General features: G+C 44.0%; 1 protein-coding gene, 1 non-coding gene and 1 pseudogene across 5 annotated transcripts; all 3 read right to left on the reverse strand.

Annotated features, from left to right (window-relative positions):
* Positions 1–1,723: 1,723 nt before the first annotated feature.
* Positions 1,724–418,033, reverse strand: CAMK1D (calcium/calmodulin dependent protein kinase ID). 4 transcript variants are annotated; one of them, XM_057543257.1, is made up of 12 exons: positions 335,761–335,822; positions 334,998–335,065; positions 253,229–253,360; positions 159,059–159,133; positions 61,277–61,415; positions 56,687–56,813; positions 36,738–36,813; positions 17,080–17,192; positions 15,476–15,554; positions 10,276–10,363; positions 9,215–9,332; positions 1,724–7,573 (listed from the first exon to the last, which is right to left on the reverse strand). In XM_057543257.1, exons 2-12 carry the CDS (start codon positions 335,003–335,005, stop codon positions 7,455–7,457), a joined length of 1,074 nt encoding a protein of 357 aa, XP_057399240.1. In that variant the 5' UTR covers positions 335,006–335,065; positions 335,761–335,822; the 3' UTR covers positions 1,724–7,454. The 4 variants fall into 4 exon arrangements, with proteins under 4 accessions (XP_057399240.1, XP_007167464.1, XP_007167466.1 ...); XM_007167402.2 differs by lacking the exons at positions 334,998–335,065; positions 335,761–335,822 and adding an exon at positions 417,411–418,033; XM_007167404.3 differs by lacking the exons at positions 334,998–335,065; positions 335,761–335,822 and adding an exon at positions 417,411–418,033 and having other exon boundaries at positions 9,211–9,332.
* LOC103012631 (adenosine 5'-monophosphoramidase HINT1-like) lies at positions 27,672–28,043 on the reverse strand (annotated as a pseudogene).
* LOC114236037 (U6atac minor spliceosomal RNA) lies at positions 336,631–336,760 on the reverse strand. The gene has a single exon (XR_003622079.1). It is a non-coding gene; the product is annotated as a U6atac minor spliceosomal RNA (small nuclear RNA).
* Positions 418,034–463,232: the final 45,199 nt, after the last annotated feature.

Consider the following 463,232-nt stretch of genomic DNA (forward strand, 5'->3'; position numbering starts at 1 on the left):
ATAGAGGTGCTGGCCTGGTCACTGTGACTGGAGCTCAGTCAAAAGTTTAAGTTTGACCTTAACATTTCAACTCTAAGGCCCTGATAAATCCCAGCTTTCGATTAGGAGCAGTTTTACACTTCTGTGCATTTGCTTTGGCTACATTTTCGGTCACAGTCGGGGAGACCTCTCTTTAATGAATCCTCACAAATAGATTTCAGAAGTGGTTAGCTTACTAAAGTTCTTTTGTTCCGTAAAGTCTGCATTAACAGTGTCTCCTATGCACCCACTGAATGATCCCTTTGTTATGATATACTTCCTAACTAGGGTCTGGGTTGAGAGAAGCCATGTCAGCTAAGAAAGGACTAGTCATCAGGTATCATGTATTTCTTTGGGCCTCACTTATTTCCACTAAGGCCCATGCTGTTTTCACTTGATATTGGCTGTGTGGGATAGCATTAATTCTACATTTCTACAACCCACGTCCAATTCATTTTTCCCCTCTACACAACAACTTACTATTTGGATTGGAGGAATTGTCTGGTGATCAGATCCAATCCCCACAATATATTTGATGAGCTATGAGCTGTAAGCACCCCCCAACCAAAAAAAAAAAAAAAAAAGACACTATTCACTCTTCTGATTGAAACGGACAGGACCCTATGGTCCTTGTCCCCCATGTCCTCTGCCTGCATTTTGTTTGTGGAAAAACTTTAGCCAAAAAATAAGTTTAATCACAAAAGTGAGAAAATGCAGAAACAAAGGAAAACAATCAAAGGAGACCAACTAATACTAGTTTAGTCATTAAGCAAAGTCAAGGACCTTTGGTTCCTCCTCAAGGGCTATATTCTGAGCCATATCCTGTGAGCTGTCTTGTAGATATTGAAAGCCCCACCAGGTGGAAGAAGTTAACTACATGATGAGCAGACTGTAGCCATGACGTAAGCTGCCACAGTTCTGAGAATTGGACGCAAGAAATGGGAACAAACTGACCTTGGAACTGAAGACTAACTGTACTTAAAACAATCAAGATGATGCTGGTCAGACCACCGATGACCAATTTCAAGATGACGGTCAGAGCTGACTGCGCTGTTTCTACACGTAGCCCCCTCCCTCTGCCTGTAAAAGCTCTTGCCCCCCCGACTGTCTGGGGCGGGGAGGTGGGGGAGTCGGCCTTTGGACAGGTGTCCCCTCCCCCCGCAACCCGGGTGCCAGCAACCAAAACCAAGCAAACTGTCCTTTGCACCAACCTTGCCTCTTTATCGGCTTTTCAGCGATGAGCAGCTGGACCCCACTTTTGGTAACGTGATCAGCAAAGAATCTTCCTTTGGACATTGAGAATTCCAAGGCGGTGCTGAGGATGGACGTGTGTGGGCGAGTGCTACTGAGAGACGTTTTCCTGGAAATCAGTGTTGGCTTTTCCTCCAAACAACTCAAGACTATCTAGTTAACATGATCTGGGTTTCTGGGCCTGCCTCTAGCCACCTTCTGCAGTGGCAAGGAAAAGGGGGGGAGCCTGAGCGCCCACCACAAACCTCACTGCCACGATGTGCACGCCCTGCCCCCAATCCCTGGCATCCCTGCCCATCGGGCTGGTGACAAAGTATTTAGGGGACTTTATGAGTTTCCAGGGGCTCAATTCAAACTCCTTCCTTCAAATCCAAACTTCAGAGAGAGGAGGAAAGAGAGAGCTGTTGAAACACCCCAGTCCTCCTTCTTATGGAGGAAACAAACCACGTACATCTGAAGGTGATTAATTCTTTATTGGAGGAAAACAAGAAGTCATCAATCTCGTTGTCATTATGATAGAAATCTTGATATGTGTACATGATTGTCAAGGCAGAGAATCATTTGCTACACAGGCCCGTTAACAATTTTGCAGTGCCGCAAACCTATGTGGGGTAAATTTCTTGCAGAGTTTATTACATGCATGGAATAAATGCACAGTTTCCCTTCTTTTGGACAAGCATGGTTTTATGGAAAAATCGAACCAATTGCAAGCCTGGTAGTAATAGACACAGGGACATTCCTGGGTTTGACGTCATAAGCTTCTGGTTTAAAACGTGCTCACTGTTGGGAGAGCTGCAAGAAGGACTATGACATTATGTGTGGCAACCAGAGCCAATTTAGAAATTGTTCCAAATTTTATGCTGGACAGAATGTACCTTTCATGTCTTCCAACCTGATCGTGGGGCTGAGAGAAATGTCCTCTGAAACATGCCGCCTGTCTTGCAAAACAAAGATGCTGCTGCAAGGTTGCAGCATTTTTGTCGCTGTCAAAATGGTTTTGTTTTTGTAAAATGTCCAAACTGCTGCCAGTCCTGCCCCAGCGCTCCTCCTCCCTCAAGTGCAAGGCTACCATGAGGGCCCAGGAACCTCAGTCTGTCCAGATTAAGGTTTTCCTTTGAGAAGTAATTTATCTAGTGTTTGGGGCTTTTGAGTCCCTGGTCATATCTTATCCCTATGACTGAAGCCTCAAACACTCCTTTCATTTTCTTTTTTCCTGTCGATAAGAAAATAAAATCACCTTGAAGTAAAATAAGTTGGTAAATCATCAGAAGACATAATCATCGTATGAGAAGTTTTCTGGAGACCAAAAGATTAAAAATGGATGTGGCGAATGCAGAAGCGGCATTGGTACAAAGGGGGAAATGCAATAGTTAGTCCCTTTGGTGTAGAGAGATTCAGACACCGAGAAGCCATTCCACACTTTGTCCACGAAACCAGACCTGGCAGCCACATGCTGTGGGGTTGGCTGCCAAATGCACAGCCTTTGGATTTGCAGAAGCAGAGGCCCCCAGAGCCACAAGCCCAGCTGCTCCTGCTGCAGGTGGCAGGGAAGGCGGGAAGGGCCGATGTTCCTTGCTGTCTGATTTGGCGCAGAGCAGGAGGCGGGCCAGGCCGTGGCCAGCATGCAGGGCCCACTTCACAGTGGGGCTGGGCTCCTGTGCCCACGCCCAGGCTGCAGATCACGATGCACTGGGACCACAACGGAGGCTGGGGCTGAAGGGGGCTTGGGCCTCTATCTTCCTCTTTCTCCTCCCTGCCTGCTGTCCAGTGTAGAGGTTTCCAAGCTATCTCATCTGCAGACTAGTTTTCTTGGCATCTCTGTGAATTAAGTCCCCCTTTTAGAAACCTGCCCAATTCACCTTTCCTATCGCAACATTTTCAGTTCTGAAAACCAAAGGATTGGAACACTCTTTGGCCAATGTCAGGTACACCTGAAGCCCCAACCTACGACCAGCCCCCTGCCCCCCGCAAAGAGTGGTGGGTTACATACAGGTATATACATTTTTCTTTAAACAAACTGAACAGTGTTTGGTCTGGAATGTGTTTAAGGAAAAAAAGGCCAACTCTGCAGAGTGTGAGTGGACAGAACGGGACGCAGTATTGTTTCAGAAGAACATGCAAAGGTTTCGTGCATCGGTTGAATCGGAGGACTTTCATTCCTTTTGCCAGAAGTGACTGTGCAACCCTGGGAAAGAGTACATCTTATTTCTGTTTATGGAAATGGGAGGAGCTGCCCTTTGCTGCACCCTGCTGTTCCTTCTCACATCCAGAGGAAACCCAGCAGTGAGCTTGTGGAAATCATATGAAGTCGAGAAGTCATGAGTGTTGCAGGCAAAGCACAGAGGCCATACCCTCCTTCTCCTGCCCTCAGCCCTGGAGCGATGGTTCCAGGGTGGCTTCCCCAGGGTGAAGAATCAACACCAGCCCAGGCTCTGGGTGGGCCAGGGGGCCACGGTGGCCAAAGCCTTAAAATACGGAGTTATCTCCACTGGGATACGGTCTTTTCTTTCTGTTTAAAATTGCTCACAAAATGTCAAACCCCAGGGCGTTCATCAGATTAAGCTGTCACTCCTCCAGAGAGAGGGTCAATCCCCCTTTTCAGGAGGGGTCCCTCCCTTGGGTTCCCTCCCTCTGTCCCTGGTGTTTTTGGCCTTCGTTCTAAAGGGGGGAGGTCCCCCTCTCCCAGTCACAATTCACCCAGGATCTGCTGGACACCAAGGGAGACAAATGAACAGGATGAGGTTAGTGATGGGCAGGTAAACTGAGTCTGGGGGTCAAATGCCAAATGCCTTTCTTCACCAGCTCATGCTCCCTAAGTGCCAGAGGCTTGCCTGGTTAACCCCAAGCCTGACTGCCCAGTTCCCTGGATGCTATGCTAAGAGCTGGCTGGAGAGCTGGGACCTTCTCAAAGGTCTGTTGGGGCCACATGCGGGTGCACGCTCTCTGTTTCAGACAAATGCTAGTCTCCCTGATGGCCTCACGGATGAGATGAAGATCAGGGAAGCGAAGGCGGACAGACAGGCAGCTGAGGGCAAGACCATTTGAGGACACTCTTTCAAATGACAAAAACAGTCCACTTGCTCTGAGGAGGTGAAGAGACCAAACTGGGCGGCGGGGTGGTTGGAAGGCAGACTGTGATGAGGTCCATGGTCCACCATTAGCCTCAGCTGCACACACTGGCCTCCAGGGGGTGTGTAAGCTAGGGGCCCGTATGAAATGCTCAGCTTCGTCGGTGGAATTTGACATCAGTGAGGGTCCTAGGACTTTGCCACTCCACTTGGCAGGCGTTACCAAAAGGCACATTCTGAGCTCTCTTCCCATGTTGTCATAAAGTGTAAATAATATTAAATACAGTTGAAAGAGAACCTCCATTCTTTTACCACTAAGGCTCTCGCAACAGAGCAGAAGTTCTACATGGGAGTTATCAGTATTTTCTCCTCCTCCTAAAACAATGGGAATACACACATCCAGACAGTAGAGACTCACTTGATGTCAAGTTCAACAGAGTCTACTTTTGGGCTGAAACAGTCACCATCTCCTGACGTGTTACAGGCCAACCATGGCCAAGAGCAGATCCCCAACTGCAAAGAGGGAGTCCGGCCCATCTCTCAGCTCTTCTGCACTTTCCAGGTAAGACATACTTTCAAACTAATTGCACAGAACATGCACCCCACACATCAGCTCCAGAAAATAATTTATCATCAATAAATTTGGCTTCAGATGTTGCTTTCCAAGTGCAAATGACTGCATATAGCACACAGTACAAGGAGCTGATAACTATTCAGGCACACGTTCTAAGTATCAAAGTCAGGCAAATTATCACCCCGCCCCCATAACATCTAGTTCCTTGTTTTCTTTTTGTTTTTCGTTTTTGTTTTTTTTGGCCACGCCACGAGGCACGTGGGATCTTAGTTCCCCGACCAGGGATCGAACCCATGCCCCCTGCACTGGAAGCACAGAGTCTTTACCACTGGACTGCCAGGGAATTCCCTAATTCCTTGTTTTCTTATACTGTCGAAACTTGAATCTTCCATTACACTTGTTGGTAAGCAACATTCAAATAAACCCCTGGGAGAGATGCCTCAGTTTTCTGCTATTGTTTATAATATTCTTGCTACTGTCCTCCAACTCACGCACCACTTGCTTCTTAACCGGGTCTACTGTCGTTTTATTTCCAGGCTTTTTACAAATTTTGAAGAGTAATAGCTTGATTTTCACTCTGGATGCTGATGTGGCAGACGCCAAGCGGGAATCCTGTCAAGGGGCCAAGTGCCTACGACACAGTGGACACGGGGTAGACCAGATGTCTGTCTTTCTGGCTGCTCTCCTGCTCACCTGCACTGCCCTCCTAAAGGAAGCAGAATGGAGTGCTGAGCCTCATAACACTGTGTGTGTGATGCAGGGCATCACTGAACATTCGGCCTGGACCTAGGCCAAGGTGCAGAAGTGACAAAGATGGCATGGCCTACAGGATCCACTGTGTCTGGTCAACTGTGGGAGAAGGGCATGAGGACAACAGCCGGGAAAGTCACTGGACCATCAGGCAGATGAACAGGGACCCACTGTGGGCTCGAGGCTGACTGTGCGATGCAGACTCAAGGTATCACATGGGCACAAGGGCCGAGGGGGGGCTTCTGCAAAGTGGGCATTTGGACCCACCTGCTCGCCTCTTCAAGACAGCATCCTTGACGCCTCCTGGAGAAGCGCTTTTCCCTGGGTTTCATGCTGTGCTCGCTCTATCCTGCACACCGATCCACCACATGGGTGAACAATGTGGCCCAGTGGTCCCCAGACGTTGCTGGTTTGAAAGTCCTACATCCCAGGAAATCCTTCAGTCCTGGGCAAACTGGGACCTTTGGTGACCCCACCATCACAGGTCTTTGGTTTGGGGATTCCCTTGGTCAGAAGGATGGCTTTCAGCGCTGGCTGGGCCTGGCCGGGGTGGTCTCTGGCCATCACTGCAGTGGCCACTGTCCTGCTTGCTGGGAAGGTCACCTCTCTTTAACCACCCCAGATAAATGGAGTCTTTTCCAAGGCCATTTCCCTCTCCTCCCTTCTGGACCAGCCTCTAAGAACAGCGTAAACATTTGCAGAAACAACTGGTGTAAGCTGGAGGCCATTTTCAGTTGTAAGATTAGAAATGCATTTTTAAAAAACAGAGAGATTAATTTTAAAACTGCATAGCTGAGAGCAGGGCTTCCATGCCGTCACTCCCCTCGTGAGAAACGAGAGCTGTGTGGGAAATTCACTCCAAACAAAATGGCATCGTGTTCCTTTGGACAGCGAGGCTCTTAAATCTTTGCTGGGGGAGCGGGGGTCATCTCCTTCACAGCAAGTCTAGCCTTTCGTCTTGGGAGAGCAGGCGTCTTCATTTCTGACCGCTGACGGCAAGAGGCCCCAGGGTCTCCAGCTGGAGAGGGCTTTGCTGGAGGAGCTGCCAGGCAAGGTTTTCTGCAGGTTCCCTCCCACGGTGCCCGCACCCCCGGGGAGAAGACAAGCTGCAGAAGGGCTGAGTTGTCTTCTCAGAAAACTGCCCCTCCGAGGAAGAAGGGGAGAGAAGGAGAAGGAACTGAAGTAAAGTGCACTCTTCACCTCGGAGACAGATTCTTGATCGATCCTCTTATTAGAATTTTAAAAAGTACTTTTAAATTCCCTTCGGAAGAAAAAAAAATCTCTTAAAGGTTAACATAAAATTCTACTACTGACAAGCAAAAGGTACAGGGCACGGAAGTAAGAAGTATAGCTCAAAAGGACATATTTCTTCAAAGGAAAAAAAAAAACCCTAATGCACAATATTTACCGATACTTAAATAATCCAGTTGAAACCTTTTTTTTGTTATGAATGAAAAAATACAACATAGACGGTTACCTCTACTGAGAAGATCGGAAACGACAGGGCTTAGGGAGAGGAACTAAGAAAGTCCGTTCTGTTAGAGCTTTGCGAGATTCGTATGTACAGCACCAGATCCTATTAAATCAGCTCCCTTGAGTCAGTACAGTTTGTGAGAAATGAACACTTCAGAATTGCAGTATAAAATATGGCCGTAAAAAACTTCTGTCTTCCAGTCCTGTGCAGGGAGGCGCACCGTGCAGGGTGGGATCGCTCTGGAGTGGCTGGTGGCGCTGGGGGCCCCTGGGGGCCCCCTTCCCTGGCCTCACCCCCTGGGCCCCACCTGTAGGGCCGGTCACTTGCTTCCAGAGTGCACTGTCGTCACAGTGGTGGGCCTCGGTCTCCGATCCGCTCCCACTCCTGAGACCCCTGATGAAGAGGACATGAAACTACAGAGCGTGGAGGGTGCCAGACCTGCAGGGGGACAGCGGACACAAGAAGTGCAAAGCGTCAGAAGGATCTACTCACTCCCTCTTCCCGCTGCAAGGGTTTGTGGCGGGGGACAAACTTTTATGCACTTGACTCCAAATTTTTCCCTACCCACAGGAAAACATTTGCAATGTATCCAAATTCTTCTTAGACCCAGGTCTTCCCTCCTTGTTTCATTATAATAATGACAACTGCTTTGTACTTGGATACAACATGGTTTAGCCACCATAGTATGATAGGTTCCATTTATTGAACACTTAACTACATACTAGGCATTGGGCTAGGTATTGAATATATACCGTCCTTATAAGAACTGTTTATTTCTTACAAGGGCACTGAGAAGCAGGGATTTTAAGAGTGAATAAAGAATGTGATACCCCCTTCTGACCCCAGCGTGGTGTGTGGTCTGGACTCTTGGCTAAAAAGCGTTTGTGACATAGGGCACATTGAAACGGGGCTGCTGATTGAGTCCTGTGTGAACCCGGCAGCCCCCTGGCCTAGAAAAATTCCTCACGGGCTGCACCTCCAATGCTCCCCAAGCAAATGTGTTGGCATCAGAATGCTCTCACATGGGGATGATCTTCCTAGCTGCCGCAGTACACCCCTCACCTCCGTCACTGTGAACTCTGTGGGCTCGAACATAGGGATAGCCATAAAGTAAAGCACTAAGACGGCTTTGCTGTCAGAGCCACTGTCTGAATCTTCAAGTAAACGATAGATTGTGGGGTTTCCTCTGACCAGAGGGTGGAAAGGATTTGCCCTGAGATGTAAATGTGGGTCTAAAGCAGCGTGCAGTTGTGTCAGGGGACGCTCATGGAGATTTCCCGGGAAAATTTAAGGGCTGGACATTCCGGAATGAGGTGGGAGGGCTATTTAAAGAGGAAGGGAACCTTTTTTGAGGCAAACAGGTAGGAGCGTGATGCTGAGAGTGAGACCAAACTGAAGGGTCTCAATGGTTACGGAAATGAAGGCCTACAGGGACGATCAAGGCAACTGCTCTGCAGTGCAGAGGAGCCCGTGGGAAGGCCTAGCATGAGATTAAGAGAAATATACAGAGCGGAGAGCGGGAGAGAAAAATAAGGAGGGTGTGAGTGTGTCCTCCGTGACGTACTATCCCATGCACAGATGAAGGACAACGAAACATTAGTACTATTACTTTGATCCCAAAGCCAACGCACTTCGTATAAATTAGCTCAAATGATTATCAGAAAAAAAAAAAAAGAAAATACATTTTAAAAGTCAATGAGATCAGACCGTCATATGAGTCTCTGCCATCCCTTCCTCAGTCCCTAAGGGTAAGGCCCAATGAGAAGCAAATCAGAACATAAGGAGATGGATCAGAAAGTGTCGGGCTTTTGTCCACACACACGTGGCTGTGTGGGACTTGAGCCTCAGATTTCTTATAAATGGAAACAACAGTAGCTACGGTTGTAGAAATATGAAATAACTAAATTTGAAAAAATATTTTAAAAATAGTGAATAGGATTGTTGGGAGTATTAAATAAGATCAAGTATTAACAGACACCGACAGACAGTAGCTACTCAGCAAACAAGAGTTCCCCCCCCCTCCCCACTAGATTTGTCTCAAACGCCAGTTGGAAAGTTCTGGTTTTGCTACATACGCACAATCTTTTTGGCTGGCCAGACTGAGGCTGCTCGAAACACTTGCATTTGAACTGTCCAGGCTGCTGCCAAGATGTAGTTTTCTCATATGTCTCACAACAGCTGTGGCATTAAACGCTTGCTGAAATTTAAGAAAGGGGAAAAGCAGACAAAATATTCCAGCTAATTAGAAAAGACCGAGACTATCTCCTATCATTTATCCTGTTACCCTAAGCAGTTCAAACTTCTGAAAACGGTCTCATGATCCACTAGAAAGGAAACTGATGTTGCCTCTTCTTCCAAAAGTACATTCATCATTTGACCCTCTCCCCCCCAAGAAAATATATTTTGGAGGTGAAAAGAGTATTTTTCTTCTGTCATTAATACCGTAGTATATAGAGTAAACGTAAGCCAATTCTCTCCATAATTTAAGAGAATGACTGCTAGAACAAAAGGTGTATTATAATAATAGAGTACCTTAAAATATATTTTAAGAGTTTTAATTGTCTGATTATTGGTGTTTTGTCCTAAATAATAGCATTTCCTGTGAAGAAAGTAGGCCAGTGGAACTACTGTCTGTGTAGTCTCTAGTTGTTGGCTCTCGTGCAAAAACAGCCAGCTCTTAATTACCCATGCTATGAGAACATAGGGTAATGGTTTAAATCCATCACATTTTTACCAGAATGTATTGATGAGTTCAACTGAGATTTCCTGGGGTTTTTTCCCCCCTTTTTATGTCACTTTAATAATAGTCAACCCTTCAAAGTTCCAGCAAAGTGAAGGAATACAACAGGGATTATGTTCTTAAGAAATAGCAAATGAAGAAAAGCTGGCAATATTGCTATTTTTGGATCACAGAGGGGAGATATTAATTAAATCATACACTTTATCCCTCTCACACCACGATGCTCTCGTCAAGTCTTAATCCTTATCGGTTAAAATTAGCACACATTTGGGTGAGGTTCTGGGGATTCTCATCAAACTTGGGGGACAGTAACACTTAGAAATAAAAAACGCTTGAACTGTAGGGCCAGTTTCGTTTGAGTGGTTAAGTTCAGTGGGAATGTAGGCAACACAGGACTTACTCTCCACTTGCTTTTGGCGAAGTTCTTCCGGATCTGGGCGCTGACCGACTCGTGGATGTTTTTGCTGAGGGCTGTGTCACCAGCGATCCTGAAACGGAGGCAACGACGCTTCTTCAAGAGGGTTTCTTGGTGGGGGTGGGGGGAGCATCTGACACTGGGTCCCAAGCTGCTTTCCTGGGGAAGCCATGTCCTGTCTCCTCCCACAGGTTTGCTGAGAGAATGGCGTCTCACTGCCCCTCCAGGCTGCTTATTTCACCCCACAGCTCTTGTCTGAATGTCCATGACCCACCACCACTGCACTCCAAGCCCGGTCCCACCTCCGTACCCTGCGCCCCCTCCAGGATGGGTCAGCACCTTCATGGTGGGCCACTCTGCCCGGCTCCCCCTTCTTCCCCTTTTCACCCCCATTCCTGCAACATCAGAGCCCACAAGGACAACACAACCTGAATTCAGCTCCCCTCCTTCTCCCCCTCCCCCAGCTTCCCACCTGCCGTGTCTCACCTCTGAGGTCTCAAGCGTGTCCCCCACCTGGTCTGAGCACCAGACCCCTACCCAGGGTCTCCCTCCCGGCTTCCTCCCCCCAGCCCCTCTCTGGCATCCCCAGGATCTCTGGTCCATGGACCTGCTCACACCCGGGGCCCACTGCTCCCTTCTGGCTCCATCCCGGCTGACCTAAGCTCTGCCACGTTCTACACCCCCTCCCTCCCCCCGGGGCCCCTCACCTTCTCTGTGCTCAGTGCCAGGGTTCCCAGCCTCAGCTCGGCCCTGCTTGGCACACCTACTCCTGCATTTCCTAGAAAAGTTCTCAGAACCGCAAGGACCATGTCGTCGCTACCTTCCACTGGGTCCTTTACAACACTGGGCAATCTTTTCTCTAGTTCTTGCTTGACCTTAGCCTTCTATTAGCAGGGAGGAAGAGAGGTTTAGTTTTGACCTCCTGTCCTCAGAGTCCCCCCTCATCCTATTTCTTCCTCCCTCTGCTTTATCACACCTCTTCTCTCTCCCCCCCCACCCCTCCCCCCATCCGTTCTTACACCTCCCTCTTCTCTCTGGGCTTACAGTCGCCAGTCTCATTGATGAGCTTGGGGTCCCTCCAGCCCATTCTTCTCCCTCACATCCCTTCTCAACCTCAACACCACCCTCGCTCTACATTTGACCGCTTGGCCTCCCCCAATCTCACAGGAAGTTGCATTTTGCTCAGTCTTTTCTGGGCTTGAATCCATCCATCTTCCCTTTCCTTTAGCACCAAACTATTCAATTCTGAGCTGATGCCTGACACCGCAGAAGTAATTTCTTGGATCTCGGAAATGTTAAGGGGCAGACAGATGCCGGGGACACTGACCATACTTTCTGGCTGGCAGGTGGCTGGCAGAGCCCGTCAGGTCCCAGACTCCGAGGGCCCTGGACACAGACCAGCCTGGGCACAGACTGCCGTTTTCAACCGATTTAGGACATGAGAGGAATAAGCTTACGGCTTATTCAGATAGGAAACCAGCCCTGGATAAAAAATATGTTCCCACCACCAGCCTTTCCTTTTAGGAACCAAAAACATGGCTGGTGGACTCTGGAAGGTAAGTCTGTGCCAGGCTGGGCCTAAGTTTAGAATACCGTACAGTCTGCTATTCCCAGCTCAGAGCAAGACCCCCCCTAAATAGACTCCTCTAGTTTTCCCAGCAGGGCTGAAAATACACAGCTCAGAGGATACTCAGAAACGAACCAAGGCCGGTCAGGTTTCCATTACCAACAACTGTCAATTGCCTGCTTTTCCCAGACGCACATCAGTGAAGAGAAATATGTGAATGAGCAGATCCACCCGAAACCCAAGGGACAAGGAGGCTGGGGAGGTGTCGTTATTAAGCCTCTTCTCCTGGAGGCCTCACGCGAGTGTTTCCTCCTGCTTGTAACAGCTGCATCCTCAGAAAAGAAGGCCAGTTCCACCTCGTGGTGGTCGGCTCCTTCTTGGAAACCAGGGGGCAGAAGTGGTAGGAAGGATGGAATTCTTGGGCTGAGCACCGACGAGGGGCAGAGCCCGCTCCAAACCAAACAGGCCGGGTGTCGGGGTGTCAGGGAGACTCCCTTCCCTGTGGGTGAGCAAGGCTGAGAGGGGAGGAAAACGCAAATTTTCAGTTATTCTAGGAATGTCCCGTGCTCACTTCCCACAGTGCCAGGGCGCGCTGCCGCTGGGTAAGAACCAAGCAGGGCAGACGGTGGCCCAAAGGCCCCTGTTAAACACTCTTCTTGGAGGTAAAGCCACCTCGGCTCATGACAGCTCACGACCTTCCTCAAACAGGCACTGCGTGGGGATATACGTATGCGTAGAGCTGATTCACTTTGTTCTACAGCGGCAACTAACACAACAATGTAAAGCAATTATACTCCAATAAAGATGTTAAGAAAAAAAGACAGAAAGAGAGAAAAAAACTTAAAAAAAAAAAAATAGGCACCGCCATCACGCTGCTGCTCGCGACAGCCAGGAAGTTCACAGGGACCACGTGGGACGCTCAGCACACCCAGCTTCAGCGTCACTCACCCGCAAAACCGGAGGCGTGGCATCTTAGCATTGGGAGGGACCTTGGATGTCACCTTGACTGTCCTAGGAACTGAACAACGCCCCTGAGACAGAAGACTTCCCTTATGAGTCCGCACACACACACGTAAAGCTACAGGCACCCCCATTTCATCTGGGTCTCCGACTCTCTCTCGCTTCCCAGTTTTTGCCTCTAAACTAACACAGGACATGGCGTTTATATCAATTACGCTCCATCAGGCCTGTCTGGCTCTTTTTCTCCACACGCAGATCATTAAACTCTTCTCCTCGCCTTTCGGTGTTTTTGTGTTTTGTACACGGTCTGTTCTACCTGCACGGCTCTGACTGTACGCTTTTCTAGTCACTTGCTTAAAACAGGCTTGGTGATGCCTGGAGTGCACCCCAAACCCCTGGGATCCATCCCAGTTCCTGTGGTCACCGCAGCTTGGCTGGCTGGAGTCCGGGGAGGGGAGGGGTCTCCATGAACGCTGAGGAGGGTGCACAGTTGAAGCCCCCCTGGCTGGCCCAGCCTGGGGTCCCCGCCCCACCCTGGACGGCCTGGGGACAGCCTTCTCACAGCGCGAGGCTGGCATCTCCGTGAAGTGCTGCTTGATTCTGAGCCCACCGTGCCCCTCTGCCGGGCCCCTCACAGTGAAACTGACCTTTCTCTTCTTTGTTTTTTTTCAAAAATGTCTGGTGAAGGAGAGCTGAGGTTGTAACTGGCCTTCCACAGAGTGAGGCTGGACCAGTGAACAAGTTCTAGGAAGCAAATCACTTCCCTTCTTTTCAGGTCATTTTCCTCCTCTCTAAGATAACCTCAAAAGCCTCCTACATGAAAGATAAATAAGTACTGGGGTTGTAATGTACAACCGGGTGACAACGGTTAACACTGCTTTATGGCATATTTGAAAGTTGCTGAGAGTAAATCCTGAAAGTTCTCACCACAAGGAAAAAAAATTTTTGTAACTAATATATTAGGCGATGGATATTAAGTAAACTTATTGTGGTAGTCATTTTGCAACATATATGGATGCCGAATTATTATGCTCTAACACCTTAAACTTATACAGTGCTGCATGCCAACTATCTCTCTGTAAAACTGGGGAAAAAGTCTCATACAGCTATAAAAGCCAACTGTTTATAAAATAAGAAAAACTTTCATATCTTCACTGTCACATACTTTGACCTATCATCCAAAGTGACTTATTAAAAAAATATCAGGCTGGGCTTCCCTGGTGGCACAGTGGTTGAGAATCTGCCTGCCAATGCAGGGGACATGGGTTCAAGCCCTGGTCTGGGAAGATCCCACATGCCGCGGAGCAACTAAGCCCATGAGCCACAACTACTGAGCCTGTGCGTCTGGAGCCTGTGCTCCGCAACAAGAGAGGACGCGACAGTGAGAGGTCCGCACACCACCACGAAGAGTGAACCCCGCTTGCCACAACAAGAGAAAGCCCTCGCACAGAAACGAAGACCCAACACAGCCAAAAATAAATAAATAAATAAATATATCAGGCTGACACACAATCAAAACTGCCTCCTTTTCAGAAAATTCCTTCCTTCCCCTTTCCTTCTCCTGTCAGTTTGGGGTAAAGAGCATCTTTTGGAATCTGACAGCTCTGCCTGGAAACATTTCTGGCTTTGCTGTTAGCTAGTTGTGTCCTGTTGGCTAAGTTTCTTTATCTTTCTACATATATTTCCTTACCTCAGAAATGGAGACAAAAATCTACCTTTCAGGATTATCATAAAGGAAAAAATGCGGTGATATTTTAATATGATTAGCACAGGGCCTGGGACATCATATATGATAAATGATGGCTGTTATTATACATTAAAATACTGTGAAACTCGTCAGGAAAGGACCTTGGGCAGGTCCCCTTTGGAAGGTTAATCAGCATATGAGCATCGGGAGAAAATGCTGCAGGAGACAATAGAATAAACAGGGAACAGTGTTCTAGACGACTGGTTGGGGGGGATTTCTCCTGAAGTCAAGGGTCTGCGCATTGTATCAGCTATTTTACTACTCCCCGCCTTTGTTTCAAAAAGGAGGCTCACGGTGCTTTAATAAGAAGAGCTTAATCACGCAATTGCTACGTGCCAGATGCACTAAACCCTTTCTGTGTGTCCACGATCTCAGTCACTGCTTACCTCAATACTGTAAACTAGGTATTGTTATTCTCACTTTAAAGATGAGAAAATTCAGGCTCAGAGAAGTATAAACCCAGAGTCACTGGGTTCAACCCTAGTAAGTGGCACAAAAACAAGGTGGCCTCAGGGCACCGCAGGAAATGTAGTCCACGATGTCGTAAACTATCAGTTCATCCCTCTGGAGGTGAAGAAACACTAACTTGAAAAGCATCTTAAAAGGAAAAGAACATGTGACCTCAATTCATTTACGGACTGAGTAATAAGTTCAAGGAATAAAACTCCACTCTTAATTCCTCCTTTGGGAATTACCTTCACTAAAAATGATCCTAAAATACTTCACATGAAGTGAAAAAGCTACAGCTATCTTTTGTGCATCTGTCATTAGTGCCTTCAGAAGACTGTGTCCTCGAGTGTTGGTTTGGGGAAAGGATGAAAGCCACTGGCCAGATGGGATGCAAGCTTCACCCGTGGCTTTCACAACGAAGCCCCAGCTGACCGGTCTCTCTAGTGGGTGATTCTTCTTACCACGGGTGCCGAGCTGCCTGCTCGCATGTGTATCTTTTATTTGGATCTTTCTCCATCAGGTTCCGAATGAAGTCTTTTGCTGTTCAAAAGGAAGGCACAAGAGGGGGAGTCAGTATGTGGCTTGAGATATGACAATATGATACCAGGGTGCCTCTGTGGGTATCAAGGGTACCATGGAAACAAGAGACCAGCCTTCCATGGACACTTGGGACCTGGGACATCAAGGCAGGTGGTACCAGCATCTGGGGAAAAGGGAAGCCAAGGTTTGGGTTTCTGAGCGGTGACCCAGTGAATGAGGAGGCAGCCCAGCCAGGCCTGGGACCCTGCCTTCCCAGCTCGAAGTCCCTTCCTGCCGGCAGCTAGTGGCGCCTCTGTTTCAGGGAAAAGGTGAAATATCTTTGCCGCCAGGTGCCTCTCACTCAGCTCACTGCTGCCTTAGGGAGCTGTTTTGTTGACGTCCTCACGTTAAGAGCTCACCGATTCAACAAAGTCGCCCGAGCACCCACTGTGGATGCACAGCCCTCCAGAAGCCCCCTCCGCAGCCCCCACGGATGATTACAAACAGCGAGCAGGAAATTACGGTGCAGGAGATGTGCCCTGGTGGGGAAGCAAAACCGCTTGGAGGCCCAGGACCAGGTATGACCCAGAGCAGGACACTGAGAACATGAGAGGTTGGGACCCAGAACCAGAAGATGACACGTGCCAGGTGGGAAATCTGTCACCTTGTGGCGTCTGGCAGCTCACTGCCCACAGGGCTGGACTTCTGGGGGACGGCTGGGGCCCTTCCTGACTCAGAAGTAAACTACTCCCCATGTGGCTCTTTCCTGCAAGCCTTGGAGAACTATAGTCCGGTCCCAGGTTTTGGAAGATTGAGGAAGAAAGCAGGGCATTTCCAGTTAGGAGGAAATAACACAAATAATAAAATGTGATATTTGAATAGCTCATTCATTATTTCATGTGATCCTTACACCACCCACCAGGGTGGGAGTGGTATTATTACCATCCTCATCTTGTCAGGGAGGAAACTGAGGCTGGAGACATTCCATCCGCTTACGTGGGCCTTGGGTTTGATTTTTATTCCTGAGGAGGAAATGGTGAACTTCCCTGGGAATGTACTGTGTGGCACAGTAGCTGAGACTCGGGCTCTGGAGTGAGGGCGTGGGTTCAAACCCCAGCTCTGCCACTTACTAGCTGTTATTTCACCTTCTGGGGCCTCAGTTTCCTCATCTGTCAAATGGGGCTAATAGTAATCCCCACCTGATAGGCTGTCCTGAGGACTGGGTGAACTAGCACATGTGCCGAGTTTAGAGTGCACAGCACACAGTAAGTAAGCTCAATAAACTCGAGCTAACACTGTCTCACTCCAGAGCACCCAGATCGGGTATGGCCAGGAGTGGTGGAGGAGTGAGTCCCCACCCCTCAGCCTGGCTCGGGGCGCATGTCCCACATGTGTCCCAAGCCTCTCCTCACTTCTCAAGTCAAGTCTAAGTGCCTAGCTTCCTCAGGAGCCTCAGGACCGTTCTGAGCCCCTGGGGACTGTTGGAGACTCAGGTGGGCTGGGTGTCAGGGTCCCAGGAGCCGCCCACAGGAGCCGAGAGACCTACCGGAGTCGGAGATATCGTCCCAGTAGGGGGAGTCGAACTCATATTCCGCCTTGAGAATCTGCTCAAAGAGCTTGGAGTCATTTTCGTCATAGAAAGGAGGGTAGCCGCAGAGCCTGGAAGACAAGAGGATCTCTTGTGAGGATCGGAACCGGCTGAGGACCCAACACCACGTGGTGGCTTGACATCCTGCCTGGGAGGAAGAGCTGTCTTCACTGGAGTGGAGGAAGCCTGCACCGTGTGCGCTGCAGACACAGTCTCAGCAAAGGACCCACACGGTCTCGGGGCACACGTGGCACAGAAGTAACATTGTGACTTCACAGGTAGCTGAAAGGGTTAACCCTGGTGGCGACTGAGGGCAAACACATCTTAACGCTTTGCTCGTTATTCACCAGAGTCCTGCACGCCCTGAGCACCTACCAGGCCGCCCTCTGTGTATAAACGTTATCGATCTTACTGCCTGGGATACGGTCCCTAATAGATGATAGGTTAGTGAAACAAACAACATATATGTTTGGTATACATTTCAAGACCTTTCCAGGTTCATTTGATTTAATAAATCATCAGAGGAAGAAAGGGAAATTTTATACACTTGAGTCACCAAATTGCCACAAGTGGCCCCAAACTGCAGTGTATCACCCTACCGTGCCCAGTTCAGGTATTTGGAAGGTTACAGTTTTGCCCATTAATATGCAATAAGCAGAAGTTGACATAAATTTTAATACCATGACCCTTTTTCCACTGAACTGTTTCAAAGTTGATTTTTATAGCTACTTTATTTATTTATTTATTATTTATTTTTGGCTGTGTTGGGTCCTCGGTTCGTGCGAGGGTTTTCTCCAGTTGCGGCAAGTGGGGACCGCTCTTCATCGCGGTGCGCGGGCCTTTCACTATCGCGGCCCCTCCCGTTGCGGGGCACAGGCTCCAGACGCGCAGGCTCAGCAGTTGTGGCTCACGGGCCCAGCCGCTCCGCGGCATGTGGGATCTTCCCAGACCAGGGCCCGAACCCGTGTCCCCTGCACTAGCAGGCAGACTCTCAACCACTGCGCCACCAGGGAAGCCCTCAAAGTTGATTTTTAAAAGATCATATGGGAATTCCCTGGTGGTCCAGAGGTTAGGATTTGGCGGTTTCATTGCCGAGGGTCTGGGTTTGATCCCTGGTTGGGGAACGAAGATCCTGCAAGCCACGTGGCACGGCCAAAAAACATTTAAGAAAGAAAAAAAGAGCGGATACTAGGATGTTGGTGCAAGAATCTTCTAGTTCTAGAGGTACTGACAGTCATAATAGAAGTAGGAATTTTTGTTAAATACCCCAAATACAATTCGTGCCATGAAACTGTGGGTTCTCACTCCCAGGTCTGCTACGGGCTCTGAGGTGACCTTTACCATTAAAGGCCAATGATGCATTTTCTGGACCAAAATGTCCTCATCTAAACACAAAGAGGCCAGACTAGAAAATTCCTAATATTCTTTCTGGCTTTAAGATGCTGTGGGTCTATGCTTCCTCCCCCCATTTGTTTGGCTGGTCCACGCTTGAGGCCCATGGCGGGCAGGCAGGGGCAGCCTCTGGTTGGGACTGGACATCGGGAAGGGGTGAGATTGAGGCTGCGGCCATAAGTGACGGACAGAGCAGAGGGCAAGGCTGGATTCTGGAAGGCCAAGCGCAAAGCTGGATGGCACAGAACTTGGTTCCGGGCCCGAGACAACCTACAGGGCGGCAGCAGCCACGGTGAGAAAGTCCCGCCCGCAGACGAGCCCTGAATCTTCCCACGCAGCCCAACTTTGTTCAAAGCACAGCTGCAGCCTAGAGACCAGTTTAATGAGAACAAATGAATGGGAATCAACAGACTCCAGGCCTTCGAGGGATTTAGGCTGCCAGCAAGTAAGAAATTTAATGAAGGTTCGAAACACAGCTTTTAGTACAAATTTTCAGCCGCTCCTGCCGCTCTACACAGCACCACTGGTCGTGCTGCACAGGGGAACAGCCGATGACACTTTTAAAGGCTGTGAGACATTCTGTGGGCTGATAAGATTCAGAATCATCTATCGTTACAAGGTTGATTTAGGGGCTAAGTGCCTGGAAAATTTCATTTTTAAAGATTTGCTGCCTTTGGCGAAGTAAGAGCCAGTGCTTCTGAAACCACGAAGCACATATTTCACTACCCAGGAAAGCCTGGAGCTGAGAGATGGATATGGAAATGTTTCCCATAATGAGGATTTGGGCTAAATGAAATGTGCATATTAGGAAAAGCAGACAGGGCGAAATGTTAGTTCATCTCGGAAAATAATGAAATTTTAGATATGTGAGGTTTTTGTTTATTAAAAACGGACTGTGTTTTACTTTACAGTTTGGCTTTCTTTTCAAGGAAAAAAAATCTTCAAGAAAATTCCAAGAAAGATTTAATCTTCTTGTGCCAATTTTCTTAAAGTAATCCTGATTTCTTCTGGTTTTAGCTCCTCTTTTTTTGGGGGAGGGGGAGTATAGAATACTGTGTTTATGTGTCTGTACTGAGGATGGAAGGAAAGGAAACGGATGGAGTTTGGGGACTAAGTTAAAATTAAGAAAGAAAAATTTTAAATAAGGGCTGAAACAGAACAGAAGGGCAAGGAGACGTTGTAAAATCTTCCTCAGATCTAGAAGATTCACAGAGTTCCCTGGTCAGGCTATTTCGTGAGCAGGTTTGTGTGGTGGGTTCAATTAGGAGAAATGACTTTGAGTTGTTTCTATCTCCATATACAGAATGCTGACTTCCGTGGTCCTGGATCCACCCATTTGCAGATTTCATCTCTGTGTTCATATTTTACATTATCAAACCATTTAAATAATCTACAGATGATCTCACTGTGGGTTCTCAAAGACGATAAAGCCACTCCCAATTGTTCTAGGCCTAAAAGCCCATGGTTCAGAATAACATCTAAACCTGACAACCCAACAACAGATGGTCACACCCAATATGGGCAACTCGCCTTCATGGGCTCATCCATCACGTCCATCCCAGTCTCAGGATGGCCATCTAGGGAGAATGCTCCCACCTCCCGTCTTCCCTTTGCTACTTAGTCTGCCATCTCATCTACCTTGGCACACTTACACAAACATACTACTAACTCTAGTGTAGCTTCGACTGAGCACTTATTTCGGGTCAAAAACTCCACCAAGGTGCTTTGCTGTATTATCTCACTTAAACCTCACTCTCCCAGGCACTTCCCTGGCGGTCCAGTGGTTGGGACTCTGCATTTCCATTGCAGGGGGCACGGGTTCAATCCCTGGTCGGGGAACTAGATCCCGCATGCCGCGTGGTGCGGCCAAAAAAAAGGATTAAAAAAAATAAAATTAAAAAAATATAAAAAAATACAAAAAAACAAAAACAAAAAACCCCTCACTCCCCCCGAAGGTGCGCTTCCCCAACACCTTCCCTGTGTCCTTCAGAGCCCCCCTCTGCTCTGCTCTGTCCCCGGGAGGCTGACCTGTACGGAGGGTTGACTGAGGGTTGAACTCTCTGGCATCTGGTAGGGGGTTGGCCAGTGGGGGCCCCAGGGGAGATGAGGAAGGAAGGAGGAAGTCAGGGCAGGGTGAGTGTTGCCCTGAGCCTTCCCATCCAGCGCTCAGGCTGGTTACATCCCTGGGCTGAGGGCCAGTGCTGCTCTCAAGGGAGGGGACTCTGCCAGGCTCCCTTGGGTGTGGTAACTGCTTTCTCCCTCCCCCAGTCACCGAGGGTCTAAGGGTGCTTACGGCTCAGCTGCTATAAATCTCAAGGTCCTGGTGCTATTCCTTGTGGTCCCCTCACACCAGAGCCGTGTATACAGTCCCTCATACAATTCTCATTTTAAAGGTAGAGAAACCGGGCTTCCCTGGTGGCACAGTGGTTAAGAATCCGCCTGCCAAGGCAGGGGACATGGGTTCGAGCCCTGGTGTGGGAAGATCCCACATGCCACGGACCAACTAAGCCCGTGCGCCACAACTACTGAGCCTGCGCTCTAGAGCCTGCAAGCCACAACTACTGAGCCTGAGTGCCACAACTACTGAAGCCCACACACCTAGAGCCCGTGCTCCACAACGAGAGAAGCCACCGCAATGAGAAGCCCGCGCACCGCAACTAAGAGCAGCCCATGCTCGTCGCAACTAGAGAAACCCTTGCGCAGCAACGAAGACCCAACGCAGCCAAAAATAAATAAATAAAATAAATAAATTTATATTAAAACAATAAAAAAATAAAGGCAGAGAAACAGGACGCCAGCCCTACCTGTCTGATTCCGGATCTGTGTTCTTAACTGTTTTGCTTGTTCACTAAAGGGAAGGAGGCTTGAGAACTGAATCTTATGTTTCAGTCTTGACTTTGAATTCTCTCTGCAGGCCATTTCATTTGCCCACCAGCCCCTTCATCTGCAAACAGAACCTGGTGACTAGACGCTACTTCCCCAACCTCATTTCCCACACTCTGGGTCTAGTAGCTAAGATGCTTGGGGTTGGTTCGCTGCCCACTGGGCACATTTTCTTTCTGGACCAAGGTAAAGGTATGCACTCTACCTGGGCTGCCCTCCCCTGGCCCCTTCCATCGACTCTGGCACACCCCTGGAGACCAGCTGCCGTGTTACTAGTAAGACCCAGTCCCCTGCTGCCAGGTGGGGTCGGTGCCCTGCTCTGTGTCCCCACGGCAGCGGACAGAGCTCCGTGGTGACACTTCCTACACTGCACGCTGCCCTGACCTGTCCACAAGCTCCTTAAGGCAGGACCATGTCTTATGTCCTACTTTTGTCTTTGGATTTTCAGTGCCCAGCCCAGGGTCTACCCATGGCAGATCCTGGGTAAATGTTTGGATGAACAAAGATGCTCTTGAAAAAGAGGTTTCATTGTTGGCTGTTGAGCCCCCTGGATGGGCTCTGAAACAGAGACAAGGATGACGGATGAAGGATAGCCCACCGCTGCCCAGCCCAGGTAGCTGTCGAAGTTCCCACCTACCCCGACTCCTCCCTCCTGTACCTCACTCCTCTCAGGAGGTGGTAAAAAAGCAATGCTCTGTGTCGCTGACAGACGTTCCAGAAGAACCCAGTGTGCAGGGCCAGGTGCTGGGGGCAACCCGGCCTGTGTTTGTAGAGAGAATGCAATGGGTTATCTAAAATGCCACTTTTGTCTTGCAGACAAGGTTCATAAAGGAGAAGGTTTTCCGTGAAGAGCACTTTTAACATAAATGAATGTGAAAATTGGCCATGGCCAACCATGGCTGATTCACCAGGGCACAGTTATTCTTGGAAAATGAAATGCTGTGATAGCATAAGAGCTCCTGCTGAGAGGTCCTGAGACTTGACTGTGGTAATTATGCTACATTAAGGGACGTTCTTCCTCCTCGTTTGCCCTCGGCCATGTATATGCGCCCCTACAAAAATGGACGCCTGCTGAAAAGATTTGCAAATAATGATCAGTTGTTACCTCTTTTCCCCTTTTATGTAACTTTATTGTCATAATTCACCTCAACCTTCTATGTTCTTGCATATTTCTTGGACCTTTGAATTACAGACTTAAGGTTCTGCCCTTCCTTACGGCTTTTGGTACCAGAGACAGACACAGAGAAGATGGGAAGGAGCTGGTATCAGAAGTGCTGGTAGGCAATGAGATGTCACCTGTTAGGACGGCTATTATCAGAAAAATAGAAGTTAACAAGTGTTGGGATGTGGAGAAAATGGAACTCTTGTGCACCGTTGGTGGGAATGCAAAATGGTGCAGCCAGTATGGAAAATGTCACGGAGGTTTCTCAAAAAATTAAAAATGGAACTACCATGTGATCCAGGAATCCCTCTTCTGGATATATTCCCAAAGGAAATGAAATCAGTGCCTTGAAGAGATAGGCATGCTCCCATGTTCACTGTAGCATTATTCACTATGGCCAAGACATGAAAACAATCTGTGTGTCCACTGATGGATAAATGGATAAAGGTGTAGACAGGGAAGCCATACAGGCAGGCGACTGGCTTTGCAGCTGTGAGGAAGGTGGCTTTGAGGCGGAAGACAAGTTAGCAGCTGTGCTCCAGCAAAGGAAGGATGGGACGGCGCAGGTGGTGGTAGTTGGATCGGGGGAACAGATTCCAAAAGAGTTCAGAGGGAAACCCGGGAAGATTAGGTGAGCAGCGATGTGGAGAGGGAAGGCCAGGATGCCTCCCAGGTCCCCAGCATGGACACGGGGGCTGCCGTCAACCGTGGTGGAGAACACAGAGGGAAGGGTGGGTCTGAGGGTGGCCCCGACACGTCACTGCGGCACCTGGCAATTAAAACTTCTCTTTTCAGTGGACATGGTCCCCCCTTGGGGAAGCAGCTCTGGGCAGTTGTGTCCTTACAGTTAGAAGATCAACACCTAATGTTCCACCCCAGCCTGCCTTCTGGAAAGACAGATGGCAGGAGCATGCCTGGGACCATTGTGGCCTGTCGGTGGGAAAGGAGGATGGAGAAAAGTGAACCTGGGTCTCTACTCAACCAAGTCCCACTATGGCCACATCCAGTAGCCTTTGTTCAGCCCTTTGCTGCACCACAGAGATGCAAGGGGATGCAGAGGATAGAAAATCTTCTGTCCAGACCCTGTGGAACTCGGCAGGGCTGGGCAGAAGTTCAGGCCTGCCTCACTGACCCAGAGTAACTGCAAAATCAAGTAACACGTATAAGCAAGTTTTCTGACCACCTAAAATATGCTTAAGTGCCCAAACATATTGCAAATATTTTACATAAAAAGCATCTGAGCGCAACAGTCCACACTGACGACTGAATCATCATCAGGAAACAGCAACCCAGATCTCGCCCCTTAGTCTAACTGGAAGACGGGCTCTGAAGGTGAAGAGAGAAGTGATTTTTCAAGGGAAGGTGTGTTGCTGTTCTCTGAGGACTGACTTTGCTTTCTGAGGAGTTTCATGATGTGGTTTCCTCAGCCTGGGATTTAGAGAAATAAAGACACAGATTCAAATCCTGGCTCCAACAAGTCCTGGTGGAGTGACTTTGGGGGAATTATATATTGTCTCCCGGTCTCAGGTTCCTTTGTGAAAGGAGGATAACGAGGCCCACCTTATAGAGGGATATTATAACACATATAACATACACTATATACTAATCTATATTGCATAGAACACACACACATGGATTGACGGATGGATACAGATAAAAGATACAACATTTGAAAGCGCCTGTCACACAACAATCACTAAATGCCAGCTGTCCACCCTTATCACCGCTTCTTCTCTTTTCCATCCCACCAACTCCATCTCACTCTTCAGGTTCCTTCAGCTGAAATACTGTGAACTGGGGCCCTGCTCACCATCAGGAAGACCAATGGGAGGGGGAGAGAACAGACGGGTCCTGAGGGACTCAGTGTACACACTAAATGTGAAAACAAAGCAACATATTTTAAAATTTTGTAACTAGTCTCAGAATCACCCACGAATGACTACATATCCCGACCTAAACTTCTAAACTGTTCTAGAAGGGAAGGAGAGAGATGCTCCCTCCGGTCATGATTCTGTGCCCTGCGTGATGGATATGAGGACAGGATGTCCTGGAGACCTGCTTTTCAACCTTAATCTTTGTGGGCCGGTATTTCCAAGCATTTTGCCAAGGAGCCCTCAATTCTAGGAATAGCTCAAGCTTCCCCGAGAACACTTACTCAAAGGTATATTTGTGAAGAAAGAATATTTTTATGCAATTGAGCAAAACAACAAACCTGCACGTATACTGCAAACCAGAGGAGCCACAGAGGGCCCACCCAGGCCCAATGGGTCTCTGAAAAACACTCACAAAATCAATCCAATCTGGGCGTCCCTCCTCTGGATGCTAGAGTCTGTTGGATAGGTAACAATCACTGGACAGACACCAGTTCACCCTTTGTCTTGGCTGTCAGCAGTTATTCAACAAGTGTTTATTGGATGAATGTCTGGGACCCCATACTAAGGAATCTGGGTTGTATTTGTCTTACTCTGGTTAATAGGACAGACTTTTAAAAATAATAAAATAAAGCAAAGCATTTTAAGCTGACAAATCTCTGGCAATTAGTTGCAAGGCTCACGTGGCAAAATAGATTTCAGCGTATTATTTGGATTTATAGACCAGAATGACCAATGAGACCTGAATGTTTACAAAAATGTAATGCAATTACTTCAGCAACTAGAGATCTGATTATGGCATGCCAGAGCTCTCTCCTTGCAAACTTGGACGAGACAAGGGAAGGTTCACGTATTAGAACCACATGCAGGCTGACTTCAGCAAGGCATGGTTGGTGAAATGCAATGGATAAATGTCCCACGTCACCCTTGCGATTTGGTTAATATGTTGAAAGCTGAGAAGGAGGAAGCAGATCAGGGAAAGACCTAGAGGAGGAAGGAAAGGGACATTGGAAGGTAGATGGGAAACACATCCCTTAGAGAGTTTATACACACTGGAGCTGAAGATTGGGAGCCAGGCAGGAGGGGAAGAAGAACAAACACTTCCCCAAGCGTGAGAAGTCAGCAGCGTACTCCACTTGGAGTAAAATAGTTTAAGAAAATTCTGTACACAGTAAAGGGTTAGGCTGGACAAGACAGCACCCAAAGCTGCTGTGTTGTGATCCAGGGTTCTACTTCCAAGTGTATAACTTTTTGATTCTTGCATCAGCCAAACGGACAGCACCTCCAGGAAGTCTGGGGGATGAGCACAGAGGTCCCACACCTCCTCCTGCAGGTGATGTACATCTGAAGGAGGTTTGGACAAACCCACTTCCAACTCAGCTCCCGCTGACAGTGGACTGGAGGGCTTGGTGGGGAGGAGAGGGTGAGTGAGGGGAGCATCCAACAGCCGGGATGTTGTGTTAGGAGAAACACAGAGGAACTTTCAGCAGCTACAATTAGTTCTCAAGAGTGATGGATCTGCACCAAGGGGTGCAGACATCCCGTCTGGAGGTGATTAACATGCGCACTAACTGATGGTTCTGAACCCCGGCGGATTTCCAGCTCGACTTTTGCATCTAGACTTTGCTTTTTTTGTTGTGGGGCTCTTGCTCCCTCCCTCCCTCCTCCATCCCCCCAGCTTCCTTCTCTCTCACGTTCTGCTTGGTAAGCAGTTATGAATCTTTCCAGACTAACAGCCGCACTTGGGAGATGCCTTGGTACCTCCATCCTGTTGGCCTTGGCTTTATTTAATTTTATTTTTTTTTGGTTATCTACCTGATTTATTAGCACTAGTTTGACGAAATCCATGGGAAAGTTAATATGCCTAAGGAAAGTAGACTCAACCCTCTTATATATAATACTAATGCTTCTCTCATTATTACATTTTTTACAGTGGCACAAATCCCTCCAAAACTCCTCCCCAGCCCCAGACCTTCCCTCATAAAAAAGTCATAAAAATACGTAAAGCCATAAAGTATTAGGGGAAAAATATTTTTTATAAATCCTCCTAGGGTGGGAAAGGCTCTTAAAAATATGAACTAAATTAAAAATTGATACATTAACTATATAAATATTTTAAACACCATAAAGTAAAAAAATGACAGTTGGAAAAAACTCACTTGTAAGACATATACAGCCAATTTCCCTAATCCACTCCCCCTAAATTTTTAAAATCACTAATAAAATTAAACATTTAGAAGAAAAACAATCTACAATAAAATGTGTCAAAATCTACTAAAATGGTCTTAGGGATTAAAAATGGAAGGAACCCATAAAGATAAAGAGAATGAGAGAAGAGACAAAGCAGGGAAGAAGCATTAAATAAATTTTAGAAGCTGGAAAGTGCCTACATGAAGGAAAGTGAAGAAGCAGAACTATTTGCCCTGCGCAACCTTAGAGGCTAGGGTGCATGGCAAGACCAAAAAAAAAAAGTTTTGTTGTCAGCCTACATAAGAACTCAAACCCTGAAATCTCCCCCCAACTCTACACAGCCAGAGTCATGCATAACTTAAAAATTGTTGCTACTGTGCACATACACATTCACAACAATGAGTTTTCAATTTGGAGAGTTAATTCTAAATAATATATTTTCAAGTCTTTATAATCAATAGCGTTAGGTAACAAGGAAACACCATTGTATGGCTTCACACGGTCATCAAAGATCCTGTGACAAATCTACTTTCATCCCTTCCACACTACCCTGGTAGTCCAGGGGAAACATGTGAGCTGGACAAAAAGCATTTCTGTTACACCTACAACTGTCACTTTCTGGATCAATCACATCACAAGCTCCTTTGTTCTTAGAAAATAAGAGAACTGGATTAGAAAATCTTCTCCTGGACTAATATTTTACCCTAAAAGGATATTTCAAAGCTAAAGCTAAATTTATGAAAATTTTAAATTTGTCTTCAAAGATCAGTCACAGCATCACTGCCATGGACATATGCTGAGTCCTCCTTGGGGAGAAAAAACAAAAACCTCCCAAATTATGAACTCCACCTTCAAACATTCCAACAAATATTTTTAAAAAATAAGTCAAATACAGAATTCAGACCATGCAACAATGTCTTTTATTATGTATGGGTTTTTAAAATTATTTCTGCAATCTCTCCCTACACAGGCAAAAAGAGTATTGTTTTGCATATTGGAACTTGCAGACCTGATCACTGCATAGAGAAGGGAAAATTATCCCTACAACACGCTTACCCAGGAGGCCAATTCATCTGCCGACCTCCAAGAACATGGAGATGAACATGAGAGACAGACTGTCCCCCATCTGAACCTTCATTCACCACCATTCGATAACGCTTCTTCAGGCCCAGATCAGCAGCACATTTCTTGCCAAAAATCGTTAAATGTCAAAGAAGACTTTCATCGCCATCTTCTGCTGCAGAAATCTGGGATATATGTTTCTTGGGTATCACCAGAAAATGTGTTGGTGCTTGAGGGGAAATGTCATGGAAAGCAAGACACTGGTCATCCTCATAAATGATTTTGGCTGGGATTTCCTTGCGAATGAAGATCGTGTTGCCACCAGGCTGGGCGGCCTAAGCCTTAGCGATCTCATCTGCCATCTCGGACTCCCTCCCGCGTGGCCGGCCGGGGAGAAGCTGGCCTTGGCTTTTGATTGAACTTTTCACTTGTCCCCTGGCCTCCGATGGCTCTCTCCCAAGGCACTTCTGAGAATGATTAGAAACTGTTTTCATTCTCAGAGGTGCATCCCTGGAAGTGCATTGTGAGAGCACAGCAAGGTGATTGGAAGCCGGAAAGCGGTCTTGTGTGTTGCCCGACTCCGGTGCACCTGTACTTGGCACTGAATCACGGGCTCCCGGTCCCTCCATCTGAACCTCCACGAGTGTTTCCAGACTTGCTGGTGTGAACTGGTACCTCTCCCTTTCCCACGTCCATCTCTTCTCCTCCTGGGCACAAACCCTGCTCAGACTAAGTGGTCTGAATTCATGGCTCTTGTTACTACAGCTCCTGGCAAGCTGGCCGTTTCCCTCTCTGTGCCCCTTTTGGATTTTTAACTATCTCTGTACTGCCTCCCTTCTGTCTCTGTGCTGCGGTGCTACATTCCAGACGGTAAATCTTTTAAAACATAATAAAAGCCTCTTTTGATTCTTTCATTTGCTCGGTGTGGTGTTAGACGAATTCAACATCCTGATATTCAGAGATTATATTTTTCCCATTACTAAGTGTTGGTGATATTTATTTATTTATTTATTTTTGGCTGCGTTGGATCTTCATTGCTGCGCGCAGGCTTTCTCAAGAAAAAAAGTGGGGGCTACTCTTCGGTGAGCGGGGGCTACTCTTCGTTGTGGTGCGCGGGCTTCTCATTGCGGTGGCTTCTCTTGGTGTGGAGCACGGGCTCTAGGCGCTCGGGCTTCAGTAGTTGTGGCACACGGGCTCAGTAGTTGTGGCTCGTGGGCTCTAGGGCACAGGCGCAGTAGCTGTGGCGCATGGGCTTAGTTGCTCTGCGGCATGTGGGATCTTCCCGGACAAGGGCTTGAACCCATGTCCCCTGCACTGGCAGGCAGATTCCTAACCACTGCGCCACCAGGGAAGCCCCAAGTGTTGGTAATATATAAGTTCAAAGCCGGATCAAACCTTCCAGGTTATATTTTAAAAATTATGTCTCAAATTGAACGGGACATCTTTTATCAAACACAGTAAGCACATCATCTCCTTAGATAATTGGGTCTTGGAGGATAAACCATCGACCTCCCCTGCCTGACGGCCTTGCCAATATTTGAAGACAGTCCTTCCAAGCCCAGAATCACTGTACACCGCTCTTTCGGAGCCTTCCTCAAGGCCCGGGCAGGGTTCACGTCTCTCCCCTGGGAACTCGCCCCGCTCTTGCCTCCCATCTCAGTGACAGCCAGCAAGACTGGATTGTAAGTTATCTGTTTACTGTGTGTCGCCACAGTCAGCGACTCCGTGGCCAGGCAGTAATGAGTCCATCTCGGCAGCCCTGTCAGATTGCCGGACACATATTAGGATCAATAAATGTTAGTTAAGTGAGTGAATGTCAATCCCCTGCCTTCCGTTCTCCAGGCTAAATATCCCGATGCATTTAGATGCTACTTAAATGGCAGTTTCCAGGAGATGATGCTGTACCTGAAATGTTTTCCATTCGGCCTGAGGCGGCACCATTCAGTGTGTATTGGGGGCCATTCCCTTCCTGCTTCCCCCGCTGGGTGCCCTCTCTACCAGGGCCTTCGCAAAGACAAAGGCATAGATGCGGGTGGATTCCACCCTCCCTGAGGTCACCGGCAGGAAGCTGCTCCCACCACCATGGAAGGTGCAGAACTTCTTCACCTCAGTGACGCTGCTTGTAAAATTTCCTCCATCACCCTGCGCCTATCCCTGCACTCACGTTTTGAAACCAGGGAGTATTTTATGTTTGGCTCTTCCCTAAGGGTTAGAGGTGAACCAACTGTCGACAGACAACCAACAGTCTTTCTTCCAAAGCAGCGAAGAGAGGGTCACAGGCCCATCAACAAAGCTGAAATATGGTCAAGCAGGACTTGTAAACAAAAGGCATTTAGGCGGTCACAGGGTCCACTCAGTGTAGACTACGGCGGGGGGCGGGGGGAGGAGTGGGTATCTCTCTGAAAACCCTCAGAAAGCAGCCACACTGAAATGCAGTTGGCGAAGTAAAATCCGTGAACCTGTGAATTATAACCAACCATCAATGCCTGCTGAAACAGAAACGGTGAGGCTGGAATGACAAAGGAAGGGCGCAGGGTAGTGGCTGGTCTTCAAGGCAGGAGGAAGGAGCCGCAGGTGTACGAACCGTCTGCAAGCACCACTCTGACCGGCCGACGCGCACACCTGTGCGCCTTGTCAGAAATCACCTTTGGGAGAGAAAGGTGACCTGGTGCCCATGATAGGCTTTATGAAAACACCCAAGGCCGTCCAACTCCATCCAACTCCACCCAACTCCACTGCTCTGATCCCTCATTCACTAAAGAAACTCCCCATTTGAATCTGCTTTCTCCTGGAGCTTTTCTCCTGGAACTTGCTAGTTTGATGACGTGCATATCCTATTAACTCACAGGGCATGCATCTCATTATGATTTAATAAATGGACACTCTAATTGTGTCTTTTTTTTTTTTTTTAATCTCTTTGGAGTCTGGCTAGTGTGAATCGGTTCACTGGGATCATCTGAGCAAGATGAAGCAACAGATCTGATTTCGTTTCTAAACGCCTAAAGCCAAAGTTCAGACCGTGAACCCATGGCGGCCTGAATGCATCTATGTGTCCCACTTTGCGTAGCATATGAATATAAGATGATCGCTGCCTGCTGACAATGCCAGTTCATTATTCCTGTTAGTGTTAACCATCCTCATACTGAGAGTACTAGTAACAACCATCACAGTACCCCAGGCTTGGATGTTCTCTGGGGCTCAGTAATTACACCGCATTCTCTCCTGCTGAAGCTTGGGTTCATGCCGCCTCCCTGGGACATATGTATCCATAAAGAGGCAGCTGTCAGTGGTTGAAAGAATGGTGACTACCTTGGTGAGGAGCATCCACTGTCTCAGAAAATGGACGTAGCATGCGGGTTAAGCATTCTTAGTTCCATTCTTACAAAGCTAATTATGCTGTGTACGTTGGCCAATTTATTTCTGTGACCTAGTTTAAAAAACTGAACCATGTAGGAGGCCAGTCAAGAAGTAAGGGTGTGACCAAAAGTATTTGCCTGGGATTTCCTCTAGGCAGAGAGGTCACAGGTCACAGCATGGGTAAGTACCCTCACCACCCACGGAAAGTCCACCCTAACCATCCAGCCTGCCCTAATGCCCCAATCTCCTTAAGATCTCAGTTTTTATACCAGCAAACATTCACCGTGTTTCTCCACAACATGTTGTATCCCTGGGCAGAATGTAGGCAAGTGATCATTCAACAATCTCCTTGAAGTTGTCAGTAGAAAGGCAGCCTACATGGGATCACAAGACCGAGTTTGGACAATGAGATGCTGATTCTCATCTTGAGTGGGGAACTTTATTTCCTTGGAACTTGGGCTATCTTGGCTGAGCCAACCTCATCAGCCTGGACACCAGCAGATTCATCACGGTGTCCAGCCCACTCCATCCTCAATCCTTTCCAGCAGCTTAGGCTACTCAGGCAAAGATGTGTTTTGCAGGTCCTGATCGCCAAAGGAAGATTCCTGGCAGGGTAAGGACCTATCAAAAGGGTTTTAAAAACATGAGTCTCCTTCTTAGGAAAAAACATCTCTCCTGCCAAACGATGGATAACAGAAATGAGTGTGGAGATCCAAAGAGAACCAATTCATCAAGGACCTGCACTGACAAAATGAAGAATGTTTGCATGGCACACGGAGAGGAGAAAAGGCGGTGTCTGTCACAGCCACCGTTGCTGCAATCTGATATCTCAGCGTGACAGGTTTATCAAAGGAAAATAATACTGCTGCACCCCCCAAATGGCAGAGACTAATCTCTTTCCCATTACAGGTGATGTGAAGAATGAGGGGCTCTGCACGGATCCCCAGGGGATAGCCGGCTTCCCCTGTGTGCTTCCTATTGGTCACGACCCACTCAGCAGCCTTCCTCACCAGTCTTCAGATCAAGGATGGAATGGGAAGACCAGGCACAGTGAATCCGTGGGAAGCAGCCAGAGTCTGAGGCTGAGGTCCACGAGTTCTAGCTTCTGACACTAGTTCAACCTGGAGCCAGCCTTGTGCTGGGAACACCAACCCGGCCAGAGCCTTTCACAGAATATTTTCGTCAGTCCTCAAACATGCCTCAGGCACCCCTGTTCCTGTGCCTGCATCCCTCCCCTGGTTGGGATGCTATCCTCTAGCTTCTCTGCTTATGTTAGACTTTTCCAACCTTCTAGACATCATTGGAATAGTGGTGCCCCCTTCCTGAATACCCCCATCCTCCTCAATGGTGGCTTCATCCTAGAAACTCCTAGAGCTGTACACAAGCCTTGCTGTCACTCAGTCTACTTAGGAAACTACTTGTCCTGCCATATACATTGTTAGTACTCTGATGAGAGGCATCATGTCTTTGTCATCTTGATTATCTTTAGCACCTACTGCAGTGCCTGCAATAGAGAATGTACTCAAGAAATGCCAGTTGTTGACACTGATAATGGATGATTTTTTTTTTCTTTTTGGTTGCACCGTGCAGCATGTCGAACTTCCTCAACCAGGGATCGAACCTGTGCCCCCTGCAGTGGAAGCGTGGAGTCTTAACCACTGGACCACCAAGGAAGTCCAATGATAACGATGAATTTGAGACCAGTGGTTCTCCAGGCATAGACCTATTATGTAGCAATTTATATCTAGGATTTGGCCTTTCACTCATAAGGATCTGAACATCTTGGAAGGTACAAATGAGATGTCCAAAGTCCATTCATTCTCTGCTTGAGACTCTCAGAGCTCTGGAAGGCACCAAGGAAGACAAAAACCCAGGCTGCCATTTTGAAGTCTGACACAATCATGAAATCAACCTGAGACTAATCCCTGGGGTAAAGCTACTGGTGACCAGGTAACCATCAAGTTTATGCTTATCAAGTTTGTACTTAAAATAGAAACAAAGAAATACAGTATTTCTTTGCTTGATGCTCTACATGACCCCAACCAAATATTGTATTGTATACTGCAATGATAAGGATTTGGATGTCCTACTTTTCAGATCATACCCAGATTTATATGCCAGACTCTCTACCCCAGATTTCTGAACTCCACACATGCTTACACTAGTCAGTGGGTATCTCAAAGGCGTCTCAAGTTCAACATGCCCAAAACGAAATTCTTGATCTCACCTACCCCCTAAACTTGTTCCTACACCACTCCCCTAGCCATCTGCCCCAAACTTGGGTTTATCCTTGAAACATCCCTCTCCTTCACTCTTCACATCCAAAGTGTATCTACCACTCCTCCTCCATCCCTGCCCCCCTGGTAGAAGCAACCATTACCACTCATCTGACCTAAGCCTCTGAACCAGTCTCCACACTCCACTTCTGCTCTGTCCAATCCCTTGTTCACAGAGTAGCCAGAATAACACTCGAGTGAAAATCAGATCATGTCACACCTCTGGTCAACCCTTCTTTGGCTTCCCACTACACTTGGGTTAAAACCTAAGCTTTCTTCCGGGTCTCTCCTTCCTCTGGCTCTTGCTGATATCCTCCTGTCTTGATACTCTAACCATGTTGGTCTTCTGATATTTTCCTACCTATGGGCCATGGCGGACATGGTTCGTTACCTACTGCAAATCCATTTCCTGCCTTCTTCCTCACTAGCAGAACTGTGATTTCACTCAAGGGTGCACTGCACTGTCATACAAACGTTTGATATCATTGTTATTATAAAGTGGGTGCCATGCCCAACCTGAAACATCCATGTTTTAAGGGGAATTTGCTGTAATACTTTCACTAAGCTTCGGTCAACCAAACCATCTACTATGGACTGACTTCTGTAATCCAAATTCATATGCTGAAACCCTACCCCCCAACATGATGGTGTTTGGAGATGCTCCTCTGAGAGGTAATTAGGTTTAGATGAGGTCATGGGGGTGGGGCCCTCATGATGGGATTAGTGCCCTTATAAGAAGAGATACCAGAGAGCTTTCTCTCTCTCTCTCTCTCTACCATGTGAGGACACAGCAAGAAGGTGGCCATCTGCAAGCCAGGAAGTGGGTTCTCACCAAGAACCAAACCAGCTGGCACCCTGACCTTGGACTTCTAGCCTCCAGAGCTGTGAGAAATAAATGTCAGTTGGTTAAACCACCCAGTCTGTGGTATTTTGTTAGAGCAGCAAGAGCTGACTAAGGCACCATTGCTTGGTTTTAAACTGCTTATCCCAATAATGCAGTACACACCTCCTCATAGGTGTACTGATATATCATACCCCGATGCCAAGACTTCAGGGAGATAATTATATACACAATTATAGAACACAAAGGGAATCTATAGACATCAGTGCAGATCAGAGCAGTGGTTCAAGATTCAGGACAGACGTAATGGAACAAATAAGCAGAAGGCCAGATGAGGGCTATTTTGTTTTGCTTAGCCCCATGGAAGATTTCTCTAGATAACACCCGCTTTGGTGCTTTGCTAGAAGGGGACTGGCTTATCATTCATTTCTCTAAGTCTTTCACAGTCAAGTTGAGTGAGGATAAGAATTTTAGTCGAGGGTTTAGGGAGCCAGGTAAATAACACAGGGCCCACGGCCAGTATCTGCTCACCCAGGACCCTCCAATACGGTATGCAAAATTGTGTGAGTGTGAATTTATTAGGGAAGAGGGTCTACAGCTTTCATTAGATTCTCAAAAGGGTCTGTAACCCACCTCCCCCACAAAAAGGATGAAACTACTGCAGAAGATGGCCAACGTGACTTGGAACTGAAGGCATTCTCTAGGTGCAGTGTGTTAGTTTTGCAGCTCAGATGAACCTGGCTTTTACCTAATTCCATAAGTGGGAGCCCTACAGGCCAAATATATTATAATGGATAAATTCTCCCGTGATAATGACAAGAATCTACAGGAGCTGTCAGCTAAATCCTCGCTCAACTGTAAATGCTGCCCAGTTGAATGTATGCTGTAGAAAGACCATTTGCCTCCCAAATAATGAGACAAAGCCAATACAGGGGGGACGTTTCCAGCATTCCCTGAGGATGCCACTGTCAGACCTTTCTCCCATCACAATCCCTCATAGCCTTTCGTTGTGTGCAGTGGGCTCTGTCGGCGAGAAAACATTCCCCTCCTTGGGGATGCTAACGAGGAGAAATTCATTTCCTATCAATTTCAGAAACTCATTGGCCTAAACCTATCCTGAAAGTATGTTCCATAGTAAGTGTTTGAAAACATCACTACAAAAAGAAACTGTAGCTTAAAAAGTAACTTTACAGTGGACTTAAGCAAATCAAAACATAAAAACCAAAATTGATCATCCTAAAATAACTGCAACAAGCCTATGACCATGGCATTTCCTGGGTCATGGAGATAAGGCACCTGAGAAGAAATGAGGAATTCAAAGGCTAAATTTTGGGTTTTTATCACATTTTTCTTATTGTGATTTCTGTTGGACATACCCTAATATTTTCATAGTGGTTTGTATCCCCAGCAAAGCCAAGGTGGCGCACGAAAAGATGCTCAACACATCACCAGCCGTAAGAGAAATGCAAATCGAACCCACAACAAGTTATCACTTCACACCTCTTAGGACGGCTATTACGAAAAAATGGAAAAAAAGTGTTCGCAAGGATGTAGAGAAACCAGACCCTTGTGCATCACTGTTGGAAATGTAAAATGGTGGTGTTGCTTTGGAAAACATTATGCCAGCTCCTCAAGTAGTTAAACATAGAATTACCATATGATCCAGCAATTCCACTTCTGAGTATACACCCCAAAGCATTGAAAGCAGGACTCGAACAGATATTTGCACACCTGTGCTCATAACAGCCTTATTCACAATAGCCAAAAGGTGGAAACAACCCAAGTGTCCATTGATGGATGAATGGATAAACAAAATGTAGTATATACACACAATGGAATATAATTCAGCCTCAAGAAAGAATGAAATTCTGACACATACTAACTACAACATAGATGAACCCTGAGGACATTATGCTAAGTGGAAAAAAAAACGGACAAAAAAGGACAAATATCTTATGATTCCACTTCCATGAGATACCTAGAGAAGGCAAATTCATAGAGATAGAAAGCAGAATGGTGGTTGCCAGGGGCTGGGGGGAAACGAATGGGAGTTAGTATTTAGTGGGTTTCAGTTTGGGAAGATGAAAAAGTTCTGGAGATGGATGGTGGTGATGCTTGTGCCATACTATGAATGTGTTCGATGCCACTGAATTGTACTCTTAAAAATGGTTAAGGAACTTCCCTGGTGGTGCAGTGGTTAAGAATCCGCCTGCCAATGCAGGGGACACGGGTTCGAGCCCTGGTCTGGGAAGATCCCACATGCCGCGGAGCAACTAAGCCCATGCACCACAACTACCGGGCCTGCGCTCTAGAGCCCGCGAGCCACAACTACTGAAGCCTACACGCCTAGAGCCCGTGCTCTGCAACAAGAGAAGCCACCGCAATGAGAAGCCCGCGCAGCGCAACGAAGAGTAGCCCCTGCTCGCTGCAACTAGAGAAAGCCTGCACGCAGCAATGAAGACCCAAAGCGGCCAAAAAAAAAAAAAAAGGTTAAAATGGTGTACAAAATTAAATGTATATTTTGTCACAATTTTTTTTTAAAAAAAAGGAAAAAAGAAGCCGAGGTGGCAAGCCATACTTACAAGATATAGGCAATCACCCCAATGGACCAGCAGTCGACAGCTTTGCTGTAGGGTTTCTGGGCGAGGACCTCGGGAGCTGTGAAACAACAAAGGAGAGACACAAGCCTGACAATTTAAATGACTAAGACATAAGGTGGGTTTTAGGTGTTTTTTGCTTTTTGCTCTTTTTGTCTGCTACTTGGGCTGAACTTTCCGTGATTCTAGAAACTGAGTAGGCAGACACAATCTGATATATTTGTTGGCTTTTGTAACTAGACAAAAGGGGAGCATTTGTGTGTGTGTACAACTGGAGGTTATCAATCAATCAACACATACTTGATAGGAGGTATTTTATGTCAGTGCTGGGCTAAGCACTACAGCTCAGACCAGACTGAGAGAGAGGAGAGAATACTCAGTCTGGGGCCTGGGGTGTGATTCACCTCAAATCAGTTCAAGGAAGCATTTCTGGCCCCTGTGTAGGGCCTTTCTAGGTGCTGTGGGGACAGGCAGGTGAAGCCCCTTCCCCCTGCCTTCATGGGGCTTACAGTCAAGATCAGACCTAAAACCTTGTCTCCCATGTCCTGTTTCAGGCCTGTTCCTAGTTCCTTCTCTAAGGTTTTGGGCGGGTTATCTGTGAAACAGGAAAAATGCTATTGAATCTCACTTCCTTGGTTCTACCCCACTCTTCATCAAGCATCACCGGTCCAGGGCCTTGGCTTATTCTGTACTATTCCCATACTTCCTGTTCCTGGCTGTGGTTACTGCCCAGTGTTGGATACCCACCCAGTGTCTGGCACTCAGCAGGGTCTGCCATACATATTTGTGCAAAGAGTAAACAAACACAGGAAAGGAAGTAAACCTTCTTCACAAGTAAAACCTCCTTTTTATGCAAGTACATCTGATTGAAGTATCTAGGATAAACTGTGCAGAAAGTTTAAGACGGTAGAGAAAGTAAAAATAGCTCTAGCTTACAAGGCACTTGTCAGGCTAAGCTGTGTGTTCTATGCGTTGGGGATGCATTAACTCACCACAACCTTTCTTGGTGGGGAAGAGCTTAGTTATTATTGTGCTTCTTCCCAAGTTACAGGTGAGGGTGCACGGGGACTCAGAGATCAAGCTACTTATCCACAGGATCCAGCTGCCAAGAGGCCTCTACACCAACTTAGTCTAACCCGAATTAAGTGCCTGTGTGATCTCGGTCTCGTCCTCGTCATTCATAAACATTCTCTACTGTAATCCTTTCAACAACTCTGACAATTAACCATTATCTGCACCTGATCCTATAGGAAAATGAGCCTCAGAGATGTTCCTTTTCTGACGCCACACAGGAGATATAGACCAGTTGGGATCTGAACACAATTCAATCTCACCCTTGTCCCAGCTCTTTCCACTGGAATCTACTGACTGAGTAGATTGGTGAAGAAAGGTGAGTCTTTCTTCAGTCTCTAAGCAAAGTCCTTTTGCAGAAAAATGAACAGGGAAACCCTCTCATCCTGTTGCAGATGAGCACCTTCCTGAGCAAGAAGAGGGAAGGACACAAACTCTTGCTGGATGTTTCTGGTTATGATGGTAAGAAATACAATCCACAGATAATCCCCAAATCTAATTTAAGGTTTCAGCCTCAATTCCTCCAAACTCCTGATTAGACTTTTTTTTAAATTTAATAAGAGCAAAATAAATACGTTTGTACAGCTTTGCTGTGTTTACCCTCAACGCAGTAGCAGAAGCAGAGAGTGCTACAAAGCTGGGGAACTCACAAACTGGAGAAGTGGCCCTTAGATAATCGGGAGCTGGCTGAATCCATCCTTCCTCTTCCCCAGAACTGCTAAGAGCTTCTTTCTCAGATGCTTCTATTATGGCAACTGACAAAAGGGAGCCATTTCCCACAGCCAGCGTCTTGCTGAGTTAGGAGGTAGGTGCTCTCAGAGCTGATGCTTTGGTCTGAGCGTCCACACGAGCACAGGTGGTGGGAGGGGACTGGTCTGCAAGGAGCATATTTCTGAGCCCCCAGGGCCATCCTCATAGCCTGATGGAAAGTTCAAGAGAGGCAGAAAAGGCTCACAGAGCTACATCTGACCCAGCCCCTCCTCCCGGCACAGCTGACAGCAGGTATCAGGAGCGCCGCATCAAGCAGGTGGACAGAGGCCCTGGCTTCCGTGTCACGGGGTCTGCAGGGCTCTTTAGGGAGCTGGCGAGACAGCCTGGCCCAAACGCTCCACGAAACCAGATGTCAACTGACGAGGGGATAAGACCCGGCCCCTAGAAAGCAGGGCTGACTCCTAGGAAGAGCTAACACTCCGTGTTCTCCCGACCACCTCTGTGGATGGGGCAGGAAGGATTCTTAAAAAACAAATCCTCCTCCTCGTCCTCATCTGTTAGAAAACAACAAGTACTGGCCACCATCCACTGTTCAGCAAACAAAGGAATGAAGAACACGGTTCCCCTCCTGAAATCCACACACCTGGCGGTACCTGCACATCAGGCTCTTTGCCTGCAGTCTGGCAAATGCACCAGTGTTCTGGAGAATCGGGCAGTGCACTGCAGAGACTTGAAAAGCAAGTGGCTGATTTTTATGCAAGTCGGAGCTTGGATGTTACTTGGGATGTTTAGATTCTTGAAACCACAGATGACACAAATTTTTTTAAATATGAGATTTTTGTTTAACTAGTAAACTTTATAACATCAAGTATATGCTTTTGTATAAAAAGACTTCTGATTTAGATCAACAGTATGGATGTTCGGGAAAAGTTCTAAATGATTAACAAATACCAGGGTATCTACATGGGTGGTGGAACTCTATGTACTTGTGCCAAACATGTCTTGTTCTCTTTGGTGTTGTGTCCTATCTGGGTCACAGAAACTGCAATGAAATATAAACATTTTTTAACCAATTGGCGGCAGGTGAACCATTTGTCCTCTGGTGAGGTCCTTAATTGCACTTGAACCCAATCCAGAGGGTGAAGCCAGAAGTGTAACGTCATGATAAAAAAGACAAAGCAAATTGATTTGGAAATAAAATTCTCACCAACTTAAAATATTTTAAAAATTGTCTGATGGCACACACGTGAATGGCTTAAATTCTATTTTCCTTTGTGATATGATTCCTGGAAACAAATGTTCTTTGGGACATTGTTTGAACAAGCCCACCTAGCTTTAAATAGCTAACTTGTCATCTCATAGTAATTCTTGAAAAAAATAAATTCTCCGACAATATTCAAAACACTCCTGACAATTTGATATGGTGAACAAACCATGAAGCCCTGAGGTCAGGTGGGATATCTTCTCTCCCACTGTCCGTCCGCGTCCTGCAGTTGGCGCTATCGTTTTGCCAACCTGTTGTACTTAATCTGGTTTTTGGTCCACCTTCCATTCCCTTGATCCCTTTCTGCTGGAGTGCTGGGAGAATCCCCTTCTCCCTGATCTTTTCAGAGACCCGTTTTCACTTTGAGAACCAGCCAAACTCCCTCGTGTTATCAATCTTATACCATCGGCAAGAATTCAGCTGTAATTCTAAAAAGTCACAGCATCCAACTTACAAACTCTGGGACAACAAATGAGCTCCCAGGCTGAGGAAGCCCAGAGCACGGTCCATCCAGAGCCTTGGAAAGTGATGAGGGTTCTCTGTGCCACCACCATCCCATCTCTCCCCCAGCACCGGCAGGAGATGCCGATTAAGAACTTCTTCACCACGGAGAAACAATTTTCTCTCCTAATTGTACCCAGCATAATTCATGTGTTGTGGGAGGTTGGCACTGACTCTGGCCAACCCCACACCTTCTAACAGAGGGAGGCTTTGAATTGAAGTAACTTAATTGGAGCTATTGACAGAGAAAGCAGTCATTAAGAGGCATCATGGCTTGTCGGTGATGCCATCAACCCCCAGGCAGAGCAGGAAAGGGCTCCGTTTCCTGGCACAGCCATAGCAGAAGGGAAAGACTCCAGTGGGGTGGGCATACACGTTCCTCCAGTGCATTTCAAGATCTGGGCCCTGGGGACTGTCAGTGGCTATCAGTGGCAGTAGAGAGACCCACCCACCCGGAAGTGCTGATGGGACAGATCCAAGATAGGTGGCTGGTCCAACCTCCCGACTGCCTCTTAGGCTTGGCTGAAGTCAGCCTTTTAGGCCAGAAGGGAGTGGCATGATATATTTAAAGTGATGAAAGGGAAAAACCAACAACCAAGAATACTCTCCCCAGCAAGGCTCTCGTTCAGTTTCGACAGAGAAATCAAAAGCTTTACAGACAAGCAAAGGCTAAGAGAATTCAGCACCACCAAACCAGCTTTACAACAAATGCTAAAGGAATTTCTCTAGGCGGGAAACACAAGAGGAGAAAAAGACCTACAAAAACAAACCAGAAACAATTAAGAAAATGGCAGTAGAAACATACATGTCAACAATTACCTTAAATATAAATGGATTAAATGCTCCAACTAAAAGACACAGATTGGCTGAATGGATACAAAAACAAGACCCATATATATGCTGTCTACAAGAGCCCCACTTCAAACCTAGGGACACATACAGATTGGAAGTGAGGGATGGAAAAAGATACTCCATGCAAATGGAAATCAAAAGAAAGCTGGGGTAGCAATACTCATATCAAACAAAATAGACTTTAAAATAAACACTGTTACAAGAGACAAGGAAGGACACTATATAATGATCAAGGGATCAATCCAAGAAGACATAACAATTGTAAATATGTATGCATTCAACATAGGAGCACCTCAAGGCAAATGCTAAGAGCCATAATAGAGGTGGAGAGAACAGAGGTGGGGTGGAGGCAGTTCCACCTGGGTGACATGTGTTGGGCCACGACAGTTGGGTTCCCAGGTCCATTCATCAAAAACCTGTAACACACTAGCCTCTGGTAGGCTCCTACCATACCTTATCCATCCCTTTAGTGCTGTGTGAATCACACTGTCAAGGTCCAGACTTCATGCTGCTGGAGAACATCTCTAGACTGTATTTTCAGGGCTTAGTACATTCTGGTTATTCACCAAATGGTGATGCAACTGAACCCAACCTACTCAACACACACGCCATTATTTCTGTAAGAAAATGTTTTCCAAACGCCAGACAACTGATTTACAAATAAACTTAGCTGCCTCAAATATTTTTGGTGAGTACCTACAGGAACAAAAAAATGAGAGGGTCACAAATAAATTTTGGATTGCAAGCAACTGTCATTTGGGAAGTCCCTGTATTAGGTACAAGTAAGATAAATTGCTGAATACATGCCCTATTTCTGACATGAATTTGGGGGATAAAAAACCAGAATTAGCCCTAATTCTCTGCATGTGGGTGTCTGTCATTCATGTTGCTCTCCGTTTAAAAGTTTTTCTCAAAGGGATTTCAGAATTATTAGTTCTAGGGCTAAATGGCAGAAAAGATAGTCTGTTAAATGATCTCTCAGCACCTCCTTCCTGGTAAGATCTTGGGGACTATCAATTCAGGTTTTTTGAGCTACTGCCGATAGAAACAGTATCCCATCAGCTTAATTTACACCAGTCAGTAGAAGTCATCTCCATATAAACCACACAGCCCCAGCAGAGCATCCCACGAGCTACTGGAGAGATCTGTGGACAGATGTTCCCTCCTCTGAGCCCCAGGCTTAACCCACGCTCTTTAGTGAAACAGTACGTTCAAAATTTAAAATAATTGAATTTACTGCTGTGAGACTCACTACCAACCCACTGTGGAAAATTCCACTTGGTGGGAAACGTCTTCTATAAACCGAGCTGTTTTATATTGATTCAGAGCAAGGTTTCCTGGTAAAGGGAAGGACTCCAGAGATTTCAGAAAGAAAAAAAACAGAAAGAATTTCAGAAACATTTCATGTTGTTGTTAAAACAACTAAGTTGCCCATTTTCCTTACTGCAAGAGAGAGAGGAAAAAAAGGCTTAACCAAGTGGAATTGGAAACGAGGACAGTAGCTTGTGGAGGTGGGGCCCGTAGTCACCAGTCCTCAGGCTCTCATAAAATAGAAAAGGAATTTTCCCATTTCCTGCGTCCAAGGATGTGCTGAGAACCGTCTCTGCAGAGAGCGGAGAGAATGAGATCTCATTGTGTTACCACGCTCATGTTCAAGGTGATCTGTTCCCCTCCACGGATGTTTGAGGACCACTCCTCTTCGTACTTCAAATATGACCCCTTCCAGTGGGAGAAGGGTGGGGACACAAGCAGGAGGGACAGCCCAGGGTGGCAGGAGCAGCCCTCGATGCTGGAAAAGGAGAGCTTGTGGTCCAGAACCATGGTGGTGGTGTTTTCTCCTTATTCAATCATTTAATGGGCTGCGTCCCATTTCAGGCACTGGCTTTATGGGTGACGAAAGCACACCTGGCCCCTGCCCTCATGGCACACCTGTTCTCCGGGGCGTTGAGGGTAGACACAAGCCACAGACGTAGTGCCAGCCTCAGCCGCCTTCCTAAGGATGGTTATCAGAGTCAGACAAGATCATGGCAAGATGGGAGAGGCGGTGGTGATTTTTAAGTTTAACTCAGTTGAAGTCCAACCCTGAAAATACTGAACTTACTCTAAATAAAACTCAAAAATATCCAAGGAAAGAAAATATTACCTCCAATAGTCAAATGATGGGGAAGGTGCAAACAGAATGAGAAAGATACAGCCGGGGAAAGCAATCGCTGTGGCTAGTGGTGCTGTTAATAAGTATATGCACGTTGTTCATGTTGTTTTCTAAGAATAAAGTAATAGGCGTAAAGACGAAAGAGTAGGAGAGGTCTGAAGGATGTGAAATGGTTGCCGGGATTTAGGTTCTTGTTACTTAACATGACTTTAGTTGTCTGGATTTAAGAAGTTTTAAATAGTCGGGCACATTGGCTTTTCAGTGAAAGAAACCTAGGCTCCACCACTTACTACATGTGTGGACTTGGGTAAGTCCCTTAATCTTTCTCGGCCTCCATTTTGTTCATCTGTAAGATGGAAACATTCATAGAGCCCAACTCTGAGGATTGTTATGAGGCTTAAAGGAAATAAGCAGCACATATGTATGGGTATAATTAGTAGTTGTTATGTAAGGAGGAAAAGTTGGAAAGATCACAGGAGCAAAAAGAATGTAGGTTTTATTACTTTCTAGAATTAAGGCTGAACGGATTCTTGATATCATTTGGTACTTTCCTTCGATTCTAATGTAATATAAAATGATTCATAAATGAATATTTCCACCCTTTTGATGAAAACCCTCAGAAGTCAGGACAGAGGTGGGCCCTCACGCGATGGAAGGGCAGGTCAGGAGAACTTGAATCTTAGAGTTGGAAGGAGCCACTTGGTCCCTTTGTTCCTCTAGTTCTTGATCCCTGTGGTCACTTCATCACCAACACATTTACAGCATCATCCCCCCTTGGTCCAGGCACCAGCCTAGACACGGCAACAGGAGCAGGCTGTTCATCATGGTTGACAGACAGCACTGTGGGCATCAGGACCATTTGTCCCGATATTAGAGGTCCATGTGCTGGCCAAGGACCTCTGGCTGTGCATGGCCCCTTCGTGGCTCTGCATTTATTGAGGGGAGAGAGAGGCTGTGCTCCTTCCACATTTCCTCTCCCTGCCCTGCCTCCCTCCTTCCCCCAGCCCCACCCTCTCCTACCTCCAGGCCAGGTGTCATCAAGATTCCCATCACCATTGTCCTGAGCTCTCCCCCATCCTTTAAGTAGCTACAAGGGTGCAATGCCCAGTTCTAACCAGTTGTTGTTTTCATTGGCCCCAATTATAATTCTTTTTTAAAGGGGGATTTAAAAATTATTCTGGAAGACTGGTTATAAAAACGGGTATATCCTAATTTTCTCCCTAATTCTTTTTCTTTTTAAATTAAGTATAGTTGATTTACAGTGTTGTGTTAGTTTCTGGTGTACAGCGAAATGATTCAGTAATATGAAAAAGAATATATATATATTCTTTTTCATATTCTTCTCCATTATGGTTTATTATAGGATATTGAATATAGTTTCCTGGGCTATACAGTAGGACCTTGTTGTATATCTATTTTATATATAATAGTTTGTATCTGCTAATCCCAAACTCCTAATTTATCCCTCCCCACCCTCCTTTCCCCTTTGGTAACCATAAGTTTGTTTTCTATGTCTGAGTCTGTTTCTGTTTTATAAATAAGTTCATTTGTGTCATGTTTTAGATTCCACATATAAGTGACATAATATGGTATTTATCTTTGTCTGGCTTACTTCACTTAGTATGATAATCTCTAGGTTCATCCATGTTGCTGCAAATGGCATTTTTTCATTCTTTTTCATGGCTGAGGAATATTCCATTGTGTGTGTGTGTGTCACATCTTCTTTATCCATTCATCTGTCGATGGACATTTAGGGTTGCTTCCATGTCTTGGCTACTGTAAATAGTGCAGCTATGAACACTGGGGTGCATTCCCTAATTCTCTGGAGTGTGTAAAACTGCTGCCATCTGTGCCACCTGCTGAAATAGAGCTGACAAGACACTCAGATCAGCAGCACCTCTACCTGTCTTTGAACGAGCTTCTGTCTTTGAAAATGAACTTGAAACTTCTAACCTACTATGTAGCCTGTGATGTCAGCAGACAGACACGCAGGCAGATGGGCAACCTGCCAGCCTACAGCTTAGTCTAAGGTTCATCTGTTGACCCTGCTGGCTGGCCTCGCCTCCCTGAGGAGGCCACAGAGAAAGGCATTTGACTTGAACTTGATGCATGCCATGGCGGGGAGGAAAAGGCTCTGAGACACGAAAGCCAGTCATGGTCAGAGGTAGTGGAGTCTTCTTTTAATATCATGGCTTTTCCCAAGTCATTCATGAAAGGAGGTCAGGAGGCCTAGGGGTCAGGGGGCCTGGATTCAAGTTCCACTCTGCTGGGCAGGCCGGCAATGTGATAGCATCTTTACAGGAAGGAGCCTAAGAGAGGAGTAGGTGGTCTAATGGGAGAGCACCGAACTTCCATGCGGGCTTTAAAATCAGACTGTGCACCTGTAGACTGGTGCTAGCATCTGTCACCTCTGACCCAGCACTGAATCACAGGACAGAATTAGAGGCTGGGCTCTGCACCAGTGTACCTCGAATTCATCATCTTTCTGTGCCTTAGTTTCCTGTCTTGAAGGGCACCTTCCAGTCTGTCCCAGTGTTAGGCCTTCATGGAAAAGAATCTGTGCTCACCTGTAGAGCTGCAGGTGTCCCCTCATTCTAAGGCATACAGTTGTCCCTCAGCATCTTGTGGGGATGGGGGTCCAGGACCCCCTGTGGACACCAAAATCGGTGGATGCTGGAGTCTCATACATAAAAAAATGGCATAGTATTTGCATATTACCTACGACATCCTCCTGCGCACTTTACCTCTAGATGACCCGTACCACCCAACACAATGTTAATGCTTGGTAAGTCGTTGCCGGTAAGCAGCAAATTCAAGTTTTGTTTCTTGGAGCTTTCTGGCAATTTTTCAAAAATATTTTTGAACTGCAGTTGGTTGAATCCGAGGATGTGGAACCCGTGGATCCAGACGGCCAACTGTACCGTTAGGGATTTGTGTCTAAGGACGCTTGATCCAAGTTTTCCTGTCCCTGAGGGATTTCCACAGGTAGTGAGACGGGACATATCTCCTCTGCTGGAGGATAAGTGGATAGTCTTAAACCAAACTGTAATATAGTTCCAAAGAGTTAGTGACACTGCGTGTCATCATGGTGGTGAAAAGGATGTCACTGAAACAGTGGGAGACGCACACTACTATGTACAATAGATAACCAACCAGGACCTACTGCATAGCACAGGGAACTCTACTCAATATCTTGTAATAATCTATAAGGGAACAGAGTCGGAAAAAGAATAGATATATACATATATGTCTATATAGATACAGATATGTATAACTGAGTCACTTTCTGTACGCCTGAAAGTAACACAACGTTGTAAAAAAAAAAAACAGTGGGAGAGAAAGAGGACCTTTCTACCCAGCAATGGACTGTTCAGAGACGGTAAATAAAATTCTAAAGATCAAGGAAAGTAAGATTCAGGCATACAGCTCAGAGGAGCATCCAGTCTCAGTAAGAGCTGCATTACAACGAGGAGGTGGTACTGAACGGGTTTACTCAGATCTGCTTCCTGCCAGCAGAATTTTCAGCAGGAGGGGTATTGGAAAAAAAAAATGCGATGAGGGGCTTCACTGTGAGCATCTTAATAAGCAGGTGTTGCTCCACCTAGGTTTAGAGGATTGCAATCTGGATTGTTGGCAAATAAAAACCACAGCTGAGATACAGAATCATTCCTCGCCGGTGGTTTGTCTTCAGCCCGAAGTTGTGGGAGAGGAGCAGAAGCTTCTTGCGACAGCTCTGTTCTCTTTCCGGGGGTTGTAGATTCCTCAGCTCTTTCTCACCCTCCCCTAGAGCTGTAATTTACTAAAAATGCATCGCAGATGAGCCGCTCACTTGGATTTTCCTAGTAGCTTCTTGAATTTTACCACAGGCATGAAGAGTCCCATTAAAGCACCATCCTGGTTTCTCATTACCAGTCTGATCGGGGCTGGGTTACTATTCAAATGCTGCCGAAGCCAAAATGTGGCTGATGGGTGGTGGGGAGAGACTAAGGAACGGGAAGGGAGTGGAAAACGGGAGGGCAGCTGGTATCTGGTGTTTTCAAATGTGGGAGAGACCTGGAACTCAGTGCTACAGAGGAAGAAAAATGTTCTGAGTAAGGCATTTTAGAGCAATGTGGCAACGGATAACCCCGTAATGTGTTCCTTGCAGGTTGTCCCAGGATTCCACCGCCGCCCTAATCGGTTTGTGAACCGCAACCGGATGGTTACTTTGCACTGGAGCCCTCCTCACTTCGGAAATCTGAAGAGCTACACTTCAACATGAAGAAGACTGTTACAGTCGTTCCAGTGTTTTGGTTTATAATCATTAAAAGAAAAAAAAAGAGTAAGTTACAAAACGCTGCAGTGCTTCTTTCCTCTCCACCACCACAAAATGGTTTAGAAACCATGAAACTCCATCCCAGGATTCAAGTACAAGAACTCCATCAGGAGTTCCAGAAGGATGGAGAGTGCTTTACAAATAGTTTTAAGAGGGATTTAGTGGGGTGGGGGCTTTTCCAGGGCAGGGCTGGGTTTACTTGGCACACGTTCTGATCATGAGCTTCTGCCCTCGCCCATATTCACTATGTCAAGGCTAATACCAGGCCCTACAAGTCTCCCCACGTGGGGAGGCCCTGTTCTCTCTGACAAATGGGGCCTGGCTGCAAGCGCCCAGTGTGATGAAACAGTCACTGCTGGTTGTCACTGAGTAGCTGCTCAGAGAGAAGGAACGAGAACGTTCTGATGTGGGTCCTCCGCCTACTCATCTGTGCCCTGTGTGACAATTTATCAGTTACATAAAATCCTGTTTCAACACTAACAGTCTGAGAGGGTGAGAACAATGATGTAATGCTCAGAGCCGTGTACTAAAATATGGGATTTAAGTGAACAACAAATAAAAACCGAGCTCTTTGGGAGAAAATGACCACACAGAAGAGTGAAGATTAAAGCAGCAGGAACAGAGGATCTAAGAGGAAAGATAAAAGGAACTGCGTGACTTAGCCTGCTCAGGAGGACAGAGATGGATGATGTCAACTTAATTGAATTTTTTCTTGTCTGTTCTGAGTGAAGATGGGAAAAAATGACAGTCAATATCCTTGACACACGAATATTTATACACCTAAAGGATACTAAGTCACACATCTGTAGAAATACAGAATAGCAGAACCAGAAAAAAATCATGGAGGTCAATGCGTAAGCAGCTTTGGGCAGGAAAAAATCTCTGTGGGAAAGAGTTCTTTGCAGAAGGCGGCCCTTTGTCTTGTCACTAACCTGAAACCAGGCGCCCCATGCTCTACTCATCTCCGGCCCGAGTACACCTTTCATAGCTTTTGATCACACAATACTTTGCCTCACTTATTGGTTCTTTCATAGACCAAAGAAGTAGGAATGAGAAGTAAGTAACTGACAGGTGACCAGATCTCTTCCCTAGCTCCCCTTCAGTAATCGTGCAAACTGTGTGAACAAGGTGGAGTCTAAAGAAGGATCACGAGGAGTCGACCAGCCTGCACCCTGCCTGCACACAGTGGGGAAGGCGACAACTCTGACCCCCTACCTCAAAGATTCACCGAGATTACTTCCCTGTTTCCCTTTAAAAGCTTTCATGGTGGAGCAGAATCTTGGGAGGTAGTTTTTGGGGGATGCTGAGTCTACCATCTCCCCAGATTGCCGGCATTCTGATTAAAGGCAACTTTCCTTTCTGTCAACGTTTGTGAGGATTGATTTTGTAAGTGGTAAGCAGCAGAACCCGACTTGAGGACTAATCAGTTCAGCACGCTTATTTTACATACGAGAAACTGAGAACCCAAGAGTTTAAGGGAAGGGCTCAGGCCTTCCATGCATCTAAGCAATGGCAGAGATAGAATCTCACAGTCAAGACCCACTGTTGTGACTGCCACCAACTACAGGCTGGGTGGCTCTGAGAACAGTCCCTCGTCCCAACACGGAAGCCTGGTTCCTGGAACCCCTGGTTTCCAAGGTCTCATCTAACCTCAAGCCCCTTATCAAGCTTTAAAAATGCAATGATCCCATGAATTAAAAGTGTTCCTTTAATGGTGAAAAAATATGCTGAGAATGTTGAACCAACTGTTCTCCATTTCCACTTAGAAGAGAACACAACGAAACTTGTTTAAACTATTTTAGACAAGTTAAGCCAGGGCTAGACCAAAGACTTTGGCAATGTCTATGCGGGCAACTAAGCTGCGAGAAGAAACTGGAATGACTCCTTCTTCACAGTTTAAGTAATGTAACAATGAGCCACCTTCTAAAGAACCAAGATGTAGCTCTGCTTATAAACACAATGATGGATCAGACAGAAATGCACCTTCCTATTTTTGAGGAACATCCAATAATGAAAGAGTGGTTTCCACTATGCACTCCAAATGGAATACTGCAAAGTGATGGACCATCACTCAAAAAGGCTCGATGAAAAAAGAAAGTCTCATGTAGCTCAAAGGCAAACATCACAAAGCAGTTAGGAGTCTTGCCACCCAGCACCACCCCAGCCTTCTTGCCCTTTTTAAAAGTGAAGTTTGCAATCCCTGAATAAGAAAGACTATTCTTTGGAAGAATAAGTAAGAGCACAGGCTTGCCCTCCTCTGGTGAGGCACTTCGTCACTTAATCTAGAGACACAGGTTCAAAGTTCTTTTAAAAGAGTTTAATTTTCCCATAGAATTTTTCCCATAGAATCTGAGAAATCACATCAGTGTGCAAATAGCAACATCAAGAAATAAAACAACAGGCTTTCTTCTACAGAATAGAAGTACATTTGTCATCTTGTAGTGTCTTATCAATTACATGACTGAAATGGGTGCTTTCTGTGACTTATTGTTCCTATTTAGTGATTCAAGAGAGCCCATTTGGATATTTTAATTAATGCAGTGGAGCAAGTTGCATAAATAATTTTACAAACTTTCTCAGCTCTGACTTTCATCTCTTATTGGTGATGCCAAGGGGAATGTTATATCTGACCCAATTAAATGGATTCTAAATCCAGGTCAATACCACATTAATGGTCACCATGTTACCCTGAGGAGCTGATTGCCACCAGACGGCCTTATCATTTCTCCTAAGTTCTCTCCAAGAACTTATTTATGCATGCCCTCCCTCCCCAAGTGAGTCTGCTCATTTCCCCCAGGCCCTACATACCAGAAGCCATTCATGATCTTGGACCTTTGTTCTCCTGCTTGCCTGCATCCGTAAGCCCTTCATCTTGGCCTGAGTTCCACCCTTCCTTCAAATCTTGTCTCCTCTGTGAGTTTTCCCTTGCTGGTTCTAGCCCTTACTGATCCATCTCTCGCCTGTATTTGTGAGGCTGCTTCTGAAATATGTCAGTTACTTCATACTGCAGACATGATACCTTATATGGATCCGTATCACCCACTGGCCATACTGTATTGGAGGAGCCCCAGGTGTTGACAGAGCCCTAGGCACCGCCTGCAATAGGAACGCAATACACCTGGATGGAGAGATGCCCTCCATCTCCGGTCATCAGTGACCTGACGCTCAGCATGGGCCCTGGTTCCTTATACGGGGTTCAGATTTCTTTGCTTTCTCCCAAGGTACCTTGTGCCTTGGGATACTTAGGATAAACAGCCCTTTTCCCATTATTTCTTCATTATTAGAGAACTCATTTAAATTGAAGTAGTAACTTGATGTTGGTGACACTAACTATTCAGCTGAAGAGTCATTTAGGTAATAACTGACACAACAACAAAACAACTGCACTCACCAATGGAAACCAACACTACCTAGAAGGAATCTGAACTAAAGCTGACAGCCGTCCTCTGCTCCCAGCTTGGGCTCTTGGGACCTGTGGCCCCCACGATGGGCAGCAGGAGAACAGTACTCCCTCCCTTCTCTCCCGCAGATGCCTAATGGCTCTGCCCTGTTCAAATGAAAAACTGCCCGGCAAAAAGGAGGCCGTGGCTTCTGTGTCCAAGGTCCCAAATAGTGTCCCCATCAGACTGCTGCGGGGGGGGAGGCAGGTGAACGGGGCTGTGTCCGGCCCCAGGCTCACAGCACACTGGGGTCCCCTGATGAAGAGCTGTTTCATCTTCTCTGCAGCATTACTCTGACTACCAGGCTCCCACAGAAATAATTAATTGTTCAATTAATCTATAATTTAAGGTCCCCCAAACCAGTGGTCCCCACTCAGTCTTTATCTTACCTGACTTAGTAGCCACAACTGACACAAGGCACTTCAGCCTCCTTGAAGTACTGTCCAGATGCCACTCCCCTGGTTCTCTTCCTACTTCACTCACTGCCCGTTCTCTGTCCCTCTGAGTCCCCGGGACTCAGCCCTGGGACCTTTCCTCTCCTCCATCTACACCCGCCCCCCACTTGATGATTCCATCCAGGTTCATGGCTTTACAATGCATCAGAGGGGACTTCCCTGGAGGTCCAGTGGTTAGGACTCTGCGCTTCCACTGCAGGGGGCGCGGGTCCGATATCCCTGGTCGGGGAACTAAGATCCCACATGCTGCGTGGTGAGGCCAAACAAAACAAAAACAAAAACAAACCCCCAAACAACAAAAAAACCAAATAAAATGCACCAGAGGCCATCAGTTCCCAAATACCGTCCATCCCCACTGCTCATGGATCCATATCTGCGATTTGCCTACTCGCTAAAATTCATTTGCAGCCCCCAAATCAATACTTGGGATGCTTTTGCGGTCATCTGTAGACCTGCCCAGAGCGGGCAGGGCGTCACCCGAGCGCTCGCGCCCAGCTGAGGGCGAACACCGCAACGCCCTGCCCTCTTGTTTTGTCTCTCACAGTGGCAAGACCTATAGTTTTCATGGTCCAGTCAGTGCCACGTTTTCCCACACTTTTGCGCATCCTGTTGATTTCACTATTAAAAACGGCCCCCAGGCGTCAGTGCCGAGGTGCTGTCCAGCGCTCCCAAGCACGCGACGGCTGCGCCTTACGGAGAGAACGCGTGTTCGATGAGCTTCATTTAGGCATGAGTTACAGTGTTGTCAGCCCGAGCTCAACGGTAATGAATCAGCAACAATATTAAATAAAGTGTCACTGGGCAGAGATACACATATAACAAGGTCAAGTATCGACCAGCTGGTGACAGTGCTGGGACTAGAGACCCGCAGGAAGCCAGCCCTGTATTTCCCCTGGGAGCGGGGCTCAGGGCCTGCCCGTTCAGTGCTCACGGTGACTTTATAGGACAGAACTTCTGTGCAAAACGAGAGCCTCCCCGCAAGGCCAGACTCCTATTCCAGCTGCCTTCCTGACCTCACAAACGTTATCAAATCCAAACCTGAACCCCTGGTGATATTTCTGCAACGTTCTCCCCCCACATCTTAATTAAAGGCAACTGCACCCTTCCAAGGACTCAGGCCAAAACCCTTGGAATTACCCTTGATGTCTCTCGCTTTCAAACCCTACTTCTGGGTTTTCAGAAAATCTCCTGTCCCCCACAGGGATCTTGGTGAAAGTTCGATCATGTCACCCGTTACCTCAGATCCCTCCAACGGCTTCCAGCCACCCGTGGTCGTGACAGTGACTTCTAAGTCCTGGTCTGCACATGCCCTGCCCACAACTTCTCTGACTTCCTCCTTTCTCACCCTGCTCCTGTCGCTCCTCCCACACTCCTGCCTCAGGGCCTTTGAACCATCCTTGGAATGCTCTTCCTCCCAGTAACGGCATGGCTGACTCCTTCACTGCAATCGTATCTTTACCCCACTGTCATCTTCTTAGTGAGGGCTGCCTTGATCAGTGTAGTTAAAATTACAACCCCCTACACACACATACACAGACACACACACACACTTCCTATTGTCTTTCCTGCTTTATTTTTCTGCATAGCACTCATGTCCATCTAAGATACTAATTAATATATTTAGCTGTTTGCTTATAGCCCGTTTCCCTCTCACTCAGATGTAAGTACCACGAGGTTGAGGATTTTTATCTGTTGTTTTTTCTTTCTACTGATGCATCCCCAGTGCCTAGCACAGAAGGTAGGCACTAAATAAATAATTCTTGAATGAGGCATAATGTAGCACTTACCATACACTATTCAATTTACCTGTTAGCCCTCTGTCTCTCACAAGCCTGTGAACATTTTGAGGTCAGAGACTCTATCTAATTCGTATTTGTATTCCTAACACCAAACTACTGTGCATGACACATAACAGGAATTCAATAAACACATGCTGAATGAAGAGAAGGGGAGCAGAGAAATAAAAAATTGCTCATGTTTATGAAGCTTAGGTTTTTATTGAATTCAACAAGCATCTGTGCAAAGATGAGCAAGCCAGAGCCCCTGCTCTAGTGGAGAGGGGGAGAGACACAGATAAATATGGAAGCTGATGCAATGTTGTAAGAGCCATGATGAGAAAAGGAAAAGAACCAGGATGACAAAGGAGAGGATGGATGTTGGGCAAGCAGTCAAAAGAGGGTCATGTAGGGCTTCCCTGGTGGTGCAGTGGTTAAGAATCTGCCTGCCGATGCAGGGGACATAGGTTCGAGCCCTGGTCCGGGAAGGTCCCACATGCCGCGGAGCAACTAAGCCCATGCGCCACAACTACCGAGCCTGCGCTCTAGAGCTCACGAGCCACAACTATTGAGCCTGCATGCCACAACTACTGGGCCCGTGTGCCACAACTACTGAAGCCCGCATGTCTAGAGCCCATGCTCTGTGACAAGAGAAGCCACGACAATGAGAAGCCTACGCCCCACAGTAAAGAGTAGCCCCTGCTCGCCGTAACTAGAGAAAGCCCGCGCACAGCAACAAAGACCCAACACAGCCAAAAATAAAAACAAATAAATAAATTTAAAACAAAAGAAAAAGAGGGTCATGTAAGCTGGGCTTTGATGGCCCAATAGGAGCTTGCCATGCAGACTGTTGGGAAGAAACAGCCTAAGCTCAGCTGCTCACTGCCCAAGGCATGTCTACACAGACACAAGCTCCCCAGTGTTGCCCCTTTCTTACTCTAAAAGGTCCCCCAAGAATCTTGGTGCTCAATAAATGTGAACAAACAGAATTGCTATATTCCCATAGTCCTCCTTTTCCCCCTCTTCACTCCAAGAAAACTCTGTATCTGACAACAGAATTACCCGATGGCTCCACTGCCACCATTTAGGGTAAAAGAGCAAAGGCTACATCCAAACATCAGTCCCGGTTCCCAGACTCAGCAGCGACTGACATCTAAACACAACCAGACCACTAGGATGGCAGCCACTTAGAAACCCAGAGAAACTGCCATTCCACAAGCTCTGTCAAAATGTAAAAAAGCGAAAATCAACTTAGAAAGTGCTAGAGCTTTCCAACATCAGAGCCAAATATGAGAACAGTATGATGCATATGTAAATATGCACATTCTTTGTCAGAGCCGACGTCCTGAAGCAGGAGCTGGGCGGCTACAGCATCCTCGGCTTCCTCGCCCGGCGTGGCCTGGGCAGCAGCCCCTGCGGAACAGAGCAAAGCCATTCCAGCCAGGAGACTGGACCCCATGACCACATAGGCCTGTCCATTTTCTGATGCCTATGACTCACCACGGTTGGAACCGGCTTTTTTCCTCCCTGTCTTTTAAGAGAAATGAGAATAAGCTTGTCTCATTCATTTTTATTTGCCGCTTGCCTGGTGGCTTGGACTGAACTGGAGGAATTCCACACACACACACCGCACACGCTCACATTTCCACCCACGGCCCCCACCTCAGGGCATACACATGCGTCTACACGTGCACCTCACACCACAGCTGTCGATCCAAGTCCTCCTGATGGAGTCCGGGCTCCTCCTGAAACCATGACTTTTCTATCCTAGAACGGGGACTGCTCACCCTGCCATGCAGCTCCATCAGATGTGCTGGCTTCGCAGACACGATCAGAAGCATCTCCCCTTCTGTATCTAGTGCATACACACAAGCCAGGGACAAACTTCCTGGGTACTGTGACAGTCAAGAGCTAATAGGTACTGACCACATCTTTTCCTCCCACACTTATACCATCCTGATCTCCTCCTAAATCTGGGGCTTCCTTCCCTTCCCCTCATTTTAGTCTCTATTCCCCTCAACTCTGTTCTTTTCTCCTGAGTTCCTTTAAAAGTGCAACAGCTGTGACATTAACAGTGATGACTTAACGCCCATTATCATGCAAGCACTTGAAGGGCCCTGAAGTGCCCCCGAGGTCTTTCGGAGTTTCCGACAATGCTCTGGGCCCCAGACCCGTTTAGCATGAAGCCTGCTTCCCTCAGCCTGCCTGGGAAGGTCACGCGGTTGTATCCCCAAACAAACAGGAATGACATTCGTCATATAACATCACCTCCTCTCCTTCAGGGCAGGCTCACTGTTCTCATTAAGAAAAGCCGTCATGGTTTGTATGATGAGAATTCAGCCTTGGTCTCCATTTTCTCAAAGTCTCTTCCAGTCTCAGTTCTTCCTGCTCTTAGAGCTTCCTAGCTGGCACTCACTCTCTCCCCAGCACAAGCTGATGCCTCTACCTGGAACTCTGTCCCCTGACTTTCCCATGGTCGGGGCTGCTTCTCCTCACGAAGGCTAACGCCTGAGTCTCCTCCTGTCCCCTTAACCGTCCCAACCCCTCTTCACACCTGTCATTCTATCACACACTCCCGTTTTGTCTTCTTCACAGCATGTAAGATCTGAAACGCCCCTGTTCACCTGTTTCTTTTCTGCCTGTCTCTCCCAACTAAGAGGTCAGCTCCACGAGGGCAGGTGTTCCGTCTCATTCACTGTCTTCACCCCAGTGCCTAGAACAGCATCTGGTACATAGCAGGCACTTGCTGGATGAATGAATACAGTCATGTAAATGGAAGCCTCAATAACTTCGTACACAGCTCTGATGGCCTTTCTCCGGGCCCCCAGAAGATGGAAGTTGAGTCTCAGTTATGTGTTCAGATCTGCCATAGCATTTTCTGCATTCTGAGTGTCAGGGACAAAGGATCTCTGGGGTTCTGATTTTAGAAAAAACTTTAATTTTTGGCTTCTCCAGGACAGATCAGGATTGGCTAATTAAAGGAGTGACTTGGTCAGGGTTTGAATCAGATTCCTCCTATCAATATTTTCTTTCTACGTGTTTCTATCTCAACATTTTGTTTTATGTGTGTTTGCACCTTATTGTCATCCCACATGTCACTGTAAATCATTTAAAAACATAGACACACATGACATATTTCTGGTCTTAGAACCTGGGAATTCACCCAAATCAATTCCTGGCCTCCACTCAGGCCCACACCCAAATCAAACGGGATTTCTACCCAACTATTAAAAGGTTTCAGGGGAAATCACTTCCCTTCAAACTCATTCCAGTGTCTCTCAATCTTTTTATTCCTCCCTCAAGGGAAACGAAGGCAGCTGTGATCACGTGCCAGGCTCAAATGCTTAAGACAAGCGATCAGGTTGACAAGCGGGAAAACACACACGCGCAGTCCTTACCGACATAGCCCGGGGTCCCGCAGGCTGTGGACATCACGTCTCCTTTGCCCTCCATCTTGGACAATCCGAAGTCACTGATCATGATTTTGGACTCCTCATCTTGACTGTAGTACAAGAGGTTCTCAGGCTAAAATGAAATGTAAAAAAAAATTACAACCTGTTTTAAAAGCTGGGTTAATTGTGCGAGCCTCACCAAACCACCAAAACTTAATGACAATGGAAGAACAGACTTGACCTTTAGACACAGTAAATGCCTTAAGAAAAGCAGTGTTTAAATCAATTTTCACTGCAAAGTAAAGGAGCTGCTACAGTGGAGGATTACTGGACTGAATGTCAATATTATGACATAGTATGAGTGTGTTTCATGTTTGGTAATTGCAATCATTGTTGCTTTTGTTGTGGTCATCCATGTACAATGCTTGATGTCAGTCTATTTATCTCTTGTAAAAATAAAATACAGTGTGTATGTGTGTGGGAAAAAAAATAAGAAAAGCAGTGTTTAGTGAAAACAATGCAGGGAGCCTTATATAGTATTGGGCAGTTACAGATTTTCAATAAATGTGAGTACCTTTCCCTTATTAGTATTTTCTCTACTTAAGAACAATGAACCATATATTGAGGCAACTAGAAAGCAGATGCCTCTCAGACTTGTCAATTCATTTCTTGGGTTAGGGGAACGGAGATTCCCAGAAAGAAAACTGCCTTTGCAGGTGCTATTCGGTTTCTTTTTTCTGACCCTTGTCAGCAACCTGTCTCCGACGTAAGGGTCTCTCTCCCCGCCCTAAGGGACGTCCCGTGTCCATAGCTCAGGCACATGCACTGCACTTCCCCTTTTCCTGGGCCAGCTGATACCCGAGCGCTCCGCTCCCTGGGAAACAGGGGGAGGTCATCACGGAATGAATCGGAGGTGGAAGACCTAGAGCTTTCTAGCCATGTGTCCTTAAAAGCTCTGTTTCTGTAGAAGATGGGTCAAGATGGTTCCTCGCTTGCTTCCCTGACTGTAAAATGTCAGAGCTCAGCCAGCAGTAACGCACGACATGCAGCAAAGGTCCGATTACAGCTCCCATTTCCACCCTAAGTCTGTACATCAGTGGCACCTCCGCGGCGTCTACATGGGAGGGGCTTAAGGATGGCAATCCTGGGGTAAACCAGGAGACAGCAAAGTTTCGTTTGTATGACATCTTGTGGAAAATTGGGGAATCTGGTTGTTTCTGGCAAAAAATGGGGGCGGGGCTTATGGAGACGGAGGGAGATGTTGAGCAAGCATCCCCCTACCCTTGCTGTCTCTCACAGTAATTTTCCATCCATGACCCCTCACTCTGCTCAACGGCTATACATCCCCATGTGTCCTTGCCACATGTGCAGTGGAGCCCAATTCTCTCCCCTAATGCAATGCCCCTCTTGCAGGAGTCTTGAATAAAGCCTTCCTTACCATTTTAACATGTGTCAGAACCATTTTTTTCTTTAACTGAACCCCAAGGAAAAAAATACTACCCCTCATTCAAAATAACATGATACATCATTCACAGTGACTTTAATCCTGTGGATGAAGCATAAAATTAGAAGAAAATCAAATGTATGCTTGAGGATGCTTTCAATTACTTTTAAACTAGAATAAAATGGGCCAATCAACAGTAGAAATAATAACACTTAGAAAGCAGAGGGAAATAATCTAACCAAACAGTGCACGTGGTTCATGGTTTCTCTGAAGATTTAGGGATTCGCCTTTGATGACCAGTAAGAATCCAATCATGCGTGCAGAGAGAATTTTTTTTTTAAAGTTTCTGATTTTATAACTTCCTGTCCCAGTACTTGTACAGCTGTAAAGTCAAGGATCTCATGCTCCTAGACAAGGCTGCATCCAGGCAGGAGATGCCCTAAGAGCCAAAAATCTCTCCTGATACCTTCCTCCTACAGGAGATGCATTTGGATCAATAAACTGCTCTTCTGAAGGGCAATCACCAAGGAGGGTTCAATGGACTGGTCGTTCTCAGCTTAGGTCAATACTTTTACTTACCTTAAGACTTAGTAAGCACAGCAGGGCTTTACTTGTGGGGAGGGGTGAACAGGGAAAAAGTGGGAGGGAAGATGGGCTCAGGGATGATGTGGGTGGAGACCCCCACTAGGCAGTAGGAGGGCTGTGAGGGGTGGAGGGAAAGGAGGAGGGAGGGGATCTTACAATGCTTCCTGGGATCCTATGAGGCCCAGGACTCACCCGAAAAATTATTTTTCTGTGTTTTACGGCATCTTTGCAAGACAATTCGTGGCCAATACCTGACTTGGGATGTCAATTCCAACCCTTGTTCACATAACAAGCTTTTAAAAGATCTGAATCAACACTTCCTGTGAAGTTCATGTTATACATAGCCATACTCCTGATCCAGTGATTCTCAACTGGGGACAATTTCACCCCCCAGGGGACATTTGGCAATGCCTAGAGACATTTTTTGGTGGTCAAAACTACAGGACTGGTACAGGCATCTAGTGGGTAGAGACCAGGGATGCTATTAAACATGCACAGGACAGCCTCGCACAGCAAAGAACGATCCAGCTCCAAAGGGCAACAGTGCCTAACAGGAGGGGGCAACAGCGGACATTTCGCTTGTTTTGAAAAAAAGACAACTGATCATCTTTAGCAGCTTCTGGGGCAAGAAGACACAAGAATACCTTTCTGAAGGGAGAAAGAGGTATAGCCACCTGTGGGGGTAGGATAGCATCTCAAATTGTGCTCTAATCTTAAATTAACCCAATCATGTTCTCTATTGCTCTGCCCTCTATCACAGAGTTTAATTTTCTTAGAGGTTTATGAAAATTTAATTCCTGAACCCCAACTTCCTCCACATAGATCAAACTTCTTTGTGCCTCTGAAAAGAGACCACAAAAAGGTCCTAAAATGGTAACATTCTATCCACAATTACAAGCCTGGTGATCTTAAAGTTCTACGGGCTGGGAGCTGCATGTACTTCTGCAAAAGCGTTACCTGCATGTAAAAAACATGAGCTCCCATAAAGCCAATCTGGCTTTCTAAGGGGGAAACAAACATTGCCCATCTAGGAAATGGCTTACCTGCTTAGAAATGATTTCTAGTAAGTACACCACATCACATCTCTACGGTCACTAAACTAACTTGTTCAGGAAGAGCTAGCTGCCTGCTGTGGCCTGGAAGCACAGAACCGGCATTTGGTGAGGGCACAAGAGAGCAGAGAAGGCACGGCTGCCTGGCACAGAGGTGTCAGGTCACCTTACCTAGCCCTTACCTGGCCCTCTGAAGGACCTGCAAGTCCTGAAGGTGAACTACTTGTGCTCACAGCCCATTTCACCCATCAGGAGGCCAGCAAAGGCTGTAAGAAGTCCATCAACGTCCTCAACTACCCTCGTCCAGCAGTTCTCCAAGTGTGGTTCCCAGACCAACATCAGCATCACCTGAAAACCCCTTAGAAATGCAAGTTCCCGGGCCCCGATGCAGACCTGCAGGATCAGAACCTCTGGGGTAGAGCCAGCAATCTGTGTTTTTACAAGCCATCCAGACAATTCTGATGGAGGCTAACATTTGGAAGCCACTACCCTAGTCAATGGAAAATGATTAACATGGAGAAAAGAAAAAACTTCAGTGAATTCCTATGAAAGGAAAAGCCACACCATTTTATACCTTGACAGCCAGTTACCAGATTAACGGGCAGATGTTAACATTCTGTTTTAACACATGTTTGCCATTTATTCCTGAAATTGATTTAGATTGCCCGTAGTTGTGTATAGCATGGCTTCAGTACAATATAATCCCTGTGTTTCTGACAGGAGTGGTGAGTATGTGTGCTGGGGTGAGACTTCTATCTCGACTGGTGCTGTGAGTTCTGGGGGCTGGACCTATACCTGCTGTAGAATGAAGCCACTTTATAGCCTCGGGTCAACAGCGCAGATTTTTTTCTGTTCCTCAAATTGATATGTTCGATACCTACCCTTGGTACTATGATACCTACCCTTCGGCATCCACAGAGACCCTTGGGCCAAGGTGACCAAGGCCCAGATCCTTCAATGCTATTGGTGAAGGGTGAGTATTTCAAAACCTCATAGGGAAAAGATAAGAATGGAACCAACAGGACATTGGGAAGGTTGTAATTGTATGTCATTTAACCCGTCTTTCTGGATAACCTTTCATTTCCTTTCTCCCTCACCTCACACCCTCTATCTACTGCTCCCTTTCTTTCATATGGTGGGTTGCACTGAAACAGGGCTGGGATTGGGCAAACAGTGGAGAACTGCACTGGGCAATCTTCATGGCCTCCATGGCTTGAACAAAATTACCCTTTAGATAAGCTTGAAGCAATGCACAACCTACCTCCGCATGGCCCTTTCGCTGTACAGTGGTTATTAAATGTCCCAAACAATGGCCAGCCCCATTGATCTTCATCATCTTTCAAGCTACTTCTGGGTCCCAAAGACCCTGACGACTAGCAGTACACAAAGCCCACCATTCATTCCACCCATATCTACATCAAGGCAACCTCAACCCTCCTCTGGAGCCAATCTGCTCCAACAGGTGCATTGTGGGTTGGAAAGCAACTGGAGGGTGTTGCTAAGCGACAGCCTCACCTTGAGGTCCCTGTGGACAATGCCCATTCTATGGAGATAGTAGACAGCATCCAAGACCTGGCGGATCAGAGTGCTGGCATCTTTCTCTGTGTAAAATCCCTTCTCCACTATCCGGTCAAACAGCTCTCCACCAGACACACTGTTAAAAAAAAAAAGAGAGAGAACAAATCAGTATAAGTTAAAAAACATGTGTTGAATTGTTCAGTGAAGACTACCAATAAGACCTTTCAATATGGTGAAAGACCCAGACTTTATTTCAAAAATGAATCTATTTTCAGATTTAAATGTTGCCCCCTTATTCCCCAGAAGCTATATCAGGGCAGTGTTTCTATGTCATGATGGTACAGATGGTCCAGGACGAAATAAAGTAAATAAAAATAAACCAGGATCCATAGACTAGCCAGGCCTGAGAAGTTTCTCTTGGCCTTTGCCTCCATCCTGCTGGGACAGCATTAACTCAGAATAACCTTCCAGAATATCAGCATCATCAGTTATAGGGCGATGACACTGGATAAGATGCCTCCTTTGCATGCGAGTATAGCCTTAAAGGTTTGGGCGGTGGGAGGGGTGCTGTGGGCAAAGCAGGAAGCAGCCAACAAGACGTCCGGGTTCTTGACCCAGTTCTGCTCCTAAGATGCTGAGAGGATGGGCACTCCTGGAATCTTTGCACCTCAGTCTTTTTATCTGTAGAAAGAGGTAGTTAATCTAGTCAACCACTCCCTGAGAGGCATCAGAGCCTCAAAGCCACTTGTGATTTACAAAAAGAGATAGAAGAACGACACTCCATTACATTGTTTTACTTTGGTTTTTGTTGAGAATATTTCATTTCAATTTCTTTGAATTTCAGATTGCATTACCATTTTTTTTGTATTTATCAAAAGGGGACCTAGGTCGCTAAAGGTTAAAAAGCCTTGGTGGACAGAGACCCTTTCAGCTCTGAGATTTGATGTTGCTCTGAGTTGAACAAAGTAACAGAACTGTAAAATCCTGAATAGAAACAACTCAACTGATACCTTTGCCTTCAAATTCTTGGAGTACAGACCTCTCTAAGAAAAACAGTGCTTTGTGCAAATAATTAAGGCACCCCTTGAAATTAGCTTCAAGGGATATATCAGCACTATTTTAATAAAAGAGAAAAAAATTTTCCAAAAACAAAATGAAAAAGGTGTATGTGAAACGTTAAGATCATAAAAGTTTCACAAACAACTTTTACATCTTTAAAAGACAGGCCCCAGCAGTAACACACATACATACACTAACACACAAAGCTATGATTCATTTTCTTCAAGTCAAGGCAATTAACGTTCAGTAACTGAGCCACTGAAATGTTCTTTTTAAAAAAAACTAATAAAACACAATTGCAGCTATAAAAGGCCTATGTATTAGAGTCTTTCCCATTACATATAATCATTCCAAGCCATATTGCGCTTGCATAATGTCTCATTTCCAAAGCAAACTGAGCAATCTAGATAAAAGAAGAAGGACGCTCAGGAGAAATAAAAAGCAATTCAAAGAGTGAAAAGAAATACAAACAGGGGAGCAACTACATTCTGACGACCATGTTGTCTACATTATCCGTCCTTAGGTAAGCCCAGATCCCAAGACATTCCCTCTCAGCAACTCACATCAAGTTCTTGCCACTCTTCATTTTTCTGGAACCTTCTTCCAATGATTTCAATGGAAGAACGTTGCAGAGCTTGAGGATGTATTACAGGAGATGCACAGTTGCCAGGGGTAGGGTGAACCTGTGTGCATTCACTTGGAGGCATTCACTTCACTGAGTCATTTATTCAATCATTCATTCCACGTGTACTGGGCGCCCATTAGGTGCCAGCCACCCTGTGCAGTTGGTGCCAATCAAGGCGGCATTAGCTGCGCCGGAGGAAAACCCTGTCTTGATTGTGACCCTCCTCATTCCCTACATCAGCCCACCTTCAATAAGGGCACCGCTTACTAGTGTTCCGGTGCTTTCTTACCACTGGGCTGCCTGCTACTCACACCCTCTGCAAGGTGCTGGAAGCCCTCGAGCAACCATGCTCACCCCTGGGACTTCCCTGGTGGTCTAGCAGTTACGACTCCGCACTCCCAATGCAGGAGCAATCCCTGGTACGATCCCTGGTCAGGGAACTAGATCCTGCATGCCGCAACTAAGACCCGGCACAGCCAAATAAATAAATAATAATAATAACAAAAAAAAGCTCACCCCTTCCTCCACCTCCCACCCTTAGCACTCTATGACCTGCACTTTGCCAGATCCCTTCCCTCCCTCAAAACTGATCTTTCCTGCTTCCCATTCTCTCAAAGTCCACCTCTCTGCAATGTGATATAAGGTATTAATAGCCATTGTATAATATTTTCACTGTGATAGGTCAGCAATGCAATAAGAATTGAAGCATTAGAGTTGACGTTTAAGATACTCCTGTCACATGTAGTGTCAGGGTCTCAATTTTCTGCACATTTAGTATTTCACTTCTTAAATTCCAAACTGCACCAGGGATTTATTTTTCTGAACATTGCTCAGAAAAAATGTGATTTCCTTAGAAACCAAGGAACAGGGGGACAATTTTAAAAACTTGCCGATAAAAAATGTAACAATACTGATAAAAATACCTTAAAGTTTGTAAATCACTTTATACTTTCCAGAAATCTCCTTAAGCACACATTTCAAAAGGTCATTCTTACAGACTGAACGTTTGTGCGCCCCCGTCCCCCAATTCATATGTTGAAGCTCTAACTGTCCCCCTCCCCCCAACTGTGTGATGGTATCTGGAGGTGGGAATTTGCGGAGGTAATTAGGTTTAGTTGAGGTCATGAGGGTGGGGCCCTGATGATGGAATTAGTGTCTCCATGAGAAGAATAAGGGACACCAGAGAGTTTTCTTTCTCTAAGCCATGTGAGGACCTAGTGAGAAGGCGGCCATCTGTAAGCCAGGAACAGAGGCCTAACAGGAACCAAATGTGCCAGCACCTTGATCTTAAGACATCCCAGACGCCAGAACTGTGAGAAATACATCTCTGCCCTTTAAGCTGCCCAGTCGCTGGTATTTTGTTATGACAGCCTGAGCTAAGACACCCAGTCATTTTCAAAATCACTTGTGAACAATCAGAATCCCAGAATCACTGATAAGGAAATAAATTTAGAATTGTGGTGACGGGCGTGTCTCATTTTCAGGCTGGCAGGACACGTGAAGGTTGGGGTGGTGGGCTGCTGAGCTGACAGGTTGTTTGCCTGGAGTCAATATCCTTCTACGGCAAGCTTCCAATGTGTGCGGTTTAAAGGTCCTCTTTAGAAATGGAGTTCCCCAATGAAAACACGCAAAGCATCAGAATGTAGTTGGAAGGATCAGGGGTCAGGTGATTGGAGAAAAGGAGTAGGACCATAATAACAGGTCAATACATAAAATTACTTAATGGCAGCTATGGGAGAGAGGTTCAGCTTTAGGGGGATGTAGCTATATAGAAGGAAACTGGCTACCAAAGACTAAGGGAGCAGAAGACAGGAATATGGTTTGAGAATTCTCTACTCCTGTCAATTTGAACTTGGACATTTATTTAGAATAACCTGCCTTTGCAGTGAACTTGGGTTTGCTCAGTCTCTGATCTTCCTTGACTATTACACGGCACTGCTATCACTGTACGTGAATCTTAACTAAGCAAAAACCAAATAGTTGGACGTAATGATCTCAATAAAATTTGTTTACTTGCAAAATTTTAAGTAATGCAAATCTCTTCAAATTAAAAAATAGTCAAGAAACAGAATTTCAAAGTTGCTGGATCAAGTAAACTAAGTTTTGATTCTATACTGTAATATATTCTGTAATATTCTGTAATGCACTATTATATACAACTTTGTCAGTATACCATGCATCCACTGTTAATACTGGGCAAACCATATTGTTTTTTACATGCACTTGAACTTCTCCATCTGATTTTGGTAGATATTTTCCTCTTATTTTAAGATTTACTCCTAATTATAGTCTAAAATGTTTTATATCTTACATCACCCACACGTTCATTCAAAAATGGTACTTGTGCTAATGCTGAAAAATGGGCTCCAAAGATCTATTACTCTAAAGATAGATTTAATAAAATATGAAAAAGGCCAATGGAAACCAGAATATGTCACCCCCAAATATGCCTCTTAGACATAAAATTATTTTGAACTGAAGGCAGTTAAGAAGCAAGTAAATGGGGCTTCCCTGGTGGCGCAGTGGTTGAGAATCTGCCTGCTAATGCAGGAGACATGGGTTCGAGCCCTGGTCTGGGAAGATCCCACATGCCACGGAGCAACTAAGCCCGTGAGCCACAGCTGCTGAGCCTGCGCGTCTGGAGCCTGTGCCCCGCAACGGGAGGGGCCGCGATAGTGAAAGGCCCGCGCACCGCGATGAAGAGCGGTCCCCGCACCGCGATGAAGAGTGGCCCCCACTTGCCGCAACTAGAGAAAGCCCTCGCACGAACCGAAGACCCAGCACAGCCAAAAATAAATAAATAAATAAATAAATAAATAAATAAATAAATAAAAATAAATTAAAAAAAAAAAAAAAAAAAAGAAGCAAGTAAATGTAAAAGAAGCTCCCACTTTTCTGTCTGAAGGCAGGAAATAAATTCTCCTTTCACTGGAGACAGACTCTTATCAGCCCAGAGTGAAACTGGCAAGCAAACCATGTTCAACTAACCCTTATCATCTTAGTTACACGTCTTCACCATTTACTACCCCTATTACAAACTCCTTTGTCTTGTCCATTCTTCACAAATTTATTGTTTGCCTAAAAGGTATAAAAGCTTCCTGCTCTGGTCACTTCTTGAGGTCTTCATTCCCTTGTGAAGCCTCCTGTGGATATGTAAAAATTCAATAAAATGTGCTTGCTTTTTTTCCTATTCATCTGTCTTTGCGAGTTTCGTCTTCAGATCCAGCCAGGGACCATCTGAGGGTTAAAGAAAAAAACATCTTCCTTCCCAAAAAGGTCAAATAGTATAGTGCTGTGCTATTAATATTAGAGACAGGAGTCTGAGAAGTATTAGTGCTGATACTGGAGATGATAAAGAGCAGTGTTACAGCAGATATGCCCTGAAATTCACAAGAATGTCAGATAACTAGGCAGCGCCGGTGTTAAAGACCCGGGTGACGGTGACGTGGCTACAAGAGCCACATGCCTTAATGTGCCCCAGAGCAAGGCTGGTTATAAATGCATGTTTTCTAAGAACAATTTCCCCTATTTAATCCTAAGGGGAAGGTAGTCCTGAAACATACAGGTTGTGATTGAGAGGCTGCAAACAAAGCATTTTTCAACTGTGAAACCCCAAGGCCCAGATGACAGAAATTTTTTTTCACCCAGCCTGGAGAAAGATAAAGACCATCAGTCTTTGCCTCAATCGAGTCCCAACTTGGCAGCCCCTGGAACTTCCTTCCTCCCATGCAGGGCACCTGCTGTCTCTCTGTCCCCTGATCCTCACGACTTCATGTGTCTTTGGTGCCCTCACTCTCTGCTCCTGGGGGGACTCTCTCACCCACTCTGGGACGATTAAGGGTTTATTTCATGAAAACTTTGTCCTCAATATTTCACTCCTTCAACAAATCCCACTTTAATAATCAAAATATCTTTATTCTCAGAATTCAGTTGCACAACATCTTCCCAGACTCAATCTGTTCAGAAATTTCCAAAACGCAAACACATGCCTCTCCATGGAATGGGGCAGAGAAATTTAACCCCTTGTGTGCCACTGCATTTTGATTCTGGCTCTTTCCCCTTCTCAGTGTCTGGGTGTTGTGGACTGAATTGTGTCCCCCAGCCCCCAACTTTTTTATGTTGAAATCCTAACAGCCGCCCACTGCCGCCCCCCGGCCAAAGTACAACTCAGAATGTGACTGTATTTGGAGACGGGGCCTTTAAAGAGGTAATTAAAGTTAAATGAGGTCATACAGGTCTAGTGAGAGGAGACACCAGGGATGAGCACAGAGGCTGGACCCTGTGAGGACACAGTGAGAAGGCAGCTGTCTGCACGCCAAGGAGAGAGGCTCCAGGAGAAGCCAAACCTGCTGACACTCTGATCTTGGACTTCCAGTCTCCGGAATGCTGAGGAAATAATTTCTGTTGTTTCAAGTCACCCAGTGCGTGGTATTTTGTGATGGCAGCCCAAGCAGACTAATACACTGGGCAATTAAAGGATAGTCCATATTTGTGTACTATATCTTTGAATGTATACTCTCTTTATATTTTTTTGAAGGTTTATTGGGGGAAAACATTTTTTCTACTTTACTTGCATTGCATGCTTTTTTATTCACCTAATCAAACAGTCTTGCATCAAGTGATAAAATATGCTGTCCCTGTTTCCAAGGGGTGCACAGTCCAGTGTGTATGGGGGGTGGGTGACCAAGATACACAGATAAGAAAGACACAGTACAGATGGTTCTGATGTTGAAGGGAGAGGGGGTGAAGGTGTTTTGGAAGAGCGCAGAAGGCCAGGGGACAGGGCAGGAAAAAGTGAATCGGAGCTGTCTTAAAGGAGGAGCAGTATTTAGTCAAGTGGAGGAAAGTCCAGTGGGCAGGCAGAGTCCAGTCATTTGACGGTCATGAAAGGAGATTTTGCTGAACTAATTTTCAGGGAAATAGAATCAATGAAAGAAGCACTAAGTGAGCACCTTCTATAAGCCCACCACGTGGCATGCAGTTAGTCTCTATTTGGGGTGCTACAAACTAAGTTCAAGTTGACCATCAAGACCACTAGCAACTAATGACTTGCCAGACTGTGATCCAGGCTGGTTGACCACAGGACGTCGTAGACGGGAGAAATCCGTGGTTAGAGAAGGTTCCTGAAGGAGGTATCTGAACTTCCTTTGTGTCCTCAGTCTAGCACAGCACTCACTGAATGGTAGAAAAGTGCTGGCTGATTCCTGAAGGAAGGCGTTAGGAGGAAGATCATGACAGGCAGGGAGAAGAGGGAGACGCAGGAAAGGACAAGATATGCAAAGAAGCCGGACTTATCTGGAAGATGTGACCTGTGAGGATGAGTCAAATCACAAAGGATTCTGGAAACCACGCAGCAGAGACTGGATGGGCTGCATTGGACTGCACTTAATTCTAAGCTGCTTGTGATCTAAGGCAACCCACTTCTGAGACAGATGCTACTGAGAGTGTGACCATCTGTGCATGTGGGCATGGAGGGGAGGGACATCTTGGAACCAAAGTCCTTTTGCAGGGTGTGTACCCTGTCCTCCAAAGCAGGTCTGTCCCTGCCATCCTGGAGGCCTACTGCTTTTACAGTCTCGGTCCTGCAGGCTTCCTACCACCTTTAGATGTGCTCACAAGAGCACATCTAAAATCCATTCCTCCGACTCCATGTCAGCCAGCTCTGTAGTGTGCACTGATTTTCCATCCATCCAGGCAACAACTTTCCCTGCCTTTGGTGGGGCCTCAGTGATTCCTAACAATCATCTCTCCCTGTTTTCCTGTTTTCCAACTATGCCCCTCCAGCTCCCATCCAGCTGGCCCTCAAGGCTGGCCAGGAAAAATGTGGTTACAGCCAAAACAATGGGTAAGAAAGAAGTGAAGGTGTTTTAATTTTGTATATGAAACGTGGTGGCTGACTCTGATAGAGAAATTCTACTTTTGCATTACTCATAAAAAAAGGACAAAAAGATTTGTTGAAAAAAATTATTAGCATGCTCAAGATTAAAACAGCTAATCTCTTCCATCACCTGTCCACATTCCAAAAAAAGATAATTACAAAACCATTTTTACGGGCCCAGCATGCTTCCACTGCACCGCCCTGCTACAAATCATTTTTAGATTTTTTTATTCTAAGAGGGCAAAGCGTGTCTTATCCATACTGAATCCCCAGGATTTATGACTTATATTCTAGTGAAGGAGGAAGAGAAAGGAAATAAATGAACAAATAGGTAAATGTGAAACATTCAGAGAGTTCAAAACGCTGTGGGGAGATAGAAACAAGCCTGAGATGAGTATGCGGTGGAGCCACTTTTATGTGGGCTCCGAGATGGCCCCACTGGATGACAGGGAAGAGCCAGCCCAGTGATGATCGGGGAGAGCTTCTGGGCAAAGGGGTGAGCCTGTCCTAAGACCCTTAGGACAGCACAGGTCTTTCTTAGGGTATTTGGGGACCAAAAGCAAAGTCATGGTGACTGGAATCTGGTGGGCAGAGTAGAGTGGTTGAGAAAGACGAAGGCTCAGGTCATACAGGGCCATGTGTTATGGGTTGAATGTTTATGTTTCCCACCCACCCCCACCAAATTCATATGTTGACCTAACCCACAAAGTGATGGTATTAGGAGGTGGAGCTTTTGGGAGGTAATCAGGCCATGAGGGTGGAGCCCTCATGAATGGGATTAGTGCCCTCATCAGAGACCCCAGAGAACTAGCTGGCCCTACTTCCACGTGAGGACACAAGAAGTTGGCAGAACCTGGAAGACGGCTCTTACCAGAATGCAACCATGCTGGCACTCTGATCTGGGACTTCCAGGCTCCAGAACTGTGAGAAACAAATTTCTGTTGTCTATAAGCCGCCTGATCTATGGTACTTTGTTATGGCAGCCCAAATGGAAAAAGAGGTCATGTAAACTAAGATTTAAACAGGGGGTTTATTCTACATCAGATGAGGTATCATTGGAGGGTTTTCAGCCAGGAGACAGGGGAACTGGTTTACAGTTTTCAAAAATCACTCTGGCTGCCTGCAGTGCGGACAATAGGTTATAGAGCAAGAGTGGAAGAAGGCAGATCATTGCGGAGCCACTGTAGTGATCCATGTGACAGAGGCTGGTGGCTCAGCTTGGGGAACACTGGAGTCTAAGAGAAGTATACAGACATGAGGTATGTTTTTGAGACACAGTAGACAAGACTAACTGATGAAGTTGATATAAGGCATGCTGGAAGGAGAGGAATCAAGAACGTCTCCTAGATTTTTGACTTGAGGAACAGCTAGATTATTTGAAAAGGGGGTCCCTGGTGAAAGAACAAATTTGGAGGGGTTAAAAACAACTAGGGCAGTACTGACCACCAGAACTTCCTGTGATGATGGAAATGCTTTTTATCTGCAATCTGATGTGGTGACCACTACTCAGAGAGCTATGGTGCATTTGAAATGTGGCTAGTACAACTGGAAAACTGACTTTTAAATCTTATTTAATTTTAATTAATGTATTAACTAATGTAAATAGCTCCATGGCACTACCATATTGGATTGCATAGATCTTGAGCCTCAGGTAGGATATGGAAGTCTGAGATGCCTGTTGGATGGAGATGTCAAGCAGGTAGCCATAGATACGAGCCTGAAGGTCACGGGGAGGATTGGGGCTAGAGTTCAAAACTAGCAAGTCATCAGCATGCAGATGGTCTTCAAAGCCAAGAGGGTAGACCTGATCCCGTGCGACAGTGTAGCTGGATAAGGGAAAGGCATCTGAGTGCTGGGGATGCCAACACTCAGATAAGGATGAGCCAGCAAAGGACCAGACAGCAGTAGGAAGCAAAGGAGGCGTGTGGGGCCATGGAAATCAAGGAGAAGGGTCTAGTCAACTCTGACAGATGCTGCTGAGAGATGAGGGCAGAGAAATGTCCATTGTATTTACGAAGATGAAGATCAGGGCTGGAGGCAAAGAGCTGGGAGTCATCGGCATATGAGATGGCTTCTAGACCTTGGGACTGGAGATGTCCGAGTACAGGATTGGCCTCTCTGAGCCTCATTTTCTCAACTATACAAGGGGGAATTATGCCTGATCTAAGAATTAAGTGAGGGGACTTCCCTGGTGGTCCAGTGGGTAAGACTCTACGCTCCCAATGCAGGGGGCCCAGTTTCGATCCCTGGTCCAGGAACTAGATCCCACATGCATGCTGCAACTAAGAAGTCCACATGCCGCAAGTAAACATGCCGCAGCAAAGATCCTGCATGCTGGTGCAGGCAAAATAAATAAATAAATAAATAAATTTTAAAAAAGAAAAAGAATTAAGTTAGACAATGAAGGGAAAATCCCTAGGCAGACTCCTGGTGTGCTGCAGTGTTTTGTAAATATCGGTGCCCTTCTCCCTTTTCTGCAAGGGATCGGGGGCAGGAGCCAACCACTGACTGACAAGGGATCAGTGTGAAGGGAGCTGCTAGAAACAGGGAGTTGCAATGTGAGGAGGGTGACACAGGGCTTCAGGCTGAACAGGCAGGAGAGTCCCCTGCTCTCTTCTCTGCTCCGTGCAGACAGGCTGGACTTTTTGAAGATATCCACGCGCTTGATTAGGATGGAAATTTGTGACAATGTCAGCCTTCTTACGTAACCTCACAACTTTGTGTTGTGACTTCTGTATTAATTACATGCATTTCTATAATGAGGACTTGCAACGTGAGGGTCAGAACGTTTTTGACCTCCGATGGCACATTTCCTGAGCTGTTCTAGGTTAATGAAATACTAATAGATGTGCCAGAGCCCCAGGCAGTGACCTCGTGGTAGAACGTACACAGTATGGGCTTTATATTAACAGACGTTCTTGAATATATCAAATATAATTTTTGGAAAAATTCTGTAATGAAATGTTTGCTACATACTGGCTTTCCCACCATTAGTTCCAATGAGGAAAATTTCACTCGGCAACAATTATTTTTTCTTTTGCAATTTTCTAGTATTAAAATAATTTTGCATTCCTTGAGTAGGTAACAACTGGAAGAGATTGGAGACGGCTCTGGAATAGGTCTGGAGTATGGCGTGGTTACAGGTAGTCCGTAAAATTGCTAACTCCCATATAGGGAATTGCCAGTTGGCTGTAAGCACAGCTTTGCCTATCTTGGGTGAGTTTGCTCAAAACTAAAGGAGAACAACTATGCAATTTTACATATGCTCAGAGATTCAGAACCTGAAGACAACTTGATGGGGTCTCAATTTTATGACAAGCCTAAAAAAAAATGCATTTAATTCCTTTGTCCAGCTTTAATTTATTATATGTATTTATATTCATTCTAGTGTTTCTCAGCCAATCTGTACTGAAAATCTTACAGCAGATACATGGGACAGCGCATGCATTCAGGTAATATGAGAAAGGTCTAACAGTGCCTTCAAAAAAACACAACCAAAATAAAAATGGTCTACCTATTGTTCAGACTTCATTAAGTCTGCGGAGTTCAAGTTCACTTTCTATCAATAGCATCGACAAATGTACAAGATCACAGCTGCCCACTGTAGGGCTCCCTGGCTCTGGGCCACCTTTGTACCTGTTGAATCCTCACATATTTTTATCTTTCTAATTCCCACTCATCATTTAGATCCTAGCTTGAATATCACTACTTCAGAAAAGCCTTACCTGACCCCCAGACCAGATTAGGTCCTCCCTTCCCCCTGCCCCATTACATTCTCTCTTAGCATCCGTATTTCTGCCCAGCACTCATCAGGTAGAATCGACTGTTGGCATATTTGTCTGTGTAATGCTTGTCCTCCTACTCTGCCCCTGCCTATTCTGGACTGTGACGTCCACGAAGGCAGAGGCAATGTCAACCTCTTCACTGACACTGTTTTACCCAGGACCTGGCCAGGTATACCTGGCACAGACAAAAAGCTAACCAAACAGATGTTGAATAAAGAAAGATTTTGCACACACATACACAAAAAACAAAACAGTGAGTGGGATCTGAGTGTAGCTGGGCATGGCATACACAAGCAGTCATGCAAATCCTCAAAGTACATGCCACGGAGGGCACAAGAGAAGTGTTCTGAAGCCTACCTCATCCATCAACCCACCCATCCATCCAGCCACAATTCTCCCAGGCACCTAAACTTGCTACTGGTTTGCATGCTCTACCTATGTCTCTCCAATCATATCTCCCCTTGACCTCTTCTGCTTTGCGTTTTGCTTTTTTGTCTGGAAGAGGCCCCCTCACTGAAGGATGTTCTAGGGCCCCCGATGCACCCAGTCAATGGTTCTCCCACCTGGCTAGTCCTGGCTTTGCCCAGGTACCCTGAGCAGATGAGACTTTGTAAATTCCCCTGAATAGAAGATTACCTAAAAGCATCTAAATAAGAGAACCCTTCAGAATATTTTTATAACCATCCGTTTAAAAATCATGTCAAAAATCTGTTTAGAATGATTTGCTAAAGGGTGAGTTATGAGTGATATAGAGCAGGGTGTGGGGACAGTGTGACCCCCAGGGTGTAAGTGCCTGTCTGGTACTGTCATGACCTAATCCGTGCCCCACGGACTGGATGGGGCAGATCAAAACAGACCAAAGCCGTTTGCAGAACGAAAGCAGTGAAGCCATCAAAGTTTGCTGTCGTTTGCGAATTTTGATTGATAACTGTTTTAAACATTCCCTTGTAATTGCGCAAATATACATTATAAACTGAAATGGCTTCTTCAGTTAATTTGCTCTTTTAGAATGAAGATAATGAAACAGACCAGGTTCCAGACATTTCACTTAAGTATCCACTATTGCTCTGTCTCACTCAGCTCAAATTCCTCCAAGTCTGAGAATATATAACAAAACCTCCACTCATAGACTCACATATTTCCCATGTGTTCTAGTCCTTTATTGGGCAAAAAGAATTCTTGCTGATGGACTTCCATTTTTTTCTAGCACCCATACATTTACCCTCCACATGTAGCAGAGTGGAATAAGATGCATCATGACATTGAATGTGATCACTGCAACATATCTGAAGATAACATATGACAACCTACAAAACCTCATCATGGTTGTATTAAGTATGAGTCTTAACATAAAAACAAAGAAAGGTCTTCTCCAAAGTTAATAGGTCTTCTAAAGATGCACACCACTAACCCCGAGGAATGAAGAGCAGCCTTGTGAAAACCATCTGAATTTGGGTGGTAATTTACTACCTCCGAGGCGCCAGGCCCGAAACGTAGGAGCTGCCTTTAAACAAAGATTGACAGTCAAAGTGTGGATAACTGGTAAGACCTAAAGTTCATGCTTTCACACCTGAAATTATCTCTTTATAAAAACAAATTGTTTGTTAAAATAAGAGTATGAAACTTTAGTTATCATCAAATTTAATAGAGAAACAGAAGTCATGGAAAGGATTCGGGCCTCTTCAGGCCACTCTTCGCTCATCATCCATCACCGCTAATGAACACTTGGGGCCTCTCCCTACTCCGTCTGCTGCCAGCAGGAGCTTTGAGACGTGGGCGCAGTAAAGAGCCCCTTCTGGTGGTCTGTGTATATATAGTCGCTGTCCTTGTCACCAGAAAATTCACTCTGGTCAGCCAATGACCCCAGATCAGAAGCTTGTAGCAACTGCCAGTGGTTTTTCAGGTTCCAAAGAGAAAGCTCCTTCCAGGAACTCTCTTCTTTCCCTCATCACGTTCTAAGCCTGTCCTCAGGGAGGACTCCGAGCCACACACCCTGCCTGCCCGTCCCTTTCCTGACCCTGAACCCGAGTCCCCGGGTTCACACGAGCCTCCTGCGTCTTCCCCCTCCTGCTCTCTCAGTGTCTGGGCATGGATGGCTCTTCACTGCTGCAGTTCCACAGCAGACCTCTGACAGAATTATTCCTTTCTCAGGATGATTCTGAAAGACACACCCAGCATGCTTGCTTTTGAACTGTTTAAAAAATATATTTAACAAATAAGAAAAGTTTAAATATCATGCATGAGCTGTGAGGAGTGAAGAGAGGAATTAAATTACATTGTCCTGGGCCAGACCAGAAGCCAGGATAATGTCTTAGCTTCCCTTTGCTGCATCTCTGACTGGGGTTTTGATGGCTGATTTTATTTGTCAGTTTGACTGGAACACAGGGTATCCAGGTATTTGGTCAAGTGTTATGCTGGGTGTGTCTGTGAGGGTGTTTGGGGATGAGATTAACATTTGAGTTGATGAACTGCGTAAAGGACATTGCCCTCCGCAATGCAGATGGGCCTCAACCAATCAGTTGAAGGCCTACATAGAACAAGAAGGTTGAGAAAGAGGAAACTCCTCCTGCCTGAATTCCTTCTAGTTGAGCATTGGTATCTTTCCTGCCTTTGGACTTGAACCAAAATGTCGGCTCTTCCCAGGTGTTGAGCCTTTGAACTACAACTACACCACTGGCCCTCCTGGACCTCCAGCCTGCTGACCCTCCCCTGCAGACCTTGGGACTTGTCAGCCTCTAACAAAGTGTGAGCCAGCTCCTTACAATAAATCTCATGTATGCGCACATCCTATTGGCTCTGTTTCTCTGTAGAACCCTGATGAATATATTAACACAAGGACTTTCAGCTTCCGGGTCTCGGAAGCTTCTGGGAGTTTATAGGACTCCTTGGCTTAACCCCAATGAATGGCATCACCTGCTGTATTCAGGAAGATGAATTCCTGGTCTCCAAATGTAGGGACCTTGGAGGCCAACAGGTCAACCCTCTCCTTTTACCAATGAGGGAAGTGATGTTCTGAGCTATGGCGTGACTCACCTGTGGTCACACGGTTCACAGATGGCACGGCCCCTTGGCACTGCCTCCTGGTGTCTCCTGTGAAAAGACCCCTTTCTCAGCAAGTCTAGTCACTAACCTATAAGAGAAACTGGAGAGCAGAAAAGACAGTGTGGGAAAGACTGGGAAATGAAGATCAGAATCACAGAGGTGGCCCGGATAGGAAAACAAGAAAGTGAAAGTGGTTTCAGGAGTTGTCCGTCTATTCAGAGATCCCCACGCAAACATTCTCCCGAGTTGGAATGGACAGCATGGAAAACTCACATTTCTAAGTGATTTACCCACTGTTCCAACTTCCCCCTCAATTTCCAGCAAGCTTTTCTAAGATATATGAGCCCCAAGTGGGCGGATCTGAGATACAGTATCTTATGTTTTTACTTTTACAGGTAACACAGGCGTCGAGCCAAATTCTAAGTGTATCTTTGATGACAAAAATGCTGCAAAGCCAATTAGAAGTCTAAAACGCTGTCCAAGTGCCAAGTGGGCCCTAGGACACACCTTCAACAAAGCTGTTGTTTTTGAATTGTGGTTTTCTTGAACAAAGTTCTTTCTCAGCCTACCCTTTCCTAAATTTGGCAAAACAAAAACACCAATGAAAATCCACATACAGCAACATTAAAACCCCACAACTGCATTAGGTAGAGACTCACTTTCTTATTCTCTTCAGTACATTCTGTTTCTAGTGTTTTCACCTGGTGTGCGTGTATGCATGTGCATGCCCGTGTATTCAGAAATGACTATGAGCTTTGGTCAATCCGGGTCTTACAAATCAGCAGGTCCTCATCAATGAGCGAGACCGGAATGGGCACCCTCTTGGTCCCTCAAGGGTCAAGGCCCTCAGCAGTGATGGCCCCCAAACCTACTCATGGAGCATATACAGTGAGGCTTTGCAGGCACAGAACTGAGAGTCTCAAGCATAGAACTCGACTTTTGTTTTTAATGTTCACATTTCTTTGCCGCCAGCATCTTTTAAAATGTGACCTTCTGTTTCATACACGCGAAGATGGCTACCATTTTAAAACAAACAAAACAAAAAAATGGAAAACAACAAGTGTTGGTGAGAATGTGAAGAAACTGGCATCCTCAGACATTGCTGGTGGGGATATAAAGTGGCGCAGCTGCTCTGGGGAAAATGTTTAATTTTTGAGGAGTTTGGTGACTCCTCAAAAATTAAACATAGAGTTACAATATGACCCAGCAATTTCATTCCTAGGTGAATGGCAAACATTTTTCATATTCTTTATGTTCATATAAAAACTTGCACATAAATGTTCAGAGCAAAATTATTCATGACAGCCAAATTTCCATCAACTGATGATTAGATGAACAATAGTGGTATATCCATATAATTCACACAAGGAAATATTATTCAGCCATTAAAAGGAATGCAGTACTGATACACAGTACAACACTGCAAACACAGTGAAGACATTACACTAAGGGAAAGAAACCGGACACAAAAGGCCACATATTGTATGATTTCATTTATACAAATTGTCTGGTATAGGCCATTCTACAGAGATGGAAAGTAGATGAGTGGTTGCAAAGGCTGAGGGGAAGATGAAATGGGACGTGACCACTAATGGGTACAGAGTTTATTATGTGATGAAAATGTTCTGGAATTACACAGTGGTGACAGTTGCACAATCTTGTGAGTATACTAAAACCCACTGAATTGTATTCCTTAAAAGGGTGAACTTACGGTATGTGAATTATATCTCATTAAAAAAAATGCCTTCTTTTCTTTTTCTAGCCCCATTATTGTATCAGTAGGATGACAAATGTGCACAAGACATTTATACCAACCCTAGAAATAGCCTAGATTTTTGCTGTGGCCATTTAACAAACAGAATTTTCCACTTTGTCTTCGTTTATCAGTTGTATCTTCTCCACATGTGGTCTTTCTCTCCTTTCTGATGACATACAAAGGTGGTCTCTCATTGGAGCTACCTACCTCTTTTAGGACAGCCCTCCTCGTTGACTGCCTGCTGCCTACACACACCTAACCCACTTAAACCAACCCTCTGTCTCGAATACAGGTTCTTCTCTTGAGGAATAAAGTAGAAGAACTATAAAGCACACACCTTTGTCAGATGTGTTATTCTTAGACAACCTTTGGGAATAAACCACATTCTCTGGAAACAGCCTTTAGTTAATTACATCTCCCAAGGTCTCCTATCACATGACCTCAAATAACTTTAATGGTACCTCACTCACTCAAAGGAATATGAATTTTTTTTTATTCCTATCAATAGATCCTTTCAGCTAAAAACTTAATTGCATTAAAACCTCACTAAAGTGATTTGCTTCAAAATATACCAGAAGTCATTTTTAAAAGGGAATATGCTAATTAGGGTAATAAAATGTTCTAAAAGTGGATTAGAGTGATGGTTGTGTAACTTGGGTAAACTTATTAAAAATCACTGATTTGTACACTTAAAGTGAGTGAATTTTATGGTATATAATTATACTTCACTAAAGTTGTCAAGAAACAAAAAAATAAATAAGGTAGTGGGGTAGAAGGCAGGGGGGTAGAAGGGGGGGAAGTGGGTAGAGGTAGACGGAAAGCAAGGTGGCCCTTAGGCTGACAATTAGAGGAGGCTGGGTGATGGGTAAATGCCGTGGATACTGCTGGTGTTGCCTAGTGCGCCCCTTTCAGGCCACCCTAGTCCACAGTTCTCAGAACTGGCTGTTGAAATTGCCTTGCAACTCCCCTCTTCCCTCTGCCCTGTCCTGCTTCCTTCACTCCTGGCAGATGCTGATCCCAACAGCTCTTCCCAGAAAATCACCTACACCAAGAGCTCTGCTTCAGAACCTGTTTCCAGGGGGCCAGACCTAAGACAGAGGCTTATTATACGTTCTCTCTACATTTTTAAGTGTTTAAAAATTTTCATAACAAGAAGTAAAGAACAAAACAAAAACCACACACCTAGAGGTTCCCCAAAGTGAAGTACTAAAAACTCTAGGAAAATTACACCTGATATTTCACAGATGCTGTAGCCAATACTAAATCTGTCGTTCGATGAACTCTGAGTCAGAAACCTGCTGCCCCATTATCAGTGTCTTCCTTGCTCTTTCATAAAGGACCGTGCGATGCATTCACCCATCTGTCCAGAAGGATGTGTTGAACTTGGAAGGTCTCTTCTTACCCTGTCTGCAATAGCTCCAAGAGTGTCTGTCCTCATCAAACATGAAGAAGGGAAAACGAGGAAATCTGAGAGTATGAGACCATCAGAAAGGCAAAGAGATACAGGAAGGTCTTGATTTTAGAGTCCAATTTTCCCCTGCATTTAATATAATTGCACTCTGCTAGAAAGCCTGCAGGCAAGAGGATAATAAGATTTCAGTGATTAAATTATTTAAAGTCTCTGATATTGTAGCATTTTGGAGAGCATTCCACATATTTTGTCTGTTATATCAAAAGGATGATCTGGAAAATCCCCTTTCCTTAGGGAATCCAGGAGCCACCAATTATCTGAAATTGCTTTGCTTAAAAAAAAATCCCAGGTATTAGAAAGTGTTTGTTGTCTTACCATTATTAAATCCCATTGGCCCATTACAAGAATGCTGGCACTATACTAAATGTCCTCAAACAAAGAGATGTAAATTACTGATTTTGTTATGTGTAGGAGGTCCAAATAATACCTAGCAACCTAGCACTATGGAGTGTGCTGTCTGATGCAAAAACAGATCTTTCCTAAGAAGGCAGTGCCTTCCAAATTCTTGCAATTTGCTCCAGAACTGCCTCAGTTTACCTATTTGTGCTTTGTCCAGTGTCTCATCTTCTCCAGTTGTAAGCTCACCTATCTTCATCAGCCCATCCTGTCTACCTCTGGTTCCAGTTTCTGCTTCCAATCTTGACATGGTACCTACATAGTGGTACCGACATCAATGGATCATTCACTTACAACACAGTCCTCTCCTACATGTGAATTCCCCCCACAGGCTGGCCCGTGTGCAAGCTGTCCCACAACCCCAAACCAGGAGTGGCAGGAAGTGCTGCCCAAATGGAGAAGAGTTTTTGGGCATGGGCACAGAAATGCATAGGGAGAAATCAGGAAAATTAAACCCCAAATTATGTGATGAAATAGCAAACCGCACTACTCTGCTACCATGCTATTATAAAATATTTTTACAAGTTAGGGAAAATATTTGGCATAAATAATACCATTTTTCAACTCTTAACCACTGTCAATCTTTATTTTTAAAAAATATTTGTGTAATCAAAATGGCAATATGAGTTTTCTACTGTCTTACCCCCAAAGAACCCCCAATCACCCATACTGAGAGTGCCTTTGTGGAAGTCCAGGGGTCCAGAGGAGATGTTCCAGCACATCACTGGAACAAAATAAGATCTGAGATTGTACCCAGTGAAAAGCCGAGAGGAATAGTTTCAATTTACCCATGTAAATCTCCCCATGTCAGCACAGCTTAGGACTAAGAGAACTTCTTAGCCTGTGATTTCTGCCAGGTGGTAAAGTGAGACCATGTGAATGAGTCCTTGGCTTCCCCAGCTGTGCAGGACACTGTCAGAGAGACCCACTTCTTTCTCACCCTATCCAGAAAACTGTGGTGTGCTGCATGACTGTAGGACAAGGAGAGGCTGCAGGGCTCTTGGAGGGCAAAAGGACATGGATTCTACCAATTGCTTTGCTGACTCTATCAGGAAACCCACCTATAAGCCACTGGGGATACCATGCCTGCAGATCCATCAATTCAACCATGAGTACTACCAGTGCTCCATGTACCTCACCCACACCCCCCTTACCCTGTGGCTGGCTCCAATGTGTGCACATCCCCAATGGTGGAGAGAGCAAGACTTCGCAGACGGCTGTGAGCATGCACAGAAAGCTGGCCCAACTCTGTGAGATTGGGAGAGAGAATACAAGCTTGAGGTGCAGCACCACCCTAGGGAAAGCAAGCTAACAGGAGGCCGTCAGCACCCAGCAGGACTTTGCAGGATCAAGAGAAGGCATACAAAGAGTTCTCCCGCAAGGGGAAACAAGAGGTGTGAGGCAGGAGTATCCACAGAAAAGGTGTGAGAAAGCCTCAGAATCCCTATCAGGGCTGATGGGAGGTATTTCTCTCCTGAAGCCAGTCAGTAAAGACTGGAAAAGATGACCAATTCTTCAAATGTGAACACAGCAATGCAAGGCTTCAAGGAATATTAAAAAATAAAGGAAACATGACACCACCAAAAAAATACAATAATTTTTCAATAATTGACCCCAAAGAAATGGAGAGCTGCAATTTCTCTGGTAAAGAATTCAAAATTGTTGTTTGAAGGGAGTTCAGTGAGCTACAAGAAAACAGACAATTCAACAAAATCAGGAAAACCATACATGAGCAAAATGAGAAGTTTAACAGAGAAATGGAAATTGAAAGAGCCAAATTCTGGAGCTGAATTTGAATGAATGAAATTTTTTAAATGTCATAGAGAGCATCAACAATAGACTGGATCAAGCAGAAGAAAGAATCTGTGAACCAGATCACGGGTCACTTGAAATGACCCAGTCAGAGGAGAACAAAGGAAAAAAAGAATGAAAAAGAGTGAATAAAGCCTACATGAACTATGGAATACCTTTAAGAGAAATAATTTTCACATTATTGGAATCCACAAGGAGGAGAAAGGGAGAAAGGGGTAGAAAGCTTATTCAAAGAAATAATGGTGAAGAACTTCCCAAACCTGGAGAGAAATCTGAACATCCAAATTCATTAAACTCGTAAGTTCTCCCAAAATTTCAACCCAAAATTATACTTTTGAAGACATGTTACAATAAAACTGTCTAAAATCATAGACAAAGAGAGAATTTTAAAAGCAAGAAGAGGGAACGGAAGAGATCATGGGGCAAGCGAAATGAACGGCCACCAACCACACCAAAGGCCCGTCTTCATCCAAAGAAGGTGATGTCGTGTATATGGTGGGATTGGAAGGGAGTCCTCTATTATGAGCTCCTTCCAGAAAACCAAATGATTCATTCCAACAAGTACTGCTCCCAATTCGACCAAATGAAAGCAGCACTCGACAAAATGTGTCCAGAATGAGTCAACAGAAAACACATAATCTTCCATCAGGATAACACAAGACCGCATGTTTCTTTGATGACCAGGCAAAAACTGTTAGAGCTTGGCTGGGAAGTTCTGATTCATCCACCGTATTCACCAGACATTGCACCTTCGGATTTCCATTTATTTAGGTCTTTACAAAGTTCTCTTAATGGAAAAAATTTCAATTCCCTAGAAGATTGTAAAAGGCACCTGGACCAGTGCTTCGCTCAAAAAGATAAAAAGTTTTGGGAAGATGGAATTATGAAGTTGCCTGAAAAAAATGGCAGAAGGTAGTGGAACAAAAGGGTGAATGTATTGTTCAATGAAGTTCTTGGTGAAAATGAAAAATGTGTCTTTTATTTTTACTTAAAAACCAAAGGGGGCTTCCCTGGTGGCGCAGTGGTTGAGAGTCTGCCTGCCAATGCAGGGGACACGGGTTCGAGCCCTGGTCTGGGAAGATCCCACATGCCGTGGAGCAACTAAGCCCGTGGGCCACAATTACTGAGCCTGCGTGTCTGGAGCCTGTGCTCCGCAACAAGAGAGGCCGCGACAGTGAGAGGCCCGCGCACCGCGATGAAGAGTGGCCCCCGCTTGCCGCAACTGGAGAAAGCCCTCGTACAGAAACGAAGACCCAACACAGCCATAAATAAATAAATAAATAAAATTAAAAAAAAAAAAAACCAAAGGAATATTTTGGCCCACAACACTACAAAGACCCAGTAGAGCGTTAAATTCTGAGCAGTCTACCACAGTAATATGGCCTATAACGGAGGATAAGAGAAGGGGAGGGGGAGGAGGAGAGGAGAAAAGGGAGAGCATGGCCCTCCTCATCGGGAAAGAAACTCGTGGGTTACTTGGAGCACTAGAGGCTCCACAGAAGCCCTGGCATTTGGCACCAAGATCAAACTCTCGGGATGAAAAGAGGGCACGTTTCAGGACTTGCTGCAGATCTGGCTGTCCTCCATAACAGCTCCCCCGGCAGCACAGCCTTCCAGCCAGTGCCAAATCTACACAAAGGGACCCACAGCGCGCCCTGGCTCAGCGCTTTAAAATTCCTCAGCGTGCCGACAGTGGAATTTCCATCAGAGGCACCTCGTCCTTCTTTCCTCTGCAACCTGAGCACGCTGCCAGCCATCCCTCAACCCTATAGCAGTGAAATATTGGGTGGGGAGGGTATGAGAAATGCAGGGTTTTTAAAAAGTAGACTTTCTTTTAGTTTTAGGTTCACAGCAAAACTGAGGGGAAGGGACAGAGATCTCCCATTTATCCCCACCCTCACACACGCATAGCCTCCCTCATTATCAACACATGCCACCGTTTATTACAACTGATGAACCTACACTGACACGTCATCTTCACCCGAAATCCACAGTTTACGTTAGGGTTGACTCATGGTGTTGTACGTTCTACGTGTTTGGACAAACGTATAATGACATGTATCTACCGTTATAGGGTCGTACAGAGTATTTTCACTGCCCAAAAAATCATCTGTGCTTTGCTTATTCATCCTTCCCTCCTCCTTAACCCCAGGCAAACACTGATCCTTTTCCATCTCCATATTTTCACCTTTTCCAGAATGTTACTGTAATCATAGGGTACGTAGCCTTTTCAGGCTGATTTCTTTACTTTCTTAATACGTATTTAAGTTTCCTCCATGTTTTTTCAGGGCAAGTACAGCCTTTCATTTCATTTCTTTTTTTTTAAAGAAAGACACTGACTGACTACGCCGCCCCACAACCTGTTGCTATTAGAACCGGCCAGGCTGCCAGCTGCTGCCTGCTCCAAGGTCAGAGCAGAGTATTCTACATGGGGTCTGGTGACCTGGACCAAACGGTGCAGAGAGAGGGCCACAGATGGATGAGACTGTCCAGCTCCTTCTACGCAGACACACTTCTGCCAGTGTTGTTGTGTGGATGGTACACTGCAGGACAGTGGTGAAGATTCCAGGCGCTGGAGGTTGAATCCTTATTCCTCAACTTCCAGCTCCCTGAATTTAGGTATCATATTTTACCCTCTAGATCTCATATCTGTAAAATGGGCGTGATAACTGTGTTATTGCACAAGATCATTAGGAGGATTAAATAAGATAATGTATGAAAGACGGACACAGAGCAAGCACTCTAGAACTACTAGCCATTATTATTATTATTGTTACTATTATTATCATCATTGTATTATTATTAGAAAGCACTTCTAAGCAAATGCTTGGGATCATATCTCCATGTCACAGATAGGACTGAGTAAAATTTAACTGCTTTCACAAATGTTTACTGAATGCCTATTTTGTAATAGGTACTCTGTGAGGTGTGGGGAGGCATGGGTCCAAAGGCCCAAATCCATCCTCCTATGGAACTACTTCTTATGCACAACCCATTCCAAACAGCAGGCTTCAAAGTCCTTTGAAAGGATGCAGGCAATACAGAAAGAGAAAGAATATTTAATATAAGAAAAATAAAGCCGAAGAAGAAAATAAAACAAAGATAAGGGAAGGGGAGAGGCAAGCACGGAAAGCCATGAAGTTCTCTGTCCCCAGTGAAAGCGGTCACAGATGTGGCTCTAAGATTTTTCTACAACCAAGTCCAAGAGGTTTGTGTCTAGAGTAACATGAACCAATTGCTCAAGGGAAGCACGAGACACGTTGGACCCGAATGGAGGCCACTGCCGGGGGCGTCCTCACAGAGAATCTTAAAGAGGCTTCAGATCTGATCTGCTCACCTTTGAACCTCTGGCCTTTCAAAAATTTTAATTTAGAAATTGAGCATACATACAACAAACGTATATATGGATATTTATGGTTTTGAAAGTCACAGTAAGATGAAGTTTTCAATTAGTTGGCTAAAAGCAAGTTCAATTCAGGAACCAAGAAAGCATTTGAGCCAAATGGCTCCAAGAAACAAAGGCGACTGAACCTTAATGTAGCAAACAGCTGCTGCTACCTAAGAAGAGAAAGATCAACAGCCACTATGCTCTCAAACGGAGGCACAGGGTCTTACATGAAGATTCGGGGCAAGGGAGTGACATTGTAATGATATTTTAAGTCATTACTACATGCCAGGCACTATGCTTAACATTTGATTATATATACATTATCTTATTTGACCTTCATGACTTCCCAATCTCTGGGGTATGTGCTATCATTGTCTCCCTGCAACAGGTGACGAAACTGAGAATGAGAGGAGTTAGTACTTGCTGGATAGTAAGTGGCAGAGATAAGATCTGAAGTGAGGTGCATTTTGGCTCCAATGCCAACGTCTTACATCCATCCTAAGACACAGATGATCTTGCCAGATGCTAGCACCATGGTCCCTCATTGTTGCTGTCAACTATCGGCTCCAGATCACTTCCCCCTTACTTTTCAATGATTTTATTAGCTCTTCGTTCACTGTCTTCTTCTCCAACACCATGAATGATTGGTCATTTCTCTATGCACAGATTATCCTGCCCGTGCCTGAGTCTCTCGGGTTCTTGAATGGAGGGCCTCTTGGATCCTTCAATGATTTAGTCCTGCACCTTACCTCATGTGCTTTCATGCTCCCGGTCATACCCTGGACCTTGTCATTACTAATAACTGCAACCCCTCCATAATCTTAACATCAGGCATCCTCCTCTTTGATCTCCACCCTCAATCTTCCCAACCTACTCCTTCTAGTACCCAGGACCCAGCAATCCTTCAACCCCACTGGATCTCCAATCCACCTTTTCTATCTGTCATCTTTTCACTGTCCCCAGTCACCTCCACGCTCTCCCTTTCTCCTTTAACCAGCGTCAATCACCCCCTTCCACACTCCCTTGATCCTCTCCTGTCTCAGTTACTTGGCAAAGCCATGATGACCCTGGTTGATCCAACTCTACCTACTCTGTGCCTGTACCCGTGCAGCTGCACATGGTGGTGGAAGACACACATGTGATGACTGGTCCCACTTTCAATTCCTGACCATGCTGACCCCCGACACTGCCTGGCAACTGTATTCTATTTCCCTACATTCCATTCCAACAGACAATCATTTCACGACTTCTTTCCTCCACTCTCTATTTTCCAAGACTTTTAGTAGATAGGATCTGGTTGGTTTCTTCCTTCCCTGACAAAACTGAAACAATCAGAAGAGAATTTCCAGGGACTTTCACCACCTAAAGCATCTGTACCAAGTTATTCTGCCCTTTCCTAGTCAACTATGTCTCATGCTTCTAAAGCCAGTCCTGCTGCCTGTGCACCAGATCTCATGCCCTGGTCCAAGGACCACATCTGAACAATTCTCCCTACTTCCCTCCATAGGATCAACTTGTCCTCTCTCTGCTGGATCATCCTCACTGGAACACAAGTATTCTCATTAAAACAAACAAAACTCTTACCTTGATGTTGCTTCCCCTGCCAGCTACTGCCCCATTTCTCTCGTCTCCTTGGTAGCAAAGCAAAATACACTCTCTGCACTTAAGTTTAAATCCTCTCCCCACAGTTCTCTCTGAACCCTTTACCTCCCATCGGGCTTTCGCCCTAGCACTTCACTGAGAATGCTTTCATCAAGATCACCAAGTGATTCTCCCCTGCTCAACGTAGCCATGAAGCCTCAGTCCTCAACCTACTGGACCCACCAGCAGCATTGGACACCAATGGCCATGGCTTCCTTCCTGAAACACTTTCTGGACTCACCTTCCAAGGTACTGCTCTGCCCAACTCAGTCACTTCTTCCCAGTCTCCTTCTCTGACTCTTCTTCTTGCAGCCCCTAAATGTTGGGGAGCCCCAGGCCTTGGTCTTCAGTCTCCTCTCTGTCCACCCTCACTACCTTGGTGATCTCACCCTGGGTCATGGACAAATTCAAATCAAAATGCCAATGACTCCCCAATGTCTGTCTACAGCCCAGACCTCTAGCTTAAACGTATTGACCTGCCTATTCCAACTCTCCACTTGGATACGTCTCAGACGTTTCAGACTCGGCACGTCCAGGAGTGAACTGACTTTCCCTCCCAATCGGCTCTAACCCCAGCCTTCCCCTTCTCGGCTGGTGGCAACTCCATCCTTCCAGCTACTAAGGGCAAAGATCCTGGCACCGCTCCTGACACCTCTTTTTCTCTTCCTGGTATACATCCAACCAGGGAGTATCACTGACCCTCCAAATATTTCCAGAATCCAACCACATCTCCCTGTCTCCCTTGCAGACCATCCTGGTCTGAAGCCCATCCTAACTGGGTCACTGCGGTAGCCTCTTAATGACCTCCCTGGCTCCACCACTGCCCTCTATGGTCTCTTCTCATCGTAGCCAAGCAGCCAGAGAATTCTTTTAAAATGAATTCGGATCACAATTCACCTCTGCTTAAAAATCTCCCAAAGGTCCCACATCCTCCTCGGAGTCAACCCAAAGTCTAGTCGTCCACATATAGTTACAGAGCCCTGTAGGACCTGGCCCCTAGTGCACCTAGACCCCATCTCCACCTCTGCTCCCCTGCCTCACACACACCAGCCACACTGGCTTCCTCGATGTTCTGTGGCCACACCAGGCACACGCCAGCCTCAGATCTGTCCACTAACTTTTCCCTCTGCCCCTAAGTATCCACTATGTTTACTCCCTTAACTCCTTTAAGTCTCTGCTCAGATGCCACCTGTGCAATGAGGTGTATACCTGACCACGCTTCTCCTCCTGGGCCCCTGAGTACCCTACACCACTTCATTTTTCTTGAGAATTCACCACCTTCTAACTTACTAAAGAATATACTTATTATATTTTTTGGTACTCTCTGTGTCCTCTGCTCTATAGAGACAGACTGTATTGTCTGTTGTAACCTATAACCATCCTTGGCACTCAGCACATACTTAACATACAAGATTTGTTGAATGAAAAACACACACACAGAAGAACAGCCCTGTCCCTTGTTCCAAAGCTCCATTATTCTGGGAATTCTATTACACCCAACTGCAACGACACGCAGACACAAAGGATGGCATCCGTCAGGATACTGATAACCTGAGTGAGGAAGGAAGGCCGATTTCAATTACTTTGAAGGTTTTCCATGTGTTGGATTACCTTTAAAATTTTCTTCTCCTTGTTTATAGAATCCGTAGTTGTTGTAATTGCTCATCATAAGCAGAGATACTGCAAATCATCATCTCCAGTACTGTCATATCTTCTAGGCTTTTTCTGTAGGTAAACAACTGACCAAAGAGCAAGTGAGGTCAGAAACACGCATGTACACACACACACACACACATCCATGCACGTGCATGTGAAAAGTCAAACCACAGTGGCAATTTCTACAGAGTCACTGACTTTGGCAGCCAAAGCACGCAGCTCTGCAGCATGAAAAAGCCAGGGGGTCCACGGGGAGGGTGAGTGAGTGGAGTTTTAAGGGCAGATAGGGAAACCAGCCTGCTTCATCTCACGCAGCTGTCAACGGCACAAAGATCGCATTTCTTTATAATGATTTTAGAAGCCAAGTCTCTGGCTCAGTCCTATTACCACACCGATAATGCAATACTGGAATGCTTCTTCCCAAAGACTAATTCATAGTCTCCAGTTCCTACATGCAGACCATGTCAGGCAACTTAACCCTGCTCTGATGCCAATTCCCATCACAGGCTGTCTCCACCCTGCAGTGGCTATTACCCTTGGACAAGGGCTCTCCTAATGGACTAAAATTATAACACAATCCCAATGTTTGTACAGGCATAACCAGTCCTGCCCAAGGATCTGTACAAGCGGCCAACTGGGATGACAAAGCAGATAGGGCTGTCCCTGCAAGATGTCAGCACAAGATGGATTGCTAGAAAAACATGCAGTATTTCCTTAGATCTTGAATTTCAGAAACTGCAAATCTACCGTATTTAGTAAGACAGGCAATATCATGACCGTATCAGCCCACTAACACTCCACTAACAGACTAACAAGTCTGGAATCGCAAGTCAGCGCTATGAAGGCAGCTCTCTGCTTTGCTCCCAGGGAGGCATTTAAGCACATCTTCCAGTTTAAAGGGCTCTGATTTACTTAGAAACATGCCACATTTAAAAAATTCTGTGGCTCTTAGATACATCGTATGATATACAGTGATACACCAGAATCTGACCTTGCACATAATCAAATAAAAAAATAGGCCTCATTGCCTTGATGTTGAGAGTTGTGTTTAAGGCTGGGATGTATTTCGGGGGCCCCCACATGGTATGGAAGAGTGCGACCTCAAAACACCCTCATCCCAGTGTGTGTAACTTCTGCCTCTGAATGTTTTATCAACCCAATGATTACGCTTGTTCTATAAAATACAATGGGCCAGCACACATCGTACACAGCCTCAGTACCAATCTCCAGACACAGATTGCTTAGACATTCACATGCTGTCAGTAAAAAAGCTACTTGAAGCAAGATTTTAAGAAATCTCGAATATCAGAACAGACTTGTGACAGCTTCTTTGTCCTCAATGATTACTTAACCTCAGACGACAAACAGACCCTGGCTTGATGTTTTGCAGTCTTTATCTTCCTAACGTTTCTGGGCTTGAAAGGGATTATTTTGAAAAGGCTGCAGAAGGCTTTAAGTTGTAGCCTATGGTAATCAGAACGAGCCTGATTTTTGCTTCCCTTCTTTGGGTTATAAGTTTTTACAAAACAGCAAAGCCCCAGATGCTGGCTTTTTGGGCCCTATGACCCACAGCCCTTCACATGCTACAGAGGCCCTGGGTAGAATGGCCAGAAGACGGCAGACAAGGAGGGTATGGATGTGATCATAGGCAGGGCTGTCAGGGGCATGGATTTAACACAACTGCCCTTCACCTTGGCCTTAGGTGGTCAGGAGTACAGCCCAGAGGAAACTTGGTTCCAGTGAACTTTCACCTGGATGCACAAACAAGCGCAAAAAAGTTTTTTTTTCCAGCTATTCTGGTGGAAACAAAAGTGGGAACTGGGAACTCAAAACCTTCCCCTTTGTTGAAAACCAGTCATCGTAGGTAAAGCTTGGGACCTGGGAGACTGAGAACAAATCCAAGCTGTATCACTCAGGCAAGTCACTTTTCTCTAAGTCTCAGCTTCCCCAGCCATCACAGAACAGGTGTGAGGATTTAGTGAATAATATAAAGTGTTTAGCGCAGATTTTCTCTGTAACAGGAGGGCTATAAATAATTAGTACTCATAATAACATGCTCTGATTGTGGCTTCTGTAGAATTGTTCTTCAGGACATGTCTCTCTGAATTCTGCTGAACTGGATCTAATTAATGTTGATTGTATGTAAGTCTGTTTTCTATTAGCCTTCAGTATTCCCTTTATGACATTAAATGTCATCAGTTCCATTTTATAAGCTAAGTAAAAATCCTGATGAACTATTTATTAGCTAGGAAAAGCATATGGCACGTGCATAGGGTTGAAATACTGAAGACTTCCACACCGAGAATTCCTTTCCAATGTGTTTGCAATGTGTGGGCAGAGTAGAAAAATTACTATTTATTTTTTCTTGAAGATTTTAAGCATTGCCTGTAAATATGTTATGTAAACAATGGGATTTAAAGAAAAACAAATGTTAAGATTTTTGTGGGGGGAAAATCAACTTTAAATATACACAACATTCAATTTCAAAATTTCATCCTGCTATGGTCATTGACTGCGGAACAAAATTTGGAAATCCTCCATAGCAAATGTTATTTTGAGCACGTGTCTCTGATACTAAAAGTACCCAGAAGTACATTAAAATGGTTTTGACCTTGAACATGGGTGAATCAGGAATATTCCCTCAAAAGAGAAATGGTCTATACAAACACCATACTCTTCGGCAGAATCTAATCTGCTAGGAAAGCATGACCCATTTTGAAATCCTTTCTATTCCTTCCCTCTCAGAACAGCTGTAGACATGTCTTATGATATTAATTTTACCTGCTAGACTCCAAGACGAGAGAAGACGAATATTGAGAAGACAAAGTATGAACTGACATTGGCAGCGGGCACTTACGATTTTTTAAGGGAATAGTTAAAAGTTGTCTGATTACAAACTACTCTGGATGAATATTCTTTGAAAAAAAGTTTTAAATCATGTTTGGGTTAATATACCTGAGTTGAGGTTACATTTTTACTCTTTTTTGCAGTTGTGCCTTTTTGTTATTGTATTTTATAAATGGAAATTTTTTCTAAATTCAAAAGATACTTCCATTGGAGCAAAAAATTACAGTATGAGTTATTATCCCTTTTTATTGAGAATAACAAAAAAATCCCATTTTTAAGGTAGTTGACTCCATCAACCAAGATACCTCCACAACAGTTGGCAATTTATCTGACACTTCAGTAAATTTATTATTGCCTCGTACATATTTTTACAAATTTTACACTTAAGTATAGGGTAATCGTGAAATTATTTGTTTACCTCTTGATAAGCAATCTGGAAAGACATCAGAACACAGGAAGCATGATTTGTTCACTATATATTCCACTTTTCCATACTTAAGAAATTTTTTAAACAAGGAAAATTGTACATAAATTTCACAGTGTAGCTTATAATTTCTTAAAAGGAAACAAAGTTGACAGAGAGGTCAAAATTAGCATTTGAATGTCAACACTGAATCACTATCAGTTGACTCTGACAAAGTTATTTAATGTCATATTCTATTTTTTAAAGATAAACCTATCAGATTTATACATTCTATTTAAAATTAATTTCCCCTCTACAACTGATAGCGTATTTTACAATTTTAAACCCTCTCTAGTTTCAAAAATGGTGAAATCAAGTTCCAAGTAAGTATTCTTTAAAGCTATGTGTTATTTAAGAAAATGCCTTGTATTCCAGTGTCAGTATATTTTCGTTTCTGCAGCATTGTTAAGTCTTTACACAACTGCTCAAAGCATTTATATGTTCATATATTTTTGGTAGACTGTTTTGAACAAAAAGACATAGCCAAAGCTAGGATACAGTGCAATACTCAATGTTGGTGTAGCATTACAATTTATGAGGTAATAATCAAATCATGAAATTTATCTACCCTGAACAAGACCCTCTGGGCTCAGGCATTTTAAGTACCTTTTTTTTTTTTTTACCAAACAATTTCTTTTTGTTTTTCGTTGCTCAGTAATGCACCATTATTTTTCTTCTCTTTACCTTTTGAATCCCTTCACCCATTTCTCCCACGCCTCATGCCCCCACCCCTGGCAACCACCAACCTATGAGCTAGATCCACATATATCTGGGTTGAGGTTACATTTATTCTCTTGTTAAAATGACTACTTCATGTCCTTCTGTTTAGGAAGAAAACACCCTATTTTTTAAAAATTTGCTTTAAGTATAGTTGATTTACAATGTGTTAATTTCTGCTGTACAGCTAAGTGGTTCAGTTATACATACATATACATTCTTTTTCATATTCTTTTCTATTATGGCTTATCACAGGATATTGAATATAGCTCCCTGTGCTATACAGTAGGACCTTGTTGTGAAAACACCCTATTTTTGAGCTGAGATGTACAGGAGCTTTGAGATCCCATCACACAGGAACATACTTAAGCCTTACATTGGTGAGGATTTCCACAGTCACGACCACAAGGTGCTCTCACATGCATTTCTTACTCAGCCCGCAGCAATCTGGTGAGGAGCCAGGACAGGCATCCGCAAGCTGATCTCACGGACAGAGGACTGTGGATACGAGGCGCTGCCCCCCCAAACCACATGGCTCCAAAGAAACACGGCAGGGACACTTTTCTACTGCAAACTGCTAGACAAGTGTGCTTACTTATTATTCAACAAATTTAAATCTTTAAGAAAGTTGTGATAGAGGGAAACATGCCTTTAATACTTCCACAATTACATCAAGCAACTCGGGTGGCAGAAGCTGGGACACAGGTGGAGCATATAAGTCACCTCTTAGACCCGAGGGAAGGTCCTGAGGAGTAAGACTGGGCAGGGCTTTATTCCTTTCAAGGCAGAAGGAACATCTCCTAAAAATCCCAGGTACCAAGCTCTTCAAAGTACTAACAGTTCCCCAAACAGCCTTTAAATGCAAGAACTTCTCAGCGTCTATGACCGTGTACTCAGCTGCCTTCTTTAAAGCGGATTGACAGGGGCTTCCCTGGTGGCGCAGTGATTGAGAGTCCGCCTGCCAATGCAGGGGACACGGGTTCGAGCCCTGGTCTGGGAAGATCCCACATGCCGCGGAGCGGCTAGGCCCGTGAGCCACAATTGCTGAGCCTGCGCGTCTGGAGCCTGTGCTCCGCAACAAGAGAGGCCGCGATAGTGAGAGGCCCGTGCACCGCGATGAAGAGTGGCCCCCGCTCTCCGCAACTGGAGAAAGCCCTCACACAGAAACGAAGACCCAACACAGCCATAAATAAATAAATAAATAAAATATTTAAAAAAAAAAAAAAAAAGCGGATTGACAAAGTTCTGTCTTTGTCCAGCAATCACACTCCATTCTTATACCCGAAGATGTGGAGGTATAGCTGTAATACAGCTCAAGCAGAGGAAAACCCTGAGGAAGCGATGTGACTACTACAGAACCCTCTCAGAGACTCGAAAAACCCCAGAACACAAACACCGAACCATAAGGTCGCTTCTCTATATATAAGGATGCCATTTTCCTTATACTTTTAAAGTAAAAGATGACCAAAGATAAAAAGATACAAATCCAGAAATCCATTTTAAAACCTTGGTTGTGTGCATTAAGACTACCTCAAGGACACAAACATGGTAATATATGGTGTATTTTAGTAGAAAAAATTACTTTCAGTTTATAGAGCAGCTGGGCTGCCCATAGAGCTCTTGCTTCCTCAAATATACAGGCTGATAAAGGATGAGCTTAAACTGCACCAAAAGATACAGGTCCCCTGTGCTATACAGTAAGTCCCCTACACTCGAACCTTCAAGTTGCAAACTTGCAAAGATGCGAACATGTTCGTATGTCCAATCATGTCAGTTGGTTCACGTGTCTGGCATACACTGTCATGTGTGTGCATCCTGTACAAGTGCTTGTGCTTTTGTGTACTTTACTGTACAGTACTGTATGGAGTACAGTAGTATAGTATCTTTATTTCAAGCCCAGGACATCTGGGAGCAAGCATAAAAGCAGCGGTGATGTAGCTGACTACTGTACTTTTCAAGGTACTGTAGGGTAAGATCAAAAATGTTTTATTTTTGGGGGCTTCCCTGGTGGCGCAGTGGTTGAGAATCTGCCTGCCAATGCAGGGGACACGGGTTCGAGCCCTGGTCTGGGAAGATCCCACATGCCGCGGAGCAACTAAGCCCGTGAGCCACAACTACTGAGCCTGCGCGTCTGGAGCCTGTGCTCCGCAACAAAAGAGGCTGCGATAGTGCGAGGCCCGCGCACCGCGATGAAGAGTGGCCCCCGCTCGCCGCAACTGGAGAAAGCCCTCGCACAGAAACGAAGACCCAACACAGCCAAAAATAAATAAATAAATTAATTTAAAAAAAAAATTCTATGAAAAAAAAAGTTTTATTTTTTGTGTTTGTTTATTCTTTATGTATTATTTGTATGAAAAGTATTATAGACCAATTACAGTACAGTACTATATAGCCAATTGTGTTAGTTGGGTACCTAGGCTAACTTTGTTGGACTTACGAACAAACTGGACTTACAAAGGTGCTCTTGGAACTTGTTTGTACGTAGGGGACTTACTGTACTGCAATCACAGCATGCTCTTATGTAACTGATACCTCTGTTGGTATTTTTAATCATTTGTTTCCTTATGTAGATAACCTTCCCCTTCTTTCTGAGATACCCCGAAACTGATGCCTTTAATTAGTTCTGGGTCTGTCATTGACCAGCTGTGTGAGGTCAGGGAAGCTACTTAACCTCTCTGAGCTAGAGGTGCCCCACCCTTTCCTTTTAGAGCTAAAATTCTACAATTGTCCTGCTTAGACTGTTCAAACACCTAATAATTCTCTTTTCTACCAAACTGTAGGCCATCTCTTTCCAAATAATCATAAACTCTAAATGAGTTAAGTGTGACTCAACGAGATGGCTTAATTAAGAAGATAAGAGGGCACGCACACGTGTAAACCCACAAGATGATGCCCTGGAAGCTTCAGCTTATTTTAAATACACATTTATTCTTGTCTCCATGCCTGTACTTAGGCTTTTTCTCCCACCATAGACTCTGCAACACTCTCCTTTATACCTTTCCCCCATCCACAGTCTATTCAAGTTCCAGCCCACCCAGTTTTTCACCTGTCTCAAGAGCCCCTATTATATGGCCATTAGAGAAATGCTATTAAACTTGCAATATTCTGTTACTATTTTTTTTAACATCTTTATTGGAGTATAATTGCTTTACAATGGTGTGTTAGTTTCTACTTTATAACAAAGTGAATCAGTTATACATATACATATGTTCCCACATCTCTTCCCTCTTGCATCTCCCTCCCTCCCACCCTCCCCATCCCACCCCTCCAGGTGGTCACAAAGCACCAAGCTGATCTCCCTATGCTATGCGGTTGCTTCCCACTAGCTATCTATTTTACGTTTGGTAGTGTATATATGTCCATGACTGTTACTATTAAATAATATTTATTGACTGTTTACTCTGTTTTCTAATTTTTCACTCTTGTATCAAGTGGTCCCTGATAGACTGCATTCATTCCCGTGATTACATTTCTTGTTTCTGCCATAATACTGGAAACTCAGTAAGGACAAGTATTTTTAACTTACAGCTTTGTCAATTTTAAATAAAACCCTTAGCGTGCACCTGGTCCAAATCCCTTGGTAGGCGGTGGGGGAGGAAACCACCATCTGTCAAATAGAATGCTTACTGTCTTAGTCCCCTAGCGCTGCAACAAGATACTGTAGCCCGGGTGCCTTAAACAACAAACATTTATCACAGTTTTGGAAGTCCAAGCTCATGGTGCTACCAGATCTGATGCCTGGTGAGAGGCTGTTTCTTGGTTTTCAGGAAGCAGTCTTCTCACTGTGTCTGCATAAGGTGGAGAACAGAAAGGAAGCAAGCTCTCACCTGTCTCTTCTTATAGATTAAGAAGCACCAATTCCCCCGTGGAGCTCCACCCTCATGACCTAATTACCTCCCCAAAGATCCTATGACCTAACACCATCACATTAGGAGTCAGGATTCCAACATGAGTCTGGGGGGACACAGACATTCGGCCCAAAACAACTAACACGTGCCAGGCACTTGGCTATTCCTCATAACACTTCTAGGAAGGGCCATTTTCTCCACCTCCAGATGAGGGTAATGAAGAACACATTTCTGTTACTTCCAGGAGGTGACTTTACAATCTGTGCTAATTTCAAACCTCTTTGGGATTATATTAAAATGCAACCCAGATGTCAGCGGCTCCTGCAACCTTCCATTTCCTGTGTCCCCTGATCAGACTCTGTCATAGCCCATTGCCAGCCTGGACACGGAACTCAGCCCATCTTTGAATTCACCCAAAAGAATCCAGCCACAGAAAAGCATCAGTGAGCAATGAGAACCACCTGAGGTTTCAAGGACCCACAGAGGAGGGAGTTCACCTCTCGACCTGCTCAGACAACAATAAGGAAGCAAGTCCTCACAAGACAGCTCTGTTCTCGCGCCAGAGTTCCCCCTCATCCCATCCGTCACCAGAGGTCTTAGTTTTTCACCAGCTCCTCCCGCTCACAGGCTTCCGGGCTCCAGGCTCCTCTCTCCTGGATTTCTCCCATTTCTTACTCCCTCTGTTGTACAGAGCAATTCACTCTGCTCTGCAACTGCTTCTCCCACCACTTCTTCTTAATGCGCCTCTGAGATCAGTAAAACTGGGGTCTCTCCAGGTACACAACCCGTTGCACTTAGAAACCAGCAACAGGTTTAATTAACTCCTATAAAAACTTCTGTTACAGAATGTTAAGTCTACACTGGTACTTCTGACGTGCAGAGTTGAGTACTGTAGCTATAACAAGTGCTTGTCTGCAGGAAGGAAGTCTTGGGTTCACCCAAACCTACCATCTCCCACCATCATTTCCGATCAGATCTTCACAACACTCATCACTATCTAGATGGACCTTGAACATTTATGTGTTGACTTGATTTCTGGGTTTCCCTCTACTAGATAAGAAGCTCTGTGAGTGCAGGGTCCTGTCTACTTTGTTCACTGCTGTATTCCTTATGCCTAGAAAGGGACTGTCACCTAGTAGATGCTCAGGAGATATTTTTGGATGAATGAATGAACAAATATATGAATGACTAGTGGCTAGAGAAGGCAACATTCAATTCTGAAGCTCTGAGCCGTCAACACCATGGATCCCAGATTTTGACCTGCGACCAACAGTGCAATATTGAGTGATAAATGATCTTCCCTAACGCTCTTCTTCTGATGAATTGCATTCTTCCCTGTATAGAGTTCTAGAAGGTATTTTCATAACCTGGATGTGGAGGGAGACAGAAGCAGAGAGACTGCTCACTCGCAGTGAGGATGAGAAAATGTACTGTCAGAAAATGTATTGTGATTGGTCTCAAATTACTTATTGAGCGACTGAAATGTGCCAGAAGCTGGGGTAGGCAGTGAGGCTACATGCGTTGCAACGTGGTCTCCGTCCCCTGTGCATATGTGCATGCTTCTCCAGACTTTTCCCGTAACTCTGAAGATCCCGGTGTGCCAGGCAAATTCACCCTCCTCCCAGGCTCTGCTCACCTGCACCTCCCCTGGCGACACCAGCTCCTCCATCATGGACGCTTCCCAAGCATACTGGGGATGGCCCAATGTCTGTTACTCACGTGATGTCACTTAACCAACCTGTAATTATTTGTGTACATACATCTATACCTCACCCAAACATAGTGAGCCCCATGAGTCAAGGCCTATGTTATATGATCTCACAGAGTCTTGCCAAAGATCTCTGTTGAATGAATTAATAAATTCCAAAAGATAGGTGTGCTGCTGTTGGCTTCAGAGAACTACTCACAAGCATGGTTCGAAGTACATCTTTGGGCTGCAATTGATTCTAAGCCTGAAAATACTGAAGGATGACTGCACACACAATAGACTCCTCAGCATAACCTGCCAAGAACCACCACCTTTCCACAGACTTGAAAAGTCTTAGATATAAACCCTTATTGATTCTTCAGGGCCACTCAAGAGGAAAAACATTTTTCTCCATTGCAGCATTTCATTCTCAAAAAAAGGCTTGAAACTCTCCCATTTCCATGTCAAATCCCTGTTAAGACAATCAGGGCTTTGTGCCAGCCAGTGGTTTGGGACAATGGATCTGTGTTTAGTTGAGATTAGAGAATTTGTCAGCAGTCACCTTATCTAAGGCATCACCTTTGGGTCTCATTGCCATTAAGTAACGGTTGCATTGAAAGATTAGTAAGAATGCCTTGAAATGACTGGTTAGAGGCGGCAGGTCACACACTTGCCATGTTTCTCACCACTCATCCCGTCTCTCCATGTTCAACAACAGGCACCCATTCTTCTGTGTTATTAATGGGACCATGTCTTGAGATTTGTCTCAATCATCTTCTTCTAGGCATAAGTGAAGACAAAACCAGTTGGGGCATTCTCTAGGTGATGGTCCAGTGCCCTTCCTCTTCTCTCATTGAAACCCCAAGAGCTACTTTTTGCTAGGAATTCTGGAGATGGACCAAGTTGGGTTTCTTACACCCTAACTGAAGTCATAAGTCTCAAGTCACATACAATCATGCATGGTTCAGATGGCAAATGGTTTGCTGTAGCATCGCTCTGTTGTTCACCTTCAAAAGCATTTCTCCTTAGAGGTGACAACAACTGAATATTAGAAGCATGTTCTGGAAGGTCTTGCTACTCAAAGAGGAACCGTTGGAAGAGCAGCATCAGCATCACCTGGGAGTTCAATGAAATGCAAATTCATTTCCCACCCAGGTTTACTGAATCAGAATCAGAATGAAGGTGGGGCGGAGGAATCTTTGTTTTAACAAAATCTCCAGGTGATTCTGATGTGCACTAAAATTTGAGATGTGCTTTAAAGCACTCCCATGTAGATTTCTCAGCCATACCTCCCAGAGGACTGGAATCAAAAGACTGGAACAGGCAATTATTTTCAGGTTCCTGTAAGTGCTAGCAGAGTGTTATACACAGGTTTTGCCCTAGGATAACTGCAAGAGAGACTTGCTAAGTAAAACCCGTTCACTGAAGGAGGAGGAGTAAGATTGACAGAGGAGGCAGAGGGTCAGTGCTAGTGGTTAGTTCTTTTTGAGTTCCTAGTGTTTTCTGGCGAGTGGTTTTGAGTAACGTCAATACAAAGTAGTTCTAACCCTAAAAAGAAAAGAGGATTATGGATGAGTCCTCTTGCTCAATTCAGCCTGCTTACTCCTCCCTGCCTCACACCAGGTGATCACAGAAACATCAGGTGAACTTCTCCTCACGGATTTCTTCATTACTATGATAATCCGCACTGTGAGACCTTGCATGGTGCATCTATGAAAACAGTGAAACTCTCAACAGTTCTCAGGGTGAATCTTCAATGAGAAACTCTGGAGGAGATATTACAACTGATGGAACTGATGCCACAGAAGTAAAAAGGACCATAAGAGACCACTATGAACAATTATACATCAACAAATTACAACAAACTAGTGAATAAAACAGAAAACAGCAGACTCACAGATACAGAGAACAAACTAGTGGTTACCAGTGGGGAGAGGGAAGGGGGCAGGGGCAATACAGGAGTAGGGGACAAAAAAAGGGTTATTATGGGATTATATGAAACCATGTGTCTAAAACTTTTGAAGATTGTAAAGCACTATAGAATTTTTAAAAATCTTTCATTCAATTAAAAAAAAGTTAAAAAAACACAACACCATCACAAGTAAAAAAGAAAACCCGTTGTGTTTCTATACACTAATAATGAACCATCCAAAAAGGAAATTAAGAAAACAGTCCCATTTACAATTGCATCAAAAAGAATAAAATACTTAGGAATAAACTTAACTAAGAAGGTGAAAGACTTGTATGCTAAAAACTACAAACTAGTGATGAAAGAAGTTAAAGAAAACACAATAGAAATACATCCTTCCAATCTTCATAGATTGGAAGACATAATATTGTTAAAATGTCCATACTGCCCAAAGTCATCTACAGATTCAATGCAATTGCCATCAAAATCTCAATGGCACTTTTTTATAGGAAGAGAGAAAGCGAGCCTAAAATTCATACAACCACAACAGACCCTAAATAGCAAAAGCAATCGTGAGAAAGAAGAACATAGCTAGAGGCATCACATTTCCTGATTTCAGAATATATTACAAAGCTACAGTAATTAAAACAGCATGGTACTGGCATAAAGCTAGACATATAGATCAGTGGAAAGAATCAAGAACTCAAAAATAAACCCACATATATATGGCAAGTGATCTTCCACAAGGGTGCCAAGAATACACAATGGGGAAAGGATAGTTTCTTTAACAAATGGAGTTTGGAAAATTAGATATCCACATGCAAAAGAACGAAACTAGACAACTTATTTTACATCTTACACAAAAATCAACTGAAAATGAATTAAAGACTTACACTTAAGAATTGAAACTGTAAAACTCCTAGAAGAAAACATAGGAGAAAACTCCTTGACAATGGTCTTGGCAATGATTTCCTGGATATAACACCAAAAGCACAGGCAACAAAAGCAAAAATAGGTAAGTGGGACTACATCAAACTCAAAAGCTTCTGCACAGCAAAGGAAACAAGCAACAGAATGAAAAGGCAACATACGGAATGGGAGAAAATATTTGCAAACCATTTACTGGATAAGGGGTTAATATCCAAAATATATAAGGAATCCCTACAACTCAACAGGAAAAACACCAAATAACCAGATTTTTAAAATGGGCCAACAACTGGAACAGACATTTCTTCAAAGAGGACATACAAATGGCCAACAGGTATATGAAAAGGTGCTCAACATCACTAATTCTCAGGGAAATGCAAATCAAAATCACAATAAGATATCACCTCATACCTGTTAGAATGGCTGTTATCAAAAAGCTAGAACTTATTCAGCTGAAGATCTGCTGTACGATGTTGTGCTTATAGTTAATGATACTCTACCATGCACTTAAAAATTTAAGAGAGTAAATTACATGTTAAGGGTTCTTACCACAATGAAAAAAAACAATCCCATTATCCCTTTCCCTTGTCTCATTTTGATTAAAGAATCTATCCCATTGGGTTTTGGAGTTCTTGGCAGATGTGAAAGTGCCCAATAGTGAGGATTCTGGGAAAGCAAGTAGGCAAGGTCAGCAGAGAATACTGATATCAGATGAGCAACACAACTTCCACATTCCACTTTGCGTGTGAACTCCCAACATCTCTGGAAGGCTTAGGGCCAGTTATGAGATCCTTAAGGCACCATACATTCAGAAGGGAAAAGGGAAAAGGGAGAAAAAGAAACAAGCTATGAGGCATTTCAACTTTGAATGAAAAAATAAAATCAAAAGGAAAAGTCAATGAAGAAGATAAGTCACGATGCATGTGGTAAAACCATCTTGAGGATCTTGTATAATCATCCCCTGACAGCTCTACACATAGCATTTCAGCTTGAAACTATGAACACCTGCTCATATTGTGACTTTGGGGCATTATTCAAAATTTACTTAGGGCATTATTCAAAATTTACTTAAGTCGTTTTTTCAGGGCAAGTCAATTTATTTATCCAAGTGGAGATTTAAAAACCTGAGGGAGCCATCTGGTGGCTCATGTGCCGACTAATTAAAATCCATCTCCTGGGCACAAGATTGCTGCCCTGTGGGTATTATCATTGGAGCAAATGGCACAAGACAAACAAGAGCTGACAAAAAGCATTCTTATGCTGTATAAAAGCCAAATAGTGTAATTTAGACACAAACGAACCAAAATTAAGGGTGGGTATGCTTAAGAGTAATTCTTATATTATTTTCTCTACCTGCTCTGAAAAAGAAACCAAATAATGGCTATGAATAATAAAAAGTTGTGTTTTGAACTCTATTTCAAGATTGTATTTTCACACAGAATAAGGAGACAATTAATTCAATAATTAAAAAACTAGAAATCAAGCCATAAAACAAACCAATGGCTTGCTGAAATGGTGCACAGGTTTAATTAGCTTTACAGCTTGTTCTGACTTTGTAAGAGAAGCAGTAGCGTAAGATGGGAAGATACAGGTCCTGCTCAGAAAAATTAAAAATTCAAGCCCTGAGCATTGTTAATAAAAATAATTTAGTATTTAATACACCCTTTCTTTCACATCTAGAATGTTACGGTTTCAGTGCAGTGTCTACCTCTTCAAATACTGGAAAATTCTTTCTCTGCAATACATTTTCTTTCATGTTGAAAAAAGCATACATCTCATTAGGAAGAGAAAAGATGACTTCCAAATTTCAGATAATTGCCTTGAGTAAGAGGTGGTTCTTCGATAACAACACACTTTATAAACTTTTCTTCTAAAGCTTCCATTACTTCAACTTGTCCAGCACCAAATAAGTTACTGGAAATGATTTTTTTTTTTTTTTGCATGAGGAAAACCCAGTTCCTTACACAGAAGACGATTACACTGATTTCACTGGCAACTGTGAAGAAGAAGCAGTTAAGAGTTTCTCATTATTGTTCATTGTTAAAGTATAAACTGTAGAAATGTACCAGAAAGTTGGCATAAATGTTGAAAATCAAAATGTAATTTTTCAAATTACTTATAAAACCAATACAAAGACTATTTAAAAATAGATGTCTCCTAACCTATAATTTAAACCAGATACATTAAAAGACTATGAAATATACATTGTCACTGGACTATTTCTAAATTAATAGCATTCTTTTTTTTCATTGCTTAACATCTTTGTTTATTATTGTGGTTGTCTTGGATAAATTGAACACTTTCTGAGGTTCATAACTAGATATGTAAATTATATGTTTGTTAATTTAAAATACTTTAATTACATTAAATGTATGTTCCACATTTTATTGAATTGTTTTCTTTGAATCAGTTTTAACTCCAATTGTTATTGCCGTATGTGTTTATTTTCTATGGATATTAAAGTGTATCCTGTTTTTATTTTTAATTCATATTCACCTTTGTGTTGTATTCAACATGAAACAGTTCAGTTTTTAAAACTCAAATGATTCCTTCACATTTAAATCAGAAATTCATTATTTTAAATGTAATGAAACACAGCCATTTTTGCTGTAACACTTGCTTTGAAAATATGAACTTGTTCCAACATGACTGATATATCACAAAATTTCCCATTTGCATATATGCGATTTTGCCTGTGAGAAACAGTCAGTTCTAAATCAGGGCAATTTTGCCCCCCAGAGGCCATATGGCAATGTCCAAAGACATTTCTGCCATGACTTGGGTGGGGGTTGCTACTGGCATCTAGCACGTAGAGGTTAAGTATGCTGATGATCATCCTACAACGAGCAAGACAGCTCTCCCACCACAACACAGAATTATCCAGTACCAGATGTCAGTAGTGAAAAGCGTGAGGAACACGGCACTCAGTGAACGAAGAACAGAGCTGGGTAGGGATATGCAAAATGCACACATGCACGCCCTTCAAGCATCCACCAGCTACCCTGGATTTCCCTGGGTGATGAGTCCTTCTCATCCATGTCACGGTGACAGCTTTCCATCTGATTACAGGTCATCCTTCTTCTACCACCTCTCAGTAACTCACAAGCTCCAACCCTTCTTACACCCACTTCCACAAGCACATTTCAGGTCGTTTTTAGGGTAACTATTCTTAACCATTTAACGTGCATAAAACTGTGCTGTCTCTATTAGGTTCCCACCTTTTCCGTATAACGTATCACTGATGAACTTCTGGAGTGCTGCGTGCATCACGCCACTTCTCCCATAAGCTCTGTGGTTTTTATTGTGTGATTTTTGCCTCGCAGGGGGAGTCTTAGAAATACATACGATAGCATTATAGCAGAATGGAATGCATGTTTTAATTTCTGTGTTAAATATACTTATTCTCCTCTCCTCTCTGATTAAATTCCTTAATTGTAAAATGTTTTCAAAACATGCTCTCCTGGTCTAAAGGGATTTTAAAATGACTTCAAAACGATGATTTGTAAGCATATGTAAGGGCGCGAGAGTGGGGTGTTCCCCTCATTCTACCACTACTTAGAACTTGAAAATAGATGCCTAGCACGTTGCCTGATACATAGCAGGCATTCACTATTTATTGAATTTACTAAAATAAGCAAAAATGCCTTCCGCTCTCCCTCCCCCACAAGATCCAAGTATAATCTGATAGAGGGTATAAACAACCCTAACATTCCTACATTTAACTTTTAAAAATACATTATACTCTCATATAACATACGGTGACATGGCCTTTTGCATGCGAAAGTTAGATGCTCACACAATTAATTTCAGCTTTGCGTTTCGGCCATGACTTCTAGCCAAAGTCAAGTTTGAGTTGAATCACTATGTTTGTCTACTATAGAATGGTGTTTCGTTGTTGGAATATCTTTGGCACTTTCCTATTATTATTCACGAAAATAGATGTTAAATGATAAAATGCAACTGAAGCAACTAGTGATAAAAATGAAGATCTCAAAATAGTGACGCAGGTGAGATGAGACGAAGATGGCACCCGTTAAATGGAGCCAAAGTGGCCAACTGGCTGCTTATTGAACTCTAGCTTGTCCACTGTTTGGGTTTAGTTACGAAAGGAAACAACAAAAGTCAAAGAACTATATGGAACGCTAGTAATATAGCATCAGAAACTGTGACTAAAAGATTAGGTGTAATGAGGGATTTTGTATAGTTTTATACACCTATTTATATAAATACTAATGTATTTTTAAATCTCCCTGGAATAGAAATATGTGCATGTATGGATCAAGTTTTGCAAATAAGTACCATGTTTTGGGGAATACAGTATGTAAGAAGATAGAGTTTTGGGGGCTTCCCTGGTGGTGCAGTGGTTGAGAGTCTGCCTGCCAATGCAGGGGACACGGGGTCGAGCCCTGGTCTGGGAAGATCCCACATGCCGCAGAGCAACTGGGCCCGTGAGCCACAATTACTGAGCCTGCGCGTCTGGAGCCTGTGCTCCACAACAAGAGAGGCCGCGATAGTGAGAGGCCTGCACACCGCGATGAAGAGTGGCCACCGCTTGCCGCAACTAGAGAAAGACCTCGCACAGAAACGAAGACCCAACACAGCCATAAAAAAGTAAATAAATAAAAGGCATGAAATTATAATTATCCCCAACAGTTAATTCAGTCCCAGATAATTAATTCTTAAAAAAAAAAAAAAAGAAGATAGAGTTATGTTTGTATTAATACTCTAAAGAAGAAACACACCTATGAGGGTGAGTGTGGAGTCAATCAGCACGGGAAATGTAAAGAAGAGCATCAGAGAGGCCAACCAGGACCAGAGCGAGCTGTGCCTCCCAGCACTGTCAGGGGGACACAGAGTCCTGGCCACTGACCATGACCATGGACTGAGGCAGGTATGTACCTGCAATGAGGGGAAGAGTTCAGTCTATCCATCACAGCTTGATGGTAGCAACCGTTAAAATAAACCCATTCCCGCCTCTTGCTCTGATTCCAAGCAATCTCCTGATTATAGTTTGCCTTTTCCAGTATTTCTGACTAAAGGGAAAGACTAGGATGCTTAGCAAACATGAGCTCACTGGATAATTACACATTTCATTATAAATTTATAAAATTGGCTTTCTCCCTGTTGATTAGTGGGATTATGTTCTGACCAAAAGACCTACTCTCGCTGTGTTGAGAAATCAGGGGAGGTCTAGGTGTTGGATTGCAAGGCACTGATTCATCCAGGTAGATGCCACTCCTTGAGGGTCACCTATGTGTGCGGCTGACCTTCCCCGGGTCTTCCTCAAGCCTAACGAGCATCTGCAGCGGCACGAAGGTCAAGCACGGGGGTGGTCCAACCAGCCTCTCTTCCATTCTCTCTACTCTGATTCCTACAAACGTTGATCAAAGTCTACATCCCCTCCCTGGTTGTTTTTTTTTTTAAACCAACAAGATGTGTGTGTATCCGCTGGGCCAACACAGAACATCCAGGCCTTAAAGGTCATTGCTGCGAAAAGCCAGTCAGCAATGAGCACCCCTGAAATTCCTGAGAACAAAGTTAACCTAATGCCACACTTCAACCAACCTCTGGGTAAAAGGCAATTAATTCATGGAAACCCCAAAGCCAAAACAAGACCCACAATAAACCTAAGGTGTCTTCCACAAGTCTCCTACCGTTTGATTTCTTAAAGGAGGCACCCACTCAACAGAAGCCCTAAGGAGATCTGAAATAGGTTCAGTGCCTCCAGGAGTTTCAAAAGGATCTTTTCCATTCAGAAATGTATTTTGTCATGTGATTATGCTTTGCTCTTTTCACAGAGAGCGATCTCTGAAGCTCTTCAAAATGTCAGCTTGACAATGTGGCCTGCTGCTGATAAGCTCCGTGCCCTTCCTCTCCCTGCTTTAGTTTTCTCATCAGTAAAGGGTGTGTGTGTGTGCTCGCATGCATGTGCATTGGATCTCTCGCTGTGGCACTTCTTGAGGCTGGCTATGAACGATATTTGTGTGCACGCCTACCCTGTCCCCTGTCTCCTGTCTTCCACTTAACTCTAAATACTCTAGAAACAAGGGCTGCATCTTAACGTCCCTGAATCTGTCACAATTACTGCTACACTGTGATGCTTCAACAAACGTCTGTTCCTATTGGCTCGGAGGATCCTCAGGTGAAGAAGAGAGGGATGTTCCTCAGGATGCAACTAAACTCTGGCTCTTGAACTTCTTGGTGACATTCTTAAAAGTATCTTCTTACATCTGCTGTGTCCCCTGTTCATGGCACAATAGCAGATGACCAAAAGATAGGTACTGACAAGATGCATAAATCAGTGAATAAACCCTACTTTGTCCCTAGAAGGTAAAAGTAAATGAAGCTAAAGGAACAGCAGCTGATGCGTGGCCGAGTATATGGGAAACATGACCAGATAGCATGGTACACAGAATATTTCAAATCAGGTCTGTCCAAGAAAGATGTGTCACCTTTAAGGGAAGTATACATTTCCCCCCAGTTTAATTGAGAAATAATTGGCATACATCACTGTGTAAGTTTAAGGCGTACAGCACGATGGTTTGACTTACAGATACTGTGAAATGATTACCACAATAGGTTTAGCTAACATCTATTTTCTCATAGAGATATAAAAAAATAGAAAATAAAGAAGAAATGGAAAAATTCTTGGAAACATACAGCTTATCAAGACTGAATCAGGAAGAAAATAGAGAATCTGAATAGACCAATTACTAGTGAGGAGATTGCATCAGTAATCAAAAATCTCCCAATGAAGAAAAACCCAGGACCAGATGGCTTCTCTGGTGAATTGTACCAAACATTTGAAGAAGAAGTAACACCAATTCTTCTCAAATTATTCCCAAAAATGAAAGAGGAGGGAATACTCCCAAGCTCATTTTACATGGCCAGCATTATCCTGATACCAAAACCAGATACTAGGAAAGAAAACTACAGGCCAATATCCCTGATAAATATAGATGCAAAAATTCTCAATAAAACACTAGCAAACCAAATTCAACAGCACATTAAAAGGATCATTCACCATGATCAAGAGGGATTTATCTCTGGGATGAAAGGATGGTTCAATATCTGCAAAGCAATCGAACTAGGAAAACTAATATTTTACAAGGAAGCCAAAAATATTCAATGGAGAAAAGGCAGTCTCTTCAATAAATGGTGCTGGGATTATTGGATATCCATATGTAAAAGAAAGAAACTGGATCCATATCTTATGCCACTCACAAAAATTAACTTCAAGTGGACTAAGGCCTGGTAGTGGCTTTGCTCTGGGAGCCATCAGTATGCCCGCCTACCTCTTAGCTTGAATGTCGCTGAGCCACACAGCTTCCGGAAGTTGTCACCAGCATGTTTTTTTAATCAGATGGGGCTGGAAGGCACCCTCCACAGCAGTGGGGCCGTGACTCCACACCTTGCCTGGACATGGGCAAACCGGGCTCCGGGGCCAGCAAAACTCCTCATTTGAGGATCCCAATGAGGCAGATCTTTACCATCCGATTTTCCTGGTCTGAGTGTGTCCCTGACTTGGTTCTGCAGGCGAACAAAGCTGCTGGTCAGGACTACTACTTGGGCTCTGCAGGTAGGAACTCCGTTTCCAAGATTCAAGTGCCCGGTGTTGCAAACCCCTCCCTGCTTCTCTGTCACGGTCAGATTCCCAGGGGTTGAGTCTCACAGATTCCCCTGTGATCCCCATTGTGTGAGATCAGAATAGGGGCTCCCATAAAGTGACCCACCATGCTGGGGGAGACTAGATGTCTCCCCGGGTTCTCTTTTCCTACTGGAGGAACCAGAGGCTCAGGTCAGACCTCTCTGGCATGGGGAGGGGCCGTGTGGTCAGCATGTAGCTGCTCCTCTTACCCTTCCAGCGCAGTCTGTCTTGGTCTCTGTGATGCAGGGGGTGCTTCAGCCTCACCCCTGTGTTCTACGATTCTCTCAGTAGTGTCCTGTTCTTGAATAGATGTTAATTGTTCTTGTGAAGGGAGTGAAACGACCTATGTGGCCATCTTGGTGACATCTTATTTATACCTCCCGAGATACTCTTGGGAAGTATAAACAGAAGAATCTGGCAGAACTTTATTCTGGACCAACTCACTTTTCATGGCATATGGAAAAACTAATGTTTGCTAATCTTCATTGCCAAAGTTCTCTTAATTCTAGACTAGCACTGTTGTTTCTGCAGGAACAGATGGGTGGGTGCAGGTGGGCCAGATATTTAGATCTGCTGGAGAGGACAGGCATCAAATGGTGTGACAACTGTGGGTCAAGGCCAGGATGTCTTTCTCTGCCTCCTACGGACAGAGTTTGCAGGGACATTCACTTTGTCTTATCAAGGCAAAGAATGTTTGTGCTGCATTGCTTTTTATTAGAAGATCAGTCAGCAGCAGCATTCAGCAGCAAGTGCTCTGGGGGACAATTTTAGGGTCTCCACACTCTAAAAATGAAAAAAATAAAGTAAATAAAAATATAAATTTTTGGAGTTTTGAGAACTCCCAAAGGTAGGAATGAAGGGAATTTGTCAGAACTCTTGCAAGGATGCATTCTCATGCATATTTATCCACAAGCGATCCTGCTGAGTTCTTTGCTATTTATCTTGTGGGACTACCTCCCTTTTACTTTCCCCGTCTTTCCTGCAAAGCAAGGTTTGGATGCTTCTCGCTGTGTGTGTTTCTCCCTCAGCCCTGCAGGTGGCGCTTCTGCTCCAGGGCGCTCCGGCTGCCCTGCTAGAAATAGATCCAGTTTCCTCAGAAGCAAGTATTCTCCACATCACCTTATGTAACTAAAACGGGTAGTTTTCTATTTTGCTTTTAGCCAGAAACCAACTGTTCCTGGAATCACAGGGCCATTAGATTTTATAAAACTGAAATGAATACAAAGAGGCAGAGAATAAAAAAGAGAACAGGCTTTCATGATCGGGAGTTCTAGCCAACAGGTTTATGTGGGAGGTGGATTTTGATTTCAGGATGAATCAGACAAGCAATACATACAAAAGCATGGTCTACCAAACACAAATCCGTCTACTGGTCTCAACAAATTGATGGAAATTCCAACTATGATGGATCAAACGTCAATCAAAGACAACAGGGATCCGTGTAACTTTTTGTGTGCCGGGTGTGCTGACGGCTGCCTTGGTGTATCCCTGGGGGGACACATCCCTGAGAGGGCTCTGTATTTCTCGGGTTTCTCTGTTGTACTAGGGGTGTGTTGTGTGACTGTCAGTGTTTGCTTCAGTGGAATTCAGCATCATTCTTCACAAAATCTCCCTCTCCCTGGGTCCTGACTCCCAAAGTATTGTGTTTTCACTGGCTGAGGTTGGACAGTGTTCCAGGCAGCCGTAGGTGGGTTAGTCTGAGCATGGTGGCCACACACGAGTCCAGCCTCCAGTCCACGACTTGCAGGACCTGAGTCCTAAAAAAAGCCTGTGTCCCTGGCCTTCCCAGTCATCATCCAGAATGCTAACAACTTTCATGTAAAAACCAAAAGCTGTCACACTGCATCAGAAGTACTGCTTTGTTGTCTGTCTCCACTAATCTGCAGGCTCTTTATTTTTCATCTGGTATCTTCCACAGCGAGTGTAGGTCCTAGTCCATAATAGGCGCTCAATAAACATGAATGATATATAGTGGAGAAAAGACAGCCTCTTCAATAAGTGCTGCTGGGAAAACTGGACAGCTACATGTAAAAGCAAGAAATTAGAACACTCCTTAACGCCATACACAAAAATAAACTCAAAATTGATTAAAGACCTAAATGTAAGGCCAGACACTATCAAACTCTTAGAGGAAAACATAGGCAGAACACTCTATGATGTAAATCACAGCAAGATCCTTTTTGACCCACCTCCTAGAGAAATGGAAATAAAAACAAAAATAAACAAATGGGACCTAATGAAACTTAAAAGCTTTTGCACAGCAAAGGAAACCATAAGCAAGACCAAAAGACAACCTTCAGAATGGGAGAAAATATTTGCAAATGAAGCAACTGACAAAGGATTAATCTCCAAAATTTACAAGCAGCTCATGCAGCTCAATATCAAAAAAACAAACAACCCAATCCAAAAAAGGGCAGAAGACCTAAATAGACATTTCTCCAAAGAAGATATACAGATTGTCAACAAAAACATGAAAGAATGCTCAACATCATTAATCATTAGAGAAATGCAAATCAAAACTACAATGAGATATCATCTCACACCAGTCAGAATGGCCATCATCAAAAAATCTAGAAACAATAAATGCTGGAGAGGGTGTGGAGAAAAGGCAACACTCTTGAACTGTTGGTGGGAATGTAAATTGATACAGCCACTATGGAGAACAGTATGGAGGTTCCTTAAAAAACTAAAGATAGAACTACCATACGACCCAGCAATCCCACTACTGGGCATATACCCTGAGAAAACCATAATTCAAAAAGAGTCATGTACCAAAATGTTCATTGCAGCTCTATTTACAATAGCCAGGACATGGAAGCAACCTAAGTGTCCATCAACAGATGAATGGATAAAGAAGATGTGTCACATATATACAATGGAATATTACTCAGCCATAAAAAGAAACGAAATTGAGTTATTTGTAGTGAGGTGGATGGACCTAGAGTCTGTCCTACAGAGTGAAGTAAGTCAGAAAGAAAAAAAGAAATACTGTATGCTAACACATATATATAGAATCTAAGAAAAAAAAAAAAAAAAAAAGGTCATGAAGGACCTAGGGGCAAGATGGGAATAAAGACACAGACCTACTAGAGAATGGACTTGAGGATATGGGGAGGCGGAAGGGTAAGCTGTGACAAAGTGAGAGAGTGGCATGGACATATATACACTACCAAACGTAAGACAGATAGCTGGTGGGAAGCAGCCGTATAGCACAGGGAGATCAGCTCGGTGCTTTGTGACCACCTAAGGGGTGGGATAGGGAGGGTGGGAGGGAGGGAGATGCAAGAGGGAAGAGATATGGGAACATATGTATACATATAACTGATTCACTTTGTTATAAAGCAGAAACTAACACACCATTGTAAAGCAATTATACTCCAATGAAGATGTTAAATAAATAAATAAATAAATAAATAAAATAAAGTACAGTCTTAAAAACAAAAACATGAATGAAGTGAATGGCGGGGTACAGCCCAACTACAGAAAACTGTCAATAGATTGTCCAAAATATTCTGGTGGAGGAGGCATAACACTGTTATTTATAAACCAACGTCATCCCATCTGCACCCACCTACTGTACCTGTTTGCAGAGATGTAACTTGGGTTCTAAGTGGGGAAACATGACAATAGATAATATATCTTTGAAAAATTATGTGACAGATACTGTGTTAAGCACTTATATAGTATCTCATTTAATGCTCACAACAATCTGTGAGATAAATATTCTTATTACATATTAAAGAGAAGAAACTGAGGCACAGAGAAGATAAGTGATTTGCTCAAGGTCACACAGTAAGCTGCAGAGTCAGGGTACAAACACATGCAGTCTGACTCAAGAGCTGGTTCTCTGAATCATCACACTGTCCCGCCTCCCTTTGCTTTGTGGTGTCTCCGATTCCCTTAATGGAAAGCCTAAAGCAGCACCCACACTAACATCAGTGACCTCTTGCTTGAAGGTGGGTGATGGGGGGAGGTAGGCCTTATTCAGCCTTCTCAGTAGTTGATCATCGTGTTGTTCCTACACATACATCATCACCCACAAAGGGGAGTTTCCAGCCCCTTAGTTCAGAATTTCTGTTGTTCTTGGAATTTTCAAGTGCTTCCTGCAGATCCCATTCTCTAATTCGGAGGAATGAAATTACCTAATGAAATTATGATGTCTAGCTCTACTGGGACAAACAAAGCCCTAAATTGTACAACGGCTCCAAGGCAGTAGACATGCATTTCCTGTGCACACAAGTTCACGATCACTGCTGTCCTCCTAGGAGTGACTCAAGGACCCCAGATCCTTCCTTCTGGTCGTTCCACCTTCTCCAAGAGGAAGGGTGTGCACCTCCTTCCATCTAGCGACAGGAGAAACAGCACAAAGAGTTTTGCATGGGAGGTTCTGATGGGCCAGGCCTGGAAGAGCACATATCACTTCTGCTTACATTCCATTGGGCAGAACATAGTCATGGGGCTGAATCCAACTGCAGGATGAACTAGGAATTCAATCGAGCCCTGCGCCCAGGAGGGAAAGGAAATGGGTTTGAGCAATAGCTAGGCAGCTTCTGCCACACAGGCTAATCTTAGAATTAACAGAAGATGAAAACAATAAAAGAATTTCAAACCCCTTCATTATTTCAGTATATCATGTATACTTTTCTTCTTTCTTTCTTTTAAAAGAGAGAACCATGACGTTGGAACTTTCAGTCTCTTCATGTTGTGTAAATAGATCACCATCCCTCTCCAAACGGGATACATGCAATCCATGAGGGGCTTATACAAAATAAAACAAAGCAAGAACTTGGACCTTCTCAATTTCTAAGGTGTTTTCATCCCCACAAGGAGATCACTGCTGATCTCCTTCCACTGCTTATAGGTTATGGCCGTGCTGGCAGGAGGCTGCTGCACCCAGCAATTACTGACTTCTGCTTCTGCATTATCATTATAAGGGGCATAACCAGTATTTCATACCATCCTCTGATGAGAACGTAACCACAAGTGACAGATGGCACAGAGGCAAAAGTGCTGGTGGTGGCAGAAATCACAAAAAGATGAACGTATTCTGTGGAAGCAGGGATGCAGGACTGGCGCCCACCCACTGGGCTCCTTGCTAGGCCCTCTCTCGACCCCAGGCTCCTGGCATATCTTAGGACTCTGGGGGACAAATTTGAAAACTACTGTTTAGAAAGCCACGTCAGCTGCTGTAAAGAGCTATGGAGAGACCGATAAAAAAAAATCTATGCTAGTAACCCAGGAGTCAGTATTTCCACATCTACCTCTACAGCTGTGTTTTTCCAGTTAATAGCAACTATGTGACATTGAGGAGCCCCCCCTTTTTTCTTTATAAATTTATTTATTTTTGGCTGCATTGGGTCTTGGTTGCTGCGTGCGGGCTTTCTCTAGTTGCGGTGAGCGGGGGCTACTCTTCGTTGTGGTGCGTGGGCTTCTCATTGCGGCGGCTTCTCTTGTTGTGGAGCATGGGCTCTAGGTGCATGGGCTCAGTAGTTGTGGCTCATGGGCTCAGTAGTTGTGGCTTGTAGGCTCAGTAGTTGTGGCTCACAGGCTCTAGAGCGCAGGCTCAGCAGTTGTGGCGCACAGGCTTAGTTGCTCCGCGGCATGTGGGATCCTCCCGGACCAGGGCTCGAACCCGTGTCCCCTGCATTGGCAGGCAGATTCTCAACCACTGCGCCACCAGGGAAGTCCAAGGAACCCCCTTTTTAAAAGATAAACACTAGTTGAATGAAAAATGATTGATGGCTCTGTCTGTTCCTGTAAGCAGATCACCTTTCTATGCAACACTGGAGTCTTCTCAGGGCTTAGGCTCAGAGAAGCTCACAAGCCTTTGGACCAACCACCAGACACCGACTCCTATGTCACTTTCCACTGCAAAAAATGGGTATCTTGCTGCCTCTGCCAGAAACCCTGAGATTAGGATTATACCTTTGCTCCTGCCCCCATCCCTTTCTAACTGACCAAATCAACTAATTAATTACGTAGGATCCCAATTGAGCCCATGTCTAAAATTGGATATACAGTGACTGGTAATACAAGGCAGCAAAGAAACTGGACTAAGGCATTTCAATTATTTGTAAGCCTTTGTGATGAGTTAGTACCTTAAGGGATTTATCTTTTAGAGGATGCACATATTCTAATTCCTGAAGACAGAATGTCATTGCACCAATCCATTTCTATTTTTCCCCCCTTTCAGATTATAAGGACAATGATGCAATCACGTTCTCGTTTTTTAATCCTCAGCACCTCTCATGGTGGTTGGCAGAGGTATTTAACAAACAGTTGGGGAAGCAAGACGAGAATAAGAAATGAATGAACCAAAGTAGGAAGGGGGGGAGGGGGAGAGAGAAGGCTGTTTTGTGATGCAATCTGAAATACTCTTTAAAGCCTTGTTGGATTTTCACAAGAAGATACAAAATCAGATGAGCAGATAGCCCTCTGCCCTTGACCCATGGAAAAAATGAAAGTGAACCCAAGCCCTACAGACAGTAGGTTCCCTAGGCCTGATTTAATGGCTTAAGTCCTCGATTAAGAACCAAGAGATGGGGATTGGAATTCGTCTTCTTTGGTAAATAGCTCAAAAGTTCTAGGCCCTGAATAGTGTACATCTCTTCTGGGCCTCATCTTCAACATTTTAAAATGAGAATGGTACTTCCTGGTCTTTCTCCTGGAGAGGAGGTGGAAAGTCAGGGCAGGGGCAGGCTGTCAACAGGCTACAGATTAAAAGAAGGGGAAACTAATTGGGAAAATGAAAGGACTCTACAAATGCAAAGTACTGCTGATGTAAATTCAAAATTTAAAAGACATTGCCTATGACATTTTCATTTGCAATTTTCAAAATGCATTACCTTGGGTGTTCCAAGTTTTACTAAACCAAATAATAATAGGTGTCTGCGTTTGCATTTGGAATGATACCTCAAAAAGACAACCAAAACCACTGATGTCCCTGAAATAGGGGCTGATAGTTTCACGGATGGGGAAGCAAAGGCAACAAGTTACTAAGACTGTTTGGCTAGCCTCACAAATGATCAAGTGAACAGAGCCAGAAAATAATGACAATCCCAGCCACTGTGGGAGCAGTACCCATCAGATAGCATTCTTTTTCCCACTGGGTAATGAGGAGAAATCATCTGCGAACCCAAAATGATTAATTAATGAGCAGACTCAGAGAAGACCACAGTGTCAGCCAGGTCTTATCTCATGCCTGAGTCAGTCAGAGGAGCTTCCCGTAATTCTTCTCGACAGACTCTCAGTGCTTTTGTTTTATTTTTTGGAGGTGCCCTGAGTGGTCTCTGTGTAAGTATGACAAGCTTAAAAACAAAAACAAATTCCAAAAAATGTAAATATGACACAACATTGTAAATCAACTAAATTTCAATTAAAAAAAAGTTTTTTTAATGTAAATATGGTCAACTGTTCTTATAACAAGAAATTCTGGGCATCTAGTTCACTTTCTTACATTCCTTTTCTACTGGCTTCCTATAAAAAATAACCTTTCCTTCAAAATGTCCCAACTGCTGGCTATGCCTAAAGCCTACCAGCTACTAAAAAATTAAAATTTAAATTCAACTAAACAAAGTGGCAAAACTCAACAGAAATATTTTCAAGCTGATTGAATCACAAATTCGTCTAATGTCCTCGCCCAAGGTATTGAGTAAATAGATATTTTCATGGACGCTGCTACGGGGAGGAAACGGGATCGCTCAATTCTACAGCCACTGAAGAAGACGCTTGCTGTTTCTGAGTTAGCAGACTCTGAGCTTTGGGCTCCAAGCCTCCGTTCTAGATATTTTTATCCCCGTAAGATTTAAGAATGCAGTCAATTCTTTCTATGCCTCATATTTTCACTTTCCCTCCACTGACTCTTAATTGCATTGCAAAGTCTTCGTTTTAGTTTGTCTGGTCGTTTCCACAATGGCCCAGGGGTGGGGAGAGCTGGTCCCTTCCGAGCCCACATCTCCCTTTACTAAGAAAAAACAAACCAGAAAAAAACCCTCCAACAATGGCCTTAGCACTCTCCCCACACTTTCTCAGCCAAGAATTTTCTCAGCCACAATGTAGTCCATCTTTACAAACCCTCCATGTCTTTTTTTACAAAAAACTTTCCATTTATATCACTGTGGAGGCTTTCCCTGGGCCTCGACCATCAGGTCCTCACCCGCCCCCAGACAGGGTGACTCACCCGGGAGAAAGGTCTGAGGTGGGAGGCGGGGCTGGGTGGCTACCGGTCCCAAAGAGCCCTCCCACCACTACAACTCAAGCCCCAGAGAGTCAGGGTCCCTCTCTTGGCCGTGCCGCCAACTGGGACGCTGCTAAGAGGTGGTACCTCCTCCTTACCTCCTCGCCCACAGGTTCACATCTAAGGTCAGGCACGCTTCCAGAAGCCATCTCAGCAGTGTCTCGTGAACCCTCTGGGCTTCAGGCCTCTCAGGCTCCTTCTGGTTTTCAAATCTCTTTTAAGGACATGCAGACCTGGATTTGGATCGCCGTTCAGTTCAAACCTGCGGGGTACCCGTGAGTTAAGCATCACCCCGCAGCACCCTCGAGTTGGACACCTCTGCCAGTGAATTACATCTCAGGCCCCAAAGCACCTGTCTCTGCCGCTTCCACTCCTACCTGACCTTACCTGTCGTTTTATTCTGCCTCGTACACAGGAGACCATCAGTATTTGCTCGCTTGAGGGCCCAGATGTTCGATGCTACACTGCGAGGCGCCTGCGCTTCTGTTATGTCTTTTCCTTCTCACAACAGTTGAGCAAGGCCGGGCAGGCGCTCACCAATTTTACAGAGTGGCAACCTCTGCCCAGAAGCCCTGTAACCTGCTCAAAGGGCCTCAGCTAGTAAAAAGTAGATTTTTTGGACTGTAATATTTTGAACTAATTTCAGGACACAAGCTGTCACTCACCATCTGCCTGTGGGTGTTCAATTTGCTTCACGACTTAAGGGGGGCTGCTGTGGTGAGGAATTCCATCTAAGAATTTCACAGAATCCGCGAGCCGTGAGCCAAGGACTTCTCCCCAGGGAGTTCACCAGCCTTCCCCACAATCAGCATCTCAACTGGACATCAAGACCCAACTCACTTCAATTTTACAACACAGGGTTTTTTGAAGGAATGTGCATCTGTGTGTAGTTGTATATAGAATGTAGTTGTCTCACATATGTCCAAAAAATCAAATATTTGTGTGTGGGGATTTAACACTGCATGAGAAACTCCCACAGGAATGGAGAGGGATGGGGGGAAATTAACTTTGGAGTATGGAGTGTGGATTCCAGCTCAGCTTCTTATTGGGTGACCTGAGGACCTCCGGACCCTAACATATAATCGGGGTCATTTAAAGTAAGCTCCAGTGCGTCATACAAGATGTCCATGTTCAATACCCAATAATATCCCAGATTAGTCAAATCAGAGGTAGACTCACAATATTACAAAAATAAGATGGAATGAACAGCCCATCTGCCTGCAAGTCTGTTTTGATTATACTGTCTTGGGAATTAATCGCTGTAAAATGATGGAGGAAATCGGCGCCATTGAAGAAAATAGAGACACGCATATTGTTTCAAATGAGAGGCAAAGGAAAAGATCACCGACTCTTTTGCTGAGGTGATCTAAAGACTTTAGCGAAACACGGAACAAAAGTGTATGACAGAGTTTAACACAAAACTGACTGCATTTATGCTACCTTGATCACAGTTTTATTATTCTAAGTTGACATCCAACAGGGATCAGGAATCAGGCAGAAGAGAAGGGAAGTAAACATAGAGAGTATCTCTCATCCTTCCTATGTTTTTCTGACGGCCAGATTGAGTTAAATTGCTTCGTCCTACGCCTCACTTCCCTACCACCAGCACCTCCCGAAGTCAGTATCAACAACAGCAACAGAGCGTGTAAACGCATCCACACGGCCCTGGGACTTGAAGAACCTCCAGGCTCACACTGGGGGAGCACTGCCAGCTTGCATCACCGGTGGCAGCATGCAGACTGCACAGATGTGGAACTTTGGGTGGGTTATTAAAACCACAGTTAAAGGGACTTCACTATTTGTGCTACACTGAAATTGCCTCTCTTGTACAGACCTAATCTGAATTTTAGAGAGAACAGGCTAAACTAACTACAATGTGTGCCCAACCATTGCAGTGACCATGTCACCTTGTAATTCCTAGTCAAAGACTAACATAGGATCATATATGGGGTGAGAGATGCGGGACGAGGAGAACGGTTTACAGCGCATCTCCTATGCCTCAGACTACCTGCTAAGCAGACATAAATCCTTAGGAACCCTGATAAGAAATGGCTTGAAGAGAGTCTTTTCGTGGCTGATTTTACAGCTAAGGAAGCAGGCCCAAAGAGGCTCCGGATCTGGACTTGGAAGGCAGGTCTGCAAGAACCCCTGTGCTTTCTGAAATGCCTTGCTTCCTTAGAACACTCACCTGTGCCCATCAGACTCGAAGAACAGGGAATCCATGAGAGGTTAGATGCAGGAAACCATAATTTTGAATAAATGGTATTGACCTTTGTCCTCTGTGTTCTGGAATTCCTGAATCTGGCCAAGGCACCTCTTCCCCATCCTGCATCTGCTGTGTAAGATGCCAGCAAACACTTCCTGTCTTCCTCTGAAGGCTTTGCCATTTTCTCTGCTACCCATGACCCATCTCTCGTCCCCTTTTTAATAAACACTTTATTTATTTTTTAGAAACTATTTTATTTATTTATTTAGCTATGCCGGGTCTTAGTTGCGGCACACGGGATCTTTGCTGCGGCATGCGGGATCTAGTTACCTGACAAGGGATCGAACCCGGGCTGCCTGCACTGGGAGTGCGGAATCTTAACCGCTGGACCACCAGGGAAGTCCCAATAAACACCTTAAATTCTTGTTGGGCAGAGGATACAAGATGCCTAATTGTGCAGAGCAAGGGGAAACATCCACAAAATAAAAAGACAACCTACGGAATGGGAGAAAATATTTGCAAATTATGCAACCGACAAGGGCTTAATTTCCAAAATATACAAACAGTTCATATAACTCAACACCAAAAAAACAAACAACCCAATCCAAAAAATGGGCAGAAGACCTAAATAGACATTTCTCCAAAGAAGACATACAGATGGCCAACAGGCACATGAAAAGACACTCAACATCACTAACTATTAGAGAAATGCAAATCAAAACCACAACGACGTATCACCTCACACCAGTCAGAATAGCCACCATCAAAAAGTCTACATATAATAAATGCTGGAGAGGGTGTGGGTAAAAGGGAACCCGCCTACACTGTTCGTAGGAATGTAAATTGGTACAGCCACTATGGAAAACAGTATGAAGGTTCCTTAAAAAACTAAAAGTAGAGTTACTATATGATCCTGCAATCCCACTCCTGGGCATATATTCCAAAAAGATGAAAACCCCAATTTGAAAAAATACATGCACTTCAATGTTCATAGCAGCACTATTTAGAATAGCCAAGACATGGAAACAACCCAAGTGCTCATCAACATATGATTGGTTTAAGAAGATGTGATATATATATCTTTTAAAATCAATCATATATATGTATACACACACACACACACACACACACACACACACACACACACAATTACTCAGCCATAAAAAAGAATAAAATAGTGCCATTTGGGCTTCCCTGGTGGTGCAGTGGTGGAGAATCTGCCTGCCAATGCAGGGGACACGGGTTCGAGTCCTGGTCTGGGAAGATCCCACATGCCCGAAGCAACTAGGCCCGTGAGCCACAACTACTGAGCCTGCGCGTCTGGAGCCTGTGCTCCGTAACAAGAGAGGCCACGATAGTGAGAGGCCTGCACACTGCGATGAAGAGTGGCCCCCGCTTGCCGCAACTAGAGAAAGCCCTCGCACAGAAACGAAGACCCAACACAGCCAAAAATAAATAAATTAATTAATTAATTAATTTAAAAAAAATAGTGCCATTTGCAGCAACATGGATGGGCCTAGAGAATAACATACTAAGTGAAGTAAGTCAGGCAGAGAAAGACAAATATTACATGATATCACTTACCTGTGGAATCTAAAAAATGATATGAATGAATCTATATACAAAACAGAAATAGACTCACAGGCATAGTAAACAAACTTATGGTTACCAAAGCAGGAAGGGGAGGGATAAATCAGGAGTATGGAATGAACAGATACGAACTACTATACGTAAAATAGATAAGCAACAAGGATTTACTGTATAGCACAGGGAACTATATTCAATATCTTGTAATAACCTATAATGTAAAATAATGTGAAAATAATATATATAAAAAACTGAATCACACCTGAAACTAACACAATATTGTAAATCAACTATATTTCAATTTTTAAAAAAAGATGCCAAATTGGATTTGTAAGGGAGAATTCATAATCAGAATCATACAGATCCAATTCTACCCTAACCAAAACAACCAAACTAACAAAACCACCCAAAAACCTCTCAATAGAATTAAAACAAAACACGTTATTATAATCCTGCTTTCTTATACACTAAAGCTACAGTGAAACCTTACTTAACCAGATCTCCCCTAACTGGTACTCTGAATAACTACAATTTTTTTTCTGAATTCAATTTTTAAGACAACGAAGCAATGGATACTCAAAACACATCAAGTGCTGACTAAAGAAAACAAATACCAGGCTGTGTTCTGGAGTCTGGCTGTCCGCAACCCAGCCCTCTAAAACTTCTATCTTTCTGCAGCTGGAAAAGTCTTATTTGCCTGTCAAATTTTAATTCCAAGATTTTGTGATGGGTAATGTCTTCCCAAACTACATGGTCAATCCTTCCTCTGTTAACATCCCAGAAAATTTTATACACACCTCTCTCTATTCTAGCACTTACCATCCTGAATGGCTGTTGTGTATCTACACATCTGTTTCTGCCTCTGGACCAAGGGGCAAGGCCATCATCTTCGGGTTCCCAAAACACAGTGCATAGTAGGTGCTCAAAAATTGCTTGCATTCAAAAATAAATAAGAAAATGCACGAAAAATAGCTCTTTCCCATCTTCTATATCCATATCTACATTGCTGCACTGTGGTTCTTTATTTCAGAACGACGATGCTGTAATTTCCTAAATCGATAAAGATGAAATGATTTTCGTACAACTTAGTGCTAAATAAGGATGCTGAAGTATTACAATGCATCTCATAAAGATGTTCGACTACTGATGAAATCAGCAGTTTCTAGTTAACACTACTTTTGGTTAATCTGACTGTTCAATTAATAAAAGCATTCTCGCCCTGGAGGCACTCCAACTAAGAGCGAAATTGCTATTCTTAGAGCAGCACAGACCATACACCATGTTTGGATGAGACTAAAAGAAAGTATGTCTCAACCCTTGGCAAGAGAAATGAACAACTGAATTCTGGCCTAAGTCCTTGTTACAACGAAGACCTTCGTTCCTGGTTTCATTTACCTTGAACAGAGGTAGTTGTCAAATGGAAATGGCCAGCCATAGTCACAGCCAAAGACCAGACTGGTCTTCCTAAACCAGCCTATGTTATAAACACACGCATGTTCACGTAAATGAAACAAAAGTTGCATAAAACAATACTTTCTTATTCTTACCTACATATGGTAACTACCATTTTCTATTCTGTTGTTTTCTTTTTGTAAAGCCAGTTACAATCTACCAAACTGAATTCAAGACCAGATGGTGGGTCAACACCTGAGTATGAAGAAATCTAATCTATAGTCAAAAACCACCAATTAAGCAGCACACAAGTCAGCAGCCCTAGTTTATCCCTGATCCCTACTGATCACAAATGATGGTATAGAGAAGACAGCATACTCAGTGCCTCTAAATTTTGATTGTGTCTAACGGTTTTCACCAAGTCTTATTTCACACTTCTAGAACCAATATTACTACCAACACCACCACTGCAAGGGAATAATTTACTAGAACTAGAAGAAAAATAAGTGATATTTAACTCATGTTATAAATATACACTAAAAGTAGACCTTCCACGGGAGATGTGTTAAAATGAATGCCATCAAATATTTAAAGGAATTATACAAACAATGTTTATCATCTGACAAACTTCACATCCTACCCCGCCCCCTACCCACAAAGTTTTACAGAATCCATTGTATTCCCAGCTGTCATTTTGTCAATCGTCAATCATCCAGAACATGTACTTCACTTGAGTTTCCACTCTTGATGACTCATTTCTGGGGAAATATCTCTTCTTTTTGAGTTATCACCTTAGGTAAAGAAGATAAGAGACTCTCGAAAATGTGACATCTTTTGGGAAGTCTGGCTATGTGGACAAAGGTCTCAACTCAAAACTCCAAGGGCAGGTTACAGGGTCTGAGGACCCACATTTTTCATTTGTCCCTAGCCATTTTCACTCAGTGTTTCATACAAAACTAAGATAATACTATAATTGGTATAATTAACTCATGTTTCTATTCCAGCAGCGGTGGGGGACTGCTAACTGTCATCAGCTACATTGATAGCATTTACTGATAACAGCAAGGGGCTTTATATAAATAATGCTCTATTTTTAAACCTTGCCCTAATGCAGCTGCTTCTTAAAATTATATTTAAAAGGTTAAAAAGGAGGATGAATATAGCACAGCTCTGGGCATACCTGGGCAGTAAGAGTTCCTTAATATCACTAATTGGAGGGGCAGTTGAATCCCTCATCCCACACACATCTACACACACACACACACTCTTCAAAACAGCCAGGAAGTAAGTCAGAGAACAATACTGGTCTATTTTTGGCTCACCAAGAAGAATGAATCAAGTATCAAACCTTGGATGATTCATCTATGGAATTTATACCTTTGAATAAATATGAGAGTTTACTTTTTGACAGCATTTCACTTTTTTTAAACATCTTTATTGGGGTATAATTGCTTTACAATGGTGTGTTAGTTTCTGCTGTATAACAAAGCGAATCAGCTACACATATACTATTGAACTCAGTTATCTTACAAAGCATCTGGGCAATGGAGGGGAGACAGCTGTTTGACAAAGCAGTTAAATACGTGTCATTTCCAGGTGGGTGCTCTGGAGGCACCTTTCCTCACAGTGACTCGAGTCACCAGGAGACAAGGGCACTGCAGGACTTGACTCCCACAGCCCGTGGGCCTGGTGGCCTCCACACAGTCTGTCCTGAGCCCTGCCAGTGGGACCCTCGGAGCTTTCCGCCACTTCTGCATATAAAACAGCAACTCCAGCAACGGCAGAATCTTTGCCTACTTGGGAGTCTGAGTGACAGCTGAAGGAGAAACCCTGGGCCCCAGCCAGGCTCCCAACTGGATATCACATGAATGAGAAAGAAGTTTCTATCGTAAGCCCTTAAGTCCTGGGATGTATCTGCTCCAGCAGGAAAGAACTCTAGATTTCCTTTCTAGGAGCAGGTGAGTATTACACCATGTGTTTGGAGAAAAAGAAAACAGCCTAAATTTATACCAGGCTCCTCCAGTGAATACTAGCAAATGACCTGGAGTTCATGGGAAGGTGGATATTTAAGAAACATTTCGAGACGTTTATCACAGAGATGTCACTTTAAGAAACCACATCACCTTGAACAGATTGACCTGGCACAGAAGAGGCAATCTAGCCCTCTGTTCTCCACCTCAGCCCCGGCCCAGCTGATTGGAAGAATTCTGAAGTCTGTTTAGGTGTGTACTTAAAACCACGGAAGTGATGACAATTAATTGCAATTAATTAACCAATTAAAATCTTTGTAATCTTTGCAGGTGTTTCGTTTTGTTCCGTTTTGTTTTTGCAGATCGCTTTAGATTATAATTCCAGGGAATAAGCCACTGGAAGTGAAGGTTCATTGGAAACTAAAGAATAAGCTATAGGCAATTTAAAAAAATGAAAATGTCACCTTTTAAACAACAGTATATTTCAACCATACCAAGGGTGGGGGGGCGGCAGGAATGATACTGAATTCAATATAATTTACAGTAAAAACAAAACAAAACAAAACAGCTACCTTAGGGGCAATGTAAAATACAGTCCAAAGCAGCTGTCGGAAAAATACGAGGATTCGCACAGAATTTAGAGGAAATGATGGAATCAGATTTGGGTTAAATAGTCCTAAAATCTCTCAAAAAGATTCTACCTTTTATATGTCCAAGAACAAGAAAATGATTCTCTTTTAACCTCCTGGCTCACTCCTTTGTTGCTAAATGTAAAGCAACAGAGATTAAGAAAAGGAATTTGGGTTCAAGTTCAGCAGTGTTCTAAATATTTTGAGAATGCAACGATGTTTCTTGAAATCAAGGACAAATGAAACACCCTTGACGCAGGTGCACGTCCTGCATCTCCACTGAGTTACTGAGCCTCTGGCTTTGGTCTGGATTTTGGCCACTATTTGGGGAAAAATACCTCATTTTTGTGCTTTACATATTTAGTAAAGAAAATTAAAATACAAGTACGGTCAGTCCTCCTCAGTTGTGGATTTCTTATTTGTGAATTCGCCTACTTGCTAAAATGGCTTTGGGACCCCAAAATCAATACTTGCGGCACTTCTGTGGCCATTTGAGGACATGAACAGAAGGGAGAAAATTTAAGTCCCAACTTGCACATTCCCAGCTAAGGTTGAACAGAGCAAAGCTCTGCCTTCTTGTTTCAGCTCTGACTGTAAACCAGTATCCTTTTGTTGCAGTCGCTTTACTGCCACGGTTTCCACATCTTTGTGCTTTTTGTTGCTGATTTTGCTGTGGAAAAAGGCCCCCAAGCACAGTGCTGAAATGCTGTCCAGTGCTTCTGAGCTCAGGAAGGCTGGGATGTGCCTTATGAAAGAAAGACCCGTGTTAGATAAGCTTGTCCAAGCATGAGTCGTAGGGCTGCTGGCTGTGAGCGCAATGATAATGAAGCAACACTACATACTAAATGAGGCCTCTTTAAACAGAAGCACACAGAAACCAAGGTTACGTATTGATGGGTTCATGAAAATGTGACCAGAGGCTCGCAGGCACCTAAGCCTCTTTTCCCCCAGGAGCAAGAGCTCAGGAATGACTAAATCAGTGTTCACAGTGACTTCATACGTCTAAGAATTCCAGCGGATAAATTTCAGGAGTATCTATTGTTTCTGCAATTGAGGCACACTTGAAAACTGTATCAAGTCTGACAATAGAGTATTATTTACAAAGTTACTACCATGAGAAAAGAGCAGCCATTCCAAGGCCATCCAAACTTTCCTATCAAACCAGCAACTCTTGCCAAATAGTCCAAATGGGTTTTGTGAGATTTAGTGGGTTTGGAAACGACCAGAGCCGTTTCCTGCAGATTGTCTGCAAAGCGACCCACCTTTCACACTACGTGGCTGCCTCACCCCAAACCCTGGCCAAAACCCAGACCAGAGCCAGAGGTTCAGTAACATCAGCGGAAATGCAGAAAGCGTGCCTGTGTGGAGGGTCTGGTCTTTCCCTTGTCCTTGATTTTTTTTTTTAATTAATTAATTTATTTATTTATCTATTTTTGGCTGTGTTGGGTCTCTGTTTCTGTGCGTGGGCCTCCTCCAGCTGCGGCGAGCGGGGGCCACTCCTCATCGCGGTGCGCGGGCCTCTCACTGTCGCGGCCTCTCCCGTTGCGGAGCACAGGCTCCAGACGCGCAGGCTCAGTAGTTGTGGCTCACGGGCCTAGTTGCTCCGCGGCATGTGGGATCCTCCCAGACCAGGGCTAGAACCCGTGTCCCCTGCATTGGCAGGCGGATTCTCAACCACTGTGCCACCAGGGAAGCCCCTGTCCTTGATTTTTAAAAGTATCATTGCATTCTCAAAAAATTTAGCAACACTGCTGAAATTGAGCCCAGATTCCTATTCTTAATCTTTGCTGCTTTTCCTGTAGCAAGAGATTAGCAAGCAGGAGGTTAAAAAGTAGAGAATCGTTTCCTGGTCCCTAGAGAATCCCAAATTCTAGTTCCAGTTCTAGGACATATGAAAGGTAAAAACATTTCGAGAGATTTTAGGACTATTTAACCCAAACCTGATTCCATAATTTCCTCTAAATTCTGTGTGAATAGGTGTATTATACTTACCCCTTACTTTGAGTTGTACTTTACATTTACCCTAGGGTAGCCTGTTTTTACTGCAAATTATGTTGAGTTCAGCATCATTTTTTTTCCTTTCTAAGTTCAGTGAAAAGTAATATTAGTGTGACCACAAACAAACTGCTTAGCTGGGAACTCTGATCCATTCTGAAAAAATCCAGGCAGATAAATATCCTAGAATATTAACTAACACTGCCAAGATGGAACCATTTCTAACCCCGAACTGTGTGTATTTATATAAAATTGACAGAGCTTCATGAGCTGCTTTCTTGGAAAGCCCCATTTTCCCATGAAAGCAAGAATGCGAAATTTATTACTAGATCTACTTGTTCTACTGAGTAGAAGATTCTTATGTTTCCAAATATAATGAAGAACATCAAGAATTACAAGTAGTATTGACTCAGAAAATGACAGCTTGTAGAGAATGACATTTTCATCTATTAAGACAATTACTGCTGAACATGAATATGAATATATAACTTAAGTAGATGGATATTTCTTCAGGCATTCAGACTCCTGAGATAATTTTAAAGCAGTGATTTTCAAGCTTTTCCACCCCCAGGACAATGATTGAAAAATATCTGGGAAATATTCAAGCTCCATGTCTCTTTTATAAGTCAAAAGTATGGCAGGATTTCCAAAGAGATGAAATATTCCTTTATTTTTTTTAATTGACTACATTGTTACACAGATTATATTGCACACCGTTAAATTTTAGAGCCAGGCAGGACTGCAGTACCTCAGTTGGGGGTAATCAAAACGTGGCCATAACTAGCAAGAAGGGCGTCCATCGAGTGGTCTGTAAGTCCTTCTGCGTGAACTACAAGGCATTCCATGGTAACTAAAGCATGGACTCTACTATCTGATGTGAAACATCACCTTTTACTTACAATAATTAACAATGCCACTGTCATTGTTGTAATGCCGTGGCCACAGGACCATGGAGGAGAGGGGAGGGAGCTGGGAATGGGCAGAGATGAAGCTAAAGGAAGGAAGGCCCTGAGGATGGACAGAGGTTGAGGTAGTCACAACAGTGGCTCTCCAAAGTTGTCCACATCCTCATCCCTGCAGCCCATGAGTCTGACCGGTTACGTGGCAAAAGGGACTTTGCAGATGTGGTTAAATGAAGGATTTGGAGATGGGAAGACGAGCCTGGAATATGCAGGTGGGCCCAGTGTAATCACAAGGGTCCTTAAAAGAGCCAGAGAGAATTCCCTGGTGGTCCAGTGGTTAGGACTCCATGCTTTCACTGCTGAGGGTCTGGGTTCAATCCCTAATCAGGAGATCCTACAAGCTATGTGGCATGGTAAAAAAAGAACACTTATTAAAAAAAATAATAATAAAATTTCTCTTTAAAAAAAAAAGAGCCAAGGAAGGAGCTATAAATGGTAGAGAGAGGAAGATGTTATACTGATGGCTTTGAAGGTGGAGGAAGAGGCTGGCAACCAAGGAGGGCAGGTGGCCCCTAGGAGCTGGAAAAGGCAGGGAAACAGATTCTCCCCTAGAGCCTCCAGGAAGAATGCAGCCCAGCTGATGCCTTGATTTTAGCCCGGTGACCCCCCATTTTGGACTTCTCGCCTCCAGAACTGTAAGATAATACATTTGTGTTGTTTTAAGCCACTTATGGTAATTTGTTACAGCAGCAACAAGAAACTAATACAGAAGCCAACATCTAAATGTCAGTGTCTAAGGGACTGAGATAGTGAGATGGGGCAGGATGCAGGCTGTTGTCAGTACTCAAGGGGTCCAGGCTGGGTAAGTCAGGGACCCCACCCAGTTGGAAATAGAATCTTAGTGACTGGGGAATGGTTTTGTCTGAGTCTCTGGGAACAGAGGTTTGGCAAAGGCTAGGCAAGTTCAGGCCAGGACCCTCGGACCAACAGGGATGCCACCATACTGATAGAAACCACAGCGGCTGCTCTGCCCCAGTGCCTGGGCATTCAAGAGGGCGACTGAAGTGAGTTCCTGCCCTGTCTTCTGCTGGAACTTTTGAGAAAAAAGGAGAGTTCCTTCCACAGGGTGAAGAGGTGAGTCTAGGGCTGTCAGCTGGAAAAACTGCCCCAAAAATAAAGAAGCCAAGAGGACACAGAACTAAACGATGGAAACAGATTTGGACTGAAATCCAGTTGTGTCAAGAAGCAAGTTTTACCCCCACTGACTTTTAGTGTTGAAGCAATACTTTGTGCTTAATCCACTGTGAATTGGGTTGTTAACTGAATGAGTCCTGAATAACACACAATCATTACAAAACTTCTCTCTTTTTCAAATAGAAGACATTAGCTCTCTGGCATTTTAATGAGGGCAAATAAATTTGGGGGGAAGGGGGGATGGAGAGAAGAATAAAGTCTGGAATATATGAGCCACGTCTTTAGTTCAGCCATCCCAATACTTAAAAAAACTCTCTGAAATATTTTTTAAAATTAAATAACACATGGGAATTGTATAACTATAGGCAAATATATAAAGATGAAAACACATCACCTATTATTATAGGAGTTTCAGAAGAGAATGGGCAAGGTAGGGCAAGCAGGTTTAGCATTGGCTAGTTTGAATAATTTCAGTGATAATTTTAGTTTGAACAACTTCTAGGGTGTAGGGGCCGTCTTAAATTGTCTAGCCCTGGGGGATGAGGGGTGAGAGGAGTATTGTTCCTGAGAGTAAGAGCCCCACAGAGGAGGTAGTGAGGGTGTGGGCTCTGGGTTGGCCGGTCTACATACAGAAGGTGTCATCACAGGGAAGTTGTGTACTATCTCCAGGAACTGGCTAATGCTGAGAAGGGCAGTCCCTTCAGGGTTAGCAAGGCCCCAAGATATCAAAACTTCAGAAACACATGGTTAATACACTGTCATATTACCCTATAATACTTTACCAGTGAGCTATTTTCTTGTTAATGTATTTATGTTCTGTTTATTTTCTGCTAGCCCCACTAGAATGTAAGCTCCTTAGGGCAGGATGATTATCTGCCAGGAGCACTGCTAATTCCCAGCACCTACACCAGCAGACGATGTTCAGTCCATATGTAACGAGAGAATGAATGAATTTCTCTTCCTGGAATTGCTATTTCTGTCCCTTGCCCATTTTCCTATTTAAATGGCTTGTACTTTTCCTGTTTCTTTGCACTCTAATGAATACAAAAATTAAAGCTTGGTCAGTTATGTGTTTTGCAAATATCTTTTCCTGTTTCTCTTTTTTAAAAAACTGTTTTTAGCCATAAAGAAGTTTTATTTTTATTTTCATGTAGTCTCAAAGTTATTAATATTATTCCTTATGGCTTCTGAGTTTTAGGTCAAGTGTAGAAAGACTGAAAAAGTAGTATGATATTAGTATTTTATTATTTCATTATTTATAATTATATCTTTGGGACCACTAGAATTGATTTTATATTTATGTAAAGAAATAAGGCAGAGATCTATTTTTTCCTAAATTACTAGCACTATTTATTAAATAATCTACCTTCCCCACTGGTCTGAAATATTGTCTTTAACATATACCAAACTGTGTGTGTGTGTGTGTCTCTGTGTGTGTGCGTGTGTGTGTGTCTGTGTGTGTGTGTGTGTGTATGTGTGTATGCTTATACACAGATATGTTTGTAACTGGGTGGGGGGAATGTCTATTTTCTGAACTCTCTCCTCTGAGCCTTACTAGTCTTGCATCAGTATCACGTATTACATAAATCACTATGTGCTAATAGCCTCTATTCTAACCAGCAAGAAACAGGCCACACTCTACTACCAGATCACTGAAGGGGCTGGTTTTGCAGCTGAAATGAACAGCTGTATCAAAATACAGAAATAGTTGTGAAGGGGAAATAAAATTACCAACACGTGAAATCAAACAGGTGCTTTGTTAATACGGCCCCTATGACGGAGGAAAAGAGTTCAACCATTTGGTTTAAATCACTTTACCTTTAAAAAAAAAAAAACAAGCAAAATAGGAGCTGCCAGGTCTGTCTCATCTCTCTCTGGAGTCAAAGGTGACACTACCAAACTGTGTCAGTCTAGGGGCCAAAGTGAGCTAGACAGGAAAGCCAGGGGTGGGGGGGGTCCCACAGCTACGGGGGAGTGGGCGTCACTTTACTTCAACGTTTCTGACAATCTAAAAATTGACACAGGATGTAAATGTTGGTTTGGTTATGGAAGGCTTCCCTCTCCTCCTCTTCAGTTTATTCACAGAAGTTAATATTGTAGATTTAAATATAAAGAAACTGAGCCCCATGCCAAATATTTAACCTCTCTGCCCAGAGTCTTTCCATCCCCATCCACAAATGCCCATTCACACTGTTGCTTGATCACCTTCCCACGTGTTCAACTTCTCTGCTTCTAACACCTAGTTCATGCATCAGCCCAATTTCTGGAAGGCCGTTACCCACCCTGGCCCTTAGTCAGTTTCAAGCATCACTGTGAAGACAGGTTTCAAGAATCTGGGGGCAAGGAAAAGGAAGTTTCCTGACACCCTCTGTGTTGTTTCAGGAATGAGGTCTTCAGCCATACACGTGGACCTCTTGTCGGTGGGAGCTGCGACTTGAGTGGCCTTCAGCAACCAGCACTGAAATATTAAAGGAGTCAGGGCACAAACAGAGTGGGGAACAGTGGCTGGCACGGTAAGCGCTCAGCACGTGGGAGCTCAGCAATATTTCTGCCAGTTCTCCGTGACTCTCGGCAAGTCTGTGGTCACGTGACATATGGTCATGGCAACGTCTGAGTGAAGCTGACAGGTCCAAATGGACATCAGAGAGAACCGACCAGTCCTCGGTGCATAGATTATGGGTCAGCGCTACTGTCAAGACCAAGTCATAAACCAATATAAATATCTCTCAGCATCCATGATCCCTGAACATTGGAGAGCTCTCTGCGTGCTAATGTCTTGTTTACTTTTAATCTTCCGATGAAATTGTGAACCCCGGAATCAGAATGAACCATAAAAATGACAAAATCTAGGGATTTCCCTAGTGGTCCAGTGGTTAAGACTCCATGCTCCCAATGCAGGGGGCCCGGGTTTGACCCCTGGTCAGGGAACTAGATCCCGTATGCCACAACTAAGAGCACGCATGCCACAACTAAAAGATCCTGCGTGCTGCAACTAAGACCCAGTGCAGCCAAATAAATAAATAAATACTTTAAAAATTAAAAAAAATAAACAAAGACAAGATCAAACTACATATTTATTGTAAAAAAAAAAAGACAAAATCTAAACCTCATTTTGTTTTTCATTTAATGAGAAACTGAATATAAAGGCTTTTATAAATAGTACGCTCAGCTCAAACCAATTCCTAATATCTACACTTTTGTGAGAAAACCAGTTTATCTATGCTTTTAACTGAGTTTCCTGTTCAACAGTACTTTAAATTTTAGATGAGGGGTGAGAAAGAAATGAAACCTCTTTATGAAGCAGGCTGTCAAACTGCCACGAGGAGAAATAGGTTGCTATTAAACAGTATACTTTGTTTAGTTAATGAGTCTATTTAACCAACTAATAGAGATTAAGCTCCATTTGAAAGGGGAGGGAGCGGGGTGGGGAAGAAAATTGAGTGAGTTATGAAAGCTGGTTGCTATGGAAACCTCCTCCATGAAAAAATATAGTCACCCCATAGGGTGGTCATAATCTCTCTTCTTTTCAGTTTAATCCAAGTCGTAGGAAGCAGGAAGGCAATGGTGGGACATTAATCTCCCTCTTCTAAAGGCTTATATAAGACGGCTGAGAAGGGAACTCAGTACTTCCTTTCTCAGGAGCATAAACAGCCTTCTAAAAAGTCTGAAAGAATATAACTCATTGCACAGACATATGAGGATAAGTTAAAGCTGTAAGCGGTTTGGAAATTAAAGGAATTCTAGGCCCTTGAAGGATCTACACCACCTCACTGACTTGCAGATCTCAGGGATTCTGGATGAGTTTTCTACCCAAACATGGCAGGGAAAAACTGCCAATATTGTAACTGTAATATTAGGGCATGGAATTCTACTGAGTTGTTTGTTAAGTCTTTAAATCTTTCTCTCCATGATCATCTTTGAGAAGCTAAACAGAGGTTAGTAATTAGCAATTGGTTTGCATTTTATTCTTGTTTCAATCAATTACTGCTTCTTTAAGGATGAAAGCAGACTTGTGTGGCCAGATGCCCTTACACTATGATTGAGTCATTCATACCAAATGGAGCTTTGCCAACTGAGCCACAGGCCACTCATCCACCTGGTGGCCAGGAGGGATGTCAGGCCTGGAAAGAACTAAACAGCCCCTGAAAGGCTACTCTGGAAAACAAGAGGACACATGTCACAACGGTATCATCTAAACTTACAAAACAAAATTAGCACGTGAACATACTTTCTGAGCAGAGCCCGGATTGAAATAATATTTCATTCATCTTAATCCCCGGCTGGTTTTCACCATGTCCATTTCTGGGGAGGAGAGATGATTTGTTTTCAACCAATCTGAACAGACCAGAGACCTGCATAGATATAGGTCATTAATCAAATGCATTTACAGCCATGCTCAAAGTCACAGAAGTCTCAAAATCACAAGAAGTGAAACACACCGTTCTTGGGCTTACAAGCTGAGATGCCCCTGAGGTGCTGTCAGGGAAGAACATGAGGGTGAGTGGCAGAGAAGCACAGCCTGTTACTGGCAGAGAAGCACAGCCTGTTACAGCCACACAGCTCTTCAGGCGGAAAGCCGCGCTTCCCAGCTGCTGCAGCCTGCAGCGCCTGTGAACTTCAGGGCTCCCCTCTTTTTTAGTTATCTCCAGAATTGAGAGAACTGGCCTTTATTTCAGTCAACTGCTCGCTCTCTTGCTTGCACAGTGGCAAATGTTGCCTCCTGTTCTAGCCTGATGCCTAAGCCCTTTGGTTTGGACACTCCTATGCTGTACACACACAGAGGCCTTCAGTTTAGTTTAGTGACGTGATCATGAGAAAATGTAATTCTGCTGGGATTGAGGCGCCAGTCCTGGTCATCCATCAACCATTTCACCTTACAACAAAATTAGAAGCTCATAAATTCACAAAGGTTCCATAATCATATATTAAAGTCACAATTAAACAGCATCTGTACTGCAAACGTTAAAACCCAGTAGGGAGAGAACAGATGTAAACATTTCTGGCATACAGTTCTGGGGGCACAAGACAGGCAGCATTGTGCTGAAAGGCTCTTTGGCAAAACAGACTGGGCGATATTTTTTTCCTGAGCGTAGACTCCAAAAAAATCAAAGGTTATGGGTGATCCTGAATCAACATGAATTGTTCAGTGAGATAATTAAAGACCCAAATCATTAAGGACTCGGGAGGAAGGACGATATTAAAAATGAACCTGTTCTGAAAATGCGTCACATCCGACCTTTTCTCATTTAGAGTCTGATATTACACATCAGTGTAACTACCTCTCTCTATCACATCTTCATGGAGGAAGATTTAATCTCTGATTATGCCAGCAAAATGGAATTCTGTGTCATATTGACAACTGACTCTCAATGCTTTGAAAATTATTGATGGAAGCAAAATAATTACTATTCAAGGTTGGCAGTGAAAGGTGCAGTCTGCTGAAGGACCCAAAGGCTCTTAAAGATCTGGTAAATGGATGATTTCCCTGGTGGCGCAGTGGTTAAGAATCTGTCGGCCAATGCAGGGGACACGGGTTCTATCCCTGGTCCGGGAGTATCCCACGTTCCATGGAGCAACTAAGCCCGTGTGCCACAACTACTGAGCCTGCACTCTAGAGCCCGTGCTCCGCAACAAGAGAAGCCACCGAAATGAGAGGCCAGTGCACTGCAATGAAGAGTAGCCCCCGCTCGCCGCAATTAGAGAAAGCCCACATGCAGCAACAAAGACCCAACGCAACCAAAAAAAAAAAAAAAAATCTGGTAAGCTATTTACAATGAAGGTTTAAAACCCTGGGTGTAACTACAAATGGGGCCCCTTAACTTTTTAAAAAATATGGTTTAAAAAAAGAAAATCAAATAGTATAAAAGGGTATATGTTAAAACATGCTTCCTTCCTATTCTAAATACCCATGCTTTCCTCCAAGAGTCAACTCCTAGCAGTTTTCTGAATATTCCTCCAGGCAGTTCCTGTACATATAAGCATATATGTGTCTGTAAACCTATACATCTTTGTTTAAAAACATAAATAAGACTACATGCTACATAATGTTATGCATGATGCTTATTCATTAACATCATATCTTCAAAACTCTTAAAGGAAAACATAGGAAAAACACTCTTTGACATAAACCACAGCAAGATCTTTTCTGACCCACCTCCTAGAGTAATGAAAATAAAAACAAAAATAAACAAATGGGACCTAGTTAAACTTAAAAGCTTTTGCACAGCAAAGAAAACCATAAACAAGAAGAAAAAACCCTTAGAATGGGAGAAAATATTTGCAAATGAAGCAACGGACAAAGGATTAATCTCCAAAATATATAAACAGCTCATGGAGCTCAGTATCAAAAAAACAAACAACCCAATCCAAAAATGGGCAGAAGACCTAAATAGACATTTCTACAAAGAAGACATACAGATGGCGAAGAGGAACATGAAAAGTTGCTCAGCATCTGTAATTATTAGAGAAATGCAAATCAAAACTACAATGAGGTATCACCTCACACGGGTCAGAATGACCATCATCAAAAAATCTACAAACAATAAATGCTGGAGAGGGTGTGGAGAAAAGGGAACCCTCTTGCACTGTTGGTGGGAATGTAAATTGATACAGCCACTATGGAGAACAGTATGGAGGTTCCTTAAAAAACTAAAAATAGAACTACCATACGACCCAGCAATCCCACTACTGGGCAGATACCCTGAGAAAACCATAATTCAAAAGGAGTCATGTACCACAATGTTCATTGCAGCTCTATTTACAATCACCAGGACATGGAAGCAACCTAAGTGTCCATCAACAGATGAATGGATAAAGAAGATGTGTCACATATATACAATGGAATATGACTCAACCATAAAAAGAAACGAAATTGAGTCATTTGTAGTGAGATGGACGGACCTAGAGTCTGTCATACAGAGTGAAGTAAGTCAGAAAGAGAAAAACAAATACCGTATGCTAACACATATATATGGAATCTAAAAAACAAAAAAAAAAATGGTCATGAAGAACCTAGAGGCAAGATGGGAATAAAGACACAGACCTACTAGAGAATGGACTTGAGGATACGGGGAGGGGGAAGGGTAAGTTGGGACAAAGTGAGAGAGTGGCATGGACATATATACACTACCAAATGTAAAACAGATAGCTAGTGGGAAGCAGCCACATAGCACAAGGAGATCAGCTCAGTGCTCTGTGACCACCTAGAGGGGTGGGATAGGGAGGGTGGGAGGGAGGGAGATGCAAGAGGGAAGAAATATGGGGACATACGTATATGTATAACTGATTCACTTTGTTATAAAGCAGAAACTAACATACCATTGTAAAGCAATTATACTCCAATAAAGATGTTAAAAAAAAAACAAACTTAAAATAGAACCACCATATGACCCAACAATCCCACTCCTGGGCATATACCCTGAGAAAACCATAATTCAAAATGACACATGTACCCCAATGTTCACTGCAGCACTATTTACAATAGCCAGGACATGGAAACAACCTAAATGTCCAATGACAGATGTATGGATAAAGATGATGTGGTACATATACACAATGGAATATTACTGAGCCATAAAAAGCAACACAATTGGATCATTTGTAGAGATGTGGATGGACCTAGAGTCTGTCATACAGAGTGAAGTAAGTCAGAAAGAAAAAAACAAATATCATATATTAATACATATGTGTGGAATCTAGAAAAAGGGTGCAGATGAACTTATTTCCAGGGCAGGAATAGAGATGCAGACGTAGAGAATGGACACGTAGACACGGTTGGCGTGGGGGGAAGGGGAGGGACGAATAGGGAGATTAGGATTGACATATATACATTACCATGTGTAAAATAGATAGTTTGGGAACATGCTATAAAGCACAGGAAACTCAGCTCAGTGCTCTGTGATGACCTAGATGTGTGGGATGGGGGTAGGTGGGAGGGAGGTCCAAGAGGGAGGGGATATATGTATACATATAGCTGATTCACTTCATTGTACAGCAGAAACTAACACAACATTGTAAAGCAATTATACTCCAATAAAAAAAATAAAAATAAATAAATTAAATAAATGAAAAAAAAACCATATCTTCAAAAGCACCCCATATCAGCACATAGAAGTAACCTCATCCAGGGCATAATATTTCCACATATATATGGCATACATGATGGAACTTTCAAAGTGTGAACACTGTTGATTTCTAGATGCTGACCTGAGCATCTAGAACTTTAGAAACAAGATACTCCTGTGCAACTACGTTGTTTTACTTGCAGATGCCACTGCAGGGGTCTGGCTGTTACTCACTGTTACTCATTGTTACTCTAATCCAGAAAACTGTTTCCTTCTCTGCACAGTAGATGCATCAGCTCTCTGGGTCATGTGCAGAGTGGGTGGGTAGCTGTAGCTGGGAGATGATGGAACAAAATAAGATACACTTGAAGGGCAGAAGCAGGCTAGCCTTCAAAATCTCCTGCAAAACTTCCCTAGAGTCCAAAATTCCCAGAACTGTCCACTCCGCTGTTCTCAAGACGCAAGTCCATCCACCTCCGGGCACTCGCCAGTCCTTAATCTTCCATGACTTTGTTTGCACAACCCAGAAATGCCATCTCCTCTCTCTCTCTATCAAGCCTGGGATGACTGAGAACAGGAGACAGTGAGTCACCACGGAGAGGCGCTGGGGATGACTTTTCTGAATATAAATATGCATAATTCAGTGGCTGGAGAACTATTCCTGGAAACAGATGATAAGCCACTCAGGCTCTTCATAAGGGGCCCAGGTCGACTTACTCAGTTAAGCAAACTGCGCTTCTTGGGAAGGTAGATATTTGAGCAAAGTTAATAGTGTAGTTATTATTGATTTATGGTGGTGCTTCCTAATATAAGGGGACAGTCCCTTAGCATTGAGTCCTTGTAAAAGATGCTAAAACTCAGGCTTGTCTGGTGTTTCTAAATAGTTCTAATACATATCTACACTAAAGGTCACAGTTCTGGTGTAGCGGAGTTAGCAATAACTATCGTTAGATATTGTTAGATAACGTTTGGAAGACAAGGCTTAACTCTTTAGGAGCCTTTGAAAAACACGATTCACTTGCAGTCCTTGTTGGAATCTCAGGAGGCAGCTTACTCCATCCCCACATCTATCTGGGATATTATATATTAACTACCCTAGATGAATGTTTATTTTACAAAGTAAAAGGTAACCTATTTCAGGTTGTCTATTTGTAGCCCAGCTACAAAATATGGTTTATGACATAAATCTCTATAAATCCTTTAGGACCTCTATCTATATTATAAATAAATACTCATGTAAAATTTGCCATTTTACAGTCTTAATTGAGTAGAATTCTTAACTGAATAGATTACATTGTTATAGAAATTATAAGATTATGAGGTTACATTTCTTCAATTATCCCTTATTTCCGTTAACTATTTTAAAGACTGTGGAAAACTCCATGGATATTGTCAAAATTTGGGTTTGGTTTTTGGTGTGTGTATTATAATAAATTTGTGGTATTACATGTGAAAACAAACAAACAATCCCTATTTCCAGGGTTCAGAGCTCTTAATGCCAGAACCAAAAAACCCAAATAAATGAAAAGGATCATGATTGAAAAAATTTTTGCCAAATTCCCAATATCTTCTGAATATATTCTCTTAGTTTTTTCTTTTCATTATAAGTATTATAAGTGAGAATGATTTTTAAAATAAGCAGTCATTTAAACATTATTTTAGAACAATCCAATTATTTGCATGCTTTTTAGTATTTAGATACATGAATTAATAATCTCCTACTATACTCAGGAATGGCTAAAAGATTTAGCTACCTCCTTCAAGGACCTTTACCAAGGGTTTATAACCTAAAATAGCTGGAGTCCTTTCTTTCAAATAACTTGGCATCCATTGGCAGGAAATGTTCTGGTTGGGACTTCCTCTGCACTGACCCCATGTCTGACCCAGCACAGTTTATTCCCCTGCCCCGCCCCCATCCCATCTGAGCCTACAAAGATGCAGTTCGGACAGATGTCACTGATCCATCGAAAGCCCCTGGCGACTCAAGGAACTCCACTCTTCCAGGGAGAATGATGGTTTCTTAAACCATCAAGATGTTAGAAAACACTTTCTGCTGCAGCCCGGTCCCTGCACGGGAGCCTCTCTGACTTCCCATAAGCCTTACAAACCGGCCTACGGGCTCTGTGGTTTGTGCCCCAGTGACATCTGTGTACACCACCATCTCGCAGACAAGAAATTCCCCTTCTTTAATGATGCATCTTCCTTATGCTTCATTGGTTTGTTTTAAAGGCACCAGATGTCAAATCTGTATGCAATGCAACCTCATCCCTTTTAGAGGGCACTCCTGCATCCATTATGAGTGAAAACACCATGTGTAGCTGCCCTGAAATGTTTTCAGTCTCATGTGCTTGTCACTAGGGGTCTGAATACATGGTTATTGGAGGGGAGATGAAAAGAAAGGTATGATGTTGAATGAAAATGCTTACGGACAGGTTACCTTATTAGAATGTTCTACAAAAAAAAAAAAAAAAATCCTAGATTCCTAAATTCATTTGCTTAATAATCATTATTACAGACCTATTAGGTTCCAGGCATTGGGATAAACCTTGAGGATGCACAAATAATAAGACAATGTTTTCAAGGCACTTCCAGGTAGAAGAGACAGATGTGTGGGCAAGTAAGAGCAGAAAGAGCACAGTGAAATCATGTGGAAAAAGACAGGAAGGACTGGTTTAATTCCCAGAGAGAAGCAGGCCAGAAAGAGTATCACAGCTAGAACTACTGTATAATTTAGTATCTAACCAGCCTATTTAGAGAATGAAAGAAGCTACCGAAGTTAATAAAACCATACAATGTCTGAAATTTTTATGTATGGACTGACAATTGGTTTATCACATTGGTAGGCCTATGAAAATAATTTTGGTTAATAACTATTTTCAAAAATAAACTCATTTCCAAAAAATTAGAATAACCTACATCCATGTACAGAAACATTTTTTTAAACTTTTTTGTTGATTGTCTGAATATCAGAAAATACTGTAAGCAGAATAATTACTCTTGGAACATAGTTACATACTTTAATCAATTGTTAATTCATATCCCTCTCCAAATCCATATCTGAAGAATTCATTTTCTCCAATGTGGATTTGTTATTTTTAATTTTTTCATAAAATCGCTTACAATCTTCTATACAGATTGCCAACAAACACATTAAAGGATGCTCAACATCACTAATCATTAGAGAAGAGCAAATCAGAACTACAATGAGGTATCACCTCACACGGGTCAGAATGGGCATCATCAAAAAATCTACAGACAAGAAATGCTGGAGAGGGTGTGGAGAAAAGGGAACCCTCTTGCACTGTTGGTGGGAATGTAAATTGATACAGCCACTATGGAGAACAGTATGGAGGTTCCTTAAAAAACTAAAAATAGAACTACCATATGACCCAGCAATCCCACTACTGGGCAGATACCCTGAGAAAACCATAATTCAAAAGGAGTCATGTACCACAATGTTCATTGCAGCTCTATTTACAATAGCCAGGACATGGAAGCAACCTAATTGTCCATCGACAGGTGAATGGATAAAGAAGATGTGGCACATATATACAATGGAATATTACTCATCCATAAAAAGAAACGAAATTGAGTTATTTGTAGTGAGGTGGATGGACCTAGAGACTGTCATACAGAGAGTGAAGTAAGTAAGACAGAGAAAAACAAATACCGTATGCTAACACATATATATGGAACCTAAAAAAAAAAAAAAGGTCACGAAGAACCTAGGGGCAGGACAGGAATAAAGACACAGACATAGAGAATGGACTTGAGGACATGGGTGGGGTAAGGGTAAGATGGGATGAAGTGAGAGAGTGGCACTGACATATATACACTACCAAATGTAAAACAGATAGCTAGTGGGAAGCAGCTGCATAGCACAGGGAGATCAGCTAGGTGCTTTGTGACCACCTAGACGGGTGGGATAGGGAGGGTGGGAGGGAGACGCAAATGGGAGGAGATATGGGGATATATGTACATATATAGCTGATTCACTTTGTTATACAGCAGAAACTAACACACCATTGTAAAGCAATTATACTCCAAAAAAAAAAAATATATTGCTTACAGTCTTCAAAGTTGCATTTACAACCACTAAGTTTGAAACTGTGAACACCTCCAAGTGGATCTTCTCTATCAACCATAATATTTTTAACTTGGAAACCACTCTATAAGTTGCTTTAATACCTAGTACATTCAGAGCAAATCCTACTAAACAAAAACATTCTAAACTGTAAATTTTAAATCAAATATATAAATACTCCAGCCCAAGTATTTTTTTATAGTTACTGTCATTTTGCTACCTTTCTTGGACAAATACTACCTTTCTTTGATAAATACTACCTTTCTTTTAACAGACAAACCCTATCAAGTAAACTGTCTCTATTGATGATTTTTACAATGTTTTTCTGCATGTGAATGCTGCAAAATAGTCAGCCTTCCCAATCTCAATCCACTGCAGTACAGATATAAAATTATCCTATTAAAAATAGTAGCTACACCAAGACACTGCCAACAGATTGAGTTATTCCAAAGAACAATCACAGAATTTCAAAACTCTTATACATTATTTGAGCTCTCATCATGAATTTGTTCAGTTTCTTTCTTTCATAGGGATGTGTTTCAAGTTTTGTTTTTAATAACTGCAATTTGCTAAAAACATCAAAAGCTGCTGTTGTTTTGCACTTAAATTGTTGAACACTTTGATGAAAGATTTCCAACTGTTTTTCAGCCAATACAGCCAAACTCTGGGGGATCTGTTTACAAAGAAGTTCGATACCATTTTAGTATCCTTATGTTGATTTACAAAGTATCATCCTTAAAGGCTCATACAGTTCTAATATCCAATCGTTGGAGCAGCTAGCTTAGAAGAACGATAAACGTATAGAGTTAAGGGGAAAACAAGAGAATGGAAGAAGAATCTTGCCAGAATCACATGAAAGGAGAGCTAAGCAGTGCTGGGACTGGGCTGAGATTGGAGACCATTTAATTTTCAGCAGCTCCAAGCCACTCACATGTGTCCTATCCCCCAGCAGTACCCAGCAGCCCTGACGTAGGGGCAGAGGATGCAGGCAGTTACAGTGATGTCGAGTTTTGCATCTGCAAGATGGATACAGCAGGCAAAGAAGGAAGGATGTTGGCAGGGGAGTGACCGCAGAGATACTGGAAGGGTTTAGACTGGAAAAGGAAGCCCAAGGAGGGAGGTGCTGGGGGGCTCTCAATAATGCCATGGAAGAGACAAGAAATAAAAAAAATTGAGTGATTATTGTCAGCAAGGCTGAAAACAGACATAGAGTGGTGAAGATTAAGATTACAGAGCTGAAGCAACTTCGGGGAACACCATTCTGGAAAGTGCCCATGGGGTTGTGTGATAGGAGAGGAGCTGGCTGAAAAACACTACAGGTTATCATGTGGGTTGTCCACAGGGACACTGAAGGTACCACATTGATCATCCTGAGCACAGACACTGGGGGAGGGGGTAGAAATCGAAGTATCAGACACCAAAGTCTTCAATGTATAAAAGAAGGTGGGGTCAAACGGTACAAAATTCCAGTTATAAGATAAATAAGTACTAGGGATGTAATGTACAACACGACAAATACAATTAATGCTGCTGTGTGTTATACATGAAAGCTGTTAGAGTAAATCCTAAGAGTTCTCATCACAAGAAAAAAATTTCTATTTTTTAAATTTTGCACCTATATGAAATGATGGATGTTTACTAACCGTATTGCGATATCACTTCATGATATACATGAATCAAATCATTGTACTGTACACCTTCAACTTACACAGCGCTGTATGTCAATTCTATCTCAATTAAACGAAGAAAAAAAGATGATGGGCAGCTGGCAGAAACAAGGAAGGCTGGAGGAGAACAGAGCTTCAGAGTCTGAGCCACAAAGGAGCAGGGATTTTTATTTCAAGATGTAAAGTTTTCTCTTTCTGACTTACTTCACTCTGTATGACAGTCTCTACATCATCCGCATCTCTACAAATGACCCAATTTTGTTCCTTTTTATGGCTGAGTAATATTCCACTGTATATATGTACCACATCTTCTTTACCCATTCCTTTGTTGATGGACATTTAGGTTGCTTCCACGTCCTGGCTATTGTAAGTAGTGCTGCAATGAACACTGGGGTGCATGTATCTTTTTGAAGTAAGTCAGAAAGAGAAAAACAAATATCACATATTAACTCATATATGTGGAATCTAGAAAAATGGTGCAGATGATCTTATTTGCAAAGCAGAAATAGAGACACAGATTAGAGAACAAATGTATGGATACCAAGGGGGAAAGAGGGTGGTGGGAGGAATTGGGAGACTGGGATTGACACATATACATTATTGATACTATGTATAAAATAGACAACTAATGAGAACATACTGTATAGCACAGGGAACTCTACTCAGTGCTCTGTGGTTACCCAAATGGGAAGGAAATCCAAAGAAGAGGGGATATATGTATATGTATAGCTGATTCATTTTGCTGTACAGTAGAAACTAACACAACATTGTAAAGCAACTATACTCCAATAAAAATTAATTTTAAAAAATTTAAAGTTAATCATCCAGATCTAGCAGAATTCTAAACGCCTGCTTCCAAATAGCAACCAGAGAACATCTCCATAATCCCAGACATTCCCATTCACCCTGCCCTGTAAAACATCAAATTTCCTACATTCATCAGGGCTGCCAAACCAGCTTCATCACCAACATGCCTTATTTATAAAGCCCCATGGATTCAAAGAGATAAAACACGGTTTTAAAAATATCTGGGAAATGGTGTGGCTGGGCTAGCAAACGCAGAAAACCCAACTACAGTACTGGATTTCTAACGTCTGCACTTGTTTCACGGAGTTTTACACCGAGAAAATGGGAACAGCAAATGAAATAGACTACAGAACGTTAGACCTGAGACCTTAGGCTTGTCTAAAACAAGTAAACAAACAACAACAATAAGAACCCTCCACTTTATAGACAGACCAGGGAGGGCAGGCGCTGGGGTGTCACAGAACTCGTCAGGGGCAGGAGGGAGCCTGGCACCCGTGCCTGCCAGCTCTGGTCCCGTGCTCTTTCCATTTACAGCATCCCTAAATGAATTCCTTAAATAAGTCCTGGGAGATCACCCCCAAATCTCCTACCAGATGCCTGACAAAATCTCCCAACGGGACCGTGAGGGAGTTTACACCGAATAGCCTTAACTTTCACCATGAAGTAATCTGAAAATCATTTGGATTTCCACAATTCCAAGGAAGGGGCAGTGATTCCCTCAAAAGGACAGAAGTTGGGGTTGGATTAGATTATTTCCAAGGTTAGTTTGGGCTACATCCCATGATTCAGTAGTCTCTGCCCTGCAGGAACTCAGATTTAAATTGGCAATTCAGGATATGATCACTGAAAAGTAAATACACCACAACATGAGTAAACTGTGGAGTGTTCTAGAACTCCCCCCTTAGACCCCTTCCCTGCTATCCCCTTCCTCCTCCTGATCCCAGGCCCCACTCAATGTGGCCTCCCACTCCTCTCAGGGCCCTTCTGTTGAGTCGCTCACCTGCCCACTGGCTCTCCTCCGGCCTCTCAGGCCCCCTGATCTTCCTCTACCACAGGGCGCAGCTGCTCACCCCCATCCTGCACCTGCTGTTGTGCTGCCAGGATGCTTTTTCTGACAGCTACACACAGGGCTGGCCACAGCATTTGCTGGGCCCGGTGCAAAATAAAACTGTACATTCCTTGTTCAAAAAACAGGAAAACTTTTTCTTCCCTTTCTTCTATTGTCTCGCACTCAACCTGTCATGGTGGTTTTTTTAATCTGTTATTTAATGTCACACTCTTTCGGTCACAGGGATACTCACCTGTGGGGTGAGTGCAGACCCTACAGCACCTGCGGTTCTGCCTACACTGGCGTGTGGGGTGCAAACATCTGACCAGACCACCCTCGCTTATGCCCAGACCCCCACTGGGTGGGAACAGGGGAGAAGGTGTCTGGTGGGAAGGTGACAGGAGCTGGAACTTGATGTGAGCCAATGCTCCAAGTCCCTGGGACTTCATTTACAAAACACAAATTCAGAGTCAATTATTAAGAATTTTAAGATGGCAAGTGCAAAGCACTGAACCCCAAGCATGGGACCCTCCTGGGCATGGGGCTCTGTGTGCCCGCACTGGGCACACACCCATGAAGTCAGGCCTAGCCACGTGGCTCATTACATCACTTTCTTCGGGTCTTTGCTCAAATGTCACCTTCTCAGAAAGGTCTCCCCTGACTGTATATAAAATAGGAAACCACTCACCCACCTTCCAGCATTCCACATCCCCCTGACTTTACTTTTCTCAATAAACTTTACCACTGTCTGGTATATACTAACTTGTTTATGAAGTGAATTGTTTACCTGTTGTCCCTCTCTTCTGCTGTAATGTAAGCTCTATAGGGGAAGGGAATTCATTGTATTCATTGCTGTATCCCCATGGGTTAATAAAGCCAGACACACGTCAGGGGCACCAGAAGTACTCGTTGAGTAAATGAATGAATGGTTATCATAATGCATAATGACCAGTATACATTTAAAATGTTACAGAATTTCAGGAAAGAGTGAATCTCTGTGGGCTGGTCCCCTGGGACCACAGAGGGTGCACATCTTACATTTTAAAGAGGAGCAGTTTTAGACAATGATTTCTTTCTGCAAGGTTTGTGCAGAATGCTCTGGGGTCACAGGTCACTTCTAGTGGAGGTGACATCCTTGGGCGGAGGGTGATTAGGACTTAGCCAGATGGATGTGCTGGGCATGGGGTGGGTTGGGAGGCTGTACTCCAAGCTGAAGGGCTGGTACAAAAAGAGGCATTAAGGAGCCTGGGCAGGATAATGAGGGGTTTAGTCTGATGGTCTAAAAGAAAAGAGAGGGTCTAGATGCCTGAAAAGAGGAGAAAGGGCATTTTAGAAACTGGGAAGACATGAGAGAAATCCTACGAAATTGGTTTGCTTGGAGTAGAGAGCCTATTTCTTTTAATAAGTCATCAGATAGAATTGTAATTCAGGGGCATTTTAAACCAGAATGTCTAATCTGATATATTCAGAAATTTATTACAGCATATGCACACTTTTTACAAGCTCCAAATGTTTATATACTAGGGAATTAGAAGCAATGAAGTTCACAGTGATATCTCTATTTTTTATTTTATAAGTTCCAACTGCTGACTCTACAGCATTACATGTATCCTTAAATCAAATAAATATGTGTATAACATGTAAGTTAATAAGTGGATAGTTTCTGAAATTGATGTTTTATATTCTACACATGCTCTACTCTTTATGTACTTTTATGGATTCTCAAATTTGAGTATTAGTGACCAGATGTTACCTACCAATATTTTTACACTTGTTCTACAATGTATGGGATTTTTAAATTGTGCATACTTTAAAGAACTCATTAGACTTCATGAAAGATGTTCAATTTCATTCAAATTGGATAAAATGGGTAAGATGTTGTTTAGAAAAGTATTATAAAAACCTTTACATCAAACGTGATTGCATTAAAAACATGGTTATAAAAAGTCAAAACTGTGGGAGGACCTTCAAGATGGCAGAGGAGTTAAGACGTGGAGATCACCTTCCTCCCCACAAATACATCAGAAATACATCTACATGTGGAACAACTCCTACAGAACACCTACTGAATGCTGGCAGAAGACCTCAGACTTCCCAAAAGGCAAGAAACTCCCACGTACCTGCGTAGGGCAAAAGAAAAAAGAAAAAACAGAGACAAAAGAATATGGATGGGACCTGCACCTCTGGGAGGGAGCTGTGAAGGAGGAAAGGTTTCCACACACTAGGAAGCCCCTTCACTGGTGGAGACAGGGGCTGGGCTGGGGCGGGAAGCTTCAGAGCCATGGAGAGAGCGCAACAACAGGGGTGCAGAGGGCAAAGCAGAGAGATTCCTGCACAGAGGATCGGTGCCAACCAGCACTCACTGCCTGAGAGGCGTGTCTGCTCAGCCGCTGGGGCGGGCGGGGGCTGGGAGCTGAGGCTCGGGCTTCGAAGGTCAGATCCCAAGGAGAGGACTGGGGTTGGCTGTGTGAACACAGCCTGAAGGGGGATAGTGTGCCACAGCTAGCCAGGAGGGAGTCCGGGAAAAAGTCTGGACCTGCCTAAGAGTCAAGAGACCATTGTTTCGGGGTGCTCAAGGAGAGAGGATTAAGAGCATCGCTTAAGTGAGCTCCAGAGATGGGCGCGAGCCGCAGTGCGGACCCCAGAGACGGGCATGAGACGCTAAGGCTGCTGCTGCCGCCACCAAGAAGCCTGTGTGCGAGCACAGGTCACTCTCCACACCTCCCCTCCCAGGAGCCTGTGCAGCCCGCCACTGCCAGGGTCCCATGATCCAGGGACAACTTCCCCGGGAGAACACACGGCGCGCCTCAGGCTGCTGCAACGTCACGCTAGTCTCTGCCGCCGCAGGCTCGCCCCGCATTCCGTACCCCTCCCTCCCCCCAGCCTGAGTGAGCCAGAGTCCCCTAATCAGCTGCTCCTTTAACCCCATCCTGTCTGAGCGGGAACAGACGCCCTCAGGCGACCTACACGCAGAGGCGGGGCCAGATCCAAAGCCAAACCCCAGGAGCCGTGTGAATAAAGAAGATAAAGGGAAATCTCCCCCAGCGGCCTCAGGAGCAGCGGATTAAATCTCCACAATCAACTTGATGTACCCTGCATCTGTGGAATACCTGAATAGACAACGGATCATCCCAAAATTGAGCTGGTGGATATTGGGAGCAACTGTACACTTGGGGTTTGCTGTATGCGACTGACTAGTTTCTGATTTTTATGTTTATCTTAGTACAGTTTTTAGCACTTGCTATCATTGGTGGATCTGTTTATTGGTTTGGTTGCTCTATTTTTTTTATTACTTCAAACATCTTTTTATTTCAATAATTAAAAAATTTTTTTTATTTTAATAACTTTATTTTATTTTATTTTTATTATTATTATTTTCTTTCTTTTTTTTCTCCCTTTTCTTCTGAGCCATGTGGCTTACAGGGTCTTGGTGCTCTGGTCGGGTGTCAGGCCTGAGCCTCTGAGGTGGGAGAGCCGAGTTCAGGACACTGGGCCACCAGAGACCTCCCGGCCCCACATAATATCAGTCGGTGAGAGATCTCCCAGAGGTCTCCGTCTCAAAGCCAAGACTCAGCTCCACTCAACGACCAGCAAGCTAAAGTGCTGAACAACTCATGCCAAACAACTAGCAAGACAGGAACACAACTCCACACATTAGCAGAGAGGCTGCCTAAAATCATAATACAGACACCCCAGAAAACACCGCCGGACGTGGTCCTGCCCACCAGAAAGACAAGATCCAGCCTCATCCACCAGAACACAGGCACAAGTCCCCTCCACCAGGAAGCCTACACAAGCCACTGAACCAACCTTACCCACTGGGGGCAGACACCAAAAACAACGGGAACTACGAACCTGCAGCCTGCGAAAGGGAGCCCTCAAACACAGTAAGTTAAGCAAAATGAGAAGACAGAGAAATACGCAGCAGATGAAGGAGTAAGGTAAAAACCCACCAGACCAAACAAATGAAGAGGAAATAGGCAGTCTACCTGAAAAAGAATTCAGGGTAATGATAGTAAAGATGATCCAATATCTTGGAAATAGAATGGAGAAAATACGAGAAACGTTTGACAAGGACCTAGAAAAACTAAAGAGCTAACAAACAATGATGAACAACACAATAAATGAAATTAAAAATTCTCTAGAAGGAATCAACAGCAGAATGACTGAGGCAGGAGACCGGATAAGTGACCTGGAAGATAAAATAGTGGAAATAACTACTGCAGAGCAGAATAAAGAAACAAGAATGAAAAGAACTGAGCACAGTCTCAGAGACCCCTGGGACAATATTAAACGCACCAACATTCGAATTATAGGGGTCCGAGAAGAAGAAAGGGCCTGAGAAAATATTTGAAGAGATTATAGTTGAAAACTTCCCTAATATGGGAAAGGAAATAGTCAATCAAGTTCAGGAAGCACAGAGAGTCCCATACAGGATAACTCCAAGGAGAAACATGCCAAGACACATATTAATCAAAATATCAAAACTTAAATACAAACAAAAAATATTAAAAGCAGCAAGGGAAAAGCAACAAATAACATACAAGAGAATCCCCATAAGGTTAACAGCTCATCTTTCAGCAGAAACTCTGCAAGCCAGAAGGGAGTGGCAGGACATATTTAAAGTGATGAAAGGGAAAAACCTACAACCAAGATTACTCTAGCAAGGATCCAGCAAGGATCTCATTCAGATTCGATGGAGAAATTAATACCTTTACAAACAAGCAAAAGTTAAGAGAATTCAGCACCACCAAACTAGCTTTACAACAAATGCTAAAGGAACTTCTCTAGGCGGGAAGCACAAGAGAAGGAAAAGACCTACAATAACAAACCCAAAACAATTAAGAAAATGGTAATAGGAACATACATATTGATAATTACCTTAAATGTAAATGGATTAAATACTCCAACCAAAAGACATAGACTGGCTGAATGGATACAAAAACAAGACCCATATATATGCTATCTACAAGAGACCCACTTCAGACCTAGGGACACATACAGACTGAAAGTGAGGGGATGGAAAAAGATATTTCATGCAAATGGAAATCAAAAGAAAACTGGAGTAGCAATTCTCATATCAGACAAAACAGACTTTAAAATAAAGATTATTACAAGAGACAAAGAAGGACACTACATGATGATCAAGGGATCAATTCAACAAGAAGATATAACAATTGTAAATATTTATGCACCCAATATAGGAGCAACTCAATACCTAAGGCAAATGCTAACAGCCATAAGAGGGAAAATCGACAGTAACACAATCATAGTAGGGGACTTTAACACCCCACTTTCACCAATGGAAAGAAATCTCAAATGAAAATAAATAAGGAAACACAAGCTTTGAATGACACATTAAACAAGACGGACTTAACTGATATTTATAGGACATTCCATCCAAAAACAACAGAATACACTTTCTTCTCAAGTGCTCGTGGAACATTATCCAGGATAGATCATGTCTTGGGTCACAAATGAAACCCTGGTAAATTTAAGAAAATTGAAAGCGTATCAAGTATCTTTTCCGACCACAACACTATGAGTCTAGATATCAATTATAGGAAAAAAATCTGTAAAAAATACAAACACATGGGGCTTCCCTGGTGGCGCAGTGGTTAAGAATCTGCCTGCCAATGCAGGGGACATGGGTTCGAGTCCTGGTCTGGGAAGATCCCACATGCCGCGGAGCAACTAAGCCTGTGAGCCACAACTACTGAGCCTGCACGTCTGGAGCCTGTGCTGCGCAACAAGAGAGGCCGCGACAGTGAAAGGCCTGCGCACTGCAACGAAGAGTGGCCCCCACTCACCGCAACTGGAGAAAGCCCTCGCACAGAAACGAAGACCCAACACAGTCAAAAATAAATTAAAAAAAAAAAAAAAAAAACGCCTTAAAAAGGTAAAAAAAAAAAGACTGAAAAAAAACAAACAAACACATGGAGGCTAAACAACACACTACTAAATAACCAAGAGACCACTGCAGAAATCAAAGAGGAAATCAAAAAATACCTAGAAACAAATGACAATGAAAACATGACGACCCAAAACCTATGGGATGCAACAAAAGCAGTTCTAAGAGGGAACTTTATAGCAATACAATCCTACCTCAAGAAACAAGAAAAATCTCAAATAAACAACCTAACCTTATACCTAAAGCAATTAGAGAAAGAAGAACAACAACAACCAAAAAAAACCCTCAAAGTTGTCAAAAGGAAAGAAGTCATAAAGATCAGATGATCAGAAATAAATGAAAAAGAAATGAAGGAAACAATAGCAAAGATCAATAAAACTAAAAGCTGGTTCTTTGAGAAGATAAACAAAATTGATAAACCATTAGCCAGACTCATCAAGAAAAAAACGGAGAAGACTGAAATCAACAGAATTAGAAATGAAAAAGGAGAAGTAACAACTGACACTGCAGAAATACAAAGGATCATGAGAGATTACTACAAGCAACTATATGCCAATAAAATGGACAACGTGGAAGAAATGGACAAATTCTTAGAAAAGCACAACCTTCCAAGACTGAACCAGGAAGAAACAGAAAATATAAACAGACCAATCACAGCACTGAAATTGAAACTGTAACTAAAAATCTTCCAACAAACAAAAGCCCAGGACCGGATGGATTCACAGACGAATTCTATCAAACATTTAGAGAAGACCTAACATCTATCCTTCTCAAACTCTTCCAAAACATAGCAGAGGGAGGAACACTCCCAAACTCATTCTACAAGGCCACCATCACTCTGATACCAAAACCAGACAAAGACGTCACAAAAAAAAGAAAACTACAGGCCAATATCACTGATGAACATAGATGCAAAAATCCTCAACAAAATACTAGCAAACAGAATCCAACAGCACATTAAAAGGATCATACACCATGATCAAGTGGGATTTATCCCAGGGATGCAAGGATTCTTCAATATACGCAAATCAATCAACGTGATACACCATATTAACAAATTGAAGGAGAAAAACCATATGATCATCTCAATAGATGCAGAAAAAGCTTTTGACAAAATTCAACACCCATTTATGATAAAAACCCTCCAGAAAGTAGGCATACAGGGAACTTACCTCAACCTAATAAGGGCCATATATGACAAACCCACAGCCAACATCATTCTCAATGGTGAAAAACTGAAAGCATTTCCACTAAGATCAGGAACAAGACAAGGTTGCCCACTTTCACCAGTATTATTCAACATAGTTTTGGAAGTTTTGGCCACAGCAATCAGAGAAGAAAAAGAAATAAAAGGAATCCAAATCAGAAAAGAAGAAGTAAAACTGTCACTGTTTGCAGATGACATGATACTATACATAGAGGATCCTAAAGATGCTACCAGAAAACTACTAGAGCTAATCAATGAATATGGTAAAGTAGCAGGATACAAAATTAATGCACAGAAATCTCTTGCATTCCTATACATTAATGATGAAAAATCTGAAAGAGAAATGAAGGAAACACTCCCATTTACCACTGTAACAAAAAGAATAAAATACCTAGGAATAAACTTACCTAAGGAGACAAAAGACCTGTATGCAGAAAACTATAAGACACTGATGAAAGAAATTAAAGATGATACCAACAGATGGAGAGATATACCATGCTCTTGGACTGGAAGAATCAACATTGTGAAGATGACTATACTACCCAAAGCAATCTACAAATTCAACGTAATCCCTATCAAACTACCAATGGCATTTTCCACAGAATTAGAACAAAAAATTTCACAATTTGTATGGAAACACAGAAGACCCCGAATAGCCAAAGCAATCTTGAGAAAGAAAAATGGAGCTGGAGGAATCAGGCTCCCAGACTTCAGACTATACTACAAAGCTACAGTAATCAAGACAGTATGGTACTGGCACAAAAACAGAAATATAGATCAATGGAACAGGATAGAAAGCCCAGAGGTAAACCCACACACATATGGTCACCTTATCTTTGATAAAGGAGGCAATAATATACAATGGAGAAAAGACAGCCTCTTCAATAAGTGATGCTGGGAAAACTGGACAGCTATATGTAAAAGAATGAAATTAGAACACTCCCTAACACCATACACAAAAATAAACTCAAAATGGATTAAAGACCTAAATGTAAGGCCAGACACTATAAAAGTCTCAGAGGAAAACATAGGCAGAACACTCTGTGACTTAAATCACAGCAAGATCCTTTTTGTCCCACCTCCTAGAGAAATGGAAATAATCACAAAAGTAAAGGAATGGGACCTAATGAAACTTAAAAGCTTTTGCACAGCAAAGGAAACCATAAACAGGACGAAAAGACAACCCTCAGAATGGGAGAAAATATTTGCAAACGAATCAATGGACAAATGATTAATCTCCAAAAATATACAAACAGCTCATGCAGCTCAATATTAAAAAAACAAACAACCCAATCCAAAAATGGGAAGAAGACCTAAATAGACGTTTCTCCAAAGAAGATATACAGATTGCCAACAAACACATGAAAGGATGCTTAACATCGCTAATCATTAGAGAAATGCAAATCAAAACTACAATGAGGTATCACCTCACACCAGTCAGAATGGCCATCATCAAAAAATCAACAAACAATAAATGCTGGAGAGGGTGTGGAGAAAAGGGAACCCTCTTGCACTGTTGGTGGGAATGTAAATTGATACAGCCACTATGGAGAACAGTATGGAGGTTCCTTAAAAAACTAAAAATAGAACTACCACACGACCCAGCAATCCCACTACTGGGCATATACCCTGAGAAAACCATAATTCAAAAAGAGTCATGTACCAAAATGTTCATTGCAGCTCTACTTACAATAGCCAGGACATGGAAGCAACCTAAGTGTCCACTGACAGATGAATGGATAAAGAAGATGTGGCACATATATACAATGGAGTATTACTCAGACATATAAAGAAACAAAACTGAGGTATTTGTAGTGAGGTGGATGGACCTAGAGTCTGTCATACAGAGTGAAGTAAGTCAGAAAGAGAAAAACAGATACCGTATGCTAACTATGAAATCTAAAAAAAAAAAAAAAAAGGTTCTCATGAACCTAGGGGCAGGACAGGTATAAAGATGCAGACGTAGAGAATGGACTTGAGGACATGGGTGGGAGAAGGGTCAGCTGGGACGAAGTAAGAGAGTGGCATGGACATATATACACTACGAAATGTAAAACAGATAGCTAGTGGGAAGCAGCCGCATAGCACAGGGAGATCAGCTCCGTACTTCGTGACCACCTACAGGGGTGGGATAGGGAGGGTGGGAAGGAGACGCAAGAGGGAGGGGATATGGGGGTATATGTATACGTTTAGCTGATTCACTTTGTTATACAGCAGAAACTAACACAACATTGTAAAGCAATTATACTCCAATTAAGATGTTAAAAAAAAAGTCAAAACTGTTATAAGAAGGACATTATACATTGATAAAAGGATCCATTCACCAAGAAGATACACACGTCAAACATGTATTACACATCAGAGCTCCAAAATATGTGAAGCAAACATTGAAAGGATTGAAGGAAGAAACCTCTCTGTAAAAATAGGAGGAGACTTCAATATGCTACTCTCCATAATAGATGGAACAGCCAAACAGAAAATCAATAAGGAAATAGAGGCCTTGAACATCACTACAAGCCCATCGGATCAACAGATATACACAGAACATAGCATCCAACAACAGCAGAATGCACATTTTTGTCAAGTTCATATGGAACATTCTCCAGGATATGTCAGGCCGCAAAACACAAAAACAATTAAATAAATTTTAAAAGATTGAAATCATACAAAGTATCTTTTCCTATCACAATGGAAGGAAAGTAGAAATCAACGGTGGAAGAAAAACTGGACAATTCACAAATATGTAGAAATTAAACAACACACTCAAACAGCCAATGGGTCAAAGAAGAAATCCAAGGGAAAGGAGGAAATATCTTTTGACAAATGAAAATAAAAACACAACATACTAAAACTTATGGGATTCAGGAAAAGCAGTGCTTAGAGGAAAATTTACAGTTTTAAGTGCTTACATTAAAAAAGGAAGATCTAAAAAATGTGATTGTATGTTGGCAATTTCAAACAGTTGAACCTAGTAAAATTGGTTCATGATTATCTTGGACCTTGGCTTTTCTCTTTTCTTTTCCTCCTTAACTCTCTAAACTCTTTAACTCTTAGTAGGTTTTCCAGTGGCAGCAAAAACAATAAAAGCATATTAAGTAATTAGCCTGGAGGATGACAAAGAAGCAGCAGCTGCAGTATTGGGTTTGCACCTGCCCAGGTCTCCAGCCATATCTCCCACCAAGATGTCACACAGTCCCCCATCCTAGCCAGACTGAAACCCCACAGGACAAAACCGCATGCAGGCTGAACCCCCAAAGACAGACCCCAATGGACTGAGCACCTTACGGACGGCACCCCTCAGAGACTGAACACTCCACAGACTGGACCTTCCACAGATTAAACTCCTCCCCGACTGGACCGCTCACAACAGACTGGATCCCCCATAAGCTGAAACCCTCGAAGAACAGATCCCCATAGACTGGACCCCCTACATTCTAAACCCCTCACAGATTGGACCCCTCGTAGACTGAACCCCTCACAGACTAAACCTCTCACAAACTGAAGATCCCACAGACTGAGCCCCTCACATCCCACCCGGGCTCCTTAAAGCCTCTCTGTGTGACAGCCCTTCAGCCTGGAGCATGGCTCCGCCCACCTACTCCACGCCCAGCACATCCATCTGGCTAAGTCCTAATCACCCTCCGCCTAAGGCCGTTTCCTCCACTGAGGACTTCCTGGTGATCCAGAGCTCCCTGCGCAAACCTTGAGAGCTGCAGTGCTGGTGGGTTATGATTGCTCCTCCACAAAGAGAGCCATGTAATCCCCCGACTGCACCTCATGTGTGTCCCCCAAGCCCCTGCCCACCCACCCAATACTGAACAGAAGCCACAGGCCCTCTGGGCTCTCAATTAGTGCCTGTTGTGAACAGAGAGAAGATTCTGGTAAATTACATGTAAATATATGAAGGTGTCATAGTCAGAAACACTTTTGTCTTCATTATTATGCTTGGCTACTTACAGAAGACTTTCTGTTGGGAGTCATAATTTGTGTTCTAATTAAAACTGTTTCTGGGAACACACAGTATGAATTATGAATACAATATCCACATGAAATAACACTGGCAACCCACAAATAGGGAACTGTTCAAACAGCTTCATGCACCAGCTAGTGGAGTAGATAAATCATATTTTCTCTTGGAAGCTGCATATATTTTTGTGTCTTGGACTGCTCAGGAATCAAATTAACATTCTTTAAAGAATGTGTGTTTAATCATTAGTTTTCAGGCTCAGCGGGCAACTAGTTGTACATATCTTAATGCTGTACTGGAATAAAAGGAATATCAGAAATATTAGAAATATCTGTATCTCGCATGGACCCCCAGGGGGTCTGGACACGGAAGACCCTGGAGACTGCTACAAGGACTTGGTCTTTGTACTTCCCTGGTGGTCCAGTGGTTAAGACTCCCCACTTCCACTGCTTGTGGCCTGGGTTCAATCCCTGGTTGGGGAACTAAGATCCTACATGCTACACGGTGCGGCCGAAAAGAAAAAAAAAAATGACTTGGTCTTGTACTCTGAGATGGGAAGCCAGTAGGAGTCTTCAACAGAGGCATGACAAGGTCTGGCTAACATGCTGAGAAAGAACAGTGCAGTGGGGAAAGGCTGGGGGAAGAAAGGTAAGTTTTATCCATGATGGTGGAGATGATGAGAAAGTGGCTGGATTCTCGAGATAGTCTCGAGTTGGTGACCACAGGGTTTGCCAATGGATGGGACTGTAGGGCCTAAGAGAAAAAAGGTGGTCAAGGAAGACTTTGGGTTTTGGCCTGAGCAACTGGAAGAAAGGAGTTTACCATTTGCTGGGATGAGACAGACAGCAGGAGAAAGCAGATTTTGTGAAACGTTCAGGAGTTTATTTCGGATCTGATGAATATGATACAATTCAATAAGAAATATAATCTCATTCTTGAAAAAGTAATTCTAATGTGCCCTTTGAAATGCATCAGCCTGAAGTGTATTTTACTTCCTAAGCTGTTATAGATGTAGAAGGGGAGGAGTTGAGGGCCTGTCCTTTATCATCTCCAGATATGTGGGCTAATACCCCACAAGCAAAGTCAGACCAGAAATACACTTTAAACAAACTGACTTTTCTTCTGTAATTTACCTCAATGTCATTTTGATCTCACACTATCTAAAGAAGAATGTTCCAAAAAGAACTATTCATTATGTTGTACACCTAAAATGAATATAATGTTATAAGTCAATTATCTCTCAATAATAATAAAAAAAAAACTAAAAAAAGAGAAGAATGTTCCAAAAAATAGCACTCTGGGAAAAAAAGATATTTGTCCCAAACCCCGAATAAAATTTAAATACAGACCTCTATAAGCAATCAAGTCTCCTTTGCTGCAGTAGCAAAGGAACAAACATGCTCAGTACTCAGAGTCGAAATAGCAATTAGCTAAGTAATAAAATTACTACTGAGCATCCCCTATTATATCTGAGCGTCAGCGCCCAAGATGATGTTTCTTAGGAAACCAGAAACCTCCCAGGCACAAATACTGTGAACTACAGTCCCTCTCAAATGCTGTGTTCTAGATCATCCGCAAGTATTTAGAAATCAAGGACTTTCTAAACTCTCAAAAAAAACAAACAAACCCACTTTCCACTGACCCAGGCACAAAAAATACAGGGGTCTCAGGAACAAAAACTATTGAGTCTTACTGACAAAAACTAAAACACAACAACAAAAGTAACAATAAAGCCCACAAAATCCTCAAACCAGACCAAAGATTTTCCCAGGATTATATTCTGATCCATTAAGGGTTTCCTTCCTTCCTTCCTTCCTTCCTTCCTTCCTCCCTCCCTCCTTTTCTTTCTTTTTTGCCATTGCTTTTTAAAAAATCTCACTGATTAAGATAACGAATGGAGGAGAGGAAGGAATAAGAGGGAGGTCAATTTGAATTTTCAAAACATCTGACATAAAACATTTTAAAGGAATATAATCACGACATTCAAATACACTTAATATTTAGGACTAAACTATCAGTGTTTTACCAAATAGAATTCCTTTGGGGACCAACCAGAATCAACGTAAATTGCAGATGACATGGTTGTTTAGATAGAAAATGCTAAGAAATCCACAAAACAACTACTACAAACAATAAGTGAATTTAGCAAGATTGTAAGTTAATGTACAAAAATCAACTGTATTTTTATAACAGAAGCAAGTCACTGGAAAAATGAAGTAAAAACCCATTTACAACAAGATCAAAAAAATATATTTCAGAATAAATTCAACAAAGATATGGAAGACTTACACACTGAAAACAATAAAATAGTAAGAGACATGTTCTAAAGTTCATCCCATTCTGGAAACTTTCATGCTCTCCTGCCAACCTATCTTTATATACACTACTGCTCATAAGTATACAATCAAGTTGATCAGAAAGGTAGAATTCAAATGTACTTGAACTTTATCTCATAAAATTAAAGACCATCTGCAGAGACAAACGGATAAAATAATTCCATAGAGAAAGTAGTCTGCATTGGGGACCTATTATTTATGACAGAATATCTCCCACACATTTTTTTCATTCAGTACTCACTATAGCCCTCTACGTAAATATTATTATTATTATGTAAAATTTTTTTCAGTAAGGAAACCGATAAGAAAGGCCCAGCTTCCAGTAAGAAAGGCCCAGTTATTTGCCAAAGTTCACCCAGCCAGTAAGAGGCAGAGCTGAGACATACATATTTGGGGTGCTTTCCTCTTATTTAGTGATGGTTTCATAAACAGAGAACTTAAAGCAAGTGAATACATATAGCTTTGGATTCAAGTATTAATATTTTGTTTTTTGCATCGCCAATAAAAAGCACACATTTAAATGTACTACAGACATTTTGTGGGGCTTTTTCTTGTCACCAAAATGTCCTGTTTTTCCTATTGGGCAATCAATATTTGGTGGGAAAGTGATTCACCTGCTTCTTTAAGAGTTGATTCTGTATAAAAGAAAGTCACATGAGTTTCTAGGAAGGATATCAGATCTGGGGGGAACTAGAAATGTGGTGAATAGTAAAACAAACAGAATAGCAAGGAACTAGGAAAGATCGCACTTAAGATACTGAAAATTAACATGGAGTCAGCAGTCACTGCCTGTCTAATGGCAGACGACAACACACAAACCTGTAAAACTGCTGGTCATCACCTAGGACTGTCATTTGTCAGAGAAAAATTGCCCACATGCTTCCAACTTGGACACTTTTATAAGTGTTTATACAAAAGTGTCATAATCTACTAAAAATACTTTAAAAATAATGAAAGATTAAATAAATGCATTGATGAAAACTTATTTGCATCCTAACATGATTCCAAGCTAATGTGTTGTTTAAACATTCATAAGAAAAAGGAAAATCGATGAAAAAGAAATTGTTAGCCTGACCCTCAAATCTTCTAAATACCTTTGGAAATTCAAAGTCTGAAAATCATTAATAAATAATGAAATTTAAGTATATATTCTGACCTTCAGCAAAAATCCTCTTTGGTCATTAAGCTCAATAACACAGTGTTCCAGAATTTACTCAAGTCGTGGTGAAAATGTAGCACTCTGATACAGTTTCCGTCACTTAATTATAACAAGTTTAGTCCTGGAATACTCCTACGAATTTCATCACTTAGAATAAAGCATTTGTATACGTGGGCAGGCTAATTTCACCTCACATTAGAAAAAAAACAAACAAAAAAACACCTGTTCAAGTATAGCCTCTACCTAGATATTCAGCTTTCTTATTTCTTCCACCTTCTGGCAAGCTCCAGAGTTACTGGAATGCAGAAAGATTCTAAAGGGGGACTATGATAATGGCATAGTCCGACTCCAATTATACGTCTCGTATGTTTGGCATGAATCACATGTGCATTTATCTGCCAGCAGAAGAGGAGAAGGGAAGGGACAGAACACACAGCTACCATCTGCTGCCATCCCCCAGCCTCCCTAGAAATGAAGACAAGGGTGGGAGTTTCTCCCGGAGACAGGAGCAGAGTGTACTTCACAGTGGGCCCACTGAAGTGCTTTCAGGAAGCAACATTTGGACCTCGCACATTAAAAAAGCAAAAGAGACATCCTAAATAGAGCGACCCTGCAATAGTAGCATTGGATTCCATTGTGAGGACTCCAGATTTTCGGTCTGATCCAGCAGCTGCAGATGAGACCAAGTGAGGTCTGAAGACCACTGTTCTCAGATGGACGCATTCTTGCCCACTGCCCTACAGTTCTCACCACTCCCTGCTGTCTTGCCCGGCCCACTCCATTAATTTATTTTACCACCTGGCCCTTTAGGCATTTGAGTTTGCAACCCCTGGTCTGCACTCATCAATTAAACCAGGTACTTACAGCTGCATGACCAAGTACAAGTGATTTGGGCTTTCATAGATGTCTTCCAGGGCCACAATGTTTTCATGCTTAATCCTGAAAGAAAAAAACACACACACACACACAGAATAGTAAGTACGAGACATGCAAACTTTTTTTTCAAAAAAACAGATGTCATTATAGCAAAAAGTTCTAAGACAGAATCTAAACTCCTTAACGTGACATTTTTAAGACACCTCTCCATCTTGTCCCCAAACTTTTTCCCAGACCCATCTCCCATGCTCTCTGCTCTTCTTCTTTCTGGAGGCTCTATATCTTACAATGTAGCAATACTGGATTAACTATCACTGCTTCATGTATATCCCACTCTCCTGGCATTTATTCATATGAATCCCAGGAATGGGCCAAAATCCTATTATCTTGCAGGGCCCCACTCAAATGGCTGAGCCCCCAAGGAGAATTTAATTGCTCCCTCTTCTGTAGTCTCACAATGGCCAGAACAGACTGGCCCGAAGAGTCCACTGTATGCAAATCCATCCCCACAACAGGCTAGATCTTCCAGGGAACAGGTCATCGTCATGTTCCTGACTCCAGTGTAAGCAATGGAAAACCAGACTGACCTCCTCATTGGGGTTCTAGTCACCATTGCCAGCAAAGGTCAGTTCAGTACCCCAAGCGAGCTAGACTGGTGCTACCCCAAGAGTGGTTCCCAAACAGGCAACACCAGCATCTCCTGGGAGATTGTGAGAAATGCAAATTCTCAGGCTGGGCCCCATCATACAGAATCAGAATCCCTGAGGCCGGGGCCCAGGAATCTGCCTTAACAAGATCCTCAGATGATCAGCCCGCACAAAGTGGAGCTGGAGAAATTCTGTATCAAACCAGGGCTTCTCAAACCTCAGGGCGCACGTGAATCACCTGGGGTTCTGGCTCCACTGCACACTCTGATTCAGTGGGTCCAGGACAGGGCCCGAGAGTCTGCATTGCTAACAAGCTCCCAGGAGATGCTAATGCTCCTGGTCTGCGGACCACGCTGGGAGCAGCAAAGTCCTAACGACAGAACAAAAGGAGAAGGAAACAGTCCAATTCTAGCGCCTCGAAATACCGATTAGGAACAGCCTCTGCTTGGAATGTAAGGTTTGGTATTTGTTTAAAGCATTTGAGAGAAGAATCATTTCATTATATGAGCTAATTAGCTCTTACTACAGCTTCTTCTCTGAAATGACTGCTGAGCCATTTAAAAGCAAGCATTGAACGGGCAGATTCCTGTGAACCCTTGAAAGCAGGGACTACATCTTACTCATTCTGCCCTTAGGACCTAGCATAGAGCTGCTTGATAAATGTTTGCTGAATGAATAAATGATATTTAAGGCTTTTGCTCCTAAATGGCAAGTCATTATTTATTTAGGGAAAATGGATGCAATTTTCCTAAGTGTGAGCTGTCTTCTCCTCAAAAGAAGTTTATAAGGAATATTATCTTCCCTTTGAGCAGATGAAAGAAGAGAACAAAAGAATTAACTAAGAGGTAATGTTTTGCTTTGATTGCTGTGGCTCTTGTTAGCCAATGCAGTTGATGTGTAGGAAGTGAGAAGACAGAGTATCCCAAATTCACATTTCACCCGCTTCTGACGTGGAGAACCTAATTATTTGTTAGCAATGGTTTCTGTGGTGCCTGAGCAAAATAACACCAGCAACATATCATGTGAACCGACTAAACTATTCCACCAAGGAAACCATGAGAGATTAATTTGGAACTGCTGAGACCCTAGGTGTCTGTGGAAGTATCATTATTGGACACACCTGAAAGAATATGACAAAAACAGTATACAGTGTATGGATTTTCCCTCTTTTCAATTTAAAAAAGTTGCCATTGGAATCAATCACATGGGCACGAATATTTCCTTTCAGTGAAGTTAGTTTAGGGGTTAATTAACAGCTTAGATTCATGGGAACACGAAAAGAATGGGGTTTATATACAGAGTTGCCAGACAAAATACAGGGCACCCAGTTACCGTTTGATTCTAGATAAACAGTGAACACTTTTTAAATGTAAGTGTGTCCCAAACATTGCATTGTTGTTTATCTGAAATTCAAATGTAATTGGGTGCTAGATCCGGCCACCCAAGTACATGAATCACAGTCAATGAGCCTCCAAACTGGGCTTAGGGGTTTGTACCTGGAGTCCCAGCTCCCCTCAGAGGTTCAGCCAAGAAGACAATTTGAGCCCTGGACTACAGCCATTAATATTCAACTATATACAAAGAATCAACTATGTACAAAGCACTTGCCCAGCCAAAGTAGGAGACTCTAATAAATTAAGAATATAAATCCCTTCTTTGGATGCAGGAGCTAGAGAAATTAGAGTCTATTTAACCATTATGTCTTACATAAGTTCTTACAGTGGCTGAAATGATACTGCTACTGACTCTCCTTCTTAGCGGATGAATCAATCAAGCAAGCAATCATTTCCTGACTTTCTGCTCTGTGTTGGATACAAGAAAAGTATAAAATAAGGTTTTTCCCTCCAAAATCTTATCACCTTGATGGGGAGACCCATGAAGCAATTAGGGAAGAATTAAATGCTATGCTCTGCAGAACTGTTAAATTCAGAGAAAGCAAGGCCCTGGGTCAGAATTATGGTGAAGGCCTCAAAAAATGATGGAGGTTGAGCTGGGTTGGGTAATGTGTGAATAAGCATATTAGAAATTTCAAAGACATCTTAAAATGGCCTCTTAAATGTCTCTTAAGAAAAGTGGTTTAATTCACTTGTAAATGTTAGAATGTGATCGAAGAAAACGTCCTGGTCCCCCAGAGCTGTTCTCAGATACTTTATTCCACCCTCAGATTCCTTAAGATATACAAAAACTGAACTTAAATTTTTTACATTATTTCAGTACCTAGGTTATCTTCACAAAATGCCGTGTGAACGTCCATCCACACATCTCTGGGCGCCCACCATGTACCAGGCACGTGACTAGGAATCACAGCAGCGACATCTCAGCCCTCACGGAGCTCAATCTTTCTTCTGTTTACCAGAAAGCATCCTCGCTGTAATTAGTATTGACTCCTGGGAGCCACACAGAACAAGCTTACATATCATATAAGCTCTTCTCATTTATCTTGCAAATATTTGAGGGATATAATTTCCCTACTTAGTTTACTCTTCCTATCATCGCCCAATTCCCCTTCAACATGGTTTATATTCTTACCATCATGTTATTGTCACTCTTGTTTGTCCAGACTAGAGCATTCAGAACTGAAAGTAATGATCCCAGTGTAAGATATAGTACCAAGAACAGCATATTAAATAATAGAGTAGAACTATTAACCATCATGAGCTGGATATTATACTTTTTGCAAATAAAGTCTAACATTAGGTTCACTTTTTTAGGCAGCTGCACAACTGTTGGCATATAAAGAAGATAAGCTCCATGGGGGTAGGGATTTTTGACTATTTTGATCACTATTGTCTCACCAATGCTAAGAAAAGGGCATGGCAGGTAGTACTTTCAATACATGTAGAGTGAATGAATGAATGGATGGATGGATGGAAGAATATAAAGTTTAGGGTCAATTAAATGACCAGATCATTTTTACCTGAACTTCTACCAAACAAGATCTCCTTTCTTACTCAGGCTTGACCTTTTGAGCTTAACGTCTTCGCCTTAGCTTCATTCAGCTCAGTCTTTTGGGTTCCATGCAATGCTTCAAGTGATCAGAAATATTCTGAATTTTGATTCTCTCTATTATAGTTACTACGCCTCTCCACTTTGGGCCATCTGCATATTTTGTTGGTACACATTCATACTCTATGTCTTATCCAAATTCCTAGTTAAAGTCTTAAGTGAGAGAGTTACATGCCAGAACTCCATGGTATTCCACCAGAGACCCCACCAAAAAAACCAAGACATTAATCAGCTGGCTTCAATGGCTGCTGAGTTACAAACCCAGCAGTTTTAGCCCATATTTTACTGTACTAACCATAAGTAGACAATTAGATTCTTGGCTGAAATGGTATTCCTCACTTTTACACAGCACATAATACTATTTGAAAGGGAAATGGAATGTTTGGGAAGTTTTGTTCTTAGTAAACCCATGGTGACTCCTAGCAACCATTACAGTCTTTACTAAATGATTATAAACCATATGCTTAATTTACTGTTCCAGAACTTTGCTGTGCATTGGAGTCAAACTTCCCTGTCTATACATCTCATAGTCTACCTTTTTCATATTTGGAAAATTTGCCGACATCTCTTATATTGTTTTCTCAAATATTTCAACTGTGACTTTTTTGCAATAAGTGCAATTTCCTTAGTCCCCTGGGATGTAACACATCTAAATCTGGTGAACTAATTTTATAACTTTCTTTAGGCCCCACTTACATAGCTGTTTTATACATACCATTTACTGTCAACTCTGTGTCAAAACTATACTAAGTATTTTTAAGGATTTCATTTAATACAGCAATGCTACAAAGTAGCTATCATTCTCCCTATTTTTAAAAGAGGAAAACTAAGATCCCCAAGAGGCTAAGAAAGTATTCCAAGGTCATACAACTAGTAACTGGAATTGCCAAGATTCTAACTCCCAAGACCCTGTTCAAGCACTTATGTTATAACTTCATATTAACTAAGTTACAATGAGAATATCAAACAGTTCACATAAATTCAGTTATTTGCATAGAATTACAACACCTAAAGTATTAAATTTCATAACTAACAATATAATATCCACTTCTGAGGGGAGTGGGGCAGAGATTTGTTCTACTATCCTGAAATCTACTGGAAGCTCTCAAGATACTTGGTTATAAACATCCTGACAGATGAAATCCCAGCGGGTCAAAGGGAACCAGAGGAAGAGATATTCAGAAGCAGAAGGAACAGTTAGGAGTCCAGAAATGATAATTAGGAAGAGCCTTGCATCAACCTACATCTGCTGGTATCATCAGAAGGGGGAAGAAAGTGGACAGAGAAAAGAGTTGGGGCATCTCAGCTACAAGCAAATGAAAACCAAGTTTCTGTTAACCTTGCATAGCTAAATACCTGTAGGTCAGCACTCGGTCTCTCCAAAACACGGCCAAGAGGACCTTCAAACATGAGGAATGTCCACCCCCAAACAGCAATCCTTTCTAAAATATGCATAATTCAAAAGAATAATGTCACTGAAAGCAACTCTGTGATGAAAAGAACCTCTCTTAATTTTAATCACTTATCTGCCAGGCCCAAAGTAAGCAATGTCTGGTATATCTATGTACAGAGGGTAAATGGTTTAGGTGGTAATCTTCTCTAAAGTCTCCATAATCTACAATAATGGACAGAAGAGGTGGATAGAGAGAAGTGGGCCCAGGCAGAGAGAGGGAGAGAAAAGCTGAATGGGAAAACAGCATATGGGCACTGAGGCAGACTTCTGCCTTCATGGTAACTGACAGCCAAGCAAGAAAACCCCAGAAAGAGCCAGGAAAACATTTTAAAGTTAATTCATGCAAAAAATCGTGCCAAATGCACAAGTAGGCCCCATTCCAAACCCCCAGGCTGGAGAGAACATCAGGACCCAAAGGACAGGCATCCTATTAACTACACATGCTCCTATGAAATGATAGTGACATCATTTCTCCCTCTGGTCTAATTCTCCATGGTCCAAGGAACCACACATTTTGAACTCCATATAAACTGAGGAAAGTTAGAAAAACACAAAAGAGAAGAGAAGAGAAAGGAAAATCCAACATTTTTTGCTTTTTTTCATCCTATCATGGTTCACTGATCTAGAGCGGGGGTAAAAAACCATGGCAGCAATTATGAGCACTAAGAGAATTATCAGAAGGAAAGGCAACAAAACACCTTTCCTCTGGGTGGTCCTTAGAAAAGGTCACTTACCTACTCAAGAGGCCACAAGAAGGTAAGAGATGGAAGGAAATATAATCAGAAGGGGCAGACAGGAGATACGGTGATTACTAGTGAAAGCGGAACAAAGATGGTGGAGGAACCGATCTCGGCGCAGGCGCACAAGGCGGGAGTTACGTCAATGAGCCGCGACCAGCTTCCTGTCCTCCTCCCACAAGCACTTCCGGGTTAACAGTCCAGTCCAAGAAAGTTCTCCCTCAGGGGAAAAGCAGGTCCCTCTCAGGCAAAGACCTAAAGCACCAGGTCTTTCACCACCCACCACTCTTATCTTTTTCTAAACAGCCCAGAAAGTTTAAATTTCATTCACAAAAAAGACGCTATGGTTCTCTGGCATGGCAAATGGCCTCAAAAATATTTGAAGAATATTCTGACGTCTTGGCAGTCTTGAATTTTCTAAGTACCTATGATTACCTTTTTTTTTTTTTTAATAAACAAAATCATTTCCTCCTTTCTTCGGTCAGATTTTTCTCTCCCTCTTGTTATAAGCAGTACAGGAAACAATGCTGAGAAAATCAGGATATTGTCAGTCACAAGGGAAAGTGATAAAGTTGAAATATTTGCCAGGTGGTATTAAAAAAATACCTTTCCTTTTTATAACTTAACAGGCGCATTCACAGACGTTATCGCATTTCATTTTCCCAACAACGCTATAAAGCAGGCATTATTATTCCTATTTTATAGATGATCACTCTTAGTTTATAACCACTTGATCATTCTCCTATCTTCCCTCCGGTCTGGCTCTCTTTCTAACCATTCTCCATGCTGTTTCCTGAGCCACCATTCCACAATATAGAATTGATCAAATGTCTTAGAATGAAATTCATCAATGGCTCTCCACAGTCCAGAATAAAGTCCAAACGACTTGACATGACCTACAAGGTCCCATATTGCTTGGTCCTCACCCGTCCATTCCATCTCATCCTCTACTGCTGCCCCGTACCAGAACTTTACTGGACCCAGGCAGTTCTCAAACACTAGTGCACACCTTCCTCTCTGGCCACATAGGTGTGCTCATTCCTCTCTTATCTTCTTATTAAACTACTCATCCTCCGAGACCCATCACTTTCACTGTGAACCCCTTGCTATCCCCTACCTCTTGCAGGCCTGATTCCCTCTCCTCTGGGCCACCCCAGTTCTTTCATCACCTTGTCTTTGTACATACTGCATTGTATCCATCTGTTTGTATGCATATGTGTGTACATAGTTAAATGGTTTTATTTGCAGAGAATAAAAGTCTAGAAGGATACATGTTAAACCGGTAAATGAGTACCTCAAAAAGTGTGCTATAGGATGGGAGGAAATTTTCACCTTCCAGTTTTTCTTAACTGAGGTTCTTCATCTGAACAGAACAGAGAAAAATGATATGAGTGACTATTTTCTCAATTCTCCCAAGGAGGGCACCATACTAGTTGCATAGGAGAGAAAGTGAATTCACTATACACAATAGACGCTTTAGGGAATTAGGGCCTGATTCTCTCACTGAACCCAAGTAGAGAAAGGTTGATGGACTGTTGTATTGCCAGACTTTTACAAAGAGGTAATTTTTTTAAAGGCTCTTGATCAAAATCATCAACACCTGATTCACCAAAATGTATCCATAATGCTGGACACAAAGAAACACATACTGATTAGTTTAAGCGCTCAAGCAATCAAGAGATAGGTTGGGTCTCAGCTCTGACACATCTAACTGCAAGATTTTGGACAAGACTTTAAATACTTTCTGACTTGATTTCCTCATTTGTTAACTGAACATTAAATTATGTGGTTTCATTATCTATCTATACACACACATATATATATATGTATAGAAGAAAAAATATTATATATATACACATACATGTATCATGTTACATATATATAGAGATCTTGTCTATTAAGAATATAGGGGGGGCTTCCCTGGTGGCGCAGTGGTTAAGAATCTGCCGGCCAATGCAGGGGACACAGGCTCGAGCCCTGGTCTGGGAAGATCCCACATGCCGCGGAGCAACTAAACCCGTGCGCCACAACTACTGAGCCTGTGCTCTAGAGCCCACGTGCCACAACTACTGAAGCCCACGCACCTAGAGCCCGTGCTCTGCAACAAGAGAAGCCACTTCAATGAGAAGCCCACGCACCACAATGAAGAGGAGCCCCCGCACACCGCAACTAGAGAAAGCCCGCACACAGCAACGAAGACCCAACACAGCCAAAAATAAATAAATTAAAAAAAAAAAAAAGAATATAGGGGACTTCCCTGGTGGCGCAGTGGTTGGGAGTCCACCTGCCAATGCAGGGGACACGGGTTCGAGCCCTGGTCCGGGAGGATCCCACATGCCGCACAGCAGCTAGGCCCATGCGCCACACTGCTGAGCCTGTGCTCTAGAGCCCTCGAGCCGCAACTGCTGGGCCCGCGTGCCGCTACTGCTGGGGCCTGCGCACCTGGAGCCTGTGCTCTGCAACGAGAGAGGCCACCGCCGTGAAAGGCCTGCGCACCCCAACAAGGAGCGGCCCCCGCTTGCCACAACTGGAGAAAGCCCATGTGCAGCAACGAAGACCCAACGCAGCCAATAAATAAATAAATTAATTAATTAATTAAAAAAAATTGAATATAGGCCACTGCAGGAAAGACAAGAATTCAAAATCCAAAGCTTCGAATCATTTCTTTTGATGCCAGCAGATGAGGCTGTAATCAACAGGACACTAAGGAGCAAAAGACTGGTATCTAAATCAACTACGTCTTAAGAATGCAAGCCAATTTGTTTTTTTAAGGATTAAGTACCACATGTGATATTTTCTCATTTTGAAATGAGTTTTGCTTTGAATCCTTCAAAACAAACAAACAACAATTAAAACCTTGTGCACTGCTGACCATATGTTCAAAAAAGCATCTCAGGCATCCTTAGTACAATTCAGGCTACACAGGGTGGAGGCCTGGCCAGCATTTGTATGTAAGGAGGCAGGTCTGGAGCCTGTAATGGTACCACGGGAGGGGCGCTAACTAGGCTGGCTCTGTCTCTAGGGGAAAATGATGGACGTTCTCTCGGTCACATCATTTTCCAGAGTCTTAGTTTCCTCATCTAGAAATTAACTAGGCAAACAGGATACTCCCTCAGGTCCTTTCCAACTCTAACAATCAACGAATTCAAAATTAAGGAGGCAAAGTATATTGAGGTATAAAGGATCCCACAATGCTTGATTCTAAGCCAATATTCAGTGTTCTCCAGGATACTGCTTGCTACACAGAAACCTGGATAATGAGTCATGCTTCAACAGGCTCTTTTGCGTGGGTAAGTTTGTCAGACATGGAATAGAATTTCTTGAGATAAGAATCCATTCACATGGAAAAGACCTTCTTTTCCCTCTCCCAAAGTCAGCTTCTACAAGGCCCTGAACCAACAGAGAAAGGACGAAGTGATTTGTTCATGTCTGGAATAACTCCAGAAGTTCCAACCAAGGGCTGGTTGCCTTTAGTCCAAAGGAGAAATAAGTTAGGTCCAAATCAGTGCGAAAAACCCAGTGCCTGGCACATACCAACACTCAGCGAGTATTGTAGAAGAATGGATAAATGAATGAACAATTAATTCCAGCCTTCCTAAAGTCTTACAGACCAAAGGCACTCAAAAGCTGGGCACCTGAATCAAAAAAGGTTAGAAGATTTGACTCTGTGTAATTCTTTCCTACTCCTATTACCACCCATGATAAATTATAGGTGGGTCTCAAAATAGGCTGTATGTTAGAATTACCTGAGGAGTTTTAAAATATATGACACCTGGATCTAGTCCCTGGACATTATGATTAAATTGGCTTGGGAAGTAGCCTAGGCTTCCGGATTTTTTTGGGGGGGGGAAATCCAAGTGATGCAAATGCAAAGTTAGAGAACCACTGGTAAGTTACTGAGTTAATGAAAACCTTAGATGGTGAGGAAGGATTTACCTTTAAATACTTGGCTGAATACATTTATTTCATAATTGATCTGATTTAAAGGTAAGATTCAGGGTGTCCTGAGGATAAAGGTTCAAGGCAACTTGGCCAACCTATTAGTCCTCTGGGAAAAAGAATATGAAAAATTAACAATTTTCAACTGGTTAACCATAACATTTCTAGCATTTCTTAGTAAGGCTTTGAAACACTAACACATTTAAGGGAATGTTGTGATTTCCTTCTCTGGATTTTTGGGTAACTTTCCAGTCAAAGGGTAATATACATTTCTCTGGATATTTTAACATGAAAATAGATGCCTTGGACTCCTGGAGAACATAAGGCACTCACCTGCCTGGAAACAGAGATAAAGTCTTGTCACTTTCATTTGCTAGCTCCACTGATATGAAAACACAGTCTCCAAAGGCACCTTAGAAGGAGAATCTCAGAAAGCTTGTTCCAGGTTCACTGCAGCTAATTCCAAGGCGACTTCAGAAGCCACGCCCATGTGAGATCTTGTGATAACCTATAACCAGGTGCCGATGGCCTGGGCTGCATCCTGCAGCTTCATCACAAACACCCTGTGCCCCAGACTGAAGACACTGGGCTTGCCTTCAAGAAGCATCTTAGAGGCTTCTAGCTCTGAACACTTGCATTCATGTGAGTATAAAGGAAAGGGGACCAAGACAATGCATTGGAATCTTGGGAAAAGGCATCATATCCTTTTTTTTTCCTACCGTGAGAGCCCTGTGTTTTCTCTGTGCTGATACCCGCAGCGAGGTCCTGCATTTCACAACTTGAATCCAGGACTCTGCGAAGTCCGCAGGTGCCCAGAATGGCTCAGGGGCCTGGCCCTGGCACAGCACAGCCTGCACGTGGACACAGAGCCCCGGGAGCACAGGTAAGAAACGAAGAGGCACAAGTCTGCTGCCTGTTCTCCTTGCAGATAATGAAGCATCAGGGCCAGGGGAGCACGATCCTGGGCAGCTCCCTAAATCTGCTGGAATATTGTGCTGTTTATTGATAAGGCGAGAAGCAAATTATAAAAGAAAAAGTTGGGATGAAAAAGAGTAAGAAGGAAAAAGAGAGATGGAGAGAAGTCTGCTCTGAACAACTGTCTCCCGTCAGCTCCATTTCAGACTTAGGAGGATGGAACGTGTGCTGTAAAACGCTCCTCACTGTTCCAGGAAAGTGCCCACGTTCAGAGACAACAAACACCAAATCGAGCGTTCTTTAGCTTTTGCACAGCAGTAATTAATGCCGTCACACAGCTCGCTCAGGTCAGCCCCAGGCTTCAGAAGATCAAGTGCATTCAATGGAAAAAAAACAGTGTTCAGGCACTTACGTGGTGGGAATTCATGAGGGTGTTTGTGGCTGGTTGTGTGCTTTATATATATATATATAATTTTTAAAAACACAGAGATAATCGCTATGAGTGTCTAATAACGGCAACTCTGTATTCTTCCTTGAGAAAGCAAGAGCAAGTTTCTTCATACCTGAGATTAGAGGCACGATTAGAAAGAACAGCATGTTGGACTTCCCTAGTGGTCCAGTGGTTAAGATTCTGCGCTTCCACTGCAGGGGGTGCGGGTTCCATCCCTGGCCAGGGAAGTTCCGCATGCCGTGCAGTGCGGCCAAAAAACAAAAACAAAAAAGAAAAAAGAAAGAACAGCATGTTTTGCTTTGTCGATGATTTGTTAAGAGGATGTGTCTGATATATGCATCGCCTCTCCAAATCGCAGTTTTATGGTAGATGGGTGTGAAATGCTGAGGCAGTTTGGAGTTTATAGTTTTATGATGTCCTGCTAACAAAAGATGACGATAACCCAGGGGATGAGCGCCAGGGCTGTGAGCAAATTCTCAGGAATGACACTATTCACAGATGGTCGCTCATAAACTAATTGCTATTCACCCAGCTTTCTCTTCAGAGTTTAAAGGAGAATCAGGAAAGCAATTGCGCTGTGAGGGAGAAGGAGATGGGAGAAGTCCAGCCACACGGATTGCCCCTGACAACTACACAAGAGTAGCCGGGGAGGGGAGGGTGGCCGTCCCTGGGCTCCTCGGCTCAAGCAGAGCGGCTGACGCGCTCAGGCGGTGGCCACGGTCAGCAAGCCAAAGAGGGGGGAGGGTGGGCCAGGCTGAGGTCATACACAGCCCGCCGGGTGCATTTTAGGTGACTGCCTTTTTCTGAGCAAAGCCATGGAGACTTTTTTCCTCCAAACATCCAAGCATCTTAGTCCAACGGCCAGACTTCCTTGAGGTCACTTTGGACCCATGCTTTCCAATCTGGTTTCTCCCAAATCCTCCAGGTTCTCAGTAAATATTTTAGAAACCATCATGAAATACAACTTTCACAGATCCAACTCTAATAGATACCAAATGTGAACACAGTGGAAACTACCATCATGTTCCCTTGTGTTCTCCTTGAGAGCCTTTGTAATAAATAAAAGTTATAAAACTGGACTTCTGTCACGCTGATGAAATACTATTATTTCTTACCTGTTTGTGTACTGGGGCTCTATATGTATAAGAATTTATTTTTTTATTTGTTTCTATATGTATAAGAATTTATTCTTTTTCAGTTTTTAAAAGAACTTATTTTTTTAAAAAAGAAGAAAGAAAAGAAAACAAAAAAGATAGGGAAAAAGGAAACCAGTGCATTAAATAATACAAAAGTGAATAAAAAAGTTTCTTCCCTACTCTACCTAGAGAAGACTAGTATTATGAATATATTTTCAGATACAAAGGGAAGACGTGTCCTCAGAAAGTCATTCCCCAAGATGCTAATGTTCTTCTTCCTGAATCGTTGGCCTCTTTAGAGTTATTTTTTTTAACTTACGTTAAAATCAGGAAGAAGCCAACCATGCAACAACAGAGACAGGAAGGGGGTGAGGAGCTACGTATACACATACGTATACATGTGCACACAGGCATCCACGCCCACACATGTGTATATACATACACACATACATACATTTTGGGGCCACTCTCCTTAAGCCCAGTCTGAAGTCACACAGTGCTGGATCTAACAGCACTGGAGTTGCTATTCCACCAGAGGCTGGGGGGCAGTCAGCACTGTGGAACACACTCTCGCAGGCACAGAGCCTGGCAGAATGATTTATCTCAGGGAAAGGATGCCAAGAACATTTGAGGGGTAAAGGAACAGAAAAAATAAGGGCCTGGGTGGAGGAAGGTGCAAAGTGTGGTGCCTCTTGAAAAGCACGCACAAAACTGAGTCAGGACGATTTCCCACCCTGTGATGCAGAACCAGAAGGCAGAGGAAGCCCCGGTGTGGACGTGAGCTGGTTAATTCAGGAGCCTTAGGGGGAAGCAAACTCCAGCGTGGGAATGCGGACCGTCAGTTCTGGGATCTTTGCAATAAGGCTGCGGAGTCAGATGAACCATCTGGTCGCGCTCCCTCTTTCATCTTTTTTTTTTCTTCCCTCTTTTTTCTTGCGGCGGGTGAGGGACAGGGCTGGTGGTACACGAAGCATCTGAAGCTCTAATGTGACTTGATGACAAATAAACACACAGAGGCCCGGCTTAACAAGACAGTCCATCAGCTGTCATGATGAACCCTGCACAAGAATGCCACCAACTGCACTGCAGGTGGGGCAGCAGGGGAAGGGAAGGGAAAAGCATGACCTCTTACTGTCACCGCCACTCTTCCTCAAAGTTCGCTGCATACAAGAGCCCTTGGAAGAGCATCAGGGCACATTATTTCCAGAAAGCTTGCATAAAACTCACAGACCTAGACTTCATCAAACATCCAGAGAGTACCTACGGGTGCCAGACCTGAGGCCAAGCAGTGGGGTTAGAAAGATAAATAAAACACAGTCCCTGAAACCCAGTGGCTCCCTGGCCAGCTCAGGAAGACAGGTGTGTATGTAAACATCAAGATACAGCACAGCCAACCTCCTGCCAGGGAGCCGGACGCGGATCACGGAAGCACAGCCTGCTCCCGTGTCTTATTCTGCCCGGGGAACTCAGCAGGGCTGCACCCAGGGAGCTGACATGCGCTCTGGGTTTTGGCAAGTTTGCCAGGCATAGAAAAACAAGGAAAAGAGCACTCCAGAGAGAGGGAACAGCATTTGCAAAGACACAGGAGAGTGATGTGGACATAAGGATACTCAGATGGATGGGGAAGAAATCGATGAGAGTAGATTGGGGAAAATTAGGAGAAGCTTGCTTGCCAGGTTCAACAGAGTGGGTTTTATGCCAAAGGAACTAGGAAGCGGGATACACGTGTCATTCTCCAGCTCTGAAAAAAGTACATGTTGTGTTTTGTTTGGCAGGGATATTTAAATATAGCCAATATTCCATAATAACTATAAATGGAGTATAACCCCCTAAAAATTATGAATCACTATGTTGTACACCTGAAACTTATAATATTGTAAATACCTCATTTTTAAAAAAGAGCAATACCAAAAATAAATACATTAATTGCTTAACTAAGCCATGTGACGTAGTTCCTTATAAACCATGCTTGAAATCCTAACCCTCTCTCTCTCCTACTGATGTTGTCACTTTAAACATGAAATTTCACTTTGTTCCACCTTTTTTTTTTAATTTTTTTTTTTTTTAATTTATTTACTTTTCGCTGTGTTGGGTCTTTGCTTCTGTGCAAGGGCTTTCTCTAGTTGTGGCAAGCGGGGGCCACTCTTCATCGCGGTGCGCGAGCCTCTCACTATCGCGGCCTCTCCTGTTGCGGAGCACAGGTTCCAGACGCGCAGGCTCAGTAGTTGTGGTTCACGGGCCTAGTTGCTCCGCGGCATGTGGGATCTTCCCAGACCGGGGCACGAACCCGTGTCCCCTGCATTGGCAGGCAGATTCTCAACCGCTGCGCCACCAGGGAAGCCCTGTTCCACTTTTAATCTTCCAAGTGGGAAGTTCATACGCACTTTTCTCTATCGTCATAAACAAGTAGAAAAGTCAACTTGACCACAGTGTAAATGTCTAGATTTCCTTGGGGACCGAGGCCAATGCAAGAGCTCTTAGTAAGTAGTGATGGAAAGGTTGGAATCCTGCAAAATGTCAAGTTCATGACTCTTTTTGCCAATAGTTTTTTTTTTTTTTCCTCTGAAAGAGAAGAGAATTGTGAAAAAGAAAACAATGTCTGTCATGATCTGGGGTTTTGTTCTTCAGAGTCTTCCTACATCTCTAGAATCGGGATACCACTGATGGAATATTTCTTATTATTTTCAAAAACCACACTGTAGATATTGGAAAGACCTTTCCCTCTTCATCAGCCACCAACACTTGCCAGCTACTTGATGGGATTTCTGGGCTCCATGAGCCCAGAACACAGTTTCCATGGGCTCCAACACACAGCCTCTGGTCATATGTCAGGCCAGCCTCTCTTTCCTTTTAGAGACATATCTATCTGCTCTTTTTTTCTTCTTAACTGTTGTTCAAACTTAGTACCTAATAATAACACAGAATGAAAGTCAAGGCAGCAGACCTCACAGCTGCCTCTCTGGATTAGTGTGAACTCAAACTTGGCAAAGCACAGACCTTAAGAGATACTGAATAGACACAGGGTCTCAAAGTGAACACTAGCCCCTCAACTCCAGATATACAGGACAAGACTCTGCTGTGAGATTAGATCAAATAAACAGACCAACACTGAAGACTGTCTCTGGGAGCAGTATGATCACCAAGACTCCCAGGTAATATAAGCACGCACATTTGCAGCTCTTACCAATTAGATCAAATAAACAGACCAACACTGAAGACTGTCTCTGGGAGCGGTATGATCACCAAGACTCCCAGGTAATATAAGCACGCACATTTGCAGCTCTTACCCAATTCCCCATTACTAGGCTCGTGGAACCTGGGAATGATGTATATATTTGAAAGTTTCTGGCAACTCTGATGATTAGCCAAATTTGGGAGCCAATGTCTCAGCCAGCCCTCCATTTACAGATGGGAAAATTAAGTGACTACTTCACAAATGGTCAGCCGGTTATGATGACAGTATGTCCCAGGGTATAATTGCTTTATATTCTATGGAGAAACAACTTTTGTATAAATGAAGTTACAAATCAAAACAACACACTCTGAAATAACACTTGTTCTACCTCCTTCCAGATTTGAATTTTGCATTCTGGGGCTCCTTTCATGGTGGTGGCTGGGGAGGATTCCTGGGGTCGAAGTCTAGGGCACACATCCTGGGCAGGACATCTCCTAGGTCATGTGTCCTTGACCCTACAGTCTCCCTCCCTCTCCATATATGTATATATTCATATACACAAATATGTCCATACATTTTCACAGAGATGAATTTTCTACTAAGCATCGCCAAACAACATTTTTAAGGAAACTGCTATATGTTTCTAAAGTAAAAGAAATCAGCATGACAAAGGATAAAGAATTGCTAAAGTTTTTTTTTTTTTTTTTTTTTTAAATTTTTTTATAGCTACTTGATTTATTTATTTATTTATTTTTGGCTGTGTTGGGTCTTCGGTTCGTGCGAGGGCTTTCTCTGGCTACGGCAAGTGGGGGCCACTCTTCATCGCGGTGCGGGGACCGCTCTTCATCGCGGTGCGCGGGCCTTTCACTATCGCGGCCCCTCCCGTTGCGGGGCACAGGCTCCAGACGCGCAGGCTCAGCAGTTGTGGCTCACGGGCCCAGCCGCTCCGCGGCATGTGGGATCCTCCCAGACCAGGGCTCGAACCCGTGTCCCCTGCATTAGCAGGCAGACTCTCAACCACTGCGCCACCAGGGAAGCCCTTGAATTGCTAAAGTTTTAAAGTAATAATTTCCTACAATTCAGTTGGACTTTGATTTTTTTTCCCTGTTCACTTCCATGTTTTTTGTAATAACTATCATTTACTTAGAGCTTTCTATGTGCAGGACCCTGGGCTGATCACATTTCATTTCAATAACTGAAAATGCTAGGGGAGGGACCTATTATCCTTATTTTACAAGAAAGGAAACTGAGATTTAAGGGGATTGGGCAATTGGCCCAAAATTAGTTAAGTGGAATGTCCTGAATTCAAACCCATGGCTGTCTTATTGCTAAGCTCACTACTTTGGGAAGGAAAGTCTGTGTGTAGTCCCCACATTTCTTTAAGATAAGTAAATTTTTCTAGAGAAAGAGAAGTCTTACTACTTCTGTAACATTATAACAATATTAGTTACATAACAAGATTTTTTTTTCAAATTTCTATTACCTGTAATGGTGGTCAGAGACAGTTCTTTAGAGCTCCACAAGTCAGGGAGAAACTTTGAATATTCAAATGAAACAATATTAAAATATTCTCACTGATATTGCAGGAAATTACTCTCCTAATATCCTTGAAAAAAATCTTTTAAAATCAATTACAAGAATGCTTTACACTTCAGAGATCATCTCCCATACTGAGACTTGAGTTTTTACCCAGCTTCTGGATAAAAATAATTAACGGAATAAACCAGAGAGTAAGTAATTCTTCTCACAGAAATTTATTTTCTGTTTCATGGAAGATACTACACAGAAGCTATTTACATGTTTCAATCACTTACTAAAAAGCTAGACATGTATAAAAAAATTACAGAAGTTCTCCAAAAAGTATGAAAATGATTTAAATAAAGTCAGAAAGCCTCATGATGCAGATGGACAAATAAACATTTCCTTAGGAACGTTTACAACATAGGCAGCATTTTTAGATAAACTGCTCGTAAGTTATTTTTTGGAAACTCCGATGGTGTGATGGGTACCAGGTTGCCTCCCCTTAGCCATGTAACCCTCTTCCTTCGTGAAGTTCTTGAGTTTTCACTTGGTCTACATCATTCCCACACAGCTTGTGCTTTGGGGAAAGTTAACTCTACCCCTGGCAGTAAGATTGGGGCATTTGGCTCAGGCCTTGAACAAGGAAGCAACTGATCTCGAAGTTGCCGGCAGCCATCATGGGACCACAAGAAGGAACTAACAATAGGATGACATTGTGGAGAACAGAGCAAAGAAACTGATAGAAACCAAGGTCTTGATCTCAGTATCGTTTCACTGAATGAAACCAAATGAAAGCCAGCCCTATCTGAATCAGACACATCAACCAATTTCCCCCCTTGACTGTTTAAGCCAATTTCTAATACAAGCTTTGTTTTCTGTTGCTTACGATCAAATGCATCCTAATGGATAGAGAGGGTCCAAAAAGTGAAGAAGTTCATATATTTCTAACTTATGCCATAAGTGTGAACAAAAATAGAAGTCTGTTTCATATCTAGGTTTAGCAATAAATTTGAAAATGATAGCGTCACCTTAATAACGAATATATCATTATTATTAGTCCTGACTAAAAATAGCAGGGGATAAATGGTTGCTCCTGTCAGAGTGTGGGAAAATGTTCACTGCTCTTCATATACTTCACAAAAATGTGCATCCACTTAAAAATGTGAAAAGAATAAGGAAGACAGAGAAGGATACAAACTTTGGAATGATTCTCAGAGATGTGAGACATATGGTAAAGGTCAGAGGCTAAGAAAATGAGAGTTTCACAAAAGAAAAGGAATGGATTTAAGCCATTTGTGAAGATTTTCTAACCTTCACACAATCCCACTTGGATTTCTGCGTATTTGAAATCCAATCCTAACATAGGAAATTTCTACAGGAGCCATTTGACACCCATTTCCACTTTCTTCAGAGATAAGGAAGAGATCCACTGAACGCAGCCTTAGAGGGCTATTAACATGAAATCAGTATTAACTTGTAATGGCTTATGGAAAAATAACGAGGAAAGTCATTTCTCTGTGGAGTTACACAAGATATGAATCAGAGCTTTCAGTGCCTGTAAGGAAAAATGTGTAATTTAGCACAAAAGGCCTGGAGCCCCTTCAGAATCAGAGGGAAGACTCCACAATGGGGGGGGTCACTAAAATTCCAGGGGAAGCGCCAAAGCTCAGATGGCTGAGAGCAGCCAGGAACCCCGAGGAAAAGGTGAGGGAAGCCGCACACTGAGGAAGAAACAACCGAGGGAGGAAACGAAGGCAACATGAGAAGAAGGTCATGGAGGTTTCCAGCGAAGGGGCCAATGCTGTGGGTAAGGAAATATTCAATCTGGTGGCCTATTAAGATGGTGAGTTATCTGATTTGTCACAAACATGGAAGGAATTGAGTTCGGGTGTCAAAGGTTTGGTCATTTGGCACAGTCCTCTGGTTTGAGTTGTGTTTATTTTTTGACTCACACTAATGGAGAAAAGAGACATTTATTGTTGTTGGGAAATTCAAAGAGGTAACTCTGCCCTGTTTTACTCAGGCAGCCCTAGTGGAAGAAGTAACAGAGTGAGAGGCTCTTGTGGGGGGGGGGTACTTTTACACCCCAAAGAAGGCTAGGTCACACAGACTGCATTAAATATAAATATATATATATAGTTTGGTGAGGAGAATAAACATGTTATGTCTAGTTTTTATAGTCATTTTGGGAAAAAGAAAAGAAAAAGAAGTTATGTAACTCAGTCTCTTCCAAGACTACTTTTGACTCTTTATTTTTATATTTTACCTCAAATATACTAGGAAAAACTGTTAAGTTTTCTTCACAGAATATTCCCCTACACTCACTGGAAATGACTACACAGTATTCTTCTACATTGTCAAGATCCAATCATAACTCGAAACCCTAAAATAAACTAAAGAGAGTGGGTGGTAAAATTAAATGAAAAGCATAAAAAACATGGGAAAAAAAACCAAAAAGAAACCAGTGTTAGGGTAAATTTAATTTATTGTGTTATTTATTATTGGCAGAATTATTTTTGAATCTAGCTTCTGGCCATGTGTAAATTTAATTAGTATGCCTTCCATGTCCTCTTCCAAGCTATTTATTTTTCCAGTATTGGAAAGAATATGTTCTGAGCCAGCCCTGGGGAAAATCCCCAGAAATTTCCTTTCAGGTCTATATTTTCAATTGCCTTTGGGTGTGCCTCCTGGACCAATCATCTGTCCATTTAACTGTGGTATGATTTAGTTCACACTTTCCCATCTCACCTACAAGGATATTCATTAATTTATTCCACAAACGTTTATTGAAGCCTTATTATGTGCCAGTCCCTACATGCACTGGACTGAATGACTCTTGGCTTCAAGGAAATCACAGTCTAGTCCATCGATGGGTCAGTGAATATTTACAACACACTCTGGATAACAGGTACAGCATCTCCAAGCACATGAGAGTTCATCTGTGTCAAAATTTTGCTGAAAATCCTATGCTGACTCAAAGTGATTCCTGCTTCCTTTTCTTATGGTGTTCAAAGCCCATCTCTTCCATGGTATGTTTTAGAGTCTGTCCAGGATCAACTTATTCCTCATAGTCTTAGATTTACATGTTTTGATGATTTAAATATTGACTTGTTTTTTTTAAAGTCAAAATAGTTTATCAAAATTGTATTTTAAGCCAAAGAATATCCATGATGATGGATAAATTATTCTTTAAAATCAGTTTGAAAGAATTTAGTTAGAATATGCAGTGTAGAGATTCCTGATCTTTTTCATGTCACCACAGGGTGAAAAAAAGATCATATTTGTAGAGCCCTGCAGTAAAGACAGATATAGGCCACGAATGTACTTTTTACCAATTACAGAGAGATGCAAATAACCTGATTCCATCTCATGAAAGAAAAAATTTTTATCTGTTTATATCTATTTCTCATACCCTCATGGTTTCCACAGAGAAAACAAAGTACTACTTGCTTTGTGAAATTTACTAGCTGATCTGTCCAACAGGCTTACAAATAAGATCCCCCAATGTGGCTCAGTGCCACCCATACAACCTACACTTACTGAGAATCTAATACGTGGAAAGCTCTGAAATAGCTTCTTGAGGTCCCACCTGTGAGACAGACAGAAGAACCCCTATTTCTACAGTGAAGGAACCTGGGAATGGAGAGACACCTTAACCTGCCAAATATCCTGGAGCTAGGTCTTCCTGATTCTAAAATCCTTTTCCTTTCCACCATCCCTACTGGCAAAACATGTAACTTTGGCAAAGCCTTGCTTAATTGCATGGGGTGAAGGCAAGCTGACAGCAAACAAAACCCCCAACTGGGAGAAATATTCTCATGTGCAGAATAAATGGAAAGAGTTTTCTAGGAGTAGAAATTGCTGGGTCTAGGAACACAGATTCCTCCCAGTGAGAGGAAGAAACCGTTCTGCAGAATAATAATAAGGACATCTGTCAGTTTCTATCATCCAAAAGGGGAGTTTCACAAAATGTTATAGGGTTTTTTCCCTCTTGTTAAAGTCTCAGAGTTTGAGGAACTAGCACTATAAAAAAATCATCGATTATTCTAGTAGATCTACCAAGAGAGTTTCCCTGTAAAATTTCAGTTGCATAGAAGTCTCCAACTGAACAGTGGGAACGTGGATAGACTCTCTAAATAAGGAATATATACCCTTAACAATTTAACAATCAGTGGATTGTTAAATAGTAATCCTTTTCCAGAGAGCACTGCAATGAAAAATGCCTAGGGGCTTAGATAATCTGGTAATGAATGCAAGAGCATGCAAATCAATGTAACTACACAAATAATAAACAGATGGACAGTGAAAAACAAAATGTTAATTATAAAGTAAATAAACATTAGATCTCCTTCAGAGCAAGTTTTCACATGAATGTGTCCTAGAGAAAATGGAGATGAAAATTCTCCTGAGGTTTCCCTTCAGTGGGCGATGAGCTAGATAGTTAACCCTTAGAGGGCTTTCTGGTTCTGATCACTCCTCTTGAAAAGGATTTTTTCCGTATTTGTAAGGCAAAAAAAGGGAGAGAGGATTTTCTGATGCTGAAAGTCCTGTATATGGCTGTCAACTGAATTAATTAATTCCTACAATTCAGCAGATAGCTACTGAACATTTTGTATGTCCCAGGAAGGAGCTACGTGGTAGAGCTAAAGAGGGAGCCAGAGGGATGAGGTCCTGGTGCTTGTGAAGAAAACGGTCCAGAGAGGGTGAAGAAGGACAGCAGACAAGTAAGATCGTTTATGACTGTAACGAACACTGGAAGGGAGGTGGTGGGACAAGAGGAACAGTGATGGAGATGACAGTGGCCAGAGAACGTGTCCCTGAGGATGTGTTTTCTACCACAGCAGAGGGAAGGTAGACAGCTCACCTTCCTCCATCCCACTATTCTTCCACATTTACAGACTTGATGGTACAAAAAGAGGGATGGGCAGGGATGGCTACACAGCCAGTGTGGGACGGAGTTCACCCCTTCCTTCATCAGACGTTTACTGAGCTCTGAGGATATTACCACATGTGAGCTCCTCGGGTTTTCCAAGGAGACTCCAGCAAGCAGGCTGTTCTGATGCTGCGTGTTATGTGTTAACGTGGGGGTTATGGGATCACGCAGGAGGGGAGCCTGGCCAGTTGTAGGGGCTCAGAGAAGACTTCCTGACGGAAATGAACGTGGCAGATGAAGGATGAGGAGAATTCATCCAGGAAAAGTGGTGTGTGGGTGGGGGATAAAGGGGACAGAGTCTTCCAGGTAGAGAGAAGGGCCTTTGCAAACGGCCCGAGGTGCCCGAGATCACAGTGCGTGGTGAGCAGCAAGGCTTTGCAATGGTCAGATTATAAAGGGCTGGGGGTGAGGATGGGGAAGGCTTGGTGGCCGCAGTGGGATAAAGCCAAGAACAAAGGTTGGATCTTGGAGAGCAACCAGGCTAGGAGTTGGGACTTTATCCAGATGGCAATGCAAAGCCATTCAAAGCAGATCTGAGGAAGGTCATGGATGAGAGCTTTGGATCTGGGAATGAGAAAAAGTGAAACATTAGCTAGGAGCCTAGTCTTCATCAATCCCCACCCCCACTTTGCAATGAACTTCCAGTCAATCAATGAGGGAGGTATGTGTGTGTGTTTGTGTAGAGGGGGAGGGGAAGGAGAGGGAAAAGATGAGATGTAGCGGGGGGAGGGGGGATGGAGAGAGAGAGAGAGAGAGATAGAAGAGGAAGAGAGATGGTTCCTGCAAACACAGCAGCACCCTCTTTCCCTGCCGTGAGGTCCTTCTCACCACGAGTATGTCTGGGACCCCACCTACTGCCCCCCACCATTCTGCTGCCTCTGGTCCCTGGAGGCACAGGCTGGGAGGAGCTGTGGGAGTGGGGAGGTGGGGAGGAGATATTATGAGGCTATGGGCTGGGGTGCTGGGTGGCCTTCCTCTACTCTCTAAGATTAGAAGCCAGCTTGTGCCTCTGTGATGTTTTCCCTCTTATTTGCATGTCAAACTAGAGAAGGAGCGCGTTTCTTTCCGTCTTGTGCCATATGGTTCGTGTTCCCATCTGAGTGATACGCCTGAATATAGCACCACAGCCTCACAAAGGGGAAAGGAGCCGAGCATGCTTTACCGCTACCAAGGATGCTTCACCGCTAGCTCCTAACCATGTTCTCCAACAGACTGCTTCTTCCAAGGATAAAAAAGATTGCCAATGCTTGCACGATTTTTGCAGCTGACATGGCTCCCCAACAACGAGGGCACCTGTATATCAGCAGGTCCAGTAGCACCAACATCGGGACCTTTCCTGGACCTTCTACAGTATTAACATTGCCTCTACCTCCCTCTACACCCAGGCCAGCCAGTGATGAGATTAAGAAGGAAACTTAAGTCATATGTCCATGTGTTTTCATAAAAGAAAGACACAAATGCCATCATCAATGGGCAGGAAGGTAATGTAACAATGAGATTCACTTCCTCCTATTAGAGTTAAAAAACAACGCTTGACTTTTTAGAGGGGAGAATATTCTAAACAGAGGTATATGCAGTCATCACGTTTTAGGGATCTAAGTTTCCAAATCCTCTTCAAAGAGAGTATGGTGTTGATTTCTAGCTGCTTTTGCACACGCCTATTGTGTTGGCGCTCACGTGTGCTGATTAGGAAGATTCGAGAACAAAGGAAGCATGCCCAGTATTCTGGGAAAATGTGACCAGCGCTCTGACCTGTGCTGAAACAGTGACTGATGGAGGGGCAAGATGCCAGAACCAAAATTTCATACTGAAAATCACTGTGAAATAGTAGGAAAAACCTTGGCTTTGGAGAAGGTTGGGTTCAAATTCCCACTCCAATATCTATTGACTGTATAACCTTAAACAAGGTACTTGACCTGTTTTCTTATCAGTAAAAACAGAGTACAGGCACACCTAGTTTAATTGCACCTCACTTTATTGAGTTTTGCTTTACTGCACTTCACAGGTACTGCGGGGGTTATTTTTGTGTTTTTGTTTTTTTTTTTTTTTTTTTTAACAAATTGAAGGTTTCTGGTAACTCTGAGTCAAGCAAATCTATCAGCGCCGTTTTTCCAACGGCATTTGCTCTCTTCACGTCTCTGTGTCACATTTTGGTAATTCTCACAATATTTCAAGCTTTTTTATTATTAGTATATTTGTGACGGTGATCTGTGATCAGTGATCTTTGATGTCACTACTGCCAAAAGATTATGGCTTGCTGAAGGCTAAGATGACGGTTAGCGCTTTTTAGCAATGAAGTATTTTAAAATTAAGGTATATACATTTCTTTTATACTTAATGCTACTGCACATTTAATAGTCTACAGTATAGTGTGGACATAACTTTTATGTGCACTGGGAAACCAAAAAATACGTGTGACTCGCTTTATTATGATATTCACTTTATTGCAGGGGTCTAGAACCAAACCTGCCATATCTCCAAGGTATGTCTGTATATACTACGCCCCTTATAGGATTATGGTGAGAATTAAATCAAATACAAAGGTGATTACATATCAAGTATATGTTATACATTTTACATATACAAAATACCTAGTAATAGTGCCTTGGCTAAATAAAATACACCTATCAGCAAGAGAAGCTGTAAAAACTGCAGTCTTTCTCAAAATGAAAAGAGGTCTGTAAGATGGATGGTGGTGCTGGCTGCACAGAAATGTGATGTACTTACTGCCACTGAATTATACACTTAAAATGGCGAAGAGGGTAAATTTCATGTGCATTTTACCACAACTTAAAAAAACTCCAAGGACAATTTGGAAAGTGTTTGAATGTCCAGATGGAGAAACTCACAGTGATCAAGAGGGAGATTTCTTCCACTTTAAATTGGTTGGTTTTCTTTCCAGCCCAGGGGATTTTTAAGTAGTGAATTGTTAGTAATAAAAATGTTCAGTGGGGCATCGTTTAAATATAAAATGAAACACTGGGTTTTATCAGGAGTCACATGTTTTAGAAAAGAAGAAAGAGAAAGAATTAACCCTTATAAGATAAAAGCCTTAGTTCTGCAGATCACTGCTCCCGATTTTAACTTAGGTTTAACATTTATAAATAAAATCAGTTTTGCTGCATTAAAATATGGAGGCCTCATTTCCAGTAACTATGGACATTTGCAGGACCATGAACCAATAGATCTGAAATGCAGAGGGGCCTCCTGCATCCCTGGGAAGGTCCCCTGGGTTCCTCCTCTCTATCAAGGGTGCATTTATCCCTTCACCCACCCCCACACTGGAGTTCCTTGAGGGCAGGACCTTGTCCTGTGCTCCTGCTTGATGCCATGGGCTCAGAGGGCACTCAGTAAACTTGTGAGTGAACACGACTTTATATTTCATCTGCTCAAAATGGTGAAGTCTGAACAGTTTTACACTAAATCAGATGTTTCACTGATTACAGGTCTTAAAGCAAACAAACAACTGAGAGAGGCCGTTGGGTTTCCTGAGAGAAGTGAAAAGCACACACTTGAGCTGGGCTGGAAGCCACAGGAGATGGTGGTTCTTGGTGTTCTGTCCAGCACAACCAGATGGACCAGGTCTGGACGGTCACGGAGCTGGGACAGCCTGGCGCTCGGTACGCAGCGCCCAAGCCGTCACCCTCTCATCGTCCTCTCCCATATCCTTCACGATGTGTATCAACTTCTGAAATTATCAGGTTCACTGTCTACGTCCCGTACCCTTCCCCCTCCAGTGTAAACTCCATCAGAATGGAGACTGCATCTGTCTTGGTTACTATTGTATCGTATCTCCTAGAACAGCATGTGACACATGCCGAATGAATGAATGAATGAATGAACGAACAGCTGCACAAAACAAATCCTAATCTCCTGCTTGTGCTGTCACCCAAGCCCTGCTGAACATGGCCAGAATCCTGGCCACCGTCATGACCATGTCATGTCATCACGAGGTCCCCAACCAGGGAACCTTGAGATGTTGCCTCTTGGTGGCAGGGAAGGTGACAGGGAATGAGCTGGTAGGAAGAACAACCAAACTAGACTCTAGCTGCAAGGACAGGAAACACCGGCAAAGAGTCAAGAATCACAGTGACGCTCAGGGGGGAAGCTGCAGCAAGTGGCTCTGCAGGTCTGGCCAGGGCGTCCCTGAACGGAATCCACAGAAGAAAAGGGAGGTGCAGTGCCAGCAGGACAGGGGACATGAGTTCCTGGTCGCCATGCCACTGAGCTAGAGGAGGAGGTGAGAAGTCTCCCACCCAGAGCTCTGTCCCTGTAGAACCAGTGCCTGAAGGACAACTGACAGGACAAGAAGAGGGTCACTGGGGGGCTGTCTTACAGCTGAAAACAGCTGCCGGAGGGGAACCTGGGGGCGTCTGTCTGTTTGGAGGTGTCTCCTGAAAAAGCAGATGGGTTTTTAGGTTACGTTTTATTTTTTCTCTCCCCAGTCAAGCAGTGCACATTCGACGCCGTGTGGCCAGAGAAGATGACAGTACAGTCGAGAAGGGGGATGCTGACATACAAGGACCCATCAAGGAATTACTTCAGCAACAGGGCAAACAACTGTTTCCAACCACGATGGGGTTGAAAATCATCCTTCAGGAAACAAAAAGCTCCTACTCGGACCCCAGGACAACCCAAGCCCCTCAGCAGCTGGCCTCAGGCTCTCCCAGTTCCCACAGGGCCACTGAGTGGCCCAGAAGGAATCCTCCATCCAAGGTCAGGGTGAGCCAAGCCTGAGAAATATTCTTTCTGTGCAGACTTCCAACTACCCAGATCAGGGCCTCAGAGAGTCAAGTGAATGTAAAAGGTCAGGGTGTCCAGGACAAAAGCCTGTGCCCAGCCTTTTCGGAAGAATAGCTTTGATTTTTCACACAGTCTTAGGGACCAAGTTTCTACAGTCACCCTAAGCGGTCTGCGTAGGTATCTAACAATGCTTCCTGTTAGCAAGCTCATGATGCCACAACACCCTCTGTCACTACACTTGAACTTGACCTTCTCCAGTTTAACCTTCTGCCGAGATGGAAGGAACTTGCCAGAAACCTCAGTTATATGAGCATTACTGTTGCCTCGCCTCTCACTGTTGCTTCTCAGGGGGGAAAAAGAAATGAAAACCTCTCAACTGCATTAACCTTCTCCCGTAAGATGACTAAGGCAGGCTTTGATCTATTTGCTTGTTCCTCTCAGGCATGGCTCCAATCTCCCCCGATTCTCCCGAAGTGTGGCGGCCAAGACAGAACACACCCCTGCAGGGATGGGACCCGTTACAGGAAAGGAGTGACTTCTTAGCTCACGCTCAGCTCCCAACACGCACGTTACTACCTTTTTATCTACCAGAGGAGGCAGGACTCACTCGCTGTGGGTCAGCCCCTTGGGGCCTCGCTAGAGGAGACCCACCAATTGGGAGACACCCCACCTTTTAGGCCAAGCATGAGACCACAGACAGAAAGAACTCCCAATGGGCCATCAGAAGGGCTGGGTTGGACTTCCCTGGTGGTGCAGTGGTTAAGAATCCACCTGCCAATGCAGGGGACACGGGTTCGAGCCCTGGTCTGGGAAGATCCCACATGCTGCAGAGCAACTAAGCCCATGCACCACAACTACTGAGCCTGCGCTCTGGAGCCCGCGAGCCACAACTACTGAAGCCCGTGCGCCTAGAGCCCGTGCTCCGCAACAAGAGAAGCCACCGCAATGAGAAGCCTGCACACCGCAACCAAGAGTAGCCCCCGCTGGCCACAACTAGAGAAAGCCCATGCGCAGCAACGAAGACCCAGTGCAGCCAAAAATAAATAAATTAATTAATAAAAAAGAAAAGACAGAAGGTCCAGAGGCAGAAATGAGCTTGCCAGTGAGAAGAGGATATTGGGGAGAAGAGGCAGTATTACAGTTATGTAAGAGATGACCAGGTGATAAACAGCGTCAAAGATCAGGGTGAGGAAATAAATAAATAAATAAATAAAGATCAAGGTGAGGAATTTGGGCTTAACTGTTAGAATCCTATACCCTTAGGGTTGGAAAGGGGTCATTAGTCCAAACTATACCCAAAAGCAAGATGAAAAGCCCATGTTGGAAGCATTAAAGCCCTTCTGGCCTGAGGTCCCTCTGAACTCACTAAAGATCAGGTGATCAGTACAGAGGGACACAGCCCCACCTCTATCCACCTTCATTCTATGACCATAATAACCCTGAACTCATAACCGTCTCAATAGACGGTCCCCTTCCTTCTGTACCTGGAGCCTCTTGCTTGAGAGGATGCTACCAGCAAATACTGGTTCAAGCCCAGAGAAATGGGGCATCCTAACAAAATCGAGAGCTCTAAAATTAAACAAACAAACAAACGAACAAAAAACGCCATTCGGCTCTTCTAAGAGTTACCATTTGGCACTCTTCTGCAAGATACTGTGGAGGTTGAAACAAAATCAGAGGTAGAGAATGTGTCCCATCTCTAATGACTATAATCAGATCTTCCCACACAAGGAGCTCCTCCCTTCCCAGCCACAAAGGCCTCTAACTTTGCTCCAAGTGATGTGCTGACAATCTCGACATGGGATGCACACAAGAGTTCTGGCAGGAACGACAAGTCTTTAGCTCTGTTTCTGTACTGCTTTTAATTTCTATTTATTTATTGTCATCTTGGGCTTTCAACACCTTGGAACAAGATGTTTCCACGGCAGCAGGTGGAGAGCAAAGTTGATTGCATAAAGTTGTAATTTTCAAGATCATGATAAAATAAATCCCCTGGCAAATTAAACAAAATGGTAATATTTGTCATATGCTTTTTTAAAACTAACAAGAACTCAGCATCTAATAAAAACATCCCCTTTCTTTTAAGTGCAGACCATTAATGCTCTGTTGTTTTATCTTTGCTCCGTAGCTTCATAACAGTTTTTAGAACAGACTAAATAATAAGGTGTTGAGACCAGGAGAGTTTGCTGCACCTCTGAGTATGATGCAAAGCCTTTTACTTTTTCCAAGGTTAACCACATTTCAGAGCAACGTCCCAACGCCAGTGGTGCTCAAATGAAGGAATGCATCGGAATCAAGGAGAGAGCGTCTACAAACACAAATCCCAGGACCCTGCCCCAGGCTTAATGAGTCAGAATCTCTGCAAGGGAATCACAGGTTTTCCTCGGTTACACCCACCATTAAGACAATGAAATTACTTTCTAACTGTGAATTTTCTCCTTTAATAAGCTCTGTGAAGAAAAATGCAAAGTATGAAAACATTCTAGTATTCCTAGCATAGGTTTTATATACGAAGCTCTCTTTTCAGAACAGAAAAGCTCCATCAATGCACTCCAAAGGGGAAGAAAGGGCCCATACTCTCAGAAAGAAGGTGGGAGACTGTTACCTTTCCACAAGCAACTAGATGAGTCCACACTAGCTAAACTGGGTTCATTTCATGTCTTCCAACAAAAGCTGCTCAGGACTTGTGCCTCAGTCTGGTTCTCTAACAACGAGTGGTGAGAACATTCCTCAGTATATCCCGAATAATCCATAGCACATGCCCTAAATCAAACATTATGTCTTGAATTAAACACGCAAGAGGAACAAACACTGAGCTGCCGGACCGCATACTCTGAATTGGTGTTAAAGGGATGGAAGAGCTAAAAGAGCAGCGATTAACGCTGACTTCATGGATATGAGTCAGAATAAAGTAAATTGGGGAGTGATTCTGAAGGGCTCTGAAGGTCAGCACAAAGGATCTGAACATCTCTTAATTAACAAGCATGTAGCTGCCAAAGACTTTTGATTGTACAGAGCTTGGATTCTGAATTTCGGAGCCAGATTTCCAAGATTTAAATCCCAGCTCTACCGATTCCAGCTGTGGGACCTCAAGCAAGTGGCTCACCCTCTCTGGGCCTGAGCTTTCTCACCTATAAAATGGGGATAAAAATAGTATCTCTCCCACTGGGTTGTTCTGAGGACCAAATGACTTTGTGTATAGTAAACAGTATGTGTTTGTTAAATTAAGTAGTTCTGGAAGATGCATTTAAAGGAGAAAAACTGGATGGAGAGAAAAACAGTGGGGAGGATACAGCAGAATCTGAGTCTATTGAACTGTATTTGGTTTTTAAAATGGCTTGAAGCATCAGCGGGCATAACCCTAATATACTATATTAAGGAGAAGCTTCAGAGGGACCATGATGATCTCTTGTGATGTGACACCGAGGGAAAGGCTGTGATGACACCATTGGTCAAGGGAACGAAGGAGGGAATTGGGGGTGAAGGAGAAGAGCTTGGGCTGTGGATCCAGAGGCTGGGTTTGAATCCCAGCTGAGAGTTGTCAGGCAAATGACTTAACCTCTCTGGGTCCTACTTTTCTCAACTGTAAACATGGGAGCACTTCCAGGATGCCTCATGGAGCTGCTGTGAGGATTAAATAAGCAAATATAAAGTTATGTGCTATAATAAGAATTGTATAATAATAATATAATAGATATTGTCCATATAGTAATCATGTCAAGCGCTTAGCAGGGATTCTGGCACAGAGTGAAAAGTCAGGAACACTGAGGTCATTGCTATGATGATGATGAAAGTTAAATGTCTCCCAGGGTTTTAAAAAAGTCACAAAGGGTGAGAGGAAGCCAGCAACGTGTTTTTTAAAATTTATCTTTCACTCTCTCACTAAGTACTGTGGCAGGTGCTGGCGAGCCAGTGGTAAGTAAGCAAAGGAGAGCCGATCTTTGCCTTCACAAGAGACAAGTGATGCTCCAGGCGTCACCTCCAGGAAAGGTAGGATTGAACCTGGAAGGTTCTGGAAGGAAAGTTGCAGGGAGAATGTGTGACCGGGCTTTGAGCTAGCACATGGGTTTAGTCTTACAGACATTATAGATGCAGACAAGATGTCATTATCACTGCTCTACAGGTGGCCCATCTGATGCTTGAGAAGCTGGGCTGCCCTTGGCCACAATGCTGGAAAGTTCCACATTGGACTCAGAACCTGAAACCAAGCAGAACCCTGCAGGGTTTTCCCAGGGACTGACGTTGCCCCCCCACCATCGCCCTCACCGTGTCATGTGCCCTGCCTCTTGCTTGTAGAAAAGCTTTAGCCTCCTAGGCCTTCCCAGAGTTCCAAAGAGCAAATTTAACCAGAGAAGTGAGAAAATACAGAAACAAAGGAAAATAGTCAAGCAAGACAAAATAATATTAGTTTAGCCATAAAACAAAGTCCAGGACCTTTAGCTCCTCCTCAAGGGCTACAGATAATATCCTGAGCCGTATCCTTGACTTGTTTTGCAGATACTGAAACCCTCACCAGGTGGAAGAAGTTAACTGTGTGCTGACCACCAACACATAGACCCCAGACTGGTTGGAGCCAGAAAGTTGATAACTGAGATTCCAGAAACATCACCCTATTACCTCACCATCGACCAATCAGAGACCTGTGCATGAGCTGATCAGTCACCCTGCAACCCACAGGGTTAAGGAACCTTTAACCTTCCCTTTAAAACCCCTTCCCTGAAAGCAATCAGACAGTTCAGGTCTTCTGAGCCTGAGCTGCCCTTTCTCCTTGCTTGGCCCCATGCTGGGCGCCTTGGCAATAAACACTGTACTCTCCTTCACCACAACCCAGTAGACTGGCTTTGCTTCCCATTGGGCCAGTGGATCCAAGTTTGGTTTGGTACAATCCCAGTCCCTCCACCCCAGCAGGCTGAGGCCACCTGCCCCACTCCAACTATCTCCTCATGCCTCCAACTCTGGGGCACCATATTCTCCCCAGGATCAGTCCCCGTGAACCCTCCATGCTGGAGGCCTGGAACCAGGCAGCAACCGCTGCTCACAAAGGCAGGCCTTCCACCATCCAGAGACGTGAATGTGTTAGAAGTAGCTAAGTTAAAATGAGAACAGTAAAAACCGGCAATCAGAGGGGTCACAATGCTTAATAAGACCAGTTTGGGTCCTGTTCACTATGGTCCAGAGAAGAAATGCACTGAGCCTCTAATGGCCTCAGGAACAGAACACTTTGTTCCTGAAAGAAAAATACATCTCAGATCAGTCAGGTAAACAACACCTTAAGTCCTCCTCTCCACAGGGAACGAGCAGTGTCCCTGTCGGAGCTCCCATGGGGCACCAGAGGTGTCCACAGCCCTTCACTGAGGACAGGATGACCTCTGCTTCATGAGGAGTTCAGGGATTGCGCACACAAGTTCCAGTCAAAGCTGTTGGTGTCGCATGGAAAATTAGGAAATGTTCCTATGCCGACCTGAGGACCTTTAGTCACAGTCCTATTCTCCCCTTACTTAAAAAAAAAAAAATCCAGCATTTTTTTTTAAATTAACCATTAACCATTTTATTTTATTTATTTATTTTTGGCCGTGGCACGTGGCTTGTGGGATCTCAGTTCCCCGACCATGGACTGAACCCAGGCCATGGCAGTGAAAGCCCGGAATCCTAACCATTAGGCCACCAGGGAACTCCCAAAATCCAGCATTATTATCAAAACTTACTACTGAAAAAATAAAGAATAATCATCTAGTTGCAAATACTCTGCTTAAAATAATGCTCAGACCTCCTGGGATCCTAATTTCCTCACTTGGAAAGTGAAAGGGACTCCAGAGCTTGTGGGAGTGCAAACTGCAACCAAGTTTTGGAAAATTAATCTGACAACGTCTATTAAAATGGAAAACATACGCACCTTTGATCCTGCAATCCCACTTGGGGGAATCTTTCTATCAAAATAAAAGAACCCCGTATGACAGGCTACATGGAGGAGGATGTTTATCCAGGTATTATGTGTGGAGGCAAAAGCAAAATACACAGAAACAACCCAAAAGTCCACCAACAGGGAAATGGTTCAGCAAGTCATGATAAAGAGGGCATCTGAGAGGGTGTGGTCAAAAAAAAAAGGACTGTCTCAATTTTTAATACAGCACCATCATATATTGTAAGTATTTACTGAATTAATATATGAGTGAATAAATGAATGAATGGGGAAAAAGTCATGATATATTCATATTATAGTATATGAGGCAGACACTATAAAAAAAGAATGAGTTTCATTAGGCACAACAGAAAGAAAAAGAGATTACGAGGAAAAATGACTTAGGACAGGTCAAACTGTAACTGGCCTGACAGATCAGAAGACCCAAAATGTAAGCCTGAGGGTGGGATGGGGGTGGGTGAGTGAAAAGCAAACAAAATCAGGGCTGGTTTGCATCTGAGCCCCAGAAGGCTCAGGAATTCAGGACGCCGGATACCGCAGGTTGGATGGATCAGACCCGAGATTCTCTCTCCTGCCCTTAGAGCAAACCCAGGGGGAAAGCCTGAGATTCGCTCTGCAGACAGACAGAATCAGGCAGCCTCAGACGTGGCTGAGGAGTCAAAGAAGCACTTCAGAGAAGACAGGTGACTGAACAAAGGCCCTGCCTAGCTCAGCTCCAGAACACTGACAGCCAAGCTCTATCCCCACCCAGCAAAAGACACAGAGAGGTTTACAGCAGCTTTTTTCATAATTGCCGAAACCAGGAGGCAACTAAGATGTCCCTCAATAGATACATGGATAAGCAAACTGTGGGACATCCAGGCAACGTAATGTTATTCAGCATGAACAGGAAATGAGCTATCGAGTCACAGAAAATCATGGGGAAACTCTAACTGCATATTGCTAAGTGGAAGAAGCCAATCTGGAAAGGCTTGATTTCCAAGCCTTCCAATCACAGACTGCGTGATTCCAGCTCTATGACATCCTGGGAAAGGCAAAACTAGGGAGACGGTGAAAAGATCAGTGGTTGCTGGGGTGTGGGTGGAGGGAGGAAGAGGGGAGGGAGAGCTGAATAGGTGGAGATCAGGGCATTTTTAAGGCGGTGAAACTATTGTATATGATACTGTAATGTTGGATACATGTCATTACACATTTGTTATCGATAAAATCCATAGAATGTACAACACAAAGAGTAAACCCAATATAAACTACGGACTTTAGCTAATAATAATGTGTCACTATTGGTTTATCAATTGTAACAAATGTATCACACTGAGGCAAGATGTTAATAATAGGGGAAACCGAGGGTGAGGGTATATAGGAATTCTCTGTGCCCTGCACTCAATTTTTCTGAAAACTTAAAACTGCTTAAATAAATAAACAGCTAAATAACTACATGAATAAAGTCGGTTAATTTTTTAAAAACCTGCAATGACTCATGCCTACACAAGCACTCAAATGGCTAAAATTTTAAAAATACTGACAGCACCACACATTGACAAGCAGCTAGAATTCTCTTACATAACTGGAGGTAATAAAAATGGTACAATCACTTTGGGAAACAGTTAAACACACTACCTATGAAATTATCCAGCAATGCCCCCCCTCAGTATTTACACAAGAGAAATGAAAACACACATCTACACAAAGACCTGAATACAAATGTTTATAACAGCTTTAACATAACAGCTGCAAACTGGAAAGAACTCAATTGTTCATCAATAGGTGAATGGATAAACACTTTGTATATGTTTATACAATGCAATACTTTGCAGGCGTGAAGAAGGACTAACATAGCAGCATAAATGGAGCTCAGTAACATCGTGCTGAGTGAAAGATAGCAAACAAAGATACCATACATATTGGATGATTTCATTATGTGAAGTTCTAGTACAGGCAAAAATAATTATAGTGAAAAAAAATCAGATCAGTGATTGCCTGGGACAGAGTGGAAGGGATTAACTGGGAAAGGACATTGGAAGTTTTTTGAGCTATGGAAACATTCTGCACCTTTATTGGGCTGGTGATTATCTGGATGTGTACACTACTCAAAAACTCATAGAACCATACATTTTAAATGGACGCATTTACTGTATATAAATTGAACTCCAATAAAGGACATTAAAATTTAAAAGAGAAACAAGGTACTTATTAAATCTAGGGAAAACCAAAAAGGTACAAGACAGAAAATGTAATCCTAATATACTTTATGATTGTGCTGTGAATGTTATTCACAGAGTAGCAATAAGCAATAATGTAAGCACTGATCTCTGATTTAATCATTTAAGATGTGTGTGTGTGTGTGTGTGTGTGTGAGAGAGAGAGAGAGAGAGAGAGAGAGAGAGAGAGAGAGAGAGAGTGCATATGTATGTTTGTGGGATTAGATGAAACAGCTGAATCCTCTAGTTAGTACAATGTCAATAAATGATGTTCTAAAACAAAATGAATCAAGAAATAGTAATAGAGATATTTTGTTTAGAAACTTGGAAGTAAATACCAGAAGAAACAGTTCAAGGAGTTTAAAATGTATCCTCTTCGGAAGAGAAAATCAGAGTAGTGGGGGAAAGGGACAAATGAAAACTATTATTCATTTTAAACCTAGTCTTACTATTTGATCTTTAAAACAACATATAAGTATCCTGCTTTGATAAAAGTAAAGTTAAATTTAAAAATAAAGGGCTTCCCTGGTGGTGCAGTGGTTAAGAATCTGCCTGCCAACGCAGGGGACATGGGTTTGAGCCCTTGCCTGGTAAGATCCCACATGCCACGGAGCAACTAAGCCCGTGCACCACAACCACTGGGTTTGCGCTCTAGAGCCCACGAGCCACAACTAGTGAGCCCATGTGCCACAACTACTGAAGCCCACACGCCTAGAGCCTGTGCTCCGCAACAAGAGAAGCCACCGCAATAAGAAGCCTGCACACCGCACCGAAGAGTAGCCCCCGCTCGCCGCAACTAGAGAAAGCCCGCACACAGCAACAAAGACCCAACGCAGCCAAAAATAAATAAATAAATTTATTTATAAATAAATAAATAAAAATAAAGACCCACAAAAATGTTCATGATGTACTACTAAGTACAGGAAGCTAGTTTCGGTGTAATGTGAATATGTTGTAGCTTTCATTTAAAACAACATAAAAACAAAAACTAAGCATATACGTATATGAATTTATGAGTGGAAAGAAAAGTGAAGACTGGTAAACAACAAAATTTTAACATTAGCTACACCAGAGGGAGAAATGAAAGATTATCAAGGTGATGCCATAGATATTAACTTTTTCCATATTGTACATTTCTATGTCACTTGATGTGTAATAATGAATGTATATTAATTTTTCTATTAAAAAAATCAACAAAAACAGCAAACACTGAATACAAGGGATTAAACAGGGTAACATCTACGGATCCTACAGGTCTAATATTGTAAGAGTGCATAACTCCTGCCCAACTTCTACTAGAAGTCCAGACATCCCTGATTACTGTAATGCGACATGTATCCCAGATGAGGTGACATGCACTCTTGGCAAATCTTTTAAAACCTCAAGTGAAGACATCTATGGATTCCAATCCAATTTGACTGACCGTATACAAGCCTGTAAAAAGCAAGCGCCTCCCAGATTTCCATGAGCTGAGAACCAGAGGGCTGATACAGAGCAGACACCAGCACACAGTGAGCCGTGAATGAAGGGAAGGAAGGTTCTGGAAGCCAGGAGAACTAGGCACAGGTCATGTGTCCACGTAGGCACGATCCTGGATACCCTACCTGGTATGCCAGTTAATTTTCACAACCATAAAGAGTGTGACAAAGAAATTAAGGCTCAAAGGAGTTCGAGATAAGCAGGAGGCCCCCATCTCCGGCACTCTCTCCTCCAAGAGAATTCACTGCCAGCAGCCCTGGCCTCCCCTGGATCAAGAGAGTCGGTTTTCTAAGCGAGATAAACTCCCCTGCACAAAAGGAGGGGAGGAAGGCAGGCAAATCTTGGCTACTCCCATCTTGGGTTCATCATCTCTGAAGCAAGGAACATGGCAGCCTGACGGGCGCCCTGGTGGTACCTGTCCCCTGCCACAGTCCTCACTGCTGTGGGCCAGGCTCTTTCCTGATCTTTCCAACACATCCCACTCCTGTGTCCTCACCTCTCGTCAGGCGAATGCAGGAAGAAAAAGCTCCTTCCTCCTTAGCTTTCCAAAACCTAAGTTTTCTGGCCAACTCAGGTTTAACTGACTTTACAAATGCCTCCCTGACCACTCTGGCCACACGGCTCTCCCTTCCTCTCTCCTTTTGGGGGTTAAGTACAAGGGCCCAGGTACCAAATCCAGCTCTCCACGTCCACTTGCAGGAAGACGGAGCAGACATACTTTTCCCTACCCGTCCTGCTCAGTACAACCAAAACCCCTGGACATCTGATAGAAAACGAACATCAGAAGATGCTGCAGGGGAGGGGGGATGCAGGCTGGAGAGGGACCTTGGGATCCAAGGAACATGACGGTGATGCGCTCCCTGAGTTTTCTTTAGGTCTCATCTATCCCAGACATAGAGCTGGAAAAGGTGGCAACTGGAAACGCCAACAGGTGCAAACTAAAAAGGCCCGAGGAAAGCCCGCTTTCTCTCTTGCCAAAGGACCGGGAAAGGGTCCTTGGCAAGACAAGACATGCAGACAACAGCTACGCAACACCAGCAAAAAAGCACAGGAAAAATGGTGGCCCACCATCGCCCACCCCAGCAGAAACCGAGTGAGGAGCCTGAATGTCCATCCTTGCAAGACTGTCCCAAGATGCCCCAATACCTGCACCAGGTGGTGTCACGGAAGGCCAGGTGGGGAGTCGAAACTTTTGTCCCTGCTGGCCAGTAACAAGGCTTGTCCCCGCCAGCCTCCACCTCGGGCAGCTCAGTGGAGACCACGCAGGAGGCTACACTTCTCCCCCCACCTGGCAGTAAGGGCAGCCGCCTCCCAGGTGTAAATGGAGGCCCAGTCCAACCTGGACTTCTCCCTACAACTGCCAATAGTCAGGCAGCACCCACCCCCTTCTCCTGCCAGAGCTGTGTCAGCAAAGCCATCTGAAACAGAAGGTTTAAATAAGCTCCAAAGTCTCATAATATGAAAATGTCCAGTAATCTAAACAACAACCACAACAAAACAAACTTCTAGAACTCTAGGGGAGTTCAGCCAGGTCACAGGATAAAAGAAATACTTGCAAAAATCAATTGTGCATAGTCCTATATACTACCAGTGAACCCACGGGCACCGATAATTAAACTACAATACCACTCACAGCCACACACAAAATGAAATACTTAAGTATAAATCTAACAAAACATGCACAGGGCTTGTATCATGAAAACTACACAATGCTGATTAAAACACTCAAAAAAGATGTAAATACATGGAGAGACATACCATGTTCATGGGTTGAAAAGTCCACATGGTAAAGATGTCAATTCTCCCCAAATTGATATGCTGGTTAACACAGTGCCAAAATCACAGCAAGATTTTTTGTAGATGGAAACAAGATTATTTTAAAATGTATATGAAAGGGAGCAAAGGGACTAGGATACAGCTAAAAACAATTTTGAAAAAGAAGAAGAAAGCGGGAGGAATAACACTTGATTTGAAGGCTTACTGTCCAACTGCAGAATCAGAACGGTGTGATACAGGCAGCGCTGTAGGCATGCAGATCCACGGAGGACAGAGAATGCAGGGATAAACCCTCACAACTGATTGTTTTAAACAAAGGTCCAGAAGCAATTCAGTGGAGAAAGACAGTCATCTAAACACATGGTACTGGAGGAACGGAAGCGAAAAGCAAAAAAAAAAATCGAAGCAAAAGGCAACAACAACAAAATGAACCTTGAGCTGAGTCTCAACCTTCTACAAAAATTAACTCAAAATGGATCATGGAGTTAAATGTGAAAGTTAAAATAGAAAACTTTTAGGAAAAAAAGGAAAAACAACAACAGGAGAAAAAACTTCAGGACCTTAAACTAGGCAAAGAGTTCTTAGACGTTACACCAAGAGCATAATCCATAAAAAAAAATATATATATATATATATTATATATATATATAATTTAGACTTCAACAAAATTAAAAGGTTTTTGCTCTGTGAAAGACCCTGTTAAGATAACGAAAAGACAAGCTACAGAGTGGGAAAAAACATCTGCAAACCACATATCCAACAAAGGACTACTATTGGGACTATATAAAGAACTTTCAAAACTCAACCAATCCATGGGGGTTTGGGATTAGCAGATGCAAACCAGTATATATAGAATGGATAAGCAACAAGGTCCTATTGTATAGCACAGGGAACTACATTCAATATCTTGTGATAAACCATTATGGAAAAGAATATGAAATGAATATATGAAAAGAATATATATATATATAACTGAATCACTTTGCTGTGTAGCAGAAATTAACACAGCATTGTAAATCAACTATACTTCAATAAAATATTTAGTAAGATTTCAAAAATTACTTCTTTCCTCAAAGTTAATGAACAGATCTCCCAGAAGCAAGAAACACAAATTACCATATGCTGTGGGGTTCCTCATTTTCTGGCCATCACAGCCCCAAATCTGCCTATCATGCTAGCAGCTCATTCTCCTACTCCACTGAAAGACTGATGCTAATTAATATATTCTGCGGGAAAAAAAAGATGAATGGTAATATTTAACATAAATGACACCAATGTCAACAGTGGGATTTCTGGACAGGTGGGTGATGAGTGATTTTCCTCCTTTTGCTTGTATACTTTTCCTAATTTGCTTTCTATGAGCACAGATTGCTTTCGTCATTACAAAAAAAAATAAACCATCTCAAAACAAAACAATAGCACCCGTTAGTCCAAGGACTTAAAAATTATGTTTCCTTTGGTGCAAAAGTAACTTTACTGCAAAATACAAATGTATTTTCAACTAATAACTTTATTCCAAATCCTACTGGCTGCATGTTGCCACTGAGGGAAAATATCTTCCAGTCACCATGCTAATGAGAGGCTCGTGGTGAAACGCTTAGGTGACTATTACACACCTTGAACTCCTGTGACCAAACAGAGACAATTTTGAGAAAGCAATCCCAAAACTAAATGTCCTGCTCCCACCTCCCCTGCCCCACGCCCCAAACACCCATTCTATGTGTTACTTAGTTAGACGATTAAATGAGCTCATATGTGTAAGGAGTTTAGACATTTCCAGTGTCTGCAGAACTGGAAGCATCATTAAATGATTACTGTCATTACTGCCCAGGATAATTGAAGTGTTGTTATTCGCTCAATTTTGAAACATTGTGTAAGAAATATAATCTTTCAGTTTGCTCATAATCCCTACTTTGCTAATATGAAAACTAATTTCACTTCTTCTTATCTCCTTACCAACTTTTAACTGTATCTTGAACACACACACACACACACACACACACACACACACACACACACACACACTTTTCCTCAGAGAATCCCCTTTCCAAAGAGGAGCAAAGAACTTGAACCATTTCCTTCTGGAAACCATACTTGACAGAATCAATTACTCAAATATATTTTTGTACTTAGATTGAGATGGAATACAAAAAGTGAAAAACCTCAAGCAAGTGTCAAAAACAGTGAGTTGAGTTCCTTCTGCTTAAAACCATCGATGGCTCTGGTCACCTGAGGGCATCCTGCCCCATCCTCTTCTGCCTCTGCCCTCCCACCCTCCAGGGTCCCGCTCTCTTCGCTCTCAGGCGTCCTACAAGCCAGTCCTTCTCAGAACACCCTCTCAGTCCCCTCTCAGCTGCTTCTACGAACACTTAAAACCCACCTCAACCGCTGTCTCCCCCTGTACTCTTGCCTGAAAACCCCCGGGTCTGGGCCCCGCTGCACTGATGATTCGTCGGGAAGGCGTTGACTTCATTGCGCTGTGTTTTAATGATTTGGGCACATGCCTTTCTTTTGGCTGATTCTCCCTGGTCAGTAGTTTCCAACACAATAATGCTATGGCTGGCACTCGAAGACATGAGATACATGTTTCTGCCTGTATTATCAGAGCAGTAGCCCCAGAGCACCATGTTGGTTTCTGCATGGGGAACGGGCCATGAGAGTGTGAGAAGCACATAAGGGGGAGGTGGGATGCAAGGTACCACTGCTTTATCACGGTCTCTATGTAGGCTAGGTTAAAACTTACAAAGAGACTAGGATCTAACCTGTAGGGAAAAGCAGGTGTCCAGCTACCTTTATTCCTGCCAACCATCAAGGACGGAGGCACCAATGCCACACACCATCCTAGTCAGGCCTCGAGACAGAAAGAGGGACACTCATCCTATGCAGTAACCACATCCCCTAGAGACACCATCTCCAAAGATGAACTACTGTCATAGATTTGCCTTATAGGACTCATGTGGCCAAGACTAGACTAATTAGAATTTTTTTTTAAATGCAATGACACTAACAACAAAGAACCTCTATAAAAGTTTTCTTCTGTCAACAGAATCACGGAAATTTTAGGTCTATAGTTGTTTTGGAAGTCAAACAGCTCCAGCCTTCCACTGCACAGGTGAGGAACTAGCGTTCAAAGTAGATGTAGCTGCCCAAGGTGCTCCCTCCATGTCCTGAACAGAAGAACCACCTTCCTCTCTCCGCCAAGGTCGTCTTCTTCTTCTACTAGGACGATGGGAGGAAAGCCAGCTGTCTCTTGCCCCTGATCCAGTGAACTTCCTGATACAGCCAGGGCACCATTAAACTCGCAGATTAAAACTCAACTTCAAACAGCAGACGTATGAACACGCCAGGGGAGGCCAATCCTTCCCTCTGCCCGGAAGCTACTTCTGTTCCTCAATGAGGCTTCTCCATAACCCTTGAAGGTGCTTTGTCATCTCTTTTCCAGCTCCGAGTTTTGAAGTGGAAGCTCACTGAGAACAGCTCACAGGGGCATCCGTGTGAGGTCCAAGGAGGAGGGAACATGGAAGGCAAAAGGCCACCATCGTCTCACAAAGCATCGAAGAGCCAAGGAGAGTCTTAAGATGAATAACATCATTTTAACCACTGTATCCGAGTTCCCTTTTCATGAGCCTCTTAATGGTCCAGCCTCAGACTCGAAGTGCCCAGTAAAGTGGGGAAACAAGGCATTATCAGGATAACCTGGGGCAAAAAGAAACTCAAATGACATTCTCTTGAAGCGTCCAGGGAATTGGGGGTGCAGGGAGGATGGGGTCATTAGTTGGGCAGGTAGCAGAGATGTGTTCTCAGGGGCTGGGCTGAGCCTCCTCGCCAGGAAGCAGACATGTGTGGCCAGAGTAATCACAGATTAGTTTTCAGAAACCAAAGAAACAGGTGAGGGCAGGGCAGCTGCAGGAGGGGGAATGGTAGAGCTTCAAAGTGGGAAGGAAGCTCTTCAAGGCCCCAGGAAGCCTCTGTTGCATTCCTTCCAGGGATGGGCAGAAGCCTGTGGCTAGCAGTTTACATGGTATCTCTCAGGTTCTCTGCACTTGGATGGGGTCCAAGGGTCCAGGGCCTCATTCTCAGCTCTGGAATGCACCACTCAGCAGCCAGCAAATGGTAGTGGTTAGGACACTGGGAACCGATGCCTACATTCAACTTCTGGTTCTGATACTTTTTGAGTGACCCTGGACAAATTACTAAATATCTCTGTGCCTCAGTTTCCTCATCAGTAAAATGGAGACCTCGTAGGTTTGTTGTTTGCATTTACATACAAAGTACTTGTGAGAGTGCCCTGTATATATTAAGTGCCACGTAAATGCTTGCTCTTATTATCATTTCCCTCAGGGGTTCTCAGGTCTTGACTCCTATTAAACAAACTCACAGGAAACTGATGTATAAGCCAGAAAGTCAATGCATAATTTTGAACTGAGACTTATAACCAAGGAGGTGGGAAAAGTCAGGTCAACTGGATAGTATATTTTCATTCAAGTAAGAAAAGTCTACTTAAGAAACCAGATTAAGATTAAAAGGTTGCTTTCTGAGCCCAAAGTCAAATCATCCATCTGAATGGTCAAGCAGAAAAGAAAGACTGAGTCATCTTTCCAGACCTGAGATGTCCTTGCCAAGAGGACTGACTCTATGCTCAAACTCCTCCTCTCTGATATTCCATTACATGTTAAGGATTGGGAAAGTTGGGGGTTCAGCTTATTCACAATAAGATAGCGGGTCTTTCTGAGAGGCAGATGACAGAAAAGGGGACTCCTCAACACGGGGAAGAGAAAGCACCCAAGAACCAGGGGGGTGCCCACGGCGAAGGGGAGAGCACCAAGATTTGCCAAGAGCAGCTGCACTGAGGACAGCACACATAGTGCCACGCTGCTTACAGCAATGCTACAGAAAGTTTGTGACCTTGAAACCGGAAGCCATCTGCCCATCTCCGCTTTGTCACCTGGCCACCCTGCCATGACCCCTGAGGTCAGGCTGGTGAGCTTCTCTTCCCATTCGGGATTCAGGGACCTCAAGTTGGTGGCTTTACATCAGCCGTGTTGGGAGTATCTACCCCACAGAAGTGGGTAAAGGCTACAAGAGAGCCGGTTGTTAAACACTGACCAGCACACCACTGAGCTGCTTCACCACCACTTGCTGAAATGGCCCTTACGGAAGCCAAACGACTTCACTGTCACTAGATCCAAAGGATACCATCTAATCTTTATTTTTCTTGAATTCTCCAGCGTGTTGACAGTCAATCAATCACTTCCTCCCTCCCAGACCTCCTCTCCTCCTAGATTCTGAGACTCTCTGCTGACTTTTGTTTCTAAGCACATTTTCTCAGGCTCTACAAGATTCCCTTCCCCCACCAGGCCCTGTCATGTTGGCGTTCCCACAGTTCTCTCCCTGGTCATCGCACTGTGTCCTTTAAGACACAGCTGGGCCATTGCTTCCTCCAGGAAGACCTCCCTGACCAGCCTGGTCTGGGTGATGCCTGTTTCTAGAACATTCCTGTCCTTTCCGCCATCACAGGTGAATGTCCGTCTACTTGTGTAACCCCTCCTGCTGGAGGGTAAGAACCTGGAGGACAAGGACTTGGAACCACAGCAAGAACAACAAAACCAATAATGACAAACGGCTGTTCCTGGCGCTCCCGCTCTACCTGGCACCAGCCCAAGGGCTCTGCATAGATTATTCCATTGCCTCTTTACGCCAACCCTATGATTTCTCCCAGGAGACGCCTGACGCGCGCAGAGTTGGAATAACTTGCCCAAGATTACACAGACCGATGCGAACCTTGACAGGCAGACATGGAAGCCAATGTCCTTAACCATTGCCCCACGGTGGCTCTTCCAGTTGGTGCAGCCCAAGAATTTGATTCAACGTATGTATGAGGAACAAGGAGAGAAACGGGAGAGGCAGGGGATCTGGTAAAAGTAAATGCCCTGTTAATTTCAATACAAGTTCATGTTTACAACATTGTTGAATAAATAAAATAGCTCCTAACTCCAATTTACTTGGTTCTTTACAACTGCCATTTTTCAGGCCAATGGGGCTGGATTTTTATACAGTAAAACACAACCTATGGTTCCTTCTTATCACTGGCTTAGTGAAAGTATTAGTGCAGCATGGAAGAAGGAAAAATGTTACTTACAACATGATCTTAAATCTTTCGACACAAACAGCAACACACTGTACACTATGAAAATGGGCTAGGAATTCCATTGGTCCATTGTCTCCATGTATTTTCTCTAGTGAGCCTGTTTTGTTTTGTTTTTGAATCTCAGGTTACCTCCCCCAAAATAAAATAAACAGTGCCCTGTGGGTCTGAACTCCTGTTAGTTTTAAAAGCAAAAGCATCTTTGTGTTTGGGTAGGAAAGAGCCGTGCGTGATACACCACAGCAGTCTGCAAAACTGGGCCTTGCTTCGGATCCTGGGGGTGACTACAGGCTGCCAGGCACTTGCCAGAAGGTTTGTGCTTTGTGTCTGCGGCTGAGGCAGCGCGTGCTCAGGGATGCTGAGAGAGCACGAACAGCGCAGGGAGATGTGCCTGGGATATTCACACATCACGAAATGACCCAGGAGGTTTTCCGAATTCCTCTCATTACAAAGCCCACAATGCCTCTCAAGAGCAATCTTCCCTCTACGGTAATGCTGTGGGATAGTTTATTAGAATGTGTGTCATCAGCCCTGGAGTCTCCTCACCAATGGAGGGAACGGGACATGCGGGTGATGGGTTTTTACTTGGCTTTAAAGCCCAAGAGCAAAGGGGGGAAGGGAAAGAGGGAAGAGAGACAGAGAAGGAAGGAAGGGAGGGGAGGGAGGGAAGTGGAAAAGGAGGAAGAAAGAAAGAAGGAAAGAGAGAGAGAGAGAGAGAGAAAGAGGAAGGCAGAAAAGAAAAGGAAAGAAAAGGAGAAAAAAGAAAAAGGGAACGGAGAGAAAATAAAAGGAAAGCAAATAAAAGTCAAGTCACTGGGAACGTCTACTCTGTCCAGGCTGAAGACCTTCCCACGCCAGCCTTGTGTTGGGGCCCAGGAATGGGGTCCCTGAGATGATCCCCGAAGTGTAAGTCACCAGGGCCTTGACTTCAATCCCTTCCTTTAAGAAGAGAACGACTACACGCATCTCTTCTCTCTGAGCACCGCTGCACGCTCACTGAGAGCCGGCGTTTGTCGATGTTTCCGTCTAACTGGGAAGACCCAGCTCACAGGGTTGCTCGACTCCCTGTGTCATACAGGTGGAGCATACTGAGTCACATGTCATGTGTGCGACGCGAACGAGGATATGCTCTCGTATGGGCAGCAACTCTAAGAAGTTCACTCCTCGGGCACCATCACCACCCGAACGAGAGTGAGTAACTGCCAGGCGCTCTCTAAGCACTCCCGGGTTTAAGGGAACCAATACATAACATCTCTTCCTCCTCCCGCGAAGTTTAGAAACAAGAGAAAATGAGTCAGAGGAGACACACACCGAGGATGGAGATGAAAACGTGAGCTCTGTTCCTGAGAAGCCAACTGGACCTTGAAGGTGGCTAATACCGGCTCCTGAATTCTGCAGCCCAGCCCTCCGAGCACTGGCCCAAAAGCCCAGCAGCAGGCTCTGCTGAGGCAGGATCAGAATGCACGTCCCCTGAGGATGCATGAGGCCCAGATGGGGCCCCGCCCAGCGCTCAGGCCCCGCCCCTCCCTCCGGGCTCTCCATCACCCCCCCCCCCACGGCTTCTCCTCCCAGGGGAAGGGTGTGGAGAGGCAGGGCAGAGCCTCAGGTGAGCAAGCCCCAGGGAGTCTGAGGCCCAGGGATGTGGATTCTATTTCAAAGGCGTCAACCTCAGAAACGCTCCCCATGTCAACCTCAGAAACGCTCTACCAGGTAGGACTTTCAGATCTCCCTCTACTACTGACAGCGAGGTTTACAAAGATGGGGACAAGGGTCCAAGGGTCCAAGGTCACCCAGGCAAGAAGGGAAGCAGGATCAGCACCAACCCTGCCAGACGTCAGAGCCTGTGCTGCCAGCCCTACCCCAGCAGTGAAACTGAGGCCCCAGTGATCAGATAGTTTGGCCAAACACCGCATATCCATAGTAGAAGGAAGAGAAAAGACTAAATGCAATGCTATTTTCTGATCAATCATGTAGATCTTTTCATTTAATAGTTTTGTTTCTCTAACCTTCTATCATCCAAGGAGAAAAATGAGCCTTGACTGATCATTAAAGACTTCATTTGCAAAATGATTCTGCTGTCATTAGAAACCATTGCACATAGCTGTGTATGACCTCTATGTATATTCTCTCCCTCGGAGGTCAGGAGTTAAGAAACTTGTCTGGGCCGCAAAATTGTGAAAGGGCTCCCATACATCTAAACACACCTCAGAGTTTTCGGATTCCTCATTTTAAACTCCCTCCGACCTCCCTAAAAATGATCAGTTCACGAGATTTCACACTACTGTCCCCGCTGGCATAGGATTTCAGCAGAAGAGCTAGTAATTTTCTAGGACTATCGGAGAAGTTTTAGAAGGTAGAAACATGGAAGGAGGGGGAAGAAAGATGAAGAATACACAGAAGATGGATCTAGAGATGTCATACTGAGTGAACTAAGTCAGACAGAGAAAGACAAATACCATATGATATCATTTACACATGGAATCTAAAAAAATGGTAGAAATGAACCCATTTACAAAACAGAAATAGAGTCACAGGTGTAGAAAACAAACTTATGGTTACCGGGGGGGAAGGTGAGGAGGGATAAATTGGGAGACTGGAATTGACACATACACACTACTATATATAAAATAGATAACTAATAAGCTACTGTATAGCACAGGGAACTCTACTCAGTACTCTGTAATGACCTATATGGGAAGAGAATCTAAAAAATAGTGGATATATGTATATGTATAACTGAATCACTTTGCTGTACATCTGAAACGCAACACTGTAAATCAACTATACTCCAATGAAAATTAATTTTAAAAAAAGAATACACAAAATGGAACTAATACAAAAAGGTAATTATTTATTGAGCATATACCACAGGTCAAGTACTGTTGTTGCTGTTTTATGGGTATTAATTCACCTAATCTCACAGTAACCTTCAGGATAAGTGCTACTATTAGCCCATTTGTACAGATGGAGAAACTGAGGCACAGAGACGTGAAGTAACCTGATCGCTCGGTCTGTGAGTAGGTGAACCTGAATGTGCACCAGGCAGACCTCAGGGCCTCCCCTCGACTACCAGGTCACACCATCCGACCACCAAGCACGGACACCCACCGGCCTTCAGAGGGGAAGACAGCCTCTTCCCTTAACGCTTCTTCCCATTCGTCTTCAAGGAAAGGAGGGCAAGTGAGATGGAAATTCATTGCCCTTAGTTGAGGAGTGAAGAGCAAGGGTCTACATTACTGCTGAGTTTCAGATATTTCTTCTCCCCTTTGTCAGTGGTCAGCTGGATTACCAAGCCCTGGTCTGGCCATCAGGTACATGAAAAGGTGCCCAACATCACTAATCACCAGAGAAATGCAAATCAAAATCACAGTGAGATACCATCTCACACCTGTTAGGATGGCTATTATCAAAAAGACTAGATGACAAGTTCTGGAGAGGATGTGGAGAAAAGGGAACCCTCATACACTGTCGGTAGGAATGTAAATTGGACAGCCACTGTGAAAATCAGTGTGAAGTTTTCTTAAAAAACTGAAACTAGAACCATCATATGATCCAGCAACCCCACTCCTGGGCACGTACCCAAAAGAAGTGAAATCTGGATCTCAAAGAGCTATCTGCACCCCCACGTCGACTGCAGCATTATTCACAACAGCCAAGACATGGAAACAATCTAATGTCCATCAACGGAAGAATGGATAAAGAAAATGTGGTAGATGTGTACAATGGAATATCATTCAGCCACTAAAAAAATAAGGAAATGCTGCCATTTGCAACAAGATGGATGAAACCTGAGACCATTATGCTAAGTGAAATAAGTCAGACAGAGAAAGACAAATGCTATATGATCTCACTTATCTGTGGAATCTAAGAAAAGCTGAACTCATAGAAGCAGAGACTACAGTGGTGGTTGCCAGGGGCTGGGGGCAGGTGGGGGACATGGGGAGATGTTGGTCAAAGGGTAAAAACTCTCAGTTATAAGACGAATACATTTGGGGACCCAATGCACGGCACTGGAGTATAAGTAAAAGGCTCTATTTAATAATACTCTATTAAATACTTGAAAGTTGCTAAGGGAATAGACCTTAAATGTCCCCACTACAACACCAATAAAAACTGGTAACTACGTGAGGTGTTAATTAACCTTATTGTGGTAATCACTGCACAATATATACGTGTATCGAATCACCACTCTGTACACCATCAACTTACACAATGCTATATGCCAATTATATCTCAATAAAGCTGAAAAAAACAAAGAACCGGCCCATCCTAAGAGTAAACGGGCATTCGGTCTCTGGGGCAGTAGGCAGGAGTCTGAGTTACGGGGACAGAACTGGGCTTGAATATTTGCAAAAGGAGCCTCAAGTTCCTCATCTTCAAAATGAGTGAGATATTATCTAACTCCCAGCATCCTTCCGGTGATGAAAAGAGCTTAGTGTTATACAGCGCGCTTAGTGTTCCGTACTTGACATGCTGCAGGGAATCGGTAAATGGGAGCCGTTATCATACAGACCGCAGGGGTGACACAGAATGTGTGTATCCTCTGGGCTGGCTCGGGTCTAGGAGTAGATCAGGGGCTGGATGGGGAGGACGTTTCCCACATTCAAAAATCATCAGGAAGCCACGAGTTAAAACCCCTGCCTTCCAGGAGAAGCCTCGCCCTGGGAGGACCGTCCATGGTTTTCACAAGTATCTGACGGATCTTGGAGCCGAAGCCCTGAGCGACTGCTGTGCTGTCTTAAGAACCTCAGGGCGAGCTCAGCCAAGCATGTTAAGGGAAATGGGCAGAGTAGGACAGTGCCGAGAAGAGCTGGTTTATTTGTGAATTATCCCACATCCTAGTCTCTCTGAGACCCAGATCATCTGCCTCTGGATGCTGTTCTATTCGTGAGGGGTCCACGGGGTAGAGAGAAAGCAATGCGTGGGCCAGAGGACCCGGGATCCGAGGTCTAGTGGTCCCTTCCCTGCATGACCTTGGTTTAAGTCTCAACCTCTCTGCTCAGCTGTGAAATGATAAAGCACCTGCTTTCACTCAGAGTAAAGAGCTATTCTGGTTACCTTCCACTCCAAGTTGCATGGCTGAGAAACAAACAGAGAGAGCGTTTCCGTTTGCCCTTTTCTCCACACTTCCAGCTGCCCCTAGCAGTCAGCGCTCCGGCCAGCCCTGCGGCGCCCACGTCTGCCCTGCGGCGCCCAGCCCCTGCCTCTGCTCAGAGCCCTGCAGGCTGGCCGAGCACAGCTGCTGGCATCAGCCCCTCCCGTCCTGGCCCCGGCGAGAGGCCAGGCTGTTTTCTTCTGGTTTCCCAATAACTGCTGTTTCCAAGAGCTCCCTGCCAAAGGGAGAAGGAGGGAGGCGGCCACAGAGAGCCACGGCCAAGGGCAGCCCAGGGCGGAGGCAGAACTGCGGGCCACAGGCCACGCGCTCTGCACCTCTGCCGCAGGGCCTCCCCACCCTCACCGCCACCCCTTCATCGGCTCCCTCCTGAGAACTCCCTCGTCTGAATCGTTCCTCTGAAGGCAGTGGACAGGAATTACATTTGAGCAGTTCTGCTTGGGACACAGCATCGGGGATGGAGAAGAGCTGCTGGAGGTCAAAGGGGGGGCCCATGAGTGGCCTAGAATCACCAGATACTGGAAAAGGAAGGGTGGCCGGGGGCAAAATGATGTTGACAGGTGGGCAGCGTGAGCAGACACCAAGGCAAACACTACCTTCTGCCCAGGGCCAGTTCTGACCAAGGCACGTGTGACTGTCTGCCTCTCTCTTACACACAGACACACAGAGACACACACACACGCACACTCACACACAGCTTCTTCCCACTCTCTCACCCTGCATTAGAAGCCACGTGGTTCACAGGGAGAGGCCCTGACCTAGGAGCCCAGAGCCGTGGGTTCTGGCCCCAGGTCTACCACGTCCTAATCTCACGGCCTTCATCTGTCCAGGGCTCAGGGGTTTTTTTCTCTGTAAAATAAAAACATTGCACCAGATCAGTATTCTCCAAAGTGGAGCTCCATGTACACTATTGTCCAGGAAAAAAGATTCTGAGATTGACTACGTTTGCAAGCCCCTCGCACTCCAGAACCGGGGCACTCCCTCCTGTTCCCGGAGAGTCACACCCTTCACTTCCCTGTACCCCTGACACGTGATAGATGAATATACATTTGGACAGTTAATTAGAATCTGAATCCCTAGAAATGCTCACCAGTTATAGGTGGCAAATTATTACTGTTCTCAGGAATGAGTCACCTGGAGATCATTAAGACTGACCCTCAAATTCCTGATACCCTCTGAACAGCATCAAACAAGAGCTTCTAGAAAGTTCTCCTGAGAAGCTAACCACAAGGATGATGTCACAGGTGAGGCAGAAATTCAGTTTCCCGTGTGCCAAGCACTCGGCTAACTAGTCAAATAGTCACTGTATGGTACGTATTTTATCTGATTACTGTCTACCGTCCTCAGAGATGCTGGCACTTGTACTATTCCCTGCACCCAATTTCCACCAGCCTCGGGGTTTTTACCCAAGTTGTCTGCACAACACCCATCTCATAGCATCTGTGTTGCTACATTCGTTCACCCTGAGAAAGGATTCGGTACCAGACACTGGCTTGATTGGGTGCAAAGAATTCAAAGATACGTGAAAAAGGATGCAGGCCTCAGAAGGTGCACCTTCCACCTGACGAGACAGGTGGGTAACTAGTACTCATGATGGAACGCGATGGCTGGCAGGCACCTGAGGCACGCAAGGTGAACTGACGTGACTTAACGAGGTCAGTGATTCTGAGGGTGAGAAGAAAGCCCTTCTAATGCTTGAAAGTAGTGTTTATACCCTGTATCTTTGAGGACTGCATTGAGACTCCCAAGTAAGAAGTCACCTCACTGGGAATGTACCTTGATGCAACCACTACGGAGAATAGTGTGGAGGTTCCTTAAAAAACTAAAAATAAGAGTTACCATATGATCCAGCAATCCCACTCCTGGACATATAACCGGAAAAGATGAAAACTCTAATTTGAAAAGATACATGCACCCAATGTTCACAGCAGCACTACTTACAAGTGCCAAGACATGGAAGCAACCTAAATGTCCATCGACAGATGAATGGATAAAGAGGATGTGGTTCATATACACAATGGAATATTACTCGGCCACAAAATAGAATGAAATAATGCCATTTGCAGCAACACGGATGGACCTAGAGATTATCATACTAAGTGAAGTCAGACAGAGAAAGACAAATACCGTATGATATCACTTATATGTGGAATCTAAAACAATGATACAAATGAACTTATTTCCAAAACAGAAACAGACTCACAAACAGAGAAAACAGTATTACGGTTACCAAAGGGGAAAGCAGGGGGAGGGATAAATTAGGAGTTTGGGATTAACAGATACATACTACTACATATAAAATAGATAATCAACAAGGACCTACTGTATACAGCACAGGGAACTAGATTCAGTATCTTGTAATAACCTATAATGTAAAAGAATCTGAAAAAGAATATATATACGTATAACTGAATCACTTTGCTGTACCCCTGAAATGAACACAACAATGTAAATCAACTATACATCAATAATTTTTTTTTTTTAAAAAAAGAAGTTACCTCATTCCACACACCTGCCAGTTCAGGGACGCCATGAGATTTAGAGATTTAGTGTCATGTGTCATTGCCATGTGTTTTAAGATAAGGACCAACCAGAACAGAATGGGACAAAACTTGTCATAAAAGAAAAACTTGCTCCCACTGTTTACAGGACACAGGATGCTTGTGGGCAGAAGTTCAGGCCACAAAAGGCTGATAAAGGACTTAGAGATCTCTGAGCAAACAGCCTGTCTGGTCAAGTAAATGAGAGGGAAAATTCTTTCATTATCGGACGTTTCAGTTACTGAAAGAGAGAGATGACCATACTTCACCAGATCAACATTTGCTAAACAAAGGAGCCTGGAATTTCCTAGGAAACAAAACACATGTTCACTGACCACTCCATATTTTGTTTAAAAAACAAAAAACAAAAATGTGAGTGGACTGCAGAGTAGAGACTCTTCTGAGATTTTGCCTGGAGTTAAACAAAGCATTTGGGTTAAAACGCAGGATCCACTGTTTTGGTTGTTTGTTTCTGAAGTTGCCCTCGAGTGGAGGAAGTCTCAAAGGGAGTATTTAATCAGAACTGCGGACACCTACCCAGCCTCCCACTTAAGCAGCAGGGAACTGGAGTCAAATCTACTTTAGTGAATAGTTCTCCTCTTTTTTTTTCCAGTTTGGGTATTTTTACAAATTTCTATTGTTCTGTTTGTTTGCAAAATAAGGTCACTTGTTCAGAACAGGCTTTTTGCCTAATGTATGCATCCAAGCATCCTTTCGTTGGTAGTAAGAGATTTATACAATTTTGGAATTCGTCTCATCTCCAGAGGCTAACACTGGGGAAGCCCCAAGCCCTCCCACTAGAGCCCGTCGGGAACCCGTGTTGATACCTATGGCTGGGGGCATCATGTGTCAGTGCCAAGAGCTCACAAGTGCTCGTAAAACACCAGCATCTCTCGGCTGGAGAGATGAGGCCAAAGTGTCAGGACTGCTCCCAGATCGGATCATGTTCCTGTCTGGACCAAGTAACAGGCTTGTCATGAAAGGGACTCAGTGGGAGGGAACAGAGAAGCGTTGCAAAGCGAAAAGGTTCAGACTTTTCTTCTCACGCTCGGTCAGGATGATCACCCCTTTGAGGCACTGCACCACCTACTCCCGTGATGCCAGCTGCGAACGGTGAAGTCATGGAATCTCCCAGGATACCGTAAGCCAGACGTGCTCTCTTCTCTACACTCCACCCCACCCCCTCCAGGCTCCAGGAGGACCTAGAGGCCTCAGCACCTTGCCTCCCTGAACTGACTGAATCTCCCCCCATCAACTCTCAAAATGCGGCAGGGACAGGGAGGCCCTCCTACGTCCAGCACTCTAACCCAAAACTTAACCCATAATTTCACAACGCAAGAAAACAGAACGACTGGTCCAAGTAACACCAAAAAGATACTAAGTCACTATTACTGCTCGATTAATAATGATGATAAACACTTATTACCATGTGAACCCAGACAACCCCCAGAAACATCTCTGGCCTTCCCTGATTTATGGGGAAATTGTCTCCCCTTTCTCAATTCTATGACTATCCATGCATTTTTTTTCAATTTATTTTATTTATTTATTTTTCGCTGCGTTGGGTCTTCGATGCTGTGCACTGGCTTTCTCTAGTTGCGGTGAGTGGGGGCTACTCTTCGTTGCGGTGCGCGGGCTTCTCATTGCGGTGGCTTCTCTTGCTGCAGAGCACGGGCTCTAGGCGCGCGGGCTTCAGTAGTTGTGGCACGCAGGCTCAGTAGTTGTGGTGCACGGGCTTAGTTGCTCTGTGGCATGTGGGATCTTCCCGGACCAGGGCTTGAACCCATGTCCCCTGCATTGGCAGGCGGATTCTTAACCACTGTGCCACCAGGGAAGCCCTATCCACCCATTCTTTTGAATTACTAAACAGTGTACACATTTTTGCTAATTCCAAAGTAATTGTTTTCTCAATCCTCTCCCTACACTACTCCCCCCATCAAATGCAGAGATTACAACACATCACACGTATTGAAATATTTTGGACTGTATAGACCTAATGAAAATAGATTTGCAATATCCAGGCATCGCACATAGAGCAGATAGCATGTCATTCACAAGACACTCATTAAAAGATTAACCAGCCTCGGTTTACTTTGCTCCCACCCAGGGGCCGTCCCTGGTCTACAGAGGTCCAATCGACAACCTACATGCAAAGAAAGTTTCAGGAACCCATAGGTTAACGATCCTTCCGTCCTGTCTTTGGCCCTACAGCCCAGACCATATTACAAAGATCGTTTGCATTCAGCATTGCTCTATGACAACAAGCATTTCGTAGACTATGGCAGAAGAGCACCCAGGGATTTAACTTCTCAGTGGGTTGTTCTAAAATCTCCAGGAACTAGACTATCCCTAAACATATTCCATTTTCTTCTGAAAACGAGTTTGCTTCCTGAGATATGAAGAGGGTGCCGGGCACAGAGTCGGTACTCAATAAACCTTAGTTCAAACTACTTTGGATCTCAGGACGCTTCTGTTTCCTTTGGTCCCCTCTTTGGATAAAGCACACATTGATGCATCTTGGGAGGTCTTTATGGGCAAAATATCTGCATCATTCAAATGTGATCCTGCTGGAGAGCAGCTGTAGGAAATGAAACAAACAGGCTGAAGTGGGAGCCACACGGAATCACATGGTCCGAGCAGATGAGCTGCCACGATGGCCGACCACGGGTGCATATGAATAATGGAAAAGCAATCAAATATCCTTCAGTATTTTCATTTTCACAGCAGGGACCCAGGCTCAGCTATTGCTTTCATGTGGCGATACTGAGAATCAAAGCATGAATGAGGTCTTTCTGAAGCTAATAAGCAATTATCTTTCACCAAAGAAATGTGATTAGAGTGTCTGCATAGGAAGACGTTCTGTAACTTACAAATGCATGTGTTTCACAGCATCGTCTATCGTAACGGGAGCTCTTCTTCGGCTCCTGGACTGCGCGGTGTTTCTCTTCTGCAGCATCTAGTACAGTAACATCTGCAGGTAGTGCTGGCAAATAGTTGTTGCTGTTGTTTGATAATGATGCCAACACCGGCATTACAGCCAAGTAACTGTCCCAGGTGTTGTGATCACAGAACACACCTCCCAGAGATCTGGTTGGAGTACAAATAAAGCTACCCAGCTCGCATCCACAAATATCAAGCTTTCTTTGTCTTTGGAGAGAGAAGGAACAGCTGAAGGTAGACGGTGAATACAGACACTCCTCTGGGCAGCCCAGGAGAACAGGCAAATTGGTACCAAAGAACTGGACAAGGATATGAATGAAGCAATCATCTAAAGCCGGAACGGCTACAATTTCCAGGAAGGATCTGGCTCTCTCCACACACCACTGATTAGGGAACACCTGGGCCATAGGTGTGCCTCCCTGTTGGAAGAAAGGTACCCGTCTCTGCTTATGGTTTAGCTCATAACCACCTCCTTCTGGGGCAATAACTTCACAGCCTCCCCGTCACTTACTGAAGTGCCTCCCAGAAAGGGAAATCCTGTTCCCTCCAGATGGTAAATGCATCTGTGGGAGGAGATTTTTAACCCCGGAAGGCCAACGACCTTGAGTTAGAAGAGCTGTGAACTCCAGGACACCCCCTCAGAAATGCCCTGGCCTCCATTCCTGAAAGTTCAACTTGAAGTTTCCACAGCTGGAACATCACCGCTGGATTCAGTTCTCAAGGGGGAGCCACAGATGTCCCACCGACCATCAGGGCATCACAGAGCCAGCTCAACGCCTTGCGTTCAAGAAACCAAAGAGCAGTCACCACAGAACCCAAGTGTGATCTGCAAAATGGTTGTTTTGTTGTTTTTTTCCAAACAGACCCTGTTCCCCCAACTGCTTGAACCCTAGTGAGGAGAAGTGCTAAGCTTCTCCGCAAAGCTGTGAACTCCTATGGGGTAGGGGCTGTGTATTTATAATTCAGTATCCCTGCTGATGGGTGCATGGTAGGGGCTCAATACATGTTGAGTGAATTTGACCCCAAACCCCACAGGTAACTCAACAGCCTCATCTTAACTTAGCATTTATCTTCTTTTTTTTAAGCATTTATCTTCAACATCCTAGGTTCACTAGAGTACTCATAGGAAAGAAAAAACTCTGTTTTCAGTCCCTTTACCAATGAGAGTTAATAAAGACAGATAAAACAGCCCCCCACCCCCAAAAAATGCAGAAAACGAAAACGAAAATGCCAGATCTGAAAAAAATGTGGGTGGGACACGTGGCCTGGAAGGCACAGAGGATGGGATACTAGCGGTGGATCTGAAACACATCTTAAACAAGGTGTCCAGAGAACCACCCTCCGCCTTTAAATTCTGGATCTCACAGGACTTCAGCATCACCATCTTTGAGGGTAAGGGTCCATACATCCTCATTTTTAAACATGCTCACCTACTGCTTCCTAAGTTTGAACAACACTGATCTACACGTTACAGCGGGAAGCTACACCAAGGAACAGGTAGGTACCTAGGAGTAGCTCAAGTCAGGAGCTTTGGGGATAAATTCAACCTCTCCCCCAAATCGCCCTACACTCACCTCACTCCCTGTTCCCCTTTCCATGGGTCTTACTGGGTCATCTCCCTTTTTAGGACCGCTGGATCCCTCATCTCCACCCCTTCACAGGGTGTCTTATGCCCACCCAAGGGTGGAGCCCTCCAGACTACGTTTCCCAGACTCCCCCATGGCTGGTTCTCCTCCAGCAGCTGCAGGGGTGACAGAAGTGAGACAGAGGCTGCTACACACTGTCCTGAAAGGTATCAGATTTAGCCACGGCCAGCTACACAATTTGCAGAGTCCACTGCAAAATAAAAATGCAGTGTACACACTGCTATATTTAAAATAAAAGGACTTCCCTGGTGGTCCAGTGGTTAAGACTCTGCACTCTCAATGCAGGGGGCCCAGGTTTGATCCTGGCCAGGGAACTAGATCCCACATGTCATAACTAAGACCTGGCGTGGCCAAATAAATAAATAAATATTTTTAAAAATAAAATACATAACCAAGAAGGAACTACCATACAGCACAGGGAACTCTGCTCAATATTCTGTAATAACCTAAATGGGAAAAGAATTTGAAAAAGAATAGATACATGTATACGTATAACTGAATCACTTTGCCGTACACCTGAAACTAACACAACATTGTTAATCAACTATACCTCAATATAAAATAAAAAATTTTTTAGAATTTTTTTTTTTTATTTTTTATTTTAGGCTGCATTGGGTCCTCGATGCTACGCACAGGCTTTCTCTAATTGCGGTGAGCGGGCTTCTCATTGTGGTGGCCTCTCTTGTTGCGGAGCACGGGCTCTCGGCACGCAGGCTTCAGTAGTTGTGGCTCACGGGCTCTAGAGCGCAGGCTCAGTAGTTGTGGTGCACGGGCCCAGCTGCTCCGCGGCATGTGGGATCCTCCCAGAGCAGGGCTCGAACCCGTGTCCTCCGCATCGGCAGGCGGATTCTTAACCACTGCGCCATGAGGGAAGCCCCAATTTTCTAGAATTTTTAAAATAAAAAACCAAAAACGCAGGGCTCCTTGCTCAGAAAAGCAGCAGGGGAGGTTTTCCCCTTGCTTCCACAGTCTCTTTCTCAATCTGTCACAGCAATTTTTATTTGCTATTTAATGTCACGCTTCCTTGGGCACAAAGATGCAAGGTCAGCATACCGTTCTACCCCCTCGGCAGCAGTCGCGACCCTCCGAGTATCCACGCCCAGGCCAGCACCAGGGTGAGTGTGGCAGTGGTCGCTGGAAGCGGGGAGGGGCAGGTGGCTAAGAACCCACCCTGAAGAGGTGGTCAGGCAGTGGGGACAGAAACTCATATGACCAGTCCCTCCCATCAAACCACTTAGATAGCCTCATCCACCAGAGGGCAGACAGCAGAAGAAAAACGACAATCCTGCAGCCTGTGGAACAAAAACCACATTCACAGAAAGATAGACAAGACGAAAAGGCAGAGGGCTGTGTACCGGATGAAGGAACAAGATAACACCCCAGAAAAACAACACCCCAGAAAAACCCCTAAATGAAGTGGAGATAGGCAATCTTCCAGAAAAAGAATTCAGAATAATAATAGTGAAGATGATCCAGGACCTCGGAAAAACAATGGAGGCAAAGATCGAGAAGATGCAAGAAATGTTTAACAAAGACCTAGAAGAATTAAAGAACAAACAAACAGAGAGGAACAATACAATAACTGAAATGAAAACTACACTAGAAGGAATCAATAGCAGAATAACTGAGGCAGAAGAATGGATAAGTAACCTGGAAGACAAAAGGGTGAAATTCACTGCTGCAGAACAGAATAAAGAAAAAAGAATGAAAAGAAATGAAAACAGCCTGAGAGACCTCTGGGACAACATTAAACGCAACAACATTTGCATTATAGGGGTCCCAGAAGGAGAAGAGAGAGAGAAAGGACCAGAGAAAATATCTGAAGAGATTATAGTCAAAAACTTCCCTAACATGGGAAAGGAAATAGCCACCCAAGTCCAGGAAGTGCAGCGAGTCCCATACAGGATAAACCCAAGGAGAAACATGCTGAGACACATAGTAATCAAATTGGCAAAAATTAAAGACAAGGAAAAATTATTGAAAGCAGCAAGGGAAAAACGAAAAATAACATACAAGGGAACTCCCATAAGGTTAACAGCTGATTTCTCAGCAGAAACTCTACAAGCCAGAAGGGAGTGGCATGATATACTTAAAGTGATGAAAGGGAAAAACCTACAACCAAGATTACTCTACTCAGCAAGGATCTCATTCAGATTCGATGGAGAAATCAAAAGCTTTACAGACAAGCAAAAGCTAAGAGAATTCAGCACCACCAAACCAGCTCTACAACAAACGCTAAAGGAACTTCTCTAAGTGGGAAACACAAGAGAAGAAAAGCACCTACAAAAACAAACCCAAAACAATTAAGAAAATGGTCATAGGAACATACATATCGATAATTACCTTAAACGTGAATGGATTAAATGCCCCAACCAAAAGACACAGGCTTGCTGAATGGATACAAAAACAAGACCAATATATATGCTGTCTACAAGAGACTGATTTCAGACCTAGGGACACATACAGACTGAAAGTGAGGGGATGGAAAAAGATATTCCATGCAAATGGATATCAAAAGAAAGCTGGAGTAGCTATACTCGTATCAGATAAAATAGACTTTAAAATAAAGAATGTTACAAGAGACAAGGAAGGACACTACATAATGATCAAGGGATCAATCCAAGAAGAAAATATAACAATTATAAATATATATGCACCCAACATAGGAGCACCTCAATACATAAGGCAACTGCTAACAACTGTAAAAGAGGAAATCGACAGTAACACAATAATAGTGGGGGACTTTAACACCTCACTTACACGAACGGACAGATCATCCAAAATGAACATAAATAAGGAAACAGAAGCTTTAAATGACACAATAGATCAGATAGATTAAATTGATATTTATAGGACATTCCATCCAAAAACAGCAGATTACACGTTCTTCTCAAGGGTGCACAGAACATTCGCCAAGATACATCACATCTTGGGTCACAAATCAAGCCTCAGTGAATTTAAGAAAATTGAAACCATATCAAGCATCTTTTCTGACCACAATGCTATGAGGTTAGAAATGAATTACAGAGAAAAAAACCGTAAAAAACACAAACACATGGAGGCTAAACAACACATTACTAAATAACCAAGAGATCACTGAAGAAATCAAAGAGGAAATCAAAAAATACCCAGAGACAAATGAAAATGAAAACACGACAATCCAAAACCTATGGGATGAAGCAAAAGCAGTTCTAAGAGGGAAGTTTATAGCTATACAAGCTTACCTCAAGAAACAAGAAAAATCTCAAATAAACAATCTAACCTTACACCTAAAGGAACTAGAGAAAGAAGAACAAACAAAACCCAAAGTTAGCAGAAGGAAAGAAATCATAAAGATCAGAGCAGAAATAAATGAAATAGAAACAAAGAAAACAATAGCAAAGATCAATTAAACTAAAAGCTGGTTCTTTGAGAAGATAAACAAAATTGATAAACCATTAGCCAGACTCATCAAGAAAAAGAGGGAGAGGACTCAAATCAATAAAATTAGAAATGAAAAAGGAGAAGTTACAACAGACGTCGCAGAAACACAAAGCCTCCTAAGAGGCTACTACAAGCAACTCTATGCCAGTAAAATGGACAACCTGGAAGAAATGGACAAATTCTTAGAAAGGTATAACCTTCCAAGACTGAACCAGGAAGAAATAGAAAATATGAACAGACCAATCACAAGTAATGAAATTGAAACTGTGATTAAAAATCTTCCAACAAACAAAAGTGCAGGACCAGATGGCTTCACAGGTGAATTCTATCAAACATTTAGAGAAGAGCTAACACCCATCCTTCTCAAACTCTTCCAAAAAATTGCAGAGGAAGGAACACTCCCAAACTCATTCTATGAGGCCACCATCACCCTGATACCAAAACCAGACAAAGACACTACAAGAAAAGAAAATTACAGACCAATATCACTGATGAATATAGATGCAAAAATCCTCAACAAAATACTAGCAAACAGAATCCAACAACACATTAAAAGGATCATACACCACGATCAAGTGGGATTTATCCCAGGGATGCAAGGATTCTTCAATATATGCAAATCAATCAATGTGATACACCATATTAACAAATTGAAGAAGAAAAACCATATGATCATCTCAATAGATGCAGAAAAAGCTTTTGACAAAATTCAACACCCATTTATGATAAAAACTCTCCAGAAAGTGGGCATAGAGGGAACCTACCTCAACATAATAAAGGCCATATACGACAAACCCACAGCAAACATCATTCTCAATGGTGAAAAACTGAAAGCATTTCCCCTAAGATCAGGAACAAGACAAGGATGTCCACTCTCACCACTATTATTCAACATAGTTTTGGAAGTCCTAGCCACGGCAATCAGAGAAGAAAAAGAAATAAAAGGAATACAAATTGGAAAAGAAGAAGTAAAACTGTCACAGTTTGCAGATGACATGATACTATACATAGAGAATCCTAAAAATGCCACCAGAAAACTACTAGAGCTAATCAATGAATTTGGTAAAGTTGCAGGATACAAAATTAATGCACAGAAATCTCTTGCATTCCTATACACTAATGATGAAAAATCTGAAAGAGAAATTATGGAAACACTCCCATTTACCACTGCAACAAAAATACCTCAGAATAAACCCACCTAGGGAAACAAAAGAACGGTATGCAGACACATAAGACCCTGATGAAAGAAATTAAAAGATGATACCAACATATGGAGAGATATACCATGTTCTAGGATTGGAAGAATCAATATTGTGAAAAGGACTATACTACCCAAAGCAATCTACAGATTCAATGCAATCCCTATCAATTTACCAATGGCATTTTTTATGGAACTAGAACAAATCATCTTAAAATTTGTATGGAGACACAAAAGACCCCGAATAGTCAAAGCAGTCTTGAGGGAAAAAAACAGAGCTGGAGGAATCAGACTCCCTGACTTCAGACTATACTACAAAGCTACAGTAATCAAGACAATATGGTACTGGCACAAAAACAGAAATCTAGATCAATGGAACAGGGTAGAAAGCCCAGAGATAAACCCATGCACCTATGGTCAACTAATCTATGACAAAGGAGGCAAGGATATACAATGGAGAAAAGACAGTCTCTTTAATAAGTGGTGCTGGGAAAACTGGACAGCTACATGTAAAAGAATTAAATTAGAACACTCCCTAACACCATACCCAAAAATAAACTCAAAATGGATTAGAGACCTAAATGTAAGACCAGACACTATAAAACTTTTAGAGGAAAACATAGGAAGAACACTCTTTGACATAAATCACAGCAAGATCTTTTTTGATCCACCTCCTAGAGCAATGGAAATAAAAACAAAAATAAACAAATGGGACCTAATGAAACTTCAATGCTTTTGCACAGCAAAGGAAACCATAAACAAGACGAAAAGACAACCCTCAGAATGGGAGAAAATATTTGCAAACGAATCAACGGACAAAGAATTAATCTCCAAAATATATAAACAGTTCATGCAGCTCAATACTAAAGAAACAAACAACCCAATCCAAAAATAGGCAGAAGACCTAAATAGACATTTGTCCAAAGAAGACATACAGATGGCCAAGAAGCACATGAAAAGCTGCTCAACATCACTAATTATTAGAGAAATGCAAATCAAAGCTACAATGAGGTATCACCTCACACCAGTTTCAATGGGCATCATCAGAAAATCTACAAACAACAAATGCTGGAGAGGGTGTGGAGAAAAGGGAACCCTCTTGCACTGTTGGTGGGAATGTAAATTGATACAGCCACTATGGAGAACAGTACGGAGGTTCCTTAAAAAACTAAAAATAGAATTACCATATGATCCAGCAATCCCACTATTGGGCATATACCCAGAGAAAACCATAATTCAAAAAGACACATGCACCCCAATGTTCATTGCAGCACTATTTACAATACCCAGGTCATGGAAGCAACCTAAATGCCCATCAACAGACGAATGGATAAAGAAGTTGTGGTACATATATACAATGGAATATTACTCAGCCATAAAAAGGAACGAAATTGAGTCATTTGTTGAGACGTGGATGGATCTAGAGACTGTCATACAGAGTGAAGTAAGTCAGAAAGAGAAGAACAAATATCATATATTAATGCATGTATGTGGACCCTAGAAAAATGGTACAGATGAACCGGTTTGCAGGGCAGAAGTTGAGACACAGATGTAGAGAACAAACGTATGGACACCAAGGGGGGAAAAGCATGGTGGGGTGGGACTGGTGGTGTGATGAATTGGGCGATTGGGATTGACATGTATACACTGATGTGTATAAAACTGATGACTAATAAGAACCTGCAGTATAAAAAAACAGAACAAAAAAACCCTCATATGAGCCAAGGTACCACATTCCTAGAACATGTTCATTGTACTGAACTTGCAAAACACAAATGCAAAAATAAAATGATTAAGAATTTTCAGATGGCCTGGATTTATCACCCACCAAGACGGCAGAAGTCCCAGGGAGCAGACCTTGGCTCAGAGTTTAGAGTCAGGAGGAAGGGCTTGATTGCACCGCCAGCAGCATCTCAGTGGTCCCCCAGGTTCTGATCATCCTGCAAGTTCTGATTCTCATCTACCTCCTGACCACGGCAAAAGGGGAATCTTCTTGGAATCGTTTTGAGAATTATTCCTGGCAGCCCTTCCAGTAACTGTGTCAGCACCCAAATCCCTCTGTTACGGGCTGTTTGTCTCCCTCCAAATTCATCTGTTGAAGCCTTAACTCCCAATGTGATGGTGTTTAGAGGTGGAGCCTTTGGGGGTGATTAGGTTGGGATGAGGACATGAGATTGGGGCCCTCATGATGGGATTAGTACCCTTATAAGAAGAGGAAGAGAGACAAGAGCTCTCTCTCCACCATGCGAGGACACAGTGAGAAGACAGCCGTCTGCAAGATAGGAAGAAGAGCCCTCACCAGCCTTGGAATCTGCTGGCACCTTGATCTTGGGAGTTTCAGCCTCCAGAACCATGAGAAATAAATATCTGTTGTTCAAGCCACGAAGTCTATAGTATTTTGTTATGGCAGCCCGTGCTGACAAAGACGCCCTGGACTACTGACTTTGTGCTTAAAACAGGAGTTTCTGCTTTCTGCAACTGAACCCTCACAGTAAACTCTGTTCTCCTACCCAGCCCTGGTCCTGGGCCCCTAGGCAAGGCTACACTGTGGCTTCTGTGCCTCAGTGAACCACGTCCTGGGACCTCTTCAACACCAGCAGGATGGAGCAGGCAAGAACCACAGGTTCAGCCTTCTGGAAATAGGTTTTTACCAGGAAAGCGAGTGTCTAAAAAAAAAAAAAATTATGCATTTCCCCATAGAAACACTGCTAGTAACCTAAACTAGCCTTGAACTTCCCAATCATGAGAAACATTTCTACATCTGAGACACGGAGAAATGCCCGAGTTCACTGACTCCCTGAAAATCCACTGCAGGAAATGAGAAAGGCAGAAAATGCAGGGTCTACCAGCATTGGCTCCGCTGGTGGGTGATTCCACATTCCTCCTGACTTATGGCTCTGTGGACTCTGAGAAGTGTTGACAGCCCCGACTACAAGCCATTTACGAGGCAAGAAAAATACAACCAGGATCAGCATGTCCCAAAATGTCACTTTGAAAGGAGACGCCTATAAAAACAAGGCTCACACCTATAGACTTCACTGTGGTTAAGCAAAACAAACTCATTTGGTATAAAAGAAATTACTACATCTTGAAATGCTTGGGGAAGGGTTGCTAGGTGGTGGCTGGGTTTTTTTTCCTTGCCCCAAATCACGTTAATGACAATTTGACACGGCCAAGCATTCCTCCCTGTAATACGAATGTCATCAGGCTCTAAAATGAGCTCACCACTTCTAATGACACACACATAACTTCACTCCCATGTTTTAATGAGAAAAGAAGGGATCGCAAATTCCCATCTGGCACAACAACTGCCTGGCCAAAGACAGTTACCAATTGAGTGGCCCAAGCTTGGGAAGACAGCTAAGTCCAGAAGGATCTAGATTTGGGAGAGGAGGAGGGGATAAAGGCCAAAGACCACTGAGGATTTTATTTTAAGGAAATATTCAGAGCTGGAAGATAAAGAAAAATGTTGGCAAACAAACTGAGGACAGTGGGAGAAGGCAGAAGGCAGACCTCAATGCCTATTGCATTTCCACCTTATTCATTCAGTAAACATTTACTTAAGTGCCTGCTATATGCCCGGCCCTAGGCCTGTCCTATAGATACAGAAATAGACACCAATTAATCCCTGTATTTAACAAGCTTCAGTTCAGAGGAAGAGAGATAAGAGACAATCACAAGATCACACTGTGCGGAAAAACTACAGAGTAATCTAAAACAGGGGTTGGTAAACTACAGCCACAGGCCCACCACTTGTTTTTGTAAATAAAGTTTTACTGAAACACGGCCCACCCACTCATTTACATACTGCATTTGGCTGCCTTGGCATGACCACAGCAGACTTGAGTAGTCACCTGCATGGCTGCAAAGTGTAAAACACTTACTACTGGATCCTTTAAGAAAATATTTACTGAGCCCTGGCCTAAGAGAATAAAATGCAAACATTCATTTAGACTGAAGTTTAGGAAGGCTTCCTGGAGGAAGTGACATCTAAGAGGCACCTGAAAGATGAGGACGAAAGAGGCAGGCAGAAGGAAGAGAAAGGGGTCTTAAGCAGAGGGGGCTGTGTGGGTGAAGGCAGAGGTGGAAGAGAGCTTGGCAGGTTCAAGGACTATAAGGGGTGACACAAGCAGGACAGAGAGATAGTAGCAGCCCCACGGATTCTATCTGATCGAAGCAGGAGTAACAGCAGCATCCAGCAGACACTGAGTGAGTACGATGGGCCAGGCTGTATTTTAAGCACTTTACACACATTAACTTTTTACTCCCTGAAGGAGCTTATGGATCCAATACAATTAGAAATGAGGGGCTTGCAACTGTATTTGCATAACACTTCCCTTAATGTTGGGAAAATGCCAATTGCTCACATCAGAGAATCGGGAGGTAGGTGTGGGCTGACAGACACTCCAAGTGCCGCCGTGGCAGTGTCACTGTGCAGAGGGAAGTGACATACACGATAATTTCATCCTTTGAATTGAAGTGAATTATTAACATTCTAAAGAAGGATATCCCTGGCTGGTAAATTACCAACCTTATTGGTGATTTCAGACCTATAAATCTTTACTGAGAAATCCTGGAGAATAAGAAAAATCCTGAGTTTCAAAATGAGAGAAGAGGATGGATTCCAGAAAAAGGATAGATGATGCCTGACATCCTCCTCCTAGTGAAATTCTAGACAGATTATGAAATGGAAATTTTATAAACATTCAGAAAACACTGAGGTGAGGACGCTGAGCCATGCTAAACTCCCGCCCCGTCTGGGTAGGGTTACGGGGCTGACAGGTCAGAAAAACGCCACAGAGTGTAAGTTGATTTCAGCCAAGCAAATGACCAAGACTTTCCCATATATTCTTTTGATAAAGGAGAGACAAATAGGCTTTTAAAAACCCCATGATGCAGATGTATAGCTGGCTGCACAATGAGAACCAGAGAGAACGCTGAAGTAGGCAGGACTGGTCTTCTTTGTCGGTCTTCCTCCATGAAGGTAAAGCCCACGCAAATGACAACAGGTAAACACTATTTAATCAGGGCCAGCTAGAGCAACGGAGTCACCCACCATCACTGGCATTTGGTAGAGACTCAAAGCAGGCAGAGAGGTGGGAAAGTCTGTAGTGAAAAAAGGGAAGGTTTCAGGGATGCCCTGACTGGGGCCTGTCGGCATGGAGAAGCTATAGACAAACTAACTAGAAGCGGGGCATCCTCTGTGGCTGGTTTGGAGAACATATGGGGCTTTCTCAGGCTGGTCCTAAGACAAAAATTAGGGAGTGTCAGTGACTGGTTAAGTCCTGGTCATTGAGGGCCAGCTGCCCCAGGGGTTAATGTTTGGCTCCCTGGGCTGGGTGTTTCAGATCAGAGGGCAAAGTTTTCATATTCTATGTGGTCTGGTCACTTTCTGTTTACATCACGTCTCCCATCTACCTCTGCTCTGCGTCCAACATGAGGAGAACAGGCAAACCGTTCAGGTCAGTTTCCTTGAAAGTGGCATGAAGAAATTTTAGAAAGTAGACAGGGAAAACAAAGCAATTGATTAGCCCCAAATTCAGAGGAGATCAAATTAAAAATCAATTAAATATCTACCCCAAGGAAACTCAGGGGCATACAGAATGATGAAACTTAAGTGTACTACAATAGGTGGCTAAAATAATTGTCAGCAATGTCAGCTTATATGTGGCTTATCAATGCCTGAGTAAGATGAATGGCTGATTCATCCAGGACTCTGCAACTTTGAGCAAGCAAGTCACTTGATCTCTATCAGCCGTAATTGCTCATCATCTGTAAAACAAATAGATTGAAATAAAATCTCTCAGGTCCTTCATGGCTGTAAAATTTTATGGTTCTATGATTCCGGTCACTTGGAGAGTTCTTTTATTCTACATGCGGCAGCGTTATGTCTGCCCAGCTAGATATATTAATTCATCAGGAGCTGAATTGGAAAAACAAAACAAATCACATCCATGTTTTGTAAAAGTGCATTCACATTCAGCAATAATTACGGAACAGTAACTATGAATAAAGCACTCTCCTAGGAGCCATGGGGGAAACAGAGAAGAAACAGAGACCCAGCACTAAGGGACCCCAGTTGAGAAGTGAAAATATGCACAGAATTAACTCTAAATAAACAAAGTACTCAGTGCCCTAAAATGATACCAAAAGTGCTCTAGAAAATGACAAATACTCTGTACACTCTGAATGGCTTCCCTAAAGGTTGCAAAAAAAAAATTAGCTAGTGGTTGTTATCTTTTCATGCACACTGTAATTTGCATGTTGTAACTTGCAAATAATTTTTGTTTGCGTTAAGTTTCATTTGCTCTCATGCCTTTTCCCCTCGACTTTGGAGTTTGGCACGTCAGAGTTATCCTAGCTGGTCTCTACTGCAAAGGGCATTTAAAACGAGGGTTTATCCCAGAATAATGGCAACTCTACATGTGACAAGATGTTCTGGCCAGAGAAAACCCGGTCTCAGAAATTACTAAATAACTGCAATGAAGGGGCAATGAAATGTTCCCATGAGGCCGGTTTTCTTCAAAGTCCCGTTCCTAGGAAGTGGTAAATATTGAAAATTACCATTTCCTGTTCCCCTCCACCCCTGCCTGAAAGTACTTTAAGGGGGTGGGGTGGGGATACAGGTTTTTTAAAGATGCAGTTTCATAACATTAGAATGCCTTACATTTCCACTGGCAAGAGAGGGGCTAGGGAAGATTGTTCACTTGCCCTTTCTGGCTGGGAAGCCTGATATTTAACGTTTGTAGCTCTGTTGCTGCCATCCAAAGACACTTCAATTTTCTCCAAATTAAGAGAAACATGCAAATCACAAAATAAAAAGTGCTCTCTGCCCAGGAAGTACAGCCACTGCCTGCAGGCACGCTTTTCAAACTGCCTCTGTAGTCTGCCAGAGTAAACAGGTCAGCCTCTCTGACACACCAAACAATTCTTGGTTACATTTTACAGTCTGTTCCCTATGGAAAAAACAAACAAACAAACAAACAAAAAACCCTGACACAAAAAGAGGCACTTCAGATGGACACAACTCTCTCAAATTCAGTGCAGAGCATGCATTACTTTCTTGAATAGCAGTTGAGAATTGCAAATTGGTTATCTGTTTTGTTTTGTTTTGTTCTTTTGGATGTCCAGTGCAATGGAAAGGCTTTCTTGTGCTATAACTTCCTCTCCAGGGTGAGAGACAGCCCTGAGCAGGTGCACTGCAGCGTGGAGAGAGATCTGAGGGCAGGAAACAGGAAGTTCTTGGAGACCAGTGGCTCCTGGTTTGTCAATTACCAAAAAGCAAGCACCCAAATACTGACTCAATATTTACTAAATCTGATGAGGGATCTGGAGGTCCCCTTCTGATGTTGACTGTATATACTGCACATCCCCAAACGATTAGCAGGCACTTTTTGAGAGCAGGGTTTCTCTCTGTTTTCCTGCAAATTCTCCTGGGAGTGCCTCCTATTTAAATTCTGTGACTAAAAGCCCTTGAGGGTGCTGCTAAGTATGCAGTCAGCGTGTCTAATCATTATTCTTAACAAGTTCCGCCTCTTCAGGTGGCCAACCCAGCTATGGGAGGCTCCCCACCCAGTCACTGTGGCACACATCTGGCAGAGCCCTGTGCCTTGCAAGCTGTCACCCACATACGAGATACAAAGGGACAAAGAGCAGCTGCGGTCCCCAGATGCCCTGCCAACTGCAATAAGTACACTGAACCACCCAAGTTCTTTCCCACCCCCTTGGGAACAGTCACTTCAGATTTGCTATAAACTAACTCATTTCAACACGACATAGATGTGAACTCCCTTACTTAATATTCATGTTCTCCTGCAAAGCTGCATGTAAATATACCCTTTAAAAACAACAACAACAAAGTCACTGTTTAAAAGAGCTTGAAGGCAAAATCTTCAGTAACTCATCCTTTCTACAGCACAGACATTCCTCCATTTTCTCTTGGGTTTACTGGTGACAGAGCCACACATCTAGAAAAATATCTAGAGAGAAGCTAAGGCAAACCCAAATATTCTCGAGCATCGAATAAGAAAAGGAGGGTAAACATACTTCTCTAAAATGATATGTAAAGGTGAATCGTTTTATTATAGAAACCATGTCACCTGCACTTTCCTACGGAGTCCTCTCTGCTCTGTCCTTCCTGCTGTATTTGTTATTCTGGTCTAAGGATTCTCAACCCTGGCTCCACATGAAGGGAGATCTGGTTGTTTTGTTTTGTTTTTACCATTTTTAAAAATTGAAATATAGTTAATTTACAAGGTTGTGTTAGTTTCAGGTGTACAGCAAAGTGATTCGGTTAGACATATATATACAATTTATTCTCTTTCAGATGGGAGATTTGTTTTGAAATACTCATGTCCAGACCCCAGTATGGACCCCAAGGATTCTGATTTAACTGATGTGGAATAGACTCCAGTGGTTTTAATACACAGCCAGAGTCCAGGACCACAGGCTGTAATCAAAGGCGGTAAGTCACTGCAGCCCATCACCTAAGCCTGAATACATGTAGATGAGAAAGTCAGTATGCTGCTAGTTTCAAATCTCCCGGAATTCTGTATACAGGATATTATCAGAGGGACTTCCAAACTGTTGTTTGTGTCAGCTTATTTTGGAAATCAGAGCGTATTTCAGGAAAGCGGTTGTGGGCTAGCTACTCCCCAGTTGTTGCTTATTAGTTTTAGGTTATGTACCGTCAAACCTCTCCCAACAATGCAGAAAAGTCTGTTTCCCTTTAAAAGAAAAGGAAACCATAATATCAGAGCATGGTACTCAGAGATCATTTCCAACTAGACAATTAACAGAGGAGGCAAGTGAAGTCAAGAGCGAATAAAATGAAAACCACTAACAGAAAGATGCCCCAAGTCAGAGGGAACCAAGAAAACAAGACCACAGTCCAATTTTCTGGTAGGAGACGGGGTGAAGACCAGTCTCTGCTGCTGGGGACTCCTGTGCCCCTGTGACTCCTGTTCCTTATCAGTAGGAGAAGCCCCTGAGAACTGCTCTTCTCAAAAGCTGCTCTCAGTACCAGAGTCAGGCACGTTCTCAACTCTCAGTGATGGAATCAGAAAAATAGGTATAGGAAAGGGAGTGTTTGGGGAGTTTTGTTTTGTTTTTTATTCATTTATCTTATTTATTTTATTTTTGGCTGCATTGGGTCTTCGTTGCTGAGCGCAGGCTTTCTCTCTAGTTGCAGTGAGAGGGGGCTACTCTTCGTTGTGGTGCCCGGGCTTCTCATTGCAGTGGCTTCTCTTGTTGTGGAGCACGGGCTCTAGGCGTGAGGGGTTCAGCAGTTGCGACTCACGGGTTCTAGAGTGCAGGCTCAGTAGTTGTGGCACACAGGCTTCAGTAGTTGTGGCACATGGGCTTCAGTAGTTGTGGCTCGCGGGTTCTAGAGTGCAGGCTCAGTAGTTGTGGCGCACGGGCTTAGTTGCTTTGTGGCATGTGGGATCTTCCAGGACCAGGGCTCGAACCCATGTCCCCTGCATTGGCAGGTGGATTCTCAACTACTGCGCCACCAGGGAAGCCCGAGTTTTGGGTTTTTTTATTTAAAAGACTATTCTTTCTTCAGAGATGGTACCTTTCCTGTGTGTTTAGGCTATTAACTTTATTTCTTTTGCAAAATGATTTTTACAAAGGATTTAGTTGGTTCAGATGTGTGTATACAGAGTAGCTGCTCAATTAACATTTCAGGAACAACTGAATTGAAAGCTCGTGTACACACAAGTAACTCCCTACTGTGTGAGGCTCTGAGTACATTTTTTTAAGCAGCAAAAGGGCAGCTAATGCCCTTTGGCAATCAGCATTAGATTAGTACTTCAAAGAAGAGAGGTATCTTTGTTTGATCCACAACAGATTTCAATGGTTATATCAGATCAATGATTCGACCTTAGGCAGTCGTGAAGGTGAGGGAGGGGAAAAAACACTTTTCCCACCAGATATGCAAATCTCTGTTGTATCAACGCTGTTGCTCCCCTTTTATGTTCTGGTACAGACACAACTATCGAAGACCGAGACCGTGAGGAAATGGGCGGAGGTAAAAGCCAAATCTTGCCTGAAAAGTGCGGTTGTTTCTTGGTGCCCATCCCCTGGGGCATGGGATGGCACGCTCCAGAGACAGGGAGTGGGATGGTGGGAGTGATCAGGGAAGGCAGAAGGGAAATCTGGATCTTTCTCTTTTGGCCTAGATGCCAACACCCAGCATTTTCCTTCTACCTGGCGAGTGAGAGATGGTGGAGGCAACCTGAGAACTAGGAAGGCAGATCCCCAGACGGACCCACACGGACTGGACAGAACCCCTGGGCTCTGGAGAGCAAAATACTGTGTGTCCCTTGAAGGACAGAAGCGTCTCGATTTATGGAAGTCTCCATGTTTGATTTTGCCTTTGAAATGCCCTCGCATTGGTAGTCTCAGAAGTGCCAAAGGTAAGCAAAGGAAGAGACACCAAAGAAAGCTTGTTTGCCTATGTCTGAGCCTGGGTGTAAAGGGACAGAAACAGGTGGTCACACTCCTCAGAATGAAACACAGAGAAGGTGACTCTTGGGGCTGCGGGGAGGCTGGGGGGTCAGGCTCCCTCTCTTTATGGGGTCTTCCCTTGGAACTAACTCTGGAGAGCAGGTGTTGTCTTTAACCAAGGAAGTCAGATTTCCTAACCATGTGAAATACATCTTTACTGAATTCTTTCATTAGTAGATTTCATTTGCTATCTTACATAAACATCCTGACTTTTCAAATATATACTTGGTCTTCCTTGAATTCTCTTGGGCTCTTTCCTTTTCCACTTGGAGTCGCAGAAGATGGCGCTCATCAGGGGCTTTCCCAGCTTCCCCTGCCCCCGTCCTCCCACTTCCTTCCCCTGGTACCTAGGACCTGGACGATGGCTTTCTCAAATGGAGACCAGCCTCTAGCCTTGAGGAGGCCTCTGGCTCTCAGAAGAGCTCTAAGGGAGTTAGAAGCCAGGGGAGGGTGAGCGCTGTATGAAAAGAGGGCAGAAAGGGGGCCATCTGGAGCCTGGGGCCTTGCTGCAGCTCCTGCAAAGCAGAGCCCCGGACAACTCCGGGAGAACCACACTTCAGAAAGACGCGTCAAGGCCAGTATATTCAGGCCACATGAATGTCAGCTGTTTACGTGTGTATTTAACTCTGTTGGATGCAAAACTATCCAGGCATTTCACAAAGGATGAAAAACAGTTACAAACGGAAGCAAATCTTCCTTGCTAAAAGTCAGCCACAGGATGCCCTGCATCTCTCTGGGGGCTCAGTCCCTCCTTACAAGGCACCCTGTAAGCTAACGGTGAGTTGAGGATTTAAAGTACAAACAGGACAAGTTCTGGACGCCTCTTCAGTGGTAAGAGAAACACTCCTCTTCTGAGCGATAAAACCATGCATTTCTATTTTTTCTTTTACGGTTTGGTAACTCGATTATTTATTTATTTATTCTTTATTGGAGTATAATTGCTTTACAATGGTGTGTTAGTTTCTGCTTTATAACAAAGTGAATCAGCTATACATATACATATATCCCCATATCCCCTCCCTCTTGAGCCTCCCTCCCACCCTCCCTATCCCACCCCTCTAGGTGGTCACAAAGCACCAAGCTGATCTCCCTGTGCTATGCGGCTGCTTCCCACTAGCTATCTGTTTTACATTTGGTAGTATATGTAAGTTCATGCCACTCTCTCACTTCGTCCCAGCTTACCCTCCCCCCACCCCGTGTCCTCAAGTCCATTCTCTACGTCTGCGTCTTTATTCCTGTCCTACCCCTAGGTTCATCAGAACCACTTTTTTTTTAGATTCCATATATATGTGTTAGCATACAAAACCATGTACTCTTAATCCCCTGACTTCCATTTCAGTGTGAACACACCTTTGAGAAACCCATATGACAAACAAGTTAAGGTGGGGTGTTGGGTTCACAAGGATGCCCCTCTTCTGGGCACAGCTAGGAAAGCACCAAGATGGGGCCCCAAGGGTCACGTTCATGCCGTGTGAGCCTGACCATATCTGTTTGATCCAAAGACAACTCTTGACCCAAGACAGGTCTACACTATCCCTGGAATCGGATAGTTGGAAAAGAGAAGGGAGAGAGAGAGGGGAAGAGAGGGAGAGAGGGAGGGAGACTGACAGAAAGACACAGACAGACAAACAGACATGGATAAGGGGGGTGGGATGAGACTTGAGGTTGAATTACACCAATGGTTACACCCTAGAAAAAAGATCATGAATTCTTAAGATGACGTTTCAGGAACAGACCTGATTGCCTCTCCAGGAGAATCTTGGTTATTCATTTTTCCCTTGGATTAGCTCAGATAAACCAGTATTCTCATGATAAACATCTTTTGCTTAAGCCAACTGGCGTTGGTTTTCTTTAGCTCATGCAGAACTTTATAGGGATATGCTAGGCTGCTATTACTGAAAAACAGAGGAGAAACAATTCAAAGATATTTGAATATTTCTCAAAATGTTGTGCGAGACTTCATATAGGTTTGGTGGAAGAAACCCACTGAGTTCTTCATCCCTGTGGGCCGTCCATGAGCACTGGAGGCTATGAAGACTGTTCTGAAATGTCAGATCCATGAGACCACTCGTCAGACCAGGGACCCTGGCAAAACCCCTCTGGTTTCAAAAAGCTAGAAGAAGCTGATAGTGGTTTACCCACCACAGCTGGTCCTCAGTGAAAACTTGCACAGTCATGCTTCAGAGCATTCCACTCAGTGCGGGAGAAACGCCCTCGTGAGCAGGATTGATGCTGCCGTCCCAAAGCCTCCCGCAGGCCCAGATGGCAGGTCACCGGAGACCCGCCTTAGCAGCCCAGGCTGACGTCAGGGCCCCCAAAGGCTCTGCACTTGGTCACCATGTTTGAGAAGCAACGGCAGGGTCAGAACGGAGCCCCTGGACTGAGCCGGCTGAGTCAGTGCTTTTCAAAGTGTGGTCTCTGGACCAGCAGGACCAGCATCGTGGGGTAACAAACGTAAATCTGGGGCCCAGGATCTGGGCTGGGCCCCGCAGTCTGTGTTTTCCCAAGCCCCCCGCCCCAGGTGATTCTGATGCCTCTCAAATTTGGGGAACCACCAGCTAAAATCTCCAATGAGTTCCCAGAAAGACTGGCCGAGTTGTGAAGAATTTCTCAGCAAGGGTTTATCCTCACTTTACATCTACGTAGGGAAAGCGGCATATTTGGTCTGAATATCAGCTACCAGCCTAATGACCAAATCTGGCTACCCAAGAGGCCCCAAAATCTACTAGTAGTATTTTCAAGTTATCTGTGGTTTTGCTTGTTGGTTAGTCCTTTTCAATCCAGGAACTGTACTACGTGTCTGTATTAGGAGGCCATGTGATACACACACACAAAAAGCTTAGATTCTAGAGAAAACTAGATTTTAATCTCAGCTTTGGCCACTACTGAAACTTTCTGAGTCTCAGTTTCCTCATCAAATGGAGATTCAATACCTGCCTTATGGTGTTGTTATAAAGTCTGGAGATAAATATGCATAAATATGCACAGCAGCAGGAATATGTGTGCTCAACAATGGACATGCTCATCACCATCACCACCACCATCACCATCATCATCATCCTCACCATCCTCCTCCTCATCATCACCACCATCATCATCATCACCATCATCCTCACCATCCTCATCCTCATCATCACCACCATCATCATCACCATCCTCCTCCTCATCACCATCATCATCATCCTCACCATCATCACCCTCATCATCACCACCATCATCATCATCACCATCTTCCTCCTCATTATCACCACCACCACCATCACCACCACCATCATCATTATCACCATCCTCCTCCTCACCATCCTCATCATCACTATCCTCCTCATCACAACCATCATCGTCATCCTCATCCTCACCATCCTCCTCCTCCTCCTCTTCCTCATCACCACCACTACCATCATTATCATCTCCAAGTCCTTTCGCAGGTATGGCTTACTTCTTGAACAACAGCCTCTACGGCTTTGGTGAAGAAAGTTCAATATTTTTCTTCCAGTAGAATCGACATGTTACTCATCCTTAATACTCCCTTAAAACTTATTGCCACTTTTCCAAATAAGAGCAATATACCTAGTAGAAGCCTCTTCCCCCATTAGCTTTTTATTTACTTACATAAATCTTAGGGTTCAGCATCATTTTAAGAATCTACACTCACAAGGTATTAACCAGAACCTGAGCTATCTGAGCCCAGCTTTCCACTCTCCACACACGCAAAGACAAAAAGGAAAATAGGTGCTCCCAGGAGTGCAGACATTGTTTCCACTGAAATCACGTGGTCACTGTGCCTGAGTGCTGACAGCTACTTTGCCATCATAATGTTCTGATTACTCTAAATCTAGTTAGTACAATCACACTCATGCAGTCCTTGGAAAAAATAAAAACTCTAAGTGGAAATGCTACCTGAATGAAAGACCAAAGCATGGAGTATATTAGAAATAAGGAGATACTCAAAATGATTCACAACCACTGACAATGTCAGATAAAAACCTAAGGGTCTTATTGGGAAACAGCATCATCTTTGCTGTTTATCTTAAAACATACCTGGAAATGGGATAAGCCATTTTCACAATGGCAAATATCAAACTGTATGTTTGCCAGAACAATTTCTCTTATGTTACGTGCTAAAGAAAAACCAACTCATATAATTGGAGCCATCAAATTAACGAGATTGAGACATCAGCTCATCTATTCCCCCTCTAGGCAGAGCTATAACTGCCCCAGTGTAAACAGTATCTTCTAAAGTCTCCAGATAAGATACTGTAGTCCCACATTCCAATATTACATAATCTTCCCCTAGCAAAAAATTGTTTTTATCCAACTTAAATTTCATCTATGAAAAAAATTTCATCTATGACTTCTGAAGGAGTTCAGAACATGCTACCCCAAAATGTGTCATGTGGGCATATTGAATATTTTGAGTTAAAAACAACAAATACAAGAAAAACACTCTGACCCTCCTTCTTTTAGAACAGGAGATGAAATTCCCACTTGAAAGACATCTCCTCCCTGTAGCAGAAGGAAAGTAACATTCTTAACATTAAGGACTAGAAGTTGAAACTGAAAGAATTCTAAACAAACAGACCTTGTTGAAATAATTATTACCTTCCTTTAGTTTCCCCACACAGTCTGATCACTTTCCAACCACTGTCTTTTTTTGTTCAACCTCATATAAAAGCAAATCAATCCTATTCACCATTGCTTTGGGTCTTCATTCCTTAGGAAGGTTCCCATGTCATGTAAAACTTGCATTAAATCAATCTGTATGCTTTTCTCCTATTGACCTGTCTTAAGTCAGTTTAATTCTCAGGTCCAGCCCCAAAGAACCCTAAGAGGGTAAAGTAAAAGTCTGCCTCCAGTACACCCCTGTGTCCTCAAGTCCCATGTCCTGATCTGTGCCCAGCCAACGGCAAGCGGGGAACTGCAGTAGTTTAATTTCTCTGGGACTCATTATCTTCACTGTAAAATAAAAGATATGGAATATTAGGGCTACATGTTATGATTCTAAATCTTCAGGAACTTAAAAAAAAAACCACAGTGCCCTCACAGAATGCTAGCCACTCTGATACAATAACAAATATATGTGAACGGATGCCAGTTGTCAAATTTGTCCAGGTAAAATAATACCAGTTGCTCCTGGCTCTCCTCCCAGAACCGAATTTCCAACCTCTGACCATTCCAGTGGCTCCTGGTGGAACCTTCCCGAGCACTCTCATATCCTTCCTAGGCTGGTACCCAGATAAGGAAACACAGTATCCCATGACTCTTGTTTTCCTCTCCAGTGGGGCTTAAATGATACAGTCATTTTGTTATGATTTACATTCTACTTTTCAAGTACAAAGTGAAATTTCAGCTGGCTAACAAGCCCTGTTTGAACAGTAAGGCTTCTACATACAAAGTGCATTTCCCACCGTCATCTGAATCAGAGTTCTCACAGGGCTTAATATGCAACTAATTCAACACTTGCAGAGTCACTAGCTTTGCACCCCAAATACTGTGACCTGGGAGGCAAGCGGCTGGTTCAGCAGGCTCCAGTCTTTCATTGATGCCATATATATATATATATATATCTCTACATATATAAAATATATATTTTAGTCTGACTATACTGATACATCCTAGATTTCCAACTCAGAAACATCTGTTAATTAAATTACTTACAGATCATGTTGAAGAACAAACTGCAGCCTTGAGAAATATCTAGAGACAGGAGAGGTCTGGCTCACGCAGCCAGGTTTGGAGGACTAAACCTTCAGGATCCCCTTACTGGGGAATTCTGCCTCTGCCTGAAGACCCTCTGTGGTTTCACAGGGCAATCTCAGCCTCCATAGAAAAGATGGGATCACTGGATGCTCTGCTTATGGAAAAAATGCCCAAGGGAAACACAGGATAAAAAGCTTAGAGCGGACATCTTTTTAAATGAATCCACCGTGTGAAGACACAGCAAGAAGACGCCACCGTGAACCAGGAAGCAGTGCCTTGACCTTGGACTTACCAGCATCCAGAACTGTGAGAAATAAATTTTCTGTCATTTATAAGCCACCCACCTGTATTATTTTTGTTACAGCAGCTGAACAGACTAAGACAGAAGGCAACTGTCATGTCTTAATTAAGCTGAGAGTTTTAAGAAGACAGCATTGGTCAACAGGGTCTAGTGTTTCAGAAAAATTAAAGGGAATCTATACTTTGAAAAGGCTATGGTGTTTGGCAACTCAACATTAACTGGGGCTCTTTGAGGAAACAGTGTCAGTATCACGGTTGGGCGGAAGCCGTGTTGTAAAGAGCTAGTGAGTGAGTTGATAAGGGAGGAAGTACAGCAGTCAATGTAGAAACACAATTTAAAGAAGTCTAGTAGGGGAAGAAGACAAGAGGAAGGAAAGAAAAGAAAACAGAAGAAGGAAGGAGAAAACGAGGGGCATTCTGAAACCACCGGAAGCTACAGGGTAAACCCACTGTTCTAAAAGTCAGAACTTCAGAGGAGAAATGATCCCACTAATGCTGTCAATAATATCAAGTGTTGGCTTCCTTTGGTCCATCTTAAAAACCCAGACTATAATTATGACCTACCTCAGGGGCCAGAATTTTTGTCCTAATGAGTTTATGCATCTCGACAGTACTAATCATCATACACCATCATGATATCCAGTCTCTTCATCTATGTAAATCAGCCCCTCATCAGGGTAAAAACGGTCCAAGGACGCCCTCTCTCTCTCCAACCCTGCCTTAGCCGTAGGCATCACTCACGGAAACAAGCACCATTTTCTTTTTGTTTAGGGCTCCTCCCCTCTGGCGGGGACTTTCACAACCATACCCCAGGTGGTCCTCAGTCTCTCTTCTGACATTGCTCTAATCCACCTTCATCCCCTGCACCATCACAGGAGTCAGCCTTCATCTTCCCAACATTCCCTCCCTGTCCTCCTCTATGCAGAAGTCTTCAGCAGTTACTCTGCCGCCTAGCAGATGAAGTACAAACCCTTTATCCTCCTAGGTAAGCACCTCTGTGCTCTGAGCCATCCTCCCCGCTCCTTCTCACCTGCATCTTCTCAAACGCTCCCAGCCACACTTCCAAACTCAGCCCCAAAGTCATCTCTTTCTGTCCACACCTGTTCCAGTTGTTCCATCCACTGAGATGTTTTCCCTCCCCCCTGCTTCCCCACCCACGAAAAGCCTCCCCATCCTTCAAGGTCACTCCAATACCACCTTCTTCTGACTCCCCCAATGGCTATAATTGGTCCCCCTTCCAAACCCCTCTGCCAAGCATCTGTGCCTCTCCTATAGTACGCTCAGGCCACTCTTAGGCACACTTGTTGGGTGCTCTGGGAAACCTCCTTGTCTCAACTCTCAGTTCCTTGAGGCGTGGACTGGATTTTGTTCATTTTTGAAAGTGTGTATATAGCGATCAACAAGGTTCTAGAAATAAAATCTATTAATTCAGTGCAAAACTGCCAGTTTCTTTACGGAAGGTAGTTTAGTCATTGAAACCTTAGAGCCATTGATAGTATCTTTCCATATTTTAAATTTTGGAAAAGCTATAAACAGGAAAGGAAAATCTCAACCAGAATTATTTAAAACAATAGGGGTATGTCTTTGGTATGCCATTCAAACGTTTCCCTCTGCAGTCTCCATTTTAAAAGAGAGGATCGTGTGTTCCATCTGAAAAGAACTGACTGCAAAACTGGAAATTCTGTGCCAATTCTGCTAGGGATTTAATGTACTCTATCAAACCTTTTTTTTTAAGTTCTTAGTTTTTTAGTGATTTCCATCTTTGAAATGAACGCAAATTTGCCACTCTCAAAACATTTTTGCTAGGATACACGTGCTTATGTTTTCAAAATATTTGAAGATTCTCTTCACAGAAGGAAATAAAGCATTTTGATTTTTTTTTAAGAGGGAAGGGAATACATATTGTCTTCTTCAATCTTCCCTCCTGTGACACTGGTATAATTCAATTCAATAAAACAGAGTAGTACAGAAGCAGGGACTTTGCCAGGCACTAGAAATACATGAGGGTCTCAGCTCTCATCCCTATCCTCAAGGTGCTTTAAATGTAGTGGGAAAGAAAGACCAGGAAATGGGCAATTACTCCATATTGTGATAAGTGGTACAACGGAGGAAAATACTCCATGTTACTGGAGCACACAGAAGGGGCAGCTATATCATCTTCTTTTCCAAAGGAAAGTTTCCTAGATCAGTGTTTCTCAAAGGTAAATGTGCAAATGAATCACCTGAGGGTTCCGTTACACTGCACACTCTGATTCAGTGGGTCCAGGGCAGGGCCCTGAGAGTCTGCACTTCCAACAAGCTCCCTGGAGATGCTGCTGGTCTGTGGACCACACTCGGAGTAGCAAGGGTGCAGACTAGACCCCAGCGGAGGCGAGACCAGGCAGAGGAAATGACGCGAACACAGCCAGAAGGGAGACCACAATACGAACATCTCAAAGAGGTAACTGAATGGGGAAAAAGCAAATTTAAGACTAGGAAAATACCAACAATCTTGGAAGTGTGATATGGCCTTCTTAAATAGATTTAAGAACTCTCCAACTCAGAGTAATTATAAGAGGACAAATCTAAATTATTTAAAAGCCTGAGCTGTAAAATATTTTTAAATGGAGTTATTTCAAGTTCCTGTAGAACCTTGAACTCACAGCTACACAGGCTCACTGCCCCATCTACTTAGGTGAAAAGGTAATTACTGACATTTAGCACACTGGGGTCAAGAACTTAAGAATATTCATTTTCCTAGGAAGCTTTTATAATACCTTCATAAGAGTTTTTATTGTCATATGCTCACCACACAATTTTTGAGAGTCATAGAAAGGATGCATTTCAAATGGATCTGTATCCTGAGTAAGCCAAGTTCAGAACAGCAAGATTTTATATAATAAATGTAATAGATGATTGTCATTTTAAAAAAGATGCAATGAAAAAATTCTGAATGATATATTGATATTACAGGTTATTTTGTTAAAAATTATGGTTTCTGCTAGTAAGTGAATGCAGCTTGTTACTGCAAAAAAAAGATTAAATGTACACACTAATTGAACCCTTGAGGACAGAGAATACAGAAGTCTGAAATCTCTACTCTGAAAAGTGTCACTGCCATCTGTTCATCCAACTCAGCACCAATATTGTGAAAATATTCAGGCATATTTCTTGTGTAAGTAGTTTTTGCAGAACAAAATTACCATTCAGAAGTTTGTACTATACTGCTTGACACTATGGTCTTTATAAAGAAAAAAACCCTCTCATTCTAAATTATTTTTTAAAGAGGAATATCTTTTTGGAAAAATTACATTGACTGAAGAGTAATAATACTAGACTGAATAATAATAATAATAACTTAATGACTGTACCCTCACCACCTACATGAGCTAAAGCATTCAAGTCTGCATAATGAAATTCTGTGTCACTTAATTAAATGATGATGCTTTGCAAAGTGAAACTACTTGCCATATTCCTCCAGGTAATTATACCAATAAACAACTTTTTATTTCAGCTTTATTGAGATGTAAGTGACCAGAAGCAACTTCTGCGTGGATACTGTCCATGAGTTAAATTTAGCTTACTGACCTCTTCCCACAATCTTCTGTAAGGTTCTAAGGAAAAAAAAAAAAAAAAAAAAAGGCACTCCAAACCAAAAAAAAAAAGGGAAACACAAAGGGAAGGAAGGAAGGGAGGGAAGAAGGGAGGATGGCAGGAGGGAGGGAGGGACTCGCTCTGGGCAGAAGAACAAGTTAAAGTTTCAACCATTCTACTGACATCTTTAAAGAATACCTGAGTAAAAGCAGGTGTGGGGGTTTCTAGGGCTCACTGACAATGTGCTGTGTTCTGAATGCAACAGAAAAGGGGACCTTTAGGGAGTTAAACAGAAAGATGTGCTCACAAACGGATTTGCCTCCCAAGCTTTAACGTTCTACAAGATATTGCTAACATTCAACCCAAGGCTGGGCACTACCTGAATTTGTACTCTGCCATCCCTTTGGGCCACCTCACAGGGGCTGTATCAAGCGGCTCTGCCCCGGAGGGGCCCTGCCAGGATTAAACAAGTAAACACCAGCAACACGCACGAGGCATCCACAGCGAGGGAATTGGGGCTGGATGTGTGGAAATACGGTTCACACCAACCGCCTCAACTCGACCCAGGGAAGCACTGGTTTTAAAGAAGTAGCGACATTATCCCTTACTCTCCAGCAAGGAGACTCACTAATGCTCACTAATCTAATGCTGAGTAGAAACTTCTTTCTGCAAGTTTACTTTTTATACCTAGAAAAAGTTACCTACTGATGTGTAAAACCTTGCCATTGAGGAAAATTCTGTGGCTTCCTGAACTGGTGGGCTTATCCCGCCAATGGTACCTTTCCTCTGCGGTCAGCTCTTCAGGGGCCTCCCCTTCCCTGTGGCACTTACCCTGGGCCACCCGCAGGATGACCCATGTCCCTCAAACCCACTCTGATGTCCAGTGACGGTATGCGAGAAGCCACCCCTCCCTTTGTTTCTAGAACATTCCAGAAAGGTACAGAGAGAGCAAAAGGTCAAACAGAGCAAAGCGGGAACAGGAGCGGGGCCTGGGTGCTCAGCACGCCTCCCTGGCCTGTGGTCAGACGGGGAGGGTGAAAAAGGCTTCCCAGATTACATGCCCCCTGCCACAGCAGCACTTTGCATAGTTCCCAAATTATTCCACCATCTGGAGCTGGCTTCTTCCTACTGCGCTTCTGAGTAGTGGTACCGTCATTCTATTGCCAAGAAGCTGGCACAAAGGACCAAGGTCCTCAAACACACCTAAACTGGGAAAGAAGTATTCCTAGTGGTTCATCTTTAACATGGGCACTGAGCTCCTTTCTAGCAAATTCCAGAGAACCAGAGACAGCTGGAGGCAGAACACGAGAGCAATCACGGCAGCCTGCGGCATCAGCGCATCACCACCGAGGAGGGGAGGCAGAAAGAACAGCACATCTAACAGAAATCAGCACGCGATTCTGGAACCAGATCCAATGTCCCACACTGGAATCTGGCCAAGCTACCGGGGCACACTGGGGCAGGGTTCAGGGTCTTTAGTCCTTGCCAAACATACCACGGGGCTCTTAAAGATGAGGAAGAGTCACTTGCTTGCACTCTACCAAGAGATGCTCTACAAGAGAGCCAGCGTGGTTATGTGGAAAGAGCTCTGAATGAGGAGGCCAGAAACCATCGCTCTGGCAGCACATCTGCGCAAGTCAGCTCTGTGACCTTGGGCCGCTCACTTAACTTCTCTGGACCTGTTTCTCCATCTGGAGGTCAAGAGAACTGGACCAAGATCTCTAAGGTCCTTTCCAGTTCTAATGCCCGGTGACTCTCATGTTAGGGAAGCAGACAGAAAGAGAGCAGCAGCTTTCATAGTTTTTTTCAGCAAGAGAAACAGTCAAGCTAATGCGTTCCGAACAACTCTGCAACCACGCCGGGCATTATCACTGTGGTACCTTCTCCGCTGGATGAGGGCGGCCACCTCCCTGCGGCTGCTCCCACGGGGAGGCCATACTTGTGTGATGTGATTTCCAGGAAGGCACCTCCTCCCCGTTCCCGCTGTCTAGCAAGATGTCCCCCGTACACATAGTAATAAATAAATAGCAAACATTTGGAGAGCTCACATAACATGCCAGGCACTGTTCTAAGTGCTTTGCATGCATCGGCTCTTTAATCCCTACAAGAAATATGTGAGGTAAGTACCAATAATATCCCCATTTTCCTGATTTTTCTTCCGGCCGCATGGCGCGGCTTGTGGGATCTTAGTTCTCCAACCAGGGATCGAACCCGGGCCCCCCCGCCCCTCCCCAGCAGTGAAAGCGCCGAGTCCTAACCAATGGACGGCCGGGAAATTCCCCCCATTTTCCTGATGATGGAGGCAAAGAGTTGAAATCATTTGCCCAAGGTCACACAGCTTCTAAGTGGTGTAGTCAGATGAAAACTTGGGCAGGCAGGTTCTCAGGTCTTCACCAATATTTTACGTTGCCCCTCTGATAGCAGGATAAGATAGACAGAGATTATTTTCCTTCACTATTAATGAGCACCCCCAGGCAGTGGGCTGCTGTCTACATCAAGAGTATGTGGCCCTGTCTTAAACAACATGGAAACACCAGACGGATCAAATCATGATGGAAAAGACAGACAGACCCGGGTCTGACTTCCTGCTCTATCTACTTACGTGGTCTCCAGAAATTTCTTATTTAAGTCCCAGCTCCTCAACTGTAAAATGTGAATAATAATAGACACTTAAGAGGTTTACTGTGAGGATTACACAAAACAAGGCTCCTAGAAGTCCCAGCTAGTTTCTAAATTATGACAAAGTGAGAATATGTATATTTAAAATCTCAAAGGGTAGATATAAATGGCTCTAACTTTCAGGTTCTGGTTTTAGAGTTATCAGTCTATTAATTTAATTGACATCTATTTCAATTAATCTATTTAGCATCTATTGACATCTATTATCTACTGAAATCTATTGCCGTCTATTTCTTACTATTTGTTGGGAGTCATGAGACTTTTTTTTTTTTTTTTTGGCTACGTGGCTTGTTGGATCCTAGTTCTCCGACCAGGGATCGAACCCGGGCCCTCGGCACTGAAAGCATAGGGCCCTAACCACTGGACCGCCAGGGAATTTCCGGGAGTCGTAAGACTTCTGATTCCTATCAGCTGTTTCTAGATTGAACAAAGTTCCCATAGCAGTTTCCTAACAGAAGGGCAGGCTGTGGACCCTAAAAGATGGGGAACAGCTCCATAAGTGAGACTCTCTCTGCTGTCTCCCCAGCTCCATCACTCACCAAAATTACACCCTCTGCACCTCAGTTTCTCCTTCCACAAAATGGATACAATTTCTGCTCTTACCTCTTCTGCCAACATATTCTGAGCTCTTACAATAGCATGATGAGAGTGGTAATGCGTAACATTTACATAATCCCTAACACTGAAACATTTCAACATAATTTAAAAAGGCTTTTCATATGCCTTATGATCTTATTTAGGCACCCAGACAGCAGATTTTTGACAGCCTTGAGGGTATATTGACTAAATTAAGCAAAAAGAATTTTTTGCTCTTCAGTGGAAAGATATAAAAAAACTGAAATGTATTTTAAAATGTGTATATACATATGAGTCTGTACATATGTGTCTACATATATGTGCATGTGTTCACATTTATGCACATATACACAAATATAAATGTATGCATTTAGCACATCAGTTCTGTAGCCTTCAACAAGAACGAAAACACCACATCCATCACACCACTGTATTTGTTTACAAATATCCTTGCCTGTGTTTGGATTCCCCAATGATACCTACCTCATATCTGAATCATATAGTCAACTCTATTTTTTAAATATTTATAAAAGAAAAATGTAAATGGCTAAAAAAATGCATATTAAATCCCATTTACCAAATTCCATATATATCACTATTTTAGAAATGATTTCTTTCACTGTATATTTCCTAAAAACTTCAGACCAATCACCTAAGACTCTGACCTCAATTTTTAAGCTGACTTTGAGGACAAAAGTCAGTGATACAGCTTTAAAATGGTAAGTTTTTAAACCACCCAAGGATAACCCTGGACTTCAAATATGTAAAATAAAATCTATTCACCAAATTTTATAGAGTTTAAACTAGATAATGAGTCATAAATAAAACTTCACTGAAATCATTTATCTACCAATATAAACAATGCTAAAACCATGTAGAAAATAGAACTGACACAACCTAAAGTTTAACAGAAAAGAAACAGTGAACCTTTGGGGTATATTTATTTCTTTTTCTGTATTTGCCATCCTGGTCTATCCCAGGACTCCTTGTACTTAATCTTGCATGCTGTGAAAGACCCTCCAATATAAGCTATTCTGATTTTTTTGAAATATCAGACAAGAAATATATGTATATATACATACACACACACACATATATATACATATATATTCACATACACATAGAGAGATATATACAGATACAGATATCAACTCACACACATCTGTTGGAATCACTTAAATAAAATTTATATAAATCATTAGCTAACTAAGTTTACTGAAGAAGGGAGAAAACATTTGCCAAGATATATTATTAGAGGAATTTAAACCACCAACTAATCCACACAAGGGCTGAACTCCCCAAACACAGAACCAGATTAGCTGACAGGGAGCTAGCAAACGGAAATAAGTGTGCAAATAACTAACACTGTTTCTAAAAGTGTGATAAAACACAATGTTTCTTCAACTACTCTAAATATCTACAGAGTAATATATATAGCATTAAAGGTGGTAGGAACAGCCAGACTGGATGAAGTCGGCTTTGTTGCTACAGGAGAATCATCTTCTCCTCTGCCTCGTCTTCCAGGATGCTCCCTGCCCCCACCATTGGCTGATGGACCCGTGTGCACTGGGTCACAAAAGCCCACTAGAAGTCAGCAGAGATTTCTTCCTTGCCCTAATCGCTACTGAGTCAGCACCCGAGCCCAGCGTTTCTAACTCCGTATTATCACCTGAATCCCCTCCACCCACTCCTCCCCTCCATGCTCCCCATCATGCCTTTAGTTCAGGGCTGGACTCAGGAAATCCACAGGAAGCGGACCTCACAGAGTCAGGAGGGATAGAGGTAAGCGCGGTGCCGTGGGGTCTCAGAGGGAAGGGCCCACCCCAGCAGGGACGATGGAGGGGGGAGTCCTGAAGGAGGGGGTGTCTCAAACTGAGGCTTAGCCTTCTGTAGCAGGAAGGGGAGGGAAGGAGAGGCAGAGGCCTGAAGCATCTGTGCAGGAATCATCTGTTCCTTTTGGAGGAATGAAATTGAACTTGGGGGGTGGGGAGGTGAACGCTACACAGCAAGACTGCGAAGTGGAGGGGAGGGCCTGTTTACAAAGGAGCTTGGATTCCATCAAGCAGGTGACTTCCCAGAATTAAGGTGGGGAGGGTCAACATCAGACATGCATTTAAAATCTCAGTTGCATAGTGTTACTGGAACAAGGCATGAAGAAAGGGAGTCTGTCTGATCATGAGAGCCACACTTCACATGATACTTGGGAAGCAGAAACCGCAGGCAGGGAGCGGCCCCAGAGGTTCATGGTCACTGGAAAGATAAGCCAACATGCCTGGTCAAACTAGTTTGAATATTTGTACTAAGGGATACCACCAATTCTCTTTTCCTCCCATTCATAGCATTCTGTAAGCAATGCCCAAGAAATTGATAAAAACTCATAAACATGCATTGATTCTGGATCTCAAATCAAATTTTTAAAATGTTCCTGGATTATCTGCTACGGACAAAGCACCATGGGAAAGCCACTTAGAAGCATCAAATGTATCCTCTTTTGGCTGTAAAGTCACATTGGCATGAGACCAATTTTATTTCTTATACACATGCCCACTGTTAGGATGAAGTAAACAATGACCAGCAAATAGTGGTCTGAACAAAGCGGAGTTTACAGTCAGATCCACGGGGCTCCAAGAAATGCAGAGGCCGAGGTATAGAGCAAAAGAGGAGAAACTCCACCAAATTCAGCAAGATTCCAAGGTCAAATCTCTGGTAGGGCCAGAGGGACGAGCGTCAGCTCGTGCGTATGTCTGCTGCTTTCACTGAGCCTGGCGTGAACAGGTCCAGGATGGGCTGTGTCAATTTTCCAACAGGACTAGGGTCCTTTGGCAGATACACCCACCCGTGCATGCTCCAAGCTTGACAAGACTGTGACTTTAATCACACACACAGCACAATAACTGCCACCCAATAACTTAACCGCATCCCTCAACCTGTTTTGCTCGAACTGCACATTTTTTCCAAAATTAAGGGAACTTTCAGCAAGGGTTTTCCAGGGTAGCGAAGGGTTCTAGGATCATAACAGATAGACCTGCCTCCCTATTTGTTATCACATGGCCTCCAGCCATTCCTTTTCTCACTTCCTGCCTGTGTCCTTAATCCCGACACTACCCTTCCAAAGGAGAGGTCTCTCCATGTTGGAACACCATCTTCTAGGCAGATCAGATCTTAAAAAGCTGTATTGGTGCCTGAGAAACTCAAGTATCAGCTTTACCAGCTTGGCCATTTTCAGTCATTGGAAAAGTGGTTTTGTTCGCCCTGAATCGATGAATTTCTATTGCAGCGTCTGTTCCTCTCACACACACAATAAACTGACACTTGGCAGTGATTTAAAGAAGCAAATGGGCCAGGCTGCCATCAGAACAAAGCTGCAGGAGCAGAAGCAAGCCAGATTTAAATGCGTTAATTTACAGAAAAGCCTTTCTCTGAAGGCTAATACTTAATTCAAAACCAGCTGTCCTCTCCTTTGGGGGCTCAAGCTGCCTGCCTTCCCTCTAGTTAATCTGTACGAGAGAAACATGTCTGGTCCAGGATAACCAGGGAATCAAGCTACTGTAAGAGGTGCCCAGGCCTCCGGAGCCCGGCTCTCGCCTGGTTGAGGTGCTGACTCACGCTCCCCCCAGAAGACCCAGCCCCACCACCCTGCCCGAGATCCATCCTGACCTTGGCTTTAGCGGATCCTGGGCTTTGGCGTCTGCTGCCTTCAGCAGCCCTGACCCCCTTCGGAGAGTGGCCTTGTCACTGAGTCCTGCTGACTTGACCAACCCCTACGCCAGCCTCTCCAGGCCGGGAATGGCCATCACTGCCCCTACTTCCCCTGCCGCCCTCAAAGAGCCAGGTTCGCGCTCTTGAACCCGGCCAGTGGCTGGTGCCCACTCCCCACTGATGGAAGGACGGGGTCAAGTCAATTCCCCTCTCTTAGTATAAAACCCAGCTCTTCAAAAGGGACCACATTTGAGTTTCCTCCTCTAAATGAACCCTCTCACCTAAAGGAAACGTCGTCTGGTGTGTGTGTGTGTGTGCGTGTGTGTGTGCACGTGCACGTGTGTACACATCTCTCCCTACTCCTGGACACGTGAAGAGCATCTTTACCCCCGTGGGAGGTGAGACCATGAGGCCAGGGCCCTAGAGCAGCTGTTCTCAACACTGACTTGAATGCATGTAAGAATTCCGGGATGGAGAGGGGGTGCTTTTCAAAATTTCCCAATGGCCACCATAACCTCCAATTCTAACTCAACTGGTCTAGGATGGAGCCTGGGCGTCGGGCTGGTCGGGAAAGCTTCCCAGGTGATCTTAATGTGCCACCAGGGTTGAAAACCACTGATTTAGAGAGAAAAAGGCAGAGACCGTCAGCTGAGACTCCTCGGTGTATTCAAGATGGAGAACATGCAATTTAAAAACAATCGCGGGGCTTCCCTGGTGGCGCAGTGGTTGAGAATCTGCCTGCCAATGCAGGGGACGCGGGTTCGCGCCCTGGTCCGGGAGGATCCCATATGCCGCGGAGCAACTGGGCCCGTGAGCCACAACTACTGAGCCTGCGTGTCTGGAGCCTGTGCCCCGCAACAAGAGAGGCCGCGACGGTCAAAGGCCCGCGCACCGCGATGAAGAGTGGCCCCCGCTTGCCGCAACTGGAGAAAGCCCTCGCACAGAAACGAAGACCCAACACAGCCATAAATAAATAAATAAATAAAATGCTGGCTTAACTCCTAGAGAGTTTCATTTAAATAAATAAATAAATAAATAAATAAAAATAAAAGCAATCGCTACCCAGGCTCCTCCCCCAGGGAAGATCATCTCTGTAGCCGACAAGGTAACCATTAGAGCAGCACGCGGAATCCTGGTGCCATGTTTCATAAGCACAGTAACTCTGTAACCAGCCTGAGCCTTGGTTACCCCAACTATCAGGAAAAGGGCCACTCTAAATACATCTGTCTTGTTTCTCCCATCTCCTGTTTTCCAGCTTTATGCATCCCCTTCATCCCCCCATTTCAATACAGACTGTTTACATATCTGCCTTTCTACTTCTCCAAAAATGCTTTATGTGTTGCCTTGAAATCAGATTTGGGTAGTGCCTGCCCTCTAAGTAAATAATACGACAGAAACGAAAAACTCTATAATCCAGGGCAGGGAATGTAACACTGATGATGTGATATTCCATGATGCAGAGAACACTCCCTTCATGGGACCTGAGCTAACCATTCCACCAGGGGAAGCTGGTGCTGAGCCACACAGACCCCGCCCCCGGCCAGTCAGACAGCATCTCTCTCTGCTACACAGCAACTGTCTACCATGAAGCCAGCCTCTTTTTTATTCCCTCTGAGCTTGGTTTAATATCCACTTTCAAGTAGGAGATTCATTTTGGAACTATTTTCAGAGCAAGAATAAAGGCATCCTTAAGGATATATTAGCTACATTACTTAAATCCAATGAAATACATAAATCTCTCACCCTGCAATAAACTCAACACGTAGGAGGGCAAGCCGTCTCCCAGATGGACCTCCCTGGATGAAAAATAGCCTGGAAATATACAAACGACCAGGGTATATGACAGAATTTGGAATAATGCAGGCCTCTCTGGGACCCTATCTACAATGATTTAGTTACGGAAAGTACCAAAGGCTTTTTTAATATGTGTTTTCAGAAAACTTTAACATCCAGCAAGCCCAGATCACAGCTGAGCTCCAGACCTCCATCGTCAACTGGTCATCTCCACCCAGCCATTCCCAAAACCAGCATGTCTGAATCAGAACTCATCACCTGCTCTCCAGCTCCTGGATTTCTGATCTCAGCTAATGGGGTCGTTATCCACCCAGGTGTCCAATCAGAAACCTGATAGTTATCCTAGAATCCACTCTTCCCTCAATCCTTCCCCCATTCTTCCTGAATCCCTAAGTCCTGGAGATTCCATTTTGCCTCTTGCATCCCAACACACACCTCCTGTTTCAATGCATTGCTTCCCCGACGCCTCCAATGGCTGCCTAACTGCTCCCCCTAGAGTGAGTCTTGCCCGCCCCCCAATCTATCCTTCCAAGTTCAGCAACAATATCTTTATGAAACAATCCTGATCACATTGCTCCTTCCATTAAAACACTTCAAGGCTCCCCACTGTCTAGAGGATAAAGCGGGCTATACAGCCCCCCACGATCGAGCCTTCCCAACCTCGGGTCTCCCACACCTCGCCTTGAACCCTCCACCTGGTCCAGTGAGCTATGTGGAGTTCCCAGCACACCAGCCTGCCTCCCCATCTCCTTTCCTCTGTTTGCACTGCTCCTCCTGGTTGGAATATCCCCCTGCCTTTCTGCCCTCAGCAAAATATATTCCTTATCTGGACCCACCTCCTCCAAGAAGCCTACCCTCACATCCCACCCCAAAGGGAAAACCGGGCAGCCCTACTCTTGAGCCCCTGGTCAGACCTCTCACACAGTATCTACGACGTTATTGCACTTATTTAGCTCCTGGAGGGCAAGGATTGTATCTTGTCTTTTCAACCTCGGTTCCAACTGATGCATAGGAATTTACTAAACATCAGTGAAATGAATGAATGCTTCAACGGTGGCTTCTAACGGCAGTTTCAAAACTATCTTCTTTACAACTCATATACTTTGCTTTCGGCTGCTTACGACGTGCAACGGCTTCCTACTCCACTTATAAATCGTCTGCAGGGGACTGAAACAATAAATCAGTACAGGAGATACAGCACCTTTTATCCCCCGAGAAATCATTTCTTTGTTTTCCATTCCTGAAAAAAGGGTCACACTTCAAGGCACCCCAACAGCAGAGAATGAGAACTATCAAAATAAGTGATTCCCAATCCCTGGTCCTCCCTTGCTTTTATTTTTTCTTAATATTTATTTTTATTTTTTATTGAAGTGTAGTTGATATATTTATTTTTTAATTTGTTTTAATTGGCCACACCGCGCAGCATGCGGGATCTTAGTTCCCCCACCAGGGATTGAACCCATGTCTCATGCATTGGGAGCGTGGAGTCTTAACCACTGGACCGCCTGGGAAGTCCCCTCCCTTGCTTTTAAATGCCCTCTTGCTGAACGTGTGTATTATCTGAATGAGGCACAGGGTGGAGACACTACTTAAAGCAGAGGGACCAAGGCATGAACGAAGAGTGGCTTATGAAGTCTACACTGCTGCCCTTGCCCATGTAGATGCAAGATAACACTGAGACTAAAACTGACTTGCCCGGCTTTGTGGCTTCTAAGCCCATAAGGGAGACACATGAAAATAAAGGCACCATCCTTGACTCAGCATCCAGCAGCCCCTGTGCCCCAAGGCAGGCCCTCTGGGAAGCTCCGAGCCCACCCAGAATTCCATCTCAAATGCCAAATATCTGCAATGTGGCTACAACTTAATACACAACCAATATCCTCTTCTCTTGAGTGCTGATTTCATACTGGAAAATGAACAATTTAAATAAATGTTTCATTAACATACTGTTTTCCTGCTTGATGCTAATGTACTTGGAGTAATTTGTTTTCCCAAATTCTCTGCCACAGAATCATTTCATGCAGTCCTCACAGGACAACCTGAAACTCTTCAGGTCCCTAAGAGACAACCTAGAAACCAAACAAACAAATAACAGAAAACCCCTGTACTAAAAAGCCATCGAGACCCATTTGTTCTAGAACACACATCACATATGCTGCAGAACAGGAAGATCCGGACCACCTCAGTGGCGCTGGGTTTGTATTGACGGCAACAAAGCACCGTTCAGAGGGCACTGTTGGTCCCCAAGACACAGAAGTGGGAGAGGTGGCTTACTCAGGAAGAATGCAGACGGTGTGACATCTTGTTTTGAGACCCTGTAAGGCTTGTTCCCATTTCTCTTTGCTTATCTGATTCTTACTTTGTGCTGATTCCAAACCCCCAAAATGTCAAGGATATTTCTAACATCTTTTACTAATAGGAGAGCTTAAAAACTTCACAGCACAATGCTCAGATACACTCCAATCACGCAAAAGCAGGTCCCTTATAAAGGTTTGTTCCCCCAAACCTTGTGAGACACGGGGGAAGAACGGCTTGATCATGCGGACATGGGGAACAGCCCGGACACCACGCTAATGGGAGGCCATCTTTTGGGTGGATCCAGCCACATCAGAATGGTTCTCTGTGCACCACTGGGCTGGAGGCGTGATTTTGATTTGATTCTGCGATACTGCGATTCATAAGAAATATATATTTGGTCACTGAGATGACCAAAATATATTTCTCATATATATATTTGGTCTTGTCCACGGTTCCTGACTCACGGCTCCCAAAACCCTTGGAGTTTCCTAAGTGTTGAGAGAGACAGAAGTTTCTTTGTTACGTGAATGAGGTGACTTTTAGAAGCACCTAAGGATGGGGGCTGGTTGCCAGGAGAACCAACCACGTGACTAGAGGGTTGGGTTCCATCCCCCTGATTTCTGGGGAGGGGAGAGGGGCTGGAGGTTGAACCGATCACCAATGGCCAATGATTTTTATCAATCACGACTATATAATGAAGCCTCCATAAAAACCCCAAAGGACAAGTTTTTGTCCCTTTTTGGAGAGCTTCCACATTGGAGAACCAGAACGCTTCTGCATGCCACCGTGCTGCCCCACGCTCCAAGAGGACAGAAGATCCTTTGTTCAGGACCCTGCCCTGTGTATCTCTTCCATCTAGCTGTTGGTTCGCATCCTTTAATATCCTTTCAGAATAATTCGGTAATCTAGTGAGTAAAGGGGTTTTCCTGAGTTCTGTGAGCCGTTCTAGCAAATTGATCGAACCCCAGGAGAGGGTCCTGGGAACCTCGGACTTATAACCAGTTGGTCAGAAGTACAGGTAACAACCCAAGCTTGAGACTGGAGCCTGAAGTGGGGGGCAGTCTCATGGGACTGAGCCCTTCACCTGTGGGATCTGATTCTGTCCCCGGGTAGACAGTGTCAGGACTGAGTTGAACTCTCGGACACCCTGCTGGCAATAAAGAATTGTTTGCTGGTGTGGGAAAACCCTGAGCCACACACCTTGGAATTGGGTCCAGGAACCCTATCCAGGTTCTATTACATGGGGAGCAGAATCAAACTAAGTGAAGAGGTGAAGCAGGTAACCAGTGAGCTCTGGCACTTGCTGGGTGCCGGGTGCCAGGTGTGTGGCAGAGAGCAGGAGACCCACCAAAGACTGGAAATCACACTGCGGGGGGCGGGGGGGTGGTTACCTCCCTGGCTGTGCCACATCTGAGCTGCAAGGCGATGGACAAGTGACTTCCATGTCTGAGCTTCACCTCCTTCTTATAAAATAAAGCCACAACAACAAGAAAACAATAATAGTAACTGGGGGCAGTGGCAGCTACCCTTTCACTGAGCACTTACTATGCAGCAGGTGCTGAACAAACACTTGCTAAGCACCATCTCACTTAATCCTGAGGACACCTGGGAGGATACAGTTAACTCCAGTTTATGGAGGAGGCTCAGAGCTCAGGAACCAGCCCAAGGTCACCCAGCTGCAGGGAGTGGCGGGGTCTCGGTTCAAAACCGAGTCCATCTGACTGCCATGTTCTTTGGAGAGAATAACAACCTCAAATGACTGGCACAGACATTAGGAAATGCTATATAATCTGGAAAGTGCTCTGGACGCCCTACGTGAAAGGCAGCCAGGGTTAACAAGCCCACCCCTCACTGCGGGCCAGCATCCTGGTCACGCTCTCCAACCACTGGGCAGCCAGCTCCCGGCAGCCTCCTCCCTCCCGCGGGTCAGAGGCCCAACCATCCCGGAGCACCATCCACTGGGCGGTGGGGGAAGGAGGCCGTCCCTCCTGGCACTTACTTTCTCAGGACCGCAATCTCATTCTCTATGCTGCTTTCTTTGCCCTTCAGTGCCTTCTTGGGGATACACTTCACCGCAAAGAGTTTTCCAGTTGCCTTCTCTTCAGCTAGGACCACTTCAGAAAATGCCCCGCTGTGAACAAAGAGGGAGAAAAAGAAGCGGCTTTAGATTCAGGAGATCTGGGCACTCCCGACAGCTCCTCTGATCCCACTACCAAAATCTGAGTAATAACAAGAAGAACAATTCCCGGCATTACTGTGAAAAGCTCCAGAAAGGTTCCTGCGGGAAAGATCAGGTCCATCTGAAGCTGTCAGCACCCACACCCCCAAGCAGACGAGAGGATAACACTGAAATGTCTAGATTCCTTCCAGGCCCTTTCATTCCCAAGAAAATCTCAGAGCACTTGGCAAAGCCGTAATTAATTCTCACAGATAGGTAAGGGTGTAATTAACGTGTGGGACGCATGGTATTGACACAGGTTAATTAATTTGTAGGGCCGTGCAGGGCTGCAGTGAGCAGGTTGTTTCTTTTTTCAACCAAACAAATAAAAACAAACATGATGCCCTGAGTGGGGAGAACTTCCTGCCTGAAAATAGAAATCTAACTCTGTGAGGCCACATCACCAAACTGAAAATGTAACCAGAACATTCAGGGCCAGAGATTACATTTCTTCAGAGGGGTGGTCTGCGAGCCCCACACGCTGCATTGTCCCCCCACCTGACACCTTGTCTATTTCTAGCAGACAATGCCTGGGTGCTGCTCTCATACTGGGGCACAACTTCCCTAACAACTCAAACAAAAACAGACACCTCCATTGCCCGCTGCAGACCTCTGTAACCTGGGCTTTGTGCACGCAGGCCACGGAAAACCACTGCGTCATTCTCTATCCCTACACTTTCAGGAGCAACTCATTTCCTCTGAGACACACCAAACATGGCTTCTAAACAGTTATGACTAGAGACAAACTCTCCTACATCAAAAAAAACCACTAGAAGGACCAATGTCATCCCAATATTGGTCCCTCGGGGCCTTTGTTCTTCAGCCAACATTAAAGAGATGCCTAAGCAACGGAGGAATGGATAAAGAAGATGTGGTACATATATACAATGGAATATTACTCAGCCATAAAAAAAGAACAAAATATTGTCAATTGCAGAAATATGGGCAGACCTAGAGACTACCAGACTGAGTGAAGTAAGTCAGACAGAGAAAGACAAATATCATATGATATCGTTTATATGTGGAATCTTAAAAAAATGATACAAATGAACGTATTTACAAAACACAGAGTCACAGATGTAGGAAACAAACTTACGGTTACCAAGGAGGAAAAGGGGGGGGGGTGGGATAAATTGGGAGCTTGGGATCGACATACACACACTACTATATATAAAATAGATAATAAGAACTATGGTATGGCACAGGGAACTCTACTCAATACTCTGTAACGACCTATATGGGAACAGAATCTAAAAAAGAGTGGGGAGATTCGTCCAAGATGGCAGAGTAGAAGGACGTGCTCTCACTCCTTCTTGCAAGAACACCAGAATCACAACTAACTGCTGAACAATCATTGACAGGAAGACACTGGAACTCACCAAAAAAGATACCCCACATCCAAAGACAAAGGAGAAGCCGCTATGAGACGGTAGGAGGGGCGTAATCACAATAAAATCAAATCCCATAACTGCTGGGTGGGTGACGCACAAACTGGAGAACACTTGTACCACAGAAGTCCACCCACTGGAGTGAAGGTTCTGAGCCCCATGTCAGGCTTCCCAAAATGGGGGTCCAGCATCAGGAGGAGGAATTCCTAGAGAATCAGACTCTGAAAGTTAGCGGGATTTGATTGCAGGACTTCGACAGGACTGGGGGAAACAGAGACTCCACTCCTGGAGGGCACACACAAAGTAGTGTGTGTGCATCAGGACCCAGGAGAAGGGGCAGTGACGGCATAGGAGACTGAACCAGATCTACCTGATAGGGTTGGAAGATCTCCTGAAGAGGCGGGGGGGGGGGGGGAGGGGGGGGGTGGCTGTGGCTCACCATGAGGACAAGGATACTGGCAGCAGAAGTTCTGGGAAGTACTCCTTGGCATGAGCCCTCCCAGAGCTTGCTATTAGCCCCACCAAAGAGCCCGGGGAGGCTCTAGTGTTGGGTCGCCTGAGGCCAAACAACCAACAGGGAGGGAACCCATCCCCACCCATCAGCAGTCAAGCAGATTAAAGTTTTACTGAGCTCTGCCCACCAGAGCAACACCCAGCTCTACCCACCACCAGTCCCTCCCATCAGGAAACTTGCAAAAGCCTCTCAGATAGCCTCTCATCCACCAGAAGCAAGAAGAAGTACAACCCTGCAGCCTGTGGAACAAAAACCACATTCACAGAAAGATACACAAGAGGAAAAGGCAGAGGGCTATGTAGGAGATGAAGGAACAAGATAAACCCCAGAAAAACAACTAAATGAAGGAGAGACAGGAAACCTTCCAGAAAAAGAATTCAGAATAATGATAGTGAAGATGATCCAGGACCTCGGAAAAACAATGGAGGCAAAGATCGAGAAGACGCAAGAAATGTTTAACAAATATCTAGAAGAATTAAAGAACAAACAAACAGAGATGAACAACACAATAACTGAAATGAAAAGTACACTAGAAGGACTCAATAGCAGAATAACTGAGGCAGAAGAACGGATAAGTGACCTGGAAGACAGAATGGTGGAATTCACTGCTGCGGAACAGAATAAAGAATGAAAAGAAATGAAGACAGTCTAAGAGACCTCTGGGACAACATTAAACGCAACAACATCTGCATTATAGGGGTTCCAGAAGGAGAAGAGAGAGAGAAATGACCAGAGAAAATATTTGAAGAGATAATAGTTGAAAACTTCCCTAACATGGGAAAGGAAATAGCCACCCAAGTCCAGGAAGTGCAGAGAGTCCCATACAGGATAAACCCAAGGAGAAACACGCCGAGACACACAGTAATCAAATTGGCAAAAATTAAAGACAAAGAAAAATTATTGAAAGAAGCAAGGGAAAAACGACAAACAACATACAAGGGAACTCCCATAAGGTTAATAGCTGATTTCTCAGCAGAAACTCTACAAGCCAGAAGGGAGTGGCATGATACACTTAAAGTGATGAAAGGGAAGAACCTACAACCAAGATTACTCTACCCAGCAAGGATCTCATTCAGATTCGATGGAGAAATCAAAAGGTTTACAGACAAGCAAAAGCTAAGAGAATTCAGCACCACCACACCAGCTCTACAACAAATGCTAAAGGAACTTCTCTAAGTGGGAAACACAAGAGAAGAAAAGGACCTACAAAAACAAACCCAAAACAATTAAGAAAATGGTCATAGGAACATACATATCGATAATTACCTTAAATGTGAATGGATTAAATGCTCCAACCAAAAGACACAGGCTTGCTGAATAGATACAAAAACAAGACACATATATATGCTGTCTACAAGACACCAACTTCAGACCTAGGGACACATTCAGACTGAAAATGAGGGGACGGAAAAAGATAGTCCATGAAAATGGAAATCTAAAGAAAGCTGGAGTAGCAATACTCATATCAGATAAAATAGACTTTAAAATAAAGAACGTTACAAGAGACAAAGAAGGACACTATATAATGATCAAGGGATCAATCCAAGAAGAAGATAAACCAATTATAAATATATATGCATCCAACATAGGAGCACCTCAATACATAAGGCAACTGCTAAAAGCTATAAAAGAGGAAATCGACAGTAACACACTATTAGTGGGGGACTTTAACACCTCACTTACACCAATGGACAGATCATCCAAAATGAAAATAAATAAGGAAACAGAAGCTTTAAATGACACAATAGACCAGATAGATTTAATTGATATTTATAGGACATTCCATCCAAAAACAGCAGATTACACTTTCTTCTCAAGGGCGCACAGAACATTCTCCAAGGTACATCACATCTTGAGTCACAAATCAAGCCTCAGTAAATTTAAGAAAATTGAAATCATACCAAGCATCTTTTCTGATCACAATGCTATGAGATTAGAAATGAATTACAGAGAAAAAAACGTAAAAAACACAAACACATGGAGGCTAAACAATACGTTACTAAATAACCAAGAGATCAGTGAAGAAATCAAAGAGGAAATCAAAAAATACCTAGAGACAAATGATAATGAAAACATGACGATCCAAAACCTATGGGATGCAGCAAAAGCAGTTCTAAGAGGGTAGTTTATAGCTAAACAAGCCTACCTCAAGAAACAAGAAAAATCTCAAATAAACAATCTAACCTTACACCTGAAGGAACTAGAGAAAGAAGAACAAACGAAACCCAAAGTTAGCAGAAGGAAAGAAATCATAAAGATCAGAGCAGAAATAAATGAAATAGAAACAAAGAAAACAATAGCAAAGATCAATAAAACTAAAAGATGGTTCTTTGAAAAGATAAACAAAATTGATAAACCATTAGCCAGACTCATCAAGAAAAAGAGGAAGAGGACTCAAATCAATAAAATTAGAAATGAAAAAGGAGAAGTTACAACAGACACCGCAGAAATACAAAGCATCCAAAGAGACTACTACAAGTAACTCTATGCCAATAAAATGGATAACCTGGAAGAAATGGACAAATTCTTAGAAAGGTATAACCTTCCAAGACTGAACCAGGAAGAAATAGAAAATATGAACAGACCAATCACAAGTAATGAAATTGAAACTGTGATTAAAAATCTTCCAACAAACAAAAGTCCAGGACCAGATGGCTTCACAGGTGAATTCTATCAAACATTTAGAGAAGAGCTAACACCCATCCTTCTCAAACTCCTCCAAAAAATTGTGGAAGAAGGATCACTCCCAAACTCATTCTATGAGGCCACCATCACCCTGATACCAAAACCAGACAAAGATACTAGAAAAAAAGAAAATTACAGACCAATATCACTGATGAATATAGATGCAAAAATCCTCAACAAAATACTAGCAAACAGAATCCAACAATGCATTAAAAGGATCATACACCATGATCAAGTGGGATTTATCCCAGGGATGCAAGGATTCTTCAATATACGCAAATCAATCAATGTGATACACCATATTAACAAATTGGAGAATAAAAACCATATGATCATCTCAATAGATGCAGAAAAAGCTTTTGACAAAATTCAACACCCATTTATGATAAAAACTCTCCAGAAAGTGGGCATAGAGGGAACCTACCTCTTCATAATAAAGGCCGTATATGACAAACCGACAGCAAACATCATCCTCAATGTTGAAAAACTGAAAGCATTTCCCCTAAGATCAGGAACAAGACAAGGATGTCCACTCTCACCACTATTATTCAACATAGTTTTGGAAGTCCTAGCCATGGCAATCAGAGAAGAAAAAGAAATAAAAGGAATACAAATTGGAAAAGAAGAAGTAAAACTGTCACTCTGTGCAGATGACATGATACTATACATAGAGAATCCTAAAGATGCCACCAGAAAACTACTAGAGCTAATCAATGAATCTGGTAAAGTTTCAGGATACAAAATTAATGCACAGAAATTTCTTGCATTCCTATACACTAATGATGAAAAATCTGAAAGAGAAATTAAGGAAAGACTCCCACTTACCACTGCAACAAAAGGAATAAAATACCTAGGAATAAACCTACCTAAGGAGATAAAAGACCTGTAGGCAGAAAACTATAAGACACTGATGGAAGAAATTAAAGATGATACCAACAGATGGAGAGATATAACATGTTCTTGGATTGGAAGAATCAATATTGTGAAAAGGACTATACTACCCAAAGCAATCTACAGATTCAATGCAATCCCTATCAATTTACCAATGGCATTTTTTATAGAACTAGAACAAAAAATCTTAAAATTTGTATGGAGACACAAAAGACCTCGAATAGCCAAAGCAGTCTTGAGGGAAAAAAAATAGAGCTGGAGGAATCAGACTCCCTGACTTCAGACTATACTACAAAGCTACAGTCATCAAGACAATATGGTACTGGCACAAAAATAGAAATCTAGATCAATGGAATAGGATAGAAAGCCCAGAAATAAACCCACACACCTATGGTTAGCTAATCTATGACAAAGGAGGCAAGGATATACAATGGAGAAAAGACAGTCTCTTCAGTAAGCGGTGCTGGGAAAACTGGACAGCTACTTGTAAAAGAATGAAATTAGAACACTCCCTAACACCATACACAAAAATAAACTCAAAATGGAATCAAGACCTAAATGTAAGACCGGACACTATAAAACTCTTAGAGGAAAACATAGGAAGAACATTCTTTGACATAAATCACAGCAAGATCTTTTTTGATCCACCTCCTAGAGTAATGGAAAGAAAAACAAAAATAAACAAATGGGACCTAATGAAACTTTTTAAAAGCTTTTGCACAGCAAAGGAAACTATAAACAAGACGAAAAGACAACCCTCAGAATGGGAGATAATATTTGCAAACGAATCAACGGACAAAGGATCAATCTCCAAAATATATAAACAGCTCATGCAGCTCAATATTAGAAAAACAAACAACCCAATCCAAAAATAGACAGAAGACCTAAAGAGACATTTCTCCAAAGAAGACATACAGATGGCCAAGAAGCACATGAAAAGCTGTTCAACATCACTAATTATTAGAGAAATGCAAATCAAAGCTACAATGAGGTATCACCTCACACCAGTTCGAATGGGCATCATCAGAAAATCTACAAACAACAAATGCTGGAGAGGGTGTGGAGAAAAGGGAACCCTCTTGCACTGTTGGTGGGAATGTAAATTGATACAGCCACTATGGTGAACAGTATGGAGGTTCCTTAAAAAACTAAAAATAGAATTACCATATGACCCAGCAATCCCACTACTGGGCATATACCCTGAGAAAACCATAATTCAAAAAGACACATGCACCCCAATGTTCACTGCAGCACTATTTACAATAGCCAGGTCATGGAAGCAACCTAAATGCCCATCGACAGATGCGTGGATAAAGAAGATGTGGTACATATATACAATGGAATATTACTCAGCCATAAAAAGCAACGAAACTGGGTCATTTGTAGAGACGTGGATGAATCTAGAGACTGTCATACAGAGTGAAGTAAGTCAGAAAGAGAAAAACAAATATCGTATATTAACGCATATATGTGGAACCTAGAAAAATGGTACAGATGAACTGGTTTGCAGCGCAGAAATTGAGACACAGATGTAGAGAACAAATGTATGGACACCAAGCGGGGAAAGTGGCAGGGGTTGGGGGGTGGTGGTGTGATGAACTGGGAGATTGGGATTGACATGTATACAGTGATGTGTATAAAATGGATGAATAATAAGAACCTGCTGTATAAAAAAATAAATAAAATTCAAAAAAATAAAAGAGTGTATATATGTATAACTGATTCACTTTGCTGTACAGAAGAAACACAACATTGTAAATCAACTAGACTCCAATAAAAATTAATTTAAAAAAAAAAGAGAGATGCCTATGCAAGAACGGACTTTCCTCTCCCCCTCTTGTGCCATCTGACAGGGATAGGCATCTGTCCTGGACCAAAGGAAGACGAATACACATATTTTAAATCCTTTCCAGTGAGAGGAATTCACTCCACTTAGTGCAATTAACTGTGAGTCTTCGGAGCAAGTGTTCCTCCTGAACCCTAACTCTGGAGAGAGGAGTCTATCTTCAAGGTCTGTATCTAATTATAGAAACCGGAGGGGCAGAAGGTAGGCATTCAATGAAAGAACCAAGTGGAACATGTCAGAACAAAGATCCTCTGCTCACAAGCATTGGCCAAGTTGGAGTCTCCCACCACATGCCTCACATTTGACTCAGCCAGAACAGCAATTATGAAACAGAAATACATAAAACCCAGGACAGATTTATCACAGAGTGATATATGGTGTCGGACATTCCCAGTGGCATTTGGTCACTGCCAATGGCTTTCGCCCAAAAAAGCCAATTCATAACAACTTAAGGGAATCCCCAGCCTAGGAGCTTCCCCTCTCCCTCACGTCTGTCTCGGGGATGGACTGAGGCGGATTCTTCTCCCAGGGAGGGTTCTTAGATGGAAGGAACGTGGATGGCTATGGACCTGCTCCCTTTCGCTGTCCTTCAGGAAGTGGAACAAGATCCACGTTAGAGACAAGAAAAATCAGTGAGGAAAGACCAGGATTCTAGCACCGCGGGTGATTTTTTTTTTTTTTTTTTTTTTACTGAAGTATAGTTAATTTACAAGGTTGTGTTAGTTTCAGGTATATAACAAAGTGATTCAATTATACGTATATATATTCTTCTTCAAATTCTTTTCCATTATAGGTTATTACAAGGTATTGAGTATAGTTTCCTGTGCTATACAGTAGGTCCTCATTGTTTATCTATTTTATACATAGTAGTGTATATCTGTTAATCCCAAACTCCTAATTTATCCCTCTCCCCTCCTCCTCCTTGGCAACCACAAGTCTGTTCTCTATGTCTATGAGTCTGTTTCTGTTTCATAGATAAGTTCATTTGTATCATATTTTAGATTCCACATATAAGTGATATCATATGGTATTTGTTTTTCTCTGGCTGGCTTACTTCACTTAGTATGATAATCTCTAGGTCCATCTGTGTTGCTGCAAATGGCAGTGTTTCATTCTTTTTTATGGCTGAGTAATATTCCACTGTATATATGTACCATATCTTCTTTATCCATTCATCTGTCCATGGACCTCTAGGTTGCTTCCATGTCTTGGCTACTGTAAATAGTGCTGCCATGAACATTAGGGTAGCACCAAAGGTGATTTTATGCCATGGATTCCACACATTCATTTCCAGTTTCCCCATTTGACTCTTGGGTCCCTGATGCTGATGACACCCCAGCAGTTTCTCTCCTGAGTCTGTCAGACTTACTGCGTCCATTTTCCAAAAGGTGGAGAAGCCCCTTAGCAGCCAGAACTTGAGCTGAGAACTGCAGGCAGACCTCTCCCCCCGGCTGTCCCCTTGCCGTCTCTGTGTCCCCCTGAGCTCCTTCCTCTTCAGAGTCTGTAAAAATAGTAACAGACTTTGGCCAATGCAGAGGAGGTATTCTGCTGAGCTGTCAGGGGCACGCATGAGAGAAGTGCTTCCTTGCTCTGCAGATCAATCCCTCCCAGAAACAGAGTGAGAACTGCGGTTTCTCGTGAATCAACCCCTTGGCCCGTGACAATGGGGAGGGGGCTCGAGGTCTCCATCAGAGCCAGTGCTGGTGGGCGGCTGCAGGCAGCTGAGGCCAAGGTGACACGTGGTGTTCCTGGATTGAAGGCTTCTCTGCCTTTGTCCCTGATGTTGGGAGGGAGGGATGAACTGTCTGTGACCCCACAGCGAGGGCAGGACAAGGGGACACAGACACGCAAAGGGCCTTGTGAGCTAAGCAGCTGGGACTTGACAATGAACAAGGCCCCTTGTGACTCCACGGTTACTAAGTAGAGTCACAAAGCCAAGGATATATTCTCGTCCTACCAGAATGAAACTCAGCCTGCAATTCCACTTCTGTGTATACACCCCAAAGAATCAAAAGCTGGGACTCAAACAGTATTTGGACACCCATGTTCATAGCAGCATTATTCACAATAGCCAGAAGGTAGAAACTGCCCAAATATCCATTGATGGATAAAAGGATAAACAAATTGTGGTATAAACATACAATGAAATATTATTCAGCCATAAAAAGGAATGGAATTCTGACACAGGCTACAACATGGATGAACCTTGAAGACGTTATGCTCAGGGAAATAGGCCAGAATCAAGAGGACAAATCCTGTATGATTCCACTTATACGAAGTACCTAAAATAGTCAAATTCATTGAGACAGAGAGTAGTATGGTGGGTGTCAGGGGCTGGGAGAGGAGGGAACGGGGAGTTATGGGGACAGAGTTTCCATTTGGGAAGATGAAAAAGTTCTTCGGAAGATGAATAATGGCCATGGTTACACGACAGTGTGAATGTACTTACTGCCCCTGAATTGTATGCTTAAAAATGGTTACAGTGGAAACATCTGATAAGCTTCTTCACTCATTACCTCCCTAAAGGAGAAAAAAGTTATATGAATAACTGGAGGTGTCGGATGCTGTGTACCACTTGACATTTACAAAGTGCTTTGGCCCCTATCAACGAATCCAATTCTTACAGCAACCCAAGAAGTTACCGTCCCCTCTGTTTTACAGATGAAGATACTGAGGCTCAGGCAGTAAGGGTCAGAAAAGAAAACATACGTTTCCTAACCCTTCGCAGGTCCTTTTCAAGACACTCTGCGGGGCTGCTAGCAGGCCGTCTTCCCCACAAGCGTGGCAGGTGACCGCAAGGGAGGGTCAGACGCTGCCTTTGGGTGAGCTGCCCTCCCGCTCTGTCCCGAGAGTGCAAATCCACCTCGCTTCCTCTTTGAGCCAAACAATGTGTGCATTTACCCCCAGCTTTAAGCTTTCCAAAGACAGAGGCCTCTAGTCTTCTTAGGGGGATATAAGATTAGCATAAATTGTTATTGTTCCTGCAATAAACAGAAATCACTGGAAGACACTTTCCCTGTTCTAAGAAAGCTAAATAAAAACATCAGAAGCAGAAACTCAAGAATGAAGAGCTAGGGCACTTTCAATGTAATTACACAACAAAGTGATGTGTGTGTCTGCGTGTGTGAGGTGGGAATGGGGTAGGGGGGAGGGGGAGGGAGGCGGGGAGAGAGAGAGGGCTGCTCGTAGGAGGGAAGACAGCAAGAAAAATTATCTGGGAGCCAGAAAGCCTCCAGACAACCCAAGGAAATAAATTCCTAAGAACGCAAGCAAGGACAGAGAGTTACCAAGTTATAAAAATACAAGGAGGTCAAAGCACGTCGCACTCCCTGAGCTGTAAAATACAAGGTCTGGGCATTTAAACCTGAGCGGTAGAGGCTTCCAGCCAGACTGAGCCGCACCTGCATCTTGAAACGCAGTCTGTGCCGTGGCCGCTCCTGCCTGGCATACCCCCCGTCCCCCCTCCACAAGCTGACTTCTCCCCGTGTCATCCCTTGACTGGAACCAGGAGGGCTGGGCCCCTGGGAAGGGGAGGGGGGTCTCCCAAATGCTACATGCAGTGCCTTCTTCTTGCTGCTCATCCTGCTGGCCTCTTGTGTGACCTCTGATGGTCTCGGCCTCCTTCCTAAAACTCCCTTCTTCTTGGTTCTACGACAGCTCTCTCCTTCCACCTTTACATCCAGCGTCTCTCCATCGCCGCCTCCTCCTCTTCTTCCCATCAAACATCAGCGAGCTCTGAGGTTGCATCCTCAGCCCTGCCTTCATCCTATTCTACACCCACCCCCGGGAAATCTGGTGTTTGCTGTTTCCACACCACCTCTCTCCTCGTGGCCCCCTAACCTTGGTCTAAATTTGAACATCTCATCTCATCTCCTGTGCAGATCTCACCTTTCCAGCTGCCTACTTGGGTTCTCCAGCTGAAGCCCCCCGGGCAGCCTCTCAAGAGCACCATAACCAAAGCAGAAATCAGTATCTTCATCCCCGAACTTCTCTCTCCTATATAGTCTCATTTCTATAGATTCAGGAACCCAGCCTAGAACTCTATGTCATCCCTCTCTCATTTCCATCACCAAGTATATCCAGCTTTCCGCTAAAGTGATTCTCAGATGCCTGTCTGTTGGTCCATCCCTACACCACTGCTCTGGTTCGCATTCCTTTATTCACTCAGGACTCTGCTCCCAGCACTCTCTCCTGGCCCCCCTGCCCGCAGCAAGCCTACCTCCCACCGCTATCTCCTACCTGCTCCTGGAATTCCTTTTCCAAAGCAAAGGTCTGACTATGTGGCTACCCTACTTAAAACATTGAGGTTTTATGTCTACACAGGATAAAGTTTAAACTCCTTTGCAAGTTTCCACGGCATTCAAAGCTCTCCCCAACCTGACCCCAACCTGAAGGCTCATCTACCACCAAGCCATCCTCCCCAACACAAACTCACCCCACCACGCCCACACACGTCACCCCCACCCAACCACAAAGGTCAGCTGGCATTTCCCAAATACACCCATGCCCTTTCACACCACTGGCCTGGGTTCAATTCCCCCCCCCCACCTCCTCCTTTCCTTGAATGCTGTTCCTTTTTCTTTCTGCTTGGCAAAATTCCATTACAAATGGAAGTATATTCCATTATAAATTTTAAAGGGCCTAGCTGATATATCATATTTCCTAAACTTTGAAGGCTTTCTCAATTGTCTTCCACCAGACAGAATGAGGGTCACACACTTGGCTTACACCTTCATTGCCCTACTTACACATGCCATGGTGGTCCTTCGTGTGCTTGCCTGATGAGAGCAGAAGTCCTAAGTCATTCTCTTCTGTGTCTCTATTCCTAACAATATTGGCACCAACTGACGCCCAAGGCAGTTTCGATGATCACCATTATCTGGGGCTCTCCTTGGATTCCTCCCTGTGCTATAGATGCACAAAGTAAATGATGTACGCCAATGACCTTCCACGCAGTGTAGAGGAAAAAATACTATCCCTTTCCTCCTTTATAATGTATTCCTCTAAATTTCTATGCAAGCCTATGCAGAAGATCCTCAAAGGTTTCTCTTGAAGCGTAAAAATTCTTAGTCTTTCCAGATATATTTTAAACTGTACACTATGTACCTTAATGCTTAAGTCATATTTTACAGTTGGATAATCCTGCAGTCACTATTTGTGAATTTATGGTATGATACTTCTCCCCCTTATCCTGGTTATAGAAGTAAAATTTGGTAGGAAAAATGAGAAAGCAGATTTTTAGATAAAGGACTTTAGGTAATGCATAATCATGGGAGAAGTAAAAATTCCAGTGACTCGAAAATTGTATTTTTTCACGTTGTGACAAGATATTTCTTTGATTTTTAAAGAAAACTATTCTATTTTTTAAAAACACACCAAGTTTCCATCTAAATTAAACCTCTTTGATGAATTCCTTAAAAGGTCAAAGAAAAATTCTTGAAATGCTAAATATTTTCATCTCCTGAAGATAAGCTGTACAAATTACAGAAGCTGAATCATTCCCCCTTTTCTTCCACATTTCAGAGCAAATCACATCATCATCTGGAGGCACCTTACTTTGATTGTAAGCCAGGCACCCAGGAGAAAATAAACAATCTTTTGAGAGCTGAATTTCCAAGACTCGAGGAAAATGTCATATTTTCTATATTCACTAAAGGATTTTAAACAACTACTTTTGCTTCTCACTTCATAAATGATGGCTCTGAAAAAGGCTGCTTCGCTTTTTGCTTTATCTAGTCAGTCGTAAGAATGGAACCCTGGCGTAGTAATGAACTATCCACGCTGTAGACTATCCGTGCTATGAAGCCCAGCTGAGGACTGGCACCCAATCCTCTGTGAATGAAATGATCCTTACTCTCAACTTACCAGTGGAAGGGCAAGCAAAGAAGTGGGTAGGGCTCTGGGAATTCCTTATATTTCTGAGCTCCCTGGAAAAGCAGCACAAAATCCATGTGTGCTGAGGATGCCTTGGCTTAAAACAGACATTTAAGGGGTTTGTGAACCACAACTAGAAATTTACCTTCCAGCTGTTAAAGAAAATTCCTAGAGCACCTTACCTCCAGATCTGCTGCTATATACTGTGGCCAGAACTCAGAGCTAAGCCACGCCCACAGATAACGCTAGATAACACAACTACTCACTACCATTTATGATCATAAAAAGTAAAAACAAGAATCTATAGGGAGGAGGGATAAATTAGGAGTAAAGGATAACAGATATACACCACTATATATGAAGTAGATTAAACAAGGATTTACTGTACAGCACAGGGAACTGTAGTCAGTATCTGGTAATAATCTATAATGGAAAATCTCTAATGAAGTAATATGTATATATGTACAACTAAATCACTTTGCTGTACACCTGAAACTAACACAATATTGTAAATCAACTATACTTCAATTAAAAAAAAAAAAAAGATCTCTGGATTCTGCTTTCCCTATTTCTACGATCTACAACCTGAAGTTGCTAAGAACAAATATCAGTTAGTATCTAAGAAGAGTGGCTGATGTGCTGGCTCCCCTAAGTGCACATAATTTTAAAATATACTCTTCTGTCAAATGAGAGCAATTTAATCACAAAATCTACAAACATTGTGTCTCTGACCACCTGCTGTGACTTGCAAATTTTTGGTGCTCCCCAAATGTCCGCCCGATTGAACTGGCAAAACCTGCAAAAGACGCCTCTGATTTTCAGGCAGAATCAGGAATTCCAGAGCTGTCTTTCTGACTCACAACAGTACACTAAAGCGGTCGCTTGATAAAATTATATCCATCCCAAATTAGACCAAGACGTAATCAGACGGTGCTGAAATGATCTGCTCTATTAGCTTAGAGTCAGCTATTATTGTTTCATTGCCTTTCCATGCTTTTGAATCATTCTACATACAGATCAGATTGACTGTGTTATTATCTTTGTTAATTGCATCGCCTCTAGCCCATTGCCACTACTGCGACGTGCAACTGGACAGACAGACGTTATGCCAGGCTTTGGGCCATAAATTAAAATGTTCTTTTCCACTAAGCCTACTATTTTCCCCAGTGTCAGGCCAGGACAATATTAAGGGCTGATGGGGAAAAAAATGAAAAAAAAACCTGAACAGCAGAAAATGAAGTTGGTAATATTTGGCTTCAAACAATAAAGAAACTGACAGGTGCCTTTGAGACCTATTGTTCCAGAGCAGAATCAATTCTTAAAATAGGAAAACCTGTCTGCTCACCCCAAGAGTAGTCGTACTGACCCCAGAGAATCCAAATGGATAATAACAGTAGTGGAGTCAGATGGTCTCAATGTCTAAACTCTCCAGGCAGAAATTCAGCAATTTTAGAAGTGGCATTAACTCTTTCTGGTAGAATCTTCACTTAAATATCTTCATTAATTCATATACCACTCATGACATTTTGTACTAATTCAGCCCACTGACCTAAAGAAAGCCATGCCCCATGTGAATAAAGCTCTGACTAGCAAGCAAAGCAAAAAGTCTCACTTCAAGAACAAATACGTTTGCATGAAAATTGGCATCCCATTTAGATATAACAACGTCTATTATGTGAAGTGTGTCTTCTCAAACTCTCCACTTGACAATTACATAGTAAGTCATGTTAGTTCATGTAGATGCTTGAGCTAGAAATAATGCAAACTTTCTTTTAAAAAATGATGTATAACCCAAGCCCTTATTAATTGCGACCCGTGTCTCACCAACCAGTTCAAATCAGAGACATCTTCTTTAGTAAATCATGCATAGGAATAGGGGGATTCCTACTAAAAGTAGCTATTCTTTTTCACCCAGAAATCCCCTCTTCAACTGGCAAATTCCGCACTGATTAGCCACCAGATTCTATAACAGCTTCAAGAACCATGACGAAATGTTCTTAAGCATTCACCCAATTAGCCTGATTATTGCCCGGATCAATTCTCATTCCAAGTATTACATCCCTGCGTCTAAAACCACTGGAGCAAGTGATGACGATGCTTGTCCCAGGGAAAGCTGCAAAACACCAGCACTGTCTTGCGGGTGACATGTTGGGTTTCTTACGGTTTTTCTGTGGTGGTACATCTTTCCCGCTAATTGCGTCACTGATCCAAATGAGGAAGAGAAATAAATTCCAAATGAATGCCTCCTGTCATATTTTAAAGAACACGCTTCATTCAATAGCACAACTTTTCCCCTTCTCTTCTTTGCTGCGGTCCCACATTTTCTCTCTGCTCTTCTCCAGTCACTTGTGAAAGGTTGATTTGGAACCCTAGTGAGTCGGGCACTCTTTCTCAGCACATCACCCACAGGGAGTATTCATGGAAGCCTGGTTTTTGAAGGTGGTGGCATTACTTCTGGAATTACAGAGTGTCCTTGTAGCCTCAGCTAAAAGGCTAGCAACACTAAAAGGCACATAAGGTGCCCTTGTGGGGCATGTATGCATCTGTTGCAAGAATCCACTTTACTTGGATGATAGGCGTGATGACTTGGATGAAATTGGAACTCCCAGTATATTTTCCAGATTCCTTTGTCAACCATGCAGACCTCCTAGACCTGCAGCCTTCACAGATCTCCTGTTTGACCAAGATTCTCCCTACAGGGGTGGCTCTTCAGAATGACCCTGCCCTTTCTCACTCCCACCCATCATGGCAGGGAAACCAGAACTAGCGGACTCGTGTCCCCTGATCCTGTGACTGCTACGAAGATCCAGCATCCTCCTGATGCCAAATACACAGCCTTTGGAGAGGCTGGGGGACACCATCATCAAGTGGTGGGCAAAACCATAATCCCAAAGCCGGGATGGACATTTATGGTTAATCCCAGCTGGCCATCCCTCACATGGCCATTTCTACTCACTGGGACCCCCTGGTGGGCTCGTATTTTTAAACCCTCTTTTAAACTTCTTTTAATTCTTGTTCAGGGCAGACATAGCACTTGAAGGGAAATGTCTTTGAGCTCCATGCCAACCAAACTCACACATCAAGGTACTCATTCTTTCAAGCTCCCCCATTAAAAAATAGAGTCCTTATTGGTATAATAATTACTACATTAAAGGGATATTTGGCTGTATCTACAGAAAGAAAATAGGAGGCTTATTATAATCTGGTTTAAAAAAAAATCAGTAAAAGTTTGAAGTAGCGAAACACTGGAAATATCCTAAATATCGTCACACCTCAGAGATATTGCGGGTTTGGTTCGAGACCACCAAAATAAAGCGAATATAGCAATAAAGCAAGTCATACGAATTCTTTGGTTTCCCAGCGCACATAAAAGTTATGTTTACACTGTACTGTAGTCTATTAAGTGTGCAATAGCATTATGTCTAAGAAAACAATGCACATACCTTAATTTTAAAATATTCATTGCTAAAGAATGCTAACCATCATCTGAGCCTTCAGTGAGCTGTCATCTTTTGGCAACAGTGACATCAAAGATCACTGATCACCATCACAAACACATTAATAGTGAAAAACGTTTGAAATATTGTGAGAATTGCCAAAATGTGACACAGAGACACAAAGTAAGAAAATGCTGTTAGAAAAATGGCACCAACAGACTTGCTCATCCCAGGGTTGCAACAAACCTTCCACTTAGTAGAAAATGCAGTGAAGCACAATAAAGTGAAGGGAAACAGAATGAATTCTGCTTGTGTCCACCAACAGGGAACTGATTAAGTAAATTACAACCTAAAAATAGAATGGAGTACTATGCAGTCATTTAAAATAATTAAGTAGACTTACGTGTGCTAATATGGAAGTATCCCCAAGATATATTGTTAAGTGAAAAAATAAAGGTGCAAAGTGTCTACTGTGTTCCTGTTTGCATAACACATATGCACGCGTGCATGCACGCACAGTCTCTGAGAAGACAGACAAGAAGCAAATAAAATTACTGCCTCCGGGGAGAGGCCCAAGAATGAGGCTAGTCGGGAGACTTCTTCCTTTTTACTTGTTTTACTATATACCCAGTGCATGCACATGCACTGTTTTTCCATTAAAAGTTATTTAATGAGGTAGAGAAAAATTTGGAAAAGGACAGAGAGAATAATCAATAATCATCTATGCAAAATGACTACCCAGCTAATTAAAGGCTTGTACTAGCTATATACCCTATTGACAAAACGTCAGCTACAATCCCATTACAGAGCCAAGTTCACGCCTGGGCTGGATGGATAACCGTCCATCCAAATAGGGCTGGTGTGAACTGGTGACTCAGCCTCTCAACCCGGCTCACCATTAGCCTGGACACCTTCACCAATGCAGAAATTCAATAGCTTTTTGAAGAAAACCTCTTCTTCATAGAGGTCATTCATACATTACACTAGGGAACTCATTCTGGGGGAAGGGGGAATTGAAGTATGAGTGGGTTTCAACAGACACAAATGTCAGGGAAATGGAGGGAGGTCAAGAAAGGCAAGCAGACAAAAGCAGAACAACGCGGCAGATGATACACATGAGGGGAGTGTGGAAGATGGGTAATTTATGGGGCAGAGAGCAATGGGAAAAACATACTATATGTGTGTGAGTGCGCGTATAAAGCTACGAAACACATAATTTCTATTCACAACACTTTGGCATCCTTCAATGGACAGAATAGTATCCCCTAAAGATGTCCACGTCCTAATTCCTGGAACCTGTGAATATTAGCTTCATAGCAAAAGGGACTTTGCATCTGTGATGAGGTTAAGGGACTTAAAACAGGGAGAGTACCGTGGATTACCCGGGTGACCCAGTGTAATCACAAGGGTCTTTATAAGAGGGAGGCAGGAGGGTCAGAATCAGAGAAGGACATGGGACTCCAGAAGCAGCGGTCAGTGATGCAAAAAGGGTCATGAGGCAGCCTCTAGAAGCTTGCAAAGGGAAAGAACAGGTTTTCCCTGAGACGCTCCAGAAGGAACACAGCCGTGCAACATCTTGATTTTAGCCCTGTAAGACCCACTTCAGAGCTTTTGACCAGAACTCTAAGATAATAAATTTGTTTTGCTTTAAGCCACTAAGTTTCTGGTACTCTGTTACAGCAGCAATGGGAAACTAATACAAATCTATGTTATTAGTATTTATCCCCAGTTTACAGATGAGGAAACTGAACTCATCAAGGTTCAACAACTTGCCCAACTCTCAAAGCCAGGGACTGAAGGAGCCAGGATTCAAACCCAGATGTGAGGGGTGAATGGAATGCAGCCACTGGACAGGTAACTTACAATCACACCGTGGACATCATAAAAGGCGATGGAAGACTGTCACTTCATGCAGTGGGCAGTCAGAAGGCATGAACAAATAGGGGAAATGAACATAGCTGATTAATATTCTCAATCCAATCCAATGTGTCACACGTAATTCTTGTGTCTTTTTACATCATTTTGAACAGAAACATATACGTGTCCTCCCGGTCACAGCAATATGATAAAACTTTGCCCTGCAGGAAATCCATTTATGGCAAACATTTCTCTATTTATAGCTGTGAATGATATAAAAACAATTTCTACATTTTCACCAAGAACATTTCCTTCTCTTTCTTTTAGCTTTAGTGATTGTTCCTAATTGGCTGCATCTCCCTACCTTAAGCAGATGAAATGGTCTACACATCTTCCCATCACTGAGCTGCACATGTTGGACGGATAAATACTCAAGGCTGGAGACAGAACCTGGTCAAGATGCAAGTTATTCTGTGCTTCATTGTAGGTACAAGGTTTCAGCCTAGAGAACGATTCCCTTCCCCAGAAAGATGGGTTATTGTGAAAAGAATGAAGCTTCCCTAACCTAGATAATCACCACCACCATCATCATCTACATTGCTTATTAAAGCCTTATTAAAAGCTTACTTTAAAAACTATTTGACAACAGTTTTCTAATCCTACCAATAACCCTGCATGACAACATCATGCCCACTTGACAACTGACAAAATAGAAGTCCCAAGAGGTTCAAATTTTGCTAATCAGTTAATCAACAGACATGCAAACTCTGGTTTGATGCCACTGTCATGCTTTTTCATTTTCAAAACTATGCCACCTCCTTGGGTGGAGTTAATTTCATAATTCAGAAAGAGTAAGAAGAGTGGGTGGGTTGCAGAGGTCCTTCTTGCTGTATTTCCCTCCACGAAATTGTCCAAATTCTCACCAATACTGTGTCGATGACCATCTGGGTTCTGAGGGGTAAATTCATTGAAACTTTCTTAACCTGCAAACCTGCGAATAGAACCCCAGGAACTTTGGTTTCCATGTAAGTTTCTGACATTGTTTGTCCATTTCAATCCCAAGGGCTGAGGCAGAACTGTTCTCTTCCTTCCCACTTCCAGGAACCCACACTCCCCATGAAAGGAGGGTGGGTGAATTTTTAATTTGGACTTTCTGTTCGTGTTCCTAAGCTACTCCTCCGTGTTTTCAAATTAGGTCCCCTCCTTATTGCCTTTATATCTTAAAATTCTACGTACTAATTTTCATTCCTTTCAAAAGTATAAAAACTCGGTAGACTCAAGATTGACCTTTGCATGGTCCCACCTACTGATCCTTCTTTTTCTAAACTTCCCACACACCCGTTCTTCATCTCCTGATGAATGGAACCGACTTAATCTTCAAACACAATGGACAGTTCTCCATTTCCTGAAGCATAATCACACTAACATTGTCCCATCTCAAAGAGAAGTTCACATGTCCGTCTGCAGGCACTAGTGTCTTGCTGGAAAGCTTTATTTGCTGTTCAACCACACACACACACACACACGAACTACTAATCGATTTGTTCTGAGGCTCTGATGACGACATCGTCTCTGGCCGAAAATGACTACACCTGCCCGGTGGTTACCCACAAAACAAAAGAGCATCCTGTGAGACATCCCTGCACGGAAAATGAAGGCTGGAAGCATGGGGATATGGTTCACTGGGCTTTTCTCAACTACTGGGCCGTGGAGGTTATGACCCATCACCGAGACCATGGAAAGGAACGTAGGGTCTACTGTGCCCCTGCCAGCCCTCCCCAAGTCTCAATGATAGGAACTCTGATGCCCAGAGAGGCCACTGGTCCTTTCTGCCTGGCTTCTCCCAACAGTGCCGAGCAGCACATGTGTCTCTCGCAGGGCAAGGTGGATGCATCCTTTAGAAACTCTACAATCCCCTTCCCCTGACACTGCACTATTCAGGTCGGGCTGCTCTGAGATTTACGAAAGGTAAAACAGGTTCAACCCCTCAAACAGTGAGACTCCCCAGAGCTGGGGAGGGGTTCCAAAAGGCTTGTCTGCCCCAAAGTATCTCCCCACATTTGCCCATTAAGGTGCCTGAGCCACTTCTTTGGTAAAGGGACATACCTCCTGCCATCCCCTCTGAAGCAGAGGTACATGGCCTGGGCACATGCCACGTCCGCACCTGCTCAGCAGGAAGTCCTTAATGACACTGGGGACAATCTGCAGTTTAAACATTAGTCAGCTCTGGCCTGTGACAATGAACTTCACTCTCAGAGAAACCGGAGCTACAAGCTGTCACCGACCACCGTACGCGGCACTGCTTCCTAGAGGTGGTGAGGGACAGGGGCAAGCGTCCCTAGGCCCTGCTGCTGCCTGGGGAGCAGGTCCTACATCTGTGAGCCCCCAGAGGGGACACAGCCTAGGCTGACAGGTCAGCAGGCACGCAGTGAACATCTGCCTCCCTCCAGGGAGGGAGGCGGATGGAGCCAGCTTTCTGCTCCAGGAAGCTCCCAGGCCAGTGAGAAGAGAGGCAGACCATAAACAAATACATATGTCAGGTGTTGGTAAGCGCTGGAAACAAAGATAAAGCGTGGGTCAAAAAGAATCGCATGGACATTTCTAGATGGGGTGGCCAGGGCAGGCCTCTTTGCTGAGAATTGAATGGAACAAGGAAGAGGGCCCTAAGCATATCTAGAAGACTCTTCCAGAAGGAGGAAACCATTAATGAAGGCCCTGGGCTGGCGAGGGCCCTGGCGTGGTAAAGGGCAGGCGGCCAGGGTGCCCGGAGCTGTGTGGGAAGGAGGAAACGGTGGGGAGGGCCGGGAAATCCAGACAGAGCATGAGGGGCCATGGGCCACGGCCAGCGTTTGGCAGGTTGAGGGTTTTTCTCCGAGAGATATGCAAACCCACCAGTTAGAAGACACATTTTTCTTCTGAGTGAGAACTTAAAAGAAAAAAAAAAAAGCACAAAGAATTGTGCCAAGCCCAGTATTGGCTTCAAAAATGCCATTATTTGAGCTACGTTAACTAGGCATTCTCACGCTCCCTAAAAAGTAGAATTCATACCCATTTAGTCCAAGTTCCTCATGAAACTGTGAGCAGGCCCTTTGTACTTGCCTGAGTTATTTCAGGAAGCTGCTTAGATGTGCCCTCTTTTGGCCTCAGTTTTGCCATCCACACAATGGGGATGACACTCTACCTTGTGCACCAAATAAGAGTCATAAAGGCGATGCACGCCAGGCCTACCCTCATACCCCACTGTGAGCAGAGGCGCAAACCCCAGCACTCACAGCTCCACGTCCCACACTCTGTCTGCATGCCCGTCTCCTGCCCAACACTGGCTGCACGGAGAATAAAAATGCCACTCTGCATCTCATGGCTAATCTGCCAGACACCTAGCAACCGGTCTGCACCCCCCCAGGCCCTTCCTGGAACTGGCATTTCATCCTCATAATGGCTCGAGTCATGTCACAGATCAACAAAAGAAGGTTATGGAAATGTATGGAAACCACACACACACACACACACACACACACACACACACACACAATGTAACGCTAAAATGATTTAACTTTCTTTTTTCATTTGCCACAGACGTGAATGCTTCTGAAAAGTCGGCTTAAAAATAGAAACTGGATCCACAAATTGTTTTCACCATTAAATCAGATCCATCTCGCGAGCAGCAGCAAAATGAATTCCCTTCCTCTCTCCCGGCTGCCTTCCTTTCTTCTCCAGGAACAAATCACTATGTCTCAACCTTCATAAATGACAGGATGGCAGAACGAAAGAGATCGACTGTCAGTCTCCAGGAGGCTTGAGGGCCAGCGTTTTCCCAAGGGTAAGTATCAGGGACAATTTGGCCTTGTTTCTTTTTTTTTTCCTCTAAATTTTATTATTATTATTATTATTACTTTTTTTGTTTTGGCTGTGTTGGGTCTGAGTTGCTGCACGTGAGCTTTCTCTAGTTGCAGCAAGCGGGGACTACTCCTCATTGCGGTGCGCAGGCTTCTCATTGCAGTGGCTTCTCTTGTTGCAGAGCACGGGCTCTAGGCACACGGGCTTCAGTAGTTGTGGCACGTGGGCTCAGTAGTGGTGGCGCATGGGCTTAGTTGCTCTGTGGCATGTGGGATCTTCCCAGACCAGGGCTCGAGAACCCGTGTCCCCTGCATTGGCAGGCAGATTCTTAACCACTGTGCCACCAGGGAAGTCCCCTGATGGCCTTGTTTCTTTACTTGATTTTTTAAACACAAATACCCATCCAGACCTTCCTCCTAAGTGTGCGCAGCTATCGGTTGGCTGTGCCTTTCTCCTTCTCCCTGAGCTTCACCGCATTTGAACAGGAAAGATCAAAGTGTCAACTTGAAAAAGGAAAAGATGAGAACACATGTCATGGCATTGTTCTTCAAAAGAGCATCTGATACAGCATCCAAGCAAATGCTATTTAGTAAATGAGTTCCCAGGCCTTAGCCAGGGTGTACTGCCATATCAAGAAAATCTGAGTTCTTTAAAGATGTTGCTTAAATTTCCCAGGTAAAAAATATAATAACAGTGTTGGATATGTTCTAGGACAAAAGAATTGGAAGGTATGCATAAGTTAACATTTTTACAGCAGGGCACAAAACCTCAAAAAGCAATACTGGAGAAGAGAAAATATTCAAGTCTTATGAATTAAAAACGGGGGAATAGGGCTTCCCTGGTGGCGCAGTGGTTAAGAATCCGCCTGCCAATGCAGGGGACACGGGTTCGAGCCCTGGTCCGGGAAGATCCCACATGCTGCGGAGCAACTAAGCCCGTGCGCCACAACTACTGAGCCTGTGCTCTAGAGCCTGCAAGTCACAACTACTGAGCCCGCGAGCCTAGAGCCCGTGCTCCGCAACAAGAGAAGCCACTGCAATGAGAAACCCGCACACCACAACGAAGAGTAGCCCCCGCTCACCACAACTAGAGAAAGCCTGCACGCAGCAATGAAAACCCAATGCAGCCAAAAAAATAAATAAAAAATAAATAACTTTTTTTAAAAAAGGGGGAATAGTAGAAGATACTGTAAGCAAAGTAAAAAAAAAAAAAAAAATGGCAGGGTGGGGTGGAAACACAAATTTTCAGTAAAGCTGGAATGGTATATCCATACCATGGAATTCTATATGGCTATTGAAAAGAATGAGAGTTATATGTATCTATCTAGAGGGATATATAATACCCCAATTTATCTAAAGGGATATCATTGCAACCCATAAGAAAGAGTTAATATCCCTCTGATACCAAGGGCTTCCTACTAAGACAACTCCAGGGGGCGCTGCTCGCGGAAACCATGCCCAGCGGAGATGCTCTAGTCCTGCAAATTGATGTGAACCAGGATACAAATATGAAGTTCACAGAATGGCCAATGAACATATTAACTGATGCTCAATGTTCCTAGTGGTCCAGAAAAGGCTAAATAAAACCTCAACAGAACAGCTTACTTCTTATCAGGTTGAAAAAAACGTCAGTTTATGTGGGAAAGCAGCTGTCTATAAATTGCTACAACATTTTTGGAAACGAACTAGCTATCCCTGTTCAATTTCATTTTAGGAAATCCATCCTAGAGAAATAAAAGCATTCTATAAGGATACAGGTATAAAGATGCTGATTGTAGCACTATAAGAAATGGAAAATAATGAAAACAACATGAATTTCCAGTAATGCTGGAATGGCATGTCCATACCATGGAATGTTACTCAGGCGTGAAAAGGAATGAGTTAGAGTTATAGGTATTTATCTAGAGTGATGTAATGTGAAATTTATCTATAGAGATACAGATGCCTCAAATAAGAAATACAGATGTTCAGTGAATACTCGAGCAATTAAATTAAATGATGAGATCTACTTGAATTAATACAGATAAATCTCAAAAACATAATAATGGGTGAGAAAAAGCAGGTTACTAAAAGATACAGTATTGATGCCATTTATGTCACTCCATGAAACACACACACATACACACCAACAATACGAAGTCCTACACTGTAGGACGTACAGTATATACACATGGAGTAAAAGTATAAAGACACACAATAAGAATGCACACATCAGCTTCCAGTACAAGTCGTCTGTGGGGTGGGCAAAAGAATGAGACACATATCCATAACTGTGCCCTGCATCCATAACATTTTTTTAGACATCTAAAGCAAATATGGCAAAATGATAATTAACATTTGCTCAATCTGGGTGGTGGGTACATAGTAATCTGTTCATTTATTTTTCTGTGCTTTTTGGTAAACTTGAAATATTTCACGATATTTTAAACATTTAACCAAAGGCGGAATAGACAATGGTGCCTTAAGGAACTGCAGAGTTGGGGGCAGATAAGGAAGGAAGCCCTGGGCCCCGGTTTCTTGGGACAGACCCCGATGCACCTACCATCCTAGCATAGCAATGACAGGCTTCCACTCTCAGTAGCACTGGACCACATGATGTAACCTCTCATTTCTCCCTCAGTACAATGGAGATGGTGACACCCCATACCTCATAGGGCTGCTGGGAGGATTAAATGAAAAGATGGGAATTATACCCTCACTCCCTGGTGTGATGCATACATATTAATTATTCTGATGAGGCGATAGGCCCTAAAACAAAACCATGCACAAAACATTACCAGAACTCAGAGGAAAAAGAGAACAAACGTGGTCTGGCCAAAATGAAGCGCCGTACTTTTACAAAGCAGGGGCATTGGAGTCACCTTTCAGGAGTGGGAGTTTTCTACAGTAAACTCGGACCTAGAGAAGGGAGGGCCTTCTCTAGGTTCAGAGGATGAAACTGACAGCGTTAGAACATGACTAAAGAGGCCTGGATGCCCTCAGAATGGCCTCTGGATGTTGGCCAGAAAGTTTTAACTTTAACTCCTGGCCTCGTGATCTTTGATTCCACAGAGGACTTCTCGTTCATTCTCATGAGGAGGACACGTCACTTAGCAGGGCATCGCTACCCACTAACGATGGTGGAAGAAGAGGTTCAAGTCCCTGATTTCACAGGTTTAGGGAACGTAAATCAAGATCCAGGAAGCACTGAGCAAATAAAAACAAGTCACTGTGGAATTAAGAGCTAAATTTGGTGTGATGGACAAGAAGTTGGAGAATGGAGAAAATATCAAGTGCTGGTGTCATCAGACAGACCCGGAAGGGACAAGGCCTGACCCTGGTGACCCCGTGGGAAGAGTCCCCATGGGAAAGAGGAACAGGACCTTGTGTTGGGCTGTGGCTGTGACTGTTATAGTTTCATGAATTTCTGTGTGTCTTAATGCCCTGACATCACGGGGGCAGCAACATGTCCGGTGGCTAACTGTTCACCAAGCCTGTTGCCCTTCTGTCCCAGACACACAGCTGGACTCTAGTTCCCAGCCTCACAGGGACACATGACCAAGTGACAGAGCTCTGGCCAATGGAGCATAAGTAGATGCCTTGGGCCCCTTCCAGACTGACCCAGAAACATCCCACACGGGACTGTTCATCCGTGTTTGCCACCTGCCCACTCAAGGCAAAGGCCAGCAGGTCCTAGAGGAGGGTAGTGCCACAGAGGCAAGGAGCCCGGGTCTAAAATTTGGAGGCTGGTTTGTTCCAACAGCTAACATGACTCTAATACACCAAGCTGCAAAGTTACAATCCCCAACCTCCCTTTCAGCTAGAGGTGGTCAACGAGATTTAAACCAAAGTGATCATGTGAGGCTTACAGAAGACTCTTTAAAGGGGGCTGACTTGCTGTGATGCATATTTTTTTGTCTCTTGCCCCTCCTTTGCTTCTAGAATAAGGACGTGACAGCTGGTTCTCCAGCAGTCAGCTTGTGAACTTGAGTTCTTCCTAGTGGTGACAGAATAGAGAGATAGAAAGAACCAAGGTTTCTGTGCCTTCATAGAGCCAGCATGCTAGTCTTGGATTCCCTATTTTTTAAAATTCTTTTACGTGAAATAATAAACCCATAATCTGTTCACACCATGTTCATAGGAACTCTGTCACTATCTGCCAAATCTACTTCTTTACTAATAAAATGGCCATAAGAACTACCCAATTAGAGTGGAGGTCTGCGTCATAATGCAGAGTAGTGAGCGTAAAGGAGGATCATGGCGATAACACAGAGGCATTAAAATAAAGGCATTGAAGATAGAAGAAGCAAGGAAAACTTTAAAAAGCAGAGCACAAAGGACACTGGGACTTTACAGCAAACACAACTGGAAGGTTATGGCCTGAAAAATCGGGCTTTAAAAGGATAAACTTACAGCTGGTCAGTCTATGAAGGAGTACTGTATCCCATTACGGGAGATGGACCAGGAGATGGGACACGGGGTGATGTGTGGGGCACAGCCTTCTATTCAAATAATCTCACAGCCAGACAAACAATGCGAGGAGACGGTTCAGGGCAGAGAAACGCCAACCACTGCCCATAAACAGTGATGTATGCAGCAAGGTCAGACTTGAAAATAAAACGAAAAGAATTAAACGTGACTCTTTTGGCCAAGTGATCAATAAATACCTGTTGAATGAATGAATGGAGACAACATAAACTTTTGAAAAGCCTACACAACAAAGAAGAAAAAGCACAATGTGGACTTCCTTGGTGGTGCAGTGGTTAAGAATCCGCTTGCCAATGCAGGGGACACAGGTTCAAGCCCTGGTCCGGGAAGATCCCACATGCTGCGGAGCAACTAAGCCCATGCACCACAACTACTGAGCCTGCGCTCTAGAGCCCGCGAGCCACAACTACTGAAGCCCATGCGCCTAGAGCCTGTGCTCCGCAACAAGAGAAGCCACCGCAATGAGAAGCCCACGCACCGCAATGAAGAGTAGCCCCTGCTCGCCGCAACTAGAGAAAGCCCACACATAGCAACAAAGACCCAATGCAGTCAAAAATTTAAAAATTAATTTTAAAAAAAGAAAAAGCACAAGGTTAAGGATTAAATTAAGAAAAAGAAGCCCAATTATGAGTGGAGAAAATTAAGATTTTTTTTTTTTTCTCTTCTAGGAACGATTTAATTGCTCAACAGTGTACCCAGGGAGAGCACTAAGTGGAAATGATCAGCAGACCTGGCCAAAACTCTCCACTGGGTAGCATCTGGAACGTCCTCTATTGGGAAGAGCTGGATTAGGGACCTGTTATAAATGACCTATGAAAGAGTCCCCTGATTCCTAGATTATAAATCGTTGTAATTAGAGACAGAAAATCTCCTTTGCCTTTATTATCAATTCCCTGGCCTCAGTTACTAGACCCAAACTCATCATTTAGCAGTTATTTACGACATTTACCACCCTGTGAGGAAAGCCAGCAAAAGTCATTTTTCGGTTTGTGACCGACCCAGACAGAACATTATGAGAACACTATCGCTAGGAAACAAAGAAAGGAAAAGCAACGTCACGTGAGAGCAATTGTTAAGTCTTGCTTCAGTTATAATCACTCTGCATTCGATAGTTTATCATTTCAACATGGAAGATGCATCTTGAACTACCATGCTGTTTTGTGCAAAATGGGTTGGGTTTGGTTCAGTTCTGATGACTCCCGGTCATCTCTCCTGCTCTGTGGAAGTTCACAATGACAGACACTGGAGCCATTGTGTTTACCATTAGGAACTTGGTTCCAAATAATTGGACTTTGCCTGCAGACAATCCGTTTAAGCAAATGTGATGCATACAGATGAGAAAGGGGCAGGGCACAAGGAAACTTCTGAGGTTGGTAATTTCCACGCATCCCCAGCAACCATTATCTCATTTCAGCACAAGGCACAGGAGGATGAATGCACTCAGGGCGGGTTGCTGGAGACAGCCTTGCTTTTTTTGCCTGACTGGGTCCCTAAGATACACTACCTCTTCCTCAAGAAAAACAAGTATCAGAAACTCATCATCAAATTGTGATGGTCTCGCCACTAATGTCCAAAGCAAGACTACTGACATGAATGTAAACTTCATGCAACTTCCACTTCCCGTTCTGTTTGCCAAGGGGAAGCCTGACATTTAGGGTCCTTTAAGCCTGTGCTCTAATTATTTGATCCTGGATAATCTCAGACTTCTAACCATCTCAGTCTCCAGACTAACAACGGAAGTGAAGGGAGGAAGCTTGGAATTACAATGCAGAAAGATGGATGGGGTCCACAAAAGTAATGTACAAAAACGGCCGTGGGCAGAAAACACATGAGAACCACTGCCACCCATTGACGCCCAAAGCCACGAGGACACCCCTCCTGTAAACTCTTCCAAGTCCTGTATAAATCGCAACAGGACTTGCACGCCTCTCCATTTGTCAAACTATTAGCATGCAAATTAGCAAGTTGCATTCTCCCACCAGAATGTCTACCATGATGAATGGGGACCCCAATCAATTTCAGATCGCAAACTGTTAGATGAGCCACACAGATCATTAAGTTCAATCCCCTCACCTCCTAGAAAAGGAAACTGAGTTCAAGAAAGGTTGAGCAACTGGCCCAAGGCCCAGGCATTTACAACACTGGGGTGATAATTCAGTCTAGTGCTTTCCTCAAACAAGATATTCATATTCACCTGGGAGGTTAGCCTGCCCAATGCTCCCCATTAACAGCTTGAAGGGAGGAAGCAGCTTCACCCTGTTCCTTGTTCTGATGACAAGAGCCTCCCAGTTCATCACAGAGAAGTGTTTAGGAGCACACGGCCTCTGGAGTCAGCCAGACCTTGACCCGAATCCCTACACCAGCACCAATCAGCTCTGCAAGTTTGGGGCAGTAACTTAACCACTCGGAGCCTCAGTTTCCCCATACATAGAACAGGGATATGAGACCCTTCCTTAGAATGGCAATAAGCATTACATGCTTATGTATATTACAGGCACATTACCCAGCTCGATACATCATGACCAGTTGGATAAATATCTTTTTCATGAGTATAGAAGAGAAAAAAAATCACATTTAAGTCGTTTCCATTTCTAAAGCCTTACCTCCAGGAAGGATCTACCCTCATCTCAGTGTAATATAGGGGGAAGGAATCTTATCTACTTCCATCCATACTTAGTAATATTCATCCTGAAAGGCTCATGAGTACCTAGCCCTAGAGAAAAAAATTTTAAATATATATTAGCTTAAGGACTTTCTTCATGACTTTTCACAGCCCTTGTATTTTAAAACTATATTGGCTTAAAGAATGGCCTCTCTTAATCCCCAGTGATGAGCAAAATTTGTAAGTGGCCTCTGTCCACTGCATAAAGGAATACCCAGCTCCATATGGTTCACCTCTAATGGCCTTAGGAAACAGACCCACAGACCTATTAATACACACTCATGAACACTGGCCATCTACAGCATTTTGTATCTGCCCAGGACAGTCCCAGTATAATGACTACTCAGTCTCCCTTTCACTCAGAAAAGTATCTCAATCAGGACAACGTATTACATGATAATTATACATACGATTAGTACGTGTCAAATACTTATAGGTAGGAAGTACTCAGTAAAGACACGTGGATGAATACTGTGGGGCACCTTTGCTGGGCAAGTTTCCTATCATCTCTGAGCATTCATTTTTTTCATTTTAAAAAAATGGGGACTATAATACCTATTCTGCAAGGTTATTTTAAACATCAGAGATGTGTTCTGCAGAGTTCCTGGGACATTTGTGTCCTATAAATGCAGTTATGATGATGATAATGAAGATAAGGATTTAATCAGTTTAGCTCTCTAGAACAAACAACTAACATCATATATCATTTTACCTTTGACAAGATGCTTTCTCATACATCATGATGTGTGATTAATAAAATCAGGACGTAAATTTAGACCATGTGAGTCTCTTCCAACTTTAACCTCCTATTACTGGCTAGGAATATATGGTACCTTCCAGAGAGGACAGCAACAATCATTGAAAATACCACTTCTCTATTCTAGAGAATTCTATTGCCACTCCTCTGGCAAGTCACCTGACTTTTCTCAGATTTCCTACATGCAGAATGAATGTACTTGTTACCTTAGAAAGAGAAATGTGATGTGCTCACAAAGGCATTTCATTCTGAAGGTGATCTGTACATTTATCGCTATAGCAATGTTCTAGCTAGCATGTGCTAGGATGTGATAGGTAAGTGTTGGATTTTATCATCATTGTCATTATTATTATATAATTGTAGTTATGTGTAAGGAATTTTGAACCAAACAGACTAGGTAGCTCCTCCACTGACTGCTATGTCACCTTGAACAAGTTACTTAATATCCACAAAGAGGTATCATCATCTGTAAAATGGGAATAACACTACCTACTTAGTAATAATACCTACCTAATAGGGTCACTGCAAGGATTAAATAGGTTAATATATGTATGACAATTAGAACAAAGCTTGGCACTTAAAAGCATTCAATAATGGTTGTTTTACTATCACTGTTAATAGCATCATTGTTATCTCCAATGTATACTATCAAGTAAAAACAAAAACAAGTGCCAAGCAAATAGTATGCTACTGTTTGTTTTTTAAAAAGGGGATGTAAGACTTGTGGGACTGGCCAAGATGAAGAAAGCTCACAAAAGCCTATCTCTCCCACTGAATACAAGTAAAATCTCTGCACGGAACATAAAAACCAACTTCTTGAGGCCTCTGAAGCGCAAACAATATCAGATAGATTGAGAAGGAAGTTAAAAATTGAAGAAACACACATTGGCAAGCTTCCTGGATTAAATTTTCCTCCATTATCTCTTGGCTTTGATTCAAAGGTGGGTCCAATCAAAGAAATACACAGTGGGAGAAGAAAACAAAAACTTCAAGAAAAATCTCCTCTTTCCGGCCAGATGACTAGGAAAAGGAGCCTCTAAAAACCAAAGAGTGTGATGGGATATCCCAGGTATTTCTTCTTTTTTTCCCTCCCTGCCCTGATCTAAGGCCGGACCTTGTCACGGCACTGCATTGCTGCTGCACATCATGAGACCCTACAAGCCAAAGAAATAACCCATTTCTTTGACCAAAGGAACTGAGAAAGGGGGGCCCTGTGGTCTGGAGAGTGCAGGGGATGCTGGTTACTTTTGTACTCTCTCTTTTCTCTCACTGCTTTGCCCTGAGGGCAGCCCCAGTTACACAGAGCTGCAAAATAGCTTACGTGGGGTGCACAATAGCTTAGGGGAAAACTCTAAGACACATCCACTTTTCTGACCAGAGAACTGGGAAGAAGGACTGCTGAGAGTGAGAGTGTGAGGAAAATCCCAGAGAGGGAAGGGTTGGGGAAGGAGATCTTGTAAATCTATATATGAATCAACACAAGTTCCAGGCTACCTATGAGACACACAACTGTGAAACACACCCAAAGAAGCAATGGCTTTGAGAAGTAAATTTTGATATAAAGAACCACATTAATCCAAAACTAACTCACAAATAGCACAAATGTGGGGCAGATCCAAACAACATAGCAAAGGCTTTGAAAACTGAACTGACGTGGTTGCTATCACCCCCAAAAGGTGAGACAGACTTGTCATCTGAGCCCTACCTGGTTGACTTCCTTCTTTAAAAACAAAAAATCACTCTCCAGCAGCTTGGATTAGGACCCAGTGTCTCACAACATAATGTTCAAAATATCCAGGATACAACCTAAAATTGTTAAGGAAGGAAGGAAGAGAGGGAGGGAGGGAGGGAAGGAGGGAAGGAGGGAAAGAGGGAGGGAGGGAAACACAATCAATAGATCAATAGATACTAACCCGAAGATGATTCAGATGTTGGAATTATAGACAAAATTGTTAAAGCAGTTATTTTAACTATATTCCACAATTAAGTTTGAATACTGTTGAAATTAATGGAAAGACAGAAGTTCTCAGAGCAAAATAAAAATTATTGAAAAGAACCAAATGGAAATTTTAAACTTGAAAAATATAATTTATATTTTTTTAAAAAATTCACTAGAAGCACGAAATAACAGAATGTAGACGACAGAGGAAAGTGTCAATAAACTGGAAGATAGAGCAACCAAAATACTGAATCTTAAGGGTAGAGAAAAACAGGTTGAAAAAAATTAACAGAGCCTTAAGGACTTATGGAACAATATCAAAAGATCTAATATTCATGTCACTACAGTCCAAAAATGAGAGAAGAAAGAGATTGGTGCAGGAAAAATGTTTGAAGAAAGAATGCTGAAAGCTTACCGAATATGGTAAAAGGCATAAATTTACAGATTCAAGAAGCTCATCAAACCCCAAACAAAATAAATTCAAAGAAAAGAACACAGAGACAATATTCAAATTGCTAAAAAACCAAAGATAAAAAAAAATTCTTGAAAACAGCCAAAGAAAATCAACACACCATAAAGGAAACAGTGTTTAGAATGAATACAGATTTCTCATCAGAAATGATGGAAACTGGAAGGCAGTGGAAGAAATCTTCAAAGATTTAAAAATTCTACATCCAGTGGAAATCTGTATACAATAAAATACCATTCAGGAATAAAGGTAAACTAAAGACATTTTCAGTGAAATTTTAAAAAGAGAGAGAGAGAGAGAGAATTCATCACCAGAAGATGTGGTCTAAAATAAATGTCAAATAAATGCCTCATCAGGCTGAAGGAAAATGATACTAAAAGAACACTTAGAACTTCAAGAATATGGAAATATGTCAGAATATTAACTGTGGTAGTGATACAGGAGGAATATTGACTTTTTCTTTTCTATATTATCTGTGTTTTCCAAGTTCTTATTTTTTATAATAAATATGTTACTTTTATAATTAGAAAAAAAAAGAACTTCAAGAATAAAGGGAAGGCTAAAGAAATGGTAAATAGCTGGCTAAATAGATTATTTGTCTCTGCTTAAGTTCTGTATAATTAGGATGGCTATCAAAAGCAAAAATTGAATGGAGTTTTTAATGTATGTAGATATAATACATATAACTGTAATATGAAGAGGAAACAGTAAAGGAATCTACTTGGTTGTAGGACTTTTGAATTTTATTCAAGTGATAAAACACTAAAAGTAGACCATGAAAAGCAGACATGTATACTGTAATCACCATGAAAAGCAGATATGTATACTGTAAAACACACACACACACACACACACACACACACACACACACAGTCCAATATAAAAGTTTTACTGGAATATTCAAAATATCAAATAATCTCAAAGAAGGTAGGAAATAATAAAGAGAGAAACAAAAACAAGAAGAGACAAACAGAAAGCAAGTAATGAAATGGTAGACCTAAATCTGACTATATCAACAATTACATTAAATATAAATGGTCCAAACACAGTAATTAAAAGACAGAGATGGTCAGACTGTATAAAAATGACCCAAGTATATGTTATCTATAAGAAACATCTATAAATATAAGAATATAAATAGAATCACATTAAAGGGATGGAAAAAGAAAGACTATGAAAACACTAACCAAAAGAAAGCCGTATATTAATATCAGACAAAATAAACTTCAGAAAAAGGACATCCAGGAAAAAAGAGGATTGTTATATAATGATAAAAGAATAAACTTACCAAGAAGAAATAACAATATTAAATGTGTATGTCTCCATAAATACAGCTTCAAAATATGTTAAGCAAAAACTGAAATAACTGAAAGGGGAAATATGACAAATTCAACATTACACTTGTATGGAGACATCAACATCCCTCCCTAAGTAATCTAGAGAACAAGTAGGCAGAAGATCACAAGGATATGGAAGTCCTGATTAATACTTTCAAATATTTTGGCCTGATTGACATATATAGAACCCTATACCCACCAACAACAGAAAACACAGTCTTTTAAAGTGTACATGGAATACCGACCAAGATATACTACATTCTGGATCATAAAACAAACCTTAAAGTTTTTAAAGAATTGAAATCACACGAAGTATGTTATCTGACCATAGTAAAATTAAATCAGAAATCAGTATCAGATTATCTAGAAAACTTCCACATATTTGGAAAGTAAACAACACACTTCTAAATAATCCATGAGTCAAAGAGAAGAAAAGTAGAAAATAAATTGATTGAGACAAAAATACACCTATTGAAATTCTGTGGACTACAGCTTAGAGAGAAATGTATAGTATTACATATTTGTGTTAGAAATAAGAAAAATCCCAAGTCAATAATCTAAGATTTCACCTAAGAAACTAGAAAAATTAGAAAACATGTGTTTACACAGAAATCTATATGCAAATGCTTATAACAGCTATATTCATAATCACCCAAACTGGAAACAACCCCAAAGCCCTTCAACTAGTGAATGACTCAAACAAACTGCTGGACATCATGCAATAAAATAATACTTAGAAATATGGAGCAAACTATTGATACATGCAACGACATGGATGAAATTCAAATGTATGAGGCTAAGAGAAAGAAACCAGACTCAAAAAGCTATATACTGTGTAATTCCATTTATATTACATTCCAGCAAAGAAAAACTATAGAGAAAGAGAACTATAGGAAAAGGTTGCCAAGGATCAGGGCTGGGGGAAGTTTCTGATGACAGAGAGGTAGCACAAGGGAATTTGGTGGTCATGGAAATGTTCTGTATCTTGATGGTGATGCTGGTTACATGATTTCAGGCACATGTCAAAACTTACAGAACTATACACTGCAAGAGTGATTTTTACTGTCCATAAATTTAAAAGCATTTTTTTAAAAAAGGGGTCATAAACATACACCAATAAATGCACGGCACTAGCTATGAACCAGGCACTTCTTACTGAGTGGGAAAAGTGAACTATACAGTTTCTTCTCTCAAGTTGCAAGCCAACTTTGACAAAAGCCTATGGCAGTCTAGCGTTCTTTGTTGAATCCATGCCAGGAAGCCAACTGAACTCAACTGTTACTAAAACATAATTACAGGGACTTCCCTTGTGGGAGACTCTGAGCTTCCACTGCAGAGGGCGCGGGTTCAACCCCTGGTTGGGGAACTAAGATCCCACAAGCCGAGTGGCACAGCGGAAAAAACAAAACAAAACAAAACAAAAAAACATAATTACAGCCATCCCCCCTCATCCAAGGTTTTGCTCTCCATGGTTTCAGTTACCCATGGTCAACCACAGTCCAAAAGTATTAAATGGAAAATTCCAGAAATAAACAATTCATAAGTTTTAAATTGCAAGCCATTCTGAGTAGCATGATGAAATAACGTCTTCCCACTCTGTCTTGCCCGGGACATGAATTAACCCATGGTCCAGCATATCTCATCCGTTAATCACTTAACAGCCACCTTGGTTATCAGATCAACTGCCTTGGTATCACCGTGCTTGTATTCAGGTCATCCTTATTTTACTTAATAATGGCTCCAAAAGAGCTAGAGTAGTGATGCTGGCAATTAAGATATGCTGAAGAGAAGGCCATAAAGTGCTTCCTTTAAGTTAAAAGGTGAAAGTTCTCGACTTAATAAGGAAAGGAAAAAAAAATCATATGCTGAGGTTGCTTCGGTCTATGATAAGGAAGACTTTTCCTGGACTTCCCTGATGGCACAGTGGTTAAGAATCCACCTGCCAATGCAGGGGACACAGGTTCGAGCCCTGGTCTGGGAAGATCCCACATACCATGGAGCAACTAAGCCCGTGCACCACAACTACTGAAGCCCACGCGCCTAGAGCCCGTGCTCCACAACAAGAGAAGCCACCGCAATGAGAAGCCAGCGCGCCACAACGAAGAGTAGCCCTCACTCACCACAACTAAAGAAAGCCCGCACGCAGCAACAAAGACCCAACACAGCCAAAAATAATTTAATTAATTAAAAAAAAAAGACTCTTCCATCCGTGAAATTGTGAAGAAAAAAGAAATAGACGCTAGTTTTGCTGTCGCACCTCAAACTGCAAAAGTTATGGCCAGTGTGTGGTGAGTCCTTAGTTATGATGGAAAAGGCATTGCATTTGTACAATAAGATATTTTGAGAGAAAGCGAGTAGAGTTATAATTGTTCTGTTTTATTATTAATTATTGTTCATCTCTCACTGTACCTAATTTATAAATTAAACTTTATCACAGGTATGTATATATAGGAAAAACCAAAGTATAAATAGGTTTCATTACTATCCCAGGTTTCAGGCATCAAAGGGGAGTCTTGGAACGAATTCCCCAAGATATAAAGGGGGACAACTGTATTAATAATATAGACTTTGAAGCAAGGCAGACCTATGAGTTGAAATCTTGCCCCACCTGCTTCCTATGTGACTTGAGACAAATAACTTCAGTTTTCTTATCTGTAAAAGGGATATAAAAGTCCTACCTCACTGTGTCACTGTGTAGATTAAATCAGATAGCGTGATCCCGCAGGGCAGCGTCTAGCATATGGCAGACCAGAACTGAACGACGTTATTATTTTTATCATAATAAATTTTTATTTATTGATGCAAACACTCCAGGTGTGGTCCAAGACAGACCTAAATTGCTATGAAATCTGCATAATAATGGATAGAGCGCTAAATACAAGCAACAGATGTGGGTGCTGGGTGACCCTTCCGCTAATCAGCCATCCTGTGCAACATCTCCTTCTTGCCTCATGAGAGCAGGCTGATGAGATAACTGTTATGAGTATTAGCATTCATGAAACTTTAATGTTTCCACACTGCACACTTTAATGTTTCTCCAGCTGCAAAGCACTTTCGGAGCTCTTATGTCATTACCCCATCACAACAACCCAGGGAAAGTCTGATCTCTCCAAGACAGCACAGCAACAAGGGCCTGGGTGCAGAAAGCGTCATTCATGATGCTCTCAGGATCAAGCACGGCCCACCACTGCCACCGAGTAGACCGCGAGATGAACAAATGTATATCTGAGCACAGGAGACCAATGTGGACACACAACACATCCATCACTTGGGCTTTCACTACTTTGAGTTTTCACTTGAAATAGAGGATAAAGCGTCATTGGTTCAACAAACATTCATTAAGCACTTTTTAGGAAGGAGTCAAGGAGCCTGACCTCAAGAGGCTCACATACTCCTAACAGGCCTTCCTCTGTGGGGCTGTGACTCCTTCTGTGACTTGATGAACCAACCAGCGGTTCAGGCTCAGAATTCCCAGCACTTACGGTAACGCAGCACCCTCCTGTAAGAGGCTCATAGGATTTATTTACATCCAAGTCCAAGAACTCAAAAGCTTCACATAACAACTCTCCTGCAGACAGCATTTAGGAAGGAAGGCCAGGAAAAAGACCTTGGACAGGCAGAAAAATGAGATGCCCGTCAATAAAGCCAGCAAAACACCCGTCCAAGCAGCTGCAGCCAGAAACACGTGATTGGGAACATTGCCCACATGAGCCGCCATCAGAACTTCCTCTTGTGGAGCTGGACTGGGCAGGAAAGCCAAACCTTTGCCACTCATCATGGGGTGAAAACACAACCCCAGCAGTATTCTCTGGGGTCTGTGCTCTTGATTCTGTTCAGGAAAAGAAAATACAGTCCGTATGGGAGGGCTCTGCATCCTCAGGTTCAAACAACCATGGATGGAACGTATTGGGGAAAAGAATTCCAGAAAGTTCCAAAAAGCAAAACTCGCATTTGCCACACACCGACAACTGTTTACACAGCATTGACAATGTTTTATGAGTACCCTAGAGGTGATTTAAAGTGTACAGGAGGATTGCGTAGGTTATACGCAAATACTACACTGTTTTATATAAAGGACTTGAGCATCTGTGAATTTGGTGGCCGTGGGGTCCTGGAACCAATTCCCAGTGGATACCCAGGGACCACGGTAACTGAAGCAAAGTTAAACAAAGCCTGATCACGTTGGCCCTTCTATTACGGGAATTGTCAACATCAGCCCCACGGCGGTTTGCTTGTTTTTCCCCTGTTCTCTTTGAACAGACTGAAATCACCTGGACCAGGAAACATTTTTCCCTCGGACATAAGCAAACGCTCCTATGAGCTTTAGTGAGCTTTTATGAGCACAACCTTTCTCCTGGGTTTAACAAAACGCACAGATACAGTCACGCCCACTTTCAGGTTCAAAGACATCGAGAAAGCAGCAACTAACTGGAAACAAGGAATAAAACACAAGGGTGCCAGCCAGGCAATCTAAATCCTGGAGGCCAAAAGGAAGGCTTATCTATTAAAATGAGGCGTACTATATTTAATTACAGCTCCAGGAATGAGCCTTGAATCTCTCGATGGGCAGGTGCAAAAAAAAAAAAAAAAAAAAGTGGGCTTTTCGTGAAGCCGGTGGTGGAAACTTCAAGGTGATCTGAAACCAGGGGAGCTTAAGGCAGTGCCTTTTGGGGCCTGGCTGGAGCCCACCTGGATCCCTCTGTTGGAAAGGGTTTTATAAATATCTTGGTGACTTGATACATTTTGATACTTCTTTGAACCCTCCAGCCACACGCTAAGGGTTTATAATCCATTGGGTATCTTATTACACCAAAATATGCCAGGGGATAATGACAGCTTCCTCTAGCGTGTGTTTCATTCTCTTTACCACTGTGCTTTCCCGGATTACATCCTTTCCAACAGCCCAGTGAGGAACACGGGGCAGGGATCATTATCTCGATTTCACAGATGAAGACACAGAAAAACAAAACCCACACTTTGGAGTGAATTCATGCAGCCTGCTAATAGACGGGGCTTCCCACCTGCATAGTTCAGACTTGCTCTTCCTGCTTGGAGATGCTGCTGGCTTGGTGAGAAATTAAAGACTGTCCATTCCTAGGTTCTGTGTAGTGGAAACAATTCTCCATGCCCATCCTAGAATGAGGATCCTTCTGTGTGGCCCCAGGGTTCTCTGTACTGTTGCCCAGTGGAATCACCCAAAAAGTTGATTTTTGTAAATACCAGTGTCTGGGCACCACCCAGAAATTCTGATCCAACTGGATTGGAACAGGGCCTGGGTATGTGCATTTTTTTAAAGTTCCCCCAGGAGATTCTCATTTGCAGCCACAGATGAAAACCACTAGCCAGTAGCCCCTACCAGGTCATAAATATCTGAGTGGACTAGAGAATTGAAGTGACAACCCATAAAGGCCGAGGAAGGGAGATGTTCAATTCCAAAACCTAGATTCCCTGCCACCTAAAGTGCACTGAAATGGGAAGACAGGGCAGATACCAATGACGAAAAAGTCGAGCCTCTTTGCAACAAAGTGGGCCATCAACTGCACATTTAAGCCATGCACACAGTATAACTGCTGAGGGAATGAAAAGTGAAGGTCAAACCATCCTGCTTCAGAATCCAGGTCTTTTGCAAAGACCTATCGGCCTAATCCTTTCCCTCCCTCGGTCTCTGCTTCTTATCAGAGAGCAGGGACCGCCTTTAAGGAATGAGAAATCTAGTGTGTACACACTGCTGCTGAATTAATAAGGCTTCTCAAAGCTTGTGGGCACCGCCTTTCTGCATTCATCTGCATTCATTTCTACTGTCTTCCTGCAGAATGGATGCACAGGAATTCAGAAAATGCCAAGCTTGTACATCCGTGTCCCCTCTGCATCCTGCAGAAGGGCCCTCTGATTCACTCAGCGATGGCCAGAATGAAATCACATGTGTCGGTGACTCTGGAGAAGGACTGAGTTACCGGGTGGTCCCAAGGCTTCCCTGGCAGCTGGCCTAGAAACTAGGACCACACTGCTCTCAGCAAATGATCCAATTCTGCTTCACCCGTATGCAGCTACCTTAGCGAAAATACAGTCAATTCTCAGCTGTGCGTCTTGAGGAAAGAATGCTTTTGTGGTGGATAACAGGACATGATTAAAGGAGATCTTAAGACAGCTTTGGAGAAGGTTTCAAAAAGCTTCCCAAACCATCCTAAACTAAACAGTATGGCTCTGAGTTTAGGCCAGCAGGACACATGGATGCTGAAGGCTAGGGCTGGGGTTTATATTCAGGTTTTTCTACACCCACAACACGATTTTTGTTTGAAAGTCTAAGGGCATTTCCTCCCCACAATAATGAAAGCAGACAACAACGGAGAATGTTCTTTTCCGTGATTCCCAGTCCCCAAATGGAAACAAGCATCCAGCCAGGGGGCCTGGAGGGAATAAGCAGAGTAACCCAGGCCTTTGTGTAATTCACCTTGTGCCCTGTGGCTACTTCTGAACCACGGTCTCTGACAAAGTCCCCGGTGAACGGAGGACAAACCCCAGTGTATTAAGTGCAGCAGCAGGGATCTGCCAGCACCTGTCTGGGGACAAGGTTCACTTAGAAGTCACATTCTCAAACCTCAAAGTTCCGGACGAAAAGAACGCCATCACCCCACCCATGTCAAGACACGCAAATTCACATCTAAGAGGAAGGTGACAATGCATGTTCACTCGTGTCATGATAAAACCACACTGGTCCAGTCCAACACTTGTCTCTAATCACTTTTCCTCCAAGAGCGGGACTCCAGGTCAGGAAATAGCTGTGTGTGTGCCGGGCTCAGGGCAGCTATCAGTGTGCTCTCCAAAGGCAGGTGGTGCCTTTGGCCCAGGGCGCTTCCCATTAGCAGCTGCTGAACGGAAAGACTTGCAATGAACCCAATGAAGGCTCTCGCCAACCCCTGCATTTTGGCACAGGCTGCTTCCTCTTCTGAGATGCCTTCCTGCATCTCAGAAAATTTAATAAGATGTGAACGGTCACAGCCTCTGTGCCCACACCCCCTCTCAAAGGTGATCTCGTACTCCACCAGAATTGCCAACCCAGTCTTGGGTGGGGAGACTATTTTCCAGAAGTGTTAATGTTGCTTATGAATTCGTTTTCCTTTAATCAACTTACAGAGTCTAAGGGCCAAGTATATTTCTGATTTTATTACTTTGGCTTAAATGCACAAAGTAAGTGAAGAGGGTTCCTCCCAGCTTTCTCCAGGTTATATCAACTAAATATGGATCAATAAAAGGAGTTCAGTTGGGGGGGAGTGGGAGGGGAGATAGATGTGTTTGGTTTTTTTTAATTGCAGGAAAATATATGTAACATAAAATTTACCATCTTAACCGTTTTTAAGTGTACAGTTCAGAGGTATTAAGTACATTCACCTCGTTGTGAAACCATCACCACCATCCATCTCCAGAACTTGTTTCATCTTCCCAAACTGAAACTCTGACCCCATTAAACAGTAAGAGTCCATTCCCCACCCCCCAGCCCCTGGCAGACACCATCGTACTTGTGTCTCTACAAATTTGATGACTCCAGGGACTTCATATAAGTGGGATCAAGCAGTGTTTTTCCTTTTGTGACTAGCTTCTTTCATGTAGCATAATGTCCCTAGGTTCATCCATGTTGTAGCCTGTGTCAGGATTCCCTTCCTTTTTAAGGCTGAATAATATTCCATTGTATACATCTTGTCTATCCATTCGTCTGTCTACAGACTTTTGGGTTGTTTCCACCTTTTGGCTGTTGCAAATAATGACGTCTTTAGTTCTGGAAGGATTCGTCTGAGGTACCAAAGAGATAAACAGAGGGAAAGGGCACAGAGTTGAAAGGGAGGATTTCTCGCTGAGGGCAGGCAGCCAACTGGAGATTGGGATTTGAGAATCGTCATCCCAGAGCTGTTTCGCAGGGTGTCTTGGGATGCCTGTTAAAAGGTCTCAACCCCACCAAGGCCCAGGGAATCAGACAAGCTGGAACAGGACCCATGGCTCTGCATTTTGCAAGCTCCCCAGGAGATCAGACAGATAAGGTGAACACGGGAGATGCATAAAGAGAAAAGAGGAGCAGTCATTCTAGAAAACAGTCTTGAGAAGCATCTACGTTCACATGAAGGAAGGACCATATCCCAGCTGGAAACGGGAAAGATAAATGCGTGATGTGGAGAGGCAGCAAGGGAATCAGTAAATAAAAGAATCTGAAACAGCAATAAGGGCCCAGCTGAGGGGGAAAGAGCCTGAGTCGAGGGGGACCTGGTTGGTGGATTTCTAGAAACTGAAATTTCAGGGTGCCACTAGCCCATATACAGCGCCTTTGTGCCAACTGGCAAAAGCTGCCTTTCCTCTGGGTGCCCCCTTGGCCAGCAACCTACAGAAATGGGAGCAGCTGCAGGGCTTAAATCAATGACTCCCCTTGTCGTTCCTGGAAAAGGAACAATGGGATTTCCTGGTGTCAGTGGCAAATCACTGTCTCAGTGGAAACCAGGAGGTGAGACTCCCTCTTCAACACAATATGATTCATCTCGGTAAGCTTAAGCCTCCCCAACCTGATGAACAGAAATTAAAAAGCGAAGGGATGCCTCGCCGTGGCTGGGCATCCCTCATTTCTCAGGATGGAATCCTCAAAGCCACCACCTGCAGGAGGCAGATACCAGCTGAGCTGCCGAAGGAAACCTTATTTCCACTGGACCAGGGTTTCCAGGGTTTTCTTAGCCTCTTGGTTTCCTCCATGGTGTCGATCAGCTTGAGGGATACTGTGCATAAAACCCACTGGAACAAAGAATCGTGAGGAAACAGGGCTGCGAGAAAAATCCAGGCTGTAGCCTTACTCCAGACAGTAAAGCATATTCAAACAGTAGCTGTAAGTCTTTCAACGTGTTCAAAAATTCATCCTCGCCTATCCTTAAAAACTGCATTTCTGGGACTTCCCTGGTGGCGCAGTGGTTAAGAGTCCACCTGCCAGTGCAGGGGACACGGGTTCGAGCCCTGGTCCGGGAAGATCCCACATGCCGCGGAGCAACTAAGCCCGTGCGCCACAACTACCGAGCCTGCGCTCTAGAGCCCGCGAGCCACAACTCCTGAGCCCACGTGCCACAACTACTGAAGCCTGCACACCTAGAGCCCGTGCTCCGCCACAAGAGAAGCCACCGCAATGAGAAGCCCGCGCACTGCAACGAAGAGTAGCCCCCGCTCGCCGCAACTAGAGAAAGCCCACGCGCGGCAACGAAGACCCAGTGCAGCCAAAAATAAATAAATAAGTAAATAAATTTTAAAAACTGTGTTTCTTTTGAAACAGTTTTCAAAGAAATTTTCAAGAACACTTACCACAACCAACATGAGATCTAGCCTCTTACATTTTAAAGGGCACCACATGGTGTTGTTAACTACAGATGCAATGCTCTAGAACTTATTCATCATGATAACTGAAACTTTATAACCTCTGAAAAGCAACTCCCCATCTCTCCCTCCCTCCAGCCCCTGGCAACCACCAATCTCCTCTCTCCTTCCATGTGTTTGACTATTTTCGATACCTCTATACATAAGTGGAATCACACAGTATTTGTCCTTCTGTGACTGGCTTATTTCACTTCTCGTGATGTCCTCTGGGTTCATCCATGTTGTCACAAATGGCAGAATCTCTTTCCTTTTTTAAAGCTGAATAATATTCCATTGTAGGTGTATACCACATTTTCTTTATCCACTCATCTGTCAATGGACATCAGGATTTTTTAGTCCATATCGTGGCTGTCGTGAATAACGCTACAATGAACCTGGGGGTGCAGATAGATCTGGAAGACCCTGATTTCAATTCTTTGCTATCCTCAAAAATTTTAATGAGGTGCTCAGCACTGTAACAAACAACCCAATAAATCGTTTCCTCTAATTAGTGCAGTTCCTTTGAAAAACTGTTCCCAGCTCTGCCTTTCTATGGGGAATATTAAAAGACTGTTTTCTTGCTTCCTTTCATTAATTCCACAAACATTTATTGAGCTGTGCTAGGAGCTAAGGATACGATGTAACCAGAAGTAGCTGGGTCCCACCCTCCTGCCTATGCCTGGTGGTACCCAGAGCTGGATGAGCAGAAGAGAGAAGGCCTGGGTCTTTCCATTTACTCCTTTACAGTGCGTAGAGAATCTTAAATGTCCCAAGCACTGGCTCATACACTGTTTCTTCTGATCCTCACAGCAACCCCAGGAAGCTGGCTAGACAGGCATAATATACCCATTGCACAGATGAGAAAATAAAGGCGTAGGAAGTTAAGTGACTTGCCAGCTCTCCCACATTTAGCATGTAGTAGAGCCTGGAATCCACCTAGATTCCCCCCTGCTTCTAGTCTATGACTCTTATACAAAAGGATGAATTCTGGGGTGCCCCTTCTTTTGGGGGAAATGGTAAATTCTCGTATACATGTGATGTGATGTGATGTGATGGGGGCAGGAAAGGTCAGGAGGAGGACGAGGAAGAAGGCAGCTGTCTGAAATCACCTGTTCCATCAGAGCAGCCCTCCTCGTTCTATCTTGTTAGTATGTGGTACATGCCCGAGCTTGCAGGGTTGGCCTGGATAAAGAACAAACAGCAATAAAGCCTCAAAGCACAGAAGAGCCCCAATCTTGCCATGAGAAGCATAATTAAATTCTCGTGAAACAGACTCTGATGCTGCCCCATTTGCTTTCACTATTATTTATCTTTGGTTGCGCAACTGAGCTGAATATGCAAAAAAAGGACAGACCCCGTTTGTAAAGGGCACAACTTCAAGCCAAGGAAGTCGCCAGATGGACCACTCAGGCCATGGAAAGTCCCCTCCAGAAAGTAAAGACCAATCTTCCTGATATTATAACATGTGGAAGCTTTGGATCCACCTTTGAGAAGCTTCTACATCACAGTTTTATCGCCTTTAAAATTATACAGCAGGCCTTAGACGATCTCTGCCTTCCTATTCCACGCTGGGTTTTTGCAGAAGAATGTTCATTTCTCTGGGACCTTGAGAGAAAAGAAGTCCAGAAGCTCTTAACAACAACTTCAGTTCTTGAAGACTCTTGGGAGTCCGCCGTCCTCGTGTCCAGAGGGAGGCCACACAGGTCCCGCCATCAAGGTTCACCTTAGCCCCCTGCAATCCTGCACCCGCTCCACTAACACTTCTCACGCTCTCACTGCCTTTGCACCAATCAGGGTGATGGGGCTAATAATGATCATAAAACACCTCAAAAATAAACAGCAAGCCAGAAAAAAACAAAAACACAAAACACCTAAGGAACAAGATGATGTTGGCCCATGACTGTTCTCTCTGTTGGAAGCGGGAAGAGGTGAGACGCCACTGCTCCGTTGCCATCAACCACTGAACCGGTGAGGCTTCAGCCCTGCCTCCGAGACATGTGGGTCACATCTCAGGAGACAGTCAGAGGGGACACGGATGCAGAGCAGGGACAACCTGGGAGAGCAGCCACCTCCTGGGAGGGGAGAGAAGGGGACAAAGCGCCCATCGGGGTCTCCAATAGGACACGTACCCAGCGGCTCGCAAACCCAGCCTTGCCAGGTCTGGTCAATAGGCTCCCGATCTGATTACCATGCTCCAGCGAAGGCAGGAAAGCAGGACACCTATGGGGTACTCTGTCCGTATCAAAGCCGGCCAGGTGCCCTCAGAAGGAAGTTCAAGTCTCCTGAGAAACGCTAACTGTCCTAAGGCCAGTGTTTTGCCTGCTTAGGAGCTTGGACTTTTAAACCTGGCACCTTTAATACCACCACAAAGCAGGATGCCCAGAGAAACGTTCTAACATGATCTTCCATCCTCCAGACCACCCTGCAGGAGCCGCAGACCTAGCTCGGAAGGACTGGCCCAAAAACAGAGGAAAGAAGACTGTTTTGTTAGGAAACACAAAACAAAAATATCAAGCTAAGTCATCACTGTCAGTTAATCCTCCATCAAATGCATTCATTCATAAGGGTGGAGCCAGCCCAGCTCAGTGGGGCCTGACGTGAATGTTCTGTCTCGTGATAAGATCTCTGTTTCCAAGTGCCCCCCCCCAGCTCCCCATCAGCCTGCTTCTGCCAACGTCCCTTCTCTCCTTCTCTCCCCTCTGCCCAGCCGCTCTCTCCTCACTTGTTAAAAGTAGCCCAGGCTGCCAGATGGCTGTGACACACGCCACCCCAAGGGACCTGCCACCGGGCTGCAACCTGGCTCCCAGGAGTTGTTTTTGGTTCACGCATCTCATTGAATGTATTTAAATACATTACGTGCGGGCACCTGGCGGCACAAGCAGGGGGAGAAGCGAGGGCTCCTCCCACAAGCCCAGCAACACACACACACGGAAACATATACACACGCACACACAGAAACATACACACATGTACACATATGCAAACATATACACACATTTGCAAACATATTAACACACATGCACATGTACACACATGCACATATATACGTGCACGCACATATACACATGCACACACATGTGCATACATGTACACATGCACAAAACATACCCATACATACACACATGCACACATATACACATATGCACATTCACACATATGCACAAACACATACACATGCGTGCACACATACACAATGCACACCTGCACATACACACATATACAGATACACACATACACACACCAATACACTTCCCTTCCCCTTCCTCCTCCAGGGGCCAAAATTCTACTACGGTTCACGTTCACAGCCAGTCCAGTGTGCCCTGATCTCTCCCCTGTGACTTCCGCTCAGGGGGCTCCCACCCCCCAACCCCCCACGCTGGTCCTCAGCATTATCACATGCTGCCCCTTGGGACACACCAGGGTTCCTCAGTGTCGGCACGACTAACACTGGGTTGGATCATTCTTTGTCCTGGGGGCCGTCCTGTGTGTTGTTTAGCAGCACCCCTGTTCTCTACCCACTAGATGCCAATAGCAGCACACACAACCCCCGAATGTCCCCTGGGGGCAAAATCACCCCCAGGTGAGAATCACTCGTACATACTATCTCTTTAATTAAACCATTAGCTCCTAGAGAACAGGGTCCATATTATTTCTTTTTATTTCCTCCCCAGCACCTAGCACAAGGCTGTGCACACAACAATACCATGAAGTACCTGCTGGAATGAATACATGACTAGGCACACAGCAGGATAACGCACAGAATAGCATTTTGCACAGGGCAACCTATGTCCCCAGGTAAACCTAGGCTTGAGCATACATAAAATCCCCCACGTTCCTTACTATGTTATAAACAAGAATCAGATTTTCTGAATCGCTCTACCCCTTAGCAAATTTTAGCTGGCAGATAGTGTTTTGAATATACTAGGGCACAATAAAAAACTGAAGAATGAGTAAGGGCAGACCCCAGGCCACTGTTCATAGAAAAAAAACTATGAACTAAAACAAAAAGGGCATTGCTACTACCCACTGGGCTGGGGCTACCAGGTTTCCATTTTCCCTTCATTGCTGAGTAAGCAGAATGGCTTTGAGCTGGGAAACTGTGTAGGGTAGAGAGAAGGGTATGAGCTGGGGGTGTCAGGTGGGCATAGATGTGAATGCTGGAAATGTCAACTATTAGCTCAGACGTCTTTGGCGAGGGGCCTCTAGGACCCTCAGTTTCGTCGTCTGTAAAGGGAGAAAGAGAATGCCAACCACAGAAGGTTACTGGGAGGCTTCATGGAGGGAATCTATGTAAAAGTGTTTACATCGCAGGTGTTTAATAACTGTACAGCTTCCTCCTCTTTGTACTAGCCAGACAATTCAACGATATTTTTCATCAGCAAAACCTGAGGTACAGAGCATAGCGTGGAACTTCACTGAGAAGCCCTCACCAAGAATCCACACCATGGTGTCTACTGAAAGAGAGACTGACTCCATGACAAAATGGTAGAATGTCCCCAAGCCATTAGAGAGGACAGACAATCCTTTAATGTGTCGAAAGTCACAAGGTGAAGGGGGGTGCCAGGCCTCAAAGCCTGGTCTTTTCTGCCATACGGGCTCACCTCGGAGATACTTAGGGTTCAGCTCCAGACCCCGAAATAAAGCGAATACTGCAATAAAGCGAGTCACTAAAATTTTTGGTTTCCCAGTGCATATAAAAGTTATGTTTACCCTATACTGCCATCTATCAAGTGTGCAAGAGCATTATGTCTAAAAAAAACAATGTACATATACCTTAATTTTAAAATACTTCATTGCTAAAAAATGTTAGCCATCAGCTGAGCCTTCAAGGAGTCATAATATTTTTGCATTAGTGATATCAAAGATCACTCACTGATCACAGCTCAGCATCACAAATACACTAATCATGAAAAAGTTTGAAATACTGCAAGAATTACCAAAATGTGACACACAGCCATGAAGTGGAAAGATGGCTCTGACAGACTTGCTCCAGGCAGGGTTGCCACAATCCTTCAGTTTGTAAAAAACACAATGAAGCGCAATAAAGCAGAGTGCGATAAAACCAGGTCTGCCTGTGTATCAAATATATTCTCAGTCACTAGGAAGGCAGGTCACAGCAAGGGCAGTGACAGCAGGGGCTCCTCCAGTCCCAGACAAGAAAGGTTCCCAGGCTGACTGCCCAGCCCCACCAGAGCAGATGCACGCTGATGGGTGATGCTGGGCCTCATCGGCCTCCTTCCTCAGCGAGGTCTAAAAGGAGGTGAGCACACCTGGACAGGTGCACACAGCAAATGATTCTGCTCTGGGACAGAAAGGAAAAAGTTACGTAGCTTTCTTCCCCCTGCCCCCCACCCCACCCTCCATCCTCCACGTAGCCGAAACCACATCCCCTCTGGGCATCCCGGCTTTGCCATGGTCTTACTAAGTGACCCATGGAGGGTCCTTTTTCCTGTAATTCCTTTTCCTCAAACAGACCATGGGCAGTGTCGGTCTGTCCCGGCGCCCTGGGAAGGGTTCTGGAACTGTAATGGTGCTGCCAACACCCATCAGTGCCCCGTGGAAGAGCTTCCTCAAAGCCTAACCTCTAAAGGGGAGAGAACTTGCCTGTAATTCTATGTTCTGCCCTCTGCGGTCTGCTCTAAGGGGAAAGCCCCACCTCTTTCAAGCCCATCTATTGAAAAGAGTAGAAAAATAGCCCTTCTTTGTGTTGTTCCAGCCAAATCCTAGCATAAAACCCCATGTGTGCCACTCCCTAGACGGAGTCTCCTGGGGAGGGACTCAGATTTGGGGGGGAAGATCCATCCTGATGCCTCAGGGCCAGTGACAGGAAAGTGTTTTATTTCTGCTCTCGCCTCTGACATGTCTTTCTCTCTTTTTTCTTTTTTCTTTTCCAGAAGCCACTGGAAGGGAAGAAAATCATGAAATATGCATGTGGATACGGATTGTGGGCAGCAAAGATAAAGCAGTCCAGTTCTTATCAGAATGAGAAGAGGTGTAGGTTCCTGGCCGTGAAACAAGACCCAGAATCATCCATCCGCATCTTAGCCAAGGTTGTCAGTCATCCCAAATGACCCTGTCCGTTCAGCTCTAAGTACTGAGATTGATTTTAAAAAGACAATCTATGAAAGAACTGCTAGGGAAGTTTTTATTTACCTGATCCCCTTTCCATCCCAGGTGCATCTAGCCCATTAATCAACCAATAATATAAATGATAATAAAGCACCAAGTTTGGTATGGATGCAAAAAAAAAAAAAAAGAATTAGTAGAAGCTGAGAACATAGATTTCAAGTATGGCCCAAGGCAAGTTTTTCTGCAATCAATGCCTTAATTTATCCACTGCTAAAATTGGGCATGAATATCTGCTACCTAAACGCTATCGTGAAAATGGAGAGAAATCCTTAACTTGGGTGCCATTTCATGGAAGGAAAAGGTTCTACATCCAAAGCAGGGCAGTACCGTTATTGCTTCTCTTTGCTACTTCTTTTTTTTTTAAGCATTTTTAAAAAATTTATTTATTTATGGCTGCATTGGGTCTTCGTTGCAGTGCGTGGGCTTCTCATTGCGGTGGTTTCTCTTGTTGCAGAGCATGGGCTCTAGGCACGCAGGCTTCAGTAGTTGTGGCACACGGGCTCAGGAGTTGTGGCTTGCGGGCTCTAGAGCGTAAGCTCAGTAGTTGTGGTGTGTGGACTTAGTTGTTCCCCAGCATGTGGGATCTTCCCAGACCAGGGATTGAACCCATGTCCCCTGCATTGGTAGGCAGATTCCCAACCACTGCGCCACCAGGGAAGTCCCTCTCTTTCTTTTATAGGGAGAAAGCCCCTGATTTCAAGCCCATATGTCTCAGAATGAAGACTCCGTTTCCCATCCCCCCTTGCATTAGGCGTCGCTAACCGCCTAAGCTCTGACCCAGTTCACATGCACCTTGGCCCCTTTTTCTCTGTCTCTTCATCCATTTTGCTGCCTGGGATATGGATGCCCCATTTTGGAGCATGAGCTCAAGGCCACACAAGGCAGAGCAACAAGCTAGAAGGAGCCTGGGTCCCTGACACCATGAACCCATGCCAGCCCCAGACTACCCACCAGAACTTGTACAAGAGAGAAACAGATCCTGTTCCACCCATAATTATCTGTAGTTTTCTATGACTTGCAGCCAACCTTAATCTTAACTGATATATTAAAGTTCAACAATCTGAAATTTTAAACCTGGACATGAACTTCACAAAGACATTAACAACCAAGTTAATTTACTAAGACACTTGTCTGCATCCTTTAGTGAACAAAGGAACATTTAAGCAAACACAGACGTTTAAAAGAACATTTAAGGAGAAAGCAGCTTTTTCTACAGTAAGTGAATATATATCTCCAATTTTTTAAATCTTTCACATCATTAAATCCTTGACAGACAACAATAAATTGGCCTGTACATTCTTTCTGTGTTCTGCTAGTGTAACATATTGGCGTCTTGCCATCCTTTCAAAATCGACTAAATATTTATTCCTTAACTTTCCAAAGGACATAAAACCTTAAGTGAGTAATACACCCAAATGAACCATTCTGGCATCCTGCATTTCTTGGAGAGCTAAATATTTTGCTCCCTTAACTGGAAAAAAAATCTTTGATTTTAAAAATTAAGACTTTTCTTTTTTTAAAACTGGAAAGAACTGACCCGTTAAAGCCTTGGATACATGGAAAAGGCATATCATTGTTTGAACTAACTGTAAATATTCTTGATAACATTCAGTTCATTCTAAACAGTCACAAAATTGACGTCATCATTGTATCCTGCATTATCATAAAATCATGTGTACACATGACAGTTAGAAGAAAAAACTATTTGTCTATATCTGGGAATGTTTTAGGCAGTAAAAAAGTTGAAGGCACTTTCCTTTCTCAAAAACAGCATGGGCTTTCACTCTCACTGTGGCAGCAAATTTTGTTGTGAGAAATTCACAAGAGTGAAAACAAATGTGCTTCCTTTGAAAGGAACCAGAATCTAAATTTTCAGCCCATTAGTTCACAGTTTATTCTTTTTTTTTGGCTGTGCTGTGTGGCTTGCAGGATCTTAGTTCCCCGGGCCCCCCCCCCCACCGGCAATGAGAGCACCAAGTCCTAACCACTGGACTACCAGGGAATTCCCAACGTTTTTTTAAATTGCAGGATTTTGACAGTGGTGTCTTAAATCCTAAATGAGATTTTCTCCTGAAACAAATTCCATCTCCAAGACACCCTTATCCCACTGACTTCTAGTGTATGTTTAGAATCAGTTTTTTTTACTAGCTCTCAAACTCGAAACAATGAGATAGTCAGCTCTTAATCAACCAAAACAATAAAGGTGAAAAGTGACAAGAAAATCCGAGGCCACAGCGAATACAAAAGCAAATGCAAAACTATCAGGCTTGGTGACACACCTGGCTGGCATGATAAGGGTGGGGGAGGGGAGACAAGGAAGCAGGTCTGCCTTCCTCTGTATAACTTTCTCATATATGTGTGTATAAAACTAATGTTAAAAATTAGCATGCGTTTCCCAAGCACACACCAACTGAGAAGGAAAAACGGTTCAAAAATAAGCTGCATGCCAAAAATATTCAGAGTGAAGCTAGCCTGGGATTGAAGCTTTCCCAGAGATAATCCACCCTTGATAATCTGGTTCTATAACTGAATTTAAGCTTCTTCTAGTATTTGCCTTCATCAGATGTACTATTCATGGCTGAGGGTTTTTTTGTCGGTACTGACGTGACACCTGCCAGTCCTGGAACACCCCACTTTGCTGAGAAATTCATAGCTCCCCTTGAAGACCCCTGGCAGGAGCAGTACTTCCCCTTCCACAAGCACTGTGCTGAAAAGATCTTCATTATGTTAAGCCATGTCTCAAGTCCAAAGATAAACCTCCTGTAATAGTCCTTCAACGACTCTCACACAGTATTTTCCCTCCCTGTCCTCAAATTGCAATTCCTGCATTTTAAAACAACATGTCCCATTTGTCCTTCTAAAGCTCAGGTGAGGGGCGGGGCTTCCACCAGAAAACAAGCGTATCCTCACTGGCACCTAATCTTCAATCCACTTGATCCCACCCCACATAAAATGAATAACTTAAAACAGATATACAAACAGGCTGATGTTACAGGCACTATTCTAGGCTAAAAGACATCATCTTTTCTCCATGAGATATTATAATCCTTATGAATTCCTCATCTATTTATGCTGGTGGTGGTGTCTTTAATTTCCTTTTGCATGCATTCTCTAAGAGTGTGATTTCTCCACTACCAAAGAAACGTAATTGACACCATTTATAAAAATAAATTTCCAATGGCAGGCTCATTCTCACTGCCCATAGGACAACTGGGATTGGGTCTGAGCGGGCAGATGCTTAAAAACAAAGATGTGACGCTCCCAGACTTCAGACTATACTACAAAACTAGAGTAATCAAAACAGTATGGTACTGGCACAAAAACAGACACATAAGTCAATGCACCAGAATAGAGAGCCTAGAAATAAACTCAGGCACTTATGGTCAATTAATCTACGACAAAGGAGGCAAGAATATACAGTGGAGAAAAGACAATCTCTTCAATAAATGGTCCTGGGAAAAGTGGACAGCTGCATTTAAAAGAATGAAATTCGAACACTCTCTAACACCATACACAAAAATAAACTCAAAATGGATTAAAGACCTAAATTTAAGACCAGATACCATAAAACTCCTAGAGGAAAACATAGGCAGAACACTCTTTGACATAAATCACAGCAATATGTATATATTTTTTTGGATCCATCTCCTAAAGCAAAGGAAACAAAAGCAGAAGTAAACAAACGGGTCCTAATTAAACTTAAACACTTTTGCACAGCAAAGGAAACCATTGACAAAGCAAAAATACAACCTACTGAATGGGAGAAGATATTTGCAAATGATATGACCAATAAGGGGTTAATATCCAACATATATAAGTAGCCACAAACTAGCTAGGTAGCCAGAAATGAGGGCACCATAGTGTTTTTTTTGTTTTTGTTTTTTTTTTAAACCAATTCTTCATCCCCTTGCTGCCTTGCCAGGACTTTTTATTTATTTATTTATTTATTTATTTATTTGTTTATTTATGGCTGTGTTGGGTCTTTGTTTCTGTGCGAGGGCTTTCTCTAATTGCGTCAAGCGGGGGCCACTCTTCATCGTGGTGCGCAGGCCTCTCACTATCGCGGCCTCTCTTGTTGCGCAGCAAAGGCTCCAGACGTGCAAGCTCAGTAATTGTGGCTCATGGGCCTAGTTGCTCCGCGGCATGTGGGATCTTCCCAGACCAGGGCTCGAACCCATGTCCCCTGCATTGGCAGGCAGATTCTCAACCACTGCGCCACCAGGGAAGCCCCACCATAGTCTTTTCACCAGTGAATAAGGGAAAGGGGCGATCCAGAGTACCCTGGCTCACTTGTCTCTTATCTGTGGTCCACATATAAATTTCAGGCAGTCGGTGAACTCCTGAAATTGTCTGCAAAACTGCAGGTGTGTGTGTGCATATGCGCCTTTTTCTTGTGAGAACATGCACAGCTGGCATCAGATATTTTAGGCAACGTGAAAAGGTGAAGAACTTGCACGGGAGGATCTTGAAAGTTTCCTTCTGACCCTAAGACTTCGTAAGGCGGGCTAGGCTGTGTGTGCTGGCCACATCTCCAGCAGGGCCACTCTGCACCTCAAAGGCACCTGCCCACCTCCAGACATCAGCCTGGGCTCCTCAACCTTCACAGAAACCACTGCCACTGGCCCCACTGCCATCTGCTTCTAGGAGACACCAGAAAGACCTGTTTTCAAGACAGCCCAAGTGGCAGACTGGAGACAGCAAAACGGTTGTTTATAGAGATTCTGTCTATGTGGGTCAGTGAACATGTCACAATGCCATTGTTAAGTTCCTGACGAGAATATATAAGCAAGTGTTCAAGGGTTTCATCCATTGATAAACCGCATTGCACCTGCCAGACTGGCCACCAGGGAACCACATAGGCAGCACTATGGATGCTGGGAGTATGCACTCAGCCAAAAACAGGCAGGAGTGGGGCCATAAAATCTGCCCCGGAAGAGGAACAATCTGGGGTCAACTGCAGGGACAAGAGTAGCCGGGTCCTGGTGTCCAGCTCAGAGAGCTCCAAGCCCTGTCTCTACCAGGCCACTCATATGTGCCAGCGGGCAGGCTGGGAGACCACACGACTGTGGGGGACAGGCAGCCAGCTTCCCTTATGGGAAAGGTCTCCCTACTGGCCACAGGGCCCTTGCACAAATGGATATGATTGCAGATGACGGCTGCTGGATGTGCACTTTTGTTCCTCCGGTTTCCTAGTGAAGGGAAGCCATCATGATGGTGTTCTAGGCTCTCTGCTTCCAACCTCCCACCTTGGAGAACGGCCCCAGAGCAGGGGGACACAAGCCCGGGGCCTGCAGGCATGAAATCCACAGTCGTTGCCGTCCAGAATGATCCTTCTCAAAGAGGTCACATATTTTTTTAAAAATTAAGCCTCCAGCTAGAAACGTATTAAACAGAAGATGGTGGCGAATCACTGCTACGGGGCTTTGAATGATTTTTTAATGAGTGGGCGTCTCTCTGTGCCATCATCTCAGCAAATCTGCTCACACTATGTTACAGGTGAGGAAGGAGCCAACTCACCAGGTTCTCACGGCTGGTAGGTGGCAGAGAGGGGATACAGAGCCAGCACTCATTCTGAAGTCAGAATTCTTCCACTACTCAGCCTCTGATGGTGGAGTCTGGGGATCTTTCATTCCAGTGAGATTTTCTTTTAGAAAAAGGAATTGTCCTTCCAGATGCAGAAAAAATATATATATATATATACATCTCCTTAACTTTGCATCACCTCTGAAAAGTAAATTTAAAGTGAACTTACCCCATGAGGCCGTATGACTTTAAAACAAAAACACAAGTTAATAAAATAAATCAATGTGTTCCCGAAAAAAGCAACATCACCCTATTTAACCTCTGCCCTTAGTTTGGTGACTACTTTGTCCAACCTGATGAGCTCAATTACCTGCCATCAGTTACAGAGCAGAACAGCATGGCCCAGACATGCCCAGATATTTTCTATCAAAGCTTGAGAGTCTGTCTTTAGACACCCAACACTTAGTTCTTTTAGGCTGTTACAACAGGACACTATAGACTGAGTGGCTTCTAAACAGCAGACATTTATTTTTCCAAGTTCTGGAGGCTGGAAGTCCAAGGCGCTGGCAGATTCAGTGTCTAGTGAGAGCCCACTTCCCATCTTCTTGCTGTGTTCTCACATGGTGGAAGGGGCAAGGAGCTCTCTGGGATCTCTTTATAAGGGCACTAATCCCATCAAGGGGGCTCCACCCTCATGACCTAATCACCTCCCAAAGGCCCCAACTCCTGACACCATCACATTGGGGGTTAGGTTTTAATATATGAATTTTGGGGGGACACAAACATTCAGTCCATAGCACACACACATGCACAGCCTCCAGTGACCCATAGTTACAATTGAATGTGCGTGGGGCAGGATGATTCTGCAAAAGGCATGGAAATGGGCCATGGAAATGTGACTGTGTCCAACTCAATAAGCATTATCAGATCCCCAGGGTCTGCACAGCATTATTTCATTTTCATTACAAAGTGAATGAAGCAGGAGAACCTGGCCTTACTCCCTTACACAAAGAAAGTAACAACGAAGGGGCAGTGGGAATGGCATCCTGACATTTTTCTTCAACACCCATCCCATTTCCTCCTTCTGTCTTAAGGCCTTTTTCCCCCTCCATCACTTCCCTGATTTCCGATTAAGCTGGGGTGGGCCCCCAAACGCCCGTTCCACACCACAGGAATTCCACACCACAGGAACCTAACAGCCACAGGTGGCAAAAGCATCTAGCAAGTCAGGGTGTCAGAGCGCCCTGCCAGCAGCTGGCTCTGATAGCAGTTCCATGGGCTGTACTGCTGTTTCATAACACTTATTGCACTCTAATTAATTTCAAAACAATGTCTCGACGTCATCCTCTGCCTCCACCTACTAGGCAGAGGAGGGACAACCCTTGAGGGGTTTCCCAGGCCCAATTAAGGCTTCACAGCAGAGGCGAGGGCTGCGGCACAAGAGAGCACTGCTCCCAGGCAGGGGCCCATGGAGATCGCACCCAGAAAACCTTGGAGACCCCCCAGGGAGGCACCGGCCAGCTCCCTCCTATGCCCTGGCTGGGTGTCACCCACATCTTTCATGCGTGGGTCTGCAAGCGTGGCTGTCCCGTTCACAGCTGTCCCACGCTACCTAGAGCAGGGGACACAGTGTTTACCAGTGCGCTCCGCTTGTGCTGAAGGTAGGAATGCATCCGAGGTGTCGCCTGGCAGCGCATGGCTCTCTGCAGAGCTGGCCTCTGCTTGCAAAGAGCTGCCTGCGACGTAGATGGTCAGCCTGAGGCCAGTGAATGTGAGGGCTCGAGATAAAAGCTCCGGCTAGAGGTGGTGGAGATGAAAGGGAAGGGATAAATAGCATGAGCAGGTACCCACGCAGCAGGAACTACCACAAAAGGGAAGCGTGGGAAATCCCTCCAATTAATTCACATCATGTGGACGACCTCTATTAAAAAATCTACTCGGGGGACTTCCCTGGTGGCGCAGTGGTTAAGAATCCGCCTGCCAATGCAGGGGACAGGGGTTCAAGCTCTGGTCTGGGAAGATCCCACATGCCGCGGAGCAGCTGGGCCCGTGCGCCACAACTACTGAGCCTGCGCTCTAGAGCCAGCAAGCCACAGCAACTGAAGCCCGTGCGCCTAGAGCCCGTGCTCCGCAACAAGAGAAGCCACTGCAATGAGAAGCCCGCGCACCGCAACAAAGAGTAGCCCCCGCTCGCCGCAACTAGAGAAATCCCGCGCGCAGCAATGAAGACCCAACGCAGCCAAAAATAAATAAATAAATACATAAATTTATTTAAAAAAAAATATACTCCAACACCTGCACCGTATATGGGACCAGGACCTGGCTTATCAGACTGCTGTGGTCTGATAAGTCGAGTCCACACTTCATTTGGGGCTTCGTAGGAGACTCTAAAGATAAGTCATTTTCTCATAGAATACTCATCCAGGGCATATGGAAGAATCACCATCACATAAAGGATTGGGGTACCCACTCTGTGATTTGGGGGAGTTTGGGAGGCCTCTATCCTCAGAAAAAAAATCTGCACCCTTTAAAGAGTTATTAACATCATTAACTTGACCTCGCACTTGCAAGTCTCTGAAGCATCCTACTAAGTTGTTATCCATCATTTTCATCTCAGGGTGAATGATGTGGTGGGAATGAGTGTGGGTGACATCTGGGAAGGGAGGGGAGCTTGGGAAAGGTTTCCTGAGACCCTAAGAGGGGGTGTTTCCCAGGCTTGTGCTGATCAATAGAGACCCTGAAATGCCCAGGTTATTAACACAAGAATGGAGGGGCCAGGGGCCCATAAGCTTTGCTTTTTACTGAATAAGCATCTATGAATAGATATTTTTACACTTCTATTTCAGATACTACTGACGTTTGCTGACTCCTGCCAAGGGTCTGTGCTGGACAGAGCATTCTGCTGTCAAGAAAAAGAGAAAAATCTCCATCCCACTGACTCTTGAGAGCTCTTTTGAGCCTGACACCACTTTCTGACAAGAGGAATCCCTGGTAGGACCCATCCCATCAGAAATGATTCCAGTTCCCTGGCGCCTTCCCTCTGGGATACGTGTCATTGCAGCAGTGAGCTGAGGCTTGCTGCAAGCCCTTGAATGATGAGAAAAGGACTCACATATTGACTCGGGGTCAATCCAATAAAATCAAACCCAAATAAACAGAAAGGGTACAAATCAACCAAAGCTCTCTCTGCCACAGGGCAACTCCCAGGTCCGTGCCAGTTGTTCGAGAACAGTCTGTGAAATAAGCCATCATATTATTAACCTTGTGAATTGATCAATAAGGTCACTCAAGGTTAAGCAGGAGAGGCTGGAAGCAGAAGGGCGGGGAGCTCATTGGAGGTAATCCATGTGTAAATCAAAATCTTCAATATAAAAGAGGGAGCTTGTTCATTAAAGGGACCTTGTGGAGAAACCTATTTTTCAAGTGAAAAATTAGCTCCTAACTTCTCCTTTTGCACCAGTTTAAATTTTTATGCACTGTACTTTCTAAAAGTAAAGCCTCTGTGACTGTAAGTCTCTGACCCACGAGCTGTTACATGAAGACTAGACCATGAGACCCCAACCTCTACTGCTCTGCTCACTCACTGCCTTTCTAGAAAATCCTGAAACAGAGCTGGGGGCATCTGGGGTGGGCCACAAAGTATGACTGTACTTGGCAGATGGCTGTATTAGTCAGCATTCTACAGAGAAACAGAAGCAACAGAACCAGAGAAACAGAATCAATAAATAGACTTAATATAAGGAATTGGCACACACAATTACAGAGGCAGACAAGTTGCAAGATCTGCAGTGTGAGTAGGCAAGTGGAAACCCAGAAGGGCCAATGGTGTAGTTCCTGTCTGAACGCCAGCGGACTCAAGACCCAGGAAGAGCTGCTATTTCAGTTCAAATTCAAAGGCAGGAAGAAGCCAATGTCCTAGTTCAAAGGCCATCAGAATTATATATCACAGATTATATGATCTAACAAATGAATATTGTAAATACACTTGTCTTACCTCTCAATAAAAGGGTACTTTTCTATTTTTTTTTTTAAAAAAGGAATTCCCTCTGATTTAGAGGAGGGTCAGCCTTTTTGTTCTATTCAGGCCTTCAACTGATTGGATGAGGCCCACCCACACTAGGGAGGGCAATCTGCTTTATTCAGTCTACTGATTTAAATATTAATCTCATCCGAAAACACTCTCACAGACACACTCAACGGTAACATTGGACCAAATGTCTGGGCACCCCAGATCCCAGTCAAGTTGACACATAAAATTAACCATCACAATAGGAATGGCTGTTTTCTACAAGGGTGAATCCAGGGGCAGGTGTCAGGGGTCCATGCAAAGCTGAGGATCCCAGAGTGAACTTGGTCAACATAGAGAAACCAGACTTCAGGGTTGGAACACAGCCATGGGACTCCCAGGGTGTGGAAAGTGTCTTAGCATCAGGCCCTCTGTCCAGAGGCCCACAAGGACACCAGGAGGACCCGCCTGGGGTTGAACTTTGTTCTATCGTGAATAGTGCCATTACAAGAGACACTGACATACCCATATTGCTGTCAGGTGTTAAACCCAGTTAATCTGCAGGGAAAAAAAATGACATCTTGGAATTTTGAACAATGTTCTTGTCAAAGATCCAACCTTCCCTGGTCTGTGACCCTGTTGGGACTCATGAGTCTCTGAGACAATGTTAACACCCTCTGTTCGCAGATAAAGAAACTGAACTAGAGAGAGTTTGGGGTGCTGTGGCCGAAGCTGCACAATCGGCCATCACAACCTGAGCCCCTGCCTTCCCTCCCAGGACCCTGCGGTGCCCCAGCCCCGCCAACCACTGCCTTGACCAACCCCAGCTTACACGGCTCCGTGTGACCGGGGCCCCCGGCCTCCACCGAGTCAGCAGCGGATGGTGGCCACCACGTGTGAGTGGTTGAGCCCCTCCGCCGAACCTGGGGGGTTCGCTGCCACTGGCCTTTCTGGACGTGATCCACGGCCTTCACCACAGTCACGCTGCCTGTCTCTCTATGCAGAAACAGGAGCACGGGGGCTCCAGAACCCGCACAGGGTCCTCAAGACGCCCTCCATCCTCCAGGAGCCGCCACCAGGCCAGGCAGACTCAGGCCCCATCAGTGTTTCAGCTCCGGGGGGACAGACGAGGCGGCCATGACCCTCAGCCTCAGCGCCCGGCCCTCCCCTCGCCTCCGTCTCCCTCACTCACTGCAATAATCTGCTTTAGCCATATCTGCTAAAAATACACCTCGCTTCTCTGTGACACTTACTAATACAGTCTATTTCAGGCCTGTTTGCATTCTTATGTACAAATGCCCGTATGGGTAGCAGTGAGTATGTGCAGAATGTCAGAGCACTTCCTTCAGGAAAGTTCCTCTCGGCTCTGCTCAGCACATAACATCTGAAAAGCAAACCTTTCTGCACTGGATGGGAATTGGATATAAAACCATCCCACGCTGGATGGGCATTGGGGATATAAAAGAAAAAGGCTGGGGTCAGAGGAGAAAGGAAGAGGCCAGGAAGGAAACGGCTGTGCACGCCGTGAAGTCCACAATTCCTTCCGCTCGCACCTACTCCTCCCTCACAGGCACATGCCCGGACCCCAGAGTCACGGTCACCCCAAAAGCAGCTGCAGAATGGCCTCTCCACTGAAGCCACAGGACACATGCTAGAAACCGGGAGAACATCTTAAAAAAAAGGCACAGACCAGGCTGAACTCCACAAGCCATCCCCAGGAAGCTGTCTGCCATGGCTGAGGCCCGGGGAAGTTATCATTTCCACTGCACAGTGATCCCCTTGTATGAGCTCATCCTCCCCTGAGCGACGACCCTGCTGGCTTCCCTCGGCCGTCTTGGAAGGCTCCCTAACTTTCCTGGCGTTTCCTAGAACTCTGGCTCTCTCCTCTAATACGTGGGGGATAATGACAGCTCTCCATCTCTCATCTTTGCCTTCCTGGGGGGAAGGAGGGAGAAGTCTTGCATGACCAGTTTTCAAAGGTCTTACTGCGTGCTGCCTTCTTCTTGTTTTGTCCCAGATCTTACTTTCTCCTAACATATTTAATTCATCTTCCTTTATTCGGAGGTGAAACACCAAGGCAAACAGTGGGTGTCACTGGCTGCAGAGAAGGTATGCAAGGAAGGGAGAGAAGAAGGACCCCAGGGCTGGGGCCAGAACAGGAAGGAGGATGCCTGGGGGAAGCCGGAGCTCAGAACCCAGCTGGTGTCATGTTGATGTCTTTCCCATTGCAAAGCTCCTGGGTGACAGACACGTAGATAAGCACAGAGTGAAGCAGTTAGAATGCCAACGCCACCCTGCCCTTTCTCAGCTCCCAGGACCTTGGCTGGGTGCACCAGCCTGAACTTGGAGCCACTGTTCCCCAGTTAAGAAATCAGATCCTTGGGCTTCCCTGGTGGCGCAGTGGTTGAGAGTCTGCCTGCTAATGCAGGGGACACGGGTTCGAGCCCTGGTCTGGGAAGATCCCACATGCCACGGAGCGGCTGGGCCCGTGAGCCACAGCTACTGAGCCTGCGCGTCTGGAGCCTGTGCCCCGCAACGGGAGGGGCCGCGATAGTGAAAGGCCCGCGCACCGCGATGAAGAGCGGTCCCCGCACCGCGATGAAGAGTGGCCCCCGCTTGCCGTAGCCGGAGAAAGCCCTCGCACGAACCGAAGACCCAACACAGCCAGAAATAAATAAATAAATAAATAAAGTAGCTATTAAAAAAATAAATAAATAAATAAAAAATAAAAAATAAATTTAAAAAAAAAAAAAAAAAAAGAAATCAGATCCTTAAAAAAACATTAAAACATTTTAAAACAAAAGCGTGAGACTGAATGATGGCCTCTCAACCAACATAGACTGGAGTCTCCCAAAGTCTGGAATTCGGGGCTTGGCCAGCCCCACACACACAGGAAATGGCCGGACAGAGATGCTTAATGGTAGAAAGGAGGAAGCTAATCCAGCCAGAAATTATCAGAATGAAGGATTACAAAAAAAGCTAAAGGTACTTCTCTGACTGTATTATCTCTTGAACACTTAGCTAGCACTGTGATCCGGGCAGGAAAATGATTATTAACAACCCTGACATAGGAGATTCTAATGCCTGAAAATTTCATGAACTCCAGCAATAGCAGAATCTTATTTATCTAGGCTTGATTCCACCCTCAGTAATGGAAAACATTGGGATAAACAAAGAACCCTCCAGCACCAATACAGCACCCCATCGGTGAGTTCAGATGACCAAAATTAGTCTTATCTCCTTGCAGTCTATCTTCAGGTGCTGCTGCTGAATCCAATTACATCGTGTAACAAAAGACAGTCACAATCACAAGCTGTTTATCATGCATGCCCCGTGGGCTTGTCTTGGAAGCCAGCACAGATGCAAATGTGTGTGTAATATACACACGAATATGGAAAAAAGCCACTAACGCTGAAGTTTCCCAGACCTCACCCCTTTTTATTTTCTCTGCTAGTCCTCTGAATAGCTCATCTTGAAAACTGTTGCTGCCAAGACAGAAGAATTCACTGCTTGAGAAGGAAAAAAAAATTCCATTATTCCAACTTTCTTTCCTTGAGCCTGAGGAGAAGAGTGATCAAGACTGGTGAGATTTCTTCAGCGAGAAGAAGTTTATTTCTCCAGTTAGTTACCAGGTGGTACGAAGGAAGTGGGAATGCAGGTGAGATGACCTCAAGGCCCTCACAAGTGGTCCCCACACATCCACCCAGCTCTGAGCGTGAACTGCAAGAAATGGCTTTCCCCCTCCCAGTGCCCCGTCTGCTCTATCACATCTCCGCTGAGTGCGTTCTGTGGACCACGGGGGCAGGGGTGGAGACAAGCGGGGAGAGGGAGAAGGAGCAGGCGGTCCCAGTTCACTTCCCTCTCTTCAGAGGGATTCTAAAAGGCTGAAAGAGGTAATTATTGCTTCTGGAGCTCTTCAGCTGTAAGATGCTCTATAAATACCAATAACCACCCCCTCGAGGGAAAACACGTTTCATTACAGCGGAGGTAAATGCTGCAGCAGCCTGCAGAAAAGATGGGCTGCATCTCGGAGGGATCTTCTGGCATCCTGAGTGCACCCAGAGTAATCACCAGGTAGAGTGGGTGACCCACACAGCATCCTGCTTTGACTGGAGAATGGTGCACCCCAGATTGCTGGCATCTCATATGTCTATCCATTTTGATGTGTCCATCCGATGCACACTCATTAAGGCCCCCGCTATCTGCCTGAGGGGCAACTATAGCATTGTGGTTAAGTGCCTGGGCTCTGGAGCTGGGCTGCCCGGCAGGAAGGCCGGCTCTGCCCACACACCAGTCGTCTGACCTCAGGCAAGTCACTGAATCTCTGTGCAGTGAGGACATGGAGGTCCTCACTCATCACACGGGGATGATAACAGAAGCCACTTCACAAGGTCATTGTGAGGATTCATCCGGTTCACCTGTGTCCAGGGGTCAGACCTCTGTCTGATACACAGGGAGAGCGAGAGAAGGGACCACAACGGAACTTACCTACCAAATGTAAGGGTCCGTAGTATTTCATTTATGCCTTGACTATTTTAAATTCGATTATTTTAGCATCAAAATCAAGATGAAAAAGGAAGGAGTTAGCAATTAGAAGTGGACCCAGCACTTAGCCATGTGTGGAAAACACAGAAGTAGAAGATGAGGTCCCTGACTGGCAGCCTCCAGAGCCCCGACAATGAAGGGTATTCAGGTGTTTTAGCTGCCAGGCGGTAGCATATAAAGGGAGTGGGGAAAGGAGCATTATCCAGACACTGTTTAGAACTGCCAGCTCATAGCAATCATAAAGCAGACAGGCTTTTGGTCCATGTTATTACTGTCTGAAGTTCTGCATCGGCAAAGCCCTCCCTCAGCTCCTGTGCCCACCCCTTCCCTTTACCTCGTTACCCCCGTGCATGCCAAAATCTCACCTAAAAGAGAAAGAGCCGCCCACCTGAATCTCCCACCAGGAAGCCCTTAGTCCATCCACCCTGGGCAGTGAGCACTGTCCCTCCACTGCAGGGGACCCAAGGTGCCCTTACCATCAAGCACACCTTGATGTGTGCAAAGGGCACACTTGCAGTCGGACAGGCCCAGGTGTGAATCCCTGTCCTGCCGCTTAGCTGAACGGCTCTGAGCAGTGGTTCCCAAAGTGCAGTCCCTACGGCGGCAGCAGCAGCACCCAGGAACCCGTTAGAGACGCAACTCCTCCCGCTCCATCACAGACCTGCTGAATCAGAAGCTCTGGGGATGGGGCCCAGCAGCCTGGGTTTTAACAAACCATCTGGGGATTCTGATGCCCGCCCAAGCTTGAGAACCACTGGCTTCGAGAAAGTGACAATTTTTTTCTGGGTCACAGTTTCCTCACTCAAGAAAGGGGGTTAAGAGCACTCACCTCATGAGGCTACAATATAAGAATTAAATGAGATAGATGACAGATGTCAAGCACTGGCTACGGTGCCCCAAACACAGTAGGCACTCGATACACTCTACTTATTATTATCATTATCATTATTTTATTATTATTATTATCAAAGTCAGTGGAACAGATTCACAAAACAGCAGCAGCTCAGAAACACCTAGAGTAAATAAGATTGGAATCCATGACAGCCCTGCTTTTCAGGGAAGTGGTTTAAAGGACAGTCCAAGGACAGAAGCTAAGGGGAGTTGGTAGATACATCCTACCTTGCCCAAGGTCGCCCGAGGGCCCCTAGGATCCCGGGGTCACTCATACACACCACCTGTGATCCATGGAGATTCCCACTGACTCCTCAAGCATCTTGGCGGTTGGGAATCCCAGAAACTAAAAGCATTCCCCATTTTATTGTTAAAATAAGGATAATATGAGTTTTGAGGCAACGTCGCTGGAGAGAGAACTAGAGGTATCTGAGTTCAAATACTGGTATTTAAAATGTATAATGGAATACTAGCAAACAGAATCCAACAACATATTAAAAGGATCATACATCATGATCAAGTGGGGTTTATCCCAGGAATGCAAGGATTCTTCAAATGCAATCACTGCAATCAATCAACGTGATACACCATATTAAAAAACTGAAGTAGAAAAACCATATGATCATCTCAATAGATGCAGAGAAAGCTTTCAACAAAATTCAACACCCATTTATGATAAAAACCCTCCAGAAAGTAGGCATAGAGGGAACTTTCCTCAACATAATAAAGGCCATATATGACAAACCCACAGCCAACATCGTCCTCAATGGTGAAAAACTGAAACCATTTCCACTAAGATCAGGAACAAGACAAGGTTGCCCACTCTCACCACTACTATTCAACATAGTTTTGGAAGTTTTAGTCACAGCAATCAGAGAAGAAAAAGAAATAAAAGGAATCCAAACCGGAAAAGAAGAAGTAAAGCTGTCACTGTTTGCAGATGACATGATGCTATACATAGAGAATCCTAAAGATGCTACCAGAAAACTACTAGAGCTAATCAATGAATTTGGCAAAGTAGCAGGATACAAAATGAATGCACAGAAATCTCTTGCATTCCTATACACTAATGATGAAAAATCTGAAAGTGAAATTAAGAAAACACTCCCATTTACCATTGCAACAAAAAGAATAAAATATCTAGGAATAAACCTACCTAAGGAGACAAAAGACCTGTATACAGAAAATTATAAGACACTGATGAAAGAAATTAAAGATGACACAAACAGATGGAGAGATATAACATGTTCTTGGATTGGAAGAATCAACATTGTGAAAATGACTCTACTACCCAAAGCAATCTACAGATTCAATGCAGTCCCTATCAAACTACCAATGGCATTTTTCACAGAACTAGAACAAAAAATTTCACAATTTGTGTGGAAACACAAAAGACCTCGAATAGCCAAAGCAATCTTGAGAAAGAAAAACGGAGCTGGAGGAATCAGGCTCCCTGACTTCAGACTATACTACAAAGCTATGGTAATCAAGACAGTATGGTACTGGCACAAAAACAGAAATATAGATCAATGGAACAAGATAGAAAGCCCAGAGATAAACCCACGCACATATGGTCACCTTATCTTTTTTTTTTTTTAAATACCATAAGCCTATTTTCTTTTTTTTAAAGATTTATTGATTGATTGATTGATTGCTATGTTGGGTCTTTGTTTCTGTGCTAGGGCTTTCTCTAGTTGCAGCAAGCGGGGGCCACTCTTCATCGCGGTGCGCGGGCCTCTCACTATCGTGGCCTCTCTTGTTGCGGAGCACAGGCTCCAGACGCGCAGGCTCAGTAGTTGTGGCTCACGGGCCTAGTTGCTCCGCGGCATGTGGGACCTTCCCAGACCAGGGCTCGAACCCATGTCCCCTGCATTGGCAGGCAGACTCTCAAGCACTGCGCCACCAGGGAAGTCCCGGTCACCTTATCTTTGATAAAGGAGGCAAGAATATACAGTGGAGAAAAGACAGCCTCTTCAATAAGTGGTGCTGGAAAAACTGGACAGCTACATGTAAAAGAATGAAATTAGAACACCATACACAAAAATAAACTCATAATGGATTAAAGGCTTAAATGTAAGGCCAGACACTATAAAACTATTAGAGGAAAACATAGGCAGAACACTGTTTGACACAGCAAGATCCTTTTTGATCCACCTCCTAGAGAAATGGAAATAAAAATAAAAATAAACAAATGGGACCTAATGAAACTTAAAAGCTTTTGCACAGCAAAGGAAACCATAAGCAAGACGAAAAGACAACCCTCAGAATGGGAGAAATTATTTGCAAATGAAGCAACTGACAAAGGATTAATCTCCAAAACATACAAGCAACTCATGCAGCTCAATATCAAAGAAACAAACAACCCAATCCAAAAATGGGGAGAATACCTAAATAGACATTTCTCCAAAGAAGATATACAGATTGCCAACAAACACATGAAAGAATGCTCAACATCATTAATCATTAGAGGAATGCAAATCAAAACTACAATGAGATATCATCTCACACCGTTCAGAATGGCCATCATCAAAAAATCTACAAACAATAAATGCTGGAGAGGGTGTGGAGAAAAGGGAACCCTCTTGCACTGTTGGTGGGAATGTAAATTGATAAAGCCACTATGGAGAACAGTATGGAGGTTCCTTCAAAACCTAAAAATAGAACTACCATACGACCCAGCAATCCCACTACTGGGCATATACCCTGAGAAAACCATAATTCAAAAAGAGTCATGTACCACAATGTTCATTGCAGCTCTATTTACAATTGCCAGGACATGGAAGCAACCTAAGTGTCCATCGACAGATGAATGGATAAAGAAGATGTGGCACATATATACAATGGAATATTACTCGGCCATGAAAAGGAACGAAACTGAGTTATTTGTAGTGAGGTAGATGGACCTAGAGACTGTCATACAGAGTGAAGTAAGTCAGAAAGAGAAAAACAAATACCCTATGCTAACACATATATATGGAATTTAAAAAAAAGAAAAAAAATGGTCAGAAGAACCTAAGGGCGAGACAGGAATAAAGATGCAGACCTACTAGAGAATGGACTTGAGGATACGGGGAGGGGGAAGGGTAAGCTGGGACAAAGTGAGAGAGTGGCATGGACATATATACACTACCAAACGTAAAATAGATACCTAATGGGAAACAGCCGCATAGCACAGGGAGATCAGCTCGGTCCTTTGTGACCACCTGGAGGGGTGGGATAGGGAGGGTGGGAGGGAGGGAGGGAGATGCAAGAGGGAAGAGATATGGGGACATATGTATATGTATAGCTGATTTGCTTTGTTGTAGGGCAGAAGCTAGCACACCATTGTGGAGCGATTATACTCCAATAAAGATGTTAAAAAAAAATAAAATAAATATCGTTTCAAAAAAACAAAAAACAAAAAAACCTCCCCTGTAGATCTTAAACAATTCCTGGTAGATGTGTGGGGCAGGACCAGCAGATTTTGTTTAAAAGATTATACCATCTTCTATAAAAGAGTATACCTTGTATAAAAAGTATAAAAGAGAACCTGTAAATATGACATATTAAGAACTGAGGTGTCTCCCTTTGTGTTTTGATTTTTTGTGTTGACATGCTTTGATTCCTTTCTGTTTTTCTTTTGTGTAAATTCTAGAGGTATTTTTGTTTTGTGGTTACCTTGGGACTTACATAAGATATCTTATAACCGTCTAACTTAAGTTGTTAACAACTTAAGTTCAATCACATACAAAAACTCTACATTTTAACTTCTCTCCCACTTTAAGTTACTGTTGTCACAATTTACATTCGTTCCTAATATGTATCTTTAAACGTATTTTAGTTATAGCTATTTAAAATAATTTTCTCTTTTAACTTTTATATTTGAATTAAAATAGATTTACCTACACCAAAAAATAATAATAATAAAATAAAATAAAACGTATAATGGAAGTCCTTAGAACATGTTCTGAATTGCTGAAGGGTATTTTTAGTAAGGAACGGTGAGAAGAATCATGTCCAAACTGACAGTGTCTGGAATCCAAGAGCTAAGGAGAGAACATGCTGGAAGAATTTCATCTTGGATTAAACACCACCATTACCTGAAACAACTCTGGCAGAGGTCACAAGGGCCTCCTAACAGCCAAATACAGTGGACATTGGTCAACCACTGTCCCCTCTGGAATCTAACAGTTGATGGCTTCCATCCCCCTCAATCTCCTCCCTTTGACCTCCAACACACCACCTGTCCTAGTTCTCCTATCCTCACCCTTACCTCCCTCCTCCTCCTCCTCTGGGGCTCCTTCTTCCACCCACACGGCTGCCATACCTCCCACTTCTCTTCCAGCCCACCCACTGAAATCCCATTCTTCCTGCTCTGGAGTTTGTGTTGTGCACATGAAGATAATGGAATGACAAATCCCTAGGTCAGGCACCGTCTCTTCATCTTGGTCTATCGTCTACTCTGTCCCCTAACGTGGATACAGAGGTGAACAAAGAAGAGGCTGGTCTGTCTTTGGTCTCCTCTTCTTGTGCCTTTTTTTTCTCTCTGGCAATCTCATCCCCCTGAGCATTTGGATGACCTACCTCATGGCTACGTCCAGCCCCAGATTAATCCTGAGCCCTGGAACTTCATACCCCACCACTACTTCCCTCCACCCGGATGCTCCACCAGCATCTTGAGATCAGGATATCTGTAAGTGAACCCATTACCCTTCTCATAACATCCATCATGACTCACCCCAAATTCAAGTTCAGAGCTGGGTACACAAATTCAGGTGGAAAAACTTATGACACTGAATAGCAATTTACTCTCCTAGTTTCATCTGTCACCTTCGAAACGAACCAAGATGATATTAAACCTCACAATAGATGTGACCAAAATAAAAAATCCTGACACGATAAGAGAAACATCTATAAAGAAATATAACCATCCTCTTTGAATAGGACTCTAAATTCACACTAATTATACTGTATCTTTATTTCATTTTCTAGTTCCATTAGACAGTTGTGAAGTAATTATCCCCACCTTGCAGAGCATTCACAGATCCATGGAGTTTCTTCTCCTAGTTTGGAAAAGTCCAAAGTAGATGTACTATCTGTCATCTCTCAATACCCTTCCCATTTGCCAGTCCTCCTAGTTAATAGGGCCATGCGGTCACCCAAGCTAGAAATATAGGACTCCCTCTAGACTCTCCTCTCTTCCTCGTGCCCCACCACGAAGTGCGGACTCGTGAATGCCCCTATTCCTACTTCCTAGACTGTGCTCAAATAAGCACTGCTCTCCTTGCTCCTCCCCCCACCCCCCACTTCTGCCAGCACTTCCACAGCTCAGGGAGCAGTCACCTTCTGCTTGGAACTTGTCAGTAAGTGCTTCCTGTCTCGTGTCCACTATGCTCCCTATTTCATAAAAGTGAGGAGGAGAATCCATTCTAAAACATGCTCCCCCCTGAAATCTGCAGCTAATATTAAGTATGATTCAACATGGTAGGAAAGGAAGGAAAAAAAGGAGGCAATTTTCATGCCCATAAACACAACTATACCATAGTTCCCAAACCCAGAGCTAGGAGGGGTTAAAACTTTATGGAAGACCCAAAAGAACTGAAAGCAGAGAACTGAACAGATATTTGATATATATTCATAGCAACATGATTCACATTAGCCAAAAGATGCAAGCAACCCAAGTACCCATGGATGGATGAACGGATAAACAAAATGTGGTCTGTCCACCTAGAGAGTATCATACTGAGTGAAGTAAGTCAGACAGAAAGACAAATACCATATGATATCACTTATGTGTAGAATCTAAAATATGACACAAATGAACTTATCTACGAAACAGAAACAGACTCACAGACATAGAAAACAGACTTGTGGTTGTGAGAGGGGAGGGGTGTGGGGGAAGGGATGGACTGGGAGTTTGAGGTTAGCAGATGCAAACTATTATATAGAGAATGGATAAACAACAAGGTCCTGATGTATAGCACAGGGAACTATATTCAATATCCTGTGATAAACCATTATGGAAAAAAATATGAAAAAATGTATATATCTATGTATAACTGAATCACTTTGCTGTACAGCAGAAATTAACACAATATTGTAAATCAACTACACTTCAATAAAATAATTTTTAAAATGTGGTCTATCCAGATGGTGAAATATTATTCAGCCTTGAAAAGGAATGAAATTCTGTCACATGCTACAACATGGGTGAACCCTGAGGACATTATAAGTGAAATAAACCAGACACAACAAGACAAATATTATATGATTCCACCTATGTGAGATACCTACAGTAGTCAAATTCACAGAGACAGAAAGCAGAATAGTGGTTGCCAGGGGCTGGAGGGTTGGAGGGAAATGGGAAGTTGTTGAATGGGGTGTACAGTTTGTTTCAGAACATAAAAAGAGCTCTGGAGATGGATGGTGGTGATGGTTGTACAACAATGTGAACGTACTTAATGCCAATGAACTGTATACTTAAAAGTTGTTAAAATGGTAAAGTTTATGTTATATATATATTAAAAGTTTATATATATATAAAACTTTATACATATATAAAGTTTATTTTATAAATATATATAACTACAAAAAAAGATAAAAAAAAAAAAACAACCATCACGGACGAGGTACCAGTTAGGGTCACTGTCAAAGAGCAGCTGCTTCCCCTGTCTTCCAGCAATTCCCCAAAGAAATCACTGTACCCAAAGGTACTGTTAGCAAAACTGCCAGCTTCCCATCCAACCCAGAAATGGAAGGAAGGTCCAAAGAGACTTAAGAAAAGCATCTAATAAAAAAAAAAAAATTCCTTTTATTATATAGCAAAATACTTAAAACCCTATCAGCATATTTCTCATTTAAGTGAAACATTAAGTTCCATTAGCATATAGGGTATGTTTTGTTATAAACGAATGTTGGTTTAAAAAATAGGTTCCAGAATTGCCTTTTCAGTATATATAATTCTGAGAAAGTGATTATAAAAAGACTGTTCCACCAGATTCCCCCACAAAAATTGCAGGGACTTCTAAGCAGCCTTCCATGGAGAATCAAGTCTCAATCTGTCTCCAAAGAGACAGAATTATCTACACAAACCTCAGGTCCTTTCCCCCATGACTTGACACCTTTCCATGGCCCCTTGGGGCCAGCATGGTAATGTCCAGCTCTGGAGTATGAGAGGCAGCAAGCTGAGCTGTTAGAGAATTACTTCTGGGCTATCTGGTCACCCAGAGTTGACTCCTGACTTGAATCCCAGTTCCACCCTCTGCTGTCTGAAAGACTTCCTGTAAATCTCAGCCTCTCTAGCCTCAGTTTATTTATCCGTAAACTGGAGACGATACTAGTTCCTTCCTCTTAGAGTTGCCATGAGGATTAAATGAATTAATAGCTATACAATGCTCAGTGTTGTACACGTAATAAGCATCATGTAAGCGTTGGCTATTGTTATCGTTTTGATATACGAGAATCTTCATGATGTGACCACAGCCTCTTTTTCCAAGTGCAATTTCTGCCCTTGATTCCCGCACGGATCACCCTGCTACCTGATCCTCACCAACACATCACACCGTTTACGCCTCCAGCTTCACATGTGCTGTTCCTTCTGCCTGCACGCCCTTCTCCCTCTGCCCCTCGCTGACCTGGCAAACGCCTGAAGGGGTGTCAGTTCACCATGGGTGGCTTTCCTGGCTCCTGGACAGACTTACGCCCACTTTCCTTTGGGTTTCTGATGGCCCTTGCCCACCGTCAAAGCAATCCCCACCTTGGACATGTGTCTGCTCACCTGGCTCCCCAGGTGAGGGGCAGAGGCTGTGCTACTGATCCCTACACACGCGGCCTCAAGCAGAGGGCCTGGCACACAGAAGACATCCAATCAAATATGAGTGAATGAAGGAATGAATGCTGAGCATAAAAAGAACGACACTAATACTGGGAATGAAAGAAGAGGAAAGAATGGGACAGGCTGGACCCAGGACACATTTCACGTGGTCACCTGATAAGCAAAGCCAGCCCCACACTGAAAACTGGGTTCACCATCTTGAATGAGATGCTTTTCCAGCTAGAAGTCAACATCGGGACGAGTGAGCTCAGGCCCCAAAGTCAACACGAAAGAGAATCAAAAGAAAGTTGCCCCATTTGTACCCAGGCACAGGGAGGCAGACCAGGGCCGGTGCCCACTCTCCAAGAGGAGCAAGCCGGCTCCCACTGCCTGCAGGGAGCGTGCGCACAGGCAGGGAAGCAGGCTCAGTGAGCAGCCGCTGGACCTCCGGCTTCTGATCTACACGGGCCAACGGGGAAGGAGAACTAAAAATAAACAGGCAGGAAACAGACACAGGGTGAAAGAAGAAAGGGAGCAAGAGAGGAAAATGAGAGGGCACTAATGCTACTCTGACTGCAAGAGGGAGGGTCAACCCCAGCCCTTCCACACACACACACACACACACACACCACACACATACACACACACACCACACACACACACACACAGTGCATACACACACCACACACATACACACACACGCACACACTCATACATACATCACACACATACATGTATATACACACACGTGCATACACACACCACACACACATACACACACATACACACATAAACACACATGCACACACTCATACATACATCACACATACATGTATATACACACACGTGCATACACACACCACACACACATACACACACCACACCACACACACACACCACACACACACTCGTACATACATCACACACACCACACACATACACACACGTGCATACACACACCACACACATACATACACATGCATACACACATTCGTACATACATCACACACCACACACATACACACGTGCATACACATACTCGTACATACATCACACACCACACGCATACACATACATACACACACATACACACACGTGCATACACACACCACACACATACACATACACACACGTGCACACACACACTTGTACATACATCACACACCACACACACACACTCGCACATACAGCACACACACCACACACATACACATACATACACACACATACACACATCCCCCACATACATATACATACACACACATACACACATATGGGGGCCCTGTTTAGTACAGAGGCAGCAGTACACTGGGCCATGACGCTCACTACAAACCAAGACTGGGTTTCTTGGGATTCAAAAGGCATATATAGTATTCTAGGGAAGATTTATATGAGGAATATGCCCAGATATGTCATTTAATGAGAAATGGAAGAAACAACATACAATATGAAAGTAATTGTGTTAACTACTTATGCACAGAAAAAGCCTGGAAAATACCTTAAAAATTTAACAGTGGTTATTTTTGAGTGGCAGGATTAGAGCTGATTTTTACATTCTTCTTCAAGTCTTTATATATTATACAAAGTACGGGGAGCACTTTCCTTAATTTACAAAAGTAAGCTTAGACATACTATATAGAAAGCCAAGGTTTTCAAAGCATCAGAGAAAATCATTATGAAATCTGGGAGGCAAACGTAGCCATTGAGGCTAGTTGTGTTTCTGTAATAATGGGCATTTTGACACAATCTGAAAAACCTAATGATCTGGTTGCTCACTAATATGTGAACATTTGGAACCACTGAGACATATCTTTGAATACAAAGAAAAATCTAAAGCAATCAAGCAGGAATTCACCATCCTTTTTCTGATTTTCATCCATTTACTTAAATATCAGAATATGCCCGTAAGAAAATGTTCAATACTTAAGAAGAACCTAGTAAACGAAAAAAGTGAGGACAGAGAAAAAAACCTGCCAGGAATAACAAAGTTCAGCGAGAACTGATTATGTATCAAGGCTTAAAAGAATAATTTAACACGTGCATTTTCCAAATCCCTTGAAAGGGTCATTTCAACGAAATTGTTCCCCAAGTAAAATATAACATTAGTTTCTCCAGAAGCTGCAAATTTGGAAACCAGATTCTTAAAAACGTACTACATAATATTATACTATATTTTCAAAAGCATATTATTATATTAGCTTTTCCTGGGAAAAAAAAGTTCTCAGGGTTCCCACATAGTAAGTTGTTGTTTACGCAGTTATTTAAGAATTAGTAATTCCTGTGAAAGGCGTGTCTTTTATTTTCCAAATCTATAGCAGAGGATGGCAAATCAAATAAGGGAATATTATACAAACGTCACCTCCCTTGGCTGTGTCTAAGCGAAGGCAGGGAATTACTGCAGGCTGTCCGTCTGCACACCCCAGAGGGAAAGCCTGCCTCAGCGGCAAGAGTTAATTCCATGAGTTAGTTACTTGGACAGTCCGAAATGCAGACATTTACAGGTCTACATATGCAAAGGACGGGGGGTGGGTGGGGAACCTCGATCTTCTAACCTAGAACACTGAACTTAATTCAGGAGTATAAAAATGCTGAGTGTTTTTCTCTCTCCCTAAATAGAAACAAGGCCACCTTCCCACTTCAGAGAAGCCCCCTAAAGCTCAGGGGGACCATGACATCCAGGGTCCCAGGAACAGAACCAGCTCTTTGCCCTACACTACACCACTACCCTCCTCTTCTCTCCCCGTTTCCTCTGTGTCAGGGGAGCTACAGGTCTCCCCCTGTGGAGATGCTGACTTCATTTCCATTAGCCTTAATGATCCACCTTTCGGGGGCAGGATGCTGTGTGGGCTGCTGAGGGCAGATGAGACTTGGGAAGAGACTGCTAAATAATGCATAAAAAGAGGCGCTACCAGCCCTCCAATACCTAATTATTTGCTTGCCCGAATCCAATAAGAAAAACAACCCCATGAAAGGAAAGGATGACAAAGACAGAGGCTCACTCTTCTCAAACCTTCAGGAAACTCTGGTTCCGAAGGGGGAGGGTGTGGTCTGGGATTTGGGTGCAGACCAGACTTGGAGCTGCCCTACGTCTAAACTGTCACACATGATCCTGCCAGGTGGACTCGCGGCTGGAGGGAAAGGGGGGTCCGGGTGGGAGGGGTGCCCACCAGGGGGGACAACTCATCCCTGCAAAATGCAGGACGATGCTCCCTCCTTGCCTTTGGGCTGCCAGACAGACTTCGTCTGTTCTCAAGTCCTACACACGCCCTGGGAAAACCTCTCCTCCTCGACTGGGGACTCCCCCAGCCCAGTCATCCTACACTCAGCTCTCCTCCACATCTGGAAACCAGCCTCATCCCAACAGCTGTCTACAAAGTCTGGTTCCATCTTTGCCACGGTAGCCCACAGCCTGGCTTTTATTCTCCCCAATCATATGTCGCCACTTTAAAATCACTTGAAAAAAACTTATTTGAATAAAATCGGCAGACCATCCGAATGACACGGATATACTGTCACCATGTCAGCATCCTGGTTGTGATGCTGGGCTACAGTGTTGCATGATGTTGCCATTGGGGGAAACTGGATAAAGGATACACGAGCTCTCTCTAGATATTATTCCTATAATATATTACATATATATTATTCCTGTATTCATGTAAATCGACAATTACCTCAATTAAAATGTCCATTAAAGAAAACCCAAAGAACATATTTTATAAGCTTCATGTGAATAGAGACCAATCAAGAGGTCATCCTACATGACGATCACGATGGTCATACAAACTGAGCCTGGCTGCTGTCCAGGCTTCTGTCATTCAGCAAATACATATGTCATCTCTCAGTGTGCTGGTTACCACGCCAGGTATTATGACATCTGCCTCAGCTGATGTTCTCAGAAAATGAATAGTGATGAGAGAAAAATCACTGAGGAAGGCCTTGTGTGACTGACAATTTCAATTTTTTAATGGGGGTGAAAATATTTAGACACCCATGAAATAACCACACTATTTACGACCGGACATTGCTCCAGTAACAATTCATCAGCTCCCACAGTTCCAGCTGTCCAGAAAACATGAGGGTGGATTCCCCACCACCAACTCTGACTACTTACTACACGCTTAACCATAGCAGCGTCCTTCATCCTTCTGTTCTTCACCTATTTAGGAGCAAGTTTCTCAAGGGGCTGCGAGAGAGAACCTGGTACTTGGTTTGCTTCAAAATGAGTTCTCAAAGTCCTGTGTACCCAAAAATAAACTCAAAATGGATTAAAGACCTAAATGTAAGGCCAGACACTATCAAACTCTTAGAGGAAAACGTAGGCAGAACACTCTATGACATAAATCACAGCAAGATCCTTTTTGACCTACCTCCTAGAGTAATGGAAATAAAAACAAAAATAAACAAATGGGACCTAATGAAACTTAAAAGCTTTTGCACAGCAAAGGAAACCGTAAACAAGACAAAAAGACAACCCTCAGAATGGGAGAAATTATTTGCAAACGAAGCAACTGACAAAGGATTAATCTCCAAAACATACAAGCAGCACATGCAGCTCAATATCAAAAAAACAAACAACCCAATCCAAAAATGGGCTGAAGACCTAAATAGACATTTCTCCAAAGAAGATATACAGATTGCCAACAAACACATGAAAGGATGCTCAACATTACTAATCATTACAGAAATGCAAATGAAAAACACAATGAGGTTGTGGCCATCATCAAAAAATCTACAGTCAGAATGGCCATCATCAAAAAATCTACAGACAATAAATGCTAGAGAGGGTGTAGAGAAAAGGGAACCCTCTTGCACTGTTGGTGGGAATATAAATTGATACAGCCACTATGGAGAACAATATGGAGGTTCCTTCAAAAACTAAAAATAGAACTACCATATGACCCAGCAATCCCACTACTGGGCATATACCCTGAGAAAACCATAATTCAAAAAGAGTCTTGTACCACAATGTTCATTGCAGCTCTATTTACAACTGCCAGGACATGGAAGCAACCTAAGTGTCCATCAACAGATGAATGGATAAAGAAGATGCACATATATACAATGGAATACTACTCAGCCATAAAAAGAAACAAAATTGAGTTATTTGTAGTGAGGTGGGTGGACCTAGAGTCTGTCATACAGAGTGAAGTAAGTCAGAAAGAGAAAAACAAATACTGTATGCTAATGCATATATATGGAATCTAAAAAAAAAAAAAATGGTTCTGATGAACCTAGTGGTAGGACAGGAATAAAGACGAAGATGTAGAGAACAGACCTGAGGACACAGCGGGAGGGGAATGGTAAGCTGAGACGAAGTGAGAGAGTAGCACTGACATATATACACTACCAAATGTAAAATAGATAGCTAGTGGGAAGCAGCTGCATAGCACAGGGAGATCAGCTCTGTGCTCTGTGACCACCTAGAGGGATGGGATAGGGAGGGTGGGAGGGAGGCGCAAGAGGGAGGGGATATGGGGATATATGTATATGTATAGCTGATTCATTTTGTTATACAGCAGAAACTAACACAACATTGTGAAGCAATGATACTCCAATAAAGATGTAAAAACAAAACCAAACAACAACTATTAGGTATAAAATAAGCTACAATGATATATTGTACAACATGGAGACTATAGTCAGTATTTTATAGTAACTATAAACGGAGTATAACCTTTTAAAATTATGAATCACTATACTGTACACCTGTAATTCATATGATATTACACATCAACTATACTTCAATTTAAAAATAAAAATAATTTCACCTTTAAAAAAAAAAAACCCTGTGTACCTTTTAACCAGAAAGTTCCGGAGATCTTCAACAAACAGGCCATGACAGGCCATGACAACCCTCGTTTAACATGCTGCTTTGTTTGGCAACTCTTATTTGTCCAGACTACATGTAGCTCTCAACTAGTTTAAACAGCACTTCGGCGCTACCATGGTGACCTTCCCGTAACTCACAAGGACCAAAGGCACAGTCCCAGGAACAGACTCTTCCCAAGGGACGGAGGTTTCAAGGACCGACAATCTTCCTTGGCATATTTATTGCTGCTTGTAATTTATCAAAGTATTTTTTTAAATTATTTATTTATTTATGGCTGTGTTGGGTCTTCGTTTCTGTGCGAGGGCTTTCTCTAGTTGCGGCAAGCGGGGGCTACTCTTCATCGCTCTGCGCAGGCCTCTCACTATTGCGGCCTCTCTTGTTGCGGAGCACAGGCTCCAGACGCGCAGGCTCAGTAGTTGTGGCTCACGGGCCCAGTTGCTCCACGGCATGTGGGATCTTCCCAGACCAGGGCTCGAACCCGTGTCCCCTGCATTAGCAGGCAGATTCTCAACCACTGCGTCACCAGGGAAGCCCTATCAAAGTATTTTTAATCCAGGATCTCATTTGCTTCTTATGATACATATCAATACTTTTACTTGATGAAACAAACTAACTCTCTCAAATATTTATCAATTCTTGGTTACTCAGGAATTGATGATTCAACATAATTTTAGCCTTTTTCTGGCCTTCTCCTAGCTTTTGGGACATTTTACCCCATTTCTACCAGGGAGCAGGCAATAGTTGAGGAGAGAGAGAATGGGTCTTGAGTCTGGGAGGTGAAGTTACAGCTCAGCTCCATAATTCACGGGTGACCTTGCATTTAGTTTCCCTGAACCTTGGTCTCTTCATCTGTAACATGGGGGTAACATCCACACTGCAGGGCTGAAGGGAGATTCAATGTGACAACCTGAATAGTCTAGATACTGGTTGCTCAAAATGTTACCCCTTGTGTCAAAAGTTGTTTTTTGAAGTAAGATTCATTCAACAGAAATAAGAAACTAACAACCAATGTGAAATTTTAGGGTTATCAGAGAATTTTAATTATTTGCATGAATTGCTGGGTAATTGAGAATCGTCCAGAATAAGTGGCTGCCTCAGAAATGCCCAGATGAGCAAGAAGATTTCTTTTTTCTTTTCATTTATCTGAGTTGGTAAAGAAATGCCGCCCTGTTATCTTATCCTTCAATCAGAGATCCCCCATTAAAGTTCTGCATATAACTAAAATCCACAGAATTCTAAGTACTTTACGGGCGTGTTCTCGTCGGATTTCCACATTATGGCTGTATACACAAATGCAGGGTTTAGGAATGATTATTATTCCCTGCCGATGCCCAGAATGACTGGGAAACAAGTGTGTGCTTAGCTTCTGGCTGAAGAGAATTGCATTATGAACTATCTCTAAGTGGACAAATTTCAAAGAATATGAAATATGATGGACTTCCCTGGTGGTGCAGTGGTTAAGAATCCACCTGCCAATGCAGGGGACACGGGTTCGATCCCTGGTCTGGGAAGATCTCACATGCCACGGAGCAACTAAGCCCATGCGCCACAACTGCTAAGCCTGCGCTCTAGAGCCCGCGAGCCACAACTACTGAGCCCACGTGCTGCAACTACTGAAGCCCGCACGCCTAGAGCCCGTGCTCCGCAACAAAAGAAGCCACCACAATGAGAAACCCGCGCACCACAACTAGAGAAAGTCCACGCGCAGCAAGGAAGACCCAACGCAGCCAAAAATAAATAAAATTAAAAAAAAAAAAAAGATGACAAAATGCACTTGGAGTGAATATACTGACCACTCCTTTCTGCCTTGTCTGACATTAGCCATTAACGCTAAACTTCTCAAATTATAGTATGGGTGCCAGGGGCGTGGGTGAAGCCACATGATTACAATGACACATCTTCCTGATGCACCAGTGTCCTCAAGGAGAGTCCGTGAACCATCCAGAGATGCCTGAGTTCTTGTGTTTACTACTCTCTGCACTGGAGAGTCCTTGGGGGAAAGGGTGAAGAGCACTTCTGAGGGTGCAGGAAAATGCCAATTTATAGAACACCCATCTGCCAAGGCCTGTGCCAGGTGTCTGCACACCATCATCTTGGTTAATTTCTTACTTAGTCATTCAACAATCATGGGAAGAAGAGGGAAGAACAGCCACAGACTTTTATTACTGTTTTGAGATACATTTTAACCAGGTTTTCAGAACCCAGCTCAGCATTTATATCACATCTTTGAGTCTCAGGCCCTAGGTGAGAAAAAAGCACCAGGAACTTGGTAGTGAAAACATACCAGCGGCAACCGCAGACGTGAGAAAATTGGTTGACGTAGATACGGATGTGCTGGAGGGGTATGAATTCTTGTTGTTTACTTAAAAAGGTCAACTTTTGAATATAAACAAATGATCAAATTTACTGACAAACACTCATGAGCACCAATACATGATACATTTATAAATATATATACATACTTTTTTAACTCTTAGAGTTTAATTTCATTCCCTAACCCAGTTAGTCAGGAAATAAGTTTGCTCCCAACACGAATTCCAGCCACTGTTTGCTCGACGGAATGTTGCCAGAGATGCACCTTCTCTAGCATAATCCTCCTTTCTTCTTCCCAGTCTACTCAGAATGGTCCTGTCCAGGCTGCTGTTAAGTGCTGCCCTCTGAATTCTTCTCATCAACATGAGAAGATCCCCTTACCTTAACTGGTTAAAAATAAAAGCTCCCTGAATCCAATCAGCCCACTGAGCCTGTTTCGTCTGTCCTTGGATTCCTCTCCTTTCTAATAACACATAGGACAAAGAAATCTCAGTGAGTGAGTGCCAATGAAATATACAAACGTCAACTCTATTTTTGTTGTCCTTGTTACTATATGTCACTTTACACCCATCGCGCCGGGCTGCCTTGAGATGCTCACAAATATGGTCAAATGCTTATCAGCAGTTTAAAAAAAACTCTTAACAGGCCAGAAATACAAACTGAACATTCAGGAAAACATGCCCATAAAAGAATCATGTATTTTTCATGAAATTAACAGAACTGGGGTTTTGGCAAAACCCTAAAACCACTGTGAATACACACACGTCTTCTTTCGTTGACTCACAAAGGAGCTAAGGCCCTTGCTGTGTGCAGAAGACGCAAGAAGTGTTGGATGGGAATATTCAGGGTAAGTGGATAGCAGAGCATAGCGTCTACTGTGCACTTAGGAGACAGAGATGCTCCCAGGAGAACAGTCTTCAGTTTCTGTGACAAGCAACAAACTTCTGGCTCCAAAGATGTTTTAGCAAAACAACACAGTCTCCACCCAGGGCCACCCATCTGCTATTAGGACCATGTATCGACTACAATCATAGGGGAAGAACGCCTAAAACTAATTGTGAAAGATTTCCACTGCTTTGGGTTACGTTTACTTTAAAGACGTCTCTCGCTAAACTGCTGCCCCAAAGAGCAAAAGGCATTAGAAAATCAGCCCACCTTTGCTGAATTTCCCCATTGCCCTATCTCACCTTTGCATCCTTGTCTTTATTTCCTCTTTGAAAACTGAATTCAGTAGTCACAGATGTAGAAAACAAACCTATGGGTAACCAAGGGGGAAAAGAGAGGGGGAGGGATAAATTGGGAAATGGGGATTGACATATCCACACTAGTATATATAGAATAAATACCTAATAAGAATCTACTGTATAGTACAGGGAACTCTACTCAATACTCTGTAATGACCTATATGGGAAAAGATCTAAAAAAGAGTGGATGTATGTATTATATGTGTAACTGATTCACTTTGCTATACACCTGAAACTAACACAACATTGTAAATCAACTATACTCCAATAAAAATTAAAACAAACAAACAAAACCTTGTTAAATGGGTGAAACCTCTTCTCCAGGCCAAGGGATTGAAAACCAGAGGAGAAGCCAAATCATACAGATAACATTATCCCCACTACAGCCCCACTGCTGTGAAAACAAACCAGAACGGTCAAATCAACTTTTTATTTATTTCACTAACTTCGGGTCTCCTGCCAACACGGCAGTAGACTGGGGTACAGTGACTGCTCTAATGTGTTTATGTCTCTGTTTGAAACTTAAGTGATACTGATCTTACGGTAAAATGAAATCCTGACTGCGATAGCAAAAGATTAGAAGTGAGAATTGACCCCACTGTATCACCCCATCTGTAAGAATATTGTTCACAAAGGCACCACAAAGACGTAGGGATGTAGATCAGCAATGACCCTCCCTTCTGACCTCCGCACGGACCCCTTTTACCTCCTTCCCTGGACCCCAGCAGTAGCAGGCTTCTCTCCCTCGCTCATCACCTGCTTGTTGTCTGCCTGCTCCTTCAACAACGCCAGCCTTATGAAAGCCTGGACCGTAAGGCGCCTGCTGACAGCGCCTAAAATAGCGCCTGGCACGTCGGACTGGCAGATTGGCTCAACAAGCACTGAATGCACTGACTTAGCTTCTGAGAAATGAAACGGCGCCCATGGCCTCATCTTTTCATGATGCAGTCAACCAGCTTCACGCCACCTACTCTTGGTCTGGTTCAGTGTCAAAGGGCAATGCCCGGACAGATTCACTTCCGCTGGTTGGTTGTTTTCTGCATCATTCAAAAAGTCAACACGATATAAAAAGATACGCGCAGGAGCTCTTCCTGTATCTATTCCCAATCGCTCCGTTCCCCTCTGCCTGCTCCAGGTACACATCTGTATTAGTTTTCTGTTTATCCATCCAGCATTTCTCTATGCAAATATTAGCAAATTCACCTACATATGTTCACAACCCAATCTTTCTTACATAAAGATACCACACTGTCTACACTACTTTCCACCTGTTTCTTGTACTTGGCAATGTACCCGGACATCATCCCACATCAGAATGTAGATCTTCCTCACTCTCTTTTTACAACTGCACAGCATTCTATTGTACACATACACCATCCCTCAACTGCTCCCTGATGACTGATGGACACTGGGTGGCTTCTGATGTTTTGGTGTTACACGCAAAGCTTCAGTGATAACCGTGTACACATGTCATTTCATTACATGAGCAGGTGTATGTACACGGAAGATTCCCAGGCCAGGACTGCACATCTTTAATACTGATTCACACTGCCAGATTCCCCTCCTATAGGTTGTTAAAAAATATTGTTAGGTGGCTATAAAGAGGTGGTGATGCCTTAAATGTATGTGTGCAGCGTCGGTCACTAGAATTTTTCCCATTCTTGTCAAGGGGAATGCTAACCTAATTCTTCACTTTCATTAAACCCTGGCTCTTTTAAAATTTAAATCAATGCAGCATCCCCTGATGGTGGTCAGTTCAGTTTTCCTATTCTACTTCTATCCATCAATTCTTTAGGCTAACAGATTTTCCTTCTAGCAACTTATTAGAGGAAAACAGGCTTTCTAAAAAAGCCTAGTTAATACGGGGGGAATTAAATTTTTATAAGAGTATTCAGGGGTTCTCAATCAGCAGCAAATTTTTTTTTTCATCACAATATCCAAAATGACATGGAAAGAAAAACATAAATGAATATTTAAAATCTTTATTCATTCCAATTCAGGGCACTCCCCCCAAAACTAGTTTATATTCTCAGAGTTTTTAGTAATTCATGACTCTTTTTCACAGTGAGAACCTAAAATTAGAAAATGATGCCTATTTGCAGAATTAATGAAAAGGTCCTTTTCCCACTCCTTTTAGAGACAGCATGAGGAAACAACATACTTTCACATGACAATCTCGGCTTTCAGGAAATTGACCCTCTAGCTTAGGATATTTATCATAGTCAATGAGCACAACAGCAATAATCTGCTTTTGTACCACCACGGTTTGCTAAATACAAGTATACTAGACTAAATTCATTCCTTTGTTTGATATACAGTTGACCCTTGAACAACGTGGCAGCTGGGGTACCAGCCCTCCTGGAAGTCGAAAATCCAAGTATAATTTAGAGTGGCTCTTCCATATCTACAGTTCTGCACCCCAAGGATCAACCATCCACAGATCAAACAACTGCAGATGACATAGTACTGTAGTATTTACTATTGAAAGAAAATCTGCGTATAAGTGGACCCACGTGGTACAAACCCATGTTGTTCAAGGGTCAACTGTACTTTTGTACCATGCCTTCAATATACTTTAAAACCATTTGGCACGGACAATACAATATCCTTTCCTGTGCTAGTGATTGTGAACTTCAATTCCAGGGACAGTTTGTTAACCTTAATCAACAACTCATACTCCATCCACCAAAGACATGCACAAGAGTATTTTTAGCTGCTGTATTCATACTAGCCCCAAACTGGAAACAAACAAATGTCCATCAAGTGTAGAATGTGTACCTAAATTTCATACAACCGAACACTACACAGCAATGGGGAAAAATGAACAATTTATATACGCAACAACATGAATGAATCCTACAAAATGTAAGTATGATTCCATTCATGTGGAATTTAAATCAGGCAAATCTAATTTATGGTGACAGAGGTCAGAATGATGATTACCTTTGGGCAGGGGGACGTTGTTCCAACTGGGAAAAGGGGACCAGGGGCCTTCTAGGGTGATGCAAATGTTCTACATCTTGATCTAGGTGGTCGTTACATGGGTTAAAATTTTTGAGATTTGTGAACTTTATGTAAATTATACCTGAGCTGGTCAGCTAGCATCCTAACCAAGAAGTCCTTACTCAACAAGTGGCAACTAGAAGCACTTCTGCTGTCCACGTTTGAGTAATACTAGATCCTCAGCAATGATTTTTTTTTCTTGACGAAATTCGTGGCTTACTAGCATGATAAGTGTTAAGAATGGGGTAAAAAAAATTTTAGGGGCTTCCCTGGTGGCGCAGTGGTTGAGAATCTGCCTGCCAATGCAGGGGACACGGGTTCGAGCCCTGGTCTGGGAAGATCCCACATGCCGCGGAGCGACTAGGCCCGTGAGCCACAACTACTGAGCCTGCGCCTGGAGCCTGTGCTCCGCAACAAGAGAGGCCGCGATAGCGAGAGGCCGGCGCACCGCGATGAAGAGTGGCCTCCGCTTGCCACAACTAGAGAAAGCCCTCGCACAGAAACGAAGACCCAACACAGCCAAAAATAAATAAATAAATAAAAATTAAAAAAAAAAATTTTTAGATACTCCCTATCCTGCTTCATACTCTGCTCTCAGAACATGCTGGGAAAAAGGTATGGTTTCTATACTTTTTGTTAGGGATCAGCAAACACTGCTGATCCAATCCCCTCCCCTCCCTGCTCTACCAGCCACTAGGTCCTCCTTCCTATCACACCAACCTCTTCTCCGCACCTGGATGGCTCATCTCAACCCTCTCCCTTGATGAGGGGACAACTGGCCACTTGGGAAAGGAGGCTCCCAAAACAAGCACTGCCTCAAGTCCCCACATCTTTGCCTCGTTCCCAGGACCCAGGGATGGAAGGTCCGTCAGCCAGAGGAGCTGACTACAGGGACCCCAGGCACAGGCACCCCTTCAGAGAAGCCTGGAACTCCTCTAGGTGATAAATCTTCCAGAAGGCCTTAGCTCTTCATCCCACTTCCTCTCTGCCCCACCCACCAAACACAAACACACACCCACAAAACCATCCTAAAGTCTCTGCCCTCCACATGCAAACAAGTAGTTTCAACAAAAATTCATTCATTCAACAAAAATTCAGAGTTTGGGCAAAATGTTGAAGATAAATTTCTTCAATACGTAAAGATTTACGTATTCCAGGGACTTCCCTGGCCCTCCGGTGGTTAAGACTCCACTGCTGGGGGCACGGGTTCGATCCCTGGTTGGGGAACTAAGATCCCACATGCTGTGCGGCCAAAATAAATAAATAAATAAATGCTCTTTTAAAAAAAAAGAAAGAAAAAAGACTTATCTATTCTAGGAGTGCCTGTCATAGGAATGACAATATTTACTGAACGATACTCTTATCAGAACTTACCTCTCTCACCCCCTCTAAATCAATTAGTCACTGAGGCTAAGACAGAGGGAAGAACCCAGGAGGCACCCATGATGCTGGGGAACACCCAGCCCCAAGGGGAAGGTCAGGGTAAAGGGGGAGGAGTCACCCCACAGCCCTGATGGCCCTTTCCCAGCAGTGGCCCCTCCCCGCGTCCCAGGCTGGCCCAGAGGAGCAGGAGGGGTGAACATCCAGTCCCCTCTCCCTCCTTACTCCTGGGAACCTGCTGGAAGCCCACCTACTGCTTCTCTCCCCTAAACCAGCGTGGCCTGAGTCAGAGGTTCAGAATGAGGAAGCCCTTTATTGCCACATACTACAGCCCTCCATTAGCTTTTCTCAGGAATAAAGCTAATATTTTGGTCTCCGTCCGTCTGAACCCTCAGCCCGACTTCTCAACTGGTTCAGAGCTCAGGTGGGAAAGGCTGTGTTGTTAATGGGCCCGCACGCTTCACACACGGCCCCCGGGGGCCTGGGGCAGGTTTGGTGGGAAGGCAAAGAAGCCGGGAAGAGGCTTCACCGGGGCCCCTGCATGATTCGGAGAATGCGCCCATCACAGGGGCCTCTGGGGCGGGAGCGCCTGATATCCACCCACAGGTGGTCAATGCTTGACTTTTTCCTTCTTTTGTTCTGGAACAATAGGTATTTCCTAGACAGGTAACCTGAGAGACCCAGCATTTAGTCTCCTTGAATAAAACACTAGAGTCTCAAAAAACAAAATGAAATCAGGGGAGAGGGATAAATCAGGAGTTTGGGATTAAAAGATACACACTACTATATATAAAATACATAAACAACAAGGACCCACTGTATAGCACAAGGAATTATATTCAATATCTTGCAATAACCTATAATGGAAAAGAATCTGAAAAAGTATATATATATATATATACACACACACACACACACACACACACACACACACATATATCTGTGTGTGTGTAATATATCACTTTGCTGTACACCTGAAACACAACATTGTAAATCAACTATACTTCAATTAAAAAAAAAAAACACGAAATCAAAAAGACTCTCAAAAAAAGTCCTCAGCTAGCTCTAAATGGCATTATGAACATTTATGGAACATATAAAATGCAAGGTTAAACCCAAACCTGCTGGGTTTAAAATGAATTGACTGCCTCTTTCTGGCAAGTGTACAATTTTTCTAACCAGTGTCAATGCTCAGTCTGCCCAACCTACAGGTTGACCTACAGGTCAAGTCCAGTGTGAGGCAACCCCAACCTGTCTCAACTGATCCCGTAAACCAAATCATTTCCAAATTTCCATCTCATCCTGCTATAGAGCCACAGTTTATGCCTATAAACTTTGAATCCTCCTGCTCCAAGAACGAGAGATAAATGAACAAAATCAGAGCAGCTCCCTAAAGCTATTAAACATGAAGCAATGCGCCTTAGAGATCATTCAGTTAGTCCTTCTTCCTCGTTCCTTGTATGAAGCAACTGTAGTGACATAAAGTAAATTCAGGATATGACCTGACCACACATGGGGAAACCAAACAGGAACTGGTATTAGAGGATATTAAAAAATTATTAATTGTGTTAGTTGTGATCATGTTATTTTAGTTATATGGGGAAACTTCCTTCCTTCCTTCCTTCCTTCCTTCTTTCTTCCCTCCCTCCTTTCCTTCCTTCCTTCCTTCTTTCCTCCCTCCCTCCCTTCCTTCTTTCTTCCCTCCCTCCTTTCCTTCCTTCCTTCCTTCTTTCCTCCCTCCCTCCCTTCTTTCTTCCCTCCCTCCTTTCCTTCCTTCCTTCCTTCTTTCCACCCTCCCTCCCTTCCTTCTTTCTTCCCTCCCTCCTTTCCTTCCTTCCTTCCTTCTTTCCTCCCTCCCTCCCTTCCTTCTTTCCTCCTTCCCTCCCTTCCTTCTTTCCTTTCTTCACAGGACAGGATTAATACTTAATCCATACTAAGTATTATTAGGGGTGGAATGTCAAGATACCTATTTTTTAAGTTGAGAGGTAACTGACATATAACATTGTGTAAAATTACAGTGTACAACATGTTGCTTTATGTTGCTTTGATACACTTACATACTGCAGTACGATTACACTGCAGTGTTAGCTAACACCTCCAGTGCCTCACATAATTACCATTTCTTTCTTGTGGTGAGAACATTTACCATCTAGTCTCTTAGCAACTCTCAAGTACATAGTAGAGTATGTTAGCTATAGTCACCATGCTGTGCATTAGATCCCCAGAACTTATTCATCTTCTAACTGCAAGTCTGTACCCTTTGATCAACATCTCCCCAGCTTCCCCACCCCCCAGCCCCTGGTAACCACCTTTCTACTCTCTGCTTCTACAAGTTCAGCTTTTTTAGATTTCACATATAAGTGATATCATACAGTATTTGTCTTTGTCTATCTGACTTATCTCTAGGTCCATCCATGTTTTTGCAAATGGCAGGATTTCCTTTTTTCTCATGGCTGAATAATACTCCATTTTATCAATACCATATCTTCTTTATCCATTCATATGGTGATGGACACTTAGCTTGTTTCCATGTCTTGGTTATTGTGATTAATGCTGCAATAAGATATCTTCAATTTACTTTAAAATATTTTAGCATTTTTTACAAATGGAGCAGTTAAATAAGCAAATGAATGAATGAATAGCTGTCTGACCCAAGGGACACACACCTGGTTAGTGGAGGAGCTGGGTAATAGCCAAGCATCCTTTCTCTAATGGTTTACAAGGGACCCTTTACAGTGTTTTATACTCTCAACACCAGAGCAGCTACTCAAGGTGACCGCAGCCTTTCAGAGGCCCATTTGGGCTCCGCCCACTCAGCTTTGGAGGGGCCCTGCACGGTCCAAATTAGTGTGGCAAAGTGGGCTTTGATGAAAAGAGTAAGCTGCTAGATTGGACTTCTTCTCAGATCCAAATGACCAAGGCATGGCCAAACAGTCATTGAACACTGGTCTGAGTAGACATCTGCTCCAAGTTTCTACAACCATATCAGTGTACCAAGAAACTAGAATCTCTCATCACGTAATAACACGACCTAACAGAATTAGGGTATATTCATACAGTAATAACCAGGAACTGCTTACTATGTACCAGGGACTATTCTAAGGGTTTGACAAGAACGATCTCAGTTAATCACTGCAACATCCAAAGAGGCTTTTGTCTCCATCATACAGAGGAAGGGACCGGAGCACAGAGAGTTTGAGAAAGTTACCAGGACCAAGGAGCCCTAAGGGACAGCATCACCCTTTAGGATGACTCTGCCGTACGTTCTCCTTGTGCCATAGTCACAGCCGATGTTTTTCTCTGGGAGAAATGGTCCAGGGATACTTCTCATTGCTGTCCTTAAAAACAGTACAAAAGAATGAAAACAAAAGGTAAAAGAGAAAAAACAGAATCCGCCCCACAGGCCCAAACAAAATGTCCGATGTTAGAAAAATCTTTCACTTTGTTTTTGTCATGAAAAATTCAAACCATTCAAGTGCCCGCCTAACTCTCTTCTCCAAACAAATCTGGACTAGGAAGGCAGGCAGCTCTGTGATTTCCCCTCTAGAGAACTATCTGAAGGCTCCCCACTGGACAGCAGAGACCCAGGCTGCCCACTGAGCCTCTCACCCCGCTGTGATGGGCAGCTGCCAGTCACTCCCTTCAAGGGCTCTGAGTGAGTTTCTGCAGAAAAGTCTTCACACACATGCACAGGAAAAAAAGGAGGATGCAGTCAACCTTCCAATACCTTCTCTAATGCTTCCAGTACTGACAATGACTTTGAATGAACCTTTACAGTTAAATTACATCATTAATGTTGTGTCTTCAAAGCTAAAATGAGATACAAGACTAAAAAATTCAATTTGAAACAACTGATCCTAGAAAAGGTGAGGTGTCTTAGGATGAACTGGGGATACTGCCTGTTGGAATGGTCCCATTCCAGAACCCTTTCTCTCCATTAATCCAACAGGAATAAGTTAAGGGTGTCTGGTGTAATCTTAGAAGAAGTCACAGAATTCTCAAAGGATGTCAAAGTCAAACCAAAATACAGCACATGTAGCATCTGAAAGCATGGAGGGAAGGGCAGACTAAAAACCAGATCAACAAGAACCAAGAGTTCTAACTCCAAAGGGTTCAGTAATTATTGGCATGAACGTTTCTGCAAAGGCCTTGATCACAAAAAGAAAAAGGATTTTTATCTTGGCTACTTTCCCTATTTGAAAAACCTGAGTTTCCTCAAAAATTAGTAGGCTGAATGAGGAAGGTAATAATTAAGGCAAAGAGGCCATATTTCCTATCTGCCATGGAAATGAACAGTGGTATCTACAAATAACAAGAGCCTCTCACACGGAACAGCTTCCTTTCACTAGCTGGGAACTTCTCGTTCCTTCCCCAAATTTATCATTGTTAAAATTAGTATCTGACATTCACCAAATGCCAACAGCAGGCCTCTATCTGCTATTATGACTACATCATTTGTTCACCTCTGAGCTGACTTCCAAAGCATTGTTAACTTCGGCCCAGAAAACAACAGTCAGGCAAGAAGATAAGGAAGGCAATTTGAAGTTATACTAACAATAAAAATAAATTAGTGATATAATTTTCAGCCGTTGTCAAGGGCATGCTTTATGGTTTTTACATTAAAAAGACTGGGAACTCTTTTTCTTTTTTTTTTTTTCTTTTTATGACTTCAGACAGTGCAGATGTGACGGTTACAATGGTTAAAGGTAAGTCAGGAAAAGACCTTGGGATAGTCTCCTGTCTAAAAATGTGTGTTGACATTACTAAGCAATGAAACTTTGAAAACCCAAAGGCAAGTCTGTCTATTCTGCAGCCCCGTCGTGTCTTCCCTTTTCTCACCCATATTTTGGTGCTAAGTATCTCACAGTTGGGAATGGCAAGGCCAACATGGAAGCCAGCCAAATAACAAGAGACAGAAAGCCGAGGCCTGTCTTTCACCCCAAAGAAGCCATGACAAAAATGGCAGAACCAAAGCTAATTCTAACTAAACTCTAGCCATGCAGTATTTAAACCAGTTCCAAGGTGGTTTCATTTCAGAACTCTCACATTAACTCAACTAGCATATTCTCTTCCTCAAAGTCGAAGAGACCAGGGAAACGGAGATTTCCACGGTCCTTCTCATGCCTGACTATATAAGCACAACCCATGGTTCATGCCTCCAGGAAGGCAATTACAATATTATGTTGTAACCACTAATTTCTATGCTTGTCTGTCCCTTCCCCTCCATGACAGGGCCCTCAAAACGCCAGCGACACCATGTAACCATCTGTTTGTTTGACAGCAGCGCCTGGCTCAGACTGGACATCCGTCATCTCTGTTCCACAAATACTGAATAAATCTTTATAAACACAGAATCTCTGAGAAGACTTTCTGCTCAAAAATATCCTTCCAACTCAAGCCAAAATTTCACTATTAAAGGTTAATTTCTTTGGCTCTGTCTTCCAGTTTTTAAAGTAGATCTCTCTGAAGGTTGTCACTGCTTTCTCATCTGCTGTGAGCTAATATATAAAGGGAATAAAAGAAAATGACTCAAAGAGAAAGATTAAAGAGGAAAGAAACAGTGAGGAAGGGGTGGTGGAAAGAGTGAAGGAAATGAGAAGAAAAGATAAGGTGGGAAGGAGGCAAAGACACACCCGCCTTCTTCAGTTCTGTCTGGAATCCACCATCACAGCCTCCTTTCCTGGAGAACTGTGGACATTCCTGGGTGTATTCACTCCTATTGTGCCTCTTCTTACAAATGAAACGGAGGAAGCGGGTTTTCACGGTCCCCAAAATGCTCAACAGCGGCTGCAAGTTTCTTTTTGATTTTTTTCTCCTTTTAGAAAAGAAAGCAAAACAAAAGGAGAGAAGAACACTCCACACACCACCTTTCACGACCTCAAAAAGCAACATCATTAGACTTTGGACGTGAAAACTCTGCCTGCAGGTCAATGTTCAAGGTTTGGGGTGACAACTAAAAACAGTGACCAGGAAAGGAAGGGCTTTGCAGATCCAACTGAAATAAAACATTAGGAGAATGAAGTTCCGCTTCTGTATAACGTTTACAAGAAATCAAAGTTCTAAGAAAAGCAAATTACTAGGAAAGACTACTTTAATAACTCCTTGAGCATATGGTTTAAATTTTATGGAGTTTTCGGTCCATTCTAATTCATTAATAAGACCTGGAGAATTATTACCGCTGTGTTTTTATGCCGTCAAAGAGATCCTCTTTTATAACTTTAAATGCAAATTGCAAATTTACATTTTTTCACCTTTCTGTGCAAGAAAATTCAATTTATACAACTTCCAATCCATTCTATGTTCTAGAGATTTTACTGAATCTGACTATTAGCAAGTGCTTCTCGGGTTATTTGAGGGTTTTAGTTTCCATCTTTGAGTACAGCGTAGAATAAAAAAAAGTAAGCTTAGATGAGAGAGGGGGAAAAAAGAGTCTGCCATTTGTCACATCAAACTAAACAAACCAAAACAAACAAACAAACAAAATGTATATCTATATATCCTAAAGGACTAAAATACAACAAGAGTGACAGGAGGGAAAAAGGGGGAACAGCTCTACTCTTTCGTAATTACTACATATTTTAAAAGAGACTTTTATGAGGAGTTAGTTACAAGGGATAAACAAACCCCAGGCCAGGGAAGCCCCATCTCTGCCTTTCATCAGATTTAAAGAGAAGTTCCTGCTATAAAGTAAGACACGTCAGGCCACTAAATTCTTCTCCATTTTGTTTAGACAAACAAAATCTCCTCAGCCTGCCTGGTATCAAAGACACAGCAGGAGAAACGAAGGAACTGCAGGCCCCTCTCAGGACTCGGGGACTGTCAGGTTCAAGTGCAAACCACTCAGAACACAGCTCTGCAGCTTGTTCATGCAACAGATGTTGACACCGACGATGCTAACAGAAGGAGGGAGGATGAACAGTAAGAGGAAAACTCCACAGCTGTCATCACAGCCGAACCCTCACATGCAGGCAAACAATAAGATGCACATTTCAGGCGTATCAATTTCATCTCCGTAGCGCACTGAATGGTGATAAAGCTTCCAGCAGATATAAAGGGATGTGCATTCACAAAATAATTGTAAAAACATGTGGCTCTTGCTGTCTGGCCTTCAGTGAATAAATGCACCCACATACGAGCACTTTCAATCCATGTGAAACCACAGCAAACAACCGTTCTGGTCTCTGAGAGGCGCGCAGCCTTTTTACCCACAGAAAGCACCTGTCATATAACTTCAAAAATGAGTTGCAGAAAAGAAAAATAATTTTAGCCTGTGGGATACAGAACAATAAATAGTCCTCTGACAGCCAGGCACTGGGCTTGGGATAACAGCTCCTGGGAGATGTAGACAAGGGTGCCTGACATCTGTTCTACCCAGACGACGGTCTCCCACCCATGAGGGGTGCATGACTCCGTTTTAACAGCTGGGAGGGGAAGACGGGAAAGATGCCTGCACCAGAAGGCTGAGGTCTTGGGAAAATTCCATGGAAAACCAAAATCTGATGCAAGTATTATGTCTTTCTAAAAAAAAATGAAAGTAACATAGTGCTGTTTGAGGATACGGTTTATACTCGGTATCCAAAGGCAAGTCTCTTTATTTTTTGTTGTCTAACTGAAGTCAAAACTACTAACTGTGTGGTAGACTGGGGCAAGGCAGGAAGGAGAGAGGCAGGCTTCCTCTATGCTACGGGGAACAAACCCATCACATCTCTACCACGATGCCTCAAACTTCAGAAGTTATGGCGAGAATTTTAAATCTCAAGGTTAGTGATCCCTAGCCCGACTCCAAAAATGTAGACCCACTACCCCTGCTAAGAGGTCAGCAGTAGTGGACAAATTTCATTACAATATGTAGGTCCCAGACCAGTGAAATGAATAGAAAGGGGGTCCCAGCAAACAGGAAGGTGACAAGGCAAAGATGTGCCCAGGGAGCCCTACTGATAGAATAGCCTGGGCTTAGAAACAGGGTTTTCTTAGAAGCTGAACATGCCATTTAAGAAAGGAACTGAATTAATGTCCTGGGGGAGTTAAGCCTTTTCATCCTTCCAATTCAGAGAGGACAGTAGCCAAATATATAATTCCATCAGGGCAGAGGACAAACGAGGCTGTTACCTGATGTGAAGCAAAGGACCAGGGTTGGAGAAAAGAGGTCAAGAGCTGCTCAGAATGAGGATTCTTCTCCAAGGCAGGTCTGAGATCAGGGGCCCAAGGTGAAGAGGATGAGGACCAATGCCCAAGGTGCAGGGGAATGACTTCAGCTGCCGGAATCACTCTATAAGCCTGGCTTGGAGCGGGGTATGCAGGAAGTGATCACAGCAGGCCTGACTTCTGTCCTTGGAAGGGGCTGCTTCCAAGGTTGGCCCTTGACTGGCACCTGAGAACTTGGATTTGCAAAGGGTTCCCACCATGCAAACTGCAGAGACTGGCTCCTTGTCCGACACTGTTCATGTATCAGTGTGGTTCAGGTCTGAGTAGGACAAAAAGGTGAGGTAAGGGAGAATTTGCTCCCCACCTGACTACTAAGCTGGGACATTGGTGTTCGATGTCCCTGCCCTCAGACTGGGACTGACACCATTGGCTCTCCTGCTTCTCAGGCCTTCGGACTCAGACTGGAATTATACCACCACCTCTCCCGGGCCTCCAGCTGCTGACTGCAAATCATGGGACTTCTCAGCCTCCATAATGACATGAGCCAATTCCTTATGATAAATTACCTATCTATCTAACTGTCTATCCACCTATCTATCTATCTATCTATCTCCTTTTGGTTCTGTTTCTCTGCTGAACCCTGAATAATACAGGAATATTATTTAATAGGTTTGAGGCTATTGCAAGGAATTTTTTAACTTTTCAGTTATGGATGGAGATTTGCTAATTTACGTCCTTAAATTTTTGGAATCATTAAGCAATAACCTGTTAGGTGCTATTATCCCTAAAGCCACCAGTTAATTCAGGGCTAGTAATGAAGGTTCACAAGTAGTGGAAGAACAGCCTGGAATACAAAAGCCAGGACCCCAGCCTACTTCACAGCTTTGACTGGACCCAGCCCTGCTCCAGCCCCTGATAACTACAGCAGTGGATAGCTATGGGGCACCCATCATCTGGACTCAGTGCCAGGCCTTTCACACACATTATCACAAAACCTCAAACCCTGAAGGACTCTCCCATTTTACAGATGGGATTCAGAAAGGCAGAGCAATCTGTCAGAAGTCACAAGTCAAGGTGTGTCTGGTTCCAAACCCCACACACTCTATATCATCACTCTGTGGCCAACTACAATTTGAGAAACACTCCAACAGACTGGGTTTTGTTCAGAAGAAAAAAAATTTTAGGGCTGATTATTCAAGGTAAGACAACTACAGAAAAGCAAGAGAGCTTTTCCCTGTTGGCATATACAAAAATACTCAGTATCACCCTAGGCCTTTGGAAGTACTGAGCGCACCCTGAGAAGAACATACCCAGCCCAGGTGATACTCCAAAGACTTAAGGAAAAGTCGCTGAAATTCAGGGCAGCAGCTGCCTCTACGGTAGGCGACCACATAAGTGTCTCATTCCACTCGAGCTGAGGATAAAATTGTACTACGCCTATGAAGGCTTCCACGATGGGTGAAAGGTTTATGTTGAACATCTGCTTTCCTTCTGGGAGTCTGGAATTTGGGCACAGCCAGGCAGAGGTGCCTACATGATCAGCCCCAGTAAAAACCCGGGCTGCTGGGTTTTAACCTAGCTTCTCCAGTAGACACCATCTCACACACAGGCTCACAACTTATTGCTGGGGAATTAAGCTCATCCTGTGTGGCCCCACAGGGAAAGGACCCTTGGAAGCTCGCACCTGGTCTCCCTGGACTTCGCCCCACGTGCCTTTTCCTTTTGCTGATTTTGCTCTGTATCCTCTCACTGTAATAAATCACAGCCACGAGTAAGACTATCTGCTGAGTCCTGTGAGTTCTCCTAGCAAATCATCAAACCGTGGTGGTCCTGGGGACCCTAACCCAGGGGGCTTCATCCCTATCTTGTGAGTGACCAACTAAGCCGCGGTACCACAGATGCTCAAGATCCAACCCTTTGCCGTGTAGACCAGGAACGCACGTCTCCCGTCCCATTGCACCAAGGAGGGATGATACTTCAAACTCAGAGGCACTCACAGATCCGCCCAGACTTGGACAGCAGGAAGCGTGGCATCCTGAAATGCTTGCCTAACGGACAGGTAGTCCTCCCATTGACACGGGGACGCTAAACACAACCATTCACCAGGTGAGGCCTGACCGCTCGTAGCACCCGGATGAAACGGAGCTGAGAGTCGGCCAGGAGCAGGGCCGCAAACGTGTTATCTGTTCTGCAGGTTCATCACTCTGCGTGTTAGTCAGGGTTCTGCAGAGAAACAGAACCAGTAGGAGATACAGAGAGATACAGGAGGAGATTTATTATAGGAATTGTCACGCAGTCATGGAAGCTGAGAAGCCCCCCAGTCGGCTGTCTGCCAGCAGAAGAACCAGGAAAGCCAGAGGTGCGATTCAGTCTGAGTTCAAAGGCCCGAGAACCAGGGAAGCCAATGCGTGAAGCCCCAGAGTCTGAAGGCCCAGGAACCAGGAGCTCCAATGTCCCAGAGCAGGCGGAGATGGACGTCCAGCTCAAGAGCCTCAGGGAAGGCTCTCTGTTATGCAGTGTACTGATTCAAATGCTAATCTCCTCCGGAAACACCCAGAAATAATGTTTCACCAGCTATCTGGGCATCCCTTAGCCCAGCCAAAACGTATTACTGCAGAAAACGCTCTGAATCCATGGCTTTGTTTTTCCTTCTTTTTGGTGGTTTTTATTCCGTGAATATACAACAAGTGCCCGCTTCTTGGAGAACCACATGTAAGGCATTTTGGGGAGACACTAACAATAAGGTCCTGTTCCCCTTCAAAGCACGTGAACCCTGAACAAGTGTTCCAAAATTCCATGAGTTGGAACTCCCAGATTCTGCTTCCCTTGGCCCAATTTCATCCTTCTTTTGTTGACAATCATCAAGGAATATTGAGGAAGAGAACTGTAAGAAAACCTAAACTATTGTGTTTGAAAAAGCAAATATAAAAAATATCAAACCCTTCAATCTGAGAAAGGGGCAAAAAAACAAAAATGAATACCATGCAACCTGGAACAGGAAATGAGGGCAGAAAGAAGAATACCAATCGTTGGTAATCAAATCCTGTGGTCTGCAGAAGGGCACTGTGTAGTGAGGAGAATAAGCAGCAAATCTCCAGGAAAGTGTGAGGCATCGAAGTAGCTGAGGCTAAGAAAGGTATTCGGCTGGGAGACCAGGGGATCTCCACAACCCCTCTCATCTCTAAGAGGAGAACAGCACAAAGAGGGTAATTCTGAGGCTGGTTGAGATGAAACCTCATGAGCACCGGGTGTGTGGTCTGTGGGTTTCTCCCTGGTGATATGATGTCGTCTGTGCCCCACCCATTCCCTGCCCCCTCCCCAATGCCCAGAATGCATCTGGGCACAGTCAGTGGTTCTTTTCAGTTATCCAGTGAGAGTTCAGGGATTGTTCAGTGGCTACGTAGCATCTGCATTTACTTTAATTGAGTGGGCTTCGCACAAGACTCTCTCCAAGGGTCTCCCCTTGCTGTGCAGGCTCTCCCAATTACTAACGTATCTCCATCCTGGGGGCGGATGGCTGGAATCTGGGCTTCCATGGCTGCCAAGCGTGACCTCTCCCCCAGTGACAGCAGAGCACAGGTGACAAGGAAGCCATGAGGCTGGACGACAGGGAGTCTTCAGGGAGCGAGCAATCCCAACATCTCCAGCAGCACAGGGAAGTGCTGGCACCTGACACCATCCATCCGTCCATCCGTCCATCCATCCTTTCATTCATTCATTCATTCCCACTTTGGAGGGAAAGTAAAAGACTTCAAACCTGGCCCCAGCCCCCCAGTCGGACCTGCCAGAGACCCAAGAACATTGAGACAGCAGACAAATGAACCCCGGAATCACCCACAGCATTGCCTGCAAACGACCGTGGGCTGATGGAAAAGGCTTCAGAGTCACAGCCTCACACGGTTGGGAAAACTCTAGAGCTGTCTCCCCCCACCAACAGGGGCACGTTCCAGTCGGTCTCTGTGGGCCCAACAGCTCCCCACAGCCCACTGTCACCAAAGGGGAAGAAGTGGCCCCGGTCGCTGGGAGCAGCATTACCCCCTGTCCCCAAAGAGCCTGCAGAATCTGGAAACCAGCCTTCCTCAGATTCACCCCAAATCCTTCTTCCTAACGCAGAATGCCAGACCCAAAGGGTCCCCGCAGCCAGCTCTGCTCAAGGAGATGTGCTGAGCCTTCTCGGTCGTCTTTTCCCAGATGTGACCTGACTCTCCAGACCCCAACTCGTGGCTGAAAAGAAAGTCACAGTTGGGGGTCATACAATGTCAGGAAAAAACAGTGGAGAGCTGCAAGAGGCTGAAGAGAACGTCTCCAAGTCCTCACTGAAGGCGAGGGAGTCGTAAATCTTTTATTTATTTATTTTTATTGAAGTATAGTTGATTTACAATGTTGTGTCAGTCTCTGCTGTACTAAATCTTAAATTGCAATATAGAAAAGATGGATAATAGCCATCAGTCCTACCTTTCCTAAGCAATCCCTTCGGGGAAGCAGAAAATTAGGCGAAAAGTTAAGTGTGGTCATGCAGGCAAGACGAGAGGCCTGCAAAGCAGGGACATTTCCCCACGTCCCTGCCCTAGGGGGAGAGAGACACACATTCCACCCACCAATCAGGCTGGCTCTCTGAAGAGTTACACCGGCTTTTCTTAAGTATTGGTGAATCTTTTAAGCAAATTATTCCTTGTGGAGATGGGGACCATTTATCACCTCTTGGTGGTGTGTGATTAACCGGTTCCCTTGGGGGTGTCTGAGGATTGGTCCTGCACCCCACTCAGTACCTAGGTCCCGCACCCCACTCAGTACCTGGGTCCCAGGTCTCTACATTATCTCCTTTCATCCCAGTGACTGAAGGATCCCAGCCTCGGATTCACTCGGACACGACTGCAAGCCCAGCTCCCTCCCATTCGGTAAGGAACCAGCTAAGAGCTGATCCCGATGTCCACTTCTGCCCTCAAAAGCCAGGGATGACAGCACAGTTGTGAAAAACAGCTCGGGGGCTCCAAGCAGCATACTGTAGAGTTGATGCGTGTTTGATTAACTTTCCCACAAAACTCCCTTTACCATTTTGGTTTATTGTTTTCATTTCTTCTTCCTTTCTCTACTACAGTAATAAGACACCGAGACCAAGGTGGAGGGAATACCCATTTTGGCAAATAAGAAAATGAGGCCAAGCTCCTGATTTGTTATGCAAAAGCCCCTAAAAGCATTTAAAAATATGAATCACACTGAGACACAAAAGCTCCAAGACTGCCAAGCTCCAGAGGGAAGCAAGAGAGAAATCCAACACTCAAGACACGTGGGTTCCGGCTCCAGCTCTGCCCCTGGGAAGGTCTGTGGTAGTTACAGCCTGAGCAGCTCTTGGACCACCGTTTCTTCATCTGCAAAGCCGGCAACATCTTGCCTCATTCCCAGACTACCGCGCTTGGCCCGCAAGTAGGACCAGGGGAAAGTCGTGTAATTAATTCAAATGACTTGGGGTGAAGGCTAATTTGATTTAGTGAAGCTCTAGATATTCTGAAGCAATCTGATCCCTTCCATGTTCATCAGAAGCAAAACCTCAGGGCTGAGGGGCGCTGTCCCCCCGTCACACTGACATCAACCCTCCTGCCAGCAGGGCTAACTGCCCCACGATGCCTGGTTCTCTTACAGAGCCAATGGCTGCCCTGGGGGCCACATTTATCACGTTGCTTTGCCGAGCAATCCCTCTCTTTATGGTGAGTACCAAGGTCAACATCAGGTTAATCCCCTCCAAATGCTCACAAATTCGAAAAGAGCCGATCTGAAGTGATAAGGGGTTTTGACGATTATCCTGGCTGCTGACTTGTGTCCGAGAGAAAAGGGCAAGAGAGAGAAGGGACGTGTGTGTGTCTTCATCACTGTGGCTGGCGGTGAAAATGAGGCAAGAAGTCAGAGGCTGCAAAGAGTAAGAGGAGAAAGCAAGCAAGCCAGATAGAATGCGGGAGCCAAAACGAAAGTAGGCGACCCACGACCACTTAAGGGACCCCCGCACTGGGGGTGGTCCTAGAGCTGCTGCTCTAGGAGCTGCTTGCCCTTGGTCCAGGTGGCCCACGGGCTACCAAACCAGTAAATTAAATCCAGTGAATGCAAACAGTCGTGCACACACAGCCCAGGTACCTGCCAGAAGGGAAAGCTCAGGAGACTTGCAGCTGCAGACACAACTGCCTCTGCCCTTGTCTTCCAGGTGCACCTGTGGGGTCACCTTCCTCAGACCTGAACTTGGTGCCGACAGTTTGCCAGCCCCTGCGCTAAGTGCCGGGCACACCAGGATGGATATGTCGAGTTACAGGTGTCAGGAGAGAGACAGCAGGGCTGGGAACAGCCACTGTGACACTGGGTGGCCAGGAAAGAGTGCTCCGAGGAGGTGACATTGCAACCGCGTGAGGAGCAGCCAGAGAGGCCGAGGGGTGGGGGGAGGAGGAGACAGAAAAGAGGGAAGAGCGGGTCCAAGGCCCAGAGCTGGGGAAGCGCCCGGGTGCTGGAAGTCAGGGGCTGCAGGGGCTGGTGAGGGAGGCGTAACTGCAAGAATGAGAGGGGGGCTGGGGAAGGGGGTAGAGGCCCCACATCGGAACCCCTGGGCCAAGGTAAGGATGTTGGGTTGTGTTCTGCACGCGGTGGGAAGCGGATGGAAGCTTCGGAACAGGACGTGCCTTGATCAACTGCCGTCTTCCAGGACGGTGATGATGCTCCCGTGAGAGCATCGTGAGGTGACATCGAAGAAGGACAAAACAAGGGACTTCCCCGGCGGTCCAGTGGCTAAGACTCTGCGCTCCCAATGCAGGGGGCCTGGGTTCGATCCCTGGTCAGGGAAATAGATCCCAGATGCCACAACTAAGAGCCTGCATGCCACAACTAAAGATTCCGCATGCTGCAACTAAGACCCAATGCAGCCAAATAAAATATAAATAAATAAATAAATATATTTTTTAATGGAATAATTAAAAAAAGAAGAAGAAGAAGGACAAAACGAAAGGGGGGGGGAGCACTGTGAAGTTACTGCCTCCGCCCAGGAGAGAGAGGACGGTGCCTGGGATTCAGGTTGCGGAAACAGAGATGGGGAGGAACAGACAGCTTTGAGGGATGACACGGGGCAGAACTCTGAAAGTGGAATAAGAAGCTTCAGTGAGAAAGAACGGTGAGGTCCGAGTCTTTAGCGAGTGTTTACTTGCAGCAGCCTAAAATCCCTCAGTCCAGTTCCCGAATCAGGAGCCCAGGTGAGACGGCTCCCAGGAGCCAGCAAGGATGCTCAACAGGCCGGACAGAGCCCAGCACCTTCCTGCCAAGAAAGCGTGAGTTCCATAAAGCTAGGAGTGTCCTGCTAGCCCTGTGACAGCTCCCAGAGAGGAAAATAAGTGAAACCGAATGAAGGAAGGGGAACAGCCTCCAAGGCTGCTGGACAAGGACAGCCCAGGCTGGCTCTCCCTCACCTCCCAGCTCTGCCTTCCACCCTCCAGTGTCCTGCCCTCTGCCCCAAAGGACAACTCAGCAAGTGGCACTGTAATAGGGAAGAACAAATCTGACTCCATATTAGATCTGTTTCTTTCACTTTAATCTTTGTATTCTATTGCTTTTGCTTAGAGTTAAGAATGCTGTCTATAGCCTAGTCTCAAGGCTTTGACCTTTAAGAGTGTAACACTTTTCCATTCCTATAGAGATAAGAAGTTGCAGAACAGAGAATATTTGTTTTGTTGGAGGTTTACAGGAACATCCTGACCTGACCTACCTGGACCGAAGATTCCTGCATCAAGAAGTCTGCGACAACGAACCATGCCCCTCCCTCACCTTGCCTTTAAAAATGCTTTGTTGAAAGCCTTCGGGGAGTTCAGGGTTTTTGGGGGCATGAGCCACCTGTCTCCTTGTGTGGACCTGCAGTAAACCTTTCTCCACTCCAAACTCTATGACGTTTCAGTATTGTTTGGCCTCACTGTGCGTCGGGCGCATGAACTTGCATTCGGTAACAGCATCACCGGCTTCCATGGGTGACAGTCAGAAGAGGAGAGAGCAAAAGAGAGAGGTCAGGGTATCACTTGCCTGCCCCCTCCGTGCTTCGGTCCAGGGTTCTGGCAATGGCCTTCTCCCCACAACCATGGTTCCCTCTGGCATCCATCCTCCAGGGCTCATGGCCTCCTCTCTTTGCCCCTTTGCCAGGGGAGGGGGGAAGGGCCCTAGACCTTGGGCGCCCAAATCTGTCGCTGATTCCCTCCCCCACCCGCTTCGGTCATGAGCCCTTCCATTAAAGTCTCCTCACTGGAAGCATCTAGAGTGGGTCCCCTTCCTGCTGGGATCCCATCTGAAACATGAGGGATGCCCAGGTGCCTGGAAAACCCCCGAAACCAGAAACACAGCAGCCCATCTAGCACGGGGACGTGCCTTCCCGGTATCAGGGGTTGACTCCACATCCAGTCCAACTATTCCAAAGCGCAAAGATGTCTCATTAAAGAGGAGTTGCTGCAGTGCTCAAAATAACAGCTTCTCACGCATAGTGTGCTAAAGAGGAAATTGTAAAGTAATAGCAGGATTGGCTAAAGTTAGCTAAAGTTAAAGAGTTGACATATACCTGGCATGGCCTGGGCCCCAGTACAATCACAGCGAGCCTGGATTCTTTAAGAGCAGGAGGAGAATTTTCTAGTTATTATTTCCAATTCTTCCACCAACACATTCAAGAATATAATTCTTAATGCCGGATTTTATAGTCTTCTTGTCGTCCTACACAATCTGGGACAACTGATACATGACATTTGCTTATTTGGGAGGAATCCTACCTTAATCTTGCCATGTATTCACTTGTTTAACAAATCCTTATCAATATTTGTTGATACTGGCAGGCACTGGGCCAACCTCAGAGAGAATGCAAGATACAGTCCTTCGCCCTCAAGGAGATGAGAATCTAGTTTTGAGGAATGAGATAAAGAAACACACAATTAAACGCAAGGCAATAAGAGGAGCTCAGAGCTCAGTACGGCAGCTGGGGGAAACTTTAGGAGGGGCGTGTCTTATCTAGCATCGAGGAGAGAACAGGGAAGGTTTCCGGATGAAATGAAATCTAAGCAGAGGCCAAGAGATGGGCAGTAGCCAGCCCGAGAGAGAAGATGGGGGGGTCAGGTTGGACCCACATGCGTAAAGCGGAAGAGGAAACATGACACAGCTCTAGGCGTTCAGAGCGGCTGAGGCAAACTATGAGCAGGACAGAGGTGAGGAGGCTGGGGGTGTGGGTGACACCTTGTGAACGGCCTTATCAGGAGGGAAACCATACAGTTTATCATCCAAACAGGGACACACTAAGCGGGACACATGTGCACTGGGAATGCCCACCTAAGCTGGGACTGTCCCAGACACGGGGTCACTCCACTTACACGACACGTGAGGCAGTTCACACTTCACAAGGACAAGTGCCTGACGGGGTCTGAGCAGAGAAGTAACACGAGCAGATCTGTGCTTTAGGAAGATCACTGTGGGCCCCTCGTGGATAACAAGTTCGAGAAAAGCTGTCGCTGAAGACGGTGAAAGCGGTGAAGGTGTTGCTGGAGAATTTCAGGAAGGAGATGGCGAGGGCTCACTGCATGGGGGCCGGGGGCGGGGCGGTCAGTGGTCACAGAGGAATGCAAGACATTTACAGTGAAATTTATGATGTGGGAGAGGGCTCCGAAGTGGGCGTGGGCAGGAGAGAGGCTACGGTAGAGGAAGGAGCCCAACTGTTAACTGGATGTCTGGCTGGGGCAAAGAGAGGAGGATACTGGGGCCACTGGGAACCGGGGGACTCCGGTGGGGAGGCGCAGGGGGCGAGGGCGGGTTCACTCGAGACGTGCTGAGCTTGATTACTCAGGGAGCCGCTGGATATAGGGGCCAGGGCTCCGGAAGGAGACGTGGGCTGGAAATGGGGACTTGGGACTTGTCAGCACACATGTGATGATCCAAGTGTCCCTGGAATGGGCAGCCGTGACCTTCGGGAGAAAAGTCTCCATGGAGGCTTGGGCTGTACAGGCTGCAGTGAGCTGGAGGCGTGAGGGGACCAAGAAGCAAACTGGGCGAGATATTTGGTCCTGGAGAGTGTACTGCGTCGCGGGCTGGGGGACATCAAATGAGACAGATCAAGACTTGAAGCAGGAAGCTACCGGGCGTACTTGAATAGAGCAAATGTCATCACCTGGGTGCTGGCAAAAGGCCTCCTTAAGTCCAAATACACACCATTCAGGATCTTTTTTATTTTGGTTGCACAAAAACCGAACCCTAAAATAACCAAATTAGTCAGGATACAACATCTATGTCTGTCTGAACGAACCTCGAGGGAAATGTTTCTTATGCTTAAGTCTGAGATACTCAAGTTATCATTTCAAGCTGGCAATCTGATTGGAGAGAAGAAGATGAAATTTCTGTCACTGTTGCTTCCAGACAAACAGAGGTGCTTGGGTACCTGGTATTCCTCAGTATCCCACTCAGCAGCCAGAGGTAACAATTTACTTGTCACAGGGTAGGGTTTCAGGGGCCTCTCTCTTTGATACAGTTAACTAGTCACTCTTATAATATTAGATGAGGTCCATGGAGAGTGAAAGATGAAATCTCTCTCATGTGCCTAGAAGTAAATGGAAGGGGCATAAAAATCCCCCTTCTTCCTCTGTTTTTCTGGACCATAACAACATCCGTGCTTTCTAGGTATCAACACACACTCCATGGACATAAGCAATCCCCTCAAAAGTAATAAATTATAATTGTGTCTATTTTTATTAAAAAAATCACTATATTACCCCCATATTTCCTAAAGAGAGCTCAGAGTGGTAAAACAGTTCCATAAGCCAGATTACTATTTTCCATTTATCTGTAAGGTCTTTTTTTCTTTTGAAACTCCAAGATTCTCTCTTCCATTTTGGCTGGGTGTTCCCATGGCATGCTGGCGCTTGAAACACAGCAGTTATTCACATCCAAGGAACTGCGTCCCCTTTAATACCTGTTATTATGTGGTCATGCCCATGGATTTGGGGCACCTTCAGTCAGAGCTAGTGAGTGATCTTTTGATCATCGTGTAATTATCTCATTACCAACACGGGCTGAAAATCAAGAATAACCAGAGAAAGAAAAGATCGCCTTCTTTGTCCCTCCTGTTACACGACTAAAATATCCTTACTAAAGGTTCATCCTCAACAGATTTATCTCCTCCTCAGTATCTGTTAGGGCTTGAAACCAAGGAGGAATTTTCATATGGTCTAACTACCAAATACCAGTGAAAAATCGTTCTGAATGCCTGGCTTCAAGAGAATAAAATAAAGCTGCTGGGGCATGACTGAGAACTATCAAAAAGTACCCAGGCAGCAACTTCCCTGGTGGAGCAGTGGTTAAGAATCCGCCTGCCAATGCAGGGGACACGGGTTTGAGCCCTGGTCCGGGAAGATCCCACATGCCACGGAGCTACTGAGCCCGTGTGCCACAACTACTGAGCCTGCGAGCCACAACTACTGGGCCCACACACCACAACTACTGAAGCCCGCACGCCTAGAGCCCGTGCTCCGCAACAAGAGAAGCCACCGCAATGAGAAGCCCGCACACCACAATGAAGAGTAGCCCCTGTTGCCACAACTAGAGAAAGCCCGTGCGCAGCAACAAAGACCCAACACAGCCAAAAATAAATAAATAAATAAAAAATTTTTTTTTTTAAAGTGCCCAGGCAAAATGGCCTTACATAAACAATGGACAGTGAACTAAGGCACAAATCAAACAGACTGAAGGCGATGGCTGGGACGTGGGAACTGGCTATACATGGTTATAATGCGGGCTAGAAACACCAGGTCTTAAGCTCCCTGGGATCCTGATGGCAAGCACAGAGGGCACAGCTCTGCCCACAAAGCCTCTGGCCCTTAGAATCAGTAGTATAAGCGAGATGCTTTATCAATAGGATTGCACTCCTCTCATTAGGCTCACAGAGCAAAGCCCAGGCTGATGCAAGCTGGAGAGAAAGTTCTTCCTACGCTTGGATGTGAAAGTGGGAAGCAGACGAGGCTCAACCACCTGGAGCCCACACCTGCCTGGTCTTGGAATTCCTTACCCAGAAGCGCAGGCTGGGGCTCAGGGCCATGATGCTGGTCAGGGCCTCCTGCCTCCCCCAGAGGTCCAAGGCTGGAGATGATGCAGAAAACCTGCAGGGCCCTGAGGAGGCAGTTCCAACCAGAAAGAGGGACTTCTCCAGGCCTGGGGGAAAGCAGTATGTTAATCTTTTTACATGGAGGGGCAGCAAGCCCATGCAGCAAGACGCTGCAGTGATGTATAAGGGGCCCGTCTGCACCCTGCAACCCCCCTCCTCATCTGATGGCCAGAGCACCGAACTCCTCTGTTGGCTCAGATACCAAAGTGAGCCCAGAGGAAAGATGACAGCCCCCTGGAAATGCAAGAAAATACATCTGATACTTTATTTTATAGGTGGCAGTTTAGAAACTTGACATCGTCTGTAACAGCCCTGATAGAATCCAAATGGTTTTCTCCTGAAATATTCAGTATTCCTAGATTCCATGACAACCCTTTGCAAGAGAGAGACTGTTAGAAATAACCAGAAACTTCAAGCCGTCTGGATGTTGCATTTTTCTGGATAACTCCCCAAAAAAGAATATATTGGACTAAGATTTCCACCCAAAATTCCCAAAGGGTGAGTTAAATGAGGAAGCCTCAATTACCTCAAAATCTTACTAATCCAGAAAATACATTGCCAATAAGGCCTTGTTGGAGTTCTAAAAACAAATATTATAATTTATCGAACAATACAAAGAATTATATAATGTTCATTTGCTCAAAGTGGCCCATCAGTGTAAAATATTAAAAGGGCTATTATATCATCCCTCTGTTACCTCTATCAAAAGTGTTATTTTGGGGACTTCCCTGGTGGCGCAATGGTTAAGAATCTGCCTGCCAATGCAGGGGACACAGGTTCGAGCCCTGGTCCGGGAAGATCCCATGTGCCCCGGAGCAACTAAGCCCATGTGCCACAACTACTGAGCCTGCGCTCTAGAGCCCTCGAGCCACAACTACTGAGCCCGCGTGCCACAACTACTGAAGCTCGAACGCCTAGAGCCCAAGCTCCATAGCAAAAGAAGCCACCACAATGAGAAGCCTGCAACAAAGAGTAACCCACTCACTGCAACTAGAGAAAGCCCGTGCGCAGCAATGAAGACCCAATGCAGCCAAAAAAAAATAAAATAAAAATAAATAAAGTTATCTTTTTAAGTGTTATTTTTTTTAAAGTATTGTGTCCAATTTTTCATTGCTTACTAAAGAAATTTTTAAACTCAATTAATTTAGTTAGTTTACTAAAGTCAGTAAGAAAGTAGGATCCATCCAGAGTCATGCTCCAGATGAAACAGTTATGGTGGCCATGACTTAAGTACGAAAGAAAACCTTATTTTTTAAAAACCCAATATATAAAATAAAACCCTAGGAAGCTGAAGATGGTTTTTCCAATACTAATACTTTCTGCAACCTAGAAATAACAGGAACTCTTTTTGCTTTTGGGTGTCGTGTGTGTGTGTGTGTGTGTGTGTTTTCTCTTTGGATCTAAGGCTGAATCACTCTCTGGCTTCATTTAGAATAACTGAGGCCCAATGAGGACTGGTTACTTGTTCCCAGTGCTTTATGCCCCAGGAAAACCATGGGTCTGACTCATTTCTAATGTGTGCCCTGTGTTTTGTTAATAAAGGCTGTGGAAAAGTCAGGAAACAGGACTTGGCTCTCGCGTGGATTTTCCTGTTTTTTTTCCACAGTAACTAAAAAATGTCACCACCCAAAACCAGTGGGTGTCAGGGAAACCCCCTTCCATTCTTGGAATCTCTAGTAAGTGCTGCAGGGTAGCAAACCTACCTCCTTGGGATTAGTTCTCTCAATTTTGCCTACTCGTTTAAAAAAAATTAAAAATATGGGAGGAGGGGGTAAATATTGATGAGATTATACCTGCCAAGTTTTGAGGAAAATATATGGGAAAATCATTAATGCTTATGAAATCTCCTGTCCCTGGGGTTTTAAAAAGCAGGATGGATTTCCATTTATTTGAGACGAGGTTTGAAATGGATGACCTCCCAGGGACCTTTTTAAATTTCAGGTCAAAAATAGAGAAGTGCATTCACTCAGGAAAGAAGCAGGCAGCTGTTCTAAAGTTTCCTCTGCCCGATGCCCTAACCACAGCACAGCCTCAGCTGAGGTTCTTCTTCCACAGTAAATCTGCAGACATCTCCCAGTAGGGGGAGACCATCCTTCTCCACCTCCCACCCAGGTCGGGGTTGGAAACTCCTGGGCAAACACAGTAATTGGGACCTTCGCCCAAATGAACGTCAAGGGTTTTCTTGTAATACCTTGACTATCTTCTAAATAAAAGTTTCATTTTGGACTTTCAAAATAGCCAAAAAAATGTTTTGGATGATGATCACTGGCAAGAATGTGGTAAGATGGATACGCTCAAACAATACTAGCAGGAATGTAAATTAGTAAAAAATCTTTCTGAGAGCCATTATGGCATCATGTAAGCCCTTACAACAAATATCTATCTTTTAACTTAATTCCCCATCTCAGAATCTATCACAAGACCCATGTTTACTGAAGCATGATTCACAGTTCCCAAGATATGGACACAACCTACGTGTCAGTCAACAGATGGATGGATAAAGAAGATGTGGTACATATACACAATGGACTATTACTCAGCCATGAGAAAGAAGGAAATCCTGCCATTTGTGACAACATGGATAGACCCTGAGGGCATTATCCTAAGTGAGATAAGTCAGATAGATCCTGTGTAGTATCACTTATAAGTAGAATCTAAAAAAAAGTCAGACTCATAGAAACAGAGGGTAGAAAAGTGGTTGCCAGGGGTTGGGTGTTGGGGAGAATAGGGAGAGGCTGGTAAAAGGGTACAAACTTTCAGCTATAAAGTGCGTAAGTTCTGAGGCTCTAATGTAAAACATGGTGACTACAGCTGATAACACCATATTATATAACTGAAATGTGCTGAGAGAGTAAAACTTAAACATTCTCACACATGCACACAAAGATAAATTTGTGAAGTGATGGGTGTATTAATTAACTAGATGGGATATGTATAGTAAATCACCACAATGTACACATGTACACTTTTAATATCTCACAACTCTGTCAATTATACCTCGATAAAGCTGACAAAAATCAAAACCAGGAGGGAAAGAAAGAAAATAATCAGGATTGTGAAAGAGATTTATGCACCAGGATATTCTCCACATATGTCTTTCTAACAGTAAAGAAAAAAAAAAAAACAAATGGAAATAAGCCAAATGTCGAACAACAGGAGAGGAGATTGCAATGATATTAAAATGCCACTAAAAAGCATATTTGCAAACAGCTATATAATCCATGGTAAATTACTCTAGGGATCATGTGTGTGTTGGAAGAAAAAGCCAGGTATAAAGTTATACAGTAAGGATGCTACCAACTTCGATAAATGTAATTTTGCCCATGAGGACAATAATTATGGTGAGTCAGTGATGAACCAAGTCCTTCTCTAACGATCAAGTAGGTCCATCTGCGTCTCGAATCTGTCAACAGCTGGCCAAGCTTTTATCCTCCATATGGCATCACAACATGATAATCATATGCCTCTTTGGATGACATGTTATCTGCCACAGCTGACCTATGAATGAGAGCTCCCTGCAGGCAAGGACCGGTCCAAACATTTCTTTGGATACCAAGCAATTTATACTGCTCTGACACCCCAGAGATGCTTATTCACTCCTGCCTGACTTGCTATGTGTCAGTTAGCATGGAATGCCCAGACGGCAGGAAGAAACTGTCTTTGAAAGAAAATACGTCCAGTGTCTATTTGATGTCAACATTAGAGCGGGGCCACTACACCAGAGAGTCCGAGCTCGCCCCTCGCGGGAGCCAGAGCAAACGCCAGGAGGCCTGCAGGTCACTGAGGCTGAAGCCCTGGTTCCCAGCCCACAGCCCCACAAAGCCTTCCTCCCCCGGGCCCCGGGACCACCTTCTGAGCAATCCCCCTGGCTGAACGCCGCAACGTTTTCCCACCTCCTGGTCTGCAAGGGATCTCGCCTCTGTTTTCTTTCTCAGGAGCCTGTTTTCTCTGGCACGGTGGGGCACCTCCGCCCCCATCCCGACATTCCTGGCTCTCTCTCTTCGAAGACACAACATTGAAACTCTGTTCAAACATCTCCCACAGTCCATGAAGTAGTTGTGCTATTTGCAATACCACCCTCCACCCCCGTCTCTCTCTCTCTCTCTCTCTCTCTCTCTCTCTCACACACACACACACACACACACACACACAAAGAAAAATCAGGTCACATCCATCACCCTGTGTTCAGGCACTATTTTTTGAAAGCTGATTCTATTTCGGCACGATGCTATGTTCTTTCCATGGACTGCCCTATGAGCCAAGTACTGTTACTGTGCCCATTTCACAGATGAGGAAACAGAGGCTTCAGGAGTTTAAATGACTCATCCAAAGTCACACAACCAAACTGGGACTCAGCCCCAAGCAGTCTGACTCAGGAGCCCCAACAATGTTATATTAACAAACCAGTCCACAGGCCTCAGCAGCCTACGGCATCTCCGGCATCTCAGACCCTGGAAGATGTTTAGGGAGTCCGCCAACAGACTCGGACACATCCGCGATGAGGCTCACTTCTGGCAGAACAGCTGGGGATGCTGGGACTACTGCAGCAGGGTGGGCTGGACCAGTAAGGAAAGAAGAGATGGGAAGGAATAGGACTTTGAGGGCAGCAGAAGCCACAGGCAAAGAGAATTTCACTCGCCCTGGAAAAACTGTGACACGGAGTAAGGCAAGTGGCTTCTAGCTCTCTCCACTGCCAAGTACTGAATACTAGTCAGAACCTCCCCTCTGGTGCCCAGTGACATCCTGGCCTCATGGCCACCCCGCTCTGCAGACAGAGCCTTCTCACCTTCAGTACCACCAACACACAATCCGTGGGGTTGCCGCCCCGCCCCCAGACTCACAGGGTCCTGGATTAGCTTCATCAGGCCCCATCCGGGCAGTTTGGAAATGAAGGCCTCTAGCCAAAGGGGCTGTAAGAGAAGCAGACATAGGACCCTAGGAGTCTGGAGTCACTCCTCCTCCACCCTTCCTCTGTGCACTACACAATTTTTCCTTTTCTGAATTTCATGTGCAACCAGCAATCAAGACAGGAAAAACAAGCAAGTCTTACACACACCCGAGAAAATGCTGATTTGTCTATTCTATTAATAACACCAAATCTCAGCAAATCAAATGGCATTACATGCCCAATTCCATAAAAAGTTCAATCCAAACTAAACGTTTTCTTTTTAAATAACATTTGCAGAGACCTCTCCATTCATATACTTAACACTGATTTTTTAAAAGGGACTATCCTATTACCTAAGGAAAAAACTATGTGGACCCTAAGAAACCAACAGAGAGAATATTTTTTAAATGAATGGAAATACTGTCCTTTATTCTGCTACACTACACAGGTCTCAGAGTAAGAATAGCCACAATCACATATTAATAAATATTTTGGCTCCCACAGTCAACTGCCTATTTTAAAGAAGACAAAATAACCGTGATTTCAATCTGCTTTGAACAGGGAAGTGATTTCTCAGCGCTGAGTTAAGAATAAAGAAGTAAAGTAAAGAAGTAAAATGCAGAAGTAAGGAAGACCCTGAAAAAGAGCCATGGACATAGAACGCTCGCAAGAAATAATTTTTAGAAAATATAAATACTCATAGAATAAATGTATCTCACCAATATATACTCCAAGATACTAAAAGAAATGTCTAGGTAAGGAAGTAACTTTATTTTTGAAAGGGAAAATCACATACGTTTCAAGTTTAATGGACTAGAAAATCTTGGGAAGCTTGCAACACCATTTTTCAAGAAAAGAAAAGTAAGTAAGCTAAGAAACGGTGTCCTAACTATAATAATGGGACTGAAAATGGCAAGAGTTGGGGCAGAATCTATAAATGTGGGAAGGTAACACAATCAAACAGGGAAACAAGACAGACTTACAAAGGAAAATCAAAGAGGGTTAACTCGACACCTTTTTTCAGTAGAAATTCAAAATGAACATTAATGGAAACTCTTGAGCACAGAAGAGAAACTGACTCTCCATCACCTACTTCCTAAATCTGAACTGAATTTGGCCATAAAGCAAGATCAGAAAGACTTCAACTATGATGACGTCTACACAGGAAAGCCAGATGGAGAAATAAGCTAATTAACCACCTGAAAACTCAAGGCAAAAAGCTGGACACTGTGAGCAAGAAAGAGGGTTTTTTGAGACTTCCCTGGTGGCGCAGTGGATGGGACTCTGGTGCTCCCAACGCGGGGGGCCTGGGTTCGATCCCTGGTCGGGGGACTAGATCCCACATGCATGCTTGCACTGGGGAGCCTGCCTGCCGAGGCTAAGACCTGGTGCAACCAAATAAATGAATAAATAAATAAATATTTTTTAAAGTAATGCATTAAAAAAAGAAAGAGGGTTTTTCAAGGAAACTATCCAAATTCAAATTCACAGGGAATAGCTGCTCAAGTTTCTTCTACACTTTGCCTAAAATATTCCAAAACCATAGGGAAAGCTTATCAGAACACTTCCAGAAAGCAGCCTACAAACGGAATTATTAGTGTTAGACTTCTTCAAAAGCGAGGCTTGAGAAAGCTGTTAAAAAGTTCCCAAAACACAAGATGTTTGTACAAACCGTAACATCTCCCTCCGAATAGGAAGATAATGAGGCACAACAGATAAAACATCAGATCAAAAACCCTCGGCGGATCCTCACCGTGGCTGACCCCTCTCCCAGCTATTTCTGAAACCACAGAGGAAAAAGATGATTTCCAAGATAACACACATCACGGCCAACGTATATTACTGTACCCCGGCCACTGTCTTCTTTGTACAGTGAGCTTGCTGCAAGAGACAGGGGGTTTTGTAAAACAAACAAACAAAAGAGGAAGTTTAGTGTAATTATCTCCAGAAAATAAAACAGCAAGGACTTTGCCAAAGTAACAAACACATATTTCTTATTTCACCACCTCCATTCTCCCCACCTCCTGTTCAAAAGGAGAAAATTTTTAAATAAAGGAACTAAACTACACATATACATATTAGATTATCGTTGGCGGAATTCTGAGTTTCAGAAAGCTGCAGAATTTTCCCCCAAATCAAGGAACTTGAGGAGAGTTGCCAACTCTTAATTTTTCCAGTAAGGTCAGTACCTCCAAACTACCGACACGGTTACCATCATTTCATGACAGAAAGGATATTTACCATGAGAAAATAGGAAAGACAAAATTTCAAGGAAAAAAAGGATAATCCTGTCCACTTAACATATCTGGATTTCTGGAAACCCCAGTACATTATTATGAACCCGCGAAAACTTCGTCTTGAACCAGTGCCCAGAAAAAGCAGTCCAGATGGTACAGAGTAATGCTTCTCAAAGCATGGGCCGCCCACCACCAGCATTAGCATCACCTGGGAACTTGTCGGAAAGGCAAATTTTCAAACCCCAAGCAACTCAGGGGCTAAAGCCTAGAATGGGTGTTTTAACAAGCCGTCCAGGTGATTCTGATGCTGGCTACAGTTTGAAGACCACTGGCAAAAAGCACGTGGACTTCAGAACCGGGAAGGGAGTGCAAGGACCCCAATTCAAGGCTGGCCAGCCAGGTTTCGCGTCATCAAACTCGGTGAAAACAACCCATTTTTTCCAAATAAACAATGGCACGATTTTAGTCTGAAATATACAGTATGACAATGGAACAGAGCATTTGACACCAGAACAATCCCACATCTAGGGATTCGAGATCCATAAACACCAGCAAACCAGAAACTTCTCCTTCAAACCACAGTTCCATGTCCTTCTGTTCTGGGACCCTGCATCGTCACCACCTTCCTCACCATCACCGTACAACACTCACACCACGTTAAGATGTGAAGGCAAGTTTCAAATTCGTGATTCCATTTTTATTTTGATCAACGCAGCAACCCTGTGGAGTAGGTGTAGTAATAGATACGATCACCCGTTTGGCTTGGTGAGGGCATGTCAGCTACCTCGAGTATTTACTATTTGTTCTTAACAGGGGTTTTACATTTCTTGTTTTTACAGTAGAGGTCCTCCATTCTGTCCCGTGCAATTCAGCACAACAAGAATCCTTCCCATGGTACAATCCCCAAATTCATAATTGCCTAAATGGGTTGCCAATCTGCTGTGGTGATATACGGCACACAGAGAATGCTGCAGAGGTTCTGGATGCTTCCCTAGAAGGCTTCCCCAAGCAGCTTCAGCCCCTCCCCACACAGGTAGGACAGGCATTCCACTCAGAATCTCAGACCTGGTGACCTGCCCCTGTCCCCTGCAGGCCTGCCCTTAGGGTCCCTGGGGACCACTGTGTGCTACCTGGAATTTCCCTGGGTTCCCCTGCACCTCAGCCAGGCCGGCCTCCACCTTAGACAAAGGCATGGAGGGACCTTTCTCCCCAACCCTTAAATAAGCCTCCCCACCTGCCAAGAGATGCGGGCATCGCTGCTAGAACCTCAAGACAGCAAGGCCCCTGGGAGAAGGGAAGGGGCCTGTCTTCTATCTAAGGAGCTGCTCTCAAAAGAATGGCTGAGCACCTCCTTCGAAAGTCCCAGAACCAACCCTGTGACACAAGCCAGGGTGTGCGAGGGCCGGTGTGAGTCAAGCAGAAAAGGACACCAGGGATGTTCATGACCTCTTTCCAGGGACAGAAAGGGCCCAGGAGGACCCAACACAGATGAGCATGTGATTTGATTCACCTAAAGGAAAGAAAGGGGGAAAAGAGGCTAGAAAATTCAGTGCCAAACACCCCCCACTTCACCCCAACCCATTTCTGCTACATTCAACCCCGGTACCTGCCACCCCTTACACTTGGTTTCATTTTTAATAGACACCATTGCACTTTTCTTTCTTGAATGGCTATCGAGAGGCGGGGCGAGCATGCTGGAGCTGGCTGGGGGAAAAAGCAGACAGTCGCCGGCTTCCCCCGGTCACCCCATCCAGAGCCACCAAGGCCACAAGCTCTACTTCTGCGAGACGCCACAAAATGAGCATCCCAACATGAACTCATACCCGTGAGCACAGCCCAAGGAGCTGAGGTCAAGTTGAAATTCTTTTTAAACTAAAGCCAGAAACTTGTGAGCTCAGGTTCCTGGCATCCTCCTCACACGCACCCGCCCAAAAACTAAAACCCGGCCAAGGCTCAGCTGTGCCCACGGGATAGAAAACAAGACGCAGAGGCCTGGCCGAGGTCATCTCGTCCGGAGATGGTTACTCAGCACCCAGACCGGCCCAAATAAATACTCCATGAGTCAACGTTTAGTGAGGTGGTGTCAGGGGACCATGAGGTGGGCTCCGAGCTTAGTAAAGGCATGAACGCACTGGATTTTCGAGCATGTCTTGCAATGTGAGATGGGATCTACAAGCATTCTAGAAAGGTCACAGACACACAGCGGCCACTACAACAAAGCACGATGCTCCGGCACCTTTGGTAATTGGTACAAACCCAAGAAGAGCAAAAGCACTAAGTATATCTGCAGAGATGGGTTAAAAATAATCAATAAAAGAGGGCAGGGGAAAGAATATCCTTCAAGATGAAACCGAAGCTCAACAAAGGCGAGACCCCAGGCTGTCCCTAAGGTCTAGAATTGCCTTGCTTCTGGTCACCTATTAAAATGCGTGTCATTCCAGCTCAGAGAGAACTAATATCTGTTATCAAACGTGTTATATATCTGCCCCACTGCCTTATCACACTCCACGTGTCCTCCTTTGACTTGTGAAACCAGCAACAAAAAGATTTATCAATTCACTTTCTCTAGGGAGCAGCCTTCCAGAGAAGTATTTTTTTTTTTTCTATGTGTTTCTTCAGCCTTTCGAGACACATTTATTACAAGGAGTCAGATACAAGTCTATTTTGAGCAGATTGTAAATCAGGACAATATTAAGCTTCAAAGAAACTGGCTTTTCCTTTAAACACTTTTGGGGCAGGGGGCAGGGCAAAACTGCTCCAAGTTCTTGCGATTCCACCCCTGCCCCGGAGTATCTTCCTCAGACACGTTTACCAACTGGATGACCTCACTTATGAGAGACAGAAAAATATACACGTATCAAGAAAATGCACGTAGTTTCACACATACCAGGAAATGGCATTGCTGACTTGTCACCACCATCATCTGGTTGGAAATTGTTAGTAAAGTCAATCAAGAAATATTTACTAGGGCTTCCCTGGTGGCGCAGTGGTTGAGAATCTGCCTGCCAATGCAGAGGACGCGGGTTCAGGCCCTGGTCTGGGAAGATCCCACATGCCGCGGAGCAACTAGGCCCGTGAGCCACAACTACTGAGCCTGGGCGTCTGGAGCTTGTGCTCTGCAATAAGAGAGGCCGCGACAGTGAGAGGCCCACGCACCGCGATGAAGAGTGGCCCCCGCTCGCCACAACTAGAGAAAGCCCTCGCACGGAAACGAAGACCCAACACAGCCAAAAATAAATAGATAAATAAATAAATTAAATTAAATTAAATTTTAAAAAAAGAAGAAATATTTACTAATAATACAGCAAATTAATCTGACAAGAATTACGGGGAAGCCCTAAGAAAATAAACAGCATTGGGACTACCCTTGTGGCGCGGTGCTTAAGAATCCACCTGCCAATGCAGGGGACACAGGTTCGAGCCCTGGTCCAGGAAGATCCCACATGCCGCGGAGCAAGTAAGCCCGTGCACCACAACTACTGAGCCTGTGCTCTAGAGCCCGTGAGCCATAACTACTGAGCCCACGTGCCACAACTACTGAAGCCCGTGCACCTAGAGCCCGAGCTCCACAACAAGAGAAGCCACCGCAATGAGAAGACGGCACACCGCAACAAAGAGTAGCCCCTGCTCACTTCAACTAGAGAAAAGACAGCGCACAGCAGCAAAGACCCAACACAGCCAAAAATAAATAAATAAATTTATTAAAAAAGAAAAGAAACAACATATACCAAGATTTCAAGTGACCTGGATAAATGAAATGTGGTATATCCATACAATGCAACAATATTCAGCCATAAAAAAGGAGAAGCTCTGACACATGCTGCCATACGGATGAAACGTGAGAACCTTATCCTAAATGAAAGAAGCCAGTCACAAAAGGACAAATATTGTATCATCCTACTTATATGAGGAACCTAGAATAGGCAAATTTGTAGAGACAGAAAATAGATTAGAGGTTCCAAGGGCTACAGGGTGCGGCAATGTTGTTATTGCTTAATGGTTACAGAATTTCCATTTGGGATAATGAAAGAGTTTTCGAAACAGGTAGTAGTGATGGTTGCTTGACATTGTGGATGCAATTAATTCCACTGATGTACAATTAAAATTGGTTTAAATGAAAAAAGAAATGGTTAAAATGGCAAACTTTGTGATGTATATTAACCATACATATACTCATATATTATCCACAATTTAAAGAGGATTATTGAGGGACTTCCCTGGTGGTCCAGTGGTAAAGAATCCGCCTTCCAGTGCAGGGGATGCAGGTTCGATCCCTGGTCGGGGAACTAAGATCCCACATGCCGCAGGGAAACTAAGCCCACGCACCACAACTACTGAGCCCGTGCGCCTCAACTAGAGAGCCTGAATGCTGCAAACTACAGAGCCCACGCACCCTGGAGCCCTCACACCACAACTAGAGAAGAGAAAACCCGCACGGCACAACTAGAGAGAAGCCCCCCACAATGAAGAGCCCATGCACCGCAACAAAAGATCTGGCATGCTTCAACAAAGATCCCACGTGCCACAACTAAGACCCGATGCAGCCAAAAATAAAATAAATAAATAAATAATAAATCTTAAAAAAAGATAAGATAAATAAAATAAAGAGGATTATTGATATAATATACCAAAAACCATTGAATGGTATAGTTTACACGGGTGAGTTGTACAGTCTCTGAATCTGTATCAATTTATATGGTCTCAATGAAGCTGTTTTTTTTTTTAAAGATTTCAAGTAACACAAGAGAGCTTCCTGACCACCCTATCTAAAAGAGTATTCCCTCTTCTTTCCCCTTATTTTCTATCACAGCATTCATCACAAGGTGTAGCTGTTTTATTTCTTTGTACACATTCATAGCCTACGTCCCATTTCCCCTCCTCCCCGTGAGTGTAGGGACCAAATACATGGAGACAGGGACTGTGCATTTGACTCCCCAGCACCTAGCTTGATGCCTCACATTTACAGAATAAGTAAACAAAGTAAGTAAGTAAGTAATGGAATGAGCAAGAATGAGACAAAAATCATAAAAGAGAAAAAATACCTGTTTTACTTAAAAAGGATGAGCACAGGAAAGTACCAATGACTGAGAACACCACTGGACCATGCACTATGTGATGTCCAAGTTGAGAAAGGGCAGCTGCTTACATTTCTGAGCTCCTGAGTCACCAACGCTTTGCCACATCACCACCTGCCCCACCCACCCGAACCTGAGTGCCCAGTCTGCACTGGATAGAAATAGTTCTCAGAAGAAAGATCTGAGAAGGCACCTCTCCTTGGTTCAAACATCTTCTCAAGCAAAGGAAGTTGACTGCGCCATGTGCATACCTGGATCAGTGGTTGTGGTGTTTCAGATGGGGCATGAGAAAATGAGAGCCAGCAAACTATGTCCCTGGGGAAAGGATCTGTTTTTATTTCCCCCAGAAGATATGCTTGGCACTTAGACCATGAACCACTGTAAAACATTCAAGAACATCACCTATCGGGATGATGTTTGTCAACTTCTAGCACAGCTAGAACTGGTGGCATTGGATCCACCGTTTCCCTGAATGGATATTCATTCAACCGGCCATCCCTTGGCCAAGCTGTCCACAGGTCCTGAAGCAGCCTCCTCCCTGCCTTCCGGAGGTTCACCGTCTAGTGGGGAAGCCTGTAGGGCAATGTGCAAGTGCAGAGATGGAGCGGGGGAGGGGTCTCTGGGAACCTTCCAGAAGAGAAGGGGCTACTGTGAAATCATGAGCTGGAGTCACCCATGGGGTGGAAGGAGGGATCTGGAAAGCAGACAGTCAGACAGAAAAGACCCATGTGGGAAACAGCAAAGCAGAAAGGGTTGGGGGAGGAGGCGGGGATGGGGATGGTTTCCATAAACAGCCCAGTGGGACTAAAATTTGAAGCTGGAGGGAGGGGAAGGGAGGTTCTCTCCCACTGGCAATGGCAAGCTTCTGAGGGATTCCAAGCTGGGCCACAATAGGGTCCTGTCTGCATTTTAGGTCCATCTGTCGTGGGGATCTTTCCTTACAGGGAAGGCATCTTTATCCCCATTATACTCACCAGGCTCGGCGTGTCAAAGAGGCTAGACTGTGCTCTGGGCTGCTGACTGCAGGACCCATGCTCTTTCCAGCAGGTTAAGGAGAATTTATTCAGTGGTTTAGCCATGAACATAAGGACCAAGGTAGGCTAGTAGATGGTGGTACAGGAAGATGGATGTTAAAGATTTATTTTAGAATTTCGGGACACCTGAGAAGGTTTAGAGGCAAAGTGGAAAGAGACAGAGGAGAAAATAAAATGGAAAATGCTAGAGGTGGGGGGAGGGTTGAAGCAGCAGCAAGCTAGGGCAGTGAGGCCCCCTCAGGAGTCTTCCTTACAAAGAAAGGAGGGATTCTGGGCTTTGGAGAAGTGCAGTTGCCACAAGTCACTTTGATTGGCCTCTATCTCCTCCGTAAAGAGACAGAGAAAATCAAGAACAGCATGGGAAAGGGGTGGAAGAGCCCATGAGAAAATCAAACAGACAATTGGAGAGGAGGACTTGCTAGGCAACAGAGGCGGCCCAGGTAGAGTCAGAAAGCATGATTCTGCAGAGAACTCAATTTTTAAAAATCCTGTCAGATATTAATTTATATTTTCTTAGTATTTCTTATGTTCTTATTTCTTTTTTACATTTAACTTTCTAGTATCTGGAATTGACTTTGGTGTTTGGGGAGAAGTGGTGGTCCCTAACCAGGGATGGAGGTCAGGGATGCTGAACATCCGGGGATGCCCCGGACAGGGCTCAGCTAGGAAGAGTCATCTTGGCCACAGAACCAACAGAGCCCCATTGAAAAACACTATGTGTTATTTTCCCCAACAATCCCAGTGTCATCGATGTATTCGCATACAATTATCCATTTGACAAATGAGCGCTGAGCGGCTCCCGTGTGCCAGCACTGTGTCAACCAGAGGCAAAGCATCAGCACTGGGGCACACAAGTCATATACTTTCACCTGCACTTTCCCCGCTGATCTTAAGACATCCATAGAGAAATGCACTTCAAATGCTTTGAAATTCATAAACAACTTCAAAGGGCTGGCAAAGTACTGCTAGGCAGGAGTCCTGTCGGTCCTGGTAAGAATTACTTGTCATAAACATTTAATTACATGTGCAAATGCTAAAGCTAAGTGGTTAAACACCGTGACCACACTTGTGTTGATGCCGTCTGTGTGCTCAGCCAATTCCTCTTTCGTAGATACCAGCCTGCCCCTGCTGGTTACCACTGGGCATTCCAAACGTATGGGGGTCTCCGTGAATGAGGTCTTACTGGGGGTTAGGGCGCACGGTACATACTTGCAGAGCAAGACAATTACAGGTGTTAATTATTCTGTGTACGATCTGACAAACTGACTACTTTTTTTAAGATAGCTGCTTAGGACGGTGGGCATGTGAGTCAATATGCAAGACACTCTAAGCAAACAGTTGAGCTGTGTCGCTGGTTTACTACCTGCCTTCCAACGTAACATAAAGATGGTGTGTATTATGATTAAAAAAAATGGTGTGTACTACAACTCTATCATTGTGTTTTCTACAAAGAACATCAGCGATTAGTCCCACGGTTTTCTTGGCACTCTATCTGCACTGGATACACTGAATTACCTTCCAAAGCCCCTATGCTTCTGACCCTAGGCAAGTGACTTACACTAATGAGGTCTGTGAAATGAGCCGGCTGGACGGGAGATGGCTGTGGATGTCCCCAAAGGGAGTGATGGGGACACCAGGGTTATAATCAGTATATCAAAAGTCCCAGCAGAAACCACATATTACCCACACTACGATGGCACAGGCTAAAACATATTTGCTTTGGCCTAGGATTATGTCAACTCAGTGTGCAGTGGCCATGGTGACAGCACAGGGAGAAGCTGGCAACTAGGTCTGTCCTATATTAACAAAAACACACAGGCAATGAATGAGCGCCTCAAAAATACAGTATCCTTGGTCCTTGTGATGAAAAAGTTGATCTTTAAGATCCCTTGTGCTCCACGATCCTACGGTTCTAATTTTCACAGGAAGTTCTTCATACCAAGAGTAATCCATTCTCAGGGCAGCCCCGTCCACTACATAATTAACAATAACAAACAGCTCTCTCTCTTAGCGTCCCTACACTCGTTTATATCTTTTCAATTAATTAAGAGCATATTTATTTATAAGGGGTGTGATATTTCCAAACCGAATTAGATGCAACTGTATATTCTCTGAAATGTTAAGGAACCATCTGGATTTGCTCGATTAGCGGTTTCTTCCCCAATTGCTTTCTCTTCAGAAAGCTCAAGAAACTAGATGCTCATTTTTTTCTCTTTGATCCTTTTTTTCAAAAGAAAAGGCCCCGGTGCTGTCACCTGAGTGATGTCCTTGGAGCCCCCTGGCCTCCACACTGTCACAGTGGAGTCGGGACCACAGTGTTGCCCCGCTGTGAGGGAGTCCTGTGACGGAGTAGCAGTTGAGACAATGTTGCGGGGAAGAAAGTAAACGTTCAGTGCATTATATAACACAGTTTATCATAATTTAAGCATGATTAATAATAGACTATGATTTTAAAGCACATGGAATTTTTGCAAATCAGGTATTCTTAAATGCACTAATAAGAAGGTTTTCTATAGAAATTCTACGGTGCATCCTTGCCTAAATGGGGATTAAATCTTTTAGAAAATCAATCCTGATCCCCAGGTTTATGTTTGTGAATTTACAGTCACTCCATAAGATCTGTTTTGGTAATTATTTCAAGATATGAGTTTTTTCAGGACTCACTGTGCCAAGAAATGGGCTAAGAAACGCCATCAATTAGCTCGTTTAATCTGCACAAATAAAGCAGCTTCTATTATCATCATTAGGCAGGAAAGATGTTTAGGCACAGAGCAGGGACCTGCCCAAGGGAGGGATGAACTAGGTCCACCTGAAACCAGAACCAGTGTTCTGAGCCACTGTGCAATTCCACAGGGCAGAGGTGAACACAGAATGGCCCGGAGGGGACAGCTTGTCCTAAGTCACTTTCCAAAACCAGCCCACAGCCTCCCTTGCATCTGGTTTCACGTGCCCACGTTGGTGTTCGGACCACACCAGTAGAGATTTTTCTTTCCTCCCAGGTAACTTCACACATTTTGCTCCGTGCTCTTTTTCTGCTAACAAACAGATCAACGTAAACTCCTTACGTAGATAATGCAGGCAACACCGTGCCAACAACACAAACAAGAAAACACAAAACCTGGCTGCCGGGCTACAATTCCTGGAGCTGAACTGATGCCATAATGATGAATCTACTCACCTGTGTAATGGGTCACTCCACTCTGGGGTCTCATGGTCCGTGCAATTCTGCTCACTACCTTTCCCCCACAGACCTCTCCTGTGTGTCCTCAGTAGAGGGCACCATCTTTTACCCAACTGCCCAAGCATGAAACCTCTTAGCCCTTCTCTCCTTGACTGAGGCTCCGAAATCCACAGAATTAGACTTGACCACCTCAGCACATCTTCTGTTCGCTCCCATCTCTCCACGCCCCCTGCCAGTTAGGGCACTTACCTCTCCCCCAGTTCCCCCACCCATGAGTCCATGGGCAATAAAACTGGTCTCCCTGATGCCCGTCTTCAACTTCCCAACTTTCTCTCCAAAGTGGTCTTTCAAACACACACAAAAGGTTGATCACGTTTCCCCTTCAATTCTCCCACCCTCAGGATAAAGTCCAAACTACTCAGTGCGGCACCAGAAGTCCTTGAAACCAAAGCCCTAAGTCCCTTTCCAGCCTCCTCTCTCATCACTCCTCTTATTCTTGCCTGCACCCCCAAAATAGAGCCCATGCCCTTTCATCCTCTGGGCCTTAGGACCACAGCGGGGCCATCTGCCTTGAAGCCCTCTCTCCCTTGCTGAGCTGGTAAACTCCTACCTGTCCTTCAAGCCTCAAACCTAGCCCCACCTCCTCTGTGAAGCCTTCCCTGATGCTCCCAGGCAAACTCTGAGGCCCCCCCCCCCACAAGCTCAGCTCAGGAACCTCCCCTACCAGCCTCTCCAGGCTATGATACAGATGCTTCTCCCCAGCGGAGAGTGGACTCCTTGACCCCAGGGCTGAGCGCTGGCTGTCTTTGTACCCCCAGCACCCAGCATAGGCCCAGGCACAAAGCAGGAGCTCAGCCATATCTGCTGATTCCATAAATATGAATAAAAACAGCATGCATGGCTTTATAATGTATTGGGTGGGATCAGACTTGGAATCTGATTTGAGCTTATAAAACATTCTATAGGGCTTCCCTGGTGGTGCAGTGGTTAGGAATCCGCCTGCCAGTGCAGAGAACACGGGTTTGAACCCTGGTCCAAGAAGATGCCACAGAGCAACTAAGCCCATGCGCCACAACTATTGAGCCCACATGCCACAACCACTGAAGCCCACGCACCTAGAGCCCAAGGTCTGCAACAAGAGAAGCCACCGCAATGAGAAGCCCACGCACTGCAACAAAGAGTAGCCTCCACTCACTACAACTAGAGAAAGCCTGCACGCAGCAACGAAGACCCAATGCAGCCAAACATAAACAAATAAGTAAATAAATTTTATTTTAAAACTAAATAAAGTAAAATAAAACATTCTATAAAGAGGAGTCGGTGGGGCACAGAAAGGATCCCTTGGACCAGAGATTTGTCCCAGAAAGAGGAGAGAATTAGATAAGGACTCCTGAGTGCCCACGTCACACTCTGGGTAAAGGCTGTGAGTCTCCCTCCACTCAAATGCCAAGCTCTCAAATGGGGATTCCAGAAGGATCAAGTCACGTCTTAAAATACACTCGGCTCCTCAGAATATAAATGTCTCAAAACCACGACAATTACTTTTTACGTACTATTTAGTAGGGATCAGTGGTTGTGGGACTCGCAGCTACTAAAAAAAAAAAAAAATAGTGGAAGCCATGTAACATCAGAGGCTAAATGATGGTGCTGAGTGTAAATCAGGAGGTCGGTACAGCTTCCAAATTCCAGGCTTCTTTTCTCAAGTCTTTTATTCCTCCAGTGACAGAAGCTTTAGTCAAATAATAAAAGCGTAGCTCAGATGCTGTTCCCCTCACTCATCCTCTGACTCTCAGACTTTAAGTTCGAAGCAAGAAGTAGGTTCAGAGTTAAGTTTAAACAGCAAAGCCATTTCCCATCATTAGAACACTTCTCCTTTGGGTGAACTCTAAAGACCGGCTAGCAGAGGCCACACATGTCAGGGAACCGCTTTAAAAGACGATCTTGTGTGAAGTAGGTCAGACAGAGACAGATAAACGTCATATGATATCGCGTATATGTGGGATCTAAAAAAAAAGGGTACAAATGAACTTATTTACAAAACAGAAACAGAGTTACAGATGTAGAAAACAAACTTATGGTTCCCTGACCAGGGCTCGAACCCAGGCCCCCTGCATTGGGAGCACAGAGTCTTAACCACTGGACCACCAGGGAAGTCCCCTGGGCACCATTTTGAACAGAGAAGTCACCGACAAAAGGCACAAGAATGTGAAAAACACAGCCCTAGAAGGACCATGAAAGGGACGCGTGTTACACTGAGAGCCAGACCCATGGCAGAGCCTCGCCTTGTCCCACCTGCCCCAGGAACACGTACAGCAGGCGACACAAATTTCTCACTGCTCTGCTCATGGCCTTGAACGGTCACAGAAGCGTCTCAGGTGTTGCTTGGGGATTCAAATACATTTGAGTGAATCAATGAATTCGCAGACACAGAATCTGGGTATGACAAGGACCGGCTGTCGTCTGCGTTACACTTCAAACGTTACTGAGACTAGGCTGGATGTTGGGGGAGGACCCAACAGAACTGAGCCCCTCCCTGCCGGTGTGGTTCCTGATCTCAGGGAGCTACAGCGCCAGCCCTCAGCTTGCATCCTCCTGAGTGTACTTGGGGGTACCTCCCACTGCCTCACACCAGAGCCTCAAAGAGACACACGTGGACAGTCGGACAGCACCCTCCCCACTCCCAGCCAATTCCAATCCTCTACCTGCTGAAAACGAAGACGCTAGTGACAACAGCTAACTATGAATGCAGCAGAGTAATAACCTGACGTGTAATTCAGAAAGAGTTACCCCCCAAGATGCAGGGCTGCTATAACATATAACATAACCCCTGATCCCATCTACCTATTTAGTTATATATGACTTCTCTGCGCTGACACCTGTTAAAACACAAAAACAGGAAGGAGGCTAATATTGAGCCTTCTTATTCCAGCAATAAGCAACATTCATCCCTGGAAACAGAAAACAACTGCAAAAGAAACAAAAAACAAAGACCTCCAAGCATTTCAGTAGGAGATATATTTCCAAGTAAACTTTACCTTTTCCTTTTAATGTATTTATCAAAATCTGTAATATATTAATATTTCATTCAAATGTATAATAGTAATCAATCATAGTAACTAAATACAGAAACTTTTTTATAAGCCCTTATAGCCACGGGAAATTTAACTGACATATATAGACATATTTTTTTGCAAGGACAAATATTATACCCAAGGATATCATTCTGTGGGAATAGGATATGAATTCAAAAATGAAAAGAGAATGAGGTAGAAATTCCAGTGGTTAAAGAGGAGTCTTTTTAAGCATTTTTTACGTGGATGATGATAGGTATTGTCTCTATTTAGATCCCACTGGTTCTATTTAAAAGAATGATGTAACCGTTTTATTTCAAGATGTCAATATTTACAATAAGCTGGATATAACATCCTTTGAAACTCTTTTTTTAACCATTTTTTTACTATAGTTAATTTACAATGTTGTGTTAGTTTCAGGTATACAGCAAAGTGATTCAGTTATACATATATATGCATTCTTTTTCAGATTCTTCTCCATTAGAGGTTATTACAAGATATTGAGTAGAGTTCCCTGTGCTATACAGTAGGTCCTTGCTGTTTACCTATTTTCTATATAGTAGTGTATATCTGTTAATCCCAAACTCCTAATTTAAACTAATGAAACTCTTAAATTATGATGAAAAATCTTCGCTATCAACTCAAAGTGTGTGAGGGGGTAGACGGCTTTACCAAATTATTTTAGGGATTAGGGGAGCAAAAGGCAGAGTACAGGCCCCTCCAAAGGAAGCTCGCCCCTCAGTTCCAGCGTAGTCTGGGTCTTAACATTTTGCAAGAGAAGCTGGAAATCTGGATTTTCTATGTACAATTGATCTTTTTTAAAAATACTGGTTTGGAAATTTTTTAAACAGTGTGCAGGCCAAACAAAACATATCTGCAGGCCAACATTTTTCTACCTTGACTCTGAGCAATACTTAGCATCCTCTGTCAACGTTTCCATATACTTAAACGAGATCCACTCATTCAAAAAACCCTCACTGAACATCTCGGGCTGGCAGGTGCTATCCCGGGCCCTGGGGATCCAGAGATGGCAGAAACAACACCTGCCCTCAAGGAGGACACCCTAGGGGGGCCATCGACCAGGGGAAAACCTTTTGCAATACCATCTATTAAACCCAGTGCTAGGGGAATTCCCTGGCGGTCCAGTGGTTAGGACTCCACGCTTCCACTGCAGTGGGCATGGGTTCGATCTCTGGTCAGGGAACTAAGATCCTGCAAGTCATGAGGGGCGGCCAAAATAGATAGGTAGGTAGGTAGGTAGGTAGGCAGGTAGGTAGATAGATAGATAGATAGATAGATAGATAGACTGACTATTTCATCCTAAAAAAAAAAATCCAGTGCTAGAGTTAGACCCTGGGTGCAATGGTCAAGCACCTTGGCTTGGGTGGGTCAGGAGTAGATGGTTTTATTTGCAGAAGCTTGAGACTGAAGAGAAGGCAGGACTAGAGGCATCCCAAGAAACCGACACAGGTATGACTTCAGTGCTGGGGATCGGATTGGCTACCTTGGAAAGGTTCCTTGGGAGATGGCCAATCAGGCAGACAGGAGCTAAGATCATGACAGGACGTCCGAAAGCTAAGAACATCCAGAGGAGACGAAAACCAGCCCCTCTCCTCATTTCCAGTTCTTCAGTTAAAAACAGGCACAAGATGGAAATAAACCATTGAGACAAGATCCAAAAATAATCTTAACTGGGCGTCCAAGCTCCTAAAAAATTCTTCTTTTAATCACTTCTGGAAGGCAGCTGAAAGGTACGTACACCAAAACTCAGCTTGTGAAGCAATCAGCTTAATCTGTTTCTTTGAAAGATTAATTAAAACTGAGATCACCGAGGGCGGCAGATGAGCCCGGTCAGCCGACGGGGCACACCTGAGATGAGACAGAAACTGGTTCACCACCATACAAACACAGCTGAGGGCCAAACGCAGAGATGCTGCACAAAACCTGCTTCTTCCTGGGCCCATAATTCAATTCCTGGGGGTGACACGAGTTAAAAACGCAAACCTCAGGGACGGCGCGAGGCAGGCACGCAGCCCACCCCGTGGACAGGGCCGGCGGGCAGCCTCTGTGGCCTTGAACTACGGAACCAAGCCGGTAACAGCTGTGGACGGAGAAGGCTGGGCACAGCCCACAGGAACCAGCAACGCAGCAAGGAACACAACTCCGGCTCTGAACTCAAGCAAGATTTTTAGTGCTTGTTTAAGCCCATTTCAAGGATCTGCTCAGCTGAGGCCTAGCTCAGAAGGAGAGATAATAAGAGACCAACACAAGAGAAAACTCTTTCCCACAGCCCCTGCTCCATGGCGGGGGGAGGGCCTGTAAGGAAAGGAATGTTCTCTGATAGAAGGATGCTTTTTTCACAGATAGTAAAGAGGAGACTAAGTGGGAGACCCTTCTGGAAACCCTAGAGGAACCAGAATTTGAACACACTGTCACTGGACGTAAGCCCTGACATTGACAAAACCTCAACTGCGCTCATCAGAAAAAGAACAATCTGGGCAACAGTTCCCGAAGTTTTCATTCCAAGAGTTAACGGAGGAAGACGAGGAGGACACGGAGTAAAGTACGGAGGACGGCGGCAAGGAGGAGAGGGTCCCCCCGCCAGGCCACACAGCCCCCGGGGCTCCGGTGCCGCCGCCAGCATTCCCCGCCCGGAAAGCCCACTCTGGACGTCTGTTTAAGCAGCCCTGGTCTGCGGGCTACGGAAGAATTGTTCTTCAGGAAGTTTTCCCAAACATAATAGAGCATTTCTCGGTGCACTAGATGTCAGAGCCCGGAATCCCAGCCCTGCCCTGACGGCTCTTGTAAACCGCTGCCCGCCCCCCATCTCCTCTCCCACCCACACATTGAAAAGGCTGGACCCAAATTCAGTTAGCACATAACCTATCTGGTCTTTCTCACTCCAATATCCTCTCATTCTAGGTGCTTCCACCGTGCAGATTATGTAACAATGGACACTACCATCGTTTTCTTTTAGCATGAGAAAAGAGTCGCAATTCAGGGAAATACACTAAAATCTGAATCTCCGTTGTACTATGAACACCAAAGGGAGGGTTAGGCTTCGTGTAATGGTTAAGAATACAGATCCCAGAGCCGCCTTCATTCTCTCATCTGTAAAATGGGAAGAATAATAATAGTCCACTTTATAGGGTAGTCATGAAGAGTAAACGGGTTTTTGTAAAGCACTTCGTGAACGAAATGTGGTACCAAGCACTAGGTGTTCAAATGCAAATACAGAACTGTTCCAGCCGCCATCAGGAAGCAGCTACAAACTACACCCGAGTCAAATCGGAGGGGCACTGTGCTAGGATGGGGAGCTCCCCGGAGGCAGCGCCAAAACCCAGCCCCTCTTCTCCGAGTTCCCAGGTGAAACAGCTCTCTCACCTGTGTCCCCCGCTGTGCACCTCATCACTAACTCAGGCCCGCCTCGTTGGGACCCCTGTGCCTGCCTCCCAGCCCCCCTACGCCCCAGACACTGAGGTCGGTTCCTCATATTCTAATATTAGAATGTTATATTCTAGTAGCTTCTATCACCACATCCTGGATATTCTAATTGCTTGTATCACCAGCTAAAATTATAAACATTTTAGCCTAGAACTCAAGACACATCATGATCGGATCCCTTACCTACCCCTATGGTTGATTTACACTGTCATGTTAGTTTCAGGTGTACAGCACAGTGACTCAGTTATACATATATACATATATATTTTTCAGATTCTTTTCCCTTATAGGTTATTACAAAATATTGAGTATAGTGCCTTGTGCTAAACCGTAGGTCCTTACTGATTATCTATTTTATATACAGTAGTGTATATATGTTAATTCCAACCTCCTAATTGATCCCTCCCCCCACCAAAGAATGAAAAGAAATGAGGACAGTTTAAGAGCCTTTTGGGACAATGTCAAATGCACCAACATTCGCATTACAGGGGTCCTAGAAGAAGAGGGAGGGAAGGAGCCTGAGAAAATATTTGAAGAGATAACAGCTGAAAACTTCCCTAACATGGGAAAGAAAACAGTCACCCAAGTCCAGGAAGCGCAGAGAGTCCCACACAGGATGAACCCAAGGAGGAACATGCCAAGATACATAGTAATGGAATTGACAAAAATTAAAGACAGAAAGAAAATATTAAAAGCAACAAGGGAAAAGCAACAAATAACATACAAGGGAATCTCCATAAGACTATCAGCTGATTTCTCAGCAGAAACTCTGCAGGCCAGAAGGGAGTGGCATGATATATTTAAAGTGATGAAAGGGAAGAACCTATGACCAAGAATACTCTACCCTTACCTACCTTTCTAATCTTACTTCCTACTGGTTCCTTCATGCGTCCTTCATGCCCACCTGAGCCCTACCCTTTATGCCAACCCTACCATCTCCCACAGTGGTGCTTCCGGCCTGGCATGTTCGACCTGCCTGTGGTACCCACTTCCAAAGCCGGACATCCCCCCAGTCTTCAAGGACTGGCTCATGCTTTAAACACGACCTCCCTCTTCTCCCCCACAGATGGAATTAACGTCTCCATTTCTGAAGTGACACAGCTTTCATGTCCCTACAGGAAAGGCAGAGGAGTGTCCTGTCAGGAGTTTGAATCCCAGCTCTGCCACTTACTAGCTGAACACCGCTGGGTCAGAAAACTAAAATCCCTGAACCAATCTCACCATGGTGAGGAGGAGAAGTGGGCATAATATATAGAAAAATTCTTGGTTTAAATTCTCCTCACCTTCCCTCTCTCATGAAATTTATTACTTCTCTAAATTTTATTGCAGTAATTTAGGCTTATAAGTTTTCTTCCTACTAACGATGTAAGTTCCCTGAGTGCAGTACTTTTGTCTTTCTCAAAGGAACAAGGACAAGGCCTGACGCGTAGTGACAGCTAAACGAAAATGTACTGAATGGATGAATAGGTGGACTATTTTATACTTGCTCTTTCTATTATTTTTTTATGTCTTTTTTTTTAAGATCTTTATTGGGGTATGATTGCTTTACAATGTTGTGTCAGTTTCTGCTGTATAACAAAGTGAATCAACTATACATATACATAAAACCCCATATCTCCTCCCTCTTGCGTCTCCCTCCCACCCGCCTATCCCACCCCTCTAGGTGGTCACAAAGCACCAAGCTGATCTCCCTGTGCTGTGCGGCTGCTTCCCACTAGCTATCTATTTTACATTTGGTAGTGTATATATGTCCATGCCACTCTCTCACTTCATCCCAGCTTACCCTTCCACCTCCCTGTGTCCTCAAGTCTATTCTCTACATCTGCGTCTTTATTCCTGTCCTGCCCCTAGGTTCTTCAGAACCGTTTTTTTTTTAAGATTCCATATATGTGTGTTAGCATACGGTATTTTTCTCTTTCTGACTTACTTCACTCTCTGTATGACAGTCTCTAGGTCCATCCACCTCACAAAAATAACTCAATTTCGTTTCTTTTTATGGCTGAGTAATATTCTGTTGTATATATGTGTCACATCTTCTTTCTCCATTCATCTGTCCATGGACATTTAGGTTGCTTCCATGTCTTGGCTATTGTAAATAGAGCTGCAATGAACATTTGTGGTACATGACTCTTTTTGAATTATGGTTTTCTCAGGGTATATGCCCAGTAGTGGGATTGCTGGGTCGTATGGTAGTTCTATTTGTAGTTTTTTAAGGAACCTCCATACTGTTCTCCATAGTGGCTGTATCAATTTACGTTCCCACTAACAGTGCAAGAGGGTTCCCTTTTCTCCACACCCTCTCCAGCATTTATTGTCTGTAGATTTTTTGATGATGGTCATTCTGACTGGTGTGAGGTGATACCTCATTGTAGTTCTGATTTGCATTTCTCTAATGATTAGTGATGTTGAACATCCTTTCATGTGTTTGTTGGCAATCTGTATATCTTCTCTGGAGAAATGTCTATTTAGGTCTTCTGCCCATTTTTGGATTGGGTTGTTTGTTTTTTTGATACTGAGCTGCATGAGTTGCTTGTTTATTTTGGAGATTAATCCTTTGTCAGTTGCTTCGTTTACAAATATTTTCTCCCATTCTGAGGGTTGTCTTTTCCTCTTGTTTATGGTTTCCTTTGCTGTGCAAAACCTTTTAAGTTTGATTAGGTCTCATTTGTTTATTTTTGTTTTTATTTCCATTTCTCTAGGAGGTGGGTCAAAAAGGATCTTGCTGTGATTTATGTCATAGAGTGTTCTGCCTAAGAGAAATTAAGGAAACACTCCCATTTACCACTGCAACAAAAAGAATAAAATACCTAGGAATAAACCTACCTAAGGAGACAAAAGACCTGTATGCAGAAAACTGTAAGACACTGATGAGAGAAATTAAAGATGATACAAACAGATGGAGAGATATGCCATGTTTTTGGATTGGAAGAATCAACATTGTGAAAATGACTGTACTACCCAAAGCAATCTACAGATTCAATGCAATCCCTATCAAACTACTAATGGCATTTTTCCCAGAACTAGAACAAAAAATTTCACAATTTGTATGGAAGCACAAAAGACCCCGAATAGCCAAAGCAATCTTGAGAAAGAAAAACGGAGCTGGAGGAATCAGGCGCCCTGACTTCAGACTATACTACAAAGCTACAGTAATCAAGACAGTATGGTACTGGCACAAAAACAGAAACACAGATCAATGGAACAGGATAGAAAGCCCAGAGATAAACCCATGCACATATGGTCACCTTATCTTTGATAAAGGAGGTAAGAATATACAATGGAGAAAAGACAGCCTCTTCAATAAATGGTATCAGGAAAACTGGACAGCTACATGTAAAAGAATGAAATTAGAACACTCCCCAACAACGTATACAAAATTTAAGATCTTTCTATTATTTTTAATCATTCCCCCATTTTTATCTATATCATTGTCAATGACAGCAACCATCCCATAAATTTAGTATAGACATCCAGATGGTTCTGAGGGAGACACTCAATTCTGAGTCTGGAATGACTCAATTCCATTCATTCACATTTGCTTATTTTTTATTGGTTCCTTCATGGACCCTACTACCAGAAAGCACTGTGCCTGACACTCTGTGGCCTACAGAAGGACAGAATTCCTGTTCCCAAATACACCCACTGGCAATGTGAGGACATTTTAACAGACCTCACCAATGTAACCAACTGGGGTGTTCTGTTTTTCTTTAAAGAAACATTTGAAAATCATCATCCTGAAAAGGAATATTTTATTCATGCCGGTTTAAGTAGTGACGGGAAAATATTCAGTACTCAGAATGGAATGAAAAAAAAAAAAACAGCATGAATTTCCAAAGGCATCTGGAAAACTGGCAAAAGAATTAAAAATATGAAAGCAACCGGTGATCCCAGCTGGGGTGAAACTGCCTTCCTGTGGAAACCCTGAATAGAAAATAAGCTTCTAAGATGAATTGCTTGATGCATTTTCTTTATATGTGTTACCAACCCTAAGACTGCTTTAGGAATTCCCAAAGACAATCCTCTGGAAAGTTCACTTACATAGTGATTCCAATTGATTCAGGGGAAAGCAAACCTACAACTTGTCCCCAGGGCCCCAAAGGCTTTAAGTTCGTGTACTGGATTTTGTATTGAGAATAACAAGAATCTCGGCAGAAATGTGACTTAGAACAGAAGTTAAGTCTTCCCCCTGTACCCACTATGATCAAAAAGACTGAGATTCCAACACACCACACCTGAGAACAGGGCTTCCGCACTCTTAGCAGAAGAGAATGATGGCTCAACACACCCACTCTGGAGGCAGCCAAAACTGACCCTGAACCACCCCCCGCAACTCGGTGCCGGATTTTGAGCCCATTAGTGACCCCCAACTGAACCCCATCAATTTAATTCGTAAGGTCAAGACTACGTAAGACAGCATTCCATAGTCACGTACAGAGTACATTCTGAACCTATGGGCTGGAAGGACACCCGGTGGGCAAAGCTGGACCCGCATTTCAGACCAGGATCAGCAGCTCACTAGCTGTATGACCTTGGGCGGGTCACTCAACCTCTCTGGGCTTCTGTTTCCTCATGTGTCACTTACACATTGGACCAGATGCTCTTGCTCTCACATAACGTGAGTGTCAGGGGACCAAGAGACTGGAAATACATGAGTCTTCAGAAGTACTTCCAGAGGCTGTGCTTGCCCTGGCCTTGCCCTCTTATCCCATTTCACTCTTGCATATTGGGCCCTGTTCTATCCCTGACTAGTTGTGTGATCCTGGGCAAGAGGCCTCGCTTTTCTGTGCCGGGTTTTTATTTTCCTCCACAAAACATGGGATTAAGCTGTATCTATGTCAAGTCCCTTCTAGCTCTAGAATTCTACTTATTGGAGAAATCCCTTCCACTGGGGAGTAAAACAGAGGCTTTGAACCACTTTATTGTTTTTCAGCCCCTTGGTGCAAATCACCAGAAGGAGGACTATAAAAATTCTGCATCGGCTTTGAAAATGGACAGGCCACAGGGGACAAGTGCTTTATAAAATGTCATATATAGTATAAACATTATGTATTTGCTCCTCCAGGAAAGCCAGAACAATCTATTGGTTACACCTGTGACTCAAAATGAAATCTCATCCAGGACCACCAGGCACCTCCCAAAGTTCAAGTCACTGTGCACAGCAGCAGGGTGCATCCCACGACCAGCGTTAAAATCACCTGCAAGAAAAGTGGCCTACTCGCTGGGGCTCTGGGAGATCTACTACCAGTACGGATGCTGAATTCACCCCCTTCCCTTGGCCCAACTCCACACGGAAGGCATCCCAAAAAGAAGCAGAAGACCACAGGTAACAATTCAAAGCCACGGATTGTGTGACCACTTTGCTCTCAGCCTCTTCCCCAAGAAGGAAAGGGCTTGAGACAGAATAACAGTTGACAAGGACACCAGGGTCAAGAAGGACAGTCTCCTTATAAATAAAACTTTCAAACTCACGGCCATTAACACTCACCCGAAATAACTGGACGGGAGCCGACCAGGAAAGGGCATGTTACTAAAACCGGCCCTCCAGCCTCCAAGAGGCTCAGCAGAATGATTCCTGATGTGGGGAGAGGAGGAAGGGAGATCTGGTTATCGTGCCCATGCACAGGGAGGCACAGTAACTAGGTCACGTTCCCACTCGGGCGTGGACGAAGCCACTCGGCCGCTTGGTGGCACCGGGCAAAGCCGGGTCGTGCTGTCATGCTCAGCATCTCTCGGGGAAGCCTGAGGAAGGCACTTCTGGCCACACCCTCCCCAGGGGAGCAGTATCGGGACATTTCTCCGTATTCTAAAGAGCCTGTCCCCAGAGCAGCAGCCAGAATGTAGCTAGAGGTCTAAGCACACACCCAGGGCTGACACGGCATGAAACACACATGAAACACGCATGCGGCAGCACCCCTTCCACCCAAAGCCTCAGCTCGCTTCGAACCACACACTGGAGCTGATGCAACAAATAAAGAGCCCCTTCTCTAGCCAGATGATCTTGCCTCCTCGGCCAGATCCTGCAGAAGGAAACCACACGGACGAGAAGCCCCTTCGGTAAAATGCAGCCACGTCTCCCTGGCATGAAAATCATGCAGACTTAATGAAAATCTTGGCAACTGCATCACAAGCCTCACCTTTCTCGGGCCTCATAAGGCATTTTCCTCCAACAACAGAGTTTTCGGGAGAACCCGGGGAGCATGGAAACACACTCCATTCATGCCAGAGCCTGGGGCTTCCTCAGGCGTGAGGTTCTTCTTTTCACAGCAGACAAACCTCCGCGTTGGCACAGCTTATCTGAAAAATGGTTGGAACCTCTGGCCCTAGGCGATCCCAGAGCCGCTGACATGCCCCTCGGAAGCCTTGCAAGTGTGTGTGTTTTCACGGTGTATTAATTCAAGAGGCACGTTAGATGAGATGTGTTCTAATTTTTGCATTTAACCTCTGCCGTTAGCGGATTGGCCCCTTTCCTTGGGCCTCTGAAGGGCACACAGCAGAGCACAAGCACAGAGGCTGCCAAAATTGTTTCCTGGGGAAAGAAGGCGCCCCAGAACATCCCAGGGCTTTCTTCTCCTCTGCTTTTACCCAGTTTTACTTGACACCGTTTATGTGCAGACAAAGGACCTAGAAGCTGGAGTCTGGGGTAAAAGTGGAAAGTGAGAAAGCTTGTAAGTTTCAAGGCTGACACACGTAAGATTCTACTGTCACCAGGAGGGCTTAGAAGTCTCCTGCCAATGCGGAGGGGAAAACAACCCAGTGCCCCAAAATAGTCTCCCAAAATATCAGTGAAGCAGCCACTGTCTACAGACATCACTGGAGAGTGCACATCTCCTGAGAATCACTGCTCCAGCCACACAGAACACTGGCCCCAGGTGAGAGGCTAAGTGGCAGGTACCAGAAAGGAGGGACGCTCTAGGGAGAAACAGAAAAAGAAGTATCTGAGGTTTCTCCTCTCCCACAAGAGGCTCCATTGCCTCACTCACTCAATGAAAGCAACTTGTTATGGGAACGGAGGCGGGGTGAGGGGAGGCAGGTGTGAAACAGGAGAGATTTTTTTTTTTTTTTGGCCCCCGTGGCACAGCAAGCAGGATCTTAGCTCCCCGACCAGGGATCAAACCCACGCCCCCTGCAGTGGAAGCGTGGAGTCTTAACTACAGAACTACCAGGGAAGTCCCAAAAGAGAGATGGTTTTATGGCCCAATTTCTTTTAAATGAATAAAATATTTTAGAACTTACCCTCCAACAGATATACCTGGAATTTACTAAACAATTATTATGACATTGTAAGATAAATGCATGTAAATTTTAGAAAGAGCTTACAGTCTATACATATATTTTCTAAGCTCTCAATAAGGTAGCTATTATATATTATGTCTATAATGTGTATATATGTCAAAACATGGAAGAACATTATTATCCTGAGAATAGTAATAACTGTAAAATGAAACATGTGAGGGTAAGGTTATCTTCTTAGCTCCTTCTTATTTCATTAAAATATTAAACCAGTCTATTATATGTAAGTTGTACATAAAATTTCTTTTTCTGATAACTAATATCTGATTAGTATAGAAAATCTAGGAGGGACTTCCCTGGCGGTCCAGTGGTTAAGACTCCGCACTTCCAATGCAAGGGGTACGGGTTCGACCCCTGATCGGGGAACTAAGATCCCATATGCCGTGCAGCATGGCCAAAAAAGAAAAAGAAAAAAAAAGAAAATCTAGGAAATACAGCAAGGCAAGGAGAAGAAAATTAAAGTTATTTGTCATTTCCACACCCAAAGATGAGTACTCTCATTATAACTGACGTAGCTACTTCCAGCTCTCTCCCTCTGCATATAATTACAAATGCTCTTCCACAAAATTGGGGTGTTCCTTGATAGCTTCTTTTTCACATTAAACAGGATATCTTTCACCCACGCCCTTAAATGATATTCTGCATCGCGAGTTAAGTCTGCAGTGTGTTGCATTCTATCGGCGTGCCACAGTTTATTTTGTAAATTCTGTATTATTAAATGAGTTGTTTCCAACTCATTTACTACAGGAAATCAATTACTACAGGAAATACTAGTGCATAGGTGGATAGATGATAGATAGATAGATAAACAGATGTCTTTTTTGTAAAATCTTTATTGAACTATAATTCACAGTTCACCAACTTAAAGTGTACAATCCAATGCTTTTAGAATACATACAGAATTGCACGATGATCACCACAATCAATTTGAGAACCTTTTCATCATCCCCCCAAAAAATCCCATGCCCTGTAGCAGTCGTTCTCCATATCCCCTCGAGCCCTCCCACCCCTAGTCCTAGGCAGCCACTAATCTGCGTTCTGTCTCTACAGATTGGGCTATTCTGGACATTTCACATAAATGAAATCATACAACATGCAGTGTTTCTGTGACTGTCTTCTTTCACTTAGCCTAACGTTTTCAAGGTTCAACCTTATTGTAGCATATATCAATACTTCATTCCTTTTAAATGGCCAAATATTATATCATTGTATGCATATACTACATTTTGTTTACCCATTCATCAGTTGATGAACATTTAGGTTATTTTCTCTTTTTGGCTACTATGAATAATGCTGCTATGAACATTCATGTACAAGTTTTTCTGCAGACACATATTTTCATTTCTCTTGGATATACATCTAGGAGTGGAATTGTTGGCTCATATGGCAACTCTATCTTAACCTTTTCAGGAACTGCTATCCTGTTTTCCAAAGAAGCTGCACCACTCTGCATTCCCACCAGCAGTGTGGGAGGATCCCAATTTCTCCACATCTTCGCCAACACTTGTTGTCATTTGTCTTTTCATTATAGTCATACCAGTGGGCGTGAAGCAGTATCTCATTGTGGGTTTGATTTGCATTTCCCTGATAGCTAATGATGTTGAGCATCTTTTCATGTGCTTATTGGCCATTTGTATATCTTCTCTGGAGAGGTGTCTATTCAGATCCCTTGCCCATTTTTAACTGAGTTGTCTCAATTACTGAGTTATATTTTAAAACATATTTTAGACAGAAGTTCCTTACCAGATTTGCAAAAAAAATTTCCCATGCTTTGGGTTGTCTTTTCACTGTCCTTGATGGTGTCCTTTGAAGCATAAAAGTTTCTAGTTTTGATGAAATGCAATTTATCTATTTTGTTGTTGTTGTCTGTGCTTTGAGGGTCCTAAGAAAACACTGCTTACTCCAAATCATGAAGATATATGCCTATGTTTCTTTCTAAGTGTTTTACATAGTTTTAGCTCTGATATTTAGGTCATGGATCCATTTTAAGCTAATTTTGTATACAGTATGAGGTAACAATCCAAATTCATTCTTTTGCATGTAGATATCCAGTTGTCCCAACACTATTTGTTGAAAAGACTATTCTTTCCCCCATTAAATTGTCTTAGCACCTTTGTCAAAAGTCAATAGACTGTAAATGTGAAGGTTTACTTCTGGACTCTTTTTTTTTTTTTTTTTTTTGAAATTCACGTTCTTTTATTTATTTATTTATGACTGTGTTGAGTCTTCGTTTCTGTGTGAGGGCTTTCTCCAGTTGCGGCGAGTGGGGACCACTCTTCATCGCGGCGCGCGGGCCTCTCACTGTCGCGGCCTCTCTTGTTGCGGAGCACAGGCTCCAGACGCGCAGGCTCAGTAATTGTGGCTCACGGGCCCAGTTGCTCCGTGGCATGTGGGATCTTCCCAGACCGGGGCTCGAACCCGTGTCCCCTGCATTGGCAGGCAGATTCCCAACCACTGCGCCACCAGGGAAGCCCCCCTGGACTCTTAATTCTAGTTCATTGATCCAAATATGTCTGTTTTTACGCCAGCACCACACTGTCTTGATTATTGTAGTTTTGTCATAAATTCTGAAAGCAAGAAATGTGCACACTCCAACTTCATTCTTTTTCAAGATTGTTTTGGCTATTTTAGGTCCTTTGCATTTCCATATGAATTTTAGGATCAACTTGTCAATTTCTGCACAAAGGGCAGCTGGGATTTTGATAGGTATTGTATTGAATCTGTAGACAAATTTGGGGACTTTGGGGACTTCCCTGGTGGTCCAGTGGTAAAGAATCCGACTTCCAACGCAGGGGATGCACGTTTGATCCCTGGTTGAGGAACTAAGATCCCACATGCTGCAGGGCAACTAAGCCCGAGCGCCACAACTACTGAGCCCGAGTGCTCTACAGCCCGTGTGCCACAACTAGAGAGAAGCCTGCGCACCGCAACAAAAGATCCCACATGCCGCAACCAAGACCCAATGCAGCCAAATAAATAATTTTTTTTTTTAATTGGGGGACTTTTGCTACATTAACACTATTAAGTCTTCCAGCCATTAATACAGAATGTCTTTCCATTTATTTATGTCTTCTTTGTTAATTTCTTTTAGTATTTTGTAATTTGCAGTGTATGAGTCTTCCACTTCTTTGGTAAATTTATTCCTATTTTATTCTTTTTGATGCTAAATGGAATTGGTTTCTTAATTTCATTTTCAGATGGTTCATTGCCAGAATGTGGACATACAACTGATTTTTGTATACTGATCTTGTATCCTACAACCGTGGTGAACTCATACATTGGTTCTAATTGATTTTTAGTGGATTCCTTAGGATTTGCCCTCTACAAGATCATGTCATCTGCAAATAAAGACAGTTTTACCTCTTCCTTTACAATCTGGATGCCTTTTATTTCTTTTTCTTGCCTAACTGTTCTGGCTAGAACCTCCAGTACAACGTTAAGTAGAAGTGGCAAGAACAAACATCCTTGCCTTGTTCCTGATCTGAGGGGAAAGCTTTCATTCTCTCACCATTAAGTATGATGTTAGCTCTGAGAGTATAATTCCTAACTGTATTTGTCGTGCAAAGATAAAAAGGCTATTTCAGTATAACACTGGTTCATACGAGATCCTAAATACAACCATTTCCTAATATGCAACATCTTCAAATTTTTTCCCTAAACCAATTTCAACATTCTTTGTACTTGTACTAGGTAGGAAAAGCACAGTGACATGTTAAAGAAAATCTCAAGTAATTCTCAAGTTCAAGAAGACTTGAAATGGACAGATTTAATGAAATTCAATGCCTGTGTCTGGTGAAATAAACACATGCTAATATAAAGCCCAAGCAGTGGGCATGAAGTTAAAGTCAATTTGACGTTTCCCTGAGTTGTCAGCTACTCAACTCCCTGCAGAAAAGAAGACTTTATTCTGAGCATGTTCTGAAATTCTGTGTCAATTTCCCTGCTTGAATGTTCCCTGAGTTCTCTGCTGCTCACCAAAATTAGTTCTACCACAAAAGGCTAAAAAAAAACATTTGGAAAGATCTATTCTAACTGTATTTAAATCTGTAAATCCTAGAACAAAGAGGGATTTGACAGTTACTTAATTTGATTATTTAGTCATACCAAATACTTCAGATTAAAAACTACACCCTGAAACCTGGATTATCCAGTTTGACCCCTAAACAAATTGTATGAGAGCAACATCTTCGTTAGCCAGGACACATAGACAGAGGTACAGGGGGAAACATCTGGACTTCAAAAGACCTGGCCTCAAATCCCAGATCTTTCCATTCTTAGCTGTGCATCCTTGGGCAAGATACTTATCTTCTCTGTGCCAACTGTTAAAAAAATTTTAAGGATAAAAACTCCTTCCTTGCAGGGAGGCTGTGAAGATTACGCATTACTCATAAAGTGCCTGGAACACAGTACGTGCTATTATTACTAGTAGTAGTAGAAGTATTTCTTAACTAAACTGTTCAGGAAATGGAGTAGTCTGGTCCATTATAATTTCTGGTTTTCAAACTTGTGTGGCTGAAAACCCTTCTCAACAATATTAGTATTGTTCATCCCTCTGTATTACGGTAGACAGACAGGTACATCTTCCATTTCATTTCTGATACTATGTCAGCGACCAAAAAGTGTCAGGCTCATCCACAAGCAGTTCAGAAACTGGTATAAATGAACGAGATACACACCATAAGGCTGCGATGTGCACGATCATTACACAGTCTTATAGAGATAGAAGGCGCAGGACACTGGGCTGGCTATACAGTGAGTGACCCGGCACACATCCTAAAGCGTGGTTTTCATTAATACATTCCAAATATGAGCTCAGGCAACTGTTGTTTGCCTGTTTTGCTTAAAAGGGGAGCAGAGGAAAAGAGGCAATGAACTGAAAGCTTTCCTCTTACCTTGTATCCCCCAAAAGGCCACGTCTACACTCTGGAAACGAATCAGCGATGGCACTGCCAAACCCCTCCTCCTCCCACGTTAGCATCCTCCCAACCCCGGCTAATTGGCACACCTGAAACCGTCCAATCAGTGAGCGAATGAGGACGTACCTGCACCGTGAAGGGGAAGCCAGGCTGCTCCTGGACACCACACCACGAGCTTCAGAAAACTCCGGCTGAGATTCTCATCCATTTGGAGAGGTTTGCTCTGTCTTCTTTGAAAGCTGGAGAATGAGTCTAGACAGTGTATTTTTCTAGCTGTGAAAACTGTACGCACCGGGCTTCCCTGGTGGCACAGTGGTTAAGAATCCGCCTGCCAATGCAGGGGACACGGGTTCGAGCCCTGGTCTGGGAAGATCCCACAACTAAGCAACTAGCCCATGAGCCACAACTACTGAGCCTGCGCTCTAGAGCCCGCGAGCCACAACTGCTGAGCCCGCAACCCACAACTACTGAAGCCCACGCACCTAGAGCCCGTGCTCCGCAACGAGAAGCCACCGCAATGAGAAGCCCGTGCACTGCAACAAAGAGTAGCCCCCGCTCGCCGCAACTAGAGAAAGCCCGTGTGCAGCAAGGAAGACCCAATGCAGCCAATAAATACATAAATAAATAAAATTTTTTAAAAAAGAAAATTGCAGGCACCTGACAACAGTTCCTGTCTCAAAAAGCTTAGCATGTTAGCAAGCAGGGGAAAAAAACAAGGGGGAGGGGCTCTGTCCACTGGGCAGCAGTTATTAAGAGAAGAACTAAACCCAGGTACCCAGCTTGTACTCATTCCACAATCACAGCCAGGACACCTCCCATGGTCCAGGCGAGCCACGAAGACAACACAAAACAATTAAGCCAGCATAAAATGCCTACCACATGCAAACAGCAGGCAGGCACGCACACACGCACACACACACACACACACACACACACACACACGTGTGCATGCTTGGACACAGGGCCGTCTCGTAATTAGCAAAGTCAGCCAGAGAAAACCATTCATCAACAACTAAAAATCATCAGGCAACGAGAGAAATAAATCCAACAATAATCTGGCAGATAGCGGCTCCTCCTCCACATGGTCTCCTGAAATAAAAGTGGTCCCTTCGAAGCACACAGCCAGGCTGAAGGCCACGTGGTCATAAAGCACAGAAAACTACACCCAGTCCCCAGTGCACTCCTTCCTCACCTGTGTCCCGCAGCTCTTGACAGGAAGAACTGGTGTTGAATGAGCACTTACTCTGTAGCAGGTGCTGGCTAAAGACTTTATAATATATGTCAGTGCACTTAATTCTCACCACAGCCAGAGACAGGGTCCCCAACTACTACACTCCTGGGCCTCCCTGAGATCTGGATAACGAATCAGAAGTAGGACAAGAAGAGGGAACACTGAGGTCCTTTTTATTCATTTCACAGGAGAACGTACATGTATTTCTGTCCCCTAAATTAGTTTAGCATCTGGAATCCCAATGCAACCTTGCAAAGAGCCCCAATGTGCAATGCACAAAAGCTCTGGGAGTTGGCACTGACCCAGCCACCTTGCGCGGTGTGGCCCTGGAGAAGGCCCCCAGCTGACCCAGGCCTCTGCTTTCTCAGCCTGATCAAAGAACCAGATGTTCACCAGGCCCTCTCCAGAGTCAACGTGCTGAAGCTTGAAAATCTAAGATGTCCTCGAATCTGCTCATGGCCACATGAGTGAGGACTGCAGGACACAGCCCTGGGCTGGGCCTGGTTGCCAGGGGGACGGGGTGACATGATCCACAATAAAACCTGATGTTGTTCTAGTTCTTCTGATCTGCCATTGAAGAAACGCTACCCCAGACCTCTCCTTGAAGTGTTCAGATTGTCATCACATTTGGCCCAGTCCAGCTGTGCGCACGCCAGGAAGGGGGCGGCGTCAGCTCTGTGACTCCGTACGTAAGTCGCCGATCCCATTGTCAGAGCTCCATGTATGTACAAACCTGACCTTCTTTCACAATGACTTTAAAGGCACAGCGGGTTCTTTTCACTTCCACCTCCTTTTTATTTCTTTAAGTCTAATGGGAAAAGGAAGGCTTTCAACAAAATCTAAATGGATGAAATTCATAAGATGCACCAGCGACTTCACACAGGTAGTACCTAGTATTGTTTCCACCGGAACCTCTAACCATTCATTTTAACCCCAAAGAGATGGATTAATGCCCAACTAGCCAATTATGTCACTACTGACTATGTGAGCCTTCAGTGAGTTGAGAAATGCTCTTTTAAACTATGTTGACCCGGGTGCAAAAATCAATCCATGTTATAAGGGCAGCAATCACACGAGAGCAGATGTACCATTATCTTACCTGCTTCTAAAAGGAAGGATTTTTTGGCCTCCTTTCTGTTGTCAACCTGAATCATTATTACATAAAAGAGGCGACAAGTGTGACTGAAACCCTGAAGCATCATGAACCGTTAGCTCATATTTGAAATCATGTATCCACTTAATCAGAAGCTGAAGCAGTATCACGGTCCGTGCTCTGCAGGATTCAAACCCGAGGAAGAAGAGGTTCATCTGAAACCTCGAAATCAGAGCTGCCCCCTTCCTCTTGACCCCGTTCCCGTCCCACTCCCTGCTACAGTTATGCAGGCCAAACACACTTATTAACATGTCCAGCTTCTCCCATCATGCCTTGCAACCAAAGCCCTAAGACCCTGCAGATCTTACATCAGAGAAAACCCACAGGAGCAAATGCCTCCCTTTTTCCAGTTCTGAGGAATCATGTAGCAAATATCATGAAAGAGTCCCTTCTAATTGTTCCTTGAGGAGAGAAGTGATGGTGACTTTTTCATTTTGGTTTTTTGCTTTTGTTTTTTAGTTTTTTATTTTATATTGGAGTAGAGTTGATTTACAATGTTGTGTTTCAGGTGTACAGCGAAGTGATTCAGTTACACATATAGATATATCCATTCTTTTTCAGATTTTTTTCCCCATGTAAGTCATTACATAATATTGAGCAGAGTACCCTGTGCTATACAGAAGGTCCTTGTTGATTATGTATTTTATAGATCATAGTGTGTATATGTGCCTTTTTCATTTTGTATGCATAGGGCCTGTAATATAGTAGGGTGGTGTAGTAGGGTGTGTACACACACACACACACACACACACACACACACACACACATATATACAAGGAGCTGCAGTCTCAATTTGATACTCCGAATAGTATTTCTGGCTACTCTTTGACTTAGCAATTGCCAGGAAACTTATCAATCCCTGCCTTTCATATGCAGGGAACGACATCTCAAAATGACACCCCCTTTTTTCAAGTCCTCCTAAAGGATTCATGCCGATCCATCTACTTGATGACCCATTTTTTTGAACAATCTCTAACTGGGAGTTAGAGGTATCATATCTGGCCATGAATCAGAGTGGCAAAAACTGGCCCCAAATGAAGCGATGTCGGCTACCATTTACTGAGCATTTGGTATATACCAGACACTATGCAAATAAAAAAAAATGTACGTGAGTCATCTCACCAAAACCTCCAAGCAATCCTATACAGTGTGGACCATTATTATCCCCACTTTATGAATTACAAATAGAGGCTCAGCACTACACACACACATAGCTGGTGAGGAGGTGAGCTGGGCAGAGAATGCTGTCTCCCCATCCACAGACCACGACCTACTTATAAGATCCCTAATAATACCAAGAAAGCCAGCAGGCCACAACATTCTAGGAGCACCTCGAATTTTTGCAAAGTAGTGCCTCAGAGATTTTTTTAATACTAAAAAATGTATGCCCATACCCGGGTAGTGTTCATTACCCAAGATATCACAATACAAGAGTTTCCCAAGAATCCAATGAACTTGAGTATTTGATAAACCTTAACAACTAGCCCTAAGAAAATTTTAATCAGTCAGTAAAAGACCTTTGATATTAGTCTGAAAGGAGTGGAGAGGCAAGTTTTACTATTAAAAGGGATCAGACCAGTTATGTAATTTGCAGAACCCGGCACAAAATCAAAATGTTGGGGGGGGGGGGGAATCCTTGTTCAAAAAATATTAAGAATTTCAAGACAGCGGGAAAAGCTCATTAAACGAAGCCTGGGGCCCTCTGAGCGCAGGGCCCCGTGTGACTATGAAGCTTGCACACCCAGGATGCTGGCCCCAGGAGGGGTGGGCGTCCAGGGCCCCAGAGGTCACTCTGGACTCCAGAGGAATGAGGCCAAAAGGACTATGAACTGGTCTGTGAGCTCAGCTACATGTGTCAGACGCTTTCTCCAAAATTAACCACATGCAAAATCAGAATCTCAAATTGGAATGTTAAACAGTTTGGCTCCTAATACCTCTGGATGTGAACTCAGTACAAGATCCAGTGTTAACTGCTTCTTATGCTAAGAAGTTGCCTGTGACAGCAGGAAAAGGTCATCTTGCATAAAAATCATTAGAGAAACAGATTTTAAAACATAACCTGAAAAGAAACAATGAGTAACGTGGCATACTGTGCTGGTACGTCTTTCTTAACAGAGCAGGTGTTCAACATTTTTAATATTCCTATTGGCTCTCTCCTGGTGTTTTCCAAGTAATGAAAATATAAAGAAACCATGTGAGGTCCATCATATACGATGAGGTCTTTATTGCACAACTAATAGTCATTTTCTTTAATTAACAAGCCCTGAGAAAAAGTAAATCTGCTCTAACACATTTTTGAAAAGCACTTACAATACATTGCAATAAGAAAACAAAGCTAATTATTTAGTGTGAGCAGAACATCAACAATAAAAAAAAAGAAAAAAACCCTTCAGTGAGGAAAAAAAGCACTGAACTGGGAGTCAAGAATATCTGTCCCCTTGTCACTCAACTGCCACTAAGAACCAGCTCAATGCCAGCTCATACAGGAGAGCCTGGGCTAGAATCATACTCCTGTACATGTTTTAGCCATTTGAGAAAATAAACCAGACTTGGTCTGAATTTCTGGCTATCTGCCTGTGTTTTCCACGACCTTTTGCTAATGGATATCTATGCTATAAATGATGTGTATTTTTTTAAGTTCCAAAGCAACATTTTGTTTGCCAGAACCCTGAGGTGAGTGCTCTGGCTTGGCTTGGTTTTGTTTCTTTTTGGCAAATAGTCTGATTTAAAATCTCAGGGTTCTCTCGATGTTTTCAATATGATTTTCTTCATTTTGCCAGTACGGAAATAGCCACGTGATAAAAAAATCTATCCTCAGCCTGTAACATTGTGATGAGGCCCATTTCTCTCTCAGCAGAGAGGTTTCTTTTTTTTTTTTTTAAGTTTTTTTTTTTTTTGATGTGGACCATTTTTAAAGTCTTTACTGAATTTGTTACAATATTGCTTCTGTTTTATGTTTGGTTTTTTGGCCCAGAGGCATGTGGGGTCTTAGCTCCCTGACCAGGGGTCAAACCTGCACACCCCCTGCATTGGAAGGCAAAGTCTTAACCACTGGACCTCCAGGGAAGACTCCAGCACTGAGGTTTCTGACAAGCCTGAGCCAGGGCACGAATTCCAAGTGGCAGTGTCCTCACCCACACACTGAACATAATACTACTTCCAGGCTCCAAGCTCCAAAGCAAGGCTCTGATGGGCCCGAGGAGAAGGGTGGCCGTGGTGACATTTTGGAGACTCCGTGACAATGGTCATAACACACAAGGACACAAGTCTCCCTGTCAGAGCCCCCAGGACCATGCCAGGACACACCCTGGAGAAGCCTGCTTCACCTCAGTCAGCACAGCTGTGAGCTGGGCACAGCCTTCCAGAAGCTTCTTCAGACAGATCTAGGTCCAAATCTCTGTCCTGTGACTTATGAATCACGTGCCCTGGGACCAGTAAGCTCTCCTCAACTATCAAACAGTACTTAATTCACAGGGTTATTGACGGATTAAATGACCCTTCAAGTGACCAAGCGGCCAGTGAAAGACCTCAGACCTGGAAGATATTCAAATATTGGTAGCCATTATTAGGCTTTTTCAAGCCACCTCCACACCTTCCCAGGGACACCAGCGACCTCCTCAGAAAATAGGTTGGCAAAAGAAACACTGCACATTTTTGCACTCAGGAGGTTTGGCCCAGGTACTGAGAGCAAGGAAAACTTTTACCTCCAAGTCAATGAATCTGGGACTTTGAGACAAAGAGTTTGTTTAATTTCGAAGGAAAGAACGTCAGGAAAGACTACTGTACGTGCCCAGAAATTTCTCATTCCATCGTCAGTTCTACAGACATCACACTTTCAGAAGAAAAACAGCACAGCTGCTAACTACCCCTTGGATCGCCCCTGGGTTTGGACACACTAGCATGCAGAAAAAGTCATAAAACTATGAAAGGCCTGATTGCAAAGGAAAAGATGAAAAAAGCCAACTACATATTGCTTCCATGAGTACCTCAAGACTGCAACAAGCCGTGTTTGGGGGGAAATCCCAAGATGGAAAATAATAGAAAGTAGAGGTATTTAACAGGATACCACAGGACACAACCAACCGTGGCCACAAAACGAATAGAAGGATGTGATAATCCAAATATCACTTCTATTTAGCTTTGGGCCTTCCTATTGAGGAAGACTCTTTTTTGGAGCCTGACAACCAGTTTTCTTTCTCCTAGCGCAGCCCCATGGCGGCCAAGAGAAAGAGGCTGCCAAAGGGAGGAAGCAAGCAAAGCCCCACAGATTAAAAATTCACCGCAGCTAATCCACCGGGTGGGTAAGCCACACGTGGAAAAGTGGTGACGATCTGAAGATGAAATCCAGAGGGAGAAAATACGGGCAGAATGTTCGGAAGAGCTTATCAGTAATGAAAACATTTAGAAAAGCAAGTTTCCTAAGAGACCATGGAGACAATTTTATTACTTGGGATTTTTAACGCTGAACCAAACAAACTCTCCACCTATTACTCAGGGTGCAAGGCACTGTGGGAAACACCTGGGAGGGAAACCACGTGGGTGAGAATGTCCCCAGCGAGCAGCTCTGAGCTGCACCAGCTGGAGAAAATTCTCACAAAGGAACAAACCTGCAACGGCTGACCCTCAATAGTATGATTCTAAGACTGGAAAGAACAGAAGCAGAGAAGTCCAAAGTGGGTTGCTGATGTCTGGGGAAACTTGATGGAAGAGAGCAGACTTAAGTGATCTTAGCATCTTAAGACCCTGGAAAATCGATGGGGAGCGATGGCAACAGGAGGACCTACACGAGCAGGACACAGAGGTCGGAACAGGTCTAGCATATTTGGAGAACACAGCAGGGACCACTCTTCTCATTTGCCACTGAATCTCCAGTTGGTACAGCACCAGCCATAAGTGAGAGCTTAACCACCACTGGTTAAATGAATACACGGCTGCCATCTGGAAAATGGGCCACTGGAAAAGCTCTACTAGGAAAACAATTCAGTTACCTGCTCTTATGATTCGTCTCCATCTATTACTTCTGATAAAAATTACTTCCCTTCCCTTGGAAACCCCAAAACACTTTGCCCCATGCTTATGTCACCATGTGCTCTGTTAAGAGTTCAGGGGACAAAACCTGCCAACCTATGAAGTCGGTAGAATGTTAGTACAATGATATAATAGTTCAGGGCACTGGCTTTGGCCCCAGACAGATAACCCAACCTAAGCTCAAATCCCAATTCTTCCATATAGTTCTGTGTGACCTTGGCCAAGTTACTTAACCTGTCTGGGGCTCAGTGTCCTCATCTCTAAAATGGTGATGACAATGGAACCTATTATATTGGGCTGCTATGAGGATTTAATGTGAAAATTCATGTAAAATACTGTAGTTGGCATAGTGCCTAGCACCTAGTAAGTGCTCAATAAATGGTTGCTATTCTTATTATCATTATTATTATTAAAACTATATGTTTCCTTTGTCTTACAGAAGCCAGCTTTCTCTTTGGCATAAAGCAGGAGCTCATTAAGTAATGAAGAATGCTAGATCTTTTCCACTTCTGACTTCTTAGGCAACAGCCCAGCTCACCGTCCCTGAGCCCCAATTCTGGCAAGGTGCCCCTCTTTGCAGCTTCCATATTGTGTCCCCGCCATGCAGCACTATCACACTGAAGTGTAATTACATGTTTGTCTACCCCAAAAGTTCCCCAGGGACAAGAACCACATTTTGTCTTATCAACACTTCCGTAGTGCCTGGCACAGAGCAGAATCTCGGTCTATAATATCTGATGAATTTTTTTTAAAAGAAAAAACTGTGGAATCAGTCTCACAGTTCTCCAAAGTCTTACCTGAAGCCTGACCGAGGCGACTAAATGAAGGCACATTTCCAGATGGCTTTGGCCAGACAAACCCATTGGAATTTCTAGCACCAGGACTAGTTCAAGTTTCCCTCATTCCTATGGGGCAGACCTGGCTTGTAAAGAGGGGCCCAGTTTACTCAGGGTTCAATGAACCCAAAAGTTTTCTGCAGGATTAGGGCCTAACCCCCTGGCCATGCTAGAAGAAGAGACCTCAAACTCCAAATTCCTGGAAAGCTTTGGAAGGACACCCAGCTCTTAGGACCTTCAGGATTAACCAAGCTTTTTGGAGGTCCCTGCATCTACCTGGACCATTCCTGCGATCCTAGGATGAGATCACACTTAGGGAATATATTATACATTCAAGAATTCCTACAAGAAAGGAAGGCCACCAGGAACAGCCTTGAGGGGTGGGGAGAGCGGCCACATTGATCCTGAAGACTCAGGATCTGCCTGAGGCTGCCACGTCCATGCCCCATTAGAACCCTGCCTGGGAGCCTAACAAGCCAGGCAGGGTCCAGAAGTCCAAGATGAAGACATGGCCAGATCTGGTGTCTGGTAAGAGCCCACTTCCTAGTTCATAGGCAACTGCCTTCTCACTGTGTCCTCATATGGTGGAGGGGGCAAAGGAGCTCTCTGGGGTCTCATTTATAAGGGCACTAATTCCATTTAAGAGGGCTCCACCTTCATGACTTAATCACCTCCCAAAGCCCAAGGAAGGCAATTCTAACACATGCTACCATGTGGATAAACCTTGAGGATATTATGCTAATATCCACCTCCTAATACCATGACATTGGGGGTTAGATTTCAACACATGAATTTGGGGTGACACAAATATTCAGTCCATAGTGAACAGTAGTTATTTCATGCCATGAAGTGACTGAGAATCTAGGTTCCTGTGTCCTACCCCCAACCGAGGGGAGTCAGGCACACATGAATATTTTTTTACCTCCTTCTTCTCACATGGGTGATTAGCCCATTGGAAGCCTGCTGAGCGGGGTCTCCTGTTGGCACCTGGTTCTGTGCCCCTGCTGACTCTGTAGGTGTTTAGAGGTGGTGATGAGAGTAGAGAGGGTAATCATGACAATAATCCCAATGATGGCATCACCACCAGCGCCAAACTAACACAAAATACTGGCACCCTGAAAAAAATCAGACACCCACCGCATTCAACAAAGACCACCACCCCTATTTCCAGAGCCGATACTCAACCGGTGTGCAGTGGTCCAATCAGACCAGTTGGTAAAATACTGGTATATCTCCACAGCAGTGAGTGAATAACCACAGCCCCACCCCACCCCCCCAGAGACCCACCCTCAGCCGCTGACCTCTGGAGTCTCTCCTGAGATCTCCCCGCCCCCTAGAGGGACTGATGACCCAAGACCCATCCAGCCAACTAGTTGATTATCATCATCTTCCTCATACTCTTCCATATTTTTTAAATTCTCTACCAGGATGACATGTCCTTTTTATAATTTTGAAAGAATTTTTCTGAAGGTACCCATTGCTTAAACACTGAGAACAAAAACAACATACACCTGAACAGGCCTAGATAAAACATACTATGAAACTTTAGGTTTTGCATTGATGCTTTCAGCATCAAGGCTGACCACGGCCCAACTTCTCGGGAACTGTGCCTAAAAGATCATAGCTAGGTTCCAAAGAGTATGCATGACACCAACGTTTATGAGAAAGGACTATTTTAAAGCTATAATCTTCGCAACATAATAACACCTTCTATTTGTATAAAGCCTTACTGCACATACCTTATCTCATTCAAGCCTTACAACAGGTCTGTAATGGAAGCAGGTGTCATTCTCCCCATTTAACAAACAAGGTAATACAGATGTAGAGAGGATACGACCAAGGTTCCACACTTCTGAAGCAACAGAGCCAGAACTGAACTCAGATCTCCTGACCTCAACTTCCTCCAAAGGTGTGCTGAGTTAACTCACACGTGCTCACAAGAGCCTCGTTCAAGAATTCTGGAGGCTTCCCTGGTGGCAGAGTGGTTAAGAAACCGCCTGTCAATGCAGGGGAGATGGGTTCGAGCCCTGGTCAGGGAAGATCCCTCATGCCGCGGAGCAACTAAGCCTGTGCGCCACAACTACTGAGCCTGTGCTCTAGAGCCTACGAGCCACAACTACTGAGCCCACGAGCCACAACTACTGAAGCCTAGAGCCCGTGCTCCACAACAAGAGAGGCCACCACAACGAGAAGCCCGCACACCACCATGAAGAGTAGCCACCGCAACTAGAGAAAAGCCTGCGCACAGCAATGAAGACCCAACACAGCCAAAAATGAATTAATTAATTAAAAAAAAAAAAAAGAATTCTGCAGTTGGTTGTTAAGCCCGGGGTAGCTTTAAGTGGTTCCAGCGGGAGTAGTTACACCATGGAATCAGTAAGGTTACAAACCAGAGCTGGTTGACAGCACACAGCGGGCTCCGATGGTCTCCTAACCACACCACATCCACAGAACGCGGAGGTACCTTTTTCATCCATCAGTGTTCTCTGTTCCCACTGTCCCCACTAACCAGCTTGTAAGCAGCACGACGGGGAAGGAAGAGCACTGAATTCAGAGTCGGAAGACGCTCCGATCTCCAAGCCCCACTTGGCAACCTTTTCTCCTGACTCATCTCACCTCTCAGAACCTCCATGTTCTTCTCATAAAATGAGGGCAATGACTGCTCCCCACTCGCAGGGCTGTCCTAAGGTGCAGGAGGAATCGTGGATGTAAAAGTATTTTGCAAACTGCAAAACACCACAGAGCTGTGGAAAACTGTCTGCGAGTACCTCAAAAAATGAGGCACAGAATTACCACATGACCCAGCAATTCCACTTCTGGGTATGAAATGAAAGAACCAAAAGAACTGAAAACAGGGACTTGAAGAGGGACAGCCATGCTCATAAAGCATCATTCACAAAACCCAAAAGGCAGAAGCAGCCCCAAGTGTTCATCAAGAATGGATAAACAAAATGTAGTCTAGCCATACAATAGAATATTATTCGGCCCTAAAAGGGCAGGCAATTCTGACACACGCTACTATGTGGGTAAACCCTGAGGACATTACACTAAATAAAATACACTAGACACAAAATGACAAAATTGTCTGATTCCACTATAGGAGATACCTAGAATAGCTGAATTCACAGAGACAGAAAGCAGAATGGAGGCTGCCAGGGGCCGGAGGGAGGGGAAATGGGGAGTGAGTGTTTAAGGAAGATAAAGCTTCAGTTTGGGAAGATGAAAAGGTTCTGGAGATGGATGGTGGTGAAGGTTGCACAACAACATGAATGTCCTTAGTGCCACTGAACTATAGGCTTAAAAATGGTTAAGATGGGGGCTTCCTTGGTGGCACAGTGGTTAAGAATCTGCCTGCCAATGCAGGGGACATGGGTTCGAGCCCTGGTCCAGGAAGATTCCACATGTCATGGAGCAACTAAGCCCGTGCACCACAACTACTGAGCCTGCGCTCTAGAGCCTGCGAGCCACAACTACTGAGCCCACGTGCCACAACTACTGAAGCCCACGCACCTAGAGCCCATGCTCCGCAACAAAAGAAGCCACCGCAGTGAGAAGCCCACGCACTGCAACAAAGAGTAGCTCCCGCTCGCCGAAACTAGAGAAAGCCCGTGCACAGCAACGAAGACCCAACGCAGCCAAAAATAAATAAATAAATTTATTTTTTTTAAAAAATGGTTAAGATGGTAAATTTTAGGTTATGCATTTTTTTTAACCACAACTTAAAAACACACACACTCAAATACGAGGTCTTCTAACTCCCAACTGTCAAAGGAGCCAAAAGGGCCCTAAAGACTTAAGAATGGTCAAGATGGTAAATTTTAGGTTATGCATTTTTTTAAACCACAATTAAAAAACACACACACCCAAATATTAGGTCTTCTGTTTCCCAGTTGTCAAAGCAGCCAAGAGGGCCCTAAAAAGTCAACACCGGGTTTTTGTTACCATGACTAGGACCACAAACTCCATTGACACTGGCCATGCCAACGCAGGCAGAGCGAATCCCAGCAGCATCGTTCCGGTACACGAGGGCCAGATACAGGCTGTCCCCAACTTTTATACAAGGTCTGCCCCCAAAGTTCATTTTCACCTTTTGGGTGTGGTGGTTGTTCAAGGCATATTTTTTAAGGAAAGTGAAACGTCTCATGGGGGTAAGGAGCCCACTCACACCTAGAGAAGCCTTGAGTACCAATGCCCAGTGAGGCTGAATTACAGTGTGAATGTCCCAGCCGGGTCCTGGGAGCCAGGGCTGTGCTGGGGGAGGAGGGGAGCGGGGAGGTCACAGAGGCAGTACTACAGCAGCCTCCCTTTCAGGACCCAGGCCAGTCTAGGACCCAGTTTTGTTTGTTTGTTTGTTTTTGGCCACGTAGCACATGGGATCTTAGTTCCCCAACCAGGGATCGAACCCACGCCCCCTGCAGTGGAAGCGCGGAGTCCTAACCACTGGACCGCCGGGAAGCCCTAGAACCCAGTTTATTTAATCAGTCGGTCGGCCTGGGATCCTTCTCCCAGTTGCCTCACTTGGCCTTCAACTTCCCAGTTTGGAACTCATTTGCACCTCCCTACTCCCCGCCCCCCACAAAGCTCCAAAACCACAATTACCTACTTTCCTCCTGTCTTCCAGCCAAACTGCTAGTTCTTGTCAGTTTCACGTGGGAGGAGAAAGTACTTTCTTTAAAATCACTTACATCACAGATGGCTGGTCTCTCAACCTATTTCAAGGCATTTGTATCTTCTAATGTTTTAAGGCAAATTGCGAGCAGCCATTTTTATGAAAGTTAAAGAAATGGGAAGAGCCCTGGGGGGCAGGGGGCAGGGGCCCTGGGGTGTCTGCCCCCCACCCCAATCGTCCCACCAGACCTCTCCGCTTAGCACAGCTTCATTTCCTTGTTTTTTCCCACAACACTGTGGGCCTTGGTGGGAGGGGACGGCATCGTGTGCGGGGCAGGCAGGAATGCCACTTGAAAATTGGGGACTGTTCGAGGTTCTATTGAATATGATACCTTTAGGATTCCACTTACAGCCCCGAATCCAATTTGGCGTAAAAGCAATTTCAGTGACGTGAGCCGTGGTTATAAATGTCAGAGAGGGGGCCTCTCAACCGGTAAAAACGTTGACTCTGTCTAGTTGGGAAGCCTCTTCTTCCCGTGCTCACTGCACTGCAGAGGTACCAATAAACTGTGACCCCAGACCTGGTCAGGCCATGGAAAGGGTTAACATGGAGAGGTCAAGATGAGGGATTTCACCCGATTCAGACATGAGCTCTCCAACTGTTTTACCTACATCCTGAAACCTGGGAAATTAAACTTCTCCCATCCTCCATCACACAATCCCTGAAAAGGATATTTTTGAGTAAATTGTTACGCACGTTCATGCGGTCTATACCTAGACACGATGCCATTTGTGAAAACTCTAGCATTAAAATAAACTCACTACCTAGAGAATTTAAACTCACAAAAGTCAGTGACGTTTTGGAATACTGTAATCAACAAATTACTTCAGTCCTCCAAGCCAAACGTTATTTTCAATAAGAAACCAAAGCAGATAAGACTGAAGCCATTCCCAGAAAGAAGCACATTTCAGCTGCAAGAAGGGCCACAGCTGCACCAAGATCTAAGTGCTGTTGGCGACACCACAAATAATGCAGTTAGAAGAGCGTCTTGCACAAGCTGATGTAGAGATAGACAGAAGAAAAAAAAACAGCTCAGGGTGCAGGGAGAGGTGCAGAGAGACAAAGCTGATGACATAACCCAGGGAGGGGATGAGTCTATGTATGCAGCAAACTAGGTCACTCAAGACGCGAGCTGGCCTGGAGGATGTTTGGGGCTGAGGCTCTTGGTGAACACCAGCGCCAGGGGAACCAACCAGCCTCCTGTGGGAAGCATGTGCTGGATGGCGCAATGGACCCCCCAAATCTGGGCAAGTGGCCTCTGAGGAGCAGGGTGTCAGCCCCGCAGGGGCTAAGGAGAGAGAAGGAGCATTTCCTGCACACGGATTCACGGCCATGCCCATGCACTAAGGGGTTTCCCCGCGCCCTCATCTAACCTTCATTGCAACCCTTAAATCGGGTGCTAGTGTTATCCTGCTGTGCAGATGAGGGCACGAGGCCGAGAACGGTGACATAATTTGCCCAAAACCTAATAGCTAGGAATCAGTGGACCCAGGATTTGCATCCATGGCCTGGTGACCTCAGATCCTCCGTTTTTAGCAGCTCAGGACTGCGCCCCGTGGAATATCCAGTGAATATTCTTCCCTGGTTGACTGAGGACTTGTTGATGGTTTCTTAAATCAACTTTGGCGGGGGGAGGTTAAGTATGTGCTGTTCTGCATCTCTGCCCCAGGAGCTTCCAGAAATCAATTTCCAACAGACACTGACATGTTCTTCCTCACAGCACTGGCCCTGAATATCCGAGGGTAGCTATCCTCCACCGCAGCTGCTGAAGGCAATGAAAACTTGATGGCAGTTGCTGTTTACTCAATCCCAGTTATGTGCCAGGCACCTCACAGATGTCACTGGATCCTTACAGGAATCCCACAAGGCAGCAACTTCCACCTGCATCTTAACTCAGAAAGTTGAAGGATGGACATCAAGAGGGATGCAGCCATGAAGGGTGGTGCTCGAGCTGCCTTTCTAGTACGGTTCATTGCCTCCTGATGCCTCCCCTGCCTGGCCTCAGCCAATACGCTGTATTTAGGCTTATCCTCAAGATCTGGTGTTAACCAAGAAACGCATTCCTCCATCTCTGAATCCTGCTGAAATACTAGGAAAAACAGCACGAGACCCACAGCTGACCACTGGAGACAGGGAATGAACTTGGTCTGCCATGGAATGAACTTGGCATGCCATGGAATGAACTTGGCCTGTGGCATCCATTTGGTCTGATTCGAACCTGAAGAATCCACATACTGCATAATAAACATTTTTAAAAATCAAGAAGGATCTGACAGAAAACTAGCCCAAGGAAAAGGTGATCTCCTGCACCACAGGGAGTCAAAGGGAGGTACCCAACGTGAACTGAAAAAGAAGGTAATGTTGGCATGTCTCCCAGGGTCCATGTGTCCTCGCGCATTGGATGGACCATCTTGAGTCAGAAGAGAAACCTGCAACAGCTGACGAGGGCTCCAGGCTTCGTGCTGGCCACCCATAAGCGGTTCGTTCTTCAATTAAAGAAATGTGTTCCCAGGGGCTGTGGGCTCCCTGGTGATTCCTGCAAAATCTCATGAGGATTGGGGGCAATGTGAGGTCCTGGGGTCCACCCTTGCGGGTGTAAGCTGTCCAATAATGTGACAGTGCCCTGCTGGACCAATGCTAAGCCCTCCCAGAGGGGAGAGGAGGAGAAGGAGAGAGATTGAAGGGGATTTACGGAGATTTATTTGGGGAAAGGAAAGATTAAAGGGATTTATGGAGACCCAGCCAAAAAAAAACTCAACAAGTTAACCCCTAAAATCCTCCTCTGAGAGGACAAGAAAGTCCACCTGCCAAGTCTAATTACTGTCCACTCGGTTGCCAAGTTTGAGCCAGAAATTTCTACTTGAGACCTAGTCTTCGTTAGCTCCTCCGGGAACAAGCTCTAAAAAGTGCAATTTCCCAAATCCCACCATACTAATCGGTAGGGCCACGAGGGTTTACCTTTTTTGCAACCAAGAAAAACTTTTGGCTTTTTCTCTCCAAACATAAAACATCCTATCAAAGAAAGAAGTAGCAGGAGTTCGCATGTTTATTATTTTTCACAGAACGCCTGGGCTTTAATTCCCAAATCAAGTGGGAGAGTTGTAGGTTACAGGTGCACCTGTCAAAGTGATCTTCCTGTTGATAATTCTAGAGGCAAAACCCAGCATTTTCACAGAAAGTTAAGCAGTTCGTCCAGCTGCTCAAATGTCCAGCCTATCATGACTTCCCCCTGTGACAGAAGAGGAGATATTTCAAAAGCCCATCCCAGACACAAGCTCTTGGAAAGAAAGAGATTAGCCTTAAAATCCAATGGTCCCCTGGGACTTCCCTGGCAGTCCAGTGGTTGAGACTCCACGCTTCCAGAGGGTGTGGAGAATAGGGAACCCTCTTGCACTGTTGGTGGGAATGTAAATTGATACAGACGCTATGGAGAACAGTATGGAGGTTCCTTAAAAAACTAAAAATAGAACTACCATACGAACCAGCAATCCCACTACTGGGCATATACCCTGAGAAAACCATAATTCAAAAAGAGTCATGTACCACAATGTTCACTGCAGCTCTATTTACAATCGCCAGGACATGGAAGCAACCTAAGTGTCCATTGACAGATGAATGGATAAAGAAGATGTGGCACAGATATATACAATGGAATATTACTCAGCCATAAAAAGGAACGAAATTGAGTCATTTGTAGTGAGGTGGATGGACCTAGAGTCTGTCATAGAGTGAAGTAAGTCAGAAAGAGAAAAACAAATACCATATGTTAACACATATATTTGGAATCTAAAAAAAAAAAATGGTTCTGAAGAACCTAGGGGCGGGACAGACATAAAGATGCAGACGTAGAGAATGGACTTGAGGACACGGGGAGGGGGAAGGGTAAGCTGGGACGAAGTGAGAGAGTGGCATGGACATATATATACTACCAAATGTAAAACAGATAGCTAGTGGGAAGCAGCTGCATAGCACAGAGAGATCAGCTCAGTGCCTTGTAACCACCTAGACGGGTGAGATAGGGAGGGTGGGAGACGCAAGAGGGAGGGGATATGGGGTGTATGTATACATATAGCTGATTCACTTTGTTATACAGCAGAAACTAACACAACATTGTAAAGCAATTATACTCCAATAAAGATGTTAAAAAAAAAAAAAGACTCCATGCTACCAATGCAAGGGGTGCAGGTTCAATCCCTGGTGGGGGAACTAATATCCCACGTGCCGCGTGGCGTGGCCAAAGATTTTTTAAATTTTTTTAAAAATAAACAAATAAATAAATCCAAGAGTCCCTCACAAGGAGAACCCAGGAGCCCAAAGGATGTTGAGTTTTCCCTCCAAACTCTTTCCAAGAGCTTCCCAGAACATGGACAGCCCTGCTGTGCCCAGAGAGCAGGTGCTCAGAAAATCCTTGGAACAAAACTGACCAAAAGCAACAAATGGCATCTTTCTTCCAACCCCAAATCCCTGGCGAATCTCACATCCCACACCCAATCTACCAGCAATTCCTATCGGCTCTCCCTTCCACATGTTTCCAGAATCCAACCACTTCTCATCACCTCCGGAGCGGCGCCCCAGTCCTCCACCACCATTCTCTCTCCCCTGGATGGTTTCCATAGCCTCCGAGCTGGTCTTCCCGCTTCTGCCCTTCAACCCGTCCATTCATTCTCAATACAGCAACCACAGCCGTGATGGAAACACCTGAGTCAGGTCAAGGTACGCCTCTGCTCAAAACAGCCCTTGCTGTTCCCTCCGACGGGAACATTCTACCTTCAGCTATCCCACTGGAGCCTCCAGATCTGTATTCAAATAGCAGCTCTTCAGCCAGGCCCTCCCTGGCTACCCTGCTTCAAGCCACCTTCACCTCCCCCTCCAAAAAATCCCCTTTCCCTGCTTCATTTCTCCCCTAACGTGTATACTAGATAACATACGCTACATTTTCCTGATTCATGTTTTATTTTCTGGCTTCCTCACCAGAATGTGAGCTCCAGGAAAGCAGGCATTTGTGTCTGCTTGTTCGCAGCTGTACTCCCCCCTACCGCGCACCGGTGCCTAGAATATAGCAGGTGTTCGATAGATATTTTTAAATGTACAAGAGGCTGAATTTATATCATGCCTCAAACAAAGGGCTGAGAAATGCAAACTTCTAACCAGTGCCGCAGCTGGGATACCCTCGGGGGGCACTCTGGGGGCTGCCCACCTCTCTGCTCCTCTTGGTAATATTCTTTTAAATGCTTTTCACAGACTAAAATTTTGAGTAGTCTCAGAATAAATACTCTTAAGTCGGTCAAACACTCAAATCACCTCAGGTAGCTCTGCGATCTCCCTCTCCCTCCACACCCACGCACACACACCCACTTCCCACAAAACAACAGGTGAGTCTGTGCTCTACCCGGGCTTTCAGATAAATCAATCATCTGTGTCCTCAACAGGTGTACTGATTGAGCAATTTCAGAACAAGGCATGTACGGAAGACACTAGTGGGAAAAGATAGTGCTGGTCCCACAGAAATTTCTATTTATACTCTTCCTAAAGCAGCACCCAGCAGGCACTCATTTCATGAAAAAGCAAAGGCATTGTGCTACTGACATCAAGTGGGTTAACACTTCCTGTCCTGAGCTGTATCACTTTGCTACTAGCCTGGGCATAAAAATGTCCCTCCAAATAGGGCTAAGCTGCTCTAGGTACACACGAAAGCTCCCAAAAAATTATACTGAGTGCCTTCGTTACCCAGACAAGCCAAAAAAATCTTAGGGTTGTAAGGGCACTTGAAAATCATCCCATCTTCCTTGCCCTCCCCCTGATTTTACAGGTGAGGAAGCTAAGACCAGGTCATGTGGAAAAATGACCAAGCAGCCCACAGGCCACACACCCCAGCAGTGGCTGAGTCAGACCTTGAACCCAGGCCCAAGGCCTCCATGGTGCCCGCTCCAGCCCCCCACAAACAGCAATTACTTCAACACAAAACATTCGGTCTGTAAGAAAAGCGTGTATTCATACCCTGCAGAGATGAAGATCTATTTTCCAGGACATGCCATTTCCATACTCTGGGGGAAGAAATGAGGTATATTGGGAGAATCATTCTGTGTCAACTATCAGGGTCTCCTCTGTTCAGATGCCTTTCATGGCGTGGCAATTACAGAAGCCACTTCCATGAGTCTGGGGTACTTTCTGGACACCACGGTCAAACCTTTCTTCTCATCCGTATCTTTCTCCAAATGGCCTGTTTTCACTGTCTTGGTTCAGAAGATGTGGAAAGACACCTACGGTAGAGATGCCTGCACGGCCTCGGCAGACACGCCACAGAAATGTTTACGATTCCTAATTGCTGTTACACAACATTTATTTGATCCCACATTAATCTGGCGTGCCAGGCAGGGATCTGAAAACATGGCGTTGATTAATCAACAGTAATTAAGCCTTCCCGCCTTGTTCAGAGGTAGGGTTAGGCCCTGGGATTCCCCTTCAAAGGGAGGCACACTGAACGTCCTAAGCTGAGAGGTTTCTCCTGAGGCCTGACTCAGGTGCATCAGAAAACCCAGGCCCAAACCACACAGTGGGTTCCTTCCCCTATGCTGTCCTTTGCTTCCTCCAGCTCTCTTCCTACCCTTCTGAGCCAGCCTTCACTCCCATTTGGCTCCCAACCTCCAGCAAGGTCCCGCTGACCACACGGTCTAAATGGCTTGACCCTCTGGCCTTCAACAGTAGAGGGGTTCTGCTCTGCACGGAAAGGTACCGGGATCAGGCAGCCAGATATCAGATTACAAGGTTTTGCCAAGTGAGTGCTCCTTGAGCCTTCACAGTGCTTTATTTTAAAAGCATTTTAACACTGTGGGCTGACAATCTGGCTCCTGGCAGGGCTTTCCTGCCTTAGGATCCTAAAAGCATATGGTAAAAGTGTGACAAACAAAATGATTGGGCCTGCAGAGTACCTTGGAAATGAATCCCAATTGTAACTGTTGACACCCTTGACTGATGCTAGGTTTCACTGCAAACAAGTGTAGAGCCCAAAGCCAAAATCCACACTAACAGAACCAGAAGTGACCTCTATTTAGACTCAGGTCAAGATCTCTGGACTTGGCCCAGGGCAAAACAAGCATCCTGAACTTTGGACCACTTCTAGAAAGTCCAAGAGACAAAATGGTGTTGATAAGCCAAAAGCTTTAACATGTTACATGTTTGGATAAAAGGTTACCCCATAATTATGATTTCTTTACCTTAATATTAAAATTAGCTTTCCAAATACTAAAGTTAGTCAAATTATTATTAACATTTGCTGTTACATAATCCACAGAGGGGCTCAACCCCACATGCATAATCACAAGTTGTTCTGCCTAGATTCGAAAATCAGCTCCATTCAATAAGTAGCTCCTGTTTGGCAGGTCACATAATTTCTCTGTTGCCTCAGTTTTTCCATCTGCCAAGTGGGGATAAAAGTAAATACCCACTTCATCAGGTTAACATGAGAGTAAAATGAGTTACTATACCTAAGGCACTTAGAATAACAACTGGTTCTTGGTATTCATTTAATAAAGTCACCTACATTTACTACTACTACTACTACTATTATCATGCTATTGAGTGAAAACATTTTGATCGTTTTATTGTTTGTGTTTCACTCTTCTAGAACCCCTGCCAGCACTACGGGACCAAAGCGGGAAGCTTCAAAGAATTCTTTCCAAGACAGAAAGCAAAGCTTTGGAACCCTAACAGAGACCCATCCCCAAGTTCATGGGGAATGTGGCCAGAGTCCAAGAGGTTGTTCTGCAAGAGCTGTACGGTCTCTCCGTCACCATGAGGCAAGTCCCCATCCTGCCCAGAGGTGGAACCACCCGCAGTCATACCCAAACAGCACCTGCCACGGCAGAAGCCACTCAGTGAAGCCGCAGCTCATGGGGCTGAGCAGCCCAGCCACGGCAGAGGGGCAGCTGCGGGGCTCTCCGGGGAGCAGGAGGCAGTCAGGGGAGCTGCATCGGTCTGCTTGGAGGCTGCAGGCAGAGGGACCAGCTCGAGGGGCTCGGGTGGGGATGCGCCTGGCAAAGGAACACATTCTCTCACGATGGGACTCCACTCTCTCCCGTCCCCTCATCCGAGACCACATCATCGGTCTCAGGATGACCAGCAAGCACGCACTTCTTCTTTCTCGGCAACTAAGCATCTCAGAGTCACTACCCCAAACCCAAATAAACCTCAACGATAATTTTCTAAAGTTCTGGACAAACCTCACCCCTTAACAGGCCATGCTAAGAGGCAGCCCCAAGCCCCTGTCTATGAAAAGGCTAAGTCCTTTCTGTTTTCTTTCCAACAGATAGAAAGTCTACACCCACAGGTAGACTGCGTTCCTGAAGCGAGCACAACGGCTGGGAGACCCTGTTCTCATCCTTGGCAAGTGTGCGTCCCCAGGACCAGAAGCATGGCGGGCATGCTACCGTCACAACCTGGGCTCTGGGGGACCACTGCAGACATGGGGCTGGGGGAGGGAAAGCGACCAAACAACTCAGTGCACCCTGAGTATGGGACACAAAACAATCTGGGTTTGAAAATGTGGTCCTGGAAAAGCAAACCAACCACAATAACAAGTAAACGGGCTTTAAGGGAGACAGGAGAGAAGAGCACACTGATTTCTCTTATGAAACACCTCCTCTATCTCTTCCCAGCCTAATGAACACCTCCATGAACCCCTGCAAAACGTTCGGTTCATACAGCACGTATGTGTATGAACATATATGCTGACAGATACCGATCACATGAGGGGAGAAAATAACTCCAATTTCAGACTCTTCCAGCAGTGCCCGATTCTCTTTCACTATCAGCCTCCCTACCTATTCTGAGGCACTCCACAACAAAACAAACAAAAACCAACTCCTGGGCAGAAAGAGAACAGCAGCTGAATGGAGCAGCACACGCTCGGAGCTTTCCTGCCACGGACTTGTGGTTATTCCTGCTTTCTTGAGACTCTGCCACCAGCCTCGGACTACACACAGCCCTAGAGAGAAACCGCCGGTACAGCGACCCTCGCAGACCACCCCCCCTTGGCGACCCGCACCCCAGCGTGTGCTGCCGAGCCTGGTGAAATGGACAGACGCTCAGGTAAGGCTCTGCCCACACGTGACCCTGAACACTGCGAAATTCCTCCCTTCCTTAATCGCGCGGCCATCCAAAGTCTTGCCTACACCTAGTACGTTAAGATGTCAATTCTATAAGAATACATAACGGAAGAACAGAAATGGTAATGCCTGGAGCCCGATTTTCTCGTGACCACGTCTCTCGCGGACACGGTGCGCCGATGCAAACGGTGAGTAGACGCACGCAGCCAGTAAACAGGAATATCCACCATGCTCAGTCACGCGTGGGGAGAAGTCGAGAGGGCGGCGGTGCCAGGGAAGTGAAAAGTCGCCCGCCTGCGACTGACCCCGAAAGCCCAGAGCCTCCCCCGCCCAGGAGCGGCTCCCACCCGGGCCCGCGGGGCGCAGACCCACGCGGCCGGCACGCAGGGGGCACGCAGAGCCGAGAACCGGACAATGAGGACGCGGCGACCCGCCGGTTCCTACCGCGGTGGCGGCGGCGGTGGCAGCGGGAGCCACCTCTGCAACCGTGGCCGCTGCCACCTCCACCCTCTACTCCCCGGTCCCCACTTACGTTCCGAGGGTCTCCTTAAACTCGAAGATTTTCTTGATGTCTTCAGCTTGCTTTTTCCAGGAGGAGCTGCTCTCGCCGTTCTCCCGGGCCATGGCAGACGAGGGCGGCGTGCGCAGAGGGCAGCGAGGCGGAGCGGCCGGGGGCGCGGGGGGCCGGGGTGGGCGCACGAGGAGGGGGCGCCCGAGCGCGAGGGCGCGGGGGGGCGGCGGCGCGGGCGCAGCGGGGGCGCCGGCGGCTGCGAGCCGGTCCCGTAGGGCTGGGCGGGCGGCGCGGGGATGCTCGGCGCGGGAGCCGGAGGAGACTTTGTGCTGCGGCAGAGCTTCCTCTTCTGCAGTTTCCTCTTTCACTCTCGCCGCCGCCGCGGTCCCTCCCTGGCTCTTATTTCTGCGCGTCTCGGGCACAGACTTCCTGCCGCCGCCGCCACTCGCCCGGCTCCTTTGCCGCCGGCTGCCAGCCTCACTTTCTGCTACTTTCTTGCCTCCCTTCTCCTCCCTCCCAGCCGCCCGCCCTGTTCCCTCCCCCCTCCTCCTCCCGCGGGCTCCCCGCCCTCCCCGCGCGCCCCGGCCGCCTCCCGCCTCCCCGCCTCCCGCGTGCTGCCGCCTTCGGGGATGTCCTGCTCCCCGGGAACGCCGTGCCCCGGGCGCCGGGGCACCGCCGTCGCCGCCGGGCCACTCTTCCCGCCGCCGCGCGCGCCCTGGAGCCCGGGAGAGGGCAGGTGCGGGGGACCCGGGCAGGTGCGGGCGCCCAGGCGCGTGCTGGAGGACCCCGGCCCCACGGGGCTGCTTTATTAATTCTGCAAAGTCAAGTCTCGGGGGCGCGAGGGCTTTCCTCTCCGGTGGCGGGAGAGGGCGCCTCTGCGCTGCGCTAAGACGCGGCAGGGCGGGGGCGGGGGCGGGGGCGAGGGCGGGGGCGCGAGGCCACCCGGATGCTGGGCGCCGAGGGCGGGGGCGTCCTCCCCGGGCGTCCGGGCGCTGCGCGGGGTCGGACGCGGGGGCTGGTTGTTATGGCGACGGGAGGCGGCGGCCGCGGGGATGCTGGCTGAGGTGGGCGTTGACTCGGGTCGCGCGGCGCCCGCCAGCGGCTGGCGCTCCCCGAGCCTGCCCGGCCCTCCCGACTGGGCGACTGGAGCTAATTCGCATTGCACCAAAATCGGCGCTCGTGTCCAATTATGGCTGGGGGAGGGGGCCTCGCGGCGAGGAGGGAGCCGGGAGCCTCGCGGCCGGGGACGCGCAAGACGTGCCAGGCGTCGCCTCGTTTTCTCTTTGGGAGCTTAACTCCCGGGGTTATCTGGCGGCCGAGCGGCTGGTGGATTCAGGGCCGGGCTCTGTGCGCCTCTCAGGCTGCTTCGGCCCCAGGGCTGGAGCGGCCTTCGCTCCAGCTCGGCCCCTCCTGGTTTCTCCCTCTTTTCGCCGGCCGAAACCCAGAGACTTCAGAGGAAAGTGAATCTCTGCCCCACACTCTCTTCGCCAGGGGGGCCGCCCCTCCTCAGCCCAGCCGCAGTGGGTTTAGTAGGGCACGCTGTGCCAGGGCAGGTACCTGGAAATAGCCTTTCTAACAGACTGGAGAAACGCACCCAGAGTTCCCTCCGGCCTCCCATCTCGGAGGCGCATTCTGACTGCCCATCCCTCTCCCATGTCCACCTGTCAGAGGGCGATCCAGTACAGACGCCCATTCCCAACCTGCAGGGACTACCTCGTGTTTCGAAAAATTGTAGTTTTCTTCGTATCAAGACTCTCTCGCCCTGAGGGCCCCTTGGTTGAGTTGGGTAAACAGCCCTGTGTCTTGATTGGTGACACCTGTCCCATTTTCCCAGGACTGTTCCAATTTCACTGTAAAAGGGGGAAAAAAATATTCTACTCCCTTCAGAGGAAACTTACCCAGCACCTTCTTCCTCGTTCTGACAGGCTGGATGCAGGCCGACTGCTCTCCCAGAAGCCGTCTGTACCCACCCCACACTGCACCCTGCCGCCCTCCACCTTTTTTCCCTGACCCCAAGGAGGTGGAAAGATAATCTGGCCTGCCCATTCCTCCACATCTGCGTGCTGGATTCCGCCTTTCAGGGGCTGTTAGCTTAAGGCTCTCCAGGCTGAGGAGAGCAAATGGGGGATTTGGCTGTTAGAAACTGACTGAATTGACAAACCCAACTTCCAAGATGGATGACTAGGGAACCTCTCTCAAAGTTGGGGCATGTCACCAAAGCAAACAGCACCACTTCAAGAAGAAACACATTTGCACAGCATTGTAAATCAACTATACTTCAATTTAAAAAAAAGAAAAGAAATACATTTGAAGAGCTATACTATCGTTTATTGGGGTCAAAGGTTAGGCAATATGAAGAGTAGGAACCAGGTGTGACTAAGATCCCAGTGGACGGACACTCCCATGCCCGCCATATTCATCTGCTCATCTTTTTTCCCCTTTCCCTTCCTTCCACTCCTTCTTCTTACCCGTTCTTTCCTGTTTCACCCTTGCTCCTTGCCTATGGATCAGCCACCGGAGCTCATGATAACAATTCTCAGTCTCAGCTTTTGTCCCCGGAAATAAAGAAGTGGTGATGCTAAAGAAGTTTTGTACTGTTGGAACTGTAATGGGGAGTTTTCTTTCTCTTCCAAATTTGCCATAATGATGTTCATTCAGAGCATTATCAAGTTATCCTCAGCTGGACTAGGTCCTAGAGAAAAGACTCAAACTAATGGGGAGTTGAAGAGGCCAAGGCCAAAAGAATGGATCCCATGACCCAAAGAAGGAGGTGGAAATGTCGAAGACAAATTCAGTCTGGCTTTAGCTTGGTCATTCCTCCCTTACTGGACACCATGTAAAGTAAGAGATCTTGACCTTGGAAACTGCAATAGAAAACAAAACCATCGTTCCCTAAGAATGGTTAAACCATAGCCTGTTAAGGGCTTAATTCTGTTTGCTTGAGGACTCTTGCTTGGACTGTTCTCCAGTAACAGACCATTTCCTCCAGCTGCCGTGTTTTCCTAGCGGTTGTGGCTGCCACGCTCTTCTTCCCACCCCAACTCCATTGTCAATCAGTTACTACCTATCGGTCAAAAGCTGTCTGTTCCCTAACAATTCCACTCCAGAAAGCTCTGCCAGATATTCCAGATTACTAAAGTTTAGGTCCCAAGTCTTTATATTTCCTTTAAAGCCTTTAATTTTTTTATTAAAGAACCCAAAGAACAAGTTGTTTAATAACCCATCATTAAAGACTTACTAATTTTATGCCCATCAAACTCTTTTCCAGACAACAGTCCTGCCAATAGGTCAGGTTTGTGTGGCCCAGGTTCAGAGCTGGGCAGGTGGTGTGGGGGAAATATATACTATCTAAAGCAAATGCATAGATTATAATAATTGAAAATTTCTAAATTACCTCTATTCAGTCTTTAGTACCTAAAGTGATAAACCAGGAAGGCAAGCTGGGGTGGTAGAAAGAACTAGAAATCTAGAAATCCAGGAAACTAGGCTCAAGTCCCAAGTCTGTTGCTAAATTTGTGTTAAAGACCCTTTACCTACCTGAGCCTATAAAATCCAGGTTGTAGGAGGGAGAGTGGTATGTAAACTCAATGATTTTAGGATTTGTAAATCAGTGTGTTTTTTTCATATGATGAAAAGCTTATCCAGAATATCATGACTCTTTGAAAACTTAAGAACTCTTTGGTCTAAAAATGTATTAATCAAAAATGTTTTATTAGGTGACTTCATGTAGATACACTCTACATGAAAGACTTATTTAAAATCTCAACCAGAAATATTGCAGGGAAAAATGTTTCATTATTAGAGGATGAGCATCGGGACTTCCCTGGTGGTCCAGTGGTTAAGACTCTGCACTTCCACTGCATGGGGTGTGGGTTGGATCCCTGGTTGGGGAACTAAGATCCTGGATGCCGCGCTGCACAGCCAAAAAATAAAATAAAAAGTTGAGCATCATCCTTTCCATCAAATGAATGGTGTGACAACACTCTGATGCTAGAGGCCTCTTCTCACAAACCCTGTGAAAATTTGGTTATCTTAAATTATGTATGTAGCTCCTAGAAATAGTTAAAGAGAGTTACTAGGCCATATTTCCTATCAAGGCACACCTCAGAGATACTGCAGGTTTGGTTCCAGACCATCGCAATAAAGTGAGTCTCACAAGTTTTTTGGTTTCCCATTGCATGTAAAAGTTACGTTTACACTATCCTGTAGCCTATTAAGTGTGCAATAGCATATGTGTAAAAAAAAATGTACGGACCTTCATTAAAAAAAAATGTTGTTGGAAAAATGATGCCAATAGACTTGCTCGACACAGGGTTGCCACAAACCTTCAATTTGTTAAAAACTCAGCATCTGCGAAGTACAATAAAATGAGGTCTGCCCGCGTGCTGATTATCAGCATAGGTTGCACGAATGAATAAAACCCAAGCAGCCTGGCTTCAGAGCCCTGCCCTTAACTGTGGTACTGTAGTCCCTCCGTCAAAGTGTTACTCAAATAAAAGGCATCAGACAAACACGGAGAAGCTGTTACTGAAGGAGAAGGGATGGATGTGGAGCAGGCAAAAGTGATAGATGTCCCCCACAATGTAAAAATCACCTTTTCCATAAAGAAAAAGAGGAGAATGATAGTTGTTCAAAACCAAAATAGGATAATCAAATGACTGCTAAATCCAGAAATGTATCTTTTTTTGTTTTTTAAGTTTCTTTTTTTTTTTCAAACCTCAAGGGACTTTTAAATGAACTCAGCCCTCCTGGATCTTTACCTGGTGGACATAACCTTTATCTTCCTACCTTAGATCTGAAACAAGGGTGGGACCTTTCCCAACATTCTCCCCGACCTGGATCTTGCTTCTTCTACAACTGACACTGAAACACAATCTTGTCAGTTCATGTTAGAATTAAGAGTCTATTCCTAGCTCAGCAAAGTGCATTTGGCAATATGCACAGGAGCATTTATAAAATTGAGGACACTGAAAATCAGAAAAAACAGAAACAAAAACAGGAATTCCCTGGTGGTCCAGTGGTTTAGGACTCAGCACTTTCACTGCAGGGGCCCGGGTTCATTCCCTGGTTGGGGAAATAAGATCCCATAAGCCATGTGGCACAGCCAAAAAAATAAATAAAATTGAGGACACTGAGAATAGTAAATATGTTTCCTCTTCTATGGGGAACCAGGCCTAAACAAAAATGGCATCTCCCCTGATTTTCTACCCAGAACAGGATCTACAACAGACACTGAAGTAGAATCTCATCAATTTATATTTAAACTTAATGCTATATTCCAAACAACTGAAGGAGGTACACTGGACGATGCACATGAATGCATTTACAAAATTTGAGGGCATTGAGTCAATAAATATGCTGTTTCATATTAACAAAGCCAGGCCTACACAACCAACCACAATGGCCTCCAAAAATTGCCCATGAAGTTGATTTTCTCCAAAACCCCAAATCTTTTTAAAAATATTTTCCTGTAAAGATGAGTAATTATCAAAAGATGGGAGCCTAATTGTAAGATGATCTTTCTTCCTTTTCAGTAATTTGAACCACAAACATTTAAAAAATGTAACAGTCAAATAATGTTGAAGAAGGAGAGGAATCAGTCTTAAGAAATGTCTTCCAAATAGGCCCAGGAAAATATGCTCATCATCGCTATTGTTAGAGAAATGCAAATCAAAACTATCAATACAATGAGGTACCACCTCACACAGGTCAGAATGGTCATCATTAAAAAGTCTACAGATAACAAATGCTGGAGAGGGTGTGGAGAAAAAAGAACCCTCCTACACTGTTGGTGGGAATGTACATTTGTGCAGCCACTATAAAAACGGTATGGAGGTTCTTCAAAAAACTAAAAATAGAGTTGCCATATGATCCAGCAATCCCACTCCTGGGCATATATCCAGACAAAACTGTAATTCGAAAAGATACATGCACCCCAGTGTTCACTGCAGCACTATTTACAATAGCCAAGACAGGGAAAAAAACCAAATGTCCATCGACAGATGAATGGATAAAGAAAACATGGTATAGGACTTCCCTGGTGGTGCAGTGGTTAAGAATTCGCCTGCCAAGGCTTTCGGGCTCTATGAAGAGGCTTGTTTTCCATTCAGTAAATGTACGTGTTTCTCAGAAAAAAAAAAAAGAATCCGCCTGCCAATGCAGGGGACACGGGTTCAAGCCCTGGTCTGGGAAGATCCCACATGCCGCGGAGCAACTAAGCCCGTGCGCCACAACTCTGAGCCTGCGCTCTAGAGTCCCGCGAGCCACAACTGCTGAGCCCGCGTGCCACAACTACTGAAGCTCATGCGCCTAGAGCCCGTGATCTGCAACAAGAGAAGCCACCACAATGAGAAGCCCACACACCACAACAAAGATTAGCCCCCGCTCACCGCAACTAGAGAAAGCCCACACGCAGCAACAAAGACCCAACGCAACCAAAAATAAATAAATAAATTCATTAAAAAAAAGACATGGTGTATGTGTGTGTATATATATATATATATACACACACATACACACACACACACAATGGAATACTGCTGAGCCATAACAAAGAATGAAATAATGCCATTTGCAGCAACATGGATGGACTGGAGATTATCATACTAAGTGAAAGAAGTCAGAAAGAGAAATACAAATACCATATGATATCGCTTATATGTGGAATCTAAAATACGACACAGATGAACATATCTATGAAACAGAAACAGACACACATACAGATAACAGACTTGTGGTTGCCAAGGGGGAGGGAATGGGGGAGGGAAGGATTGGGAGTTTGGGATTAGCAGATGCAAACTATTATATATAGGATGGATAAACAAGGTCCTACTGTATAGCACAGGGAACAATATTCAATATCCTGTGATTAACCACAATGAAAAAGAATATGGATAACAATATATATGCATGTATAACTGAATCACTTTGCTGTACAGCAGCAATGAACACAATACAGTAAATCAACTATACGTCAATAAAAAATTTTTTTAAATAGAAATGTCTTTCAGTGTTTGGTAAATTACCAGTTCTGGTGCATCTGGGGGCACTGGGAAGATGAATTGTAACACCAGTGAACTGACCTGAACTCTGTCCATCAACCATTCTGAGCACCTTAATTTCTCTGTGAGATATTTGTTAAGCTTGTACTTTGAAATAGACACTTTGAGAAAAAAAAAAAGAAATAGACGCTTTGGATTGAAAAACGAATGAAGCACAGCTCCTGCCCTCAAGACGTTCCAAGTCTAAGAGACAAAGACAGACATGTAAACAGGTAGTAAAAATAAAATGTGATTGAGGCTGTAACGGAGGTTTGCACGGAGAGTGGTGGGGAAGCACAGAACAGAAAGGGCCCAAGTTCCTGGAGGTGTCAGAAGAGACTTCGCAGAAAGGAAGACTTTTGAACTGGGTCTGGAGGATCAGTAAGAATTTGCCAAGGAGGGAAGGGAGGGTGCATGCAGATTTCAAGCAGAAGGAAAAGCATGTGTAAAGCAACAAAAATCAAAGAAAGTATATCCATCAGAATAGCCTGGTGACAATCCCAAAATCTTAGCGGCATAGGCACAAAGGTTTGCTTCTCATGTTCATCAATTGGTCGGGACCTGCTGGCAGAGTAGCCGCCATCTTGAACTTTGCTGGTCCCTGTGGCGGAGGGGAATCAAGCCAGGTTTGCGCAGCCGTTGGTGGATTGCTCTGTCCTGGAAGTGACACACATCACTTCCACTCTGGCCGGAACTGATGACACAGCCTCACCCCACAAGGGGGCCTGGAAATGCAATCTTATCGTGCACCCAGAAGGTGGAGAGCTGCAGTGATTTGGCAAACAGCACTAATGACCACCCCAAAGGCACTGCAGAAGGCTGTGTGTTCAGGAAATGGTGCTGGAGGTGGTGGTGGTTAGAATGCAGGGAGCAGAGAGGGGAACACAGAATAGGCTGGAAGAAATTGGAGGATCTGTTTGTGAAAGGCCTTCACTGTTCTTCTTTTGGGCCCCAAAATAAAAATTTTAAGTGCTTCAACAAGTGTGACAATCAGGGTTGAAAACCGCCACACCCCGCCTTGCAGCTCAGGAACGGCTCTGTCACCCACAGATAGTATATGGGCTTGTGGCTGCTCTTCTGATCCTGGTGGAACACAGCCTTAAGCACGACGGAACCCTGGACACCTTGGAAGGAATTCGAACCAACAACTGCAGAGGTTGCAGTATTGCTTCCTACCTTCCTACTTTTGACGTTAGTAATGTATTTCAATGTCTAGTCTTTAAGGAATCTTGAGGTCTGGGGTGAGGTCCTACATATGTGCCAAGGATGGACTGATTAGCTCGGACTCTAAAATGCAGTCTCCTTTTGGGGCATCTCTGCAGTCCTGAGTCTCAGAAACAGTCAGGAGCATCACTGAATCTTAATTCCAGTCCGATAGACTATTAGCTCTAGTCCAATACAAGCTTAACTCCAGTCCAATAGAATCTTAGCTCCAGTCCAACAGAGCCCTGGAGGGCTGTTATTGGTGAGTGGGTGGGTACTCCATGCAAAAATGACTTTGCAAACAGCCTGATGCAGGAAACAAGCCAACAAGTAATCAGGTTTGTCAGTCGGTCTGGTGAGAGCTGTTTGCAAGTTCAGACTTTTCCCTGAGGGCTACAGAGAAACAACGGAGTAGGTGCAAGAGTGGGGTTTTCTTTTTAAAACACAACTGGTGTGAAAGGCATCTAGCTTGTGTTCTGATATTGGTACACTGAATTCAGAGCACAAACCAGAGCAAGGTGTTGTGCGAAAAGAAAGAACCCAGGTCTCCCCTGATGTCCAACCCACTCCCTGACTTCAGGCATTTTCCAGTCCTTTCTCCAGATGAGGGTACCATACGGGTATGGAGAAGATAACATCAGCAAAGCACTTTGGACTTCTCAGAAGAAAGCCAGTAGGTAAACATACGGTATTAACAGGATGCACTTTTACTTTTTAATAGCTGTCACATCTGGCTCCTTGTTTTTTGCCCGGATTATAAAATGAATGGTTTAAGAATAAAAAAATATCCTACCAAAAACACATCCACCCACAAGACTTCCACTAGATGGCTGCATTTTATATTCGATGTCAATAGTCTTGGAACGTCTTGGATTCTTGTTTCCGGCAGGGGTTTTCTAGCTGCAGGAAACCTCCTCATTAGCCAGATCCTGCCAATACCTTATTCCCTAAGAGCGTCTTGGCACTGTGGGCATTAACTCTTCGAAATCAAAACTTTAAAAAATCTGTAAACAGCAACATATGAGTATTTTTGTATAAACCATAGACGTACAAGTGGAGACCAACATTTTTTACAAAAACAAATGACTTGTCGATTAATTTTTTAAAAAGGATATGCTCCTTCGAGGTGACAGAGTGCCCCTGGAGGCCTTCATCGTTCTTCTATTTCTCCAAAGTGTTTCTAAAAACAGAGGAAACGTGAGGGGAAAATATTCACCCGAAAGTTATGGGGCAAAAAATCATTTAAGTGCTTCTCAGCATTCCTGGTCCAACGGCTTTTTCCAGAGTTCACAGACAGAGGCAGCCGTGGCATTTATACCCCAGATGGACATAAATCAGACTGTGGGATTATTGGGGCATTAACTACACCCGTGACAAAATGTCTAAAACTGACATATTGAGGAAAGATGTTTAAATTACCAGCCAGAAGAAGAGCCTTTCTTCTAATTGAATTTACACAGGAACTAAGAAGGGGGCCAAGTAAGGAACTTGGGCCTGAATAGCCCTGGAGCACCCCTCCTTCCCCATCACTCTCCTCCCAGGAGACGCCCAGCCTTCCAAATCTCAGACAGCTCGGCAGTCCCCTCAAGGTTAACAATGCTGTTTCCTGTTGAACCATCCAGAAACAACACTGGAAGTGGGTTTATTTTTACCCCAGGCTTTGTCATCTATCATTACTGAATAAGAGAGAAAACTTGGTTTTGGCCGAGTATCCTGTAGAATATTCAAGATCTCTGTGCAGGATCTGGCCCTCCATCTGCCGCATTTATCTCATTTGGAGTGTCCTCCTTCCTCTCCCTGCCAAGTTTCCTCATTAGCAAGGATATCTGTATTCCAAACAAGAGGCCGTCTCTCTTGGTCTGGCGCCCAAGAGATTCTGTGATGATGTCACAATACAGCCCTTGTGATATCATAGCTTCTCTCATGGAAACAAATCCTTGGTACCCTGGATGACATGGTATATTTAACCAGAGGGTTGAAGGTAATAAATATAGAGATCTCTTGCAGATTTCTTCAGCACACATACAGCAAAAACTCGCTTTATTGAAGGGCCTTCTCTCTGGATTCAGGTATACTTCATGGCTGGAGAGTATCTTTTCCTTGGTCTCCAAGATGGAAATTCTATTACCTGCTGGTGTGATGCTTCTCAAACCACAGACCCAGCTGTGAGGTGACACCCCCCCCTTCTCTTGCACGTGACATTCAAACTAGTCACTCTTGGTTTTCAGAGTCCTCTGTTCATGGAACTGGACATAATCTCCTTCCTCATCTTCCTTTCCAGTCAAGCAAACTTGATTGGATCCTCTCAGAGCAAACCCAGAATGACTTAGAAATCAGTTACGGTGCTCCCAGCACTGTGATGAGCCCACTCCCAGTCTCCTTGCTCTCTCGTTTCTGTTTAATTTCCAGCTCTTTCCTATTTCCAGTGGATTTTTCCCAAGGTAGGACTACTTCCTACCTCCTCTTCTCAAACCCGACAAATGCTCCTTTCAGTGTTTTTTGACAGATGAGGAAACCAAGGCATCAGAACTTGCCCAAAGGCACATGTCTATGTGGAAAAGAATGGAGCCCACGGTTCAGTTCTATCTGAAAGCAAAACCCAGTAGGTTGTACTTCCTCTGAGCAAATAATTGAAAGGAGGGCTTTGGGTGAAAGTCAAGGGTCAACATCCATGACCTTTATATTTCTCATCACACAACTCTCACGCAAAAATCCTGGCAACAAAATCTGTTTCTCACATCCATACACTTATTTATAAATAAGCACTAAAACCAAATTCAGAAACGAACTACCCGGGAAAAGCTTTTAGGCCTGTAGTGATCACTATCTGGTCCTGAGAATGAATGGCGCTGTGGCCAGGGGTCCTGCCCAGGGGTTTCTATTCAGCTGCACAGAGTGGGGAAGTGGTGATAGTTATTTACTGATAACCATACAGATGTTTATGCTCAGCTGTCTGCGTTATGTTGAGAAAGTGGGGTTTCCCCAGCTCCCTGATGTGCACTGACCCCTAACACACCTGTATAGATCTGACTTTTGCCCATGGCATTCCCGGACGAGGTTTAAGTCACCAGGCAATTAAAACCCGAGATGCTGGGTTTGAAGCAAGGCAGCCTTCACCACGCCCAGTTAGAACTCAGAAGTCCAGCCTCGCTCTGGAATCCCTGGGGTTGCTTCGAGATGTCTCCGGCATGACCAAGCACAAAGCTCCAGTTCCTTCCTCATCACCATACCAGCACATTTCACCCCAAGTCAACAAATGCCATGTAAGAATTCTATCCTAAACCCTCCTACGGATCCCTGGCAGAAGGTCAGTGGGGGTTTTTCCTCTGTTGCTTGGCTGACTCAGATCTCTCCTCTCCCTGTGGCTGCCTTGAGGAGGCCAAGGTTCCAGGTTTTCTGGTTTCAAAATAAATTGGCAGAAATCTGAAGCGATGCCAATACCGCCCTCCTGCCCTCAGGCAGCTGGGTCCCAGTGGGAGGTCTCTTAGCAACCAGGCCCAAATCAAATATTTGGGCATCTGGACACATTCGGATCGGGATGAGCTCATGAACAAAAACTTCTCTCTTTCTCTCAACCCAGCTACCGAGGGTTAGGAGAGGATGCCGAGCCCCTCGGTCGCCTCCCTGCACTGGGTGCAGCTGTGATTCACGGGGACCGTTCAGTTAGGGGCAGCCCCGGGCTGGCAGGCCAGGCGTCCGACTTCTATTTCTGGCTTGATATGTATCCTTGGACAAGACACTTGAACTTTTTTGCTGCTGTGCCTACATAAAGCCCAAAGTTTTCATTTGACCCTCTGCATGCAGCCTTTGCGCCAGAAATCAGAATATTCAGACTTACGGAGGGCATGAGCTCCAGTTCAACTCAGAAGTAAACCAGGAGGAAGGAGGCTTTCAGAGCCCTCTTCCCCCCACCTGCATCCTCCCCACAACCTTCCCTGCCAGTGACAAATGGTGAAAGGGAGGGAGAAGGGGACATATGGGTGCTAGCCAAGAGAGTTTCACATCTTTTACTTTCCAGCCCCAAACCCCAGCTTTATGCTACTCTTGTGTACTCTTGTGTACACATCAAATTTGGCTTCGGATGCTAATTCGAATTGATATCCTCATGCACAGGGAAGGCTGTATCTCAACTTTTTATATCTATAAAACAGAGCTTGGGACTTCCCTGGTGGTCCAGGGGTTAGAACTCCATGCTTCCACTGTAGGGGCCGCTGGTTCGATCCCTGCTTGGGGAACTAATATCCCACAAGCCATGCAACACAGAAGAAAGAAAGAAAGAAAGAAAGAGAGAAAGAGAGAAAGAAAGAAAGAAAGAAAGAAAGAAAGAAAGAAAGAAAAAGAAAGGAAAGAAAGGAAGGAAGGAAGAAAGAAAGAAAGAAAAGAAAGGAAGGGAAGGAAGGAAGAAAAGAAAGAAAGAAGGAAAGAAAGAAAGAAAGAAAGGAAGAAAGGAAGAAAAGAAAGGAAAAAGGAAGGAAGGAAGAAAGAAAGAAAGAGAGAGGGAGAGAAGGAGGGAGGGAGGGAGGAAGGAAAGGAGGGAAGGAAAAGAAGGAAGGAAGAGGAAGAAAAACAAAAAAAAATGGAACTTTTAAATCCTAGTCTCCTGATCTTTTGAGAGATGGGCTGGTCAGGGCTCCCCTTCCTCAGCCATCATGTGCCCATCATAATTATCCATCGTGCCACCCCATGGGACATTTAAGTTGCTTACTTCCATGTGCACAGATGTCTAACCTCCTCATTGAGTCCCAAAAGACAGATGCCGTGTCTCATATTCCCTTGTCACCTTTTTTTTTTTAACATCTTTATTGGGGTATAATTGCTTTACAATGATGTGTTAGTTTCTGCTGTATAACAAAGTGAATCAGCTCTATATATACATATATCCCCATATCTCCTCCCTCTTTCGTCTCCCTCCCACCCTCCCTATCCCACCCCTCTAGGTGGTCACACAGCACCAAGCTGATCTCCCTGTGCTATATGGCTGCTTCCCGCTAGCTATCTGTTTTACATTTGGCAGTGTATATATGACCATGCCATTCTCTCACTTCATCCCAGCTTACCCATCCCCCTCCCCATGACCTCAAGTCCATTCTCTAGTAGGTCTGTGTCTTTATTCTCATCTTGCCCCTAAGTTCTTCATGTTCTTTTTGTTTTTTTTTTTTTTTTAGATTCCATATATATGTGTTAGCATATGGTATTTGTTTTTCTCTTTCTGACTTACTTCACTCTGTAGTGAAGTAAGAGTCTCTAGGTCCATCCACCTCACTACAAATAACTCAGTTTCGTTCCTTCTTATGGCTGAGTAATATTCCATTGTATATATGTGCCACATCTTCTTTATCCATTCATCTGTCGATGGACACTTAGGTTGCTCCCATTTCCTGGCTATTGTAAATAGAGCTGCAATGAACATTGTGGTGCATGACTCTTTTTGCATTATGGTTTTCGCAGGGTATATGCCCACTAGTGGGATTGCTGGGTCGTATGGTAGTTCTATTTTTAGTTTTTTAAGGAACCTCCATACTGTTCTCCATAGTCTCTGTATCAATTTACATTCCCACCAACAGTGCAAGAGGGTTCCCTGTTCTCCACACGCTCTCCAGCATTTATTGTAGCAGATATTTTGATGATGGCCATTCTGACCGGTGTGAGACGATACCTCATTGTAGTTTTGATTTGCATTTCTCTAATGATTAGTGATGTTGAGCATCCTTTCATGTGTTTGTTGGCAATCTGTATATTATTCTTTGGAGAAATGTCTATTTAAGTCTTCTGCCCATTTTTGGATTGGGTTGTTTGTTTTTTTGATGTTGAGCTGCATGAGCTGTTCGTAAATTTTGGAGATTAATCCTTTGTCAGTTGCTTCGTTTGCAAATATTTTCTCCCATTCTGAGGGTTGTCTTTTCTTCTTGTTTATGGTTTCTTTGATGTGCAAAAGCTTTTAAGTTTCATTAGGTCCCATTTGTTTATTTTTGTTTTTATTTCCATTTCTCTAGGAGGTGGGTCAAAAAGGATCTTGCTGTGATTTATGTCATAGAGTGTTCTGCCTATGTTTTCCTCTAAGAGTTTTATAGTGTCTGACCTTACATTTAGGTCTTTAATCCATTTTGAGTTTATTTCTATGTATGGTGTTAGGGAGTGTTCTAATTTAATTCTTTTACATGTAGCTGTCCAGTTTTTCCAGCACCACTTATTGAAGAGGCTGTCTTTTCTCCACTGTATATTCTTGCCTCCTTTATCAAAGATAAGGTGACCATATGTGCGTGGGTTTATCTCTGGGCTTTCTATCCTGTTCTACTGATCTTTGTTTCTGTTTTTGTGCCAGTACCATACTGTCTTGATTACTGTAGTTTTGTAGCATAGTCTGAAGTCAGGGAACCTGATTCCTCCAGCTCCGTTTTTCTTTCTCAAGATTGCTTTGGTTATTCGGGGTCTTTTGTGTTTCTATACAAATTGTGAAATTTTTTGTTCTAGTTCTGTGAAAAATGCCATTGGTAGTTTGATAGGGATTACATTGAATTTGTAGATTGCTTTCAGTATTATAGTCATCTTCACAATGTTGATTCTTCCAATCCAAGAACATGGTATATCTCTCCATCTGTTTGTATCATCTTTAATTTCTTTCATCAGTGTCTTATAGTTTTCTGCATACAGGTCTTTTGTCTCCTTAGGTAAGTTTATTCCTAGGTTTTTTATTCTTTTTGCTGCAGTGGTAAATGGGAGTGTTTCCTTAAATTCTCTTTCAGATTTTTTCATCATTAGTGTATAGGAATGCAAGAGATTTCTGTGCATTCATTTTGTATCCTGCTACTTTACCAAATTCATTGATTAGCTAGTAGTTTTCTGGTAGCATCTTTAGGAATCTCTATGTATAGTGTCATGTCATCTGCAAACAATGACAGTTTACTTCTTCTTTTCCGGTTTGGATTCCTTTTATTTCTTTTTCTTCTCTGATTGCTGTGGCTAAAACTCCCAAGACTATGTTGAATAATAGTGGTGAAAGCGGGCAACCTTGTCTTTTTCCTGATCTTAGTGGAAATGGTTTCAGTTTTTCACCATTGAGAATGATGTTGGCCGTGGGTTTGTCGTGTATAGCCTTTATTATGTTGAGGTAAGTTCCCTCTATGCCTACTTTCTGGAGGGTTTTTATCATAAATGGTGTTCAATTTTGTCAAAAGCTTTTTCTGCATCTATTGAGATGATCATATGGTTTTTCTCCTTCAATTTGTTAATATGGTGTATCACGTTGATTGATTTGCATATATTGAAGGATCCTTGCATTCCTGGGATGAAACCCACTTGATCATGGTGTATGATCCTTTTAATGTGCTGTTGGATTCTGTTTGCTAGTATTTTGTTGAGGATTTTTGCATCTATGTTCATCAGTGATATTGGCCTGTAGCTTTATTTATTTTGACATCTTTGTCTGGTTTTGGTATCAGAGTGATGGTGGCCTCGTAGAATGAGTTTGGGAGTGTCCCTCCCTCTGCTATATTTAGGAAGAGTTTGAGAAGGATAGGTGTTAACCCTTCTCTAAATGTTTGATAGAATTCGCCTGTGAAGCCATCTGGTCCTGGACTTTAGTTTGTTGGAAGATTTTTAATCACAGTTTCAATTTCAGTGCTTGTAATTGGTCTGTCCACATTTTCTATTTCTTCCTGGTTCAGTCCTGGAAGGTTGTGCTTTTCTAAGAATTTGTCCATTTCTTCCAGGTTGTCCATTTTATTGACATACAGTTGCTTGTAGTAATCTCTCATGATCCTTTGTATTTCTGCAGTGCCAGTTGTTACTTCTCCTTTTTCATTTCTAATTCTATTGATTTGAGTCTTCTCCCTTTTTTTCTTGATAAGTCTGGCTAATGGTTTATCAATTTTGTTTATCTTCTCAAAGAACCAGCTTTTAGTTTTATTGATCTTTGCTATCGTTTCCTTCATTTCTTTTTCATTTATTTCTGATCTGATCTTTATGATTTCTCTCCTTCTGCTAACTTTGTGGGTTTTTTGTTCTTCTTTCTCTAATTGCTTTAGGTGTAACGTTAGGTTGTTTATTTAAGATGTTCCTTGTTTCTTGAGGTAGGATTGTATTGCTATAAACTTCCCTCTTAGAACTGCTTTTGCTGCATCCCATAGGTTTTGGGTTGTCGTGTTTTCATTGTCGTTTGTTTCTAGGTATTTTTTGATTTCCTCTTTGATTTCTTCAGTGAGCTCTTGGTTATTTAGTAGTTTAGCCTCTGTGTATTTGTGTTTTTTTACAGATTTTATCCTGAAATTGATACCTAGTCTCATAGTGCTGTGGTCGGAACAGATACTTGATACGATTTCAATTTTCTTAAATTTACCAGGGCTTGATTTGTGACCCAAGATATGATCTATCCTCGAAAATATTCCATGAGCACTTGAGAAGAAAGTGTATTCTGTTGTTTTTGGATGGAATGTCCTATAAATATCAATTAAGTCCGTCTTGTTTAATGTATCATTTAAAGCTTGCATTTCCTTATTTATTTTCATTTTAGATATCTTTCCATTGGTGAAAGTGGGGTGTTAAAGTCCCCTACTATTATTGTGTTACTGTCAATTTCCCCTTTTATGGCTGTTAGCATTTGCCTTATGTATCGAGGTGCTCCTATGTTGGGTGCATAAATATTTACAATTGTTATATCTTCTTCTTGGTTGATCCCTTGATCATTATGTAGTGTCCTTCTTTGTCTCTTGTAATAGTCTTTATTTTAAAGTCTATGTTGTCTGATATGAGAATTGCTACTCCAGCTTTCTTTTGATTTCCATTTGCATGGAATATATTTTTCCATCCCCTCACTTTCAGGCTGTATGTGTCCCTAGGTCTGAAGTGGGTCTCTTGTAGACAGCATATATATGGGTCTTGTTTTTGTATCCATGCAGCCAATCTGTGTCTTTTGGTTGGAGCATTTAATCCATTTACATTTAAGGTAATTATCGATATGTATGTTCCTATTACCATTTTCTTAATTGTTTTGGGTTTGTTATTGTAGGTCTTTTCCTTCTCTTGTGTTTCCTGCGTAGAGAAGTTCCTTTAGCATTTGTTGTAAAGCTGGTTTGGTGGTGCTGAATTCTCTTAGCTTTTGCTTGTCTGTAAAGGTTTTAATTTCTCCGTCAAATCTGAATGAGATCCTTGCTGTGTAGAGTAATCTTGGTTGTAGGTTTTTCCCTTTCATCACTTGAAATATGTCCTGCCACTCCCTTCTGGCTTGCAGAGTTTCTGCTGAAAGATCAGCTGTTAACCTTATGGGGATTTCCTTATGTGTTATTTGTTGCTTTTCCCTTGCTGCTTTTAATATTTTTTCCTTGTATTTAATTTTTGATAGTTTGATTAATATGTGTTTTGGTGTGTTTCTCCTTGGATTTATCCTGTATGGGACTCTCTGTGCTTCCTGGACTTGATTGACTATTTCCTTTTCCATATTAGGGAAGTTTTCAACTATAATCTCTTCAAATATTTTCTCAGTCCCTTTCTTTTTCTCTTCTTCTTCTGGGACCCCTATAATTCGAATGTTGGTGCGTTTAATGTTGTCCTCAATTCATTTCATTCTTTTTTCTTTATTCTGCTCTGCAGTAGTTATTTCCACTATTTTATCTTCCAGGTCACTTATCCGTTTTTCTGCCTCAGTTATTCTGCTGTTAATTCCTTCTAGAGAATTTTTAATTTCATTTATTGTGTTGTTCATCATTGTTTGTTTGCTCTTTAGTTCTTCCAGGTCCTTGTTAAACGTTTCTTGTATTTTCTCCATTCTATTTCCAGGATTTTGGATCATCTTACTCTGAATTCTTTTTCAGGCAGACTACCTATTTCCTCTTCATTTGTTTGGTCTGGTGGGTTTTTACCTTGCTCCTTCATCTGCTGTGTATTTCTCTGTCTTCTCATTTTGCTTAACTTAGTGTGTTTGGGGTCTCCTTTTCTCAGGCTGCAGGTTTGTAGTTCCCATTGTTTTTGGTGTCTGCCCCCAGTGGGTAAGTTTGGTTCAGTGGGTTGTGTAGGCTTCCTGGTGGAGGGGACTGGTGCCTGTGTTCTGGTGGATAAGGCTGGATCTTGTCTTTGTGGTGGACAGGACCGCATCCGGTGGTGTGTTTTTGGAGTGTCTGTGAACTTATCATGATTTTAGGCAGCCTCTCTGCTAATGGGTGGTGTTGTGTTCCTGTCTTGCTAGTTGTTTGGCATAAGGTGTCCAGCACTGTAGCTTGCTGGTCATTGAGTGGAGCTGGGTCTTAGCATTGAGATGGAGATCTCTGGGAGAGCTTTCGCCATTTGATATTACATGGATCCGGGAGGTCTCTGGTGGACCAATATCCTGAACTTGGCTCTCCCACCTCATAGGCTCAGGCCTGACACCCGGCTAGAGCACCAAGACCCTTTTGGGAAATCTGAGGTCTTCTGCTAGCGTTCAGGTGTTCTGTAGGAGTTGTTCCACATGTCAATGTATTTTTGATGTATTTGTGGGGAGGAAGGTGATGTCCCTGTCTTACTCTGCCGCCGTCTTGAAGGTACCTCTATTTATTTATTTGTTTGTTTGTTTGTTTGTTTATTTTTGGCTGCATTGGGTGTTTGTTGCTGTGTGCAGGCTTCCTCTAGTGGCGGCAAGTGGGGGCCACCCTTTGTTGCTGTGCACGGGCTTCTCATTGCAGTGGTTTCTCTTGTTGTGGAGCACGGGATCTAGGCACACGGGCTTCAGTAGTTGTGGCTCACGGGCTCTAGAGCGCAGGATCCATAGTTGCAGCACATGGGCTTAGCTGCTCTGCAGCATGTGGGATCTTCCTGGACCAGAGCTTGAACCCATGTCCTTGTAGACAGCATATATACGGGTCTTGACGGTTCCCTAATGTCCCCAGTAGAAGTAAATGTCCTATGATTTCCCCCCTTCCCCTCCATATCCTGCCTCTCCCCCAACTTCTGTTTCTTAGAATCAAGAGAAGCTCCGTTTATACAACAGATCCCTCTGGCTCTGGCCCCATGTTTCTCAAGTTTAGTCACCACAATAGATTAATTGAACACTGAGCTGCAGCCCCCAAAGCCATTCTGTAGCAAAGCAGATCCCACAACAAGCTAATTAGCAATCAAAATGCAACCACTTGGGGGACTTCCCTGTTGGCGTAGTGGTTAAGAATTCCCCTGCCAGTGCAGGAGACACAGGTTCAAGCCTTGGTCCAGGAAGGTCCCACATGCCACAGAGCAACTAAGCCCATGTGCCACAACTACTGAGCCTGCACTCTGGAGCCCGCATGCCACAACAACTGAAGCCTGTGTGCCTAGAGCCCGTGTTCCGCAACAAGAGAAGCCACCACAATGAGAAGCCTACACACCGCAACAGAGAGTAACCCCTGCTCACCACAACTAGAGAAAGCCCGTGTGCAGCAACAAAGACCCAATGCAGCCAAAAATAAATAAATAAATAAATAATAAAAAACATGCAACCACTGGAAGCAGCTTTATCACCCATCTGAGCTGACAGCAGAGGGATGCCCACAGGGCTGTCAATGGCTGTCCTTGTTCCCTTCAGCCTGGTCCTTGTCCTAAAGTCCTGACTGCCATGTTCTGCCTCTAGTTCCAGCCCACAGCCCCATCTGATGATGTGATGTCCCCATCACACCGGGAGGTTGTAAGAGTGCCCATGCACTGCACAGGAAATAGTCCCCAGAAGTAATTCCCTTCATTGGGGTCGGGGGGTTGGGGGCGGCTCTATAGAGTCTAAAGAGTGTTCACACTGAAGGAAGTCTGCAGTTCTGGAACGCTGGGCTGCCCAGTCTCAGGAGGATTGGGGGATACAAAGAAGTGACTTGCTTTCCATTTAAGCAGTTACATAAATCTTTCCTGAAATCATTGGCTGCCACCCTGCAGAGGAGCACAGAACAATTTCTTACCCGCCTATGAGACCAATTAGTGCCCAGGGAAGAATTACAGCCACCCCTCATTGTCTTTGGATGTTCACAAGGTGACTTTGCTGCCACGTCACTGTCCGTGGACCACGTGCTTCAGTTGGCTTTGCCAGTTGTAAGGATGAATTTATACCCATTCATCCACCTACACTCTTGGCCATCTCCCTGCCCTGTGACCAGTGGCAGACAATTAGGGAATGCCTGGCTGTGAGCTGCAGCCATGGAAAAGAGCAAAGCTCGCTGGTTTAGACCTGGTCTGACCTGTTCTTAATGGTCAGGCCACCGGGAGGGCAGGTATAACTGCTATAGAGCCATTCCCGGCATCTGGCAATTCTGTAATTCCTACCGACTCCAATAACCAGAAATCATAGTCTGGCAGCCCATGGGCTCAATCAAGCCTCTATATATGATTTGTTTTGGCCAGAGAAAGTTTGATTTTTGTTTTTAAAGTTGCCAACATCTAAAATGTAAGAGATTTCATACAAAAATCTGGATTCCTTGCTGCCCTTGAAAAATCAGAAGCATTAGCAACACTTTTTTTTTTTTTTTTTTGCAGCTGTCCTTTTCTTCTTTTTTTTAAACATCTTTCTTGGAGTATAATTGCTTTACAATAGTGTGTTAGTTTCTGCTGTATAACAAAGTGGATTAGCTGTCATCACTTGGAGCTGAATAGTCCTGCTTATTTAGATAGAGCCCTCCAGCCACCGGAGTTCTTACTACACATGGAACCAGGTATTGTGGGGCCTGAAGCTTGTGTAATTTGGGGTGACCTCTCTAAGAAAAATAAATCAAAATTTTAACTAGGGGCATAAATTGGGAGATCAGGATTGACATATATACAAGTGTATACTACAATATATAAAAGACATAACTAAGAACCTACTGTATAGCACAGGGAACTCTACTCAGTACTCCGTAATGACCTATATTGGAATAGAATCTAAAAAAAGAGTGGCTTCCCTGGTGGCGCAGTGGTTAAGAATCCGCCTGCCAACGCAGGGGACACGGGTTTGAGCCCTGGTCCAGGAAGATCCCACATGCCACAGAGCAACTAAGCCCGTGCGCCACAACTACTGAGCCCGCGCTCCAGAGCCCGCGAGCCACAACTCCTGAAGCCTGGGCACCTAGAGCCCGTGCTCCACAGCAAGAGAAGCCACCACAATGAGAAACCCGCGCACCGCAACAAAGAGTAGCTCCCGCTCGACACAACTAGAGAAAGCCTGTGTGCAGCAACGAAGACCCAACACAGCCAAAAATAAATAAATAAAATAAATTTTTTTAAAAACCTTAAAAAGGGCTTCCCTGGTGGCGCAGTGGTTGAGAGTCTGCCTGCTAATGCAGGGGACACGGGTTCGAGCCCTGGTCTGGGAGGATCCCACATGCCGCGGAGCGGCTGGGCCCGTGAGCCACAATTGCTGAGCCTGCGCGTCTGGAGCCTGTGCCCCGCGACGGGAGGGGCCGCGATAGAGAAAGGCCCGCGCACCGCGATGAAGAGCGGTCCCCGCACCGCGATGAAGAGTGGCCCCCGCTTGCCGCAACTGGAGAAAGCCCTCGCACGAACCGAAGACCCAACACAGCCAAAAATAAATAAATAAATAAATAAATAAGAAAATCCTTTAAAAAAAAAAAAAAAAAAAAAAAAAACCTTAAAAAAATAATAAAATAAAATAAATAAGTGGATGTATGTATATGTATAACTGATTCACTTTGCTGTACAGCAGAAACTAACACAACATTATAAAGCAACTATACTCCAATAGAAATTAATTTAAAAAAATTTTTTAAATAAAATTTAAAAAAATTTTTAATTAAAAAATAAAAATTAACTAGAAAATTGTTAGGGCCCCTCCAAGGGCTTGAGCAAGTGAATGGTCAGGAAGCTCGAAGGTCTTGAGCCTCCACAGTGAAGCCAGCTCAGGTCTCCAATCCCGGCCTCTCAATCCTCCCTAGCCCAAGGCCTGCGAGAGCTGCCTGTCCGGCCGTGTAGGCCTCTGAGCCTGTGACCTCTTGCTTGTGCATTGTTGCCATCGGCTCCTGCCACCATGTTTCTTTCCAGGCCTGATTTCCAGTATAAGCACAGCCGGGCCCTCGTCCTGAACGGCTGATCCCACCCTCCCTAAAACTCCAGCCACTAAAACGAAGGATAACTTCATTTCAGGTCATGAAAAGAAGTCCTCTGCTTTGTGAGGTTAAAAGGAGAGGAGAGCCCAAGCGTTTCCCTAGACTTCACATAGAAAGTGATTCCTTAGCAGCAAGGAGGTCTGTGAAGAGCCACACAAAGTTTGGGGGGCGGGGGCGAGCGGGTGCAGAATAAATGTCTGTTTGGTCTGCAAACTCATTTCCCTTACATCTGGGATGCTCATTTGGCTCACGGATGGTCCATGGTCTCTAAATGACCTTGTTTTGGGGGGTCGGGTGGAGGGGAGACATGTCCGCCCATAAATGTTTTCCAAATGGGTGGCGGACTGTATTATCACAATTAGATTAGCAAAGAGATAATCTGCAATACTGACTGAGCATCTACTGTGTACTAACCCTACCTCTTGTGTAACAAGTTTTGTACCAGACACATGCTGGGCTGCCCTGTGGGTATTTGTAACCTAGTTTCAGAAACAGACCCACAGAGAACAGTTAGGTCACAGGGAAATACAATAAAGGCTTGTAGGAATTCAGAGTCTGGCCTGGGAAGATGTTCCTGGAGTAGAGGTGAACCCCAGGGGCCCTGAACGTGCAGGGATCAGCAGTGAGGAAATTCCAGGTGGTGAGAAGGGCTTGGGAGACCAGGAGGTCTGGATTCTGGAGGGCTACAGGGTGGGCTGGGAGCCAAGAGAAATAAAAAGGAAAGAAGGGGGGCTTCCCTGGTGGCACAGTAGTTAAGAATCCACCTGCCAATGCAGGGGACACAGGCTCGAGCCCTGGTCCGGGAGGATCCCACATGCCACAGAGCAACTAAGCCCGTGCACCACAACTACTGAGCCTGCACTCTAGAGCCCGCAAGCCACAACTACTGAAGCCCGTGTGCCTGGAGCCCGTGCTCCTCAACAAGAGAAGCCACCGCAATGAGAAGCCCGCAGGGACCACAACGTACCCTGCTCACCAGAACTGGAGAAAGCCCACGCGCAGCAACGAAGACCCAACGCAACCAAAAATAAATTAATTAATTAATTTTAAAAAAAAGAAAAGAAGGCAGGGAGCCTATCAGGAAGGGATTGAATTCTAGATAAAGGTCTCTGGATTGTGCGACTCATTGATAGAGTACAATAAATAAAAATGCCTGTGGGCAGTGCTTTTCAGTTTACTGCAAATAAACATTGCAGTTTATCCCACTTGACTCTCAGGTATACTCTGCATTACACAACACAGGTTTATTAGAAAATCCAGGCGAGAGCAAAACCAAAAAAACTCATTCTATCAACCATCAATAACCACTGTTATGATTTTGGCATGTTTGCTTCCTGTTTTATTTATAAAAGTAATTATTTTTCAGAAATGGGATGAATATTTTTCACTAAACACCGTTTTATGAGACTTTCCCCATGTCACTGAATATTCTTTGAGGACCAGATGTTTACCAGCTGCATGATATTCCTTTTTTTGGTGTACCAAATGTGATTAATGATTGTTTTCTGTTAAACTTTTAAGTTGTCTCCTATTTTTCATTAGTATAAATAATGCCTCAGTGAGCATTCCAGTATAAAAATATCAGTCTGCACTTCTCTGATTACTTCATGATATGAAATTACTAGAGCAAAAGGTATAAGTATTTTGAAAACTCTGAATATATACTGACAAATTGTTTTAAAAAAAGATTTTACCAATTTACACATTCATCAGGAGTACGTGAAAGGGCTTGTTTTCCTACAGATACACCCTAGAGTTAAGTACTATTTTTTAATTTGATAAATGAAAAATGGAATTTTTTCAGAATCGCATCTAAATAATTATTTTTGTTAATCATGAATTTGAATTTTTAATGCATTTTTCATTAATGTGTACATCTATTTTCTAATAAACCTGTATTGTGTTCATTTATCTTTTGGATTTTTTATGGTTTGATTTTTACATTTCACTCTTAATCCATCTAAAATTCACTGTGACATGCCTTTACCTCCAATGGTGAAAAGTAGGTAAGTTGAGACTTCTCCCAGATAGTCTGTTTTTCTACCATCATTCATTAAATAATTCATTAAATAAATTCAATAAATAAATCCCTTTAGCAATGATTTGTAAAGCTCCTTTGTCATATACTCTTATGTGTCCTGGGACCATATTCTATTCATCTGTGTTTTACTATCTATGCCAATAACACACTACTTTAATTACTGTAATCTTATGATACACATATAGAACATTTTGCTTTTTCAGAGATCTTTCATGTGTGTACTTTTATAAATAATAATTATATATGGAAACAAAGATAACCCATTTCTCTCACTTCTTTTCGGCTAGTTATTATTCATTTAAAAGACAAGTTACATAAAAGACAAATGTTGTAAGAAACAGGTATCTGGGCTAAACCTAAAAAAGGATCTTGGAATTCTGTGCCTTTTCTTTGAGGAAAAATAAAATAGAATAAAAAGCACAGTCTGGTTATTAAAATGGAACACTTACTAAATTGGAAAAATCAAAACTGTAGTGAAATCTGAACTTAAGGTTTTGATTTATTTTTCTAAATTGAGAACGGGTCTGTTCACCTCAAGGAAACCTGGATCCGTAAAGCAAGCCAAGCCTCGGAGGTGGAAAGTTATGGTGCCCTGAGCTTTGCTTTCCTAAACAGAAACGTTCGGGGATGAGAATCCTTAGAGATGGAATTGAATTCACTTACTCTACTCTTTAGAAGTGACTCGTGAATCGTTGGCTTTATACTGAACTTGGTCTACTGGGGCTCAAATTCTTCTCTAAAGCAGGTCTATAATAATAGGCACCTACCACCTACACAGCACCCTCCGAGCCTTCCTTGAACCACCCCCGCCCAACTCAGCTAGCCTGGGAAATGAGTGCCCTGGTTCACAAGCAAACTCTGGGTGAGCTGTGATCAGTGCGACCCATCGCCGTCACTAGAAAGCAGTCAAGGTGTTCACTCTCTTAGATAGAGGTAAGTCAATCTACCTCACCTTTTGGGCTGTGAGCTCCTGCAGGACAAGGTCTGTGCTTTATTTATTGCTCTACTGTCAATGGATGGCATCTGACAGTCAATCAGTGCATGCTTCTTGAATGAATGAATGAATTGCAACATTCAAAACATGGTCTGTTACCAGTGACTTGGGCTCAGTAGTAGTCAATACTGGTTAAACTCATGATCTTAGCAATCTGGAAATTTTTACATGCCTGAATATCTATGTGACTCCTCTATCCAGCTAGCTAAAAAAGAACGTCAAAAAAAAAGGTATATGTGACGAGCAGCATCATGTCCTCGTCTTCTTGGATCTAGAGAGGGAACCTTGCTTTTTTTTTTTTTTTTCTGTAGGTGGGTAAATAAGAATGGGATGATGAGGAGAGGCCTGAGCATGGAGGCAGGTACGCAGATGCAGCATTAAAAACAAACACCTCACGGGTCCAGGAAGACAGACCCATGCCACATCTGATTTTCTTCACATTTTCCTGGGCTGTGTTTTCAAGAAAATGGATGTTCCTAAGGAATGTCTGAAAATGAGCGAATCGGCCACATCTAAGCTCCATTCTTACCCTAAAATTATATGAATCTAGGACAGCTCGTCTTTTCCAGAAATGGCCATAAGAAAGAAGAGAGTCCTGAGTGGGGAAACCAACCCCTTTCTATTATAATTAATTGGTTTTCCTTCATGCACAGCAGTTTACTTACTGCTCTGTATACAGAATAAGTATGTACAAGGCAGCACTACACACCAGATATTGAATGTAACTAAAGTATTGTGGGTGCAGAAATGGACATTTTCAGAGACAAGTCAAACTTCATTAAATCCAAAGGAAGACTATTCACAATCTGAGCTCAGAATTTTCTAGAAAAGAATGACAACCCATCTAAAAAAGGCTGCCTAATAGAGGGAATAATATTCCCTAATAGAGGTCTCTATGGGGGCCACTTTAATAAACTGGGAATAAGACATGTACTTGATATTTATTGTCATCTAGAAAAAAAATGCATCTAAGTCACTGAAAACTCACCCAAAGCAATTTACCTTGAACAGCCCAGGTCCTTGTTTCTCTTAGTCATGTGTATGATCTTTAAAGAAATTGTTTGGCTAAGTAAACACAGGAAAGCTTCAACTCAGCTGCAGCCCGGTCACTGTGAATCCCAAGTTAGAAGTGTCTGAACTTAATGAAAATGCATTACAGATTGAAATTCATCATTTTATAATGTACCATAAAACTCAGGCACAGTGCCCACCAACCTTGGTTACCTACTTCTACAGCCACTGTTTGTTGGTACCAGGACGCTAATTTTTAACCTCAATCTGTTTTTTCTCACCTTGATTCTCAGTCTCCCAAGCTGCAGTCTCATCCCTCCACACCCTGAACTGCTATACCCTCGCAAAATGCAAATTAATTTTCCATATTAGCCTGAAGAAGACAAGTAAATCCCACGAATAATGGATTCCGTAGCAAACAGGAATTTTTTTAAGTTGCTTGTTGTTTGGATTAGCCCTACAGGCACCCCGTTTATCCCTGTAAAGGACTGCAAGGCAGCTATGGGCAAGAGAGCCTAGTGGTTAGGAAAATAGGCTTTGGTGCTAGATAGAACTGGGTTTCAACCTCAGCTCTGCCTATGGCTGAACTTCTCTGAGCTGTAGTTATCTCACCTGTGAAACTGGGGAAAATGTATATAAAGAGCTGGGCCCACTTCCCAGGACACAGAAGAGACTCATGAAATAAGAGCTATTATAATCATCAACAATAAAGAATTCCTTCTGGGCTTCCCTGGTGGCGCAGTGGTTGGGAGTCTGCCTGCTAATGCGGGGGACACGGGTTCGAGCCCTGGTCTGGGAAGATCCCACATGCCGCGGAGCGGCTGGGCCCGTGAGCCACAATTACTGAGCCTGCGTGTCTGGAGCCTGTGCTCCGCAACGGGAGAGGCCGCGATAGTGAGAGGCCCGCGCACTGTGATGAAGAGTGGCCCCCGCTTGCCACAACTAGAGAAGGCCCTAGCACAGAAACGAAGACCCAACATAGCAATCAATCAATCAATCAATTAATCAATAAAAAAATAAATCTTTAAAAAAAAAAAAAAAGAAATCCTTGCTTTAAAAAAAAAAAAAAAAAAGAATTCCTTCTAAATAGGCACTAAACAAAAATAGGTAACTAGTAAGGACCTACTATATAGCACAGAGAACTCTACTCAATACTCTGTAATGACCTACATGGGAACAGAATCTAAAAAAGAGTGGATATACGTATATGTATAACTGATTCACTTTGCTGTACACCTGAAACTAACACAACATGGTAAACAAGTAGACTCTGATAAAAAGTAAAAAAAACAGGAACTAAACAGAAAAGAGACAGAAAAGAGGAGATCGCTAGTCCATCTTCCTGCTGCTAACATGTGAAAAGAGCCTAGAAAATGTATTCCTGCAAGTGACAAGTAATAGTTAAAATATTTGATAACCCAACGATCCATTCTGTAAATGAGACCTCCCCCACGGGAGCCAGCACTTGAAACAGCATGGCTGACTCTGGAGAGTTATGTGTAGGAAGCTACTGGAAACTAGGCCAGTCCATGTGGATTGTCCAAAAGCATAAAGTCATTGCTGGAAGCCTGCCAGACCCACTGACTTAGAAGAATGACACCCCGGATGTGTGGAAAATGAGCATTTGAGTTAAAGCTCTGGATGAGGGCGGGGATGACTACCTTTCAACACAGCTCACCCCAAACAGACAGCCATGGGCCCCACTCCCCACCCCATTACCAGCAGCCTGGACTTGACAAAGGAATGTCATTCCAAAAGTTCATGGAAAAGTTGGCTTTTGGAACTCAAAACACACATTTCTCAAAAAAAGGTGGTACAAATAGTTGTTAGATTTTTTTTTCTGATCAGCTCCATGAAAGACTCCACAGTTAAAGGTGGCACTGGAGGGGTACCCCAAAGCCTGACCCCCGAGGCCAATGGCTTACTTTATTAGCTGCGACAGCTAGACAGACAAATAAAGCATCCCCTGCCTCAGTTTCTCATATGTAAATTAGAAATAATAATACTTCTGTCTTGTTGCATAGTTGCAAGGATGAAGTAAGTGAATGCTTATAAAGCATTTAGATCATACCTGGTACATAACAGGTGTTCAATTAACATTAGCTGTCATTATTTTTACCATGAAGGCTATGAGGTCTCAAAGTAGGATACCCAGGCACAGTGGGGAATTTCAGCCTCCAAAAAGAGTGAGGAATTGCACAAGAGCCCCATGGCAAAGAGAAAGGACTTGGGGGAACCAGCTCCGAAGGCAGCTGTTCACTGAGCACCTAGTATGTTCCAGGCAGGGTGTGACAAGATTTACATGCACCATCTATTACTCCCCCCAACATGGCTTTAAGCAAATTATTAATGCGATCACTATCGCCTCGAGTCTGTTCATGAGGAAACTGGGACAAAGGAACTCTTTGAACACCACTGGGCTCATTCCATTTTCCTACCATTACATCTCTTCCATTGCCTCCCTTCCAGTGCCCTGCCCAGAAAATGTGAGTAGCCTTTGTAAGAAGAATGTTTCTCAGTAATTTTCATGTTAAGAGAAAGGCCAAGAACCTTCACGCACCTTAAGAGAAAAAGGCTGAAAATATGAGCTTCAATGATCATCCTCCTCTCACTCTCCGAGAAATGTTCATTCCCTAGAGCATATATGTAGCGTCTCTTGGGAAGGGGTCTATTTTGCCCTCTTCTTTACTAGAACATTCTCTGCACACTGCAACTCTGTCTCATTAGTTCCTAGGTCCGTTTGCAGTACCAAAAGCAGTGGGAACTATGTTGAAGCCACAGGTGGGGTAAACTGTGAAGTGGGAAGTGGACACTGAAATCTCTTTTGCTTGTGAAAACTGGGTCTACTTCTACTTACGAAGACAATTCAGGAAAGAAGAAGCTTTCATATCACAGGCTTTTCAAGGGAATAATCATCAAGTATTGCTATATTAAGAGACAAGATATAAGCCTGGTCAATGCTGAACCACTGCTGGGACAGAGGTAGAAAGGGACACCTATAGGTGTTCACCACGATTTTTTTAGCAATCAGGGCTGGAAAGTTCAGCCAAGAACAGTTGAATGGAGTTGGGGTGGAGAGATGGGCAAGAGCATCTGAGCATGGAGGAAAACTCCCATCAACTGCAGGGGAAGCCGAAGAACTAGGCTCAGCTGACCCCTTGGGGTTTAGTGTCAGCAAGAATCTCACTGATCAAAGAAGAGAGAGAGGGTAATGACAAAGGAGCAGCAAATCCATTGAGACTAAAAAGGGTGAAATCCAAAAAGTTAAGAAAGTAAAAATCCTAGCTTTTTTTGGTGTCACACAGGACATCTGGTTTACCTAAGTTAGCAATTATTTATTGAACACCAACCAAGTGCCGAGCACTTGGAGTGTTAGGAAGAGTTTATTGGCTGTAAACACTGTGATTCACTGAAACATCATCACCCTGGAACAGAGACAGAATCTTCTTCACTGGCTAGAACAACTTATTTCAAAGTCAAGTTCTGCTTAGAAACAGAGAGGTGCCCTTTCCAGTCAAAGTTTCTCCAAAGTCAAAGACTTTGCTGTGGGGATTGCAGTCTCAAAACTACAGATTCTGAGGGGATTCAAATGTTGACAAATGGATATATTTTGCTCCTAATGAATATATTATTACTCTTTTCGAGGTTTAATTTGCCTCTTAATAGTTTCCAGTTTTGTCCATTGCCATGGTTGCAAAGAAAACATCTTTAAATCCTTGAGAATCAAATTAAACTCAGGTCAGGAAACTTTTTCCTACTTAACATCATAAGAACATTTGTCAGGGAAGCGCCCTGGCACTCAGTCAGAACACCCCGTCATAAATCGGAGAATTTTCTAGAGGCACATTATCATATGTTGGACAATAAAATCTCTACCTTTTGGAGGCTGTTTGTTTTTCTTAAGAAGAATTCTCCATTCTTAGATGGACTTTACAAAATCTACAACTGATTTTGCAGGCATAAGTGCACCAAAAGTCCTATGTATAATACTAACAAAAGGTTTTTTTTTTCTCAGTAGAAAGAGCATATCAAATATGCACCAAGTTCATTTAGTATCATTTCTATTGGCAAAATACTCTATACTAAATGTAATATAATTAATAAATAAAAATCTTTTGTTAAAGAAAATTTGTATTTAAATATTGAACATCTCAAGATTACTCTATCAAATCACTTCATAGCATCATCAGCTAGCATTTGGGTGAGGAAGGGGCAATAATAAGGTGTAATTCTTGCCCTCAAGGATCTAAATTCTGTACTTGGAACCCAAGCTATTTTAATGAATACGGTAAAATAATACACAGCTTAATTTTTAAAACTTCCTAGGATTAGTCTTATTAATAAAACAAACAGGAGGCTTACTTGCTTAAAATTGTATTTGTTCTGATCTTTCAAGAAGTTGTCCAAATGGATCCACTGGGCATGCTGTTTGTTGGATTTTTGAGTAGATAATTCATCCATTTACCTACTCAACATTTATTGAGTCTTTATTATGGACAAGGGACCACACTGAATGCTGAAGTTTTCACAGCAAACGAGTCATCCTATGGCTTGTTCCGATGAGGGGTTGTGCCAGCCTTCTTGGTAATGAGGGTGGGGGTAATAACATGAGAGCTAAAAATTGAACGTTAGGAGAATTTCCCTTCTCTTCACCTTAGAGTCAACCATGGGTATGCAAGATGCTCAGGTGCCTGAGATGGGACAGAAATGAGACCATTTCCTTTCATATCAGCTTCCCCAGCCTTCTTTGACAGAACCGCTGAACGCTGAAAGGAGCTGGTCCTGCCACTGCCTTTAAAAGCTCCACGTTTCCTCCTGGTGTCTCCACGCAGTGCAATCCCTCTCTGAAGACCAAACGCCCCTTGATGAAGTCTGATGCAGACCAAGTTTAAGGTTTGGAGCCTTCCAAAGAGAGTAGTGTCCCTTTGGGAGGGGCAGAAATATCCTGAAGGGGCTGCTCCTGGAGACGGCAGGCTGCCCTAGTTCAGCCCAGTGCTTTGTGCTGCCGGATGCCCGTCCTCTTCACCACCAAGCCCGATAGCGCTGGAACATTCTAGAGCACATTGTACTTACGAGGACCCTCCTCTAAAAGTAAATTGGCTACTTACTCTCCTTCAAGGGCAGTGAAAGAGAGGTCCTGAAGGGAAGCTGCGGACGTAAATGACTGCCTGTCTTAGGACGCGTGTCTGTTACTACTCTCCCACTGGAGCCTTCAGCAGAAGCCCTAAGCTGCATATTATCAATTCCATGCAGCTGATGGTACTGAGTACCTACTGTGTGCAGGAAGTGTACTAGGGGGCTGACAGATACAGAGCCCTCGATTAGGGGTGGGGAAAATAATCAGGGGAAATTTGTATGGGTTCTGTAATATGAGTATATGCCAAGTTCTGTGGGAGCACAGAGGAGTGAGACCTTTCGAACAGGTCTTAAAAAGTAAGTGAGGGACTTCCTTAGTAGCACAGTGGTTAAGAATCCTCCTGCCAATGCAGGGGACACGAGTTCGATCCCTGGTCTGGGATGATCCTACACGTCGCGGAGCAACTAAGCCCGTGCGCCACAACTACTGAGCCTGCGCTCTAGAGCCCACGAGCCACAGCTACTGAGCCCGCGTGCCACAGCTACTGAAGCCTGCACACCTAGAGCCCTGCTCCGCAACAAGAGAAGCCACTGCAGTGAGAAGCCCGCACACCGCAATGAAGAGTAGCCCCTGCTCGCCTCAACTAGAGAAAGCCCGCGCGCAGCAACGAAGACCCAATGCAGCCAAAAAAAAAAAAAAAAAAAGAATAAATAAAAGGTAAGTGAGAATCCCATAGGCCGGGGTTAAGGTGGCAACATTCCAGGCAGAGGGAACATCAAGAGCAAAGAACAAAGATGAGAATGAGCATGACACTGGGGGGAACCTCAAATGTCTACAGCCTTAGTCCATTCAGGCTGTTACAACAGAATAACATGGACTGGGCAGCTTAACAACAGAAATTTACTTCTCACAGTTCTGGAGGCTAGAAGTTCAAGACCAGGGATCCAGCAGATTCTGTGTCTGGTGAGGACCCACTTCCTGGCTCATAGATGGTCATCTTCTCACTCTGTCCCCACATGGTAGAGGGGCAAGGGAGCTCTCTGGGGTCTCTTATAAGGGCACTAATCCCATCATGAGGGCTCCACCCTCATGACCTAATCACCTCACAAGGACCCAATCTTCTAACACCATCACATTGGGGGTTAGGTTTCAACATATGAATTTTGGGGGGACATCCCATCTGTAGCTTACTGTGACCATGTATAATGTGCTGGGGGGACATTGTAAGAGATGAGAGTAAGAAAGAAGATGATGACAGATTACAAGGCTCTGTGTATGTCATGCTAAGGAAGGATTACAAATGGGGAAACTGAGGTTTGTAGTCATTATGTTTATCACCTAAGGTCACTCTCACAAGAACAGGGTTTGGGGAAGAAATCTACCTTTCTCTTTCCTACTAGAGCAGGAATGAGGAAAGAGGAAATACCCTGAGGCAGCAGAGATTGAAGTCTTCGGTGATGAGCTATGTGGTCACCCCTTGCCCCTGCAGCCTGCTCCTTGCCCCTCTAGACTGAGAGCAGAACCGTCTTTGGGAGGTTCTTGTTCACACACAGCCCAGCTCCATCACCAGAATGGCTGGAAATCCAGCTGCTTCTCACGATGGACCCCATGTAGCTAAGCTGGTTCACAGGTTAAAGCCCATCTGTATCACCTACATCACTGACCTTCCACCTTGGGATCTGGGAGGCCCTCTCAGTAGGGAGGTGGCAGCATGTGTTGCATGCCTTTGCAGGCTGGGACCAAAGAGAAGTACTCCCTCTGTGCTAGCCCTCATTCTGGGAAAATGAACTCTTATCAGAATTACAGAAATTGTTCTCCAGTCCTTAGGATCTCAACCACATTTACAACTGAGTTGTAGTTAGTAGCCCACGTGGCCTGGTGAGACCCTCGAGAACAGTCGAGCGTGACGGATTAGTGAGGTCAAACAAGAAGTCAGAACTCAAGTAGGGTCTATATGTAGGTCCCTTCCATAAGCAAAATTCTTCTTGGTTTTACCAATACAGCTCTACAGTATCTGTGACCACCAAGCCACCTCCTGCCCCAGATTGTTGAAAACACAGTATTCAAATCTTAACTCCATCTCTGCTTCTGTAACTTTAGACAGATTACTAACTATGTGTTCTTGGGCAAGCACATACCCTTTCTGAACCCAACAGGAGGATGCTAGGACTCACCTTCAGTGGTTTTGTCAGGACCACATGAAATGATTTAGACAGAATAACTTTTAAAGTGTCAAACATGCTGTAAAATGTTACTTATTATAATTAATAATAATTAATTATTATTGCCTTTGGCTCAAATCTCATCAGACACCTAGTGTTTTCAGTTTTGTGTGAAGGAAAGGACACATTTTCATGCTCACTGGTGGAGTCTAGAAACAGTACAAAAAAGCTTGTTTCTGATTAATTGTCCCAATCTCACATTGGATGGCATTGTCACAGGTTTTTTTGGCAGAACTTCTGAATCCAAAGCGCAATTCAGCATAAACAAAGACCTGGCTCTGACCCAGTGTGCGAATTAATGAATTAACTTTTCCCCATCCATTAACCTTGGGCCTGAAGCAGTGACTTAGTGTTGGAGGAATCAAGAATTCTCAAGCTACTTTAGATGTTTTGAGGACCAGCAGAAAAAAAGCTGGTAGCCCTTGGTCTCCTGAAAATGGAGTGGCCAAAATGACCATGACCGCACTGCTATCTGGCCACCTTACTTTGTCTAGTCTTCCAGCAGGTTCTACAGATCAAAATGATGAGAGAAAAAAGGACACAGAGAAAAAAACACAAATGAGAGAGAGAGAGATGCTATTGGTATCATTATATTCTGGATACAGGTAACTCTATAATAATACTTCATTTTAAGTATTCACTTTCCAGATAGGTGTTCCCCTCCTCCATCTTTCCTCCCTTACCTTTCTCAGACTTTTTTTCCTTTTGTAATGTGCTTAAAAAAAAAAAAAAAACTAGAAAAACACATAACATGAAATTGACCATCTTAACCATTTTTAAGTGCACAGTTCAGTAGCATGAGATATATTCACATTGTAGTGCAACAAATCTCCAGAACGTTTTCATCTTGCAAGACTGAAACTCTATACCCATTAAACAACAACTCCCCATTTCCCATCCCCCTTTCACAGACTTTTAAATCTCTAACACTTCCTTCCAACCATTTTGTTTTTTAAGATATCTTCCACCAGTAGACCACTCTGGCCTTTTTTAAGATACCACAGCTGGCCTCGTGATAATTGCCTTATAGTTCTAAAATCATCTCTGTTTGACTCAAAAACAAAACAAGCATTTCTTTCAGTGGTGAAGCTTTCTCTTTCAGGGAAGACAGAGGGTCAGCTGATGTCGGTGTCGGCGTGTAAAACTGAGCCCCTCCAAGACGAGAGGGCCATTACCGGCGCTCAGGTGAGGCAGGTCTTGAGCACAGCCCTTTGCCGATTTCTAACAGACATTATTCAAAATGAAAATATTAAAAGGGAGGGGACCTCTGGTCAGATTGACTGAGAAAACTTGGATGACTCAAAGTTGAAAGGGACTCTTTACTGGGAAATAGCTCAGAGCCTTGGCCATGCCAATGAGGTGGGCAGCATTTCACAGGGCACTTCAGACTCATGGTGTCTTGCTAGGGGTCTACAGAGGAGTTTGTCCACCCCCATGAGAGCGAGGTGATAGGCACAGAGTTCATGAGCTGGGCGGAATTTGGTGGCTCTTCTTTGTGTGAGGAATGATCGCACTTTCTCCTGGGACATTTGCACACCTAGGAAACTGCATTTGTCAGAAAAAGCCACAGAGACCAGTCGCATTGTGAGTAGGGAGTGGAAAAGTTAGACTTACCCAGTTTTAGAAATTCACCCTATCTTTCCCCTTGTCAGACAAAGAGCAGCCAAAACAGAGCACTGGGTCTACAGTAGGTGCCCATAGATGCTGTTTGTTTTAGCTCAGGCTGCCATCACAAAACACCATTGACTGGGTGGCTTAAACAACAGACATGTACTTCCCACAGTTCTAGAAGCTGGGAAGTCCAAGACCAAGGTGGGGGCCACTTAGGTTCTGTATGAGAGCTCTCCTCCTGGCTTGCAGATGACCACCTTCTCACTGTGTCCTCACATGACCTTTCCTGGGTGTGTGCAGGTGGAGATCTCTCTCTCTCTCCCCCACCCCCCATCCAGCCCCCAGTCCTTCCTCTTCTTGTAAGGCCACTAACTGCATCATGAGGGCCCCACCCTCATGACCTCATCTAACCCTCCTTCTAACTCAGTCTAACCCACCTTCATGACTTCACCTCATTACCTCCCACAGGTTCCACCTCCAACTACCATCCTATTGGGAGTCAGGGCTTCCACCTGTGAATGTAGGGGGGCATGAGCATTCAGTCCATGACAGTGTTGATGGCTTTATTGGTGGTATGGTCAGCCCTATGCTGATGAAGGTAGGATGGAAGGGAACTTGAAGTTAAAAGACAAAAGAAAGGGTGGGAAAACTGTGTTATGAAGTCCTTTACTAGGCTACAGCTTTGGATATACCAAGAGATAAATTATGTCCCTTGTTAGTATAATGATATCTAACAGATCTCTCTCTGTTTCATCTATTTTTTGCTTTGTTACACATTATGTACTTCCAAAAAGGACTTAAGGCACCTTACAATAAAAGCTGAGACACCAGAAACTATGGAGAAAAAGGCAGTTGTAGTTATACCAGGAACCCAGGGTGGGCAAGTATTGTTATTAAACACTAAATTTAGTCCATTCTGACATCTTAGGGGCTAAAAAAATGTGATGGCTCCCTCTTCAGATATTGAAGAAAGAAGTCGTTTTCCCCACTAACATCAAACTCTAAAAGGAATTTATTGTTAAACCTAAGTATGAGCAGAAACATACATTTACTTCATGTGACTGGTTCTTGTAATTGGCCTTTGATAAAAGGCAAGGGCATGGAATATTGATTTGCAGCTGAGTGAGGAGGAGTCTACAGGCCTGAATATACTTGTGTCTGACGACCAACCTTAGCACAAGGGTGAGAGTTAAAGGAGGCGAGACCAGGGCCTCCAAGTATGTCCCCCTCACCCCCACCCCACCCCCCAGAACCTGCTTCACATTCAGCTGAAGTGCTGATAAAATGTAGATTCTGGGATGGACGCAGACCTACTGAATCAGACTATTGAGAGGAAAGGGTAGAAATCAACATTGTTGAAACTCCCTCGGTGGTTCTCATGCCACTAAACTTTGAGACACCGTGATCTAGAAAAGGATGTGTGTGTGTGACCTCACAAGCATTTTCTTTCATATTGTCTGCATTGCTAGATAGAAAGAGTTCCCTATTCTTTAGTTACCTGATGCCAGAATTGACACACCAGTGTGAAAATTAAGGGGTCTGACATATATTCCCTTTCTCAAAGAAAAGCCACTGCTCCCAAAGCAGCAGGACCCCCATTTTTCCGAACAAAGAACTGTGAGCCTGCCTAAAACCTCTCATGAGCATCTAGTTACAGCCCAGTGTCATGCATCATCAAATACAGAAGAGATGATGTAGACTTACATCTCAGACAGGTGTTAGTGGTCCACTGCCATGATCACAAAATGATATCATGGGGTGTCCAACATATACCTAATATTGAGAGGCAATTCCTCCAGTGTGCGCATCATAATAAACAGGTGAGATGGGGTGAAGAATAGCAGCTTTAAAAGAAAATTTGGTTGTAAAAGCAACCACTGAGACTTGCGTGATGAAAGAGCTGATGGCTAAATAGTCAGGAGCGTGGTGAGCCAGTCATTAAACTGTTAGTAACTTGAAATCTGCCGCGGAAACCAGCAAATGCTACAAATCAGGCTCATTTTGCCCTTTGGAGAGCTGGTTTACCAGTGGACCGCAAGTGCGGACTGGATCTGAAACACGCAGAGCAGTCATGTCACTTTCCTGAAACCCGTGACAAGGAGACTCACTTGTCCTTCCCGCAAGGTCACTCTCTCTCTTGTCCCTTGCCCAGCATTAACTCCGGCAACCATCTGTGTTGGAGGTGGCAATTCCCCAGGCAGTCAGGGGCAACATAATTCTACTTAGATAGGCTCGATGGAGTTGCTTTTTAAGAGTTGCTAACCACAAAGAAAGAAAAAAGCAACCCTTCTGTTGATAAATTTCTTTCATTAAGAACAATGCTCTTTTTGCACCATTAGGGATAAATTTTAAAAGCAAACAACTAGAAAAATGAGCTTGTTGATTCCAATTTATACCAAGGTAAGACTGACTGATACCACATCTTTTCCTGAGTGCAGGTTTGTAGAGGAAAAGGATGTGAAATGCAGTCGAGTTTGGGGTGTGAAGAAAGTGAGGAGCAGAATGGACAGTTGGAAGCAAAATACTGCAGAGCAGGTGTGCTGGGATGTGGCTTAAATGTGGCTGGCTGCTTCGTTATGTCCAGAGCATGTCCTGTGGAGAAGCTTTTCTTCAGGGCACAGAAGCACAAATCAGACACTGATTCCCACAGCTCTGCACCCTTCTACACTGTCTCAAGAGAGTGATGCCTGTCACAGTTTTCTCTCTTGGGACTGAAAACCAATACTGGGCTCTTCTGTGAACTTGGATCTAGTTGTTACTGCTATAAAAACATTAGTTTGTATCAAAGTAAGAATATGTCAGATACAGTAAGAATATATCAGATTAAAGATGAATAGTTTATTGTTGGCAAGAATCTTAGGAATGGACACTTACAGAGAGCATTTTGGCAATCTGTAGGACAACTCTTTTTTTATGTTTGTTTATTAATTTTTATTATTATTATTTTTATTGGGGTATAGTTGCTTTACAGTGTTGTATAAGTTTCTGCTGTACAGCAAAGTGAATCAGCTATATGTATACATATATCCCCTCCTTTTTGGATTTCCTTCCCATTTAGGTCACCACAGAGCATTAAGTAGAGTTCCCTGTGCTATACAGCAGGTTCTCATTAGTTATCTGTTTGATACATATTAGTGTATATATGTCAATCCCAATCTCCCAATTCATCCCACCCCTCCTTTCCCCCCTTGGTGTCCATATGTTTGTTCTCTATGTCTGTGTCTCTATTTCTGCCTTGCAAACAGGTTCATCTGTACCATTTTTCTAGCTTCCACATGTATGCATTAACAAACTATATTTGTTTTTCTCTTTCTGACTTACTTCACTCTTAATAGAATGCATACTCTGACCTAGTAAATCCGCTTGTAAGGATTTAATCCTAAGAAGATCATCACACTAGTATCCAAAGATGTCTGTATGTAAAGCATGTTCACTGAAGCTTTATTTATAGAAAAAATGTATGATCCTAAAAAATATCAATTGACAAAAATGGTTAAAACATTATGGTACCTCCAAAGGAATTATTATTAGCCATTAAAAATGAAGATATAGGGACTTCCCTGGTGGTGCAGTGGTTAAGAATCCACCTGCCAATGCAGGGGACACGGGTTCGATCCCTGGTCTGGAAAAATCCCACATGCCACGGAGCAACTAAGCCCGTGCGCCACAACTACTGAGCCTGCGCTCTAGAACCCACGAGCCACAACTACTGAAGCCCGCGCGCCTAGAGCCCGTGCTCCACAAGAGAAGCCACGGCAATGAGAAGCCTGTGCGCCGCAACGAAGAGTAGCCCCCGCTCACCACAACTAGAGAAAGCCTGCGCACAGCAACAAAGACCCAACGCAGCCAAAAAAGTAAATTAATTAATAATAAATTAATTTTTAAAAATGAAGATATAGATGATTATGTGAAAATAGAATTAAAAGATATTGAAGAGTGAAAAACTTTATAACATATTTATTGTGATACCACTCATAACTTTACATGTCTGTGTATATACATTCATGGAACAAAAAAACTGGAATGCATCTGGCAAAAGAGTAAGCGTGGTTATGTCTGGATAATGTGATTCCAAATGAGTGCTTTCTTTTTGTTATCTACATGTTGAATATTTGTGAATTTATCATGTTATCTGCGTAACAAAAGTAATATAGTTTTTAATGCATCTTCACCAATGCAAAAGAAAATGCAGGGCAAGAGCAATCTTTGTTTATGACTGATTGTGGCTTTCAATTTTGTCCTTGTCAAACAAAGGTGTGTGCAGATGTACACGCACCAAAGTTGGTCGAGAAAGAGTACCAGTTTCTGGGGTGCCCAGATTTTTAACTTTCTGTTTGTGTCTTCATCCATTAGCCCACGCACCTTCTATATTGGCGAGAGCATTCTGACTTCGTTCATGGGTAAGAGAGGCGATGTTATCTGAAGGGTCAGCTAAATACATAAGACAATAATGGACCACAGGTGTGGTCCCAACAAATGGACTGGAAATGGCCAAGTGAAAAAAAGCCAGGCCCCCTAAGAAAGTCAAACTCTCTTTGACTCCCTTCTCTTTGTGCATCTTCTTTCCTCCCCTTTCAGTGTGTTTTAATTAACTTATTCCTCTTGTTTCTTTACATACTCCCCCCAATGGACAAAGCACTGAAATTTAAGGAGCAAGAATAATAAAAGCGCCCCCTCCCCACACTCCGCTTTCATTCTCCTGCCCTTTTTTTAAAAAAAAAAGTCTTTATTGAATTTGCTACAACATAGCCTCTGTTCTATGTTTTGGTTCTTTGGCCTCGAGGCATGTGGGATCCCAGCTCCCCAACCAGGAATCGAACCCGCACCCCCTGCAATGGTAGGCAAAGTCTTAACCACTGGACCGCCAGAGAAGTCCCCCCTCTTTCCCTATTTGAACAGTTGTCTTTAACTTAGAACAGCACTCGTAGCAGGATGGAGCTGCTGCCCCTGGGGTGAGTGCGCCATCTAAGATGGTAAGAGGCATATATATGGTGGTCAGAACGATGAACACCATACCCAGCTGGTGTTCCCTGGAACACAGCTGGGAACCCCTCGATTCAGTTCATCAGTACCTAACGTACCAAATCTCTACTCAAGCAAACAACGATTCGGTATGTTCATTTTCCCTGCGACCAACCCTAAGCCGGCGGCTCTCATGGAGAATCTAAAGGAGGTTGACCTCAAGCTTCTTTCTTCCATGGAACGCGCCAGCTAGAGAGCCCAGCAGTAAAAACCGCAAGACAGTGTATATTTAGCCACTAAATTAGCAGCAGAGCCTACAAATATTGGAGCTGGGGAAATAGAGTCTAGTGTGACATGGTATAATCCGGGAGGGGGTTCCAGATCAGGAAAGATGGATGGTATGACTTGGGGAAGAGAGAGGCATGATAGGGAGGCAAACAGGCTGAGTGGGGCATGGCAGTGAGCAAGAGGGTGGTGTGAGCTGGGAGATTGCCTGGAAGAGGCAGCGTTGGTGTTGGTAGGAATTCAGAGATGAGGCTGGAAAGGTGGGATTGGATCAAATTAAAGAAGGAGGTTAAAAGTCTGGGAAAGAGCCCAGGCCTGAGGGTGTGGCAAAAGGCAGACTTCACAGGGCAGGCAGGAGTGAGAGCTTGAGCAAGAGAGTAATGCAATGAAAGCACTGCTCCACCACGTAGCAAGAATGTCTCCACAAGGCGCCAAGCACAGGAATCCCTAGGAAACCAGTAAACATACGAGAGCGTGTTCTCTCTCTCTCCCGCACAAGCCCACGTTCCTTGTTTTACCAAACCTACTGTGGTTTCAAACCATCTAAAACAAAGACTCTTTTTACCTTAACCATTCACCAGCGTTCCTTTTTTTTCAATCCACATGTGTTTGCAGTTGCTTGACAGAAGTTGGCTCCATTTCCCTGTGGCCAGAGAAATACCTCCATTGTTTTCTCTTGTTAGGAAACGAAACGGTTGGGCTTCGTGTACTCCCAAGCTTACACATGCTGTGTGCTCCAAGCCAGGTCAGCCAAACCTTCCTGATTGCTCCTAGAACTAGCCTCTAGGAGAGGCTGGGTGACCACACTCAGGGCACCACTGAGGCAGTGGGCTCCACAAGAGGCTAATGGGATAAACCTGAACTCCTAATGGGACTAACCAATGCCAAACCTCTATCCATACCGAAGCCAGCGTGACTGCAGCACAGCCCTCTTGAGGCACTTTGGCCTTCAGAGAACCAAAGAAGCTGCTTGGTTTGGAGAGAAATGACCTGGAGAAAATCCTAGTCTGACTCCTAGGCCATATGGTTCTTGCCTCAATCCTCTACTTCTCAAAACAGCCCAAATATCATCCAAAGAAATGCCACCCACTCTTTTGAGCGACAACTTTCCAAAGACCAAAATAGACCCTAGTTTCTGTTTCTAAGAGTAAAAGCAAAACATTCCTCTATATGGCTTTACTGTTGTCTCCCGTCTCCCACCCCAGGCCCCGTTCCGTGTTCCTGCTCTGTTGTATCACACTCCTCCACACCAGTTCTCAGTCTTGAGCGTGCATTGTAATCACCTGGACCTGCCGAGCTTGTTAAACCTACAGTCCTAGGCCCCAGCACCAGGCTTTCTGATTCAGCAGGTCTCAGGTGGAGCCAAAACTTTGCGTTGGTGATGTATTTCTAGTGCTACCAATTTTCTCTGCTGTTTGACGTTCTCCATCCATGCTTCTACACACAGACACTCTTTCCAGTTCAAAGGTACCTTCCAGCTGAGATAGGGGAACAAAAAGGACTGCAAAGATGAAGTCCTTTTTGGGTGCATAAGTGGCAGTTGGCTGGTTGCATTAGCAAGGGAAATCACCCAGGCAAAACTGCTCAGAGGTAAAGGGGGTACTCAGTCAGCAGAACTTTGAGGTGAAAGAGTTAAAAATTTGGTCCCCAGCACCAATGCTTGAGTCTGAGGACCAACACATTATAATCATAAAATCTCCAAATCTTAGAGTTGGAAGACACCTATTCTAATCCCTCATGTTAAATATGAGGAAAATTTTGAGGTTCAGAAAAGTTAAGTAACTTGTCCAAGACCCTGGAGCTAATGAGTAGCAGGAATGGGATTAAAACCCAGATTTTGTCTTTGTTTTTTGGGGGGGGTTTTTTGGCTGCATCACACGGGTTCTTAGTTCGGCAGTGGAAGTGTGGAGTCCTAACCACTGGACCACCAAGGAATTCCCCAGATTTTATGACTTTTGAAAATCACTTCAACTTGTTTAATGTTAAAAAAATGAGAGGAAAGAAGTTCTGCTACCAGTAACTTGCATGGAACTCAGCCTTCTGCCAATAAACTCAGAGAAAAGTTACCAGACAGGAACAGGTATAGGAAAAAGTGTATCCATTGGCAAAGGAAGAAAGACAGCTAATAAAAGTAGACCTGCAGATGACCTATTTATTGGAATTTGCAAACAAATATGGTAAAAGTTGTGAAGGAAAAGATAGCTACAAAGAGGAAAGAAATGGTGAATTTTAAGAGCAATATAGGGGCCTCCCTGGTGGTGCAGTGGTTAAGAATCTGACTGCCAATGCAGGCGACACGGGTTCGAGCCCTGGTCCAGGAAGATCCCACGTGCCACGGAGCAACTAAGCCTGTGCACCACAACTACTGAGCCCACGTGCCACAACTACTGAAGCCCATGCACCTAGAGCCCATGCTCCACAACAAGAAAAGCCACCGCAATGAGAAGCCCGCGCACTGCAACGAAAAGTAGCCCCCGCTCGCCGCAACTAGAGAAAGCCCGTGCGCAGCAACGAAGACCAAACACAGCCAAAAATAATAAAATAAATAAATTAATTAAAAAAAAGCAATACAGACGCTCTAAAAACAGAACCAAATGGAAACCCCAGAACAGAAAAATATATCTGAAATAAAATTTTATCACATGGGATTAATAGGAGAGTGTTCACTGTGGAAGAATCAGTGAACCTAGACAGATAAGCAGAAATATTCTAAACGAAACAACAAAGAAAAAAGATTGGGGGAGAAAGATGGCCTGTGGGACTGCAACAAATAGTCTGACATAAACCCTGTTAATTACCCTATGGCATTGCAAATTAAAAGTACAGACCAATATCCTTCAAGAACAAAGATGCAAACATTGACAAGATATTAGCAAAGTAAATATATATACATATACATATATATTGGCTTAGAGCAAATATATATACAATAATATATCATAACCTAATGGGGTTTATTCCAAGAATGCAAAGTTGATTTAATATTTGAAAATCAATGAAAGTATTTCACCACATTAACAGAATAAAATATGAAAACTCATACGGCTGTCTATGTGGATGCAGAAGAAGCATTTGACAAATTTCAACATCCATTCGTGACAAAAACATCATACTTAAGGTCGAAATATTGTCTGTCTTCTCTCTAAGATTGAGAACAAGGCAAGAATGTCTGATTTCACTACTTCAACATTGTACTTGAGTTCTAGCCTGTGCAATAAGGCATTACTTAATGCCTTATTAATTAGCCAATTAAATGGAGAGATATGTCATATCCATGTTCGGAAGACTCAGTTCATTTAGATGTTAATCTTTCCCAAAGTGATCCAGAGATTCAACATGATCCCAATCCAAATCCCTCTAGGCTTTTCTGGTAGAAATTAGCAAGCTAATTCTAAAATATGAAGACATAGAACAGCCAAAATGATCTTGAAAAAAAGAAGTACTGGTTTAGAAGGGTTACACTACCTAACATCAAGACGTACTACTATAAAGCTACAAGACAGTGTGGTATTGGGGCAAAGATAGACAAATACATCAGTGGAACAGAATAGGGAGTCCAGAAATTGTGTGTGTGTGTGTATGTGTGTGTGTGTGTGTGTGTGTGTGTAAAATGCGATCAATTGATTTTCGACAAAGGTGCGCAAGTAATTCAGTGGGGAAATTCATTTCAACACATCTTGCTGGAACTACTGAATATCCATATGGAAAAGAATATACCTTGACCTTGCTCATACCACATGCAAAAATTTTATTTGAGCTGGATCTTAGAACTAAAAGTAAAAGCTAAAACTATAAGGCTCCTAGAAGAAAACATAGGGGAATATATATGTTCATGACCTTGGAAGTAGGCAACAATTTTCTTAGGACACAAAAAGTATTAACCATGAAAGAAAAGATTGATAAACTGGAAATACTGAAAAGGCAAGCCATAGGCTGGGAGAAATACACAATACACACATCTGACCAGGGGTCTTATGTCCAGAATATATAATGTGCTTCTATAAACCAAAAAGACAACCCAGTTTTTATTTATTATTATTATTATTTTTTTTTTTGCCACACCACGTGGCATGTGGGATCTTAGTTCCCCGACCAGGGATCGAACCCGTGCCCCCTGCAGTGGAAGCACGGAGCCCTAACCACTGGACCGCCAAGGAATTCCCAATAACCCAATTTTTAAATGGACAAAAGATTTTAACAGACGTGTCACAAAATACGCTCTACAAATTGCCACTAAGCACATAGAAAAGTGCTCACAATCATTAGTCAGTAGGAAAATGCAAATTAAAACCAGCATACATGCTACTTTATATCCATTAACAATTAAAACGAAAAAGACTGACCATATTAAATGTTAGCAAGAAGGTGAGGCAATTGGAATTTTCTTGCAGTGTTTGTGAGAGAGTTTAAAATGGTACAACCACTTTGGATAACAGCTTAGCAGTTATCCAAATCCAGTTTTTAATAAGGTTAAACATACACCTACCATATAATCCACCAATTCTACTCCTAGGAATTTACCCAACAGAAATGAAAGCGTAGGCCATTGGCAAGATGAGAGAGAGAGAGAGGTTTAGTTGGTATATCTGCGATGGATTCCAAACTGGAGGGGGTGGAGGTCTGAGTGGGAGGTGAAGAGATGATGAAATGGCAATAGCTGGGGTGGGGGGGAGGGGATAAGAGTTTTTGTTTGTTTGTTTGTTTGTTTGTTATGAAACAGCCTGGAGCATGTTAGGCATCTAATCACACCAAAAATCAATATAAATTCCAAATAGTGCTGTTTAACCACACAGAAAGATTACAGGAAAATAAATTAAAATATTTTTGAAATATCTGGAGAAGAGTTTGGAAGAGAGAACTTTGTCTAGAAGCAGTATATTACATTAAAAAGTTAGAAATGGCTATATCTGACGAGATAAACTTTTGAAAATATGTCAAAATGAATAAAACAAAGTGCAAACAGACCAGGAAAAATATTTGCACCAAATCTGACAAAGGGTTAATATCTTTCTTACTAGTATGAGAAAAGTCCTTATTAATTGATTTTTTAAAAAATGTCTCCAATGAATAAATGGAAAAAGTATATAAACCTATGACTCAAAGAACTATAGCAGCTGGACAAATACATGAAGTAATGTTTAATTGTTCAAATAATAAAACAAGTTAAAATACTAAATTTTGGGGAGAGGGAGATGGGGAGGAAAGGATTGGGAGTTTGGGATTAGCAGAGGCAAACTATTATATATAGAATGGATAAACAGCAAGGTCCTACTGTAGAGCACAGGGAACTATATTCAATATCCTGTAATAAACCATATTGGAAAAGACAAAAAACTGAACTAAATTTCCATTTTACTACTAAATTAGTGAAACAAA

This window comes from Balaenoptera acutorostrata, chromosome 3 (assembly GCF_949987535.1).
Source record: "Balaenoptera acutorostrata chromosome 3, mBalAcu1.1, whole genome shotgun sequence".
Lineage (NCBI taxonomy): Eukaryota > Metazoa > Chordata > Mammalia > Artiodactyla > Balaenopteridae > Balaenoptera > Balaenoptera acutorostrata.

Bases quoted from the DNA above. Each gene is read 5' to 3' on its own strand.
- CAMK1D (XM_007167402.2), bottom strand. From the start codon at position 417,502: ATGGCCCGGGAGAACGGCGAGAGCAGCTCCTCCTGGAAAAAGCAAGCT. The intron at 253,361-417,410 runs GTAAGTGGGGAC...CTTTGTTCACAG, and splicing joins TTTAAGGAGACCCTCGGAAC to CGGGGCATTTTCTGAAGTGG. The intron at 7,574-9,214 runs GTGCGTATGTAG...GTCCCCCTGCAG, and splicing joins TCTGGCCAGCCAAAAAGATT to GTCTGGCACCCTCCACGCTC.